Source organism: Halichoeres trimaculatus, unplaced genomic scaffold (genome assembly GCF_033239565.1).
Source record: "Halichoeres trimaculatus isolate MK-OKI-2021-1 unplaced genomic scaffold, fHalTri1.1 fHalTri1_scaffold_12, whole genome shotgun sequence".
Lineage (NCBI taxonomy): Eukaryota > Metazoa > Chordata > Actinopteri > Labriformes > Labridae > Halichoeres > Halichoeres trimaculatus.
The window spans coordinates 24,185,223-24,751,202 of record NW_027437190.1 but is presented as its reverse complement, the minus strand read 5'-3'; the positions used below and the strand labels follow the sequence as shown (position 1 = coordinate 24,751,202).

General features: G+C 40.5%; 36 protein-coding genes and 3 long non-coding RNA genes across 67 annotated transcripts in view; 13 read left to right on the top strand and 26 right to left on the bottom strand.

Annotated features, from left to right (window-relative positions):
• The window catches only part of bcam (basal cell adhesion molecule (Lutheran blood group)), a 53,483-nt gene extending 1,086 nt beyond the window's left edge, over positions 1–52,397 (top strand). Inside the window, exons 2-17 of one of the 3 annotated variants that reach the window (XM_074683380.1) lie at positions 33,823–33,944; positions 34,048–34,264; positions 35,934–36,007; positions 36,101–36,197; positions 36,319–36,501; positions 37,412–37,533; positions 37,663–37,804; positions 38,323–38,438; positions 39,516–39,657; positions 40,321–40,445; positions 41,007–41,148; positions 41,758–41,781; positions 42,338–42,370; positions 44,022–44,163; positions 44,906–45,005; positions 46,442–52,397. In XM_074683380.1, the coding sequence (XP_074539481.1) occupies positions 33,823–33,944; positions 34,048–34,264; positions 35,934–36,007; positions 36,101–36,197; positions 36,319–36,501; positions 37,412–37,533; positions 37,663–37,804; positions 38,323–38,438; positions 39,516–39,657; positions 40,321–40,445; positions 41,007–41,148; positions 41,758–41,781; positions 42,338–42,370; positions 44,022–44,163; positions 44,906–45,005; positions 46,442–46,444 (1,784 nt within the window). In that variant the 3' untranslated portion in view covers positions 46,445–52,397. The remainder of the gene's footprint in view (positions 1–33,822; positions 33,945–34,047; positions 34,265–35,933; positions 36,008–36,100; positions 36,198–36,318; positions 36,502–37,411; positions 37,534–37,662; positions 37,805–38,322; positions 38,439–39,515; positions 39,658–40,320; positions 40,446–41,006; positions 41,149–41,757; positions 41,782–42,337; positions 42,371–44,021; positions 44,164–44,905; positions 45,006–46,441) is intronic. The other 2 variants (XM_074683381.1, XM_074683382.1) reach the window with 2 other exon arrangements.
• Positions 52,398–66,123: 13,726 nt separating this feature from the next.
• On the bottom strand, positions 66,124–70,302 carry LOC141801379 (trypsinogen-like protein 3). The gene is made up of 5 exons (XM_074684395.1): positions 70,263–70,302; positions 70,030–70,171; positions 69,166–69,419; positions 66,533–66,669; positions 66,124–66,361 (listed from the first exon to the last, which is right to left on the bottom strand). Exons 1-5 carry the CDS (start codon positions 70,300–70,302, stop codon positions 66,173–66,175), a joined length of 762 nt encoding a protein of 253 aa, XP_074540496.1. The 3' UTR covers positions 66,124–66,172.
• A 3,983-nt stretch (positions 70,303–74,285) lies between these two features.
• Positions 74,286–75,543, bottom strand: apoc2 (apolipoprotein C-II). The gene is made up of 4 exons (XM_074684194.1): positions 75,409–75,543; positions 75,069–75,131; positions 74,840–74,996; positions 74,286–74,748 (listed from the first exon to the last, which is right to left on the bottom strand). The coding sequence occupies exons 2-4, from the start codon at positions 75,115–75,117 to the stop codon at positions 74,658–74,660; spliced, it is 297 nt and encodes a 98-aa protein (XP_074540295.1). The 5' UTR covers positions 75,118–75,131; positions 75,409–75,543; the 3' UTR covers positions 74,286–74,657.
• Positions 75,544–78,696: 3,153 nt separating this feature from the next.
• apoa2 (apolipoprotein A-II) lies at positions 78,697–80,359 on the bottom strand. Its single transcript, XM_074683850.1, has 4 exons — positions 80,245–80,359; positions 80,028–80,072; positions 79,309–79,540; positions 78,697–79,133 (listed from the first exon to the last, which is right to left on the bottom strand). The coding sequence occupies exons 2-4, from the start codon at positions 80,068–80,070 to the stop codon at positions 78,977–78,979; spliced, it is 432 nt and encodes a 143-aa protein (XP_074539951.1). The 5' UTR covers positions 80,071–80,072; positions 80,245–80,359; the 3' UTR covers positions 78,697–78,976.
• An 889-nt stretch (positions 80,360–81,248) lies between these two features.
• Positions 81,249–81,796, bottom strand: LOC141800305 (uncharacterized). Its single transcript, XR_012599328.1, has 3 exons — positions 81,749–81,796; positions 81,576–81,663; positions 81,249–81,441 (listed from the first exon to the last, which is right to left on the bottom strand). It is a non-coding gene; the product is annotated as an uncharacterized LOC141800305 (long non-coding RNA).
• A 2,935-nt stretch (positions 81,797–84,731) lies between these two features.
• On the bottom strand, positions 84,732–85,722 carry apoc1 (apolipoprotein C-I). Its single transcript, XM_074684094.1, has 4 exons — positions 85,641–85,722; positions 85,293–85,362; positions 85,077–85,212; positions 84,732–84,991 (listed from the first exon to the last, which is right to left on the bottom strand). Exons 2-4 carry the CDS (start codon positions 85,345–85,347, stop codon positions 84,934–84,936), a joined length of 249 nt encoding a protein of 82 aa, XP_074540195.1. The 5' UTR covers positions 85,348–85,362; positions 85,641–85,722; the 3' UTR covers positions 84,732–84,933.
• Positions 85,723–90,609: 4,887 nt separating this feature from the next.
• apoeb (apolipoprotein Eb) lies at positions 90,610–92,722 on the bottom strand. 2 transcript variants are annotated; one of them, XM_074684484.1, is made up of 5 exons: positions 92,640–92,722; positions 92,383–92,448; positions 92,137–92,287; positions 91,718–92,005; positions 90,610–91,633 (listed from the first exon to the last, which is right to left on the bottom strand). In XM_074684484.1, exons 2-5 carry the CDS (start codon positions 92,423–92,425, stop codon positions 91,288–91,290), a joined length of 828 nt encoding a protein of 275 aa, XP_074540585.1. In that variant the 5' UTR covers positions 92,426–92,448; positions 92,640–92,722; the 3' UTR covers positions 90,610–91,287. The 2 variants fall into 2 exon arrangements, with proteins under 2 accessions (XP_074540585.1, XP_074540586.1); XM_074684485.1 differs by having other exon boundaries at positions 92,383–92,453; positions 92,644–92,688.
• Positions 92,723–108,504: 15,782 nt separating this feature from the next.
• On the bottom strand, positions 108,505–109,078 carry LOC141801194 (uncharacterized). The gene is made up of 3 exons (XR_012599379.1): positions 109,001–109,078; positions 108,741–108,891; positions 108,505–108,637 (listed from the first exon to the last, which is right to left on the bottom strand). It is a non-coding gene; the product is annotated as an uncharacterized LOC141801194 (long non-coding RNA).
• Positions 109,079–117,536: 8,458 nt separating this feature from the next.
• Positions 117,537–118,553, bottom strand: LOC141801167 (uncharacterized). The gene is made up of 3 exons (XM_074684122.1): positions 118,509–118,553; positions 118,245–118,395; positions 117,537–118,115 (listed from the first exon to the last, which is right to left on the bottom strand). The coding sequence occupies exons 1-3, from the start codon at positions 118,546–118,548 to the stop codon at positions 117,539–117,541; spliced, it is 768 nt and encodes a 255-aa protein (XP_074540223.1). The 5' UTR covers positions 118,549–118,553; the 3' UTR covers positions 117,537–117,538.
• Positions 118,554–121,256: 2,703 nt separating this feature from the next.
• LOC141801008 (uncharacterized) lies at positions 121,257–122,599 on the top strand. Its single transcript, XM_074683896.1, has 4 exons — positions 121,257–121,382; positions 121,489–121,540; positions 121,637–121,787; positions 121,889–122,599. The coding sequence occupies exons 2-4, from the start codon at positions 121,501–121,503 to the stop codon at positions 122,463–122,465; spliced, it is 768 nt and encodes a 255-aa protein (XP_074539997.1). The 5' UTR covers positions 121,257–121,382; positions 121,489–121,500; the 3' UTR covers positions 122,466–122,599.
• An 11,367-nt stretch (positions 122,600–133,966) lies between these two features.
• On the top strand, positions 133,967–138,217 carry LOC141800626 (meprin A subunit beta-like). The gene is made up of 13 exons (XM_074683289.1): positions 133,967–133,983; positions 134,122–134,169; positions 134,408–134,439; positions 134,521–134,617; positions 134,739–134,856; positions 134,963–135,141; positions 135,286–135,504; positions 135,846–135,998; positions 136,102–136,320; positions 136,851–137,291; positions 137,571–137,735; positions 137,938–138,047; positions 138,173–138,217. Exons 2-13 carry the CDS (start codon positions 134,124–134,126, stop codon positions 138,215–138,217), a joined length of 1,824 nt encoding a protein of 607 aa, XP_074539390.1. The 5' UTR covers positions 133,967–133,983; positions 134,122–134,123.
• Positions 138,218–138,770: 553 nt separating this feature from the next.
• On the top strand, positions 138,771–147,992 carry LOC141800625 (meprin A subunit beta-like). Its single transcript, XM_074683288.1, has 16 exons — positions 138,771–138,798; positions 141,305–141,330; positions 141,431–141,515; positions 141,778–141,895; positions 142,132–142,310; positions 142,894–143,112; positions 144,043–144,207; positions 144,279–144,509; positions 144,625–145,074; positions 145,155–145,328; positions 145,456–145,555; positions 146,086–146,127; positions 146,657–146,704; positions 146,960–147,019; positions 147,786–147,833; positions 147,917–147,992. Exons 1-16 carry the CDS (start codon positions 138,771–138,773, stop codon positions 147,990–147,992), a joined length of 2,049 nt encoding a protein of 682 aa, XP_074539389.1.
• Positions 147,993–149,732: 1,740 nt separating this feature from the next.
• On the bottom strand, positions 149,733–154,291 carry tomm40 (translocase of outer mitochondrial membrane 40 homolog (yeast)). Its single transcript, XM_074683592.1, has 9 exons — positions 154,200–154,291; positions 153,317–153,543; positions 153,010–153,170; positions 152,471–152,572; positions 152,254–152,359; positions 151,269–151,391; positions 150,957–151,033; positions 150,348–150,450; positions 149,733–150,234 (listed from the first exon to the last, which is right to left on the bottom strand). Exons 2-9 carry the CDS (start codon positions 153,522–153,524, stop codon positions 150,095–150,097), a joined length of 1,020 nt encoding a protein of 339 aa, XP_074539693.1. The 5' UTR covers positions 153,525–153,543; positions 154,200–154,291; the 3' UTR covers positions 149,733–150,094.
• Positions 154,292–155,966: 1,675 nt separating this feature from the next.
• ddx61 (DEAD (Asp-Glu-Ala-Asp) box helicase 61) lies at positions 155,967–163,286 on the bottom strand. 2 transcript variants are annotated; one of them, XM_074683939.1, is made up of 13 exons: positions 163,093–163,286; positions 161,050–161,845; positions 160,879–160,942; positions 160,121–160,225; positions 159,721–159,850; positions 159,316–159,462; positions 159,126–159,220; positions 158,917–159,039; positions 158,708–158,836; positions 158,114–158,294; positions 157,923–158,024; positions 157,584–157,798; positions 155,967–156,854 (listed from the first exon to the last, which is right to left on the bottom strand). In XM_074683939.1, the coding sequence occupies exons 2-12, from the start codon at positions 161,226–161,228 to the stop codon at positions 157,596–157,598; spliced, it is 1,458 nt and encodes a 485-aa protein (XP_074540040.1). In that variant the 5' UTR covers positions 161,229–161,845; positions 163,093–163,286; the 3' UTR covers positions 155,967–156,854; positions 157,584–157,595. The 2 variants fall into 2 exon arrangements, with proteins under 2 accessions (XP_074540040.1, XP_074540041.1); XM_074683940.1 differs by having other exon boundaries at positions 161,050–161,842.
• A 123-nt stretch (positions 163,287–163,409) lies between these two features.
• Positions 163,410–185,525, bottom strand: bcl3 (BCL3 transcription coactivator). Of its 2 annotated transcripts, none has more exons than XM_074682824.1 (10): positions 185,461–185,525; positions 182,271–182,809; positions 181,492–181,612; positions 172,557–172,665; positions 166,171–166,372; positions 165,308–165,396; positions 165,116–165,193; positions 164,632–164,799; positions 164,159–164,258; positions 163,410–164,076 (listed from the first exon to the last, which is right to left on the bottom strand). In XM_074682824.1, exons 2-10 carry the CDS (start codon positions 182,788–182,790, stop codon positions 163,958–163,960), a joined length of 1,506 nt encoding a protein of 501 aa, XP_074538925.1. In that variant the 5' UTR covers positions 182,791–182,809; positions 185,461–185,525; the 3' UTR covers positions 163,410–163,957. The 2 variants fall into 2 exon arrangements, with proteins under 2 accessions (XP_074538925.1, XP_074538924.1); XM_074682823.1 differs by having other exon boundaries at positions 185,425–185,501.
• On the top strand, positions 185,025–200,683 carry cblc (Cbl proto-oncogene C, E3 ubiquitin protein ligase). 4 transcript variants are annotated; one of them, XM_074682819.1, is made up of 15 exons: positions 185,025–185,506; positions 186,569–186,734; positions 187,012–187,848; positions 193,272–193,418; positions 193,537–193,693; positions 194,363–194,484; positions 194,950–195,087; positions 195,300–195,387; positions 195,505–195,636; positions 197,062–197,244; positions 198,867–199,013; positions 199,158–199,216; positions 199,439–199,522; positions 199,622–199,665; positions 200,034–200,683. In XM_074682819.1, exons 3-15 carry the CDS (start codon positions 187,475–187,477, stop codon positions 200,165–200,167), a joined length of 1,809 nt encoding a protein of 602 aa, XP_074538920.1. In that variant the 5' UTR covers positions 185,025–185,506; positions 186,569–186,734; positions 187,012–187,474; the 3' UTR covers positions 200,168–200,683. The 4 variants fall into 4 exon arrangements, with proteins under 4 accessions (XP_074538920.1, XP_074538918.1, XP_074538917.1 ...); XM_074682817.1 differs by having other exon boundaries at positions 185,029–185,506; positions 186,569–186,671; positions 199,155–199,216; XM_074682816.1 differs by having other exon boundaries at positions 185,029–185,506; positions 199,155–199,216.
• Positions 200,684–200,937: 254 nt separating this feature from the next.
• LOC141800362 (trypsin-like) lies at positions 200,938–202,888 on the bottom strand. The gene is made up of 6 exons (XM_074682836.1): positions 202,729–202,888; positions 202,444–202,600; positions 202,226–202,324; positions 201,943–202,106; positions 201,191–201,327; positions 200,938–201,090 (listed from the first exon to the last, which is right to left on the bottom strand). The coding sequence occupies exons 1-6, from the start codon at positions 202,886–202,888 to the stop codon at positions 200,938–200,940; spliced, it is 870 nt and encodes a 289-aa protein (XP_074538937.1).
• Positions 202,889–203,803: 915 nt separating this feature from the next.
• Positions 203,804–206,762, top strand: LOC141800363 (serine protease 1-like). Its single transcript, XM_074682837.1, has 5 exons — positions 203,804–203,843; positions 203,932–204,085; positions 204,173–204,432; positions 206,185–206,321; positions 206,452–206,762. Exons 1-5 carry the CDS (start codon positions 203,804–203,806, stop codon positions 206,602–206,604), a joined length of 744 nt encoding a protein of 247 aa, XP_074538938.1. The 3' UTR covers positions 206,605–206,762.
• Positions 206,763–210,328: 3,566 nt separating this feature from the next.
• LOC141800364 (trypsin-1) lies at positions 210,329–211,587 on the bottom strand. Its single transcript, XM_074682838.1, has 6 exons — positions 211,544–211,587; positions 211,295–211,445; positions 210,943–211,193; positions 210,712–210,848; positions 210,503–210,604; positions 210,329–210,403 (listed from the first exon to the last, which is right to left on the bottom strand). The coding sequence occupies exons 1-6, from the start codon at positions 211,581–211,583 to the stop codon at positions 210,356–210,358; spliced, it is 729 nt and encodes a 242-aa protein (XP_074538939.1). The 5' UTR covers positions 211,584–211,587; the 3' UTR covers positions 210,329–210,355.
• Positions 211,588–212,860: 1,273 nt separating this feature from the next.
• LOC141800365 (trypsin-1) lies at positions 212,861–216,611 on the top strand. The gene is made up of 7 exons (XM_074682839.1): positions 212,861–212,967; positions 215,208–215,381; positions 215,480–215,630; positions 215,726–215,976; positions 216,071–216,207; positions 216,315–216,416; positions 216,516–216,611. The coding sequence occupies exons 2-7, from the start codon at positions 215,342–215,344 to the stop codon at positions 216,561–216,563; spliced, it is 729 nt and encodes a 242-aa protein (XP_074538940.1). The 5' UTR covers positions 212,861–212,967; positions 215,208–215,341; the 3' UTR covers positions 216,564–216,611.
• Positions 216,612–218,688: 2,077 nt separating this feature from the next.
• mrpl17 (mitochondrial ribosomal protein L17) lies at positions 218,689–220,602 on the top strand. Its single transcript, XM_074682841.1, has 3 exons — positions 218,689–219,118; positions 220,016–220,084; positions 220,188–220,602. Exons 1-3 carry the CDS (start codon positions 218,945–218,947, stop codon positions 220,440–220,442), a joined length of 498 nt encoding a protein of 165 aa, XP_074538942.1. The 5' UTR covers positions 218,689–218,944; the 3' UTR covers positions 220,443–220,602.
• Positions 220,603–221,444: 842 nt separating this feature from the next.
• Positions 221,445–273,512, bottom strand: tmem145 (transmembrane protein 145). The gene is made up of 15 exons (XM_074682822.1): positions 273,264–273,512; positions 251,626–251,700; positions 251,055–251,132; positions 249,294–249,380; positions 248,489–248,590; positions 239,110–239,194; positions 238,522–238,593; positions 235,924–235,992; positions 235,248–235,328; positions 233,329–233,407; positions 231,865–231,958; positions 229,499–229,671; positions 228,699–228,819; positions 228,113–228,301; positions 221,445–224,758 (listed from the first exon to the last, which is right to left on the bottom strand). The coding sequence occupies exons 1-15, from the start codon at positions 273,372–273,374 to the stop codon at positions 224,519–224,521; spliced, it is 1,656 nt and encodes a 551-aa protein (XP_074538923.1). The 5' UTR covers positions 273,375–273,512; the 3' UTR covers positions 221,445–224,518.
• Positions 273,513–274,628: 1,116 nt separating this feature from the next.
• lipeb (lipase, hormone-sensitive b) lies at positions 274,629–302,791 on the bottom strand. 2 transcript variants are annotated; one of them, XM_074682815.1, is made up of 14 exons: positions 302,642–302,780; positions 297,631–297,671; positions 293,440–293,681; positions 291,755–292,039; positions 290,733–290,823; positions 289,449–289,594; positions 288,894–289,079; positions 287,811–287,963; positions 285,058–285,202; positions 284,226–284,453; positions 282,585–282,770; positions 281,313–281,494; positions 280,285–280,551; positions 274,629–278,797 (listed from the first exon to the last, which is right to left on the bottom strand). In XM_074682815.1, exons 3-14 carry the CDS (start codon positions 293,677–293,679, stop codon positions 278,384–278,386), a joined length of 2,523 nt encoding a protein of 840 aa, XP_074538916.1. In that variant the 5' UTR covers positions 293,680–293,681; positions 297,631–297,671; positions 302,642–302,780; the 3' UTR covers positions 274,629–278,383. The 2 variants fall into 2 exon arrangements, with proteins under 2 accessions (XP_074538916.1, XP_074538915.1); XM_074682814.1 differs by lacking the exon at positions 297,631–297,671 and having other exon boundaries at positions 302,642–302,791.
• Positions 302,792–303,082: 291 nt separating this feature from the next.
• cd79a (CD79a molecule, immunoglobulin-associated alpha) lies at positions 303,083–307,085 on the bottom strand. Its single transcript, XM_074682840.1, has 5 exons — positions 306,945–307,085; positions 305,072–305,398; positions 304,289–304,404; positions 303,986–304,048; positions 303,083–303,796 (listed from the first exon to the last, which is right to left on the bottom strand). The coding sequence occupies exons 1-5, from the start codon at positions 306,982–306,984 to the stop codon at positions 303,671–303,673; spliced, it is 672 nt and encodes a 223-aa protein (XP_074538941.1). The 5' UTR covers positions 306,985–307,085; the 3' UTR covers positions 303,083–303,670.
• Positions 307,086–307,480: 395 nt separating this feature from the next.
• arhgef1 (Rho guanine nucleotide exchange factor (GEF) 1) lies at positions 307,481–352,319 on the bottom strand. 4 transcript variants are annotated; one of them, XM_074682811.1, is made up of 30 exons: positions 352,244–352,319; positions 332,566–332,652; positions 332,330–332,443; positions 330,502–330,600; positions 328,867–328,909; positions 328,646–328,751; positions 327,718–327,858; positions 324,575–324,604; positions 323,611–323,722; positions 323,416–323,485; positions 323,164–323,193; positions 322,597–322,797; positions 321,095–321,236; positions 317,427–317,617; positions 315,911–316,057; positions 315,534–315,616; positions 315,127–315,252; positions 314,908–315,022; positions 314,045–314,145; positions 313,789–313,863; positions 313,626–313,701; positions 312,807–312,974; positions 312,632–312,719; positions 312,421–312,528; positions 312,276–312,328; positions 312,021–312,164; positions 311,810–311,935; positions 311,198–311,382; positions 310,601–310,705; positions 307,481–310,347 (listed from the first exon to the last, which is right to left on the bottom strand). In XM_074682811.1, the coding sequence occupies exons 2-29, from the start codon at positions 332,614–332,616 to the stop codon at positions 310,631–310,633; spliced, it is 3,000 nt and encodes a 999-aa protein (XP_074538912.1). In that variant the 5' UTR covers positions 332,617–332,652; positions 352,244–352,319; the 3' UTR covers positions 307,481–310,347; positions 310,601–310,630. The 4 variants fall into 4 exon arrangements, with proteins under 4 accessions (XP_074538912.1, XP_074538911.1, XP_074538913.1 ...); XM_074682810.1 differs by having other exon boundaries at positions 332,566–332,649; positions 352,244–352,312; XM_074682812.1 differs by lacking the exon at positions 323,164–323,193 and having other exon boundaries at positions 332,566–332,649; positions 352,244–352,312.
• A 2,659-nt stretch (positions 352,320–354,978) lies between these two features.
• Positions 354,979–450,262, bottom strand: erfl1 (Ets2 repressor factor like 1). Of its 5 annotated transcripts, none has more exons than XM_074682830.1 (10): positions 450,215–450,262; positions 449,828–449,911; positions 449,059–449,144; positions 448,802–448,951; positions 393,443–393,613; positions 364,336–364,409; positions 363,589–363,823; positions 361,556–361,733; positions 359,198–359,327; positions 354,979–357,513 (listed from the first exon to the last, which is right to left on the bottom strand). In XM_074682830.1, exons 6-10 carry the CDS (start codon positions 364,394–364,396, stop codon positions 356,699–356,701), a joined length of 1,419 nt encoding a protein of 472 aa, XP_074538931.1. In that variant the 5' UTR covers positions 364,397–364,409; positions 393,443–393,613; positions 448,802–448,951; positions 449,059–449,144; positions 449,828–449,911; positions 450,215–450,262; the 3' UTR covers positions 354,979–356,698. The 5 variants fall into 5 exon arrangements, with proteins under 5 accessions (XP_074538931.1, XP_074538932.1, XP_074538930.1 ...); XM_074682831.1 differs by having other exon boundaries at positions 450,208–450,236; XM_074682829.1 differs by having other exon boundaries at positions 450,017–450,231.
• A 1,256-nt stretch (positions 450,263–451,518) lies between these two features.
• Positions 451,519–454,530, bottom strand: LOC141800355 (uncharacterized). The gene is made up of 3 exons (XM_074682821.1): positions 454,406–454,530; positions 453,689–454,156; positions 451,519–453,332 (listed from the first exon to the last, which is right to left on the bottom strand). The coding sequence occupies exons 2-3, from the start codon at positions 454,110–454,112 to the stop codon at positions 451,948–451,950; spliced, it is 1,809 nt and encodes a 602-aa protein (XP_074538922.1). The 5' UTR covers positions 454,113–454,156; positions 454,406–454,530; the 3' UTR covers positions 451,519–451,947.
• A 1,140-nt stretch (positions 454,531–455,670) lies between these two features.
• LOC141800348 (multiple epidermal growth factor-like domains protein 8) lies at positions 455,671–473,657 on the bottom strand. 2 transcript variants are annotated; one of them, XM_074682805.1, is made up of 44 exons: positions 473,211–473,657; positions 472,363–472,552; positions 472,093–472,256; positions 471,790–471,999; positions 471,472–471,652; positions 471,096–471,184; positions 470,659–470,872; positions 470,369–470,552; positions 469,928–470,073; positions 469,720–469,830; positions 469,253–469,404; positions 469,036–469,137; positions 468,750–468,897; positions 468,257–468,420; positions 467,678–467,881; positions 467,326–467,523; positions 466,917–467,165; positions 466,637–466,755; positions 466,205–466,336; positions 465,858–465,971; positions 465,591–465,674; positions 465,140–465,379; positions 464,847–465,031; positions 464,513–464,726; positions 464,144–464,384; positions 463,893–464,025; positions 463,436–463,686; positions 463,234–463,344; positions 463,029–463,147; positions 462,703–462,940; positions 462,435–462,606; positions 462,144–462,307; positions 461,878–462,013; positions 461,550–461,781; positions 461,349–461,475; positions 461,041–461,251; positions 460,545–460,759; positions 460,257–460,452; positions 459,982–460,150; positions 459,699–459,891; positions 459,439–459,609; positions 459,176–459,306; positions 458,902–459,034; positions 455,671–458,806 (listed from the first exon to the last, which is right to left on the bottom strand). In XM_074682805.1, the coding sequence occupies exons 1-44, from the start codon at positions 473,232–473,234 to the stop codon at positions 457,310–457,312; spliced, it is 8,658 nt and encodes a 2,885-aa protein (XP_074538906.1). In that variant the 5' UTR covers positions 473,235–473,657; the 3' UTR covers positions 455,671–457,309. The 2 variants fall into 2 exon arrangements, with proteins under 2 accessions (XP_074538906.1, XP_074538907.1); XM_074682806.1 differs by having other exon boundaries at positions 469,253–469,401.
• A 1,874-nt stretch (positions 473,658–475,531) lies between these two features.
• On the bottom strand, positions 475,532–492,661 carry LOC141800350 (multiple epidermal growth factor-like domains protein 8). 3 transcript variants are annotated; one of them, XM_074682808.1, is made up of 37 exons: positions 492,564–492,661; positions 491,518–491,707; positions 491,248–491,411; positions 490,945–491,154; positions 490,627–490,807; positions 490,255–490,343; positions 488,659–488,872; positions 488,369–488,552; positions 487,928–488,073; positions 487,737–487,847; positions 487,159–487,310; positions 486,942–487,043; positions 486,656–486,803; positions 486,162–486,325; positions 485,597–485,785; positions 485,245–485,442; positions 484,836–485,084; positions 484,556–484,674; positions 484,122–484,253; positions 483,871–483,952; positions 483,666–483,784; positions 483,341–483,578; positions 483,075–483,246; positions 481,251–481,414; positions 480,985–481,120; positions 480,657–480,888; positions 480,456–480,582; positions 480,148–480,358; positions 479,655–479,869; positions 479,367–479,562; positions 479,092–479,260; positions 478,809–479,001; positions 478,549–478,719; positions 478,286–478,416; positions 478,012–478,144; positions 477,206–477,916; positions 475,532–477,099 (listed from the first exon to the last, which is right to left on the bottom strand). In XM_074682808.1, exons 1-37 carry the CDS (start codon positions 492,588–492,590, stop codon positions 477,094–477,096), a joined length of 6,375 nt encoding a protein of 2,124 aa, XP_074538909.1. In that variant the 5' UTR covers positions 492,591–492,661; the 3' UTR covers positions 475,532–477,093. The 3 variants fall into 3 exon arrangements, with proteins under 3 accessions (XP_074538909.1, XP_074538910.1, XP_074538908.1); XM_074682809.1 differs by having other exon boundaries at positions 492,574–492,623; XM_074682807.1 differs by lacking the exon at positions 492,564–492,661 and having other exon boundaries at positions 487,159–487,307; positions 491,518–492,057.
• A 1,503-nt stretch (positions 492,662–494,164) lies between these two features.
• On the bottom strand, positions 494,165–498,417 carry trim35-28 (tripartite motif containing 35-28). 4 transcript variants are annotated; one of them, XM_074682827.1, is made up of 7 exons: positions 498,327–498,417; positions 497,746–498,227; positions 497,345–497,440; positions 496,969–497,199; positions 496,854–496,876; positions 496,614–496,732; positions 494,165–495,767 (listed from the first exon to the last, which is right to left on the bottom strand). In XM_074682827.1, the coding sequence occupies exons 2-7, from the start codon at positions 498,160–498,162 to the stop codon at positions 495,232–495,234; spliced, it is 1,422 nt and encodes a 473-aa protein (XP_074538928.1). In that variant the 5' UTR covers positions 498,163–498,227; positions 498,327–498,417; the 3' UTR covers positions 494,165–495,231. The 4 variants fall into 4 exon arrangements, with proteins under 4 accessions (XP_074538928.1, XP_074538927.1, XP_074538929.1 ...); XM_074682826.1 differs by having other exon boundaries at positions 497,746–498,207; positions 498,354–498,417; XM_074682828.1 differs by having other exon boundaries at positions 498,354–498,406.
• Positions 498,418–510,074: 11,657 nt separating this feature from the next.
• Positions 510,075–514,447, top strand: cxcr3.1 (chemokine (C-X-C motif) receptor 3, tandem duplicate 1). The gene is made up of 3 exons (XM_074682835.1): positions 510,075–510,212; positions 512,740–513,138; positions 513,337–514,447. Exons 2-3 carry the CDS (start codon positions 512,749–512,751, stop codon positions 514,054–514,056), a joined length of 1,110 nt encoding a protein of 369 aa, XP_074538936.1. The 5' UTR covers positions 510,075–510,212; positions 512,740–512,748; the 3' UTR covers positions 514,057–514,447.
• Positions 514,448–516,141: 1,694 nt separating this feature from the next.
• LOC141801383 (C-X-C chemokine receptor type 3-like) lies at positions 516,142–519,743 on the bottom strand. 2 transcript variants are annotated; one of them, XM_074684398.1, is made up of 4 exons: positions 519,643–519,743; positions 519,234–519,484; positions 518,295–518,645; positions 516,142–517,990 (listed from the first exon to the last, which is right to left on the bottom strand). In XM_074684398.1, exons 3-4 carry the CDS (start codon positions 518,643–518,645, stop codon positions 517,220–517,222), a joined length of 1,122 nt encoding a protein of 373 aa, XP_074540499.1. In that variant the 5' UTR covers positions 519,234–519,484; positions 519,643–519,743; the 3' UTR covers positions 516,142–517,219. The 2 variants fall into 2 exon arrangements, with proteins under 2 accessions (XP_074540499.1, XP_074540500.1); XM_074684399.1 differs by having other exon boundaries at positions 519,234–519,349.
• Positions 519,744–522,095: 2,352 nt separating this feature from the next.
• On the bottom strand, positions 522,096–524,336 carry cxcr3.2 (chemokine (C-X-C motif) receptor 3, tandem duplicate 2). The gene is made up of 2 exons (XM_074683909.1): positions 524,202–524,336; positions 522,096–523,760 (listed from the first exon to the last, which is right to left on the bottom strand). Exons 1-2 carry the CDS (start codon positions 524,235–524,237, stop codon positions 522,672–522,674), a joined length of 1,125 nt encoding a protein of 374 aa, XP_074540010.1. The 5' UTR covers positions 524,238–524,336; the 3' UTR covers positions 522,096–522,671.
• A 3,749-nt stretch (positions 524,337–528,085) lies between these two features.
• cnfn (cornifelin) lies at positions 528,086–528,920 on the top strand. The gene is made up of 3 exons (XM_074684456.1): positions 528,086–528,209; positions 528,302–528,438; positions 528,825–528,920. The coding sequence occupies exons 1-3, from the start codon at positions 528,086–528,088 to the stop codon at positions 528,918–528,920; spliced, it is 357 nt and encodes a 118-aa protein (XP_074540557.1).
• A 611-nt stretch (positions 528,921–529,531) lies between these two features.
• Positions 529,532–533,869, top strand: tlr21 (toll-like receptor 21). The gene is made up of 2 exons (XM_074682872.1): positions 529,532–529,587; positions 530,717–533,869. Exon 2 carries the CDS (start codon positions 530,855–530,857, stop codon positions 533,798–533,800), a length of 2,946 nt encoding a protein of 981 aa, XP_074538973.1. The 5' UTR covers positions 529,532–529,587; positions 530,717–530,854; the 3' UTR covers positions 533,801–533,869.
• Positions 533,870–534,148: 279 nt separating this feature from the next.
• On the bottom strand, positions 534,149–537,813 carry prr19 (proline rich 19). 4 transcript variants are annotated; one of them, XM_074682874.1, is made up of 5 exons: positions 537,732–537,813; positions 537,395–537,517; positions 535,894–537,037; positions 535,135–535,262; positions 534,149–535,019 (listed from the first exon to the last, which is right to left on the bottom strand). In XM_074682874.1, the coding sequence occupies exons 3-5, from the start codon at positions 537,023–537,025 to the stop codon at positions 534,396–534,398; spliced, it is 1,884 nt and encodes a 627-aa protein (XP_074538975.1). In that variant the 5' UTR covers positions 537,026–537,037; positions 537,395–537,517; positions 537,732–537,813; the 3' UTR covers positions 534,149–534,395. The 4 variants fall into 4 exon arrangements, with proteins under 4 accessions (XP_074538975.1, XP_074538974.1, XP_074538976.1 ...); XM_074682873.1 differs by having other exon boundaries at positions 537,644–537,741; XM_074682875.1 differs by having other exon boundaries at positions 537,428–537,517; positions 537,644–537,741.
• pafah1b3 (platelet-activating factor acetylhydrolase, isoform Ib, gamma subunit) lies at positions 537,710–541,302 on the top strand. Of its 2 annotated transcripts, none has more exons than XM_074682878.1 (6): positions 537,710–537,862; positions 538,405–538,498; positions 539,035–539,124; positions 539,250–539,366; positions 539,522–539,644; positions 540,049–541,302. In XM_074682878.1, the coding sequence occupies exons 1-6, from the start codon at positions 537,789–537,791 to the stop codon at positions 540,307–540,309; spliced, it is 759 nt and encodes a 252-aa protein (XP_074538979.1). In that variant the 5' UTR covers positions 537,710–537,788; the 3' UTR covers positions 540,310–541,302. The 2 variants fall into 2 exon arrangements, with proteins under 2 accessions (XP_074538979.1, XP_074538978.1); XM_074682877.1 differs by lacking the exon at positions 537,710–537,862 and adding an exon at positions 537,982–538,110.
• Positions 541,303–541,954: 652 nt separating this feature from the next.
• On the top strand, positions 541,955–543,436 carry LOC141801349 (uncharacterized). The gene is made up of 4 exons (XR_012599387.1): positions 541,955–542,700; positions 542,808–542,876; positions 543,028–543,102; positions 543,271–543,436. It is a non-coding gene; the product is annotated as an uncharacterized LOC141801349 (long non-coding RNA).
• Positions 543,437–552,707: 9,271 nt separating this feature from the next.
• LOC141800491 (cell adhesion molecule CEACAM2-like) lies at positions 552,708–563,103 on the bottom strand. Of its 2 annotated transcripts, XM_074683058.1 has the most exons (11): positions 562,987–563,103; positions 561,277–561,534; positions 560,870–561,160; positions 560,509–560,784; positions 559,996–560,399; positions 556,009–556,158; positions 555,610–555,915; positions 554,314–554,595; positions 553,662–553,928; positions 553,510–553,584; positions 552,708–552,982 (listed from the first exon to the last, which is right to left on the bottom strand). In XM_074683058.1, exons 6-10 carry the CDS (start codon positions 556,052–556,054, stop codon positions 553,517–553,519), a joined length of 969 nt encoding a protein of 322 aa, XP_074539159.1. In that variant the 5' UTR covers positions 556,055–556,158; positions 559,996–560,399; positions 560,509–560,784; positions 560,870–561,160; positions 561,277–561,534; positions 562,987–563,103; the 3' UTR covers positions 552,708–552,982; positions 553,510–553,516. The 2 variants fall into 2 exon arrangements, with proteins under 2 accessions (XP_074539159.1, XP_074539158.1); XM_074683057.1 differs by lacking the exons at positions 552,708–552,982; positions 553,510–553,584; positions 553,662–553,928; ... (1 more) ...; positions 555,610–555,915; positions 556,009–556,158 and having other exon boundaries at positions 559,871–560,399.
• Between the last annotated feature and the right edge of the window lie 2,877 nt (positions 563,104–565,980).

The window sequence follows — 565,980 nt, the reverse complement described above, 5'->3', positions numbered from 1 at the left end:
GTCTCCTTTGCTGGCAGTGTGCCTCACCCAGAGCACCCCTGGGTGCTGCCAGAGAGACTAAGCCAGTTTAAATTCGACCTGTCTCGGGCCTTCAAAAACAACTTTGTCAAAGAAGAATCTGAGCACATACTCATTTAAGGAGTTGCTGTGGTGCTCTGGAAGTTTATTTTCTTGTCATGAATTTATCATGGAGATTTATCTCCCATGATTGCCTTCTAACTGCTTTACAGTTCCACAGGGGAGATTGTGGTTTACTGCAGGCTGTTTTAAAGCTTCTTTTAGTGTCACCATCATATTTCAGTTATTAACCTTATAAAATATGCAATATATGACTTGTTTGATGTTGGTGTGTGCTTTATGTGTTCGCCTCAAAATTCTTACATACTCAAGAGGTTTCCTCCTTTTTCTGTGTCAAGATGAAATTTTACCAGAATACTTATGAGCATTTAGACTAAGTTATTCTTAATTCCTTGCTTATGCTGGCAGTCTGTGTTGCTTTGAAGCCGGATGAGCGGCAGGGCGGGGCTGGGTGACTCCCTCCCGCTCTCTGTTCTCCACCCCTTCTTCTCTCACTGCCAGTGCTCAATGCATCATTTTTTAATTCTCATCCACTTGTTCAAAAAGTGCCAGTTAATGTTTTGAACACTATTCTGAGCCACCCTAGCACCCATCTTTACATGTCTTTACATCACTCTTTTTCCCAGATCACCTTTCATGTCTGTCCCCTCCCTGCTCTGTGGCCTCAGACAGTTGTTGCACTCTGCTGTCTGTCTGCCTTTCATGGAGCCTTTTAACAGGTGCTGAAAAGTGCCTTGTAATTGATGAGCGCAGTGGAGATCAGACATTCGTACAGCTGTGATGCATTGATTTTAAAGCTCTGTTCCAGGTGCAGGCCTCACCCTGCTCTTCCGTGCTGCCTTGAACTCTAAGAGAAGGAAAGTCATTATTTAACTCTGTGCTGAAATTTTGTTTTGGGAGACCACAAGCTGTCAAATCCCGCCCTCTATCTCTCCTTCTCTCCTTCTCTCCCACACCGACATAGTTTTGTCTAATAATAGCTGCTGCTCTTGCTGGGTCTCACTGGGATTCTGTCACACAGACCCACATTCTCACAATTGCTGGTCACACACTTGCAGCTTGCAGCTATGTCAGCCCTGAGCATGCAAGGGTACTAAATAGAACCAGGGGACATGAAACACCCGGATGTGTGTCATCTCCTTAGAGTGTGACACAATATTTCAAGCATGTTTCCCTGCAATAATGCATGTAGTTGTGACACATGGACATGGGCTGCATGGCAGGCATGGGCGCCCCAAGGTGCTCAGCATGCTTGTGCCAAGGATCTCAGTGACCCTTTCACCCATTCACCCAGACATGTTGGGAAATTGCTCCTGCTTTACTTTCCTTGAAGGGCCATTTCTTTGTCTTGCAGCACAGGGAGATATGAAATGAAATCAAATGGCATTTTAAGTGTTTAAAATGTGAAGTGTTTTCAGGATTCTGATCCCAAGTTGAGAAAAGCACTTTTTTAAAACACTACTTTTAAAAAGAAGTTTCAACATCTCAAAGTACAAAGTCACAAAACTTCACAATAACTCCAGCACTGCCCTAGTTTCTACTTTATCTTTGATTTTACAAGTTTTGCAAGGACAAAAAGAACAAAGTGACGTTGAGGTAAAAACACAAAGGGGAAGTCAAACGCTCAGATGAGTTTGATTTAAACTGTAGAGACTCCTAAGTGGTCTGAAACAGGTGGAAAGAATCAGAATGACAAGCATCAGCTGAGTTCAAGGTGTTAGAGTCTAACACGCAGCGTCAGCCTCTTTGTCTATCGCAGCTTTAATTCCCACAGTCATTTCCTCACTTTTAATTTCTGTCCCCCCTGCCGGCGCAGAATCCAAAGTTCACCCCCTGCAGCCGTGTGTAATTATTATGGTATTAGGGCCAGAAAAAGAGCCATTTAGGCATGAGGAGATAAAAGCCAGGGGAGTTCTTTTACAACTGTCCCAGGGCACTTCTACTGCATGCTTACTCATGTGTGTTCAGATTTATTGGTAGGGATCCACGCCTCACACACTTTACACACATCCAAACAAAATATGTGTAATTTATGTTGTGGTGCATACTTTTACAGTCCCCATCTGCAGGATTCTGGGTGTTACACAACTTTGGAAGCCTTAGCTCATATTGCAGTGAGTGACAGATTGATGGGGTCTGCTTTGGGAGAACAAGTCCATGTCTGCCCCCTTGTCATTAGGCCTCTGGGGTTGAGGGCTTTGGAATGGCTTGGTCGTAGTTATTGAGGTGATTCATTCTTTCAGTGTGTGTGTGTGACAGTTAAGGAGTAAGGCACTGGGATGGAATGAAAGGCATTCTCGAGGACATGCTGAAGCTCGCTGTGTTATGCGCGTGTTTGTTTGTCACCACCTCAGATTCTATAGAGAAGGGGCTTCCTTTCCTCGCCTTTAAATCCCACTCTCACCACAAGTCACCGGCTGGAATCCTCGCACAAACATGTGTCCACAAAGCAGCTCCTGTCTGACTGTGGTTTTACAGGTGCAATGCTGGAGTTTGTTCACAGCCACGGTGCATTCTTGTGGTTTGACTGGGTTTCACTCAGCTGTGCAACCAGAGGGCACTGGTTAAACATTAGTCAGTTAAAATAAAGGGAAGGTTCTGCACGTTAGGAAGTTTTGAGAAGGGGATTTGAGCTTACCTAGGTTTCACATACCCACTGGTGTGAGTTCTTTGTGGTGATTGACGCATTAAAGTCAATTCAAACAGGTTGTTAGCACCCTGATGCTGAGAAGTGAGCATGCAGTTGTAGTCTAATGACGGTAGAACTTCCTGGACATGGTTAATCCTTGTTTGAAGGATGATTCGGTTCGCAGTGGAGACAGGAAAAGTTTATCCCCCCTTTTTTTCATCCTCACATCTTCACATGAGCTTCAAAGGAGCTGTGATTTTGCACACACACATCCACAGGTACTCATACATAAACAAAAGGTGTGTTTTATCCTGATTGCCTCTGCTCCTGTTCTCATCTCTCTTCCTCTTATCTTTGTATGCCTGTCTTTTAAAGCTCCTTTTCTCTCTTTCTTTGTTCTTTAATGACACTTCAGGGTTTTTTTTAGGACAGTGCGTTTGCTTGCTATGGTGTTGTCTTTTCCGCTGTGCTTTATGTGGTTTTTCGTGTGTGTGCGGGTCAAAGTTAATAACCCCGTGTAACATCAGGAAGAGTGCCCCGCTGTGTTTTAGTGCAAGAGGCTGTTTGTATTTTTACGCCCATCCCTGGTGCTGCTTTTCAGCAGATTTATGGCTGCTATTGATGATTTTAAAATAAGACAGCCCATCCTCCCCCACTTGGCATGTTCACCATGTTTCCCATTTCCCAATGAATTCCAGTGTAGAGCGTGCCGCCGCCCTGTCTGCGCTGTTTTATGGTTACAAAAAGGTTCAACACTACACTGTTGATGGAGAGAAGATGAAAAAGCAGCTAGTTAGTGGTTTTTCAGGTCGAGTCTTTTGCTTTAAGGATGCTGTCTTGTTATTAGCGGCCGGTGAAGGGAGGGAAAGGGAAGGAAGGAAGGAAGCAGGGAGGATGGGATGCAGGGAGAGAAAGATCAAGGGATAGGATGAGACATGATTACAGCTGACTATTGTGTTGCCACTGTGCGGCCTTGTTGCTCCTGTCTCGGGGGAGGAAGATGATGGTGATGTTTAATTTCAAATGCAGCCTTGAAAAGGGGCTCCACGTCTGTGTGTGTGTCCTTGTCTCTCCATCTATGTATTTGCTGGTAGTGATGGTGGGGGAGGTAATTCAGGGTTGGGAGGAAAATTGAAAATTCAAAGCAGCTCTTTGGAAAGATGAGGTTAAGTGCTGCCAATCCATTTAGCAGCAGAGTGCCGCAGAGAGATGTGCAGAAGAGTCCCTCGATCTGCATGTGTTTAGGTAGGGCCTGGTCCACGCTGAAGACAGATTTAACCGTTTACTTCTCATAAGTTTTAAAGCCAACAGATTCCCTTTTCTAACAACCACAGTCCACACTAAAAACAGGAGATAAATGTGGCTTTAAAGCAAACATACAAGGTTGAAGATGTGACATTTGCTCAGTGACTGGATACATTTATTCAGGGATGATTCTACAAATCAACAAGTTGTTCGGCCATTTCTGGTTTCCCTCTGACTTTACGCCTGGTGTTCATGAATGCCAACATGTCTGCTATATTGTGCTTCTTAATAATGGTTGACAAATTATCAGCTTTGGCTAAAGATCAAGGTTAATTTGTATTTGTCTCATTTTCTGCATCAACAATCTGATGAACAGTGTGCTACTTTGGCTCTGAGGTTGAGGTGTCATTTCTTCTGGGTCTGTTTTCACTCACCTCTCTGTCTCACCTCACGTCCTGCCCCAAACTCCATCTGACTGACTAAATGTCACACAATTTCCTGTCAAAGTTCTTAATTTGACAGATTTCCTATCATTTCTGCCAGGAATTAATTGATTCCAGGTTTTTGGACATCAACTCATGAGCTAATGAATGGAATTGGTCCTGGAAAACCAACTGCAGTGGACCCCCACTTCCTTTTTCTGCCATTTTACCCCATGGGACAATCCACAGACTGTGAGCTTGGCTTTCCTTGGATTTCCCCACTCATGCATCAGGATATCAAATCAGGAAACTCAAAATGATGTGAATATTGAACATATTTCTGATTTCTTGATTGCTGCCACGATCATCCTCGAAGCAGATCAGGTGACGGCACCTCACGCCACAGGAAAATGTAGATACCCTTCAGATTTGTCAAAGAAATCTGGACCTTCCTGGTCCAAAACCAGTCCAGTTTTCTATGCTGTGTACCTAGTTTAAGGAACATTTAAGGCAGGAGGGTTTGGTCTTAGCCACATGAAGCACAAAGAGTCATTAGTGTCATAAAATAGCAAGCAGATCACGATGGTGTTCATGTTTTGTTTCTGCCACCAAAACAAAAAAAAAAACTTTTGGCATATGGGTCTCCTCTCATGTCCAATTGTGTGAATCACAGGAAAGGGCTGAATCGAACAAAAGCAATAGAGGCGGAGATGGCAGCAGTGAGGATCAGACAGGCGGCATCCTCCAGGATTGGGCAATACCAATTAGGAATGGGGAATGTCACGGAAAAGCCTGGATCTGGAGCCAAGGAGATCATTTTCTTGGCTGCTGAGCAGAAATCCTAACCCTTGCGCCCCTCAAACCCTAAACCCTCCATCTGACTGTTGGCTGGCAGAGCGTCCTCTGGGAGCCCCGCAAGCTGTTGCTTTTCAGACATCAACAGATGCCTCAGCAGCAGTTGCTGAATGCACCCTCCCAAAAAAAAGGCTGTCACCCCTCCTTTCTTTACACGCACACTTGGGTTCTTTTACCACCTTGTGTCTTTCCACACTGCGAGCTTGGCTCTGGTGCAGCGGGGGAGCAGAACTGTATGTTTGCTGTGAAAGCACCTCTGACTTGTTTGTCCTGTAGTGTTTTTGACACCTCTGGAAATTCCTCTGTAAAAGTGCTGCTCACGATTTAAACACTTCCCATGTGGACAGAGAGATACTTGAATGCACCTTTGACCCAGTTATTATTGCTTCTTCCTTCATAAATTAAACTGAGGAGCCCCCAGGGATTCGTTTCCTCCCTTATCTCTATCGCATAACGATAACCATAAGAGGTGGGTGACTTAAAGTTCACCAGGCTGCAGAATGTGCTATGTTTACATTTGCACCAACTTGTGTGTGTATGTGTGTGTGTGTGTGAGCAAATTTACTCAAACCACTGCCTCAGAGGTACGTGGATCATTACTCTTCTCTCTTTTAAACCACTTTTCACATCCAATCTCCCTCTTCCATCTGTCAGAGGACATTCCTGCGCCTCCCCTGACTTTAATCTAGTTAATGGTTAAGCAGCGGTGGTTAACCTCTCCACTGAGGCTGGTCACTGTTTGACAATGAGATCTTATTGCTTTAACTGGGCCGGGGGGACCTGAGAGGCAGGAGTGGGAAACATTAATCCTCCATGCTGGGAAGGAAGAGGTGGAGCTGAAGGTGGAGGAAGGGGAAAGGGGGGTTGTGGTGGTATGTGGATGTGATGTTGGGAGGTGGCGTTACAGCATCCTCACACTGCAGATTTGTACTCAGCGAAAAAAGGTGAAGTTATAATGAGTATACATCAATGTCCAGCGGGGTTGTAAAAAATCTGGACCCAAAAAGTGCAAAGTAAAAGTTCCTTACAGAAGATTAAAAAAGAAAAAACAGTTGTTGTGTAAACGGCCCCTCAGATCCTGGTCTACACGGTCAATGTCCTGTGTTTTTTGACTTTCACTCATTGCTTCCAACTGCTTCCAATCAGAATGATCTCACTATTCCCACAGTGTCTCCTGACTTCAACACTACAACAAATTGAGCTGGAGTGACAAATCTTAACTGCCCACGGAATCACGTGTTCACTGCTGTTTTTGATGACTTGGGAGTATGACTGAGCTGCCCAATAATGCTTTCAGCTTAGGTCAGAGAATCCCTTTTGTTGCCTATTCGATGACTTCATCTATTTGTGGGAAAAGGGGGTTCCCCATGTTACCTGAGAGCCAGGGCTGACTGTCATCACCAACAGATCATATGTCAGCTTCCAGGCCGTTTGAGTTGGGTGACCTGCCTGAAGACATGCTGTGTCTTTGTTTTAATGAGGTTTCACTTACCTGAGCCCTTCTGAAACAACAACCATAGCAGTTAAGTTTCTCCTGCTCATCTCTGCTCGTGTGAACTTGACTTTGGAAAAGAATCGCAGAGGAGTAAAGTTACCATGCGTTGAATGTTAATATTCTCCTCAAGTCACATCCTGTTCTTAACTTTAGTTTGAGTCTCCTTCTTCTCTCTGCGTTGGTTACATTTCTCTCCGGGATTCGCTTGTCGTAGTCTTCACCACACCCTACTTTAAGCTGAGCTCTGTGAATCATCACTTTTATCGCTGTGATTTTAATTCTCTGCAGCCCCCACTCTCATCTCTGTCTCTCCTCTTCTAACTTACCCTCACACTCTATCCATCATCTGTCTTTTATCCCCACCAGGGACCAGCGAAGACTACATGAGTCCTCCAGACCATGTGTTGTCTAATCATCACAATAGCCTGAACAGAAGGTGCTACTAGAAGCACAGTGTCTGGAAATCCCTAGAGTTTTTTAGCAATCGTGGAAGGTAATCTTTTCTTTTTGACTGACAGATCAGCTAATGGAAGTCATCAAGAGACACAGAGTTACTTTCTGTCGGTGCAACAGTGTTTACAAAGCTACTCAAGTTTCTTTTTCCAGACTTATAACAATGAGTGCATTTTCCAGGCTTGTTTTATCATCCGTTTCAACACTGGGTTTCCTGTGTTGTTTATCCATCTCAGTGGATTTCCTGTGTTGTTCATCAGTCTTGTTGTATTACAGTAATTTCAAAAGAATCAGGTTTCATAGCTTCATTTTGACTCTGTCTACCAGGAAAAAAGTACAAGCTCTCCCCCATCCTTATGAATGTTAAATTCAAAATCAATAGCAGTCAATTGGGTTATGACTCCATCAGGCTAAATGATTCCCAATTATGTGTCTGTGTGATCTGCACAACAAACAAGACAGATAGTTATTGTAAGGATAATTTTAGACTTACAGAGTGGCTAACTAGTTTAGCTTTGTGTTATTCGGGACTAAAGTAATTATGACCCTGTGTTTTGCCTCAAGAGTATTTTGCATTTTGTCATTAAAGCCATACTGCTCGGGCAAGAGCATGATTTGCCAATGATTATTTGGTCTGCACGGTCATAAAGTGGATAAAGTGGATGTGAGCTAGCATACGGTGGATGCTCTCTGTTTTCTTTGCTGCTTTATTGAGTTCAAGAGACACTGAGGGGTCTTAGACAGGCAGCTTGGAGCAGCCCCTTTGATCCCAACTCATGGCAACCACACACACACACACTTCAAGATTTGTCACTGTGGTGAATGATGAAAGACGCACCGACTCCCACTGTCAATTAGCAGTTTGGGAGTGTGTGCTGCACTGTGTGTGTGTGTGTTCGTTGAGGGTGGGGCTGGTTAATGGAAGGGGCAGAATGGACACATGTTCAATAATAAGGCCTGACAAAAAGGGGCAGGCGGTGGGAGGGAGGGGAGGACAGGAGCACGATGGAGCATTCAAGTATGTGACTGCTTTTCATTACACTCACCCTCATATGGCTGGAAATCAATGTCATTACATTACAGAGAATGCTACCCCCAAATTAAAATACACCGCAATATGTTTTAATGCAACATAGAGAAAACATGCATCTGTGCTGTTTGGTTTGAAATATGTGTTTTCATATTAAATCTGACCTTTTTGAAGGATACAAATGAGCAAAAAGTGCTCGGAAGACATCAAACAAGAAAAAGCCATCCAACAGTGATGCACTGTAAAAACTCCAAACTAAGCAAATTTGCTTTAAGCTTATTTCTACTTTTAAAAACAAATCTCAGAATGAAAAATGGCTTACATCAAGACAAGCAAAAAAACATGAATTCCCTGTAATAAGTACAAAAACTGGCCCTCAGGGCAGAAAAATGTACTTATTAGGTATTTCACAATAAGAATGTCTTGGAGAAACTTTTTCTCCTTGTTAAAGCAATTCAGTGCTTATTTTTTGCCAAACTTCTGGAAAACAGGTCAAATCAAATCCATTTATTTATAAGGCAAATATAAAACAACCAGGATTAAACAAAGTGCTGTACAATAGGATAACAGGAAACAAGATTTAAGCGACGTAAGTAGGATATAGTCACATGCATAGATCAAAGTTTCATGTAAACTTTTGGATTATTTTGGACACATCTTGGCGCTGTTTGCACTTTTTCATTTAACTTCTTTATAAAACGTGATATTGTTATAAAACTACTAGAATTCAGTGACCCTAAACACTTAAAACTTGCTGATATATCAGCAAGGCTCAGCTGTTCGAAGGTCCTACTCATACCCCGGGCTTACTGACTCTGCATATGTAAAATAACATCCCACAAGCAGAATACTTGACTCATACATGTACATACATGGTGTTAATATGTAACGGCCTCATGTGTGTGAGTCGGCATGAGAGCTAAGTGTCTTCCACTCAACTGCAGCCCTGGGACTTCACATTGCCACACCTTGTTAATGTATATTTCAGAGGTCTCTCTGTCTCTGCACCTGAACAAGGCTACATTGTTTAAACATTCCTGTAGACTGTTGGAATGCAGGTATTAATACTGGGCTGATTGCATACACACGGCAGAGAGAGGAGGAGGAGGGTAGGAAAGGAAGGGAGGTGTAGAAGAGTGGAGCTGAGGCACAGTGAAAGGGTGACAAACGGTGGGTGATGTTTTAAGCATTTGTGTTTATGTAGATATGGATGGATGGATGTTGGTACTTAAGTCACTGTGAGTGTACCTCTACACATGTGAGACGTCGGGGTATTAGAGTATGTGTAGGTCTGGACTGTGTCCCCTATTAACTGAATTAACACTGCTGTGAAAGTGTGTGTGTGTGTGAGCATGTGTGACAAAGCAGAGAGTTAGTGTGGGGGACAGGACCCAGCTCTGTGTGTGTGGGCAGCCGTCACTTGGAGCAGTCAGGGCTGTTGGGAGCATGTGAACATTACTGCAACCCCAACATGAACTGGAATCCAGACTTAACAGAGGTTATAAATAGGTGTGTATGAGTGTGTGTCCAAACCCTCATCGATGGCAGTACCAGCTGGCGATGGGACAGTCGCGGATTTGTAGGAGAGCCCATCGTCACACTTAGCGAGGACTCACATGTCTTAGCCAACTCTGGTTTTCTTTTCCCTTTCATTCAATTCCTGTAGTCTGCCTTTTCTGGGCAGTCTTTGCTTTTACCTTGTCTGTCTTCATCTTTCTCCCTCGCCGTCGAGAGAGTTTTCCAATGGGCCAACCTGTATCAGCTATGCTTTTTGCACGGCAGCAGGGCAGTATGACATAATACTATACAAACCATGCCTTACAACACAATACAATTGCATGACATATGATTTGTTATAATACTATACGTTACGATACATAAAGATATGTTACATTATGAGACATTGCGTCATGATACATAGCGTTATGATACATAGCGTTATGATACATAGCGTTATGATACATAGCGTTATGATACACAGCGTTATGATATGATGTGATACAATACAGTATGTTTCAATATTATATGAAGAAGATATGTTTCCAAATAAAATTTACCATAGTATATGTTCTGTTTTGATACCATAAGATACAATTTGATAAAACATGATTTAAAAAAAAAAAGGTTACAATATGCCAAGATGCTTTACCAACAATATGACACATCAGGACATGCTACAATATAATATTAAAATGAAACAATATGATAAGATATGTAATGCTATTTTAAGATACGTAACAATGTGCTATGACACAATATGTTTTGATATGACACTATATGGTTTACTGAACTAAATAACTGGTACAAAAATTGTTTAAAACAAGTGCACATTTCAGAAGACAAACCCTTTTCTAACCAGCTTTATTTCTCAATAGCCTCCAGTAAAACTTTTGCCAAAGGAGTGCCTTCTTCCTCCTAATAGAAGCATTCAGAGCATAACTAAATATTATGTCTGCAAAAGTAACCACCAACTCAAGAGCTGTGACCTGAAACTGAAACTAGTTAATTGATCTAGCGATCATGTTTCTTGGTGAAACTGTCCTTTGCCACCTTTTTGGAAAGCCACAATTTATAAAAAAAGGAAAATTGCTAGGTCTAATGCATGTAGAAAAGAATTCAGCACAACATGCTTTTTAAAAAGAATAATAATAATAACAATGTCATCGGTCTGCCACATGTCCACCTTTCATGTTTTTGGATCATATTTGATGTGATTTGACAAAAATACATTCTAATGATACATATTTTTTATTATATTAATTGTACAGTTCTGGGACACATTTTTCCCCACTTTGCATTGTGTCACATTGAGCTGCCATGGTTGTGGCTCCTGGCTCACCAGCTGGTGCTATACGATCCAGGCTGTCAGGGTTAGAGCCTGCTCCTTTGGCAAGGAAGTTAGCGATGTAAAGCCCGCCAAAAAAATCCACCATCCTCTGCCTACGCCCTCTTCTCAAGCCCCTCACCCACACACACTCCCTACCTCGCCCCATCTGCTTGTGGTGGTGTGTGAGTGTGTATTTGGCGCTGCTTTTGGGGGCAGTTGGTGTAACGGTTCAAGAGAGCATCTGAGCTGAGCCCACCATCGGTATTACAGGGCACACAAAGTCAGAGCTCAGTGTGCAGCAGTAACCCCAAGCTAATGCTAATTTCCTTGGAAAATCAGTGAGATATGCTACATGCTAACGGGGCCGAGCCGTATGGTCACACTGCTATCAGCCAAACAATGGCATACTTGTCTTCCTGCAGTTCCCACCTGTTCTTGTCCCTCGCTTCAGCTTGATCCAAGTATCAGAACAAGACCTTGTGTCCTTCAGAGAGCACTTTCTCTTTCTCAACACCCACACTGTGCTTCTTTCTTTCTTTTTCTCTTTCTCTATCCTTGCTCTCTCCCAGTGGGCTGGTTTGGCATTTTTGGCAGGACAAAAGAAACAGTGGCAATGAAGGAGAGAGTGCAGATAGCTGGATGGTCATGGCCACTGGATCAGGTTGCATTCATTCTCTTATAATACTGTCTCAGCCCCTATCTCTCTGTCCTCATTTCTGTCTTTTACTGTCTGCTCCTTTTCTTTTGACACTTTTTTTCCAGTCTCTGCATCTCTCTGCCTTTTGTTCCGTTCTTTCTGACTCTCTTCTGATGCATTTTTTATGCATTTCCATCTTTTCCCACTCCTCTCTGTGGTCAGAGCCCCTGCAGTGGATTATCAGTCAGTTGACTCACAGAGGGCAGCCAAAGCCTCCAGTACAAACATGAGACAATATCCAAATGATTGGCTGTCTGGCTGTGGACCGTGGAAACAAGGCTCCATATCAGCCTGAGCCAGGCCTGGTCCACTGGTCTGCCCATAAACCACATTAGATGGTCACACTGACACACTGCAGTGCTCCTGTTTGTTCGCAGCAGCTGCTTTGGTTGTAGCACGGCACAAAATGGAATGAATAATCAGATAAATACAGAAGCTGCTATCGTTTGTTTTCATGTAAGGTTTTTTTTTGTGCATGTGGGTGGGAAGAGGAGTCTGGATGGCAGAAATTGTGCTAAGTTATGCTAATGACTGCATGTTGCTGGGGCCTTCTGTTTCTCAGAGGCTCATGAGGTCATGCTTTGTTTTCACGTCATCGTTCCCTCCATCTGCAGAAACATAACTAGTGGAGCTCAAAGCCAATTTATGACTATCCCCTGCTGAATCCATTCTCTTGATGCAAACAAGACGTATTTTATACATATTCTATCCCTCTTATGGCATATTTTTATGGTGTGGCACCCATATGCGGCTACTCATTTGCAAAATGTTGTGAATGAAGCGACCATTTGGTGTGAACAGAGGGTGAGGAGCATCTGTGCTCTAGTATGCTAAACGTATATAAAGCCACTTTAATCTGGGGAACACATTCTGCTGCATCTACCAGGACTTTCCAATCCATCTGCCTCCATTTTCCCCAGCTGAAACTTAAAGCTGGAGTGCTACCTCCAAGTGATGTCTCCATGTGTGTCCCTGCCTCGCCTGCCACCTCAGCCTGCGCTCCTCTACCGCTCATTATGGAGATATTCCGGAGGCTTCTCTGCCCCCCAGCTATCTTTCTGCTGGAGAGTTGAAGTCATGGAAAAATCCTGGAGCCCTGCTGATGATAGCTTCCACGTCGCCTGTCCGTCAACTCAACTCACTTCTCTTCCACATTCCTCAGCACACACTTTTTTATTTCTTCTCACCTCTGTCTGGATTTGACAGCCTCTCACCCCTTTCCTGGCTTCTACCTGTGTGGACAAGCTCTTGCCTGCCTTTTAAACCCCCCTCACAAACATTCTCCTACCCTCCCCACAATAAATGTCAAAACTCGCCCAAGGGCCTCAGCACGCCCATAGAATGTGTAATTGTGACCCAGCCATTACAAAAGCAAGCTGTTCTCAGATGACATTTGGTGACATGAGCACTCAGGGGATGGTCTTTGAGAATATAACTCGCATTAGTGACTCACATCAAAACAATGAACAAAATCCTGGAAACGAAAACCAAATAGCTCACTCATTCTGTGTGCTTTGGTTTCATTGAAAAAAGAAATCTTTTATGAACCGGTCTGTGATTTTGGAAACAGCGTGATGAATAATGAATGAATGATGCTGCCAGGAGGTCCAGCCACACAGCCGCTGCTGCAGCCTTTGAGTTCAGCTAATTGAAACAAGTTCAAAAGTGTCGGGTCCGCTTTTATCTCTATCTAGTTTCCTTGATCTCACCATCCCCCAGTCTTATAACGAAAAATACAGACTGACAGCCATGAATATAGTCATATGACAACATACATCCAGTAATACCCAGGTTTTGTTTTTCTTCTCCAACAGTTTTCAGTACATTGAAGAGAAATGTTTTCATAGATTCTTTGTCTTTATTATTTTTATCCCCTACTTCCAAAAATGGCAAAAAATCTGCAGAACACTGCTTAACCGATTATCTCGGTTATCTTCAGCTCTCCCCCCAAGCCGCTACCCTCTATCTAACCCCACCCTTCTCTCTTCACCTCTCTCCACTCATCCATGCTCCCCTCCCTCCTTCCCGTATTCACTCAAACATCTCTACATTATTACCAGATGTTTGTAGATGGAGGAGGTGGATGAATTGGTGCCAGGGTTGCAGAGGTGTTGATAGTAAAGCTTCAGCACCCTGAGAAACTTCCAGTAGCCTCCTCCTCCTCACTCATACACAAAGATAGGCGCTTGTATGTGCAGTCATCCTGCTCAGCAATCCACAGTAGGAACACTGTCCTAAAATACCTGTACTCTAAACACCTACCTGGACCATCTGTTCCTGCAAACACCTACGACAAGAGTCATAAGCTGGGAGAGAAACCAAGTTTTTCTCTCAGGCGAAAGCTTGCTTAAAGAATAAGCATCGGTACATTTTTTTCTCTTAAACAAATTTGAAATGCAAATGAATGTATAAGTGCATCAACTGAGATCGAGGGGTCAGTAGAGTTTTTCTAATACTGACACCAATACTGGTATCAATATCACTATCAATGCCCGTAATAGCCTCTGGTGCTGCCTTAGATAGATAGATAGATAGATAGATAGAATTTATTGTCATTGTGACATGTAAAATGCACAACGAAATTTAAAAGTGCCATACAGTTGGTGCAACATTAGAACATACACCAAATGAATGAGCACCGAGCCGCTGCAACTGTGTGCGCCGCCGCCATCTAACATGTGACATTGGTAATACGCTCATTCAATTCAAATCCTGCTTGCCTAGTTTTAAACAGCATTTGTGGAAGCAATCACAAATTGTGTTCACAAATCAGACTCTTGTTTTTGGAAGTGATTTGGAGTTCATGCTCCACTACTGAGTCATGTCTGTTTTTAATGGCCCAGAGGTCATAGTCTTGTCTCTGATCTCTAGTCTTTTAACATGTTGGATGGATACTTGGGATCAAAACATCTCCTGTGCTCAGCGTAAACTTCATTTCCCGTTCTCCTTGACACACTATTATGCCGTCTGCCTCTGTGGAATGCAGTAGCCATGATTAGAGTAATACAAGGACACCGTGACACAGAGCTTCCTTACGATTCATGTCGCCTTTGATCATGGTATGCTGCTGATCTTCATGCCACTTTGCCCCATTTCCATCTCTTTTTTTCTCCCTCTCTCCTTTCCTATCAGCATCTGTCTTTCTTGTAATCTCGGCCTGTCAGCCTTCATCTTCTTGTCATCTCTTGCTTTCTTCTCTGATGTGCCCTGACCTCGTAGGTGTATTGTTTTTCTTGATACAGTATCTTTACTGGACATGTGGTGATGTGTTTGCATGAGAGGTGAGGTAATGGAGTTTCATCACTGAGTGTTGGTGGAGATGATCCTTTTGTTGATATATTAACAGCTACTGCCATGACAAAATGAAATCTGGCTAACTCTAGTGTTGCAAATGATTAGCATTTTTATTTGAAATGCTTTTTTGATTTTTTTACCCCACTAATACTAAAAACAAACAAAAAAGATCCCTGGAAAGCTTTCAAAGTCCTAGGTGCTTCTAATGAATTCGCTTTTTTGAAAAGATGGGATAAACAAAAATAATCAATTCAGAAAAACTGAAAACAGAACATTTTCTCATTTGAGAATCTGGGGTTGAATAATGCTTCACTTTTTTGGAAGGATTTGTCAAGTATTAAAAGAGTGCCATCACCATCACCAAAATAATGATAGTAAAAAAAAATCACTTTAAGCTGCACAGGAGTCCTTCCATGAAAGCAAAACCTTGCATCCACACAAACACATGCTTGCTTCATTCACCAGAATGCCCTTGATTTTCAGTGGCCAGTAAAAAAAGAGCAGGCGCCAGTAACATATAACAGAGTGTCACAATTATTGATGAGATGTCAGTGGAAAAGCAGAGCTGGAAGACCTGTAAATTTGCTGTTTTTAATAAGGTTGAATGATTGTGTATGTATGAGTGTGTGGGTGCGGTAAGGGTCACAGGCCCATCTGGTGTGAGATCTCACGGGATGCCTATAACAGCTGACGTTAGCATTTGACCTTGCGTATGTTCACTCTCAAGAAGAAGAGGGAGAGTTAACGGAGTTTTTTTGTCCTGTGTTTTCATACTGAAAAGCAGGACGGAGCTAAAGTAGTCATGGCACTGAATGGGTTGAGTTTGCAGCAGGGCTGGATGTTGTTCAAGGAATTCAAATACAAGTACCATCAAGGTATGCCAATACTAACACAGGGCTTTTTCTACTTCACTGATTTAGGGATTGTTGATGGAAGCTTTCAGGTTCATAGTGCACCAACTCATGTTCTCATACAAACAAAAAGCATTGTCACAAACTTCTTGCAAAACATCTTTCTTTTATTGGGGATTGGATTAAAGTAAAACAGTTTAATTAGCTTTTTCCCTCTTCATCTTAGTACAAAAGGTCCGGGAGAGAAAAAACAAAGCTTTAAATAATTTGAAGTTTGAAAAACTTTTGTATAGTGGCTTTTTTTCAAACCCAAAACACCATATTTAACCTTTACCACTCCGTCTCTCCACTTCCCCTTCCACCCCCTCCCTCATCTTTGTCTTGTCCCTCATCCATGACGACGTCCCACTGTTTTTGTGTGTTTGTTTATGCATTAGCTGTCCTTCCCAGAATCCCCCCTCCCCTTTACCCCTACCCTCACCTGCTTCCCCTCCTCTCACCTTCCACACATCCTCCTCAGACCTTTACTCCCTATCTTCCATCTCCTACGCTTGCAGGTCCGTGCAGGTTGAGACGCACGTTGTTTTGTCTCTCTCAGGTTTCACACATTCCAGATAGTATCAGCAGGCTCTGGTTAGCTTAGCTGATAGCCATCAAGACGGGGCGGTCAATCACTTAGCAGACAATGATGGATGGTGGCCTCTGTGTCGGGCCTGATGCTCACAGATGAGGAGCCTGCACCAGTCATGGCTTTAACAGGATAATAAGTATATCACATCGGACAGCCATGTGGTTATCTCTTCAGATGACTTTGTTCTCCTGTCACTTAGATAGTCCTTTTTTTTTTGCTCACCAGATGAGTGTCACTGGAATCAGTCAGAATGAAAATAAGTCCTGAATATTTAAATCTAAGCTCATTTCCCTAATTATTTCATCTGTTGTCTCCCATTTCTGTTCTAATCACATCATCATACGAGCTATGAATAATAATTGAATGGGGCATTAATGAGTATGGAAAAGTATTGGGTAGCAGATTGGAATTTCATGACGATTAGAATAATGCACCTTCACAAAGTCTCTGGTGAGATTTGATGTGTAAATGAAGTCGACATTTTTGGTGTCTTGTCAGAAAAAGCGGCGATGATAAGTGGTTTATTTAAAAGAAATGAAATTATTCATGGCTGACATTTCCTCCTGTTTCATTCTGTCGTTTCCTTACTCTCTCTTCATAACCCGCCTTTATCAGGTAACAGGCGGACACTGTTGTCTGTTTATTTCTGTGTTAGCCTCTGTGCGTGTCTGCTTGCGTGAATCTATCCTCGTCTAATCCAGCCCGGGGGCAGCTCCTGTCCCCTGCAGGCTCAATGTCAGCAGCCTGACTTTGATGTCAAGCCACAATTTATTCGTGTGTCTCTGTGGACTCTCCCTGCTGTCCACGTAATGTCAGGCAATCAATAATAATGTGACCTACCTATCTACCCCGGCCTGCCCACTGCTTAAGTTATTCACCCCCTGGCCCTGCACTGCTCCAATCTCTGACCCACTCCTGCCCCTAAAAAATACACCCTTCAGCACCCGTCCTTCCTACTTTTTCCAATAATGCCTGTCTAGCTATGACAATAACCTCTGTGTCTGTTACCCTGGTAACATATAGCCTCCCTCAAGCAAAGACAAACTGCTGCAGTACTTGTTTAAAAGAAGAGGCTGCTCCCTGTGGACACAGATCAAGAGAGGCAGGCTGGAAGATGGATGGAGGGATGCATAAAAGAAGAGTGAATTAAAAGAGAGGGTGTTTGTTCATGAATATGTTTATTCACCCTCAAACTGCTGCTGTATTCCTGCTGAGGTAAAGGGGAATTGGGGGAGACAGGTGTGCCATTATGGTGCAGATTAGCTAGGAATGCTGGGAGGTTAACACAGACGGGAGTTGGCTAACTCCAGCTCAAATTCCCTCGGGTTTTACTCAAAAATATGTGTGCACAATTCCTGCTCTGCATGCCGCTTATAACATTTGTGCACGCTCTGCCCATATGCTGAGCGATATTTGAAATATGCACTCTGGGTGTGTAAATATGCATGTGTGTGCATAGTATACACATCTTTCTTCTGTCTCCTTGCCTCACCCATTTATGGGCATTCGTCAGACGCTCTCTATCTCCTTGTCTCCTGCTTATCAGCTGGTCTGTCTTGAAGTGTAGTGCAGAGAATAGAAACTTCTTTGTGGGATGCATTCTATTTGTCTCTCCTCTGGGTAAAATATGCACCTTGCATGTAACAAAATGGTGCAAAAGATAACGCAGCATGACGGGGGAATGATATAGGATGCTTTTAGCTGTGCACAACGGTGGGCGCTTTATCTTTTTATAATCATTTGTCTGCATGTTGGCAAGTATTTTAGGAGGCCATCCGCATACAGATTAGTGTGTATCTACAGTATCTATATATAAATATACCGCAGTGAATATGTTCACCCCTCTGTGTAAGTGTGTGTGTGTGTATTTCTCAGCTCTGCAAGCTTGTTACTTTGTGGTTGTTAGTGGTTTTCTCCAACCTCTCAGCCTTCCGTCTCACACCAGCCAGCCATGTGGTCCCTCTCCACCCTAATTAAACTCGCTGTGGTTCCAAACTCCAACCAGAAACACTCAACCTCATTGCCAAGCTCTGTGTCAGCAGCTGCCAATGCCTGCCTGTACATTAGAGAAAGAGAGAGTTCGAGAGAGAAATTGAGAGTGGAGGGAAATCTCATACCCATATTTACCTCTCATTTTACTCTGTCAAGGCAAAGCGTGGAAGACTCTGCCAAGGAATAAGTGGAGCAGCGGGGGGAAAACAAATAAAACTGTGGAAGAGGAGACAAAGAAGGATCTACAGTAGACAGTATAATCAAATGGCTGCCTGATGGAGAGGGAGTTTAGTGGATTTAGAAATCAAGACGAAGAAAGGAGGGAATGCAGGAGAATAGTAATTAACTCTAAATTATTCTATCTCTGAGGGATCAGGGGGGATTAATAGGGGCTTTGGTTTGGATTCTGCACCTTTCACTCTGCTGCAGCACAGGAGTCTGGGTCCTGTATGTAAACGTGTGTGTGCATGCATGTGTGTGTATGTGTGTGTGTGTTGTGTGAGGGTCTCCAGAAGGCTCCATGCGTCTGTGCCAGCAGGCTTGTGACCATATCTCCCTGCCAGCCAGCCAGCCAGCCAGCGATTGTGTGTGTATTGATGTGTGACTTTGTACCCCCCACTCACTGAAGTTCATCCAAGCATTATAAGTTAATCCACCATAATAGGCAAAAAGACGGGGGGTGGAAGGTAGAAAGTGGGGCATCAAAAGGTAGTGAGAATGTGTTCCTGTGTGTGTGTGTAACTGTCTGGTGTGTGTGAGGTATTCCAGGCAAAAGACCACAGATTTAGGGTTAGACAGACCGTTCTAAATCTTGGGCTTATGTGCTGTTTTGGGACAGCGAGTGTTGATAGCTGGAGCGGGAAGACAGCTCATGTTGTTCAGATGAAATCATGCCTTCGCCTGCAGCTCCATCGCAAACAATAAATCCACCTAAAGACGATAAGAAAACAGTGATTTAAGAGGGAGACAAACATTTTCCCGAGAATAAATCAACAGAGTAGAGGTGAGAAAGATAAGTTGGAATCTGGTGGTTTGGTTGACTAATGGAGGTCAATGACGGCTATGAATTACTTTAAGAAAGAGGGAAGAAAAAACACTTGGGGTGGCTTTTGTTTTGGGTTTCCTGTATCTCTCGACCTCACACTGAGTGTTGCCACTGTCAACACTGAGTAAGGCTGTTTATCCAAGACAGGAAGGGGCAAAGAAGCAAGGGAGGGGGAGCGGAGGGCAGGTGCAGGGCTAATTTTGAGATGGCGGAGGTTTTATCCAGCCTGTCTGGAAGCAGCGACCCGTACTGTACACACACTGTCTCTGTATCTCTTGATTAGCACTTGTCCTCCAGCTCCTAAATGTGCCTTTGCTTGAATTTCAGATTTCAGAGCTCCTGAATGTATTTCCACCAAAGGACTCGATCCTGTTTAAGCTTTCATTTCCTCACTTGTGCCCCTCTCTTCCTCACTGTGCCCCATATCTCTGGCCCTGTGTTTACCCCCCTTTCCCTCTATCCCTCTATCTGTCCCCTACACACCAGCTTTACCAGCCTGCTGAGCACGATGGCCTGTTTTTTGAAATTGGAGCAATGGATGGATAAGAAAAAAAACAGCAGAGGGAAAAGAGATATATAGAAAGGAGAGAAAGGAGGAACAAATCAAAGCGTACTCCAGTGGCCTGTTATCTCATTACAGCCGTACCGGCTTGTCACGCCTGGCTGACTAGCCCCCTAAGGAGCACCCTCGCCCCCTTATAAGACCCTTTTTATTCAGCGAGCGCTCTCGTATTTCAACTCCAGCACAAAGAAGGGCAATTCTCACTGGTTTCCGAGCTGTCCACACCAGATTTGTGTATCCTAGCTCATTCCAGGCTCACAATCGAACATCCAGCAGGGGCACGGGCACATAAACAGGAGCCTTGTTAGCCACTAGTTATGAAATGATGCTCGCAGATAATGGAGGCTAATAGCGAGAGTGGAGATCCATTTGTTCCACCATTTTCTCCCTATTTCAGCCCTCTTACATAGAGTCCCATGTGGGTTTGAGAAGAGGGCTTGAAGAGGGAACTGCTGTCAGCTGAAGTAGTGGAAATGGTGTTCCTCTCTCTGGCTTTTTCCTCCCTTTTCTGCCAAAATGAAGACTCATTAGGAGGGGAGGGGGGGCTGTATCTAAATGAGATGGGCAGAGTGCTACTCAGCACTCCTACAGAGAGGGAGAATGAAAGAGTCGGTGGAGGAGGACGCAGAAAGAGTGATTTTGCTGTAGTGAAGCAAAAATATGGATTGGTAACATTATTGCCGATTCCATATCAGAAAAAGCATCAATGCTGCCTTTTTTCTTTCGTTCCTACAGCCCTATATTTCAAGAAAAACAAACAGTTTGAAATGCTAATGTAAGCATACCAGGCCAGTGGATGCGGATAATGACGTTATAGAAAGAAAGTTCCCACATGTCACCTCCAAGAGTGAGTAGCATCTCAGTGTTATTTACCCCTAAAGTCCACTGTCCCCTCCCTTTATTTACCTCAGCTTGTGCCATGTGTGTCTAACCCGTGCACCCAGGAACAGACCCCATTGTCCTGCCAACAAAACACCTGGGTGCTACAATTCAGTGTGAGGTAACTGCTCGAGAGAAAACGGCGCCAGAGGGATTGAGCTGTTGAGATATGAAGGGCAGGCAGGTGTGTGTCTGTGCGTGTGTGTGCTTTACTCTGTTTGTCAATGTAACTGGAATCAAACTGTAAATAGGCTACTGTAAATAGAACTTGAGACACATATAAGAATACATGTGTTGGCAGGACTGACTGTTTCAAAAGGTTGAAATTTGAGTCATGTTGGCCTGCTTTCCTCACCTCACAGCTTATCTCCAATCATATTTCCTTTCAGGAATAAAAGTGTCTGGGTCCGTGTCTCTTGTTTTCGTGTTTTTTTCTTTTTTCACTTTAATCAAACACACTGAGAGCTATTGTATTCCTAAACACACACATGTATCCAAACAGTAGCAGACATACTCCAGTGGGTTTTTATTACAGTAAATGGGCATAAGAGCTACCTTACGCTCAGTATTTAGCCATACTCTGTGCAAGGAAATGACTTGCAGAATGAATTGATTAAAAGATGGACGGAGAGGAGGGAAGCGAGAGAGACAGCAGCACTTTGTCCTAACCCTTTTAGCGAGATTAGTTGTAGTCTTAATGTCTCTCCCCTTATTTATACTGTGAGTCAGCCTTTCTCCTCATCCCCTCGCCCTCTGTCTCTCCTCTCTTTGACAATCTGTCTCGGCTGCAAGAGACAGAAGTGACAATATGTTTTCATTTTTCAGCAATACGATACAAGAAGTAGCACCTGCAGGTCTAAAGCTGGCGGTTTGCTTTCGTAAAGTTGGCAATATTTACAGTTTCTTAAAGTTAAATGTCATTGAAATTGCGAAAACAGGTAACCAAGTCCTTGTCCTAAGTAACCTCTGTTAGATAATATCAGCAGACATAACAGCAGTGAACCTGTTCAGAGCTGCTCTGTTGCCATTACACAGCCTTAGCCCACGTGGCTTTGATAAAAACAGAAGGGAAGGACAGTGAATCCTGAGGACAACCTTTACTTGCACCAGTGATGTGAAAAGATCAAATGTGATGAAGTAAGCATTTATTTTTAGAATTTTTTTGTTATTATTTTAGTTGTATAGAGTAGTACTATATGCATCCACAGGCTTTGGCATTTACGGGAGAAAACATCCTATGTGAGACCAAAAATAAACAGAGCAGAACCCGGCTCCGATCGATGCTAATCTGACAGTTGATCTCTTGAGTGATTGCTTCAAGCAAGAGCAGCTAACAAACCCTTATAGATCAAAGTTTAACTCCAGCAAAAGATCTGTTTGACGCAAAAGTCAATCAGCATTTGTGTTTTCCAATGTTCTGGAAATCATCAGATAAAACAGGTCTGACATCAGTTCCAAGAACAAGCTGTCAAAAGTTGTTTTCCTCTCTTCTTATGGAGGGCAGTTTTCAGGAAACTCATTTGCAGAAGTTCAAGACTTCCTGTCACACGCTCCTCATCCACCCATCCTTCTATCCATCGATCCATCTATTCATTCTTTCATTCTATTTTGGTTTTCCATTAATTTATATTTATCTTTTTATCCCCCCTTTTGTCTATCCTTCCATCCATCCATCAATCCTTCCTTGCCTCGGTCTATCTGTTTCCATCCATCCTTCCTTTCTTCTTTTCTTCCATATATTACCTCTACCTGTTTGGGCTCTGAGAGGAATAGATAATCTCTCCTGCCTCTCCCATCACTGATTCGGCCTCATTATAAGCCCCATTATGGACGCCAGCAACATTAGCGCTAACACATGCAAGCAGATTGCCTCAGCCAAACATTGCATATTATTCTAGGCCATTAAAGCAAGTCATTTACCTTGATAAATAGGTAGAGGCTGAGAAGAATTGAAAAGACACAGGGGGACCTGCTATTTCCCTCAATTCATCTTTATTCTTTTACTCTGCTCCAATTTTTACTCCTGCATCCTGAAAAAGCTTCTCTGCACACTCTCCTCTCTCTGATTTGGTGCTTGTGCTGCATTAGCATTAGCATGAGCGCCCTCGTATGTGTGCCTACTCTCCTCTTTGAGCCCTTTAGCCTTCTCAACTTGTTCTCCAAACTTTGCATCGCACTGCTGAACAGCCAAACTCTCTGCCTCCACTCCTCTCCTCTGGTTTCTAAATTTTATTTTCTTATGCCACGGGCTGCGTTTGAAGGAAGGAGGGAACAGCAAGAAAGAGTGGGAGAGAGGGGGGAAGAAAAGGACAGGGTGTGTTAATTGGAGCGCCTGAGGCGAGAGGGATGGAAGGAAGAGGGAGAAGAGGGAAAGGAGGCCCAGATTCAGGGGCCTCGAAACATTAAATATTAACACCTTTTCTCATCTCTGCCCCCTAAGTGACATCCACTGATTGGGTTCTCTCTCAGCCGATCAGGACACACACACACACACATCCACATACACCCTCACCCTTATTTTTCCTCTCTTTCACCAAATTGAGTTCCCTCTGAAAATGAAAGGGAGCCAGGAGGAGACATAGCTGAGGTAATTGGTGGACCCACTCAGTTTTGTGCCCTTTGATTCAAAAAGTAATGAAATTCGGCTTGATATTTTTATCTGATCTTTCTGTTCGTTCACCGCCTGGCCTTGCTTTCTTTTTTCTTTAATACCTTTAGTACCTGTGCTGTGTTGAGACCTTAAAGTGAGCTTTAATAGGAGCAAGACACCAGCTATTGTTGTGCTAACTGGCTGTTAATGGAGTCACATATTATAGCAGCAGACTGTGTCAGGGAAAAAGATATTAGCTTTTACAAATGGCCCAGATATTCCAAAGTGAGAGATGATTTCAGTTTCCGTCTAATGGAGAAGGACACTCAGAAACTCCTTTAGTTCATCAGTGACACCATTTATCAAAGTGACTTTTTGCAGAAGCACTTACGCAGCACTAAAAATGCACCAGACTCATGCATTCATAGCTCTATTTATAATCTCTTTACACATAAGCTTTGTTTTTTTTCCTGCAGAGGCTCTCTGCAGAGCAGGGCAGAAGACTGCAATGTCAGCTCCACAGATTCGTATTCCGCTCGTGTACTCCCGTCTCCGCTTTTCTTTTTTCTCTCCTCTGTTTTTCTTCTGTTCGCTCCTACCATCCATCCTTGTCCTCATTTTGTTCTCCTGACTCGCTGGCTCATGTTCACAGAGGACAAACACACCCCTTCCACACACACACCCATTGACCACACAGCTCTAAACTCTCCTCTTTGAATGGGGATGACTTCTCACCCCGTTGCTCGGACAACAGAACCGACGAGGGGGAATCTCTCGCTGGACAAAAGAGTGTGTGAGGGGCCGACCTTGTTGCCCACTTCACACTGTTTGTCCTGAGCCCCTAAACTGCCTTGTGATGACACAACACACACACCACTAAAGCTGTGATTTATCTGTCGCTGTTGCACACACTGTGATGTTACCTCTCTGCCCTTTTACTTCAAAACAACACACACAAAGGGACACACACTCCTGCTGATTGACCGGCAGTCCTCGTTTACAGTCAGTGAACTTTGCGATGACTTTGCTCTGCATTTTATAGCACTCTGTGGATTATGCAGATTCTAACATTGTTGGGTTTATGGCTGTGGAGAAAACGATGTTTACTGAGGCTAATTGATAACTTTATGTTTAACTCAGCTGCATTCTACATCAACAGCAAGTCCCTGGGAACACCAGACTTCTGTCCTTCTCCGACATCCCCTATCTTTCACTGCTAATTAAATCAGCTTCATTCAAAGCAGGCTTTACATATCAAACAAGAAAAAGAGGAGACAGGCTTCAAGAAAGAAAGTCAAACTTAAAACCTGCAGCCTGACAGATGAGACGAGTAAAACACAAAACTTTGAAAAAATGAGAACAGAAGAGTAAAAGGTCACAGGATTGTTACCAAGCACAAACATAACATCCCTTATTCTCTCCTATCTAGAACAGGCACACAAAGCTGCTGGGTTTGGTGCCAATAAATAAAAACAGCCTCCTCTTCTTGTCTCAGACGACCTGCACAACCAGCTGCAACCTGAATTTGTGTGAGTGTGTGTGTAGCCTCAAGGTCCCAGGTGTGGATTTTTACTTCCACTCAAGTGGTACATTTCCACAAGCCCGGGCAGGAGGACAGACACCCCCCTTCATTTCCTTTAATTGCACTGCAAACAGCCTAGCATTCGACATCTGAACATCCGGATCTGCTATCTCACCTTTAATCAAACCCCCCCCCCCCCCCCCCCCCCTGCGTCCGCCCCCTTGCAACACGTACAGATACAACCCTCATAAACCCGCCTTATAAAAAGGAAGGCACCCTGTTTCACCAAGCAGTGAAATACGAGCATCAAAGGTATTATTGTGTATGATTCCTATTAGAGGCCCAGATATCATCTTTGAAGCACAACAGACCTCGGCTATCGACTGGCGGAGTTATGACTGCAGAGGCTTTAGAACGGCTCGTGATCAAACGGTCAGATGAGATTTATAAGACTGAGCCTGATGCTCTCATTGCTGTAATTGGTACCTTAGAGTGCTGGGATCCACTGGGCAAAAAATGAAATAGATCTTCAAGAAAGTTTTCCTGCAGATTCTTATGAAGTAGGCTGCAGAGTTTTGATCTCTGAACTCTCTTTTGTGTAGCCACGGCAACAAACTTCATGGAAGTAACAGGAAGTTGTCTTTCAAATAGTTCTTCAAGGACTGATATGACTCCAGTATAAAGGCACTTCAAGTACTTTATCAGTCCCACATGGGGCATTATCCTTGCTCATGTAATTTAATGAGCAGAAGAAGACTCGAGAGGAAACACTAGACAGCCATGTATTAAAAAAGGTCAAACCAAAATCCTCTTAAAGGTGCAGTTTGTAGTATTTAAACCATCTGCATAAAAGTTGATTTTTTTATAGATATCTAGTAACTACACAATCTTTCTGCCCCCGTGGACAAAGAATCTGTATAGATAGAATTTTTTGTTCATAGAAACGTGGGGTCACACTTATCAAGCATATCAGGAGCTTCTTGTCCTTTAAGGCCACCATCACTGCATGGACAGGGGAGGTGAGCAGGTGAGCACTGGCTGCTAAATATTGCAGAATATTATTGAATAGTTCCATTTCCAAACCTAGTAATCTTAAGATGTTAGCACCTAGATATAAGCAAGAAATGCTACTGACCAAATAAGCTAATCTAATTGAATCTTTTTTCTTTCAAAGAAGATAGAGGCTGTGCTAAGAAAGCAGCATGTAAAAAGGAGAAAGCTAACCTATGACTCTAGATTTAGCATCACAACACTGAAGCTGCTTCTCATAAAAAAATATAGCGTGCTAAGCTAAAGCAAAATGGTGAAAGTAGCATGCTACATCAAAGCTATTTTCTTGTGCCTCAACTTGTCCCACTCCCCCTTTATGTAACTTTAATCTCATTTACCGTTGTCTTAGCTGCAGAAGAGTTGCTAGCTGTTAGCAAAATGTGTCAGGGGTGGTTAACTTCAAAAGAAACTGCTAATGCAAGCCTATTTCGGGATCATGTGTTTCAATACTGCACACATGCACATTTGCCAGCAGGAACAATGTGGGCATCAAGTTTTAGACAAAAGTAAATACTCTGCTTCAAAGCATTAGCTTGTGTATCAGCTAACTCTGTTTACCGATATTTAGCGGTGTGATTTCCAGCTGTAATGAAACAGGTGGGATGTTAAAACTTTGTGAAACTGTAACATATTCGAACATCATTACATTACTTTAACAACAAATTAGATCAGCAACTGAAAGCTACAATGTTACAGGATCTAAAAACCACAGGCAGTGTTTGCAGCGTCCCATAATGTGGTAGAGATTCGACCCAGGTGGAACAGTTTTTAAAAAGTTTTGGTACCTTTAAAACAGGCATCATAACAGTTCACTACAAAGGATCTTGGGTACACTTAGTGGGACACCAACCGACATGGCAGCACTTACATGGCTCATGTATGGATACACTCTCCATTTCAAGTGTCCAAGGAGACATACAGTAGCAGTGAGTGTGTACTGCATCTATTTCTGTCATTGTGTGTGTGTGTGTGTGTGTGTGTGTGTGTGTGTGTGTGTGTGTGTGTGTGTGTGTTTTCACTTTCCGTCTCCTTGGCTCCTAAAAGTTCTGCATCATCAAACTGCTCTGGTCTGTAAGCAGGTTGAGAAACTTCCTCAGTCTCTCCCTGTCTGTCATCTGTGTGCGTGTGTCTCACTCTGTGCCTGTCTTTTTCACTCTCTCCTTCACTCTGCATGTGGCATTCATTGTTGGTGGCTGTGTGTGTGAGTGTGGAGAAGCAGCTGCTGTTCCTGAGCTGCACCTGTTCTTGTCTCATCAGTCAGGCGTTGACGGAGTCCAGGCCTTACATGGACCCACCCCCGACACTGGAAGCCTGACCCAGCCTGCTCCCTGATACTCTCTCACACACACCCACACACACACACACTGATACATGCACATACTGCTATACATTATATATCATATATACCGTGCAGTAAATCCACCAGCTATCCAAACTACTCAGGCCAGAAGATATATGGCTGAGATTTGACCTTTCCTCTTTCTTCTGCAGCCCTAACTTTGCTCCTCTTTTGAGTGAGTGCAGAGTTTAGTCTGCAGAGGTATCGATTTGCAAAGTTTTATTGACCATGTGTGCAAAGTGAGCACTTTTTCAAAAACCTCTTTCTGTTTCTTTTCCATCTTAAATCTTGCTTGTTTGTAAATTTCTGATATGGATCAAATTTGTGCGCTTAAGTGAAACCTCGGACACAAACTAAATTTCCTGAAAAGTGCAAACTGCTCCCATGCAGCAGCTCAGGCGGACTAATGTGAGTGCTGAGCAGAAACGAGAGGGCATAAACACAGGATTTGAGTCCCATCCAGTCTGCTACATTAAGGAGGCCATTATCAGAGTGAGACAGCTGAGGGCATCCTGCTACACCCCGCTGCCACAAACTGCACTTTCACTGTGTCAGTCAGTTTGTATCTGTGGTGATATTAGCTGTTACAGCTTGTGGTGGGAGTGGGGCCACATTTACGTCTGTAGATCAAGTTCATAGCATTGTGGTCTTGCCATGTGTCTTTAGTGTGGAAATTGATTTTTCACATTAAAACCACCGTAACAACACAGGAGAGCTGCATGGTACATTATCGGGCTTGTGGAGCCTCAACATACCCTCACATTAACTGTGGTTACATTCCTTCACTCAGTTTGTGATGAAAAGGATGATGACAATGGACTGAGTCACAAAATAACCAAACTCTGACTGGACGTTTAAAGTTTCCTGAGCTCCAGTTTAACTTTGTGGGAGTTGTCTCAGAGTGAAAGTTTCTGTCAGCATTTGAACTACTCTAGCAAAGAATTTTAGAGTCTTAATCAAATCATGAGTATTTCTTACCTTTCATTGTCTTCTTAAGGAATCCTTATGATGGGGGAAGCTGCACCAGAGTAAACCTTTTATTGCTCACTTAAATTAGTCTTACAGAGGAAATGTGAATTTTTGCGGATTTAAACTTAACTATAACTTTAAATGGTATCATCTCTGACAGTGACAAACTTTTGGTTTGTGTTGTTTTTGACCCCCCCTGTGGCTGTGGATGTACTGTTCGGACCATAGTGGGAGCCCAAATTACAGCAAAGGTTTGTCACAGAAACTTTAACTCCATAAGTTTGAGATTTAGTTAATCAACCATCTGGAGCTTATCTTTTTGCTGACTGTCCTTAACTTTTTAAAAAATCTTTTTTTTCCCTCACTTTGCATCATTTTGAAAGAAAACTGTTGTTTTTGCAGCATGCTGTAAATTTAACTTATCTGACACCTACAGCCCAGCAGCAGTTACAGACATGAAAAATAACTTCATAGAGATAAAGAGTCTTGGTAATGATCTTTTTCTTCCCTCTCATAATTTTTAATGACGTGTTGGTACTGATATCAGTCTGTTTCATAATTAGCTTAAAACTCCTCACAGGAGCTTTAAGGAGCAAAATTTGAGTTTTACCCTACTCGACCTGTTCCAGCGTACATAATCTCCTCATAAAGATTACCATGTAAAAATCAAAGATTCAGATTTGAAGCGCTTAACAGAAGCAGTACATTTAGACAGGTCATCTGATTACTAGTCATAAGAAAATTATTAATGCAGTCGAAGCAAAAAAGTTTTTAGGCCATATACAAATTACTATTAACTTCAGGAAGTGCATGTTGCAGTTTTGTACTTTTTGTTTTCACTTTCACCAAAAGTGAATCCATCCTGAGTTTTGATAAAAAGTTTGAACTTAGTTAAATCAAGAGATCAGTTTTGTTATTTACTGAGACTCAACAGTCATCCATTACGAGAAAACAATTGATACCATTTGATGACAGCAGTGAGAAATATTTCCCTTTAACAGACGGAAACCCCAAACAGAACCAGACTCACGTTGAACAGCTGCAGCTCAGACAAAAAGTTAGGTTGAGTCACAGCTCGTGTGCTGTTGTATAAATGGCCCCTATAATGCAGGTGACTCAGTCCTCGTGACATTGCAGCTGTTTCCTCTGCAGCACGGCGCTGTTTGCTTTGCCAACAGCCAAACACACTAATCCCGTTAGAGGCCATGGATGGTGTGTAGACCACATGCACTCAGGTACACACACAGCTTCAGATAACCTCGTCCATAGGGTATGACGTCTCTCTTCACCTTGCTCTTTAAGCTTCACCCTCACCTTATAGATCAAACCCTGTCAAAAGGTTTGAAATGGTGCAAATCTTTTTGCTTCATGTGAAACACACAGACTGCACTGTAATACCCTCCACTTCTACCCCTAGCACCATCATCTGAGTGTATACTGCCGACTCAAGCAAAGCTTCCTAGAGCATCCATTCCTCTTCTGAGGAGTGGTGTTTGGGTTAGCAGGCAGACAAGCAGGCTCTATCACTGAGAGAGGGTTCATGGTGGCTTCAGAAAGAGGTTCTAGTTGGGTGACACTCATGTAGGTAAAGGCTGGTTTTCACACACACTCACTCTTTTGTTATCTTTTTCACACTCTTTTTCTGCCCCCTTTTCCCCTCTTTTCTTTGTGCCTGTCTTTTGCTCTCTTGCAGTCTCTTTCTGCTTTTTCAAACACGCACATGCGCGGACAAGCCTCGTGAGTGAGTTTGTGCACTGGGTATTAAAGAATGCTCTTTGAGAATGAGGGATGAAAAGGAGACAGAAAAGAGGCTCCTGGTTTTATTTCTGGTCCGGAATACAGCAGTAGTAGGTGAGGGGGAAGAGTACAGAGGAGAGAGGATCCAGCTGGTTCCTTTCATAATGAGGGGGTTTGGGGCTGTATGTGTAGGTGTGTCGATGTGTGTGTGTGTGTGTGTGTGTGTGTGTGTGTGTGTGTGTGTGTGTGTGTGTGTGTGTGAAAAAAGCAAAAGGAGGAAAAAAGTTGCAGGCAGAGAGAAGGGACTAATATAAAAAGCAGACACACAGAGAGTATTGAAGATGGCTTCACATTAACTTTTCAGTAGATGTGGGACTGACACGACGATCTGGGTCTCCTCACTCTGCCACGCCGCTTTGACTGTAGTCTTGGATCTTTTTTTTCAAACACACTGTACTTAACCGAAGCTTTTTGGGGTGCTTCTGTTGCTCATAAATATCCCATGCATTATAGATCTACTGTAGGTGTGTGTATGTGTGTGTGTGTGTGTGTGCGCATTAGTGCCTGTGTGTGTGCAGGTCAGTGCCTGACCGTCTCGTTCCCATCTGTCTCTCTACCCGGTCATGCACCCCATCACACACCACCTCACACACACACTTTCCCTCTCTTTGGCTAAATCCGATTAGCCGGCCTGCGTCAGCTAACGAGACCCCCATGAAGCTGGGGCAACCCCCCCTCCCCCTTACTAACCCCTACCCAGCCAAACACAGCCACTTTCTTTTCTTTCTGTCTCTCTTACTAACACACACACATCCACACAAAGTGACCGTCAACAGCCTGTGACTGAACACACTCACTTACACACACATGTATATTGGACAGAGGACTTCCTAATGATGCTTTAATTGTCTGTCTCTGTTCTTGCAGCTGTCCTGTGTGTAAAAACAGCAGTCTGACTGATCACTTTAGACTGAAATATGTCATGAACAATACCAAAAGATGTGTTTGAAAGAGAGGAAAGGTTAAGACAGATAACAAAATTAAAGGAGGGATGAGAGAGGAAAGAAATTTGGTGACCCAGCTTCATCTTCCTCAGATGCTAATTAAAAAAAGACACAAAAACCCTCCTGACTAGATCATTTGTTCTGTAATATATGTCCCCACTTTCACATAGTCTGTTTGAGTCATTAGTCTGTGACTTTTATTCCCCTATAAGAGACTGAATTTGGGCTTGCAGCTGCTCCAAAACTGAGGATTCAGCAAATTTAATTATACTCCATTATGTCTGGCAGATTTGTGCCAGAGGCTGAAAAATGAGCCCAAAACATGACACAATAGGAACACACAGCTGTTTCCAAGGGAAGTGAATGTGATCTGTATTGTGTGACTTGCACAGCTAAAAATAAGCGATCAGTTGATTAATTAGTTGACAGATTTGGTGTCACAGACTTACACTGACTTAGTTTTGTTTCAGTTTTTTATCTGGTTTAGTTCAGTCTCACACCTCCATTTTCTCTGTGTAATGCAGTAAACCACCAGTTTATACCTTCTACTGTTCACATCAGCCTTAAAGGAAACTTACAAACCACCACTCTGCAGAAAGGAAGATGCACCGCACGCTTTCCTGTTGTTTTCAAAATCCCCCAAAAGTCGAGGTTAGAATTCAGATTGCATGTGCCAGTAAGTCACTTGATTTAATGCGGTATGTGTGTGTGAGTGTGTGTTTTTCCCATGCACCACTTAACGAGACTCTTAAATCCTGAGTGCTGCCTAAGAGCACAGAGCTCCGTTTACTCGCACATTCTTGTACATTTGCTCGTCTGCCTTGCTGTTTGTGTTGGCGAGGAAACAGAGGCGGATTTTCTGTTGGGCCACATCCCTCTCACAAACTCCGAACATGAGACTCGGTTTGTAAAACTAATGTTGTTTCCCCGGAGAGATACTGAGCTAATAGAAGAAAATGTTTAGAAAGAGAGAAGGGGAGATATTGGATAGGAATCAGGGCAGCAAAATAAAAGAAGTGCTTTAGGAAATAGAGGAGCGGGGTAAAAATAGAGGCGAGGGAAGTGAAAAGGACACGAAAAGGAAGTGAAAGAACGCAAAAGTGGTGAGGGACATGAGGTCTTTTCATCAAATGTCAACGCTTAACCGACCTCTGACCTGAGTGTGGTTCGTGGGTCAATCACAGCATCTGACCCTGGTGGAACGAGTCTATCTTACACACGTACACACAACACTGTGTGTATTTTTGACAGCTCTTTCTATTATCTCCTCTATATATACCCCTTGCCCTCTCCCTTCCATCCTGCTCCTTTCTTTTCTTCCTCACAGCACAGTGATAACAAGCGGTCATCCCTTGGCTCCTCTCCTCTCTTTAGACATCTTCAGCGTACAGCCTTTCATCTTCGCTGTCTGGATTTCCCTGCCCTGTTATTAAAAGTAGCCTGTCAAACAGACTATGATTCCCAGAAGTCCATCTTCTCTCCTCTTGGCTGTTTTGCACAACAGATAAATTATTTAAAGTGTTGATTTTGTAGTCCAGAAAGTGATGACATGATTAATTTATGTTGGTGTACTGGGCTGGGTTTTTCATTAGCTGAGTACTGTATATGTTCAGAATATAAATATTAAAGAGTGTGGATCTTTTGCTTTTTAATTATAACAACTTAGCTAAATGTTTGGAGTGTTTGAGGAATAAAAAGCTTTTTGTTTTTACTTATTTTTCTCATATTCCTCCATTATTTGCAGTACAAAAACTCTTGCAGTTTATTTTTGTGCTGGTACGACATTGCAGCAATTTCACCTGTGATTCCATGACTTTGCATTTTTCCCCTGACATTAACTGAATCTTATTTTGGTTAATAAAGTGATTTAAATAAGTAAATTTCATCAAAATATCACTCTTATGTTGATGACTTGCGTTATGATTTAACTGTCAAAGATAAATGCTAAATGGACGAAGCAGTTTAACCCCACTCACATAAACAACCCTGTCCGGTCTTTGCAGTTTGTCTCCACACATTAAAACCTCACGCAAGCCTTCACGTGTTCCTGTACCACAGGATTTATGACACCGTGTGTGCTGCAGCCACTTCATTAGCACAAATGGAGCTCCTTCCTCTTCCCTCGTTTCTCCTCCCTGTAATTTTATCTCCTTGCAGTGTAGTTGCTTAACAGCTAGATGCATGGAGAGTTTAGAGAGCTATGGTGTGCTTCCTATCCCCACAGGATCCAGTTTGGATCCAGCCTGTGCTCTAGCTGCTTCTCTCTCATTGATATCTGGGACACTGTGTGCATCTTAATGTGTCTGTTGAATGGAGAGCACTGACAGTGACTGACTCAGGGTCCCTGAGCAGTTTTTGCTGCAGTTCATACACCTTCAAGGGTTTACTAATACTTCGGAATCGCTATCTCTGCAGAAAATGGCTGCTATAGTGCAAGAGATGCAAATGAAGGGGAAAAAACATATTTCAGCAGCATTTGTGATGACAAAGCGATGTATTGGTATCGTTTGGTCAGTTTCAACTTTGCATATTTTTATAAACTTGGCTAAAATGACATTGTTACTTGAAACTCTTGTGCTGGCAACTTAAATGATGATGTTTCTTTTCTTTTGTGCTCTCTCTGCAGTATGTAGTGGAAGTGTGACGGTGGAGGTGACTCCCAAAGTGGAAGTCATGAAAGGAGAGACCGCCAAACTGCCCTGCACACACACAGTGGCGTCAAGCACCATCATTGTGGAATGGTTCATTGTGAGTCTTTTTTTTATATTTCATGTAGAAAATGTCTTCTTTGGTCACTTTTCATGCTGATGTACCTTTTTCTGTTTCTCATTCTGTCTTTGAATTCTTTCAGGAGGAGCAGGGAACCCGAACACGTGTTGCTTTCCACTCTCAGGGCGGTGAGAGACTAAGTGACGATGGCACCCCTCTAAGCGGGAGGGTCACAATCGGAGAAGATTCCACCTTGACCATCACATCAGTTCAACCCTCCGACGAGCTCAAGTTCCTCTGTCAGGTCAACGCTGGCTCAGCTGGGGTCGGGGAAGCTGCCACTATGCTCCAAGTCTTCTGTGAGTGCACCAGCCCTCCTTTGACCTTTTACATGACTCCTGCATAACCTCTTCAAAGAGGACCCCCCCACACTTTCCCATTAATTGGTGAAATGTGGAATTTATGGCTTGTTTTGTTGCTGTCACAGCAGCTTAAGATTTACGGCTTTAATCTGATCTGCGTGTGTTCACGCATACTTTCATTTAGCAGTGGCTTAATTGTACGTAATGCATTTTGCTGATTGCATTTCATGCACACTAAAAATAACTGAGATAAACCTTTTAAAACAAAGATGTAGCATCATAAAGTATGATACACCTCAGTTTTATACATTTTCAAAGCAGAGAGAACGTTTAAAAGTGATACTTTCCTCATCGTGTGAAGGCGTTTGAGGCATATTCATGCCTGTGGTAACCAGTTCCCCAGAGGTCAATTAACCACAATCTAATCAATCTTGACACAATTGATAAATAGCTCAATCCCACCTGTCATGTCTCATATATATCACCTTAATAACAGTCCAGATTTATCACCCAGGCACTGAAGGGCTGACCCAGGGTGTGGGCTGCTGTGCCCTTACCCTTTCCACACAGCCTCACTAAGCAAACATTAATTGCACTTTTAGCATTTAGTGACCCAACTATTCATTTGCATTCTGAAATTGACTGATCAATCATTTCAAAGAGGGGAAGTCTGTGTCGGCAGGAAAGCAAAACAAACACTACTTAGTCAAGCTTCCTCTTAGACAGAGCTAAAAGTTATCCATTAACATTTACGCACTCAAAGGCTCTGAGGTTTAAATTAATGTCGTAGAATACGCCATCAACCCTGAATGAGGCCAGTCAGTTGTAAACAATACCCCAATGCAGTGTGGTTTGACAAAGCCTCCTTAGAGATACACTTAAAGCTCACAGCTGTAAGAAAACAACATATCTCATAAACCTGCAATTATTCTTGGTTCACATCTGACCACTTGACTTACTCGGAGGTTGAATTATGGTGCCTGTCCTGCTTTAACATAATAGAGGAGAGTTATGAGACTTCCTGAGGGTCAGCCTGGTTTCCTTTTATTGAAAGATAAAAGAAAAAGAGTATGGCAGCTTTAGAGAAACAGAATAAACTGTAATAGGACAAAAAAGCATGTTAAAGATCATTTTTGGTTAAAAAAAAAAGTCCTCAATATACAACTAAATTATTTTTTGTACATGCTGTCACAGTTTGAGGCAGAAAAAATGCTACATCTGATTTGGGAGTGGAAACAAAAACACCGAAATGTGTGAGTGAGAGTGGAAGAGAACTACCCATCCACTGTTTATTTTTATAAGCAGTCGACAGCTGCAGGCGGTGATAAGATGACCTCGCATGTGAACAAGTGAGCAAAGGGAATAAAACAAGAGGGAACGCTCACACCTGTGGCTGTGTGTATGTGTGTGTTAGAGTCTGTGTTTTTTGTTATTTGACCCTTATCAGCTCATGTGAAGCAGGTCACAGTGGAATAACGTGGAGCGGAATATTTACTGCTCCGCTTAATTAGAAAGGTCAGCAAGGCATGTGGGCTGCTCTGCTTGTGTGGATGTAGAGTGTGTGAGTTTGTATGTGTGTGTGCATGCATCCATGTTAAAGGTTTTCCTTTCAGGGAATCATAATGAAATAATAATGACTTCTTTTTCTTTCCTTTTACTGCTTCAGTTGCCCCCGAGAAGCCTGAACTCACAAGGCCATCCAGCCAGGCTATTAGTGCGGGAGAGTCTACCAGCTCTGAGGTGATTGGAGGATTCTCTTAGAATGTTTGCGACTGGCTCTTTTTCTGAAAAAAACACATTTTAAGTTGCTTTTCTTTTGTCTTGGTTTATTAGATTGGCGCCTGTGTGACAAAAAATGGACATCCACAGCCAAGAATAATCTGGTTCAAGGATGGCCAGCCCCTGCCTGAGGTCAAAGACAGGAAAGAAAGTGCGTGTCTTCTGGCTATTTGTTGTAGCATAACAAAAAAACAAAAACAAAGATCTGAGATCATGTGTGATTCAAAGGACAGGTTAATCTAAATGCATTGATCACTCCTCTTCTCTTTCAGAGACCTACATGATCCCCTCTGTGGTTAAGGAGGCCTCAGGTCTCTTCACTATCAAAAGCTCCCTGTACATGCAGCCAACCAAGGCAGACAAGGACTCTGTGTTCCAGTGCATCGTAGAGTACAGCATGCCAGGAGACCAGAACAAACAGAAGAAGTCTGACACTATCACTATCAACCTCAACTGTGAGTTTAAAAGGAAAAACAAGGATGTTATATAAGTTATCACCTCCATCCAAAAAGACCCAAGCTTACTTTTTTACAATCTTTATGCCGAGTTAAGCCAACCGTATGCCATGTAGCAAGATGTTCGGGATCCTAGGGATTTTCTTGTGTAAACATAAGCTAGCTGCGTTGTACTCAGGTCTCTTTTTGCTATCAGACCTGTCTGCTAACCCATAACTACACCAAGTGTAGGTACATGAGACTAGGCACAGACAGGGTTGAATGAAAAAAGCTAACCAATGCTTACTGTCAATAAAGCTAACTTGCCTAAGTTAAGCAGTTATAATAACAGTTCACAGAAAAGCTAGCTATAGCATGTTAATGTATTTTGGGCACAGCTGTGTTTTAAGTTAATTGCTTACATTAGCATTCCTGTGATGATAACACTAACATATTTTTGCTTAGGTAGTTTTAACTGCATCACGTGTAGAATTAAAAAGCAAGCAAAAATGAGTTAGTGGACAATAAGAAAGTACATGTGTGTATTTTGAGAATTAAGTCACAGAGCAATCACAGTGCAGTAGTGTAGCAAATGAGGCTAAAGATAGTGGATCGTGACTTCTCTTTTCATGCAGGCACTATCCAGCTTCTCATGCTTTTTCAGTCGCGTGATTTAAATTAAGATAAATACATGGCTTTTGACTTGTTTAACAGGCAGCTTTCAGTACCGACTACCCTTTATGGATCATTACAAATGGATTTCTCTTTCTACTCACTGAATTATAATTCAATAACTGATAAAGTGAAGAAAATTGTTCATATCTACCTGGAATGCATGGCAGATCTCCAGTGGATGACATGTAGTACAACAGTGAAAGTGTATCCACAGGACATATTTTCACTTGCTCCATATCTCTTCTTGCCCATCTAGATCCCTCTGAGAAAGCAACCTTTTCTCTCCTCAACACTGATCCGATCAAAGAGGGAGACACTGTAACCATGAAATGTGAGACTGATGGAAACCCTCAGCCTGAGTTTGACTTCACCAAAGACGTAAGTGTGCATCATGTGTGTTTTTTAAAGCTGGTTTTCAGTTTTTGCTCCAGCTCACAAGTATATAAACAAGTATGATCATCTTTGTTGCTCTCCGACTCAGGTTTTTCTGTCTCTGTTCCCTTTCAGGGTGGAGTAATCAGTGGTGTGGGTGGTCTTCTCACCCTAAAGTCTGTGAAACGCACGGACGGCGGCGAGTACATGTGCAGAGCAACAGATTTTGATAACCTGGATGCTGACCTGTCTGGAACTATTGCCCTCACTGTTAACTGTGAGTTAGTGAAACACACACACACATACACACACTCGCACACACACAACTGTAGATTAAAAAAAGAGAAAAGCCACAAAGAGCAATCTACCTTTTGTTTGTGTAGTCCCCCCTAAGTCAGATTTAAAAGCGTAAAAAGGGATTGGGTTTAGATGGAATCCTTTCAAGAGGCTGATATCCAATTCAATTTTTCACAGTTCATCTGTTTCTTTAATCCTATCGCAAGTACACTCCCTAATTTGATTTTATCACACACATTTTGTGGAAATAGACTACAAATTGCATGGAATTGGCTTAACTTGGCCTTCCAAATAAGCTTTACTTCAGAGGAGGTGCATTAGCTTTGTTCTTACAAAAAGAGCCGAGTACTCTGTTTTTAACCACCTTTTTGCACGGTTGTTTAACTGATGAGAGATCATTGGTTATACGTGCCTCTTTCTGATTTCCTCACTGTGTTTGGAAAGGATGTGGTCCCAGGCACTTCTCTCTTCACAAGTTTCCATTTTTGCCTTTGTCAGACATCGACCCAGTGAGTGTGACCCCTGCCCAGCCTCAGGTCGTCATGCTTGGAGACAAGGTGGAGTGGCAGTGCAAGACCAAGGCCTCAGCTAAGCACACTGTTCAATGGAAAAAGGTTGGCTTCCCCATCACGATCTTAATCGTTTCCTCCCTTCGTTTTTCACTTTGATAGAAAAGTGGTTTATCTTAAAAATGTCTTCATGGAATTCATTCTGGGTATTCACCGATAAGAGTTTTGAAGAAGTCCACCCATCATTCCAGTATACAGGCCCTTTCCAAAAAAGTTAGAATATCATTGAAAAGTTTATGTGTTTCTCATAATTCCATTTGAAAAGTTAAACTTAAATAGATTATAGATTCAGGGCCCACAGTCTATGACTTCAAGTATTTATCTGTTTATTTGCACATAATTTGGGCTTCCAGCTCATAAAACTCACTAAAACAGGAATTAAATAAACTAGAATACTGTGAAAAAAACAAAATTTCTCCTGACTAGACACATTTCTTTTGTCAATAAAATTAAGGGGAATAACACTAAGATTGACACCACTGTGGACATATGCAGCTCCATTTAGTGCTTGTTTACTGTGTAACAGCTGATAACAAAAATGTACTCTGTCTAGTGTCTCTTCTCTATGGGCAAAAAGAGTCGTGTATATCTGCAGGTAAACAAAAGATGGTTTGTTACCTCTAAGAGTCTGTTTAGAAACACAGTCTACTCTGATGCTGGTGTGTCAGCAGTGTTGCTTTCAATAGTCTGATCCTCCTCTGTTCTTCTGCTTGTTATGTACTGAGCGTTCCTCCAGTGTCAGGCCTGTTGTTGTAGCCCGTGTTTCTACTGTTGTGTCTCCTGAGGGTGATAGAAGCTCAGCGGCTGCTGGTTTTCCAGGTAGCAAGTGTGTGTTTGTTCTCAGTAAAAAGGATCCCTATGAGAAGAATTTGAGAGGAATTGGGCGAGACAAGTTCATCATGGCCGACTGACTTTGATCTGTTATCACGGTGTTTTCAAACTGTGTGTGTGAAGGTTCTTTCTCTGCTTTCCCAGCATAGCAGAAAGCATCCTCGTAGATGCATTTCCGTCTCATACTCAGACACAGAAAGAAAGAAAAAAGAAAGAACAGAAGAATGATAACATCACTTCAATTTATTTCTGTGCTTGTGTGTGTGTGCGTGCGGTGTGTGTTCACTCTAGGGCTCTGAGGTGCTCTCTCAGGACGGCACGCTGTCTATACAGACTGTTTCCTATGATCATGCCGGAGAGTACATGTGTGTTGGAGCCGTGCCATCTGTGTCAGGACTTACAGCTGAGGCCAGTGTCAACCTCACTGTCAAAGGTAACACACCAGACCTACACATCATTGACCTACATTTACAGGAAACTCCAAGAATAATACTGTGTTTGGACAAAACTTGAGTACAGGCACTAACCACACCAGCATATTGTTATATTTTCATGCTTGAAAATATAAAGTGATTTAGGGTGTGCAGGGTATTGTTTTGTTAGAGGAAAGGGCGTTTGTTGTGTGTGTATAAGCGGAAGATCTTAACAATGAAAAATTTGCAAAATCTTCTCTGCCAGTGCCAAACTGATTCTGCTTTTGCTATTGACACTTATTTAGATGATAACAACAAGTACCTAACATTAGATGCTGCCATTTTAAGGTGTAATATTAGCACCTTTGTCTGCAATGTGTAACACAAGGGGGTGAAGATCTGGTCGAAAATGGCTGACTTTTTCATTGAAGCAACTTGTGTTACTGAATTCTAACTGTACTGTATCAGTGTTTGTGAACTGAGCTTCTTCTGCATTATATAACAATGTAACAGAAAAAGCTATGTATTTGATTCACTATAACAGTAAGCCAGCTATGCACCTTATTTTCTGAAGCTGTTCCAGCCTCTGATGATTTACAGTCCTCCTAGGTGTGTTTGAGCTTCTTCTGCATTGTTTAAAACAGGAGTTCCCCCTCCTCACTGCTTTCTCACTCCCTTTCCAGGAAAGCCGATGATTGAAACCCCTGCTGTAGGAGAGGTGGGGAAGGAAGGAGAAATGGTGACTCTGAAGTGTGCTGCCCACGGCTTCCCCTCCCCTCAGTTTGTATGGAAGCCCTCAGGAAAAGAGGTAGGGGGGCAAAAACAAACATGACATGCAGAGATGAAGATATAACATACTATTATCTCATCTATTTCCTCTCCAAGTGTGCAATCTGCAAGAGGAACCCTGTAACAGATGTAATTACCGTTTTCCTGAAGGATTTGCTCATATTTAGAAAGTAAATACAAAGGTTGAGACGTTTCAAACAAACAAGGCTGTCACTCAGCGGTTTCACTATATTTATCATGTGAAGTTCAAAGCACGTTTTATTATATTTTCTCTTAACATGTTAAGAATCTCAAAATTCAAACTGGTGTAGCACAGTTAAAATGAAAATAAAGCTCAAATGAAGCTTCAGAAGAAATCCAATGTAAAATTTGCAGGAAATTTAGAGGAAAGAGTTTGTCTTAACTTTAAATTGCAAATGCAATGCATGAATAATCAAACTGAAAATTGTCCTGCAAGAAATACCATTCCCATGATAAGACCCTGATGAAAAAATTCAGTGTTGCTGCAAACAAGATGAAGAACTATGTTGAAGTTAAGGGTGACAATGTTAAGTCCTCTTTTTTCTTCTCCCTCTCCTAGTCTGTGTCAGTGGAAGGTAGCAAGGTAGTAAGCACAGTGATTTTACAAGCCACTGCCGAGGTCATGAAGGACGGGGTGACCTGTGAGGCCTCCAACGAGCATGGAACAGATAGCAAGACCTTCATGGTATCTCTCAAACGAGGTCAGTATCAGGAGCTGCAGCAACGATAAGGCTTCTTTCTCTCCTCCTCTCCTTCCCCATGTTTTCTTTATTGAAAGCTTTTGATGTTTGGTTTTGACTTTGAGTCCACATATCTAATTTGATTCAAAGGAAAAAATATTGGAAAAGAGGTGAAACAGATTTTTTTCTAATGAAATATTTATGTTTGAACTCTCAGAGTTTTGGTGGTTCAAACTTAGCTGGCTAAGGAATGTGTACTAAAGAGAGACATGAAAACTATCTCTTATTTTTAAGATTCGCTAAATGCACAGCTTGGGATAAGTGTTGTGAAGCTAACAAAGCTAAGTTACAAAGCCATTAAGTGTGTGCTTCAGCTTGATTTGAGCTTGAAACTAGCTAGTAGAAGCAAATAACTTTAAACTTCTGTAACAAATGAAGCTTTCTTTTGCTGTTTCATTTGCACTGAGTCTGCAGTATAAACCCTTTCTTCCTCATGCTAACCACTTTGAAAAGACTCTAACTCAAATTTTGGACTAATCTGGTTCAACCAAATCCAGGTTTCTTATGCGCTTACTAGCACTTTAACATGCTAGCTGAAACCACTTTTCCCTCTCTTCTTCTCTCTTGCAGCAATTGACAACTCAGCCGACAGAGGTAGAGCCTTCTCCCTTCTCCTCCTCCTCTCCTCCCTCCTTCTCTCAGGACTCTTTTATGTACAGACCCTTTAATTTAGAATTTCCCCCCACCACCCAACTCCTTTTGCACCGGCCCCTCCATCACACATACACACACACACAAACACACACACTCTGCTGTACTGTAATCTTGTATATTTGCCCTCTTGCTACCGAACACTGTGGATATTGTATATTGTTATTCTTCTTCTCTTGTCACCTTTGTATGATGTCTGTCCTATATTTTGTGGATGCTACTACGACTTTTTGTGGCCCCTTGGGGACAATAAAGGATTCTATTCTATTCTATTTCTTCCTTTCTTCTCTTTGTTTCCTCACTGTGTCACCTCTTCTTTCCGACTGCCTTCTTGTTTCTCACTGTACCTTTTCGTCGTATCCTCTCATCGTGGGGTGCTGTGTGTAGGATCTTCTAACCTTAGCTTCTGTGTATGTATGCTCTCAGTAGTGTGTGTGCTGTGACTGTTGCTTTGCTTTCGCTTTGCTACTCGGACTGAGAAACTCTCTTTCTCTCAAAGTGCTGCTCTCTGGAAACCCTGTGCTTACATCAGGTCTGTATTGCTAACCCTCTTGACATGTGTTTGGCGTTCGTCTAGAACTGTAAGTCGCTGTGTGTTGTTATGTCTGTGTGCAAACACAGAATAATGAATATGTGTTTACAAGAGCTCAAGCGTTGGTGTGTCTGTACTTGTATCACTTTACCTGAGAGGACAAACATGAGATATTTGGGGGAGAAGGAAAGAAAGTTCATATTGATTTCAGAAACTTGGTTTTATATCAAACTAAAACCCAAATATTCCATTATTTTGTAATTGAAGTTGTAGATTTAAAAATCTAAATGAGCAACAAATTCAAATGAGGACAAAAGCATTAGGTTTAATGTCACCGTTTTGTAATTCAGAATAAATCAAAGCACTGCTTGTTTCAAGTTGGTTTGCAGTTTATTTTGTTAGATTGAAAATATGAAAAAATAAAGATAGAATTTATTTGTTGTGTAGAAATTAAGGTAGATTCACTTTCCAGAACAACTTCTCTTGAAATTTTAAGAGAAATTTGACAAGTCACTTCATCACCATAAAATCACAAGTCATCCAGTGTAAACTCTGTGAAGTCATCACCAGCTCTCAACCCTGTAAAAATCACACAACACAAATCAAGTAAAACATGCTAAATAGTGAGATACAGAGATGCCATTTCATTTTAGCTTTAGACAGGCTTTGGCTAAGTGTTCCCACATGGTTTTGAGTACTTATTGTTAAGCTAAGCTAAGCTAAGCCTGCAACACCAGGCTCCAGCAGTGTTAAACCAAACTGTAAGATATATGAGCTCATTGAGTATCCACTTGCTCAGTTCTCTATGCACAAACAGTAAAGTGGTCTTTTTTCAATTCTATAACTTGTTATCTCTTAAGATATTAAACTTGTGACTTTTGCCTAACAAAGGTCTTGGCTGACTTCTCCAGCAGGTGGGCTAACTGCAGCTGTTAGCAAAGAGGCTAAAGGCCCACTTCAACGCTTTGCCTCATACAAGGTTGACCAAATTTAGGCTGAGTCAGCACTTTAGATGCAGCAGCCACTGACAATAGGCTTTTCATTTGAACCTCCGAACATTTATATTTATTACAATGTAACAACATTGGGACTGATATAACTGTAGTCTGGTTTTGTCCTCACAAGTATAGTGATACAAGTGTAGGTGGATGGGTGAGTATGTTCAGTGTTGTTTTCTGCCTCTGGTCAACTGTCTAGTATTATCTGTGAATATTCAGGCCCTGTTTCTGGGTCCCATCACTTTTCAGCCATTGCATTCAAAAGTTAGTCTAACCCCACATCCCAATCCCTGCCCCCAATCCTTCTTCTCTCCACCCATCCATGCAACTGTGCATTGTCTTCATCTGGACCCCACCCACCCCTTTCCTCTCCTCCTTTTCATCCTCCCTACCCCATGCTGTTTCGTTTTCTGTCCCCCAAATCAAATTAATTTCCTCCCCTTCCCGTTGTCCCCCACAAATCAAAATAATCACTCCACACCCTTCACAATGCTCCCTCCAAATCAAAAAATCACCCCATAACCTCCCCCATCCTTCACTATGATCAATCCTTCACCCTCCCCTTCACAACCTTCCTCCCACCTTGGCCCATCCCACCTCCCCTCTACCCCAACATCCATCCCTCCATGTGTCCCTCCATTGCGGCGCTGTAGCTGACAAGCAGCAGGGAGGCTCCAGCGGGGTGGTGATAGCCGTGGTGGTGTGTGTTCTGCTGCTCCTGCTGTTGGTGGCCCTCATCTACTTCCTGAACAAGAAGAGCAAGCTGCCCTGCGGCAAGAAGGACAAGAAGGAAGTGTGAGTGGATGAAAGAGGAAAATAGGGGGCGGTCAGAGGGATTAATGTTTGCAGTGATTACCTCATGTGTCTCAATCACCATGAACAGCAGCTTGTTGCTTTTGGAGGGTTGTTTTTTTGTGACATAAGCAGAAAACTCACTGCTCTAGCTTCTCTGACTTAATCTGTCTGATAGTTAAATGGGGAGGAACATCCAGCAAAAATAGAAGCATCAGTAAATCAAAACATTAAATTAATCCAATGCAATTAAAGACTGTGTTCTCTCCAGGCAGCTTAGACAGAGAAAAATGTCCTTTACCAAAAACCCAGTAAAATTACAACAGAGCTTCTATTTTTAACTCCCCACCAACTGTTTTGATTTCTCTATTTCTTACAGTTATGCCAAGCAACATGTGATAGGCTTTCACATCTTTTGAAGAAGCCATATTTCAAGCTGTCATTGAAGCATTACTCACTCTTGGCAAACGTACTCCATGTTTGCAGAATTCAGAGATCAATAAATCTGTTGATTAATAAAAAAAAATTGGTGCACATTTTATACAGTGTTAATCAATTGCACCAGGCTCTTCTTCGCCTAAAACTGATTTTTTATTATTATTTTGGTTGGCATCATGCGACTGTTAATAATATTTTTTTGTCTCCTTGGGGCAATTTTTGGCTTATATTATGAGATATAGGTTGTGTCTTTGAAATGTAATTTTTTTATGTCTCCCTTTTTCATTTTTCCCTGCTCCTTCTGCAGTGCCAGTGGAGAGGTGAACAACGACATTGTGGTGGAGATGAAGACAGACAAAGCCAATGAAGAGGCCGGTCTCCTTAATAAGAGGCCGTCCACAGAACAGGTCAGGACACACAGGCATCAAGGGGTTATAGGGACTTGGTTTCTTGTACAGAACAATGAGCTCAAACTTTTCATCATGGATAAATAAACAATCAACCCCTTCTGGTTTTATGTCTGTATATTTACCTTAGCTTTCTGAGGTGTAACATGCCTCATTATTCAGGATTGCATAGCGTCTCCATGAATGTGACTCATGATGCTTCAGCCAAACGGTGAGCAAGAGCAAGTCAAGGATACTTCACCTAGTTAAGATGTTCTAGTGAATGACAACAAAGTCTTTCTGAAGTGAAGGAGTTCCTTACATTAAAGAAGCCTCCAGTTACTTGCTGTATGTGTTCAGGTGGATGACGGATGCGTGGCCCCACTCACGCTGATTTTATTTCTTGATTTTATCTAGCATAGTTGGTAAATATAGTTGAAAAACATGCTTATTATTTGAAGAAAATAAGCAAGTAACAGTAACTTAAAAACTGTGTAATCTGATTTATTGCAACATAACAAGGCAGAAAATGCACACAGAGTCACAAACCTTCCTTCAGAGATTATAAGGACATAGCAGCAGTGATAAGTTTGACATAAACATAAATTTTACAGTCAGCAGAAATAGCTTCAGACAGATTCATCATGCTGATCTCTTATCTCAGGTCAGTTAAAGTTCTGACAGAGAGCTGTCGCTGTAGCCTCAGTGATGGAGTGTGACAGCTGAGCAGTCATCTGAAAATGTCATCAGACGTATAAAACATTTCATGAAAATCATTTTAGAGACAAACATTATGTGAAAGTAAACGCCAGTTGGTGCGAGTTGTGGTTTTTTTTACGATTCCTGAAACTACTGACAGCAAACAGCCTGACATTTTAGGGTAGTGGAGAGATTGCAGACACATTTTTGCCTTGCTTTTGAAACAGATGAAACGATGAAATGTTAAAGGCTGCCTCTCCATATGCTCTCCATTGATGTTCCTTTCCAGAGATGTCATTAAAAAAATATCACCCTGTAAGCTGCTTTTTTAAAGGCTGCTGTGAGCCATGGACGGCTTAAATTTTACTGTGAAATGAAATATTAGCTTGTACATTTTTATAACAGATGTATTTTGTAGAATAAATTAGTTTACCAAGTAGATAGATGTAGTACAAAAGCATTTAATGCTTACAACATATAAAGCCAGCAGCAAAATGTTTCCTTAACATCCGTCCGTCTGTCATGTTGGATCTCATATGTAGCATAATCTGTATCAGTCTCTTGTGTTAGGCCTTGTTAACAGCCCCATTTTAGCCTGAAAAGTTTAATGTTGCATTTTATCTGTCAAATTTGCTTTGAGGAATGTTAAATTATTGTCAAGTAGTTTTATAGTAGTTTTTTAAGCATGAAGTTATATGGAATGATTGTAATTTCTGCATATTCATACCATTTGTTTTTTCTCTCTTTTCCCCTCACAGTGATGAAACAAGACAATGCAAGAAAACCGACAGAGGGATGAAGGGAAGAAGGAGCACAGTTATGAAAACGACAGGGCTATTTTTTATTTACTACATCAGACTGAAGGGGAACAATGAGAGGTGGAACTTGGAAATGGGATTATATTTGGGGTGCATGGTGTTTGGTTTCTGTTCAGCTTGTTTTAGAACCCGTGTCAGACCTTTGTGGATGAAGTTTCTGTCCTCTAATTTAAAGCTGAAGCTGCCATTTAAGATGAAACTTCATCCATCAATGCTTGCACAGGTTCAAAACTTCACATGAATCCACTGGATGCTAATTTAATACTTTTACTCTCACTCTAAACTAATCAAACACATCTTTGGTTGACTCCTCAGCAGAGAAGAGTACAGTGAGGTGTGTGTATAGCACCATCCTACACACAGTGGCAGAATCTCTCTTATCTACCCCAAATGAAACACAAAATGCCATTAAGCCACTGTGTATCTCTGGAGTGTGTGCACATGCAAGAGAAGCACTAAACCTCTTCTCTGTCTGGGAGTCTGCACTTAAATCCTGTGCTTTTTACCGGGTATATTGGGATAAATTATCACACATTGCCATTCTGTTTTATTCTCATCAATAAAATGTGATGATTTACTCTCTCAACATTAAGTCCCTCAGCACACTGTTTGGCACACACTGCTGTATCATTTCAGTTCAAAGAAACTCTGTGCTAGCTTTGGTGCTGTTTGTTTAATAACAATTTGTCCACCTGTGAATGTTTATGTATGTACCTTTTATTTTCCAATATCTCCAATTAGCTTTCCCGAGAAACAGCCCAGGTTTTTTAATAACACCAATCCTTTCTCTAAAATTGCTTGCCTTCCTAAATCCAGCTTAAACGCCTTCAAACACACAAGCTATTAGGTTGTACAAATTTGTTTTTGCTATTTCCAGCATACATGTATATTATGTTAGTACATTCACTTGATTTATTGCCTCCCTCCGCTCTTATTTTTACTCTGTAAATTCAAATACTGGTTATCATGTCTGTCAAACAGTAGGTGTACTTTGCTAAGGTGGAGCTCAGAGTAACTGGGGACAAAGCTGCTGCTCTGGGATTGTGATTGCAACCATTTTTACCAAATGGTTTGTTCTCTAAGTTCTCTACTCCTGGATAAAAACAGAAAGCAGTAGCTACATTCAGAAAGCCCAATTATCTTCAAATTCCTCTGTAAAATAGGTGGAATTTGGTGAAATGGTCGACAATCTTGGACTGTGGCCTGCTGTGTTGTGTCTGCCAGCCAAATGGGACTTTTAGGAGATGCCACGTAGTTCACACAGATTCACCCAATGGAAGAAGAAATCACTGGCACAGGTTCACTGTGATTTGCTCTAGCAGGGGGAGGGATGTGGGAGGGGTTGAGGGTATATTGCAGGAGTATGTGATGTGCTTTTTATTTTACCAAATGAAAGTTTTGTGTCACAGCATGAATGTTTGTGTATTTAGGTACGCAGTACTGCCGTTTTTCCGTTTCTCCCCTTACACTGTCGGCAGGCCAGAGAGCTCTGATAGCGGGTTGATGTGCCCTTTTACTTTGTTGAACACTGGAACCAATGGCCTTTTTCATTTTTTAAATATTTTGTTAGACAAAAAGGTCACCTCAAACCACTATCGCCGCCCTGAAGGCTCAAATCATTTTTTTAATGTCTGTCTACTGATCTTGCCATATTGACTGTTAGCAAACCTGTGATGGCAGGTGACGATAGATAAGTGAACTTTGAGCATTGTTCTTTTTATTTTAATGTTTTATATAAAAATACTGTGGTATAAATTTTTTTTTAGAGAGGGGATTCTTAATTTTGGAACTACTGAGTTTTTCATCTTCCCTTTCTTTTCCCTTTGCTCTAAGAGAAGAGAAATTTCCTTTGCTTTGGATTTTTTTTTACAAGAAATTCTCAGTGCTTTACTTCTCTCTCTGTACTGTAAACTGTATATTTTGTGGTACGCTGTTGTGACCTCTGTGGTGTGTTGATGTATCTTTTTTGTTTTGTTTTGTTTTTTGTTCCAGCTGTGTAGAATTTATAATGAAAAAAAAAACAAGAAAACCAATCACAACCTTGTATCCACTGTGTTTTCATTCCCATTTTGCTGTAAGCAATTTACAAAAGCTACTTGAGGCTTGCTCTTTTTGTGAGATCACTGTTATTTCTTTTTTGTCTGTATCAAAAATGGGGCTAAAGTTGTTTCAAAATCTGCTGCTTTTGTGGAGGAAAATTGTATGTGGGCAAAAAGAAACATTGGTCCATATAACAAGGCATCTAGCAGACACAACATCTCTAAAACTCCACACTCCAGACTGAAATCAAATTGCTTTTGATGTAATTCCCCCATTTTTGCGTTTTTCTCCAGCTCCCAGAAGATGACATCTAAATTGATTCCTAGTTTTCTGCAAAGTTTAATCTCTTTGATATAGCCAGTATTATGCAAATTTTCCTTCACGTTGATTGATCCTATGATTTGTTGTGACACATCTGAAAAATCGAGGAAGCTCATGTTTTGCGCCAATAAATGCTCGAGGGATAAGCTTGCTGCCAACTTCATCATGCACTGTACTCACTTTCAGTTTTATAGAAACGAGCTGAAATGAAGCCATCAATCATCTGCAAATTGCTGTGCGGCTTTGTGCATAGATCAGTGATTGTAAGTAGGATGACTCTTATCAATGGCAGTCATAATCATAATTGGCCATTTGCAAATTCATAAATCATAATCAAACTTTAATCAAGAGACCAGATGAAAGAGTTCCTCTCAGAATCTAAATTATTCTGTTTGATTCCGCTCATCAAAAATATCCACTCTCATATGTTGAGCTTACATAACAGCTTTTTTTTTTACCCTTGTACAACTTTGTGTCAGCCCATCACTGTGCATGGACACAAGCTCTGTGGCCTATCAGGAACATTGTCCCAGCACACACCCCATCTGCTGTGCTGGCTGTCCATTAGGAAATTAAATGTCTCCCACCAATGTTAGCGGAGAAATCAATCCGTGCACTGAATACGAAGCAGAAGCGGGCGCAGTGTATTGGTGGATGAAAGAAATTGATGTAAAATGTAAATAACAATGTCCGTGACATCCCGAGCTGATGAGATGGAGGGAATATAACCTGAAGTAAGTTAATTAGTGGTTAGATAGATAGATAGATAGATAGATAGATAGATAGATAGATAGATAGATAGATAGATAGATAGATAGATAGATAGATAGATAGATAGATAGATAGATAGAGATGTTGTGCATAAACCATGGCTTTAAAGGCAGCCACCTGTATTATCTTTAACTGCTAGCTTGACCTTGTAAGCACTGAAACTTCAGGATTTACTGCTTTTAGTCAAGTTTCAGGGTCATAAATGCTGCACAAAACCAGGTGTTTCCTTAAGAGAAGCCTATAAACACATTTAGCATGCTCGCTAACCAGCCAAACAAAACTAGGAAACATGAGCTAACACTAACGCCAAGTTCTTAACATTTTTTTCTCTTTTGAGAGAAACTAGCAGCCGAACTGAACCTCCATTATCTGCGCTAAGCTATCAGATGGCTGCAATTTAAGTGGTTTTTTTGTGTCTGAATGCTATTTGTAAGATACCTTAAGTTGAACTTATATTTAAAAGTAGACCTCCATGAACAGATTTAGTGCATTCAAAGCGAACTAAAATTAGCTAAGCTGCTATAATGCCATGTAAGACTCACATTAGAAACAGAATAATTTATTTAGAACGTTTTTTTGTATAGTCATTGCATATTAATTTAGCTTTTATTTAAAAGTGGAGGTTTTCATTCTTTCAAAAGTCACCTTGTGTGAGTAAGCTCTCTGCAGAGTTTATAACAATGATGAGTAAGTGTCAGATAACACGCATTACTTCAAACAGACAGGGTGTTAGATATGGATCAAGGAAGTGTTGAGATAGTGTGTGTTTTCTTGATTCTGTGTGTGTTTGTGTGATCCCCTCATTTTATTTTCGAAAGAATGAGAGGATCAGAGCTTTTCAGACTGGCTAACAATAAGGAGGGATTACTGTCATTCCTCTCGGTGTCCTTCTCTCCCTTCCTCCTTCCTCCCTTGCCCCCTGTGAGTTCTCCTGCCGCCTCTATTGGGTTTAGTTACAGTAGCTTTAAACTGATTTAGCCATTTAGTGTCAGCCTATTGAGGGATGACAGCCACTGTCTGTCCCCTCTGCCTGCTAGACCTAGATCTGGTAGCTCTCTGGAGCTTTTGGCGTAGATCGAGCTAAGTAAGAGTGTGTATGGGAACATTATCTTTTTTATACAACCAGTTAAGATGAATCCAGGAGGAACAGGGCTCTGGTGACAGTGTCTCAAACAATATGAAATCCATCCTACATAATCAGCATCTACATGCTGTTTGCACTTTACAGCCTCAAGAGTATTAAAGCAAAGAGAAGCTCAGCTTGGCTGTAGACACAAGCAGGTTGACAAGGTTTTATCAAGGAGTGAAGGAAGGAAGGGAGAAGATAAATCACAGAGTGACTTTTAAGGGGAAAAGACAGATGGAGGGAGCTTAAATGCATTTAAAGGGAGGTGAGGAGGAGAGTAAATTGAAGGAGGAGATATATGAAGAACAGGAGGTGAAGTGTCAGGAAGAGAGAAAGAGAAAGCAGTGATTAGCGATGACGAACAAAAACAGAAGATGCCTTGTTAAGATGTCGTAAATCTGCATTTGCTGTACACAGCACTAGCTCTAAATAAATAAAAGTACTGATAAAGGTAGGGAGGAAGAAAAAGAGGAAGGTCTTGCAGATAAAAAAGAAAAGAAGGCATGTGTGTGATTAATTCTTTCCGCTCAGTTCCTAGGTTTAATATCCTGTGTGGCCTGAGTGTATTTACTGTTTTGGTGAGATTAGAAATGAGCGTCAGTACCAGCGTACACTCACTAAGTGTGTATTTGTTGCATCTACCTGTGCAGGCCTGCATGTACTCGCTGAATTTCTGATATTTATCTCACAGCATGGAGGATTTGTTACATCGATTGTATCAGCAAGTGTGCCATTAAGCCGAGTGTGGGCCAGTCCCCTGCTGCCCCAGCTTCACTGATTGTGTGAGGTGAGCCAGACTACCTGTGGGATGTTATGTTATTAAGGCTCAGCTTGGTGTGCTTTAATTTTAATTGACTAGGCAACTTTATGTTGTGTTAGGAGGAATTTGGAAGCGGGAGATAAGGCTTCCAGCAGGGTTTATGAGCTTAGCAGTGTAAAAAAAAAACTATGTAGAATTGATGTGTAGACAATAAAATATGATTGCTGTGTTTATGCGCTTCACTCCCTCAGGGCTCGTCTAAATTAATGGAATGATGTGATGTGTGGGTCAATCCGAAAAGGTCAAAGGTCATAAGATTTTCCATGACAGGCTGCGGTCAACTCCAAGATTCAGTTAAACCATTAAAAGCACAAGGTCAGGACTATTTTTAACCACAACTGCTCAAACACTTAATCCAATAATGTTCAACAGCACGTTCCAGGGATGTCCTTGCTTTTCATATGCACAAAGTCTGAGCAGTTTCAGTGGAGGGATAGGGAAGACTAACTACATATATTGGAGGCTTTTGTATTTTACCTTGGATTTTCAAGAACCACAAAGGAACAAATTCATCATTGTCAGGTCTCATGCTTAAAGTCCTCAAAATGTTTAGCCTCATCCTGATTTTATCTGGATTGACAAGGACAAGCAAAAAAAAAATATTCCTGCACATGTAATAATGAGAGGGTGTAGATATCTGAATGTTTGTATGCAGCTTTGTTTAGACTTCACTGAGAGAAAAACTGTCCATAAATCTGGAAACAGTTTCACGCCTTCTGGTTTCTCCAACTCACGGTAGCACACCAAGGTTTGTAAACTTGGGACAGGAGTTTACATGTACAACTGATAACCTAAACACTTCAAAACTTAAGAAGGGGGGGGTAAAATTAAGTTAGGTCATAAACAAAAAAACAACATACTGGTATGTCAAAAATGTGAAATGATTAACAAAATTGAGAAAATAAAAGTAAGAATGTGCATTATTGTGAATAGATCAATAGGCTCAGCTGTGACGGTTCCATTCTCTTTGAGGATAAGGGTCAGACATTTAATGATAAAGTGAAAGTGGGGGAAATTGAGGACTTATCGTTATAAAAATGTGACAAAATAAAACTTGAATGCCAACAAATTTAAAATCTGTTAATGTTTGGATTATTAGGCAGTTTGTGTTTTAAGCTCTTGCTAATACCATTGCCTATCAAGTAACAGTGGATCCAGGGATCTTTTCTACAGTCTTCAAGATTCAAGAAGCTTTATTGTCATACAAGCACACACTCACACAAGGGTAGCACAAAATTTCACCCTCAAGATCAAGAAGTTGTTGCTATACTTAAGTACTGGCAGCGTCCTCTTCTATTCTCCTTCTTTGGGAAAGTTTTCAAACTGCTGGTTTTAAAAGGTCAAAAATTTCTTGTTTTCATCACACAGCACATAAATTGTCACATTTATGACTTCATATGAAAATAAAAATATACATTGTGACTCTTTTGAACAAGTTGTTGAAGACTGAATAATTACCAAGCTTGTAACATTAGTCATCTCTTTCCTTTGCCCTCTGAAATAACAACAATAATAATAATAATAATAATAATAATAATAATGATAATAATAATAATAATAATAATAATAATAATAATAATAATAATAATGATAATGATAATAATGATAAGAAGAAGAAGAAGAAGAAGAAGAAGAAGAAGAAGAAGAAGAAGAAGAAGAAGAAGAATATTTTCATGTGTTTGGCTTCTGTACAGTATTTTTGGTTTGTGTATTATTTGTTTGTTGATTCCAAATTTGGCTGGAGGGCCTACTTTGCATATTCTCCCCGTGCATGCGTGGGTTCTTTTTGGGTCCTCTGGCTTCCTCCCACGGTCCAAAAAAATGCCCATCAGGTTAATTGAATTCTCTAAATTTTCTGTAGGTGTGAGCGTGTGTGAGAATGGTTGTCTGTCTACGTGTCAGCCCTATGATTGACTGGCGATCAGTCCAGGGTGTACCCCGCCTCTCGCCCAATGACAGCTGGGATAGGCTCCAGCCACCCGCGACCCTGCACAGGATTAGCGGTAATAGCAGATACTTGTTCGTAACAAAACACTGAGGGCTGGAATACTTGTTCAATGATTATCCCTCATAAATAAAAAAAAATCTAGGTTAAAGTCCTGATACAAACAAGAAAAATTACATCCCTGGTGTTTTATTGCCTTCTAAAGCAGTTTGAAGGTCAAGCAATGTAATAATTTGAAAAAGATTTTCTGTCTTAGCTTATTAAAAATTTGATTGAAATTTATCAATCTGTGTATCTGACCTGCTCCCGATGTTTAGTTGGGTATCAGAGGGTTTTATTCTCATTGGATAGATAAACTTCAACAAAGACTCTCTTATTGTCATTCTAAGTTATAATGAAATAGTGCACAGTGATGATACATTTGTGCTCACAGACACACACACCATGAATGTTGGTTTTACTGCCAAAGGCATAAAAAACCTCTGGGGGCCCAGCAGGAAGACAGAAAGAGGGAGAAGGAGAAAGAGAGAGGATCAGAGAAAAAGTGTGTGTTAAAAGAACAGGGAGAAGAGCCTGGAGGAGCTGTAGAGCAGCTGTTGAGTCCTGCTCCTTAGAGAACTTCTGTACATGCAACAGGCTCCTCCCATTGGCTAACATTACAATACAGCAGCTGCCTGGAGGTTCAAACACTCACACACGCACTCACACACTTATGTTTCTGGTGATGAGTTGTGCTCAGAAGCGCTGTATCTCTGCATCAGTGCACACACAAAATAAAGTAGCACACACACATAACTCCTCTTGTAAGTGTGTTTATGTGAATGTGCTGTAAACCATTCGAAATGGCACTCAAACCTGGAAGCATGTTGAGTTTCTTGGCATAATGAAAGGATTGTACGTTCTCCACACTTGACCTTGTTGCCTTGCTCTCACTGTAAATGCACCTTACAACACACACATCACATCTACCAGAGGCGAAACATAAAAACAGAGCACAGAAAAACACTAGTTGCATTAAGATTATGCAATTCGAATGCTACACCACTGGAAAATATAAACAAGTTCATTTGCATGAGCATATGGTATCTGTTTACCTTATGCTTGTATAAATTATAAGAGATTATGAAGTAAAAACTCTGTCTCACTCTCAATAACAAATACCTTTATTTTTCTTCTTTTACTCTTGGTTAAGCTTGTGTAACGTGGCCTTGGCAAACACCTTTTTCAAATTTGATCTGCTGACTGCACAGTAACTTTCTGTGAAATGTTTGTTGTTTTTTTAACAAGTCTCAGGATGTTAGCTGGTCCAGTGGTAATGGGATCACATAACACTTGTCAGCTTAACAATAACTAGAAACAGGTTAAAAGCTTGTGTCAGAGTTGCTTTAAATTCCAAAGAAAATGTAGCTGCTTTTGATACAACTACAGGGTTTCCTCTGTTGCTGTGCAGGGGTTCAGTCCAGACAAACGCACACACGCTTTACTGAAATCTCATAAATAAGCTTGCAGTCTTAAGATGTTTCTGGATTTTTTTTCATGAGATGTTAGCAAGTTGTTGAAGCAAAGTGATTATTTTTAAAATAACATCTAAATGCCGCCCTGTTACCTGTTGTGGCAGCTCTCTCTTCTTTGTCTGTATCTTGCAATTTTTTTCGTCTCTTTTTCGTAATCTTTATATTTGGAAAGGGTTATTACTTTGTATGGCTCATTTGTTGGTCATGGACACCAAACTGTTAGTGTCTTCAGTGATATTTGTATTGTTTTTGCTCCTGTGTTTGTCTGGAGATCCTACATGTAACCATGGGTGCATTGTTTACATGTGAAATCAGCTGTAAGCAGCCTGTTGCATGTTAATGCTAACTGGTGTACGGCCTGATGTTTCTCCACAGGGTGAGGAGAAGGAGGTGAGGATGACGTGCTGGTTCTCAGGTGTGAGCTAAGAAATAACGACATCGACCTGTCCTTCCATCCATCGTTATGGGAGCATAAGGTCTATCTCCAATAAGATGGACGAGCTAGCTGTGCTAACCCAGCAACAGAGGGAATACCGGAAGGCAGAGTAGCATCATGCTATTCACTGACATGGCTAACGGAGCAAACACTAGACACCAACGTCACATTGGAAGAGCTTCACCTGCTGTGAGCAGACAGGATACAGGAGACAGGGACTGAACAGACTGCTGAAGAAGCTCAGTCCTGGACCCTGAAGTTTTTACTATGAAGTGCGAATAACACTATGAATGTTTGATTGGAAATGCATACAAGTAGGCTTAATCAGCAGATCTTTGCTTTGAAAATTATGACTCACCTCAAAAAAAAGGAGAAATAGTCATCAGAGTGATGGGATTTATGCCACAATTCTATGTGTCGAACAATCTTTAGAAATTACTGACTCCTAAATCACACTAACCATATATTTACATATCTTTTTTAATCATAACAAAAGAGCATTTACCATCTTTTAACTTACCATCTGCCTTGGTCTTTATCACACAGACATACACGCTTAGCCACATGCAATGAAAAGTGTGGGTATCAAGTGTGTGTGTGTGTGTGTGTGTGTGTGTGTGTGTGTGTGTGTGTGTGTGTGTGTGTGTGTGTGTGTGTGTGTGTGTGTGTGTGTGTGTGTGTATAATAGTTATAGCAATGACAGTGAAAGCGAGTAAGGACATCCCAAGAGTACACCTGATAATTACCATCATATGCTCCACTGACTTACTAATGGAGCTTAGCTATTATCCCATCCTGTCCTCCTTTTTCCCTTTTTCTCTCGCTCACGTATTCACCCTTGCCCTTGCTGTTCACAGAATAAACAGCATCTGTGTCTTCTTCTGTGAAACCACAATGACACACACACACAGGACTTCTTTTTTCCTTCCTTCCATTTTCAATCTCCCCTTTGACCTCAACTTCTGTTTTATTTCACTCTCAGCGTATCCGAACTTCTTTTTACATTAATGGAAAAACTAGCAGCTATCTAGTGATGAGAGACGGCAGCATATTACAGAGCCACAGGGGTCTCATGGGGCTGTGATAGCAAAACACGACACAGTGTTTAGTTGCTTGCTGTGAAAGTTTACCTGTATAAAGGTTTTCCTTCTCCTGCATCGCCTCTGTGCATGTGCTAGTAAGTGAGAGGCTCTGGTATTCCTCTCAGCTGTGTTCTTATCGGCTTATCAGACCTGTCCACTTTATTTGATGCTGGGTCAGAGGACATGGGTCTGCGTAACCTCACACACACCAGATTATCAATAGATATGCGCAAGCAGGAAGGAAAGTTATGAGTTGGATGTTTTACCGATGATGAACCACTTGAAGATGGCCTTCCACTTCAAACCATACACTTTTTTAACCCCCAGCACTTTCCCCCTTCCTTGTTTTAACCCTTAACTTCAGCTCAGTAAATTTCCATCCTCGAAGGCTTTGTATCTGACTGCTCTTTATTCAACATGTGTCAACTTAAATACTTCATGCAAGTTTTAAGTGCACTTTCAGGTCCAAAGGTTATGACCTGTACTGTAAGAAAAGCTGTTTGATGGCGTGCCTTTTCTTTGAGCCACATGCTGTAGGGTAAAGGGGTACCATGGGTGGGGTAGGAGGGGCTAGCATTCCTCACTAATTGTATGTGTTCTCCACCCTCCCTCCTCTTTGTGTATCTCTGTGTGTTATGTCTCTGTTAGTGCTCCATGGTGCAGAATAGTTGGAAAATTTGCCACCAAGACATGGGTATGTGAAGTCAACCTTTGCCCCAGAGGGTCAGAGGCAAGGTGAGGTTTCATGTTTCAAAGGTTAGCTGTTATGCTACAGTAAGAGGAAGGTCAGGGGTCAGATTAAAGGATAAATTGCTTTCTGTCTGTAAAAGCATAAAAATAGCCGACTGTGTATTTCAAAACAATAAGCTGTGACACTGCCTTTATAAATCAGCCTTAGTTTTGCTACAATGCTTTACTGCCAAGAGGTGTATCGCTAGATTGACTCAATCTGCTCGAGCCATCAAGGATTTTACATTTGTCGCTTTAGCCCTAAGGGGGAACTGGTCTTTTCAAGTACAAACCTTTTGCTGCACAAAGAACAATGTGTTATTCCAGTGCAAGATCTACTGAAGATAAAAAATCAAATTTCGGCAGCTTTTTAAAAAAGTTTATCTTGTGTTGATTTAATGTGTACAAATATGCAGATATAATCAGAGTGTGAAGCTAAGATCCTGCCTCTCTTAAAAATGTGTTGTTTATATTTCTTAAACGCTCTATTTGACACCACATTACATTTTAAATTCTAAGAAGCAGCCAAATTCCATTTTCACTGCACCCGTGTTTATTTCTTGAACTACCGTAAAATACCAAATAGTAGCCGGGGCGTTTATTTGTTTCAATCACTGAGCAGACCAGGCGTTTATTTGGGACTGGGCGTTTATTTGGAACAGGCGTTTATTTCTTTCCCAGAAAATAACATTCAGCGGAAGTGGTAACGTCTTCTTCTTTGACTCTTCAAAGCCTCCTCATCTTTACGTTATTATTGCATAATTCGTCCTGGCAGACTACCTGCGTTTGTTTATATCTGGCACGCCGCGCGTGGACTGATACACTAAGCGGCGAGTGCCTTGTAGCCAGCTGTGGCTCTGCAGCAGAGGTAGCGCCGTTTTAAGACACGATGAGAACTAGAGCCTTATTTAGCTGTGTTTTTGTGTGAAAGTAATGTGCTGAAAATTCTCTAAATAAAGCGTGAATGCAGACCGATATCAGATTTTTTCGGTGGGAGTCCGTTTATTTGTTTATCTGCCCCGTCTGAGTCTGCACTCAGACGGGGCATACGAGCAGACGAGCAGACGCGCAGGGAAGGGGTGTTTGGTGCGAGCGCTCTGGGCTTCTGCTGCACAAAAAACACCGCTGTAGGGTCATGTGTGAGCGGAACCGATTACGTCGATCCTAACGGATCACAGATCAATCATGATCCGTTGCACCACTACTAATAAGGTGCAGTCTGATTATGTTTCTTTTACAAAAATCAGTTTTCAAGAGTCAACTGTCAGTTGTGAGCTCAGCGTTTGCATGTGTGTTCTGTAACTACATCCGTGGAATGAAAAAAAAACAAAAGAAATTGACTGCGGCGCGTAGGCTGCGCCGAGTAACTTACCATACCCCCAGCGTTTATTTGGAACGGGTGTCTATTTTGCTAAACGTGCTGCTACACCCGGCGTTTATTTGGAACCCGGCGTTTAACTGGAACCCGGTGTTTATTTGGTATTTTACAGTAAATGAGTTTGATAAAAACCTGCTGAAGACTTTGACTTCAAAACTTGTTCATAAAATAACACCAGAAGTCCAAGGCCCTCTCTTTGTACCTTAATATATTTTTTTCATATCATGTCAACCTTTAAAACACATTGTGATGTGTTGCAGCATCAAGAGTTCATCAGAAGGTCCAATAGATGTCAGGAGACAGTCTGTTCAAGGAAATAACAGCATTCTAACTGTTCAAAAGTGTCTTTTTTGTTTGACTGCCTGAATCCCCATCCAAAGAGCACCTCAAACCTCAACCTGTTTGAGTCCCAGGAAATGCACTTTCCTCTTGTTTTGAGCTTCTGAAATTGTATTTTCTTGTTTGTTTTCTTCTATTCTCACCCGCTGGAAACACCTGCCCCTTTCACTTGCACTCAAAAGCAGCAGCCTTCAGTGTTGTTAAATGAAGCCAATGCTGAGTCGAAAAAAAACCCTTGAGGTTCTTGAGTGTCCACTTGTGGCTGGCCTCAAAACACAAGGCTGTTTTTAAGGCCAGTTTTTTACTTTCAAATTACATATGTTTACAGCAAGCAGAAGAAGCAGTTTTGGGCATTTTCCAAGCGTTGTCACTGCTTGGACTGACAGGTGGGCTTACAGCTCTTTACCCCAGCTCCACCTCCTTACTGATGTCACATGGCTGCCTCTACTGTTGAACTTAATAGGATCACTTCTCACTTCTATACTTCTTTTAGTACTAACTATTAAGATTGTGTATTAGAAATGTAAACCAGTAATGTTCAAGGACTCTGAAGCTAAGAAAAAAAAAAAAAAAAAAAAAAAAAAAAAAGCTCCCCCTGCTGACTGGCTACCATGATATCAATTGTAATTTTTTTTTTTCTTTTTAGTTTGAGTTTGATATATTATATATTGCCCATGACATGTCTGTTACTCAGTGTTACTTCATGAAAAAAAAAAAGATAATTTGATAATGCTTCACTGCGCTTTCAGAGGAACAGCCAGCCAAGCTACAGGACTATGGCAAAATAGCTTGCTACATCAACATGACAGTGTATTGGCTGGCTTCATGCTGTTTAATTTCAGACCCCAACAGAAAACAGTGCTTTGTTGTGTGAAAATGTAATTTGTGTAGGCGCTATTGCACTACTTTATAAAAAAAAAAAGATAAGGGAAACTCTCCAAACAACGTTTCCACCAAACCAGGGGGAAGTGTTGTTTTTTTTATTCTTTTGCCACTATTTGTGTTGCCATTACTGCTGGACACTACTGTAATACAAATTTAAGTCCTAACAAAAACTCAATTTGGGCATAAAAAATGAAGGATACTCTATGTTCACATTTCCCTAGGCTTTTTTGATTTTTCTTCAATCAGTTACACCATGTACAGAATGAATCCAAATCCTTTATAATTCATGTCTCACAGGGTGAAGCAGGACCATGGAGATGAAATCAACTCTGATCAGCCAGCCGTTTCCTCAACAAGCCTTCTGTAAACTTTCGAAAAAGAAACTGTCTGTGGCATTTTCTCTGCTGTGGCTGACATTTTTCCTGGAGTTCTCAGGTCTGCAGAGATATACGAGTCGACTTCTCCCTGGCTCAGCTCAGGGGAGTTAAAGCAGCTTACCTGATGTAACTGATGGGACATCTCTCTCTGCTTTACGTTGTGTTTGTGTATTGAGAACACATACATTCCATATCTCCTCTTCAGGGTGGTAAGCAGCTGTTGGCTGCATTAAAGCACTGTATATCTATTTGTGTAGGATCACTGGGTGATATTTTTCTGCACAGTTAAGTGTGCCCCCAGGTGTGGCTTTTTCACAACATTCCTCACACAAATACACACATTCACAAACTCTTTAAGGTGCACAGGAAACAACATGTTCTGGTATGTAGCAGGAGTGTTAACCTATGGGGATTACAGGTTTCACAGAGGGAGACATACGCTGGAAAAATGACAGCGTAAAGGAGAGGGGTGAAGTGTAGAGTGTCCATGGCAACGTTGTTGGTCCATAGTGTTTTTAGAGAAGTGTATGATGATTGCAAGGGAAGGTAAATGGATTCCCTGTGGGGCTTAGCTCTTTGTAGATGTGGCCCCTTTTGGAGAAAACCATTACTGCAAATGCATGTGTGTCTGTCTGTGCGATATGTATGAGAGTGATCTCAATGCCTCTTTTTGTAAGGGTCTGGGTGGCACAAAAGCACTTTTAGCTCTCAAGGCTTCATTCCCATTTGTATCATAGAAACGAAGTCTGAAATTGAAAAACAGACTTGACTGGAAAAAAATCTGATGTTTTTGGAAAAGTGGTCCTATAATAAAGCAACCTGATCCAATGCTGATCATTTTTGTCTCAAAAGAGCCACTGTAAAATAAAATTTGTGCCTTTAATAAGGGTTATTTCCTACTTTATTACATCCTTTAAACTGGGGAGAAAGTTAACATCAGCATTCAAGAATCTGACACATTCTGGAAAATAGATCAGCTAAATGATTTTTATGAAGATTTGAGGTTTTAGACCTTTTGAAGGATACATTTTTATATCAGCTTTACTCATAAGATATAAAACTAGAGAATAGATTGTTAATATATCCACTGAAATAAACTGTATATTATGATGTTTGATGTATGATGTGACCAGTCCGTCACGATGAAGCCTTTTCAGCAACTGTGTGCTCATACTTGAGTTTAAGTGTTGACAGTGAAGCTGTTGTGAAGCATACAATGCCCCTTTGTTGTGTCCGCCCCCATATGTGCATGTACTCATGCTACCACCATGCACTCTGATACTGCATTTACTAATCAGCTTTTGTTTACCTAAGTGCACATGCTCATTGAAATGCAAAGAAATTTCCAATACGAATGTAAAATGCCTCCCCCATCTCTATCATGTCCCCCATCTCTCTCTCTCTCTCTCTCTCACACACACACACACACACACAATATCAAGTGTGTACAAAGCTTTGATTGTGCCGCAAGTCTGCCAACTCACTGCTCCACTGTTCTGCTAACTATAATGGAGGGACTATAAAGGTGTGTATGCAAATGGGTTTTGTGTGTGTGTGTGTGTGTGTGGGATGGAGGCAGGTTAGTGTTCATATCAGTTTCCATTATACCAACAATCACATATATGTGTACACACAAGAACACATCAATTAAAAAACGTGATTTTTATTCACTCATGCACCGCCTTCCAGAGTCGCATCCCACATACTAACATGCACATACACACACACTGCTGCCTCTCAGCGTGCTCTTGTAGCTATTAGGCAAGTATCATTAAAGCTCTTCAGGCTAATCATCTCCCCTGATGAGCCACAGGTCTCAATGGGATGACGAGGAGAGATCTGGCATGATTGACTTGGCCTGTGCTAGTCCCAATGAGCCATTAGCTTAGTGAGCAGAAACACACACTATAATACAGCATTTACAGAATTTATATATACTCCCCCCTCCAGGCACACATGCACAAGGTGAATTGTGCTAATGTATGTCATCTTCCCAAATTCATTTACATGTTTTTGAAAAGACCTGTCAGTTATTGGGGATAAAAATGTAGAGTGTGTGCAGTGTGGAACTTTTCCCTGTTTTTGTGTGCGTTGCAGCGCGTGTTCGTCACTCTTCCTCTCTCATGAGCCAGGTGCCACGGGGGAATGTTGGGAATGTAAGCCGGTGATGAGTGATGGTGACAGTTTGCCAGAGAAACTGAGTAACAGAGGGAGATGGAGGAAGGAGGGGAGAGGCCTTGCGTTATCTCTAGATATTGTACCAACCGCTGATAAGCTCTGTCACACCCCGGAAAAAAGAATTTCCCCTATGGATCACCATTCATTTTAATCCCCTCATTAATCAGTTTGTTCCCGGGAGTTTCTGGCAATTTGGGTTGATGTTTGTGTTCATCTCTGGCTGTTTATGAATGCCAGATTTATGAAAACCAGAAAAAAGAGAAGGTGGAAGTGAAGGAAGTGAAGAGGTTAGGGATGATTTAAAATTTGACAGAAGTTGGTAGTGAGGCGGGAGGGAAAGAAGGGGTTAATAGTTTAAAAATATCAGCATAGCATAGCTAACAAGGCTTGAGTGTTTCACTGTAGGTTCACAATGCATGTGTTAGAGTTTGTCTGAGGGGCTGAAGCTTCAGAAAGGAGGGTGGCTAAGTGGGAGTCAGACTTGCGTCTAGAATTTATTCCAAGGCATAAAAATCTCTCTGACCAGCAAGGACATCTTATCTTTACAATGTCTGATTGTGATGTTCCATTGAACTCTGAGACGGAAGTTAAGGGAGGTGTATCTGACCTCCGCAGCGTAAAAAAAAGAAAAAGGTTTCATTCCTTACTAAAGAAAAAACAAACGACTGCAGAATTTGTAGCAATTGATAATTATAATGTCTTGATGACACTTTTGAGATTTCTTCTGCATTATCAGGTTTAAACTGTTTTAATGTGATACTTTGGATAACTAATTGTATTTTTGCAATATACAGTAATGTCAGCAGCTAAAGGTGTCATAGCTCTGCTAAGTGGACAATGTTAGCATCCCCATGTGATGCTGCAGCTTGGGTAACTAGTAAATGGTCTAACACTTTGTTATCTTGGTCATAACTAGTGTTCCTAACTGAACCATTACCTTTTGGGTTAAAGTAAAGCAAGAGTACTCAGACAATGTCATGACTGATCATGTGTTCATTATGATGACCCCCTTGGATGAAATTGGTAGTCTTTTTCCAGGATGAAGACTACATTTCCCATGAGCACCTACTATGATAAAACTTCAGCTCTACTGTAAGCATCAAGTACTCTGGGAAACTTTAATGAATATCCACTTTCAAAAATTGGCAGTGGTATTGATCCTCCATTTGGGCACTGATTCTTGTTTCAAATATTTCTTGGATTTCTGGTCTATGACTTCCAGAAATATCAGATATTGCTGGTTAATGCTAAGAACCTAAAAAGCCTGTATTTTGTAAGCAGGACCACAATAGCCAATCAGACATGTGAAGTTAACAGCAATAAATCTTTTGGTTTATGATGCTTACCAACAACTCAAAAGCAGTACTTAAATCTAAACCTGTATTCTGATTTTGCTTTGTTATCCCTCCACAAATCATCTCTGCAGCAGCTCTCTTTTTGTTGACATATTTTTCCTCTTTTGATCAGGTGAGATTGTATCAGCTCACATGATCACCTCGCTCTGTCTAGCAGACATGATTATCTTAATGAGTTCTTGTAGACAACGATGCACCTTTATTTCCAAACTTTGCTCTGTGTGCATGTCTGACATTGATGGAAAGGATATCTCTTCTACTTTTATGTTCCTAGTTTCTGGCTTGGTTAAAGTTTTAAAGCCTCTTGTAGTCTGGACCTAGCCTTGGCTGCGTTTTTGTTTTATCTAAGAGATCTTTTTAGCAGAGCACTACATCACTGACTTTTTTTAAAAGGCTTCTACTCACTATTTGTTGAGGAAATGAAAGGTTAAATTGCAGCTAGAAATTACAGGGAGAGAATGGGCTGTGGTGTTTGCAGACGCTACAAGATAACCCTTTTCAATTACTGCAGAGTTCAGGTGGAGTTTATTAGGGTGAAGCTTTAGATCTCACAAAACTGCCTGGTACTGCGCCATTTTTAGAGGGAGGTTTACCAAAAAAAATTAAACATAACAGCTGCAGATCATTTCAGATTCAGAACAGAAACCAAAGAGTATTTGGGTTGAATCCCAATGGATTTCAAGCTTGTTGTATTGAGTTCCCTGCCTGAGGGAGTGCGTGAAGTATCTATTACGAAAGCTATAAATTACAGACACTGTAGCTATTACTCAAATTGGTTTCAGTCAAATGCCCCTCCAAATTATGAACAATGGCTGTCCAAACTGAGAAAAAGAAAACAAACAGCACTTCTGTATATTCACACCAATTAATATCACACTGCTTTCTGAAGTGTCACCCAGTTACCAAAGTCGGCCCCTCTGTTTGCCTTCTATTCCCCGCTGAGGTGATAGAGGAGGGGGTGAGGAGCGGGAGAGAAATGCTGAGAACAGATGGTGGAGTGGCCCCCATCTTCAGCTGCCTGGGTGATTATGGACACAGCTGTCAGTCACTTTGCATGTAGGTGTGTGTGTGAGTGCATGTTAGTGTGTTTGTGCACATGTGTGCATATTTGATTTTGGGTGTGCTTTATGTGTCTGGATGCGTACGTACGTGTATAACTCAACCATGTGTTCTCCAGTTCCTTTGTACTGATCGTGTAGTGTTATATTTGATCCATGTGTTTATCGATAAAACATATTTTCTGTGCATCTAAAGGAGTCATGGCTATGCTCAGATCTCAGGTCAGAGGTCACACAGAACCTCGCAAAGTATGTTAGATTCATGTCATCTGTCCTGTCCACACTGTCCAGAGCTCTGTCTCCCTTTGTCCTTCTGTCCCTCTCCCTCCCCATCTCCAGTGTATTTGACTTGTGTATCATTGGGCTCTACCCCCATCTAGTGGTTCTTTACTTAATTGCTGTGCATGTAGGGGGATCTATGGAAAGAGGAACTTTCAGCAAGCTTTATGCAGGCGTTTTGATATTGAATTGACTCCAACATATTTACATTGGTTGCAAAATTTCATCTAAATCTCTTAAAACATGACAATGATCTTGTTGTAACAAACCGTGCACTGCATTCATGAGTTATTGTTTTTTTTTTCATCCTTGGTGCATGACAATATCTTCTCTATTACTGCTCAAAATTATATGGATGTCAAATTTATGTTTGTTTTTATAGCGCCAAAGACGCACATCAAAATTACGGTACATGCAAATATTCTTAGCATAGATTTATGAGCATTTTAAAAGATGTGCGGTGAGGTGGTGAATTTTTTTAAACGGGTTTTGTGGTTAATTTGACAAAGAAAGTGGAATTTGTATTCCCAATGACATTTAGGTGCACATAGGCAAAGAATCACCCCTACATCAACAATGGTAAACACTTGGATCCATCCCTGTATCAGAGTAAGAATTTGATTGGGTTTGACCAGATCTTTTTGTGACATTTAAACCCATTCTACTTAAAAAAAAAATAAATAAATCAGAAGTTGAGCAAAACAGACATCAATAGAAGTGGTTACACACACAAACAGCAACATGTGTGCAAATTATGATCTTCTGCAAAACAAACCATGGCTAATTATCAACAACTATTAGCCAGCTGTGGAAACAATTGCTGAGGCAAATGAAGAAAAAAGGGGTGGGGGGTTGGAGGGTTAAATTATTAGATCAAACATGGATTAACAGCTGCTTGCATTTTACTTCTTTTTTTCAAATCAACATTTTTTTCAGACTGAAAGAATACTACATATGGATATGATCTATAATGTTCTTAGCTTGGCCTGTTGAGCTTGATTCCATGAAAATATAATAACCAAGTATATCTCTGCTCTCTCATGTGGTCCATGGGGGATATTCAGTCGTCGCAGTGGGTACATAGTTATCCATCACCTCCCTGATCCAGTTTTTGTATAAACACAGCTTGGTGTAGACACTGGGGTCAGTGGGGTCACTGCAGCCAAAGCTGAACCACTGAACACCTTGCAGCTGGCCATTGCACTCCATCACACTGGCTCTACCACTCTGCAAATAAAAGGAAAAAAACAGGAAAGAGGCTGGTGATGACATGCATAGAAATAAAAGTGCTGTGATTAAGTCTGAGGCAAGTATAAAGACAAGGAAAGAGAATTGGAAAAAGTCACAAAGATGAAAAAGAAATTAACATTTTTGATGCAGTTTGTTCATTGTGCTCACCAAGCAGTTGTCTGTATTATTTTGACCAGCGCAGACCATGGACGGGTCCCAGTATATGTCCTCCGTAAACAAATCCATGCAGGTCTGATCATCCACAATCGGCACAGTTATACACTTAAGCTCTCTATTATACTTGGCTGTATTAAAAAAAAAACAGGGTGTGTTATTGTCTGATCTGTTTTTTCTGATTATAATTATTTTGAGTACTCTTTATTTTGCTCATATGCTCTATACATCATTTATCAATCAGCAAATCAAAATTCGATCCAAGTTTCCTTCCTTTTCTTCTGCAGGCACATGGATTACCTCCCATTTCAATGCATCGCCACCTCTTGCAACAGAGAATAAATCCTAAACCTTGAATAAGTTCTATTTCAAGGTCCACCTCTTTTAATTAGTGTTGATCACTGACTGTGCCTTTTGACAAGCAATTAGAAACACGTCTGATTTAAGAAAGCCATTCTTAGCCATTATTAAAGCAGAATGTTAATGCCCTGTAGGAGACAAAATGACCAGAATATTAATGTGCTTTTTAAGTAAAAGCCCACCTGCAGCCTAGAACCCAGTATTCTCCTGAGCCATGATGATTTTCTGTCTTCAATATTCTACTCAGCTGTTTCTACTCTGCAAGGATGTCTGGCAAACACTTAAAAGTTGATATTCTCCAATGTCACCGCGTGGGTTTTATATGGAAAACACACCAGTATGTATGTAGGTATGGATTGGAAAGCAAATTTAGGCAATGGGTTCTTCAAGTTAAGATATGGAACTAATGAATATATACTTATAATGACTAATTTATACATATAACCAAAGACAATAGATAAAATAATATATTAGTACATTTAATGTTGTGGAAATTTTGAAGGTTTCTAGAGAGAGATTTTAGTTGTAGGCTATATGACTTTATGTAAAAAAAAAATAAAAATAAAATAAAATAAAATAAAAATAAATAAAGGGTAATAAATGAATGAATGAATGAATGAATGAATGAATAAATAAACAAATAAATAAACAAACAAACAAATAAATAAATAAATAAATAAATAAATAAATAAATAAATAAATAAATAAATAAACACTACAAAACCAACAGTATTGTTTAACAACATTGTTGATGTTATGGAGTAGTACCTTGTTTTTTTCATCTGGTTAAATTGTGCTAACAATCTTTTGAAAACAACATGGCTTCTGCCTCTGCCAAGGTTTTCAGTTTAATCATTTTCTTTCTAGGAAGAGATTCTAGTTGTAGGCTATATGACTTTATGTTAAAAATATCTATATAATAAAAGATATTAAATAAATAAACCAACCAACCAACCGTAAAGTAGCTTGTTTAACAACATTTTCGATGTTATAGAGTTGGACCTTGTTTTTTTCAACCAGTTAAACTGTGCTAACAGTCTTTTGAAAACACATTCTGCATTTCAAAATTGTTTTTATAACCACTAACAACAGGTGGCGCTAACAAGTCAAAGGGTCTGTAAATTAATCGATTGTCGAGGTCAGCTAACAGTTCAGCTATGGACGTGCTATCCTTCGTCTCACTGGCTTCTGCCTCTGCCAAGGTTTTCAGTTTAACTATTTTCTTTGTTATATTGATTGTTGGTCCCAATTATAAAGTGTCACCTGTAAAATGTGCTAAATCCCGATGGTGACACCTTTAGAACTTGCAGAATCAGCATGTTAATTGCCTCGTGCGCAGTACTGCATAGCATCGCATACCTGCATTTGCATACAGCTCTTAACACTGAGTGACGCCGTAACGCTGACTTACATACTTTAAACTTTTTCCATTCAAAGAGACTACAACCTCTTTTCACCTGAACCCTCCGAAGGTCAGCTCACCATATTACTTTTATAGTCTAATTATACAAAGCCTCCAGGGCTATACATCCATCAGGCTACAGATGGGGGTTTGCTTTGGGTTTTAAGGTCTTATGAATTTATTTTTTTTTTTTTGTGTGTGTGTGTGTGTGTGTGTGTGTGTGTGTGTGTGTGTGTGTGTGTGTGTGTGTGTGTGGTTCTGCCAGCATTTTTAATTGAAGCGTTTAAAAAATTAAAATCTCTGTTAAGTATCAGTGTCCTCTAAAGTTGAGTTGAATAGCTGACCATAATAGTTTACTGTCAACAATTTAATGGGAATATTTTCTACTCAACTAGATAACCTTTCTTCTTTTAAATTCTGCATTTCTGTTATACCAAATGATTTACCATGCCGTGAAACCTACATGAATATCCCTCTGTATGGTTTTTGGAAGCCTCAAGGTCTGATTTCTTCAAACTTTCAACCTAGTGTTTTGTCAGTAGTTAGTGGAGCCTCTGTCCTTTAGGTGAACTGCTTGAACTGCCGGTGAAAGTGGACAAGGAACTTCTAAAGATGAAAAAAAACTGTGACATTTAACTTGTCCGTCAGGTAAAGACATGGCTTTGTAATGTGACAAAAATTGCGACAGAGCTTCTTGATGGGTGAGATTTTTTTAAAGGGAAGCTGGGGTGAAAACCTAGCAGGAGAGGGAATACTTGCAGGCTGGATTAAGGATCACAGGCTTTGCTGCACTGAATCTAAATTGTAACTTGGTGACAGGTTAATGAGGTGTTAAAGCCACAGTAGCACTTTCAAATCCACTCACATTGATCCGGGATGGTGGATCCCCAGCCGCTGACTATGCAGGTCTCTCCAGGCAGTGGACATTGAGTGGGCAAAGAGATGGGCCTAACGTGTGGGTTAAAGCGGGCAGGTTCAGCCAAACGGACCATGGCCAGACTGTGGTGAGGTGAGCGGTAGGGACTGTGCTGGATAGCATCAGAGATTTGAATGCGCTGCTCGGTGCTTTCCTCCAGACCCAACTCATGTTTTCCCAGAAGCGCATAGCTGCTGTAGGGTCTGCATAAAAAGACAAAATGTATTTATTCTCAACAGTGATGATAAAAAAGTGCACTTTCCAACTGTCCTGTTACGAGTTATTAAAAGACAAAATGATGCTAATGGAGTAAGAAGAATTTACTTGTTCAGTTTCTTGTATTGATGCATCATTTTTATTTCAAACTGACAAGTAAATTCTTTACACCACCTCAGATTCTTTTAATATCTTGAAGTAAGACATTTTCTGGACTTGTCCATGATTTTTTTTCTTCTTTCTAGGTTTCCTTTTTCCATCATTACATTGTTGGTATTCATGCCAAGCAGTTGTATCCATGCCGTTCAATACATACAAATTGCTGCCCTGCATGTATATGTAAATGTACTTTAAAAACTGAAAATATATTGTAAATATGTGGTTCAGTCACATTGGTTGAATACAAAGTCTAACATAACTACTCTAGCAAACTGTACAACACTTGAGAAGCTGAGGACTGCAGGTCAAGCTGGAAGGTGGCTGTTGCTGAATGAAAGATAACAATAAAAGGCAGATCATATTTTTTCAGGGTAAAGCTTTTTACTGCAAGACACAAAACCTTGATTAGGTCGTCATCTCACAGAATTTGATACTTACTTGGGTGCACACTCATAGGAGGTCACTATCCACCATTCATCAATTAGAGCTCCATTGCAGGACCAGGGTTCACCGTTTATGTACACATTCCAGGGTCTGGAGTGAGGTCGGCAAACCTTTTCCTCTGGCAGAGGAGACGCTCCTGCATCACACGAACAAAACAAGAGAAAAACTAGTCATTTTTTTCTTATCATATCTTATGTCTTAGAACAAAAAAAAAAGAGAATATCTACCTGCGAGCCCCAAGAGAACCACCAGAAGGAGGAAATCCATTGTGTCTTTATTGAACTATATGTGATATAATAGCTGGTTTGTGAAGTCCTGTTTCTTTTTATACTTGTGATGTATGGAGGATAGTGGGAGGAACTGAAAGATTTATTACTCTACAGCAACATTTCCAGTAAAGCAATAACCTTTGTAATAATCTTATCAGAAAAAAAAAAATTAATATTTCTTTGTATCAGTAGGTCCAGTTATGGTGGCACACCTTGTTTCGGGAAATGTTTGTTCTTCTCCAGATAAGGAAGAACTTATGTAATATGTAGATCTTAATATTCGACTTAGATTCTTTCTTTTCATTAGATTCAAGATCCACCTGGGAGAGTTGTTGGTAAGTTTACAAATTTACCTATTTACTTCAAAACCTACTCTTTAATGCTAGTTTATGCTAAGAGTTCTCTGAGGTAAAAATGGTCTCTTAGGTAAATGAAAAATTACAACTCAAGCTCATAAAGTAATAAAAAAGATGAGAGTGTGGATTAGTCTGGCCTTCATTAATACCTCCTATAACTTTGTCTTCTCTTGAGATTAACATGTCCTGATTGCACAAGACCGGAGCATGATGGTGGTGGCAGGGAGTAGACGTCACAACATGATTGAATCTGAAAGAATAAGGTACCTCACTTACCCCTCTAAATGCTCTTTTTTGTGGTTACATTGAGTTCATACATTAAATTTGAATCCTCTGGCACAAGTAGTTCACATGTGGACATGTCTGTGACTTCATACAAAAAAATCAAATATTTCAAAATAAATAAATAAAACTTTCATGCCCTATAAGAATTAAAAAACCTCAGGAAAAAATCTTGACCCAGGCTTTCGTATTTCATGTATCAAAGGGTTGATATTATTATTTTTTGTGGTATGACAGGAAAGCTTAGGAGAGACAGGAAATGTGGAAAAAGAGACAAAGAATATGTGAAAAAAGTCAAGAACAGGAGTCGATCCTGCACCTACACCTCTGTACATGCAGCACTTGCTCTGCCAAGTGAGCCAAATCTGTGCCTATACTTTTGTTTTTAAGACTCTAAAATGTAGCTAGATAGCTTTGACATATCAACATGTTACCTTGGGAAGTTCTTAAGATGCAAAAAAAAACTTTGGGTGAAGCAGTAGTACGTGAACAGTATTTCAATCAGGAAAGACTAATAAGGAAGAGAAGACAAATAGTATGAGTGACCAATTTTAATGAAACAGATAAAGAATTGATGAGTGAAAAAGTCTTTGGCGCTTAGACCCCGCAGGAAGTGATCGTTTCAGGAGCATGAGGAATGATTGATGCTCCCGTGAACTTCCCCCCGGAGCCTAGACACTGGTGGTGGTGAAGGAGTGAGATGCTTGAGTTGAGACTTGAGGGATGACCGAGACCTGATGGGGTGGTGAAGGGGTGGAGGTGGGTTTGAGGACCTTTTCGCTGAATGACAGCTGACCGGCTGCAGAGAGAGAGAGCATATTTAAATATGACAGCTACGACGGATTGGCTGAGAGAGAATAGGTGACTGACTGTGATTGGGAGAAAAAGGAGATGAGAGGTGGAGTTATGAGGAAGCGGTTAAAGACAGAGACAGAAAAGGGGCATGCCAGGGAGATAGTCTTTCTGATTGAACTTCCGCTAAGCTTCATCGAACCCTTCCACTAGTGCTGGTTGAAATTATACTTTAAATCTTCTCAGGGTCTGAAGTCCTTCGTAGAAAAAGACAAAAAAAAATAAAAAATACTTTTAATACAGTTTGAAAAAAGTCATCACTTCTGCTTAAAAGCATGATGGTGGCTGGTCGTCAGTGAAACATAGGAAGATTGATCAAATCAGGTTTATGTCAACACACATTTACACAATTATCACAGCTTGAATACTTTTGAGAATGACATTTATCAATCTTTAGTTGAAACCCAGCATCAAGACAAGATAAGCAATCTTATCTCCTCTTACACACCACCATGAGTTAAGCATGCTGTAGCATTTAGCACACTGGCAATGAAGAACTTCCTTTAACAGGCAGAGACCTAAAGCAGAACCAGACTCATGTTTGACATTTACTGATACTGTGTTGGGGTTGAATAGAAGGATAGTGAAAAGCAGATGAACAGAGTTAAAATAATGTGATGAGACAGCAGCAGATGCTAGAGTCTGGAGCAATAATCTAGGGGGCACCTGTAAGACAATGGAGCTCAGGGACTTCCAGCTTAAATGGTACAAAACAGATTTAAAGTACCGGTAAGAGACAGATGGATAGAAGAGAGAAAGAGCTCAGTGTGTCTGTAGATGTTTTTAACCATTTTAACCACCACCCCTTGAACCAGATGGTTTCTGTGGCCCATTCTTGGTTTGCATTTTCACCTCAGGCTAAAGAACCGGGTATTTTGTACAAATCAGGCCAATGATTTGTGGAGGAGTATAAACTAAAGTCAATCCAAATCCAAACCTCATTAGGAAACAAAAAGTCTTCAAAATAAGTTTTTCAATCCAATCCAATCTACTTTATTTATATAGCACATTTAAAAAAAAAAATCAAGTTCCCCCAAGTGCTGCACGGTAAAAATCAATAAGAACATCAATAGAATAAAAAAATAACACATAGAAACCAATAAAAGCCATAAAAACACAGAGGTTAAGACCACAAAAGACATAAAGGACAGGGATCACACAACTCTCATGGCAAATTAAAAGCCAAAGAATAAAAATAAGTTTTAAGACACGATTTAGAGGTCGACAGGGTGGGAATGTTTTTATTTCAAGTGGTAAATCATTCCATCATTTGGGAGTCACCACCGAAAAGGCTCAATCACCTCGGGTCTTTAAAAGAATTTTTGGGACCATGAGATAGTGAACAGCAGACCTCAGGGACCGCGGAGTGTGAACATTTAAAAGGTCAGAGATGTACTGAGGTGCTGAACTTTGTTAAAAAACAAATAATAAGAGTTTGCCAACGGAGGGACGCCAGGTTCGTGGTAATGTGGTCATGCTTTCGTGCACCTGTTAAAAGACGAGCAGCTGCATTTTGGACTAACTGTAGAGAGAAGCCTGATTTACACCAACATAGAGAGCATTACAGTAGTCCAACCGTGTAGAAATAAAAGCATGAATCATTTGTTCAAAGTCGTTAAAAGATAAACCCAATTTTAACCTTGGATAAAAGCCTGAGGTGATAAAAATTGGATTTAACAACTGAATTTATTTGTTGATCCAGTTTAACATCACTGTCAAATTTCACACCAAGATTTAAGAATGTGGGTTTAAAATGAGGTAAAAGAGGGTCCCTGGTTTTTAATTCCAGAGCCTTCCTCCTCCCTCCCCCTGCGCTGTAATTTTTAATGAATTTCTGTTTTTGTTTGTTTTTCCACCTCTTGTTACAGACTGACACTAAGGAATCAAATCACTTATAGGTGAAAGCCGAGTCCAAAAACTTTTGTCAGCTAAAAAAAAAGACATAAAGGTGGTTATATTTGTGATGGTTTTAGGGCCTCAAATTCACATTAATGTCTTGTTTATTTGCTCTTTCTGGTAAAAGATATTCCACAGAAAAAAAAAGAGTGGTTTTACTTGAAAGACACTTTGTCTCCTTTGAGTTAGATGTTGGCTCAGAAGGGAGCTAGAAGTGATTAGTGATTGATGCATTAATTAAAAATCATAACCATCTTGTATTAGAAGTTGCCAGAAAACAAGCCTCACAGTCTTTGTCAGTTTATTCATCTGTCTCTGTGCTCACATTTTGCATGTTGTATCTTTTCATCCAATATTTACGACAACAGAACAGAAGCTTCTGTTCTTGCGCTGCCTCGGCTCATGAAAGTCTCTCATTGCAGTCATAAAGGCATAAAAGAGCAAGCTTTTGCATCATAAGATCATAACTTACTGGATCAAACCGGAAACTAATGTCATCATCGTCATCATCATCAAGAGAGACACAAGGTAAGTTTTGTATAAATCTTTATTTCACGGTATGACATAAATATTTATGAATGATGTTTATCCTGAGCAGAGATGACTGTCAGAGGATACAAAAGTGAATGATGTACATCCTTTGAATCTTTTTGCATCCTTTTTGATGTCAGGTTTGTTTCTTTATCTGTTGGTAAAGAAGAACAGCACGGCAAGGTGCTGTGTGCTCTTTGCTTGATGGCTGTCCAAATCTTCTGTTTGTTGCTTTTCCTAGAGATGACGGTTCCTGCTGCGTGGGTATCATCATTCACCACCAAAGAGCCACAAAAAGCTGCTGCTTGAAGATTTGAGGTTGGGGTATTGATGTAACCAGAATGTGAAATGACTGATTTGGCCTCACTGTGTGAAGCTTAAAAGTTCTTGTGCTGTTGGAAAAAGTAGCTGTGGTAACTGGGAATGAGTTTTTGGTTTACTGCTGGGGGTAAACGATGTGGTAAACCTGGTCGTTGAAAATGCCAGCATAGGTGGACAGAATTGACTTGGTCTCAGTGTAGAAGTTTCTGGGAGGGAAAGAAACATAGAAAAGTGTAAATATTAAGCAACATATTTATTCATGTCATCAATGTTTTTGAATTAAACATCTTGTCTTACTGTGCTTTCTCCTCCAGCTTCATGCCTCTGATGCTCTCCAGGCATTCGCTAGCTGTGTCGACGGCGCTGTTGTAGTAAGACTTGACAGTGTCTGTGATCCTGGTGAAGGTACCCTTCTCTTCCTCAGCCTGCCTTGGCATGCGGAAGCTCTCGGCATCTGCATGAAACATAAAAGAGGTGAACACATTTTCGTCTTTTTCTCATTTGTTAGAGTAAACTGTGCACCTACTGAGAGCAAGGAGTGCGACCAGCACAGTGATAACCAGCAGCTTATTCATGGTGTAACTGGAACCTGGAAAGAGAGAATAACTTTTAGCACACTTGGCCCACTAGGGGGAGACATTGTCAAACATTTCTACTTTAAGTATTTTTTAATAAGCAGTCTAAAATAAGGATTATCACTCTTTCATCATCAAAACTATCAATTTTCTCTGTCACACATGTGCTCACTTATGGATTTTGTCTCAACATTTCTTCTAAATTGTACAAAATCTAAAGTGCAGTGTTGCATCTCAAGGATTTTAGATTTGGTCTGATTAAGTATTGGAAGTAAAAGTATCAGTACTCACTGTATTCCTCTCCGCAAATGAAGAAAAACAGAATAAAAGGTTTCACTGGCCCAGCCTGTTTTTATAGGAGAGAAGATGTGTTGACTTGTCGCTCCTGGAGCCAAAGTGCACTACATGGGAGATAAACCTGCACTGTTGACCAGTGTACGTTTGCCGGGAGTATGTATGTGTGTGATCATGTCTTGATAAAACAGACACTATGGCTATCAATGTAAACACAAAGCAGCATGTGAAGCATCAAAAGGGGAGCTTTAAACGTCATCAAGAGCAGCTAAGAAATGGAGTTTGATTTGATTTACTAAGCACAGAGCTGAATGGAGCAGCGTGATGACACGTTTCCCTCTGACTATATGAGTCTGACCTTAAGTTACATCAGAACCAATCACACTCCATTGATTAGGTTAGTAGTTCATTAATGCACCGTGCTCATAAACCTGCAGCAGGACATTCCTGTTGCTTTCATAATCGTGGTGATGCGTTCATGTCACACCACAGCAGTCCTAAGTCCCATTTAGACAGTCAGAAGTCTAGAGTTTGTTGAACACGTCATCTGGCCAATTCTGGTTATGAAAAAAACAGATAACAGTCACCTTTCACCTCTTTAATTATTTTGAATAATTCAACACTTTGTCTGATTTCTTCTTTCTGAAAAAACTGACTTCACACTTTTGTTCCATGTTTTTTTTTTTTCTCTGTTGAGTTTAAATTTTGGGGGAAAAGGTTTCAGAAGGGATGTTATTTTCATCTGTGTTTTATTCTTTTGATAATATATATTTAATATCCTTGCCAAAAATGCACATTTGTAGGTTTAATTTTTCTTCCTGTGCTTGTATCAGTAAGAACTCAAGTTATTTGGCAGGGAGAAGCAGGTTACACTTGATTCTGAGTAAATAAGACTTGAAAGAGAAATAAACAACAAAACCTAAAAATTACCACAAAGACAAGCTTTTTATGTGATAATTAACCTGAAAGTTCACTTTATTCTCTTGCTATCTAAGAACAAAGTTTAAACAGGCTCTTTCAATGTAGCTTTAGTGTAATAAATCATCAATCTTCGGCACAGGATGTTTTTCAACTCATTGTTTACAATTACAAAGAGCACCTGCAAAGTGAATTTCTTGTTTGTACGTAGGTGGTAATTTTCTCTGTAATGTCGATCAAGATCGAAGTAAACATCAGAGCACATGTCATGCCCCAGAGATGGGGTCAGATGAGGACAGGTGAAAGCAGCTGTGGGATTCAAACTGTAGAGCCCTCGTTCCTGATCCAGTTAGACTGAATCAGGGCTGTGATGACCAACTCGGCTCAGTAAAGCCACACAATGGCACTATCCATGCATACTAAAAACATTACAGTACAGCTTGTCTGTACGGTCTGCTGACCTTCAGTCACTTCTTGAACACTAATAACACTCTAGAGAGATGTGTTGATTTTAGAGTTGGCTGATATGCTTCAGTCTTTCATGAACTCAGCCTACAGACAATATTTTCACTGTAAAGCCCTCTGATGGTTTCTTTTTCTCAAGTTTTAAAATCATAAAGATATTAAGTCTTTTGCAAAGCTTTTTAGATCATTAACTTCAGGGCAAAAATAGTTGTTTAGTTCAGTTCAGACACAGATCAGTGAGCTAAACTTCCCAAGCAGAAGTATTGATGAGCAACCCTGAAATAAATCTAAAATACAGGAAGTTTGAAATTCTGAAGGAAAAATATGGTGAGGTTCTTTATTACACTGCTGCAAAATTTAAAAAAAAGTGGAAATTGGCTGTTGCTTGCATATTAATTACGCCTAAAGTTTATGGATTAGATATTCCGTTTTAATGTGATATTAATGAGGGTGGCATTTTACAAATCTAAAAATCTATCTCAAAAAGACAAATATGTTGAATCTGTTAATCCAGATTTAACCTGAGTGAATTAGAGGGGGATGAAGATGTGATTGATTTTCATTTTGATTTCTCTCAGATCTTTTAAAATTGAGTCTTATTGTGTTGTAAAAATGTCCGAAGTGACCTTATAAAAAAAAATGCTTGAATGGCTAAAAAGTTTCTGAAGAGCCATCAAAATTGCTGTGTTTGAACCCTATTGGAAGGTTAAAGCTAACTGTGAGGAGATTGATTTTCTTCAAAAACTAAATAAATAAATTAAATCTACCCCAAGCAAAAGTCTATTTCCAGACAACATCAGCTCAATAAAAGCCTAACAAAGTTAAAAAGTATAACTGAAATGATGTTTCTTTGTCTTATCTTTCTCTTTAATCTAAACTTTCTGAAATGACTAACTGAATGTGCGGTTTATTCAGCATATAGGTCATTTATTGGTGGAATATTACTGCTGTGCTTGTAGTGACTCATTTTAAAGTAGTTTTATACTTTTTTGTTGTCTGGTTAACCCTGCAGCAGTACATCCTTCTCTGTAATGCGGCTCTTCCTAGAGAACCACGTATCTCTAAATTACGAACTTGTCAAAAGCTCTAAAAAGCTTCCCTATTTTCAGATTCTAATAATTCCTATTTTACATAGTAATAAGAAAATGCTGAATTTTCTCCCCCATTACAGAAACACTGATCCCACATTTTATCAGAAACACCAAATGGCCAAATAGATATTGTCAGTTCAAAAAGAAGGCTGCAAAACCGTGATCAATAAGGAGTTTGAAACTAGCTAGATCTCTTAGAGGAATGACATTAAGTGCAGATGATCAATTAGTGAATCTTTGCATAATAGCTTAATAGCTGATTTTGTTTTAAAACTAGATTTGGGGCTTTGCATGCTTTTATTGTGATGACAAAACAGTAAAAGAGTCACAAATATTGAAGAGAAAGTGGTTAAAAAACACCTTCTACCACTACACAGTAATAGATAGTTCAGTGATGCAAACTTTCACCTTCTTGGCTTCAATGTCTGGCTGGAAATGAGTTTAGATTAATAACAAATATGTCTTCTTGGAGAAAAGATGCCGAAATGAAGTTGTTTAAAATATGGGGAACGTCTTATCTGATCAGTAATTTTACACACTGTGTAAAGCATTTATTGCAAATGACCTGTCTGATTTGAGTTTCAGCTTGTCTCAACAATCAAGCAGGTTCTGGGATTCCAAAATCATGGAGTCCCACTTCATATCTTTTTGTTTCATTTCTTAATTCCATTACTGAACTTAATCAGTGAAATGTGGAGTCTGGAGCTCATCAATGCTTGTTAGATAAAATAAGATAATTTCTGTGTGAAGCTTTAACAGAAGAGCTGTAGTGGAGAACGTGTCGAGTCTTGATGAAGAAACACAAATCAAATAGTATCCAGTTCCTTTTAATGAACTAATACACACACACAAACATACACAGTCTCATTTTTGTTAGTGTGTTAAACACAAAAAACTATACATGCACAATTTGCATTTGTGGAATTGCTGTCTTTGCTCAGCTTTAAACCTTGCATAGGTCATCAAGGATGTTGGTTTGAAAAAAGGCAAAGGATTGTATGTGCATTGTACATTGCTCTTTTCAGCCAAATTCTATGCACTTTCTACAAACTATTATCTATTACAGGCTGCTGACAGACAGTTGGTCTTCTTTACTCAGCCGGAGCATATTTGTTCAGGATGGGCTTGATGTTGTTGATAGCCTCGTCCAGTTGAACACCGATGTAGGGGCGGAGGTATTGTTCATACAAACCCAGGGCTGTCAATCGGATCTGTTCCACGGCGGGAGATGCCTCACTACCCAAACTTCTGCATGAAAACAAAACATTGAAAAATGGTCAAAGGACATACACCAGGATAATTCCTAATCCCTTTTCTATGTAGATTCCTGGAATCATAAATATATATTTTATAGATTTCACAGCAAATATGCAGTCTGGTTATCAGAGGAGAACAACTCTAAATGTAAAGTTTTGTCACTTACCCCACAACTTTGATAAAGCTTTGGAACTCGGGCTTAGACATCAGTGCCTCCACGAAATCTTTTGCTTTTTGTGCATGTTCATTTTGTCCAGCATTCTCCATCATTGGACCAGCAGCGGCCTGCAACCTGCCTTGAAGACCCATGATCCTCCTCAGGATCGTACTTTTTATGTCATTATACTTATCAACGAGCTCCTGTGATGGTTGCGGAATTTCACACAGGCTCGTGGAAACTGAAAAAAAAAATAAAAAATATTATCACAGAATATTATTAAGGATTAGTCTGTCAGAGTCACTTGCAGTTAAGAAAATTAATTGCCTATCTCTGCATTGAAAGAACAAAAAAAGCCACTATTACTTGCTTTTATGAAGATTTGTTTAAAAAAAAAAAAGAAAAAAAAAAAGCTACCTCAATTCACTGTTTCACTTGCTCCTGGCTATAATCAGATTTTTTTGACCAATTAGAAATGCTGTGTGATTAATATTATGAGAATTATGCAGTAGATGAAAAGGCCACATTACAGTGATTTATCATTTCAACAAGTTTAATTTTAACAAAACATGTTTTTTATACTCTGTTGTGACAAGATAAGAGCTATATCTGAATTGGATGAAAGCATTTAAATTAAAAAGTTCATTATTAAAATCAGACTTAACTTGCATCAGCATAAAAAAATTAGATTGAGTTAAACATTCAAATGCATTAATATGCTGCCTTACCCTGCAGAGCGAGGATCAGGGCCACGACGTATTTGGCATTCATTTCTGGTGCAAACAGAAAAACAATGATTTAAAAAAACAACAACTTCCACTGTTCACATTTAGCATTTAGAGGTGGTGGTCAAGTTGATGAAACTTCAGAGATCCGGTGCTAGAATTCAAAATCTCAGTGTTCAATGTGTAAAATTTTGTCTGCTCAGTGGAGAGGAAAAAGTACCTGCTGCTGAGTTGGATGTACAGATCCAAGAAGTGACAGTCTTCTCTGACAGCGAGTTGTCTGTAACCCGGACCTCGCATCTGGACAGGATGATATAGGGGGGGACTGCAAACAAACGTCATCTGATGAGCATACACACACCTACACACATTCTCGTGCATGCACATGCACACCCTCACACACACATTCACCCTAAACAAAGTCCATTTTATCTGATATTCATTTCAAATACTGTATGTGGAAATATGAGTAGGGGGTTGGGCAATGCTGCTGCAATGTAACTTTATCTGTTTTCATAGAGCTGTGCACTCAGAGCCCTCCTGATACTGCACACAATGTGTGTCATAGTGCATGCATGTCATAACCAACACGGCAGGACACTTTGAAACAGCTCAAGCGATCTGAGCTCCAACACTACAGATAATTTAAACTAGATTAACTTAAAGCTAATCAGCATTTAATCAGCAGCCAGTCAGGATTACTTTGTACAAGTTTAATGGTCAGCGGGTCAATCAACCAATACCAGTCTAGACACAATGTGCTGTACCCAAAGCAATGCATTCTGGGATTTCTGCCTTCACCTTTCATCTTGCAGACCCACTACAGATTGAGTGCAGAATCAAAGATTATCTTTGACATAATAATTGAAAAGGAGACTTTTACCCTCATTTTCACCTTTTTCACTGAAATGCTTGGATTTTAGAACGACTGCAAAAACTACACCAAAGCTGAGCCATTAAAAAAAAAACCTGGTGTACTTCTATAAAAAATAATTTTAAGTATCTCATTCATTATCAAAGTATTAGAGAAAGCACCTTTTGTGAATAAGTCAGCACAGTTAAATCCAGCTGATTGATTGTGTTTTATCTTTTCTTTACCAACCTTGATTCTTTTATTATCTTACACAAACAGTAGCCAGCCTTAACCTAAGAAAAAAACACAATCACACCAGGGAAGAGAAGCAAGACTCTATAAATGTTTTATTTTTGACTCCCTATCTAGTTCACAGGGGTTTGATTCGCTGGTGCCTTTGCTTTCAGTGGTTTGTAGTTATCAATAGTTGATGTAATCATCTCCTTCACATTAGAGGCCCATTCAAAGTATTTGCCAGCCACTGGTTGGATATGGTCTTCATAGTAAGTTCCAACAAAACCCATGGCCATGTCCCTGAAAGACTGGACTTTATCTTTGGCTTCCCTATAACATCAAAAAGTACAAAATAAGTAACAAAGTCATTGCAGTGTGGGATGCTGTTTCCAAAAGTGGAAATATTTGAAAGGCATTCAACTTGCTCGCTCTAATTGGCTGTTAAAGGTGGCACGTGGAAATACCTGGCTTTCTCTGCCAGTCTCTGCAGGACTCCTGGAGGGTCTGGTTGTTCAGGAGGTGAAGTGGTCAGGGCCCAAAGAGGGTCACATGCTGTGGAGTATAAAGTCAGTGAGTGCAACGGCTATTCATCTAAAATAAAGAAAGAAAAGCAGGAAATATTTCTTTAAGTGTTTACCTTGCATCAGCAAGATGAGAGTGAAAACAAGCTCCTTCAAACGCATCTGCCAGCACAGAGGAGAGAAACACAACCCTCAGAAATAAATCTTTTACTTCATTGATTGACTTTAAATGCAGTGACGTTTCTATTGAGCAGAGATTCAAATAAAAAATCTTCATTTCTCTCTCAATAAGTGACATAATTCTTTCAGCACTTGTCCCTTAAAATATTTAAAAGTCTCTACAAACAAGCAAAAGGTTAAATATCTGATTTCAGTACAAAAAAAATAATCACAACAAACTTAAGTAGAATAATAAAGTGTGTTTTCACCTTTTCCTCTGGTCAACAGAACCTTGAATGAAGCAGATGTTATCAGGGCCATTTTATTTGTATTAGGTGACCGCTGCTGGCTGCACATTGCTCCCGGTGGCATGATTTCCTTTGAATTGTTTTTCTCTCTGCTACTTTTTTTTGGTCACAAATCTGAACAAGAGCAAATCATCAAATTTTAGATTTAAGCTTTTATTGCATACAAAGTAAAGACCTACTTCCAAACTCATAGTCTGTGCCTCAATTAGTTTACTCTAAAAATAAAGGGAAAACTGTTTTGCTTCAGCAGAAAGCACACAGACATTAAGTTTTTTTTTTTTATCTCCTTCTTGACACTGAAAACTTTCTTTTGCTTTAAGTAAGTTTAAGTTTTAGCTTTGATCATCCCTTTTCTTTGTCAGTGTTATCAATCTCAGCTTGTGTTATTCTATCTCTACTCTTAGCTGTAAGACTACTAGGATTTAAGAATCAAGCAAATACAGATTGCTTTTCAGATCCTGATCGCTTGATATCTTCAAAATCAACATTAGCTCAGTTCATGTACTGTCCAAACGCCCTTTGGATCAGATATCTCAGTCCACCTGGCAGCTACCGATATGTGCACAGGCCAGTCAAAGTCTGTGTCCAGGCAGTAGAGATATGGATGTTAGTGAAAACTGGAGGCAGTGAAAAATAGATAAACACTGTCAACCCTGCAAAGCATTTCTGTGAGCAGAGTCCAGTGCAAAAATCAATGTATCCCCATCTGTCCTCAGGCTCTGTGCTCACTCCATGTTCAGAACTAATGCAGGGATTTGAGTTCATAACTATGTTACACTCACATGATCTCACAGCTGTCCAAACAAAGGGGGTGGTGGGTTTTATTTGTGTTATTTAAAATGTGTATTTGGTTTTAAACATCTGTACATTGTTGTTGAGTTTAAATACTATTGTGTGTGTCATGGAAATTACTCCTATGTGCCAAAGTAAAGCTGATGGTAAAAATCCTCTACATTCTAAGTAAAGACATCTTTACCTAGGTTTAAGTTTATTCTTTCATTATGACTTGTGTAAAATACAGATATTTAAAAGGTGAAACCAACAAAACTGCTTTTACATGGATAAAATCATTTTAAAATAAAACTCACTGTCACTCTTTTTTTTGTCAGATTTTGTGCTTTTTTTTCAGCTCTGAGTGGTTGCATACGAGTCTTTGTTCAAATCCTGTTTTTAGGCTCAGGTTGCTCTTTGTGTACTTGTTTCTGAAAGACACCTTTTCTTTAACCAGAAGCTGCAGGAGAATTTCATTACTGCTAAATGCAAAATGTATTCAATGATACTTAATAAGGTTTTAAGATAGAAAAAGAGAGTGAAATGATTTAGAAGTAGTTTAAATCTGGACTTTTGGTGTATTGTCATCAGTGTGTGAGTGGTGTATGACCTCTGTGTTTCAGCTCCTGACCTCTTCTGCTCTGTTCTCTTTACAGGAGCACATTTCAATGAACTGGGACATGCTGTAGATTATTAACCTAGCATAAACAGTTCTACAGCCAGGCTGTTGTGAAATGCCAGAAGAGCAGTCATGTTGGCACTTGCCCTTTGGTATCAGCTTTTCATACACATAGATTATTTTCTGTCAGATGCTAATGCCTTTTCTCAAAAAATATAAGCTCTGGTATACACTCATCAGTTTATATAACTACTTTTAGTAAAGGCATCGGAATAACATTTGTACATTTATTCAATGAAGTCAGAATGGCAAACTTATTTTTGACTTTGAAGAAATGGTGGAATTCACTGTTTTTTTTCCCAAAATAAACAAAAAACAATTAAGAAAAGTCGCAGAGTTGACAAGACAAGACCTTCAAACAGTATTCATTGCTTTTTATACAAGAAAGTTAAATTAACATTGAAAAAGAACTGCTCTCAAAGAAGGATCTCAATAACAGAAAGGAGAAGTTTTAGCATCAAACATAGACAAGAATCTATTTACTTTATCTTCATACATACTGTAACATAAGACTGAATGTTTGGGCAAGACAGCATGTATTTGAAAGATGATGGGGATCCTCTAAATTGTGTTGATTTTCTAATACTTGTTAAAAATTCATATTTTCTCTCTATTTTCTTTTATCTGTGTTTTTCTCGATCGAACAGCATTTTTTTCAAGTGGCCTTATCTCCATCTTTAATTTATTTAGGGTATGTTTTGTAAAGTTATACTCTATTTCAAGGCTTTCTGGCTTGTACTTCTTTTGATACTCTCTGTTTATTTATTGTTTTGTTTATTTATTTATTTTTTTTCATTTTTTTTTTTGTACCAAAATTAGTGGTGCACCTTTAGTCTACAGTATTTATAGGTGTATAGATGGATGAAATAAGGCAGGTAGGTAGTGCACAGTACTAATTATTATTATTAACTTATTTCTGGAGTAAACTTATTTTCATAAAATGTGGCACATTAACTAATTTTTTTTGGCAAACAGATTGTCTCAACCCAATACTATTACTTTGGGTTTCAAACCTTTGATTTTGTCCACTTTTGCTTAATGTTCAGGGTATTTTGAGTGATTTTTGTGTAGGAAAAATTATTGTATAAACATTACCAATTTTGTTCTTAATAGACATTCTAAACACCAAAACTTTTCATTAAGAACAAATGGAATAATTAAAAAAAAAAAAAGCAACAGCAGTAATTATATCAAAACGTGTTTATTCTTTGTTGTCTTTGGTACACTCTTTCATTTCTCTTAAATGAATACAGTATAACTATGACCACAATAAATCTCTTTTGAGCAGATAACCATGATGTCAGGTCAGTGGAGTGACGTGACACGTCGACTCCTCTCGTGGAGGTCAGATGTCAGAGGTGAAAGCAGGTGGATGTTGTAGAGTCTACTGAGTATTGGCAAATCTCTCCCTCATCTTGTCCACAACACCGCTCAACCAGTTTCTGAAAAAGGCAGCCCAAATGGAAAACTTGGTTAAATGTACTCGATGCAGTTCTGAAGTGCTAATGTGTCTGCGCGTGAGCTCACCTGCCGCTGACTACCACCTCGCTGTTGCCGATGTCCTCAATGACGCCATGGGCCCTCTCAGCGAAATTCTTGCCCGCCTCGGTGAGCTGCTGGCCAATCTTGGTGACATGCTCCTGGAAGGTCGCATCTTGAGCCTCTGTGAAGACAGTCAAATAGTTACATAACTTTGTTGAGTGAGAAGAAACACGCAGCGTGGACCTCTTTTTGGTGACGTACCTGTGTAGGCAACTAAAGCCAGCACCAGCACGGCAACGGCAAGGAACAGTCTCATCTTGGCTGTGACTCTCTGGGAAGCAATAAAACAGACAACGTGTCTCCATGAACGTTAAGGTGAAAAAAAGACTGAGCAGTGAGGGTTAAGGCTTTAAAAAAAAAAGAGCGTTCATTCAGCACCGCTGAGACTGGACAGCTCCCTTTACGTCCGGGCCTTTACAGTGATTCAACGCTATGAGCTTCGTTTGAGCAAATATAACGTTTTCCTTAGCTTGACTAAACGCTGCAGCGTCAGTAAACAAGAGAGACGAAAAAAATGTGAAATAGAAAAAACAAAGGGGGACAACATACCTGTTTTCTGTCGGAGGGAAGAAAAAATCGAGTGTGTTTGGCCACTGAAGTGTGTTCCTCTTTATAAAGCTGCTGTGACGCACATCAGACTTCAGTCAACATGTACACGTGGAGACCCTGACGCGTTCCTGCCCCCTTGATGTGGTTGCATTTAATACTGATTTTGACCAAGAGATTACCTTTATGATTTCATTTTATGGTGCACCTTTGTGCTATGAAGCTCACTGATGAGGTGAGCAGAGAATTAAGTCCTTATCAAACATTATTTTACTGGGATCAATCAAGAGGGATTGTTCTCATGTTGATTTCATAGAGTTAAAGAAGTATACAATGATTAGTTTGCGCCTCTAACAGTGCAAAATTTGTCCCTGCAACAATGGTGTCAATGGATAAGAGGAGTCCTGATGTAGACAGAGCATAGTTCAGCACTGATAGAGTTATAACAGATAGACCTGAAGCTATCTGGATGCTCCTTTGAACCTAAAAAGTAAGACCATGACTGTGTGCTCAAAGGCCTTGTATTTATTTCCGACTAGGGATAAATGTTAGTATTATTACGTACTGACTGTGAAAAGTAAACTCAGATTAATTTGCATGGAGTTAACAATACATAAAATCCCTACCAAAATGTTTCTTTAAATTTTTTGGTACAGAAAATTTGTGTGAACTCTTATTTTTTAAACAAAGGTCAGTTTAGCTTCATGTGACTGTGACTTAATTAAATCATTAAAATTCTGAAACATTGCATTCAGAAAGACACAACTCAATTTACTGTTTTATTGTTTGTTGATTTGTTTCATTTTTTTCAAGCAACAGTCTAAAATTAAAACATGTTAGACTTATGTTTTTGAGAAGGTGTAATAGAAATAAAAACTTGGTGGTTTATGTGGGATTTAGAGGAAAATAGCATCAACTGTGATATTTGTTCAACCACAAGTAAGATAAATCCATCAAATGACTTTAAAGCTCCCGGGACTTTTTAATTTGCAGATTTTGGCATTTTCTGTTATACATTATACATTTTTTACTCATTGCCCAGTACTAGTATGAGTGTAAGCTGACAATTCTAAGTCATTTTCTCTAAAAATAAGAGTTCATTTCTGGACCTGTTGAGGTGAAGGTTTAAAAAAAGGCGGTTCAGCATGCTGTGAGTAAAACTGTAAATCCTCCTTTACTGTGGTTTCAGGCATTACACATCTTAATAAACTGTTTTTATCTCATCAGGAATCGTTGCTGTTAATCTTTGTTATTTTAATATACAGATAAAAAACTCTTTATAGAAGCCTCAATAATGTCTTGGGACTAAATTGCTGTATTTTTCCACTGTTATACCTTGGCGACATAATGTCTTATTTTTGAAGCTTGGCCTTAAGTATGTTTTTTGAGCAAGAGTCACTGAAGAATTGTTCTTTAAGCCGACTCTTCATCTAATGTGCCTTTTTTTTATTTTGCTGATTTTGTCATTTGCTTCTTTTTTAAGAACTTGGGTTCCTTTTTGAATTTCTCTTTCTTTCTTTCTTTCTTTCTTTCTTTCTTTCTTTCTTTCTTTCTTTCTTTCTTTCTTTCTTTCTTCAGACCTTCCCCTTTTTACAGGGAAGTAGAGCAGACACGCAACAGAAAAGTGACAGGACAGTCCGTTGAACTGCAGTAGCCCCTCATTACAACTGTGACCTACGCCTGGACCAGGAAGTCTAGCTGTTTGAAGACTTCATTGCTGCTTAACATATCAGTTTTCACACCCAGCAGTCTGCTGCTAATGGCTGAATGCCCATTTGTTGCTGATGACTTCTCCTATAAGGTGCTTTTGCTGTGATGAATAGCCCACAACTGAGCTGAATGAGCTTTCACATGCCTCAACACTCATTACATTGCTTTTGAAAGACTAAACCTCCATCTCTTTTGTCATCAAATGGCCAGTGGGGTTATGTATGAGCTTGTGCTTGCGTGCACATAAGCTCCCTTTGAATAATTGTAGGAGGCAGAGGGCGTGAAAGAGCGCCTTGCGTGCTCCCAATTTGCAATAACAAGCTTTCAAAAAGGCTGTTTTTGTGTTTGGCTTTGGGCCCCTGTAGTGGCTGCAGTTCTGTGCCAGCTCTGACAGGGAGGAAGAGTATGTAGAGGAGAGAGGGGGGTTGTCCTAAGACGTAAAATCTCTGCAGGGGCTTTTGTGAAGGGGTTACTTGATGTCATGGGCTAGCTAGCACCTGCAAATGTTCTGGGACAGTTTTTATGAGTGTGCTGAGTGCAGACGGCCAGTGAGAGCAGACAGAGACTAAGTGCTGAACAGGCAGAATTCTTGAACCCTTCCTGTTTTTGCCATCCATGACTGATCCTTGCGACAAAGGACAGTTTAATTTGAGAGTTTCACTTGTCTGTTGAAGGGGGAGTTTCTAAATAAACACTGGTTCCCGAAAGGAGTGATATCATAAGGGAAAACAGCTACTTACTCTGTTAGTCATGCATTTAGGCTACAGGCAATAGCCCTTCACACCAATAGAAAGGGTAAACATGTTTGTTCAGGGTTTTTAAGAGAGGAAAAACAATGCTTAAATCAACAAAAAGTTAACCAATATAGAAATAACCATGGTGAGCTCAGATCACTTCAAGTATGCTCACAGGTCAAGAAATATTAAGGTGTTAGGTTACTTTTTGGGCCTTTTCATGGAGTTTCCATTCTGTTAAACAGAGAAGATAAAGAAAAACATTGCAAACATCATTCCTATAGCATGTGTACAGCATTTATTAATTCTCATTTCCCAGCAGAGTAATTTGAAATACATTTTGATCATAATGTCGCAGAGTTTGTGTTACTTTATGAGGCTAGTGTGCTTACTTTGTCTTCCAAAAAGAAAACACAGCTGCATCTGAGTGCAGTGTGGACTCTGCTGGGAAGTCAGGGGAGACCGGTGGAGATGAAGAGGGGACAAATGGTGTCCTCTACTGGCCTCTGCTTAACACTTCAAAGAATGAACCATGCTGAGCCTCATAACTATTTCAATTTTTCATGTGATTCCAGTTCAGAAAATCAGGCCATTTTTGCCGCTGGCTACAACAGATGGGCTGCCGATAATAAACTCACAATTCATTCTGAGCAAATGAGAAACTAAAACTATGACACTCGCTGAAGTTTCAAAGTAAAATATACCAACCAAGCTCTTTTTTAGGTAGCCCTGTTCATTTGTTAGTGAAACAATTATCTTGGCAGCCAATCACTTGGCAGCCACACGATGCATTTAGACATGTTGGCATGGTTAATGAGACATGCTGATGTTCAACCCAAGCACCAGATTTGGTTGGGAATTCCATGAACCACCATCTCAAGGGTTTATAGAAAGCCGTCAGAAAAAGAGGAATTATCAAGTGAGCGGCTGTTCTCAGGCCTTGTTGGTTACAGGTCCCGCTGATGGACAGGCTAAAGTAACTCTTATAATCACTCAGTTTAGCCAAGATATAGAGAGGAGCATTTATTAATATCTCCCAAATGAAATGTGAGCTGGTCTGATAAGGTCCCATTTCTGCTGCTACATTTCAATGGTAGGGTCAGAATTTGACGCAACATGAAAACATGGATCCATCCTGTCTTGAACTTTGCATATCAAACTGATAATGGTTGTGTAATGATGTAATGCATATTTTCTTGGTACATTTTGGGCCCTTTGGAACCGATTGAAAAATGTTAGAATGTCAGTCCAGCAGGGAAACACACCATGTCAGAACGTTTGGATCAGCTCATAGTTTATATCTAATGGACATAAAAAGCTATCTGTTAGTAATACAGAAGTCCATACAGTGCTTTTATAATAAAAGATGGGTCTTTTTAATTGAAACTTAGGAGAAACTTGAGCACAGCACGAGACTACGGATGGATTCTGATGATATGCATCAAAACACTATCAGGCCACCAGCCTGGGTGTGCTTGCAAACATAACTCAGCATGTAGCCACACTGTCTACTAGAGTATCTTTGAGCAGATGTATGACTCAGATTGACATGCCTGAGCAATTGTGAAGACAAATGCATCAATGCACGCCTCATTATACAACTTCAGCCAGGATAGTTATCATGAAAGATTGTCTACATTTAGAGAATTGAACCTGTGGCACAGCATGTTCCCAAATGCCTGCCGGGAGTGAGAGGGAGGAATCTGGGAACAGATCTTAACACGTACGGACCACAGTCAACAATCTGTTGGGGTTTGTCGCTGCATGAGGAGATTTATAGTGAGGGAGGGAGGATTAGACTGGAGAGCCTGTTTCTAGGGAGAGCTAAGAGGTCTTTTCAACTCAACAATATTCTATTCAAATTATAAGATCAGTCATCTGTGTAGAGAGACTACATTTGAGAAACATCCAAAAGAGAGATTGGTCTCTGGGTGTTTGTGCGTCAGCTTTTCAAAAAAGGGGCATTGTCTGACCAAATAAGCTCTTGTAAAAAAACCTTTATGGAGTAATTCAAGACCTGCTTACTGTGGAAATAGTAGATGAACGAATGGTATCAGCTTTAGTTTCATTGCGTGTCAGGGTATTAGGTGCTCTCTGTTGAGATGGGTGCTCTTAAAGGGCCAGTTTCAGGTATTGTTTAAAGATAAATAAATAAGTAAATAATTATGAATTAATAAATAATATAACACACTAAGCTAAAATCCAATGGGGTGGTTCTGTTAGGGCTGAGGCTTTACATGTCATGCCAACATCAATAAATGCATATTTTTGGGCTGTTGTATGCACCTGTTAGAAAGGAAATCCCTAGGTTCGCCAGAGGAAAACGAAAAAAAACTGTGTAAGGCTACTGTGTATTATTCTTTTTGTTACATGTTTGACCTTAGTTTTTAAGGGAAGTTTTGCAGTTATAAATGTGGACTTAAATGATCCATCAACTATGCAAGGACATGACTTGTCAGTGTAAGTGAACCCCTTCAAAATAGATGACTCATTGATATTGAAGCAGAGAAACAAAAAGCAGTGGCAGGTTGTGTTTTCTTGGTTCTTTATTCATTCAACACTGGTCGTCACACATCAGTGCACATACAGTGAGCAGCATGATGGGCATGTGATGCATAACACAAGAGACACTCTACGTTACCTGACTAACAAACACACAGGCAGCATTTTGTGATTGTCGGTTTTAGTTTGACAAGTCGCTTAACATCCATTTCTCAGTGAAGCACAACAAACAAGGAATACAGAAGGGCACTTTGAGTGGTTCAGTATTACCTTCAGGATAATTCAGTGCATGTATTGAAATGAAAGACACACATGTTCGGTGCATTTAGAGATTTAGAGGCTGGGTTCCCTGCCTTAAGAATTCAGCTGTATCATGTATAAAAACTTGGCACCGGCAGCGGTTAATCTGAAGTTGAAAGCAAAGCATATTACAAATAATTGTCTTTTGCCTCTGTTTTTAAGACTTATTACAGAGGGTGCTTCTGTTCAGATCAAGGGAGTTGACTAAGAAAAGAAAGATGTGTCTAATAAAAGACACATTTTATTCTCTCCTTTCCTAATCAACCTCCTCGGCCTGAACAAAAAAGCACCCAACTCATCTGTAACCCCCCTTTATTTTAGGTTTTAAGAAATCAGTGGTTAACTCAGCTTTGAAAGGAGGGTAACCAACTTTCTACAACCCTAAAAAACACCTGAGTCTTTCTTTAGTTGGCGGCGGTCTCCTTGACCTTCTCCACAATGCCCTCAAACTGCTCACGGAGCTTGGAGGTGTAGGGAGAGAGCAGATCAGTCAGCTCATCGATCTTGCCCTCCAGGGAGGTGCGCAGCTCCTGGGCCGTGGACTCCAGCTGAGTCCTGATGCTCTCAGCCTGGGTCTCCAGCTGCTGGCCCAAACCCTCTGCCTGGGACTTCAGGATGGCGGAAATGTCACTCAGCTTCTTTGTGGCGGTGTCAGTGGCCTGATGAACCATGGGCTCAACATTTTCCCTCACGGAGTCAAGGTTCTGGGAGGTGCGGGACTGGATCTCACCAAGGTAGGTGGTCACAGTGCTGGAAAGATTAAGAAAACAGACATTTGAGTCTTGCACCGAGATAACCAATAGACTGAGTCTGCCCCATTTTCACCTGACATACTTGCGGATCTCCTCAGTATCCTTGTTCAGGCGTTTCTTCAGCTTGTTGGTGTAGGTGCCGATGCGTCCACGAACATCATCAGCGTTCTGCTCCACCATCGACTTGAGTTCACCCAGGTACTCAGTGCTGCGCTCCTTGGCATCCACCATGTCCTTCTGGAGTTTGTTGGCCAGGAGCTGCAGATCCTGAGTCAGCTGGCCTGTGGAGGCCTCAGTGTAGGGGGCCAGTTTGGTCTGGATGTCTGCTCTGTAGGTTTCCAGCTCTGCCATAGTGTCAGTAATCAGAGTACTGGAAGCAGTGAAGAAAAAAAACAATGATTTCTGTAAATATGGGTTCACAAGTGCCAGGTTTGGGTAAGTTACTCTGGACTTAAACACCATTCTTCACCCTGTGACCCAGTTATGCATATCAATACTCACTCAAGCTCCCTTGAGAGTTGAGAGGCCTTGAGGTCCTGAACGACTCCATCAGCTCTCTGGTTCATGTTGGAAATGTACAGCCAAAAACGGTCCACGCTTTCCTCCCATCTTGGGACCACCTCTGCCTGCCGCACGACGCGTGCATTGCAGCCTGAGAAATACACAGTTAAAAATTTTGATTAATAACCTGATCCCAAAGCAAACGCAGAAATCCACTTTTGGTATTATGTCATAGTTTGCACCTACCGGTGATGACAGCAAGAGCAAGGATCAGAGCTACAGCCTTCATGATTGCTGGACAGATTGAAACACCTGAGTAAAAGAGAGGGAAGCAGTTAAAAGAAGAAAACACGATTAATTATTTGTGCTGTAATACATAGTAACCTCTATGAGTATACCAGATGCCTCGCAGCTTTAGACACACACATTTCAAAAAGAAACTAACAAATAACAAAAGGTGTAAAAACAAGCCAGCATGCTGTCTGCCTTTATGTCTCACTCACCTGAGGGGTTGAGCTTCCTCCGTACCCTCTGCACGGTTGCTGAGGGTTTTTATACACTCCCAGGAGACCGTTGTTCCTGCGCGTGGCACGGAGAGAGGAGGTGGGGTCATTGCTCGCGCGCGCTGACGTTCACGCGCTTGGGCTGATCTTGGTCTCCAGGAATTCCCGTTTTCCTCCACGCAACATGAACAACACGACGTCCGAAGTTCTCACAGGTTTGCCTTGTTGTGTGTGGTAGATTAAGCAACCAGGCTGTCACAAGAATAACGAGGTAAAAGTTTAATTCTCAAAGTCCTGAAGAAAACAAGACTGGTTTCAGAGATAAAAGCTGACACATTGGAAAACCATGAATGTGTCACTGCCTTATGATAGTAGAGTTTAGTTAATGCAGGGCAACTGTTCACATTTTGAGTCTTCAAGGATGTGAATGGTGCCAAGGATGGTCCACCTCATGTTACTGGCGAATTTGCACGAGGTGAAGCTTCAACACCCCTTACATTTAAATAGACTGGGAAAGTCTCATTTTTTCAAAAACACGTTGTTTTTTTGCTTAGACTTAGTTACATTTCACAAAACCATGTGCTAGGCTTTAAAAGCTGAGGCCAAACAGATGGAAGTGTTGTATTTTGCATTATAACAAAGAAACCTCATCTGAGTGATACATCCTTCAGGCATTCAAATGCAAAACACCTTTTCATTCTTTAATTTCCAGCTGAAAGGTGTCAGTGCAGACCATCAACACCTCAGCTATCCACACCTTACAATTCAACAACTTTCCTCCAGACACACAACCCCCAACACATCAAGCATCTCTGTAAAGCATTTCCATCCTTTTGATTTAAACGGTAATTGATGGATGGGGACTTGTCTCTAAACAGGCCATATACACCCAAATGCAGTCCCTATGTACTGTACTCATTGTGCTACAAATGACCAAAAAGGCTATAAGTGTCTAAAGAACAAACTAAGTGTAAACACAATACAAGAGCCATGTGTTAGGTTTGAAGGCACACAGTTGCATCGGGCTTATTTGTCAAAATATAAACTATGTCTGTTAGAATAGAAGCACTGTATTATCTAAAGACATGTTTTAGAAGCAAAGAAGTGAAATCACAAAATATCTGGCAACATTTGCAGAATAAACAAAAGCGACTGGTTTTACTTGCTGGTTGTATGTGCCACATTTTTTAAAGCCTTGGAGGGCCACAGATTAAATACATTGTGGAACATATTAATAGAAATAACAATATTTCATTCAGTCGCACATTTTTTTCATTTAAAATCTTTATTGCGAGTGCTGACATTTTTGTGATCGTATCATCTACTCCTAGTTAGCACCAATTCTATCTCCATTGCAAGTAGAGAGAAGTATTGAGGAAACACAAACTTAAAAGAAAAAGAGTTCATCTGATTTTTCACAGGGTTTTCACTGTTACATTTCCAAGGTTTCATAATTAGCCCAAAAAAGAGACCATTGCATTCAAAATGAAAGTTTAGTGTTATGTTAAGCAACTATTATCTTAGGGGTATAATAAAACTGATAAGCCTGGGTGCAACCTGGAAGCTACTTACATCACATCCAGCTGTATATTTAGCCTCTTAAGATTAAGCTGTTTTTTTTTCTTCATGTTACAAGGAAAGCTGTGAAAATTGTTGCACTTGCAGGAAATCAAACATGTTGTACACAAACTCTGTCCATGTGAAACACATTATTCAAATAAAGGTTGTCAAATTCAAACGGTTGGTGAGTGTTAAGGTAGATTGATGATGTGATCCTGTCACTATAGGTGGCATGATATTGGAAGCCAGTTTATCCAGTGTTTGATTATAAAAGAAGAGAAAACAATGTATTATAATGGCTGAAAACGGATTCAATACTCGTGACTTATCCTTCATAAAGTTCAACTCTGACCCCTCACTGCCCATGTGGAATGACCTTTGCCCCTGTGGGACTTGGACCCTCTGTTGTCAATTTCTCAGTATTGTTATTTTTCATAGCTTTACACAGGAACAAAGTTTGAGCAGGTATTAGTATGAGAACATGATAACACAAATATGTGATAACCTTAAGGGCTCATCTGTGTGAGGAGTGGTATCTCCGCAATCTTAAGACAAGTGTTTTATTTCACTGGTTTCAGTGGTAATCAGTCAACACTGAAAAGAATCAGGCAACTCTGGGTGTTCAGTTGTCACGAAATAAAAACCTTTGACCCTGCTCTTTCAGAGTAAGAGATAAACACAAACAAATTAAGATAAGATTTAATCCCATCAGTTGGTGTAAAACATTGCCATGCAATCAACCTTGATGTCATGCTAAGTTTTGTGTTGACTTTCAAAAGCGTAATTCTAACATGAAGTACTCCTCTTGTGTTTCTGTTTAGCAGAAGTGACACTGTGACACAAAAAGGTAGCAGGCCAGAGCACACGAGCCAAAGTTCAATGCCCTGGTTTACAATGTGGAACCACCAGGATGAAGAAAGCAGAGGGAGAAGTGAAACGGGCACAAAGAAGAAGTAGCATGAGGTAATACAGTAAAACACCTGACATTTAAATTTAAGCTGCTTTGTTTTTAGCTCCTCAACGACAGAGACATGCTCCGTCTTTTCTGCAGTCAGGGTGTTTGTGCAGGCATCTATGTGAACAGAAGTAACCCCAATCCCATGACAATGATGACTAATTGTGTTTTTGGTTAGGTCTGGGTGATCTCATCCCCTCAAACAGGAAAACATGTATTTAGTCGACTCAGTGAGGGTACCGTAGTTAATGACTGTGGGTGAAAAGTTGTTGAACTGGATGGTTAAGGTCATAGTGAAGTGTTATATCCCCCAATCATCTGTTTCTGAGTCAGAGTGTCATCAGCAGAGGAAGTAATGTGCTGAGGGATGGAAATGCTAAGAGGCCTGTTGCACTTAAGAGCACCATGTCTCTGCTAATCATAGGTTTGATGCATGAAGAACTTCTTAATGTAGTTCACTTCCTACAAGAAAATACTTGATGGATTCTTTTAAAATCAACTACATTAAACAGTCTTTTAAATCAGTGTGACATTTTAGAAAATGTGCTTGTTTCCCTCGATTACATCTTCTGACAGCTGATAAGACGGGGGGGTTGTCCAGGGTCAAAACAAAAGTGATTATGGCAACCTCTGTTATGTAACTCCTCAAATGCATGAAAAAATGCCTCCCTGGGTGATATTGCCCCCAGAGTTACACATATTTGACACAAGTTATTCTCGGTTACAAACACGGTCATGAGTTTTTGGGCTTAGACACACACTGTGAGGTGCAAACAGGCTTAGTGTCGATGTAAATTTGTCAAATTTTAGCACAGCCCCTGTAAAGATTCATTACTCATTGCTTCCTGGTTGAAAAAAATGCAAAAAGTATACAAAATGGCATGAAGTTTTACGTGTTTCTCCTCAGTAACAGTAGAATTCCTAGTAATGTTTTGTTTTTGCTTTGTACAGTCCTTAACCAACTAGTCAATTGTGGAAAGGCTACAGTTACTTTATTTACCCTTCATAAATTAACTTTACTTTATCAGAGATTGATGTTTTCAGGACTTTATTATTAAGTATTTTCAACAGCTCTAGTTCAGAAGTTCTAACAAGAAAAGAGAAAAAAGTAAGCAATTTATGTCTAGTGTAGTGGTGATTATGGCACAAAATACTTTTTCTGTTTAAGAAATCTTCACAAATCTTAGCTGTGTGAGTGCCTAGAGGGTTAACAGTGAGTATAGTCTCTGACAGCTGGGGGCAGAACTGAGGAATGTTGTTTGCCACCAGGTAAGACAGCGTGGGAGCGAGCTGGCAGCGGGGATACAGGCACAAAACGAAGAAAAAAAAAGAAAAGAAAAACAATGTGGAAGCAGGATGTTATTTTGTACTTTGGGATTTGCAGAGACAAACCTGGACATGCCCTGTGCAAGATCTCACTGAGGGCGGGATGGGTGAGATGGGGTGAGATGGGGGGGGGGGGGCTTGCAACCGCAAATAGAACAAAGAAAAGGGCTTTTTACCCCTAAGTTTTGTTCATAGCTTACCTCCTTTCTCAGAGCATAGTGATCCCTTGGTGTTGGGAAATCGATGGCAATATTTTGCCCATTTCTTGACTTGACTTGAATGTGAAAGGAAGTGACTCTGCATGATCACCTGATAACACCTACAAAAGATTCTTGTTGCAGTCTTTATGCTGGCATTTGTTCATGCCTGTGTTTGTGATGTAAATGACTTTTTTTGTGAGGAGAACGGGAGAATGTTATCTAGTTCATGTTCTGTTAGGGGTATTCAGTTTGGCCTCTCTGAGCTTGGTTGGGGGGGGGGGCTTCTTGTTTTGCAGTGGATCAATCAGATAAGTTTTCGGCATCTCCTCTTGCTGATTCAAGATGCTGCACTCTCATCCTGACAGAGCTGAAAAATCGATCCCTTAAATGAAGATAAGCTAAGGACCATCTTCTAATCATATTTCACTCTGTTCAACACAGTTTTGCTCCTTAAGTTAACACAGGGAGCTTGTTCAATTATTTGACTGTTTGGCTTTGGAAGAGAAAATTTGGCAAATTTTTAATGGACAACCCAAATTCTCGGCTCTGCTGCTCACCATGCCTTGACTGTAAAAACAAAAAAAGGACATCATCTTGCTTGGCTCCAGGTGAGGTTGCCACAAAAACTGTGCCCCCTAGTGACTGGCTGCAGTATAGGTAAAAAAAAATAAAAAATCACAATGGCGGTGCATGTAATGGGGGTATTTTGGCTTCAAAGCCACACTGTCCATTCTATATTGAGTCTCTGGTTACCATTTAAAGGGCAATAAACAGGCTCTTTAGTGGTACATAAAATGTTGCCAAGAAGTATTGTTACAACAAAGAAATAATCTACCAAACACAATTTGCCCCACTCTATGTGTTTTGTTTATATTGCTCAAAATGGCTCCACACTGTTTCTACAATTAAGAAGAAGAGTCTGCCTAAATTCACCCTAAATTTTGTGAATGACAAAACAGATTTAATGTTTGTTTTATACTTTATTTACATCATAAAGGAAGACAATTCACTGGGTGTTCACAAACTATCACTCATTATAGTTTACAGCTTTGGTTACATCACAGGACTTTTGCAACTTTCTTCACAGATGGGCTGATGTGGTCATATTTTTAACAATGCATTTATGTCTTGGGATGAGAGAATACTTTTTCTTCAATTAAGTTTGCTTCTGTCCTGTTAACCTACTCTGTTTTGACAAAGGAATGGTGCAGGGCATATAGTCGAGCTTGGATGTCTTGGAAGATGGGATCTAGTCTTTCCATTAGTTCAGTGATGTAGGGGGAGACCGCATCTTGCACCACCTGGCTCTCTTGAATCAGCTCACCCAAAGCGCCCTCCATCACCGGGGCTGCACTTTCAACCATGGGCTCCAAATGGTTTGTAACAATATACTGACTCACATGTGATGCCAGGTTGTAACTTGCTTCAGCAGATGTTCTTATTATTGCCTTCGCTGTAGGTGGAAGGTTGTGTGTGACTGTGTCAACAAACTTGCCAGCAGCATGAGTTACTTTTTCAAGAGGTTTCCTAAAAAAAAAGTAAAACATTGTTTCAAAAGCACAACCTTTTCTCTCCCTGAGGATGAATGTTTTCACTTATCTTATAAAATTAAATCATACATTATTTTTAATTCTCTGCAAGACTTACACTACAGCATTTCCAAACTTAGTTCTCCTTAAGTTTTGGTAGGTTTTGTCAGCTGCAATGGCACTTTTAACGATAAAATCTGACAAAACACCAACCATCACTTCCAGCTTTGACCTTGGGCTATCAGCATACAAGGGGTTGGCATCACAGTCTGTTGAGTAAAAACAGATTTCAACATCAAACCGATAAAGTTGACATTTACTTTACAGCACAGCTTCCAGGTTATTTCTTCACCAAACCAATTAAAAAATGAGTCCCTTGATATAATTATTTAATGTTTTTGTCTTACTCACCAGCAAAAACTGCAAGGACAAGCACAACAAGGACCTTCATCGTTCTAATCTAGTCTCTCTACACAAGTCTGCTCAGTAGGGCTTGTGTTCAGGTGGCGAGATTCTGCTGCTTATAAAACTGAGCTGTCAGTGAAGAGCCCAAAGTCCAGGTGCCAGTCCCTCACTGTCACCTCAACTCACCCTGCTCTTCAAACTCACATCTTGTGCCAAACAGTGCCCATGCAAGGGACACAGTTAAAGTCACATCAAAGTAATACCGTATTTATAAACCTATCTTTAGGCCATCATCCAGAGCTGGAACTGTTTCCTGTGCACCAAATGTTTGAAGTGGACATCACTGTTTAAATTTTATGTTTCTGATATGGCCTCTCTCTGCAACAAATAGACACTTCAGATTGAACTCCCTGCAAATTGGGAAATTAAGACAGGCTCTAGGTTTGATTGTGAGAGTGAGCTGAGGTTCAACCCACAAGTACTACCAGCATTTTATGACTGGCAAAGATCTTAAAGTCTGTTTTTAAAAAAGACAAAGAAAGCATTAGTAAGTTTGCTGGTGCTTTATTCATATTAAAAAGAAAGATAATTCTGTTGGTGTTAACAAACCATAACTCAGTGCAAAGTGCTTTCAGCTTTTCATTCTTTGAATACATCTGAGGACTTTTGCAGCTTTCTTCACAGATGAGCTGATGTGGTCAGATTCTTAACAATAGTTTTGTGTCTTGGGATCAGTGAATATTTTTTCTTCAAGGAAGTTTGTATCTGTCCTGATAACCTAGTCTGTTTTGACAAAGTACGTTTTCAGCTTATGTAGGCGAGCTTGGATGTCCTGGAAAATGGGATCCAGTCTTTCCATCAGTTCAGTGATGTAGGGGGAGACTGCATCTTGCACTTGAAGCAGATTACCCATAGCTTTCTCCATCACAGAGGCTGCATCCTCAGCCATGGGCTCCAGGTGGTTTTGAGCCATGTGCTTCAGCACATGTGATCCCATTTGGTAACTTGCGTCAGCAGATGTTCCTATTATTGCCTTTGTTGTTGGGGGGAGGCTGTGCATGACTTTATAAAGAAACATTCCAGCACCAAATGCAGCCTCTTCTAGAGGTTCCCTAAAGAAAGTAAAACATTGTCCATTAAAAGCATGATTTAGATCATACATATTTCAGTCAGACAACTCACATTTGAATTGTTTATTGCAGCAGCAAGTACATGTTACAAGTTTCCCCGTGGCTCCTTCCTCATCACTCCTTGCAGATAAGTTTACATGGAGGCATGTAGGAGTGATGGACAAAACATACTGAACACAACCCCCTTAGAGCCTACAGGAGGAATGCTGAGATGGTAGTGGGGAGAAAGAACATGCACCAATACAATTGCAGGACAGCAGAGGTGTTGACAGAGAGAGAGAGATGAGAGATTTCCAGTTTTAATAGACTGGCAAATTGAGAGGCAGAGGATGTGACTGGAAAAGGGCTGACGAGTGGGACATGTGATATGTGCATTGCAATTCAACTTGAGTTGTCTGCCTGAAGTAGCTCACTGGCTTTACTTCATTTATCAGTTGTCTGTAAGAACTTACATTACAGCATTTCCAAGCCCAGTGCTCCTGAATTCTGTGTAGGCATTGTCAGCTGCCATTCCAAATGACAAAATAAACAGAAACAGGGCCCGATTATTCTCTCCCTGCTTTGGCTTTGGGCTATCACCATTCAAATGGTTGGCATGACAGCCTGTTGGGCAAACATACATTTTGATATTAAACAGGGAAACCAGGTTGGAATTTTCCACACAGCAAGGCTTGCAGGTCATTTTTCACCATCTTTTTAGTCTATAAAAATGATATATCTGCTGTGTGATACTCACCAGTAAAAACTGCAAGGACAAGCACAACAAGGACCTTCATAGTACTCAGCGGGTTTTCCCTTGCAAGTCCAAAAAACAGGGCTTGTGTTCAGGTGGCAAGATTCTGCCTCTTATATAAGGGAGCTGTCAGTGAAGAGCCCAAAGTCCAGGTGCCAGCCCCTCACTGTCACCTCAACTCACCCTGCTCTTCAAACTCACATCTTGTGCCAGTCAGTGCCCATGCAAGGGACACATTTAAAGTCACATCAAAGTAATATTCGACTTATCTTTAGGCCATTATCTAGAGCTGGAACTATTTCAATAAACACCAGAAATTTAAACCAGACATCTTTTCAGTCTTGCCGACAATGTCTGTGTTTTAGCTACTTTGCCGCAACAATTTCTTTTTTTTCATTGGCACTTAACACACACATGCCAAATCAAATTCCTTTACCCATCCCATTGACAATTCATCCATCTCCCCTTCCCCTTAGGTCAAGAGTCTGGGTGTCATCCTTGATACCACACTTTCTTTCACCACCCACATAAACGGCATAACCCATAATATTTACCACCTCCACCTCTCTCCTTGCACCTCACACTGCTGCCACACAGTCTTGACACTTCCAGACTTGACTATTGCAACCCCCCTCTGTTTGGTCTCCCTCAGCAAACTGTCCATAAATTGCAACTGGTACAGAGCTCTGCATCCCTTGTCATCACCGGGTGCAACCTCCATCCATCACTCACATCACACTCCACTGGCTCCCCATCACTCACCATATGCAGTACAAAATACTGTAACTCACTCACAGAGATATCCACAGCCCTACCCCTCCATACCTCTGTGATCTCCTCCATGTCTCCACTCCTGTCCACACACTCAGATCCTGTTCCTCTACCTATCTTGCTGCCCCCTGTGTCCACCTCTCAAACATGAGCAGTAAGGCATTCAGCTGCTCATCTCCACAGCCCTCCCACCCACCCCTTTTGTTGTTAATCAGTGTTGTTAAAGTATTTCAACATACAAAACCCTGTTTTGTACTTATATATTTTATCTTTTGTTCTTCTTTTATATTGTAAGGTGACCTTGAGTTTCCTGAAAGGCGCTATTCAAATGAAATGTATTGTTATTATTTACAAGGAGACACTCAAGTCCGAAGTCTGTGCAACTTGAGAAGCTCTGACGGACCCACAGTTTAGTTGTAATTGTAAGCTGAAGTTCAACCTTTTCATATATCCAGATTTTTTAAAATTACAAAACAGAATCAGAGAGTTTGTTTTGTACTTTATTTACATAAATAGGAAGACAACACATTGGGTGTTCACAAACCATCACTTGGGACATTCCAGCTTTTCATTTTTTGAATACATCAGAGGACTTTTGCAGTTTTTCACAAACATGGGCTGATGTGGTCATATTCTTATCAATGTGTCTTAGTTAGAGACTACCTTTTCTTTTAGGAAGTTTGTATCTGTCCTGTTGACCTACTCAGTTTTGACCAAGGACTTATTCAGTGCATCTAGGCGAGCTTGGATTTCCTGGAACATGGGATCCAGTCTTTCCATAAGTTCAGTGATGTAGGGGGAGACTAAATCTTGCAACATCTGGCTTCTCTGCATCAGCTCACCCAGAGCTTCCTCCATCACAGGGGCAGCACTCTCAGCCATGGGCTCCACATGGTTCTTGACCATGGGCTCCAGATGGTTGTCGACCACGTTCCGAACCACCTTTGATATTAGTTTCCCACTTTTTTCACCCCAAAATTCTATTTTTTCCTCAATTGAATGGGGAATGCTCTTCTGGGCTTTTTCCAAAACCTCTCTTGCATGTACTGCAGCCTCTTCTAGAGAATTCCTAAAGAAGATTAAAACATTTGACATTAAAGACATCATATGGATTATACTTTAAAATCAGCTGTCAGTAAGACTTACATTACAGTATTTCCAAACTCAGTCCTTTTAAAGTGTCTGAAGATTTCATGAGCTGCCTTGTAATTTAACAAAGCGTAGTCCACACAAAAATCAAGCATCACTTGCAGTTTTGGCTTCTGCCTAATGGCAGGGCTGGCATTACAGCCTGTTGGGTAAACACACATTTCAACATTAAACAGATTGACAAGAGTTAAAATTAACTTCACAACAAGGCTTGCAGGCCATTTGTGACCATCTTTTTAAAATGTCTGAAAAAATAATGTAAAATTTCTGTTGTTCTTACCAGTGAACACCACAAGCGCTAGCACAACAAGGACCTTCATCGCTCTAAGCTGGTCTTCCTTTGCAAGTCTGCTCAGCAGGGCTTGTGCTCAGGTGGTGATTCTGCTGCTTATATAGCAGAACTGTCAGTGCAGAGCCCAAAGTCCAGGTGCCAGTGACTCACCATCACCTCAACTCACCCTGCTCTTCAAACTCACATCTTGTGCCAAACAGTGTCCATGCAAGGAACACAGTTAAAGTCACATCAGAGTGATATTAGACTCACTTTTGGCCATCATCCGGAGCTGGAACTATTTCAATGACCAGCGGAATTTCCAAATTGACATCATTGTTTGTTTCTTTGTTTGTGCCTTAGACTCTACTGCAATAGGAGACACTTTGGTGAGAGGTCTGTTCAAATCGAGAAGCTTGGACAGACTCTATGTTTAGTTGTGAGATGTAGCCAACAAAATTTACCATAATTATATGAATGGCAAAAAAGATTTTTAAGTTTGTGTTGAAAAATAAAATTGAAAAAAAGAAAAAAACAGATTTAGAAGTTTGCTATTTATTTTTATATACACAAGTAAAGATAACACAATAAGTGTTCACAAACCATCACTCAAAATCAATTATGTCATTTTTTTATCCTGCCTGTCCTGCAGGATAAAAAAGACCTGCAGAGAATTCTATGCTTGGTCAGCTATTTGGGAACATTTGTTCCAAACTTGTTAGCTAACTCAAGAGCCTGGTAGGAACTGAACATGAAATGCATTCTTACTAAAACTATGGAAGCTGGGGAAGACTCTTACCCTGTTATTCTCAATACAGAGCAATACCGTAGCAGAATGGACATACACCTGTAGAACTTAAGATGAGATGGACACTAAGGACAAAACTACCATCTTCAAAACAACAGATTGAGCAGAAGATGCCAAGCTTTCCACAAAATTAACAGACTGCGTCTTGTGAAAAAATAACTGAGCCACTGAGATCACTTGGACAAGAAGAAATAGATCAAGTGGGAATCGTAAAAGTGACAACACTAAGGTCATATGAGGTGATTACTAAACATAGGAACACTGAGACGCAACAAAAGACACTTGCTGAAAGTACCTCAAAACCATTCTTTCAGAGTCATAGATGATAAGGAAGATGACACAGAGATGCTGAGCCAAAATGACCACACACCTGACACAGCAGTGACAGACAAAAACATGGACAGTGACGTGACACAAAGAGAAGACAAATTGTGAGACCAAAAAGACTGATAAAAGAGATGTGAAACAATACATTTAGATTGATTTTTGATATGGGCTGTTCTATTATCTGTCTGAAATGTGCAAAGTTGTGTTGAGTTGAATATCATCTTTTGTTGAAAAAAGTACAGTGTTGCCACTAGGGGCAATTATGTACAACATTTACTGGACGTAGGTCACCTGAATCAGTGTCAATATAGTTGTTCTGACTACAAACTCTGTGTATGTGCTAGATATTTATACAGTCATCATTTCACTGTCAGTGTCCATGTTTGTGATTTAAATCTTTTCTACAACAAGGATCAATTACATATAAAAAGGGTCAGTTTTGCCTCCAAAACTGCCTAATGTGAATGTTAATGTGAATGTACACAATCAACCTCAGCTCATGTAAATTTTGTACCTGTTGTTTGCTCTGTTGTGCTGTTTGGTTGTAATTTTTCCTCTTTGAGCAGTTAAGGAACTGGAAAGTGCATCTTTTGCTGATCTACAGCTTTAGATTGCACAAAACTTTGAAATCCTTTTTTAATCATATCATCACCTTTTACAGATTTAAAATGTAACTGACATTCTTTTCTTCCCACTTGGTGCAAAATCTGTGAAGCTTGAGAAGCTTGGACAAACTCTGGGTTAAATTGTGAATTGTAAGATAGTGTTCAACTTTCATGTAGAACCAAGATTTCTGTGTTCGGATTGGGTTTGGACCAGATGTCCAGATTAGGTTCGGATTGAGTTTAGACTGGACATCTGGATAAGGTCCAGGTTGGGTTTGGACTGGACGTCCAGAGTAGGTCCGAATTGGATTCAGCCCAGACATCCCAATTAGGTTCAGACTGGGTTCAGACCGAATGTCAGGGTTAGGTCTAGATTGGGTTTGGACCAGATGGCTGGATTAGGTTTGGATCTGGTTTGGTCAGACATCCGGGTAAGGTTCAATGATGTCTATATTATAAAAAATAGATTTAGAAAGTTTGCTTTGCTTTATACTTTATTACTATCACAAAGGGAGATAACACTTTGGGTGTTCACAAATCATCACATTCATCCATCTTTTCATTCTATGGCTTTATCAAATGGGCTGATGCGGTCAGATTCCTTACAAGGTATATGCATCTTGGGAGCAAAGAATACTTTTCTTTGAAGAAGTTTGTATCTATCCTGTTCACCTACTCTGTTTTGACAAAGGATTTGTTCAGTGCATCTAGGCGAGCTTGGAAGTCCTGGAAAATTGGATCCACTATTTCCATTATTTCACTGATGTAGGGGGAGACTAAATCTTGCACCAGCTGGCTACTCGGGAAAAGCTCACCCAGAGCTTCCTCCATCACAGGGGCTGCATTCTCAGCAATGGGCTCCAGTTGGTTCTTAATGTACTGAGTCACGAGTGTTGCCAGGTTGTAACTTGCCACAGCAGATGCAGACATTATTTCCTTGGTGGTAGGGGGAAGCCTCTGCATGACTGTGTCAAGAATCTTTAAAGCAGCACTTGCACCCTTGTCTAGAGGTTCCCTAAAGAAAGTAAAACATTTTGTATTAAAGACATCACATTAAATTTACATTACAGTCAGCTGTCTGCAAAACTTACATCACAGCTTTCCCAAACTCTGTACTTCTGAACTTCAAGTAGATTTCGTTAGCTGCCATGGCATTTGTTATAGCATGGGTCCACAAAAAATCACTCATCACTTCCAGCTTTGGCTTCTTTTTACCAGCAGATGAGAGGTTGGCGCTACAGCCTGATAAGTAAACACACTTTTTAGTGGACATTTACTCCACAGCCAAGCTTGCAAATCATTCGTGACCATCTTTTTAAAGTCTCTGAACAATGATGTTTGTTTCATTCCTACCAGTGAACACCACAAGAGCTAGTACAACAAGGACCTTCATCGCTGTGAGCTGGTCTTCCTTTGCAAGTCCACTCAGCAGGGCTTGTGTTCCAGTGGTGAGATTCTACTGTTGATATAGCAGAGCTGTCAATGAAGAGCCCAAAGTCCAGATGCCAATGACTCCAGTGAAGAACTCAAAGTCCAGGTGCCAGTTCCTAACTATCATCTAAACTCAACCTGCTCTTCAAACTGACATTAACAGAGCTGCTTCACTGAAAGACGAGAAAAAGAGCTTGCAGTCTTTGACTCAAAAAATTCCAAAAATCTGTTGGTGCTGACCCAAGAACAGCATATAAAGGCACGCTGAAGAGCTTCTAAGTGATCTTGAAAAATCTCTTCTAGATGCCCGATTGTAAGTCACGCTGTAAAATGAGATTGTTAGAGCCAATTAAGGTTGTTCCTTAATGCTTCTTCCTAGCTTCTCTATTGGGTCAGACAGGAACAGATTGATTTACAGCATGTCCAAGTCTCTATGACAACACCACGCCAGTTGGCAAAGTTTAGTGGTGAAAAGAGAGATCTGGGTTTTTTGCTACTGAAAAATTATTTCTTGGGTTAATTGTGCAGTAATGTGGACAGATGAGCCCAACTGTCAGACAGAAAAAGGACAGAAGAGCTGAAGAAAGCTTAATGGGAGAGTGATAAAGCATGAGTGAATTGCCAAAGCACAGACAAAAGCCAAAACACAAGCTAAAGGCTAAAACGCGGGAAAGCTGTATTTGATAATGTTCAGCAGTTATTCTGCAGTGGTCTGTCCAAACTTAAGAGTCTATCGATAAAATGAAGAGTGGGGTTATGTTAGCTCTGCTTGGTAGATGAGCACTGGCAGGACATAACCAAGATTCTCTAAGATTACACATTACGGACATGTCTTAGAGCATGGGCTGCCATTTAGCTGGCTGCTAAATTACTGTACAAGCTTACAACTTTTGCTTGTTACATTTCAAACAAAAGTGCTACGAACTGTTGATAAATACCTTACTTTTTCACGTTGTATCCAGTAAAAAAGTGTTTTGAACAAAGAAAATTTGCAAATGTAAGGACGGATTAAGTTGTGTTTGCAAATGATTGACTGAGACATTAAAGGGATAGTTCAGTTTTTTTGAAGTGGGGTTGTATGAGCTCTATGTGACCACTAAGGACATTAGATACAGTAGAAAGTTGTCTCCTCTCCCTCAGTAAGGCGCAAACTGTAATCGATGGTGAAATAGATGCTATAGAGGGAGAGACAGTACCAAATTCAAAGGCTATTTTCTCCACCTACAAGAACTAAAATCAAAACGTAATACCACAGTTTAAGAGTACGGTACATAAAATATTTTTTAGGTGCATTAAGTCTTCGGAAATATCAACATTTATCTGGACCTAACTAACTGGTCATTTATCCTTCCGCCCAGCGCTAGTGCGCTCCGTCCCCCCTCCTCCTCTCAGCTGTAGGGAATGTAAACAAGCTATGCTTCAGGTGCCAGTTGTAGCCTCGTGTAAGTTTGATCAAGTATCGTAATTCTTTTGTTTGTACTCTAAAGATTGTGAGGCAGCGTAGGAAATTCAAAATGTGACTATGACAGCGACAATGAAGTTTCATTCACTTTGGAACCAAAAAGGATACCTGTATGAACCGGAGTACACAGAGCTGCTACAGATGGCGACTGAAAGGAATACAGAGGAAACATCCGCGTTCTTTGGGGATCCTGTGGACATTGGAGCTAGCATTGTCCGAGGAGCACTCCGGCACGCGAGAGTTTTCAGGGACCGCACCGACCCACTCTCTTTTTCGGATGACCACCTTTATGAAAGTTACCGGTTTTCCAGGGAGGGGTTGGTAGTACATGACACTTTCTACAGGTAGATAAAGGGAATGAAGAGCTCTCATTGCCGTAATAAGATGTTCAATGCCTACACTTCTGTTCCATGACAATATTCTATTGCCCATATTAAAAATTGTGACAGGAATTCATGTAGGGCTATATATATATATATATATATATATATATATATATATATAGTTTTGCAAAGGTTATGGTGTTTTCCAGCTCAACAACAACTGTTTTGTTGTTGTTGTTGTTGTTGTTGTTTTTGTTGTTGTTAGAAAAAGCTTGTTTGGTCCCTTCTGTCTGTTCTGTCTTTTCAAGTGACTTCATAAGAATCATCAGACCTTACCAAGACTAGATTTCTAATGAATAATATGAAGTTTTTTCACAAAAATAAATAAACTGTACTCCTAAACATGGAAAGAACATGTTTTTAGTTGAGCAACAAAAAACAACTCAGACTCAGATTTTTTTCCTTTTTTTTTATTCCATTATATAAAACAGATTCAAAGAGTGGGATCTAACAGTTGGTGAGAAGTGCTTTGTGTATCCTTGTTACATTTCTTAAGTCCCTGAATATAAAAAAACAGGTTGTGAAAATCTCAACAAGCATGAATACCACAAGATTGTTTGGTTTGAGACTGTTTGTTTTTGTTCATTTTCCATAGAAAATGGTATATGATGTTTTAAAAAGATTCATAAAGAGTGTCAAGCCGAGCCTGGACATTCTGGACCATGGGGTCTGCTTTTTCCAACAGCTTTTCAACATAGGGGGAGGCTAAATCCACCACCTGCTGGGCTCTTTGAGTCAGCTCACTCCCAACCCTATCTGCCACAGGAGCAACCATCTCAGCTAAAGGCTCAAGATTTGTCTTGACAGTCTCCATCCCTTCTTCTATTTTCAATCCAAGGCCGTAAAACCCCATGGAGACACCCCCCAGTCCATGCTGTATTCCACTAGGGACTTGTTCCCAGGTTATTTCCCCATACATCCTGGCCAATGTAGCAGTGTCTTCCAAACTGGCGCTGAACATCAGAATGAGCAGGGAGATAAGAATTATTTCATGTCAAGAGGACCGCTTATCAGCTATTCATAGTACATTATAAATGTGTTACGTGTTTGACCTACCTTAGTTCCTGGACAAACTCAGACTTCTTTAAGTTTTTATAGGTCTCATCAAATTTTTGTTTGGATTTAGCAACGTAGCGCCACAATGAATCACTCAGCTCGTCCATCTTTGACTTCGGTGCGTCAGCAAAGAGGATGTTGGCATTGCAGCCTGTCAGATAAAAACAAGCACATTTGAAAAGTAGAAAAAAATAAAAGACTTTTTCTTCTACTCTCCCTCCACTACAGCTACTCTACTTTTGGTATTCTGTCAAACTTACCAGTGAAAACAGCAAGAGCAAGCACCACAAGGACCTTCATAGTTCTGGATTAGAGTTGAGTTTGCGAGTCCACTTGGCAGCGCTTGTGTTCAGGTGGTTGGATTCTGCAGCTTATATAGGCAGCATATCAGACAATAAAGATCCCAAAGTCCAGATATTAGTGCCGTGCTGTCACCTAACCTCACCCTGCTGTCCTCTTTGGCATCTTGTGTCATGTAGCACACACACACATATTATGAGTTACATAATATTTGCTGTACAGGTACAAAAAAACAACATTAAAAGTTTAAAATAATATTAATATTGTAATAATAAAAAAATCTCTTAAAAAAGTTAGTTTTAGTTATTATGGGGTGACTACATGATAAAAGTGGAATAACTTAAAACAAATAACAGGAAGAAAAAGAAGTAGTATAAACACCACTTATCAGAAAAGTATTCATGGCATGAGAGACTTTCAAAAATAAGATTGTAAAAGTTGTTCTGGAAGAGTTACTTACAGAGCATAGTTATCCTGAGTTATTCAGGCAGTTTTCACTAATAAAAAAGACTTAGCTTATTTTTGGTTTTATGTACAATATGTGAACAGTCAGTTATGCTCTGTTTTATGTTTCACCTTAAAATTGGTGACTCTAAATGTCTATCATTGACATTTATTCCTTTTAAGTGTTCTTGGTGCAAACAATGTACCAAAAAGCATTGTGTACATGTGGGAATTTGTGAAGTAGTTTGAATGTTGACTGTTTAGTTCTTAGACCTATTGACAGTTTTTAACACAAGAAAACAGACTGCAATTTTATTACCCATTCCTTTATTCACAAAATATACATTAGAAAACAGTACATGCTCAAAAACAGATCATTGTTGCATTTTATTTAGAATTACTTTATTACTTTTCAATCTACCAAAGGTGTGTAACAAAGAAAAAGCTTATGTTTTTATCTTTTATTCTGTTTTCTTCTGTCAAATGAAGTTGACTTGGCTGCTGTTATAAAGGTAGTCATAGAGGGCATCCAGACGTGCCGGGATAGCCTGGGACCAGGAGTCCACTTTTGCCATCATGTTAGTAAGATGGGGGGAGGCTAAATCTCTCACACCTTGGGTTCTCTGAGTCAGCTCACTGAAAATCTTCTCTGCTACAGGAGCCACCTTCTCAGCTACAGGCTCAAGCCTTTTCTTGATTTTGGGTTCGTTTTCCTCCATAGTTATAGCAAGGCCATAAATCCCAAAGGAGAGTCCCCCCACAAAGCGCTGGACTTCTTCAGGGGTTTGAGCCCAGGCTTTTTTAAAACGCTGAATGTTGGTTCTGACCACACCAGCACCCTCTTTCAGACGAGCACTGAAAATGAAAAGATAAATCATTATTCCCTGTTTTTGTTTGGAGCATTGCTTGTTAGGGAAGTCCATCTAATGTATCACATACCTCAAACCCTGTCCAAGTTTAGTCTGCCACAGACTGTCCACAAAGTCTTCAGCTGGCTTTGTGAGTGTATCAAAAGAGTCATGAAATGCATCAGTCAGCTCATCCAGCTTTGACTTTGGTGCGTCAGCATAGAGGACGTTGGCATTGCAGCCTAAAGTATGTGAGGTAAAATATCAAAACATTGAAAGAGTTAGTTAAACTCCAGACTTTCTGAAGTATAAATTCTTTTTATCACACTTACCAGTGAAAACAGCAAGAGCGAGCACCACAAGGACCTTCATGATTCTGGAGTGGAGTTGAATTTGCAAGTCCACTTGGCAGCGCTTGTGTTCAGGTGGTTAGATTCTGCAGCTTATATAGGCAGCATGCCAGACAATAAAGATCCCAAAGTCCAGAAATTAGTGCCGTGCTGTCACCTAACCTCACCCTGCTGTCCTCTTTGCCTTTTCGCGTCATGTAACACACAGGACACCATACTGTACGTATTGCACATTATTTGTGCTGTTTATGTATTAAAGTCAATATAACAGTGTTCCTTTTTAAACTTTTTCAAAAAAAAAAAAAAAAAAACTTTAAATTTCAAATACATATTATGTCTAAAAGAAGAATCCTTGTGATAAAATTAGAACCACCTTTAACTCCCTTTTAAATACAGAATGTTATAATAGAAACAGCACTTCCCAATATCGTAATGATTACATAAGAGCCATTCAAAAATGGTCTTGTAAAACTTTTTTAAAGGAGAAGTTAATTAAACATAGTAACACTTAGTTTTTATGGTGGTTTTCACTAATGACTAAAAAAAAGAAATACAATCAATGAAAGATCAACATCCAGCTCAGAAGGTCAAAAATAAATATGAATAAACAAAACGAAGTTGATTACTCAAATTAACCTTTAATGACAAGAGAGCAAAAATTAACCAGTAAGTAGATTCATGCAAAAAAAAAAAAAAAAGTTATAGCAGGAGATTTAAACAAAGTTAAAAAGCAATAAGTGGGAAAATAACAGCATTCTTCTTTTTTGGGGCAAAATATTTCAAATAACACAACACAACTTTATATTTTTCTTCTTTTTATTCACACAATATAATGAAAGTGCACTATGTGTGATCACAAACCAATAATCACTACATGTTTTTAAGAAGTGCTTTATGGCATTCAAATTAATCTAAAGATGTTTGTAACATTTAAAACAGGGACATGTGTTCTGGTCCATCCATGTTTTCTGAAACACGCAAATATCTTAAGATCAGAAAATAAATTATTTTTGGGGGGTACAATCTGAATTTAGCCCCAAAATGGAGTTCACTTAGTTGCTGTTACAAAAAATAGTCATAGAGGGCGTCGAGACGTGCCGGGACAGCCTGTGACCAGGAGTCCACTTTTGCCATCATGCTCGTAACATAGGGAGAAGCTAAATCTCTCACTTCCTGGGTTCTCTGAGTCAGCTGACTGAAAATCTTCTCAGCCACAGGTGCTACTTTCTCAGCTACAGGCTCCAGCCTTTTCTTGATTTTGGGTTCATTTTCCTCCACACTTAAAGCAATGCCATATAGTACAGTGCCAAAATACTCTCCGGCATTATGGAGTGGCTGACCCAAGGCTTTATCGACACGCTTAATGTTGCTTTCGACCAGACCTGCACCCTTTTCCAGAGATTCACTGAAAATGAGAATAAGAGTTAGACAAGATGAATCATTGTTTCCTCTTCTTGTTTGAAGCAATGTTTGTTAGTAAAGTTCATCCATATGTTACCATGAATAAATCACTTACCTCAAACCCTGACCAAATTTTGTCTGCCACAGACTGTCCACAAAGTTTTCAGCTGGCTTTGTGAGTGTATCAACAGAGTCACGGAAAGCATCAGTCAGCTCATCCAGCTTTGACTTCGGTGCATCAGCAAAGAGGATATTGGCATTGCAGCCTAACGTGTGGAACATAAAGTATTAAGACTTGAATTAGATTCCCATTTCACCAGTTTCATGTTTTAAAAAATATGATGCTTTTCATCACACTTACCAGTGAAAACAGCAAGGACGAGCACGACAAGGACCTTCATGGCTCTGCAGTAGAGAAGCTCTTGCAAGTCCACTTGGCAGCGCTTGTGTTCAGGTGGTGAGATTCTGCAGCTTATATAGGCAGCATATCAAACAATAAAGATCCCAAAGTCCAAATATTAGTGCCGTGCTGTCACCTAACCTCACCCTGCTGTCTTCTTTGCCTCTTGTGTAATGTAACACACAGGGCCATGCTGTATGTAGTGCACATTATTTGTGCTGTTCATGTATGACAATCAATATTACAGCGTTCTTTAACCCCTTACTACCTGAATTAATTAACAATTATAAAAAACTGATTGCTTTTGTGGGTTTTTGCATTCTTACAGATGTTAAAATGAGTGGATATTATAAATTTGAGTGTAGTACACATCATAGTTATAACTGAGTTATATTATACATATTGACATAAAAAGTTCATCCCCTGAACAATAGAATATTATATGAATCATTAGATTGTAATGAGATACAAAGTATGCCTCAAGATCTAACAGGGTATGTTGCAAATCGGCGACAACAGGCAAATTAAAACTTTAAGAATAAACAAATTAATGAAGAAATAAATACAAACATTCAATTTAAAATAGTCTGTCTTGTTGGAGGATCCTTATGATAAAATTGGAACCTTTTTTAACTCTTTTTATTTATTTATTTACTTGTTTTTTAAATGCAGAAACTGAAAATAAAAACACCACGTTCCACGTTTTTCTTAATTTCTCAGACTCGTCTTGTTTTTAGCATTTTAGCCCAAACCCAACAAAAAAGAAATATAAACAATGAAATAATAAGATTCAACTCTCAAGGTCAAAAAGGATAAATGAGAACAAACAGAACAAAAGGGGTAAAACTGATGATACTCTAATGTCATTACAGCATTAATAAGAAGTAAGTAGATTCATGCAAAAAAAAAAAAAAAAATTAGTGGGAGAATTAAACAAAGTTAAAAAGCAATAAGTAGGACAATAACAGCATTCTTAAACATCTCAGTATGTTTTAGAGAAAAGTATTTTAAATAAAACAGAAACACAACTCAAGATTTCTCTTCCCTTTATACACTTAATATAAGAAGAGTACACTGTGTGATCACAAACCAATAATCACTACATGTTTTTAAGAAGTGCTTTATGACATTCAAATAAATCCATGGGACATGTATTCTGCTCTATCCATGTTTTTATAAACACTCAGATATAGAGATCGGAAAATAAATTGTGTTTGGGGGGGAGGGGTCCGAATCTGAATTAAGCCATAAAATTGATGTTGACCAATGATTGCAACCATCATTCATTGAAAAAATGGGCAACTTTAGCACCATTTAGTGTTATTACGATACCAAACTATGATTGGATTAGACACCTGCCTAAAACATCTCGTACGGTAATGAGCAGGTGAAATAATCCTGCCAGACTCTAACATCCATTTATTGTTTTCATGCACATTGTAGTTTAGCGTGCCGAGACACTGACATGGTGCCAATAGCACACTTTTAACATGAATACTCAGGAAAAAAATCCACCGGTGTTATTTAAGCTCTTTCTCTGTATGCAACCCTTTGGTGTCTCCTATTCATTTCTTTTATAGTCTACATTATGAAACCACTTGTCACGTATTTGGACTGTGTCAACTGTGTCATACAGCTCTGTGACTCAGGGCTGCTTGTGCTCTCGGCAGCTCAGTGTTTACGGCCCTGATAATTTGTTGTATCTGGTATAAGCAGTAATTCACTTTCATTGCATTTGACCTTTGTGTGAGGGCACATTTCAATCTGACACACTTGCTCTTTAAGGAGGTGAGGATGTTGTAGTGTTTCCTTGCTTGGTCTGCATATGTCAGTAGCAAGCTTTACAGATAGGCTTTGATACATATGTTGGCTCATGAAGCCGCTCCAATTTTCAGCTTCATAAGCAAATGAATGCCAAATTTGCTCCATGCACTGGCTCTGTCAACAAGCTATTGACAGAAGATCTCATTGGACTGAATATGAGCCACTTTCACCTGAAAAGTCCAAAACTGTCTCCTTTCAAGATGTAAAGATAAAATAAATGTCTGGAAAAAAATTAGTTGTTTAATTTCTTCTATTAAAGCTATGGTCTACGATCTGAAACCCAGTTTGGCTGATGAGACACATTTGAAAAACGCAGCCTCACTCACCCCTCCCCTCTGTGTTCCAAGATCCTGTCCCCCAGCTGATATCGCCCTTCTCCGCCTTCTAATAACACGCCCCCTCCAAGAGAGCAAGAAGGCAGAAAATGTAACAAATAAGACAGTCATCCTCCTTGTAACACATGGTGGTAGCTTTTCAATTGGACCAGCGCACTCAAAACCATGAATTAGCCAGCAAAGCAGGTCTGGCGTTGCTACTGCTAGCTGATCAGAGCACAGCCAACTGTGGGCAAGGCTTTACCTTTCTCGGCGTGTCTTCACCAGCTCTGTTTACAATGCTAAAGATGTGTGGCTAACTTATGCTAAAACCTATTGACAGAGCCGACCCATTCCAACCAACAGCATTCAGTCATTTGCCAGTATAGGCACAGACTAACCCAAGTAATTCAGCAGACATCTCCCACTGTGGTAAACAAAGTCATTACGTGTTCAACAGAAACTCAGCTGTCTCGGCGTCAGTCTTCAGTCCCAAATCCCTCTGCAGCTTTTTCCACCAGTCGTACATTTCTCTAATAATCAGTCTCTGTTGGCACCTGTATCACTCATGATTCTTCCTTGCTTCAGCCTTTTCCTTAAAACTTTTTCGTTTTCTTCCCTTCCCTGTGGAGGGTAACAGTAACAGCTTCCTGGTTTCAGTCTTCTCTGGCTCCATGACGCTTTGGTAGCTGAGCAGCTAGCTGACGTGAGGGGGTAGTGGGGAAGGACGAGGTGGGACCATGGGCATGACGGTGTGAAGCAAGGGAGACAGGGGATTGGATGGACTCACGGACCAATCCGAACCGCGCACGGCATGCGTGGTTCAGATTGGTCAACTAGTATGTAGCTTTGCAGCGGATATACTGAATGGATTTTTTTCATTCTTTTTCGTCTTTATATTGTGTAGATTGGACCATAGGACCAAAAGAGCCCTATAACCTGTGTTATTAAGATGTACAAAGCTTCCAAATTGTACACCATAGCTTTAAGACATTATTCTCATATCAAGACATTTGACACACAATTGTTCTCACGCTACTGGCAGACCTTTTTTATGTCTAGAATTAAGATATTTTTGGGGGATTTGTCAGGTAAATGGCTCATTTTATGCATTATATTATGCTATATTATATTAAATTGTATTATATTATATTATATTATATTATATTATATTATATTATATTATATTATATTATATTATATTATATTATATTATTTTATATTATATTATATTATATTATATATGTGTTTATTCAACCAAAAAAACATACATAAAGGCTTGAATGGATCAAAGAAGGGTCCCAAACAGAGACATAAGTATTGTTATCACCAGCTTGGAACTCTTTACAGCATGTTGAGTTGAGGGAGGTGGAATTATCTCAATACTCAGCAGAACTATTAAAAAAAAACATACTTAAAATCATCAAATAAAATCCCATAATCAGCCTCTAAAGAAATGGAAAGCAAGCGTGAGATTCTTAAATATTAAAAAAATAAAGTCCCTCCTGAAAAATCAGAGATCTATTTGTTACGGTGTTTAAAGTAGCAGTGAGACTGCTAGGGTTTGTTTTGAGAACATGAAGTAGACTCTATTTTTTATCTTATTTTTTACATGTATCGCGTCCAAGTACTGGAGAGATCACAAATGTCTCTTAAAATACTGATTGCTCTGTAACTGTGTGTCATTAGCAAAGCAGAAAAGCACTAAACATTATGTGGCACAGTGGGAGCATATAAAAAGAGCATAAAATCTGTCCCAAGGTGGATCCCTTAGAGCCTCCATAGCTAGCATTAAAGAGATGACATGAACATGATCATCTATAGACACAGAAAATGGTATTTTATCAAATTCAACTGCTTTCCTACTGTCTCAGAAGCATTAAAGCAAAGCTGAAGCCTCTTGAATCGCAAGCTTGTGGTAGATTTTATCAAAAAGCTGTTCTCAAATCTAACACAGGGGTGCAGTGCACATCAATATGGGCTGTTTTCAAAGATCATTTTTCAAGAAGTTTATGTCATCATGTTTTGATTATTGTCTAATAGACTGGATGATAACAAATGGCTGCCAAAGGTAGTTTTCAGCATAGTGGTAGGACAGTTAAGTGAGGGCATGGTGAAGAGGCAGGACCCACACTTTTTGATGGTTGCCCCTCATTTGGCAGAAAATGTGTTAAAACAAATCTGAAAGTCTTCATGTGGTGGCTGTCACTGCCTAATATTTACAAGTCAGCAGTGCTCAAAAACAAAAAAAAAGCAAAAAAAAAGGCACGGGGGGGGGGGGAGGCCTTGTTAACTTGTCAATTGTTTGTTCATTGGGTGATTTGTATTCCAAATTCTGGGTACCCGCCTTGATGAAACCAGAGATATGTATAATTATTTTACATTTTCACCTTAAATTACCCATTTGTCACTGCCCTTTAATCCCTTGCTGTTGTTCTTTTCACAGCTCCGGTCATCATTCAGTTTAGACGACTCAACTTTCTGCTGCCACTCTTCAGATGAAGTGACTCGTCATGCTCACTAGATGGCGCTCACACAGTTATTGGGTTTATATGACCTGCAGGTAAATGTATGTGTGCTTATATTCTGTTTGTATTGAACAGATGTGCAAAGGTTACTTCCCTGTTATTTAAAAACACAAAAAATCAGCATCCTCCATTGTTTCAGTACTTGTTGAACAACACAGACTCGCAGTTTAACATTTACTTTTTTCTTTATTTCCATAAAAACAGGAAGAGAATACAGTTTGTGGTCACAGATTATACTCAACATGTGTGACTAACTATTGTTTTAATACTTAAAATATATTTAAAGATATGTGCAACTTTTTAAAATATAGCTGAGGGTTGTAAACTTGACGACATGACAGGTGTTGGGTTACAGAGAATACTGATGCAGCTGTTTTTATCCTGATGACTTAGTTGGTGTTGACAAAGGACTCATACAGGGCATTGAGACGAGCCTGGGCATCCTGGGTCAGGGGGTCCAGTTTACCCCTCACGTTATCCACGTAAGGGAAAGCCATATCTCTCAACTGCTGGACTCTCTGAGCCAGATCGGTTTGGACCTTTTCTGACACAGGTGCAATCCTCTCCTTGAACTCCTGCAGGTACTGGTCAACCTTGTTCTTCATGTCTTCGGTGTAGGGCTCCAGCTGAGTCTGCAGCTCCTTCACGTTCTCCTCCAGGCTGGTCTTCAGCTCCTCTGTCCTCTGCATCAGGGTGGTTTTCAGGGCTTCAGAGTCCATGGAATCTGAGAGTTGGGCCAGTTCCTGTCTCAGCTGGTCCACTTTGGCTTGGATCTTGACCTTCATGTCTTCAGTTAAGGGCTCAAGCTTTTCCTGCACAATGGCCATCTCCTTCTCCAAACGCTGTCTCAGGGCGTAGCTCTCCACGGAGACTGTGTTGATCATGTCCTGGGCTGCAGGGGGAAGCTGCTCCTGGACTCTCTGTGCGTACAATGTGGCAGCATCAGCACCCTCTGTTAGACGAGCACTAGACATGAGAGTGAACAGTGAGATTAAAGTTAGTCTTTTTTTTTTCTCCTTCTTGTTTGGATTGCACATCAGGTATCTTTGGCTACTTAACATGAAAATTAAACCACAGAGTCTCTGCAAGACTTACGTCATATCCTGGCCAAACTGAGACTGTTTAAACATCTGAACAGCTTCTTCAGTTGTCTGGGTAGCTTTGGCAACATAGTCCCAGAAAGTATCAGTCAGCACTTCCAGCTGGGGCTTGGGTGCATCAGCGTAGAAGAGGTTGGCATTGCAGCCTATAGGATAAAAGAAATGAGATGTTGAAACATTAAAGAATTCACTCTTGTTGTATGATTACTTCTCAGCAATGCCCTGGTTCATTTTAATGAGAAAATTCTGTCATACTCACCAGTGAAAACAGCAAAGACGAGCACAACAAGGACCTTCATGGCTCTCCTGAGAGTGGTTCTCCGTAAGTCCACTTGCTTGTGTCGAGGTGGTGAGATTCTGCAGCTTATATAGCAGGCCGGTCAGTAATGATCCCAAAGTCCAGACACTAGTGCCTTGCTGTCACCTGGCCTCACCCTGCTACCCCCAGTGACATCTTGTGCCATGGAGGACTCTCTTACTAACTCTCTCTTACTACTCTGGCTGTGTATATTGCAAACACATACACACATTCTGCATACACACGTAAGAGATTATAATCCAGATGTTTATTTAATCAGTAAGCATGATTGTTTCAGCAATATTTTATGGCTTTGCTTGATTTTACCAGATGTTTCCTTATTCAGAGCAACAGATTTCATATCACCGACCTGAAATGAACCCTGCTCTCACAGACCTGCATACACTTGGCAACAAGTGAGACTCACTGATAAGTCTTTGCAAAGCAGACAAAACCTCTCTCCTGTTATTTCTTTGATGTCCAGCATTGATGAGATAAACAAATGTCTAAATGTCTAAAGTCTGTTATCTTTATTAGCCTGACATGTTGCCAGCAGACGTCACAGTTACTCATGATTCTAGTTTCTGTGTCATACTAATGTACAAAATTCCTTATGTGTCACCACGGCCAAAGGTTAGCAGACCTGAACTTCATCAACCACTAGAGGACAAAGTAGCTGCAGTTCACACCAGGCTACAGATCACATGGAAAGATTCATGATCCGCAACTGCTTTTCCTATTCCTGACACACCAAACAGGAACATTTACATAAAGAGATTTTAATCCTTTTGCCCCAGAGTGCTATGACACATTCTTAAAAAAAGAGCCAAGAAAACTTGATGTGGTCATTTTTCCTGTCAAAAATAACCTAAGTAGTTTGACTATTTAATTTTCAAAAAATTCTCTTGTCTTGAATAAATTTTGTTGGTTTCAAAGTGATATTAGCACAAATATTTGTGCACGGAACTGAATGAACAGTGAACAAACTGGAATCGAATAAAACTTTATTTGTACACGTTCAAGAAAATTGTCTTTAGCATCACAGAAAAATCACACGATGGGTCACAAAGAAGACACTATATAATAGATCAAGGGATGAAGCTTTGGAGGAAAAAGTAAGGACACCTGATGCAATGATCTGGTGGAAGAACACAACGGAGGGGTTTGGGTTTTACATGTTATATGAAAGACTTTCCTTTAAGTGTTTAGCACAGCCTGTCACCAAATAGCATCCTATGGTTTCCCTGTGATAAGTGCTCCAGACAGAAAAGTCAGAAAAAAGCTATCTAACTTCAACAGTATTTTTTTTAATATGTTAGTAATAGGCAGTAACGACATTATAGATGTTAAACTTGTACCAGTATTAGAATGGACAGAAAAAAATTACCAGATTGAGTCAAAAGCACTGTGTGTCTCATACAGTGTGCCAGTGGTTAAATTAGAAAGCAATTGGAAAAACTCAAAGGAGTAACAATGGTGAGCAATAAACAACAGTGACAAACTTCTGGTAGCATCAGTAACCATCAACAACATCTTGTACGGTCTAGACCTGCTATAAATGTTAAAGTATCTTAAGTTAACATTTGGGTAAATTGCTGACGGTAAGTTACTGTAAAAGGGTTTTGGCATCAGTCCTATATTTCAAATTTTCTATATTTTCTATTTTTTCCAAATTTCAGTATCATTTCTGTATTTATGTCTTCAAAGACATTTCCCTGTAAGTTACTACAGACATCATGGTTAACTACTGTTAAGATTACAAAAAATCAGTTAAAGGCTGATTAAATGCAATCAGCTGTTTTTAGGATGCTTTGGAATGACTTTGGGGCAGACGCATTTTTATGAATATAACACACATCTCCAGTTTAGCTTCTTCTCAGAGATTTAGTTAACAGTACATCTGTTGTAACATATCATTACTCTCGTGAAGAAAAAAATTACTAAACTCAGCATGACTCTTCTGTTTGAATAAAGGTTTACAAAAAATAACCTCCTTTACGGACAAACCACTGGATAAATATTTTGGATTGTTTTTTTTATCTATTTTATGTCTAAGTAAGATCTGTCACTTTTTTCAAAAAAGTACAGTTTGCATAGTTTTACTCATCAATGATGTGCTCCAATACTTTTAAGACAGTTTCTCCTTCAGAAAATTTCAACCTTACTGTTAAAACGTTTTTCCTTTTTTCTTCCAAATCTAGAATATTTCATACCAAATTGGTTGAATCCAGTCTAGCTTGCCTTTCCTGAAGTATGGCTCTATCCTGACAGGTGGTTGAAAACTGTTGTCTGTGTTTATTCTAATGTCTATATTTCTGATGGTGTCCTGCCATAAATTGAACTAAACTTTTAGAAAAGATTGAAATGGTGTTTGATTTTTTTGAGAAGATGCTGGTTCCTTGTGCTTGTCCTCTCACATGGCTTGACCTGAATACAAAGTCCACTGTTGTTGGCACTCTGAGGTTATCTGCTGTTATCTGCTGTTAACACTGACAGCGTGGACTGTTAATTGTTGTATCCTGAATGTTTCAATTGAGGATCTATTTCTGTACTTCTTGGGCTGGAAGTCAGGTTTACATTTAGGAAAAAATTATTAAAGCTGTATAACTCCGTAACCTCATGTCTGTGTGTCTGTATGAGAGCCTCGGCAGTCAGGTGAGGGTAGCCTAAAGAGGGAGCAGAAACAGGAAGAGAGCCATTATGACAACCTGGCAGTGACTACTGGACTTTGGGCTCTTGACTACAACTGTCATCTGACTTCAGTATATATGGAAGCGAGGGTCAGACACACTCACAAACACATTGAACGCTCAGACATACGCAAGTCAAAAGCAGGTAAGACTACATTTTAACTTCAAGATTTGAAATTAATGGCTCAATAGTGGTTCATTTCTCATTTGAATGTTGCTTTAGAGTTAATTAGATCTTAATTGTTTTTCAGAAAGCCGCAGTCATGAAGGTGTTCGTTGTCCTTGCGATTGCAATTCTGTCAGGTAAGTTGCATTGCAACAGAAATTAAGAGCAATTTAAAAAGGTGGATGTTTGAAAATGTGCACTGTGCTCAGTGTGTTTCTGTGTCCTCCCTACAGGCTGTAACGCCAACCTCTTCTATGCTGATGAACCAAAGCCTCAGCTGGAAGTGCTGACTGATGCTTTTTGGGAACACATTGCCACAGCCACCCAGACAGCTGATGAAACACTCCAGATGATCAGGAAATCTCAGTTTGGACAGGAAGTCAAGTAAGTCATGCAACATATGACATCATCAGCATCAAGCCATCAAGACTGGAATAGAATTAAAAACTTCTGATGGTCTGATCGTTATTTTTTCTTCCCTCCAGTGCCCGTCTGGCAGAAAGTGCTGACCTTGCCAGCAAATACGCCATCACTCTCCAGGAGAGAATCCCCCCTGCAGCTCAGGACCTGGTGACCAAGATCACACATGAGGCTGACGTGCTGAGAAACATGCTGACCCTGGAGCTGAGCACAGTCAGGGACAGGCTGGAACCCTACACTGAAGACATGAAGGCCAAGATCCAGGAGAGAGTAGACCTGCTGAAACAGGAGCTGGCCCCCTACGCTGACTCCCTGGACTCTGAGGCCCTGAGAGCCACCCTGATGCAGAGGACAGAGGAGCTGAAGAGCAGTCTGGAGCAGAGCGTGAAGGAGCTGCAGGCTCAGCTGGGGCCCTACACTGATGACCTGAAACAGAGGGTGGATCAGCATCTACAGGACTTCCAGGATAGCGTGGCCCCCATGAGCGACAAGGTGCAGCTGGAGCTGGTTCAGAGAGCAAACCTGGTGAAACAGATGGTGGCCCCTTATGCTGAGGACCTGAAGGAAAAGCTGGACCCCTACGCCCAGGACCTCCAGGCCCAGCTCATGGCTCTGTACCAGTCCTTTGTGGAAGCCAACTAAGTCAACCCCCATATCATGTGCTCCATCATTTCTTATGATGCTCGCCTTGTTTGGTCTACCTCTGTTTGAAACATGAAGATAATTTAAACATATGAAATGTACTGTAAAAAAATTCAGCTGGATGCAAACCTACAACGTAATATTTATTGTAAGGTGCAAACCTTTGCACTTGATTTGTAAATACTTAATGTTTTTATAGTGTGTGGGGAGTTTGGGAAGCAATTTCTGTAAGTTATCAGGAATAAAAGGTTTGATCTGGAAAGTGCATGAGTCTCTTCCTTTTTCAGTCTGTGAAGTGAAGTTTATCACAAGTACGATCACATTCACAAAAAGATAATCACTCTCAGAGGGCACAGTGTTTTGACAAATTCACATCACTACCTGCATGAACATAAAGAGTGTGTGCTTTCATCACAAGCCACAGAGCTACATGTGCAGTGTTTTTCCTAGAAGGGAATAAGAGTTTATACTTAATCCTTCAGGTCCAAACACGCCTTGACTCCTGTCCCAGTTCCATTTCCCACTTTATCCACAGGCTGTTGTTCCAACACTGTACCTGTTAATACATGTCACGAAACAGTTCCCTTCTGGTTTCAACTCAAAAACAAAACCAGAAATGACCACAGGAAGCACTGGAAACATTGATACACAATGTGGAAAGGCAGTTATTGATCTTAGGTTTGATCAAAGGAAACATAAATGTGCCGCTTGTCAACTTCAGAATTATCAGTCATAAAAACAACCAAAATTGTGCAACTGCCTATTGTTGGAAATTCCCCTCGACCTAACCTTATCGCGGCCTTAGTGATCAAGCCAGCATCCAACGTGGAGGGCCAGAGTCCAGTGACAACTCAACACACACACTCACACATAAACACACACACATGTTTATTTGTTTCCCTGTAAAAGGGACCATGTGACTCCAGACAGATGAAAGTGAGTGTGTTGGTGTATGGGGTATTCTTGAGATAACATAAATTTCAAGGACAGTGGTTTCAAACTTGGGCTTTGTTTGGACGGATTTCGACCGGCTGCCCACAAAAAAAACACTAAAATCAAAAAGTGGTTCTAACAGACCAGTTTTTTCCAGTTTTTTAAGGCACAAATTTCCGTCAGACAACTCCAAAGCACCATGTGATTAAAGGAATGTTAATTTGATTTCACCCTTTTATGCTCTGACCTGTTGTCTCCCCAATTTGCACTTGTGTAGGCACACAGCGTGACTTTTCACACAGTACTACCAGTCCAGAGAGCCTAAAGGCATTGTGGAGGCCTTCAGCCTGACGGCTGCTTTCAGAAGCTCTTTAAAGGGAGAGGAGGGAGCTGTTGTTTGACGCACAAACTTTGAACAAGACACATCTTGCCTGAAACGACTCACAGATTCACTTCTGCTTTGATGCAGATGTTAATGTTGTTTACAGACCATAGATGTTGGTCTGATCAGGAGATGGCTGTCTCGATGTGTCATTGTAAACTCTCTCAGGCTTTATGGTCTGTTATCAGCTGGTCTGGATCCAGAACAGAGACGGTTACGAGGCACTCCTGGGAGACAAAACCTTAATGTTGTGCAATAGTTAGCGGCACGACAGTTAATGGAAAATATTTAAGTGAGACTTTTCTTTGCCATTAAAAGTCTGTGTAGAGGACTGTTAAGGAGAGCAGTTCAGAACAGTAATGTCCATCCAAGAAAATATTTTTAGAAAATAATCAAAAGATATATATAAGTTCAATCAAACAATTGAACAGCCAAATGAGGTTAAAATAAAGTAAACAGATTTTCACAGAGCAATAAAATATTAAAACAGTTTGTCAAAATTTTCTAATGAAGGGCAGCTGTAAAAATAGTACATGAGATAGATTCCAAGAAATAGACAAAGACTAGGAAAGAAAGATCTAAAGAAAAAAATGTTGTCAAAAAACAGAACTTGCATTATACAGGATAAAATCAACAAAGGGATTAGAGATTTACCCACAAGGTTACCAAAATACTCACCAAATAAAGTTCCTTATGGTAGCTTTACTGTCACATTGTATGTATTTACAAACTTACTTTACTATATCCTTGAGTTATGACAGTTCACAGAGGAAAATTGGTGCTGACATATGCACACACAAAAATAGAAAGAAAGAAAGAAAGAAAGAAAGAAAGAAAGAAAGAAAGAAAGAAAGAAAGAAAGAAAGAAAGAAAGAAAGAAAGAAAGAAAGAAAGAGCTTTTACTTTGATAATCAGGTTGTCATTTAGTGCTGGACCAGAATTATTCACTACTATATGTCATGTTTTATATCACATGAATATTTTGTTAAAAATGACTTTCTAAAAGTATTGATACAGTTTAAGAACTTTAGTAAATAGTATGTATACAGACTGTGCAGAGGGTAACGTGATCCTCAGCTAAGGACAGAATAAAGCCCAATACAGTGAGGGTGAAATAGAAATGAGACAAAAAAAAAAAAAAACTTGCGATGAATCACAATTAATGGCACAATTCATCATTGTAAATGCTGAAGGTAAAAAAAGAGATAACACTGCCATCAAGTGGTCTGACTGTGACATAGCATTGGTGGGGTCTGAGTATGAGATCTTAAATGGTGAAGAATTAAGTCACAAGAACTACAATTGATTTGTAGTTATATATCGTGCATTTTATCTATGAAAGTCCACCGCTCTTAAAAGTGGCACATTTATACTCTGCTCATTCTATCAAAGCTTTCCAAATATTCGCAAAAGCCATTAGAAAAAACAAGAGATTTAACTATTTAGTCAGTGTCTTGTTCTTATAGGAAACTTAGGGATGATTAAACAAAACAATATTTTTTGAAAAGGAGCAATGGCTACAAATTTTGGCATGAAAAATCCATTATCAAATTTATAACAGCTGTTACTGCATTCGTTTTTACAAGATATTTAGTTAATTAGCACTTTAATCTGAAGATATCAGCGCCAACGGCTACGTTTTGGTTTTGATTTCCGCCTCTGCATCCACCTGCCAACGGTCTCACCAGTCCTCAAGCATCTCAAACCTGTCAAAAATGTGATTCAAAGCACACTGATGATGTGATAGTATTTAGTTTATTGCATACCATGTTAGGGAACATGAAGCTCGCTTTACATGATAACATGTTCCAAAGGAGTGTCAGGAGTCATGTATGAAAGGTGTTTGTTGTCACAACTATTCAGAGCAGGTTTAAGCTGAATCATTTCTTCGCCAGCTTAAAAATGAGGAGGCAGGTACATTCAGGTGCATTGACTGGCTGGTGGTGCCTGTTTTCACAGTTAAGTTGAGCAACTAATATGTTGCTCTATACTTGTATTCTACCAAAGGTTCATACTGTTCTGCTAAAAATAAACAAATAAATAGGTGCTTCGAGAAATCCAGGGCCAGGACCAAAGCTGAAGAGGGTGCAGACTAAAGAAGTGGAAATGTTAGACGAAAGGAGAGCCTCCGATAAGAAGAATGAAAACTTGGGATTTGGCTGTGGTGTTAGAAAAGGAAAGAGTCAAACTTAAAATTCCTCAACTTCTTATGGAGGCCATGCAGCCAAATGTCTAGTACACATCTCATTTAGATAACAGTGTTCATTTAGTTAGTTGTGTATTGTTTTAATTGGTGCACATTGGTAAAATGAATCACAGATACAAAAGTTATTTTGACAATTTATTTTTCTGACAACTATTGATAAAATAAGAATGATACACACTTTGTGGCAGTTTAATTGCATTAAAAAATAAAGTTGAATTTGAAATTCACTGCAGTCCTGTATTTTCTTCATCCCTCTTTAGCATAGCTCATTTACCTGTTAGGGTTTGAGTCCTGTTTCTGTCAAGAAGAATGACTTAAAGTCACTTTGAGCTGAGACTTCAGCCCGAGTTGCTTGTGCTTTGTTGAAACAGCCAGTGTACAGGAAGTTGTCGTCGCCTGCTTCCATTCCCCTCCACTCCCCACTCACAGAATCGCCCATTGGTGTTGAAGAGTCTATGAACCTGGGTGGGACGTAACAGGTGGCAGGGGTGTTGGCATCATCTGCGCTGCTTAAATAATTGTGCAGAGGTACACAGACCTTCACAATCTTTATAGTTTTGCTGGGTGGAACTCAGTTGGTAATCCTCAGAATTTGCCATTGTGCTGCCAGGATACCAAAGCTGTGCTTTACCACTCTCCTGGTATGAGTGGCAGTAGTTGTAGATTTTCTTGGCCTCATCAAGTTTTTTTTCCTGTTAATGTAATTAAAACAGTTTAGGTTTCACACAAAACATTTGAAAACAACCCCCAACCTCCCCTTCAATATATATTATTGGGAAATAGTCGTATCAGGTTTTGGTGAAGAAGAAATGCAGCATTGCCCCAGAATATATGTGGTGCAGTGATTGTGATACCAGGAAGGTCTGCTGGGGGTAGTAAGTCCAGGTTCCCATGCAGAAGATTCCTCCCAAATCTGCACTCCTGGAAAACACGACCCTCACTTTCTCTTCCGCCACCATGATGAAGAGTAGTTTGCATTCACAGACTGCCATCAGGACGGGGGATACACCCTTTTATAATTGAAAAAGTCACTCTGTGCCCTCGGTGGTGCTTTGATGAAAACATGCTTCCTAGGTATTCTGTCATATTCTGTCTTTGATGATTTGAATGTTTAAGTGAAACTACAGGTAGTGATAGAAGAAACAGGTTACAGGTTACAAGAAATACAGAGAAGAACACTCATACCTACATATACAGGTAGATATATCTAATCCTTGTTTTCCACCTATTACTTCCATTTCCATTCCAAATCTCCTGGAGCATGCCCAAGCAGAAGTGAAGGAGGATGCTGGAATAGCACTGAACTGTAACTTCTTATCTGGCTATATAATCTAAAGCATGATGGATTGGTGAGATATAGATATTTTGTATTCTGCAGTTACAGCAGTGATATAAATCTCACATCTCTTGTAACCAGGCATTAAGGTTTCTTATCTCAGTGACATTTAAATGTATCAGATGACATAAGTCGTTTTTGTGTCCTGGGCTGTTTTCTTTACCAATTCCAGAAATGATGAACATTCATAGCAGCTGTCTTTTAAAATCTGAACACACCCTATTCTCTTTTGTGGTTTAACAAAACAGATGCCATCATGAGCAGGATCTATGTGGGTGGACTTGATTTTTGAACTTGTTTTTAAGCACAGCAAGTTTTTTTCTTGGAAGTTTGTTTGACACTTCATATAATAACGGTAGTACTATGACTGATCACATGCTGTGTTATGTATCTTACATTTCTCTGCACGTGTCCACAGTTTGTTTTCTCTGATAAAGGTGATGAACAGCGAAGAGAAACTTATTGCCAGATAATTTCTCCAATGAACCGGTGATACAGTAACAACTACTAACCAGCCGGAATGAGAGTATGTATAAGATCCATACAGGTCATCAAGTTGATTTGAGGAATATTTCAATAAATGTTCTTCTCCTAAATCTGAATTCTCCCTCTGCTTATCACTCTCAGCACCTTGTTACAAAATCATAGGCTTACATTTGACTCATCTAGAGTCAGATGTGCTATCACACACGTGCACGATAAGAGCCCTCAGGAGACAGAGTGAAGACAGGGGTGGGAAAAATGACTCGATGAACTTGTGTGTTTTGCTGACTCATTTTGTTCCCTGTTTGGTTTCACATGGAAACATGTCAACACTGAAATTTAAAACGACAAAATACATCTGAAGATGTGCGTAACTTCTTATCACAGAGAAAGATCCTTTGTTCTTCAGTGGTGGCTTTGTGACATTTTCTACATGTTATTTGTGTTTTGATTGTTGATTTGCTGCTCTGTTTGCTCCTATTACACTGTTACATGGTTCAGTTTTGTTACCTTTCTTTTGGAAAACATGAGCTCTGATGCATTTTACAGCTCAGACAGCAATAAAATGACTTTTGTTATGGTATTCACAGTCATCAGAGTATGAATCACTTTGGTAAATTTTGATCCTTGATCTTCTCTGGTCAAATCAGGAGGTTCTTGATGGATTGCTATAAAATAAAAAGAAATACATTGATCCTTTCAGGTGAAATGTTTGCCTCTGATGACCACTTGGCTACACAATGGTGGAGTAGTTAGTGCCAAAACTCTTGATTTGATTTCACAGCTGGGCAAGTGCCTTTTGACTAAGCAAGTGTTTTTTTTTGTTTTGTTTTGTTTTGTTTTTGTTTTGTTTTTTGTTTGTTTGTTTGTTTTTTAATTGTTTTTGCATAAGATTTAATTAGACTTAAGATGAGCCTGATTCATCAACTAATCTAAAAAGGTCTTATTTTGAGACATTATATAATAAAAATCACACTGAAATTGCTTGTATTGAGTAAAAATTCTACCAGTAGGGCAAGAAAATGTACTTTGGAGTCTCTTCAATATAGACTTTTTTGTTGTTGTTGTTGTTGTTGTTGTTTTTGTAAGAAACATGACAGAAACATTTCCTTAATATATTGGCAATTCTGTTTTTACTCTTTCAAAGAATCCAGATATTAATTTTGGCATGTAAAAGCTCAAAATAAGATAAGATCACTTAGGAACAGGATAGATCTGCCTTCCTGATACAATCTGATGATAATATCTACATTACATCTTCTAATCAAAAAGATGCAATCTCTTAATCTTCCTCTAATGATTCCCTGTCAAATTCCTCCCAGAACAGCTGCTGTTCATCATCTTCTTTAATTGCAATCTCAGACTTAATTATCTCCATTACAGGGTTTATTTCCACCCTTTCCCTGGTGGCTCTTTTCTTTCTTTCTCCATGGACTGCAGCAGCGGGCTGATAAACTGAAACGTTGTTGTGCTTTTATAATGTTTGCAGAAACCTGTCACAATAATGAAGATGAACCTGCATCCCGTACTAATGATTTCTGTTTTTCCCTGCTGAGGAAGTGATGCTTAGTGTTTGTGAATCCATGGAGAGGGTGGCAGTTCACTCAGTCTTTCTAGTGTCACAGTGGGAGAGATAAAGACCAACCAATCATTTCAATAACAAACCATGGCAGAGAACAGACCTTATATTTGTTCAGGAAAAAAAAAGTGGGGATATGTTTCATTTTACTCAGTCTGATTCTTAGTATTTGGCTATTTCCTAAATTGAGAGAATAGAAACTGAAAATTTCTGCATATTAGGGTAAAGTAAAATCTGCATTAGAGCCCATGAACCATCCACAGATCAAACTTTAATCCGTTCAGTTTTACTACAGTCTGTGCCCAAATATATTTTCAGACAAAGAACTTCAAGTTATAAAACATTTACATTTGATAACTTAAGTTCTGATAAGTAGTCTAAGCTGGGCTGTGTTACTATCCTGCAGACAGACAATAGGAGAACACCTGCTTAAACCAACTGTACAGCATGTACCTGACAGATCGGTTGAAAAGAAAAGAAGAAATACAAATTAAATTGTTGAAAGCTTTGCACCCCAAGTGTTGCAGGGAACTAGCAAAGAATGTGGAGAAGCTTGTATCCAAAAAAGACAAAAAACAAAACAAAACAAAAGAACACTGCCACCCTTAACCTCCTCAGTCATCGTGAGAAACACAGTCCTGTCCATCCTTCATCATCTTAACTGAGGTTCATTTGTCTCAGATCATCCCATGTGGGTGTGCTGTCTCTATACGTTGACAGCTGTGAAGACATGTTCACATGGTTCAAGAGAATCTTGCTCCATTGTTACATTCATGATTGCATGTTTCTCTGAAGCCTGATAATGCTGAAAAACTGTTTAACCTGCTCAGCTGTCTGACAGAACTGGATGAATGATAACTTTCTCCAGATAAACTCAGATTAAACAGAGGCCTTCATTTTTGATTCTGATAAAATTATGGCCAGGTTTTTACTGGTTCCCTTTCCACTTGGATACAAACAAGCCTCAAAAATCTTGGTGTCATTTTGATGCTAGAATACTTTTTGACAAACACATCAAATCATCAACCGGTTCATGTCTTCTCTACTTTAGACACATTGCATGGTTCCGTGGTTTCATATTCCAAAAAAAATGAGTAGTTTTTCCCTTTTTTCTCTCTGTGTGACTACTTTCCTTCCATCTTCACCAGTCACAATAAATCGTGCCAAGACCATCTACATTTGATCTAAAAAAGCTGGCTGCCAGTCAAATTCAGAGGACATTTTAAAATCCTTTTTTAACACCACCCACAATCAGACCCACTTCATCCTTACATCACAAAGATCCCTCAGGTCTTCTGACCAGGGTCTACTGCTGTTCCTTGTATCAAACTAGAAGCAAAAGGTGATCGTGTCTTCTTTCTCACATGCTCAGAGTACAGCTGAGCTGTGATACATGCACATGATTCTGATAGTGAAAGTGGTTTTTGATAATAAGAGGGACTAAACTGCTGATAATCATTGTGAATCAGATTATGTCTTGAGGGTTTATCACACAAAAAAAAACACTTTGAGTTCAGTATGTTTTTAAGTAAGGGAGACTGGGTATGGTTGCAACATGGAGAGAGTTGTAACATCACCAATTCCACCAATCAGGGATAAGACAGGAGTCATATGACCATTTCAATATTTACCCACCCTGATCACACATGGTGATTGTCAGGCCTGGACACAGGTGCATGTAGATTCTATAGAGGAAAAAAAAACTGATTTTGAGGTAAAAATTTTAAAAAAAATTTAAAAAAAGGAAAAATTTTGACCAAGACTATGTTTTGTTTAGTACTTATACTATTCCAGATAAAACCACTTGACATATATCAGAATAAACTGTAGTTTCTCAGGCAAAATGTAATGCATTTTTTTCTCATTTCAATCCACTATGCTAATACAGCTAGCCAAACACTGGCTAACAGGGGTAGGGTGGGTTGTAACATTTTTTTTTTTAAGTGTCACAACCATCCCTTTATGTACAACTAAAAACATTTTCTTGATTTTTATAATGTTACACAACAACTAGGCAGTGGAAAAGAAAGACTGACAGAGGTGTGCCTGCAGATGTTTTTATAAAAAGCATTTGATGATGTCACAGAGTACAGCAAGTCAGTCAGATCAGTCATGAAAGCACATGGATTTGCCAAGTTATTACAAATCACTGCATAAGCTGAGGGTTCAGTGATACCCCAGTGTGGGTTACTGGACCCAGTGAAATGCACTGAGGAAATGTTGCACCTCAAAAGAAAAAAAGAAAAAAAGAAAAAGCCACCTCTCCAGGGTAACAATCATTTGTGACTTTGATTAAACACACACACACACACACACACACACACACACACACACACACACACACACACACACACACACACACACACACACACACACACTAACACACAAAAAAATATTTTTTATTTTTTATTTTTTTGTTAGACCTATGTGTTCTTCACACAGCTACACCATAGTATTTGAGCATACAAACTGTCGATGATGAACTCTTGAGTCAAACAGAAAGTGAGTTATGGTTGGTCTCAGAGGCACATTGTTCTGAGTTGTTCTATTTTAATGAAGCTCTTTTTAAGGGGTGTGACCACTGTTTTTACTTTTTTGACAAACTGTTACAACTGTAGTGGGGATGGTTGTAACAAAAGACCGCCATGCATTTGGCATCACCTGGTGAGGTCTGTGATATTCTTGCAGAGGTTTGAATTGGTGCCATTTGTAGTGTGGGTACTTTGCATTACAGTTTGAGAATACCCGGTCTCCCCTATATGTTACTTATGGAGGTTTCCCATACAGTACTTTAGATAACTATGACAGTCCCGCTTCCTGATGCTGCAGGCGTTTCTCACCAACAACGCTGACAAGCTGAAGTCTTTCCATGGGTCTACAGATTCATATTTCTGAAAAGGGCTTTAAAATTCCAGACTTTGAGCCTGTCTCATCAGTAACTCCCAGCTGTTCACCAAACTGGACGGTTTAGTGGATAATGAGGGTGTGATGTAAGTCATGTCACAACATTGCTTTAACAGAAGTCTCTCACACAAGAAACAGACTTCTGTGCCTCTCCACATTGAGCAACACATTTTGCTTGTGTATGTTAAACTGTGTGATCCAATCAGTCTGAAAACCCAACATGTATAGCTTATATAAATCTTGCCTGTACATTTTTATGAATTACTTCCATTGTGCTCAAAACAGCCAGCTTATCCCAGCTGTAAATTTTCCCAGATATTTTATTTTTACATATATCACATTCTTCCTAAAATGTGAATTTTCCCTTTTTTTTCTTGCTCTGCTTGAAAAGTTGCAAACTAACTCAAAAGTTATTTGGGAAAAACTGCGTGGTAATGATAGATTTTCTTTCCTTTAGGATAATCAATACCAAAGAGTTTTAAAATATTTCAGCCTGAATGAAAGGGGTGAAGCAACCCAAGAGACATTTCCATCTTTAAAGACTCATGACAAGCTCTGATACAATCTCACACATACATCCCTCGCTGAGCCAAGATGCGATCTTAGTGACAGAGTCAACACCACATGTCTGTCATCATGACTGCCTCATGAGCTTAACAGTATTAAGCCGGACAAAAAGAGTTTGAGTACAGTGTGTTATCGCTCACTCTGTATCTTCTCTTTTGTCTTCCATATGCTGGTATGTAGCTTCTTCTTGTTCAAAGGATGCTAAGAGTCTCTGCTATGCTCACTCGGGACCTTCAAGAACTCCCATGAGCCACAATAGAGATGGTGTTGCAGCTTGTATTAAAAATATTAATCTTCAGTTACCTTAAAAAACAGAAAGATCTGCAACTGTTCTTTATTTACATCCCTGGAGGTGAGATGAGCAGACTGGTTCAGCCCTGTCTCAGAAACATGACGGACTGGTTTAAGAGCTATTTTTACAGAATACATATGAAGCAACATGTTGCCTGAAGACTTCAAACTCAGACATAAAGCAGGAATTTGGTCAAAAGGTGACACATAAATCTTTCTTTTTTGAAAAATTCAGTTTTTTTTTTTTTAAACTTTTGAACATATTGTCGACTAATGCCTGAGTGTTTTTATGGGCTCTTGACAAATATCAGTCACACATTTATACACAAAACTGTCTCTGGGGCCTTGAGGGAATTGTTTGATTATTTAGCTTTTAAATGAAGTTTGTGTTTGTGGAGGAACATGTTTTGTATCCTGTTGAACTCTGTGAATGTGAAAGTCTTGTGGTTGTAGACATCACTCACTGACCTGTGGATTGTGAGGTTCAGACATCAAAAATGCTCCTCATTAAGGAAGAAAACTCTTTGATTTGGGGAGATAACAGAAAGGAGACTTAACCTTGATCTTTGTGTTGCATGTTGGTTTATTTATTGAATTTTTTAGAGTTAACTTATTTTGAATTTTATTCCAATCGAGCATTTTTTTCTGAATAATTTTGCGGTTTTATCCACAAAAATGCATTTCTACGTTATTATTGTGCTGAGCTTACTTCACCGTGTCACGGTAAGTTTATTCAAAGATTTTGGTTGCATGTATTTGTCTTTGGATTAACACCACTTAAAAACTCCTATAACTTCTCATTCATTCAATTTCAGTCTTTTGACCCATGGATAATAGGTAAGAAGGTCTTTATAAAGCATATACATGTTTCACTTTTATCATATTACTACAAAAAAATCTCCTGACAGCCTAACTTACAGAGAATTTACATTGAAAAGGTGTAAGATTGATCATGTCATGTGTCTTATTTTGAAGACATGGATGGTGATGATGAGGACTTGGACATAACTGAAATAAATGAAGGTATGCAAATGTGTGTGTTTAAATGGGGACTCAATTCAGAACAAACTGCAGATAAAACTTTACCATATGAAATGTAATAGTTTCCTTTAGATTTATATGAATAAAACAACAAAAGATGCTATTAGTGATGGAGCCTTAAGAAACTGGAAATACAGAGTCACAGTTACTTCATTTACCTCAAGTAATGTTTATTCTTGCCTCCATTCACATAATTGATGAACTTCATAATTTCTTGCAGGCTTGGATTTACTTGAGGGGGACATTATGGAAGTAAGCAATATGTATTATACGCCATCTTCTTTTTTCAATGTTACGTTGTTTGTCATTAACTCTACAACTTTACATTATAAGGAAGTACAGACACAAAGCAGGGTTGCCAGGAGCCCTGCTCTGCATGAAAAGAAGCTGTGGGACATCCCTGTTCCATACGTGTTAGAAGCAAACCTTGGTGAGTTGCAGTCAGTCGGCTAGTTTCCCTCTCTCACTGTTTGTACATCTCTAAAGCATGAGAAGTTTGCAAGGAGCTGAGGAACAGTTCTCCTGATCCTCTGTGTTGTCTGTGACCACAGATGTGAATGCTAAAGGGGTCATTCTTCAGGCCTTTGAGCATTTCCGCCTGAAGACATGTATTGATTTCAGGCCCAGACGGTCGGAGGAATACTACATCTCAGTCAGAAAGAGTCGAGGGTACCACTTTTTTCTCCAACCATAATTCAGTAACCTTATCTTCCCCTTCCCCTTGACCCTTGAATTATTGATTCTGTATAATACGTGTTAAACTTTTCTTCTGCAGGTGTTACTCTTATGTGTCCAGAACCATTAAAAGTGGCCAGGTTGTTTCCATCGGTAGGCGATGCGATCGCCTTGGCACAGTTGAGCATGAGTTCATACATGCTTTGGGCTTGTATCATGAACAGGCACGATATGACAGAGACAACTACATAACCATCATCTGGAGGAACATCAGAGACAGTAAAAATATCTCCATTTTAAAAACATTTTTGAAAATATAGGTGAATATTTGAACACGTATCATCATCAGTTTAATCAAACACTTATTTTCTTATCAATAAAACTAAGATTTTAATCTTTAGTTTTATCTTGTTTCTGTCTTAGAGCACGAGTCGAATTTCAGGAAACTGAGCCGAGCCATGAGTAAAACCTTTGATGCTCCATATGACTACCTCTCTGTGATGCACTACAGCAGAAGGGCCTTTTCTAAAAACTCTGGAGACACCATTATCACTAAGATTCCTGAGTATCAAGACCAAATAGGCCAGCGAATGGAAATGAGTTCCCTTGATATGTACAGGCTGAATCGCCTTTATAACTGCAGTAAGTTGGCAAAGTTCTTACCATGCTGTAAAATCTGTCTAAAGCATTAAGGGCCTGTGTCCACTTACAGTATTTTCACACTAGCAGCACCCATGGCTTCAAATTAGAGCGGCACAACTGAAATTATCATATAGCACTTCAGCTTTCCTGGGTCTTGGGTGCTTCATGTGTTTCTATTCAGTGGAACTTCATAACACTGCCTTAGCTGACTGACACTGAAGGTGTTTTGCAACAAGTGCTTTCATTTAAAAAAAAATGCCAAAAGTGGACACAGGCCCTTCACTTAAGATATGTACTGGCAGTGCAGTAGTATGATATAAACATCCTCTGTTTGACCACAGATGCATCCATCACTTTTATGGAGCAATGCAGCTTTACTAATGATACCTGTGGGATGAGCTATTGTAAAACAGGTTTGGTCAAAGGTTGGAAGCGATTGAGCACTGTGGATAGAAATCCATCCACTGACCATACCACGCTGGACAAGCCAGGAGGTAATGTCACTAATACAACATAACAACAAATTTCCAACAAGCAAGCAATTTTTATATCAAATCACAAAACAAGTGTCTTACCCCCAACCCCAACACTTCTCAGGTTACTTCATGCATGCTAGCACAGTATCAGGTCAGGAGGGAGACTCAGCCTGGCTTGAGACCAAGAAGATGATCCCTACTGCAAAATGTTACGTCCAGTGTCTCCAGTTCTTCTATTACCACAGTGGAAGCTGGTCTGACCAGCTCAACATCTGGATCAGAGAGTTCCAGGATGAGACGGACAGCACTGGAAAGAAACGCCTCGTGGATCAGATCACAGGTGAGGAAAATAGAAAACTCTGTTTCTGAGTGTTAGTATGCTGATAAAAAAAACTGTCTTTCGATTTAACGACGCTTCCTTAAGAAGGAAAATAAAAACAAAAGTATTGATGGATGTTTGTACGAAAAAAGTGAAGTCTTTGTGGGGATCATAAATGTTAACACCAAACCGAATGTTAGACCAAAAGTGTGACGAGAAAAAAATAGTGTTACTGAAGTTATTGCGAGTGATCCTCTGGGCACCATGAATGACAACCTGGATTTGAAAAAAAAATACTAAATTAGGATCTAAGGATTTAACAAATGGTCTAAATTTGCATCTTCTGGTAGCGCTAGCAGTAAATTTAGAGGACCACCATCATAGGGGTTCACCCACCAAGCATTGCAAATTTTGTAACAAAATGAGATTGCCACCTTAAAAAACCTCTGGAGTTATTCTTTGTGCAAAACTGTCAAGTAACTGACATAACTTGTCCTTGACAAACACTTAAACAAATAAAAGCAATCATTTGTTAACTGTTCCCCCTGCAGGTGAACAAACCTTCAAATGGACATTTCACAAAGTGCACCTGAACGCTGCCAAGCCTTTCCAAGTTGTGTTTGAAGTGCGTAAAGGAAACGAAGAGTCTTCAGGAGGCTTTTCCATCGATGACATCAATCTATCGGAAACTGGATGTCCACATCATGTCTGGGAGGTCCCAGACTTTGAGAGTCTCTTGATGAGTACTGACTATAACAGTTATCTGCACAGCCCCCGTGTGTACTCTCCTGAAGGTTATGCCTACCAGATGCTGATTGCTCTGCGAGAAACTTTCTTTGGAGTGTATTTCCGTTTTGTGTCAGGAGACAATGATTCAACACTGGAATGGCCATGTCCATGGAGAAGGGTGACCTTTATCATGCTGGACAAGAACCCACACATTCAGCATCAAATGTCGAAACAGATCACTATTACCACAGATCCAACTTACAGTGAGTCTTTAGCGAACATTTCTTTATGGTCAACTACATCTAATATGTCGCTTTTAAGGCTAACTTTCACAAGATCTGTGCTTTTCTGATCAATCTCTAGTTTGCCATGATATCAAAGCAGATAGGTTTAAATTCTAGTCAGTGTTGGCTTCTACTGCCTTACATTTTTGTTCTGTCTATTCTGGATATCTCTTAATCACAAGATGAAGGTTTAGCACTCGTATTGATGTCACTGCAGATGTAAATATGAAAGCAAACATGTTTTCTGTTTCTCTGAAGCTGCGTTTGACAATCCTAGTACAGTAGGACGAAGAATAAGAAGTAATGGAGAAACTCTTTACGTGAACCATGCCTATGGAACCAACTTGTTTCTTCCAGTGGAGCGGATTAGGAGGCGGGACTTCCTGAAGGGGGGGACTGCAGTATTCCTCTTCTCATTGGAAGGTTAGCATCTGTGTTTTACCCAAATTACATGTATGATCAAGTAAATCTTTTACACAATAACCAACCCATCCTGGAAGCGTGTTAGTATATATATATATTTTTTTTTTAATTACATGGACCTTCAGAGCCTGTTCTCCAGGAGGAAAATATGTGGGTTATTTTCTGTTCAACTTTTATTTAAATACATACATTCTGTCTCTAGATATTTCCAGCTTGAAGCATGACAACTCTCTGCCTTGTCCAAAACATCCACCGACCAAACTGACATCCACTCACTTAAACAGCTCTGACCACAGTCCATGCGAAAAGATGGTGAGATCAAAAGCCTTTCAACAAATATCTGGTTGATTTCTGTACTTGTACTGTACGTTTGGATATGTCATACTTGTGCAAAACATTGTTAAATGTGCACTGAGTAAGTTTGTGTTTTTCTTTAGGCAAAGTCAGTTGCTCCTGGCAGAGTTGTAACCTCTTCACAGTAAGTTTTACATCATTTGTTGCCAGCGCTACCAGATCCACAGGGTTTAGGGATCAGAGCAAGGTCAGGTCATAGGTCAGGCCTATATATCAGGTAAGCGGATAGTGGGGAGAAGCAAGCCTTAGAGAGAGTGCAGCAACAGATCCCATCAACAGGAACCAAGAACAGGGTTCAAGTGGTAGAGATCTGACCAAGGGGTTGGGAAAGACAAACAGAGAAAGTGATTTTATCAGGAGCAGAGATCCTCAATAATTAAGAGCCAGAAGAGTTTTCATTTAGTTTTAATTATAACCAAGCAGCTTTTGCATCAAGTAAAGTATTAATAAAGATAGCATAGGAATACGTTTTAATTCAAGTTCTGAATCAGACAGTTGTAAAACCATAAAGGTAATATTAAAAAAAATAATAATAAAAACTAACTGTGACTAAGGCCTAATGAAAAGGTACATGTGAATCAACAGAGCTATTAAAAGCCTAAGGTTACTGGAAAGTTACAGAGTAGCGGAAGCTAGCTAACAGTTGAGTCCATAGAGAGGGCCTTGAATTGATGTAAGTTAATGTATGACGATATCAATGTCGGGAAAGGTACTTCCTGAACCAACATTTGATGCCATAATAGGTAAAAGTATCACCGGGCTGAGCAGGAGTGGCATGTGTGGAGAAGGGGTCGATTAAAGATTAGTGATTAAGCAGAACAGGGTTCAGAACCTGGGGCGGCTGCCATCGAACAAGATCCATCATCAACAAGGACCACGTCAGGGGATTCAACGCTCTCAAAAGAAAAGATGCTCAACTCCTGCCAAATCAAGCTTGATTCTTGAGAGACTGATTTTTGCTAAAAGAAAAATGGACTCTTAAGTCCATCTGGACATCTTTGAGTTAATCTTTGAGTTGAGAAGATTCTTTCCCTTGTTGTGGACAGGCTCATCAAGAAAACTTTTTGATTTTTCAGTCATTGATTCTGGTGAGTGCTGGCCTCAACTGCAACTCTACTCAGCAAAATTGGTGAGACTCTTTTTCAATTGTTGAATTTTGGAAAAACTTACCATCACAATTTTTTGGAAAACACTTCCTGATTTTTGATCATTTTTGATTTCTGATTTGATTATTTTTGGTTAAATCAATCATTTTTTTATTTGAATATTGCTTTTTGATTATCAGGTCATTTTGTGATTATTGCGCTTTCTAATGAATCATATCGTGCTAAACATATGCATGCTTGCTTTGTCACCATGATCTTGCTTGCTTGGTATTGCAGCTTTTTGGCTGAAATTATGCACATTTTGGCGTCAATTTATTATATTTATTCATTCATTTATTTATTTATTTTTCAGTTCTATTCTATCATTACACAGAACACAGTTTGGCAGTTTGCTGTTAAATTTGATTCAAATTAACTGCAAAGAGAAAATGGTTGGTGCAAAAAAGTTAAGTTTTTACTTGAATAAAATCCCCTGATGTACAAGAGCCCTGAAAAATGTTGTCTGTTTTCATTGCCACAAGGAGTATCCTCTCTATCCTTTGATGGTATTTCTCAATGGTCTGATAAAAGGCTGACATGTGTCAGTTCTAACAAAGTGTACAACAAAGACGAAGATGATCATCTTGACAGCACGGCAGCACAAACACCTTTTGTGCAAGAATTTGAAGTATTTTTTTTTTCTTTTTTGACGATGACGCTCTGTGCATGACTACAATTGTTTGAAATGTTCAAAACCTGTTTGTTTACTGAGTTGGGTCTTCATGCCCGCTTAAAGCTCTCATGTTACAATTTCTCATGTGCAGTTCAGAAGGAAGACACAGTCAAGACCAGCAGGAGGAAACAGGTGGGCAGTTGTTCTTTCACGAGGAGACATATTATCCAAAGAATATTAGAAGGTTCAATAAAGGTATTTATTTTTCTTTGTGAAATCTAAGTTTTAAGATAGAGGTGTGGTTAGAAAATACACAGCAAGGATGAAGATCTTCATTTTCCTTGTTGTGAATTTGGCTGTTTCAACTGCATCACCCCAAAACCAGGTAAGAGAATTGGATTATTGAATGTCTGTGTTTTCTGTGAATTTAAGATTAATCTCCCGAGTCAGAAAAAATGTATGCAAGAGTCAGGTGTCTCATTGTTAACAATCCAATGTGTAAATTTGTGACTATTGTGCAGTGGTATATATATATATATATATATATATATATATATATATATATATATATATATATATATATATATATATATATATATATATATATATATATAATTTATTATTATTATTATTATTATTATTATTATTATTATTATTATTATTATTATCAAAAGATTATATGGGGGAGTTTTTGACATCTCATAAAACAGACTGAACAAAATTAGCATGTCAGTAAATGAGCACCAAAAGTAAACAAGACCATGACTAACAACAACAACTGCTTATATCTAATCATATTTAGTGTCTGAAACTGATTCCAGAGGGAAGGTTTCAGACGAGTGATTGAATGTTGTTGTTGAATTATTTGTTTCAGGGGAAAAAAAGTTCTCACAGGAGCTTTAAATAAAAGGAAAATTTTTATTTTTATAATATGATTTTCATGATATACTTATGAAACTCATCATGTAGCAACCCTTTGATTTCAAATCTCTATGAAACTGTATATTTTAACATCAGGGAATGTTTAATAAAAGGTTGAATAAATAAATGAAAGGTTGAATAAATAAACAAATAAGGGTTGAATAAATAAATAAATAAACAGTCAAAGTATTTCAGTAGGATTATATCTTCTCATGCTGATGTAATCTAATGTGTTTTGTTTTGTTTTGTTTTTTGTTTGTTTTTTTGGTTATTATTTGAACAGAAGGGACCAGAAATAGAAGGTACGTTGCACTGTTATATATTCTTCATTAAATTAGTCATCATAAGTATCTTGTTAATACACATTATTAAAGGCAGCATCTCATCTTGTTTGTAGATATTGGTCAAGAGAAAAGCATTGCAGAAGCAAACAAGGGTAAAGTCTACATCATGTTATAAATATTAGCTTGTGGGAACTTCAAATTGTCTCTATTGTGTTGCAACAAAAGGTTTTAATGTTATATGCTTTCTCCCAGATTCAGTGCATGATGACATTCTGAAGGTGAGTTTAGTTTTTAATTGTGAATCATCAAAATGACAAGCATTTTTTATCTCATTTCATCAAATTCTTCTTTTTTTTTTTCTTAAAAAAATACTTTAAGCCACCGAACATTCAAAGGAGCTCTACAAATAATGATGGAATACTGTGGCCATCCCCAGTCCCATATGTTTTGGACGGCAGCCTTGGTAAATATAGCAGGAACTTTGTAGGAGGTGGGGTGGGGCAGCTCAGTTGTGCTTGTAAGAGGAGCAGATAAGATATGCTGTTGAACAATACAGTAGGAGATGTATTCTAGTAGCTTTTAAAACAACCTCTACAGCCAGTCTGACTGAATACAAGGAAAGAATTTGTGTTAAAAATGCTCCAATGATTTGTTTTCGCATATCATTTTAACTGGTTCCTCCTGACATTTCTTATTTCTTCCCCTTTGTCCATGAACAATTGAAGATATGAATGCTAAAGGGGTCATCATGTTAGCCCTTGACCAGTTCAGGTTGAAGTCCTGTATTGACTTCAGGGAAAGAGATATGGAGGACTATTACATTAAAGCTCAAAAGTTGGATGGGTATGTATGATACTATTGTTTTGTTGTTGTTTTTCTATTTTATCTTTATCTTTATTAATGTCCACAACATATCATTCTGAAATACTGAGATAATACACAAAGGTATGTTTTGCTGTGTTTGGTGTTCTGAGGGCCTGTTATTATGTAAATGAGACACAGCATCCAGGCAGAATTTAATATATATAGAAACAAAGATGACTTATTGATGATTGTAACCTTTTTTCATTCCGTTTTAGATGTTTTTCATACATTGGGCGAGTAATCTCTGGTGGACAGGATCTGTCCATCGGCCAGTTCTGTGACTCCATTTCCACCGTTGAACATGAGTTCCTCCATGCTCTTGGCTACAACCATGAACAGAGCAGATATGACAGAGACAACTATGTTTCCATTCTGTTTGAGAACATCCTTCAGGGTATTTTTGAGACTTTTGCCCTTATACTCCTGTTTTTTATGGGTAGTGTCTGAGCAAAGAGATGTGGTTGAAAAAGAAAATTGGTAAAAAAAAAAAAAAAAAAAAAAAAAAAAAACTTAATTAAATAATTTATTCCTACCTAAATGAAACAGTAGGTGGATCACAAACCCAAGGCTGGCCACAAATTGGGCAATGAGATGAATACAGGTTTATGGACCAATTGTGGAGTCAAAACATGAAGTGTGTATTTTAGCCATTGTTAAGTTTGAGTGAGCCAAGGAATGTGAAGTTAGAAATTGGTTGAGTCCAAGCAGCAGCCTCCAGTCTAAAAATATGAGGCAATGCAGAAGTGTTAAAAAAAAACTGCAGTTTGTCGAGTGTCCACTTGAGCCTTGCTCCAAAAATACTGGAAGCCTTATACACACCAAGCATTTTTAAAAGCAATTACAGTATAAAGTTCATCTAGTGTGTGGCTGGCTAACACCATTGAAGATTTCTAGATTAAGCTTTATTTCAAAGACTTAAAGTGTATTTTGCTTTTAATAATTGTTTTTTTGTTTGTTTATTTTTATGTGTCATACAGGTTATGAGGGTAATTTTGATAAAGTCGCCAAGGAATCCAGCAAAACCAATGGAATCTCATACGACTATGAATCAGTGATGCACTATGGCGCAGACTTTTTCACCAATGGCAACGGCTCAACAATAATCACCAAAGATCCTAAATTTCAGGATGTCATCGGTCAAAGAATAGGATTCAGTAACAGTGATGTAAAGGAGCTGAACCTGCGCTACCAGTGCAGTAAGTGCTTTAAGGTCAAAGAGACCAATACACAGTTTCAGAAATATGTTTGGACCATTATTCACAAACAACTGTTATTTTAAATAGAGGGAGTCCACAAAGGCTTTCTTCAGGCTACGTCTTGGTGACAATACTATTTTGTACGCCAATGACCCATTCTTTAGTTTTATTATCTTGTTTTAATGTCATCTATCTCTACTTTCTTTCTTGGCAGTAAGCCATGCCTTGAAGAAGACCCTGTAAGCATCCGAGCTGGTTGACTTTTTTCCTGATAGTCGTAGATTTTTCAGAGGTTTGTCCTGAGTCGCTACAGGATTTTAACCTCATTCTTAACTTTAGTATATGTGTCTTGAAGGACAACTTCTGTGGCCGCACCCTGTTGGCAGTATGTCTTTAAGAGCATCTCTTTTTGTGTGACTTCAGTTGTTTGGGGGTTTTTTTCAATATCACAGTCACATTCCCGCTCATTTCCTCTCAGTACAAGTTATGTTACTTTTCCACAAAAGGAGAACTTTTACAACTTCAGTGATGTGCTCAAAAAATATAGATTAGGGTCTTCAATTGTTTATTTCTGGAAAGATACAACAAAGATGGGCAGTTTCAAACAGCTCGCTCTCAATCTGAAAAACGGTCAGTGCGGGGGTTGACCTGTGTGATTGTACAGCAACAATTTCCAGTCAAGAGACAACCTCCAAAGTCTTAATAACACAAATTCAAAAACACATGCAAAAGTGCAGGATACAACGGAGAGACATATACATGACATGAATAATTCAACGATATTAGACAAATTAAGTTCACAGACACAAAATGTCAGATTGGAAGCTTGTCTTTGAACTGCAGATCTATGATGTACATGCCAAACAAATGCGTAACATGACTTACCCAAAGTCATTTGGTTGTCAGCTGTTCTTTCGTTTTCTTCTACAGACTCAACTGTTGCCTTCCAGATGTACTGCGGCTTCACTGATGGAAACACGTGCCAAATGACCAGCTGTTCACAGTATGGCAGAGGTTGGGTAGAATCCAGTTTTGTACCAGCTGGTCCTACCTCTGACCACACAAATCTACCCACCGGCAATAAGACAAACTCTGGTAAGATTTGAACAATAAATCGGGCTTTGGACAACTTCACAACACTTAAACTTCTGGAATCTACATTTCAGGTCAAACACCCAGCAGCTTTATGCATGCCAGCACAGCATCAGGCATGGAGGGAGACTCCGCCTGGATGGAAACCAAGAGGATGAGCCCCAAAAGGGACTGTAATGTCCAGTGTCTCCAGTTCTACTATTTCCACAGTGGGAATGAGTCAGATGAACTGAACATCTGGATCAGAGAGTTTGAAAATCCACAGGACCTCAAAGGAACTAGCCGCCTCATGGGACAGATCACTGGTAATGTACAGATGTGATTTTTTATTTTTATTTTTTTTTACCTTTTTTTAAAGTAATGTACAAGTGACCCTGTTTGGTATTTGAAAATAAAGTCAGCCCAAAACTCTTCATCCAGGTCCACCAAAACCTCACTGGCAGCTCAAGTACATTTCCCTGAATGCTACCAAGGACTTCCAGGTGGAGTTCCAGGCCTATAAAGGAGCAGGATACTCTAAAGGTGGCTTCTCTATTGATGACATCAACCTATCAGAGATTGAGTGTCCTCATGTCACATTGCAAATTGATAATTTTGAGCACCTTCTGAGCACAAGCCCCTATGGAACTGCCATAAAAAGCCCACGGAAGTACTCCCGCGGGGGCTATGCATACTCTGTTGGGGTATTGCTATATGAGTCTGTCTTCGGCGTCTATGTTCAACTATTATCGGGTGATTATGATGATAAGTTGAAGTGGCCTGTCCCACAAAGGCAAGTGACCTTCCAGATGGTGGATCAGACCCCAAACATCTTGCATCACATGACCAAACAGAGGAGTATCACCAGTGACACCAGTACAACAAGCTCAGGTAAGAAATCTTATTGATTGTGAGCACAATTACGCTCTGATTATTTCCCCTTTAAAGTCACTTGTGTTTTCTGTTAACAGGCAAACTTAGGTGGGGAAACCCACGTGAGGTTGGAACTTTGATCACAGGAGAAAATCAGGAGACCACCTATGCCGGACCATTGATTGGCCAAACCTATTTTGCCACTTTGGAAGAGGCAGAAACCAAACAATACCTGAAGGGAGGGAGTGCCATTTTTGCCTTCAACTTCCAAGGTAGGCAAATATTTAAAAAAAACTCTCCTAAAAATGATTACATAAGTACTTTGCAAGAATGTTAAACTGCTTTAACTCAAATAAAGAAATTGAGTACAACACTCCTGACACTTTATTTTTATGCTAGATCTCACTCCTCTTGTCAGTGGAAGCACTTTGCCATGTCCTGAACTGAGACCAGTACCACTGAGACAACTTTCAGCTCGAGATGGCCCATGCTTTTCAGGGTGAGACACTACATTACCAATCAAACAATCACTCATTCAAAAAAAGGACAAAATTGGCTCCATTATTTTGATAAATGTGCATTTTGAATGGTCCTTAGTATTTTACCATGTACACTACATCACTGTGTCCAAAACAACACATGACTTCAGACAGGGGCACAATGACAGAAACCTCACCTACTCACAACACAAGAAGCTCAAAAGGAAAAAAAAACACACTTCTCTTTCAGCCTCATAAGTTTGAAGTGTGACACTTGGGAATACCCCTGATAACAAAATTATTTATAAAGGATTATTGTTCACCAATCCATCAGTGTGTGTGTGTGTGTGTGTGTGTGTGTGTGTGTGTGTGTGGGGGGGGGGGGGGGGGGGGGGGGGGGGCAGTTGTTAGAACACCATGCACAAGGGAGCACTAACTGTTGTAAACTTGAAGTTTTTATATCGTTTACATATTTGTGTGTGTTGGCTCTGACTGACACCACAGGCTCACCTCTGCTGGAAAATAAACTTTATCATACTGTTTTCTGCAGGACGCCTCCTCCTATCGTTCCTACCACAGATGAGCCCATGTAATTATGTTTCTTCCTATGTTTTTTATTGGCCGCCGAAAAGGTAGTTTATAGAAACTGGCAGGTTACTTGCATAAAACATCCAAGCACCCTTTTTTTTTTTTTTTTTTAGCTTTTTTTGACTATAATTAGATAAATAAACATTAACATAGATATAAGAGTCAAGCATCACACTTTATTTGATTTGATTATGATTAAAAAGATGAATAGTTTTTTTCCAGGATCCTTCCCATAGCCAATCCTTCACCTCCACCTAAAACAACAGATCACCACAAGTGACTAATAACTTTATCGTAATCAACACTTTGGATATTTAATTTGCTGAATCAGTGCCTAAGCACAGTAAAATCCTTGCACTAGATCGTAATTTAATTGTAAGTCTCTTCTTTGAACCCACTCAAGGTTTATAGAGCCTGATTTCATTAAATAGAAGTCACTTTTTAATAAGAGTCACTGATGTTCAACATAAGAGCAACACTTGATTTCAATGTTGTCAAGCATAATGCGATGTAATCTCCAGGATTCGCCCCACCCCTACCACCTATCCACCACCTCCTCCAAGAACAACAGATGACAACAAGTAACTATTAACCTTATCATAATCCAATATTTGGTTATTTAATTTGCTGAATCCTTGCCTAAACGCAGTAAATTAATTATACCAGATCCAAATCAATTGTTCTTTTCCTCTTTGAACCAACTCAAGGCTTATAGAGTTTGATGTAAAAAAAAAAAAAGGTTTTTTTTTTCCTTTTTAATTAAGAGTTGTTGATGTTAAACATAAGTGCAACACTTGATTTCAATGTTGTCAAGCATAATGCGATGTGTTCTCCAGGATCCGCCCCACCCCCACCACCTATCCCCCACCTCCTCCTAGAACAACAGATGACAACAAGTAACTAGATCTTATCCTAATCCAAACTTTGGGTACATAATCAGCTGTACACAAAGAAAAAAATCTTGAGATGCTAACAAGACTATCATTGACTAACACTTTATAAATTTGTATTAAAAATATATTTCATTGATAGCTAAGATCATTTTATTAAAAGCAAAGCATGGTAAGTTATTTGCTCCAGCTTTCAGCAAATTCTTCTTTTCTTCAAACTACCACAAGTTCTAACATCTCTAAATTGATTAAGAGTTACATCTTTATGGAATACATTGATATTGAGTATTGCAGCACCATTTTATTTGAATACAGCTTTAATAATGTTTCTTTCCTTTTCAGGATACGTCCTACCACCTTTCCTCCTTCTCCTCCTCCTAGAACTACAGATGACAACAAGTAATTACATATTTCAACATTTTGCTCTTCATTGTCCTGTCAGCTGAGAAAATATCAATATCTGTTAAGTGAGAGTTCCTCCTAAAATATCATGTGTAATAAATTATATAAGTTATATGTAAATATTTATAAAATTGGCAGCATTTTTTGAGCTTCAAAGTCTGATATGTGTTTTCGGAGGTAACATCTCTGTGTATCAGTTGTCACAGCTCCTTGAACCTTGCCAGATCACAAACTTGTTTTCCTCATTAACCCCAAAAGCTTATTTTTTGTATTTTTCATTATCAAACTACTTGATGCAAAAAAAAGTTTTACACAGAATTCTAAATCAATATTTTAGTTGATTTTAGAAATAACTGAATGCATTTTACAGGATCAAACCCACCACTTTTGGACCTCCAATGACAACAGAATGTGACAGGTAAACCGATTTAAAAACAGCATAAAGTAGTTGCCGTGAATCGTTGGTGCAGTATTCATTCATTCATTTATTTTCTTTGCCAGCGTTATGTGCTTCTCTCCTGGTTTGGTGTCCTGCCCTATCCTCATCCTGGTCACACTGATGCGCCTGATACTCTGATGTGAATATTCACCCATTTACATCTCACCTCTGCACATTGACGAGACCGCTGAAAGTACCTAAGTAATTCATGCTAAACTCCTGCTAAATATTTTGCAAATTGTCGTCATGACTGTCTAAGTTTCTGAGATGGGAAAAATCTGCAGGGATAAACAATCAGCCAGTAGTGATTAATTGACTGAGGATACATTGATCACAAGCAGCATGCTGGAAACTAAAAAAGAGAATGTGACTTAACACTTTGTTCTCTGGTGGTGGGGACATGTTTGTTAGATAATCATTAAAAGAGGATTCCTGAAAAGCAGGTTGTGGGATTTTGTGGACTTCTGTTTTCAAATAAATAAATTGTATGAGCTTGATTTTGTGTATTTTTTGAATGAATAAAACCAGCTTAACCCATACACACAAGATACAATTTGTGCATTTTTTAAAATATATTTTTAACATATTTGTGGCATAATATTTTTTCTTTTTGTTTTGTTTTTCTGGAGAATTCAGCCCCAGCCGCTGACCCAAATGTTTCAAAACCTATTGAACTTGCCTGTTTCAAGGAATCAGAATGTACTGTCTGCTGCGTGTAGTGGAAAATTGTGACCAACTCTTTCACCACCAATCTGTCTTTTTCACCTTCTTGATATTGAGCACAAGTACAGATTGCAAACTTTATTAGAACTATTACAGCGCAGACTTTTTGGTTCTGATCCCTTGTGTCACCCTTTCCGTATAAATTGGCTTATCTGCAGATTAAGCGTGAGGAAATTAACCTCAGTTGGTAGCATTGTGACGTGACACGGGATACCCAAGGGAAAGCCCGCAAGGCTGGAAGGGTAAATGACTGCCCTTGAGCTTTTTTGTCATTTAAAAAGACAAACAAAAAACAAGTCAATCAGTTATTCATCACCTTTTGTCAAGTCTGTATTTCAAGAGCTCACATGAAAATCTTGTAGATGGTTCCTTAAGTGCCTCGGATTTAGAGAAAGTAGTAATTGTACAATAATAATCCTAATTACTTCATGTTCTCATACAGGCCTCGCAAGTCACAAAGTGCTGTCCTAATTGTAGCTATGAAGGAGCCGAGAGGAGATATAGAGTTCAGGGGCTGTAGGATGACTCATTGATGGCGGTTAAAAGGAAGCCTAACAGGGGACTACTTGAGGGTTAAAGTCCGTGATCAGGTGAAGAAGGAAGCAGAAGAAAGACAGGGTGATAGAGTAATACAGAGTGATGGATAAAAGTTGTTGTTGTTGTTTTTTGCTTGAACTTCTGCTGAATCTTCATCTGATGTTTTTGTGCTAAGCTATGAACAGGCACATCCAAATTTTGTAACTGTTGCTGTTGAAGTGTTAAGTTGTGAAACAGTAGAAAGACCAGTTCAGCCTGTGATACCATTGTTTTTGAGTCGTCAAAGAGTAGGGCTGGCTACAAGTGTTAGCCACAGTGTTTTGTTTCACCAGAGAGTTATGTTTAACTTTATCTCCAGTGGAAGACATGCTGAAAAAAGAACTGTCTTGGAAGCAATGGATGGAAAACAAGAACGCTTAAGATCTAAATCTTGCTTAAGGTTTGCAGTCAACACAGGCTCAGTCTTGAGTCATGCTTTTCAAAAGTTAGAACAGTTAGATCACAGAATTGGCTCCTGCGTTAATTCCAACCAGCTCAGGGTGAAGTCGCCCTCTGCTTTAACATCTGAACTCTAAATCACAGAATGGGAAAAAAATACAACATCCAGCTTTACAAAAAGTAATGACATTTATTTCAACCCATCATACATGATGACCATATATTAATTCTAACCACTTACTTTGATTTTCACATCACATGTTCTCATGCATCACTGATGCCCTCTGACATACATCTCTCTAGCCTCTGGGTATATGAAATACACCATAAAGGAAAGACATTTGTGCTACAGAATGTAGGCATGGCTTGGCCAGTCCTGGCTCCTCGGTAGTTGTCTTTGTCTCTCTGTCTGCCCCAGAAATCACAGCTGAAAGAGAGTCTCTGAATCCAATTTCTAAAACTTAGTCCAGGTTCCTGTGTGTCTCTGTGCCGGTCCAAGCTGTGGCCTGAGAGCTCACTCCAGGCAGCCCCCTCCGGCACTTCTAACCGATTGTGACACCAAAGCCACACTGGAACTTGTTTTTGCGGTGGTTGAGGAAAGCCCCTAAGGCCAGTGTGAGAGGCAGCGGCAACAGTTTCTTTTCAAGGGTTGCCCCTACAACCCAATTACTGTCAACAGTGCCTGCAGGGAGAGGAGGTAAGAGTTCCTTTTCAGAAAAAAAACTACAAATACTGTGTAACTTTAAGGGGACCCTTATGTGTGCCTTAAGATAGACTGGTACTGGATTCTTTTACCTTTAAAGAGCAGGTTAGCTTTGGGGAGGTCCAGCTGGTAACCAAAGGATGTTGTGGTATCTTGCATCCTTGTGCTGGCTTCAAATTCTACTCCTATCTGCAGCTGTTGAAAGAAAAAAAGGAGTTTCAAGTTAAAGTCTGATTTCAGAATTTATATTTTACCTCTGCATAAAAACAATCATGTTCTTCAAAAGTTTTTTCCTCAGACAGGGGGCAAAATTTACTGATCTCTGAAAGTGAAAAAATCTATTCCAAAGATTAGTTAAAGTAAAACAACCCTCTCAGTGCTACTTTTGTTACTTTACATCTTATTTTACTCACTTATTTTAAGTTTCCTACCAAAAATTATATTTCCTATGTTCAAGCAGGTATAATGGGTCTGCACGGTAATTTTACACTTTTAGGTAATTATAACACAGAGCTTAAACTGTCCAACAATTTAACTTGACAGCTGATACTTGACAGGAAGTAAAATTACCATGACTGAAACAGGTTTTCGCATACATATCAGGAAAGTGAGACTTGTACAGGTTGGGCACTGAAGGGACTTTTTTTTCCAAAAGAAGCAGCTGTGAGAGTGAATCAAGGGTTTTTCCTGATGTTAGGTACCTGATCGTTGGCTTTGTGATAGTATGTAGCATGAGCTCCGGCTCCTCCTAAAGTCAACGTAGCAACAAAGTTGTCACCTAAGAAGAGGAAAACAACACTATTTACTTGCATGACTGTGGTGTCAGGTTATCTAAATATATGCTCAAATGACAAAAGAGCAAATAAAATGAAATTTCACAATTAAATGGGAACTTTGAAGATAATAGCTTGACGTTTAACCAGGAAAGTTACCAGAGAAAGATTACAAAACAAGTTTATCAGATTAAGTTTCTCCTGCAGAGCTGGGTTTCTGAAGCACACTGTGGGTTTTACCTGTGTACCGCCCCAGGAGAGAGGTCACACTTCCTTCTTCTCCTGGCCTCCTGTGATACACCAGCTCACCACCAAGTGCCAGTCCTGGTGTTATTGACTGGAGATAGTGTGCCACTAGAATGCCTGGGGAGCAATATTTGGAAATATATTATAAATACAGCCTCGCTGGTATTTGTGGCTTAGATTTCATCCCTCTTTCAGATATTACAGCACTTAGTCCCAGTTTGTTTCCTTGATTTTTCAGAGCACCGTTTTAAAGCTGTGCATGACCTTTCTTGTAGCTTTGCTACACAACTTGTCACAAAACTTCTGACCCTGGCAATATCTTAAAGTAATGGCATAAAACTGCTAGTTAACGACAATCTGCCCTCTTTATTGGCAAAAAGTAGCACAGTGCAACAAAAGGTGTCATCTCTAGAGGACCTAATGTCACATTAGACTTGAAATGATAGAGGCCATTTGATGAAGGTAAAGGACACCTGTTGTAGCACTCTTTGCAAACAAGTGTGACCAAAGGAGAAGAAGCTCAACTCAGAAAAAGAACTTTCTGCCTCATCATAATCAAAAGCAAAGTGAACAGTATTAAGGTGGATAGAGTGATTTAAGGACTTCATTCAAACAAGTTAAATTCACATTCAAAATAACTTTATTGACCTACTATCTTTGAATCTCTGCTGCCACCTTTTGGGCTTTTGACAAGTAAAGGGTTTGGTTTTCTGAAAAGAGCCTCAGCTTTAAATATTCCACATATAAACTCATTTGAAAGTTAATAAGGCCTCCATTTGGGTTATATTGGACTCCGGGGAAACATATCTGATAAAAGGGGACTCATATCAAGGTGAGGGGTAAAGCCAATGACACCTCACAGGACTTGGTTTCTGAACTGTTTTGTATTTTTATGACTTGAACTCATCTGTATAACTCTTTAGAATTAAATACCAACTTTTTCTACACAAACCACACTACACTTTTAAAATGATCATACCTGATCCAACGAGGACATCCGGATTGCCAAGCGTCACAGCAGAGGTGAAGTCGTCACCACGATATTCGAGGTCACACTGCCAGTTCACAAACTTATGCTGCTGAGTCTGCAACACACAAAGAAGATGAAAAAGTCTCAGACTGGGAGGAAAAAACACATAACACCCAACACTTAATATGTACATCTGAGGGGATGTTTCCCTCACATCTCTACATACCTGGATGGCTATTTTGGAGCGCACAGCAGAAGTGAGCTGGTGAATGATCTGAGCATTCAGACTGCCAGTGTTGTCCATGTCACCAACCATGACTGGGAAGGACTACAGGGAAATGAAACGCGCTAATGTTAGCAATAAGATCGTGCAGATAAATCTGAAACCCTGAGCTGTGCAGCTGCCTGATTATCAGTGTTAATGCTGATGAGCTTTATTTATCAGAGTGTGACCTCTTTTTGGGCAAAGTAAAAGTCAGAGCGCAGAGTGATTTCTAACATTTCCTAAATCTACTACGAGCAAAATCTGGCTAATATTTTATCCATGGAATACTTCCTGCCACCTGACATGTGTTTCATCATATGTTAAATGAAAAACAAAGCTATTCTGCTTTACATTAAATACATATGGTAAGATGAGAAAATACTGTTTTTTATTGGAACACTTAAACATACTCTGTAAAGAAAGCTAGATGAGAAAACACCTTAACACTTTTCAAGATTTAACTGAAGGATGAATATTTGAGTCAAACTTGTGACTGTTACCTCTGCTGGTCCAGTCTGTTTACTGCCGACGTAGGTGGAACCAAATCTATAACCAGATTCACCAAGGGTGCTGAGGGTGATTGTATGGCTGACCTGGAAGTGGTTGCTCAGGCCTTTGTTGACCACTAACCGTACCCCTTCCATTTGCAGAGGGAACACCTCTGTAGCAGAGGACAAAAATGAGAATTGTCACCTCAAAGTTGAACAAAATTTTATAATAAACATAATCTGGTCTGTGACATTAATAATGTATGTTGAAAGTATACATTACACACTTTAGCAATGACAATATAAAAGACTATCTAACCTTTACATTTACGGTGGCACTCTTCATATGTGCCAGGGTTTGGGAGTGATGATTCTGCATCTGCTGACTCTCCAGATGTTTGAGGGACGGAAGACACTGCAGGCATGGTGAACCCTGGAGGGACGGGCACCAACCCTGGGACCCCTTGAGTGCCCCCAGCCGCAGCTGGGGCAGGACTTGGGGAGGCGGCAGCCAACACACTGCCCATACTCTGAGATTGTTACAGACTGTAAAAGAGATAGATAACAGATGCATTCATTAATATCAATGTACTCCAATCAGACAGGGTTAGGCTGCAGACTGTTTGGTAACGCTTTGAAAGGTTAGACAAAAGTGATGGGGTCGTTTCACAAAATACTAACTTGCTGTGTATCAAACGAGGGTGTTTCCGAACAATTACTCCGGCTTTCAACAGCGTATCCACTTTGGCTCAGCGACTACAATTTTCTCACTAACTTGTATTCAAATAGATTTAACTTGCCACATTAAATGATCTCTGCTACTGTCCTGGTAAAAACAGAACTGTAGGTTGGTTGAAGCTAAGGCCTAACTGTGTCAGTCTCGCGGCATATTTACAGATAAGCATGAAATCTGGGAACCACATGGCACATTGAACAGTTACATGTGCTTTGCAGCAGACACAACATTAGCAGATTAGCTGATAAAACTGAGGGCTGATAGTGTTTAACCTGTGAAGGCTAATGCTAACTAGCAGGGTTGTTTGGTAAGCTAGGTGGCTAGGTAGCCATGTGGAGTCCAGCACGAGATCTGTTCTTCTATATAAACCAGTATCGGTAACTGGTAATACGGTTGTTACAGAAGCAGCGACAATTGCTTTGCTATTACAGAAGTATAAATGCTAGTTAACATCTTATTTACTTACATTAAAGGTTTGGTCCAGGGGTAGTTCAACACCGGTAAAGTTCACGACAGCGTCTGACCGTAGTTGACATGTGCCCGCCTACTTCCTGTAACTCATCTTTGGATTGGCTAATTTACATTTCACATCGAACACCATTGGCTGATACCGCAACTTGGGCAACCCACTTCGAATGACGTATGCTGGGATTCATTCGCCCAACATCGGTTTCATTGAATCTCTCGCTGAATGACATTCCAAGGGTACACCTTTTTGGGACCATTGCACATGAAAACAAAGAAAAAAACTTTAAAGTTTTAGAACCATACCTTATAATAACCAACCCCTTTGTACACGAGCTATTCCTGAGAGGTTGTCAAAAACAGCAATACCAAGAGTTACATACACTTTGTAACAAATCGTACAAATTACAAAATGCCAATACTAAGCTTATGATCAATAACTTTGTGAGTTGTTGATTAAAATAGTTTTCCTGTCTCATTACAGGATGCATGCATGCAAACCATTCAAATACAATGCCAAATGACCCAAGGTCATTAATAGAATGACTTATGAGCTGTAGCTATGACAGGTTGCCCAAGTACAACTGTTTGAGCCTCCACTTTAAAAGCTCAGACTCTCTGAGCACACATATTACCTCACTCCCACCCCCAAAAAAGGTACACAATTTAAGTGTTTTAACTTTATTTTTTGTGCTGCTGGTGTGACACACTGACAGAAAATTCTTCTTTATGTGCCTTGACAAAGATTCTTGAAATCAACTCATGAAGGTTTTAGATTGTAGCGATGGGACAAAGCAATTTCTCTGGGAAATTACATTTCTGGATCCAGGTGTTGCCTCCACATTTGATTCAATTTATAATCAAATATCTGAGGGTACTGCAGAGCAAGCCAGAAAACCATAAATGAATATTACAAACCCAGAAGTTTGTGAAACAGGACACACATAATAATACCTTCTCTTGTTGCACTGAACAGGGTTACCAAAAGTTCTAAAGAAAGTTCACAGCATTTCTTCAAAAGTAAATGAGACATCTTTTGTAATATTGTGTAAAAGTCTCATATTTCAAGAATGTGAGAGGATTTTCATAAGGAGTTCCGTCAACATTTGCAGTCCTCGTCTGAGTGCTTATAAAAAAATCAGAGCTCATTTTGTTTCAAAATGTCAAACTAATGAAGTGTCTGGATACCATCTTCCTGTGAAACAAAACTTAAAAATGCAAAAAAGCAGAAGTTGTGATATCAAGTAAAGGCACTTTACAGGGAAGAAAAGACAAGTTAGCCCGTTTTAACATGTTGTTAAGTAAGGCAGCTCTCATCCTGTCACGTTAGTTACAGAGGATGTTAAGCCCTGAGAAAATGCTGCCAGTTGCTTTGACTTCCAAGTGATTAGGGAAATGTAAACCATTAAGCGACTTCTTTTAATAACAGGTTTGTGCTTTCAAAAGCGGTGGAGTAGAAAGTTCTAATAGCATACTCCTGGAATAACCATGTAACAGTGGCAAAAACTTTGTATGATCACTTAACTTTGGCTCTCATTGAACGGACTTGATTTGGATAAGCTGTGAAGGGCATGTGTACACTCTGCCTTGGTATTAACCACTGTGACCTCAAATCTCTGCAAATACACTGGTGAACTAACAGAAATGGTGGTAAAAGCAATTGCACTGACTGGAAAAACTATTGAGTAAACTTAGATGTTAATGCTTTGTATAAATCATCCACTCGATGTAGGAAAGCATGCAGGGATGGTCAGAGCAAACATCAAGATAAGAGTTTAAAAAAATTCTCAATGATAATAACTTCAAAATAATTACTTTCACTCACATGGGTACTGGGTTTATACAGTGCAACAGGTAAAATAAAACTAAACAAAATTCAGGAGAGGTCAAGGGAAAACAGTCAGACTTCCTTTCACACGTATTGCCTTCTTGGGTACTTATTCTAACAGCCTGCTTCCCTAAATAGCTACAGTCTTCCAATTGTGCTGCAGCTATTTCTTTTCAGGATACCATGCCACATCACTTGGCATCAACAATCACCAGATGTCAATAGTAACAGAGCACCAGTGAGATGAGGTCAATCACTAAACATGTCGTGTGAATGAGCAGCCGATAAATCTGCACTGAATGCGTGAGGCTATCATGTCTACAACATGAGCCAGTCTCTCTAAGGAATGTTTCCAGCACACTGCTGAATCCAAACCAGGAATCATTCAGGCTGCCATGTAAGCAAAAGGGGGTGGACGGATAATCCAATAGAGTTGTCCGAGTGTACACAAAAAAAGAGAGCTTCTTTAAAGCATCAACTTTTTAAAAAAAAGGCATGTCAGCACAACAAGGATGCAAGATGGATTCAATAGTTTCTTTGGTTTCACATTTTCATTCTTACAGCAAAGTCCAGGAAAAATGGCTCGGTTTAATAACAGTCCTCAGTTGTAGAAACCACAGCATGCATCAGCAGTGTGGTAGAAAATGTTACTGGTTTAAGTGTGGAAATTATCAGTTTACTGGACAGAAAAACAAGATGGCTGTGAACTCTAACAGAAATCTGAAAAATCAACCATTTTTGTGTGAAGTGGTGAACACAAATCTTCATTTGAAATCTTCCTTGAGGCACAGATTTGATGGTGTGATTAACGCCTGGTACAGCATTCATCTGGGAAAAAAACAAAAACACAAAGGTCAATTTAGTGTGGCGGATCAAAACCCATCACTGCTTTATCAGAGGAGACATGGAGCCAGCTGTCTGCTCGTCTGAATCTATGGGAAGCGCTGCAGTGCAGCCTGAAGAAGACATGCCATCACCTCTAAATCCTGTTAAACTTTAGTTAATCTTCTTGATGTAAGAGGATGTTATCCATAAACAAGGTTGTTAGTATTAGTCCTCTGAGCTTGAATGCTCAGACGTATTTAGTGTTATAACTCAATGCTATTAGTTAAAGGCACATCTATATTCCCCCATGCAAACTAAATCTGAACCAGACTGTAAAAAAAATATATATTTTATTTAATATGCAACAAGTCATCCATTTACTTCATTTTCTTTTAATCAAGCTAATCGCATCTAAAACAGAGGGATTACTAAGCATACTGGTCTAACATAGTTCCTGGACTTGCATCATAAAGCAAGACAGCCAAGGAAAGTAGCTCAAATTCATCCTCACAGATGAGATCAGCTTGGCAGTCTTTGCACAAGGCTTTTTTAGGCTGATACTTGAGAACTAAAAGCGGCATAACTGTCTTGAATCAGATGGTGACAATCATATTACCTCATCCAGAAATTAAGATCATGGATCAACAATGAAAAGCTTTCTCCAGGTTAGAAAAGTTAAATTTCAAAACTGTATAAATAGTCATGGCTGTTTGAGTGTTTTACAGAACTTACCAGACCATTCTTTCAGGCTGCCCCAGAGTCCCTGTTTTTGTCTCCACCACCATCCTCTGGATCCACTGAGTGAAACTCTGCCACGTAAAGGCTCTTATCAATGCTGCCAGGGATGGGCTTGATCTCAGTCACCAGCTGATCCTCAATATTTTTGAGGTTGTAGCGGTCCTCTGAGGTGATCAGATTGATGGCCAGGCCCAGGTGACCAAAACGTCCTGAGAAAAACAAAGGTGGAGAATGTATATCAAACAAGTAGTAGTGAGGTGTACCTGATTCAGAATATCTATACAACAAATTCTTGCTCAGAGTGTGACTATTTATAACAACTGCAATCTTCACCTGATCTGCCAATGCGGTGCAGGTAGGTCTCTGCACTTTTCGGGAAGTCAAAATTGATGACCACATTGACTGCCTGGATGTCAATTCCTCGGGTGAAAAGGTCTGCAAGTAAACATCAGGCTTAGTAAACACTGACTCTTCTAAGATTTTAATTTCCACACAGTTATAAATACAGACTGCTCTTCTCCCACCTGTGCACACCAGGTTTCTGCACAACCCATTCCTGAAGTCATGAAACACACGGTTCCTATATTCCTGCATCATCTTTGCATGAATGTAGAAGCAAGAATAGCCCAGTTGGGAGATTTTCTTGGCGAGAAGCTCCACTCTTTGAGTGGAGTTACAGAAGATGATGGACTGGTTGATCTGAAGCTAAAATGAAAAAGAAAAGACGAATTTTGGAGAAAGACATTCAGTTTGTTTACATGCATGTTCAGTCAAGGTACAGCTTGATTGGATGATTTAACTGGTCCATTCTTTTTTCAGATACTTTAAGTCGGACCTTCTTTAAGTTAATCTACAACATCATAAACAAACTGATTTTATGTTGACCATGTGACTCTTGCTCTTGCACTCAATACATTAGCTTCAATGTGTTTGAGTTCTTTCTTCCTCTTTTGTTGTGGTTTTGTTTACTACCTTGTTCCTTCTACATATTTATACTGTTAAACTTCCAGGTCAAAGTCAAGAAACAACCACTGATCTAAAAATATGACAAGATCTTGGTCTAAATGGTTAGTTTTATCTGAGTTTGCATATTCAAGGGCATGGCTGACTTGACTCACCCTTGAGAAAAGTGTGTTCAGACAGTGGACCTTCTGTCTCTCGGTCACATAGGCGTAAAACTGAGTGATGCCCTTCAGTGTCAGTTCTTCCATTAAGTTGATCTCATAAGGCTTCCTCAGGTTCTTGCTCTGGGAAAATGTAAGAAGGTTATTAACACAGCCTTTCTTTCATTGTCTTAGAGAGCTGAAAACACTGTTCGAGTTTTTACCATAAATGTTTGCACACTGATGGGGAAGGTAGCAGAGTAAAGCAGGATCTGTCGATCCTTTGGAAAAAAGCTGATGACGTCTTCAATCAAGGATACAAAGTCCTGAGACAGCAGCTTGTCTGCCTGATGGAGAGATTTTTAAGAGAAAGCATGTTATTAAAGGTTAAGCATGTTGAAGAGTTAATTTAGAAATGCAGAGATTTACTCACCTCATCCATCACCATCATTGTGAGTTTATCCACTTTTGCAACACCCTTCCTTATCAGGTCCAATATTCTTCCAGGTGTAGCAATCACTACATGCACTATTGGGAAACGAGGAGGTACAAAACACACATGAGGACAGGAAACTGCTTTAAATAAACAATATAGTAGGGTAATGGTAATTCAAAATCGGCACCTATCTCATCCAGACGCATAATGTCATCCCTGAGGTTTGTGCCTCCTGTGGTAGCCATTACTTTGACACCTCCAAGGTGCTTGCTCAGCTGAATGCTGATCTGGCTCACCTGCAGAGCCAGCTCCCTTGTTGGCACCATAACCATGGCTGGACAGAGATAATGAGGAGAAGGACTGATGAAATGTATGTACTACTATGAAGAGAATTACTTTTTTTATCTTCACCAAAAGAAATGTTTATCAAAGAAAAACAATCAGCTACATGCAAACATTCACAACAAGGGCTTTCGTTGGATTCTTCTTCAGTTTAAAATAGAATCACACTTTATATTTACCCCAAAATAACTAATATCTCTAGCACAATATAAGCTACAAAATTACCACCATCAAGGCAAAAGGAGCTTACCCTGGATGTGATCTTTCTTCAGGTCTATCCTCTCCAGGAGAGGAATGAGGTAGGCTCCACTTTTCCCTGTGCCATTCTTGGCTCTAGCCAAGATATCTCTGCCTGACAGAGCGATGGGGATACTTTCCTCCTTTTGGCAGACAGAGAAGGCCAATCAGTATAATTGTAACGATTTACGGGACATTTCAAACTCGTGCAAATAATTCAAATGAACACTACATGCAGTACGACAATCCTTCCCCTTACTCTTTATATCCTAAATAGAGCAGATATATCTCACTACATACATACAAGGGCAGGAAAATGCAACCACAAATCCCAAAGCTGTTTGTTCACTGTGAAACGGTGCGTCACACACCTAATAAACAGACACATGGAAGTTAAGTTCTGTTTTGTTTACCTGGATAGGTGAGGGTTTTTCCCATCCCATTTCAAAGATTCCCATGAGAAGTTCCCGTTTAAGGCAGTAGTCCTCAAACTCATTTCCCTTAGTTGATGTCACATCCTTAAAGAATAAAAGGACATAATGTAGACATGGATTAAAGGGGAACAACTTTCACAAAGTTATTGCTCAAAGACTTTTCATTTAGGTAAACAATTTCGCAACCTGTGCCAAGTAAAATTAAAATCAATCAAAAATGTTGATGGACATAACGTTAAGTTCTTAGAGTTTCTTTTTTGGTCTTAAGTCTTTTTATTTAGCTTTACTGTAAAGGAAAATAAACTTTAACACAACATCCAAGTAAGGTGCACGCTCACTACATAACAGCGAGCTTATCAAGGCAGCATATCAGTTTAGTGACTTCCGGTTGTTTTGAGTTGGCACACTCATGTTACAAAAATCCAATAAATGTTAAAAGTGAAATAAACAGAAACAAATATCAAGTTTTAAACAACACTTATATCAAAAACAAATGTCACCTCTTGTTATAATGCACTTCAGCCATGTAAACTTAACTTCACTTCAACCAATTTTTACTTAAAGTCATGCAGAAGATTTCACTTTCACAAGTTGAGAAAAAAAAAACAACATACTGAAAAGCATACAATAAAAATGTTAACAAAAGTTACTGCTTTAAACACTTAAAGTGTAACGCAATCCAGAACAACCACAAAAATAAATGAATAAATATCTGGCCACTAACAGCTAAAACTTACCGAAGTTTTCAACCTGTTATCTTTTGGAGGAAGTTCCAGGCACTTCTTCCAGTCATCTCCAAACCTGTGAAAAAATATAATAAATTGCAAGTTTATTTTAAAAAAAGGGTTAATCTTGTGAGACTATAGGAGTAATTAACACACACATAAGCCATATTGATTTAATCTTACTTGATGCCTCCACTGCTCTTTGGAATGCCAGTCCCTTTCTGGGGGACGCTGGGCTGTTGGACAGTTGCAAGGACTCCTGACTGTTGTCCAGCTGGCATCATCAGTTCCCTGAGCTGCTGATTAGCTCCTTTGTTCAATCCAACTGTTGCTGCTGGGTTTGCTGTTCTTACAGTAGCCATGTGTTTCACACTATTTTTTCTATGTTAAAGTTCTTGTGTTTCAACACCAGTCTGGTTTAATGCTTAAGCATGTAGGGACAAACTAAAAAAAAAACTGCAGAGTACAAAAATCTTCTCTCTTCGCAGTGTAATATGTGCACAATCCGATGTTCAGACCTCTTAAACAGAAGAATTCTGTGTATGAAATCTACATATACAAGACAACTCTCCAAAAACGGAGAAATCAATATTCATAAGAATAAATAAATCAAATATGTAACCCAAACTGGCTGCTATTTTTCTTTCTTCAGGGGTATGTATATGTTTGTTTGTTACTCAAACCCCTGCTTGAATGATAAAATGTTTTGTTTTCAAGTACCTTGGTTTTTCAAGTCCAAGTGCTGAGTTTATTTTCCCTACATTCAATTTAACGCTGAACAAAAATTATCTTCTTTCTCTTCTATTGACTTGCTCTTTCAACACTTTTAAATGACTCTGCTTTTGCTTCATATGAACTCAAACTATAATCTCCTCAATAAGGGCTGTCCAAACTTGGCATCGGTGGGATTCTTGTTTCAGTTTTAATGAATGGCAGTTTGCAAAGTGCTTTGAGATTGATGATCAACCCAGGTTACCTGCTAAGCAAAAAAAAAAAAGTTTCTTTTAAGCATTGATAAGTTGGCAAAGCCAATGGACGTTACACAAAATTTCATGAGACCAGTTACACAGGCCACACATAAGCTTTCTGTGATAAGACAGAACACAAACAATGACACAAAGTTGACAAATTTCAGCAACAGTAGGTTAAAGCACAGAACAGAAGTGTGTGGGGTTGAAATGTATTCTTTGGAAACAAACGCTCAGGAAGTTGGAGACTATACCAGTACTCAGATTTCAACGCTGGCTTACTATAAGTCTTGGGATGCATTTTAAAATCATTCTTCCTATACTCAAAGCATGCTCAATAGCCCTAAAAGTTTCAAAGTAGCTGCTTTAGTAAACAGGACCCATGACATTTCCTGTTGCCTTAACTAAAATGAAGCCTGTCTCGTATGCTGTATTTTCTTTCTAAAACTATTACAATCGTCTTGTGGTCTTCTTTTCTCTCCTTTTCTCCCTTATGTTCCCAGTTATTAAATTTTATGATATGTTCTATCTGGTCTTGTGTTTTGCCTCGTTCTATCCCTTTTAAAACCCACTTTAATAATCGAAATACGCTGATCCAGAATGAATAAAACTACCTTCCCAAAATATAATTGGTACAAATGGAATATAAAGCGTCCAGAATCGTTACTTTGAACATACAAATTTCACTGCTCCGGCTTATTTCAGTCGAAATTTAATGACTGTATGTCTTCGTTGTAATGCCTTGAACACGAGTTTAACTTTATGCTAAACAGAGCTAACTGGCACATGCTAACATAAACCGTGTAGTTGAGTTGTGTAGAAAGATAGCAAGTTTGCCACTTGACTCTTTAACCTTGGTGTAGAGAACATTACGGAAACCAAAAACCGCTATCCTTACAGTCTCGTTTTTCGTTAACGTTTTATTGTCAGTAAATGATAGCAGGATCAGTAGTTCAAAGTAGTAAATAGGCAAGTCTGTAAGCAACTTTCCGCATAGCAACGTGGCTTTAACTGTCCAGCTTACAAGCTAACATGAACGCCAGGTTTTGTTTCTGCTTGTTATGAAAAACTATTCATGAATAAATGATGTGACTCCTCGGACTGTTTACGCCGAAAGCTTCGTTCAATACCAACGTAACGTCTGTGTTAGCATGTTAGTCATATGTTTGTATCTGAGTAGCCGTTAATGGCGCTGTTTTAACAATATGTTTGTGAAACGAAACTTATAGCAGAGAGAGAGGACGGAGAAAGATGCTACCTTCAATGTGCCACATCCGCAAAAAGTCTCCAGAGTTTCAACGTTGTTTGAGCTTGTATCGACAGTTCGTTTGTGTAAGGTTAATACTGTTTGATGAAATCTACAGAGTTGTCACTCTTTTGTCTTTTACTCCAGAATCTGTCCATACAATTCAACATGGCCGCGCTCTCGTTTTTGGGCTGGATGTGGACCTCCTGTTGACCAATCACAACGCTGCTTTCAAACCAACAAGAACAACTTTAGAATCAGTAGACAGAATAGACAGAAATTCATTTATCAGATATTTTATACAAACATATTCATAAACTTCAGGCGATGTAAAAACAATACAAAGAGACCTACAAAGAACTAAGGAATTATAGAAATGGGGAAAAGTGCAATATCAAGCAGGTCAAGCCTTGTAGACTGGATACACATTTTTACATTTTTCCAAGAGCTTTTAAATAATATACAAAAAATAATAATTTTCCAAGGTCATCCAGGTTCAGATAACTCATATCAGTGTCCATTACATACAGACATATCACACAGTGTAATAAAGTCTTTGAATGAATCTTTGTTAACCTTCATTTGCACATTTCACCAGTTGTTTTTGCAATGTTGGTGCAGAGATCTGGCTCATGTGTATAACAAGTCCCAAGTATAGGTTACTACAGCAGCTGAATGAAAGAGTTTGAACAGGTTCTGCTCAAACATCAAAATCCAGTGAATGATTGAGATGAACCAATACTGTCTTTTGCTGATCGATCATCTCATCAGCTGAACCGTCACCATCATGTCCTTCTGAGTCTCCGTTTGTCCCGTTTTGAGTCTCTGTTGCTGCTATGTGGAGGTAGCTGACAGTTGCCCTGGATTTAACTTAGAGCTAAAAATATTGAAGTAGATGTGCAGATGGAGTCTTTGGGGAGTGAGAGTTGCTGTGATAAGAAGCATGAAGTGTTGTTGAGGGTGAACATCCACGGCTGTGGCTGGAAGATGGGGACCCTAAAAAGTAGAGGTTAGAAGTACAAGTTATAATCCAGTCGGATTTTGTATTTTTTTTTTTTTTTTTAGGGCCTTTTCTCACCAATTTCTGTTACGTTGCTCCCATGTGGTGAGTTAGAGACAGAGTGATGGTCTTGAACTCTCATTTGGTTGGAGCCTCTCCCTCGTAGCACATCTGATATCTGCAGTTGATAAAGAGTCTGTTAAGACTTTGTGAGCATGGCAAGTGTAAGTCAATTTTTAAGTTTAAGGAGAGTGCTTGTAAGTTAGACCTCTAGAGGGCAGAAGAGACTCATTACACAATATGGCTCTAATATTGCTTGTTACTGCTCAACTTTCCTTTTTTTCACTGTCTCTGGGGTAACATATGAAGCAGATAAAATGTATTTTTCTTATAAAAATAAAGATTGTGCCAACATTGGATGACAAGGACATATTCACAGTAAGTTTGGTAAGCTTTTATGGGGTTCATTCCCTCCCATGAAATGCTACAATAAAGACTACAGCAAAGAGAACTCTGCATATAGGTGTTTGTCCCGATGTGTCCTGGCTCACTTTTTGGTTCTTGGCCACCATCACAGGGGTGTCATTGTGGTAGTTCTTGAGGCTGCTGTCAGCTCCACTCTTCAGAAGCAGCCGCACTGTGTCTACCTGACCCCGGCCACAGGCGCTGTGCAGGGCTGTGTTGCCACTGTATGACTGGCTGTTGACATCACAACCTCGCTACAACAGAAAAACAAAAACAGAAGTTAACTCTAATGTGATTCATAAAGAAAGAAGGATTAGAGGCAGTTCAGCATAAAAAGTGAAACAAAAGACAAATCTAGAAGGTAGGAGAAAATCCAAGTCTGACATAAGCTATTATGATAAAATAAGCTGTGAGCATGATAATCAAATTCTTTGAAGGTCTAATCTGTCATCTAGAAAAGCAAACCCTTAATACACTATGAGCTGAGACAAGAAAACCCAGACTTATCAAAGACAGCTGAGTCATAACCCTGCCCCCACTCCTTCCTCCCTGTCCACACACCATCATTACCTCAATGAGGAAGTGGACCATGTCTGCATTATTGGTCTCCACTGCGTGTATGAGGGGGCTCTGCCCACTTTTTATGTCCTAAATTGACAGGGGAAAAAACAATCATGGGAATTTCAGAGGATTCAGAGATGGAAAATTTTGAAGTTTGTGATATTCTGAAGAAATAGTGCTGAGTCAGCAAATGAAACTCACCATAGCATTGATGTCAGCTCCTACATCCAGCAGCATTCTGGTCAAGTCCTTGTGGCCACGGAGCACAGCCAGATGAAGTGGGCTTAAACCTGAGAGCATAAAAGGAGCAGACCCTGTGTGATATAACAAACAAATGTAGACACACATATAAAAATATTCATGTATTCTAGATTCAAAAATACCTACACAAGGGGAGTACTTAAATGTAAAGGTAAGCTATTCCAGAGCCAACAATACCAAACCCAATATGGAGCTTTGTGTTGCTCTACAGGTGACAGGGCAGACAAAGGACATCAGGTGGGAAAGGATCTGTCACTTAAGCAGGAAGTAATAGACTAGATAATATTTATTGTACACAGAACAGCCTGTGTGTATTTTGGGGGCTTTCTCCTGTGCTGCTTTGACACACAAATTGTCTCCTGTGCTGTGACATCACAAGCGTAATGAGGAGTTGCAGCAAAGTAACTCTAAAGCAGACCACAGAGGAGTCACAGTCTTATTCTCCTTCCTGCCAGAACAAAAAAAGTCAACACAACCTCGGCCAGAGAAACACTATAACTTTGTTCATTGCTTGTATAAAGCTATCTGTAGATTTAAATTGGGAAATAAATGAAAACAGAACATAAAAAAAATAATTACAAAAAGTATTTATAATTTTACTCTCCATTTAACAGTATTACGTGTCTTAGTGAATGAAACCAAGGGAATTTACTGGGGAAAATATGGTTACAAACGAGCACAAGTCTTTAGCACGTTAAGCAACTTCATAGGAAGAGCTTGTGAGTCATCCTAGATCTTTTTTTGTCAAAGACATCTTAAGCACTATGTCAACTGAGGAGCTTCATTGGCATGTCATGTCTTACCCTCAAAGTTTCTCATTTCCAGACACATGGGCGATAAGGAGCAAGAAAGCAACACAGACAGACAGTCATGCTGGTTGTATTCACAGCAGAGGTGGATCGCTGTTTGGCCGTTACGGTCCAAGGCAGCAGGGTCGGCCCCTGCACTCAACAAAGCCTCCACCATGTTGGTCTGCTGTGTTATCACCGCCAGATGAAGGGGCGTCTGAGAGGGAGGATGAAAGCAGAGATGACAGTTTAGACAAACCAGTGTATTGAGGTTCATAACCACATAGTACAAGACTCTATCACTTAAAATAGTTCTCATTTTTCACACTGACGTACACAACATGGTATTCACAAAGTGTGCCCCCCCAAACTAATGCTGAACAATGCCCCACTCTCTGCTGTCTTCAAAAACTTCATTTCAGTCTCTTAAAACTAATGAAAGAAGTCTTGACCTCTGTAGATGCCCTTATTTCAACACAAGTATCTATCTTAGTTTTGCAGTTCTGACTAAGATTGCTTTTGAAAGTGGAAATCCCAGACCATGATTGCAACCAAATCTATCAATTTGGTCCAAACCCTCAGGCTTTCCCTCTAGATTGCAGATCAATTAGAAAAATGTTTGACATTTTGGAAAATACTCTTTTCTGCTCTAGCATGAGTTCTGAGACAGTTAGCTTGGTGCATATATTGAATATATAAAACATAGACTGTATAAGGCTGTATAGAACCTATACGTAGTCAAAGGCATGTCACCCATCATTGGTTCTTAAGAGGCATGAAGCTAAACAAAGGTAATCATGTTACCGGACATGAAGACTCCAATTGACTTTTGACTAATCTAACAACCAGGTGGAGAGTTAAAGTTAAGGCAGGCTGAATGACTTAGAAGCTCTGTTAGCCATGCCCGTTTCGGTCAACTGTGTTTAAATCTTTGCCTTCATAAAACCAAACTGTAGGAGTTGTTAAAATCTTCACTCAACAAAGTTTTATGAATAAAGAAATCAGCTGCTGAGACCAAAACCATTTTTATCAAGTTGCGTACATTTTTAAATCTGCCATAAAAACAGCACTTTAATTTACACCCTAACAGGCAATCTGGAGTTTTTGAAGTCAGCTTAAACTGGATACTGAGACAGCTTCCAGGGACTTTAGTCTCCAAAGTGGGCAGCACATGTTTCTAACCAGCAGCCCTTTGTTTAACCCATGGATAAAACTTTAGAGGGGTGAGGAGCTTGGACTGTATTTTTCTGCATCTGTGAAAATGCAAACATAACAACTGTTTTGACTACTCTGATAAAATATTAATATGACCTTTAAGTAGACTGATAAGGCTACTGTCAACATGGAAGCACAGCCAACCATTTAAACAGGGGGGGCACTGTTTTAGCTAAACAAATAAGACATTTATAAACTACAGACTCATTTTTAGATCAGTTCTTAGAGTTAACTTGTTTTTTTTTTCATTTCGTTGGTAGCCATGTAGTGAGTGAGATGGTGCACAGTTGGTGGTTATTTAAAGATTAAAATCCCTTCAGTCGGACAGGGTGCTTTTCTTTCATCTTGTTGGGATTCTTGTTTTCCATTTGCACCGTCCAACTGTACATTATTGGGCACTGGCTGATTGACTCACTGATCTATTTATTCTGGTTCTATGCAGGTAGGAGTCCTCGTGATGAAGCCATCACTAGCCTTGACCTACAGTTTTGTGTCTTCATGATATCCTAAGTGAACTAGCAGCTAGCTGTATCTGCATATACATTATACAGGCCCGAAAAGGATATGACCTAGCATAACTATCAGTGACCAAGCAAATGATCAAGGTCTTCACAATGAAGAACTCATCTATTGTCCTTAGCTGCATGGGACAAACATCAGATGGGGGAACAGACATCTTCAATCTTCAAATCACAACCGTCTGAGGTTAGAGGAAGAGCACTATAATTTCTAGTAAATGTCTTCATTCACATCCAACCTGTTTTACAGGTTAAAGGTCAAGCACAGTACAAAACAAAAGCTTGAAGGAGTGGCCAACTCCAGAAATGAACAAACAAGGAACTGTGTCTTGTAAGGTTATTTTTATTACGCATCACAAGATCATTAAACACTGGCACAGGTACTGGGTGTCAGTTCCCCTGAATAAACAAAAGCACCATACACATTCACTCACATCATGACAGAAATACATAGCTGCAGGAAATTATGTCAGATATACCGTCAGAGGTAAGACCTTTGCACCATAGAGTAAACTAACACTACACTAACAGCAGCAACAAACCTTGTGTGATTTATCCAAACAGTCTGCAAGTGTCGTGAAAACAAAAATTACAATCACTATATCTGCTTTCCTGGAAGTGCCAAATAAATAACTTGGGCAATCTAGGATGTTTTTTTCAGGTGATGTAAGCATGTATCATCCTGTTCATAATAATGTCAGCTAAATACACTGACAACCTACAGTTAAATAAAGCAGTGTAAAACTTCTTAGACTTAAAGGGAAGTATTTCAATCTGGGATTTTTAACTTCTTTCAAGTTACACAATAAACACAGCAACCAGGAACGGGTCAATGCTCCAAGTTTCACTTTTGCTGAATGTGTCGTGTGTGTGTGTGTGTGTGTGTGTGTGTGTGTGTGTGTGTGTGTGTGTGTGTGTGTGTGTGTGTGTGTGTGTGTGTGTGTGTGTGTGTGTGTGTGTGTGTGTGTGCGTGCGTGTGGGTGTGTGTACTGAAGGTTTGTTCCAGTAAAGACTATTAAAAAAGTAGTCAAGCAGTGGGAGAGCGTTGTTGTGGAATTCCACAAGTGTGTCAATGCCAGTGTTCTTCCCTTTAGCTCCCGTTTCCCTGAATCCTGTGAGTCACACACTCACAGATGAAACAACACACACAATAGTGCACATGTACACATCATTTATGCACATAAACAATACATTCTTTTGAAAAATGTAAGCCTTTGAAAACCCAATCAGCATTCACTTTCAAAGTGAACAGTCCATGATACTACTTTCCTCAGACAGCAGTAATGAAACTTTGAAAAAAGAACGACCTATCACACAGAGGCCGTTTAAGGTCTCCAAATTTACAGTTTTTTTGTGGAGAGAGTTGGCACAGATTCACTGTGGGTTCCTGTAAAGGACCTCAGAGTGACTAAAACAAAAATACAGAATAGATACGAGGAAGGGAGTGAGGGGGGAGCCAGGCAGAGGGACAGAGGAATGAGGAGGAATGAGGAAGAAACGGAAGCGTCAGAGGGGAGTTCAGGGAAAAGACCGGATCACAAGGGAAAATCCCTTCTCTTTCCCCTGGGTCTGTCCTAGCACACTTGCATTCCTGCAAAATGAGCGGATCAACATGAGGGAGGTGAAAAGATGAGAGAGGAGAAGAGGGGAGGTTTATAGGCATGGAGAACAGCCTCGGGCTGTAGGCAGTGCCAAACACAAAGATAGGCTTGGAGGCAGCACTGAGAGAGAGGCTGTTTTTCTGTAGTGCACAATTCAAGGTTAAGCTCTTTCCTCTTGCACAAACGCAGACCACACATCCTTCAGTCAATTTTGTTCATAAAAACACTGATAAAATCAGTCACACCATCAGTTATGCTCAGGACACTGAAATTCTCTTGAGATATGTGCAGCAAGAGATATGCAAAAGAGGCAGAAGAGAGAGACAGGGAGCTGTGAGCAGAAGGGAAAGTCCCTGTAAACTACCCTCTGAACCTCAGCAAGGTATGTTGTGAAACAGCCCAAAGCAGGGGGGGGGGGTCATGTGACTTCTCGGAACAAGAATATTAAGCACACACAATCACACATAGATATCTCACTCATGCAAACACAGGCTCACACTTACACAAAAACGAAGATTAAAAGCATGCAAAAAGCAGACTGAAAGACCCTCATATAAATGTTACAGCAGTGAACGTTCATAGATATGTTGGTTTTTTTTAATACAATTAATGCAAAGGTTACAGACCATCTGCATACTGCACTGCAGCTGTTACTCATCAAGCATTTGAACATTTGTGCGTTTTTTTGTGTGGGTGGTCTTCAGGGACTAGTTGGCCAAACCTCATTTGTGTCAATGTTGCATCTGTGACTACAAACTGGTGAGAGCAGCTTCTAGAGAGCAGAGTGTGTTGACAACGACACTGACAACGTGACCAGCGTGGGAGTATCAAACAGATGTGTCTCTACCATCACATCAGTTCAGTGAGTGGAACACAAATCAACGATGACATTTGCACTATTGTTCAGTTATGGTACTGATAGTAACACTCTGTCAAAAAGTTCCATATGTAAAAACCACAGAAACTCAGGATCTGTCATCAATATTGGAAAAGCTGTATTCATTTCTTTTTAACAGGAAGTTGGCCGGAGTGTTCAAATCTGTATGGATGTATATTTAACACATAAACATTTCTTTAACCTCTTTTATAGATATCTGTTCTTTATGCCTATTCAGCTGAAACCAAGTAATCTGGTTATCAAACGGCTGACAGGGCATGTGGCTCTTTTTGGTTATGACTGCATATGGCACAATGTAAGTGTGTGAAAAGTGTGCGTGTGTGTGTGTGTGTGTGTGTGTGTGTGTGTGTGTGTGTGTGTGTGTGTGTGTGTGTGTGTGTGCATGAGTGTACTGATGTTGCGTGCATGCATCTTCACACACAGGATATCACAAAACCTTCAGTGTCAAGCCTCAGCGATGAGGGAAGACAACAACTGATGATAGCGCCAGCGTTATTTCTGGTAATCGCACCCGTGGTGTCCTGTGTGGTGTGAAACCCCAGCCTTGAGAACTACAGCACAGCAGGGCTCAGGTGATGTCTGTGCTGAAGGATGAGAAAAAAAAACCTGGCAGGATGCACAGCAGGAGGGCAAGGAGCTTGAGACAACAGAGCAGAAAAGAACGTATGAGGTGTTGGATTAAAGCCAGCGGTTGGGGCAGTCCTGGATTGGGAAACACTGAAAGACACTTTCCTTTACTCATTCTTCACTGTACTTTTCCTTTACTTATAAGGCTAGAGTAGGTAAAAGACATAATAACCTGTACTAAGAGCAATCACCAAGAGAGTTCATTGAGTCCACTTGTACATAAATATATATATATATATATATATAAAGGTTAAAGTTAGACTGAATAAAGGGTGGCAGTCAAACTCTCAAACTCAGCCTAATTACAAATTAAAGTGACTTGTTTGCAATATGTGACATCGTTTTCATACTTGATCATGTGTGTTAAGGCAATGGCACAAGTTCATGGTTCCTGAGAGTTCACGGGAGTCACAGTCTGACCTGCTTAATCATCTTCACTCTTCCTTTGAAGTTTCACAACATGACAAATTCATCATGCAAACCCTGAAAAAAACCCTTTCTATACAAACACTGAGCAACACAAACAACAATTACAGATCAACCAGAATGTCAGAGAACACAATTAGTCCTTCCCAGCATGTGTGTGGCTTTTGCATGTGATCACTACAGGTGGGGAACCAGGAAGGGTGAATTCCACTGCATAACCATCAGCCGCCATGACTGTAAGAGTGTGTGATAACGCAGCACAAGGCAAGGAGGAAACCAAGGCACTTCCTCTTTCATTCTTTTCCATGTTACTGTTATCAGAGTAGTGAAGTGGGTTATGTGTGTTACATGTTGTGTTGTGGTTGACCGGGCAGAAGTCCCCTACTGAACTTCTATTCTGCATCTCTTTCTCATCATTTAAACTTGATGATGCAGAGAAATAAAAAAAAAAACTGTCATGCTTTCATACTGAAGTGAACAAACACTTAGCTTCATGCAGCTAACCTTTGAAGTCTGAATTCATTTAACTACTGATAGCAGCTGGGTGTGCAGACATGTGTGCATGGATGAAGACACAAGTGATGTCACATTCCTTAAACTAGAGTCATATGGCACCGATCCTGTAGCCTGGCAATGGCTAGCTACCTGGTACTGCTCACATTACTTAAATAATATAACCATTACTAACATATTCAAAATAATCTCAAGAATTGATGCATTTTTTAAATAAAATTTGAATAGCTAACATCACATGGTTGGTCCCTTTTTTGTTTCAACTGGTGTCCAACGAATTATGGGACGTGTTGGGCCACAAAAGATATCTAGTAGTCCACGAAAAGTAGCACACGTGTCGTCCACCTTTAAATTGGGAAAGCAAGCAATTTACCACTGTACAGCATTCGGCCTTTAATTGCAGCCCTAAAAGCCCCTTAATTTGGGACACAGCTTTAGTAAATAGACTGACTCAAGGTAACTGTGTAGGGGCACACTGTTGTATCAAAAAAGGGCATAAATCATGCATTTTTATGGGCACTGTAGATTTCTCTTTAGAAAGAGAAGCCCCACATCAACTCCAGTTTGTCATTTTATATCACAGGAATGTAACGTTTGTTTTACCTGCCGGAGGTTGTTGTAGATATCTGGACTCCTGCGAGCCGACAGCAGAAGCTGAATCATTTTGTAGACAAAATCCCGCTTCCCTTGCACCACTGCTATATGAAGAGCTCTGTAACGACAGAAAAAAATATATAAAAATGATGCTTTACACTTACAGCTGGAAAAACATTGAGATAAACTGTTGATAAACTGTTGAAATGTCTGTCAGCATTTCAACATGATGATCCATTAACACTGTGACCTGCACAACATCTAGGAAAGGAGATTTGGCTAAAGCAGAAAACAAATCAGAAACTTTTTGTACCATCAACACAAATATACTCCAAATCCAGCCCAAATCTTGAAGCACAGAAGCCCTTAAAATGCAGCTTTTTGGAAGCTTACCTTCAGCAACCACATACACATATATGAAAGTAGGGATGGGTACCTTTCACATTTGAAATGATAAAGCACGGTATCGATACCAAATGGTACCAATTTACGGTACATTTTCGTGTACAGTACTTAATGTGGTAAAGAAAATAATATTTTTTTCATAATAAAATCTCAAGTTTTTCAGTTTAACATATTTATTTTTCAATATAGTCCCTTGCAATGCTGTGTTCATGTCCAGCATGGAAAATCGCCTGCTCTTTCAGTCCTTCACAGTTACAAAGTTGTGCAGTTGTGTTAAGGTACCTACCTTCCTTTTTTATGTGAGTTGGTACCCTGTGCATTTGACAGAATTCAGTTGGTACCTATAAAAGTACCTAATTCCGTATCCATCGTCATATGCAACACAATGACATGACAATTTATTTGGCACAACGTAATGACACCATGGTGATGCAATGATGTAAATGTTTTTAATATCTAAGTGCTTTTTTTGCGCACATTGTTTGAACCTTTGCATTTTAGACCAGTTTCTAGATGCCTCCCAATAGATTTAAGCATGCAGGCTTTTGATATTCTGCAGTTTATATAAATGCATAACTTTTCCTCACAATATCTAAGATAAAGTATGTTAATGAGTTAACTCTTGAGCTGCTGCTCAGTGCAAAGCATAGGTTGTTGCTGTACGGCCATAATCCAGTGCTGTTTGAAATACCCCTTTTCCAGGCTACTTATTTCAATGAAAAAGAACAAACGTTCTCATTATAGCAGATTATGGGGTTGTTTTTGCAATTATGAGCTGATCGTAAGTCTTTTTGATCACCTGATTTAAAGGATCCAAGTGACAGTTGTGCGGAAGAGCTTCACAGATGTACAGGCATGACTCACACTGTCCTTATCACACCCTTATCAAGACTAAAGTGGAAACCACTATCTGAGGTTTCTACCTGAAGTGAAAGAACAAGTGCAGGCCAAAGTTAGGGACAGGGCAAAAACCGAGCAGGGGGGGGGGGGTGCGTTAAAGAAAAAAGTAAAGCAGTTTTTCACATTTTTCTTCTCAATCTGTCAGTAGCAGAGGCTTCCAGTAAGAGCCTCACTGCTTCTTGTCACTTCCTGTTGTCAGTAACAATGGCAGCATTCTTTATCTTGCTATGTTTGCTGTGAAATCCAGCCATGCAGCTGTATGGTTTCTAACAGGGGCTTTTTGTAGGTGCACTCACTCAGCTTCATCCAAAGGATAAGTCAAAAGCTGACATGCAGCACAAATCTGAGACAGGAAACAGGGGTAATTCGTGAGAAGTTACCAGTGAAAAAAAAAATGGGGTGAAAAAACAAGATCTGAAAATGACAAAAACACTTCTCCACAGACATGTGTCCCACTGACATGGAGTCATTAAGAACTTTAATTTCCTGTTTAAATAATGAAGGTTAAAAGCCTCTTTGAGCAAACAAAGTTTCAGTCCCAAAGTGCTCAGTTCGATATTTGCTCAAAAAATGTTGTACTTCCCTGCAAATTTGACTCGTTCTATTTTGCTTAACTCCGCGTGTGGGCACTGTGCATTTTCAACATATATCTACTTATGCGTCAATGTTTGTTTTATGTCTTTATTTTTTTTATCCAAAAAATTCTGATACATTACAACCACGTAATTACTGTTTTATGCATGTTCTCTGTGTTCACAATGGAAGAGCTGGAACTCATTCTTCAGACACCACAGCATTGAGCCTGTGATTTTTGAAACCAAAGCATAAACATGTCAACTTTCACTCAGTGGTGCAAAAAAGTGCTTTGCTGTTCCCAGCGCAAATGATTATAACTGTACATGTGCATGTGTGAAAACATGCATGATGTTCTCAAACCGTGCAACCAACTCTTGGGTAAAAAAAATATAATTGATGTGCATGAGCTGTTGGAACAGCCAGTGTTAGAGACTATCAGATGACTTACACCTGACATATGAGCGAAGCAGCGAAAAAGCAGAACTGTATGTGAAACGGGAGTGAGTGTGGGGAGTCTTTCCTCAGCTGGTCCCTTTTACTGTAACTGAACAAATTTGTATCAGCATCTATTTTTTTTTATAATTACTGTATATGCTACCGGCTTCCCACAAAAAAAACCCTGCTGTGCCTTGGCAGTAAATCATACAATGACGGGGGTGACCAATCCTGCTACATTTGATCCACAAAGAAATATATTTGCAGGCCCTTTAAATATGACTTTTAAGGATTTGGTCAGTCATTTAGAGTTAATGCACATAAATAGAAAATTAGATACCTCCTGTTATGTAGTTTTCACTGTAAAGAATGAATCACACATCATCTCATTAAAGACTGAGCCAACAACTATGTCTGAATCTGCCTTTTTATAAGTCTACAGTAATTTTGCCTCCTTTTTATGCTATTTTCATTCTGTATCCATCTCTCTCTTTTTCTCTTGAGATGAAACCGTACTGTTTCTTGTTCCTGGAAGTGGGGCAGACCACAGCCCCAGATAACCCCAAGCACAGCGACACTGACGCAGACAGGAGTCCCGCGCTTGCCACAATAACACTGATAGTACGTGCGTGCGTGTGTGCGTGCCTGTGTGTGTGCGTGCATGAATGCGTACACATATGTGTGTTTGGGAGAGTGATAGAAGAAAAGTGAGTGAGAAAATAGGCTGAGAGAGGAGGGAGCTTTGTGTGTTAGGCTGTCTGCTATGGAAGTGAGGGTTCGCCAAACTGACTGATCAGACTGCAGCCTGTTGCATAATGTGGTTTGAGAACCAGCTGAGTAATGAACTGATTGACAAGAAGGACATAAAAAATGTAGATAACAAGAAATGACAGCTTATGCTTTAGTGCATTATATGCTCTGCTCATTGCAAAGAATGACACAGTGAAGGCATCTATGGTAAAATTGTGTAAGCATTGGATTAGCATATATTTTGTTTTGTAAGAGCTCTTCCTTATAAAGCATTTCTACATTTTTTACATGGGTAACATCTTCAACTGTCAAAAGGAAGGAAGTCATTGGGTTTCCCTCTAACTGGTACAGTTTGGACTTACATTTGTGGAAGCAGCTACAAACACAAGCTGGCAATGGTTTTTCAAGGTGACTTTGAGCCATGCAGTGACATCCACTACAGAGTAATGCTCCATGACCGTCAACATCTTCCACCTTTACTTCTAGGAGACAAATCGTCACTGGAATGACCTTTTCATACCCAGTCATGTTATCAACAGGAAGATGTTTCTATGTGTGTTCTTTCATTTTCTTTTTTGGGGGGTTATACATATTTTATCTATTATTTTCCCTTTCCCAAGACTTTTAAACATGTCTGTAGCCTCCAACTTAAAATAAGCTCATTTTTTTCATAGAACTATATCTTGTATATCTACATCATTATATCATTTATCTACATCCATGTGTGTCCTAGCACTTCTGGAACTGGGATTATACTTTGTGCTATCTACTGTTGTGCTTATGGTCACGCTGAACATACAGCCAGTGAAATTCCTGTAGAGCCAGAGACCCAGAGCACATGAAAGATGCTACAAGGAGGATCTGTTTTGATTGCACTCCCTCGCCCCCTTGTGGCCTGGAGTCTCCACACACTGTTGTAAATTACTTTAAGTGAGGCGTGTGTTTGTTTTGGAATTAAATGGAGATTGGATCAAAACAAACATTCCTTGTTCAAAACAACTTTTTACTGGATGCAACACGCCGAGGTAAGGTATTTAGCGATACAGTTACGCTCTACAGTTTAATACGTGACATCAAGCAAACATTGTAGCAGCCAGCCATATGTTAGCCTGGTGCTCTGATGTATCTGTAGGCTAACTCGACAACAAGTAAATACTGTCAGTTTTTAGGTTGTTGAGTAGCCATTTATATTTAGCGCAGCTGGCAGTCTGGTGCTCTAAGACAAGTCTGTAATGTGTAACGCTAGTAAATCCTGATTAGCTAAGTTCTGCCAGTCGCCTACCAAATAGAGCTAACATAACATCACTCTTCATTGTGATAGACTCTCAAGTTTGAACAGACCACTGCAGTATAGCTGCTGCTTGTGGGCTGAAAGGAACATTATCACAAACAGATTAGCCACTGTGTTAGCCTTTGGCTCGGGCTGTATCACTCTCCCTTTTAGCTTTCTTCTACTCTTCTTTCCTTTTTCTGTCTGACAGGCTCCTGTGTCCACCATCACTACAAAATTAGTCACATAAATTGTTTTTATCAGAGAAAAACACAGATCTGTGTTTTATCTCTTTTCAAGACTAAACTTTGTTAGCCGGCGTGGAGTTGTCATAGACCTGAACCTGATGTAAAACAAACCGACCTGGTCAACCCAAACTGGAAGCTAAGAAGTAGCAATTTAATTGGTGCCGATAATCTCATTTTAAAGTGTGGATTACGATCAGGCATATATCTAGAAGGGAGACTTTTTCAAGATCAGTTTCAAACTCCTCACAGCCCCTTTAAGCAGAAGTTGAATGTGCAGTTAAAAGTCCAAGTGCTGTAGTCCTGTAAGTCAGCACTCATGAAACTTTTCTCTTCAAACACTTTTTTTTTTAGTATTACTACAAATACTTCACATTTTTTTCTTTTTTAAGTAGATACTCTCTCTGCACAGAATCAGATAGAAAATTACTTTTGAGAGCTGAACGATACCCAAGATATCAACGAATAACATGTATAAGTTTATACATGCACTAATGCATGCAAGCCAAAGAGAAAGAGGGAGACAGAGAGAGAAAAAGAGAGCGACAGAGCGAGAGACAGAAAGATGAAGCTGATAGAAAGCAAGCGGTAAATGAGGAAGTGATGAACGGATGTTTGGGTTTTTCGAGCCCATTCATTTAAAAAACACTGAGAAGAAAAGAGAAAGACAGACACCTGAGAAAAACCACAATCATGTTTAACAACTGAGCTCTTACTGGTTTTCCCGAAACTGAGGGGCTCTGAAGCGATGAGAACAGAAGCTGAGTGCCCTGATTGACGTAAGAGCACATCATCACTCACGTTGCACACACACACACACACACACACACACACACACACACACACACACACACACACACACACACACACACACACACACACACACACATGCACACACATACACACACACACCGACTGTGTGAAAAGGACAGGGGGCTGTGTCTCTTTCTGCAGAATTCAAAAATTCACAACCACAGAACAAAAAGCAGGTATTACACAAGGCAAAAAAAAAATCATTTTCAACACACTAAGGACAGATTTTACACAATTTTCACAGCTTGGTGCTTTAACTCACAGCTATTAAATAATGTAAATGTTGGTATTTTGTTCCTTGTATGATTCCAGAAAAAAAGCCTCAATGAGATCAAAAATCTCTTTTCTAAGAGTCCTTTCAGTGCAGTTTGCATGTTCTCAATGGGTCCTCTGGCCTCCAGGGTGCGCCCAGCCTCTCGCTGGATTACACTCCAGCCCCTCATGACCCAGAGGGAAAAAAGAAGTGAAACTAATGGGTGCTCCTCATGTCTGCCATGCAAGTTATAAGTGTAATAGCCACACTGTCAAAATCATACATAAAGCTATGTCAAGCTTCATTCATTCATTTTATCCTGTTCAAGGTCGCGGGTTGCTGGAGCCTAACTCAGCTGTCATTGGGCGAGAGGCCGGGTACACCCTGGATTGATCGCCAATCAATCACAAGGCTGACACAGACAGACAGACAACCTTTCACGCACACACTCACACCTACGGACAATTTAGTGTTTGATTAACCTGATAAGCATGTTTTTGGACTGCGGGAGGAAACCGGAGTACCCCAAGAGAACCCACGCATGCAGGAGAACATGCACACCCCCCACAGAAAGGACCGTCGACCAGGATGGAATATGAACCGGTGACCTTTTGGCTGTGAGGCTGCCGAGCTGACCATTGTACCACCGTGCAGCCCCTATATCAAGTTTTAAAATTAAAGAAAGTAACTTTATAGAACATCTATCTAGCAGGACATGCGTGCACAAAGGATTTCTCTGAATCCTTGTTGCTGTCTTTACAGTCATTTTGATCGGGATCTCTGAAGCAGATATGGGACAGTGAGCAGCTGAGACTTGTCACAGGACTTCGGGCTCCACGGTCATCACGGGTTCATTATGAATAGAGGCAAATGATGATGATACCTTTTGAAACCACAACATCAAACCCTCTTTCATATTTTGGACATGCTTTGTTTTTCAGTCACATGACTAAATGTGAGTGTGTGTGTGTGTGTGTGTGTGTGTGTGTGTGTGTGTGTGTGTGTGTGTGTGTGTGTGTGTGTGTGTGTGTGTGTCTGTGTGTGTTTGTGTTTTTGTACCAGTTTGACATTTCAGTTAGTGTGTGGGAGGGTGTCAAACCTTTACACAAACTAAAGTAGCCATGCGTTAAAGTTTAATATTTGCATTCATGTGATCTCAAGAAATGTCTAGTGTAAAAAACTTGCACTTCCGGCCCATCCCTTTTCCATTCTACCCCATGATGGACAGGTTTGCTTAAAACTAAAGGTTGTTCAATGTACTCACTCTCACAAACACAGAACCATGTGTATAGCCTTAAGTGCTTTTACAGGTTGGTTTGAGAGTTCAGCGTCTCCATCGTCAGCGCTGAATCATTTCTCATCTAGGATAAACCAAAATCCTTTTTTAGGAAGTGAAACAGCGGTAAAGAATTCAGACAGATACCAGAGGGGCTCTGACTGTACCTGTTCAATATGAGACACTAGGTGACTCACAGAGATTATAACAAAAAGTGAGATGAAGTAAACATATCCTAAACCACAGAAAGGCTGTGTAACGCCAGCAGCTTTGTTATTGAGGTCAAACCGTCACAAGCTGATAGTGGTGGTCTTAGGGTCAGGCTCGGTGAGTCACAGTTTTACTTTTTTCAGCAAAGTAGCTCAAAAAGTAAACTTTTTCAAATCATGAGGAATGCATCATATCAGTCTTTAACTACCTGCCAAAACTTATTGGGGGAACTTTTTAACTGGACTTCTTTGTGTAAGATATTTTAACACATCTCAACACAAAATGCTCAGATTGTCATGGTTTGGGTTTTTGGTTTCTGTGTTTCTGAGTTTTCTTGTGTTTTTGCCCTTGTGTTTCTTTGTATTCTGTTCTGGTTCTGTGTCACCTGTGTTAGTCTTGTGGAATGTCTGTGTCTCTTGTCTTTAGTTTGTGCTTCTTGTGGTTTTGATTTGCTTCTTGTCATGTGTTTGTCTTCTTGTGATCATCATTTCTAGTGTTTTGGTGTCTTATGTATTTAGTAGCTGTCTTGAGTTTCCCTGTGTTTGGTTTGGTTCTCCTAGTGTTTCCCTCCTTGTTGATTGCTCCTCATGTGTTTCACCTGTGTCTTGTTTCACACCTGTGCCAATCACTCCCTGTCTATATAGTCTCTGTGTTCAGTATGTTTCGTGTGGGTTCATTGTATGCTGTCCTTGTTTGCTGTTGCTGTTCCTGTCTCTGTGTCTTCGTGCCTCCTGTGTCCCCAGTGCCTTTAGTGAGTTTCTTAGTGTTTTTGGTTTTGTTTCTTTTGTTGGAGTTTTCATGTTTGGTTTGAGTTTTTGAGTTCAGTTTAAATAAAGTTTCATTTCAATCTGCATTTGGGTCCTCCACCTTTTTGTTTTTTTTCCCTCTGGACTTTTCATGACACAGATAGGTAAAATCAATGTGGCCTCCCTGGCTAACAAGCCTTTAAATCCTTAAGGCTAGCTCCCTTATTTTTAGGCTAATTAGAATTTTCCAATTGTCTACCTTTTCACATCCAAATGTAATGACTTCAATCATCCAAACCACCAAACAAGAGCCAACAGCAGAATAAGCTGTTTGGCATTGGCAGAGAAGTTGTAACAAATTGTTCATGGACACAAGCCACATACTCAGCTCTGCTAAGCGCCCCACTAATACATGTTCCTCACAAATATGGCACCCTTTAAAGACAAACAGACAGGCTTTCTAACATTGTCTCCCTACTATTTTTGCTAAGTTTAGATGTCGTAGGAAGATACAAGACTAAATGTGCTGTTCTTTTCCAGCTACATGCACCAACACATAGTTTCTCTCATGGTAAAAACACTCATGCATTTCTACAAACATAGACAGCAATGTAAATCAGAAATGTATGAACAGCACTCGATCCTGCCAGTAAATATTGATCCTAAGAATATCAGCATTTGGTGAACATATTTATAATCAGTTTAAGTTATCCAGTCTCCAAGCCATCAAATGCTTTAAGACTCTAGTTGTCATCTTTAGTAAGTTTGCAAATGAAAGTCACAGTTAAAAGATGTAGGAAATGTTTTTTTTATGTTGAGCTTCATGTCCAACTGGTTACACTCTGTGAAAGATAAGTAAAAAATTCCTTGTTTCTACTGGTGAAGATATAACCTTAAGGTAGAGTTACTTTTAGCATACGACACCATAATGACAATCCAAGTTTTAATGTAGGCATCGGTGATTCAGACCGATTTGATGGTTGCACATATTTTTTTATTATGTTTGCAGATTCAGTTATATACACAAGTGGATACGCTGTAACTGTATATAAAAAGCCAACGTACGTGTCACCATCTTCATCTTGATGTGTAGCCAGAGCAACTCCGGATGGTCGGTTTTCAGTTTGTAAGATCACAGGATGCTTTACATCAGGGACGGGAGGCAAGCAGTACACTTGGAAGTGACCTGAGCACAGACAAAAAGACAGATAGAGAGGGGCAGAAGGTTACAAAAACATAGGACGGGAGGCTGAAATTAGGACTAAAAAAATCAAATTGGGATATTATAATGGAAGAAAATCTAGTAAGTAAGTCATTTTTAGTTATGAGAAAGTATGCAGCTGTGCCTGAATTTAAGTGTACATAAGACCACTGAGCCCATCATGTAAGTTAAGTTAGTTGGCCCAGCTAAGATTTTCAGTACTCTAAGGACTGTAGTAAAATCTGCAGTAAAAACTGCTAACATGACACATTTTCCCTAAGTAAGAAAATTGATGCATCAGTAGTGACACCTCAATCTGTTCTTTCGACTGTACCACACAAATAGTACCATGTTATGTTCCAAAAAATTGCAACAGCACCACCATTGTAACACCATAAAATAGCCCTAATATAACTCCAACAACTCCCGAAGGCTGACAGTGTCCTTAAAAATTGAATTAGCTCAGTCATGCAAGTCAACTGAGTACAGAGATCTTGTAGAGCTGAATATCAAAGTATTAATATCATTCTGAAATCGTTACTTTCACATTTTTACAGATTAAGAAAAATATCCAGCTCGGGACACATTAGGCTATTCTTATCTAGCTGGTTTGCACTGTTGCCAGTTGTGAATTTACGCTTACCGTAATTAGTCTGGGTCAAAAACCGAATAGGATATCCTTCAGGAGTCCGTGCCTCTTCAAGCCACCTGGGAGTCAGTGGTCCAGCACCGAACCTGTATACGTCTGTGACTCTTTCCAGACGACCGACCGTGGATGTGAGGTCCCTTTCTGCTGGAGGAGAAAACCGGTCTCCTGGCTCTACGGCAGCCGGTGACTGGCTCTGGGTCTCCGGCTCTGCAGGATACGGGCGCTTCCTAATAGGAAGCCTCAGGACAGAATTGTCCGCCTGCCGCTTGCAAGCAGCGCCGTTTCTTAAACTCTGTGAGTCTCTGACTGCTGGGCAGCGTGTTTGAAAACTGTCCGTCCCGGTGCACGCAGGGGGTGCAGGTGAACCGTTTATCTCCCGGGCGTCCCTTGCGAGACCTGTGCAGTCCGGACTCCTCGCTCTGGAGCTCCCACGCTCTCGGTTAGTGGTGCGCAGATCCAGCGGCGCTGTGGCAACCGACTGGTGGTCACCGTTCATGGTCATGATCCTCGGCATCAACCGGTGGCAAGTTGGTCTGAGTTTGGAAAAGTTTCAGATGTGTGACAACTTCATTGACACGCCATCCAAAGTGACCAGCAGTGCGCAATTCTCATCCCTATGAAACCTAATTGAAAGCATTGAAATCCAAACTGAGTTTCCTTTTCCTACTGTTGAATTAAGCTAAGCATTTCACTTCATCCACTGAGAGAGCAGCTCCATCAATGAAAAATTGCCAATGAAAGAGTAGATAATGTGCATAATCGCGCACATAACTGCAGGTACAGTGCAGAGCTGCGCCAGCGCTCATCTGCTTTTAAATTGACGGTGCTTTCCCTTTAAAAACGAAACAAATCATACTGAGTGAGGGAGAAAAAAAACGAGATAGCGCGGCTCCGGATTCACAATAATTTTCTGCATTTCCTACTTCTCTGACATCTGTCTGTTTTACATATAGGTTCAAAACATCTGATTGACAGCAGAATTTCTCAAGAAGTTCACTGAGGAGAGACGAGTCGATGGTTTTGTCGGTTCAGTTGTTTTGTGCGTGAATATGACAGCAGGTCACAGCTTATAGTGCAGAGTGGATGGAGCCTAGTTAACTTATAGCATTTATCACAAAGCTGCAGTAGTAATCAAACACAAGGTGTGTTTTATTTTAATTTCATATACGTTTTTATATCCTTTCTGGCAAGTTTCCCTGATGTGATATGCTCTTACTTGTTAACAACAAAAGCTGTAGTATAAGATGCACAGTTTGTGCTACTTTTTATGTTTACAAGTTACATATTTTATACAGACTGAGCAACAAATTAGCCCCTTAGAGCTATTCCACAGCCAAATTACTATCACTGGGGTCTTATCATACAAACATTTCTTTCCTGCACAATCCTGCCAATAGCCTATATAAATTCATACTCAAAACACTTTTGATACGTTTCTCACAGATTAATGCAAAAATCCCACAAAAACTAAGGCTCAATAAGTCTGTCTGCAATTTTCAAGATCATCTATGATTTTATAATGTTTTAAGCATCTGATTGTATAAATCACAACATTCTGATAGAAGCAATGCTCTCATAAACTAAAAAAAATGTATTTATCTTGTTGTTGTTGTTGTTGTTTTTACATTTGGGGTGCTTTCCTGTTTTCTTGACAATAACAGAACAGCACTTGACAAAAAAAAAAAAAAAAAGACAGAAGATGTCTCATACCCAAACTGACTGACCAATCAGTTGGTGCAATGTGAGAGCTGCTCTGCATGGGACAATGTTACCTGATCTTAAATGAAAACATACATTTGCATATCCATACACTCCTCAAACCACACCTCATCTCTTTGTTTTAATCCCTTCCCACTCCACCCTCAGACCAGGCTTTAATTACCAGGGTCAATTTGGGACTTTCCTCTTTCCACTGAAGTGTGGCACTGGCAACGGAAAGTCTAAGTTGGTGTCTAAAGTCCCTAAAAGACCCTGACACTACAAAAACACACTGCAGCTGCCAAGGCACTGAACCATTATGGTCTCCACTGATATAAGATATCATGCTGTTTTGTTTTTTGTGTTTTGTTTTTAATACATGCCTCCTTATTTAAAGGCCCACGCAAAAACACTTGGCAGGCTTGTGAAATGAAAAATAAAAATAAAAGTGGTTCTTTAAAGTACACAAATGTATGGGAAAAAATACTCCTGACTCACCTTTAATAATGACAGTCCCAGACAATAATGTATGATAATGCAGAATACTTTTCAGTGGCGCTGCTTATGAGACTGTAAAAAGACAGGCCTACAGACTAAGCAATGAGGCCCTCTTGTGACTGAAGAGTAAAGGTGCAGCCGGCCTACACAAGAGATCAATGACCATTCAACAGATACCAGATATACTCAGTAGTGCAAACCAATGCTCTTATTGGCGGTTCGTGGGTGGCTCTGAAATTTGTCTCCTCTTGCAGGTGTTGGGGACTTCCTCTGCGGCAAAATCAAAACACAAGAAAAACTTGCATTTTCACTGAAGCTATACTATTTTGATCTTTCGTGTCAGATGTGGACTTTTGAGGAGAATCAAGAAGCTTGATTGGCATTGAATTGGGGGGCGGGTAAATGTATGAATTGCACAGTCAGATTTCAGTGTGTGAACAGTGCCTGAGTCTCCCTCTTGTGGATGCTTAATGGTCATGGTGTTGCTGGAGGGCCATGAGGTGTGCCACAAGGGGCTCCCTCCCTTAAACCTTAACTTTGTAAATGTAAGGGCTCTGAAAGACATGCCAGCAAGCATTCCTTATTTATTTATGTATTTATTAATTCATTTAAATTTCATAAAGATATTTGTTACCCTGTTTTGAAAAGTGTTGTGTAAAGTTTATCGTTATCATTGTTATCACATGTATTCCAACGGAACAGCTCAATGCAACTTCAACATCGGAATGCTAACGTTACCATCATGTAAGTCAGTTTAGGGTTAGGCTACGTTTGATTACCGTTTATCGTTGTTTTGGATTCCAGAATGCTAGCTGATTAGCATGCTATTCAGAACGTTAACTAGCTGATAAGCATTGAGTCTGATGGATGGTGGTTTTGGGAGAACTTCGTCACCGAAGATATATCGGACAGGTTTGGCCCGAGGACGGCGATTAAATAGTTTCACGCTTACCTAATTCAAGCTTAATACAGCAGGGCATGGCTTCACCTGTTGAGAGAGTGGAGTAGCTGCACGAGGAGACGCCTTCCTACAGGTAAGAGGGACCTCTGGCTATCCACTAGCTTCAGGTACTATACAGAAAGAGAGACGTGTTTAATTTGAGTCGAATTAAATTTGAATACATTAAACCGTGAAACGTTTTAAGGATATGAAAATGCTAAAATGTTTTCCTCAAAGTGTTTATAAAAAAAACACAAAAGTCATACAAAAAGATTGTGATTTGGTTCATGCTTTGGAAGAAATATATATATATATATATATATATATATATATATATATATATATATATATATATATATATATATATATATATATATATATATATACAGAAGAACATATCCTACTCTTTATTGGAGTGCCTTCAGATAGCCGTGCTATGCTTTGTGTTTTGTGTAATTTGACATGACTCATGTCCCCTTCCTCACCAAAGGAATTCCTCAGTCTCTTAATATTCATCAGTTATGTTACTATATTTAACTGCTCCGTCAACAAGTTTTAACATGAATTGGAAGTTTTCTTTATCATTTGAATGCATAAATTAACTGGTTGGGATCTCTGGGGATATTTGCTTGTATTTTTTTTACATACCATTATAAAGTTTTTGAAATCTAGCCACAATTTTTATTTATTATTTTTTTCTAATTTTATTTTATTTTTTGGTTCAGGCATTTTACCCCAGAAAAAATGTTGATAACTGTAGTCATATAAAGTATGTACTGATGATGGCGCTGCAGGTGAAGTTAATGAACCACCAAAGCTTGTTTTTTTTTTTTTTGTTTATTTGTTTGTTTTGTTCCAAGAGTAATCCAACCAATTCAGGTAAACTTCTAATTGAATTGATTTAAATGCAAAGTAAACATTTTCCCTGCCATGATTTGGGTAAAGATGATCCATTTCTTTAACATCAAAGTTGAACCTTGACCTATGTGCCAACAATACATCTGTAAGTCAGTCATCTTCCTGTCTGGATATCATAAGCTCTGCTGATCTCATGCAGTGTTTCAAAGTTAATGTTTAGTTTCAAGTCCACACCTCTCTGTCTTCCTCCCTCCCTCTCTCTTTCTCTCTGTCACACTCCCTCCCTCTCTCTTCTCAGCCTGAGCAATAGAGCAGAGAAAACCAACCTGTTCAGCTGGCTGCAACCAGGAAACCAATCAAAGAGTGCTCTCAGAAGAAACGCAGAAAGAGAAACAGAGAAGGTGACATTAAGACTCAAGAAGAGACATTTCAGCCAATGTCAGAGAACATATATTCGCTGTGCCGTGAGTAGATACCTCAGCTCCGTTGACTCTAAAAGTGTTGAATGACAACATAAACTTTGATGAGCATAGTGCTGTGCTAAATGGAGGGCAAGAGAGACTGAAAGCATATGGGGTGAAGGGAGTTGAGGGAACCTTTTCAAAAGTTGAGCTTTTCTCAGACACTTCTTTCTTTGCTTTTAGTTCACTCCTCAATTGTGTATTACTGTTTAACTGTTGCTATCTAAAAATCGTCTTAAAAAGTATTCTGTTTAAAAGTAATTGTGTTTTGTTGTTTTAGTTTTATTTGGAAGATCGGACAGGAAGAGGAGCATAGTAAAGCAACGTGTGGACGGGATTGGCTTTTAAGGGAAGACATGCTGATCCAAGAGCATCTGAAGAGATCCTGTGGCTGAACTTGCAGTCAGTGGTTGGATTATAGGATGCTGAAGGATTCATATGGATCAAGAGTGGATGCTGTATTACAAGGCTGGGATGTGTGCTTCTCAAATGAGGCTGGGAACTCATGATCACATTAAGGACCATAGAAACCAGTGCAAGCACTCAAAAACTTGAGCTCATACCAGTAGCTCCTCCTAATTGTGCTCATAAACATTCAGAGGCAAGAAAACTGAGCTTTCACATCTCTCAGAAACACAAAAACCATCTTAATTATTTATTGTACAACCCCCACATATGCAAATAGCTTCATATCTAAAGGTATATTTGATTTACATCATTTTTAAATTCACAACATAGAAACAATGGCAGCATCAGGTTCAGGAGCCTCCAAGAACATGAAATCCAGCTCCCAAACCCCTACAAGTGGAGACCATCGGCTGGTGGACAAGGCCCTTAAAAGGATGGATAAACTCTATGAGCTGTGTACAAACCCCCGGCTCGCCTTGAGGAACAGTCCACCTTACATGCCTGATCTAGTGTCTCAGACCAGAGAGTTGCTCAAGCAGGTTTGGGAACCATACAGAGGCTTCAAGGCAGCGGGTGGCCAGGTGCCCCGAGGAGATGAGGCCAAGTACCTCAGAGTCCATGTCAGGAACCTGCTGGATAAGACGGACAGGGCAGTGCTGCTGTTTAAGGACGGACGGGAGAAGATATTCGAAGAGACATCTAGCTACAGGTAAGAGGGCTGAGACCTGCAACCACACACAAGGGAAGCAAAAGATAGCAAGACAATTTGGACTAGAGAAAATCTTTTGAGATAGAAAAAGTAATGTTAATCTGATCTTACTTCAAAGGCTGAATTTATCCCTAACATCCTTTTTTGTATAACTTCATTTTTTGAAAGAAAGTCATCAAAAAGAGTATATTTTCTCATTTTGGTGTGCAATAAAAAAGATAATCTTTGATGTTTGTTGAAAGAAAAACTCAAGTGATAAAAGTTGAAGTTTCAAATAAAAAGCATCAAATATTCACTTTCATTAATTAGTAAGAAAAAAAAATAAACATAGCCTCAGGCATTTTGTGTACAAACCCTGGTCCCTTGAAAACTAGTTGTGGGCTTTTGATGTCTGTTTTCTATTCTGGACATTTCATCAACATTAGGATAGTGATAAAATTGCTTGTATTGAATTATATCATTACAGATATTTTGCACTCTTAAATAAAATGGGAGTGAGATAAGTGCCTCAATTTTTTTTTCTGCCACCGTGCATACACATCTGTGCATTATTTTTTTTTTTATCAAACAGACCCTTTTTTCTTTTGAAAGTACCTCTTTTTTTACATTTAATCAAAACACTATTTTGCTGAGTGTCTCAGTATCTTTAAATTCCTCATTCAGCTGATTTGTTAGTCTGAAGGGATGTAAGGTGTAACCTATATTAAGCGCTTTTGGAAGTTTTGATAGTTATCAGTGTCGTTGTAAATGACACAACAAACAATTAACAAACTGGCATGAACTCATTATTAAATTATGGGCTTATATTTTGGTGGTTATTTTTTCCTCCAGTGTAACCAGATGATGATCTTGAATAGTGATCTTTGTCCAGACTTATTACACTTGGTGTCCTGACCCTCTGCAAGAAAAACAAACTTCCCAGCTGGGTTTTAGGAGAGTCCAAATAACACTAAATCTTTATTCAGTCCTATGGGAAAGGGTATTACTCAGCTCATGCTCTTTGAAAAGTACAAGAATCCAGAAATAGTCTTCTACATGAGTCATAACTTACTGTGTGCCAGATAGGAATAAAGCACTGACTCCCGCTTAAAGGTTGAATTAAGTCAACAGATATTCTTTTCTGATATGCCTTCTGTAGCTTGAGTACAACAGTTAAAGCTCCACTCTTTACCACAAGTTAAAGCTGTGTGGATTTCTGCCACAGGAAGGAAAAAGGAGCTTTTTCTGTGAGTAGGCTGTTTGACTGAAGTGGATATTTTGGAAAAGCTAGAAAGAGCGACTGTTTTATTTGCAGTTTGGGTTTCATCCACTGCTTCTGTCGAGACTACTAATGACGAAGCTGGAAAAGGGGCCAAACTTGCATCTTTGTGATGCTAATGTTGAGGAACTTGGCGAAGCATTTACAACCTCAGAATGTCAGCAGCTTGGGGGAGAGATTATCTAGCCTTGAGTGTTTTCTTTACATGTGTTTCCATGAGGAATGCACTGACAAACTTCTCTGTCATTTGGCCGTAACCTCTTATAGTTGTGTGGTTTGAATTCAAATATGGATGAACACACAGTTTCTCTTTTTATTTACTTTATATTTATCCAGACAACAATCTGTAGGATAGGTCAAATACGCAGGAAACATGAAAGTAAAGCTGCTCTGTCATACAAGCCGGCAGCTGACAGCATCTCGGTTAAAACATAGTCATTGAAGTGTAAAACTTTAAGTAGTGGATATTTACCTGGATGTTCCAGCTATATGTCAAATCTGCTGGTGAAGTGATCCACCAAGCTAACTAGCCTTCAGAATACCTTTCTATCAAACCATAAATCTAACCAGCTATTTAGTTGTTTAACAAGCACTTGTGCTAACTAACCACCCCTCTGCATATCTGTCAATCTAGCTAGGTAGCTTTACCAGCTATCCAGCTAAAGTAATTATGATTTTTTTTAAATTGTTCAGGGTGGATTTTGTCATGAATGGATATAAAGACTTTGCCAAAGTGTTTGTTAAATTGAGGAACTTCAGGTTTTTTTTGTTCCATAATTTCAAGTGTCGCATTAGGATGTATCTGCAATTAGACTAATTGATACCAGAAAAAAATCAAATCAAACTCTGTATTTTTGTACTTCTTCTGTTTTCTTAGCCATATCACAAGTTTAATCCAGCCCCTTATATCAACAACACTATCCTTGTTTAGCGGGTGACACAGAATCATTGCATGCATATTAATGTAAATATAAACTTTATCAAAGATCATATTCCAGAATTGTCTGAAAATATAACAACTAGTGTTCAAACATGTATCATGGATGCTTCAAGGTTCCTCTGTAAAATGACAGATGGCCTTCTCACCACGACACATCTGCATGGGCAGTCATGTGGCAAATTCACATGATGTTATTTCTAATATGGCTTCGATAATGAGTCAAATATAATAAAGATATCTTTTATGTGGTTTTAGGATGTCCTGTCCTGTTTTTAGTCTCACAGAATCAGACAACTAGGCCACAAGTGTTTTGTCTGTTTCTAATCAAATTAACCGACAATCTAAAAAAGTTCTTCTTTCTGTAAGTCATTGATAGATCATGGGGCGTTAAGAAACAGAACTGAGATCAGATGCGGAAACAGATACAGTATCTGAGCGATTGTTCTGCGTGACACGTTGATAAGTTTGACCTTCACTGACTGGAACACCAGAAACGCATGCAAATTGTTACATTTTCAGCTGGAACTGTGGTCTGAAGCAAATTGCGAAACATATTTATTTGTCAAGACAGGAATTACTCAATAAGTTGTGAAAAAAAATTCTACTTAAATTTGTAGAGTAATGCATTTCAGATGGAATAAGTTGATTGGTCATTTTGCTTGAAATTTAAATTGTGTCTTCTTTGTAAAAAAAAACAAAAAACAACACAGTTATCAGATCCTAACGATATTGATGTTTTCTTACCTCAAAATATTTAGCATAATGCTGGTCGCTCAGATGTAGCTTCGGGGTCTGAGTGCATAATTTAAAGACAAAATCCTTGGGCTTGTATTGATGTGAAGGATTTTGTGGTGAGATCAACCATTATAATATGATCCTTTCCACCTTCTATAATCTAGAACATGGGTCTGCAACCTTTACTTTTATAGGAGCCAATTTTTCTCAACTCACCTGGTTTAAAATCATTTAGGAGCCACAAAATCTACTTTATCTTCATAATGAAGACTATAGAGTGGATAAAATTCTATACATAGTAAAAACCTAGTGAATAATTATCTAAGCAAGAGGTTTTTGTTTGTTTATAAAATTGTACATGTAATGTCTTAGTTTTTTTCTTTTATTTTAATGAATTAAAAAGAAAAATAACCAAAAAATGAAAAATTTGTAGTTTCATAAATCTTGTAATTTCCTAAATTTAAGACATTTAAATAATTAGGAAATTTTCCCAAAAAATGTTGGATGAAAAAAGAAATTTAAATAATGTGCAGATATCTAAAAAAGAATTTTAAAAAAATTTCATAAACTTGCAAAGAAAAAAACTTGTAAAAACTTGAAAAATTTGCATTTTTTTTTACTTTCACAAATTTGCAAAATCTTTACAAGAACTGGAATTTAAATAATTTGCTAAAAAAAAATATGCAGACATTAAAAAAAGAAAGACATTTGGAAAATTAGTCTGAATTTTAAAAAAATGTAAAAAAAAAAAAATGATTCAAAAAATTTGCAAAAATCTCAAAAGAATTTGAGAGCTTCATTGCAAGAGGCAAAGCATATTTTGTCCAACAATATAAATGCATGATTTATTTAGTGTAAGCATCTTTTCTCATCAATTCCCTCCGTAAAAAAATAAAATTTCTTAATTTCAAAAATGTTATTTCTTAAAGCTACAAGAGGCCACTGGATTCAAAGAGCCGCATAAGGCTTCAGAGCCACAGGTTGAGGACCCATGATCTAGAATATACATTTAAGCTCGTTCATGCATGTCTCATAAAAGAATGTCAAGTAAAGCATATCTGATGCAGCTGAGCAACTTCACATAAATAATTAACTGTCAGAGACAAAATGCACTTTTTATGAGAGAAGAGGAGACGCGAACTTTGTTTTCATATTTTTTTTTATGCCTTTCAACAGTGTAAAGGTTGGAAGAGGCTTCTTGCACAGTATCTGTTTCATTTTTTATGCATTAAATATCAGCTGACTGACTTGCTATGTATATTACCTAGAAACAAAAAGTCTTTGAGGATAGGTATCAGAACAAATGAAACATTGGAAAAAATAAGAGTTTGGAACTTACTTCCATGGCATACACAAAGCTAGCTTGGACTTATGCACGGTAAATGTGCCAAAAAACAGTAGTCAATGTGACGAAAAAGTACCCTCTCAATGACCCAAGACAAAAATAGAAGAGAATATAAAGCCCACTACTACAGGCTGGTCTGAAGTGTCACACTGGCCACTGGAACGTTTTGTGGTTTAACAGGCAAGCATACAGAAGTGAGCATCCTGTGTGCTAGCTGGACCACCTGAGAGTGTTTGAGTGTTTGCGTGTGTGTTTATGGAAAGTGTCTGCAATGCTTCATCAATGCTTGTTTAAACTGATGCACAGCAGTGTGATGTCTGATGTGCAATAGTGAGACGAATTGTTCCTTAAACTAGATGGTTGTGAAATTGTGTCTTCAGTTTTATCTTTCCATCACATTTCACAATTATTAACAGCCGACTTTGTGTCTGTCATTTCCGGGTTTTACACCCACGCCTCGTTTGACATCTATGAACTCACACCAGGTGGAGGTCCAAAATAGGCAAAAGTTATAAAATGAACACACCTGTGACATAAGTGTGTTAGAAAAAGAATGCAAAGGAAAGATCACGTTCATCTGAACAAAGAGCATGAAAACAAAAGATGTACAGCTACAGAGACAAAGATTCCAGGTTTGTGAAACCACGGACTAAAGAAGAAAGGTTTTGTACATGGACATAGGAGTTTTGAAGCCTGTCTTCAGCAGGTGCTTTGACTTAGGATGAGGTGAAGAGGTGGGCCTTTAGCCTTTTAGCAGACAGCGAAATGGGTTACTCAGCCGTAAACCTTTTTTAAACCAGTTGTATTTGTTTATTTTTGCAGTTAAATTCACCTTCTTTGGCCTTGTGTGTATCTGTTTTCCTGTGTTTGTGCAGCCAACCTTAGGCGGATGCTTAGTGCTGTAAAAACTGAAGTTTTTTACATATGGGATATGGGCTCCATATTTTTAGAGGTTGCTTCTTGGTTTATATAGGGGTTATCAAACAAATTAGTGTTTTGTTTGATTATTTGCAAATCAAACTCTTATCACTCATCAACAATCTTCAATCTGCAGCACCAGACATCATTTGCATGCTAAGCCAAGGTATAGCGATTTCTATTTCTGCAACCACAACTGAAGCTTACTTTGTGTTTTCCATCCTCAGGCGGAACTTGACCAAACTATCTCTGCTGTTCAGTCACATCCTCTGGGAGCTGAAGGCCATGTTTCCAGGAGGTGGTTTCCAGGGTGACTCCTACAGAGTAACTAAGACAGAAGCAGAGGAGTTTTGGAGGAATTCATTTGGCAAGAAGTCAGTGAAGAAAATTTCCACTAAGGAAGAAAAATTAAAACTGTATATGTTATTCTTTGAATACTTTTCTGTATGAATGTTTTCAAATTTACTACTTGCTGATAATGTGTCCCAACAGATGTATAGTGCAGTGGAATAGTTTTAAAGAAAAGCTGCGGGGTGTGCATGCATTTGAGGAAGGTATGGAGTCCATGGCGCTGAAGTCAACTATTGATCTCACCTGCAATGATCACATCTCTGTGTTTGAGTTTGACATCTTCACTCGACTCTTTCAGGCAAGTAGATATTTGTTTTGAGCTCTTAGAGGAATAGCTTCCCTTTAGGGTAATATGTTTAGCCAAGAGTAAGATGAGAAGATGGATGTTTTTCTTTTGTTACATCAAATGGTGTATAATGTCTTTAGCCAGCAGTCTGTTATGCCAAAGAACTCAGCACTTAGTTAGCATAGAGACTTGAAACACTAAGAAACAGCCAAATGAGCTCGATCCAAAATGAGGAAAAATATATATAGTGTGTGAAAGGAAAAGGTGTGAAAGGTGTGAAAGCTGGCAATTAACTGTGAGTCTTTGGTGCCAAATTACCTCATGACAACGCACAGTGGCTTCCTCAGAGCCCCCTCTCTGTGAGTGCTCAGGAAATCACTTCAGCAAGCTAAGAAACAGTAAAGCATACCCACACATAAACCACAGCTTGTTGGCCTCACCCTTCTGTACTTAATCATATTGTTCAACACACAACACATTGCGTGCTTTTGAAGGAGCCACAATGATGCCCCACTGAGGATTAGCTTTGACACCTTGTTTTCAGTTTCTGTGAAGTACTGAGCCAGCTGGATCTTGGCTGTAACTTCAGAGATCATGGAAAATAGAGAAAAGGAAAAAAATAATGGAATCCTTACATTTCTTTTTTTTTTTTAAGTTTAAACACATCTTCTGTTGTTTTAGCCCTGGAAGTCACTCATTAGAAACTGGAACCAGCTAGCCGTGACTCATCCGGGCTACATGGCCTTCATCACCTATGATCAGGCTGTAGCTCGTCTGCAACACTACCTGCACAGACCAGGGAGGTAAGGACAAGCAGGGCTAATTAATTCACTCACAAGAGGAGCCATGCAGATATTGCAAAACTCAAAATAGCCCCGTCAAGGTTGTGCCACAACACAAAGTGCATTCATCAGAAAAATTTACCTTTTTCTGAAATATTTTTCATAACTCATCAAAGTCAAGCTTTAGAAGCATCTCAGAGATTTTGTCTGGCTTATATCAAATCAATAACAAGAAATCATTTTAAGGAAGCATTGGAAGTATCATTCAGTAAGCACACATTTTTTATACAATGGGGAAAATATATCTGTTTTGAGAGTATGAGAGATTTCATTAGAATTAAAATAAATCTGCAAAATAAACCAAATCAAATATAATTCAAAGAGTCTCATTTTCAGCTCAAAACAACAGAACTATAAGTGATTTTTCTTCAAATGTAAAGCTTAGTTTTAAATATCTGTCATTAATTATCATTTATTTACTTTCAGCTATATTTTTCGTCTGAGCTGCACAAGAATGGGCCAATGGGCCATTGGCCATGTGACCAACGAAGGTGACATCATCCAGACGATCCCCCAGAACACACCTCTGTACCAGGCACTAATTCAGGGTTTTAAGGAAGGCTGGTAAGGACACTCACTCATTCACTTACTCACTCATTCACTCACACACAGGTCACTGGCAAACTTTCTATTTGTGTCTTTACTCTAAGTGCTGTGTGTGTGTGTGTGTGTGTGTGTGTGTGTGTGTGTGTGTGTGTGTGTGTGTGTGTGTGTGTGTGTGTGTGTGTGTGTGTGTGTGTGTGTGTGTGTGTGTGTGTGTAAACGTCTGCCTGCAGCTACTTGTACCCAGATGGCCGTGATCTGAACCCCGACCTGACCACCTTGAGTGAGCCGGCCCAGAGGGGCAAAGTGAAAGTTTCAGAAGTACGAGGATGCACTTTGTACCTCTTTATCAATTTATAAAACTGCCAACTGCATCCTGAAGCTAGAGACCAGGACAAAACTTAGATCATATCCTGAAGTGTCCTTTCCTCCAAACAGGAGCAGTATGAGCTCTACTGTGAGATTGGCAGCACCTTCCAGCTGTGCAAGATCTGTGCAGAGAGGGATAAGGACACACGTATCCAGCCCTGTGGACATCTCCTGTGCAAACCCTGCCTTATTGGCTGGCAGGTATGAAGCTCCAGCAGAATAGTCATTGTAGCTCATATGCAAATCCACAGCTTCAGTAAGCTCTTTGCAGAAGCACTGAACCAAGACTGAATGTTACCGTAACAGTTGCTGTGTGTTCAGTGAAGTGAAACAGGCTGAGTTGATTTTACTAGATTTTCCTTTGCAGGTCAGTCTAAAACTGAGCATCTCAGTTTGGTTTATGGTCATAGTTTCAACATACAACCAGAGGGCTAGGGATTTGAATGTGGTTTAGGGTTGATGTAAGAATATCTTCTGAGTTTAACAAAGCATGAGGCTGATAAAAACATGTTACATCATGCAAAATAACCCACAAACACCATTGCTTTACTGATTTAGCTGGGGTGTTTTTTTTATACCAAGAAACCCCTAACTTTCTTAATATCTCCATGCATTAAAATCCCTTGGAATTTGAACTATCTGTTTTGTTTCTGCCATAAGAGACTTCCACCCAACAAAATATGAATATCTGTGTCCTGCTTTGTCCTACATTCCCTGCTGCAGTAGGTTTTTCAGAACTTGAAGTCCCCTTTAAGTGAGAGTTTTTATTGAAAACATCTAATTGAAAACTAAAACTCCTGCTTGCAAATTAAAGCCTCTTGCCTCACTTCTACCAACCAGAAGCCTCTCATCTATTCAAGAGGTGTAAATCTATAAAAAAAAAAAGGTGCAGAGAAGAAAGTCCTGACATTTGGCTAAAGACTTCCTGTTTAAGCTGAGACTGACATCCTCCTCAAACAGCACCAGACATGTTCACTTTGAAAAAGTGTGTGTGAGAGTGAAAGGAGAGACAGAAAGAGGCAGACAGGAAAAGAAAATTAGATATGCTTTGTGGACGTCAGACCACAATGGAAAAGTTGTAAGTTAGAGTAGATTGTGGTCAACCAGACTTCCTGAAGTAGTACTAAGACAATACAAGGCAATAGAATGGAAAAAAAACGAGGCATAAAATCTCTGAAGTAATGCAGACAACCTCATGTTTGCGGCTGAGTAACAGAAAGCAGGAAGCATTGGTTTCAATTAAAGCGGTGTGGGTGAGTACTGGAACAAATAGTTGTTTGACTAACTGCAGGTGAATACATCAAGCAGGAAAAACTTTACAATTATATCAGAAGAATGGTCAGAGTATATCTGTAAATAGGATCTATGGTCACAGAAATCAGCAGAGAAGGCAGGCTCAGGGTTTCATAAAAAGGGGGGAAACAAATGTTTTAAAATAGAGCAAAAAGTAACATTCTCATCTTTCTCCAGCTTATAAAAAAACAATTTACAACAAATTAGCATTTCATTTTTCAGCCTTTAAAACTTGGTGCTCTTTGCTCTGAAGAAAGGTTCACTCACAACAACTTGTCTACATCTTTATAATGTGTGTCTGTCACTTTGCCCCTGACGTTTGACAATAACTAGCAGAAGTCAGCCGGCCACACCTGCCCATACTGCCGCTGTGACATCAGAGGAACAGAATCCATCCTCGTTGAGCCCTTCCTTCCAGGCAGTGGGCAGTGGGGGGAGGAGGATGAGGATGATGTCGAGGAGGATGATCATGAGGATATTGAACTGATGGTGAAGGAGATGGCCGCTCTGAGGAAGGTCAGTAAAATAACTCAACATTTACAGAATGAATATTCATACAGTCTTACACAGACATTTGTGGTCCGTAGAATGTGAACCAAGACTCATTAAAAAACTATGATCACAGTTCTGCCGTGCTAGCACAGCAAGTAAAAAGTACTGCCAAGTAAACATGAGGCTGGTGATGAATCTACACCAAACATCAAGACTTCTACAACAAAGACATGATGATATGAGGAGTCATAACTCACTCTTAGCTCCACTCATACCAACACATTAAAAACTTTAACAGTCTGTTTCCTCAAACCATCTTTAAGAAATTCGTAAAGGAAATGAGTCTTCTGATTCAGTGCTTTTTAACCATCAAAAACCAGAGGGTGTAAGACAGAAACTGTGAAACCTGTCGAAACTTGCATCAAACCTGTTTTGCATTTCCATGCAAGAAGAAAAGAATAAATAGAGAATATAATAGAAAAATAACTGAAGAAATGATTAAATTGAAAATACTATAAAATTGAAAACACAGTAGAATAGCTTAAAATTACTAAAGAAATGAAACAAATAGAACAGATTTATCTCTGAAACAGTAAAGAAAAGGAGGGTGTTAGAGAATAAGAAGAACAAGGGTCAGAAAAGAAGCCAGGTTATACTAGCTCTGCTTGGTAGATGACTGGCAGGACATGACTAGGATTCACTAACATTACAGGTCTTGGAGCACCAGGCTGCCGGCTGCGCAAAATACAGACAGCTACTAAGCTACTCACAAACTGGCAGTGTTTACTTGTTGTCACGTTAGCCTACAGGTATGTCAGAGCACCAGGCTGCCGATAGCACCACATATAAGATAAGATAAGATAAGATAAGACATACTTTATTAATCCCCGGAGGGAAATTCAAGTTGTTTGGGCACTCTTCCAAGCAAAGAATTGTACACTCTGATGGCTGCAGGGAGGAATGATCTTCGGAACCTCTCGGTCCTGCAGCGCACAGAGGTAAGGCGTCCCCTGCTATAGTCAGCTATGATACCTTGATTGCTTGATATCACGTTTCAAACCATAGTGATACATGCTTATAAAGTGCGTTGTGTCTAGTAAAGAGTTTTCTTGAACAAAGAAAACTGGTTTATCCATCTCCATTTAATTCCAAAACAAACACACGCCTCGCTAATAGAAATTTACGACAGTGTGCGTAACACTCTGGGCCAGAAGGAGACAAGGGAGTGCAATCAAAACAGCTCCTCCTTAGCATCTTTAAGTTTTCTTTGAACACACATCTCTTAAAAGTAGAACGAGACTCTGTGGAACGTATGGCGTTAGGTAATTCATTTCACCATTTGGGAACAATAGAGGAGAAGAGTCTGGCTACAGATTTAGAGCCATGCTGGGCTGGGAGCACCAGGGGTCTTTCACAGGCAGAGCACAGCCAGTGAGAGGGAGTGTAAACCTGGATGAGGGACTTCAGGTGGGCAGGAGCCTTTCCTCTTTTAACTTATTACAAAATAGAATTGAACAGAATAGACAGAACACATAATATGAAAGCATGGAATTTAATAGAAAAGCCTTGAAGTATGACAGCACACTCACTTAATAGTTTATTCTTGATAAACAATACAACTGAAGTTACTTTGTTTTCTTTCTCAGTTCTCCAGTTTGGATTATCAAGTTCCCAGCTCCAGTGGTGCCATTCTTCCTGCTCCACCACTGCCTCCTAAAAGCATCACTACCCCACGGTGTCCAATAACCCCAGGCCAATCACAGATGCCATTAAAAAGCTCACACTCTCATTCAGTAAGTTCCTGCTGACACCCAGCTCTCTGTCTGTGCTTTTTTTAAAACTCTCACTGATGCATAACTTCAGGAATATCACCTGTTTTAGTCTAGATATGTGTTGTGGCTGCACAATCTTATTGCCTTGTTTTCTCTCTTCAGCAGGGTCCCAGTGGAAGTGAAGCAGGTAGAAGGCACAAAAAGCAGCACACAAATACTAACAGGTGAGACTCTCAGAGAATTTAAAGCAGGGAGGTTAAGGCTCTGCTCCTGTTGTGCAGCAATAGAACATAGTTTGTTTCTAAGTCCAAAATTAATATTTAAAGTCTCTGGGACAGTTACTTGCCCTGCATATATTTTTGAGAGAAGATTATAAATTAACAGTTATTATTTTTTAAGTATGCCTCAGAGAATATCAAACATAACCTGTACTTCTGTTCCTCCAGGCTTCAGGGGGAAGGGTCACACAGCAGTGAGGAGGACAACCTTGGAGGGTTTAGACTGCCTCAGACATCCTCTCTTTCCAACAGGTGAGGGCAGCTGTCTGCTGTAAGACCTGATGATTTCTCACCTGAGAGTTTGCATTGCTGCTAATTCAGCTTTGCTTTATTCTGTTATGATTTAAACAGTGCTGAGTTCCTCTTTGAAGCACAGCTTTCTTCTTCTCCAAAAGGTATGTAGTCCTTTTTTCTCTATACCTTGGACAAAGGTCCAGTCGATCTTAGTTTGCTTCATTTTACTACAGAACAGTAGATCGATCTCACTGTCTAGTTTGAGGACTGCTTAAACAAACTTCCAGTTTACTTCAGAAAGAATATGGTTCAAAATATTTTGGTTACTCAAAATCTAATCCCTGTCAAATGACAGAGTTAATATAGTAGTATGAATTTATTGTATGAATTCCTATCTTAGCAAATCAAACATTATTGATTTGCTATTATTATAGTAAGGCTTACATTTATTAAATATCTCATTTAGCAGAGAATTATTTTCTACATGTGTGAATTTTAGCATGATTTCCCCTGTGTTTGCTTCACATAGGTGAAGCAGTTTGGCTCGGACCCTCCAGCCCCGTGAAACAGAGACGAAACCGTAAAAAGATGGAGGAACAGGGAGCAGGACTCAGAAAAGACAAACATAGCTTGGGAGAAGTGACAAGGACAATGTCCTCCTGACAGAAACGCAACCCTTAAAATCTATGGATACTGTAATTAAAGTCAAAAGTACCTGCTGACTAAAAGTCCACAAATCAGTCCTCTGAGAATATAAAAATAGTTTTATAGCAGGCCAGGATAAGTGGTTGAGACCATGAGGAAAGTTGACAGCGAGGCCTCTTACTGTTCAATAATCACACTGCCATTATCACCACAGTAGGTTTAGTACTGATTCATAAGTGTAGTGTCGCTCACAGCTTTTTTTTTCTCCAGTGGAGCATTTTCTGAGCCTCATGAATATGTCAAAATTTAAGTGGAGGGTCAAAAGTTAAAAATGTCAATGTAAAGATGAATTAAGATGGCAATATAATTATTAAGAATTATATCAAGTCAAGAAAAATGCTTTCTAGTCAATCCAGAAAGCATGACTATGTGTTTTTATAAATATATGAACAAGTTATGGGGTAAACTGAGGCCTCTGTTTAGCCTAATCAGAAAAGCTCTTGAAGTGTTAAAATCAAACCAATAAACTTAAAAGTGACTCATCCTCCAGGCTCTGTGTAGTTTAATTACTTTTTTGTGAGGGAGTGCACACACACATACACACAAATGAAAAATGAATGTCTACCAAGCATGTTTATTTTGTTTTTGAGTATTCTGGTACATGTGTGTTGGGAACACCTCAGAGGAGACACCAGAGAGAAAGAGAAATGAAAGTCAGGACCCTAAAGGAAAATTAGTGGTGGTGAAGAGTGGAGGACAGAGAGGGAATAATCAACCAGATCATTTCTTTAAGAGTACTCTGCCAGGACGTCTTCAATCCAGTACAAGAACTCGCACACCTTCACATAGACTCCAGGGTAGTTAGGTTGGGCACATCCCTGGCCCCATGACACCAGGCCGAATACCTCTCCAAGACACACCAGAGGGCTGCCGGAGTCGCCCTGATGAGCACAGAGAGGGGAATTGTGAGGTAAACAGTGAATCTTTCGTCCACATATGCAGAGCGCTAAGTCAGTGGAAGCATTTACTGTTAAAACTCACGTTGCATGCATCTTTGCCTCCCTCCATGAATCCAGCACAGAACATCCTGCGGGTGATCATACCAGGATAGGCTCTCTCACAGTCTGCATCGTCCACAGCGGGCATATCCAAACACTGCAGATGGGAGGGCATGTTCACTGTACCAGAGAACAGATTAAAACATATTAGAAATAGATTCACTTTGAATTTAAAAATGTGAAGAATGAAAAATGACGTCAAATCCTGTACCAAAGCCTGTGCATTCTTGATCTCACTTCTGCCTTTGAAATAAATTATCATTTTTTTAAAAGAGAGCTAACCTTTATAAGGCTATTGTATGTCACATAATATGGCAAAAGCAAATATTGAGAATGACGCAAATACAGAGGTGAAATAACTCTGGCTCCAAAAGCAAATTTTGAAACGTCATTTAGATAGTCAGTGGTCTAAATAGTAATTCTTTTGCTGGATTTTTTTTTCTGTTTTAGTAAAACAGGAACACTTCGAGAAGTGTTTTTTCCATAATTCACTTCTCATTAAGGGCTTGAGCTGACTGACAGGAGCATGCAATGTCACGACTACTTTACCAGGTTAAGCTCCACCCTTTTGTCTTTTGTGAGTCACACTGACAATAGGTCAGCATTTCAGTTGATGTTACTGCAGTCATCGGGCTTCAAAAGGCTTCTTGACAAACCCCACTAGTGAAAGCCTTGGTATTAAACGCAAGAAAAGTCATCTATGAACCACAGAATTAAAACACATCATCAACCCACCCTCTTCGCCAGTGGCTGTGTTCCCCCAGCCGGACACAGAGCAGGGAAGCCCACCCATTGGGCAGCCAGTGGGCAGTGGGATGGGTTTGACTGCATCGGTCAGCCTCACTGGGTGGTAGAGCTTGATCAGCATGATGTCGTAATCCAGTGTCTGGTAGTCATAACTGTTCACAGAATAGATGCATTAGAAAAAAATCACCAGTTTCCACAATGCTTAATTAATGAGTGAAATATGAAGAATGTGAAGGTATTCTCACACAGGATAGTTCCTTTTTTGTCTCACCTAGGATGCCAGATGATGGTGTCGGTCTTCATAAGCTGCTCTGTGCCCTCAAAGGTTCGCAGGTCGTGATCTCCCAACATGACCTGCATGGCATAGGGACTGAGAAAAGAAGGGAAAAGTACTCAAAGATTCATGTTGGAGGTAAAACAAAACATGGCAACAAGAGAGGATTATGAATACATATTGTTTTGCAGCACTCTCACTCAGTGCACACTTACTTGTACCAGCAGTGGGCAACAGAGAGCACCCACTGTTCGTTAATGAGCACCCCACCACAGAAGTGGTAGCCATAGTTGAGGGAGGCCATGTAGGGACGGGAGTGGGGTTCACACTCCTGACCGCCAATAATCTTGCCATCTTCACGGGGAACTGCCACTGAACATGCACAATAAAACATCAAACAAATGCACACAGGAAGAAAGACTTTCACCACATGTTCCTTTTTTTACATTACAGTGCACATATATTAGTGGGTGTGTGTCAGTGTGTATTTTTGTCTTTACCAGCAGCTCCCACCATCAGCAGCAGAGCCAGCAGTCTCATGTTGTCAGGTGAATGATCAGAAGACACCTGGACACTCCCCAGCTCATATTTATACCCTGCACCCTCACTGTGCTCAGCCCAGCCCCCCCCCCCTCTCCTCTCTCCTCCTGTTGACCCCATCTGTGTCCTCACTCTCTGTTCTCCCTCCTGGCGCGAGGTGTCAACCCAAATCTACTTTCTTATCACGCTCCTAGTTTTTATGTTTGCCCACTTCTTTCTCAGTAGTGGCACATCCCCTGCTGTTATGTCATCTGTGCACCTTATTTACAAATGTAGACCAAGGTCTCCACGCATTTAACACCTGTTCATGCTTCCTACATGGGTCACCCAGGAAAATAAGTTATCTAATCTATTTTGAGGCTTGGGCCAATTTATGGAGGAGTTTTTAACTGGGTGACTTTACTTGTGGACATCATAGTTTCCGTTAAAGAAAAAACTAAATGAATGTGCTCAGTTTTTGGATGCCCTTGAAAGACAGCCAAGGAAGGTGAGAAAGAAATCATCTGTGGTCTCAGATGCCGAAAGCTTGAAACCTGCTGAGACCTGTTTTTGTTTTTCAGTCTCTCTGTGAGATGATAGTCAATAGCCCTGCCACTTTGCTGAGTAAGTTTAAACAAGCCTTCACTGATTCATTTCCACAATAAGTAACCACAAAAAATGTATGGTTGCACAAAATACTGTCTGAAAAATATACTGTTGCACATGTGTCACCTTTAAAACAAATGTATTTATTTAGGTGCCGGGAGCAGAAAGTCCACTTTTGATCCATCAAACTAGAGTATGCACAACACTCTCCAAGGCCAAAAGAGTTGCTCACTTATTGACTTTAAAAGATGAACATGGCACATATGAAGATAAGGTTATTTTTCAGGTCGAAATGGGCTGTAGGAGTGGACAAGAATCGGAGAGGTGGGTGGAGGCGTAGAGTTGTGGAGGGAGGGTGGGGTGTTGTGTGGCACAGAGGAGTTAAGGTATAAATGCAGCGCGTGATTGGTAGCTCACATCCAGTCAAGTCGTTGGAGGGCTTGAGTCAAGATGATTGGCCTGATTGTTCTCGCACTGTTGGGTGCTGCAGGTAAAGCAAATCTGCATTATGTACTACTTTTCTACAGTGACAAAAGAACTGCCATTATAACTGATATCTTGAATTTTGTACCCTACAGCTGCAGCCCCTGCTGATGACAAGATTGTGGGGGGCTATGAGTGTGCCAGACACGAGCAACCCTATATGGTATCTCTTAACATCGGCTACCACTACTGTGGCGGTTCCCTCATCAATGACCAGTGGATCATCTCTGCTGCCCACTGCTGGCAGAAGTTTGTACTACATTTGTGTGTTTAAAAGTGTGTATGAACTGTATTTTTAAATACTTGTGATTGTTTCATTTTTTGTTTTTATTTTAGTCCCTACTCTCAGATTATCGTCTTGGGTGATCACCACATCTGGATGGATGAGGGCACTGAGCAGTATGTGACAGTGGATGCAATCTACTGGCATCAGAGTTATGACTACCAGACGCTGGACTATGACATCATGCTGATGAAGTTGTCCCACAGTGTCACCATTAACAAGTATGTGAAGCCTATTGCCTTGCCCAAAGCCTGCCCTTCAGCTGGGGACATGTGCACCGTGTCCGGGTGGGGAAACATCTACTCGGATCAAGGTGAGCTCATGATTAACCTTCAAATTAAATAAAACATTTAATGATGATCTCTTTTCTGTTATCTTGATGTTTTACTATTTGGTCAGGATCTCATGGGAGAGTATAGAAATATTTCTGCACTCATGGAGCCTCCATATATTCAATGTCACAAGGCCAAAGACTCTGGCTTTTGTTTAGTCTGTTATCTGCCAGGTATTAACAAGCTAGGATGTATTAGGATGTACGGTGTGTTGGGGAAAGGAAAAAAAAAAAATCACAAATGCAATTTCTAGTGTGAAAAAAAAATGGGTGGTAGGTTTAAATTTATTGTTTAACAGAAAGACAACATGTCTTTTGGGTAGTTAGCAGACAGCTAACATGTAGCTGGCAGTTGTGAAGCCTCACAGAAAAATATCAAACTTCAAACAAAGCTAAGAAGAACAATATGAAACACTTTACATCAGTGATGTTGAGTAAAATAATCTGTGGACATGCACTGAGGTAAGCAGCTAAACTAGCTGAGTCATGCTAGCACATTTTTCAGACTTTAGCTCAGCTGGTGTGGTATTAACTAATTTCCCTGAAATTACAAACATTTTAGTCTGAGTTGTTGAGGGTTTCTATCCAAATAAAAAATCATAAAAATCAAAATCTACTGGGTAGTTTCACATAAGGCAACACAAGTCAATTGCTAACTTTTAGCAGACTGCTGTAAGTCTAGAAAAATAATGGAGTCCATTCATACAGATACTAAACTTTAAAAGAAGTACAATTAGATTTTTTTTTATCAGTGGAGTGGTGGTTATAAACATCAGTTAATGTTTGAATGGGTAGTTCAAGCTAAGAATAAAATAAGGCTAAATTTACTGATTAAGAAACCTCGCCAACAGATTATTTAGGCTTTGACCAAGACAGCATAGCTTTAGCTAATTATGTTTTCATCACAATGTTACAGCTAAGCAAGTGGGAGGTCCTGGATAATGAGCTGTTTGCTAAATGCTTTGTGTGGATGTTCTGAAGTGGTCAGTGACTTCAGTTTCAAACTGATTTGCAAAGTTTAGCTAAGGTTAGCTGAGCTAGCACCGCCAGACTGCATCTCTGCCCGTGTTGGTTTTACATTGCTCCAGTTGAATAGTTATACATTAATTTAACAAGATACAGTCCCCAGATCACAATATTGCCGAACCTAGCCATGCTTTAAGATTCCATCAGTTGTATGAGCTTGTTTACATCCTGGTGGTATATATTGCATTACGGGCAGGTGCCCTGAACTGGCACCCCAGCCCCAAGTAGAGGCAAGTGGTTGTGGTACAGCTTAACTTACATAGGACCAGCATTTCAGATCTACACTAATAAGATTATGAATAATTCATTTAGTTGACCAGTTATTCTGAGGCCAACTTCCAAGAAGCTCAAGTTACATACCTGACAAAACTTTACACTCTCATCCTTTTTTTTTGCAAGTTAAATGAAGTTGTTGTACATTTTAATGTTTTATGCAATTGTTGCACAGCTCACTTTTGGTATAAATACTGATGTGAGGTTTGGTTTTAGTACAGTGGTGGGTATCCCACATTGGCCACAGTCCTCAATACAGCAATCTCAGTTTCAACCATCACCTCAGTACTTTCCTGCATGTTCTCCTTGACCCTGTCCACTATCACTTGTCCTTCTTCAATCGTCCTATCAGTGAAGGCAAAAGTGGACTGAATCAAGATTCTTAAAGAATGATATTACTTTTCATTTTCTATCTTTTCTTACTCTTATCTGCAGTGTTCAACCCATTCCTCCTTCAGTGTGTGAGAGTCCCTATTTTGTCTGATAAGGACTGTGAAGGATCCTACCCTGGACAGATCACTGACCGCATGGTGTGTGCTGGATACCTGGAGGGAGGAAAAGATGCTTGTCAGGTACTTTCACACAATTACACAGCACATGAAATAAGGTCTGGTGGTCTGTTATGATGTAAAATCATTTAATGAGATGAGATGATAGAAGGAATAAAATCCTCTCTTCCTCCTGTGCCTCCTCCCTGCTCAGGGTGACTCTGGTGGTCCTTTGGTGTGTAATGGAGAGCTGCAGGGTCTCGTCTCGTGGGGCCAGGGCTGCGCTCTGCCAGACTACCCGGGCGTTTACACCAAAGTCTGCTCTCTGATGCCCTGGATCAACGAAACTCTTGACAGATACAGCTAGGCTGTGATCTCCTATCACAGAGCGACATGACAGAGGGGAAACCAGAGGGAGAAATGGAAGGAGACAGAGGCAGGAGATGTTGTTGGGAAATGTCAGGAAGAGAAGCAGCAGGAGAGATCAGGAGGGAGAGAAACAAGGAGACACAGTGGGGGAGAGAAAGAGAGAGAAAGAAATGTGTTTAGTTTGGGCACAATCAATAAAATCTACCATTCCGTGATGCATCAGTGTGTTTATTATTGTTGACAATGCAGTGGCGCTGAGTCTGTTCCCGGCACAGATGCTATTAAACGCCTGTTCGTACTGTTTTCAGACTACTTTATTGGCTCAATTACAGCTGATTTTAGAGCACACTAAAACATTAGAAATTGCGTCAGCTTCAAAACCAGCATACTGTCAAGATGAGGAGGCTACTCTAAAAAAAGTTACAGGTTACAAACTACAAATTGTGAAACTGTAAAGTTACCAGAGGAATAAATCTAGTTTGTTTTTTAAGAAAAATTATGAATAAGAAAATAGCACAAGGGCATAGTGTAGGGAGATGTGTGCCTTCTAGAAATGTAAGTTGAGGTAAGGATGTTGCACCAAGCAGGATGACACCTCGGCTTGTTTTAAAAAAAAAGCTTTATTGATATTTTTCTTTAAATGAAAATAATCATTACCTCTGAAAAATGTATTGTGGCAAGTCAGGATGAAATGAAAAGTGGAGCAGGGGTAGTTAAAAGAAGCTCAGTTACTGCAAAGGAGCAGAGGCACAACAAAGATGAATGAGCTTTCACTTTCTGGTAATGGCCGTAAACAACCATTAGCATCAGTAGCTAGCTACACAAAGAAGTTCAATAAAGTATAACAACTTAAATCACAATGCAAGTACAAGCTAAGCTACAATTCCTGTATTCTTTACTCTCCTCCAACACTGCACATATATATCCATTAACATAACATGTAAACTGTTCCACCATGTCCCAGAGGCAATTGGTGTTTAGAATTTGAGCTGCATGAATACTTTTAATCAGGTTTTTGTTAGTGTTAAAGTCTTTTTGCTGGGAAGCATGCTGCCCTCATTTTGATTTCCTGTCTGCAAAGCGCAGAATGTTTTATACCCCTGGGAAGGAGAAGCACAAATATTGCAACAGCCTATTTATCAATGACAGTATGCAACAAGAAACTGAAAAAGAGCTTTATTTCTATTTAAATTTGTCCAGCAAGTTTTATTCAGAATAAAGAGGAGGGGGGAGCAAAGCAGAGTGTCTTCTGGGTTTTGTGTTTTTCTTCTTTTGAAGAGTTATGTTGAGGAATTGCAACATTCTTCCTTTATATTTTTTTTTGTTTGTCACAGTGCTTTTCTTTAAAGTCATTTGTCTTGTCACAGTCCTTTTATTCTAAAAATAAATTATTCTGTGTTTGAAAGCATGAAATACTTTAATATTTCAGCAAAGAGACATTTCATGGTCATAAGTTTAAAAAATTTACATGATTTTTTTTCCCGGACACTCTGAGGTGCAACAAAGAGACATCACCCCTGTCAACTAATACCTCCCTTCTGTTGGCATTAGAATAAAGATTACAATTAAAATCTCCAACATGAAAAGAAATCTCACACCTGACATATCTGCTTTGTGTTGTTGCTAACATTCTCTTTCTCTGAAAAGAGATTTCTCTGAAGCAATCAGCAGGAGAAATATCACGTGATCAACAGTTTCAAAGAAATATCTCTCATCTGCAGACTGAGAGATTTGCAATGCTGCCCTGTCCAGATATGTGGATTATCCCTTCTCACCAGTGTCACACTGACACAAGAAAAAGGATGAGCAAAAATGATGGAATGGTCAATGAAGGGAGGAAATGAACTGAATATTAAACCTAAAGTCTCTGTTAAAACAAAAAATCTTTTTGCATTTGTGTTTACTATTATTGCATTCAGAATCAAAATATTAAGAAGTGAGTTAAGGGCCAAAAAATGGGGAATGGGAGCTGCAGATAAACCTATCTTAAAGGTCCCATATCATGCAAAAATCACTTTAAGTCTTTTAATGAAATTTGTGGGTCTTTGGCTTTCCTCCCAGCCCACAAAATGTTAATTATATTTAATGACAAAACTTGTACTTGGTAGTGCTAGTGAATGTAAAATCCTGACATTAAACGAGCTGTTTGGATTTTGGGGATTTGCCAACGTCAGCGATTCCCTTTTTCTTTTTTTTTGACCAAACATGAGCAAGTCTGATCTGATTGGTCCACCGGAGCAGATAACCTCGAACACCCTCCTGGTCCATTCCTCTCCCTGCTGCTGGAGAGAGGAGTGTGGCTGTTTTTGGCTGTAAACAGCCACATAGTGCCATGCACAAGCTTCCCATCTCGGAAGAAGACAAGACTAAGTGGCTCGAGTTCATTTATCAAGGAAATGTGCCAGCTACACTCAGCAAAACTGTCCATGTGTGTGCTAGTCACTTTACAGCTGCTTTTCCAACTTTGGACAGAACAACAAAGGGCTGATACTGAATAGACTGGTCCTGAATCCAGGCGCATTACCAACCATCCGCCAACAAACCTCGAACCCTGGAAATGTGAGTATTTTAAATGCTGTGTGCTGTGGAGCAGATGTTAGTGCTTTTCCTCAGTGTCCCCCCTGTCTCTGTGTTAGCTTCAGAATGTTAACTGTAGCTGCGGTTAGCCTGTTGTTTTAGCCTGTAATCTTACGCTAAATGAGCTACACTGTTTTCTAAACGCTGTGCACTTGGAGCTCGTGGCGCCGCTCTCAGTGATGTGGAAGAGCGGGGCGGTATCAGCGGTGGCTCATTTACATATGAAGGCCACGCCCACTAAATCAGACCGTTCTGAACAGAGGGGCTATGAGAGCCTGGAAACAATGCTGCTGTGCTTGATTTATTTGCATGTTACTACCATTTCATGAAGACATCAATGATCCATATGAAACTGCAGAAAAGGAGCATAATATGGGGCCTTTAGGTTGGTGGTACTGCTTCTAGTGCAAAACCTTTCTCTGCCACTAACAGGCATTCTGGGCTGAGAGGAAAAATTATATTTTTCATGTAACCTGTGTAAAAAGAGCATACTCATTACTGCTGAGGTAACATTATTCAGCACTAAAATCTGCATTTACAGAGAAAACAAGCCTGTGTAAATCAATAGCAGACAATCAGTGACACGGCATACAAGAAGATGGAGATTTAGCTCTATTAAGCTATGCTCCTGAGGATATTACCAACATGAAATCTCACCACTACCTTCAGCGGGCTCCTCAGGTCTGGGAAAACACCCAAATTTATTGTTTTACATTTAAATGAGCTCCTCTAAAAAGCTCATTTTCAGCTTTTTCTCTTTCAAATCTGCTGCTTCAGCCTTCTATGCTGTTAAATGACTGCTGGTATATTCTCCTGCTGGGCCTTCTCTTTTCCCCAGAAGACCCCAGTTATTAAACAAAACTTTGTCCATGTGTGTCATAGACCCCTTTGGCCTATGAAGCTTTGATATTGAGAAAGTATAACTTTTAAATCCATCTCAGCTCAATAATTTCAGAAGTGGCTCGGCTGTCTTGTGAACCCATGAACTTAGTCATAAGATTTTTTAATTGGGTGAAATCTCTGGGCAACACAGTGCTTTGAAATAATTTCTCATAGACCTGAACGATATGCTTTAAGGTTTTTATTTGTCACTTTGTCCAGTACAGAAGTTGGAACATGAACAGTACATGGTGTTGAGCTGTTGCCTGGACTTAGTGGTGATCTCAGATCACTTAATAGCTGGCCATGGTGCTCTCCAGCCAGTCGTTGAAGATGCAGACCTGTCAGTGGACACAGAACAAGGTTTGAGTTCAACAGTTTTAATGACTTAGTTATCACTCCACACTCGTACTTCATTCAAAGAGATATTGAAGGGTTACCTTGGCGTAGACACCGGGGTGATCCCTCTCGGCGCATCCGTATCCCCAGGACACAACACCCTGAAGCTGACCGTTGCACACCACGGGGCCACCAGAGTCACCCTGAGAAAAGAGAGCGCAGGGGGTTAAAGGTTAACCAAGATGATCAAGTCAAGCTTGGATTTCAAACAGATGTTTCTGTATTGATGCTTTAAAGTTGATTCACATACCTGGCAAGAGTCCTTGCCTCCCTCCAGGTATCCAGCGCAGAACATGGCATCGGTGATCATGCCAGGGTAGGAGTTGTCACAGTCTCTGTCGGACAGGATGGGGATGTTCAGGCACTGCAGCTTGTCGCCATCAGCGGCTGGAAGTTAAGAACACAAATGTGAAGATCAAAGTGTTTATTGGATGCAGTGCAGGCTCACACATGAAGAAAACAGTGCAGGATCAATACTCACTGGAGCTCATGGTGTTGCCCCATCCGGAGACCTTGCACATGGTGCCAGCGGGGGCACAGCTGGTGGGCAGAGCCACAGGCTGCACGTACTGGTTGAGGGTGGCGGGCTCGCTCAGCTTGATCAGCATGATGTCGTTGTCGATGTTCCAGGAGTCGTATCTGGGGTGGCGGATGACGCGGGAGGAGTAGATGAACTGCTCGGTACCCTCGTTGACCCTGATGTGATGCTCTCCAAGACGAACCTGAATGCGGCTGAGAGATGAAGAAAGGCAGCAGATTAGATCAATCATTAGATCAATACAAAATATGACAATCCTGTGACACCTCAGGAAAAGCACCAGGAGTGCTCTTACGACTTGTAGCAGTGAGCAGCAGACACAACCCAGTTCTCGTTCACCAGAGAACCTCCGCAGAAGTGGTAGCCAGATTGCAGGGAGACCTGATGGGGCTGAGAGTGGGGTGTGCACTCATACCCTCCGACGATCTTGTCGTCGTCAAGAGCGACTGGGAACACACAGGAGACCAAAACATTACCAACCAAATGAACAAGTTTAAAATTTAGACAAGAACAAGTCAACAGTTGAAGAAGTTCAGGTGCTTACAGGCAGCTCCGATGAGCAGAACGAAGACCAGAGACCTCATGGTTGCTGAGTGATCTTGTGGATGAAGGTCTAGGGTTGGAGTCTTGGTTTATATACGATTGTTCCAGTCCTTGGACAAACCCCCAAGATTGTTTTGAACCAATCAGAATCCTCTTAAATTATCAGGATTTCGATAAGCAAATATTTGCTTGTGTGGTGACTTGTGAGCACCTGCACACTGCATGTGCAGATCTTTGTAAATTTTTTAAGAAACATAAAAAATACATGGAAACGAGCATTTAAAGAAACACTTTATACCCAACTGGAAGATGTTTACTGATTTGTGTTCATTTTTATTTGTAAAAATTATTAGTTGAGGATCAAAAGCTACAGTTTCCTTTATATTTGATGATTTATATGACGCCTGTGTTTCTCTAAGTAAAACATGCAAAGTGACTTTATTTGATGATGATGCTGTAAAAAATAATGTAGCATTTGAGTCTAACACAGGGCATATTAAGGGGTGGTCAGTCTTGACAAGGGTGGATTTAGCTGTTGGAACTTGCTTGCAGCCTTGCAGATGGCCTGGTTCACAACCACAGTTGTTGATTGTGGCTTTCACAGGAACTGCCAGCCACATGTTTTCAGTCCCAGAAGACAAGCAACACTGGGGGCAGACAGAGAAAATACTTCTCAGTTCATGATTTTTAAGTTTCATTGTCACTAACAAGCAACTGATTGTTGTTTCTCTGGATGTTGTCACTCTGTTTTAGTATTTCAAATTGTCAGCAAGACAGCAACTAGAGTTTACTGCAACTGCAGCCTGTGGTGTGTCTCCAGTGAGGGTGACAGAGTGACTAGAAGACTTTAGAGATGAAGTTATGGAGACAAAGTTTCAAAACTGATTTAAAAATAGGTTAACTGATTATCTTTACCAATCTGTTCTCTTTGTTTTCTTGCTAAAGCTGTTGACATTGACAGGCTGCAATGTGGTGAGGTCCAGTTTTATCACTCGTCTGTTAAGGATAGTGAGAGTTTTTACCCTGATAAACTACATCCTACTCCGTGCCGCCATACAAGTAACTTTCTATAATTCAATTTCCAAGTTAAGCATTAGAAATAATTGAATTAAAACTGACACTACTTTAATGGTGCTTCTGAGTCCTCTTGTGTGTCACAGAAACCCACAGGTCATAGTGTCATAGGCCTGCTGATGTGGTGAGAGGAACTACCCTGGTGTCCATGCTACAGTAGCACTTCTCTGCCTCTCCTGAACCCATTGTTTACTCTGTTCAGCGCTCTTTTACTGCAGCAAACTGACCAATGTCTGTCCATTTCAGGTCTGTGGGCAGACTGAGTGGCTGACAGCACAGTGGTGGGTTATTAACTCCACTTTCAACCTGCATGTCAGACACATGAACACAAGGATACTGGATGAGCCAACAGTACACCTCTTTTGTCATCTTCCTGAAATACATTTTTTTTTATTGATTCAGCTGTTGTCTTTACATGAACTGTTGTTTTCAGTTAAAACAAACTCTTTATTTATTTATTTATTTATTCATAAAGCTTTTCTTCGGCCTTGCTCCTCCATAAAATTTAGATCTTATTCCATTTTATATTTCAGCTCAATCACGAAGGTCCTCAAATGCTTCCCTTTTTAATGTTCCCTGCATCTTTCTAACAAGCAGCAGCCACAGAGCTTTCTGTTTTTATGTCCTTGAACTCTGGAGCTCTCTGACTCCAGACAGAGTGACAGGCTCTTCAAGTTTTCTTAAGGCCAACCTTAAAACCTACCTCTTCAGTCTAGCTTTAAATTTTGAATAATTTCTCTTCAGAAACAATCAGCATCTGTACCATCATCATCACTTTTACAGTAAGACAACTTTTTTTAAACATATTTTCATGTCGATCTTTTGCATAACTGATTTAATAGTATTTATCAGAACTTTTCTTGTGATATTCTTGTACTTAAAGCACCTTGGGCTGTATGTTTATCTATGATAGGTGCTTTATAATTAAAGTTGAGTTTGAGCTTAAATATTTTTTATTTTTCTAAGCATACTTAAAAAAACTTTTTTGTGCAATCTTTCCATATGTGTTTTTTTTTTGTTTTTTTTTTGTTTTTTGACAATGCTTGGGTTCTTGAGATCTCTACTTACTTTTCTCATCACCTCAGAATAAGGGCTAAGGGCTTTTACAATTTTGTTCATTAAAAAAGAGTTTAAAAAAAAAAATTAAAAAGGTTTTTTAACAACCATAAAACATATTTAGAAGTTATACATAAATGACACATTTATATAGGCTTACATGGCATAAATCCATGCTCAACAAGGTCTGAGAGCACAGTAGGTTTAGTCTTTTAACGGATTAAGAAAATAAAGACAGAGTGAAAACTCACTGAAGGGGCCTCCTAATCTGCTTTTACGAGCTTTAAAGACAAAACTAGTCCTTAAACACATCAGACTTAACAGCCAAATTAGGTTTTTGTTTTTTTTATCTGTACACCACAGTATTTCAGGATTTCTATGAACACTTTGCTGACACAGTATTTCTCTGAGGCCATGAGAGTTTGTGAGTTTGTGCAGTGCAAAAGAAACCCAGTCAGTTCAGAGCAGTACAGAACTGGTTTTGTTTTCATGCATCATAAAGTGATGAAACAAGACTTTGAAATGTTCCATTAAACTTCAAGTTTCTGTCTGAGTTTTGAGCTTTGTTTCAGCTTATAGAGCTTAATCATTTTCACTTTGTGAGAGCAGCTGAGTAGAGAGGACACATAAATCAGAGTGATCTTTAAAAAATATAGGACTTTGAGTTAAAGATGATTTGTTACCCATTTAAAGATACATGATTGAGGATTAGAGGAAAAACTTAACTGACCTTTAGACCCTGTAATTTAACATTCTGAATCAGGCAGTATTGAGCTATCAGTACCTTTGGTAGTGTACTTTCTAGAAACATTTATACAAGGATTACTCATCTTTTGCATCTAAAATGGTGTCATTAACTTGTTGCATTGCATGAAATTAACACTATCAAACTGCCTCTACCACATTACTTTTTTAAAACCTATTTATGAAGTATGCCCTAAAAAAAGTAAAGATTTGGCCATTTGCTTTCAAGGCAGTCTCAGCCCTCATATCTGATTTCAGTGTGTGTGTGTGTGTGTGTGTGTGTAACCAGTGGTGGGAATCACGCAGCTGTGAAATGTCTACACACATCTAAGTATAGAGAGACCTGTGTACCTGTGCAACGTGAACAGAGAAACAAACCAAACTTTTAAGAAGTTTGCCTTTTAATCAAAGTGAGTAATTGTCAATAAAATAATAAATAATAATAATAAATGGATTTGCAAACACTGTTCATGAACACATGCTTATGTTTAAGAGAAAAAAATTGAAGCATGTGGCAAGTGTTTGATTTAAAGATTATTTTATAGTAATATAATATTTCTAAGTTAAAAAGAACTTAGGCTGTTTTTATCTATCTGAGCAACATCTCCACAGAGTAGCAAGATCTCTGCATGTGTTAGCAAAGACTCAAACTAGAACAACTAGAGTCATACCCCCCACACACACACACACACACACACACCCCACCCACCCCCATTACAATTTTGCTGACTTTTCATCCTAACTTCAACTTTTTCAACATTTAATCTTATCCTGTAAATGAAACACCTCAGCACAACATCCAGCTTCAATGATTGGCTCTTCACCAACCAATGAGCTGCTTCAGAGAGCAGGGCAGCTCTGCTGGCCGCAAATATAAACCAGGACTCCAACCCTAGACCTTCATCCACAAGATCACTCAGCAACCATGAGGTCTCTGGTCTTCGTTCTGCTCATCGGAGCTGCCTGTAAGCACCTGAACTTCTTCAACTGTTGACTTGTTCTTGTCTAAGTTCTGAAATTGTTCATTTGATTGGTAACTTTTTGGTCTCCTGTGTGTTTCCAGTCGCTCTTGACGACGACAAGATCGTCGGAGGGTATGAGTGCACACCCCACTCTCAGCCCCATCAGGTCTCCCTGCAATCTGGCTACCACTTCTGCGGAGGTTCTCTGGTGAACGAGAACTGGGTTGTGTCTGCTGCTCACTGCTACAAGTCGTAAGAACACTCCTGGTGTTTTTCCTGAGGTGTCACAGGATTGTCATATTTTGTATCCTGATTGATCTAATCTGCTGCCTTTCTTCATCTCTCAGCCGCATTCAGGTTCGTCTTGGAGAGCATCACATCAGGGTCAACGAGGGTACCGAGCAGTTCATCTACTCTTCCCGCGTCATCCGCCACCCCAGATACGACTCCTGGAACATCGACAACGACATCATGCTGATCAAGCTGAGCGAGCCCGCCACCCTCAACCAGTACGTGCAGCCTGTGGCTCTGCCCACCAGCTGTGCCCCCGCTGGCACCATGTGCAAGGTCTCCGGATGGGGCAACACCATGAGCTCCAGTGAGTATTGATCCTGCACTGTTTTCTTCATGTGTGAGCCTGCACTGCATCCAATAAACACTTTGATCTTCACATTTGTGTTCTTAACTTCCAGCCGCTGATGGCGACAAGCTGCAGTGCCTGAACATCCCCATCCTGTCCGACAGAGACTGTGACAACTCCTACCCTGGCATGATCACCGATGCCATGTTCTGCGCTGGATACCTGGAGGGAGGCAAGGACTCTTGCCAGGTATGTGAATCAACTTTAAAGCATCAATACAGAAACATCTGTTTGAAATCCAAGCTTGACTTGATCATCTTGGTTAACCTTTAACCCCCTGCGCTCTCTTTTCTCAGGGTGACTCTGGTGGCCCCGTGGTGTGCAACGGTCAGCTTCAGGGTGTTGTGTCCTGGGGATACGGATGCGCCGAGAGGGATCACCCCGGTGTCTACGCCAAGGTAACCCTTCAATATCTCTTTGAATGAAGTACGAGTGCGGAGTGATAACTAAGTCATTAAAACTATTGAACTCAAACCTTGTTCTGTGTCCACTGACAGGTCTGCATCTTCAACGACTGGCTGGAGAGCACCATGGCCAGCTATTAAGTCTGATCATGTGAAGTCCATTTTACTCTGCTGCCTGTTTACTATTCTCACTCCAACATTGTTGTAGAGTTTGATCAGTGTGCAGCCATTTTCCATCTGAGTCAATAAAATCTTTCAAATTCAATTCAAAATGTCTGCTTTTCATTTTTAATTTATCCTAAAAAAAGTTTTATGGTTTAGTTTACTAATACCTCTCAGAGCTGCACACATGGGTCCATACATACCACAAATATAGTGAAGTATGCAACCGTGTTGCTTCCACACTCATTCTGCAGAATCTCAAGTCAAAGGTTGATGCAGGAACATGTCAAAGGGTAACACTAGCACCTACTGAAATCTGATTTGCCACCTCAGGAACCACTCCAAAATCCTGAATTTTCTTTGTATGTAAATGTCACACATTTTCCTATGACTTCCGACAAACTTAAATAATAGCTGTAGAGCACTGCATCTGTCTGTATGCACATTTTTCTATCATTGTGAGTATGATTTAAAATTTTATTCAAATGGTGAATGGTACTTCACTTAAATTAAAGATCGATTCATCTGATTCTGGATGACCTAATGCTACTCCAAATGCTTTGTTTTTTCCCTGCACAGAGTCAATTTAAGCCAAAAAGCCTATTATTTTGTAAGCAAACAACATTAATGCAGACTTAGATTAGATCAGTGAAAAATGGCTCCAGTGGGCATAATAAAAGCACTGTGGTTTTGTGGTTTTGTTTATTTCTCTGAAACACTAGCACAGGCTGGATGGTGATATCACAAACAGTTCTGCAAAACTACCCAAAGGTAAAAAATCAAAACAGACACATAGATTGGGATGCTGTGTTTGAAATGTTACAGAAATATGAAGAACACTGTGGAAAACTTGCTAATGCCAAACTGGGTGTGACCATTTGTATTGGTTTTTTTTTATTATTATTATTATTAAAGTAGAGGACTTTTCTGTTTAATTTCCAATAACACAACATTTATCCCCTTAATGTACATCTTTCTGGAAATAGTTCATTGACTCATATCTGCATAACTTCAGTACTGTCATAGTAATGATGTCATGCAGTTTTTTTATGCAAATCAAATTGCTGGACTGAATAAGACCGAGACTAATCTTAATAAAGAGAAATATTTACTGTAAACCTAAGACACAGATGCTCTGCATGGAGATATTCCCGTGCAATTTCCATTATCAGAGGCTGGATTGAGTCAGTCTGTGAGAGAAGCTCCACCTGGGCCTGTGTCTGAGCCAAGTCAGAATAGTGACCATAAAATGTACAATACAAGCTGTGCTGTTCTCAAATCAGACTGAAACATGCATGTACAGTTAAAATACATGATGTTTCAAAGTGTAACTTTTGGACAGAAATAAGCAAAGTACTTCAACTAGGATTCTTAGTAAAGCTGTGAATCTTTACTAAGTGTCTAAGCATGGTGTGTGGCCATAAGTTTTTGTGAAGGATACCAAGAAAACAGCTGGGACTTCTGCCATCTGTGATCCTGGGGTGTTGCCAAGTGCATTAACCCTCTAGCTTGTAGTGGCCACTAGAGTTGACAGCTATTTAAAAGTCATTTTCTCCTAAATGCACAGGTTTCTGAAGTAGAATTGCATATCAGCCTTTAAAGCGCTTGACACATACTTTCATGTTTCATGCATCAGTGTTGAAATCTTATTTTTACATTTTCATTTATAACACTGAAGTTGCATAGTTGCCCAACGGCACCAAATGAGTGATCAGAACAAAACACAAATCATAATGGTTCAGGGAAATGAATGAATAAATGAATAAATAAATGTATAAATAAATGAATGACATATCTAAAATAAGTTAATGTAATATTTTAGAGATCATTTATAAAATAATATATTTAATATAAATAATATAAATCATTATTATTAATAATTATTATTTATTTGATTTGTTACATTATTTTTCATTCATTCATTTATTTTGAGCAAGTCCTAAAAATAGAAGGGGGAAAAAGGAAGGACTTGACTGGAGTCAAAAAATAACATGTACCCTTTGGGTGTTCCAGTCCTTATAATGGATTATAGCTACATAGCTACATACAATAAAATCCAGACGCTTTGGATACTTTTACTCGGCTCTAGTTCATTTGCGTGAGCGGAACGTTCGCTTAGCGGTTCCATTACCAAGTCGGACAGGTTTGGTCAGCACACCAGAAATGACATCCCCTGTAAACTGCACATTGACACAACTGACCTCAGGAATTCTTCGTATTGTGAGATAATTTGTGTTTTCGTGTTAAGTGACTCTCTGGTGAGACTCTTCACTACAGTTGTTACTCCCTTTCCGTGTCGGCCGTTTGTTTTTTTGTTTTTTTTTTTCGCGGACGTTCGCAGGTGAATCTACCCGGACAAGATGCGTCTCACGCTGCAAATGTTGATCTCCCACGGCCGGGTGGCCCGAAAGATGGGAATGGGTCCAGAGTCTCGAATCAACATGCTTCGAAATATTTTAACGGGACTGGTCCGACATGAGAGGATCGAAACCACGCTGGCCCGAGCAGATGAAGTCCGCTTCTACGCCGAAAAGGTACCATTGACCTCACTGTGCTATTAGCTAAAGGGCTAAATGATAGCTAACGTTACTGTTTGAGGCTGTTTGTATGAGATATTAGAAACCAAAGTTTAAGGCTGAGTTAAATCCAGTTATTATTTCAGTGTAAGTCCTTTTTCTCCTGTAGTATTCAATGAGAGAGTAATAAGAATTTTAAAGTTGTAACTATGACAAAGTAAGAAACAAACAAGAATTATATTAAAGGTTGTTATATATAACGACCTTATGAACTAAGGCATGTTTGAATTAGTTAAATAAATCATATGATTCGTAGCTGTGTAAATGAAACCTTTAAACCTTTATCTTTTTATAATTACTTTTATCTTCTTATAGATTTAATTTATTTTCTGGAGCTCACGTCCAGAGCAGTGATACTCTCCACTTCTCCTTCCATTAAAAGCTAGTCTGTCATCTGGACTTAATTCAGCAGGATGTGCATACAGCTGCTCTCCTCCATGGAAGCAGTTCAATTCCAATTTAATCATCTGAGTCACATTTGCATTTAAATCAAATTTTCTCCAGTTGTCCAAACAGCAAAAATACTTTATACTTGAATAAGGCTGTGGACACGCAAATATTACAACCATGTATGAATACTGAAGAGCTCATTACAAAACCAGACATTGCTGTGCTGGAAGAACAATATCTGATCATCATCTTTTGGCTTTAGGAGCAGGAGTTAAGTTAGACATTAATATAATTGTGAAAGTTTCTAAACTGGCTCAAAATATGGATTTAATGAGTCACAAAAATGGATTACTTGTTGCCATTGTTCCATAATTAAACCACTATAAATTACAGTCATTACACCACATGAAGCCCTTGAATGCACCTTATTCTTATCTATTTCTTTTTCTTTATTTTTTTCTACAGCTGGTTGACTACGCCAAAAAGGGAGACAGTGATGAAAAGGCGATGAAGATGGCGAGCTTTTGGCTAACGGTGTGTATCTGCCGCTCTTTTAACTGTGTAAAGTTTCATGCTGCCTGCCCCTGAATGTTGAATCGTCATCAAGAAGCTTAGTTGACTCTGCTTCCAATTTCAGGAAAAGGATCTGGTCCCAAAGCTGTTCAAGGTCCTCGCACCACGATTTGAGACTCGATCAAACGGCTACACACGAATGGCTCGCATCCCAAACCGGAACAATTTGGACAGAGCCAAGATGGCCGTCCTGGAGTACAAAGGCAACCCCTTCCCTCCTCTATTTCCAGTGAAAAAGCAGAACGAACTCACTCTCATCAACCAGCTGCTAAAAGGCTACAGAGAGGAGAAAGCTCAACAGTTTGCTGCCAAAGCTTGATCAAAAGAAGCTGTTAGCAGATGCTGCAGACTGAGGCTTCAAAGACTGATGCATTTCTTCATCAGAAAGAATTATTCCATCTCCAGAGGGCAGGGGAATGTTTCTGTTAAAGGACACTTATGAGTGGTTATGTATTGATAAGAATAAACATTATTTGGTAACAGATCTTTCTCTTTCTCTGAATGTGTGTTCAGCAGGTTCCACCTGCCAGTTGCTGATGACTAACACAACAGCATCATTCTTCTTTTACATTTTAAAGGGATCATTCAACAGTTTTCATTTCTCTCTGGAGTGGTGTAAGATTGCAGTGTTATAGCAGCAGATGCTAAATCAATTTAAGACAAGTTTTCAATGTTTCCTCACACATGGATGATACCTGGGAGGTCAAAAGAACTCGAATTTCATTAAATTATTTCATTAAATTATTATGCCCACACTCACACATAAAGTTTATTTTGACAGATTAACCCACCAAGCATTTTTTGAGGGGTATTTTAAGAACGCTTATACTCATTTAGAGAACATGCACACTTCACACAGAAAGGCTCCTGCCCAGCTGAGGGTTCAAACCAAGATCCCTCTTTCTACAGCGACAGATGTAACCACAGTTTTATGGACACATAATTAGAATAAAAATAAAGCTAATGCATAAAAACCTTTAAACAAGTGATTTCTTTCCTTTTTTATCTCAGCTGTGGCAGCAATTAGACTGAAAGCCACTTACAAGCGTGGCCTGTAAACGCAGAACGAGCACAGCAGAGCAGTTTGTTGTGACTGCACAGTCACAGGGAGGAAAGTCCTGAAATAATTAGGCCAGCCTACATCAGACTGCGATCAGCCTGGACTGTGTCCCTGTGGTGTTTTACTTTAATGGACTCTTGTAATGAGAACACACATTCTAAATATGATTTACAGATATTATAAACCGACTCCTCTGAACACATGCCCTCGTCCTGCCTCAAACACAGACCAGCAACCAAAACACACACACTTAGACAAGGCTTCTAATAAAACCATATTTTTTTATTATTTTGGCAAAAAGTGTATATGTACAGCATATTTAGAGTCGTCGTTTGACACCATTAAAATGCATTTGAACAGTGCTTCAGTGATGTGCTCTTAACCAGGTCGCTCTGAGTCACCTAAAAGCTGTGCTGTTTTCTGTCATGCATACATAACCTCTTCTCATAACATCTCTCCCTTCAGTGTGTCTCAGTCCTATTGTTTTATGTCAATACACACACACACACACACAATGTAAGCAGTGTTACAGTATCAGGAGTCCCGTCTTTTCGCCGAGTGTCTTCTCAGTTTAGTCATGGCAACCATAACAATAGGCAACAGCAGACAAAATGGCAGACATGCCTAATATTAACCAGACACATAATCAGCAATAACGACTAATACTCAAATTCAAGTATCATTCTGTTTCACGTTACACTTCTGACTACACTCGTACAAGTTACACACCACAGTCCTAACATCTTAAAGTATCCCATTACAGCGAGATCACCATTGATAAATCTGTGTTGTATCTGTCATTATCACATGGTTTTTCTGTCTTTCATGTCACACACAGAGTGGGATGCTAAAATGCTGTTAGATTCTTTTGATTTGCTCAAAGATGGTCATTTCTAGCTCGTTAGCATCTAACCATCTCCTTGCTCAGAGGAACATTGCCGAGAAATGAAAAGCTATTCCCTGCATACTCCTATGAGGACATTACATTTCTGCCTTTCATTTTTTCAAACTTAGCCACATTTAGGGACACCACCGCGTCATCTTTCATCAAAACATTACATCTTTTTCAGTGAAAACAAGATGATGGGTATATCTGCATATCTTCTACAGCAGCTCCCAAAGTAATCTAGAGAAAGGTAAAAATTATATCCACATTTTCTGAATGAAATGTGTGTTTCTGTACATGAACACTAATGACTTAATAATAAAACTAATAAACATAACTAAACATAACTTCACATACAAAGGCAAAGTTTAGTCATCCTGAACAGCAAGGAGGAATAAAGGAAATGCACACCAGACAAAAGGTGAGGTTAAATTAGCAAGGAGATGGCTGAATGCTAACATTAGCTCTCTGTGATAGTGGCTAAAAAGTTTTTATTTGTGTTGTTTTCTACCTCTATATATAGATGAAAAATGGGCATTTCAGTTACAGGTTAATCTAAGAGTGGTGACGTCAAAAAACCTTTGATTCACTTTATCACCAACATCCTGGCAAGCAGCAGTTACAAAACAGCACTTGAGCCAACCCAACTCGAGTGTGACATGAGAGGAAAACAGTCCCAATGTGAAAAACAGTCAATAAGCTGAGTACCACCACTGTGATGAATCTGAAACCAGTGAATGATTTAAATGATCATTTGACATTGTCCGCTCACAGATAGTTTTCGGCTCTGACTTCGCAGGGAGCAGGTGGTGAACTCAGTTTCAATGACACTCTTACATGACTAATCAACTTCAGTGAATCAAATGTTAAAATACATTGACAAAGCATGATGCGTTTCTCCTAAAATATCCAGGGCAGCCAGTGATCATTTTCAGACCCTATTTACAGGCTTATGCGTTGGGAATACTACAGGATGTGGTGTGAATACAGGTTTCAAAGCAGTCGTATAAAGGTGACATCATCACGGATAAACAGACTAAGACCAGGAACATTAAAGTGCTCCATGCAGGACAGACAAAATGTACAGTTGTGTTGCTGTTTTCACATTTCATCTACAAGGCTTTTTTTTGTAACAGCTCAGTGTTAGGGGATATGAAACTAGATGTTGTCATTCAGTTTTAAAAGAAAATTAGGCCAACATACGCGTCGGGTAGTCGACAGGGGTGAAGATAAAGTTACTAATTTCAGAAAGGTGGTCTCCTGCTCTTCAATGCAGCTGTGGAGAGCCATGGATAGATCTATAAAGGATATGTCAGTAACTTAAAGTCACCCCTGTCTTTGTGCTGTATTGCATCAGTACATTCACCAACGTCTACAAACACAGAAATTTCAGAGCAGGCATTTTCTGCACTCTAGTAAAAATCAGAACAAAACAACTATATAACTTGTTTTTATATTGTGTTCAACAGCGCGAGAGAGGGTTTTTAACTGGAATGTATCCAATCCAAAAATATACTGAAGCCTATCGTATGTATTTACAAACGTATAGATTTCAATACACACAATAAGCCAATATTGTATGGTCACATGGAGTACATAGATCAGTTCTTTTTGGACGGGATATACATTACAAACATGCGAGTTTTTTACGAGTGCCCACAGTAAACGTGACATTTTACATTTACACATCAGCATATCAATCCAGAATAACCAGCTGCAATGAATTATAGAAGAATATAAATTAACTCAACAAACTCCATATAGAGTAAATATCTATGCTTTATCAAAATGTGTCCAACATAAAAAATGTAAGTTGTTTTTTTCTTTACATAAATTCTTTAAATGTAATGGCATGAGATTCTTTTGATCACAGCACCAACTGGAATTCAATGATGTGGAAAAAAAATAAAATATGAAAACAAGTTTCCTTTTTTTAAAATCAAACTATATAGAGTCGTAGCTCTCTCCACTTTTAGCTATTTACAAACTCTGTCAGGCATACCATCAATGCCTCATCAATGTTTGAACAAAAGTATTTCAGGGGTTTTGTTCATTTCCGCCCTCGTGCACAGCTATCATTCTATTGCTCTGGCTACATCCACTTTGTCATCTTTCTCCCCGTGTGCCTTTTACTGGTCAACATTAAATATTTATTGCTTCTTTACTCTTTAACAAGCTCAGCACTCTTGTCTCACAGCCGTCCCTCCTCCACTCATCCCCTTCTGGCTTATTTTCATTCATAGGTAAAAAGGTAGCATTTAGGGAATCACTTTTCTGATGATGTCTCGTCTTCTTCCATCCACACGTTTGTTTGTTTTTTTTGTAATTTCTTCCGCTGTCTCTTTCTTTAAACAGAAAAACCTTGATTTCCACTCTGCCTTCGTCTTCACTTTGTATTGTCATTCAGTCTGTTTCTTTCTCTCTCCCTCCTTCTGTCTCTCTCCCAGTCTCACGCCTTCGTCCCAAACCCTCCTCCTCCACCACCCTGCATGCTGAAGTACTCTGTGAACGAGGGGAGCCGGGGCGGCATTGGGGGGGAGCGTGTGGCGAGGCGTGGGGGTATCGGAGGTGGCGGTGGGGGCAATATTGACGTCAAGTCGGCTGCGGTGGTGATGATCTTCTGCTCGCTGTTCCTCGGTACCTCGGGTCCTTTACGAGCCACCGTCTCCTCCACCGTCTTCACTGGGTCCTGGAGGGAAGAAAGAGGTCGGCGGTTTAAACTCTCGAGTGTGGGTGGAGGTCACTGAAGGGTCACATGGGCCAGATACAGTCAGTAACACCATACATTCCATTCATCATAGTTTGACAGCTCCCTCTGTAGGCTCGCCTATGCTGGTGTGATAAAGGTCAGATTAAATTACACCTGTGGAATGTTATCTGACCTCCAGGTCGCTCACTTCACTAACCTCAAACTTCAGATCATCGACCTGTAATGTGGATCTCTTATGTAAGCCAGCATAATCCTGGAAAATTCCTCATGTTTATAAATATATGCGTACTTGGCAAAATTTAGCAATAGTATAAAATTCTATGTTTGCTATTGATGATTATTGTCATTATTTTAACTTTTTTTGTATAATTCAATCAACTTTGTGGTGTACAAATTTCATTTCAGGTTGACTGTTTGAATCTTAAATTTATTTGTTTTTAAGTATGACTAGAATACTCTTGCATTTTTACGTTGGAGCAACAATTGTAAGTCATTTGTTAAACTAGAAGGTATGTTTTTGATTGATCCACTCAATCAATCAAAGCAACTCTGCGAAAACACAAATTAATCAAACTGATGACGAGTCCTGCTTTTCAGGACTTGGGACTCCACTTAGACTTGATCACTGATGACTCAGAGTTATACTGGAGCTCTTGCTTTGACTGCATTAGGTCTCAGGAGCTTGGAAGACAAACTGTACTCATTAATAAAAAAAGCTTCATTGTTTTAATTGATGTTTTTTAGTTTTTTTTATTCAAAGCCCCAATCCTTTATCCAGGTAAGGGCAAATGCTGGATTGTTTTTCACCCACCTGCCTGAGTATCTTGATCATTTTGGTGGCAGGATGTCTAAAGAGGCATTCTCTAACATGTTGGGACAATCTCTCAATCCGACATATTTCAAGGATATTTATGTGGGCTGACCCCACAGGGCCAGCTGATGTTGATACTTTTTAAGACATGACACATGCTCCCTCTTTTATTTTAACGTTTTTTGTTTGTTAAGTTTTGTCTTTTTTAGGTCAGATTCAACAAGAGACTAGGAGCTGTGTGTGTCTGATGGCAGTGCCACCTCTACACACAGATGCCTCTTTACCACGGTGGTGTAGCAATCAGCTGTGAAGCACGTTGCCTCTAACTCAGATTTCACAGGAGACAATAAATATACAAGCAAATCGGCAGCCATGCTTCCATCAGCCTGTGCTAAAATGACAATACAGTGATCTAGCAGGGGGCCGTAGACCAGCTCTCCCTCTCAGCAGGTAAGCGGACAACGCTGTTGTCTGATAAACACGCTAACTCACCCCGTGTAACTGCTTCAGAAGCCAGGCACACAGGTGCTTATATAATCACCGGTTGCTTATCTGTGCATGGCCATCAAAACTGTTTTCGGTTTCTCAAAGGCTGTAAGTCAATAAGAGCTTCACGAAGCCTCTGTATCTGCTGTTAACTCCTGTTTCCTTTTTAGTTTCCATGCCTCTGTTGCTGCTATTTATGTTTTTCACTCATGCTGCACAGTTCTTACAGGTGTCTGCATATTGTGTCTGAATATTCAGTTCTTTTTGATGAATCATGAAAAAGATTTTAAAGTTTCCCAAACAAGACAATTCACCACAGCAAACATGACACCATAATTCGGTCTTGTCAAACTTTGTGTTTAATCATTATTTCCTGGTGCCTGTGTGCTCTCATATCACTGTGTGTGTTTGCTACATCGTGCTGTGCTCATTGTCATTCACACAGGAGGAGCGACGGCAGCTTAAGCCAAGAAATGTTTCCTTAAAATCATGTCTCTTTACCACCTGTACACACACTGATGCTTTCTAATTTCAGGCATCTGTTTTTGATGAGACATGGGTTAATTTCAAGGTACAGTTGGCACACTGAGGTTAGCATTTTTTAAATCTAATTTCACAAAGCAAACAAACACTATAAAATGATTTAAAGATGTTTTAAGTGAACACACACATGCTTACAGTGCATGGGCTGGAAGTGTGATTCTGATACCTTTGACTTCTTTCTGCACCTTTTACTTCACCTGCTCGGAAATGAGGATGATTAAAAAGATACTAACAGGTAACTGTTTTCACCTTCTCACATGCTTCTGCTTTGTCAGCTCCAATAGTTCAAGTCCAGGCTATATGGCCTGATGGTTTAAGTTGTTGTGGCCTCTTTACTTCATGTCAATCCACACTCTTACTCTGTTTTCTGCTTATGAATGCACATGAAAATTTTGGCCGATACAGATATCTGATATTAATATTGGTCATAAAACAACAACAAAAAAAAACAAATACAATCTGAGATGATGTGTCGAGGTAGTTCAGAGAAAAAGAGTGGTGCGTTTGCGAAAAAAGGCGACCATGGAGAGGATCAAAGGATGGAGCTCCTGAGATGAACGCGGTCAAAAAAGTTCTTCTGCCCGATTTTTGGATCAAAAACAGGAAGAGAGACATGAAGATGGGTCCACTCTTCTTAGGTAGTTTTGGTGTAGGTACACAAGCCGCGTTTCCATCAAGCAGTCCGGTTTGGTTCAGCACGGTTTGGTACAGTTAAGCCTGATCCCGTCTGCGTTTCCACAGCAAAACTGTTCCCTCTCATGGTAGGCGGTGTGTAAGCCAAAAGCTGCAGCTGTTAAACAATAGCATGACGCCGTAGCAAGTAACACAGTGTACTCCGCTAATAAATTCAAACAAAGAAGAAAAACGCGACACAGTAAACAAAGACCATATATGGAAGACATGCAGCATTTCGTCCTCTCTGTGATTGGCACGTAGCTCTTTGATACAAAGCGCAATCAATTTTTGTTTCAGAGAAGTCTGTGTGCCGCTGGGAGAAATGCAGCCGCTGTCGAGGTAAGTGACGATTCTTTTGACCAATCAGCGGTCTACAGTATGTTGCTCCACCGATCCGAGAGCGGATCGGTTCAGTCTGGCACCCATACAAAAGGGTACCAAAAAGTGGGACGGCTCGTCTCGGTTATTTGGGGATCTGTCCTGGGATAAGTCAGTGGAAACGCCGTAAAATGTGCGCCGTACCGAGACAAACCAAACCGGACTGCTTGGTGGAAACGTGGCTTTAGTTATAGAGGACAATATTATTTGGGACTCGCAAGTTCCTTCAAAATGCTCTGAAAATGGCGGGTATCTGATAAGTAAATATCGGCCCCCTTTCACACAGCGGCTGATACCGATTTGTTAAAAAAATGTCCAACATTGGCCGATACCGCTATTGATACTGTTATATCATGCATCCCTATTCTTGCTCAGTCCTGTCCTCTTTGAATAAAAGCATAAAAAGCCTGAAAAAAATAACAGTAAAAAATGAAACTTACTGATTGGATAGAGAACAGTTCAGTGAAGTTGGGTTGAGAGTCTCCCAGAAAGGAGCTGTTTCCATAGGCATGATGGGGGAAGCTCTCTGCACCCTCGCCTCCTTTAGGACTCGACAACAGGATCCCGATCTGGGATGTCCGCACATGGTACGGGAAGTTCTTGTTGGCCGCTGAAGGTCTTGTGATGACCTAAATAGTAAAAGGATGACCTGGATTATGTCCACCGCTGCTTTCATCTGTCATATAGATGCAGTTTATGAAGTAGGGAATTGTGCAAAGTACAAGTAAGAAATTAAATCAGTATTACAATGGGAACGGTGAGCAGGTGTGTGAAAGGACATTTGCAGAAGCAGTCAAGACCGTTAGAAAAGATCAGTGTTTCAGTAAGGTAGGGAGGAGGTAGATAATGATGTGTGGAGGAGACAATCAGCATGAGGCCGTTATAAGTCAAGAATAGTGAATAATGTATGACTGACAATGGCAGTAATGACTCAGGGATAACATGAACTATGGAGAAGAGCAAGGGTCTGCAAGAGCCTGTGTGTGTATGTGTGTTAGTGTGTGTGTGTGTGTGTGTGGTACGAACAAGGAAGACGATGTGGGCGTAGAGGTGAATGCCGAGCTGAATGCCATTGACAATCTTCTCGCGAGCCCAGCGAGGGATCCCAAAGTTGGCGATCAGAGCCATAACAGGCACGGCGAAAAACCTGAGGAAGACAAGTGAGCCGATTGAGGATAATGGCGTGGGAAAAACACATTAGAAGAGAAAAAGATGAGGAAAGAGTTTGAGGGTGAGAGGCGGAGAGAGTGGGAATAGATGTAAAGCACAGGGGGAGATAAAGATGGGAGGAGAGGAAAAGCGTAGATAATGAGGCGGGAGATAGTGGCAGCAATGAGAGAGAAATACAGAGATAATATTAGTCTTTGTAATCTACTCTTCATTTCAAGCTGATGCTATTATACTGAGTGAGTGAAGGGCAGAGAAGCTAAGCTGCACATGTAGATGTGCTTTTAAAACAGTGCAAAGCTTTAAACAATCTGGCACATACACGTAAACACAGCATAAATTATTCTAATAGAAGAGACTCCATCAGCTGAGGAAAAATGGATCTTTTCCTCTAGCTATCATTTGCTCAACTACAATAATGGAGCACTGAGGTTGGGCACACACCGTCGTAGACAGATAGTGTAGAATAAACAACTTTTCATTCTCGCACCGCTAAAGCATCAGCTATCTCACGCACATTTTTACTGAGTGGCATAAATTATTCAAATGGAAGAGACCTCAAACAGAGAAATGTGTATCTTCCTACTGCTGCAATCTCCAGCTCAGGTGCTAATATCCACACAGTTAGGCCAGTGAGGCAGGAGGTGTGCAGGTCTCACCAGAGTGTGTATGTGGTGAAGAAAGGGACGTAGAAGGGCTGTTTCTCTGGGTAATGTTTCAGAGAGACGAGCACGGCGTAGCAGAACCATACGTAGGCTAACAGCTGCAGGCCCATCAGTCCATAGCCTGCAGGGCTGTCGTAGGCGTACAGCACCTCACCAGGGTCGAAAAACTAGAACACACATATCAGAATCAGAACTAGAGATGGGGTTTGTTTCCAATTACGTTTACACTGAATTTGTCTTGATGTTTCCAATGACATTCAACAGAGAGTTAAAAATGAGAAAGAAAGTATATATCAATACTTCTGTCAAGGTACTTCAATTAAATAAAACAAAATGGAAATAAAGAATGTTCCATGAAATATGCCACATATATCACATCAGTCTGCAAATAGAGCTGAGTAATGTGAACAGGAATGTGGGAGGTGTTTCATGGGAAGTGTGCAGAATGTAGTGGGAAAAACAGCAGCCTGGTTAGACGTGACAGCTAAATGTGTAAAATGTAACAAACATGACACTTTATGCAAAATTAAACTTCAACTTATAAACAAGCTTAAGTTTTATGAAAGGAGAAATGTTCAGCTTTAAGACACAATGTAGTCCGAGTCCTAATTAATATGATGGATGAGTGCAGATTCAGCTGATGCACCGTGATGACCGAGCCAAAGCTCTGTGTGAGTCTTTGACATTGACACTCCTTCACATTTAGGTCGTTGGTCTGTGTGCGTGCTGGTTCCTGGGTATGTGTGTCTGGGGCCTTTTCTTGCATCTGTGGGCTCAAGATTGCATTTCACAGTCCAGTGACTGGATAGCATTGACCATACAGGGTTACCCTTGCTGCATAATGCATCGGTTTGACAGCTCGCTGTGGAGGAGCTCCTCTGGATCCAACCAGAGCTTGTCAGATCCCCAGCTGCAGGCCCAGTACCAGAGTTGCTCCTCAAGTCTTCATTTCAGCTCCGATTGTAACCTAGTTTGGTGTATTTTTAGCAGAGGCTCCCCTGAGTTTGTCTCTTTAATAGCAGGGAGCATGTAAGAGGGCAGACGGTAGATGAATCACTGCTTCACATGCACATATTGCAGTGAGAGCAATGCTATAGGCTCCAGTGTTAAAATTAGCTTGGATCCTTCCACTGCAATATTCCCAACGGGTTATTCCCACGCTATATTCACTGTCCCTTAATGTACCATCAGTACATGTGACTGTGCCAAGGCCTCTGCAGAAATATATGTAACTGTTACTCTGCTGAGGAGTGTGTTATTAATTCATAAGCTCAACACAGTATAATTAATGAGAGGAGGTTGAACAGCATGCCAATAGGAACTGTAAACCTCTAAATCCCAGGAAACCTCGGAGAAACAGTCATTGATCTATTATTGAGCAGAGTCATCATGCAGTTAATATCTTAGGTACAGTGATGCAGACCTCTGTACTCATGTTTATAGTTTGAAGTCACCTGTCAGGATCCATAATTTGTAACTCATTAAAGATTTCGCCCCCCCTTAACAATCAACTTGATGCATATTTATATTAAACAATATATCAATGTAATGAGTGAGCTGCCAAGCAAAGCCATTACAGCCCACGTTGATCTGTGAGCCTCACTCTTCCCTGGATCTTTATGAGATTATTAAAAAAACCAAAGAGAGCAATAACACGGTTGAGGATGCTGTGTGAAGACAAATCTCACACTCAGTCTCTCAAACGCTGCTTTGAAGTCAAATCTGAAGAAGAGGAACTTTGAAGGTTTGAGATGTTTAACAAGCTAGACTCTTAGTTAAAGAGATTAATTACAAAACTGGAGAAGGCTTTGGAGAGTTAACTAACTAAGCGTGATTTCAATGGTGCAAAAAATCAGAACAAGCAATAAACATAAACATTTTCATTGCCGAATGATTTGAGTCGTTTATGTTAGGAAAAAAGTGAATCATTTGTTCTGACACAGAAGAGTCTGAATTTACATGATAGAAGGAGAAGAAAAGAAACACATCTTCAAATTTGAGAAGCTGTCAAAACTGGAATGAATGTTCTGCTGTGGGTGAAAATAACTGCAAAGTGTTTTTTTGCCTCAAATGTGGTGGCAAACTTTCAGTTCTTTCTTCGCCTTCTTTCGACTGACAGTATTTTTTTTTTTACAGTTGACAACTCATTTTTAAAGATGAATAAATAAATAATGTAGCACACTAATAAAGCCAGTAAGGCTGCTAGTTAAGGAAATAAATATGATTACATAGCAGAGATAGTTTCTAGCTCTTTGGGGATGAGGAGTCATACATCTTGTGCTTTTTTTAAAAAAAAACACAGATGAAACAATAACTTGGTCGTTAAAAGTCGTGACCCCAGAGTTACGCGCATACTGTACCTCTGCCTCGTAGATGAAGAGGATGACGTAGGTGATGGTGTACACCGTCATGTAGATGCTCAGCTTAACCGACCCGCTGTGACTGATCCTCGCCCTGACACGTATGAACACACACATGAACAAGAAGGCCAAGTAGTCAAATAAAACTCAGCAGAATCAAAAGAAACCAATCCACAAACAAACACACAGTATCATGCATGTTGTTCTGTACACACAAAGCAAAGACAGCTTAATCTAAAAGCAGCTCGGCACAAAGAACTGCTGGGATTGCTAAACATAAAAAGGATACGGGCTCGTGGACACGTCAGGCTTTCAGAAGACTGCCGGCTCTCACAAACAGAAATAAAGGCCTCTTCATTTGCACAGCAGCAGTCAACAAATGGAAGAATTTCTGCGTTAAGCCTCCATCAAAAACATGCTTTTGCGCGGACTAATTCAACAGCAAACTTCAGAGAAGAAATATCAAAGTTGTTGGGCAGTTATCTCAGAACTGTCAACTTATCAGTTATTGCAGATAAACAGCATTTTTAAGCTTGATGGAGCGGCAGTTTTTAGTTTATTCACTGGGGTTTAAAGAGGGTTTAATAAGTGAGAGAAAGAGAGAGATCATAGAGTCTTCTGAAGCCAGAGGAGGATGTAATCCTACAGTCAAAAAAGCCAGCTTAAATCTTGCAAGCTCAGTTTTGACTACAGGAGTTCAGTCTGGAAAATATCCGCAGAGATTTAATTGTGCCGGAAGCAGGACAAATCTTCAAACTAGCAGCGCTGGTTCAGATGATGACTCACCGTGAATCAAAACTCAAAAAACTTCTGAACAGCCGTTTACTTAAGCTTTTCAGATTTGAAAAAGCGAGACTTCCTTCGGCTCACATAAAACCAACTCGGGATTGTACTTTTGGGGTGAGCTTGGCAGGAATTTGAAATCATTTCCAGAAGAACTGCGAGTTTCATAGCCGGACTTTTGGATTTGAATTGGACTAGAAGAAAGACAGCTGATAGTTTGGCAAAGAGGGTGTTTTGCCCAGTCAGGTGTGAGATGGATAGACACTGCTGCTCCAGCCAAGAAGATCATCCGTAAATCATCCATTGTGAAATGGTTCCCCATCCCACACAAATGTCCACCAAGCTTTGCCAGAAAGCAACAAGGGAACCACAACAATTGTCAGCTGGCTTTGTGGGGGAAATGTAATTGTTTAGAAAAACACAAAAAAGCAGCATCGGTCTATCTCATTGCCAAGACATATCAGGGCTTCATCCAGACTGTGAGATTCTGCCCACTAACTGACTTTCTGACTGACACCTTACATCGTCACAGATAATGTGCAGTGGCTGTGATAGTGTAGCCTGACGGTGAGAGACAGCGTCAGAATAAACACACTCATACAGAGTGACAGGCACACACACACACACACACAGGGGATAAATCCACACACACAAAATCTGTACAAAAGTCTGAAGCCCCACCTGGTGACAGTGAAACCTTTGCCCAACAATATGAGCATGAGAAGGAACACCAAGAAACTGACGGAGAAGAGTAATTTCCCTGGAGAGAGAAAGTGAGAAAGAGAGGAGGGGGGGTAATTAGGCTGTGGTTTCTGAATCTGTAATATCAGAGGAGGGAGATAAAACCAGGTCACTACACACATATAGAGTCCACTCACACACTCAAAAACTAGGGCTGAACCATTTTGGAAAATAATCATTGTGATTTTTTTGGACCAATATTATGATTGCGATTTTTCTGAGGAGGGACTTTTGTCTTCTGCATTATTCTCTAAACACAACCAATAAATCATTCTTTTGTATGACCAACACGACTGTTAACATATAAACAATTCAATCCTATTGGCCACACCTACATGTTATGGTTGGATGTGATGAATGCATGCATTAATTGATGCCAATAACATATCTTTATTTAACTACACTGGAAAAAAATGAAATTTTATCAAGTGTTTTTGTCTTATTTTCAGTAGAAAATGTCCTTTAAGACTAAGGCTGTATTCAGACCAGAAAAGTCCTTTGGTCCACTTGTTTGGTCGGACCAAAAGCGGACTTTTTTTTTTCGTTTGGTGCGGTTTGTTTTCAGATTGTACTTTTTGCAAGTGGACTATATTCTGTAAACACATCCACGTGTGTGACCATCGGTGTTATCATTAGACAGCACTGACAAAGACAGCACACAGAATACAGACCTGGAAATGGAGGTAAACATGTGTTTGTGCTCTTATTAGAGCTGCAAAATCATTTTCAATTTCATGAGCAGCTCCTTCAAAGAAAGCTTAACAACACAGTTTCAAATTTTGGAACAGTGAAGACGAATGCACGCAGCAAGGACACGCTATGCTCTGCGTGTACGGACCCACAACATGCTAGCAACAGCGTGGCTAAACAGAAGACGGAGGTATCAGGTATGAACCAAAGACGGTTAGCGCATGTATCATGTAGTTAGTTCAGATAGACCTTGGTTTGAATTAAGACCTGCACCGGAGAACCACAACCCTCACCAGAGTTTGTTTGGAAGCGGACCAAGACCACCTCAAAAAGTGGGTCTCGGTCCGGTTGTTTGGTCCGCACCAGGGTTTGTTTGTGTCTATTCACACCTGCATGGGAAGTCCAGACCAGCCTGGGAAACGAACCCTGGTCCGTTTAAAGTGGACCAAACAGTCCAGGTCTGAATACCAACTTAATATAAGCCACAGTCACCTGACCAGTCCAGAAAAATGTCTTATTTCAAGTCCTTTAAAGACAAAAATAAGGTCTGAATTACTTGTAACAAGTCAAAAAAAATCTGCCAATGAAGCAAAAGCAAAGTTACTAGTGTTAAGACACTGTTCTAGTTTTAAGCAGATTTTTGAGCAGTTTTTTCTTTTTACATTAGCAGATTTCAGACTCATTTTGTCTTTAGTTAACTTGACATAAGACATTTTTCTGGACCGACCGGTTGAATGTGGCTCATATTGAGAATAAAAGACCATTTTTACTTAAAATAAGATAAAAACACTTGATAAGATTTCATTTTTTTGCAGTGTAGTATAATCAAAGTAGAAAACTGACAAATCGATTTAACTTCAAGCCTTGTAGACAAGTAATATTCCTGCCTGAAAAAATTGCAGCCTTTGCAATTTGAAAGTTGCATTCTATTACAGTGTGATGTTGGCTTTATTTCGATTAATTGTTCAGCCCTACTCAAAACACACAGAATCCCGAGTGATCCATACAATGGCTGTCAAACCTGCGATTCCACCTTCAAGCATGCAAAGATCTGCCATCGTCCACTTATTCATTCTGCTCGGGCAGAGTGAGAGTGAGGCTACGTCAGTCCGTCCGTCATTCTGTCTGTTTTTCAGTCAGTCAGGCGCTGCTGCAGGAGAAGAACTCACCCAATAGTTTCAGGCTGCCATTTCCGACTCCATCCCTCGCATACAGGCCCCAGTAGACACAATGGAACAACAGGCTGAGCACTGCCAAGTGAAAAAAGCAGGGAATTGGGAGAGAAATTGAAAAGTAAGAGAAAAGGGGTAGAGGGAAAGGAATAGCAGAGCATGTCGGAGAATAGAAGTAAAGAAAAGATGTAAAACAGAAGCGACAGGGAGATAATAATGAGGGAGAACGAAAGCAAGGGAGTAGAAGAGAGGAGGAGTGAGAGGAAAAGAAGAGGGATTGATAAAAAGGAGCACAAGACATGAGAGAAGTAGGAGGAGAGGGTGAAAGAGAATTTTAGGGATGGCAGGAGAATTGAGAAGGGATTTGGAGAAGGGACAAGCAAGCGAGAAAGAAGAAAGCAAGATGGGGGCCGGGTGGGGGTGTGGAGATGGAGGAGAAGAGTGGGGTGGTGTTCGTCAGTAACAGCATGCTCTATTGAACACTGAAGCACAGAACGGCTGTTTGCTATAGTTCCCATTCAGAGGCTAATAAGGGCGATAATATCTCCTCTATTGAAGCTGGGATTAAGGTATGAGATGATGCAGCCGTGCGAGGCTCATCTTGAGTGTGTGTGTGTTTCTGTGTGTGTGTGTGTGTTGTGGCATTAAGTGTGTGTTATGAAAGACATCTCACCTTCCACACCTGCCGCAGTCATAAACATTTTGTAGGTTGTGTGAAGAAGCTGTCTTCCCTTCAGATTGTCTGCCGAAGAAAAAAAAAAGGAATGAGATAGAGGTGATGGAGCTGTGTGTATGTGTGTGTGTGTGTATTTGTGTGTGTGCGTGTGTGTCGGGGTAGAGATAAAAAGGATGGAGATATGCTAACAGATGGTGAAGGAGAGTGAGAGAGGTACAGAGAGTGGGAGACAGAAAAGAAAAAAAAATAACAAGAGAAGGGGCCAGATAAATGGGGGGCGCAGCCATTAGTATGCATCTATCTTGCGATGCCCGGCTCTAGATGAGGTTTTATATATCTCCTCTGCTCGCTCTACCCCTGATCTGGCAGGAAATATTTTTAATGGGTATATAAGCAGGCAATTTTACTACCAAACACCCCTACAAACAGCAGAAGCTCAGGGGAAAATTTACAGGGGGGAGGGAGAGCCATAAACACCCACTCGCACAGCTGCCCTGTGTAACGACAGGCCTGGCTGCTGAATCCTCGCTGATTTCCTCAAAGGTACTTGAACGATAGCTGTCGTAGGAACATTTATCCCAGAATAAAAACTCCTGTCATCTACTGGCTTGAATGTTTAATAACCTTTTAAACATTTTTTGACTGTCTCCTCAATTATCTGCAAATCCCATTGACATTGCTAAAACTGTTTTCATTTCGGAGGAGGTAATGAGTTAAGTCCCATAAGGCAGTTTTTCCAGTATTTGCACAACACTCTGGATTTGTTTTTAAGTTCTCCTGTTTGGCTCTGACTTGCACAGGCAAATAAAAGTCAAACTCATTAAAACTGAAGCCTTCATGTCAGTTTATATTCCAGTAAAGCGGACAGAAGAAACACACATGAAGCTTAGAGACACAGCAGCTAATTCAAAGGCTTCACCGAATCTGCATAAAATCACAATGAGATTCCAGCAGAGTCTAAATATGTATTTGCTACTCATTATGTAGTCTTATTTGACTGCAGCATGGAAAGCAAAGCGAGGAATAAACTCCTCATAACCCCCTGTGTGGAGGTTATAAACAGACTTCCGTTTCCAACTTATATTCTCATTTTTCTGGAACAAAACAATCAAATGACACTGCAGGAGTTAATTTAAGGATTTTGAGAGCTACTTCGGCTCAGTTTTGGAGTTTAATAAGGAGATTACATTCACTTTGAAGTAAAAAATTTGAGATTTCTGCCTTGGCATTAATAAAATGGACAAAAAATGAATTTAGTTCGTAGTTATCAATACATAACAGCTAAAGAAAAGTGAAAAGAAAAGGTGTCCTTGTAGGTGGTTCTTATTGGATAGGTTCAAATCAAAGAAAATGGTCCCTACAATAACCACTGACAACACTCTGAGAGAAATCTAAACAATCTGTTGCTTCAGAGTTTCTTTTCTTACAGTTTTAGACACAGATGAGTCATTTCTTATCACTTTCATCAGAACAATAACAGAATTATAGTCTCACACAAATTCTTGGTAGTTCTTCATGTTCTATTCCAATTACATTCCTGATAAATAGTTCATGTGTGTGTCAGAAAACTTTTAGACTCTTTTAAATTTTAGTTTTTGGATCTCAAATAAATTGCTTTATGGAGAACCATGTTGAAGAAATCATATTTTGATGATTGAATTTGCAACTCAAGTCTCAGAATATATAACACAAATGTTTTATCAACGGGTAAGTTACTCAAAAAGGCCTCTGCCCAATGAAGAGTTAAAACCAAAATCATTCAAAACTGTAAACAAAGGGTTTTATGTTAAAGTTGTTGATTTTCTGATGGTGTTCACTGGACATCAGAAGTCAACATGTCTGTGAGGTTAGCTTCAAGCCTTTGAGAAGCTTGTTTCATTGGTTAAAATTTCTCAATTTTTCTATTGTTCACACGTTTTTTGCCTCAGGCCAAATATCAATAGAGGTTGTCTCCTCTCTGAAACAAACAGACCTCAGGCCAAATATCCTTTGAGGCTGCCTCCCCTCCAACGAACAGACCTCGGATTGTAAGCCATGAAAACACTGAATCAAAAAGTTTGATGTTAAAAAAACATTTGGGCATGGCTTTAAAACCCCTAGAAGATTTAAACAAAACTAAAAAAAATAGTCGCAGCCTGTATGCAGAGGCATACAACAGATGAGTATTTGACGGATGCATATTTGTGGTAGTATTTGTGGGAACTTTTTGCTCTAAGCTTTTGTCCTCTCTGGCTCAGGGCTATCCAAGCTGTGACCTTGGTGTGACAGACCCCTTCGGGCTAACGATACTTTCTCCACTCAACCGATCACCTCAACATGAAAACCCATCTCTGCATTCCCCATCCTCTGTGGCTAGCTTCTTACAAAGCTCCTGCTCTGTTCTCATAAACTCTCAGCGCACCAAAAAGAAAAGACCCATGCTTCACCTTTTTACTTATTGGAAGAAACATGAAGACTTACTCATCTTCCATCAGGGAAACATGTCGTTTTTATAATACATCCTATGAAAAGGGCACTTAATGACTGCTGCAGGCTTTTTCCTGGCAGAGGAGAAAGACAGATAAAGACGCAGTAAGTGGAAAAGACAGTACTTACAGGCAAAGTAGCACGAGAGGAGGAACACCATGGAGAAGATGACCAGGAACGTGATGTCCGTCTCTAGGATACCTGTGAAGAGGATGTGGGGGAGCAGGAGAGTGAAGGAGAATAAATGATGAGAAGATAAGATGGATAAAAAAAGCGAAAAAAAAGTGGAACGAGGAGAAATGAAGGTGCAAAAGAGGAGGTGGGATTGAAACCAGAGGGTAAAGGAGTCAATGAGGTTCCGAGAATATCGAGGTGGGAGGAGATGATCGAGGGAGAAGTAGAAAAATGAAGGGATGAAAAATCCAGAGAGGCAGGTACGTGACAAGGATGTTGAATTAGTTTAAAAGCAAAGAGAGGAGAGAAAGGGAGAAGAGAAACATGTTGGGGATGTAGGAATAATTCATTTAGAAGCTACTTGGGCCCCTTCTTTTCATCCCTTCCTCACAGTTCATCTATCATCATTAATTCATTCAGCCGTCCCTTCATTATTGTAATTTGTTCAGTTCAGTGTGCTTTATTGGCCGTGCTAAGTGGTGTTGGCTTGTGCCATCAGCGATTCATTCAGTAATCTCTCTTTTTCTGTCTAATCACTCTTACCAAACTCATCTGCCGAGAAATGCTGTGTCCAGAAAGACTGGCCGTTGGTCAGCTTCATCTCGTACTCCAGCTGCAAGCCATCGCCCTGCAGGGGCAGAGAGAGGAGGATAGAGGGAGAGAGGAGGAGAGGAGGAGGCAGGTGAGATTAAAAATGCATTTTCTTACATTGATCCGAACAAAATATCCATTAATGCTTGAAGCTGTGCCGCACAACTCTGCAGGTTGAAATGTCCATAAGAGGTGACTCTTAAGATAAATATTCCTGGATGTATTATTCCTATGACATTTTATCTTTTTCATTATGTATCTGATAATGGAGACATTAGGGACCTTTTAGAGGAGGAGAAAAAGAAAGACATTAGCTGGAGTAGAAGCAGGTTTTACACTGAGATGAGTGCAACACACCACAGAGACAGCATAAGTAAAAGAAAGAAAGAGGAGAAAGGTACTGACGATTAAAAAAAACAGGTGTAATGTATCCGTTTCATACTGTAAGATTGTTTGCACTACCCATCACCTTCTGCACATTTTACAGCTCTCATTACACATATTGTAGTAGCTGTTATACTGCTTTTGAGTCTTGTAAGCATCCCTAGTCTGTATAGTTTGGTTTGTGCTTTTCTCATGAAGCAGACTGTGCTTACATTGTTGTTGAGGTTTAAAACTAAATTTTAAAAATCAGGATGAGAAAATTGTTTAAAACAGACATGTTTTATTATACATGGACATGCCTGGGGGTCTCTTTATCACTACTGTGCGTCTTTATAACACTGTCAACTGTTTCTTTAATAAACTTAACTTGGCCTTAATCCATTTAGACCAGATGCAACATTCACATGTATGTACCTTGAAGGCTCAATGCTACGTGTAGGTCATTTCAGACGGTGTCATCATTTTCAAGTCTTGTGGTTAATGAAATGCCCTGTGATTCACTGAAATGCACAAAGAAGGAATGGAAAGTTTGTGTTTACTCTTTATTTCTTTTCATGACCAGCTTTTTGTCAGCTAAGATGGATCACACCATTTGAAATGACCTACACTTTAGCATCTGGTCTTAAAGGTATACAGGAATAAATGTTGCATCCGATGTAAATGGGTAAAAGACTTTTAGATCAAACATTTCAACTACCAAAGTTATACCCTAAGGTCAACCTGGAATTAAGACTGTACATTTGTATTAATATTTATAACACGATTGACACTTCACTTCATGTTTGTATCATTCTGATGTTTATTTGTCCTTTGCTCAATGACCATTCAGTGGCCCAACCTAAAATTAATCATAACACAACCCTACATCACTTTGTGTAGCTGTAGCTTTCTAGTATTATTTTGAAAACCTCAACACATACTCTCATGAGGGATTATTAATTTCTACTACAAGGACTTGCAGCAAAGATTGAGTGCAATACTGCAATACAAACTTTAAATATGCTGATGTGAACATAGCATTGGGGGTATACACTGCTAGCTCACAGTTGTTCCTCATAATCCTGCCCCTGTAGGCCACTGTACAAACTGTAAAAATGCCAGTTTTTAATAATTAAGTGAACGCAAACGTACTAAAATGTCTCCAGGAGACTGTGGTTAATTTCAGAATTTTTAAAAAAAAGATAATTTTCAAGTTTTTTTCCTATAAATTGCTTGGCTGCTGTCTTCAACCTGCCCTTTAAGAAGAGGTGGAGGAGGACTGTCCTGCAGCAGCAGCAGCAGCTGGAGGTGATGGTGTTTTCGGCCTGCAGACAGATGTGCTGCATTGCATGGTGCCAGCGTGCCTGAACATAGAGGTTGTACTCTCTCCCTTATTTTGCCACTTAAACTGCATTTCCCTTCCTCTTTAGTGAAGTGTTGCCAAACTTCAGAGCTCTTTGCACATTCAGTCATCCATGACCTCTGAAATTATTGTTTATGTTGTTCAGTATCTATTGGCTGACAATTTAATTTACTTTCAGAAATTTTACTTAATGATTAATTTGTGTTTGTGCACCAGCCAAGTGATTTACATGATCTGGCTTGACTTGGGTTAAAACATTGAATCAATGGATCCTTAAGACTTAATGGCATTCTCAATAAGTGTGAACTGTATTGATTTTCAGGTTTTAAAAAATATGAAACTGGTTTTGATTTCTATCATCAACACAGACAGCTCAAACAGTTTAACTGCTGAACCATGGGACTGCAGGCACACCAACAAGGAATGCTGCAAAGTCATGATGGGAAGTGCCTCTGGTTTTTGCTTGATGATTATAAAACAGTTTTGCTTACGGAGATCATTGATTGATCACTTTGCAGAATGTTTGCTGTTTTTAACACAACTAGTGAGAGAAAATGTTGGGTTAGCGCTGCAAGGTCAAAACAAAGTCCTCTTCCCTCTCAAAACTTTACTGACATAAAGAGAGAAAAAGCTCCAATCCTCCTCAGGGAGAGACACTTGTTCGTTTTAACAGTCAGTCTCCCTTCCTGGCCTAAAAATGCCCCAGGAGCCCCCAGGTGTATGCAGGAAGTGGTGGAGAAAAATAAAAGGATGTAGATTAATGAAATGGAGAGATGGCTGGGTTGTCGCACAACTTGGTTCTGCTTTAACTGCAGAGAATTCTTGTTTTCTATTATTAATTGGAAGAATGCCATGTTTATCAATTATTTCTGAGGCTCATTATAATTATATGTCAATCAGCTAGAATTGTTTTCCACTGTTATGTTATGAGACAGCACAAAAGAGAATATTTAGATTTTCAAAATAAAAGAAAAAGCGTAGAGAAAAAGAACACACCTGTGTGATAAAACACTGATGGAATATTTTAATTTTTGGCATCCGCACAAATAAAAAAGCATCAGATTGAAAAGAATGTGGGAGGTGAGAAACACAGAGATGGGAATAAAAAGGGAGGGGGACAAAGATGGGTTGACAATCAGAGCACAGAGAGCTCATTTCACACACACAAGTTCAAAGCCGATGGAGTTTGAGCATGTTGCGTTGGAGCGGGGGAAAAGAGAGAGGGAGGAGATAAAAAAAAAAGACTTTGATTTCATTTGGCAGCCTGAAACTCCATCTCACTCCCTCTATCAAAAAGGGCAAGAAGCGTGGAGCGTGCACTGCCACAAAATCAATACAGACACAAAGAGCAGGGAGACAGAGATAAAGAGAGTGATAGATGTAGAGGGGGAGAAACTTAAGAAAACAGGTAGAGAGGGAGGCTGGATGATGAAAAAAGGAGCAAATGCAAATAAGGAAAGGAGAGATGGAAGTAGAAAAGAAAGGATAGATGAGAGAAGTAGCTCTTAACACCACAGGGATCCTCTCTCTGTGGGAGTGACAGGGAGGCACAGGATGATTTGGGGTGTTTCTTTTTGGTCTCAGTCCTCCACGTTTGATACACTGCTCTGATTTATCGCACACTGAAGGTGTTTTCACCCAAACATCTGTGCAGTCTTGAACACGGTGTGCTCCCCTGGGCTGCAGATAACTGCATGTAAAAGGATTTCTGAGAGTCTTTTGAGAGTGTCGATCTTGTCTCTGAAAAGTTAAGTGTTAGGTTAGAGCTTACAGACCAGGCTATCCACTTGAGAGCTTCTTAGAAAATTGAGTGTGCACTGGCTGGTATGACGTGGAGATCTGAGAAAATGTAGACACTCAGATACACGATCAACATGTGATTTTAAATATGACACTCCATAACCGACGGCAGTGTTCAGAACTCCACAAAGTCATGGTTAAACTGAGAAAACTGAGGCTGCTACGTATTACCTTATATTTTATTCTTTTGGCATAAACTCTTAAAAACAGAATTCCTGAGTTTCCAAAATCTCAAATCACAAAAATAATAACAATAAATAATACTTTATTTATATACACACATACAACTGATCCAGATCAGGATGTAATGTCCGATTCCAAGTCATTAACCACGCGGTCGACCCCGATTTCCAATCACATGATCTGATCCAGACATCCCTAAAAGAGTCTGAATCTAATCAAAAATAACCTCAGTTAAAACACCAAGACCTCACTTGAAGTACTTCCTAAGACTTGAGAGAGCTCCCCCAGAGCCTCAGACTTTATTATTAAACTGTTTTTGGAGGCTATGTGGCACTAAACATGACCCTTCAACAAAATTGTTGCTGCAAGGATTTAACTCCCATTCAGCCCTGAAATGAGGCTGCAGCACTAATTTGGAGCTATATGGCCTGGCCTCTGGGTTAGGAATCTAATTTATCTTAAACTTTTTTTATCCGGGTTCAAGTCAGGGCCAGACAAATTAACCAATAACAAACTCAAAACTCAGTTACTCCCTGTGGACATTTCTCGGTGGACTTGGGTTATTTGACTACCTGCACCTTTAACTGGACCATCACACAACAACAGTATTTACTTAAGCCATAGATAATAATGTAATCCAACCTTAAAGTCTATTTTTGCACGGTACAAATAATCTTGTGTGATAATATTGTGAGAAACAAGACCCATAAATCATGAGGCCTCTTTCCCTGTAAAGTTAGCATCTTTCCCAGGAGACGTGCAACCCTGTCAAACATCTCTGTTATTATTTTCTTATTTATTATTACAGTAAAAATAAGAGTACAGAGTTTGAAAACTGTCACAAAGGGAAATAAAAGGTGTTTTTCTTCCATATGTGACTGTGTTTCAGAGGAGCGATATAGTTTACAACTTCCTGACTGAAACCTGGACAGAAACAGCAGATGTGGGTGTGTTTGTTCGACAAAAGTGAGTCACCTGCCAAGTTAGCAGCCTAGAAATGATGGCCATTTTTCTGGCCTGTGCCAATTTCCTGCTTTCTTGGCTCCCTGCTGAGGCAATTTTTGCTCATTATCAGCACTTCAGCTGTGAATAATAAAGCAAAGGTTGATTACAGCCATTCACAGATTTTCTCCTTTTTTCTAATTGCCATTTTAGTTTGAGCGGCCTTGTGAACAAACGCCTCATAAAAAGTTGCTGGGCTTGAAAGCGAACAATGAAACCTTGTGATTGAGATTGTATGTCCCTGTTTATTTTCAATTATTTGTTATGTAATCTCCAGATTACCTATACTTATCATAACCCACAGTAAAACTGACATAACTGTTCTTTAGCTTAAAAGACTTTTGTGGGGCACACAGCAACAGAGATGCTATCAGATCGGGTGAGCAGAGAAGAAACACAAGTCACTGAAAACAAACTGCAGAACAAAAGCTGCATCAAGCCTGCTAATTTTATTGAACTTTGGTTGATCTGACAATTTAGCTGCCTGAAAACATTCATGTTGACTGCCAGAGGTCTTCTCCTTCATTATTTGAGATGAACTGGTTTCACTTGTAATGACTGTCTTTATTCCTGCTGATAAAATAATGACTGTTTCCTTCCTTGAGGTTTGCTGCTATTATTAATCAAGAGACACTGCTTGGAAATGTTGAATAATCATCAACGTCACATTTTACTGCCCCGAGCAGGAGAGGACACGTCTGGGGAATCAGAGTAGACATCCTTTGGTTTAACAGCTTATGAGTTAATACAGAGTTAGACCCAATCCAGCACAGGTAAAGGCAGGGATGGAAACGAGATGAAAGGAGAAAAGGATAAGAGAGAAATAGGGAGAAAGAGAAGAAAATACAAAAAAGCACATAAAAGACAGGGCGCCGGGAGAGGGAACGCGTGAAATGAGCAAGCGGCAAAGAAGATATGAGACTGGTGAGATGGCAAGATGGAGAGGAAAAACACAATTAGAGGCAGGCTGACAGAGACACAGAGAGGTAAATAGATATGAAATGGCGTGGAACGTTTCACAGCTTGGTGACAGGGAGTAGAAAAAGAGTTGGAAGTAGCCAAAGATTGTGAGTGACAGAGGCTGGAAAGACGGAGAGGTGTGAAAGGGAGGTAAGGAGGCGAGTGGTGGGAGACGAGGGGTGGAAATTGGCTGCGGGGCTCGGCGTACATATGTCCCCGGGAGTTGAGACGAGCTTTTATACTTTAGTCCAACAGCATTAGGCAGCGTGTCTATCAGCAGTCGCTGGCGTGACACTCAACCACACACTGCAGGAAGCATCTTTTCTAATCATATCCCTCTTCAGCCAGCGCTGCGAAACCGACAGCACAAAAACAAACCCACAGAAGAGAAAACCTCTCACACACAAACAGACAGACTCATGACCACGGGCATGGCACCGTTATAACCCCGAGTAGGACCCTGATAGGCAGCCAGGCAGTGATACAAATTCAGCAGAAATCCTACTTATTCATCCTCGACCGCATTTAAAAACATGAAAACACTGCACACATAAATAAACAACTCACACACAGGTTTTTTTTTTCCAGAAATTCGTCCTTGACTGAAGTCCTCAGTGTGGGAGGATGTGTCATCACTGAGCTGAGCTATCATTATTGGAGCTCATGATTTCTTCACCAAGTGCCCGAGTCCAGACTCACATCAACAAACACTACACACAGCAGCTAGCACTCCTTCCTCACACACTAATAGTAAAACTCTGAGTCCAGTTATAAAACAACAACAGGCTTAAAAGTCCTCAAAGCTAGCTAATCAATAGGCTACAGCTGAGTCCTCGTAAACTGTGTTTAGCACGCTTTAAACAGAGAATCCCGTATTAAGAGACTGTGCTTTGTTGTAAAAAGTGTTGTAGCATTGGAGTAAGATAAAGCACTTCAAGGTGTCCACAGGCGATTCAGAGAGATACACAGATAAAAGATCAAGCTTGAGATAGGATGAGAGGGATTAGGAGTTCTACAACACACGTTTAGTGATACTAAATAAAATATGAGTCTTCTCTAAATGCAATCTTAAAAAGGGTATCTAGGTCTTCCTCAATAGCATAATAACTGTAAAATTAGTTAAGCATTCTCATAATTTCCTTATAAAATCTGCATAAAATCTGGACTGAACCTCGTGCAAAATGTTGGAAAACACATACTGTGCCACAAATTATTCTCAAATTGGTTTAAAAACTGAAAAAAGGGAAGCAACGCAAAAATGTTTAATAGAACCGTTTCTTCTACACACACACACACACACACACACACACACACACACACACACACACACACACACACACACACACACACACACACACACACACACACACACACACACACACACAGAGCCATACCTATTATCCACTGTGCACCATTCCCCTCCTCTCTTCCCATTTATGCAATTATTACTTTTCAATATTGCAATTTATTTTTCTACCTGTGTTGCTTTCGTTTTTCTGGTGCAAGTTACATTAACAGTTTGCTTTTTGCGCAGTATGGTTCCTTCTCCCCAACAAATTATTAACTGGACTGCTCTTTTTTTTACTCAAATGTAATTTTTCCTGTATGGAATGAGGACCACTAAGCAAGGGAAGAATTTCTTAAGCTGCTGCGAGGAACAGCCAGGTATAGACCCCCCTAGAGGAAAAGATGTTCCTCTAATCACTTTTCTGATTTTGTCCTTTTCATCCTAAAGTAATGAGAATGAATCCTGCTTTCTTCTATTGGCCAAAATACACCAGATGCCTCTCGGCTCTGTCTCTGCCACATCACGGCATCTGATAGCTCTCTATCCAAGTCAATGTGTTGGCTGGCTCTGTTGTGTGCTGGCTGCATCTCAGCTGCAGCAGGTCAGTTCCCAACAATTCATCTATTTGCACGTAGTAGATCATGTGGTGCAGGAAGTTGTAAACTGAAACCATGTTAAAACATCCACTGACTCTCAAAATACAATAAACTGTAGCTTGACCACACGACAAACCAACATAATGAGTAAAGCCAGGCCAAGAGTCAACAGGTATGAGGTTTCACTGCCCAACATGAATGAGGGGAGGCTCATCATTGATGTGGGAAGCAGGAGAACTTCTCGGTTACTTGACTCAAGCTGCGTGAGGGTCCAGCTACGAACCCATAACCAGTGTGAGTTAACAGATGAGGGAGCACGCAGTCCACACACAAAGTCAACACACGATGTAGTAGAGACCGAACTTACTTACACTCACTGATATTTGCAGATGAAAATGTAGAGACAGGCCATTTTTTCAGTGTGCTTTCAGTTGTTTGGTCTGACACCTCACAGCTATTTCAAGCATTAAATACTATAATAAATAAATTATCAGTCTTGTAGTTAAACTAAATTAAATCTTTAAAAAATTAAGTGTCATAACGCTGGCAGCGCCCTGTCGGTTCTGGCTGTCTGTTGCAGCAGCTCTCTCTTTGTAATATTTTTGTCACTGTTTCATCATCTTTGTATGTGGCGTGGGTCACCACTTTGTATGGCTCATTTATTGGTCATGGACACCAAACTGGTTCTGTCCCCAGTGATATTTTTACGGTTTTTGCGCCTGTGTTTGTCTGGAGATCCTACAAGTAATCATGGCTGCATTGTTTACCTGTGAAATCAGCTGTCAGCAGCCTGTAGCATGTCAATGCTAACTGGTGCAAGGCCTGATGTTTTCCCACAAGGTGATGAGAAGGTGAAGACAGCGTGCTGGTACTCAGTTGTGCGCTAAGAAGTGACAACATCGACCTGTCCTTCCATCCATTGTTATGGGGAACGTAAGATCTATCTCTAGTAAGATGGACAAGTTAGCTGTGCTAACCCAGCAACAGAGAGAACACCAGAAGGCAGAGTAGCATCAGACATGGCTAACACAGCTAAAACCAGACACCAACACCACATTGGAAGAGCTTCACCTGCTGTGAGCAGACAGGATACAGGAGACAGAGACTGCTGAGGAAAGACCCTGTCGAGGTGGAGGCTGACTGACGGAAGAATGATGGACAAGCTGTCATCATCTATTTTCTTATGGACCTTTTGCAGTTTCTGTACACCTTCTTACGTTTGTTTTCTTGATTGCTGCTGTGACTCCTGAATTTCCCCTTGGGGATAGATGAAGTATTTTGTATTCTATTATTCTACTCAATGAGAGGCATTACTACTACCTACTCTAGATGAGTTCAGTTAAAAGAAGAACTTACAAAAATGTTCCTCAGATGATCTCTAAAATCATGGTAAATTATAAAAATTACAGATTCTTATTTTTTCTATTTCCCAACGTTTCACAATCCTCTATCCGGATGTACAACGTAGGTTTGACCTGAGTTAAACCTTTAGTGTGTTTATAAATAGCATATAAATACATTTATAGAGCAATGATCTGTCTTCAGTTTTCATGATAGAAGGTAATGGTGTAAATGATGAGGAGGATGATGACGTCTGTTTATCTGAAGAGCAGCAGATAACAAACACAATGACACCACGGGTGGATTTGAGCCCCCTGAGTCTGTTAGTGTGATAACAAAGCTCCATTGCTATGGAAACCGCCTGTTAGTACGCCTGCCCTTATCTAGAGAAACAGCCAGCGGGGGGTCAGGGTGGCATTGGAGGTCAGTGCTTACCCCACATTTGCTGAGAGCGATGTACCACCATCTTTCCCTCACTGAGCGGAAACTACGGCCGCCCACGCAGCTCAGAACCTCCTCATTCCCGTCCCCTTCCACCTGAGAGAAAAAGAGAGAATTTCATGAGTGGGGAGGGTTAGATGTTGGGGTAGGAGTGGTACACAGAGGATGTTGTCTGAAAAGGCATTGCATTTTGTCTCAGAGACACTCTGAATTGTCACAGAAGAGTTGGAGACTGAACTATCAAGACACAAACATATTTCACACCCCGATATAGCCTGAAACGTGTCAACAAAATCCACTAACAGCCACAACAACAGAGTCAGTCTGCAATCACACTTCCTAATGTGATAAACAAACACATTGTGTAGCTTATTGAAAAAGAGACAAAAGGATTTTTGCTCTTTAAAAAAGGTGTTGTGGGAGAAAAGATCTTTTGGACTCTCTGGTTTTCTGGATGCATCATCAGGAGTGCAAATGTGTGAATCAGTAAAATGTTAGAAAAACACATTAGAGGCCATTAGCTGCCCCCGTGTCTCTTTTTCTCCATTTTGTAGTTTCTCTTTTACATATTTCTGCTTCTTTTCACATCACAAGGAAGAATGCAAGAGGAAAGATGAGAATAAGTTGAACAGTGCGGTGATAAAATGGAACAATACGTTGCTCCGTAATAGTCACTGTATGACAACACAAAGAGATACAAGGTCAGCTTTAGTTAGAAAACAGCCTCCATACACTACAGTCTGTTAGAGCCTAGCATTGTGCTTGGTGTGTGTGTTTGTTTCTGTGTGTGTGTGCTTACCACACAGCCTGACCAGGTGTAGCGTGTAGTGAGGTTGATGACTTGGTTGTTCTCGGGCCTCAGCACTGCTTCTTTCTGGTAGCAGTTCTGACAGAAGGAGACACGGTAATAAATAGGATCGTTTAAAATGAAGTCCAGCTGTCTTTAGTCTTCCTCATCCTTTTCTCTTTCAGTTCCAGCTTCCTCCTTTTTTTTTCCCAGTGAAGCTCAGGAGAAGTAGCCTTGCGTGTTGCTTGCAGCTCCAGCTCACACCTACATTCTGTTTTATGAATATTAAGTATTAACCAAGCAGCAGAGAAAGCCTTACTTTTTTAATGTGAGTGTTTAATCAAAATGTAATTGTAATCTATTGAAGCTGCTGTAAGAGGAATTAAAATTGATATTTTTGGTCTCTTCTGTGATGGATTTCTCTGTGTGACTGCTCAATGAATCTTATTGCGAAATGATGCACAAAGGCTATAGTATTTGATTTTGGGAGCCTGACACAAAAATCGGTCTGGGAGCTGACAAATGGTGTACTGTTTTTAGCCGTGCTGGAAATATACATAAATAATGTCAATCTATCTGTCAAGAGATGTCAGCAAGAAGAATACTCTACAAAAAGATGACACGGGCCGAGAAATGAAAGGATGTTCTATTTTCTGATAGCGCTAGACTATTTAAACCTGGGTTCTCCTGTGTAGAACAAACAGAAATAATACAGGAGCTAAACAGTTTTCAGAGGAGAACTCAATCTGCTTTAATAACACAACCATACAGTAATTCTATCAGATGCTGCCCGGTGATAAAATCTCACAGGGCTGGCAAAAGGCGCAGCTTTGAACTGGGCCAGTGGAGAGTAACGTTGTCTTCCTACAGAAATGGTTTCTTTATATATTATTTACTGAATGTGAAAGCAATTTAATGTTGATTTTATAGACTGTGTAGTGTTAGCTGGTTCGCTGGGGTTTAACATCAGAGTATACAGCTGAATGCAACGTAGATTAAGGATTCATGTGTGCTGCTCCTATAGCTGAGGTGCATATTAAATGAATCCTCTCTCTTTTGACTTTAAAAGCAAAAGATCTTCGAGACTAAAGAAAATGAGGATCAAGCAGATAAATGATCCAGAGTGAATTAAAAAAAAAAACAAGACTCAGAGGAGAAGTGCTTACTTTTATTACTGGTATTCTTTAGTGAACAACATCAATTATAAGCATAGCTTTTAATGCACATACTCTCTCTGGTTTAAACAATGCATTAGTAGAAACATTGGTTAGTTGTTACTCAATTGTTCACCCAATATGGATGCAAAATCTGTTGAATTCATTCTGATGCTGAGCCCCTTGTCATTTTAATAACCGTTTTATTCACAGACTAAAGTTTTCAGGTATAAGTGCAAATTCTCAATCACTTACACATTCATCAGCTCATGAATAAAAAGGAGCCGTCCACCTGCGTTTATCTCCTTGCTGTCACTTCTTGTGGAGCAGCTTCACTTACAGGTAAAGCTCTCTGTTCAAAAATATGGATTGCACCATCCTTAATCACTGCATGTATCATCAATAATAAATCACTGTCTTTCAGGAACTGAGAAAGACAGTTTTGTTTTATTCTGAGCAGCGTGTGATCCTTTAGTTCAAGCTAAATGTGAAAATTATCTAAATTGGAGTCACAGGGCTTTTATATTGAAGCAATGACGTGCGATAAGCAAAGCAAGCCGTATTTCTCTTTAATAATGGCCTGTCGAAAGAGATGATGCAGAGGGTGTCAGTGTCTCACCTTTTCAGGCCTCTTGTACACAGCTGGCCACTGAGAGCTGTCATCAAAGTAGAGCAATATGTTCTGACAGCAGCGAGACTGCGCCGAGGAGAGGCAGAGACAGAGAGAGGGAGCTGAGTGAGTACATAGATCAGAGGAGGCAGTGAGATGGTTTGAGATTTATACGACCAAAACTGTTTCCAAAGTCTGCGGGCTATGACAGTAAAGCAACGCACGGGGGAAACAAGACAGTGTGAAAGAACAGAACAGACGTGTGGAAATATAGAGCAGGCAGGAGCAAACGCCGAAGGAGGGGACAGAAAAAGAGGGGAGGCGGATACAGCAGGAAAAGCCAGAAGAAGGAGGAGAAGTAAAGAAGTGGAATGGATTTAATAGAGGTGAGAGGAAGGACAAAGAGAGAATGTGATGAGAGAGAAACTAAAGTAGAGAAAGGAAAGGAAAGGAAAACAATCATGGTACAAGAGACAAAAAAAAGTGGGCGAGCTAAGGCAATTTAAAATGATAGATCGAAAACAGATGCACAAAAAAACAAGCACACACTAACGTGCATGGCAACACTGAGTCCTACTACCTTTGGATACCGGAACCTGAAGTCAAGGCGTCCAAAGTCGGTGAGAAAACAGAAGCGAGTGAGGAAAACCCAGTCCTGTACAGAGAGAAAGATGGAAGAAATCAATAACAAAGTTGAAGCAGTTGATGAACAGTATTGTCAATTCACAAAAGAACAATATCATTCCAATATTATCATGGACCTGTAATGGTGAGAAAATACAGATTTAATAGATTTTGATGCCATGATAAAGTTGACCGAGCGAAAAGAGAGAAAAGAGTCTCCAATTACAGATGGATACAGCTCCACACACAAACAGCTGCGGAGGATCTGTCAGTTGTTTTTGGTGGCAAATTCAAGTACAAGCACAGCTTCATGGAAAAAACCACAGTGACTCGGTTTTTCAGCTGCTGGGCAGATTTCATGCAACTAAACATTCTTAATGTTGTTTCACAGATCATTTTTCCAGTAAATGTCCTTGTCAGTGGTGAACTCTCCAAACAAACACATTTTCTCCGGTTGATTAAAGGAACTTGGCGGTTTGATGTTGCTCAGCCAGCTCAGTTTAAATTTACCCAGAATGCATGACAAACAAGTTTACCTTGAGTTTGAAAGGAACCAAACAGCTCTGTGAGTTTGGCACTAGAGGAAATGTCAGGGTACAAACCAAGGCTGCCTCATTTATGCCAGGACCAGGCAACAACACTTTTGTCTGTCAAGGCTTCTCTGAGAAACTCTTAGCTAATTGGGAAAAAGACGGAAATTAGTACTGTGGCAGGATGACATTTGTTGTTGTGATTTTGCACAAATCAGCAAAGAAATTATTCAAATATTTATTGAAGCCTACAACTCAAAGATCAATAAAGGTCTAATAAGTGAGCTAAACCATCACTGCACTGAACAAGGACAATAAAAACTACCTCAAACAAAGATGGGAAAAAGAACTAGACACCAAAATATCTGAAGACACTTGGCAGCATGTTTGGAAAGAACAGTTGTCTTCTACTGATTCTTGGACTTGGAGGGACTTCTGTCGGAAAAATCTATCAAGTTTTTTCAAAACCCTAAACGGATATCAAACAAAGAGGTGCCCATCTCCTCTGTTGGAGAGAATGCAGAGCGGAGATGGTTGACCATGCTCAAGTTTTCTGGTCTTGTACCTTTATTGAGCCTTTCTAGAAGGAGGTAGCAACAACTTCAACAAATTTTCAGGGTTTTGTTGCCATACACTTTGAAGAATTTTTCTAAAAATTTGATTGCCAAGAAAATCTTTTATTTTTTGCTATTCATGGTTTTTGTTGTGCTGTGAGAGAAACCATTCAGGTCCAGGTCCTTGATGAGTACAAAGCATGGCCTGAAGAGCAGTAAGACTGAATATTTTTACAATTTTGAATGGGATTTTTGGAGGGTGGTGTGAGGGGGACATAAGGAATATGTCTAGGTTGTTGTAAATACTTGATTCTTATTTTTGTTTTCCACCATCCAGATTTTTGTTGTGAAAGGAACCATTAAAGTTCTACAGTTCTAAGAACAGATCCCTATCATTTATAAATGCCGTATCAAGAGTCATTTGCATATTGTTTGCTTATGACAAATATGTATGCCATATTCATGACCATTAGACTCAGGGAAATTATTTCATCCAGACATGTTTGCATGCATGTCTGCTTATAACAAACCAAAGTTTTTGAAATTATGCATGGATATGACCAATGCAAGTAATATCAATTCCTCAAAGTTCCCCATAAATTTCCACTGATTTCCAAAAATTCCCATGGGACATTTCCAACTACGAAAATTCCTGGAATTTTGCAACACTACACCTACTTCTGCTGGCATCAAGTAAAAAGGCCATCACGAAATATTGGCTTTAGCGGAAGTGCCCTACTCCTGCTATCTTTATCAAGTACATCTTTTAGAGTGAATGACCTTTTCCATAAGACTCCAAAAAGAACTGGGGAAAAACAATGGGAGAAATGGTGTACTTATTTAGCTAGGCAAAATATATATATATATATATACATGACTGTATGAACAGGTATGCACTTTGTGTGTGATCTCTGAATGTGCTTTCTTGTCTAGATTAACCCATGACCTCATTTTCTGGTGTTCTGTTGTGTTTATTATTTATTGAATAAATAAATAAATTGGCAAATAAAAAACAAATGTGCTGCTTTGTCCACTTTCAAGTGTTGGATAAGGTTGTGAAGAGTCATGGATTTTAGCAATGAAGTGGCAACTAGATCTACGACATGCCATTCAGACATACGAGTCTGGGTCCCAACCAAAGCTGATCAACATTCACAGCCTCATGATGTCATAAGGGAGGAAGGATCAGGGAAAACCTCCAAGGACAAAAGTTGTGTTGTAAATGTCAAACAGAATAATTTTCAAAGACACATGAAAAATTAAATTGAGAAGGAACATCAACACCCCAATAACAGGGAAAGAGAGGATTTGGAACAGAAAAGTGAAAGAGTAGGTGCAGGAGAATTAAAAGTCTTTATGACAGAAGAGGGGAAGAAGAATTGGAGAGGAAAGAAGTGCCAGGAGGGTAAACTTCTAGAGAGGGAAAACAGAGAGAGCATTAAGGGCCTGCTGAGCACATTAATAAGGGAGAGTGTTGGAGAAGAAGAAAAAAATATCCATTCCTAATATAATTCAGCCATAAGCTCAGCAGCATGGGATCAGATAGTAGTGCTTATGGTATACTTCACTGAGCTCGCAGAAAGCACTGCAGCAGCCTCAGCATGGTGCCTCAGTCACTGGTGGTCCATATAAAAATATATTTATATGTTGTGTACGGCTGCCGACACATTCAGTAGATATAGATCACAGTGCTGAACGCAGCACTAACACCACATCACTTTTATACTGTTTACACACACGTTTCTCTATCTGGAGCACCGCCCGTTCTGAGGCGGCCAGAATGAATAAAGAGTTTCAAACCAGAATGAGACGTCACATCTTTAAGAAAAGTAATGGCTGGTCTGGTAAAATTACTTCAACAAATGACGTTTAATTTACTTAGACAAATGACATCAGAGAGAGTGGCTGGGCTCATTTTAAAAGACAACATTTCTGTGGTGAATGCTTTCTTGTTAATGCAGAGCCTCATTGTGGTCTTCATTCTTTTTAATTATTGTTACTTAACAAAGTGCCTGATTAACGAAGTGATTGTTAGACCCCCAAGCCTTGACATTTGTGAATGAGTTTCTTTTCAAAGTTAGATTTTTGGGCTGTCAGGGGTCCAGTGATTTGTCAACATTGATACAGAAATTGAGAACAACACTTTTTACTGATAAAAAGTCAATGAGTCGTTGGTGACTTTCCAATTAGAACTGTTGAGGAGTGAGACATCTTGCGTTCTTTCTATCTCCTTGCACATGCAAAACAGCAATGGGGAAACAACAGATAGCAAAACATATCAACATGGCAGCTACCAATACAACACGATTGTATCATAAAATGTCTACAGTCTGAAGCATTCGACTCAGCCCTGCAGAGAAAAGAGCAGCCACAAAGATCTTTAAACCAGGACTTGCTTCTCATGGGAGCATGTCAGAAATATGAGAGCGTTTGAGGACAAAGAACGGTGACATTCAACTTAACAATCCAAAGCCAGAGCCACATTGTGAAAGTGTTACGCGGTTAAGATTTTAAAGTGAAGGATTGAAATTGTAAACCTTAACCTCTTTCTCTCCTTCTCATCTCCTTCTCATCTCCTTTACTTCCTCCTCTTCTCCCATGCTACACATTAAAACTAAATCATTTGTCTTAGATGATATTAGAGTTTCAATGGCATGTTAAGAGTTGAATTGTACTGTGAAAAAGCTGATCACTACATAAAGGTCAAAGTAATTGTTTAACTCAATGCTTGGTTAGTTGAATCATCTTTTCAATGATCAATTACTTAGTGTCAATCAGAACAACTAGGATAGAGCAGGACTCCATGAGACAGTGTGGGGAGCATATGGTAAGACGGCACCAGGTTGGGATCAAACTTAGGATGCCTGATCAAGGACTGAAGCAACTTAATATTTACTTAAAGGGGCTAAGGACTCCATTTTCCATGAGCACCAGCACCCATGATTGTGAGGATGTGACCTTACCAAGATGTGTTTGTTTTGAAGCAAATGAATAAACAGCAGATCTTCTTTTTAACCTTTCTTTGTTCATGACAACATTTCTTACTGGACACAGAGCAACGAGGTAATATTTTTAATAACAGTTACGTAGCCCTGTTTGAAACATGACAACACGCAAACATTGTAACTCAGTTTGTACCGTAGTTTAGTACCAGGTTATATTTAATGCTACACACAGCCTGGTGTTCCAAATCAGCTGGCGTGGCATTGTCATAGAGACTTGTATGTAGAGATGGGTGCCAAATTAGGTACTTTAGGTACTGACCATATTTTGTCTGTAATTTTGAGAACTGATTCCCATAAAATCCAACAGTACCATGCATCTTTGTGACTGTGACTGTGAGGGAGAGGAAGAGTAAATATTTTCATACTGAAAGTGACATGAACACAGCATTGCAAGGTAGGGCTGGACAATTAATTGGATTTTAATCGTGATTTCAATTTTGCTATCTGACAATCATAAAAATAATATAATCAAAGAAAAACAATTAATATGCCACACAGTGTAGATGTATGCAAGTTCCTGTGCTTCATAGCTCTTCTGTGTTCCATGTGCAGCCAAAGCAAGTGTGTGTGACTTATGTGTATCAATAATACTGTATGTGCCACTTGCTGGTTCTTTAAAGTTGTGTTTCAATCAGTACTGAAGTTTTTGAATAAATGAATAATTGTGTATATTAATTGTGATTTCAATATCACTTAAAATAATCAGGATTCTTATTTTTACCATAATCGCCCAGCCCTATTGCAAGGTTATATATTGAAGAACTAATATGTTGAATTGAAAAACTATGAGATTTTATTATTAGCGAAATCAATATTTATTACCACATTAACACTCAAAAAAGTGTCAAAAATTGGTACTGTTGAGTTCCAATGCCAACTGCCAGGTGTCAGGCATCGATATTGTGTCATTCCAAATATTAAAGGTAATCTCTACTCCTCTGTGTCTTAAATCAGTCCAGTCCTGGATGATCTGGACAGGGAAACTGAGAAGTAGCATAGTCTCAATTTTAAATGAAGATTTTGTTCACTCTTACACTCTAAGACCTTTTTTTTACAAGATCACTTAGAAAGTCCTCACAGGGACTTTAATAAACTGAACATAAAAGTCACTTAACATCTTGACATGTTATTGCTTTGTTTTTTTTAATCAAATTAAGGAGCACAGTACTTATAACATGTAGGCATCAGGTGTGATACCTGAGTTGATAAAATCCAATGCCTAAAAATAATGGGATATTCATCTCTCATTATCAAGACTTGGAATCAAATTCAAATTTCTTGTAGATGATGATACAAAGCTTAAAACAAGTTTTAGAACCAACTTCTATTTTTTTCTAAGAACCTCAGCGTTCTCAGCTGATTAACAGTTTTTTTTCCGTTATTATAATGAACTGTTGATTGGTTATCAAACTTGTTGAGCTGCTTGTGAATACCCAAGTGTTGGCAATTTGCCAAAGCTGTAAACTTTTTATGCAAACCATCAGTTTGATGCTTTGTCCTGGAATTCATTTAAATGAAATTATCTGTTTCGCTTTAAAAATTGAATTAATTTAATTCAAGAAACACGGCTGCTTTTACACACACGATTACAAATTGTCCACAAGAACCTCTTCTCCTCTTTCTTATTAAACAAGCTTTAAGGTTGGTTTGTTATTAATTCTTGATCTCCACCCAACCACAAAGCTCCCCACACACCATTATACTATAATTACCTCTGCCCTCTGTTCTCCCTACATAAACAAGCACAGTAATTTCTGTGCTGAGAAATAAAGTGCAACCAGAGAGCAGTGTAGCGTAGCTCGCACTGCTGCCTCTATATATCACAGCAAACAAAACCGCAGCCATATTTCAGCCACCGCCAGCCCGCTTCATCCCTGCGAGCCACTGGGTGGGTTATAATTCATGGCAAACTCCAAAAGTCACTGAAGCCTGAGACGAGACTCGCTCCCACTGCCGCTGTGTGTCGACCTGGGTGACGCTTAAGGCTATAGCCATGGCAACCAGGGCAGCAGAGGGAAGCAGTGACCCAGAGATGAATCCCTGGAGAGCAGAGAGAGGGTGGTCTTGATGGGATGGTGGTGGTGGGTAGGGGGGAGAAGGAAGGGGGCATTTAACTTTCCGCAGGCTGTGAAAGATTCTGTTGTTAGACATACACACACACATACACACACGCATACACCACACACACAGCTCCCTCTGAGCATCTGTCACGCACAGCATGCCATAGCTGGTCTGTAACAAACACAAATGCTTTTATACACACACACACAAACACACTTTCACACAGACTACTAAAAGTCAACCCCCTCTCTCCCTCCCCTCCTGCTCATTATCGTCATAGCAACCACAGCATGCTTTCGTTTCTGCCATAGAAACATCAAAAGGCCAAGCCGTTGAGTAAAACAGACACAAACACTTTTTGTCATCCTCTTGTAGGATCGTCCTTCTCGTCACTGGCTCAATAACCGGGCAGCAGTAAAAACCTCACACTGTGAGGATCTCTGAGCTGATGATGTACGAGCCCATTCTTAAGAGTCAGACATTAAAGAAGGCGCAGTTGGCCTCGCTGGACCAACTTTCTGACCAATCCAAGATGATGAAGGAGAATAAATCAGTAGATCTAGAAATTAAAACAAATTTGATCAAAAACAGTGATAATGACTCTTAAATGAAATTTAAAAAACAACCACAAACAACAGGGCTCTACGATAAATTGTATTATCCCTAAACCCAAATATCACGTTAACAAACTTCACTTTATCTGTTGGTGAAAGACTGTGATGAAACTGTTTCATCACAGTCACATGAAGCTCTGCTATCTTCTCTGCAAACTGATTTATTTCTGATTCAACAAATGCAAACTGTGTTTTATGCAAACATGAAGAACTGGCTTTATACTGTTAAAGAAACACTGAACAATTTAATAGCACATTCCCTGTTTTCGATATTGTGCACGTCCAGTCCACAGACATGACGTCTCACAGCGTCCACTCTTCAAAGAAAGCTCCATAAGATGTCTGAGCCTGGCTGCAGGAGTTCTCTCGCCCTCAGCAACAAGGCATTAGTGAGGTCAGACACTGGTGTTGTGTGATAAATCCTGGCTCGCAGTCGGCGTTCCAGTTCATCCTGAAGGTTTTAGATTGGGGTGAGGTCAGGACTTTGAGCGGGCCAGCCACATATTTCCTCAACAAACCCCCGAAAACAATTCTTTATCGATCGGGCTTTGGGTATGGAGGTGTTATGTTTGAAGTTGGAGACAAAAATATTTTCTTTCACTTTTTAACAGCTGCTTTACAAAATAAAAGCAAAGATGAGAGTATCTCTCTTTTTTGCAGCATTCACTTGAACCATGAGGAGCAGTCTTAAGTGTTGACACTTTCTACATATTTAAGGCTGTAACGATTAGGGCCAGGCCAACTGATTCTAAAATTGTGGCACACACATACAAAGACAGTTAGGATCATTTTTAATATGACAATCCTTGGATCACACACCTTACATGATTACTTAAGACCGCTACACCACACACTTAACTCACTCAGAAATGAGATCCCACACAAGCTTGAGTGATCAAACATGACTTCAAAAAATTAACAAACTCAGAGGGCACTCGACATCATCAGCCAGCTGTCCTGGCGTGTGTTCTGTCACGTTGCAACATAATAGGAGGAGAAGAATATGTGTAATTAATGCCACGAGCTGGTCCTCTTTGTCAGTATTCTGCTTGGCTCTGGGTACAGTTTTGTTTACATTCACTGGCTCGCTCACGATATATGCTGAGAGCTGTCACTTCCAAGTCTGCTCCTCTCATTGGTTAAATTCCACAGGAGACCAGTAATTGAAAATATTAGACTTGGGATTCCAGATCCAGGAGGCTGGTATGTATTTGGAGGAAGTAAAATAGTATTATTGGCACAACAACATTTGAAATTATTTTAACTATGAATATTCCTGGGATGATGGTCAATAAATCAATTAATCCTACGATAAATGAAATGAGCTCAATAATTTTCCTGGCCGCAATATATCGCCATGTGCACATGTTTTTTTTCCTCGTCTCTCACCGTCAAACATACTGGATGTCAGGAGATTTCACTCTGTGCATCGCTCTCAGCACCTGGGCTCGTTTGTTCGGTAGAGGAATGAACAGGGTGAACCCTCTTGTCGGATGGAGGCGGAGCCGCTAGCATCAGGTTAGCGTTAACACAGTGCGCAGCAAGTGAAACGCGTGAGCTCATTTGAGGCAATGCAGGTTAACGTTGTAGAAATCAGAAATAAAAAAAAGGATGATAGTAAGGTGAAATGCCACAGCCCCAGCGTAGAAATATTTCAGCTTGAAACTGAATGAGCAAGGTTAGGCCATTATCATGGACAAGCCAGTGTGCAGCAACAAAAATGTTGATATTGAAATATTGATATCAGTGAAAAATGCTCACGAGAAATAAAATTTTATTTCATTTGAGAGGCTGTAATGTATTATTATGATATATTAATTTATACTAGAGGTCTCACAATAACATTGTCAAAAATATCATTTATTCTCAATATTTGTGGGTCACTATATCGTCTAGCAAAATTTGTTATGGGCCCAGGCCAAACTATGAATTGGTTACAGCGAGCCTCAAATCAGGGCTCGGGCTGCAACTAATGATAATTTTTGTTGTTGACTAATCTATTGTTTATTTTTTGGATAAATCTATAAATCATGATTATTTAGTGCAAAGTGTGGACTCTGTTTTAGGTCAATGGCTAAAGAGTGCCCACATATAAAATTTAACCTGTACAACTCCTCCCATGGTGATGCATGTTGATGTTTTTTTCTCCTTCTTTTAAAGTCATATAATTAAACTGCTGACACAAAAAATGACACACTGAATAAAATGACTGAAAACACTGTTGTGCTACCAAGAATCAGCCAAAATGTAGTAGATAATAAAAAAATTTGCTTCGCCGAGATTCTGTCACTCCTGCTCCTGTTTGTCTGTGTGTTGGGCTGCTCACTGCCCGAGCGCCCGCCACCTCTGTCCACCATTATCTAATGTAGGACTATAGAATGACGCTTTAACGTCGTGTTAGTTGCTTTTTTGTGAGATAAACAGAGATAAATGGTACTGTTATTTCACACATCCACCATTATCTAATGTAAGACTGTAATACAGCGTTTTAACGCCGTGTAAGTTGCTCATTGTGTGTTTACAGTTTGACTTTTTTTTTCTACTTAGTGTGTTTAAAGTTTGACTTATTTATTTATTATTGTTTACAGCTTGTTTTTATTTATCATTGGTTAACAATACAGTTCATATGTCGACAGTTTTATAATTAAAGTTCCCTGTTTTAATTTAATAGTGTTCTGTCTCTGTCTTGAATTATATGAGTATTGTAATAATTTGTGTTCATATACAGTATATATCTTGTGTATATCAATGAATTTATTATATATATCAGCTGATATACACAAGATATCGGCTTTTTTTTCGCCCCCAGTATCGGTATCAGCATTGGCCCCAAAAATCTCATATCAGTCTGGCTCTAGTTGGAATCCAGCCTGTGGCCTCTTTCCTGCATGACACTCCCCACTCTGGCCCTGTATCCTCTCCCATCCACAATCCTCTCTCCTATCGGATTAAAGGCATAAAAAATTCTCTGTGTGACAACAAGAAAAAACAGTTTTCCAGCGTTTTGATTATTGAAATTCTGCATCAATACATTTTTATAGTTGATTTAATCGATTATGTTACAACTAAGCGTTGCAGCCCTTACCAGGACATGCTTCAGATCACTGCTGGAGGCAAGCCAGGCCCTAAATCTGGTTTAATATCATTCTCTTATTTGTTGTTTTAATGATGAGCGAAATGTCATCTTCATGTATGTCACTTATTTTGCAAAAAAAAAGCCCAGACATCCATTATCAAACCTTGTGCATGAGTATTGACAACACAACTTCATGGCTGAAGGTAAAAATGAATGAACCGTGCCTAGAGTTAAAACACAAACACTACCAGCCTCAGAATCTGCACCCTGAGGTTTAATTACCAGACAGAGATCATCTCCTCTTCCATCAATGTTATTTGGCTTTAAAAAGCTGGATCCTGCTCAAAAATGTCAATCTGCAGACTTTATCAGAAAAGACAGCTCGATGATTCACTTGTTTCACCATCTGCCAGTTAACCCCTGCACAGAAAATGAAGACTTATGCTCCTGACTCCCAATAAAAGCTTTGAGAATCATCATTTGGTAAACCCCATCAAACAAATTCAAACTGCTCATGCCTACCTCTCATAAACAGCAATAAACGGGAGCGGTAACAGTGTGACTGAGACAAGATCAAGACAAACATTTTTCACCGTAAAAGATGGACATTTTATTTCAAGAATACACATGGACGAACAGCTGTTATCAGTAAGTCAATCTGGTAAACAAAGAGAAAGTTTGTGTGGTATTTCCCAGCGCTTCAATACTAATAAACCTAAATATTAAAATAAGTAATATGAAAGCTGCTTTGTAACACAAGCATGAATAACTCTGAAAGTAGTTTATGAACTCTAACATTTCACCACACACATCTTGGAAGGACCCATATGTATAAAAGCAAAGAGCAAATCAAACTTGTAAGACTGGCGGCAACGAGCCTTGCCGGTTTGAGACTTCGATTGCCTCCTCTTTCTCTAATATACCTCCATCAAATTTTAGAGATGGGTAGGCCTGTCACGATAATCAATAAATCAATCAAACGATAAATAAAAACGTCCTCGGTAAGTTTGCCAGCCTCGATAAACTGACACGCGCATGCATGTTTGTTTTTCTCCTCTCTTTCGACCAAAGAGGCTGAATGAGAAGATGGCTCGCGAGTCGCTACGTCTATCTTTCCTAACATCAGGGTGCCTAGGTTCTATAGCAGATTTAGCGGACTTATAGCGGAGTGAGCATCTGTCAAAAATGCTATCTTTGGGGTGAATACAGCTGCTCGCGCGTACACACAGAGAGAGCTGAAGCGAGCATCCTGACGGGTAAGGAGGAAACACACGCTAAGAGTGATGGCACGAAAGATACGGTTCTTAAGCCGCCTGCCACAATCCTAGTGTGGGAATATTTTGTTTTTTATCAGAATGAACATAGTGTGAGCTCATGAACACCAACAAGCTGATATGTTGCATTTGTTTGAAAATAGTGGCGACGAAGAGGAAGAGAGAGGTGCAGCGAAGCCTTGTTCTTTGACAATCCGCTCTTACTGAGGCTTTTGGTCGGCAAAGTAAATAGACATAGAAGTACCAAATGGTGGGCGCTCAAAGACAGCTACATTGCCAAAGAAATGCAGCCCTTCAATACGGTTGAAAGCCAGAAATGTTAAAAATGTTTGACAGACAGAACGGATTGACTGGGAAAAAGTACATGTTATAAACAATTCAGGAACTGTATAAACTCTCTTTTTTTTAGGCTATAGTTTTTATTGTTGTTTTTTTTTTTGGGGGGGGGGGGGGGGGGGGGGGGGGGTTTCGTTTTTTCTTTAGAGACAGGGTCTATGTTTTATTGTTTTTGACTAGTATTAATTATTTTCATTGACATGTATTTTTTTCTAAAAGAGAGTCCATTTCATTTTCATTGTATTTTTTTCTTTCTTGTTTGTTAAATGTATTATATTTTTTGTTTAATTTATTTTATTTAAAAGATCCAGACCTTTTAATTACAGTTAAATACTGTTAAGAAATTAAAGTTTCTTGCTTTTGATATGGTGTACTCACTTTATTATCCCATTTATCATAATTACATCAATGAAAAAATGGGGGGAAAAAATCAAAATAATGTTAACAATAATATCGTTTATCGGCAATAATATTTTGGAAAATTATTGTCTAGCAAATTTTGTTATTGTGACAGGCCTAGGTTGAGCTCATTTGGAAGCACGTATAAAACAGTCAAACAGACGTCTCTGCTGCTGTTGATTGAAACATGACATGATGCAGTTTGATGCTTGTTTGATGCAGCGACTCATTGACAGAGTCCTCATGCGCTACCATCCAGTGCCACAGGACATTGAAATCAGGGCTCACATCTCATCTTGGTGAAACCCTACACCACCTGATAACAGGTGTGACGAGTTAAATTTGAGGAGTTCCCCTCTTAAAGAACCACTTAAAGACCACTGAGTCCAGCAAGCAAAACAGTCCCACGCTGTCCAAGCCAACGGCAACAGACAAACAAAGCAGAAGCTAGTTAGCGTGTGTGTGTGTAAGAGTGTGTGTGTGAGTGTGCGTAGAGTAGAAAGGAGACTAAGCCCAGGAGAGCTGCAACAGTAGATGAGTTGTCTACCTTAATCCCCTTTTAGTCTCGTCTTTTTCCCACATGGCCACAGCACTGTGATGCAGAATCACTCAGACACCTCCCCAGCGTGTGGGTGTGTATGCTCGTATATGTTCATGAGTATGCCAATGAGTAAATCCCATCAATTAAGGGCTGCGCCACAATGTAGTATCTGGTCAGTTTTATTCCCTCTCTCTCAAAGTTTGTGCCTCTTTATCTCTGAGGCTTCCAATCTTTCCCTTCTTCCCTCTAGATCCCTGTTTTCTGGCTAAGCCTCATAAACAATTAATTACCAATCAGCTAGTCAAGTCACCCCTGGACCGCCGGGCTTCTCAATGATTCATTAGTCATGGTTACACAACGCCGCAGCACATAAACACACACACACGCAGACTAACACACTCAACAGTGGTCCCTATCTGTCTCTAGATGATTCATGCAAACACACGCTGACTTTTTGCACAAATACACACTTTAAATGAACACAAACATCAAGGCTAGCAAGCATATGTACACATGACAACACTCCCTCACATGCACACACACACCTGTTGACTCACATGGTGCCTGTATCTAATCTCAATGTCCTCATTAAAAAGACATGCAGTGAAACTGATTGAGTTTGAAATACTCTGCATAGAAGGATCACCAAAACTTACTCCAATGACAGCTTCAAGGACTTTATTTTAACCAACTTTAAAAGTCTTGTTTGCTGAAATTGGAAATTTTCAGAACTGGCACATTTTGAGATAAAACTTGACATTAATTAAAGTAAGACGTCACATACTTGCCCTCTTCACTGCAAGAGCCAGTTAAGTCCAAAAATCCTGGTAAAATCATTCATTTCAGAACTGCATCGGCATCAGACCCAACATCCATCACCTTGTTTTTCCTCTGGAGGTGAGATGTTGAATTTGGGGGGATAAAAGCCCAGTGAGCTAAAGCATGCTGATGAATATGGGTGCAAGGTTTTTAAATTAGGAGAAGAACTTTCAAGGGCGTCCGTTCATTTTCATTAATTTTCAAAGGACAAAAGTTTAAACACCTTTCTGGTCTAATCCACAAATTTTCATTAACTGTGAAACCCAAAGACCAGCGACGTTATAACCTGTCTAAAGCTGAAGTGTTTTTTTTTTTTTTTTTTACAGAATGATTTTCAGGTGCTGATTCTCTAACCCCTCACGCCACACTTCCCAGGAGATTGCAGAAACAAGGGTTGTGTGATTAATCATGATTAATAGAACATGAATTCTGAGGTCAAGACAACAAAACAGGATCATTCATGGTGGCTCCCTGGTTGATAAACTCTCCACATGCTGGTGAGGTAATGTGAGCTGCCCTCTGAGAGTAGCTTGAAGTCATTGAAGGAAAATTAACTGCCTGGTTTAAAAATGTAAGACAACTCCAGGATGGTTTTTAAAAAAGGATCTGTGTTAATTATTATGGCTGCAACTGCATGTATTTTGATTTCTTTTCCATTGTTTACATGGTTAACTGGAAAATTGAAGAATGAACTATAACTCTGAATGAATGAAACTCATACTTTTGCCATGTGTTTTTAAATTTAACTATACTCTTTTAAACCCTAAGCAGGTAATGAAAAATTGAATTTCAAAATATATTGCTGTCTCCACCATTAACAAAATAAATCAAGCTTTATTTTTGGCAGGCTAAGCAACCGATTGGCAAAGAGCAAAACAACCATTTTATTCTCTTTTTGCTTCTGTTGCGAGCTGACTTTTTCAGTGTCATATGTACTGTCACCGACTCCTGCACTGTTCTGTCTTTGCTGCTGCTTGCCCAGCCTCTGCTTTTCATGTTTGCTCCATAGACTCTAATATATGGACGTAGTCTCTGTGACGTCATCTATCAGTCAACAGGGGCCAAGCTGGAAGCGTTGACTCAAGACACAGGCTTTAACAGCTAAAGGGTGGCAGACCTGTCAGTCACATGAGCTGTGCCTCTGATAGGGCAAAGTCATGATCTTAATGTCTTCTAAACTGTTAGAGGGATGAGCTATTCAGACCTAAGATGTTTTTTGAACTAGGTTGTAAATTAATGCTGTAGAAGTCGATCTTTTTCTCTTGGTGTGTACGTGGTCTCTGGTCTTTCTGCAGCCAGCCTTAAGTGGATCATCAATGAACTTGGGGTGAATATTGGCAAGAACCTCGTGATACAATATTATCACAACATTGTTATATAATGGGATGTTCTCCGCAGTTAACTATTTGATTGAAAACATCTTTTTTTATTTTATTGGGGTTTAGAATATTGAAAGTTAGATGCAGTGTTTCAGACAAACACTTAACCTGGAAACATAAAGTGTGTAAAGTTCATCACTTGAAGTACTGTGACATTAAACTTATACTGCAAAAAATTTTGGGGTGAAGAACGTGGTGGTCAGTTGGTAAAACTGATAAATGTCACTTGGTCTAATCAATGTACTCGTAAAGAATCTAATATTGAGTAAAACATGACCAGAATTATTATTTTATCAGTCTACTACACTGTAAAAATTAAACTTTAAATGATTTTGAACGAAATGACCAAAGAAAACCGAGAATGCATTGATGTTTATGACATCAAAACCCACGTCATCAAGTTTAGGAATAAAACATTTTGAATATACTTTGAGATTGTATTTATTATACAGTTCATATACTTCCAACTCACCTAAAATATGAATTTTTATTTGAACAAAAAAATCGATATTAAATGGGACATATCATGCTGATCCGTGATTTAATACTTTCATATAAAGTAATAAAGTTGAAAACAAGACCTTCTACCCCCTGAATTTTCAAAAAATGAGATATTGTATTTTTTCTGATATCCCAGAACAAAATTTAATGCCTCTGAAAATAGGTCATTGACATTTGGCTTCGAGATTTCAACCTTCATGACGACACGAGGATCCTCTCTTTTTATTGGAGTAATCTGATAAAGCAGCTCCTCCTCTGTGATGTCAGTTAGTCACACAACCGACACCGAGGGATACACCCACCAAGAGCCGAGTATAATCGTATAAACTATACATGTTACTGTACCGGTTTGACTCACCACACTGAAGCGTCCTGAGATGATCTGTGTCGAGGGGGATTTTCTTCCTCCTGAGCTGCAGAACCGTCTGGGTCTGACTCGGGGTCCAATACAAAAGGACGCACCGGTATCCTACACTCAGATGTTTTATTAGTGCTATCAATGCCTTACAGTGAAGTTTTGGCAAACAGCAAACTCGCTCGGTCTGCCCCATCCAATTAGGGGATTTTGTAAATACTGCCATGCTGCAAAAACCGCCCCCTGGCTCTACCCCCTCCGCCCCTCTAATTGAACGGACCAATCAGAGCACAAAGGGCTGTGACGTTGCGAGGTTACTGGAGGTCATTCCCGAAATGGAGCGTTTCAACGAGATCTTCAGAATGGCCTAAACTGAGGAAATTGAGAACGCTATTGTGGGGCAATGAAGAAACTAAATGACTTGTACTGAGAGCAGAAATGCTTTACAAGCATCCTAGTCTGACATAGTGAAAAGGAGAAACAAGCATGATATGTCCCCTTTAATGCTTGAAATATCAATATTTTATCACAGGTCAAAGAATGGCAGTATAATTTCTGTATCATTATTTTTCACACCTCTACAATGAACTGCAACTTTTAGCACTTCTGCATAAGATTCATTTGTTTTCAACAGGATGTTGCCTTTTGTACTGCACATAAAAGAGCAGAGACGTGCTCTCCCAACCTCAGGCTTTGGCCTTCAACACAGGCACATGGAGCTCCCAGAACAGAGTCCGACCACCAAATACGACTTATTGAATGCAAATAACTAACTCTCTTTGATGAGAGTGATCCCAGCTGAACTACTGTTGATGGAAGACTAATTGTTTCATGTCAGTGCATAGCATGGTTAGCACAGTAATATGATAAGAGTTTGCTTTAATGTTATTGGCTGGAGAGGAAAAAATAAATGAGTCTTATGTCGATGGGGTCAACATAAGAGATAACATAGCACCTTTCCTTTCTTGGCGCTACATCACTAACTCCTCTCATTCATAAGGCAGCGAGAACTGACGTCCGTTATACCTCTTAGCATCTCTGAAAGACAAACAAGTTTACATCTGCTGCAGATAATAAGCAGGAGACAATCAGCAATGTCACCTGGTCGCTATGTTTTCTGTTAACCCCAGCCTGCAAGAAGTGGATGAGGAGCTTTCAGCACAGCACAATGATCGATGACCATAAAACGTCCACATCTGTTCAGAAAACACAGACTGACAGCACTATCTGCAGCAACACACACACACACACTCCTCTGCTACATAAATGATAATTTAGTGGGAATATTTCATTTTGGATAAACATTCATCATTTTCATGAAAACTACTTTCCGTCTATTACGTTTGATACTTTAGTGAGTTTTTCTGTGGCAGCACTGTGTGCAAGTTGTAACTGGCTGGTTCCAGATAAAAGTTCAGCATTCTGGTCCAAGGACATGTCTCAGATCAGAGCTCAGATTGGGGCCTTGAATTTGTTGAGTTTGGACGTGGTTCTGCTGCAAACACAGGGAAAACAACTGGATTTACTGCCTTGCTCAGGGGTCAAGTGATGTTGGTTGCAGAAGAAGAGCAACTTTTATTTCCTTCCCAGATTTTTCCCCACTGAGTTAAAAAGAGCGACCTTCCTCTGACCTCAGAGCTGCTACTGTCCCTCAAAGGAACATTTTATCAGTGCCTCCACACACACCATGAGCCACTAGAGCTAATTGCACACATCGACCAGGCCAAATAAAGCCTGTGACCAGCCTGAAGCTCTGATGACTTTGGATAACTTTGCTCGTGTTCCTCTTTATGTGTCTGGTTACTTCACAGTTTCAACAGTTCATCTGTCTCTGTGTGGTAAATTACGTTTGTCAATTCACTGCACAAACACTGCATCCATTGCTGCAGACACTGATACACCTACAGCACACTGTCACTCTGTTTCACTCTGTGTGTGTGAGTGAGTGTGTGAACATTTTGAGAAGAGGGGATGTGGAGGTAGTGAAATTAGTGTGTGACCTTGGGGCAGTAATGGACAAGTAAGACGGATGTGTTAAACTCCACACACACTCACAAGCCCCCACACACACATAGACTCACTGTATCAATACGTCAACCCCAGTGTTTGCTGTAGTCATTCATGATGCTGAGATGTTGCTAAAGTTTTCAAAACAATCGCTTCATAAAAGCCCAAGAACAAGCTTCATGGATAGTTTTGAGTGAAGAATAAAGCCTAGTTCATCTATTATTACATGTTCGTTATTCTTTTTACCATGAGTTACAACTCATGACAAGAAAAAGACCTGCAGCTAAATTTTGGGTCTTAGTGAAATCTATTCTCTGGCTTCCTTACTCTATCACCAGCTTTGTTTAAAAGTTGATTTGGATTGTTCAGTACAGAACACATCATACCAGATCAGTTCATAGAAATTAGTCAATGTTGACAAAGTCTTCAGGAAAAAACTTCCAGATTTGTGGAAAATGACTGACTGGTATCCCACAGAGAGCTGAAGACAAGAGGATGTGAAGAAACTAGGGAAGTTGTAAATGAAAGAGACTTCAACCAAGTTAAAGAAAGCAGACACAACGCTGTTATTTTCGGCATCTGTTGGGACTGTCAGCAACTAAAACGCTACTTTTTAGACTTTACTGTGAATTAAAATGTTAGGTTTTATGTTAATTCAACTCCCAAGAAGGCTGATAAAAGTATGTTTAGTCAGTACACAAAAAATAGGATAACACATAGTGAGTGGATGTGAAATTGAATTCCGACAAGGTGACACGAGACCACAGCGTTACATGTTCCCTAAAACCAGACTATTTAACAAATGGACTCAGTCTCCTAGACATCACCTGTGTTTCTCATCCTCAGTTTTGAAGTAAAACATCACTAGCGGCCGACTTGGAAATGAGGCGGGCTTTGAGCCTCCACGCTAACAACTATAGGGCACCTGCCTGTCAATCAGCTAAGCTGTGCCTCTGGTTGGGTAAACTCTTGACCTTAACATCTTTCTAAGTGTTGTTTTTTTTAATGGGGTGGGGGATGGGAGGTAGGGGTGGGGGGAAATTCAGACAATAGTCTTTTTTTTTTTTTTGTACCAGGCTGTATTAGGGATGGGTACTGAATTAGGTACTTTTTAAGGTACCGACCAAATTATGTCAAAAGTACCGGGTATTGATTTGTGTAGAGTCAACAGGTACCATGTATAGGTACCTAAATGCATCCTTGTGACTGTGAGGGAGTGGGAGAGTAGGCGTTTTTCCATGCTGGACATGAACACAGCATTTCAAGGTTATATATTGAAGAATAAATATGTTAAATTGTAAAAAATATATATATTCTATTGTTAAAAAAAATAATATTTTTTACCACATAACCACAAAAAAGTACCGAAAATTGGTACCGTTGAGTACCGGTACCGATTGCTAGGTACCGGGCATTGGTACCGTATCGTTTCAAATGTGTAAGGTACCCATCCCTAGGCTGTATACATGTTTATTTCTGCTATGAAATGGCTGTTTGGGCTTGGTATGTATAGCCAGCAGTCTGGTTCAGTTCAGTGCGGTTTGGCATGGTTTGGTACGGTTAAGCCTGATCCCATTCGCATTTTCACGGCAAACTGTTGCTTTTTTCGGCGCGTAAGCCGGACACCGAAAGCCACATCTATTAAATAATAGCTTGACGCAGTGTGCCCCACAAATAATCCAATGAAGAAGAAAAAACGTGACACAGTAAACAAAGATCAACAATGGAAGACATCCAGCATTTCATCCTCTTTGTGATTGGCATGTGGCTCTTTGTTACCAAGAACAATCAAGTTTTTTTTAGAGAAGACTGTGTGCTGCCAGGAGAAATACAGCTGCCGTCACAGTAAGTGACGATGCTTTCGACCAACCAACGGTCTGCAGTGTTGTAGCTCCACCCTCTGAGATTGAATCGGTTAAGTCTGGCATTCCTACAGAATGGTGCCAAAAAGTGGGACAGCTCGTCTCGGTTATTTGGGGATCTGTCCTGTGATCAGTCAGTGGAAACGCCGTTAAATGTATGCCGTGCTTAGACGAACCAAACTGAATCACTTGGTGGAAACGGAGCTTACGTTGTTTCTTCCAGAGCCAGCCTCAAGTGGACACTCAACGAACTTTAGATTTAAGCACTTCTGCATTGCCTCACATTTTGTGCACTCCCACGCATATTGTAAACCTGCAATCACTCTGGGGAATAATGTATTTTAGATGACAAAACAGGAACCTGGAAAACAACTTTACAGGAATGTCAATAAAGATTAAAAATCAAATATTGCTTTAGTGATAATTTGACCTATTTATGAGAAAAATTGCCAATCAGATGTGGATAAGTATTGGTTTTTAGTGTTTCGTGCTAGAAAGTTGAAAATCTTTTTTTTTTTAAAGACAACAACACTGGAACTGGAATAAATGTGGCTGCAACTTTCACTACAATTCTCACATTTCTCATTTCACATAAAAGGTATAATTACTAAAAATATGCTTCTCTACTGCAGCAGGCTGCAAAATTAGATCAGAGGAGTCTCACTCACACTTTCTCACACACATGCACAAACTTGGAAGTTGCCCAGTTGAACCTATTGCCGGCCACTGAGCAGCTCAGCTGGAGCAGGTGCAAATTCAGCGCAGCATTCAAGGGCATCTCCACAGCAGTGATGGATGGATGAGCGCCTCAAGTTCAATTTATCCATTCAGATCCCCGTGGTCATCCTGGTGAGGATTCAAACTGGGGACTTCAATCTCCTGCTTCATGACTCATTTTTCTAAATATAATGTACTCAGAGTTCAGGGATAGTAAATAAAACAAGTCAGCAAGGCAGAGTGAGAATTTGCGATTGTTAGCTCAAATGTCCTTCTGACTCATAGACTCCCATAAAGGTATACGATTAATATGCGTGCTTGCTTAGTGCATCCCCAAGTTGCACTTTGGCAACACATGAAACACTATACTGCCCATTTTTGATGGCAGACAGTAGAGAGACAAACAACTAAACACATGATGACTTATTTCATCACTTATTCTGCAAAAACTCAAAACAGAATGAAAACAAATTATTTTACTGGTTTGATGAAACAGGACACCAGTAAAACCAAAATCTGTCTGAAAGCTGAATGTCCAGTCTAAACAAGAATTGTACACGTCTGTTTGCTTAACATTAATTTTCTTCCACCCTTGGAGGACTCTCCAAGCTTGGCTGACCCCACGGATTGAAAGGTCAGATGTGTCCTCTGTTGTTTTGGAGAGATAAGCGCTTTGGCTTCCTCTGCACGGCTTCAGCAGGATATCCAACAAAATTACCATAATGTCCAAAACAAGCCTGAATAATGTGAATTAAGGCTCATTTGCTAGTGGTACAATAAAGGCCATTCCGTCTGCTTTCTCGTATTGTTGAAATCGCATTGAAATTGTACACAACCTTTCTGCACAACTCGTGTGAGTTAAACTTGATCCACAAACTCGTGAGAAAACCGAGCAGAGATGAGGAACAGCAGGTGGTATTCTCCTGAATTGCAAAAAGCTACAGTATCTGCTGCACAGCTGCACATTTAACACTTCAACCCAAGAGAGCCTGTCGGGCTAGCGGTGATGTCGATGCTGATGTGAGTGAAAACAGACCTAAAGCCCTAAACAAACCGGACTGAACCCCGGAATCCAGCAGCGCTGCGTCCCCGAAGACGTGACGCACACCTGTAACAACTCATCTGATCAAAATCAAAAACAGCTTATTTACATTTCAGCCGAGCGACAGACTCAGACACGTGAAGCTGTGTCTACTTGTGGCCGACAAGGCTTATTTCTGCTGGAGCCTCCTTTGGTCGTCGTGGACTGGCGAGGTGCCGCTTACTGGGGCAACAATGATGCCAAAGACTGTCATAATGAGGGTGAAATATACGCCACAGATGAGAACCACGTTGATGGCGCGAAATAGCAAAAAAAGAAAGAACAGAGCTAAGTGTGATTGCTGAAAACACCCAGAGCAACTCAACGCCGAATTAAGAGTCAACCTCTCCGTCTACATGCGGTACAGTCCACCAGAGACACCTGCGTGCAGATACGCAGTCGAGACCCTTTCCCCCTTCCTGCTTGGTATCATTGTTGCAAGTGGCAACTACATGAAGAGGTGAAGAAAACAGCAGCGCTCACCTCTTTAGTGTTGACGATGCCTTTGACGTATTTCCCGAGGACAGAATATACGCAGAAAACGCTGGACAGCACAGCCAGGCACAGGAGTCTCTCCCCGACCCTCACCTCCATCTTTCTCTCTCCCCCGCTGCCTCTCGTCTGCTCTGTGAGCTCTCTGAAGCTTGTCTCTGAGCGGGCGCGCGCACGGAGGAACAGCTCGGGCACGGAGGAACGGCTCGAGCACGAGGAGGATGGTGAAAGGGACCGGGCGCGTGAGCTGGTTCCTCGCAATGCCTGTGTGGCCCCCTCCAGCAGCTGAAGCTGAATGGTGGATAAGGTGTGTGTGTGTGTAAGGAGGGTTGTGATGGTTTGGCTGGAGGAGGGGGGGGTTCCAGCGCGCGCGCCTCTGGTTCCGCTCGTGCTTTGAGAATGCGACACGTCCACAGATTCAAAAAAATGCCATCGCTGATCGCAATCATGTTTCCATTAGAGGTCACACACCTCTAATGAAGTATCACTCAGACAGACGATGCCTGGCCTTGTGGCTCAAATTATTTAAAACCAAGCAGCAGGATGTTTTCCAAGAGGGGTTGGGCAAAATTAGATGTACTGCTGCAGAACTTTATAAAACAATTTTTACTTTTTTGTTTTTAAATACAGTGCTGTGCCCCTGTAAAATCAGCAGGTGAAGAGAATACTAATTGTATGAGAAAAAATACAATAAGCATGCATATACACGTTTTATCTCAGCTAATGTACAGGAACGTCGGCAAATACAGTTTTTAATATCTCTTTACATTTGCTTTAAAATTTTAATTAGCTTAACTGTATAATTGGCCAAATATAAATTTATATTTACTTACCTCAACTGCTGAGTAATCTAATATTTTTCTTCTTCTAATACAAATATTTAATCCTAGCTATGTCAATGGAGAAGGTGTCATAAAAATGAGTTAAGAGGATATTTCAGGACAAGTCAGGTGTATAAGTGTTGAGTTGAACAAATTGAAAAGAAGTACCTCATGCAGTGTGCTGAAACTTCACCTTCTACCTTTGTGCAGCTCTTCAACAAATATTACAGAAATCTAATGTGTTTTTTCTGGATATGTAAGAATATTTTAACTTTAACAAACAGTAAACCCAGTGACCTTTTCTCAAGTTCTGACTCAATACACATCCAGGGTAATGTTTACTTGTAGATATTCACAAATGTAATACACTTTTTTCCTCCAAGTTCAAAAGTCATTAAACACGAGAAATGTCTGGGCTGCTAAATCAAATCAAAATCTCCATTCTTATTCTCTGTGACTTTTTGATAACCTTTAGCCTGATCAATGCAAAGAAAAGGTTAATTCATGAGCTCAAGCACAGCAGTGTGTTCATGGGAGAATATATTTATTTAGTTAAAAATCAGCAATGGAAGAAACCAGCCTAGACAACATTGTGGTATGAGGCCTGCAAAGAAAATGCAGTCAAATCAAAATGCAATCAATCTGATTAAGACATCTTAAAGTAAAAATATCTACAATGTTTAATACACATTTCTTTTTTTATTCACAGGTTTGCACTTATGGTGATCTGAGTAATACAAAGCTTTTAAAATTAAAAAAGTAAACTTAAAAATGCTGTGTTTCCAGTCTATGGCTTGTTTTTTTAAAAGGCTTATATATTCTATGTAAGAATTGCAATTTACAGTGCAGAGCAATTTGCATATGGATTCAGGCTCTGACATTCGCTAGCACCTGCATTTACAGTAATACCTTTTGAGAGCAAACACTAAACAGCAAGAACACCAATCTAACTGCAGACTTTGGTGGTTGCTGAAATTTTGACTACAGCTGTAGAATAGCAAACAGACAGATAAAATAAGTATTTCTTATTTGGAAACATTTCTGTAGAGGGCTTCGAGGTCAGTCTAATGCATCAATGCATGAGTGAAAGGGTTTCATCCCCAGATTTGGTAATGATTAAGTCCAGCCTTGAGTTGAGTGAAACCCATGACTAAATGACTTCTGTGATTGTGGAAACAAGAAGTGTGCAAGGTAAAATGTTGTGATGCTGGTATTTAACTGCATAGCTTTACCCAAGACCTAAATAGTATCAGCAGCCAGCTCATACTTGTAGCAGCGTCACGTTTTTTTGTTTTTTGTTTTTTGCATTGTACATAAAAAAAAGAAAAATAAATCAGCCCTGGGCAAAGAAAATCTCAAGTAAGGAAAACTTTCAAGGAATAAAAACTGCAGAGGTATGCTGTACAACCTGATAATTGAAGGACCAAACAAAAAAGAAAACAGCTTTACACTAAAACAACTGGTATTTACTCTCAAGGGCATTTTGTGGTTATAAACTGGGTCTGTGGGTTATTGACAATGAGATTCTGAGGCAGGAACTGTGGACTGAAACTATACTACAACACACATTCCAGCTTTCAGTTGCAGGCAGTATATAAGCATCAGTGGAAGTCCAGTAAAACAACTAAAAAAAGAAAACACAGACTACTTTATCTCTCCAGAACACCAGATGGGCTTTCTGGTGTATCACCTACACCCAGGTTGGCCGGATGCATGAGTGGTCATCAAGGGTAAGAGGCAGACGGGGGTCAAACAACAGCTTGGGTGAAATTCTGACACATTTTGCAAGTTGCTACCACAATTCATACAACAAAGTGCTTATGGCCAATCAACCCTGCTGGGCTTCATGAGCAAGGGATGAACAGGACAAGTCTTTATCACAGACAAATATGGAGCGGTCTCTCTCAACAACTGATAATTAATATAACAGACTAGTGTGTAAAGTGCCATTACTGTCTTTATGAACACACAACACAAAGAGTCACACGCCACACAAAGAGGCGCACCTTAGACGTGCGAGCTCATGTTTCTGAAACACCACTGAGACTGGTTGGATCACACGCAGACTACATTTAAGCCACACACAGGCACCATGAAGAGTAAAAATAGACATGTATAGAAACTCACTTCTACACTTACACAGACTGGCGGATTAACTACTGCAAAAGTGCAGAGTGAGCATAAACAGCTGCTAGTAAAGCGAGCACAAACTTCAGCCCATCATCTCCGAGAGGATGAGTGTATTACTTTTTTTTTCTTCATGGTCCTGGTTCTCTCCATCAATCTGACTAAAAATATTGCAGTAAGTACTCTGAGCTGACAGAACTGAGCATGGTCTGATCCTGTAGCATGACTTTGCTGCTTAAAATCCTGCTCTTCTACGGGTGGGTAGGATTTTTACTCACAGCTTCAGCTAAATCCTATTCATCACACAGCATCTCTCTCTACAGACCTGGCAACCCAAGCCCTGTTACCAGGCAAGGGCAGGATGCTGACAGTTCCAGCATTGTTGGCATCTATATTTAGTTGGCCTGATAGAAGGAGTGACCCTCTGAAGGACATTTTTGTGTACTTTAAAGTGCTTCAGTGGCAACTTGCTAAGAGTAGTGTCCTCAAGTATATTAAAAACAAAGTCAACTAACAAATGAGATGGTGGGGAGCAAAACATATCTGGACCACCAGCTACTCAAACTTGGCCAAAATACAAGTTCAGTGGCTTTTACGCAAAACTCCAACAATTGTTTTCCTTTAGGGTCCTGGAGCATTGCCTAAAAGCCTCCGCTTTGTGAAAACAGATTGTCAGGCAGGAGATACCCTGCCTGAAGAGAAGTGGTACTTCTGACACATTGCATACTGTGCAGAGAAGTGGTGAGCAATAATGCCTGGTGAGGAACAGGGGCAATCTGAGAGGAAATCAGTGCAGCGGAGTTAAAAATGAGTATTGATAGCTGAGAGCGAGGCTTTTTGCTGCCTCTTGCTCTCACTTCCTCTGGTTGAAAGCAGTGAATCTTGAGCAACAGATCCCAGTTATGAAATAATGAAATAAAAATACTGGGATCGGTCCTCAAAAGCTTGTTAAGATGGGATCAGAGTTCTTGAGCAAGTGTCTTCAAAACATCTCAGTGCGTCCTTGTAAGTTCGTTGTAGCAATCAATTAAATGCAACCTTTGCATTATTAATACCAGCACTAAAAAAAAAAGGGAAAAAAAAACAGGCAGCATCTCAGCAGGGAACTGTATCCCTGCATTGTGTTCTACATTTTCTTAATCCTGTCAGCATGCAGCACTGACAGTAGGATACAATTTCAGCTAAAAAGTCCAGGGCTGTCACTGTAGGCTGTGCTAAAGAAGCAGAGGTAAATATCAAGAACATTCAAAAACGTGGAATAAACAGCATAAGATTACATTAAACAAACAATATAATGTAAAAATCATTATACAGCCATGTAGTGATTCAAGGATTACAATACAGAAATAAAAAAAGGTATAAATAAAAAGTTAAACTACTGCATAGGTGGAACTCTGGATGATTAAAAATTGTAACAGAATAACTAGAAACGAGTAAATCAATCATCCAGTTTAGAGCCTTTTAGTCGGTAGTGTTTCCACTCTGTAATTGTATTTAGCAGAGTCAACACAGTTACTATCCACAAAGTGAGCTATATTGACTGCCAAACTGGCGTAATAGAGAACACAATGAGGAGTTATTAGTCTGATTTAGAGTGGCTCCCTGTAGGACAAGTGGCCATTTTGATCAGATGACTCTGTACAGAAGCATATAGTGTGCCTCGTGCCATCTGATTAGGATCTCAGATGACTGCCTTATCCGGGATGAATCACCCATTCAGACCTCGTCTTGAGACTCTTCAGTTCTGCTTTGTGTCCGAGCCTCGGCTGCCGAGCGGCGCCTCTGTATAAGTATTTGTGTCGCATGTGTGGGTGTGTGCAGGTCTTTGATCTGTGTAGCTGTTAAATTACCATTTGATTTGAAAACACGACTGTCTTCTGTGGGTGTTTGTTTTGTCTGCTAGATTTGCATCGATGCGTAATGGTACAGAGTGGTAAGAAATGTAAAGCAGAGGAAGTTATTTTTCACTTTGCTCTTATTTTTGTCATCTGTCACAAAACTGGGCAATCTTCTTGACTGCCCGCTCCCCTTAGGATGCTTCCTCTCTCTTCTTTTTCTTCTTTTTTAAGCATTAAACTGCCTAAATTCATCTGACTTTCATTTACTCTTTCTCTTTTAACTCTTCAGGAGAAGTGCACTCCTTCTGTCTTTATCTAACCTTACTTAAGATCCAATGCTACTAGCATCAGTATTATTATGGGTCTCTACAGTGATTAAGCCCTCCCCATCAGATATTTTAGCCCCCGTCTCTTCTCTCTCTTCAGTCAGCTCCACTTCCTCAATGGGGCAAACGAAGAGCGAACTGGCTTCCCCAGAAGAGGCTGACACACCCCTATCTGTCCGCTCAAGCTTGCGGTGCTTGCGTGGCTCGGGGGGCGAGTCCTTCTGGGTGAAGACGGCGCGAATTCTCCCCACGCAGACGTTGGCAGCTTCCCTTGTTTCCCTGGAGAGCTGGGATAGGCTGAGAAAGCCGTGGGGGAGGTCGTCCACCACGCATAGAGTGACAGGCTGGTCTATGCTCCTCAAACGCTTGGCAAACATCACAGAGTCATCCAGCATGGGGTCCAGAGCACAAGCCTGAGAGAGGGGAGGAGAAAAAGAGGGAGAAAAGGGAGGAAAACAAATTAGGATTCCCTTCAGACATGTCAAGAATCTTAATTAAGGGATGAAGAAAGGAAGCCAAGCGTCCCGGTCTCCTTTGTCCCAGCTTTCTTTACATTCTAGCTGACTCACTCCAGGCACTTAAAAAGCAGCACCAATTTCCTCATTTTCATATTAACACTCTTTTCACAAGAGAGCAGGCTTCAACCCCCTCTGAATCTTTGCCATCACACTCCGTCTCACTCTCTCATACCGCAATATAAGCAGCAAGTGTACAGCACTCTGAGCTCTTATCTTTTAACATCTGGAGGATGCCATTTGGACCTACTCAATCCCTCACTGTGCTCATCCCTTCTCACTACTATCATTACAAAACAATCTTTATCCTGATCTGCTCTTGGATGCTGTGAAACAAGTCTGATAATCTTACAACTTGAAGAAAACAGTTGAGGAATTAAGTTTCTCCTCAAATGAACAAAATATAGAAAGCTTGAAGCTCTTTGAAGCACTGCTGTTCAACCTAACTCCTCAAATACACCAGATACATCTGCAGTACGCCTAACTGTCGTTTCGTGTTGACTGCTTTGGTCAACTGGCTGCGTGTTCGGTCTGACATGCTGCATGACTGACAGAAAGCTGGAGTCACGAGACCGAGAAGTTCCCACACTTCCCACTCAATTGATAAGCCTCTCTTCATTCGTGTTGGGCTGTAAAACCTCAAACCTGTTGACTCCTGGTCTGACTCCACTCATTATGTCCATTCATTGTCGTAGTCAAGCTAAATACAAACTGGTTTTGACACGGTTTGTTTTACTTTGAAATTCACTTGGTGATTTTAAGTAGCTTTTGGTCCAGACTTCCTGCTGGGCACAAGCTTCCCTACACTGAATTTAAGCATCACAGCTCCACGTCCGGCAAAAAATAGGATGACTGCATATCATCTGCAACATTAAAAAGAATGACAATAAAGTATAATGTGTATGATGACAAACCTTGGACATTTTGGGCACTGGTTTGTCCTGGTGGACTGACTATAGTCCTTGAGAGATCAACCAGGGTTCGTTTCTAACCTGTAACCCCATCCCACATGCTACTCCTCACTCTTTCCTCATTTCCTGCTTCAACCAAAATTGTAACTTCAAGAAAAAAACAAACGAAACTTTGAACTACCCAGGGAATCAGTAAAATGTGGAGACAGCCTTTTGGACGGTAGAGTCAGCAATAACACCCTGTCAGCCTGATTTTTTTGCTTACAGGTGGACTTCATGCCAACTTTCCTGCAACGAAACACTGTCTGAGCTACAAGTGAATGAAGGGGGTGTCCATAATCAAAGAGTCAAAAAAAGGCACAGAATATTGTAAAGTGTCTCCCCTCATCCTCCAGAAATGAAACAAAACAAAGACAGAAAATAATAAAAACAATAAATAAATTGTGATTTTAATTGTCAGCTGCTTCATCTTACCACTATATGAACAGGTGGAAGCCCTTTCAGCATGCTATCAGGAGCCAGAAGAGGAGAGCAAAAAGGATCCTTGACCACTGGGGAAACCTCCACCCTCATCTCAGCCAGCTGTGCTGAGCGAAGAGGCTCAAACCCCAGGGGGAACTCCCTGGGGTGCTCCAGCTCAGATCCCTCCTCTCCAACAGGGGGCGGTATTGCCACTGAAGACAGGTCCTTGGAAATGCAGGGATCTACATCCTTACTGAGGTAGAAACTCACCTCTTCTGGCTGTATAAAAGAAGAGATTAGAAAAAAAAGTGAGTGAAGATCAAAGGTGAAAGTTTGGTCAAGAGATTAATATCTAACAGGACACTTGATCTAAATTCACACACTCCACTTCGTCCTTGTGAAAATGCTCAAATACTTTGGATCGGTGCCTGAGAGCCTTGGCTGAACAATCCTCGTCTCAAGGAGGAAAAGCACATTTAAAATCCTACATCACCCCTGCTTGCTATTTTTCACAAGCCAGCCACTAATCCACTCTGCCTGTGTGAAAATACATCAGAGGATAATCTGCAGTACCTTGCCACCACAGGCAGAAACCAGAAAGTTTTGATATCCAGTCAGCATTTTCTGCTGAATCTCTTTGAAGCATTGGTGACATAATCTTAGCTAAGTTCATGAACATTTAACATGCACATCACTGCAAGGTGGGAGCATTGTGTGACAGAGGGCTAAAATGTCTCCCTGCCGATGTTCTCTTTATGTTCAAAAAGTCTACAACTACACTTAATCTTTTTTTCACATGGCGTATGAAAGCAGAAATAAGTGGATCACTGACGGGAGTCAGGAGAAATTTCTGTTCACTCCAGCTGCACAATGAAGATCATCAATTTACTAACCTTTTCCTATAATACCCCCAAAATAATCCTCACTAACAACTCCGCCTTCTTTTAAGTAACAGCTCATACATCTATACCCCGTCTTCTTCCTGATCACCAAGTGAAAGCATTCTAGTCTCAATGTAAACATGGTGAAGCGTGACGTACGGCTCGCTCAGAGAGCAGCGGTGAATTGTGAGAAGTGGAATTGCTGTGGGATCCCAAGTCCTGACAAGTCTGGCTCTTGACAGATAATTTCCGGGTGGGGAATTCTGAGGTCTCGGAGGGTACAGGGGGGTCAGCGTGAGGAGAAGAAATGGCTGCTTCAGAGATGCTCTTCCGTACTGTGTCTGGGAGAAGAGATGAAGAGGGCAAACAGAGTGGTTAAGAAGACAACTGGAAAAAGTTACATCTAACAACAAAATTAAGGCATTGAAAAGAAAAAACTTAAAATGCAAGTTACAGCAAATGGTCTAAACAGGTTAAAGATGCCACTCAAAAAGACGCCACTCAAATTTGCTCTGAGTCAATGGCAGGTGGAGGACACAAGGATAAAAAAACACACACACCAGTAATTGTACACAACCACTTCACTTCTTCCACAGATTCCACTTATCATATGTCCTCTGGTTGACAGCCAACAGTTAAAAGCCTAAAATGCTAATTGGAATTTATCAGGAAGAAGAGAGGAGATGTGGGTGGAGGAAATTCAAACACTGCTGTCATGGTGATATCATCCGCCCGCCTGAGCCGTCACAACACAGCTGTAAGAGTTGTCATGGCTGGTCTCTTCACAAAGTGCTCGCAATCTCTCATCTCTTTAATAATGAACCATCTCTAAGCCATGATGGCCTTTTAATAATGCACACCCACAATGACATTCTCATTAGTTTGGGCTTGCAGCTGTGGGGGTGTCACCTAGCTAAGGGGACACCGGGGAAATTACGGTTTGCCACCAGATTTACGGTGGCGACAATTAACAATTACTGTCAAAGCCCTGCTGCTCCAAAGAGGTGAATTGATATGAATGGAGCTACAGCAGTGTTGCGTAACAGAGTGGGATAAAGCAGTAATTGGTTAGTTGATGATGAATAAACAGGATCTCTGACTGCAACCTCCTCCATATGGGATCTAAATGAACTAAGGGGCATTTGATGTTGTTGCAATCATAAAGCTTAAATAAATCGTCTCAATTAAGACACTGAAAATATGGGCGGTGAAAACACACACACACATACCACAATCCCCCAGTGAGATCTGAACTGAACTTTTCAGCACATAAATTTCAATTAAAAAGAAAAAACGAGATGGAAAATTTTTGAGCACAAAAGCTGTCAACCAAACATAAACGCCACCCACATCTCGTCTCCTGTCCCCATCTGACCCGCAAGAACATGCACAGCCCTAACACAAGCATGAACAAAGCAGTAGTTGGTGTACCAGTGGCTCCTGGTGGAGCCTCTGCTGCTGTGCCAGGAGAGGCTGAAGCTCTGTTTGAATCCAGCAGAGAGTGGATCCAGTTTGAGGCTCCCTGTCGGAAATCTCTCAGCAGCAGTGCCGTGTCTCTTCTCACCATGCTCAGTGTGCTCACTTTTTCTATCTGGGTTTCCGTCTGCGGATCACTGCCTGGAGACAGAAGAGAAGACGGATGCGCCGAGATGAGAATGTTCTTGTCATTCATCAAGTAAAATCAGAGGCGACAGAAAAGCAAGGCAAAAAAATGGGAAAGTAAAGAACGTAATTGCGACACAGTCAGTTCTTGAGTGCCATGAAACAATATGTTTAACAGAAGATGAAGCAGTGATAGGATGAGTGAGTAGGAAAATATGTGGGTTTTGGTTTGGTAATTAAAAGCTAAACAGGAAAGAAAATTCTTTAGAGACTTTGCTAAAGTTATTTTCTTCTTTGGCTTTTCAAATACATTTATGTCTGTGTACAACCAGAATATTTGCAAGCCGAGTTGTTGGGAGTTACTTTCTCAGAGAAGACGCAGTCTTGGCAAGGAAGATAATACCTAAGGTCTGACTCTGCTGCTTTAGGCGTTTCAATGAACAGACTATTGATGCACTGTGATTTGCTTGGTAGGAATCTGAAGACATAACATCAAACTTTCTGAAATGGTAAATGATATATTCAATTTATCTAACGTACCAGAGCACAGCGTTGGCCTAGTTGCATTTTTGACCAAGTCATATTTCAAAGTTTTCAGAAAAGAAGAAAAAAACACATTTTTATGTATATTCATCATCTTTTATCACTATATTTATTATTATATTATCTATACTATTATTAACTTTTTTGACTCTGGCAATCATGTTATATCACAATATAATACTTTAAAGGGGATTTTGTAGTGATGGTGGACACTGGACCAAGACTTTCAGACAAAAAAGTACAGAAGAGCATAAAAAGCTGGACAGGAGAGTGATAAAGCTTAAGCTAAAAGCTAAAACACAGGCTAAATTGTTTGTGATGATGCTTATTCCAACCCACATGCAGCAGTTATTCTGCAGTGGTCTGTTCAAACTTGAGAGTCTATCAATAAAATGAAGAGAGAGGTGACATTAGCTTTGCTTCGTTGATGAGCCCTGGCAGGACATCGCAGGGATTTGCTAACAATACACATTACTATGTCTCAGAGCACCGGACTATAAGCAGCGCTAAATATAGCCAGCTATCAAACTATGGTACAAACTAAGAAGGTTTATTTGTTGTCATGTTTTAAACAACAGCGCTACACATTGTTGAGAGTCATGTCATCAGGACAACATGCGCAATTCTAGCAAAGATGCCGCTCCACTTCAAACAGATAGTCCTCACAGTCCCTTTAAATGTTTATAATATATGACTTCAGCAATTATGCAATTAGGCTCACGATAAAATATTATTTCCATTACACAAGAAGCTGTGAGTGCTATTTACTGTCAATAAATCTACAAACAAAGCCCAGACTAAAGATGAAGAGTTTGTTGTGGAGAGGACAGAAGAGCAGGCAGAAATGAAAAGAAGAAGAAAACAGATCTAAACTCACTGTATGAAATCAAATCCTGGCCTGTGCCTTTTGATAACACACATCCTTACCTGCGTAGGCGCTGAGACACCTGGAGAGTACACTGAGAGGAAGCAGGGGGTCCATAAGTGTTAGCAGACGAGAGGGAGACGCGTAGGCTGTCAGCAGGGTTGCTGGGTAGGCTGCCACAATGCCATCTGGCATTCGAACACCAAAGGCAGCAGCTCGCATCGTCGTCGTCACACACAGGTTGCCTCCTGCACTGTCACCAGCCAGACACACTTTTTCTCCAGTCCAACCTGGAGGGATGAAAATAGGAGGGTTGGGAAAGGGTGGAGGAAAGGGGTGCAAACCAATGATAGCTCTGAAAAATGGAACACGAAAAAAAAACTGGGATGCTGAAAAGGAAAAAAAACAGAGTGACAACCACCCAGTTACAGTATTCTTTTTCTCGACAGTCCCACTGCTGAATATGCTGCGATAGAGAGGAAGTGCTGTCTCACTGTCTACCTCATGGCAGTCATATTGTCTTCTTGTACTCTAACACTAACATAATGCATTGCGATCACTGTTAATTTGACACAGTGTTCTCCAGCAGCCGGATGTACCCAGAACAGACGAGATGTCTTTTTTGCTGCGTTCATTGTAAGCATCACAATTTGTGGGATGATACAGAACAAGAGGTACGCCGCAAGACATTGTGCTGCAGCATGATTACTTTCAACGTGATGAATGGATTCTCTCGGGAATGCAAAGGGAATATAAGAGAGGACTTACAGACGCTCATTAATTCTAATAAAACACTTTCTTTTACCTGCCTGATGTATCATTTCAACTGAGCATATTCTTCTGTTTCTTTCAGACAACAAAATGCACAGAGGAGATGAAACAGCCAGTGTGTACCTAGTAGATGGTGGTGTCTTAGAGCCCAGCAGTAGGCGTAGAAACACTCCTCCAGAGCTCTAGGAAAGGGGGCCTCAGGGGCTAAAGAGTAGTCCACTGACAGGATAGGGACACCAAGGTCCTGGGACCAGCTCTTCAGATAAGGCTGCATAAGAAAGAATACAGGGAGAGGATATCAGATGGGAAAAAGCATTCAGATTCACAGTGAATATATTATGTGTTGTTAAATTTATGAGAACAACAGCAGACACAATAAAACACAGAGGCAGTGAGACAGAGAGACACAGAAATGTGGTGGGAGAGTTGTGTAGGTGTAGACATTAGGAAACAAGGACAAAATTATGAAAATGATGTGTCCTTCTGATTTCATCTGTTGGCTCTCTGGATTATTGTCTAGACAAAGAAGAAATGAGCATTTCCCTGACAGACACCTCCATTTCCCATCTTTGTATGCGGTTATAACAGGCAGCCACCACATGTTCCAGTTTACAGGGGGAGAAGGATGGGATGGTTGTTCCTCTTTTTCCTTTCTTTACAGTCAAGCTGTGTTTACTATTCTGACGCCAACCCAAGGCAAGAACTAAACACTCAAAACTGAATTGCAGTGACCTTGAAATTGAAGAAAGGCATCAAAACTTGTCATGAAAAAAAAATATTCCTTCCACAATGCATTCATCCTTTCTCCTCTGTCTTTATCTTCTCTCAACAGGTTTCTGACTAGCTGTGACAGGGCTGTCGCTTTCACTGCCAGCCCTCCAATCACAGTGCCAGGAAAAGCACAGTGTGTGTGTATGCTTGTATGACGGCTCACCGACCAGTGAGTCAGTTTGAAAAAAAAAAAAGAATCAAAGGAGCAGCTTCAGCAGTCAGTTGTGCTGTCTCAAGGCTCAACCTGTCATAATACATCTCAGAGTGAGAATGATGACATGTGACTGTGCATGCAGCTCCAGCACTGATCAGGTCAGTGTGAGTTGGAATCAGGGAAGATGGTCCAAAGGTGCGAGCGTGTGCATTTGTGTATGAAAGACAGCCATCGGAGCCAGGCTACCAGTGGTGTCAGATATGGCTGAGTCCATGGGTAGTCCGTCAGTTTGTCAAAAAGCAGGTACAGACTCAACAAAAGGCCCACAAAGGACACAAGGGATGTGTTTGTGAGCGTGTGTGTGTGTGTGTGTGTTGTTGAGCTGGGCACAATACTGGCTGATTTTACACGTCCGAGGCCATGCTTCTTCTACACACAAAGAGAAACTCTCACACCAATTCAGAGAGTCCCTGATCTGTTCTTGTTGCAGGAATTAATGAGAGCTGCAGTCCCACTCATTCTCAGACAGGCAGAGCAGTTAATCTGCAAGTGTAAACCTCTGCTGGCCAAACACTGCGTGTGTGTGGGTGTGTGTGGTCGGTGTCCAAGTTGCTTAATGCACAGATGCCAGAGCATCCACCTCTGTGATCCCTGCATCACTGAGCACCCAGTGCACCAAAGGCTCCCACCGCTAAAGGACACAGAGTGAAATAACAGATTCAGTAAGGTCTTACAGAGATTGCAAGAGGATGTTTCAAAAACGGAGAGCCAAGAAGAAGGAGAGGAGGATAGTCTGACAACGCTTCCATTAGTGCCAGCGGTAATCTTCCTCTGCAGGGTTGTACAGTTCTCTGTTAATTCAACATGACAGCTCGGTTCACTCTCTTCTCTGATTGCTCCTTCTCATCCGATGGTTGCTACACAGCTGCAGATCAAGCATGCCCACGTCCTTGGCAATTTCACAGAGCCCTGTCTTGTGCTTGCTGCAAGTAGCCTGATGCCACATAAAGACTGCACACAGCCACAGAAGAGCAACAGGGACACGCAAGGGAAAAAACTGAGAGGAACAAAACAGGTAGAATGCCCTTTATACTAAATATACTGGGATGGATAAAATTCTTTTCCAGTAACGCGAAGCAAGTTTATTTATATAGCACATTTCTGCAGCAAGGCAACTCAAAGTGCTTATTGCCATCTGGAGCAATGACGAAAAACATTATAAGTTTTCCAACATAAGCTTAATCATGTGCGTCCCCCTGTTTCAAACAGATTAAAATAAATGGAGAACATGCGTTTCTCCTCTGTTACAAAAAAAAGGTGGGATGATGATGATGATGATAAAAGATGATTTACATGATCAACAATTTAAAAAAAATAATCAGCTTTTTTACGTCAAGTAATGAAGGCGCATGGGTATGGGCTGACACTTTTGCCTCAAGAAACTGAAATTGAGTTTTTAAAAGCACTGTGCCACAGTTTAGTCTTGTACTGAAGTCTTATAACATGAAAAACAACCATGTCAAAAGAACACAGAGCTGAACAAAGGTTAAAGCAGACATGAAGAATATTTCTGCTCAAATGTGCTTGATGCCTCAGAGAAGTGGATGACATGATGGTTGTTTGATGCTGAACTGTAATTATATTGCAAAACTGGATCTGAATTGTGTGAACTGAAATTGAATTTTGTATTTTTGAATTTAAGGAATGTAGAGTTGAATTTCGACAAAGGTTAAATATAGTTTCAAATCAAATAAATTCATTTTCAAAACATTTAATTGATTCAAGATCATGCTTCAAAATTCAATATAATTCAAATTCAGTTTCTAGTGGAACAAACCACCTCCCATGCATTTGCATAGTCTTTTGGGTGTAGTTTTTTTTTTTCTTTAAATATGTGGAATTTTTTCACTTTTCAAGTGAGAAAAACCATGACAGAAGAGTCCTGTCTTACCTCATGAGATTTGGATGTCTGTGCCACAAAGCCTCCACCATGGAAGTGGATCAGGAGACAGGGGGATGGAGGCAGCCGTTTGGTCTTCAGCCCCAGTGACAGAGAGATGGAGCCCCCCTCAGCACGTGAGAGAGACAGCAGCGCCTCGCTGTCCTGAAGAGAGGCAGGGAAAGACAGAAAGAGAGGAATTAAAGTTGAACAGAAAAGTAATTAAAATCAGATGATTTGGTCAAACAGTCCAACACGTCACACAATGACAGGGACATGATGACAGACAGCGCTGTTTGCACTATTTTGATAGCTGTCCACACACTGTGTACAGAGCAAACAAAGCCTTGTTTTCACTGTTATTATATGCCATTGCTAGTGTTAGCAACAGGGCTCCTCTGAGAGAGGGATTAACTAGCTGTTCTGCAGCAGCTTGCTGCCAGCCTTTCCTGCGCTTGCATGAACGCACACTAATTCCCATCCATTTACGGAAACAAGGAGGAAGGGGAGCAGAGTCTGAGAGGGAGGGCTTCCGCTGATGCAAGCTTGTATTTAGCAACAGTAGAAAGGACACTTGTTTTGCTGGAGCATGATCAATGGCTTAAAGTGTTTGTTGATGGCACTTGGTTAAGTGCCAGGCTGCAAAGTAAGGAGAAGAACAAGCTCGGGAGAAGAGAAGGAGTCTCTTGAGAGAATGTGGTCAGGGAAGAGGAGAGGTGAGTGATACGCTGAGTGATACCTTAAGACAGATGAATAGAGAGGGAGAGGGATCATGGCAAGAATTGAATCTTTGAGAATGGGTCAAGCTTTCATGCACTTGAACATACCAAAATTGTTGTCCAAACAGTTTGAATATTTCAAGAACATACAGGGAAGGTAAATACACAGGGTTTAAAAATAGACAGATAAGGCAAACTGAAACAAACAAGGTCACACAACAAATATTTAGGCAAGGTGAAAGGAAGCAGTGTGAGAGAAGTACAGAGCAAATACAAAAGCAAGTCTAGTTTTGCACTAAGTAGAATACTATGAAGCTTTTTCATTGTACTTCTCACTTGTGGCCCTCTGGTGTGAGCTGAATGATAATCTCCGTACCTGTCCTTCACGCAAGTCATAAGAGATGAGCCTCATCTGAACAGGAGCCGTGCCGATGTGTGCTGACGGTGGAGCTATAGTTACAGATGCTTTGTGATTGGCCGCCAGGGGAAGGTCAAAGGGCACAGGGGGCACAGAGAGTGCCCGGTTCACCTTCACTGTGGTGGATGTCATACTGGCAAGACTCTGGAGGGAGACAGAATGGAGAAAAAGTCAGAAAGCTTCAGACGAGTAGAGAGAAAGAATTGGACAGAGAGAAAAAGAGGAAGAGTGCAAGTTACAGAGCGAGCCAGGCCACTGGAGAGAAAAAGAAACCAGATGAATAAATCATGAACCATTGAATAAATTGAATTCCACTCTATTATTACCAGCAGCCTGTGGGCCAAAATGCATAATGATAGAAAAGGTACTTTTACCAGAGGAAAGTAAAATATCCCTGAAAGAATTTTAAATCATACCAGAGCGGCGCACTTATCTCTGTGCATGGATCACTGGTGACATTTGCAGACAACTGATAACTAGTGTGATAACAAGATGCATTAACAATCAGCTCACCGAAAGGACTTCAGTCTCAGTGATGTTCCAGAAGGTTTTCCAGAAATGGACATCTAAGTTCTGCGTGATGCGTTCAAATTCTGCCCCTCTCAACTCTGGGTCGATAGCGTACTTTCCTGAGTTGAAGAAAGAGCTGGCTGCTACACCTGGGACAGGGATAAAGAACGACAAAATGAGAAAGGTGTACTAACGGGGCCGGGTACTCCAGAGACAATTTAATGAAAAAAATGAAATATGGTGAGAAATAAAAATGACAAGGGGGAGGGGGCGATGATGTGTATGGTTGGAGAGGGAGAAAAATGGAATCGAAAAATGACTGGCAGGCAAAAGTTCAATAACAGGGCAATAAAAAAAGTAATTTCACAAAGTCAGACAGAGCAGGAACATCAAAACTGCAGAGTGGGCCTGCACCCTTGGACATAAAACAAAAACTTTGGAAACATACACTTACAGTGGATGCAAAAAGATGGAAGGTGGAAAGACTGAAGAGCAGGCACAATGATTGTTTAGAAGTTTCAGTACTAAACCATTGTAAACCTCAAAGACTGCAGCAATAAGGCTACAAATAGCCTTTACACGCTCACAGCACTACCATCGTATTCCCACAGGAGTATCCAGTGTATTATGTTTCTGAGATTCTTCTCTGATTTCAAAGTTCTACAATTCATCAGGGATGAGCAGAAAGGGAGTCACTCACAGATACCACATCTGTACCTAATACTTCACTCTGTAAACTACAACACAGGCACAAGAAAGCGATAGCAGCTAACAGAACTGTATGCAGAACTGTTCAGATAAAAGAATCTGCAGGACAGAAGCAACTTCTTCAGTCTTACAGCCTGAGGTCATCACAGAGGACTATGATGAAGAGGAGAGGGGGTTCCAGTACACTCACCGTACGGCGCAATACCAACTGCCTCCACTGTGTTGCAGCAGAGAGCACAAGAAACAGCAAGAGTTAAAGGATTCCTTTTTACTGTCAATTATTCTGTGTGAGTGTATGGTGAGAATGTGTACATAATAGTGCATGCTTCTCGTACCACTGTCTCTGCACATAACTGTGTGCATGTTCAAAACACTGAAATATAGAAGAAGCATCGCAGCTAGCCCTCGAGGATCCAAAGGATGAAAGAGCATCTAGAAATCTAAACACAACATCAAAAGGTACACACTGAGGGGGCCAAGGAGCAATGTCGAAGAGGCGTGGGGATGAGGATGGTCTATGAATGAAAATGAAGAGAGTGAATGATGAGAGGGTACATCTGCAGACAGAACGATGCTGACCTATTCCTGACTGATGCCGTCTGTAGTTCTCTCCAAAGGCTACAAGCCCGATGGCGATGGTCTGTAGGCAGGGTCGAATGGCTGGAGTAAACTGGAGAGAGGATGATGGGTAAAAGAGAAAAACAAACTCGGTTAAAAGACCTCAATTAATCATTCATATCCATGGCACTTTCTCAAACAAGAAATAACTTAATTAAAAAAAAGTTATAATTCAACTACAGCAGCAAAAGAAAGTGATGGTGGGGTATCAGAATATCAGAGGAGAACTAGACATTATAAATTGATGCCAACAGCACTGGAGAGGTTTCATCATTTCTCTCCTTTAGTTTGGTTTTGACCTCAGCCCACTGAGGTTTCAGCCTCTCTCGTTAGGCTCAACTGAGAACAGAGACTGTGGCTGCACAATCAAATCTTTTACACGCTACATTTTACCTGCAGGTCTGAGCAGCAGGAGTCAGTATTACTTTCCTGGCCTCCACTTATTACTCTTCTAACGTCTTTCCCCCCCCTTCTCTATTATCTCTCCCTGTAGAGTCTGATGTAATGAAGGGGGTAGTATGAGCACCTGGTGACTTGCACTCAAATTGTTTTTCTCATCTAACATCAGCATGACACTTCCTTCAAAATTAATGAACAACTTGAGGCTGAGAGGCTAGGAAAGATTTGTGACTTGTGTTGCTCTCTTCATGACCAGCCCTGACACAGAGTACAGAAACATCATGGGGGGCAGGATGTTGTATGGACAAAACCATTGGCGGCTGCCACATTAAGTTGCTCATTCAGATGATTTGAGGGAGAGCTTGAGGTTACTTCAGAGTTTCTTCTTCTCTGCAGTATGTAGAGATTTTCTCCTGTCTCTCCAACTCCTGATTCCTATAACTGCTGACTTTAAAAACCAGTCATGTATGTTTTTTGTTTTACATAAAATCCTCAGGTAATACCCTTCTGTTTCCCTAGGGGCTTCTATTTATCATCCTTATGTGTCCTAACTACCTCGCCCAGTGCAATGCTGCTCATCTCACCTGAAAGCCAAGGCAACGGCCGTAGAAGCACCCCTTGTGCATGGAGCAGTATTCGCGAACAAAGCTCTCGCTGAGACCGCTTTCATCCTGGAAAAAAAGGTTGCCGTGGCTGTTGTCATGTAGCATGCGCTGAGCCAGGTAGAGGAGGGCTCGCAGCTGGCACAGGGCGTTGCAGTAGGCCTCCATCTCCCCGGCGTTGTGTGCCGCTCGGAAGAAGATGCTGCGGCGGTTTGAGGTGATGTATCGCCCCTTCTGGATGATGTGGAGAAGGCAGCAGCGCACCAACTAGAAAAGGATGAAGATTGCAGTTAATGACCAGGGAAAGTGTGGAGTCTAACATATGCCTTTGCCGTTCTGTGTTTTCTGTATAAACATAATCAAACATGCTTTTTCTATCTTTACGAATGAGGGAAATTATGTTTTAGGATGGTATGGAAGAGTTGTAATCCAAATAAGAAGATACACATAAAAATTAGAAGATACTCTTTGTTCTTTAACATTTCTACAGTTTCAGTAAGAAGACGCTTTTGTCCAAAGCAGCATACAACGCAAGCAAGAATTTAGATTAAAGGAAAAACCAAGTTAGTGCGACAAAAGTGCTATGAGGTATTTGGCTGCAGACACTGCCATCAAGTGCAGGATTTTTTTTATTTAATCATTTTTAATAACGTAGAATAATCTGGCCAACTAACCACAATTATTTGCTGCAACATTATACTTCAACCATCAACAATATTTAGTATAAATGTTGAAAATTCACTAAGAGCTGGGTCTTAAGACCTTCTAACTTATTCTACCCGTGAGGACAAAGAGAAGAAGGGTCAGCTTAGGTGCTTAAGTGTTTCCTGAACAGATGAGTTTTCAGACATCTCATATCATATAGATCATATAGAGTAAGGCAATTCATTCCACCATTAGGGCATAACAGAGAAGAAGAGTCTGGCTAGAGATTTAGAGCCGTGCTGGGCTGGAGCACCAGGTGTCTTTCACAAGTACAGTGTAGTGGGCGAGGAGGAGTGTAGACCTGGATGAGGGACCCCAGGTAGGAGGTAGCTGTTCTTGTCAATGTTTTGTAAGCCAATTTAATTGTTTTTAATTCATGTGTTTCAGCTCTGCTTGAATTGTCTGTTGATTAACTTCTTCAGCTGAAAGGAAAAAATCCACATGTATGATACCAGGCCAGGATGTGAGCACGTGAAACGCTGCCTGTTTCACCTCGGTGTTACAGATTAGTCAAAGTTGCAGTGTAGGGATGAGAAGGATTATAAATGTAGAAATCTGGAGGCTTGAAAACAGAGCAGCATTCATTACTACTCTGCTAGACTCATTCAGTTGTGGTGGGCTGCAGCTACTGAAGGTCATGATGTTTCATCAATAACTGTAGAAGATAAAGTACAGTGAGTACAGTTGGGGTAGATATTCTCCAGCTGGAGGGATTTATCTAACCTGATTTGCAACATAAAATCAATCTGTAAAACAAATGGACTGACCTTGAAACAAAGCAATATGAAGGCACGGAGGGGCTGCTGAGCCATTTCTCACAGTGTGGGCAGAATATTGATAAGAATATGTTGCTGTATGAGGGCTTGCTTTCTCAAAGCTAAACTGTGCTGATATGAGAACACAGGCACAGCTCAGAGGCTTTACTAAGCAAACAGAAAGACTTTAAACATCCCACAGCCTACCTTGACCAGTGAGCGATAGCCATTGGCAGGTATGTGAGGGTCAAAGTCAAAGTGGTGGTAAACTGCAGCGAAGCCGGAAACGACGGGCTCGAGACTGCGTGCATGCTCCTGGATCAGCCTCATGGTTTCCACCAGCCGCCGGGCCGCATCACCCTGCGACCCTTTGGCTCCTCCTGAGAAGAAAGCGGCGTTTTCTTCGCACACACTGTACAGGGCCGCAAACACTGCCTTGGTGTCCATCACTAGGAGAGAGAAACAGTTTAAGAAAGGTTGCTTTTAACAGTTACTTATCTGATCCATTCTCAAGAAAGAAAATTCCCTTCTCATCGGAGTGAGAAGAGGGGCTTGTATCCCATTAACATCCATTGATCCCACCATTAATCATGTCACCTCTCTGACCCCATGCATGCTTTGCTGCAGAGTTTTAGAAACTTCATTATTCCTCCTGCTCTCAAAACTGAGCTGGTATCTTGTCCTGCAAGCAGAAAAAGGAGCAGCCTGATCCCTATTCTGCACCATGACCACACTCTTTATCAGCATGTAGACACTACAGCAGCCCAGGTGGGATATCATGGGATGTATCCTACAAAATGTTCTCTTACTTCTATTAACTAATCCCACACAGCCAGGCGAATAGAGGCTCATTGATTGAAACGTGTTAAGCAAGCCTTGAAATTAAATGATGTAAATCCGAGCTAAGCAGCAAAAATCCGCAGAGATCTAGGCAGACATGCATGGAGCAGGAGGAGAAGGCAGAGGCCCCTTTGCTCACGTCATGCTGCTGGGAACAAACCCAGATTAGTCATACACTGACGAAAAAACACAAACACTCTCGCATAAGAGTCCCAAAGGGAGGTATACAGCTGTGTGTGTTTATCAACTGTTCCTATCTCTCTGCATTAATGCAGTATAACAAAGATCCAGAAAGATCTACGCCCCCGTTGGTTGAAACTGAGCTCTTCTGCCACCTGAGACCTGTGTTTCCACAACACCAGGTCAGGGAACCAGCTGGTACTTACTGTATAGAGTGACTGGCATGCTGAGAGACAGAGAACAGGAGAGGGAGAGAACATGCAGGGAGGGGAACAGAGGAGAGAAAACAGAAACAGCTGTGCTTTCCTAACCAGTGTGAAGATGAGAAATAATGGGCGGGAGAAGAAACCACAAAAAAATAACTGAATGTCCTTATTTCTTACTCTGTTTTGTCTGTGTTACTCCAAAGTTTTTTAATTTACATTTATTTACTTTTCCTTGGACTGATGTCATCTCTCTTGTCATGACACTCCAATAACCCGCAGCGGCTTCAGGAAAGACGGACTAATTCTGTTACTAAGAAGTGTTAGCTATTTATATTGCAGGACTAATAAATGTCAAAGAGATAGTAGATTAAGATCTGTTCAACATTCTTCTCAAAGAAAGACTGCTGTGTCTGATCATCTCCTATCACTTATATATTGCAAGTTTCGAGTTTCGTTTTTTCTTTAGAGATAGGGTCTATGTTTTATTGTTTTTGATTAGTATTAATTATTTTCATTGACATGTGTTTTTTTCAAAAAGAGGGTCCATTTCATTTTCATTGTATTTTTTTTCTTTTTCTTGTTTGTTAAATTTATTATATTTTTTGTTTAATTTATTTTATTTAAAAGATCCTGACCTCTTAATTACAGTTAAATACTGTTAAGAAATTAAAGTTTCTTGCTTTTGATGTGGTGTACTCACATTATTATCCCATTTATCATAATTACATCAATGAAAAAATGGAAAATGGAATGGAAAAAAAATGGAAAAATTCAAAATAATATTGACAATAATATCATTTATTGGCAATAATATTTTGGAAAAATTATCGTCTAGCAAAATTTGTTATCGTGACAGGCCTACCCAGACTCCAACTTTGCCCAAAGCAGGCTCTTAGGATGTGGAGCAGAGGTTGGCTTTGCATTCCTCTTTTTTATTTTTTTTTTTTCAAAAAAAAAAAAAAGAGTTCCACCAAATGAAATATTGTTTGGAGGGTCAAAGAAATAATGGAGGCCTTATCACACAATTATTCTGCCATTACCTGTCATTCAGGAAGAGTAATGGGAGAGGCAATTTCTGTGTGCAGGGAGGAATCACAACCCGCTGACATTTATCAGCTGGGTGGCTTGTTACACACACACACACACACACACACACACACACACACACACACACACACACACACACAAACACACAAACAATCTTTGCATGAATAAACGTTCAAGCCATTAGCTCTTTTCTCATATTCCAGTCTTGTCTGTGCCTTTCAGTCAGCCCACTCCCTTATTTTACTGAGAACAATCCTCCACTCACACCAACAGACAAGTCACTGAAATATCTCTCAGTTAAAAGTGAAGTGAGCCCAACTTTGACTCAAATTATAAGTGATAAACTGTCACCAATTTAGCCATCACTTCATGTCTTGTTATCATTTTAAGCCAGATGGAACCGTCTGCATGAGAGATATGCTGCAACAGGGCCCCTGGTCAAAGTTCCAGCCCAAATCAACTAAAGCTCCACAACAGAGATAAATAAGTGAGCAACATGAAGCAGCCCTGATGTTCTTCAACACAATATCATGTTCTATCTTCTCCTGAAAGCCTGATAAAGCAGCTTGAGGCCTAATTTCACATCATTTTGAGCATGTGAAAGAACCATACAGTAAGGCTCCTCACATGACATCAAAGGGTTATTCCACAGTAAAACTGGGAGTTTTAACGCTACTGTACGGTGAGGTTATACTGCATACACAAGATGCCAGCTGTCTCCTTAAACCATATCAGAGTATCTTGTGATGTCTGCTGACATTTGTGGAGATTGAATGGTTTATGATGAGTAAACAAGGAGGAGATCTAAGCGTGAGAGGGAGAGAGTTTGGAGTTACAGACACGGAGCTTCACGCAGTTTTAGTTTAGGATAAAATACTTTAATAAGCTGATAGAGGGGGCAGGAGGGAGGGATCAGAGGGCACCACACAGCGTGAGTAAAGCAGAGTTTTCCATCCACTCATCCTATAAAAACAGAAATCATTCAAATCTGTCATCAAGATCAATAACAGGAACCTGTAGCACTCACATCATGTCAGAACAAATTCTCCGCTTACGTCAAACACACACACACATGAGAACAGTCAGAACGTTGCTTCATCTCAGGGTTTGGCAACAAACCAGTATCACCCGTGTGAGTGAGTGTGAATGTTCTGAATCTAACAAGTCAGGAAACAGTTACTCAATGTGCAACAACTCAGCTGATTACGTCAGCATAAATCTGGAAACACCACAGGGACAAAGAGCGTCTAAAAATACACACATTCGTCTGTCTGCTTAAACGCAATCTGCAGTGTGGGTTGAAGGGACACAATGGCTGCTTTGGTCAAGCGGCGACACGACTGCCATGCTGCAGGACCAGCTTTAGCAGTCAGACCTGCTCGGGCCAGCTGCCAGACTTAAAATTACATCGCTTAATTAGAGTGAGGGGGTACAGCGCTCTGAGCTGGTGTTCTGATAGGCTGCATGTTGACAAGAGTAAGCTAGGCGTGAACTTTATGAACCCCTGGATCAGCATAAGCTGCTCTAAACCTTGCTTAATGATAATGAAGCTAGTGCATATTACACCCCCTGTCTTACTGCAGGGAGCAGATCATATGCAAATAGGATGCAAATGGAGCAGTGCAATCTTAATGGAGCGCTCACTCAGAGTCCAAATAGGCCCAGTGATGACTTCAGCTTTGCTTGACGGAGGATAAGGAATCAAACACATTAAAAGAAATAGATGTCACCACACTACGACGAGGACAGCTGTCAGTATACAGTCATAAGGAGGAAGAAATGTGACTGACTCACTTGTTTTGGCAACAAATTCACTACAAGCAACATGTTTCACCATCAGCACCCTTTTTTGTTACCGACACAGGAGTCATTGTAAACCAGCAGGAACTATTAAGTTGTACCTGGCCTCTCCACATAAAAGATGAATGACAGTGGACATCAATAAGTCATGTACAACAGCACACAGCAGCAACATTACAAACACATAATGACTCCTGCGGGGCTCCCAAGTACAGTGTGAACTGAGTGTTTGTAGAAAACAACCTGCTTCAGGGAGAGAGTGAAAGCTAAGGGACGTGGACTAGCTACAGGAAGACAAGAAGAGAAAAAAAGTTCAAGTATTTACCAGCGTCTGAGTTCAAGGCTTTGTCCTTGTTTGTCTCCTCTCTTCCACGAAAGCAACGGGGGCATGAGGGAGAAGAAAGATAGAATGAGAGATAGCGAGAGAGGGATGACAGAGAGGAAAGCAACACGGTTTCTCCGGCTGGTTTTGATGTCTCTCGTCTCTACGATGGCATCCTTCCTCGATCAGAGAGTCAAAGACAATTCCACCTAGAGGCAATGAGCCGTCCTTTTCTTTTCTCTCTGCTGGTCCCTCCCAAGCCTCTAAAAACAGAGTCTGGATGCTACAGGCAACTTCAGCCCAGTTAACTTTCTCCCTGACACTGGCTTTTTTTTGCTATTGGCTGTTCAGCGTGCAACTCCCTGTGACCTTCAACCTAATTGGCAGATCTTATAGAGACAGACATTGGCAGGGACACAGCCATTATGGGCTGTGATCAATATTTCAGCTTTTATTACATCTTAGGGGCTACTTTCTTGTTTAATAAAGGCACAAACCACATGACATAAACAAAGCTGTAAAAGCAACAACTATCAACAGGCTTCAAAAAGAGAAAAATCAGAGCCCAAATTTAAATCTTCAAAATATTGGTGGGAGAAAAGAATGAATTTATGGGGATTTTTTGTTTAATAATTTTAAATCGTGATTTTTTTGTTCAATTTTTTTTTTCCAAGTTTAAGTCCTTTATTTGAGTCTTTGTCTATAAGCTGGGTTGGATGGATAAGATATCAGATTCCCTGAAGAATTCTTAAAAATTAACTCACATGTGATGTGCATTTTTTGGGAAAATATGACTCCTGACAGAGCCTGTAGACATCATCATCATCATTCATCTTTTTCCACTAGGTATGGTGTTAAAAAAAAGCAAACTAAAAATCACAAAAATCAGAACTATCAAAGAATCCCGATTTAAATCAAATTGGCACCCCAAAAATCACAAAAGAATCAAAATGAGAGACAAGCATATTTTCCCAGCCCTGCTGTAAAATGTTATAATGAAAAGTCGTGGATAAATCAATGTGAATTTCAAACTAGTCAATATTTTCTGATGATCCCAACAATTCTCAACCTAGAGTGCAAGTCTTGCACAACACTGCATATTTGGGGGACATCTTTTGATAACATTTGCATGAGACCTTCTAACATTTGTTAAGTATTTGTTTGCAGTAGGAGCTTGGAGTATCACTCAACTGTTGAGAAATTTTGGGAAAACAATACTGGGCAGGGACAGGCTGTGCACACAAATAAGAGAATGAAAAATTTCAGTCTTTTCCAGGAGATATATGACCTTAGCTCAGATTTCTGGGCTGATTTCACAACTGCAAGTCCCATAACTCAAGGGACTAAGACGTGGCTTTTCACCCACAGACATGGAAACAAAAACACTAGGACATGACATTTAAACCCTGACCAAAATATAAATGATGCTGTTTATGCTTGTATTGTTGGAGTTCTTATTTCAGCCCCATTTTTTTGCTCTTTCATCCAAGACATTCTGTGATCCACATAAGAAATGTGTAATTAAGTGTAATTAATTGACTGATGTACAGCAAAAGGTTATGAGCCATCACTGAGACAAAGACTCAGTATTAGGACCAGGTGCTAGCCCAATGAAATAAACCAGCCCCAGAGATGGCTTTGTTGGTCCAATTTCAGGGTTCTGGTATTCCTGCTGTCTAGAAGCTTCATGTTTACACATGTCAAATCAGCTTGAACTTATCTGCCATAATCTTGACCCTTCTCAGTCTGTTGTCCTTTTTTAAGCACCCCTTGTGGAAAAGTTGTGGAGATTCCTCTATTTGTCAATCGGTTTCTTATGTGTAGGGATGTTCGATACAGTTTTTTTTTTCAAACACATACCAGTATAAGTACTCCCTCTTGAGTACTTGCCTATACTGAGTACCAATACTAGCACTTTTGATACATTAAATTTAAACTTTCAGTGACAGATCATTTCAAGTCCAAAATAAAACACAAACAACTCTCTCTGATTCTCTGAGTTTATAAATTTTGAAAAAAAAATCATATTAAAGTGCACAATAAAACTAATAACTTTCAGAGTATAAATATTTTTGAAGTAAATTGTAGTGCAAATGAAACAGTTTAACTGTTAACTCTCCCTGGTTGATTCAGGTTGTCTGAACTGGACCTGTTGCATATTTGCCGTGGTGTTAAACTGCAGCAAGTAGAAGCAACTACTGGGGAGAAAAACTTACTCGACCTAAGATTTTTTTACCTTGAGTATTGGTTGCTGATATTGGCAGCCTTCACAAGCACCAATATCCTGAAAAAGGCTGGTATCGGCCCGATACTGATACCTGGTATCGGTACTTGCCCATCCCTACTAATGTGTTTTGACAAAAAAAGCAAACATTTCTGTTTGAAAGCTCTAAAGTCAGAGCTGATCTGTAATCTGATACTGATGCACTTCCACACATACATTACTACACCTTCTTTACCTTTTCCTGGATGGTTAAACATAGGCCTGGGACGACAGTCCATAAACCAATAAATCGAACAATAAATCAAATGAACTCAATAATTTTGCCAACCCAATATATCACTATTGAAAGTTATTGATATCCAACTACCATAGTAAAAATACTCATAAAAATAAAATTATACTGCATTTGAAAGTGTGTATTGCATTATTATGGTATATTATTATTGTATTAGTGGTTAATTTGGTCTCAAAATAATGTCAATACCATTGTGTATCATCAATAATTGTGGGACAATATATTGTCTAGCAAAATTTTGTTATCGGCCAGGCCTAGTTAAACGTGTTTGAAAGGCAGACTTGTTTATTTTTTAAGTCCAGCGAGAAAACAGAGGTTTTGTTAAAAAAACAGACAAATATTGGTCTTTTTGACATGAAAGATTTGCTGTTTAATATGCATGACAAAATGTGGACAAGCTTCATTGAGGTCTAGAATAGATGAGACTTAAGTCACTTCTTATGCTGTTCCTGTTTTGGCTTCTAGGGCTGCACCGATGCAGTCTTTATATTTGTTATAAGTTTTGATACTAGGGATGGGTACCGAGTTAGGTTCTTTTATGGGTACCGACCGAATTCTGACAAAAGTACCACGTAACAATTCATGTAAAGTCAAAAGGTACCATGTTTAGGTACCTAAATGCATCCTTGTGACTTTGAAGGAGTCGAAGAGTAGGCAATTTTCCACGCTGAACTTGAACACAGCATTGCAAGTTTATATATTATAGAATAAATATGTTAAATTGAAAAAAATATATATTTCATTATTAAACAAATTGATATTTTTTACCACATTAACACACAAAAGTACCGAAATTTGGTACCGTAGAGTACCGGTATCGATTGCCAGGTACCTGGCATCAGTACCGTATCGTTTCAAATGTGAAATGTACCCACCCCTATTTGATACTGACTCAAAAAGTACAATTGGATATCAATAATATAGGGCTAATCCAACAGATCAATTGAACTCAATCTTGCAAAATAAAGTTTAATTCTCAGTCTCATCCTGATGTTGAGGATGAGGTTATATTAATACTGATATCAGATCAGATCAGTATCAGCTGATACCAAAGCCCTGGTATCGGTACTGGTATCGGGGTTCAAAAGTGGGATAGTTGCATCCCTAGTGGATTCTATTCAGTGGCTCCCTTCAGTTTCTCTGTTACATATCCACACAGACCCTGAAATGTCTTTTTAATAACAAGGATAGAGAACTGTGCCCATTTATTGAGTAGATTTTCACTACCTTTTTCTCTGGTTGGGCTAAAAGGTTTTCCAGACAATATACTTACCATGTTTTTCCTTTATGAGACACATGTTTGGTCTGTCTTTTTGAACTTTGCCTTGATATATGACACTCTACTAAATGCCATGCATAAAGGAAGCAAGCTTTAAAAATAGAAAACCCGTGCAGTGCTCAGGCGAGAGGAAGCGCCAACAGCAGGGGCTCTGTAGTGTTGTGTTGGGGCTGTGACCCTTCTCCCAGACAGAACACCTTCACAATCACAAGGACCAACCAAACAACAGGAAACTACAACAATGAGCCTCCACACCCCCTACACATGAGACACACAAAGTTTCCTTTTACTGTATAATGCACCAACTTGGATTAAATAGAAGATTACAGATCTGATCTCCAGGTCTAATGAGAATTGAGCATGTTAGCTGCCTCATGCGAGATTTAGGATTAGATTCAAACTCCTCTAATCTCATTACACAGGCCCAAGTCTAATAAAAACACCCCATTCATAAAAAACCTGAGTGGAAATGTTCTGATACTGTAGTAAAACTGACATTATGTGGCATTTCGTTGGGCTCCTGCAACGGAGAGATAAGTTCACATAACAACACATTAAAGCACCGGAGGGGGGTTGTTAGTCACATTAACATCAGCTCCACAAGTAGCATCCTGTTGAGTCGCTTTTTTTAACAGTCCGCCCTGTCTTTCATGATGTGTCTGCCTGCTCTGGTTTCACACAGACAGTCCTGATCTACTAGTTCACCTTGTCGATTTAACCACAGGAGTTCATTGTCTAACACTGGGGACTGGAGGTTAATCTCGTTATACCCAATCCTCACCCTTCCCCTTCTAATTTAGAGTACCTGTTCAGGTGTGTCCAGTCAGTGTCAGCTGCTAGGGGCACAGAGGGTGAAAAAGTGAACATGAATCAAGCATTGAGGCGTGTCTAGAACGATAACATTATTACTGCTACGACTAACGGTACACATAACAACAGCTGTTGCTATTATGCTTCTGACTACAAGCATGGCAGAAAAGGAGGATGAATAGATTCACACAGTGCCTCCTCGTTTTGATGTCACGCAATAATCACGGGATGTGAACAGCTGAGACAGAGCCGTGAAATCCCGGCAGTTCATTTGAGCTACCAGCGGCGAGCTAACGTAGCTGCTAACGGACGCTAACCGGAGGTGACAGCTCAGGAGCGTCCAAATTAAGAGACGTTATGAAAGGGAAAAGCGACGGAGGTCAGCGTGGCACAGAGAAAAACTCACCCACTGGACCTTCTTTGTGTTTCGACGAGCGTCTCCCATTCACATTTTTCTCAAACCTGCTACTCCCACCACTCTTCTTGCTCGACGCCATCTTCGCCCACTCTGTTTACGCACCGCCTCTCACATCTCTCCTTCATACCTGCCTGCGAGTGAAGAGGCCCCGCCCACAGCAAAATGGAATGTCTGCGTCACTTTCCAGTAGCCAATCACGACATGAATATTCGATACGGATCTGCCCCGCTGCTTTGGTTTTACAGTTCGGTTTGACATGTGAGTCCTTGTTCATTCATCCAGAATGAAGGGCTTTAATGGTTATTGAGACACTAAGGGCATTCATTGGGTTTATCCTTTTAAATGAAACTTTATTCCTTCAGCACAAAGCAACAAAAGTTTTACAGACCATAAAGTCGTTCTGTAAAGAAATGAAAGAATAACGCAATTTTTATATTTACACATGAAGAAAACTAAAGTCTCACTTGAAACTTTTCTGGAACAACACGATATTCTTTTGTAGGCTATATGAAGACGGCTGAAGAAATTTCACTTGATCTATGGTTGTTAAACAAGACAGATTATTTCAGAACCATGTTGTTCTAGTATAGCACCCTATCTAACTGTTGTAGTAGCATTGCATTTTTCAACACAGCATTTATTATACAGATGAGCACACAGGTTATAAGAGTAAATGGTCATGTCCTTTCAATATCTTGTGTAAGATATATTGCAACTGCATTACTGTACATTCAAACTGCACATTTTGCACTTTCTGTTTATAATGTAACTATTTGTTCCTCATTTCAATTAATAATATAATCCTGCTTATGTATATCTGTGAATATTTATTTTTATTGAGTATGCATTTCTGGTATGCTGCAATCTATTTTGTTGCATGTTCTTGTGAAATATGTAATAACAAAGTTGAATCTCCTGCATTGGCCCCATAACTAAGCTACACATAAGCTAATATTACAAAGCACACACGTCATTTAATTTTGAACACTGCAATACATTTTAAGCTCTCCTTCTACTCTAAGGTTTCTCCAGCTGGATCTCCTCCTCCTCTTCTTCCAAAATGCACACATCCTCGTACGGGTCATGTGCCTGGGAGCGCTCAATCTGGTCATATGTGGTGCTACAATCGTCCAGATTCAGCCCCTGTGGTGTGTGAGATCAGACGAAAAGCAACTCAGACCACAAAAACCAATGAAAGAAATCAATTCATTGGTTTAAACATGTTCATACAAATCAATGTTCCGTCTTTCAACAATGTGACATGTAACTATTTTTGCTCATGATCATGTGCGTTGACCACACCAAGGATTTGAGTCATTTATTAAAGTTTACCTGATATATATTTTCCTCTTCCTTCCTCACTTTCTTCTTTTCCAGTTCGCTTAGTTTCCTTGACTGTGAGGGGAAAAACAGAAGTGTGCTGAAAAATGGAGACTTCCCGTGAAAGTGTACAGAACAGATAAAGTAGGGTAAGCTAACAGATTTCTATAATTTCTGGTCTGTTGACATAACAGATCGGGCATTTTCCTTATTGAGAAATAACCCATAGTTTTAAATCCGTGCTTGGGGTCAGGGGTGACAGACAGGTCAAGGCGTGTGAATACACAGTTGTTCAGAATGAGGTGTTATTCTGACCTGAAGGAGAAGCGTGGCTGCAGGAATGACCACAACCACAAACAGCATCACTCCCTCAGCTGTCAGAATTTTGTTTTTAGTGCTCTCCTTGAGGTCTAAAGTCTTCTCCAGCGGCTCTGAGTTTTCACAAAAAATATAACAGAAATTTGAATTTACTGTAAGTGGAGTGTGAACATTAAACAGACACTGGGCGGTTTAAAAAAAGAATTAGGGTAACTACATAATTACTTAACGAGCTTACTTGGTCTTTTGTTATAAAGTTGACTGTTTAGTTATGTAAGAGCAAAAAAACCAGTTTGCTTAAAGAAAACATGTTTATATATAAAATGTTTGGTATTTGTAATATTATTCCTGTGATCTAATGGATGTTATTGTTTTAAGTAATCCCAAAAGAGCAAAGTGGTTGATTTTACATTTCTGCCATCAGGATTTAATTAGATGAATGCACCAGACATCACAGTGTGACAAACACTTCTTGCATAATTCCAACTTGGCCTTAAATGGGTGCTATTTAAAGCAAATAAAGGGTGCTGTAATGAGACCATCCTAATGATGTAAAGATTAACAAAGCTGCCATTTGCAAGGCTGCTGCCACTCATCCAGCTCAGCTCGATGACAGTTAACAGGATTTATGGCTTATGAGGTGTAAGCAGTACTTAAAGCTCACTTGACTCCATTCCTCTCTGTTGAAGAAGCATACTAGCTTTTAGCACAAAACTGTCCTGCAGACAGGCTCTTCTGGTGCATTTTACACAAACACACAGACACACACAAAACACTTACTGAAGACGTGCAGGTAGGTGCCATGTGTGAAGACTTTGCTCTTATTCAGCCAACACTGATAAAAACCTGAGTCTTTCAGCTGGACTGAGGGGTAGTCGATGATGCCACAGAACAGTTTGGAGCCCTTTTCTTCAGGACTCACAAGGCTATCATTCACAGGAAGTGGACCTTTGACTGTGTTGTTTTCATGAACAAATCTGTACCATACAAATTTCTCTGACTTCTCTTTGGCGGTGTAGCAGCACTCCAGGACAGCTCTGTGGCCATCCTGCACGCTCAAGTAAGGCCTGTCATCCTCCAAAAACACCTCAGCCTGAGCGATCACCACTGTGGAGGGAGCGGCAGTTATTTCATGCTGTTATTTATTGTATTCACGATGAGAAATAACTGTACAGAGTAACTTGTATTGATGCTGGGCTGATAAGGCTGAAAAAGATAAACAATATTATCAAGAGTTCTGTTAAATTTACAAATCATATCAGTCTTATGTTGACTTGGAAATGGGGCAAAGGCAGCACATCCATTTTTTCAACAAAAATTGTTTTAATTTCAATATGATAAGAGCACCCCTTTAAAAAAATAAAAAATAAATATGCCCAGGGATGACAAAACACTATATGGGTGTGTAAAGCAAAGGAGGAATATCTTTGAACCAGTTGGGTTAGTCACATGGTTCAGAGGATTAGGTCAATCCAGAGAGCCTGAGTCTCTAAGAGGTAAAGATGGGAAGAGGTTCAGCACTGCGTGAGCAACTACTTGTGCAAGTAGTTTTAAGACTTCAGAATAGTTTTCCTCAAAGTTAAATATCACAAACTTTAGGGATTTCACTATCTACAGAAATATCATTACAGGTGCTGAGGAGCTGCGAGATCTACTGGACAAGGCCAAAAAGCGATGGCTGTGAATTTCAGGCTCTCAGGCACAGCTGCTGTAAAAACAGACAAAACTCCAAACTCTAAGTAGACATAGTTTGTTTCTGCATCCAAAAATGTAGGTAAAACTACCATGCCAAGAGAAAATCATTTGTAAACGTGATTCAAAAACACTGGCTAGTTGTCTTGGCCCAATCCCATTTATGATGGACAGAGACAAAAAGGAAAACAGCGCTTTGGTCTGACCAAATTACTAAAACAGGAGAGGCCTTACTGCAAAACAATGCCTCACCGCACCCTGCATGTAACAGCATGTCTCTGTAATTGAAGAGTCTGCTAAACTGGCTTGCCAGCAGTCTGAAATTGTCTCCTATTGAAAACATTTTGTGCATCATCAACCAAAAGCTACAAGAAACCCTCATTGTTGAGCAGATGAAAACCCCTCATGAAGCATGAAAAGGACAGGCTCCAATTTTCAAACATTTACAGAGTGTTGTTTGAAGAAGAGGCGATGCGTTAAAATGGTAAACACGTACATGTACCAACTGCTCTGAAATGTGTCGCTGGCTTTAAATATAAAATCATCAAACAAAGAAATATTTCAGTTTCAACATTTAATGTGTCGTCCTTGTAATACTTTGACTAAATCCAGGATTTTAATGGTTTGCAAAATCTATTCTTGTCATCATTTTACACATTTACCCAATTTCTTCAGAATTGTGGTTGTACATTATAACTAACCTAAGTGGAGCAAGCACATAACATGGTACCATCGCCACCTGTTCTCTAAGGAGATGTGGATCACTGAAGCAGAAATCAGCCTAATAAAGAGTTAGCTTGAAAGAGTAAATATATCAAACTTTATAGTGCTAACATGATAATATGATGATACTTTCCATTTCGAAGAAGTTAAAGGAAGCAATACAATTACAAACTGTTGAACAGTTCATGATACAATAAGAGATTTAGACAAAACTGCATATTAAATTCATTTGACTCACCAGCAAGGCTGCAGAGAAGCAAGTTTGTAACAGTCCCCATTGCTTAAGAATGTTAAATCAAAAGGTTAAAAACAAAAAAAAGGCAACTCAAATAACAGCTAAAACGTTTCTTTGTAGCACAATTCACAGCTCCAGTTGTTATTGAACACATTGGTCCTTTACTTTTGTCTCTGACAGGATTTACGCTAGAATGATTTTGGAACTTCCCCCATTTGCATGAAGTTACTGTTGACTGCATTTAGAAACTATGTTTTGTCTTTATGAAGAACAAATTTGCTAGCAAACACACCTCCTTTTTTTCTTTCCTTTTTTTTTTTTTTTTTTTTTTATAAATAAACACTTAGATTTAAAAGAAACATACACTATGGCTAAGGCATGCAACCTGTGTAGGAACCACAAATACTAGAGTCAAATCAGAAAAACTGTTAACCCCAGATCATTCACCTTTAAATCATAGTACAAACTGATAAAACTACAAAACAAGACTTTACTTTCCCAATTTATTAAAAAAATTGAAGAATTAAAAAACAGACACGTACCACAATTTTCCTGAAGTATACATCATTAAAGAGCCTTTTACACAATAAAAATCAAAAGCCAAATACACAGTATAATTCTTGCATATTCATTGTTTATAGAGAGACAAAATGGCAAAAATAGCAGTATCTTTTCTGAGACAGTTGAGGGCTTGCAACCAATCCCAATGTAAGGATTGGATTGTTTCTGTCAAACTCAGGTCTCCGTAAAAACAGTTTAACCAAAACAACTCTGATTGTGTTTCAGGTTCAGGAGCGCTTTACGCAGCTTAAGAAGGCACCACTTTATAACTACACTCTTTTCTCTACATCTAGGTTTGTTGATGTAGCAAAAGCAACTGTGGGGAGACAGCAAGAAGTGAAAGAAGAGTTTCTCAGGCAATGAGCGACAGTGAGCTGCTGCGTCAAAGTTTAAAACCCCGTCATGAGATGCTCTCCTGACACATATCCCATTATGTATCTGGTTAAGCCACAGCACAGAGTGGGTTTAAACTGAAAACAGACACCAAAACATAGGCTTCATTCACAATATTTGCATAATTATTTCTTTCATTCATGCATAGACATGATTGCAGACAAATCCCATCTCTCTCCTTTGTTCTGGTCAAATGCATAGTTCATAATTACATAAGCTTGGCAGAAGACAATAACATAAATCTCTGTGGCCCGTCAGAAAACATCAAATGAAACACACAACAAAATATGGACTGTGAAGAAGGAGGAGGTGATCATGCAAACACAAATGAGGGTGTTATCAAGATGTGTGTAGCTACCAAGCATAATAAACACAAATAGGGGGCGCTAATTTATGTATTTTCTACACTTTGTTTTCCTTCAAGGTTACATTTATTTACATTCATTTCTAAGAAACAGACATGGCAGCTATGCACAAACACAGACATAATTTAACAACTTGTGACATCTGGATGAATAATAGAACCACTATTAGCATACTTTCTTTTTGAGGTTCATTAGGGTCAAAGGATTGTGTGATAACAAAGGTGAGAATGCATATCAGGAAGTGATCATGATTACAGTACTACTGAAAGGAATCAAGGAATGAGACTGAATTTATCCTCCCTCCTTTTGTTCCTTGTCTGGCTTCCCTGTAAGGAGTCCTTTTTGTTCTGCTGCTGTAACAGTCCTTTAACCCAGTCACAACAGTCAGTGCCAGCTCAAGTTACACTTAACATACAAAACAGACAACTATATTGTTATAATTATTATATTTTGCTCAATAAATTTATGAAAAGCCAGTAGAAAATCTGACCAAAGGATCTATTTTTGGTTTGGTCATAAGGCTTGGGAAGTCTGAATAAAATTAAAGATGAGAAATAAATGCACTAACCTCTCAAGTTCAACACACGTTGGATTTTGGGGCATTTGGCAGCAAAGTGTGACTACCTAGATAAAGCATACGTTTAGGGAAATAACCACTGGTATGAGGATCGTTGTTATGTCTTTGGTCCTGTGTGCACAGCCACAGTTTGTCCACCTCTCAGAAATCACATAATCAGAATTAAAGCACAATCAACTGCTGATAAAATACAAAAACAGAGCCCAACGTTGATACAAAAAGGGGAACATGAAGTGACTAACATCGTATGATACAGTTTATAACCCCAGCTTAAGTCTTAAGTCTATGAACTTGACATGGAGGAAGTTGACAGCTGGCACTGCGGGACCTTTGTGAACTCAAATGTGGCACTGGGCTTTCAGTGTATCTAACTGTCATATGTGAGTGAGTGTGTGTGGGTGTTTGAGTGTGTGTTTCGTCTTCTCCAGTACAGTGAGTGCAAATCCTAATCTCATCACGACTCCTCCTCACTTCAAATGAACCAAAGCAACATCAACCTTCCTCTGAACTCATTCCTCATCCCTTTGCCTTCACTCTCTACCTTAATCTTTCATACACGTTCTTAGCTCCACATCTTAAGTTTTTCTCTTTTTTTCTTCCCAGCTCACGTCTCTTCTTTCACTTTGGCCCAGTGCTGTAACAGTTTCACTCAGGTGAGGCAACATGTTGACCCAACAAAACTTTGAGGAATAAATAAAAGCAGTAAATACAAACAAATATCCTTAATAAACAGCCTGATTACCTACAGTGCCACTATTTATAAATGTTTCTAAGTGACCTAATAACAATAAGAACCCTCCAAAAAGCAGTTAAAAACTCTGTAACACACATACACACACTGCCTTGGATGCAGACTTTTAAATAATGCAGGCTGCCTACATGAAGCCTGAACTGTACTGAATCAAGAGCAAACATGATAAATGTTGCAAAAACAGTGTGGGTTCAGCTTGTTTAGATAGAGCAAAGTGCATCTCTGTGGTGCTTTGGCATAGACTAGAAACAACACTATATATCAGCAGTAGTATTTCAGTATATCTTCTAATGCTACACTGGCCCCTGAAGGCTTCACCTGGTTCGAGCTAACTCAGGATTTCTCTTTTATCGTACATCTGCTTCTTGCAATAATGTAAATTCTGTTACAGCCTGCATGTCTCTGGTGTGCGTATGTGTGTTACAGCAGATCACAATCATTGCAATTGTTAGGCAGCATCCCTCTCACAGCAACTTATTGCTTTGTTTTTTGTTTGTTTGTTTTTTTGGCACCTTTCCGCAAAAGCAACCTCACCACTCAAAAGTAGGAGGTTTGGTTTTATGTACGACTCTCTATCTAGCATGCATGCAATCATACGCAACTAACACCTGCACACACATCCCATGTTCCATCGCTGAACCACTGCACTGTGCACAAAGCCGCCGTATGGGGGCAAGAGGTCCAGGCATGAGGGTTTAGGAATTTCCAGGTGAGCCACTGAATGGAAGTCTTGCACTTCAAACCAGCATCAGTAAAAATCTGAAGAGGAGGAAAGAAAGTGTAAAAGGTTAGTTTACCTTGTCCCTTTGTCCTTAATATCTTTTGCTTTCCTGCACACACCACCCATGCTCCTATGATCACTGAACAAGCCTAATTGTTGTTAGGAACTCTTTGTTGAGTTTGCACAGTGTAGAAACTTTATTTTGTCTCCCCTTGTGAAGCCATAATAATGACTGATGACACCTAACCTTCTGCGAACCTTCACTTTATATTTCTACATCAGAGTTCTCACCTGAAGGCCAGCAGGTGGCGTGATGGTGTCTTACTGGAAGTTTCCCCCCTTCAGAGAGTACTGGGAAAGGGCCTCCTGCAGTCTGTGATGCTCCTCCTCTATAGTCTGCAACACACAAAATCAATATCACCTTAGGAACCGAGGACAGACACCCGCATCCCCCAGAAGAGACTCACACACACCAATACACACCCCCACACATCTACCTCCTCTTCTTAACATCCTCTCTTCGTCTCCCTCGCTGCTTCTCTGACACATCCCATTGCAAGCGCTGGACATAATAGCCATTTTCAGAGAAGTCCAATTTCACAAAGCAATTTTGAGCCGAGCAATAACAGCAGTGGTTAAATGGTTTTCTATTCTCTAGTTTCTCTTTTGTGCCATTTTGGCCCCATTTGTCCAAACTACACCACAGCTCGCTCCTTACTTAAGTTATCCTCAGTGAAATCCTCCATGTTCGACTGTGTGTCTCTTTTCAGTCAGCTCCTATCTTTTGTTATGTCTCTCATCTTTACCCCCCCTGTCACACTATCTGCTCCCTGCTACATTTTCTAGATATTCTCATCTCTCCCTCTTTCCCTGTTCACCTCCCCTCACCTGTAGTCTCTTTATTTGTTCCTGCAGACTGTGGAGCTTTCTGCGCACTTCCTCCATCCTCTCCTGGGACAGCACCAGGGGTGCGCTGATGCTCCTCTCTTCCTCTCCTCTCATTGCTGCACTTTCTTCTTCACAGGAGATCTCGTTATCCTCCTGCAGTCCCCTGTCTGGGGTCTGGTTGTCGTCTGTGAGAGAGGAGAATGAACAGAGACATGTCATGAGTCAGTTCCATTTCAAATTAAGGGAAATTAAGATAATTAAATATGATATTGAACTCTACTTAAGCCTTTGATTGCCTCCCTTTCTTTTTATCTGAACGTTACTTTTCATTGTTTAATTGCATATAATGTTGGGCTGTCTGCTTTTAATTGCAATTTAATTAAGGTCTACGATTATGACTTCATTTTTTTCTCTTTGCACCTTAATGGAGCTGCTGCAGCCACCAGCACATCAAGTCTCTGGACCCAGACTTGATTTTAAGGTTGTCTGCTATTGTTAACCTCATTGCTTTGAGTAATCACTTACTTTAACAAGATATTTCTCCGCAGCTTAAATAACTGTTGGTTTGAGCTCCATGTTATGCTCCAGACTGTCAGCTTCACAAATTCCTACCTGTTAACTGACAGCTATCTGTTTCTTGGCTGGGCCTCTCTGATTGGTCCTCTCCATTTTCTTCTTCAGGCTGTGAGTCCTCTGATAGGCTGATGCTGCCAATCAGAAGCCTTTTCAGCGACATCACTAAGAGGACACATACGTTAGTTGGACAAAAACAAAAAAACAAAAAAGGAAATAGGGAAGCTGCACAAGAAAGACCTCCATTCACCTTCATCCAAAGCAACGCTAGCCACCTTCTCCTGATCACTGTTAGTGTGGCCTATCAAGTCGAAGCCTTTGTCTGACAGGAAATCGATCAGCCTGTGTGGATGGTCTGCTGGTTTGTCATCCGTCAGGCTGTCCTTATCTCGATCTGTGGACGGACATATGGCTTCTGTTTGGTTTGAGCTTTTAAAAATGTGGAAATATATCAAAAACTGTACTATTTATCAGGCGTTCAGCTGGTAAAGCACAGTGATCTCACCGCTGCTGCTTTTTAAACTTCCATTTTCAGTGGGGCTCAAAGGGGCAGTCAGTCTGATGGAGAGAAAATGACAAAAGAAATAAGATAAGTGAACTTCTGCACATAGTGACACAGCAATGCTACGCACACATATAGAGCCACATACGAGGAGGGACTGAAGGGAGGTCCTCCATTCCCAGGAGGCAACGTCAGCTTCATGGGTGCTCCACTCTTCTTCAGATCATCCACTGCTGCTTTGATCACATCAGTCCAGCTGCAAAAACACGCACAGACAAACAAATGAGACAGCCCTTCTTGGGATTTGCTCTGATGGAAAAAAAAGGAACATGAAATACTTTGTTTTTCCGGTCACTTACATCTTTTTTTCTCCAAGAGACTGAGTCACCAGTTCATAGATCTGAGCACCACTGTCCCAAGTAAATATGACGTAGAAGGCCTTTCGATCTGACAGAGGAAAAAACACAAAGGGTTGAACAATCGATCCCAGAGTGGAAGTGACTGCATTTCTCTATGGGGTAACTTAGGGCTGACCTGTGGCCACATCCCGTAAGAAGACAGAGTCCAGCTTGATAATTGGGCTCAGCATCTGCTTGCCCTCCTGGACGGCGATGGTACTTTTACTCTGGCATTTGAGGACCATCTTGTCGTCTTGCCTCTGCAGCAGCACGAGCAGGTCCCCGAGCAGTACGCACTGCACCTCTGAGAGACAGAGAGGAAGATGAGCAGAGGGGTGGAGCAGAAAAGATAGCAGAGAACAGAGATAAAGAAGTTTTCTCCCATGAGTAGTTCTTATGGGAGTTATTCAAGTATAGCTTTATCACTGCAGATTGTTTTTATTAATTATTTATGCATTATATAAAAATATCACACATAATTTATGAAGCTATGTCTGCTTAATGTGTATCAGTTGGCAAACTGCTGCAGAAGAGTTTCCCGTCAAGAAATAAAGGCAGTTACTCGAATTTACATGAAACCAAGATATCAGTAATGAATTAAAATGGATTCAAAAAACAGAAGTTAAAGGGCAAGAAAGATCTCATAAAAAGCCCCTGCATTGCAGCTGGATTTCCTTTTATGGCAAGCTCTAATCTAAACATGTGAAAAAGGGAAACGAAAACAGAAACACTGATAAACAATTCTTAATGCCCTAAAACACAGCTTGATAAATGTTGAAGTGGGCTTGTGGGAGAAACAAAAATGCAAAGCATGTCAGGGCAAATGTATATTTAGCTTAAGAAGTGTTTAATTTAAAATTATTGTTCAAAAAGTTAAGAAATATTGGTCTCTGATCTTGAAGCAGGAAGTTTTTGTTCACAAGCCCTTTTTAGTACATTTACACATTTTCTTTACCAATAGCCTTTTCCTTCGTGACTCTCCAGGTCAGTGGGCCTTCATACAGCATCTTCTTCTGGGTCAGGTCGATGTTCTAGGAAGAGGAAAGGAGAAAATGAAGTAGCACAAAAAAGCAACAGGGCAAAAGTTTGAACAACAAACTTTGAGAAAAGATCTTCACCTTATATTCAGTGTAAAGCTCATTACTGGGTTTGAGCCCTGACGTGTCCAATCTGCGCTGGTAGTCCTTCAGAGTCTACGAACAGACGAGGAGACAGGTGAGGGAGGTCAGAAAGAGGACAGACAGCACAGTTCTGACCCACAAGTAGTCTAACAAGCAGAGACCTTCAAAGGCCTCAAAATGAATTCACCAGACTCCAATCGGTGCTCAATCACCGCGTAACAGTGCACCCAGTGATGGATTGTATGTTTCTCACCAATAGGTTCTCCATCACTTTGACCTCCTCATTGACATGGTTGAGGATCTTTTTGCAGCACTCTGCGCTCTGCTGGATCCTCTCTTTCTCCGCCAAGTCCTCTGTGGAGAGACAGAAAACACAGAGGTTAGGAAAATACAGCTTTTACAGCCCGGTCCAAACAGAAGCCATAAATCTTCAGCGTACACAAGACGCTGGGATGGACAGACATTGATCGTTGAAGTGTTTTGTTGGTGTACTGGGAAAATAATGACCACATGTATCCTGTGTTGTAAAAGGTATCCTCAATAGAAAAATTGTTTATTTCCTGATAAAGAAACTTACAGCTGCTTAGGGATGGGTACTGAATTAGGTAAGTACCGACCGAATTCTGTCAGAAATACAGAGTACCAATTCACTTAAAATCAAAAGGTTCCATATTTAGGTACCTAAATGCATCCTTGTGACTGTGAGGGACTGGAAGAGTGGGTGATTTTCCATGCTGGACATGTACACAACATTACACAGTTATTTATTGAAGAATAGATATGTTAAATGGAAAACATTTAAGATTTTTTGATGAAACAAATTTATATTTTTTACCACATTAACACAAAAAAAAGAACCGAAAATCGGTACCGTTGGGTACCGATACCGATTGCTAGGTACCGGGCACTGGTACCATATCGTTTCAAATGTGAAAAGTACCCATCTCTACAGCTGCTTCATATGTTGTCCAGGACAAAGCTTTCAAAGTAATTTTATCATAATTTAAGAAATTATAACGTCTTGATAAAATATGACGGGGAAGCATGATGACACTCTTTTCTCAAAAAGCCTCACTGCCTCCAACAGAAAAGTCAAACACACATAGAAGGACACACCTGTGTTCTTGGCAATATTATCCAGCAGTAACGGATATTTGGTCAGTCTCTGCATCTCTATGGGAATGATGTCTTTGAGCTGCAGCCTGCGGCACTGGGGCTTACTCTCTGCCTCCTGGAATTAAAATAACACATATTAAGACACCTGAGTTACTCCCTGCATTCTCCATCAATCAAAGACTGCATCCACCTGTGTATACTTCTGTGTGTGTGTTTGACCTGTATGAAGGAGTTAAAGCGTGGCTCCTTCTTCTGCCTGCTCTTGATCTGGTCCAAGGCCCACGACTGGTGACTGCAGAAACGTGCTGTCAGTTTCTGGAACCACTCCCCTTCTGGGCCTTCAAACTGGAACAACACACACACACAGATATATAACATAACACTGCAGTGTGCAGCCAGAAATAAAGCACAAGAGAATATGGCAAGAAGTGAGCACGAGGAGGAAAAACTGTAAAGGGAAGAGAGTAAAGACTGGTATTTAATACAAAGCTGATAAATAGCTTTCAGCTGAAGTTAGGACCATTAAACCAGATCCAGCATTTAATTATGTTGAATTAAACTGCCTGAACATATGAGCTGGGAGTAAAAGGTAACAGGATGCTATAAATAGACAGATGATGACTCACTCTGTTGAGCATTGTGGTGCTGATGGATTTAACTATGTAGTTGTCATCCACACGCAGTTTCTTCAGGCTCTCGTAGAAGTTATCTGAAAAGACAGCCAGGAAAACAGTTCAGTTATTTACTCTGACGCATTATGACACTACGTATTGACGAACGCTAGGTGCTGAGAAACACTGCTTCATCCTGTTAAATCCTGTCCGCATGTCTAAATAACTTGCTTATATACAAAACAACCAACTTCACACTATCAGCCTCATTTCTTTTCACAGTCTAGATTTATTTTCATTGTTTTCTGGGTGTGGAAGGAGAGCTTTCGTGACCAAGTCTGTGTGTTTGAATCTGAGGGAATATAAGTCAGCCTCCAGGAAGCATCACTCACAGTGCATTTCAAAGATCTCATCCAGGTTAGGGAAGATTGCAGCCAGCTCAGTGGCAGTCAGGAGCTCCTCTCTTTCCAAAGGCCTGGAGAAAATCATCTGCAGCACACTTAGCATCCGCACGTGAGCGTGCTCAGTCGCAAACAACTCTGAGGGGGAAGAGGGAACAGACAAAAATAAGGGGAAATCTACACTGCAGCCTTGATTAATCTGCATATAGAGTAGTCTAAGGCTCTCCAGATAGAAAGCGTGGGCACAAACATATTCACAGAGTCAATGTAACAGACAGGCAAACAGCAAAATTTAAAACAGTTTGTTTCACGTCATGGGTTAAATCTTATCAGTAATTTCTCATCAGCTGTGTCATTTTCCTCTTCCTAAACATGTTTTTAATTGCAAGAGGGGCTCTATAGCGCCTCCCTGAGCTCAGAGGCTCAAACTGACAGAAGAGAAGCATCTACTGATGCTCTGAGCCTTCCTTCACATCCTGTCGGTAAAGAGTTGAGACAGAGGTTTTTGTGGTTTGCCCACTATTTTACCTGCTGTTGATACAATCTCAGACAGTTTATGTTTACTTTTAAAGTGAACGCACCAGGCAGGGAGATGGAGGATTAAGACACTCAAAAATAGATTTGCACACTAGTTCCAAAATTTGCTAACTAACACCCATGCCTCTGAGTTTTCAAAGGAGATAAAGTCGCTAAGAAACAAAACATTCAAAGTATCTTGAGAGAAGCTTAGCTGGCGGTCCTGAGCTGTGCCAAGATATCTAAAGGCGGGTACACACTCCAAGGTAATCAGGCTGATTTTTGTCCCGATCTCCCCATTTCGATCAAAGACAGAAAAAGCCCGAATGTCTGATGACATCGTGTGATTTTCCTGTGGTGTAGGGTGTGTTAAGTGTGGATTTGTCCGGTTGGAGCCACTCAAAAGGCCCCAGATTCAGAGATCATAGATAATGAACATGTTTAATATTTGTGACTAAAAATTGTGTAGTGTGTGGGGCACTCTGAGAGGAGCTGAGCAGGTACAGCGTGTAATGTCACGTGTACCAGAGCAAAGCCAATCAAGACGCGAGCTGACTCAGCTGACTGACCGAAGAGGAAGTAAGAAAGCTATCTGTAATACTTTTGTGTGTTTTTTTTATCCTCCTAATTTTAGAGGCTGAAAACAGCCATCATTGCTTATTCCCGTACGTCCGTCATGTTTGTTTACACCAAAGTTGCGTTTTACAATGTGAGATTTGGAATGTTGAGCGTGAAGAAGCTGAAGCTCTTCTGAAGAATCTGTAAGTGTGTTATGTCCTCGGAGTGCAGACCACATACTGTAAGTTCAGGAGGGAGAAATCTTGTGCGATTTGTCTTTTGTTATCATCAAGTGTGTGGTCTCTAAATGTGTGAAGTTTTGGAGAATCCTGTAATATGTACCAGCCTTTAAGAAATCCAAAGGTTAGGAGAAAGGTAATTCTTTGTTGTTTCATATTTTCATAACTTGCTGCTTCATCTCTCTCCTCCTCACCGTTGATGATCTCCTGCCTCTTGGTCTCCCTCTTGCTGAGACCGGACAGAGCTTCAGGGGAGGCCAGCTCCCTCCAGTTGGCTGGGTCCTGCTCAAACTCCAGGAGGCGAGGCTCCATCTCCTCCAGCTGAGGGGAGGGGCTGGTGGGGGAGTGGCCAGGTCCTTCAGGGTTTAAAACTAGTCCTTCGGGACTGAGGAACAAAAGATGAATGGTGAGAATGATTTAGTCAGACGGGGTTTAAGTGTGACTCAGGTGGCTGACAGGTCACATGACACATCATACTCTGGTGGGACTCTTGGCTGTGAAACGATGTCAGCTCTGAACAGCTGGTTGTATTTCTAAATCCACACCAGGAGTGTCACATCATTAAATAATGCAGAGATGTTAAAAAGCAAGCCAGAGTCTCTGGCAGAGAAGCTATCCATCAGTGTCCTGTTGTTTTACTGAAGCGGATTGTTCTTTGACGTGCTGTCAAGGGGAACATTTACAAGTAACAGGTATTATTAAGATACCTACAAAAGCTACAGGGTTGCATATTACACAGGCACCATTACATGATGGATATTTTATTACTATACCTACTAATTTACTTATTAAGTTATATTTCACGCAACAATAATTTACTAATTACTGGCTCTGCAATTCTGGAAATTTTTCTTCTTTGATTGAATATGTTTGGAAAAAAATACGACCAACAATGACAGAACATGTGCTTATTAAAGTGTAACTTGAAGATTTGATTGTCAAAGTCAGCTCAGTTTCTGTTTGGAAAAGCCAGCCATGGTTCCTCCTCTAAAGCTATGCTATGTAACAAGAAGCACCACATACTTCAGCCACTAAAAAACACTCTAGATGCTAACAACAGCGCAGTTTGAATGGTGAAGCAGTATTTCAATGTATTGTTACAGACATGACCCAAATCTGCTCTTTTTGCATAAAGCACACTGGATCAAATAAACGGTGCTGGTCAGAGGGAACTAAAGAGAAAACTCATTTAGACAGAAAATAGAAAGTGGAGAGGAGCTTTTTGAAGCTATAATCACTCAACAGAACTCTGGGTAATCCATACTATGACCATGATTCTCCATGTTTGAACAAAAAGACAAACAAACCAACACCAACTGTGATATCCTTAGAGAAGTGTGGTGGGATTTTAATGTGTGTGTGCGTACCACATGGTGCTGAAGAAATGGCCATCTTACTTTGAAGTGAAGCTGTCAAAATATGAAGAAATACACAAATAATGCAGAGGCTTTTTAGTGGCTGAAGCTTCAGTATCAGGTGAGTCCGTCTGCTGCTGTTTGTAACTCAGCTTCTGTGTAGGAACAACGGCCTGCTTCTTTAAACAGAAACCATGCTAGCTCATCTGCTTTTTGTGCAGCACTTCTTCTACAGCAGTTATTTCATAAAGCTTCAACTATTTCTTCAAGAAAGTCATTCACTCCTTTAGGGTTATTCAAGACGTCCGTCTGACACAGATCATCCAGTCATACTGTGGATTAAAAGTCCAACAGAAACTTCTGAAAGGCTGTAAACCTAATGGTCAGTGTTTTTCTTTTTCAATTAAGAACTTCATGTCTGACCTGTAAATCCCTGCCTGTCTGTCACAACGCAGTTCAAGACAGAACAGTCACTAATTAGTTTGTCAGCCTGTCAGCTGGATTGATTTCATTCTGTTTAAAACCTTTTTGGTTAAACCATTTTGTCCCTGCTGTGCACCCCTCCGGTCAGAGGCTTTAAGAGGAGGTTTGTCCATCTTACGGATGGAGGTGCTGGGGGGTAAGCGGGGCAGGTGATGTTGTCATGGTAGATGGCGGCTGGAGGTCCACATCGCTACGGGAGCGAGACTGTTTGGCCCGGGAAGAGCCACGGCGCCGAGAGGAATGCCGGTCCATACGGGCACTCTCGCTGCGCCCCACTTTCCTACTGCTGGAGGGGAAGGTGGGAGAGGGTGGGGGTGAGAATAAAGTGGAAAAAGAAAGAGGCAGAGTGGAGGAAAAGAAACAAATGAGATGGGGAAAAAGAAGTGAGGTAAGGATTAAATGTTAGAATAAAGGAGAAAAACGTCAGGAGGTAGACGAGGAGAAACAAGAACAAAAGTATGGAAGGAAGAAAAAGAGTGATACGATAGGAATAAAGGATTTTAAGGGAAGTAGAATAGATCACAGTCAGTTCACAGAGAGATTTGAGGAAGTAGTAAGGGATGATTAAAGGAGAGCAGAAGAGGATTCATACAGAAAAGAAAGAGTCATCAAAAAAAGAAAGAGAAAATTAGTGATCATGCAAAGTGAATATGCATGACATATGACATGCATATGCTGTTAAGATAATGAAATATACTAAAACATGCTTATACACGGCCCCACTTCAATACACTGTACACTCCTATTGAGTTACTGGGAGCCAATGTACAACAAAAGTTTAAAAAAAAGCCATACATGGCCTCCAAACATCTTTGTACCATCTTTAAAGATCATTCACACAACCTATATTCACATCCAGTAAAAATAATCCAACTGACCTCAACAATCAAGCTAAATCCTTCACAGGCAGGAACATGATACTTAACCATGTGTCTGTGTTATGAATCAGTTCTGCATGTTTAAAATGTGAGGTTTGTTTGCATGTTTCTGCTGTTTGTTTGTTTTGTTTGAGTGTTGTTTGAACAGTTTAAGGCCTGAAGCATGTCCATGACTCTGTCGAGGCGTAGACACCCACCTCTTCCTTCTGTGAAAACATGGGACACCACAGTGTTACTTGCCCGCATGTTTTGCAACCATTTGCAAGCCACAGTACAACAACCATAACATGCAACTGGTAACTCCAACATATGAAACACTTTGAATCATTCTGAGGGTAGCATGCCAAATAATACAATGCCGAAGCCCCTGGCACAACATGAAACCACACACACTGTGGAGACGAGCAGGACAGAGGACGGGCCCTGGCCACAACAGACACAGACACCTTGAAAAGCACACAGGGTGAGCAACACAAATTTAAAACAAAAAGTTCACTTTTCCGAACTTGTTAACAAGTAGAGTGTAAAAATTGGCTCATCTGTCTTCAAATTGACAAACAATAGTAACTTTTCTGGCTGAAATCTCTAACTTATAGTCTAGACACTCACTGCCATACATTAATGTCTCAGTCTAGAAGGAGTTGTCAAACTTCTGACTTTTGTCATCCAACAAAATCACATCAACTCAACTTCACAAACAAGTGCAACAAAAAGTGCAATGAAGCTCCACAGTAAAATGTTAGGAGTGGGCACACACAGAGGAAAACAATGAAAGAATGAAGATGGGAATAAAGCCCAAGTTTCAATGAGAGAAGAAAAGGGAAGGAGGGCACGAGGCAGAGAGGGGAGGGTAAAGGGCCTTGTGGGGGAGACCAGGTCCGAGTTCATCTGTTGAGGTCCTTCACAGAACTGCAGGCTCGGTTAGCTAGCGAGCAACAGGCAGCATGACAGAAGCTTGCACACAGCAGGGACAGACAGCTGGGGGAGTTTTACCATGCTCCCTCAGCCTGAGCACTTCAGACACCGCCCCATTTCTTTACACAGAACGTCCCCCACATGGTCTATTATATAAAGACAATCACTTATACTGTAATATTCATAAAATAACTCCCAGAATGCTGCTGTTTACTGTCTCCACCCCCTCACCTCTCTTTCTCCATGTTCTCCTCTGTGGGAGTGTCACCAGTTGGGAAGGGCTCTCCAATGTTAAGTCCTCCAGGCAGACCAACAGGTGACACATCACCCCCGTCTGACAGGGTTGGAGGCTCTAAGCGGTTGGTTGACAGGCCTGTAGGATGAGTTAAAGACAGTGTGAAGGAAGAAAAACTCAAATAAGGCAGGACCTTTATGTGTAAAATACTACCAGTGTGTATAATTCCCACTTAAGCTTCGTTGCTTTACAGCTGTACAATGAAACTTTAAGTGTACCACTCAACATACATACCTGAGCTAAAGGCTAATTAGCTAATTAGCCTTTAGCTTGGGCTGTATCACCCTCCCGTTTAGCTTTCTCTACAGATCCCTGTGTTTTATCTCTTCTCACAACTAAATTTTGTCAGCTGGCGTGGCGTTGTCATAGAGATCTAGATGTGCTATAAAACAATCCAGTCCTGGTTGACCCGATCTGGAAGCTCAGAAGTAGCAATCTAAAATAACCTGTAACCAGTAATATTGGCGCTGATAATCTCATATTTAAGTGTGGATTATGATCAGACATATATCTAGAAGGGAGACTTTTTCAAGATCACTTTCAAACTCCTCCCCATTTCATTTCAGTGTATCTGAAATTAAAAAAATAGGAGTATCTTAAAATTTGGCAAAAAAGTCCCAACTTTCCAACCTCTGATTAAATAATGAAAAAGAAAAAAAATCTAAAGAATGTTTTTTTTTTTGAAGAGGCTTTGAAATCTTTGCTTTCTTTTCAGGCTTCAAATGCATATTTAAACAGTCTTCACTTAAACATTCACCGTCTGTATGCCCAGACTATTCAGAAGACACAATGTTTAGTGCTTGTGTGTAGATTAAATGTGATTAAGCGAGAAGCTTCCACAGAAATAACAAAGACTGCTCCAAACACCAACATTTGGTCAATCAGAGTTCCTGCTGCTCTGTGTATTTTTCTGAAAGCAGAGCCTCACCAGAGACACCGGTTTACCCATCACAGTCAGTATGACCAAAGTTTATCACTTAATAATAAGTGGTTGTACTGTATAACTGTTAGGAATTCTGTAGTCACATGCAGACTTCTTCCTTGTGACACTATGATAAGAGGAAAGTGCCTCAACAACCACTGGACAGAAAGAAACTTGGTTATCATTCTTACATTTTCAGTAACTTTAGCATCTCCTGGTGTTTCTTTCAAACCCCTTATATTTCTTATATTTTGCATTTTTTGCAAGGTAAGTTGCCAAACAAGTAATTTTATTATGGTTAATATTATAACTGCTTTACATGTTTGTGATGTCATTGTGAGTATATTTGCACACAAAGGCCTTTTTTCCCAGGCCTCATTGAACCCGAGTACAACAAAGTGGATCCATTATCCTCCTGTTTTTTATCATTTTATCATCTGGTTCCAATCAAACACTTTAAACCCTTCCAAAGCTCTAGTGGTAGACCCCAGACTCATTCAGTCAAGACAGGCTCACCTTCAGTATGAGAGGACTCAGGACTGACGGCAGTGATGATGTTGTTGCCTGACCCGTCACTGTTGTCTGACCCTGGCAGGGAGGCGGGGCTTCCACTGGGTCCAGACTTCTTACTGGGGAGGGATGGGACCACAGACTCTGTCAAGGATCCTCTCCCCGGAACTAGACTCTTACGTTCGGGAGCCACTTTCTCTTTTTCCGCTGGAGATGAAGAAAAGTGTGAAATGTATAAGAGAGCTAAACTGTGGACACAGCAGCTGCAGAAAAAAATAGACCCACAAGCACTTCAGTCCGTGAAAAAGAGACAAACAAACAGGATGAGTACAGTGTAATTAGGGCCTCTGTAGTGAACAAGAGGGGTTAGTTTGGTACAAGAACACCCACAGGCCTGCAGATGATGTAAGTGTGTGAGTTTTTCTGGTGATTACAGAACCACAGAGCTATTAACTCTTCAAACAATCATCCCCTCGCAGTTTGATTTGGGACATGCAGACATGCTTATAATTAGTAAGGATGTGACCATTTTACATATAAGAGAGGAAGGGGGGGTCTCTTGAGGACAAGTACCTTCAGGTTCCGTTTTAGGTTTGACCTCAGCTGTAATGGAAAGGAAGGGCAGAACAACAGGTTCTCATATCCAGATCATTCATGTACATTCACATTTAAAGATTATAAATTCATTTTATATGTACATGAGGAGATTGCACCGGATTATCCGAACATATCATTCAGAAATATCAAGGAATTAAATATCAGGTGTAAAAGAGAATATTCAGATGTGTGATGTTTAGTACTGTAACACAAAAAGTGGATACATACTAGTGCCTGGCCTCCAGCTGGGGATTTGAAACCCTCCTCTTGGCTTGTTCTTGATGTCTTCCTTCCACCCCTGGATTCATGGAGAAATAAAACATGACAGAAAACAAAAATGAAAAATTAGTGATGTCTTAAGGCTGAAAATTATGAAAACTACCAAACAAAGACTTCTTATCTGCATAGGTGACAGTAGCTTACCTTAACCAGTTTGTTCCTAAAGAAGCCTCCTCTGGACTTCTTACTGTCAACTGCCCTGGTTTTAACACCAAGGTGCTTCATGTAGAAGGCCACCGCTGAAAAGATGGATTGGCTGCAGGAAAAGTTAAAAAAAAAGTTGCGATGCATAATTTATAATACTTTCTCAAATATTTTTCTCATAAAACTCACTGATCTCATTTTAATTCAGTGCTACAGCAAAAGCATTACAGTTTTATTCTTGGAGCATCTGTCCTTGGTGCATTTGGTCTCTAATGTCAATGATGATGGTGCTAAAAGACTTGCAAAAAACTGAGTGTGTGGGTGGAGAGTGAGGAAAAAAAACGAGGATGGGAAGATGCAGGGAGTTGGAGAATTAAAGATGTCCAAAACAGGAGGAGTTGAAAAGAGCAGGGAGGAGAAAGAAATTCGACACAAGAACACAAAAGGAGCAGTCGAGGGAAATACGAGCAGTTAGAGGAAAGAGAAGGACCTGAGGGAGGAGCCTCTGGGGATGAGCTCAAAACAAAAGCACAAGTGTCTTGCAAGAGTCTCAGTTTTACAGAGTGCTGTCTGAATACACTGACTACTTCACAAAGAACTCAAACCACAAAGGAGCGACACTATCTCAGCGTTTAAAAAAAGCTGTATAAGATACTTTGGTAATTTAGCTTTTTCCCATACATTCATCAAGACCATGATCGAAACAACTTTGTCACTTAACAGTTTTTAAGTGAATTTTAAAACAAAGTGAGAAGACACACGCTCTTAAAAAAGACATTTCACATGCAAACCATACAGAAAGGAATGTTTGACAAAGTATTTGTGCACATGAGCCGGTATGCAAACTTCTTAAGGTTTGACCACACCCATTCTTGAAAAGCATGCAGGCATCAAATCAGCCACATGTGCACAAATTGACACTTGTGCAAACACATTAAACTTTTCCACATGCATCTCATCTCACCATTTTTCCTCGTCTGAGACGATCGTAGGTCTGAAAAAGAAGAAACAGGCCGTCAGTGATGTTCCTGTTACATACAGATGAATGCAAAGAAAAAGGAAACTCATCCTGCAGCATCAAGCTCACCTTTTCTTTTTAAGTAGCATTTTTTCTCTCTCGTGCTCGACAGATAGTTAAGTTTGTTTTAGGTCTATGGAACCTGAAGCAACTAAGTTTTTCCTGATCCAACTCAAAGCTGACTGTTGTGTTGTTGTGTTCAGAGCAGAAGCTATTGAACATTATCTAAAATCGGTGCAGGAGAAAAAGAAGGAAAAAACAAAAAAAAAAGTATCAAAAAAGTAAAAGATGCATCCAAAGCTGCACCTTTTGCCTTTTAAAAAAGAATTCAAAAATCAACTAGCACTGTTGAAGATCTGCAAAAAAAAGTCGAACTATTGCCTGAAGTCTGTCTAAAACTTTATCTGCACTGCCTGCTGCTGCTGTCTGCAAAGGGAATCCAAAGTTAAGAAGGGTCCAGCGCAGCGGAAATGTCTATTTAACTCTTTTTTTGTCTGATGCAACAGGCAGGCAACATTGTGGAAATTGGATACTTGTGTTTTGCTATGAACATAAAGAGTGGGAGGGGTTTCCCGGGATTTCCCTGCCTAATCCAATCAAATTGTCTGGTTGCCTGGTCCTCATCATGAGAGAAACCAATGAGGGACGGGAGGGGCGAGGTCACTTTGTTGTGGTTATTTGGGGGGGTGTCTGACGGGGGTGACTGGGTGCAAGAGTGTGGGAGTGTAGCGTGAGGAAAATAAAGAGATGATTGTTTGAGGATGAAAAGATGAACTGCATGAGTTGTTTGTGAATTGGAGATAAAGATCTAACTGTGTGATATTAAGTGAATGAGCCAAAGCTAAACGATAAGTCTGCAAGATTTCTGTGTTTTCTCCACTGACATTGTGGTTCAATCCAGAGGACGTGTACATCTTCTTCTACTTCTGTTTATTTTTTCCTCTCTTCTGACAAGATGAAGTTAGACAGTCCTCTGCCCTCTCCTTGGCCTCCTCTTTCCCTGTTTCATTCACGTCTCATGGAGGATAACACATTGCAGTTTGCTACAAGGTCAAGGATGGATTAACTTTCCTCTAGATCTTCTGCTTTGTGTCTTTAACGGTGTCCAGGGCAGGTGCTACGCAGCATCGATAACCCTCTGGTCCTTTTCTCTCTCCCTTCTTATCTTAGTCTGTGTAACCCCCCTCTACTACCACAAACACCAACATCCCTCCCCCCGGTTGGCAAAATGCCAGCACAGAGCCTTCCTGCCAGCGTGGCACTGCTGACTCCATCTTTTCCTCTCTGCCTCTTCACTTCCTTCCTCACTCTGTTGTTTTCTCTTCCAATCACTGTTGCCTCTCTGGCTCTTTTTGTAAAGTGTGCTGGGTTCTTTTGATCTGCATGCTGTGTTCGTTATGGCTTGGTTCCACAAGATTTGTAATGTGCACAGCTTGGATAAAAAACAAACCAGAAGGTGGAGTTTTACAGAAGGTACAGGGGCAAAAAGGTTGCATTTGAAACTTTTATCAATGACCAATCGTTTTCTCAGCTCGGAGGGTGGATTAGCAAGTAAAAGACAAGTTGGATGCAATTTTTCTAAATAACCTTTAATAATCTTTTCCTCCAACTAAACCATTCATTCTGGGGGAAGTGACCAAAAAAGGATGTAGCGCCATGACTTTTGCATTTTTTGCCCCTGCAATCTGCTCCATCTCAAGGTGTAGTTCACAAATCATACAGCAATACAATACACCCACAAAGTTCAGTAACAATGCCCAGTGTGCTCCAAATTTGCATTGCTTTGTGACTCAAACAAATTATGAGCATCACCACATCCCTAGAGCTCGGTGGAAAGGGACACTTCTTAACTTTTTATGGTGGAGTCATCCTGTGACATAAATTTCACAGTTCATATCAGGAGAACTCCAAGCCAGCCAAATATTAATCAATCAATTTTATGTCATCTAGAGGTAGAAACTTTTTCTCAAACATTAAGAAGTTAAGCATCACTGTGCTTTCGAATACACTGGTACAATTATAACAAACTCTCGGCAGACGCTGAATATTTCACTTTGAGTTTGTGAAGCTGTTTGTGTTGGTTCAGGTGTTCTTTGATGTTCATTTGCATAGAAAGTGGTATTGTTTGCTCCAAACGACAGCGGTGCCCAGAAGCACTATTTGTTCAGCAGTGCAGTTTGTGGCTCATTTAATACTTTGCACATGCTTTACAAATAAGTTGATGGCTTTTTAGTTTATTTGCACCAGTCTAGTTGCTGCAAAAGCCAAGAAACTTTTGTGAATCAGGCCCTCTGCATTGTTTTTGGTTCAACATTTTACCTAACTTCTGGTAATTGGTCAGTTTCTTGACTCGACCTTCAAAGAAGTAACAAAACCTTTCTTGTTGATGCTCTGATCACTGGCATCTCCTTTTTGTGCTGAGAATACAATACTGTAGGTTTATGTGGTGCCAATCATTTCAGCTATTTCAATTTCTTTTACCCTTTAGCTGAAATTTGTAAAAGATGGTTTTTAAGATAAGATGTAAGCTAGGACAGTTTACTGTATAAAACATGGACTCTGTCTCTGAGGAGGTGTTTTGAAGCTTAAAGACAGCGGTCACTGACTCCACTGCATCCCCAGTGAGAGTGTGAGTGCTTAGCGCTGTCCATCAATCAGATCACCGAGTCATAAACTCTCTGACATAGACTTTTAAAAGCCAGATTGCAGACAGTCTATGAGCCTGCAAAGAAGGCACGGGCTTGAATGCAACAAACTCTGAACCCAGAGATTATAATGAACTTGATGATGTCAAGGATGTTATTGCTCAGCTCTTCACTTAATGTAAACAAATGTTCCTTGAAGAAATAGGCTGTTCAGTAAAGATAGATACAGTTAATTTCCAAGTGAAGCTATTTAGTCAATCCCTTTGTTTTCTTCTTCCAATCTTTTGAAGCACTTCAAATACCAGGGGCATAACAGCGTCCAAAAGAAAAAACCTTTATTCATCTTCCAGGCCCGTAACCTTTTCAAACAGGCACATTTTAAACTGTTTGGGGTGTTTTTCTTGTTTTGCTGCTGTTAGAGGCAAAGGAAAAAGAAACACTCACTGTGTTTCAGACATCTTGTCCAGCAGGTTCTCAGCTACAGACTTCTCCTTCATCTCCGTGGGGATGCGGTCGGTGGGATAGTGGCTTTCCACATCAATGAGCTCAGCCTCATTGGGGGTCATACCCATCATCCTTTTCTGCCTGTGCAACACAAAAATGGAGGCAGGGGTTTGGTAAGGTTAGAGCAGAGGAAAAAATACATACTCTGATGAATATTTTCCTGAGACATAATGAGCAAGAAAAGAAAGGGGTCTCTCAGTGCATCACAACGCATTAAATGACACTTCAAAAACAAATATACTAAACAATTTAAACCACAGGACAACATCTGAATACAGAACCTCTTACTCACTTTGATATTTTAGTGTCTCTTAAGCTTTTATGTATTGAAAATAATGAATCTGAATACTAATCCAGTGTTATCTTGTTCTGGTATGAAAAGAAACCAAAGAATGGCCTCACAAATTTTATCTTTTCTTGACCTTGAAAACATCTCAAGATGTCCTCTGGGAGCACAGTGCATTGTGATAACAATAATGTAAGACTGAGTTGGATTATTCTGACTTGTAAAAGGAAAAAACAGGGGCTTTTAATGTTCTGTTGGTAACCTGCTGTGTTCTTATTGTAGTGTCACTCTTTCTTCACAGTCAACAAAAGATTGAGATTGTTTTTCAGTAGCACTCAGCCTGTTTTTCTTGCTTTGTAAAGCATTTTTAAAGGGGATAATGAATGCACTTAGAGATCACTATTGCAGTGATACTGTGTGCCATTAAATATCAAAGCTAAGAGAAGTTCCCTCAATCCATGACAAACATTAGTCTAAAATCAGAATGCTGTGATCCTGACTTAAGGCTTATATTCTGGTTTCACAAAACTGTACGACAGACTGTGTAAATGTCCCCTCAGAGAACAGAATAAGGACTCATACCTGAAATCTTCCAGCTGTTTGGCCACTTCAGAAGCCTGCAGAGCCTGAATTTCCTGAGCATATCGCCTCTGAACATCCTCAGTGAGCAGATCAGGACGGGTTCGGTCTTTACGAAGAGGTGCACACAGGAAGTGAGTGAATGAGACAGGTGAAGTGTGATTACATACTATGTCAAGTACAAAAGAGATTTTATAAAAAATTCTACTGGAAAGGTAATTTACCAAGTTCATAGATTATATTGGGAGGTATTCCAACTCTTAGAATCTGGAGAGAAAACACAACGGAGACAGAAAAAATAATATCATTATTCATGGCAGGAGATAAAGTCTTTTGCTTTGACTGACTTTGAGTTACAACCCAGCATATACACCCATACTTTCACCAGGTGACACCTACTCAAGTAAGAGCTACACTGCTGTAACCTCTTTCAGTGTTTTTAGGCTGCTTCTGAAGAGTGTTATCCCATTATTTGGTCATATTCTTCAAGGTGCCAAAAGTTACACTTTCAAACAAATAACCACTAAATTAAAAAAATAATAATATATAAACATATGGAGTAATAGAAAGTCCATCAAGTTCACTGACTGCTGTGGTGCCATGTGATGTGCTTAAACAAAGAAAAACATTGTGACATCATCAAGACTCAGAATAAAATGTGCAGTAACAAGCTATTACCACAAGGGGTCATTTCAACATTAGAAATAAGAAAAACAAACATATATTAAATTAGGAGATGCAAAGGTATTAGCAGACCATGCACCTGTGAATGCTAAGTTGAAGTCAGCGGGTTTAAGAAAGAGAGAGGTTAGAAAAAAAGAAAAAAGGAGATGCTAAAAGAGGATGATCTCCCCCCTAAAGGGCTTTCCCACGATCTTTACAGGAAGCTGCGGGGTCAGACAGAGAGGAGGGGGAGGGGGGCACAAAGACAGACAGGGAGGGAGTGACAGACATGCAGAGTGCAGGAGCTGTGAGGAGGAAATATTACAGAGATGTGACAGAGACCAGGTGTGCTGTGGAGAGACAACGGCACAGAAACAGACAGGAAGTGAAGAGTGCTGCAGGGTCACAGAGATGAGACAGAGCAAACAGAGCCAACACAACGCTGCAAATACAGCGTGTGTACACAGTGTGTGCCTCTCTCAGGAGCCTTAATCATAGACTACAGCCGGGGACTATATCAAGAATCTATTGATAAGACTAAATGAGAGAACAATAAATATCTACGCTGCACAGGGATTTATGATTTCATCAGCTGAGTTATTTAAAATAAACACCATTAAATAAACACAGGGAGTGTGAGTATTAGTGACAAACTGATACATCACAGACTTTCAAAAGGAAAAAAGCAGAGACTCCAAGCTGAAAAGAACCACTGAGCTTCAAGTCCTCTGGAAGTTTTTCTAACCACAAAATCTCCCAAATATAATTTTTGATAATTCAAGTCTTATTACATCTGCAGAAGCTGCTAAAGTAATCACAATAAGGTACTGGGTCCAAACCCGAGGCTGACATTATGAATATAAAAGCCAGAGCTGAAGGAGTCCAGACACACAGTGGGGAAATGGAAATGGGTCTTTTAAGGTCATCAAACTTGCTGCACTTCCTTGAGGGAAAAGTGATAACTGCAAATCAGTTCCCTCAGAGTGCATGTAGGGAAATGGAGTAATAATGTTTAATCTCTAAGGTGAGGTACGTTGCGTAAGACTTAACATCCGGTGTGATCACATCTTCTTTCAACCAGGTTTGAACTTTTGGTGCACATTCATGAAATTAGTTACAACACTCGACTGAGACTGCAACAAATCCACAAATTTTGCACTGTTGCTGGATGGCACTGGTGCGGATCTATTACTTACTGCACCCTTGTCCAAGAAAGTGTTGTAAAACTCCACAAATTGCTTCTTGGTCTCTTTGGCACTGAGGGTCCTGAAGAGATCAGCATGGAGGTAACACAGCTATAAGAGAAGAGACGGACAGAAGACTAGTGAGACATGAAAAAATGCAGCATACTGAGCATGTACTGTAAGGTTTCTGTGCCATTCTGAGCGCACAGTCTCTGATATCACTAACAAGGTCACACACAGTCATATTATTCACTGACATACTTTGTAAATCAATCTTAACTCACTAAATGTCACACTTGATCTTCAAGGGTATGCTGCAAAGGGCTGAGCTGCTCATCAAAGTCAAATTAATCATTTTAATCATAATGTCAAAGCATCACAGTCATTTCCATCACGACCACCTTCATAGTTTAATCTAAATTATTCATCACACCCACTTCTCTAGAGGTCATCCACCACTTACAGGAACAACACTATCCTGAGGTCAAAAAGCTCCTCCTGAACTCTCTACTCTTTACATGGAGCTCTGTGAAGGGAAGGGGTGATAAAGCAGCGGGATGTGATGACTGTGGGAGATGAAACAGTACCTGGGTGGGTCACAGTGTCTGCATGCAGAACAAAGAGGAGGGGACGGGCCTGTTTTATGTCAGCTCAGGCAAAACACAAGCTATTCTTATCTACACTTCAGCACTACAACTGCTCAACAGATCCAGTAACGGTTTCATGCTCTGACTTTAGGATTCAAAACTATCTTTTAGGTGCAAAACCAGCTGTAGGTGTAATGACCTGTGATTTTCTTTTATGTGATTATTGGACTTTTGGTTTATTGTGAGTAAAAGTTCATCTTTAATTGTTATCATTACCTCGGCCAAGGAGGTTATGTTTTTGGGAGAGTTTGTCTGTCTCTTTGTTTTTTTTTTGTCTGTGAACAACGTAACTCATAAAGTAACAAATGGATCTTCATGAAATTTTCAGGAAATGTTCAAAATGGGATAAGGAAGAAGTGATTACATTTTGGAGGTGATCCGGATCACCATCTGGATCCAGGACATTTTTAACGCTCTCTTTGTCATTGTGAGATAGGGCAGTTTTCACCATATGAGTATATAGCGTCACGATATATGGTCGGATTGCTTTGAAGAATACAAGACAAGGACACAATCATTTCTGACAGATGTAAAAGTATGATCCACATCCTGGCAATATTCTGGAAACTAAGATCCAAAGTATGAAATATGTACTGGGTCATCTTAATTTTCCTCTAAAGGACTAAAGTGTTGTGTGACAATCACAATACACTTGGCGGAGGTCTGAGCTCTCTGAGTGCTTTTCTAGTTGTCACTGTTATCAAGCGTCCACATGTTGGACACATCTGGCTAGTCCTGTGGTGACGATGAAAACCCTATGACCACAACGTCCTCTGTTCAGTTCTGTCCAGATCCTTTGCTCACGTTCTGCCTCCCTCCTCCCTCTGTTCATATCCCCCTCTTCTTTTTTATCCGCATTTAGATAAACAGTAACATCAAGGGTTGACCAAATAAATTCATTGTAAAGCAGCAAGTAAATTTTCATCAACTGCTAAACAAACTGTTATTTTTTGTCACCTTTTAATCACCTTAATAATTTTGCTTTGGGTGTTGTTTCAGCAGTCGTTTCTATCAACAACATTTTTTATTGAGACACACCTCTCTTGGAGGAATGCGTACATTGAAATGTGATGTGCTCTATCTCCTGTGTAGACGCTGTATTAATTAGAAAATGTCTGTCCAGACTTGTGTGAGTTAGAGGCCTCTTGGAACAGATCCTGTGTAGACAGAGTGCTGGGTTACGGAGTTCTCACCAGGGGAGCGGGGTCAAACTGGAGGATGACATGCTGCAGGAAGACCAGCAGGTGGGTCGGCCGATCCTTCAGGTTTTCTATATTGTTGAAGGTCGTGCACTGGTCATCGGCCACCTGATCAAGTGAGACGCCACACAGAAGAAAAAAACATGATACGTAAAATGATTGGAAAATGAAGCAACTTTTAAAAAAGCAACAGCAGGAGATGATGATAAAAGTTACTAGTGATGACTCACATCGGTCAGATCGTTCTCGAAATCCTCATCCTCGGCCCCAATGATGCTCATGGCTGGGTTAGAGCAATGAGCCCCAAACACGCCCTGCTTGTGAGAGGGGAAGAAAACAAGACAATTAGCAAACATTATAAGCTATACTTTGAACCAGTGGGCTCCCTCGCTGACTTCCTGAACCCCTGCTGAGCCAAGCCAGACATAAAGCCAGATTAAAGATTGGACACAGTGAACTTTCCAAGTGAAGTAACACCAAGCCCAAAGACGGGAAACGTCCAGGAGACAATCCCAACTCCTCAGGAGAGAAACAGGGTTAGTTTAGCTCTTTAGGCAAGAAGGATCCCATTCATACAGTCCAATCAAAGCAAGGAAGTATAAAGCTTGGTTGAGTTTTAGTCGTTTTTTTCACTAACAGCTACATTTTGTGTTGAAAAAACACTTAGTATATGGGAAAACTTTTAAAGCATGTAACATTAACAATATTTATAGTATTAAAATTAAGGTTATAATCTAATGCAATGGGTATAGAACACTAATGAGTGATAATGAACTCATAATAAAGCAATTAAAGAGATTTTTGACTAACTTATTTTGATTATTTTATTGAGTTGGGGAGGTGTTGTGTAAAAAGCTGAGTCCTCTCTTCCCCCAGGCCACACTGAAACATTCAGTCGAGGTGTTGAAACCAAAGGGGGAATAATTCAGAGTTTAACATGCAATGCAAAACAGACATTTTCGATTTCAGCTTTTATTAAAAGTTTGGACAAATTTGAAATCTGGCAGTACTTTTTCATAGGTTTAGAAATACACTCAGAGAGAAAATCTCTCTTCAAGCTGGGATGATGTGAACCTTTGAGGTTTAAAACTGTAATTTAACTAATCTGAGATTAAAGCTTCATGCAAGTCTTTGCTTTGAAATCCATGAATGGGAGAAAAGTAAAACAAAACAACATCATCACAGGTGACCACTCTGCCCCCACACCACTCCACTTCCCCTGCACTCACACACCCAAGACACACAAATAACACATGCATTCAGTTCTCTGAAGGCTGCAGACCCAGAGCCGCCACCAGGGAACACCCTAAAATACACACACATAAGAAAACAGCATTCACACTGTACAACATCAGCCATTGTCCACTGTTTGGCGAGTATAAAGGGCAAAGTGTAAGTACAGAGGGCAAGGTGGTGTGAGTGTGTCGCAGGAAAAACGTGTGTCTAATAATCACTGTGGGGAAAAAAAGACGTGATTTCAAGCCTGTTTTTTTAATTCTTTTTGACCATTTATTTATTGCTCTGGGTAGAGTCTGTTCACTTTGGTTCAACAGTGCCATCTCTTTCACTTTAAAATCAAGCTCTTAAACCAAATCACTTCTCGAATTAGTTAGAGTCACTTTATAGCCACTGCAGTAACAGTTAAATCACTTCCTGCAGCTATGTGTACTGACTGGACTGCTCTCTCTGATAGTCAGTCTGAGAGGATGATAACTTTGATTTACTTGAAAAAACTCCTCAGCTCAGTGGTTTCATGGGCAATAGAAAAGCAATCACATCATATTACAGGAGGAACTGAAACGTTAACAGGGGGAGACCCATCACAAATACTGCCTTGCTACACTTTGTATCCCATAATACAAAAAAGGATTACATATTTTATTTTACTGATGGTTTTCATTCTGTTAGGTCTAAATCAATATTTATATGTTACACAGGAGACAGGAGCGGGTGGGTTAATTCCATTAAATGATTTAACACTGTCTCCTTCTCTAGTTACCTACAGAACTACTTGTTGGTTAAACAAATCATAAACAAGTTATGGCTACAACCATGAAATTTAAATGCTAAGCTACATTAAATTAGCTCAGGCAGTGTAGGGACAGTCAGCAGTCCACAAAACATTACTTCCAGTGTGGGCTGGGCAGGAAAACAAACCACTATCTAAAGTACTGAAAGTGGCTGTGCGTCCTTCTACACAATAAATGAACTAATAAAATGGGATTTGAAATTTCATTTGTTACAAAAACGGTAGGAGCCAAGAAGAGAACAGCAAGGCTATGCCATCAAACAGGAGGAGAAGTTTGGTCACCTGTTGAATCCAAAATCCGTACATCTGTATGTCTGTAGTCGGCCCTGAGGTAACTTTAACGTTATATTTACCTTATCCAAAGAGTGCACAGTTTTTCCAGGGCAAAATTCAAGACATATAATGTAAGAGAAATACTGACCACTCTAATTGATGCTGCTTGTTTGAATTTTTGTGTAACAAAGATCATTGTTGACAATAGTAGCCATAAAGTGGATGAAATCCATTAAGCCATGCTTGTCCATTAAGTTTTACAGACATTACATTTTGTAAGTGGGATAATTCATCCAGTAGTCTTTTTTTAAAGGCAACAACTTGATCCTATTTGTTTTAGTTTTGCAACATCTCATTCTTTTTCAATCACTTCCTCCCAATTCAAGGAGAGCCACTCAACAAGCCCTTATGGGTTTCTTTGGCGCCTCTTGTGAATCTCCTAAAGTTACAGTTTGTTGTTTCGTTTAGTTTTGTTATTGTCCCAGTCAGTATAAGTCGTTTCATGTATCATTTTTTATATTTGCAAAATCAATAAAAAAAATAGATGGATAAATTGCCAGCAATGACTCAGTGAAGGATACAGCTCTTCTTCAAGTCATAATCTCTGAGTTTGCGTAAGTGCAGATGGGAAAAAAGGACTGTTTTCCTCCTGCCAAACACCCTGCCCCTAACTATGACACAATACCGACTGTACACTATGATCTATACTGAACCAGATAATGAAGAGTAAGTAAAGTTGTGTTTTGGGATAAATAGGCATATGACGACTGGTCCGGAGTAATTCCTAACTTACACAGGCATATGGAAAATGTTAACTTGAAAGAAGAGCTTAAAGCTGCAAACATTAGCAGCACTCTGTGAACCCACTGTTTACCTACAGACTCTGTTATCACATGGTTCAGCTGTGTTGATAACTTGTGCTCAATGTTGACTTCATTCAAGCTCAAAACGAGCCTGTTGGTCTGAATTTAAATGTTGTCTTTCATTACTGACTAGTTTAACGAGTCACCTTGGATCATTTTTTATTAAAACAATTTAAAAGACAGACAACTTTTGGATTTGTTGCCATACAATCTATTTTTTCTGTTATTTAAAACTTTTTTTGTTACCATTTCTTGGAGATAAACATGGGTAAATCTTAATGCTGAACAACTGTAACAGTTCTTTTTCAAATCACAGAATCTTACAGAATTAAATAAGACGAGTGGCGTGTTAACAGAACTGTCTAATAATACCGGTGAATATGTGGTTATGCAGTCTGAGTTTTATTTTACAGGAACTGAAAAATCACTTGGTGGTCAGTTTAAAGGAAATATGTCTGTGCAGACAACCACTATTCACTGAATGGCCTGAACACAGTGTGTGAGTTTGTGTGTGAGTGTGTACAGTGGCGGAGCTGAAAAATGCTCTGAGGTCAAGGTGAGTTCTTGTAAAGAGACACAGAGAGAGAACAGAGCTGTGAATCAGAGGGACAAAGAGACACAGAGCGAGTGTGTTACAGAGATATATACACTGAGAGAAAAAGAGAGACTGTTCATTCATGGTCGTATTCAGCAGGCTGTGGGCTGGGAAAGGCCACTGCTGGAGCAACACGTGTAGGAGGGGTTAGTCAAACAGAGAGACTCACACATAAATACACACAACCACAGAGATCTTGCAAAATAAAAACCACCAACACCTTCCCCAGACACTGAAAAAGTTGTCACCATGACAGCAACAACAACAACAATCCTGCAAAAGCAGAACAAGCCTTTTGTTGGTGGAAAGATGAAATGCTGCGCTGTTACAGCTTGAGATACAAGAGATAAGATAAAGTCCTGATGACAGGTGTGTACTTAGATGACTAAGAGTCGGAAATGAGGAGCTGCAAAGAGTTAACACATTTTGTACAAGACTAGTTCAATCAATAAGCTGTGCATAATTATCTTTTTATAACTATATCAGTACCCTGCCCTGCATGTTTCCTTCATGCATGGTTTTCTTCTATCGTCTATCGTTGAGTGGTGTCCATTAACCATGTACCAGATCTACATTAAGAGACTAGGGTTATCAATTATTAATATTTATGCAATCAGCTGATTTACAGAGCATTTTCTGAAGTAGAGTGGGGAAAACCGGAAAACAGAAAAATACTTTTCAAAATGGTTGTTGGGCATCAAATGTCTTGTTTTGTATAGCTGATAGTCTAAAACCATCAGATATTCAGTGAACTAGGAATGAGATGTCAAACTTGTGTGTGAAAAATATGTGAAGAAAAGTGTTTTTCAATTAATGCATCAATTAATAGTTGCAGCGCTAACGCAGGAGCACTGACAGTGATCCCTTGTCTGAGTTAACTTCATTAAAAAATGATGGATGCTTTTTAAATCCCTGACTCCTCCAGCACTGCGGCTACTGATGTTACAATAATGATGGCAGCACTTCAGCTTCCTCATTACAGGAGATGCAGAAGCCGATCCCTTGTTATTGTGTCTCTGTGGATATCTGAGTCACTGTAATCCATGTTTGTACTCCGAGACATAAACTGGAGCAGTCAGGGGGGAAGCTAATTGCTGCTACTTATAGGAGGGAAGTGGGGAAGGTCAACTCTGCTCCACATTTAAAGAGATCGTGGAGGGGCAGGAGGAGCCAGGTGGTGCATTCCAGCATATGGCACAGTTCAGACAACAGATGGAGACAGTCTGTGAGTTTCAGCAGAAACTTGACCCTCCTCCTTTTCTCTCCATTGGGTTGTGATAGCCTGGCATACGCTCCAATCTGTGAGGGTCACTATAGATTTGGCTGAGGGTGAGAGGAAACAAACTACAATAAGAATTCTGACGTAACATCCCAAAAATGTCAGAGATCAGCTCCTGAGAGTTAGCCACTGCACTCCTCTGCCCCCTTTCATCACATTCCTGCACTAACTAAGTGTCAGGTGGCATCAATCCGATGATAGCCATCAAGCGTACGTGCCTTTGTATGAGTGTGTGTGTGTGAGTTAAGACTGTAAGACTGTAAGACTGAGCACGTATTAGGGAGGGGGCCATTCCTATGTGATTGTCTGTGTGTGTGTGTGTGTGTTGTATGACAACTGGTCCTTTACAGCAGCATTCCTCCCCACCTCAGGGCAGACCAGGAGGAGATTTAATTCTGCGTACAAGCAAAAGAAAATAAAGCACCTGTTTCATTAGATCTCTAGAACATTGAGGAAAGGAAGCAGCACAGTTCAGCATTTCATATTTCCACCAGGTCACTCAGAGGTTACTCTGCAGCCTAATAATATCTGAGTCACTGTTACATCAGATCTTATGCAAACCCCGTTGTTAACCCCCTCAGAGGAGGAGTCAAGCTGTGACCTCACCCCGAAGTGGGCATCTTCAGAGTCCATATTGCGACCGGAGGGTCCCGCACCTGTTAAATGGTGACTGTCAGGAGGGAGGGGGATCAGTTATGAGGAGCTAGACTCAGACAGTGTTATATAATCCAGTGCTCAGTCATGCAGGTGATCACCATGAATTGTTGAGATTGCTGATGTTTTTATTTTCAGCATCAACCACAGAACAGAGTGTCATCAAGTGGATTTGGGAGCATTGGATAACCTTTCCTTACACACCTTCTGCATTTCTATGTCTTCTAAATAACCTCAAAAACACAACCTTTGACCCCACAGTTGAAGATCTCAATCAAGCATTACCCTAACTCATAAAATAATTCCTAAACTAAGCCAGATGCCAAGAAAAGGAGCCGTGCATCTGAGGTAATAAACTTTCACACACTTACATCAAACACCAAACCAAGAGAGTTAAATTTAATCGAGCGAGTTTCTTCACAATAAGACTCTTACATGATCACATGATCTGAGCTGGACTCACCAGAATGAGCAGAAAGTAAAAGCCTGAGTGCAGCTCAGTGTTGATACCTCACATGGACACAGTTAGATACCCACATCCACTCACACTCTCGCACACACAAACACTAACACACACGCTGATTTGAATATAAGTGAAATTTGTGTTGGAAAGAGCCAAAATGCTGGACCTTTTTTAAAACTAACTTGAAGAATGGTGAAGACATAATTGTCGAAGCTGCTCGGTTCATTTAATGCTAACAGCATGAACACCAAAGTCTGACTGGCAACCGTACAAGCTCCTCACACAGTGTGAGTTTATTCCTCCGCAGTGTGTGTAAAATTGCACAGTGTATGCCTGGCCTTAGAGATAAGGAGGCGGGATGGTGGAGCAAAGTCGTTTCATCACTGAAGTAGAGTCACAGCTGAGACAGAAACACAGATTAAAAAAAAAGGGCTAGACAGAACAGCAGTATGTGTACATGCAGAGCTCACATTATGGTTATATATCACACCTCACTGCTGTTTAAAATCACACAAACAGAAATGTGACAGCACTGTTTGGTTCAGTGCAAAAGTACAAAGATAAATTGATGATCGAGCTTTGTAACAGTGCTGATGCAGAACCTGTTTGGGAAAAACACTTTTGTCATGATAGCAATAATGACAATGATCTATAATCTATGTAAGGGATACTGTATACCAGTGGCAGTTGCTGGTCAATCAAGGAGGGGCAGCTTTTTTTTTCCAGCCTACATCATAAATTTATTTATTTATTTAAACGTAAATTCTACCCTCCGTTCCTTCTCAAGAAAATGATCTGTGACCCTGTCGTACTAACCGGGTGTTTTTACCAGTGTTCTCTCAATGGCCAGCAGAGCTAGACTGCTTAAACAACCTTGGCCCATTGTGTTGCGGGTGTAAGACTTGAGCCACTTACAACTGGAGAAGCTCCTCTCGACAGAAGATGCTCCAGTGTAGGGTTATACTTCAAGATCACTGGCTGGCTCATTTTACATCATCCAATCATCATGCAGAAGCCCAGCGTCCAGGCCAGCCCACTGCCTCATAGACCCCAGAGACGCTCAGCGTCTGAGGGCGGGACAAAGCCCAGCGTCGTAACAAGCATGCCAGGCTTATAGTTGGCGCTATACTTGTCTTGTCCAGAAGAAGTTTTTGGTAGATCACCACCAAAGTAGAGTTGGGCCGATCATCTAGTGCCAAATGTTAAGTGCAGAAGTGGTGCAACCATAGACAGTATAAAACATGGACATAGTCTCGCCGGCGTCACCCGTCTGTTATGTGACTTGCGCTACCTCCCGAGCCAGCCTCAAACGGACACTCCAGAAAAAAACGCTGTTTCCATGTAAAAATGTTGCCGGAACGCAACAATACTTTTATGTTTCACCCTAAAACCGTTGTCGTGTAAAAGGCCCCTAAAAGCTTCTTCCTGTATAAATGTTGGTGCAATATTGAAAATAGATATGAACAGTCAGATAAGAACACCTTCACCATCATCTACTTTTTGCAACAGCCTGACATCAGGCTAAACTCCGTAACTTTAGTTCTTCCTGCTCTAAAAACACCAAAATCAAAGCTCCATTCTCCCAAAGTGAGTACCAGCACCTGGCCCCAGTTTCCATTGTATAAACACAGGTCAATGTTCTCTTCTTACACTTGGTCACAATGGGCTGTGTCCTGTCCTCCATACTCTATGAGGGCACTGTCCAAAAATAGACAGCTAATGGCTCTGGCTTGCTGTGTTTGTACTGCTGTTTATCAGGCTCTCTCATCAGACCCCAGCCTCATTAGCAGTGACGAGGGGATTCCTACCAGCACTGCTGCTCCTCCAGCAGCAGATCCCTGAGGCCCCCGAGCACAGGAGAAGAAAAAGAAAGGGGGGGAGTGGAAGGTGGCAAATGGGGAGGCACATAGACAGGAAGTGGGTGTAATTTCCTCAGGAAGCTATCAGAGCCATTTCATATATGAGCTATCAGATGAAAAGAGGGGAGAAAGAGAACGTGAGACAGAAAGAACGCTAGAAACAGGGAGAGAATGAGGAAATGCTGAAAAAATAAAAGTGCATCAAAGAAACCCCTGTGCAGCTCAAGTTCACATGGGAGCCAAATAAGGAAGTACAGGGCACGAAGAACATGCCGTGATGAACAAATGAGGAACCCAGAGTGTGTGTGAAAGAGGCTGCACAGGAAAAGACTGCCCAAGAAAACAGAGCTCACTGAAAAAGATGCAAAAACCTGGAGTCTGAACAGATGTTTCAACACAACACACAATTTATTTTTGCTGCATTATTGCTTTCATTTTCATGTGCTAATAAACTTCTAGCACTTCTGATGCCTGGTTAACACGACTGTGGTTACAACCATTAGCCTGTATGACTGCTACAGACCAAACAGAGAGAAGAAAAAGCAAGGGGCCTAGTGAGGAGGAGCCAGGGTGGAGAAAGGAGGAGGTGAGGGAGCATGGAGTAGAAATTAAAAGAGGGGACATGGTGCTGTAGGAAACAAAGAACAAGGCAGTAATAGCGGGTGGAAAAAAAGAGAAAACAGGCGATGGAAACGTATGTGTGAGAAAGTCTGGAAAGTCTGAGTAGCATGGAAGCATCCAGAAACTGTGTTCAAGCTATGACACACACCTTAAAGGTTCAAACATTGACTTAATAGTTTTGGCTGTAGAGTGAACTGTGAGTTTGAACAACACAGCTTGGACATTTGTGCAGTTTCACAACCATAAGGGGAATTATTTCATTAAATTCTCCTCTCATACTCGTTGAGAAAGATGTTGTAGACGAGTTAATTATGAGGCTGCCTCGTAGAAGAAATCAGCTAAAGCAATGCTTCCAGCTTTCACTGAATGAGTTTTCATCCTAAACTTATTTACTAACATTTACCAACACAAGGGTTTAACTGATTTGAATTTATCAGACAATCAGTACATTCGCCTACACACAGAAGTCAAAGTAAGGTCATACCTTGATCATAAAACTAGTTTTGTTTCATCCGAAAAGGAAGCAACATTCTAACGAGAATGGCTGACATGGATGCAACTCTTAATGTTTTTATGTATATATGTTCATGGCGCTTGCTTGTTCTGGTGGAGCCCTATGTATTATAGTCATCAACTTCCTCTTCCAGGTGAAATTTGCTCTTGCTGAACACTGAGGCATTCCTAGACCTGCTGAGTCTTTCCAAATCCAACTGTAGTCCTATGTCGATTGAGCTATTCTCAGTCTGTTCTTGGTCTGACTAATATGTTTACATGCATCTTGATAGTCCAACTTCATAAATTGTGCCTTAGCTGTAACTCAGCCTCAGCTGGGGCTGTAGCCCTGTTTTTTGACCACTGCCAAAGCATTACTAAGCTTTGTTTCACTGGGTTGATTTTCACTGTCTTAAAACAGGAGCAATGCATGTGAAGTAGCATCAATTTGTACGGAGTACAGAAGTGGTGGTGCTAGCTCTGCTAGCGTTAGTCACTCGTCAAACCAGTTTGATTTCTTTACCCATGGACTCTGATCCCTCGGTGGGCCATCTAGAAGAAATGTTGCTCATTTCTGACTTTGGCTTATTGTTTTCTTAATTGGGGGAGTCAGAAAGCGATGACTATAAAGGCTGATTTATGCTTGACGTGTCTGCTGGGTCCGAGTGGCTTGGTGCAGACAAATTACGTCATTTTTGCACCTTTGTCCCCTTGTGCGGTCCCTGTCATGCCAAGAATTTCCACTCCATGGACACTCAAAAATTCTTAACCTGCCGGACGGAGGCAAGCGGACAAAATGGCAGAAGAATGGGATCTCCAGGTGGTTGAAATGCAGAACTACAGGTATCTGTGTGACTCTTCAGCAGAAAAGAGAAATCGGTCAAAAGAACCTGGAAAAATCTCCAGGACAGATATGTCATGTTGTAAACTAAGGCAAACTTCTTTGACTCTTGTAGATTTACGTTTGTGATACACCGCCCCCCTGCAGTTTGGGAATGGACACCAATGGACGCCGCGCAGTGTGTTGAAAAGCATAGAAGCCCCACAAGTTCTACGCGTCTCGTATCCGTGCGTCATGTTTGCGCAGAAAGCACAACACGGACTTAACTGGGGCACTGTCTTTTGCAGGGGTAGCATGAAGTCTGTTGCCAGACGTAATAAACAGCATTTTTACTAAACTATTTATTCTTTCACGAAACAAATGAAAGTATCTAAATGAATAGTTTATTCCTGTGTAGTTTCTAATTGTACTTTAACACTTGCAACATTAAAATCTTCTTAGCTTAGAATTTAAGACTAAACAAAAGCTTGGTTAAAGCTATTGTTTAAAGATTTAACAATAGGAAATGTTTTACATTAAAACAAACAACAACATGGCTCATGTTGTTTATCTAGCTTAGCTTAGTACAGCTTCTGACAAGGCAAATGCGAAGGATTTGGGGTTGGCTGGTCAGATTTTTCCAGGAAACACCACTGGTTATCTTATCTAAGAATAGGAAGTAAGTTGGGATAAATATGTCTGATTTAAAAACTTAACACTATTACTTTCTACTGTCTTCACCCACTCCATCCCACCCTGCTCCACCACCCCTACCTAAACCAAATGAGGGTACAAAGTTGTGAGACCATGTCCTTTAGAGATCATCTCGCATTGTGTAGAACAAGGTCTAGAAAATGTTGTGACTTCAAAGTCATGAAATTACTAATAAAGTGGCAGGAGTTTGTGGGTAAAAGGGGGTGTAATTTTTTCCTGTGTACAGGAGGAAAGGACAAAGATGAGGTGCTCAGGTTTATAAAGAATTGGATTTAAAGATTTTACGTAAAGCCAGAGAAGAGGGAAAACCTAAAGAGACACAGAGGTTTAACGAAAAAGTTAAAGGTAAGACATCTTAACCTTGGCACTCTGATTCTGAGCATGCTAGAAATTTCAACCTGCCAAATGTCTTGAAAGTGAAAAATAACCTCTAAAATGTTTGACTTTTGAAGAAATTATCCCAACAGAGAACACTAGCATCTTAAATTATTCCACAAACTTCCTTGATTAAAGACACACTGCTTTTTAATTCGCTCAGATAAGATATTTCAAGATAAACACTTGACTAAATGTTCAGTAAGGGGTAGCTACAGTGGTCTGAACATTTCTGAGGGCAAAGTTAGCTCAGGTATCTTGTCACTGTAGGGACAGTGAGCAAATAGCAGAGATACAGAAGATAACAGAGAAGAGTGTGCGCAGGGGAAGTGACATCAGCGTATGAGTGAGACAAGCAGAAACTCCTGTGCAGTGCAGAAACGAGCTCACATGGTTCCAACCTCCTGTCTTTGATGGCCACATCCTTTTTTTTCAACAATCTCTTTTTTCATCCTGCATCCTCTGCTTCATTACCCTTTCTCTGTTTGTATTTCTCCCGTCCCTCCTTCTTCTCCACCACCTTGGCTTTAAATAAAACCGTCCCTTGTGTGATCGCCTCCAGACAGCCAGTGCATTCATGGCCGGCAGACAAGGGCAAATTATGTAATTTAACAACCATTACGTAGTGGCTAAAATAAGATTATGTCCAACAGCGCGGGGGGAAAGCACAGGCAGGTCTTTTTATTGCTTGAGAGGATCCTACCTTACATGTTGTTCCCCCTTCAACAGCTCTTACCACAAAGGAATCGGATCAGTGAATGCCTCACGTTTCAAAAAGACTCTTCGCAGCACATCTCCTCTAAGAGTTTTACAGCAATGACCTTTCTGCGTTTATTTGGACACGATCACTGCAGAGAATCACTGACCTTCTCTACATATGATTTCAGTTGTGTAGACATCGCTCTGAGAGGTTTTTAATGATGCTGAACCCCCTCACCCCTCAAAAAGTCAGAGCAAGACCTCCCAGCATTTTGATGATGTTGAACAAGGTACCACGAGTAACAAGCAACTCCCTTCTACACGCACATTCACCGAGGCCCAACACACCTCCTCTTCGGTTTTCCTCGTCTCTCCTTGGAGCCAAAGTACACTTCGCTTTCCTGCTCCAACATACTGCACCCCCACCCAACCAACCCATCCCCCTCCCTCCGCCTGTCCCCATATAGAGGTCATTGCTTCATGGAAACATTTGATAGGCCGGGGCCAATCGACTGGCATGGATTGGCAGCTCACAGTGAACCTCCAGCTTGGCCTAACTGCTTCCATGTGTGTGTGTGTGTGTGCGTGTGTGTGTGTGTGTGTGTGGCTGGAGCGTTTCTCTATGAGTGTGATTGGAGCAGTAATTGCCCAGGCCAGAAAGAAACTTCTGATTTGGGGACGAAAGGCAGTCCTCAATGATTCTGTGGTTTGTTTCGTTGTTCGTGTTTTGCTGCTGTGTTTACATCACCATCCAACACGGAAGCAACTAAAATCCCCTGACTGAATATTTTTGCAGATCAACATCTACATAGCTACATTGGAGGCTTAAAGTGCTTCTGCACTCTCACACATGAACACTTTAGTGTCTCAATAGCGTGCAATCTAGAAATGCAACATTCTTCTGTATCTTAGGTCAGGTCTTTGAATAAAATGACAGTTCAGTATCAATCAGATATTTCTCTAAACTGATAATTCTCATTAAACTCAAAATCAAATCAATGTTCTCAAAGAAATAATAGCGTCAACTCTGATTTGACACACAAAAAAAAGCTCTGGTCTGGGGATACTTAAACTATTTTCAGATGCTAGAGTAAAAGTTCCTCTTAAAGATGGGGTATCGTTCTTTTTTTAATCTTTATACAGTCCCTCTGGTATCCCTGTTGTAGCTTTGCTTGATTTACAGCTCAAGAAAAACTATTTTTCTTAAAGTGGTGTTTAAGAAAACTCTTATTTCAGCCTCTGTCGGAAACACTTCTTTTAAGACGCTGTCTCTTTAAGGTTCCCTGCTCCACAGGTCTCACCTTTTCTCTGATTGGCCAGCCCTCTGGAGGCCTGTCAGGAGTAAACCTTGGTGTTTGAGGCCCCCTCTCCGGTGTGTCATGAACCAGTAGGAGATACCTATGCGATGATCTCATCATTTCAGCGAGTCTCATGAAGATCTCATTAAGTTCACCTATTTTTTTTTATAACAGCCTGTTTCGAGACATTTACTAACAGATTCTGTGATTTCTGTAACATTTGAAAATACAGCAGCTTGAAAGTTTGCATTTGTTTAGTTTGGACATTCTAAATTGTTAATTTATATCCATGTTATAAATATGGGAAAGCCTAACACCCCCTTAAGAGATGTAAGTACTGTAATTAGTAATGGGTACCTTTCACATTTGAAACGATATGGTACCGAAACTCAACGGTACCCGGCAATTGGTACTGAAACTCAACGGTACCAATTTTCGGTACTTTTTTGTGTTAATGTGGTAAAAAATACCAATTTGTTCAGTAATAAGGTATACAGTTTTTTAATTTAACATATTTATTCTTCATTATATAACCTTGCAATGCTATGTTCATGTCCAGCACGGCAAAATCGCCTACTCTTCCACTCCCTCGCAGTCACAAGGATGCATTTGGGTACCTAAACATGGTACCTTTTGATTTTATACGAATCGGTACTCAGTACTTATGACAAAATTTGGTCTGTACCTATAAAAAATACCTAATTCGGTAGTAGGGCTGAACTATTAATCAAATTTAAATCTACATCGTAATGTAATACAATGCTATTTTCAAATCGCAAAGGTTGCAATTTAAATTAAAAAAAAAAGAAAAGAAAACTTTTAAAGTGTATTTAAAAAGTGCATTCCACAAGTATACAGTGGTTGAGCCAAAACTTTATTTTTATTCACAGTTCTTCACTTTATTTAGTGTGAGATTCATAGAAGAGAAGATTCCTATTGATTTTTCATATTATTGTTCATACCTGGCCTCTTGTAATGCAGAACTTTGTTTCTTTTTCTGATTTTATTTAAGGAAATTAATGATCATTTCATTACAAGTCTACAAGGCTTGTAGATAAATCAATCAGTCAATATTCTAATGTGATTGTAAAGTTAAAGATACGTTATTCATATCAATTCATCCCATTTCATCATAACATGTAGGCCTTGCCTACAGGAAAGACTTGTTTATATGTTGACAGTATCCTTTGTTGTGTTGGTCATACTACAGAATGTTGTATTGCTTGTGTTAAGTGAATAATGTAGAAGACACACATCCCCCCTGAAAATTGCATGCTGAATCGCAATCGCAATATTGGTCCAGGATAATCGCAATTAGATTATTTTCCCAAATTGTTCAGCCCTATTCGGTACCCATCTTTAACTGTAATTGTCTAAAAACACATATAGGAGAAGGCTTTGCAGTACGGCAAATCCTGATTGTTGTGACAAATAAAGCACCAACTGTGCAAACCATGACAGCTGAGTCAAATCATGGGAAAATTACGTTCAAAATTTATGCATGTGGTGGTATTACATCAAAACGATGGAGCCTCAAAATGTAAATGGATATTCTGATTCATCAATTTTAAGTGTCATTCTCATAGGATTGCGACATTTATAACAATATAACAAATACAAGATTCTCTGATGCTTTAAGGCCGGAGTGCTAACAAACAGTCGTTTAATTGTCTACACAACCTCTCTCAGACTGGAGGACCTTTCACCCCTCCATACCCCCCATCTCTCACTCCTCCAGAGTAAACATCATCTACGAAGTCCAGTCTCTGCTTTTTCCAGCCTGACCCTCAAATGAAAGAGCTCATTCTCTGTTTCCTCCCTCACTCACTCACTCAAACACTCTCTGTCACATCAGCTTTCCAGGCATCTCTCTGACTCACACTCCAACAGACGGATATAACCCTTTCCATTTTCTACCTTCTTTCAGAGTGTGAGGAACAAAGTGCTGCTCCAAAGAGAACACTGTCTGTACAAAATGCTCTTATCATCAAGTGTGAGGGCACGTAAACACTCACACTGAGATTGGCTGCATTTGTTTTGGCCTTTCAAAGGGTCATCCAGTTGTAGAATTTATCCAAGCTGTGCACACATGACTCACATGTCTCACACATGCTGACGGTTTGATGACACACACTGAGCAGGGAGTCTGGTCTGCTCTGGCTGAAGTGCTCCTGAACGACTACAGAGAGACGACAGAGAGAAGCAGAGGAACACACTGAGCTGCTCGCGTGCAGAGACTTAATGTTTCAGCTTCATAGTCTGATAATACGTCATGACAACAACAACCCGCGTGTCATCTTCATTCGACTGTTGTGTTATTCTAACAGGCCAGAAGAGCTGCCCTGTAGGCCCGGGTATCTAGAACCTGCTCCAACTTGGAGCCTGTTTCAAATTTCTGATATTCTTGGATTGGATGAGAGCTGGATTGCTTCCACTTCTTCGTCCAATCAGTAACATCAATCATTCAGGATTTAACCTCAGTGGGAATTTTTGCAGTCCACAGAAGCTGTTCTTATCTGCCGGGACTTGCTGTGCCTGTGCAACATTACATAATTTGGGACACAAAAAGTCAACAAAGTGGTGAGAAGAGGATCTTAAAGGGCTACTGCAAGTTGACTAAAGTTCGATAAAGCTTCATTTAAAGTGATGATGAGACATCAAAGTGTAAAACAGGAAGCACATCCACTTCAATATGACAAAGCATTTACTTCAACATGGTGTGTATTTGATAAGCTGCGGTCTCCTGTTCACTGAACACCCAGGTCACAGCTAGCGCACGCAGCTTTAGCAACGTGTTGGCACACCCAGTTGAGCTTGTTATCATTTATACTGAAGTAAACAAGTCAATTCCACAAATATGCTTGTTAGAAATGAATAAAGATACAAAAATACATAAATATTGGAAGTGGAATCGATCAAAATCAATAAGATTGAAATGTTATCCAACCTTACAGTCATAAAACTATTATGTGTCATTCACATGAAGGGTGTTCCAAAACTCAAACCTCCAAGGTCAGTTTACTCCTCAATGGAAGTGTGTCTCTTCTGTAAAGTCTTCTTTCCACCTGACCTAAACTTTCAAAAGCCTGAGGAAAAAAAACTGATGATGTCATCAGTGTTATTTCTGTTTGGGCTTTAACACAGTGTTTTAACCAGAGACTTTGGAAAACATGGTTTTGTCTAACACCAAGTGCAGTTATGGAGCCCATAGATGGTGGATTTCTCTAGATTATTTTTGGTACCTTTACTGAGAGTGAAGAACTGTTGATAGAGCAGGAAACTGCTGAGAGAGTGGGGCCGATATGCCCACCTTAAGGACCATAGCCTGTGGACATGGTGCACAAGATTTAACTGCTTGGGTTAAGCCTCTTTTATAATTCTGCACTGACCCTGCATTGACCTTCGGGTCACTTGTTCCAGCTCCACCTGCATCCACAGGAAACAACGGTGTGATGCCAGCTGTATTTTCTTAGGTTGGAGCAGAAAATGTTTCTATTCTTTATTCTACAACTTTACGTCAGATGAGGTGGAATGTACCGTCGATGTTCGGCAAATCAAAAAATCTTGTAAATATTGGAAGTGAGAGGCAGCCCAGTTGACCAATCATAGGGTTTGCAGTCTGTGTCATTTTAACAGAGTTACATTTTGGAGGAGGTACATGGCCCGTTTCTGTGGTGGAACAGGGCTATGTGGACCTACAGGGTTAGTATTTACCTGGTAGAGGGTCTGATGAAAAATATACTAAAACTGTATCAATGAACTTAAACAATCAGACCCATATTTCCTCTTTAACAGTAACGCATGTGCACAACATACACCACCTTTAAAGCAACCTAACAGGTGCGGTGATCCTGCCATGAGCGCCTTTAATGTTGGGGTCTACCCCCATTAAGTGCAATGCTCTGTCAGTGTGTTGAGCTGGCTCATGCATAACACTAATTTTTTTTTTTTCACATTTGGTTCAAACAGTCTGCTTTCATCGCTACCAACTGGACATGCATACAGGCCCAGAACTCTGCAACCAACCAGAGGTCAAGAACCCTGAATTCTCTGTTTATGATGGTTATTTAGATTCTGTGCTGTCTATTGTAGCATTAGATTATTGCTATATGTAGCTGACTTTAGATTATTGTCTTAAAGAAGCACTTGAGGATCCTAATGTGGACTAGCTTTTATGTCTGATTGGGGCTGCTCCAGTTATTAATGCAGTTACAATCAATGGAAGGTCCTTCTGCCTACACCTCCAGCACACTAAACTACCTGAAAGAATTAGAGGACAAGAGAAAAAAATAGATAGATAGATAGATAGATAGATAGATAGATAGATAGATAGATAGATAGATAGATAGATAGATAGATAGATAGATAGATAGATAGATAGATAGATAGATAGATAGATAGATCAGGAAACACTTCAAACAGTTTCTATGAATTACTGATCTAGAATCTGCTTGAACGTCTATTTCAACTGTCAGAGGTCATTGGTTGTGCCAAGCACACAGTGCAACATAACCATCTTCCTTTTCATTTGACATGCACTCATGCACACACACACACACACATACACTTTCATATCTTCACCCCACCTCACCCACTGAGCTCATTCAGGGGCAATCAGTAGATTTCACTTCTGACCTGTGGAGAGAAGCAGAGCCCTGCAGTCAGCTCTGTCTCTCATTATCTGCAGTCTGTGCGTCAATCTGAATGCAGCCAGAGAAGAATACCTGTGTTCCCTTTGAAGTCCAGCCCTGACTACAGTAAATTATTAGCTTGCCTGCAACACAGCTCCAGGCCCTTAGGACACCCCCTGGCTGTTCCAGAGGTGGGTGCCATTACCTGTCATCACAGTTGTTGAGTCTTTCTCACAGAGACTGTAATGTCTCACTGTATCTTCATCAGAGTTTGTCTCCCGTCCCTATGAGAGGCTGCAGCATGTGGGTGACTTTACGTAGGCCCGTAACAATTGAGGGAGCCTGAGACAGTGAGGGAGACAGCGGCACAGCAACTCTGATTAAATAGCCAACATTCCTTTAAAAGGAAGAGAAGGTAGCCCTTGGGCTCTAGACAAGCCTGCACTTGTAAAATGTGAAGAGAGAAAGACGGAGAAAGAGAGAGATGACAAGTGCAGGGCTCCTCTCTTCTAGCAGAGCGTAACAGGAAGTGGCAGGGCCTGCTTCACATGGGGCCTCTGGGGTGCAGAGGCTGGCTGGGAACACGTCACGGTCTCCAAAAACGTCTGCCTGCTATGTCCTAGCTCATACGCAGCACTGTTAAATAACCAGCACACCCAAATGTTATTAAAATCAACAGGAAATGGTTGCTCAGACGGAGCTCCTTTTTCAGACTAAAAGCCTCAGAGGAGCGAAAGTCACAGACGCACAAGTTAGACAAACTGGACTGGCAACCTGGCTGTGCAACCGTTGCTGTTGCTTTGAGGAGACATGAATGAAAACATGACAAATAACTGGCAGCCCACACTGCTGATGACTGCAGAGTGATAACAAAGCCACACTGGTAGACATACAGTAAGTGCAGCCTCCTCTGAGTACAGGAAACTCTCGCCTACTCTTCACAGGCAATGTCCTCTGTTTCACAGGGCAATATCATCAGGGCTAATCAATTATCAGCAGACACTAATTACTGAGCTCTGTCTGCACTCAAACCCCCACTCTATATAGGCTGACCAAATGAGTGAGCGGTGGACCTATAGGAAAAGAGAAGGGGGGGAGTGGAGGGGGCTGATCTGTGCTGCATGTTTGTTGCCTCTTTTCATGCCGTTCAAAAACAATGCTGATGGGTAAATCAGAGGAAAACAAAAAGCTTGATCTGACCCTGATTACTTTAATCTCTAATCACGTTGCTGAGAGCTATTGTTACGAATGTACGGAGGCCCTAAAGGGGCGTGCATCCTTACATTGTATTCAGTCTGTTAAGCCATAATTACAAGTTTATTTTAACAAGATGTCAGGAAAAAAAATGTTCCCAGCACGACATATTAAATTATCTCAGAATCGCAAGGTAACAAAGCTTAATTTCTCTATAAAAGAGGTCTCTTTTGTTGATTTAGAAAACAAAGCAACAGTCCAATGAGGTTTGTTAAGCTTTTAGCTTTCTGTTTTTATGTCAACTCTGAGAATACAGATAATGATCCTCTGAAGTTGAGATAAAATCTTTTGCTACTGGAATTATGTCATCATCAAGGGAAAAGGGAGTAAATACATGTCCACAGTCTGAGTAAAACTATTGAATAGTCAAATTTTGACAAAACAAAGCAGGTTTATGAGGGAAACTGTTGCCCTTATGAGAAAACAAAGCATAGAACTCTTGATAAATGTCAGGATACTCTCGGAGAAAATAAAATTTCACAAGGTCACCAGCTATAAATTCCCCACTGACAACCAATGACACATCGTAACTCCCTAAGAGAATATTAAAGTGATTTGCAGTTTGGGAGAAGACCTAAACTAGTCTCGTCGTAAAACCCTGTATGACTTTCCCAGAAGCTGCACACGGTCAAACTCTGCAACCTGAAGTTGTTTCACACACCTATCTGCCTCTGACAGACTAAAAGTTTCCGAACAAATGTCACAACAGGTCCTGTGAATTAATTAAACGAAATGTTGAGCAAAGTAATGAAAATGTCCTTTAAATCCAAAGAGGAGGAGGTTTGTGTGCAGAAAGTGGAGCTCTGCATTCCTCTATGTGGACTCTACCGTCTGCAGCTCGCGCTACAACAGGGGAGGGTAAAGGGGGGGTAAAGCGTTTCTCTCGGTGAAATAAATACCCACGTTGACTTTAAATCAACATCACAGAGCCATGATAGCTCAAGCTTTCATTAAAGTCTACATACAAAGGGTTTAAATGAAAGACTCACCGAAAAGAGAGAGAAAACGACAGTCGAAGCGTCTGATAGGTTTCCTGTTCGAAAGTTGTCGTGTGTCAGTGGGAAAAAAACATTGTACGCGGAAGTACACACGCAAAAAACGCACTGAGTTTTCAGACGCTGAAAATACTTAACAATAACATTATAGAAAACTATTTGTATAAAGACTTAAACAGTTCCACTTTATTTTTTAATAGTGTAATATCTCATAGTTGCATGCTTTACAGTCCAAGTGTCAGTATTAAAAGTAAAGTGTTTTAACGGCTTGTTTCCGCAGTGTGTTACACACAAACCTTTCCCCCCTTGACTCCCCAAACTTTCTGCTGCTCTGAGCGCAAAAATGTCAGAGTAAGATATTAGCTTTACTTACCCTTTTTTTTTTTTTTTAATTGGCAACGTTATTTTAAATCAAAATCAAAGTCACTTCCACACTCCATCAAAAATAGATTATCCTCTAAAGAGTCAATAAAATGTGTTTCTTTTGCTGGGGTTAAATTATGGAATTATACAAGTGTAAACTTAAAAAAATGTGACTTACTTTTATATTAGGAAAAAAAAACAACCTGTTTTTTTAGCATGTTTTTTTTTTTAGCATTATCAGTTGTGGTTTTTTTTTTTCTATACTTTTTTTGGAAGAGATTAGAATTATTATTGAAACAACAAAAGACCCTAGTACCTTCTTCAGTGTTACCCCATTGTAGCCTCTGTGTTTGTTTTATTATGAATGTAATGATTTTTTTCAGTATTCATTGTCTCTTTAAATTTAAAAACAGTGCAGCCTACACATTATCATGTGTAGTGACGTAGTTTTAATTGAAATGACTTATATTTGCATGAAATTCTGAGAATTTTTTTTCTCTTAAATGCCAAAAGAGGACAAGGTTTTATCCATTCTTTTCGTAGATTTTCTGTTACTTTGGTAGAGACTGCATTCAGTTTATTTAACTCCCTTTAAGTTGGTTAATCTGCTATCTTCAGCACACTTATATTGCGTTTTATATTATTTGCCACGAATAACTCAACTCTGAATAAATAAATCTTAAGGAACCAGACAGAAAACTTGTCAATTTTAAAACCAACTTAATTTTGATTTCTGCCTCACTGGTTGCAGAAGTCAAACTTCACTCCCCTCTCATCGCCCTGCTTGCCTTACTTTTCGGCTGGCCGTCGTGCGCCACCTTGTGGAAAAACATTAAAATGACAGTCGCTTCACAGCTGCCGATTAAGTGAACTAAATCTACAATTTGAACCTACACTCTCCAGGGATGAAAATAAATAACACTAACAGACGTCCCTGTATTTGATAATACAACAACAACACATGAGCTCAACTTCGGATACAGCAGGTGAAAAATATACGTCTTGAGTTTTTTTCAGTGCCACTAAAACTAACAAACTATCTTTTATAGTTGTTAAAGCTTCTTCTCCTTCTTTTCTTCTTTTTACTTTCTATACATTTAACTTTGTAGAAGAAGACAGGGCTGATACAACATTTTTTGAATTTAATTTTCCCACAGTGTTTCCCGTGTACACTCTATTCTGTTTAATTTTTTTTTAACACAGAGATTTGTTGACTTCAGAAAGTCACTGGATTTTTTGGTATCTTTAGTTCAAGTTCAAAGGTGCTTGATTCTTTTTTTCCTTTTATTTATTTACAATTATGTATGTCTCAATGACTAATGTGGAATGATCACTTTTATTGAGGTCCTTCCTACTTGAGTTTCTGTCTGCTTTCCTGCAAGTTGACCCCCTATTGTTAGTGTCTTGGTCATTATCTTGGCTCAATTAAACTGTGACACATTTTGAACTGCTGCTGTCTAGTAAATGTGGTGATAGTGTGTTATCAAGGACAAACGGTCCCGTTGTACTAATTTGATAACTGTGTAACCCTTTTAAGAGACTGTCTGATAATTTGAACAAGGCTTTTCAATGATTTACTTTGTGGTTGGTGGGGTTTGCATATGATTAATAAAATCTGTATGGTCTTTCTTATATTTATTAGCAACACAGGTAATGAATTATATTAGATGCGGTTATCAAATCAAAGCCATGAATGTAACATATACAGAAAAAGTTTTTGCCAGTGTTACAGAATTTACCTGGGGGATGATAAAAGACATCCCAGTATTGTAGGTACAAGGTCTACACTTTAATTTGCTGCCATTGTGTGTTCTGTATGCGGATGTATTGTATACCATTATCATCAATGTGAATGTTTTTGCAGTTAATTGTTGAATTGAAATGGGGAAAATAATATAAAGACACTAAGTCAGGAAATTGTGAAAATGCACAACTCTAGAAGCCATTACTTTCAAATTCTTAATCAAGACAGTCTTTCCATCAGAGGAGCAAATGACACAGGTTATTTCACAGAAATTCTGATAAATCACAAGAAAACCTTTCTGTTTGAATCCTCTGTTTCTTTTAGTGAAATTACAAATTATCCAAGTGCTTTCAAAAAGTGCAGAAATTGAAAAGAATTAGAATTTGGAGAAAAAATGTTAAACTATTATACTGTTCTGATTGGTACAAGTCTTTTCAGGATTTTTTTTTTTCAAAGTCACAACTAAACAGGAGAAAAACTGCTAGCTTCCATCACTGGCAGACTACTGCAGTCACATTTCAGTCATTATTTATCAAGTAAAAATATTAGTGGTTGCACTACCTATTTGAAAAACTCAGAGTCAACAACAGTCCACTATCCAGAATAATGTTTATTGCTTTGAAGATATTAATCTTTTTTCTTTTTTGCCACCTTCCATTTTTCCTCTTTACAGTAAAACAAAGAGATGACAGGTAGAAGCACTGCATTGTCGTTTTTGGATGTGTACACACACATATACACACAGAGGAAACAGTATTTACAGCTGTTAGTTGGTGAACTCCACACGGAGGTGACTGGAGGCCTTTTTCCTGTAGCAACTCAACAAACATAGAGCTTTACATTAACTTTACAATAGAGCTTTCACAACGAGTCGTATACCGCCACTGTTTGACAAACCGTCAGATATAAAGGCTATGAAGCTGTACAACATGGTTTAGTGTTCACTCTGTGTTGACAGGATGTGGTTTCATTAGATCCGTTAGAGCAGAAAGAAACTGTTTTTGAATCATTTTCCCAACACTGTCATGTCCTTGAGCAAAACAAATTGCACTGCTGCTGGCGCGGACAAAAAGCACTGATTGAAAAATAATCAAAAGCAGATTTAGAGGGGAGAATTTAAAAAAGAAAAACGCAAAGACCAATATTTTTCACATTAGACTAATTACATTACTGTTACACTTGTGAATGCTAACTACAAAAATAAGTCTACCAGCATATTTTTGAACCCAAAGGGTTTGTATGTCGGGCATCTGGCAAAAATGACCAAAGGGCACAATTAATTGGGGTAGAGACGATTCCCAGTGTGAACTCTGTCCTCATCATAGAAAAACATCTTCAGAGTGCAGATCTTCTGCCATTAATAATTTAAACTTTGATACACCTAAGCTTATAATTTATCCAACATGTTTAAATACTGAATTAAATCACAACAATACAGCTAAATCTTATCATATTGAATAATAATTAAATGTAATGTACACCATAATAAAATATATACACAGAAATATTCATACAAATTTCTAGATTGGTCCAGCTCTATGGCTCTCTTTTTCTTTCCTCTTTTTGAAGAAAATGTGCAAAAAATACTCGAACCACAGGACAAAAAGAAATATTCACACACTTTCACAGGTATTACTATTAAAAATGGAAAAAAAATGTAACATTTAAATTAACTTGCAAAAAAGATCACTCAAAGAAAGTGCAAATCATTTTCCTCTCAGATAACAAATGAGATGACTGAAATGACCACTAGGTGGCAGTATATGACTATGTCCCAGAGCTCAGAGTGATTATATATATGGTCCAAATCTCAAGAATTACAGCACAAATGTGTAAAATTGGATCGATCAGAGCATTATTTGTTGTTCTGTTCTGTTAGTATAGGGATGTTGTTTGTTAATGTTTGTCAGTGCAGGCGTTGCTGTGCTGTAATTTACCACCTCGCTGCCTTCCATCATAGCTCGGCCGACAGCAGACAGCAAATTGTAAAGTCCTGCTGGCAACGCGTTTAACAAGTCTACAAAGCGTGGAGCAATCGCTTGGTGTGAGAGATCGAAAAATAAAGGACGAGATGATGATATGGACAGCCTATAGCTTTAAAAAAATGTACGTTTAAGTGGACACGTCTGCAGTGTAATGGACTATAGGTAAGTGAAAAACTTACACAGCAAACAAGGAAACAGTAATTCTAGAGGTACAGAACATAACTGCCTTCCCTGGAAAAAGTGTCTATCAAGAGCTGACATTTTAAAGCAGGGAAGTGTCTTCAAGAAAAGAAAGGAGAGAAAAAGAGAGTTATCAGAGCTCAGACTGGCAAGATGGTGGATGCAGGAGAGAAAGTATTAGCTGTGGATCATTTTGAGAGTCTCTGTCTCCCTGTGTCTGTCATGCAGAGCCATGGAGGGGGAGAGCGATGGAGGCAGGGAAGGGGGTGGAGGAGTGAGGGGCATCAGGCTCTTCAGAGGATGTGGGGACACAGTCGGAGGAAGAGAGGAGATGGGTGGCAGCACACTCCCTTTCTTCCCGTCCAGCAGTATTTGTGATCGGCTCGCCAAGCTGGATTCCTTCCCGATGCCGAACTCGTGCTCGTTTTCGTTGTCTGAGCTGCAGTCGCTCAGATCTGTGATCTCAAGGTCTGAGTCTGACTCCGGATCCTGCTTCATGCCTCCTCCTCTCCTCTCTGTAGGGCTCTGCTGGTCTGTCACAGTCCCCGCTCCCAGTCCGACCGCTCCCAGACCCAGGGCCAAACCCGAGACCGGAGGATTTGCCTCTACCCTCTCCCTCTCCCCCAGTGATGCCCCAATGTCAGTCCGGCCCATCGACAGGCTCCCTGGGTAGGGTGGCAGGCACAGTCTGAGTGGTTGACCACCCGCAGTGCCGTTTGTGCCTCCAGTTTGCCCTGCTGCCCCCCTCTCGCCCCCACCTGCCTCCCCTGGGGGGAGAAGGGAGGAGAAAGGGTGAGGCAGCTGGGAAAGGCTGCTCTGCAAAGGGTTGGGGTAAAACTGGGAGGGGTAAAGCGAGCCAGGGGGCAGTTTGGGGCAGTTATTGAGAGAGAAGGCCCCTGGGAGGTAGGGGTTGAAGCCCCAGGGGTAGTCGAAGGGTGGGTTGCGCGGGTACGGGCCCAGCAAGGACGGGGGTTTGGAGTAGCATGGGGCACCTAGGACAGAGCAAAATCCAGAGATGGAGGTTAATGCTACGAAGGACCAAAGGTTTCTTGACATACAACATCGAAGAATGTTCACTAATTATGCTCAGTGGTATTAGCAAGTCTAATGTGAAGCCACAGGGGCCAACTCTGGCACGGCTGCTTTCAACAAAAACCTGATGGTTCATTTATGCATGCCAGTACTGTGTAGTACACCCACTTCACACTGCTGTAAACCACATGTGAGCACAAAGATTCTTCACTGCAGCACACACAGAAAACCTGACTAATCAAACAGCTAATACAGCAGACTTTGTCTTCATGTTTGTATGCTGAAAGGGAAATATGTGGAGACTTTCCTGTCACTGCGGCACATCATCACCGCGGTGACAGCCACCATGTTGACAAACCCAGCTGAGACCTAATAAAGGATGCATCAGCCTGGTTGCCTCTGCACTTCCAGGTTAAATGAGTGACAGAGAGGAAACTTTACAAACTGTCTGTCTCTATCCCCAGAAATATCTGTCACAGTATCAGCTCAGATTAAGAGGAAAAAGACGCAGTTAATTAAATATTGTATTTGAATTCAGCTCTTTGTTTTTGCCCTTTCAGAGGAGAGAAATGAGGTAAACTTGAGGTGATGCTGGAATTCAATTTTAATGAACAAACAAAAGCATTGCCGCTCCACCTACTGTACTTCCTTCCAACTGACAACCAACTCAAAGATTCTCTGCCTTCGCCTCACCCTCCACCTCTCCTCTCTCTTCCACTCTGTTATTTACTATGCAGGGCTAATTTGACAGTGCTGAAGTCTCTGCGTGCTGGGCCAGAAGTAGCTGGCAGACACATGAATATTGAATCAGTCAGGCAGGCCTCACTTGCTTATGAAAACACAGTAATGGGCGCCCACAGGCCACAAACTGAAGCCTGCACCCTCAATTAGGGCCTTCCTGCCTGGGAAGGGATTAGGACAGCGGGGACACATGGGAGGGAGAGGAGGGTGAGAAGGGAGGAAGGGGGGGAAAAGGACCTGAGGACAAACAGAGTGGGGAGGGAGATGAGGGGGAAGCAGGCTGTGTGATTAAGAGTGCATGTGTGTGAGTGTGAGTGTGAGTGTGTGTGGGTACATCTGTTTACAGACTATCTCTGCGGCACAATCACACACATTCTGATGCACGTGAAGAGAGTGCAGACGTACAAACAAAGGCAGGTGCATTGGCGCAAATGTACGAAAATGGACGTTGCATTTCCTGAGACTCTGGCGTGAAGGAGAAGTTTCCAAACATCTTTCTGTTAAAGGTGGATGATTTCTTCAGCCTTCAACCTGTTTGGTACCACAGCTGAAATGCATAATTCACAAGCTAACCTGGACTCTCTTACCTGTAGCACAGCCTCACTGCAGGCTGCGATGGGACAGCCATCTCTCTTATTTCCTTTAACAATAAATGTTCATGCCTGTCCACATCCTCATCCCTCTCCCTGCTCTCCTCTTTTCCCTCCAACAGCTCTTCCTTCCTTCCTTCTTTCTGTGTATATACCACCTATATGCCCTCCATACAAGCTGTTCTCCTTCACGAAGAAGAAGAAGAGGATGAAGAAGTAGAGGAAGAAGAAGAAAAGGAAGAAGAAGGGGAAGAAGAAGGTTTTCACTCTCGGATACTAAAAGATTCCTGACTTGACTGAGTTCTCTCCTTACCTGAACTGAGGAAAGGGAATGCGTCCAGTCTCAGCTTGTCTCCTTCAGGCCCTGGCGCTGTAGTCCCTCGATCAAACAGAGACGTCCCCCTGCCCGAGTCTGGCAAACGAGGAAACAGGGACTGTATGGCCTGTGCGACAAAAAGAGGAAGAGCAAGACGACGTTAATGTTACAGCATGTTTTCATACTTCACAAACACAACACATATCCTTTCTATCTATCCTTGCTCGTAATGTGCATGAGTCGACCGAGTGTGATGCAAACAGTGTCAGAGTCGCAGCAAGGACAGGATAAGAAGAGGTGTCATGGGACTTTGAGTAGAAAAGGGACACAGGGAGGACGTGGGGGCTCAAAGGCAGGAAGAGTTCAGAGTCGAATGGAGACCAGAGATTAAGATTGTGGGCACTTAGGATAAATGAGGAGGAGAAAGAAGAAGGGGCGCAGGACAAATAGGACTGAGATCTTAAAAAGAGGCGCCTATTCAGGATGTAGGACAGCTCCGTGTGTCGATGTGTGAATATTCTTTTCTGTATAAAACACATGAAGGAGAAGGAGGCAAAGGTAAAATAAACGGATCAGTTGAATCTTAGGAATGAAGGGGACAAAGGGGGGATTATTTTTCCCCCTGGCAGAACTTTTGGATCAATAGTATCTGTCACCTCGCAGCCCCGCGACTTTGAAAGGCAAGACTGTACTCCCAAGCTGCGAGATCCACGTTGCTTAACAAACCGCATTAATGACCCACCATTGATCTGATCTGACGCGACCCCTCTGCTTTCAATTTCTTTCATTTTCAATCGATGACAGATGGATACACCATCGGAGACGGGGATGAGAGCGGGAGGGGATAACGTCTTCTTTTGTTTTAAGGACAAGTTAAAACCATCCCCCCTCCTCCGCTGTCTCCTTCAGAGTCTGTGTCGCCTTATCCCGTCTTCAGAAGAGCACAGACAAATGATGGATGATTCGCTCTTACTGTACTTTCAACTTGAGAGCACTTTCTGGGACATCTGATGTTAATTAAAATCATGTGCACGCCAGTGAAAATCCAAAATAAAAAGCCGTCTACTTCAAAACACTCCTCTGAAAATATCCATTATGTAGTGTCAAATGTAAAAAATTTGAATTGATTTTTTTTCATTGTTTTTTAAAAATATCTCACCACTTTCATAAAGCCACGAGTGAAGACATAACATCATTTTGATCCAATTTTTTTGCCCTTTTCTCTTCTGATACAATTTGCCTCTGTAAAAATTTACAATCTCTCAGGGCAAACAGTAAGTACTCTATTAATATCTCCATTTCAGAGTGAATAAAAGATAGGTACAATGAAAATCTCTATTCCCGAGTAAAAAGCAGAGACAGGCACAGCAGGGGCCTGAAATACAACAGCAAAAATCTCAACAGTGAAATGGATTCAGTTACCTGAATTAAATCTCTATTAGTACAAAATTAAAGGCGAAGAGAGTTTTCCATTTTTCCTTGTTCTATTTTTAAATCAACCCTGTGTTTGTAAGCGCCATTATTTCCTCACATTCAGACACACTGTAAAAGAAAGCGCTACATTACTTTCTGATGAATTCTGATTTGACTTGGTTGAGTAAGTCTTTTATCCTTCATTGTGTTAGATTTTAAATGTTTTTCATGTCATGACAGATGATTTTTACGTAAGGTTTCTGTTAATTTAAAAATGTGAAACTAAAATCTTTTGGTTTTGCTTTTTTTAAGACTCCATTTTTTAGTTTAAAAAACTACAGGGGCGTTGCCATGTTTGGAGGGCAAGTGCCTCGTACTCAGAGGCTATAGTCCTTATTATGATGGCTGCAGTATGACTTCCCGTAACGACTTGGTGCTTGTTATTTTCCCCTCTCACTCCCCTTATTCCCTGTTCATCTAAAGCTGTTTCACTTAAAAAAAAATAAAAAAGGATTTGAATATAAACATATATATATATTTTTTTTGTTCGGCATAGAGCTTGTCATACCTCATTTCACATCATATGTCCCTTCTGAGTCCATAATAAAGCTGAAAAATAACCCTTTTTTAAAAGCCAAATATGTGCCACTTACTCTTAAAGTGTCTGAGAACTACTTTAAACTTTATTTTACAGCATTAAAATGGTGCAAAATCAAAATCCTCCATCCAACAGGTAAAACGTTGGACCAAAACCATGCTCTGTGAAACAGCATTCAATGTCAATGTATAAGATTGTCTTTAAATGTATTGTACTTAAATCAGACTGGATATGTTTTTTTTTAAATGTCGTGTAGTCGTAGCTATGCTTAACTCCCAGCTTATTTATCTTTCATAATATCTCCCTCTTTGTTTATCCACTCTCTCCATTCTCACCCATCATACCTCAGGGGTGCAGTCGGGTGCAGTGGAGCTCCCGTTGAAGTGATTCTGGGCCAGAAAAAAGGGGGAGTTTGCCATGTCCAGGATAGGGTAGTTCACCAACACCACCTTACTGAAGTTAAACTTATAGGTGAACCGCTTTCCTTTGGTTTTGTGCAAAATGCGCTTGTTGTAGTAATACCTGCAACAGAGGAGAGGTAGAGGAAATCGAAAGGAGGGATGGAGTGAGGGGATAAAGGATAAGGGAAAGAGGAAGAGGAAAAGGAAAAGAGGAGGGAAGGATTAATATAATGCTTGTATCAAGGTTTTTTGTGTTTCATCGCTAACAGAGAAGAATAAGTAAACATTTTTAGTGCTGTTGGGCAAGAACTATGCTGATTTCCCACTGTTTTTATTCATCTCCTCCTACCTCCAATCAATTCATGTCTGCCTGCCTTGTTTCGATACAAGAGGCTTGTTTGAAGGGAAATTTTATTCAGCTGTTAACAGACAAAAAGTCAAAAAGATGAATCCCTTTTAGCTACAGAGGCTATTAACATAGAGTGAATGTTACACAACTGTGAGGTACAACAAAATAGCAAAGTGCTGTCTCATTATTTAACAATTAACAGGCGTGTGAAATAAATATGATAGATATATTTCTTAGAAAGGAGATCAGTGTGGTGTTGAAAACAAGAAATGAATTGAACAAGTAAAAATGAAACTTGATTTTATCCTGAAAAACATATTTTTCTGCAAAACTTTGAGATAATCCTCTACATTTTTGTATTTTATGTATAAACTTAGTTTTCATGTTCTCAAGCTGTTTTGACTCTGAAACACAACATCCCGGCTGAGTGACGTGTAAATGTAATTGACAGGGAAGCTGCCAACGCTTCCACCGTGCAGAGCACATTTACAGAAAAGGTGAGACAAACGGAAGGAGTCTCCATGGTAACAACCTCAGGTGTCTCCCACTGGGCATGTCGAGCTGCCGTCATGCCAGCTTCCTGCGCCACCCACCGAGGTGTCACAGTGTACGCTCTGCCAGGATGCCAGGTTGATGAGCGGTAAAAGGAAACACGGAGCCATCTGGCCCAGGTAAGGGCTCAGGAGAGAGGGAGGGGGAGGGGGAGTTGGGTAGGCAGAGGAGGGGAGCTGCAAATTGAAAAACTTGTGGATTCACTCTCTCTCGCGAGATAGAAGTTGAAATCTCGGGCACCATCTTTTTTTCTTTCTTTTATTTATTTTTCTTTGAGTACTTGGATTTGTTTGTTTTAAAATGCAGCAAGTGCTGAATTCATTAGACGAGCTCAGCATTAAATACTGTTGAGCTTCACCTCATTATGCAGGCGCACTGTAACAACACACACAGCAGCATGTACGGATCAGCATGTAGCCACAGTGGCTGCGCCCGGTGCAATGATGTGTACGTGTTTTGCTTTGCGTGGCAATTGTGCCGTGGCCCTTAATTGAGCAATTAAGTGGGGCTAATTAAGAAGGCTAATTGTGGCCCCAGCCAATTCATAACAATTAGACTCTGACGACAGCCCCCATTAACAAGAGGCCAAAGGAAAGCGCAGAAAGAGAGGGGGGGCTGGGTGGGGGAATAAGTCCGGGTAGTGTGTATTTGCATAAGAAAACCGTGTGTGTGGTTGGGGGTTGTAAACTGCTGAAGGTGTGGAGTGTGAATTGTTTTAATCACCTTCGGCAAGTTCAATGCTGAAGCAGTTTCTGCACTCTGAGGAAAAAGAAGTCCAACCAATTTTATACTGGGGCTTTAATTTCAAAATCCCTATTGAATTTTTTATTTGGCAGCTCAATGGTGAACTTTCCATCAGGATGTCCACAGATAAGGAGAAATTGAGGGTATTGACGTTCCCTTGGAAATGGCTCCACCTTTATCTTTCCATTAAACTGACATGAAAAAACAAGTGAGGACTCTGACAGATAAGAGTAAACAACGTATGTAAACTGTGCTGCAGTAACCATCCTGACTTATCTGATTCCAGCAGTGTATTTATTTTATGTTCAACACTTTATGCACAGGCTTGTACCTCAGTGCTCGGCTCAGCTTGTCGTAGTTCATGTGAGGTTTGCACTTCCTAATCCCCCACAGCCGGGCCACCTCATCTGGATCCTTTATGACAAACTCTCCATAGTCCCCCTGCCAGGCGATGACCCCCTGATACTCCTCCTTCTGCAGCAGCTCCAGGATGAAATGCCACAGCTGGATCTGTCTGGACCCGGGGCTCGACTCAGGCTTGTAAGCCCAGTCTGGGAAGGCGAACCCTGGGTATACAGAGCAGGAAAGAGAGGAGGATGAGGGCAGGGCCTGTCATTTGTCCTGCCGGTTGCCAAGGGGGATCGCTGTCTGAATGACTGATGAGTGATGGAGGTGAGGGATGATGTGTTTAATATCACAGCACGTGCCCTGAGCAATGTTAGTCTGCGCTAATGCCCTCTAGCCTCAACAGATTGGTCAGCGGGATGATGACAGCTCGCTGGGAGAGATCTGATTGATGTAGCTCAGGTCTGAATTCTAAAAGCCAACTGTATGCATAACATAGACGGAGTTAAGAAGCTTTTTGACTCACTCACAAGTGAACCTGGCACTAACTAGCCCTATGAAAATATTAGAAATACAACCAATTACCACCAGAGATGGAATTTGTTTACCAAAAAGTGTGCAAAGTGATTTTTTTTCCCAGCTAAATTTAAGATTTACTTTTAACGTGCATAGCTATGATTTTGATGATGGTGATGTTTATTTTTAAGAGAACTGAATATGCTTGTTAACTGACCTGGCGTCCATAGAGCAGGCACCGGGGGGAGCAGCAGATCACTGACGCAGTTACAGTCCATGCCTCCACAACACCTGAAATCAAACACACAGATGGTAAGAGAGGCCAGTTAACAGCGACTGCGATAATGACTCGAAACATTGCAAAATAAAAGTCTGAGGCAAGAAACTTCATGGCTACAGCCGGAGTCAGCTCCCGAGCAAGTTTACTCTGACGAGTTGAAGAGTGTAAACTTTGTTGAAAAATGGAGGTATTGCATAAGGGTCTAAGGGCACTGAATTAGTTCAAAATCAGACCTTAAATCGATGTGAAATATGGCAAGGTTATGTTTCATATGTCTCGGGTAGAGATCAGGTGTTTGATGGATGTGATCTTGTGTGGCCACCTGAGGCAGAGACTGATGCAACATGGTGGACATCCCTAAAGTGCATTTATGAACAGGAGGAATTAAATAGACTCCTGAAAACTAAATTGAAGTTAAAGCCGTAATACACTAAATATTTGGTGTTTTCAGCTGTTACGTAGTCATTCACTGGTAAAGTTTTTTTTTAATTTAAAAAAAAAACAGAAATAGCTATGATTTTTAATTCAAGGGTCTGCTGACTTTTTCTTTGTGTAAAAATAAAGAAACCGAAGTGATATTTTGAGAAAGTATTTTTTAAAGCTGTAGAATCACAGTTTTATGTCCATAAATGTAAATACTTGTTTCTTTTTAGTGTCTTTAACTCTTCACAATAATGAAAAATGCAGCTTCTGATGCAAGGATTTTGGTTTAAAGGTAACTTGCTCCAAAATATGTAATTGTAGAGAGACTAATCAAAATATGTCAATAATTACTAAAATGTGCAGAAAGAAAACAAGTATCAAGAAAAAAAAGTTATTACTAGACATGCACCGATCAAACGGTGCTGATTTCCTTAACTTTGGGGAATCAGTGATTGGTGATCAGGGATCGGCTCATCCTTACATATGAAACTGATCTTATATACCTCCAGAAAGGTCTGACAGCCAGTCTTTGTTGCTTTTTGCCCTGAGACTTAAATCTCAGGACACTTTTGTGGTTTTGTAAGTTAAAAGATAACAATTTTATTGTTTCACAGGTATTGTTAAATGAATTCCAATAAAATAAGAATTGAACATTGAAGGTATATGCTGTCAGTTATAAAAAAATAAAAAACAAAAATTGGTATCGACAGGTCAGGCTTTTTTAAAGATGTGTGATCAGCCAGAAAATTGTGATCGGTGCACCCCTAGTAGAGAGACTAATCAAAACATGTCAATAATTACTAGAGCCACTAAAATGTGCAGAAAGAAAACAAATATCAAGAAAAAAGTTACGATGATAAGAGATTCAAATGTGATTTTTCACAAATAACAAACCTTTATGAATTCACCCCAGGTGTGTTTGACAGTAATAAACTGTTGATTTGCACCCAGTGCATGGCATCATGGGACTCTGCTGTGCCCAGATGATTTGATGATAGTGTCACTGAGAGAGTAATGGTGCTTTATGAGAAGACGGATAATAACAGTGCAGACGAAAGCGCACGTCTGCTGCCAGGAGAAAGTTAAGACTTCAGTGTTTCCACGATGAGCGGGAGGACAGGGTCTAGTTTGGATATCACATTTTGATCGGGGTTGTTTTACAAAGCTCAGATGGAAGAGATGCCCTGCTACTACACCGCTATCTTTAATGCCGACCCCTCTTTCTCTCCCTTCACTCTCTCTATTTAATTATGCTCTGTGAATTTTGGATTTTCCCTCCAGCATTGAAATAGAACGTGAATTATTAAGGTGTGTTTGTATAAATTATTATTGCTAACTCCAGGCATTTCTCTCCCTCCCTCCTTTCCTTTCTCTCACTCTCTGACCAACTCTCTCCCGCTCGCTTCTCGCCTTTGGATTGTGGCCCCTCTCACTCTCTCCTCCGTCTCTTCATCTTTCTTGTTCTCAAGCCGCTCCTTCTGTCTTCAAATACAAAGTTGGCATTCATCCTATCTCACTCACCCCCCACACCCTCCACATCATTCATGTTATCATTTCTTATTTTTTCATCTTCTTCACACTCTGTCTCGTGTGTCTCTGCCTACACTCACCATCACGTAATGAGTTGAAGTTATCACACGGGTTCAAATAGCAGTTAGGAGTTACATCTTCACTGTAAAAGCACCATTTTCTGAGAGATTTTTCCACAAAAGTGCAGCGTGCAACAGATTATTTTGTGTTCAGTAGGTTTTCGAAACACACGCTGACCAAAGGCCTCAGCAGACAAAGCTTGGAGTCTTTTCAAAATAAGATTTTCTTTTCGTTGGAGGTAGTAATCTATAAGTTTCCTCATCCCTGTGGGCCACAGGCCATCAGTAGTATATCAGCTCTTTCATTTGGCGTATTCTCGTGACTCTCAGCATGTATACACTCCTCTCCTCCGAGGATTAGATACATGTGCTCTCCTTTCTGTCAGGGTTTCTCCTTAAACCACCTACGCACCGCCTATATCTATATCCATCTTCCTTTTCCCAATCCACTGTGTATGTATACAGGTGAATCCTCCTTTCCTCTTTCCCACCTTCTTTCTACTCACACACCCTATCCTCTGTCTCCTCACCCACCCTCCCTCGCTCAGTGCTGCGCCTCACCCATCTCCTCTCCTCTCCCTCTCTGTGTGTTTTGCTTCGGCGCAGTAATTTTCCGTTTGATTTCGGAGGTAATGCATTTTTTACAAATCAAAGAGGAAGCCAGGCTGGCCCCCCCTTCTCTTCCTCCTCCTCCTTTCCCTCGCTCCCTCCCTCCCTCCCTTTCCTCCTCCTCCTCATCCTTCACTCTCTCCCTCCCTAGTCTCCCGTTCTCGCCCCCCTCGGCCCCCCAGGCCAGAGAGGAGATAAAGGAGCCCCCATCATTTCCTTGTTAGTTTTGATTTGGGCAGCGCAGGGCTTTCAAGTTCCCCCCATCACCCCCAGAAACATTATAACTAGCAGCCCAGGGAATACTGTTCCTCGTACACACACACTCTGACACACACATGCATGCACAGCCTGTCAGATACAGACGCTCACAGATTGTAATGGATTGTACATGCACAGTGAACACACAGTCTCGAGAAGATATGCCACAAATACAGAGGTATTCAGGTACCCGACACACAAACACACACACACACACACACACACACACAGTGAGAAGAAGCACACAGAATAAGACATGGAGCCCATAGATATTGACTCAATCAATAGAGACACACTAACACACATCTCGCCGAGCTGAAAGACAGACTGCACTTTGTTTACTAAAGATGCTGATAGAGCTCAGAGATGTGTGCAAACAAAAAACTGGAATACGTTTTACTTTAAAAAGAGCAACTCTGGACACAACGGCCCAAACAAAAGGACCTCGCTCCCACAAAAGGCCACCAATAAACCCAAGGATGGATGATTGATCACACAGTTAGCAGCGACAATGGTAGAAACACACAACAGGGGCACAGAGATAGCACACACAGTCACACCTCGACAAAAGCACCTTCACTGTTCAAAGGAAATCTCAGCTTTGGTCCTGCACATACTTCTGAGCCTACGCCGGATTTAGCGAACACACGCAGCTACTGCTCATCCTCTGGTGTGTTGATGAGTCACTGGCTTTGATAACTCAGTCAACAGTTGAAAGAGTGTGCAGGTTTTTAGGGACACTACCATGATGCAAGAACTCACACTCATGCTAGGGCGAAGCTGAAGAGTGCTTTTGCTGTTATTGCTTTTAAACTTTCAAACAACTCTCCGAAAAAAAGTGTCAAGGAGGCCAAATCATCTTGAAAGCTGTGAAGCATTTGGGAGCAACAGAAACAATCTGTAAACACAACTTTGAAATAACATCACCAACAAGTTGATATGATGAACCTGTTAGGTCAGAGCGTCTTATTTACACATCCAGCAGACACAGAACTACATCGGCATTCACGAGGAGTCTGGATACTCGGTCAGTGTAAGTCCAATATTCACTCACTTTAAAGGGCTATTGGAAAAAAATGTTCTACTTTCTTCCCGAGTTATTAAGTGAAACTATAAAGTTTGTCTGTAGTATGTTGCCAAGCAGAGTTGAAATAAGTTTATCAATCTTGGATCTGCAAAAAAAGCTGGTGAGAGCAGTGATGGTGAAACTATTGAGTTCATACAGTTATGGACGACACGCCTCCATCTCCCATTGAAAAAAAATGAAGCAAAGGTGTATAAAATCTTACAGAGCGTGCAGAAGCAATCTGGCTGGTTGAGCCATGAGACTGCTGTCACCCCTATTCTACAAACCAAGCACATGTTTTATTTTGTGATAACAGCTTTACAATCCTAGCTATGAGCACGGAAAAGATTCCTTAGTCAGTTTTAAGCAAGTTAAGGAAGCACACTGTTAAGGAAGGTCAAATGACGCTTGTGCTGGTGTCATATTTATACATTTAAAGTCACTGTGAGGAGTTCCTGATAGAATTGAAATAGTCTAATAATGCGTATCCATGTTAATAACACAGCTGGTAGTTTGACAGAAAGACCAAGTAAGCAGTAAGAAAGATTGTTTTCTTTTTGATCATTTTAAAGCATTATGTCATTTATTCATGGCTGATACTGAAGAGGGGATTAGGGAAAAAAGTTTTCTGTTGGAGTATTGTTTTGGAGAGAGAAACTCTTTAACCAGAGCTTTGCTAGTTAAAGAGTAAAATGACTGTGAACAGGACTGAATGTTTATGTGATTATCATGTGTGAATGGTTCACTATTCTTGAGGACAACAGTGGAAAAGCATTTACATATTCTGTCATTTACAGCACCAGAGGATACATCATGACACCGCAGTTGTGACTAGTAGCATTAAAACTACTTAGGTCACTTTTGTGAGCACCACAAGCTCCGTAAAAAGATATGGTAAGTTTAAGTGAATACCTGGTAAGTTTAATCAATTTTAAGCTCCAGTTCATACATAAGTAGCCAAAAATTACTACTGTAACTGATCACTTTGCAGCTTGCTAAAGGTTTTTTGTCCATGCAATTGCTTCCCTGAGGGATGCCCATTTAGCAAGCAGAAGAAAAGGAGGCAAGGATGACGTGCTGGCACTACAGTGTGAGCCAACAAGAGACGTTATCAACCTGTCCTTCTATTCCTCAGAGTTGGGGATTGTAGGATCTATCTCCGATAGATGGACAAGCTAACTGTGCTAATTCAGCACCAGAGGGTAAACCAGAGGGCAGAGTAGCATCATGCTATTCACAGAGACATGGTTAATGGAGCGGGTACTAACGCCACATTGGAAGGATTTCACCTGCTGTGAGCGGACAGGATACAGGACAGTGAGACTGAACAGACTGGTGAAGAGGTGGTTGCTGACAAAGTATTATGGCCAGGCTCTCGTCTCTGATGGACATTTTTTTTCTTCTATTTGACACTTAATGTATTATTCTTTTTATATATTCTTAGTGGGGTTTTTGCACTATAAACTTTCTTTTTGCTGCTGTAATACTGTAAATTTCCTTGTTGTGAGATGAAAGGTGTATCTGATCATATCTTGCCTGATCTTACATCATTTTGACCGTAGGTGATGGTGCTTCTGGAAAAATGCTGTCACCATCGAAGTAAAACACTGATTGCATCCAAAACTGTCTTTGGACTCGACACAACATAAAAACTTCTTAAAGTGCTGTTGACTCATTGACGTCTGTTAAACAACGACACTTTTGCTTTTGGCTTCACTTTTTGGAGCTGCCATTCCATCCGTCATTTTGTACAGCCTGTGTTTGACAGTAAAACCAAAACAAGGAGCTTATAGGTGCTTAAATGTTAATAGAGACATTTATAATTCTCTGCGTTTACACTGAGCCATTTGATTCTTTCTGAACATATTAATATTTTTGGGAGCTGCCTTGCACTCAATTATTTGCATGTCTCTATTGTGTTTATGTTTGTTGTTTTTGATATATACTTTTTCCTCCTTTACTTTTATTTTAAAATGCTTGATTACTCATCGCTTCTTCCTGTTACTGAATTCTTTTGTAAAAGCTAAAGCAATGTTGTTTGAGTGATATCTGTGAAAGCTTTATTTGAATCATACTCCCTTCAAATTTGGCTGACTGGTTACAAACATATTAGTACGGAGATGAGTAGGGGTCAAACTTGGTTGATTTTCAGGTGTATTTGTATCACAATTTTTTTCTCCCAAAAAGGACTGGCTGATCCACACAGATGCAAGTTTGCATCAGGGCTGGTAATCTTTTGGACCAGGCCCCTCGGCAGAACCTGTGCACTTTCAGAACCGGGGTTAGTAGGCCATGACGGGACTGAAAAGGAAACAGTGTGAGGAACAAACTGTAGTACCGAGTGTGTTTTGAAATTCTGCAGAGTGACTGGGGTAGGGAGAAGAAGGGGGGCCAAGCTGACATTCAGGCAACATTATGTCTCCAGTGTTGTCTAAAGAAGGAAAGAGTGATGGGTCACGATATAAAAAGATAGAAAAATATGAGAGGCATGAAGAGTCTGGCCTCTCCCGCTTTCTTTTTCCACCAGATGAAACGGGCTCAGTACATCTGTCTCATCTTCCTTTTTTCGGTTGCCCCTGAAAAAGGCCCGACTGAACCCTTTCTCTCTCCCTTTCTCTTTACTTGCCTCTCTCTTGCTTTTTTCTGTCTCTCCCTCTCTCTCTGTTCCTCTCCCTGGTTAGCTCTGACACACTGGTCAGCCTCAGGGTGGAAGAACAGAGGGACTCTGCGATGGGTTTGTTAGAGGAGACGAAGAGAAGGAGAAACAAGGAGGGTAGAGAGAGAGGAATGAAGGAGGAAGAGGTGGGGGCTGGTCAGGAAGAGGGAAGAAGAACCTGTCCATCCAATTGTTAAAAGAAAAGTCAACAGTGAATGAAATTTTACTACTGCAGAGCCATCTCAATGATGTGATTTAGCCAAATGTCTTGGCTGGGCTTTAAACATTTTAAATGAAACATGGGTGACTTATCACTTATGTGTCTAAGCATACAGCACAATACAGAGTTACATACTCATAATTATACATCTACCCTGCATCTTCCACTTCTTATTCTTACTACAATTAAATAGCACTGTTTTGCCACTACATGTGTTAATATATTATAAAATGTAAGACTAGTTGAACTTTTTTTATTGAAATTCAGTTGACTTTTCATTACACCAAGAGAAACAATACCAAAAAACGACTCGACCCAGACTTTAACCAACCATGTGTCCTTGCAGTTCAGATATATGAAATTCAACAAAAAGTTTTTGGTGCAATTGCAAAACTGAGACTACATCATCTTGAATAGAAAGCACTAACTTCCCTCTATTTTTACTCTTTTTAACAAATCCGTCTTCATCCATTGTCACTTTGTAGTGAGTCAAGTCACCATGTTATACACTCACAAAGAAACCCAGACAAACCACTCAGATTTCAGTCGGATAGTAATTGCTGAAAACCCTTCGCATCTTTTTGTACAGTGTGTATGGTTAAGAGCTAAAACTCAATACACACAACAATATACATTCAAATAATGACTTCTGTTGCAGCTTTATTTCAGTATTTTCTTTATTCTGTGGACTATTCTGTTATAAGACAGAGCGAGAAACAAATGCAACAAGGCAACAGACAGGAGTATATAACTGTCAATGTATTTAAAAAGATGGATAGTGATGGAGTTTGGAGTCTCTGTGACTGTCTGTGCTCCCACAGTGCAACCATTACTCCACACTGCAGGGGCAAAGCTGATACTCAGTCCCTCACACTGAGAGATACGCAAGAGATATCATCTGACAGAGCAGTGAAAATATCAAGCCTGAAATATATGCTACACGTGTTGACTGGCATAGTAGTTAAGGGCTGAAAGTAATGTTTAATGTGGGTATGAAGGAGGTAAGATATGAATTCAGAAATGATGTTTCAAAACCTAATTACATTACAACTAACAGTTATGAAGTCTATGACTGAATTCAAGAGTATGCATCGAATGATATATCTATAATAATTTCAGACAAAAATCAAAACAGGTTTACAAAAGAACAAGACATGTGTTTAGTTACATTTTTTAATCTAGGCTGCACGACTCATGAAAAGTCATATACAAAGCTAAACTGGAGCTCTAATTGGGATATCTGTCATCATCACCCACCTCTGTGGTGCCAAGTCTGGAGTACACATGACCTTAGTAAAACTTGCGTATATTCTAACTAAAAACAAAATGCTTGTTGAGGACTATTTTCAGCAGCGGATTAATACACATTTTGCAGCAGCAAGTAGCTTAATTATGGTTAAATTTTATGGAACAACAAATGACAATATTTATTTTGGACATTCTAATTTTTTTAAGCTATAGCAGCTTTGAGCACAGATACACAACACCTTGTAGGACAAAACGTCTGCCTTTATTTGTATTTAAATGATCCTGAATATAGTATGTAGAATATAATTAACCACATTGTTTAAAGGCAAGTGTCATTCATTACAGATTCGAGGTTGAGTCAGGTTTCAGATGAGACACTGCTCTGCTGATAAATAAGGAAACTTGTTTTTTTTTTCAGACTTTGATGAAAGGTGGAGAACTCCAACAAGTTTAAGATGAGGTGAGCGAAGATAAGGATGTGAGCGCGTGAAACGGTATTAGTATGGTATGGTACGCCGGCGTTAAGAAAATAAGGAAAAGAAGGGGAAAAGGGATGAAGAAAAAAGTATCAATCGATAGGGTTAAATTATTCATCGTCATTAATTATCGATCGCTCTCCGCTGCCGGCTCGTCCGCCTCGCGCCAGAGTTGAAAGGAGGGAAAGCGCGCTTTATTAAAACCGGCTCGAGCCTCATTGTTTCATGTCCCGCGGCAAAGAAAAAGCTCGAGTTTGGCTCTGCCCGCGCCAGTAGAAAAGTACATACACACGCACGCACACACACATGCTCAACCTCCCTCCTTTTACTTCCCTCATGCTCTCTCTCTCTCTCCCTCTCTCCGGACGCGCGGGAGGAGCTTTGGGGAGCCTCGCGCGGTGTTCACGGGGCGGCTGTGTCTCGCGTGGATCGATGAGGGATCAATGGCTCGCGCTGACTAATAGCCAGAGAGCGCCTTTGATCTCGCGGCTGAGAGATCAAAACCTGCGCGAGAGGGAAGAGAAATAGGAAAAGAAACTGCGCCGGCGAGCTGACCTTTACACACACACACACACACACACACACACACACACACACACACACACACACACACACACACACACACGTACCTAGCGCACGCGCGCGGCTTTTAGGAATTTGACTGCAGGATATCCTACAAGCAAACAAGCTATAACAGATGAATAAATAACGAAACTACAGATGAATATGCGCGGCAAACATTCAGAAATTCACTTAATATATCTTTAGCAAAGACGCTCATCACTCATCACTTCTGCGCGCTTCAAACGCTGAGTGCACGCGCGCAAACCACCTTGCTCCCTGGTCCAAGTTGTTGCTCTTGATTTTAACTTCCTCAGACAAGGTGACACAGTGAGAACAAGGAAACCATCTGTTGTTTTCATGGAGCAGATGAGTGTCCTATGGGCTCAACTTCACGCCCATGGAGCAGGAAGGGTGTGTGTGTGTGTGTGTGTGTGTGTGTGTGTGTGTGTGTGTGTGTGTGTGTGTGTGTGTGTGTGTGTGTGTGTGTGTGTGTGTGTGTGTGTGTGTGTGTGTGTGTTGACGTGTTCGTGAATAAAGCCTGTTTATGTGTGAGGGAGGCTGAAGAGAGAGAAGAGGTGGTTGTAGTGCCTGAAAAAGAGCCGTTGAAAAGAAAAACTCTCAAAAAGGAGTTTGTTTAAAGGTGTAAAACTGAGGTTAGACAACAATAGTAATGTCATTAACCTGTCCCTAAGTAAATTGTAGTCATGCTAACAAATAGCCCTTCAAATGTGATATCAAACATCCCCCTATTTGGAGACCAAATAGTACAAGGGTGTAAAAAAGTATGAGGTACATATTTTAAATAACTTTTCTTACCCGTTGAGGTTTGTTTCAGAAGTTTGCAACAAAAATCCAAAGACTTTTAGTCAGAGCGGTCACGGTTGTAAGTTTTAACATTTACTTTATCTGCTCATGACCTTTTTGCCCAAAATGAGGCGACACTTTTAGCCAATTTTACCCAATAAAATCTCACATTTGCTCTTGTTGTGAGGTGTGCTGAGTTACCTTTAGATGCAGCCCATCTCACTGCAATTCAAAGGGTCTGGTATCAACAGCAGCAGGTCTGTGAGACCCCAACAAGGACATTAGAAGTACTAATGTTGCCCTTTGTCTTCAATAGTCCTTGCAAAACTGTCTTGCTTTCCACTTTCACCTGAAGAAACATAGTTCCCTCCTCTCTCTCATCCTCCTCACGCTCTCTCCATATCTCTCTTTATCCTCTAACCCCCTGTTCACCCCCCTTCTCCTCCCCTCTCTGGTCAGTGAGTTACTCTCTCTATCGCTCTCACTTCCCGAATTAACCACTCAAGAAGTCACCACCGACTCAATCAATAGCTCATACATAAACCCTGCTATAATCGCTGCCCCTGCCTGTCTGTCTGCCCCTGCCTGTCTGTCTGCCCCCAGCCCTCCCTCCTCTCCTCACCCTTTACCCCCTTACTTAGCTGCTAACTGACACTCCTCTTCCTCTCCTCCAGTGCCCCACTGTTTGGCTCTCCATCCTGTAATTTCACAATTGTTTTACACCTCTCGTACAGTACCTTTTATGTTTCTGTCAAAGGTGAGGGATAAAGGTGAAATTCTTTGAACCAATGTTGACCTTCTGATAAGGAAATGTCTTTTCTTTGAATAAAGACATTTGCAGAAATGTGAGCACATTCATCCTTATTTTAACAGCACTAACTTATTTATCAAGGTTTCAAAATATTGTAATTATTGTTCTACTTAAAATGAATTAAGATAGGTACCATACCTTGTTATGGTAAATTTCAAGCATTTCAGAGTTATAGTTCTTTTAGTTTTTGTTTTATTTGACTGGTCAGTGAATGGCATCATAACTACAACATTGAAGACTTTTATATGGTCAGTGTTTTCAGTAGCTTTGAAATCCATCAGTCTCTGCCAAGGCTGATGGAGGCAATAATAATCAAATCTAATCTGGACTTCTTGTGCATCTTGTGCAGAATACTCTGTCTTAAGGCGGCCTGATGCCACTTTAGGAGTATTTTCATCTCCTATGCTTTCACTGTATTCCTTTAGGGACTCGATATTTGTGTAGCATCCCTCTAAAATTTATTGCAGGATCACAGTAATTCTTTTAAGTGCGAGGGCACTCTCAGCCCATGTTAGTGTGTCCAGCCAGAATGGGCCCAGGATTGCGTTATAGCAAAGACGAGGAGACATCAATATTGCATTATCTCATGTTTAACTGTGAGACACAGATAGTTGTTTTGGGGGCCTTAAAGATATTGTATTACCAAAGGAGATACAGGCAGACATCCACACACACAAACATACAAGGAGAGATAGAGAAAAAGGAGAATAACACACAGAGAATTTTAAAATTATAAGGCCTCTACACACCATCTGCTCGCACCCCTTATCCCTATCTCTCTCTATCTCTCTCTCCCTCTCTCTTCACTGGTTTCTTCTCTGCCTCTCTCTCCTCACACCAAAGTCTTTGATTCGTCCGTACGGTTTGATCTGCGAGAGAGCGAGTTTTGTAAACACATTTTTCACGATCATATAGCCACGGGCAAGGGGAGCGTGAGGCGCGGAGGAAGAAGAAGAAGGAGAGAGACTCAGAGAGAGACTCAGTGTGTGTGTGTGTGTGTGTGTGTGTGTGTGTGTGTGTGTGTGTGTGTGTGTGTGTGTGTGTGGTGTGTGAGGGACGTTTAATGAGCGTGCAAGATGGAAAGACAGACTGACAGAGAATGCAAGGATGGAGCCTCACATATATGACTTACTGTTAGACTGCACAGAGCAACAAAGACACGCACACACACACATACACACTTGCATGTAAACGACACACAAACACACACTCTCACACACCGAGGGAGTCCAGACTGATGGTTTTGGCACAAGTAAAGCATCACAGGGGTTGACGAAATGTGAAGCAACAACGAGAAAAGGCAAGTTATTCAGTTTTCCTCATCATGCAGAGGAGGGTGACACTCGAACACTGCATTTCCCTTTATGACACATTTCCTGACTGGTGCACCCATAGAGTCAGGGACACACACAAATGCACACACTCACACAGAAAGTGATGCATCTCGTTTGGGATGATGAACACAGGGAACAGAGAGAAACAACGTGTGAAAAACAGATTATGGAGCGCGCCAATAAAACGCAGAGCACAGACGGTAAACACACCGTGCTGTAAAGCTGAACTAATAAAAGTGCGGGGCTCTCATTCCTTACATTTAATTTTTTCTTCACTTGGCTGGAACACTTTCTTTTTTTTTATCTGGCAGCTGCTAATCCGGTTAGCTTCGATTGGCTCCGGTAATGACGCTAACCCGCTTCTATACCGACTCGTCTCCACGGGGCGCGGCGGGGAGGAGGCGACTCAGGCTCGGTGTGAGCAACAGACAAACACCGGCTGAGTAGTAAAGAAGACTTGGAAGTAAAAAGAAGAATTTATCCTCTCTTTTTGTACCCCAAAAAACTTTCAAACTTCCTTTCATTTTTGCTGATGCAAGTTTGAAATTTAGGAATATTTTATTAAGTTAAAGCATTAAACAAACAAAAAACAGAAGGGTTTGTTACTTTGTTTTGGGGAAATAAAACCAACTGAACTTGAATAAATCTGCATTTTGTTGTAAACTTACCGCACATCCTTTCAAAATAAAACGCGTGATTTAGATAAACGTTTAAATTACAATTGTAGAAAATGGTGGACTGGTAATTAAAAGATATACAGGAATAATAAGCATAGATCAAAATAATGCTTGTATTTTGCTTTTTCAAATTGTATGTCCACAGCCGCAACTTTGTACTGGTCTGGCTCCCTGGACTTAAAGGCTGAGAAGCGCAGGCTTAGGGTTAGAAGCAGGCCATCACGCATAAAGTGCTTTTCCACTCCGAGATTTGTTTGTTTTCCTAAAAGACGGGGAAACACTCCTCAACAATTCTGCACAAATCCCCAGCGTCAGTCGTTAAAAAATGATTTTCCTTTCATTTTCCCTTCCTTCCATTCTTTCCTTTTTATTTTTTTTAACTTAGCCTGCTGCTTTTTAGAAAGAATAGCTGCAAGCAGTAAAGTCGGTTGTCAGAATATGTGTGTGGTGTGTGTGTGCATATATAGTGCAGTGCAGTGTAGTGTAGCCGTTTCCTCTTCCTCTCTCTTTCTTCTCTCAGTCTTTTCTGTCCGGGGAATTGTTCTCAACGTCCACAAACACATTGCAAATACCCGGCGGCCCAGCTGCATCGATTTCTAATTAGACGCCGGGATAATCGTTGGAGAGAGATGAAAAAAGGGAGAGAGTGATAGCGAGAGCGAGTAAATAAATATATAAACGAATTAGAGCCCAGATTAATTGAATGAATATGAGCATTAAAAAAAGAAACAAAGGTGATCTTGGCGGATAAACGTTGGGTGGACTGACTGGAAGTAAGGGTTTTATACACAGAAGAGGGAAATGCATGAAGCAAAAGGATGGGGACTTTATTCTGACGGCGATAATGACTGAGAAAAATGAACTGCTTTTTTTGTCTTGCAAATAATAATGGGTGCATTGTCTACTGTGTCTGGTAGATTTGATTTAGAATTGTGCAATGTTCCTTAAAGTTTTTGTTCCTTAATCAAATCATGGGGTCTTTGCAAGAAAATCGAAAAAGGTGACGTAAAAAAAAGAAAGAAAAAAAAAAAAGTTCAACTGTAAGTGGTCAAATGTGTTGATTAAAGTCCAAACTGACCCTTCCTTCCAAAAACACAAGTGCGTGTATTAGAAAGGTTAAGCAGAAAAATGTCAGGCCGTCGTGCGTAAAACTGTGCGTAAAACTGTGATGGAGATCGACCTTGAACTAAAGCCACAGCTGGATTTCCCAACTTCTCCCCAGTTCACTCAAATGTCTCCCCAGCCTCTTCTCCTCCTTGTCTCCCTCCCTCCTTCTCTGTGTCTCCTGACAGTGTGACAGGGAGGGTTAGCCGGGGAGCTCAGGTAGCTCGTTTACTTTAATTAACGTTTCATCATCCTCGGAGCGGGACCGCGCGCCGCACAGCCCATATACCTACACTCTTTTCATGCTGCTGCGTCTCTCATCCCTGTTCTCCATCCATTCATCATCACCCCTCTCCTCCTCTCTTCCCCTCTCTTTCTCTTCTCCCCACCTTCGGGCTCACCTCTCATCTTTTTCTTCAACAACTCATGCACCCTCCTCCCTCGTGCTCTCTGTCTCGTGTCCACTCAGGCATATACAGGATAATAATTCAAACACTTTCCTTCCTCCTGCTTCTTACACCTCCTCCTCCGTTTTTCAACTTCTTTCCCTCCCCTCGACTCTTTTCTCTCGTCTAACCTTTTTTCCTGGTAATGTTTTTATGAACCACATAATTACAGCCTTCTTTAACCGACTGAACCTGTGGGGAAAATGTATTTCACCATGATTTTTTGTTGCGCAAATAAGCTTTTAAACACAAAGCAGCCCTGAGTGTATGACTATGGATCAATATATTCAGATTATCAATAAAGCACATTATAGTAAATGCCTATAGGTTGAAGACAGGCGCCGTAAGACCCTGAAGACAGGAGGGATTAGAGAGAAGGGGGGTTATTGATCTGCATTGACCGCCTCTGATCATATAATGGAAAATAAACCTCCAGTAGCGGAGATCATAATCAGGCGAGCGACTGCGATAAAGTCGATGCTGGATCTCTTTGTCTATACTACAGAATCAATTAGAGAGCTAATGTTTGCGATCGTTTTTCTTAATGCAGTTATGTCTGGTTGTATGACTCAAAAAAAATAAGAACACTGAACTTTGTGACTCACCCATTTGTCCTTGTTTGAAGGTGATGAGATGAAGAGAATGAAAACAATTAGACAGAAATAAGTGTCTTAAAATTTCTTTGGTGATAACAACTGCGTTACGCGTTAATTGTGACGTTAACAGCGGGGAATTTCTATCGGAGGCAACGTGTTGTGCCTCAAAGTTTTTTTCTCAAATAGGTCCTAAGGCCAAGCGAACGACGAGTTGACAGACAAGAATATTTAAGACAAGCTGAACTATCGCGATGTTTGAAGAAAAGACGTCCTCTAATACTCGAAGTTCATAAAAAAGTGAACGAGAACCAGCCTGTTGGCGACTTTAAAATGAGAAAGGACTTCGCTTGAGCCAACAGCTGTTACTGCTGGTGTTTGGCTTGTGTGAGTCATCCTGAAGCCTCCTCTCATTTATTCTTCTTGCAATAATTGGTCTTCACCTTTTTTTGAACTTAGAAACTTATCCTTAAAAAATAAATTTATCTCTTAAATTTTACTACATTATGTTTCAGATTATTACAGATTTTATGGAATTAAAGCACAGAACATCAGCCTTTTCTGCATCATTTTTACTGATGATCATGAATATTAAAGGATACCCAAACTAATTCTGATTTTCTAAAAGATTTAAAAATTAAAAGTCATACCAGGCAATGTTGAAGTTATTTTTTATATTGGTTGGTAAAATTAGAGAGTTAAAAACCAGTCAGCATAAACAAGTGTGGTTTAGTAGAGTTTGAACTTGTGACTAACAAACCAATAGCTCTGAATCCCCTTGGAGTGAGTCTGAAACCAGAGTTTGATTGAGCCCTTGAAACAGCAGGTGTTATATGAGGTATAAATTTAATGAGATAAAAACAGTGAAGTAAATGCTGTTAAATTCATATGAAGTCAGGCGGTACTCGTATACGTGGTCTAAGACTCAGCATGGAGTGTATTGATAGTTAAAACAGTTTAAAACACTTACAGTGGTAACCGGATTTGGAGCCTTGTGGGGTTAAGAACTTGATAAAATCCTCCGTGCCCGCTGGGACCACAGAGGTGAGCACTCACATACAAATTGCAATTGATAAAGAGAGAAGGGGAAACCCACCTTCACAAACCTTAAACCACAGAGCACTCAGACTAGTTCTGACACACACACACACACACACACACACACACACACACACACACACACACACACACACACACACACACACACACACACACACACACACACACAATCTCCCCTCTCCAGAGTTCACTGCAGATGGCATTATGTAGGACACCAAAAGAAGTGAGATTAGCATGGCTTTTAGTCGTATTCAGCTGAGCGATTTGTTTTTGATTTGGGATCATCCTACCTCCTACCACACTGCATGCAATCAGCCCAGGTGGCATGACATGGAGGAAAATTTCAGCTCTGTTAAACTCCAAAAGTGAATATAAAGTGCAGCTGGGAACTGCTACGCCCCCAAGGTGTCACCAATTCAAACTACACAAGTAAAGTTTGAATGTAGAGAAATGCCCCATAACATCTATGAGACAAATTAAACTAAGAAAAGACTAAGAAAGAGGCTAAGAAAAGTTATTAGGATCCAAGTAGTGAAAAAAAGACTGAGTTTGAACAAGGGATCTTAAAGTGTGACAAGAACATAAACACTGATAGAATGCCAAATCTTCAAATGCAGCTACTGCATTAATCCAGTAATTTTTGTGCATAACTAAAGATCATCATCTCAACTTCTCTAAATTGGAATTATTTCACATGCTCGCATTACAGGCAGAAAAGTCTACACAGTCATTTGTTCATTTATTGAATATTTTGATCTGAAACAGTTTTTCCACACGTTTCACAGTCAGGTTGTTATTATCACTTTTGTGTGAGTCAGATCTGAATCCACTTTTGTTGAAAGGTTTTATTTGGCCATTTTGGGTATTTTCTTAACCAAGTAACATGACTAGTGGACAAATTTTATGATCAAGTAATTATGAGGAATTCTGGCGAAGCAAAGCTAAGGATTTACCAAGCCTTATACTTGTTTACAACAGTGAGATCTGACAATGGTGCTCATCCTTTTCAAATCTTTAAGTGCGATTAAGTAGACAAAAAATGTCCTAAGAGTCATGCTTGTCTCATGAAATGTGAAAATGCCTCGACAGTTAGCAGAGAACAGATATCAAAGGGACTAGGCTGCTATCAGTGCCATATTACATCAACATACAACATACAATAAACTCACCATGCAAAAGCTAAACCTAAAACATGTCTCATCTGTGGTGGCATTAAAGATTTAAACATCAATCTCTCAAACAGTCAGGAGTTTTGGATTGGGATTATTGTGATGCTTCGAGATGCCAAGAGTTTATTTATGCAGAAGCTAATGAAAGGGTGCAGTGACTCATCTGCTAATGACTTGAGAATGATATCTGTTACACCCCAGAAAGAAGTCCAGTTCAACTTTTAGCTGTATGTCTCTTTTGAATAGAGCTACATGTTATGATTACATGCAGCAAAGTGGGAGGTTGTCATAAGCAACAAGATGTGTATGAAAAAAACTAAATTTCTCTAATGGCTGCTCATGTCAGAAGAAAACAGACTGTAAGAAAAAACCTACTGTCATTAAAGAAAGTACATTTTCAAGATAATTTAAATCAGAAAGTTCTTTCAAACTTTCCTAACCACAAACTTATAATCTTGTTTTCATTTGTTGGGAGCCTGATGGCCAGTTGTGGGCAGAAAGTTTCTCTTAACCTTTGGTTGATGATCAGGTAAGAGAGTCTGTAGGAGAAAGGGTCAATAAATATATTTGACACATCAGTTTAGACAAAGTCTGTATAAAGCTTTCAACTGGCGATTGCTTAATAGTTGGCTAGTGATTGGTAGGAATGGGTCCTTTTTACATTTGTAACCATATGGTACCGATGCCCGGTATCCGGCTATTGGTTTTGGTACTCAACGGTACCAACTTGGTACTTTTGGTGTTTATGTGGTAATACATATTGATTTGTTCACTAATAAAATCTGAGTTTTTCAATTCAACATATTTATGTTTTACATATAGAACCTTGCAATGCTGTGTTCATGTCCAACATGGAAAACCGACTACTCTTTCCCTCCCTCACAGTCACAAGGATGTGTTAGGTATCTAAACATGGTACTGTTTTAAACGGCACTCAGTACCACAGATAGAATTCAGTTCGTACCTATTGAACTACCTAATTTGGTATCCATCCCAAGCGATTGGTTATTGAATCACTTCAATCATCAATTATAATGAAGTCATACTTTAAATTGGTATTAGTCATTTAAACTAAAACATGCCATTTAAAGTCTGAGTTCAAGTCATATTGTGTTCTCAACAGTTAAAGTTACTTAGTGTTCATGTAAAATTGATGTATTTGTTTAAATGTGTAGCATGGACTCTGGGAAACATGTTAACATGCTTTAATATTTAGAGGAGAGGAGGGAAGAGGGCAGACACCTGATGAAGTGTTTTAGGAGGGGGGTTTAAAGGTGAGGGACTTGAAGTCTAGATAAGAGAAAGATCAAACTAACTTTGGACGGTAAAGCTGAATGTCACTGTTGATATTTGAAAAAGAGAAGTCCACTCAGCCTTCTCGTGCGCATTACCAACATGCTCTCACGATAAGTAAGTTCTCTTTACAAATGTTACATGTGGCTCTCTCATTGCAGGTGTTCAGGGTGAAGTGCCCCCAGACTGAGATGGTGTTGCAAATGTCACATGGCTGTCACTGTTTTGCATGTCCAACTCTTGGCGAAGTAAGTAATGAGAGATGGATCTGCTCTCAGCCGCTAAGCTCAGGAAAAAAACGTGTCTTCTCACAGCATAAAAAGGTGCAAGATGAGATATTAAACATGTTATCAACATTTAAAGTAGTGTACAACTCATCTGGTTATCAAGGAACCATACAGGATACAGGAAACACATCTCTACTCTGTATATCTATAGGTCTCCATAGATCTCTGGAGACTCCTTCACTTTTCTGAGGGAATGTGCTTTTTAAAATGACGACAGTCTTCTGTTGTGACCTGCTCCTTATTTACTTTGATATCTAATGTCTCTATTCAATACTGCCCTGTCTCTTTCCATTACACACACCTACTGAATTGCAGCATTTCCACTGAAGTCATGTATCTGTGCCCAAACACACACATACACACACACACACCAAGAAATTTCAATCTTTCTCTCCGTGTTCTCCCCTCTCCCAATTTTTCTCACACAAACAAATACCAAAAATGTACCTGAACATACACTTGCAAACACACACACGCACAACTACACAGCCCCCGTCTGCCCCGGCCCTCGTCAGCCCTCTTGCCTCTCCCCCTCTGTGTATGCGTGTCAAATCGAATCTCCACCTCAGCGCGTAGTACACCTGCTGTGCAGGCGTATAATGCGCTGCATACAGTGAGTGCACGATGACGGATTACTGAATTAGACCAATAATGACAAGTGACACTTCTGTTACCGCTCCCTGAGCCACTGCAGAGAGCGGGGGAGAGGTGTAAATAAAGAAGAGAGGCAGCCACAGAGAGAGAGACAGAGAAAATAGAAGAGAGATGGAGGAAGTCATGGTGATAGATTGGGGATTTTCAGCTTGTTCTGTAAAAATAAATAAGTTCTGTTTTGTTCGAGAGCAACTTCTTTGTCTGTTATCTTTCTTCCCTCTTCGTCTGCTTCCACAATGACAATCAGTTATCACCGACTTATGATCACAGCTCAAAATTGATTCCTACCCCAATGACAGGATCTTTTTCAGGGAGACCAAAACCAATTGTTTTCTTTCTCTCAAACAAATGTCAAGATGAGGTCCAACCTGAACGTGACCTGACTCCTCCTGTGGTCAAATCACCGAAGAAACAAAAACTAGCCACCAAACTGTAGCCAACTTTGCACCAAACTTGCAGCTTTGGCGTGGAGAAGTCTTCTTAGAAGTTTTGACGTGCTTCCTCGATGAATAAACATGAAATGTAGAGCAGGCTAATTTGTGAGTGTCCACCAGTGGTAGACCAGTGCAGTGTATCTGCAGGATGTCTGGGCCCCCCATGGACCTGTGGTCTCCGCAGGCCTGTGCTCAGGATACTAAACCACGCCAAATGAGGAAGAGGAGGTGCAATCCTCTGTGGGACTACATGAATAAATCAGCATACCACCCGGTGCTCCTGTAGAGGGGCAAAGACTGACTGGAGGAGTCAGAGAGAAGTGCACAAACACATGCATGTATTCATTCATACATGCAGAAGAGACACTGTGTGGGTGTGAAACATCAGAATCTGTCTGCTTGTTTTGGAGGGTTGGACGCAGACGTTTTGAAACCAACATCAATGAGAAGATGTGCTGGCACTCTGTCAGTGATGTCGATTTAACTGGGAGGCTCATCATCCCGCCTGTGTTGTATCATAATGGAGAATCATTGGGGGGAAATAAGCCCGCTGAGGCCTTGAGACAAGGCTTATACACCACAGTGGTGTAAACATTCTCAGGCAAAAGTGACTTCCATAGCCCTCAGTGTTTCTGCACCAGCTTGATGGGGGAAAAAAACACAGAAACAAAGTGAAGAAGTGAGGACAAACACACCTTGTGAGGCAGAGGTAGCAAGATTGGAGTGAGAGCACAGGAGCGGGAGAGCAATAGGAGGGGCACAGAGGAAGGAAGACAGAAAGAAATATTGACAAAGCCTAGATATACACATAAGTCACCCGACACGACCCGCCTGCTCCCTGTATTTTATAGAGCTGCTCTGCGCTGGCGGAACAGCATGACAGGCCAGTTCCTTCAACGGAAAATATGGTCCCTCTCTGCGCTCCCGCCTCTCGCTCCGCTATCACTCCTGTTTTCTGTCTATCCCACCTGATATCATTCTGTCACCTCTGCGCCACACTCTTTTTTTTCCTCATCATCCCCCCTATTTCTTTCCCTCCCTGTTCTTTGTGCTTTTTATTGGTGCTCTACATTCCAGCCGTCATGTTTCACTCCTCTGTTTCTATCCATCTTCATGTCGCTCTCTTAATCCCCTCTCATTTGCTCTCCTCGGCCCCTCATCCCTCCCCGTTTCTCTTCCTGCGTCTCCTGGAGCTGTTTCCGCGTGCTGTCCCATTTCCACCTACTCCTCTCTGTTTCCCTCATTCTTCCTGATTCATTTCCTCTCTTCTATCCTTTCCATTCATCCCTCTACCCCCCTTTTTTGTGCTACATGCAGCCCAATCTCTCTACCAACACTTTCCTGTCACCATCTTACACTTTTCCAGCTTTATTTCCTCTGACCTCCACTGTTTTTCCCTGCACTTTTTTCCCCTCCAGCTGTCATTATATCTCTCTATCACCACTTGAGAGTTCATCAATCAACTTCTTTATGTTCGCCCTTTTCACTTTTATCCTTTTTTTCCTGCACAGTTTTCATCCTCTTTATTTATTGAAATAAGTGCATGCATTTTGCCATTTACACTGTTCCCTTACCCCAGTTTCTCCTATCCCCCCTTCTGCACCTCCTTCCCTACTTTTTTCTCCCTATCTTTTGTCTTTCTTTACACTCTTTTCCTCCTTTCTCCTCTCTCCCTCTGCATTCCAGCCTGCCCTCCCTTCCTCATCCGCAGCCTGAGCACAGAGCCCCATGTGTCGGAATCAATTAGGGCTGAGAGCCGTCGCGGCCGCTCTTTCACGGAGGTAAATATTAAACTGCGCCAAGCACCGAGGAGGAAGAGAGTGAGGGAGAGGAGGGGAGAGAGGGAGCCCTCCGTCCCTAATCCACCGCATCGATCAGGCGGGGATGAGGGTAATATATTATTTTGACAAGATACGATTCTCCGACGCGCACCGCTATCCCCGGCGATCGATTTCTTTTTTCTCTCCTTTTTTCTTTCCTTTTCTCCCCCTCAGCGAGTGGGACAGAGTTTGTGTGTTGCCGTGTGTGCGTGTCTGACATAGGTTGAGTGTGTGCGTGCATTTGTGTGTTGTCTTGGCGTGTGCATGTGCACTGGAGTGTGGATGGGTGACAATAGGAACAGCATTAGGAAATGTGGGGAAGAGATGAGGATGGTGCTGCTAGTAGGTCTGCGCTTTTACAAACAAGCTCCTGTCTAAACAGCTAAATCACACACTCGTCTGAAGATGGATCGTTGAGAGGAGAATCTGAGAGTCGTGCTTATTGTCTAGGGTATGTGCAAGGTGCAGCCCACGAGGCAGGGTGTCAGGTTACAGTTAGTCAAATGTGCAGAGCTGACCTATTGTAAAGTTAAGTGTCCTCCCCCGCATGATCCCCTTTGCTCCCATGACTCCTCTCTGTATCACTTTGTAAACTGTGTCTAAATGCTAAATTCCCAGATCAATTTTTTTTATTCAACCTCTCCCCTCCATCAACGCACTCGCTCTGCCCCTGGCCTCTGTCCTCCCAAACCGCTTCATGTCTAACTGTCCTCAAGTGATGGAGGGTGTCCTCCTGGCCTTATGTCCTGTGTCTGTGGTGGCTCTGCATGCCTGAGTGCATGCGTGCAACTTGTACCCACAGCAAGTTAAAGAAAAACACAGTAAAAAGCATAACTTCTCCACATCATCTGTGTAACAACTAACTTAGCTGCTGAGGTTATGAATTTTGTAGTTTTACTAAAACTACAAATTTGCTAAGGATAGCTTCCATCTGTGGGTTATATTTTAGACACTTTGAATTGTGTTAACTTATGGTGTCAAACCAACTTAGGCTCCGTGGCCAACTCTACCATTGCATCTCACAGCACATTGACAGCAAACATTTACGTTTGATATGGTTGAATAGATTGAGTGTCTGCCTTTGTGCTAGCATTAAAAACAGGAGGAAACCAAAATGTAGCTAAAAGGTCTCAAAATGTGGGGCAGAAAATACGTTCAACATGAATACTTTTTCATCTTTCCATTAGAGGTTGTGTTTGTTGGAATAGTCGTAAAGAGATGTAACAACTTAAAATGTTGTAAGCAAACCCAGCCCCAGCAGTGGTTAAGATTGTTGTCATTGGGTAATTCAGGAAAACTATATTATGACAATTTTATGCTTACTTTAAACATCTGCCTTTTAGAATGGATGCCATTAGGGGCGCTGTCAGCCTAGCACCTCATTCTGACCCTAAAGTTCTCAGTGTAGCAGTCTCTGGTTTGACTCCTCCCCCTTCTCCCCAGATTTCCCATCTCCTGCAGGTTGTTCCATCCAAAACAGGGAAAATTCCCTATTATATTTAATTTAAGAATAGGCACCATTAATGCTGATAGACTGTTAAGTCAAAGTTATGAGTATTTAGTATTTGGAGCTCCCCTACTGGCAGGCTGCAGTATAGGTCCTTAAACTTTACCTTCTCCATTGTAACAAATGGAACATGGCTCAAACTAAAGAATTGAAATATACATCAAAGCTTTGATTAAAAAGTTGATTTCTGCACATGTCTTCATTTTGTTGGATTTGATTGGCCATTTGTTGGATTGGGAGCTCTGTTGACGATTGCAGGATTTAAAAGGTAATTTATGGGGATTAGCAAAGTTGAGGAGGAATGATACAATAAGAATAACAAACACAAACATAATTGAACTTTCAATAACCAAGAGCATCTGCTTTCAGGCGACTCAAAGTTTTTGTTTCACGGTGGATGGTACAGACCTGAGCTATGTTGGAGGTTTTGTTGGCAAGTATGATCATGTTTAGGTTAGCGGACTCCACCAGTGGCGTATATCACTGCCCATCATGTCGGTCTTCTGGCTTATATATTTCAAAAAGAGAGAAGCATGGAGGTGTGGTTTCTATATTAAGATACAGTAAATGCTCTCTGCATTATCAGTACTTGGCAACAAAAAAATGATCCAACTCAGTGACAGATTAAAGGTGATGGGACAGAAAGTAGAAATGATGTGGAGATACCAATCTAGTCTTTAAGACACTCCGTTCCCATCAACAAAGCCTTCAAACAGAAAACTTGCCATACAGGTTAAAATCTCAGAAGTTTTGGTCACGTTTGTTTTTACAGCCACAAGAGAGAATGTCTCCTCCACGTCTAGATAAAACAACCAGCTGACATAAACCTTGATTGTGTACATGAACATGACAAAACATAAAATGTATGATAGAGTTATCAGAGTATTCCAAGGACACTTGGCTGTAGCACTGTAACAGGTGCTCTGACCTTTTATGGAATTACTTTGAAATGTGCTCTCTCCCTGGTAGTAAGGAATCACAAAATGCAGCTTAAAGTGTTTGACTTAAGATAATAATGGTCAATGTTAAGAGTAAAAAAACATGTTGACACACACAATGTAAATCACCAGAGGACTCCTTCATGTGGACTGTTTGACCCTGAGAGGCAGCAGAACACACCTGAAAGGACACTTCAGCACTGAGCATCAACCATCAGGACTAAGGAGCATGTCAGGTTGGTGCACAATAATACATGTTCTGTATTATTGACATAGTGTATGTAAGCTAAAATCTGCTCCTTTTCAAGGTTTTGCTGACACAAGTCAAGTCTTCATGCACAAACTCCACCACCCAACCAGTTCCTTCTCTCTCCAAACAAGCACGACGACCCCCGCTGGTGTCGCTCCCCGCTCTCTCTTACTCCTTGTCTCCCACTTTCTCTGTGTCTGCCCGCCGCGACTTAGTTTTCCTCTTTCTTTCTGTCCGCTCCTGCTTTTATTGTGCCATTTTCTGCCACTTTGGTCTAAGAAAGGGAGGCCGTAATGCAATCTCTCCCCCTCTCCGTCCCCTGCTGTGAGGGAGAGTAGCTTGGCCTGTGTGCTGGGCCGGGGAGAAGGGGGGAGAGACGAGGTCAAGGTGAGCTCTAATACACTATTGATCCGCCCCAATTGAAAACCTGATGGAAATTTTACCCCCCTCCCCTCCTTTCCCTTCCTCCTCATCCTTTCCCTGCACCCCCCTCTCTTTCTGTTTTTCTCCCCCCTCCTTTCCTCTCCCCCTTTCCCTATCTCCTACCCTTCCCTTATGTCTTTTTTTCTTTTCCTGTGTGTATCCTCCCTGGTGTCTAGAGTCTTCCTCTTTTTCAGTGTCTATCCCCGCTCACTCCAATCTGTTTTCTCTCCCAGCTGAATGTCTCTTTCAACCGCTGACCACTTTCTCTCGCTCGCGATCTATCTTTGCGCCGGGCCACTCTCTGCCTCCATGTCTTTTAAACCGTGCCTCTAATCATTTCCTCCCTTTTCTCCCCTTCTTTTTGGTCTTGCCATCCCCTCTTTTTCTCTTTTTTCTTTCAAACCAACCCCTCCCTGCTGTTTTTGTCTCTCTCACTCCTTCTCCCTCATCCCCCTCTCTGAGCGTGCATCAGATGGTCCATTTCTCTCTAACCCAGTGCATATTGATCCCTTTGGCAGTAGCATGCAGGGTGAGAGCTGTGAGGACCACTGCTACAGTGTATTAAACGCCACAAACGCTTTGGACGTGGAGCCCGAGACACGCCTCCCCGGCAGGGCCCTGTCAATAGCTGCTGCCTCCTGTCAACAGCAGCCAAATGGCCTCTCAATCTGGGACTTGTGATGGGCTGCAGATTGGTACACAGACACACCACAGAAAAATAGACTGATTCTCAAAAAATGAAACAAAGCGAGGAGATGTGTTTTAAGTGGTTTTCCCTCTAATGGCGAGCTGCATTTGAAAAACACATATTCAACATTGATGCAAGTCAATGAAATCATGTAAAAACATTTTCTTTCCATGGCTAACATGTTGCTGAACAAAATCTATGACCTCTGCTTGCAATTTGCTCCATTCTTTCTCTTAACAGGCTTCATAATAATACACTGTTGTCCCAAACGGCAATTATGGATGCAGTCGAGTTCGCTTTCGACTCTTCAGCACATCAAACAAAGAGCCACAGACACTGGCAAAGGCCTTGAACAATAGAGATGGCAGCAACACGAGCATAAACCTTTTTACAGCTCCCCATTACTTTCCCACTTAACAAGACCGACCACAACCTCTCCCTCCCTGTCTCTCCCTCTCTGACTCTATGCAGAGTTGGCTGCTATCACCGTGCTGCTCGAGTGGGAGATAAATGGAGCAACCGCGCGTATGTGTGTGTTTGATTTATGTTCTGTTGTGTACGTGTCAGACGGCAGAGCTATCACAACCAGCATCTCCCAATAGACACAGAAATGCAACAGCGGTGGAGGGACCCCTCTGTCGACCTCAAGACCTCTGATATACATCTGGAACAACAGAGCACAGTGAGCTGAGGGCTTGAGGAGGAGGAGCAGGGAAGGAGGGAGGGAGGCAGCTACTTTTACTTCTTTTTTTCATTATTTTCATTTAAAGGAGATGCTCCACTTGTCCCTCAGTCTCTGCTTCTTTTCTCCTTTCTGCCACTGCACTTTCACCTCAGACTCAACTTTTACAACTTCTGCCCACTCTCAGAGGAATAATCTTGCAGGTAGCAGACTGGAGGTCCTGATTGCTTGCTTTCACGTTAAGCTTCTGTCAACAGTGTAAGGAGTTACTTCAGTATGACCCTGATCTCATGGGGGGGATTGATAAGACAGCGTTGTTATTCAAAGAGCAGAAAAACATGAAGAGAGCCTTCCACTGTCATCCTCTGTGTGACCTTTTACAGTTACCTGATCTAATTTTAACTCTTATTCTAAGGAAAATAATCAAACCCTTTATTGAGATATCACTTCTCTATATCACATTGCGTCCTATTTGTCCACAAACTGGCACTTACAGCTCGGACACCTGTTTTATTTTCCCACTTTTCTCTTTCAATCACTCTTTTCTTCCCTCTCTTGCTGTCTCCCCTCTCCCTCTTCACCCTCTCCATCTATTTCTTTCTCTCTAGGAAGGAATCAGTCTCACCTTAATTGCTCTTAAATCGGATTAATGACTGACCGGGGACAACTTGACTTAATCTCTCTTCTAGTAAATCTCTTCCTCCCCTCTCTTCTCGTACATCACTCTTAAACATTTTATCCTCTCCCGCTTCCTTTATCTCTTGTCCCCTCCTTTCTCTCCCCCATTGCTCCCTTCTTCACTCTCCTCACCCCTTCTTCTTTTTTTTTAAATATATTTTTGCTTTACTCTTTGTCTCCTTCCTCTCCCTCATTCTTTCCCCATCACTCTCCCTGTGAGTCAATCATTCTTTCATCTTTTTGGACGCACTCTGTCATGCTTCAGCTCCGCTCACCATCCGGGTCCCTTCATCATTTTTCTCCTCACTTTTTTTTTTGACAACTTTCTATCATCCTCTAACTTTGTCATCCTGAGATTTTGCAGAAGCTCTTCTCTCTCTACCCCCCTCCCCACCATTTCTTGTCTCTGTTTCCTCCACTGTGCCTTTCTCTGTCTTTCTCTGCAAGGTTGGCCGGTCGCAGGGTGTTGTGTGAGTGTTAGCGCACGTCAATGTGGTCCTGTCATTGCCTCCTAAGTGCTTTGGCAATACTAGGGATCTGCTGTCATGCCAGTGCAACTAATCTCAATTGAATTACACTGAACTTGTATTGAGATGGAGATAAAGGACATGAGCGTTTGTCTGTGTGACCGCTCAAGCAGCTCTCTTGAAGAAACACAGACATATACACACACACACAGTGAGGAAATCAGTGTGATGACACCTTTTGACAATTAATCTGAATGAAGTTGATGCCAATAAAGGCACAGCAAGAGATAGAAAGTGCATTACAGCCCAATAGAAGAACTGCCTCAGTGTCATACTGGGCTGATTCTTGTTAAGGGTATAAGGGCAAAGAAATTGTGCCACCTTCCAAACCCCTGCAGTTCAGAAAACTGAGGAGAAAAAAAGAGGCCAGCCTTGTGGACAAAAGCTCATTTTCCTCTTGGTTGCACACTGCTGCAGGCGGGCTAACATGCCACAAGAGAATTCAACCACTCATACACCTTTGTTTTCCTCAGGTTTTTCTCAACTTTACACACAGCGGCAGGGCCATAACTGAGAGCAGAAACCAGGATTTCGATGTCAACCCAGAAGGCACAGCCTGTCCAGCCCGAGGCAGCTTCGATCTGAGCCACAAATTCCCCTGTTTTTCTTTTCTGATTGTGACATAAAGAAGGGAGAATCTGTCATTTCCAAATGCAGCCCAACTGTTTGCCTTCCAGTTTCGCTTTGAGCCACTTCTACGTCTCCGCCATACTCCCATTTCTCACTTCTCTCCAACTCCCCTCCTCAACCTTTGCATGCCTTGCCTCAGCTCTCCCCCTCTCTCTTGCTCGCTGAGCAGTCAGGATTAAGCATTTATCTCGGTGGTCCTCCTTTTGGCCCTAAACGCCCGTGAGGATGATAAGAGTCGCTGGGATTTGTCAAATTGTGCGCCATTGATTAACTGACCTTTCACGCCTGCAAGTCTCTCAGCCACTCCACTAACTGCCGACAGGCTAGATCGAGAGATAGATGGATACATCTGGCTGTTATTATTGTGTACAAGTTTGTAGTTACCAGGTGTGGCAGCGAGAGACAACAGGGGTGTGAGGGAGGAGGGGGAGACAAGGGAGGAGGGAGGCAGGACAGAGGCTTGAAGATGGAGAGAGAGATACAGAGGAGTCCTTCAGTTGCCCTATGGGCTGCAGTGTAACAGGTAGAAGTGTGTCTGCAACCACACAGTAATGAATAATGAATAATGAACCGAAATTTTAAGGTGTGCCGAGGGGCTAATATCAGACAGGAAGAATTAAGGGGGGGGAGCAGGGGAGCCAGAGCGTTCAGACATTGGCTGGCTGGAGGAGCATGTTGAATGTGATCGGTAATGGCCAAAGGCGATTACATGGAGCATTGGACACCTTTGATTATTCACAGACAGAGCTGTGTTACAAGGTAGAAACAAATAATCCAATACCAGAGCTGATCAAAAGAAAATCTTACAGTGCTTCACATTTTCTTGTCATGCAAATCATAATTTGCTGTAAAAAGTCTCAAAGTAAGTTTTTTATATTGTGCAATCACGTGAGGGAAAATTTTTAGGAATATAAAACTGCAAGAACCAGAGTTTCTTTTGTGGTCCTGAACATTAAAACAACACCAGTGCAAAATCTTCTTGACCTTAAGTAACTTCGAGTTCCCTTTAAAAAATAGGCAGTTTTTCTGCACAGTTTTCTAATTGTATCGTATGAAAGAGAAGCAGCAACGGAAGCAAAGGCGAAGGAAGCAGCTTCATGTTGAACATGAGGAGTATATTTACCCACCTGGACCACCGCGTCGCCCCGCCTCAGAGATGCACCTGAGGCCGAAGCCCGATCGCCGTCTCACGGTCTGGAGTTCGTTCGCTGCTGCGCTTGAGCCGACCCAGGAGGCGGGAGGAGGTGGAGAGGAGGCGGGAAGGGAGAGTGCTGCTGTCGCACTGCACGAAGGCGTCACTAAAACACACACAAATATAAAACAGTTTAATACCCCTCAAAGCAATAAAGAAATCAGAAAGTTAAAGAAAACTCCACTAGGAAAAAATGTTCATCGAAATCCAACTTCAAAACAAACAAACATGAAACAAACTCGGGGGACAGCGACACTTAAGTCCAGCTGATTGGAGCCGATGCTGGTGGTTGTGTTGTGTTGTTCTCCCGCAGGACCACTGCTCCTCACAGACCACAGATCAATCACCTTATTTACTCTTTACTGTCATACAGAACCGGACACGGTGAGAGGGAGGGAGAGATGCCAGCAAGGAGCAAAATCACCCCAACAGTCCCTCAATGACGAAAAATGGCGCGTATTTTGCACACTTATTTCTGAATGACATTATCGAACTTCACTCCAGTAGGAGTCTTTGCGATTTCCCAAGAAACTCCCCAGAGGGATTTATGATTTTTCTATATTCATATTAAAGCCCCCTGAAATGCTTGTTTGGCGTTCTGGCGGTTTTTACACACGGGGTGTTCCGGGTTTCGTCGACGGATCCAGAGGCCCTGAACGCAGCTCAGCGCGAGGCTCTGCTGCCTTGTTATCGATATGCGAGAAGCTTGCTGGAAAGGATATTGACCGCACTAACTAGCCGCACTTTGATCATACGCAATTGCTTTCCAGATGACAACACATTAAGGATGAGAGCATTTTTAGAGAATCAAAACCTGCCTCCTGCACCTGTCAGAAGTTCCTTTTTTTTCCGAGAGAGAGATGGAGATGAGGAGTGTGTGGTGTGAGAGAGAAAGAGCCCATTGGTGGACTTGATGATGAATTAAAGAAAAAGCCCAGAGTATTTCTTCAAAAGAGGATTGAAAAAAGAAACAATGTGAAGAAAAGTAAAATTAAGGGAGGCTACACCCAAAATGTTAATGCCTCCCCAAAGAAGAATCGTACGTGTAACCTTCAAAAAGAGCCGCAGACAGGGCCAAAAATTAACTTAAAACTGTGATTTCCTCTTAAAAAGTGGAGTTTAATATTAGATATTTTTAGAAGTTTTTTCAATTTTCTTTAAGATCCCAGAGCATAAAAATATATATACAAGTAAATAGAAACAATATAAATATTTCTTTTGTGGAATCAACGCAGAGGGCATTGCGTACAGAAAAGCTTTAAGATTGTTAATAGCCTATTTCTTCAACATTAAAATATAAAAACGCGTGAAACAAATAAAAACAAAATAACACAATTTATAACCACCAAAAAGTGCAACAGCAGGAGTTTCAAACCAGGATGCATTTTTCTTAATACAGATCATAAGTTCTAAAGGCACTTCTTCTTCTTCTTCTTCTAATAATTATAAAATTAACAATAATAATAATAATAATAATAATAATAATAATAATAATAATAATAATAATATAGGCTATCTCTTGTGGGCTTCGATATTTCCTGTTATATATAAGCAGGCCTAATTTATGCAATCGACTGTTCCTACTGTTTTATAACTGTTTTTCCATTTAGAATTATTACTAATATCATTACCCTGTCATTATTTTCCCCACAATAAGCGGAGCATGGCGTTATTAGTGACTGTAGAGATGATAATACAGCTCAGTAAATTTTGACAGTCTATAGTCATAAGCAGCAGCAAGCGCTCTTATCATAATAATTATGACTGGACGACTAAACGAGATGAAAAGCGGCCGTGCAGAGGTGAGGGATGAATGAAGGGAGGGTGAGTGACGTGGGCAGAAATTTCCCCAAATGCCATTTAATGTCGGAAATATTTCCGCCAAGTATCGACAGTGCAGAGATGGATGAGACGGTCGGCGACAAGACGCCACAAAAGCGGGGGAAATAATCCAATAAACGGCCTGCACGAGCCGGGCTGCACGGAGGAGGCTGAGCTGGAGACGCTCAACACGTTCGTGGCCTCAAAGTTCACGCGCAGTCAGACACAGAGAGGGAAAAGAGATCCATCACACGAGACTGGAGCTCCTGAGTTGATGAAGAGTTGTAAGACTTAGAACATCTTTGAAATGATGCAAATAATATCAAAAATATTAAACTATAATTATTAAACCAATTTTCTGTTTCAAATTAAAACGAACAAAAATATTTAGAGTTAAGAAAATAATCCATTTTGTTTCTGTTTTCAAAATATTTGAAGTTTTTTTTTTTTAATTTACTTATTGTCAGAATTCAACAAAATTATTTAAAACTTCCTCATGCATAAATCCGGTCAAAGACGCACGCGCGCACAGGCGTCAAAACTTTGCACAGGGAGGCTGCTGTTGGATAAAGTTAGATGTGAATAATTGACGGCTGAAAAACAACATTGGCCGGGGTTAGGGTGGATCCATTGATCGATCTCTTAATCTGCAATAGTTACATGCAAGTATTGATTTACAAACACTGTTTATCTGGAAATATACTGGCACAAATAATTGATGGAGTACACCCACGGCGCGCATAAATATGCATCAAAGTTGTGAGGGGGTAAACACCTAAAAAGAGGAGCAAAAGAAAATCTGAGCAGAAACCAGCGAATTCACATAAAGATTATTCCAAATATTTTTTCCCCAAGTTTGGCTCGCGCTGTATCGATGCGTAGACTTCAGAAACAAACTCCCTTGCGAGACAGAAAACACACACATAAACATCACTAGCTTCACTGCTGATGCTCTAAACTTGGGAATATTCCTGGGTGAGCACATTGACGGATGGTCAGAGAAAGTTGTAGCAGCTCGGTTGTTTATTTTTTGTTTGTTTATTTTTTAAAGTCAAAAGTTAAAAGTTAAAGGTTAAAGTTTGGAGTGCATGAAACTGAGAATGTACACATGAAAAGTAAATGGTGGTATAAATCAATGTGGTGATCTTGGGAGGTGGCCGATCCTTAAATTTGCTCCAACTTTAAGACCAGAAAATAAATAAAAATCATGAATAATTAATTTGTTTGTTAATTAGTTATAACAAATCTAAGCGAATATTTTAAAGCGAGCTGTAACCCTGCCAAAGCCGAGGGGAAAGCGCTAAAGTGTGACGAGAAAATAATAAATCCAACAGGGCCCATGTACATCACACACACAGTTGCTGACATATTCATAAAGGTAAATTAAACGGGGTCAAACACTCACACACACGCGTATACACACACAACCCAGAGAAGGGGAGGGGGGATGCACCGGCTGGGGTCTCGTGCAGCTCGCCGTGTGTGAGTGCCTGTTTAATTGACTGATTGATACGGCGGTGAGGAGGTGAGGGCTGGACGCGCTAACAAATAGAGACACTTAAAGGCTAATCCGGGCCAACGCCGACAGCTGAACGCATCAAAGTGCTCCCGTGTAAGCCGAGACATTCACACCTGAACACGCGCCAGCACCAGGATATTTATCTCTGCTTCACATGGGTGTGTTTGCAAAATCAAGCAAACTTTCAGAACGTTTTACAATAAAATGCAAAACCCATGATTCCAAATTAGGCTAAGAGCAAAGGAAGTGTGCATGCGTAAATTACGCATGGTACAACTTTTTCAGTTTTTTTGTTTCAGAGCTACGCTGAAATCTCCAGACTTGTGCTAACCTCGGCAAAACAATTTTCCCAGAAGTAGAAAAAATACTAAAACAATGAGCAGTAATTTCGCCAGCAAACTCGCAGACATCACAAATATTTGAACACAGTTTCTGGCACAAAACAACTTTTTCAGCCATAGAAGCCAACACTCTCATTTCAATATCTTAATGGCAAAAGCAAAAAGAATGTTGTATAATGTTGAATCAAAAACAAGGAAAAGACATACCGCCTGTTGTTACGCTCGAGAAGTGGTGTAAAAGCTTTTGACCGGCTGAAGCGCGGACGCTCTATCCACATGTATTCACTCTGACGGCGCAGCGAGCCAGCGACCGGAGAGGCAGCACTACTACCAACCTGAACCCGGGGAGGAGAGCACAGGGAGGGAGAGGAGGGAGGGAGGGAGGGAGGAGAGGAGGTGTGCATCCCGCTCTCTCTCTCACACACTCTTGCTTTCTCTCTCTCTTCCTGTGTGTGTGTGTGTGTGCGTTGTAAGTAGTTAATTAGTAAATCCCCACTCGCAGTGCCTCGGGTCGGTTTGTTTTCCCCGGTCGACAAGCCGAGAGGAAAGAGAATTTGAAGTAGGATTCGACCCGTTTCCGCTCCTGTGTCTCATATATGAGGTCTATGTGTGTGTGTGAGGGAGAGAGGGTGTGTAGTGTAATACTTTGTGTGCGGGTGTGTTTTGTCTTTCAGGGCACCCTTTGCCACCACAGAATGAGCTTCTTCACACCCTATTTCACCTCAACAGCAACCAGGTGTCACTGTGTCCAACACTGTGACCCCAGAAGTTGCTCAACTTGAGTCAAGCAGCAACTCCCCAAACCGGCAATGAGAGTGGTCACTGGAAGTAGTTGCTTGAGTCACTTTGCCTGGGATCTATGGTGACTCAGTGCCCCAAAACATCCAGCTCAACACAAATCTGGATCTAGCCCAGTGAGGGGTATCACTGCAGTTTTCAGTCCTGGAGTGGAAAGTGCTGAAACATTCTACTATGATTCCCTGAATTTTCTTGCATGAACACAAAGAAAGCACTCTTCCGTCAAGGTCAGGCCTTAGTTTTCCGGATGTCTTGTCAACCTGAAGAAATACTCCAACTACCTCCATCACAGACACATTTTCTGCCTCTAATTCCAAACATTACTCCCATCACCAGTCTATACGCACAATCACATACACACATCCGTGCACACACAAACACAAAGTGGAGGAGGAGAGCATGTCCTGCCTCCCTTGCCAGTGAATCGACCCTGCCCTTAACAAACTTTAATTATTTAATTGATCCCCAATCAGCAACTTAATAATCAATTAGGTAAACCCATGGAACTCACTTGAGTGTAGAGCGAGGGAGTGTATGACAAGAGAATCAAAAGGAGGAGAGGAAAGGAAAGGAGAGGAGAGGAGAGGAGAGGAGAGGAGAGGAGAGGAGAGGAGAGGAGAGGATGCAGTTTTTTTTCTTTTTTAAAAAGGAGACAAAGCTTAAAGAAAGAATGGGAGGATGAACTAATGTTGATTTTTACTGACATTGATCGAGAAATAAGGAGACATTTTATTTCTCTTTGTACAGAGAAGAACAAAGGTCACGCAAGCAGTTTTCAGGAAAGGAAAAAAAGTTTTTTTCACTGGTGATAAACCTCCCCATAAACTATTTAGAAAAATCCTCATCTTGTAGCTTGATGGTTGGTTAATTTTGTAACTTATAAGCAAATTTGTTCAACCTTAAAAGCCTTCAGTGTATCAAATGTAAAAAATCAGATGCCTTTCTTTAGTCAGTGAAGCACATTTGAGCTTTGGTGAGATAATGCAACATGAAGATGCCACTTGGGCATTTTCTAAAACTTTCTAAACAAATTTCTGATAAATGATTCAAGAAAATAACTCGGAGAGTAATCCAAAACTAAAATTAATTCTTCAGGCATTGGATTGTGCTGTGTTTTCAAATAAGTTCTGTGAAACTTAAAAAAAAAAGGCCTCACACGAAACTGTCATGGGCTTAGTATGCAGACTGGAAAGGGCAGTGTTGGTGAAACATGGCAATGGTCACAGCCATAAATCACCACACACTCAAGAGCAAAGCGAGCACCTCTTTATCGCCCTCTAGTGTACACTGCTGATCTCAGCCTTCCATCACTGCTTGTTAACCCCTCCTGCTGACACTTTCTCAACTCTATGCCCAGATGTTTCTTTACTTTTGGGCTCACAGCTGCAAAAAGCCACATCCAGAGTGGATTTGTTTGCTATATGACTGTTTTTTTCTTCACTATGTCAAGTGTGTGTGCGCGTATGTGTGTATGTGTGTGTGTGCATGGGAGCAGGGGGTATCAGACACTCACACACTCAGCAGATGAAAGCTTTGCCAATACTGCAAGTCCCCGGAGGGTCATGGCAATATTGATGTGACGACTAGTGTGTGTGTGTGTGTGTGTGTGTGTGTGTGTGTGGTTAGTGCATGTCAATTTTTTGTACATGCATGCAGTGTCTGTTCCATTCGGCCATGTAACCCCCAGAATCCCAAAAAGGAGAAAGTGGATGTACTGAAACACACCAGCAACCTTCAGACACTGATCTCAGACCAGCTCATGCTCACACGCGCTGCAGTGTGTGCACGCACGTTTTTTCTCTCCATCTCTCCACTGGTCCGCTCTGAGCAGCTGGAGCGCCTGAGCCTCTGACACCTGGGAGGTATGTGTGACAGAGTGGGGAGGTGCTGGAAGAGGATGAATAACTGACCTATCACATCCACATTGACTGAGTTAATTAATATAAGTAGAGCAGGGGATTCTTAGCTCACTTTTCACTGTATGGATTTACTGTCTCCTCACATTTGGTATGTTTTATGTCTGTTCAATGCAAATCCAATGTGTTCTGTCCCGCAGCCCAATCATGACAGCTAATTTTGGTATGTGAGCTGTTTTGATAGGGCGGATTTTAATTGTGGCACAACAAGGGGTCTCACTGTGACTGATTGATATAAAATCTCATGTGAACGGATGTCAAACTGCAGCAGAGTGAACCGTTAAAAGGCTCACATTGTGCGCATTAAACCTCGCTTGAGGCTACGACTGTAGATTTGTTGGTTCTGGTGCGTGCTTTATATATGATTGAGCAAACGTGATTTCATAAAAGAATAGGAGACTCTAAATGAGGTTGCTGTAGGTGCAGAAATCCGGAAAGAGAAAGTAGGGAGAGCAAAGGAGAGGGGACAAAAATGAAGGATGAGGAACTCCTCATAGACTCTTTACATGCAAACACTTTCTTCTTTGTGGGTGTGAAAGACAAGAGAGAGGTAGAGAAGCGCAAAAAGGGGGAGGAAAGGGGGTGACACAAGCAGGACAGACAGGAAGACAGGCAGAAGAAGGTGGGAAATGGAGAGAAAAGGAGGGGAAAGAGAGCGAGAAAGAGCTCCACTGCCTAGTCTTAATCTGAGCTGTTCTGATCAATAGCCCATTTCCCATTGTTGCCAGAGCTGTTCGATCGCTACACCACGGAATTAACACACCCACTTTAATCTAGGGGGAGAGGAGTGAGGGGAGGGGGGAGGGAGGGAAAAAGGGGAAGAAGGGGGTTAAGGGGGTGAGTGGGGAGCAGCTGTGGAGGCATTCTCAAATGAAATCAAATCTAATTGTTATCACTGTAGCCGCTGCACTTATTACCACCACTGTTACAATTATCCACCCACGATATAGCTCTTTTTTTTTTTTCTCCGGCTCATACCTCGCGTCATGTGGTGTAAACTGGACGTAAATAATCCGAATTAGTGTTTATTTGTTTCATGTTGCCGGCTGTAGATTGGATTGAGTTGGGAGGTTGAAGGGGGGAGGGTGGGTTGAGTCAGTGAGGAAGGCTAGGCTCATTCTGAGGTGAAGAGGTTTGGGGTGTGTGGTCAGGTATATTGTGCCAGAATCATCTTGGTGTCTCAATTCAGCCAGGCTGCCGTGAAAGGTTGTGAGATAATCCTGTTATGGTACAAGAGGGTTATGGCTTCACTGTCACTATATTAAATATAGAGGGGATTGTTTTGGTGGCACCAAACTTCCATGGTATTTTTTTCTGCTAGTCAACTAAAATAACAAGTTCTCTGTGGTGCAGCCAGCTAACATGACTCCTTGAATGTGTTTACACCAGCTTCTTGTGATTTGATGTGTTACACCCTGATCTTACTTGGGTTTCTACAAAAGATAGACTTAAGTATGTGGTGGTAAAAAGAAAAGTGAATGGCTACAATGGCTTTGTAATGGCATGACATCAATGCAGTGCAACGATAACTTACATAGAGAAAAAGAATGCGATGCAGTGTGTAAACAAAGGGGCAACAATGAAAGACATCCAATATTTTGTGTTCTTTCTTTCCAACATGTGGCTGTTAAACAGAAGAAGATATCAACAAGTATTGTTCAAGGAAAAGCAGCAGGCGGTGTTTTGTTTGCTTATTGTTGCTCTTGTTGTACAGGAAGTGATGTACCTTTCAGGTATCAGTGAATCCCAGAGTGTCTAGCTTCACCTTGTTGCCTCTCTCAACTTTTGACACTGGAAACGTAAATCATTTCATACTACACTGAACCAAATTGGACTGCTTGAAAATACAAATTTGGTTGATTCACGCAGTTGGAAACCAAGCAGTGGTTCTCATGGTAATAAAGCGTTTGAGTTATGGGATTTTACAAAAGTGAGCCTCTCCAAAATATACAGCTTTCATATATGAACGATAATGTTGGTTTGTTGGTCTTTGCTTTAATTTAACACTGATCTTCCATCAAGTTTCAAATGGGGATGAATCGATCCAACTATTCTGGTTCTGATACGATACCTGGGCTTTGGTTTTGACCGATACCAATCCAATACCAGCGTTAAATAATAACCTGCACGCCCTACTGTGGGATAAGACGGGTAATGTTTGGGGTAAATGGCACAAAATGAGTAGATGGAATTACAGAAGTTAAGATTTATTTAAACTATGAAATATTTAAATGTTTACCACCAAAACGATTCTTCAGAATGTAAACAAGTTATTTTCAAATGTAAACTTTTATATCCTGTTGACTGGTAATACAGCAAAAAAAAACAAAGCAAGAGCATCAGAGCTAACATTTCAAAGCAAGTAGCAAAGAGACCTGGTAAAAAACAAAAACCAAAAGGCAGAGAGCTGTTTGCCTGGATCGGCAACATGGATCTCTCTGCAACAATACCGATCAAGCCTTGAGGGGGACCAATACACTGATAACCGATACTACAGATTGGTATCGAAGCATCCCTAGTAAAAAACCTGCGACTGGACTCCCTTTCCCAAGGTTTGACTATGAAGTTCAAGTTCATGTATTTGAGTTAAACATGCTATTAAGAACTGGATGGAGACACTTAAAGGACACCTTGAGAATGGTAAATGATCAACCAACCTTTTACATGGAGTTACATGCTGGGTGGTTGGCGGATTTGATATAACTTCTGTGAATGTAACAAAAAAAGGCACTTATATTGAAAGAAATTAATTGTGAGAAAATGTCATTCTTAGTTGATTTTTAGTATCAAATTTGGGTAACTGGTCACTTCAAATTTCTGGATAAAAGACCAAATGTGTACTTGATGTCTGTGTCATTTGTTTTGTGTTGCAGCATCAAGCCACGTAAAACCCAAATCTGCTTGGGTGCAATGTTGTACGTGCTGTTTCAGAAATAGATCAACAATAAATCTATGTCTTTTAAAAAAAATGTAATGATACTGTGTCGTGTTTTGGGATTAAAGGTTAAACTTTCAACACAAGGCATTTGATCAGCTTCAGTTTAAACGGGAGCTTCAGGTAAGCGGTAGGCCGCAGCTATTTCTATGCAGTCATGAGATTTAATGTAGCATATATTCCTTAAAGTTAAAAATGTAGAATAGAATGAACATGTTGGACCTTCTGAAATGCTGTGATTAAAACTAAACTGGTGAGCACAGTCTCTTCTCCTTTCCCAACAAATCTTTAAAACATCCTCTCTTTCATTACTAAAGTGAACACTTATGCTTCCTCAGTGCCAACACTCAAGTTTAGCTATTGAATATTACACTCCACAGCTTTGGGTGCTGCCGGTGGGGTCTTTGCTCACTGACATCCACAGAGACAGCTCGAGGGGGAAAGACAGCACACAAGCTCTTCCCTGCCACCCGAGGCTGTACCCAACTTTTCCTCCAATCCATTCTACTTACTCCAGTCCTTTTGAAGTAATTTCATAACAGAGCAATTTTCTCGTTAGCGTTTGGCTTTAATTGTGGGTAATTAAGCGTGCTCCGGCAGTAGAGAGAGCGCTGTTCAGAGGACTGGGGGGAAATTAGCCGTAGTTCAGCTGTGAAATATGGGGTTAAGTGGGAGACGGGGTAGGGAGAGGAGAGAGCCAAGGGGGGTCAGCGACTCCAAAACAGGGGGCACGCTTTCTGAAAGGAAAGCTGCTTTGGGCGAAGCGGAAGATGGGAAGGTGGCCGAAAAAGAAAGCAGGGAACACAAATAGGTAGTTTTAGCAAGAGACACAATTCACAGGAGCTCAAAGGGGCTAAAGGAGGAGGCATTGTGGAGAGTGCACGAGAATAATGATGATTTGGAGAAGAAAGGGAGAGGAATGAGTGGACACAAGGTTGGCAGCTTAGATTTGTGCCAACACACTAAAAAGAGGAAGGCACGTGCATGTAGAGACAAATGGGCCAACAGAAAGTGACACTAACTTTAGCACTATAAGCATATCATCATGCTGTGGTCTTTATATTTAATGCATGATTTTTTATGTTTCAGAGTGCATGTGGATGAAACTGCAAACTAGTGCATGAAGTCTATCTGCATTTGACTGCAGATGGTATGTTTCTGCAAATATCAAAATATTTTCAAAGGTGCAACGGGTTTAAACCAAATTTTATATCAACCTCAGAAACCCTTGTCATGAAGCAGCAAATCATTTTGCATCTTTGTGATGATCTTGCAGTATACGTGTTGTTAGCCTGTCTGTCTCACTGGGATTCTTTGCCATGAAACGTGTAAACAAAGACTGTTACAGCAATCCTGCTGTCTGACCAAATGGTCAAAACTCTTACTGGCGTAAAAAAATGGACTCTTGATAGGTCAGACTCTTAGAGTTGATGGTTACATCAGTTTTGTGAGGACATAAGTTGTTTAAAACCAGCTAAAAACTCCCCACAGGGGCTTTACATGTCTCTTTGATTTTACCTGCTGTCCCTTTGAAGCAACAGTGTGTGTAACCCTATGGTGGCACTGACTGTCACCAAGTGGATTATAGACCGTACACAGAGTGCCTGTTGATTAAATGCAGCCCCCTAAATAGAGCTCCTGCCCTTAGCATCCATTAATGCTTTTATTTTAACCCCATAACAGCTATAAACGTCGGTGTGGCCATAAAGCGGATGAGGAACGATTGAAGCCATTGACTGTACTGTCAAACACTCAGTGGATGGGGACTTATCCGCCAGGCCCTTTATGAGCGCTCAACCCTCCATGGAACCATCCCCACTGACAATAATGAAGCCGTTAAAGCCTCTATAAATATTGGCTCCTGTGCGTAGTGATTGTGAATGAATATCCCGGAATAGTCACTTGCAAACAAGTGGCTTGACTTTGGAGGTGGTGAAGCTAATACCTAATCAATGGAGGGACACTCCCCAGCAGTTGACCCTTGCAGAGCCTCAATTCATACAGAAGGTGTGGACATAATTCGTATTAAATAAGGACAAAACTACCCGATTGATTAGCACATAATCACCGTCCATAAGGAAAGTTCTCTCTCAGGAGGGGAAGAGTGATGAAGCAGTAGCATTGAAAGAAAACATTTCAGGACTGCAGTGGGAACTGGGAACATCTTCCTGCCAGCTCCAGTGAGGAACTCAGACTTAAGAGGTCTCAGGTGGGGTCACCCTCCCCATGCTGGGAGCCAGTGTTACAGATTAGACAGGAGTCCAGGTTCTACGACCCCAGGAAATCCAAACATCCCCAGTCGACAAAAGGAAGATCCATTCACGGAGAAAGGAGATATTTAGGTTTGTGAGGTGTTAACAAAAGCTGCTCTGGTACATTTCAATCACTGGGAGGAGGAAAAACATTGAATTTCAATGCTGAACTGTGCTACTTGACCATTTTTTTCTTTTTAAAATAACTGATTGTAAATTAGTATCCCCAGAGAGCAAGGATAAATGTATTTTTAGCACCCAGTGCATTTTTTAAGACAGTGCAAAAGCAAAGATTTACAACAGGAATCGATTGCGGATGTTTTTCTCTGTGTGATATTTTCAGGGAAGGGTAATACTTTAAGAAACAACTCAGCAAATATATTTCAAATATATTCCATATATGGTGTCTTAATAATCTTGAAATTTATGAATGACAATCTAAAGTGGGCATCTTCTGTCTCTGGAATCTTGTTCTTAAAGGTAAACTCTATGTGCTCTGGACAAGATACTGCACCGTCTGATAATAATATTAAAAAATAAACCACTTTAGGAGTTTGAATCCCAATTGATTTCTGGAGCACGTTTAAGCTTTTTATATTCTACATGTGCTTTTTATGGAAGTTCTTTATCTTTATGAAGTATCTATCACCAGTTTTGTGCCTTAGAGTTTATCACCCTGTGTACATTTATTTTAAGTGATTAACTATCTGATTGGTACAGGTATTGATCAGGCTATTGTGTCAGATTTAGCTCTGTACTGAAGCTCATCCATTGTGATTATGGCTTTAACTGCATTAAAGGTCTGATAACCACATCTGCACTGTTTAGCATCATAGGTTGGATTGCAGTGTCAACAGCTGGGATTTTCCACCTGTATCACGGCCAACAGATAAAATGACAATACAATCGAATAACCACTGTAGCTGATTGTCGAATTGCAATTTGTTTTTGACGTTATGTGACATGAACTTAAAATCAATGTAAAGTTTAAGTCGAAAATATCCAGAGGGGCTTTCTTGGGACACCTTATATGACGTGAGAGAAACCGCAAGTGAGTTTCAGAGGCAGATTCACTTTTTAAATTGTTACAAGGTTAACGGCGCGGGGCTTGTTGATAGTGTTGAGACCATTGTGGAACACCATCCCAAAAAAGGTGTGCAGGTAATACGTATAGGTGAGGGAGCCAATGAAACATATGACCTCTAGAGCAGATTCTAAACATTATGGGTAACATAAAAACTGGCAAAGAGGTAAAAACTCAACCAAACTCAGAATAAGTTCACCAATTTAGCCAGACTGCAGAACAGAGGACAGAGTTTGTCATCCCAAGAACAGATCAGAAAATCTCAACACGACGCTGAGTTCTTAATCTACCCAAAGTTGACAGAAGTTAAGACATACAAATGTGATAGAAAGTGTTGGTGCATCAAAATACACAATGGAGGAGTCCAGAAACATTTCCTCCAGGCAAAGCAATCAACATTTTATGAAAAGAACATCAGCTCCAAGGTTATATCGAAGCCAGAAGTAGAGGCAAAGTAGTAGCTCTTTATGGTTATGGCTACACACTCAGTGCTAATCAATGATAGGTAAATCATAACTACTCCCAATGTTGTCAAATATTTAACTGACTGCGCACGCACATCCACACGCATTCCCACCTTTATTGTGTTAACTCGGCCAACTTTTTTTCAATGAATATCCTCAAGTTCGTGTTCCTCTTCACCGGCCACTCTAATACTTCTCATCTCCCATTTGTCCAGCATCAGAGCTTCAGAGCTTTCACCCACACGAGGCTTTAAATTACAAATGCATCGCACAAACACGTCTCCAGGTTAAATCCAGGAGTTGTTGCCGATCTGTTTGGAGGGGCACGTATCGCGTTCAACAACTCTCCGGCGCACGAGCGCACACAGCCTGTATCAATCAATTTCTGCACGAGGCGCGTATGTTTCCCGCGCACCAAAGTGCTTTATATTACTCAAGAGATTCTCATTTCTGACGCCTCTTTCAATTATTAATGCCACTTTTCCGTAACACAACAGTCAAAGTAGGATGCTTACCTTCACCGATGCACCTTCATTGACTTGTCCGGCAGCTCCCACTTGGGTTGTTGGGAATCCTGTCGATGTGCGCAGAGGACTGATGGACATATGGGCAATTTAACGGATCGGACAACGCCTCCTTCCTCCTGTATTATACTACACTGATGAAGAGTAGCATGTTTTGTGAGTGGTTATGGATGGTAAGCTCCAGTATGAGGAAAAGACAGGAAAAAAATCAAGATGAGTGAGATGAGGAGGCAGCGCGCGCTGCCAAAGCGAGAGAAAAGTTGTCCTCGGAGCAACAAAAAGTTGAAAGGGAAAAAGGGGGGACTCCACTGCAACCGGCTGCTGTCCGGATTAGATCTAGTTTACATGTAACCAAAAAGGAAGAAGAAACAGGCAGGTGTTTTGGGGGGAGAAAGCGCGCAAAGGGAAGAGATGTGAGCGCAGAGACGGAGTGGGGGAGAGAAAGAGAGGGGGAGGAAAAAAGAGAGAAGGTGCGGAGTCTGAACCTCCAACCTCACACGAGCCTGACTGCATTTAAGTTAGTATCAGCTGCAGACTCTGTTCTGCACGTGTTCTCGTGGACGTGAGACAGACAAATTGACCTGCACAGTGAAGAGCCCGCACCAGGAAAATATATGTAGACGGGTGGTGGCCAGAAAGCGGATCGATCGGGTTATAATTTTGTCCAAAGTCGAGGGAAAATAAAGTTCATGGAGGAATGAAATTTGAAAACAGATGGCGAATCCCGTCGCCCCCTAAATAAGATTCGATCTTTGGGAATGGAGTGTAGATAATATTTGGTTGGACGTTTGATGAAAATGACGGATTTTTCATTTTGGACAGGTGGGGGTTGATGGAGTGAGGGAGAGGGGGAGAGATAGAGGAGGGTGGGGGGCAGAGCGGAGGTGATAGAGGGTGGATATGATGTGTCTAGGGACAGAAACTAAACTTCGCAGAGGAGGACGCAGTGATTTTTTTTTCTCCCCTTTAAATTTCATCCCCATCCAAACATCTCTTCCCCCTTTCTCCATTTGCCCCCACACAATACCCCCAACCCCACCCTCACTTTCCTCCACCTCACCCCCGCAAAGAAAGGCGGCGGGTGGAAGGAGGAAAAGGAGAGAAAACAAGAATACCAAATAAATGAGAAATTTTCGTACAGGCCCCGCTTCCGTGCGTTCCATGCTAGCAATAACAATTAAATATCGACCGCTTTCCCGGCCGGAGAGAACCTGAGATACCCAGAGACTGCCAAGTACCGAGACCTCCCTCCCCTCCCCTCCATTTCTCCCCATCTTCCACATATGCACTCCCTCACTCCCTTCCTCCCCTCCTCTTCTCGTCATCCCCTCCCTATACACCTCTTTTCCTTCTAATCCAAGTCCATCAGGCCAATCTCTTCTAATTTGGTGTATCTCATTTCTCTTGATTCCATCCCACAACCCATTTCAGCTCCACTTTTATCATTGCTGATTTGGGGGTGGCCCCTCGGACACACTCCCAATTTTCTCCCAATGCAAGAGGACTTCCTCACACCATGCATGTTAGTTTATCAAAATCAATTATGGGATTGAGATTCACATTGCTTGCACTCAGATGTTGGAGGGCAGGCTCATTGGAGCTAGTGGCACACTCTGCTTTAGCTTTGTTTTGACAACTCGGTTGTCTTTTTCTGCACATTTTTAAGTCAACATGCCACATCAAAACACTGACCAACCCGGTGTTGGGTTTGAATTATTATGTGTATAAAAGGACAAAGGTTTTTTGAGAAAGAACAATGTAGTAAATATTGGCATCTTGATTTTTTAAACAACACTTTAGGGGAGAATGGGGTTGTTGTCACACTTTTTGCTCAATTGTGAATAGCTCATCATCAAAACATCTTTCAATAGTCATTTCAACACTTCTGCTTCAGGTGTTGGCTTCAAATGTTTATACCTTTCATTTTCTTACTCATTTTAACAAGGAAGTCATTTACTGTCAAAGACACTCTGGCACATTGTGACAACCAACCCCATCACAGAGATATTTGTAACACACCCTATAGAGGTGTTTGACACAATATTACTTAAATGGGAAAAAATAAAAACGACAAGAAGGCAGAACTAAATGTATAAGTTAAATTGCATTGAGAAGCTGAAAAATACATAACTCAATGTTTCTTAACACAAAACAAGCAAGGAACATGAACAGGAAACACATCTCTAGCCAAGCCTACTGTATAAAGTATATCCATATAACCAAACTCAAACAGAACGTGACAACCAACCCCAACTGGAATTTCTTGCTAGCATCAATGCTAACAACCATGTAACAACCAGTAAGCTAGCTAAAAAAGTCTTTACTATAGCTTTCCCTTCACACTTTTTTAAGTATAACAAATTTGTTATGAACCCACTATATAAAACCATAGACCAAAAACACTGAGAAGCTGCTACAATTTGACATGGAAAACACAAAAAGTCCTCTCTTTGATCCCAGCTCCGTAAATTTCCATACCACAATTTGAGAGACACAGCCCTCTGGTGTCGACATATAATGAGTGTGACAACCAACCCCATTCTCATTCTCATAATATGGAGGGGTTATGTTGTTAAAAAATGTTGGGTGAGTTATAGAAAAAGATGGAAAAGATTGAAGTTGATGGATGACACAAAGAAGGTTTATGCCCTGGCTACGCTGTAGTTGCCTTTGCCATTGTGAACTACCCATTCTGGCACACTGGGGTATCCATGTTACTCTGCTTCTTCTTCAGAATTTAAAATTTGTGGCAATACCAGGAATTATGCAAGAATTACAAAGATGCACCCTAAACTAATCCCAGGGCTTGGTGTCTGAATCGTTATGAAGCAAAGTAACATTTTTGTGGGGTACATCAAGCTGCGTATGAAAACTTCTGCAGGACTACACAAACCTACAGCATACATTCAACACTCAAGTATAAATCTGGCTTGTCTTTGCAGGAGCTATTCACAACCAAGAGAACTAAAGCATAACCATGTTTTTTTTCTCCATAAACTGACATTGATACATGTTGAAAAAGGTTAATTTTTAATTGTAAAGACTTGCAAGGATGGTGGAATATGTCTTACAAAAAATTTGGTTGTCCTTCATACCAAGGATGTATATGAACCACAGATGAAGGCTCACAGATAAACATTGCTGTGCACAACAACCATAGTAAAGCACTGACCTTGACAGATATGATATTTGGGGTTATGACTTGTTGTATAATGGTAAATAAATGAGCAAAAGCAAAGGTATAAATATGACAGACTGCAGACAGACCAGTGAGCTGACTTTTGGAAACTTCTGGCTGGATTTTTTTGTGGTGCACTTCTCTTTTAAGATGTGTGAATTTATGTTTGGCATTGAATTTGTGAAACCTGTAAAACTTGTTGTAGAAATGTAAAGAGAGGATTTGTTGGTCTGTCCTTTGGGGGACAAAAATGGGCCAAAAGATGAAGAATCACCGATAAAGAGAGCAGAAGCAGACTATGACCAACAGAATCGAAGCTAAAATGTAACAGATGATCACTGTTTGGTTGGAGAACTTTCTTTTCAAGGGATAGTTTTTGTATGTAGTGATATCGTTCGTTATAATAAGTGTACTTCCCACAGACGATGCCAGTCAGCTTGGTCGCTTCAAAAACCAGACAGATAACCAACAGTGAAGCTGGGCTATCTACTGCTTCAGACAGGGTTGGGCCTATCACAAGGTTTTAGCAAATTTTGAGAAACTCTGACCCAAACAAACCGGTGCTATTCTATTTTTTCAGTGATTTTTTTGGTCACCAGAAAGCCCACTGATAACATGCCTGGGCTGCCAAGGAAACAAACACACTGCTTGTTTATTTTCCTGCAGACAGAAAGTGTAGTGTCCACCAACGGTGAAGCTAACTATCCCTTCAGTGGGTAGAAACCTCATGCAGAACCAGACTCATTGGTAGACAGCCATCTGCCGCAACCAGCTGGAAAAGAAAGGGGGCATGAGGATAGAGAACAAGCACAACAGATTGTAGGGAGATGTCCGGACTGACTGTTCCTATTTGCAGTTTTAAATTGCTTAGGCTATGAAACTTGAAAAGTGTTTGCAGAATATGGTGACTTATGGTTTCATGGTCTTACAGAGGACAAATATAAAAACACAAAGGTTCACATTACAGCAACAACAATCAAGCTAAAGAGGAAAAGCTATGCAGACTTTTAAGAACCTCTGGACCTTCCTTTTTGTATGGTACCATATGGTTGATGGAAGAAGTTCTGCTTCTACTTTGTGAAACTCAGGGATTGATGTAGGACAAAAGTTAAAAGTTCACGTGCATTAGCAGACTTTATTGTTTTACTTCTGGCATGTGTGTCCTGTGTGGTAAGTGAAAGCACCATTTTGGATTTTCTTTTAAACCTTTGTGGCCCTCTGTGCAAAATGATGATCTCTAATCGAGCGCCTCTGTCCACCAGGGAACAAAGGGGTCTGGGGGCTTCAGACTATCAGACCCAAAGACAAACAGGTAGACTCCATTCCTTTGCAACAACCTCCTTTTGTTGATTGACAGGGCCCCTGGATTTGTGCAAACTCGTGACAAGACTGCCAGAAGAGTGGCATTATGTTGGACTTATAAGTCCTGAGCACGCCAATGCCAACTTTTCCAAACGAATTGCACAACTATCAAAAGTTTCTCCATCATTGTCGTTGTGTCTTCTCTCACTCCTCTTTATATTTTTTTCCGCCTCAGAACTTCTCTCTGCTCGCACCCAAGCCATTCAATTTCTATTTATTTCACCCCCCTCCTCCTCCACCCTCCACTCCTCGAGCTCCCTCACCCCGCTCTCCCTCTACCCCCCCCCCCCCCCCCAACCACCCCGCTCTCCCTCATCCTCCTTCTCATCTCTCCTTTTCCACACCTCTCCTCGCTATTAAAACCCACTCTTCCCCCTGTTGTCGCCCTAATTCTCCTCCCTCCATCCATCCCGCCGTCTTTTCCCTTTTCCTCATACTTCCCTCCACCTCGTTATCTCCCCCGTTTGACTTTAATTAGTTAATGCATTAATTATCTACGCCCCAATACCTGCACCATTAACATAGCCTCTCCTCCCCGTGGCTCCCTCTCTGCCTCACCCCGAGGCCTCTGGGCTGGAGCTGCTGCACGGACACACGGATACGCGCGCACACGCACAGACACACGAAAAAAAACCCTGCTCTTTCCCTTTTTTACCCCATGCCTCTTTTTCACTCTGTTTCTCACTCTTCCACTCTTTGCCCCCTACCTATTTCCCCCCCAAGTCATCTCTCTCCCCCCGTCTATCTTTCTTCTGCCCCCCTATACTCTCCTCTTTTTCTCTCTGTGCCTTGCAGTCGCCTCTGCCGGCTGCTCTCTCTCCCCGGCGACGGAATTATGAAAAATGCGCCCATCGACAGAGCGCCTCAGCTTCGATTAGCCGAGATGGGACATGACAGGCCGCGATCAATACTTATACCGTCCTATAACGTGTCAACTAATGAATCAATCTCGGCTAAATTTTCCATTTTTCAAAAGCCGACGCGAGAGACTGGAATATCCTCTTTTGTAAAGATATTATTATCGATTTCGTCGGCAATTTGACATCGGGGGTAGTTAATTCCACTCTAGAATAAAATTGAAAACACTTGAGATTGAAGTGAGAGAGGGAGAGAGAGGGGTGGGGGGAGAGGGGAGAGGAGGGGGGCAAGGGCAGGCAGGAGGGGAGGGGGGAGACGGCTGTTGACTTGATAAAAGAGAATGGGAAGATAGAAGGGAGGGGAAAGGAGGGTAGGAAGAAGAGATACTACTAGTGGTGCTGCAAAGACAGTGGCAGTCTATATCTATCTATCTATCTATCTATCTATCTATCTATCTATCTATCTATCTATCTATCTATCTATCTATCTATCTATCTATCTATCTCAGTAAATAATAAGATAATTGGTTTTATGTAGACTTAAAGAGGGGACACTCACACAACACCAAATCACATCATCTTGCAATGAAACTACATTTTTGCGACTTTATCTTCCCCTAAATTTGTTCAAACTGTATTATGGAAGTTTTAAATTAAAGCACTTTGCTGCTGTTCCTTTTACTCTGAATGGTGTGGACCCACTTGATTTAGAATGCCTCTTGATAATTTTTGTGCTGTTCATGCGTGTATTTTTTAAAGACTTAAAGGACCATCAGCCTGTACTCAGAAAAAAGAGATGCATGAATCATACTCAGTCACACTGAGCATCATTGCATTTCAGCATCAGGTCATGTGACCAAATAAGCCAATAAAGAAGTTGATGAAGTTGCAGCAGCTTGGTTTAACTTCATGAGTGTTAGCATGTGAACTCTGTGTCATATTTACAAACTAGCATCTGAGTGTTCCTGTGCATGAACGTGCACTTACATGAATGTGTGTGTGAGAGTACACTCAAAGAGAGAGAGAGCAGGAGAGAGGAGAGTCAGCATGTGTGTCAGAGTGAAATATAGATGGAGGAGGCTGGTGTGTGAGGGTCAGCGAGGTGCAGTGTAACTGTCGACAATCACAGCCTTATTTACCTGTCAAAAACACTATCATCCCACACAGCCCCAGCCAAGCAATTTCTCCTGTCTCTTCCTCCCTCCTCACCCTCTTTCTCTCCCCCTCTTTCTCTCCCTCTCTCTCTACCTCCAATTACAACCTAGAGGGCTATTTCTCTCCAGGACAAAAACACTCCCCGCAAGCCCTCCCTCTCCTTTCCGATAGCCCCTTTGCTCTCCCCATCGTTTCTGCCCTTCTCTCTCTCCTCTCCTTTTTTCCCCCACTCTCCCCCGTTCTTTTTCCTCTGCTGAGAGTTGGAGAGTGGAAATGAACAAGCTGTAAACACACACCACTTATCGCAGTGTATGCTGTTGTGTATTTGTTTGGTGGAGGCTGGACGAGGTGAAGGCTGTGGTATATGGGGCCAGAGGTGTGGGCTACAGTGCCAGATGGAGAGATGTGAAATAAAGATGCACCACAGGTTGAAAGGCAGTTTGATCAATGCTCTGCTGGGCCTCCTGCTTGAACACTGCAAGTGCTGAAATGTGCACAGTTAAAGTGTACGTTGATACAAGCTGTGGAGAACAAGCCTTGTTATATCAGTTTGTAAGACTTGTCCAACATTAAAGGACACTGCTATTAATATTCTGAATTTATCTCTTATAAAGCACAGAAAGACCCAACCATCAATGCACTAATCCCAGTCTGTGTAGAAAAAACTAAACGAGGCTTCTCTTCACCAAATACCTCATTTTTACTCCATAAACTTTTATCACTGAGCAAATATTCTTAACTGAAATAAGGAGTCAGATGCTGCTACACACTAAACATTTTCTTATTAGAAAGTTGGTAAGTGCTACTTTGGGTCCAAACTCACTATGGTACTGAGTACAAAATCAGATCGCATCAATGTCATTGTAATACTTTTAGAATGACCGCAATATGTGTGATGCTTTAAGAGTTAAAGTTTTGACAGTTTAACTGGGTCATAAAAAGTGCAGGACTGATTTAAAATAGATTGATGCTTTATGTGGACAAAGTGGACAAAGTGTCTCCTCCCAATACAGTAGAAATGGCAAAAACAGACAAAAAGGCTCCACTTTGGATGTTTTTGTGTGAGTTAAAGAACACACAATCCTAGAGGAAAGTGCTGATGGCTCTGAGCAAGGCGCTGTCCATGGTTGGGGTGCTGAAGTTGTTCTCTGCTCAGAGGAAGGAGTGTTTACCATGTGCATTTTCACCATGTACCTGAAATCTTTTAAGTGAGATAACTTTTTTGAGCAAACATGAGATGTTGGAAATGTTTCCTGAAAGATAACACTGAGATGAGTCCCTTTGAAGCTTCTGCATTTTATTTTGGCGCCCCCTTTGCTGATCTTGTCTTGTTCATGAGGAGGAACTGCTTTCAGTTAAAAAAACGAAAAGTCTCATCTGATCTAAACTTAACACTTTTTAAATCTTTTGCTCAAACAAACAAAAACAAACCACAACAACAACAAAAAAAAAGGCTGTCAAGTCAAATCCGTTCCCCCTCCAAGTGTTTACAGGCTTTGAAAATTACAATATCAGAGTTGTCAGTCATTTTACTGGTGGTAATGCTTGGTTTATAAGGTCATAAAGAGTCACTCTCACAACTGCTTTAGATAAAATCAAGAGTTATTAATTACATCAAGTGTGTAATTTATGACCTTTAATAATCCCTTGTGTAAATTCATTCTCTGTCATGCTGCAAATTCCCAACAATATTGATTCATAGATGGTTTGGTCATCATCATGATGACTTTAGTTGGTAAAACATTTACACTTTGCATAACAAAGTGTACGCACCATTTTTCAGCTTTGAAAATTCTGATTATTGTAATATTTGTTTCTGTAACTTTAAAGAAAAATATAGAACATAATACACATTGCTGAATATAATGCAGCCTGTATGACGGACAGTGACAGATTGGACCAGCGGCTGACTGGAAAGTCACTCAGAGGAATTTTGCTGATGCATGCCTGTGGCCAATAGTTGGGTGGCCTTTTATTTCCTGCACCGAGTCTCAATGCCTGGGACTGAAACATACACATGTACACACATGTACACACACACACACACACACACTGATACACACACAGACTGATAGCAGTCCGCTGTCCGTCTTCCTGACTGGCTCTGTGAAAAGGCCATCTGACAAAGCCATTAACAGGGCGATGTAATACCTGTGTCTGTAGTGAGCTGTGTGACACAAAAAGACATTTATGGGCACTGCCATGACAGGAGAAGCCCTGTGACATCTGACTGACTGACTGACTGGATTTCGAGCTGGTCGACAGAAAAACGCAGGGAGACACCAACACCACTGAGACAGTGATGGAGACAAAAAAAGGACCACAAATCCTGTCAGAAAGTTGTTTTACCAAGCCCGTCTGAAAGCCAAGCACGACACTATGTTAGCATAATTTCACTCCCTGGATTGACACTTGAGTGCCTAAGTTGTTCAAATTTATGAAAAAGGGCAAAAATTTTACACTGCCAGGGTCAAGTTTGAGCATAAAAGTGTAAAGTTGAGTGTTTTACTTTGAAATTCCACCAAAAAATGAATTTTCATTACCAGTAAGTGTAGCCCTCTGCAGTGAATTATGGGGAATTGAGGTGTCATTTAAGGGGATTTTAGACAGAGAATGACCGCTCCACTGCAGAGACCATACGGGAAGAAGATAGAAAGACTTATAGACAGTGAGACAAAAAAAATAAAGTCAGAGCAGAAATGTAAAGTGGGAGACAGAGACTAAGCATGAGACCAAGAGGGAAAGAGAAAGAGAAGAATGATGTTGAATTGAGTGTGTGCTTGTGTGCGTGTGTGTGTGTGTGTGCGTTTTGTGTGTGAGTGCAGCCGGGGCAGCAGGCAGAGGCAGCTAAGCAGAACCAGCCAGCCCTCACAAACCAATCAGGCCTTCATTAGGCTGGGCGGGAGGGATCGATGGCCAGCCCGCATCAATTAAACAGCGCCCGCACCACACTTTATATACACACACATGCACCTATTCTATACACTGCCATCACAGCTGCAAACATATACCGTTTAGGCACATAACTATTATGTTAGACGAGCACAAGCAGAAAAAATGATAAGACAAGACTGAACTACATATAGTCCTCCTAACTACAACTCCTCATGTTACATAAAAAGCCAAAGTGAAAATACTTTGATAAATTCCTGTGCTCCTCTTTGAAACATTAAAGTCCAGTAAGCTAGTATGAACAATAAATCTGTCAAAACTGGTTCATCTTTATGTTTTGGAATCTGAAAACTTTGAAGACATATTCGGGGACATAAAACTATCTAAAGACAAAATAAAATTGATTTGAACGAATGGTTCTATAACTTATGTACAAAAGCATTATGAATTTCAAAAATAGATTCCTACCTTTAAACTTCAACAAAGAAGAAAAAGTGTTCACTTTAAAGGCAGTCTCCAAACTGCAGTCACACTCTGACCTGTCCATCCGCTCTCTCAGCCCTGACATACACTCACAACATCGATAACACCCAATTACACATAAGCTCACACATGGTGGGTCCTGAAAACACACAATTACATGCGCTCCGGACACACTTTTTATTAACACTCAATTACACACACGCATAAATCACTGACGAGTCGTGCACTCAGGAGAGCGTAACTGGGGGCTAGCATGTGAGGGATAGATCATTTTCTTTTGGCACTGTTTCACCAAAAGAAAAAAAAACATTTAGAATTGATGGACACTGTATAGAAAGAGTGCGTCATTCTTTATATGTCTCTAGTGTCCTCCAGTTCTAGTTTGTTTGTGGTATTCAGAGGTATTTGGAGGATCATTTTATCATTTCTAACAATCAAAATTGTCCTTTAAGAACAACATATTTTTCTGAACAGTGGTGTCTCAGCTCCAAGGTCAACCAACCAGTTAGACCAACTCCCAAAACGAGTCAGATAATCAGCCATTGGCTCACACCAGGAAGATGTTTGCTTTACATCTCAAGCTCTTTACCCTACGCTGCATTAATTTCCTTTGAACAATTCAGGTGCAATTTCACTATCCTCATGTCCTATTATTGGTGATGATAAATTAAGTCACTTATTGAGAAACTTCTTCATTGCTTTCTGTGTACTTACTGTGTAAAACAGCATGATTCTTGAGCTAGCATAGCTGTGCCAACATGGACTGCATGTTTCAGGATGTGTTGTACATTAGCAGTCAGAACTTGGAGCCCAAGTCCTGCAAGTCTTTATCCATGTTAGTAACACTCACGTCCATGTCTCTGCACCTATAATCTGGGATGCCGTTTTGCTGCTGCTAGTTTGCAGGATAACTAAAGGCGTGAACTAAAAAACAGAGACAACTAATGTACTTTTTAACATACTGCATACAAAATTGGACGGTGGTATGGTTTAAAACATAGACTTAAAAAAAAATGGACGTCATCTTGCTTAGCTCGAAGAGAAGTCGCTAGAAAAACTGCTACCCCTGGTGACTGGCAGCAGTACTGGTAAAAAAAAATGCAGCTCTCCAGTCATTCCAGATGGGCTGAGGTCAAATTAAAAAAATTAGTACACCTTGTAGAAATGTTTCTCACATCCGATTGTTGTGGTGATTTGAAGATATTATTTGGCTGCCTTGTACTCAAGTCCTCTTTTTTTGGAAAGTTTTGTTTTCAGTAGCTATAAGAGGTTAAAAACAAGGTTTTACGTCACGTTTAACAATGATCAACAGTTGCCGTTCTTGTGTATTTTTTGGGGGGACTGTAAAATATGTCGGAAGGTGGAGTCGGGAAGGGATTAGACTCTTGAAAGAAAAAAAAATTATATTATTTTTGTCACCTGGCTCCACTCAGATTCCTCAAGAATCCCTCACAGTCTCTACTGCGCAGACTCTGCTGCACAACTGCTACAATGACTGTGCCTGTGACGGGGGTATTTTGGCTTCAAAACCATACAATGATAAATGGTGGAGCCATGCTGTCCACTTTATATACTGCCTATGGTTTAAAACAGTAAGTAATACAAGGACTCAACAAAAAGCCCTTCCTGACTCATTTCCTTTTGTCTGGTACGTTTAAAGAGACCAATAGGATTCAACATATTAAAAAATGTATAAGTGTAATTCCATAGACTGTATAAAACATGGATGTAGTCTCGCCGACATCATCCGTCTGTTTCTTAAACGGAAAAGGAAGCACATAGGCTATAGCGGCCAAATTGGTAGTGGCAAGGGCTTCGCCTACAGCCATAGGGCGCCGGCTGTGGCCCTCAGCTGCCTCTTATTGGGGGAGCTTGCGATCTTAGTGTCTTCTGAATGGCTGCTTTAGAAAAAAATTCACCCCTTGTACAGTGGGTGCTGGTAGAAAAATTAGCGACTCACACAGGAGACGTTTTTTGAACCAGGCTGTAAATAGGTTAATTTCTGCTTTGAAAACAGCTTTTTTTGGCTTGGTGTGTATGTGACTTCCACTACTCCCGGAGCCAGCCTCAAGCGAACACACAAGAAACAGCAGAGCATTAACACTTAATCTGAACACTTTTTAGGCCATCCTTGTTTAGGTTTATCTTATGTGTGTATGCTCCATGTTTGTAAAGATGAAGATGTAAACTTAAGTTGAATTCCCTGCATTTGTTAAAAACCTAACAAGTGAAGTTTAGTTTCATAAACTCACTTTTGTTTTCTTTTTCTACATGGTTTTTAGTTTTAAACTTTGTTTTGCATGTAATTCTGACTACCTAAAGAAACAATAACAGCATAGTGGCTTTCATTTCAAATGTAAAAGTTCAAATCTTGCGGGTAATATGTGCTGAACGAGTACTTAAATTGTACCTAATAGATAACAAAAGGACTTCTTGACAATAACTAAAAGTAGCTATAAAATGGCTTTTCTCATTTTGTTGGACAAAGTGAAGCGGTGCACAAGACACCATCTTGAACTACCATCTAAATATATTTGTCTACTATACCTGATGTGATATAAACAACATCTAAAAGGAGTTTCTCAGAAAATGTCATTCTGGCCATTATCTCTGATTTTGAACAAATCCTTTGTTCATCCTGAGGTGTTTTATATTCTTGAAAATGAATCAATGCTAAATTTAATACTGCAAAAGAAATAAGTTTTTTTAAAACTGTTGTGAATCTCTGTAGTTTGTCTAAACCTTTAATTTAAAAATGATTTAAGGCCTCTGTCTTGACCAAAAGAACTACCTCAAACTTCCCCCAGTCTTTGCTCTGCAGCAGAAGCAGCATTGTAAAAATATTCAAGTCCAAAATAAATGCGCCTGTATTGGGCGATTACTGGGCCACGCTTCCTGAGCCCCACGCGTCACCTGCTCACCGTGGCATTGACACGTCAGTCTCCCACGGCTAACGCAATGTGACAGTGTTGAGATTATAATATCTGGCCCGTATTACCGGGCATTAACGCCATTACCGCGCCCCGCCCGATCAGGTGGGCTCTGGGACTCAGAGATCAGGAAATTGAGAGGACGTAGTGAGGAAAAGGAGGGAGGGAGAAGGATGGTGGGGTGAATGAATGAATTTGAGAAAATAGTGGAAGCACTTCAGCTCCCGTAACGGGCCTGTACAGTTGTGGGAGAGAGTGGCTAAATATTAAACAATCAAATAGGAAATATATGACGTTTGTGTCTGATTTTATGGCATTTCAGGAGGATGCGTTCAAGGATGACTGTGGCTTATTATGGTGTTGCAAGTAAACCGTTCACTGAATAATGATGATGAAATCTGCCATCCATCCAAATCACCAGAGCACAAGTGTGTGTTGGGCTGCTGTGTGATATAATAACAAAGAAAGGGGGTAAGAGGGGGCAGCACAATTGGATAAAGCTATTTTAATAATGAACAGCTGAACAAGCACCATCACTTCACATGATTTAATGTTTACACCATGCCACGCCTGGTTTCATATTGCTTTTTCAGGGCCTTCATTTGTTTCACCCAAAGAAAACACTTCTATTCCACAGCCTTGTTGTTTTAATTAGGGAAATTAATAAATAAGAATAAATTAATGTAGCCTCCTCGCCTACTCTTGAACCCCCCCAGAACAGCAGCCTGCCTCCCTGCTTGCTGGCTTGCATGGGATGTATTTGCGTGCCATAATTAACGCTTAATAAGTAAGTGATTCATTATGATTAGCGTGCGGATTCGCCGTAATGGCCCCTCTCTGTGCTAGCAATCAACCTCACTCTGTTTATTCACACAAAAGCCCCCCTGATCCATCTCTGTCTGCACTCCACAATCTACATATCTGCCACTGTGCACCATTCCTCTGGTCCTGATGTGGGGCCATTTGTTGGGCTGCTGGTTGAGGCCTCCCTATCAATCTGAGTGTCATTAGAAGAGCTGAAGAAGAAGGGGCCTCACTGTCATCAAAAAGAAGGGGTGGTGGTGCATTGGGTGGGGGTGTCATCAAGAGAAAGGAAGATTTCTCATTTTGATGATGGGTTATGGATGCAGAAGTGAAAGATTTGTTTATCTTGAAAAGGAATTGATAGGTTCAAAGTTTGAGAGGAGAAGGCTTCAGGGGTACGAGGATTACTTATTGTCACTCATCAAATGATCATGTTGATGGGTATTTAGAACAAACCCCAAGAGTAAAGCAGATTAATCTATTATTGTTGTAATTTATAGGGTAACGTGGTGTAATGCTTAAGTGCCGGGACTCTTGAAATGTGAGAGAAACTCATTCAATCAAAGCCTCTTGGGTGTTGTTTGTTTGTTGTTATGCCATGATGGTAGCAGTGTTCAATGCAACAGTGGTTGAGTAATCTGAAGAGCAATGCTTTGGATAAGACAGAAGCCTTTGTGACAGCGATCAGAAAGAAAAAATGATAACAGAAAGAGTGGAGTGAGCTTCAAGTAAACAAGATCGTTCTCAATGAGTTAGGATAATGAAGAGTTCAATGGAATCGTTCACTATATTTTGCGAGAACGGGGCAACATCCGGTTCAGAAAAAGGAAGCCTATGCAGAAGTGTTAAAAGTTGCTATTCATCGAGAATCCGCTTGAGGCTGGCTGCGGAAAAGACCGAAAAACCATGTACACACCAAGCAAAAAAATGGACTTTAAGGCTTTAAAAAGCAAGGTTCAAAAAACGGTTTGGATCTGGAACTCTAATTTCGCTATCAGCAAATTGTTTTACGAACTTTGCGGTTAAGAAGATATTAGGACCATCTGATTGTCCAATTGGAGTTACAGCTCAGCTCATGTGACTGATGAGTGCCCTATAGCTGTTAGAAAGGAAGCTACCAAGCCCACATCATATCCAGTGTAGCTGGGTCTGTGGATTGGCTTCATTTCACTGTTTCAGGAACAGACAGGTGAAGTCGCAGAGGCAATGTGCACATTTTATACAGTCTATGAATGAGTCACAAACTCAAAGGTAACACTTCCCTGGTCATCCTTCAGTACATATAGGTGGGCTGTGCTTGTAAGTTCCAGGTAAGCCATAGTGAATGGTAAATCCATAACTATGTTTTAGTTTGTAATATAATATGTTACAGAGTTTGGCTTGGGGGTGTCAGTGATCTGAACGCTTTAAAAGCTCACATTTTCTTTTGTTTATTGTTTCAATAGTATGAAGCTAAATGGCAAAGCCTATCAGACAGTACAGACTTAGTCTTCCCATGAAGAACACACAAGTCAGGTTTAACCATATTGCACTGAAAGTATTGTTTGGGACAGACCAAGAAAGATGTGAAACTAGTCAAACCAAGTCCATTTTTTTTATACAGCCCAAATAAAAGTTTGTATGGCATGCAATTAGTCCACATTAAAAACATACTGATGCTTGCAAACAATATCATCTCTGACTCCAACCATGCTGAAAGGTGATTTAAATTGCTCCCATGAAAAACTAAGATACAAGGTTCCAAGTTTTAAAAACGTCAGACTGAAGCACCCTTTTCTCTTACGTCAGTCAATCCTAACATCAAACATTGAGCCTAATCCAAGATCAAAGTACGCGAGGGGCCATAAAAACATTTCTGTGTTTGAAATTGTACATCAAATGTACGTATCTTTGTATCTTTTCTTTAATGTTTGTGGAGCGAATGGAGCTGCTGTGATGCAAGAGAAATTTCACACTAACCATAAAGTCACGTCAGTCAGTCCTTATTCAAGAGAGGATCCTCCTACAAGCGACAGCAACTGTCTTAACAAACATCCAGCAATGACATTCGATAGCAGAGTCTAACAGCAGCTGTTGATCAGATTCAACCACTGTGTGTTTCAGCTCCATAAAACATTGGATTTTAATGAGCTAATGCTACAGCTTACTTCCACTTTGTTTGTTTACATGTCAAGGCTGAAACTGAGTAGTTAGGCCCGAGTGCAACTTCTAGTAGCACTTAAGTTAGCCAGAACAATCCATCTTTAAAGTTGTATAACATATTTTTACATTAAAGCTGAAGAAAAGCATGAGAAACAATCAGGTGAAGCTGCATAAAGAGCAAGAAAGCAGCCGTCAAAAGCTGATGATGGGGTTAGCCAAGTTGAGGTTGAGTTATTTCTTTTCCTTCCTAAGATATGAAGGAAACTTTGGTAGAGATCGCTTGGTGGCAGACTGCTCCAAAATTCTGTTACAGTGTAGGGGAGTTACGCAACTAAGCTTGAAATATAAGTAGAGGTAGATTTAAGTTTAGAACATAATTAGGCAAAGGACAAAAGAAGTGAAAGCAATTACACAGGCAGTAGCAATGGCTGTGATAATGAAAGGTAAAAAAGGTATATTAGAGCAGATAACAAATGTAATTATAACAACTTGTATTAGCGTAATGTACATGATAATGATGAAAAATTAGTACTGCCCATGAAGTTAGGTTGCACATGAAAATGACTGTTAAAGCACTATTGGGAATAATACCCATAATGGACCGGCAGCATCGCACATGTCCCCTTGTATTAGACATTATATTGTTCTTAATTTAACCAGACACTGAAGCACATGATAAGGCAAAGTCCCCCTACAACTAGACAGAGAACTGAAAATAAAGCTTTATTTCTTTAAATGGCACTGCTATTATTTTGTCTTAGCAAAACTAAGTCGTGTTTGTGCCAAAACCTGCTTGCAGATATATTTGTATCCACACTGACACGTCCACACAGTCATGCACAACTATTCAGCCAGCTTGGCGGGGATCTACTTGAAGATCAACTCAATGATCTTTCCCCAACAACTCCACTTGACAGCAGTTTGCTTGAGCCATTTTGCTCCCTGTGAGAAAGGTTTGCACTTTCTCTCGGCCCCCCACCTCCCCCCATACCTCCTAGAATGTTCATTGCCCAGAAAATAATTTCTCTAGTCATTTCAGTGCCTTTGTGAGCGGCAATCAATTTCTCTTCTCTTCATGATGGTCCCGTGTGTGGGCACAGAAGTTTGACCTTCTCTAAAAGATCTATCAATTTATCCGTCCATCCTGCAACCTATCCATTAATGTTTTCATCTTCCTCTGTTGTCTTTTTTTCTTCTCTCTGGCTGCTGACTGTTGGGTGGTAAAGTGGCTTTAAGCTTATGTGCTCTTCAAGACCTAGTGGCTGTCTGTTTGTGCAATTATACCTCAGTCTTGGAGCTGGACTAAAATCAGCTGGTGGAGAAAATGATGGTCATTTTGACTGACGAGAATATGCACTTGAGACAAAGGGAAGGGAAGCCCATTTTGAGCGTGGTGACGGCTGTGAACCCTGTGAGGGGACGAGGTCGGGCTAAGGCTAAATGACATATCACATTACCAGCTAGGGGTCACCCAATTTCTCCCAATCTACTACCAGCAATTCTGTGGCAACAGCTCTGATAAAAGCAAACCTATTGTTTATCTGTCCGTCTGCTGGTCTTGCTCTCTGTCTGCTCATAGTGTCATCTAGGCAATGAAAAAAATAAATCAAACTAAAACTTAAATCTGGTTCTCACCGGGAATGGTTTTGGATTGCCATATATAATCCCAAAACATTCCTAAATATATAAAACAATATTTCAATCAAGTTGTTATTTTGTATATTATCTCAGTTTACGGATATTTATTTCTGACTCCCAATCTTGATACTGCCAGTTTGATTAGTTTAATATCTGTGTTGACTAAAAATATTTCATCCACATGAAGTAGACAGGATTTTGACATTTTCATCTGCTGTTCACATTTTCCACTTCCTGGTTTATCAACTCTGCAGGAAACTCATCATCAGTCCTCTTATAGAGTAGCACAGGACTTTTTTTTCAAAAGTCCAGTCATGTGTACATAATATGACCGCACAAGATTGGAAATTACCCCCGCCTCAGTAGAAGACGTTAGAACTCGACACACATGCCTGTGTGTGTTAACTGTAGTTCCTTATATGCCTATTTGAAGCTAAGGCTCCAAAACATAAACTGCCAAACTGAACATGTGGAGAGCTTGACTCAAAAATCAGTTATGAGCTAATGGTCATTTCTCAATTTTAGATCACATCAAGATGAAAAATCATGCATAGATTCGCATGACTTGGGATGTAGTCGACTCGACTGGCAGGTGGGTGCCTAGCTGGCTCTGGCTAGCCTCAGTTCTGTTCCTTCCTCTGTTTCTTAGTTCACAACAAGTTAGGTTAAATAAGCATTCTTTGTTTGGCTTCAAAAATCCTTCTCTGAAAACAATTGTTGTTTTCAAGTTTCAATCAACCTAAGGAAAAAGATAATGACAATTCAGAACAATGCTAATAATGATTTTTTTTTTATTTTTATTTTACCAGAAATATTCCAATTTAGATGCAAGGTTTCTTTTACAGGGGAGTTCTGGCCAAGACAGCAGAGGGAAAATTGTGTGAAAAAGAAAAAGTTCAGATGAAACAATAGACAATAATTGATAACAATACGTCAATTTATAAATGAGTAGCGTTCAGCAGTAAAACAAGTGCATAAGATCATAAGCAGATCCTCAATCCTAGTTATAAAATGGCTCAAACTTACACGATTGTCCAGTTGTAGTTGCCCTTGTAGCTCAGACCAAGGAGCAAAAACACTTAAAGAACTTTGACCAAAGACAGAGCGAGTCTTTGCCATAGGAAATGAAAGCAAAAAGCCTCTGTGTAGACAGGAAGTCTACTTCACCAAAAGCCAGGTCAGGGGCCCCATAGCAGTCTCTGTTTGATCGCTCAAAAACTTGCCTATAGGAACAAGCTTAGGCTCATGTTGATGTCAGCTAAAAAAACTGTAGACATAGATTTGATTTAAAAAAAAAAAACGAAGAACAAACAAAGGGATAGGTGAGTACTGGTATTGGTATTGGGTATCAGGCCTATACCAGCCCTTTTTAAGGTATTAGTACTTGCGAAGGCTGCCGATACCAGCATCAGATACTCAAGGCAAAATAAATGTTACATCAAGTAAGTCCACGGCAACCGGCATCGGGTCCTGTTCAGACAACGTGAATGAACAAGGGGAGAGTTAACAGTTCATCTGTTGTATTTTGCACTTCAGTTTATTCAAAAATAATCACTAAAACTCTGACAGTTGTTGTTAGTTTATTTTTTTCAAAAACAAGTTGTGAACTCAGAGAGAGTTGTTATTTTGGACTAAATGGCAGAGTGACTGTGTTGTCTTTGTTCAAAATTATCTGACACTGTAAATTGAAATTTTGTGTTTCAAAAATTGGTACTTGGTACCAATGAGTACTCAAAAGGGAGTACTTGTACTGGTATCGGTCTGAAAAAATTGAATCGAACATCCCTATTAGAAAGTCATGCAAAAGAACCTATAACAGTGTTTGGGTAATCTGAACATCAACACCTAACGTTGATTCTTATCTTATAAAAATATCAAAGATGTATGCCTTTTTTCTCTCTGGCTGAGGACTCACAACCATGTAGACTTGTGTGTGAATGCATCAAGGAAAAAGCACACTGTATATGAACACATAATGACGTCCTCTAAAAGGGTACATCTTACCTTCTTTGTCAGTCCCAGTGGGAGAGCTGACAACATAAGGAGGTACCAGGCTCTGTGAGAGGGGTCATGACCCCAGGAAGTAAAACCAGGTTAGGAAATAGCGACAACTACCTTTCTCTCTTCCTGTATGAAACATATAGCCAGATGAAAATGCCTTTTGCAACCGGTTTAGGATTTATAAAGAGAAGCATATTTCAGCTGAAGCTGTGTGAGGTTCAAAAGAGACAAAAAAGCATTAATTGTTCGAGTCATCCTCTCTTTATAAGACTGACATAATCCTCTTAAACTGAGGCTGTTTAATCTTTGCTTTTTGTCTCTTTTGGACTGTCTGCTAAAGAGAACTTTGGCTCTGCACTTTCTCTCTATGGGCCTATTCTCATGTATCCTCTACATCTCACTGATCCCCTTCTCTCTTTTCCTCTCCTCCCTGCTAACGCTCCTCTCCTACTCTCCTCTCACCCCCTAAACCTACCCAGAGCCTTTCCATTCTCATCTCTCTCCTTCACTTGTTTTCCTTTTCCCTCATTCACACTCCTCTCTATGTCCTTTCCAATCTCTCTCCTCCTCAAGCTCCCCCTCTCTCTAGCTCGCAGGACAGTATTATATATTCCAGTCTCATGCTTTGCATGATTTGGGCAATAGATGAAGCCATATCCCGCTCTCCTCTTCGGGCTCTCCCCTCCCTCTCACTCTCGCCTTGTTGTTTAATGTTTCAATTTGGAGGAAGCAAACATTCAATCAGACAGATTAACTGTTTAATGCATGTCATCAGTCAAACTGTCTACGAGAGGGGGGCCCCTCGGCCAGGCGCCGCCTCTCCCCCCCAACTGCCGCTACGTCCTTCTCACTCCTCTGCTCTCCACGCGCACACTGTCTACTCTCATATAGACGGGCCCATCCAGGCTGCAGCCCAGACGCAGAGGCGTCTCAGCACACACATCAGTGCAAAAAACACATATTTACTAACGCAAACACACACACACACACACACACACACACACACACACACACACACACACACACATTCCAAAAACAGACATACACATGAAATCTACACAGATCATACACTTAGACAAGCATATACGTATGCATGAAAAACCTTGTGCTGATATCCATATAAATATAGTTGAAACAGATGCAGACAATGCGTTGAGACACCTGCAACCAAAACAGCAAGCATGTGTGCTTGTTTCAAAGGTACGCGGATTACATGCGACATTCCATGTAATGCCAATGCCACATACACTGATGTGCTAAAGGACACATCCACTGATTCACTTACAATGATTGTGAAACTGCTTTACACAATTAAGTCATGCTCTCTTAACAGATAACACACATGCTCACACATTCTCATTCTCCCTCACACAGGCGCACACACACACACACACACACACACACACACACACACACACACACACACACACACACACACACACACACACACACACACACACCACACATCGCACAGGCCAGTGGATAGGGAAATCAAAGTGACATGGAGGTAGAGCAAGGGGGAGTGAGAGATTAGAGGAAATGAAAAGAGTAAAGAGGAAAGAGGGAAAGAGGGAATGGGAGGCTGAGCGCGCTGCAGATGGAGTGGACTGTAAAATAGGGAGTGACGCTCATACTGAGTTTATAAATGATACTGTATGAATTCCTGATGAGGATGTACACAATGATGTTTCTTAACACGGCCTGTGAGATGATCTGAGTTATCACATAGTTAATGTTGTCTCCACTGTGACTTACAATATATCTTTAACTGTCATGTATATGAACATGTATGTTTCAGCAAATAAATGTCAACACCAAATGCCCTTCAAAACGTTCACCCAGGAAATGAGCACAACCAATTGGTCAAAACTGAATATAGATTTAAGATACAAAGTGGATCAAAGGCCAGACAAAATTAAGACAATGAGTATGTTCTGTAATAGTTGGGGGACTGAAAGAAACCTAATAAAAGGTTAAAAAAAAATCAAGGGCAAGGGCAGTGTGTGCATTCTGAAAATAAGTCGGGGCCTTTGTCCACTTACAGCATTTTTGAGCATTGGCAGCACCCACAAGCTAAATTTCAGAACATGTGCTTCCTGTTGCAAGGCTACAAAGTTGTCCTGATGTACTTCTGCTTTCCTTAAAATGAACTGTTAAATCTGTTTTGAATAGTTTATTCTGTGTTTGTATATATCCACCATTGTTGTTGACAAATCTGATCTTAAAAGTCAGAGGTGCTAGAGTGACATTGGTTAGCATGGCAGTGCCCCAAAACTATTTTGTAACTAGGACTACTGTGAGCTCAGCAACAACAACAACAAGAAAAAACAAAGACAAAATCATCAAAACAACAACAAAAAAATGTTGATAAAAGACTTTTTACACATCTGATGAAATGTTAAACTGCTTGGGTTTTGAATAAAAAAGGTGGTGCAACCACAAAATAAGCATTTGGTGGACACAAGCCCTAAAAACATAAATAGTTTGATTAGTTATTTACAACAGTCTTGACACCTGATAATTTAATTTTCAAACATCCTCTACTGTAGTTTCGCAGTTAAATGTGCTCTTAATGTTTAACAAAGAGTGTTTCACTTCAAATAGCTTCTATTATTGATTTGTGTTGACGTTAGATACAAGAATTATCAACAAGCGTATGTCAGGCTTGTGTGCAGGTTTTGCAGTTACTGTGGCTTCTTACTGTCTGTGCTGTTATACTCCTGACTGTATTGATTTTAATGTGACATTTCATTTATTTGACGGAATTAGGGCTCCTGCCAAAAAAACTGTAGCTCAAGCCTATAGCTCATTAACTAACGCTAGAGTATTTCAAAGAATTATGGTTGATGTGCATTGACCTAATAGATACAGAAACATTGTAATGCAACCAGAAAGGTTGTGTATACTGCGTCCAGAAAAGAAAACACAGGAAACAGTAGGTTTATTTCTCAAAAATAGCTCTGATGTACACTGAGAATTATAGAAAGCAAAATCTTAAAATGAAGTTTTATGAAAATAAGTGTTAAATTGAATGGTATAAACAAGCAAATGAGTCTTTCTTGAGATTCCCCAAATCTGTAACTTTGTAAAATGCAATCCAAAACTTTTTGTCTCAACTTTCCTTTCTCAAAGTTTAATCAAGTAAAAGAAGAGGTAGACACAGAGATTGTTAAAACTGAAGAATTGTATTTGATAGCTGGAGATATCTGGGGAATCTAATGGTGGTGTAACATTGTACTTGAGCTCATACACTATAAAGCTTCAAATGTCAAAAACCAAAAAGGCTCGACTAAAGTGTAACAACCCTATAAGGTTGCTGACCAGCTGCTTCACACACTGCCTCCCTCCATCATTTTCTTCTCCATCCATTGTTTTACTCTCCTTCTCATTCATTTTTATTTTATCTCCCGGTGCTGTGGAGCATCTCGTGTATCTCCTGCTCTCCCCCACTCTCCGACCACAGCGCAGAGGGTGGCCAAACCTGGTAAGTATTGACAGGGAGCTCCAGTGACACGGAGAGAGCCAGTCAATGCCCAGACACCCAGGGCAGGGGTCAATGACAAAAGGTAGGCCGCCTGGAGAGAGGCAGCACGGGGATGGAGGGAGAGAGGTAAAAAACAAGCAGGAGAAGGCAGTTGATAGATGGCGAGGCGCAAGAGATATGCGGCGAGATAGTATAACTCAGAGGTAAGATAAATACAAGGTGAAAGGATAAAGAACACGCCAAACAGAGGAACACAGACAGATGAAGATAAAAGGTGGTTTGAATTTTCCAAGATGGCATCTCGCAGATCAGACAAGACAAGATTTACAATTGTTCAGTATAACAGTTAAAGGCACTCAGCTAATGTTTACATGAAATAAATAAAAAAGCAATTTAATAAGTTCAGATCTTTTTAACTCTGTCAGAAACTGGAGACGGCAACGTTGAAGTTCAAGATGACTGTGACACATGAATGAGTCAGACTGACATGAATGTTCCTCTGAGACTGCAGAAGGACATTTGAAGCTAGACTAGGATTAACAGACCTGTACCAGCACACACGCACACACGCACACACTAAGGTACACACAGCGTGTTTGTATATTGACACAGAGAGAGAGTGTCAGTATATATTGAACTGCGGGCGGTAAGTGAGCCCTCCTCTCCCGCCCATCCCCTCCTCTGTCTCTCCTTCTCTCTATCGGATATCAGTCCCTTCTCCTCTAATCATTTCCTTCCTTTTGGCCCTCTCTTCTTTCTAATGCAATTATCCCTCATTCCTCCTTTCCTTCCTCTTTCCCTTGTTTACCCCTCTCTATCCCTCTGTTTCTCCAAATTCAGTCCGTCTCTTTTTCATGGTACTTTCCTGTTTTACTTCCCAACATTTTTTTTGTCTTCCCCCCTTTTTTTGTTGTCTCATCAGTCATGTTCAGGCTAACAACACTGCATCTACCATTGTTGGTTGTACTTATTGTTTCGCCCTGTTTTCTCTTACCTGGCTCTCTCTTTTGTTTTGATCTTTAGTGATCAGTCTCCCGTAGCCTCGGCGTGTGACAAAAAGGTTCTCATTAATCAATATCACTCTCCAAATGTGATAACATTCTTCTCCGAGCCTGTACAATATGGCAAAGAAAAAGCTACATAACACTTATGGATAAACATGGGGGTGAGGGAAAAATACCTACTGCTTCATCATCAAAGACTTTGCAGCACAAAAGAGAAGGTTATATTAGGTTTCCTACAGTATTTGTTAGAATTTTAAACTGTCCAATAACACAAATTTCTGCATAGCTAGTGACTAACATTCATAACATTAAATTAAATTTTTTGTTTAAATATTTGTACACATTTCCTAGAAAAGCAATTACATAATTTTGTGGTTTTGTTTACTTATATACACTTGACTCCCAGATGCAGTCCTGATTGCAAGACCTGATGTATAGCTAAAGTGGTCTGTTAATTGGCAGTGTGTCAAATATAAAGCACCTTTGTAGCACTGTTTGTATCTGTGACTTTATAATTCTTTAAATGAAATGTTAAGAGACTAGCTATGAGTAGAATCCTTTTCTCTCATTGCCGTCTAATCAGCAGCTTTTCATTTCTCCACTTTTACGTTAAATATGTGAATAACTTTCACATCTTGAAAATAAGATGAATCATCACATTGTCAAATATGAGAACAGCATCTATCTAAGACATACATTTTAGGGGGCTTGTTTCTAGTCCAACAGTGTAAAACACTGTAAAGCAACTAGGAAAAACATATATGATAGTGAAAAAAGTTTCATGTTCCCATATGAGTGAAAAACTTACTCCTTCCCTAAGTGCTGATCCTGTTAACATTTTCAACTCTCTGTGAAGTATTTGGAAGATTCTTTGGTCTCAGGTGACAAACCTGCAGGTCCCATCATCGCACTTTTGCAGGGGTACAGGAGAATGCATGCCCACATAAAGCGGGAGCAAGAAGGGGTCTTATCTCTGGATTACTCTCAAACATACCAGCAGTATCATTCAGCTAATGATACTATCTGAAAAACAAGCTTGTTTGTTGGTCAAAAATTAAACAAGAACAGACCAGATGAAGAAATGTATCTTATTTATACTGGACTGTAAATAGAAATGATGGGGAGATGGAAAGATCACATCCTCTCTTTGCAGCATTACACTTCACAGAAAATGCCCTGGGCACTTCTCATCAGAAAGGTGGAGATTAGTTTGTCTCTCTGCCAGTTTACTTTGACACTATCTCCCTACTCCCTCGCTTTCACATGCGCATAATCACTTTCATGAGAAGTTAATGTGCACCTGCTCTAGCTGTCATTCATAATGGGGATTGTGTTGGGTGGGAACAGGTAAACTGAAAATGCGCCACAAGTTTCCCGTATTCCGTCATTGGTGATATATCTCTACAAAGAACACTAATTTGACACCCTCCTCCCGAGCAGAGTTATATTGGTGTTCCGTTCTCTTCTGCAACACTTTATTTTTCTTGTTGGATGCACGGCACGACAGAAAGGAATTCAAGTGGAAGGGGGAGGGCGATACTTCACAACAAGCACATTGGCAGACAACCACCTTTCCTCGCAAATTTGTGAGACTCGCTTCCTGCATGCCCCGCGCGCGGTGCTCTGCCGGAAACAGATGGTTCCCGGAATGTCCTCGAGCGGAGTTCCAGAGAGCTGCTAGTAGCCCGAGAGGCGCGTGAGGGAGGGAGGGAGGGGCGCGATGTCACTGCTACAAACTAAACTTCATCTGACTCTCAAATTAAGACTCTGTCTTCCTTTTCGACTACAGGATTACTAACGATTGTTTTGATGTTGAAAAACTTGCTGTTTGCAATTAGCAGTCACTGATATGTCATAGCTTCAGAAACTAGCATTATTATGTAGCCTAAATGCGAGTGACATCGGTATGGCTTGTGGTGACTCCGGTTTGCCCCTTTGACTAAAAATACATTCTGCAGATCGTGGGGTTTTCAGCACTCTGGATAGCGGACATGTATCCATCCGCCGATGGCCATCAGACCAGCAACTTCAGGACCATGGACAGCGAATTACAGGACAAGAAACAATGTGTTACAAAACAACGAGTTATAAGTCTGACATAGGCCTAATTAAGACCACGTCGAAGGTTGTAGGCTACTTAAAGTTTTATCTCAGTGTGACTCAAATAACCCCAATAAAGAAAGAAGACACATTAGAAAAAGTGTACCACATGTGATTCATAGGACGAGTTTATTTGTGAGAGAAGTGAAGGTTACACTTTTCTTATCGTTGTTCAGACCTAAAAACACGGCAGTCTTTAAGAAGAAAGAAGTTGTAATTTCATAAGAACTGTTATAGATTTATACTTCTGCTTTACCGGGTTAGTTCCTTCTGTACTTTGTACATCAAAAGAGAAATGTCTAACTTTTCCCTCAACCACATTTAACCGACAAAGTGACCCTAAACTCTATCAACACCAGCTAAAAAAGACAAAATACAAACTTAAAGTTAACAGATCTGTTAAAGACACGTCTTTCTTCGTCATCATGGCTACTAACAAAACTTTAAGAACAATTTTGTGTTTAAAATATATATATTGCTTGTATATATGTTAAATAAATGTATTGCTTTGTCACTCAAGCAAAGTTTTCTTAGTAGCCTACTTTTACATAAAAAACATGGTTAAAAACAAACCATTCAATAGGGTCAAGGTAATGGCCCCTTAAAGAACACAATTTAAGACAAATTGTGCGAAAACAGCAACAACTGAGACACCCTGGCCCCCATTAATAGACTAAAAGCATCCTTTCCAATTAGCCCGCTGTAATCCGCAGCTCATCCCTGTCTTACGCCCCACTTGTCCTACACCCGATACTTTGATCCAGACTCGTCGGCACCTGACGATCCGGCCCTTTGTTACAGAGCACGCTGGGGCTAATCTCACTGACCCGGCGCAACCTTGACCACCTACTCCCCCGGCCTTGGCTTGGTCCACCGCCGCCCCCGGACACACAACACTTCCCGGGAGGAAGAGAGAGCGCCTCTTGATCGTTTCATCAAACGCGTCCCCGCTGCGAGAGCACGCGCGCGCCGCCGACCTCCCACTCGTCCCAGCAGCGGGGATAAGGGGGAAGTCGATGCAACAGCGCCAACACAGTCAATGATCCATAAAGAGGAGCCAATAGGCGAGTGGGTAATGAGGGACTTCATTTGAACTTTATGTAAACAATAAGGAGTGAGGAGCGGGCAGATCTGAAGGTTGTAACCCAGATGGATGGACAGCCAAAGCATGAAACGCACGGATGTGGAGCCTGCTTACACCCAGAGACATGTATTGATTAGCATCACTCTGTAGCCTTATTTGGCTGTGAATGCAAAAACTGCATATATAACAATACACATCCAATATCAAGTCAGATGCTTTTACTGACTCCAAAGCAATAGGCGATAAAACACACACACAAACACTTAAACTCAAACAGAGAGAGAAAGAAAAGAGAGAACGAAAAGAGAGAAAGAGAGATAGAAGCACCTTTCACCGCCCCCCACTCCCCCTCCTTCCCCCCTCTATCTCTCGTTTTCACCCCCACTCCCCTGAAACACCCCCCTCTCTCTCTTTCTCTCTGGAAAAAACGGCAAGGAGGCGCGACTCGCAGGGCCGCACATAGCTGATCAATATTCGATTTAGTTGCTAATTTAGGGCCTTTCTATAGCTGTCATCCCGTGATGTATGAGTCCTAACCCGAGGTCGCCGTGGAAAAGAAGAAGAAAAAAGAGAGAGAAAAAAAATCAAACACCAGTCAACTTTTCACTTAACAATAGAGCGACTTGAATATTATTTATGGGCGAAAGACCCACTTTATGGGTGAATTGCTCCTATCGCTGGTGGGATGATGAAGCGCCTTGTAAGTACATGCCACACAGGCTCTGACACCGGCGTAAACAGACATGCAGGCAGGGAACAAACATGTAAACACGCTGGAAAGCACGCTGCTTTGAGAATGGGCGCAAAGCCGCGCAAAGAAGGGGAAATATTCATATCAACAGACGTCAATATCTCGGTCTCTTGGAGTCCACAATGCAATTTGAACGCACACATTTGATTAATGGCGTTCGTGTGATAAAGAGATTCCCCCTCCCATCCATGCTACCCCTACAGCGCACGCACGAGCCACAGACTCGCACGTGCACACACGCGAGTTGGGAATGACATAAAAGATATCCTATTTGTCATGCGGACTAATATTATGTATTATGGACCTAATTGTTTTTGCACATTGCTTTACGCACACACGCGCGCTCGCAGCACCCATCAAATCTGAACGCCGCTGCTTTATTTTGCCACTTAATGTCTTCCCGATCGATCACTGTTCTAAGGATGTTATCAATAATTTGAAAGCTTGATTAACTTCAACGTTTCCATAACAATCCCACCACGTTTATCCTCTCTTGAATTTTTAATTAACGCTTGCTTAATTAGTTCGAGATCGTTTGTGAGAGAGATACTTTATTTTGAGAGGGCGGAGGGAGGAAATTAACATAAAAATCTCTGCTGATAAATTGATATATTATCAGGAAAGAAATGTTGTAGGAATTTCTTGGCGGAACGAGTCATAAACAGACATCCATCAAAACAAGACAGCTTGAGACAACGTATAATTCTTTGGCAGTATTTTTTAATTATTTAATGACTCCTCATTCTAATTTCTCCAAATAATGAGGGTGTAAATTCTTTCTGCCAGAATCATTCAGAGACAAAGAGAACGATTAACAACATGCACCATGGACAGGAAACCAATTTCCTCAGGTGACAAAGTATTTTTAAGAAGCAGCCAGCTTAGAGGCAACATCCTTCATGTGCTGAAGGTCTTGAACTTGCTCAAACAGGTACCTTGCTTATTCTATCTGTAAGCTGTTACTGCTTTGAAAAAGAGGAGTACATCTGTAGAAGTGTAGCCCTTGGCCAAAAGAAAACAACTAAAACTATGGGAAGAAATTTCTGAGTTGTTTGTGGGGCATTTTAACCTTAAATGCAAGTACCGAGCTGCCATGTAAACCACTGAATGAATAAAAGGCATTTTAATTAGAGTGATTAGTTAAGGAATCAATGAGCTGGCACTATTGCAGCGCTCACAGGGAGACCTGAGATCAGCTAATGGAGTGGTTGAACACTAAAGTAAGCTTTTACACCCCCGCTTTGACTACAACTCCTTTTGTTATTGGCTGGTTCCTGCAAGAGTAAACTTTAAATTTTGGGAGTTGGGACGATGTTTAACACCAGAACAACAAAAAAGGAGTTCAAGTGCCTTTAATGTGGTCAATAAGGGATGAGATCCTGTTTTCTTTTTAGTTTCTTTTCTCTTATTTGACTTACAGATCATGCAGCTATTGACGCAAGAAGAGGTAGATGTGTGATTCTCACTGAATTCAGATGTCTTATGCAGGCCATATATCACAGATCCAGTGTGTTTAGGAGTCTCTTTGCATATAAACTAGGATATGCGAAGTGGGAGTGTGTGTATTGGCTGCTGCCAGCTGCCATGGAGCCTCCAGGTTGTTTGGTGAAAGTGAGAGTGTGATTTCCCCAGACCCTGCTCTCCAGGGACGCCTGACTCCCCCTGCCATCTCCCCAGAACCCCAACAGTTAAACGGACAGGTCATTGATAAACGCACACACAAACGCGCACACACATAATCTCCCAGCCTGCCTTTCAATCTCCTTTCCGTTGATGGCCTTCCTCTGCCATATAAAGGCCGTATTTCCCTGGCCATTACCGGTAAGTCACAGGGAATCTCTCACCTCACTGTATGCACGATAATCAGATCAAACCTGGAATTAGCATCATTAGAAAAATTGCAGGAGGCCAGTCATAAGGAAACGACCTGGTGAATAATCGCTCACACTGACAATGAAAGTTGTAATTGTAAATCTGATTCTACCCCTCAACCCCGCGCTGTAATGAGCACACGGCATTGTTTAAATGACTCAAATGAAATTGATGCTGATTCACCAACCATGAATGACAGCTCATATGAAGATGTGTGCGGGGAATGAGAGATGATGGGGATTTGTGTGCGTGCACGTTCTGGTTGTGTGTCTTCCTGTGCGGATGGTGGCGGCCTTTGAATGGGGTGTTTAACAGTGGTATTAATAATCTCCATGATCTATGAGCTCGTCTGGTGTCACTCAGCCATTAGGGAGGCAGTCTCTCTGTGTTCTCCACACCTCGTTTCCTCCCCCTTCGCCCCTGTCCGCCCCCCCCCAAATAATTGTGTGTTAATGGGTGAGGAGGAGGGGTAAGGGGGCTGGGGGATTTAGAGCCGGGGGAGCGAAGAAAGTGGGATTATTGTGGGGATGGGTCATTGTTAACAGATGAGATGATGGGGTGTGATGACTGACCCTTGCTGGTATTAGAGACAGTGGAGGAGAAATGTGAAAAAAAAGTGCAAAAAGTAGTTTAAAAAGTTTAGAAAATAAACAATAATGAGGGGAAAAGGAATCTTAGAGACATGATGCATCTGAGGGTGTGATAATGAAAGTTAAAAGTAATAGTCTACTTGAGATGCTGTAAGATTGTAAGATTCAAAGCCAGGTAAGGTAGCCCCAAAGCCATTTGCAGGTCCTAATCTGGGAGGAATGAGCCGTGAGAGGAAGAAGGAACTAAAGTACACTGACTAACAGGTCTCCCCTGACCCCTCTCCAACTCCCATTCTCCCGCCTCTACTTTTCTTCTCCCTCGTTTCCTCTCTCCTTCCAACCCTGCTTTCCACCACTTCCATCTACAAAACAAAGTTGCCTGGCATTGACGGGACCCTGGAGGCTGCCGGCCAGGAAAGGTGGGAGTCACTCTCAGTCGAGAGAAAGAGGTAAGAAAGCGGATGAGGGGGAGAGAGAGTGAGGAGGAGGAGGGGGTGAGGAGATTGAAGCGTTTCTAATTTAAATAAACCCTTTTGTAGACTCAAACTGGCAGCGAGCTTCCCCTTTGCTTGCGCAGAAAAGAGGGAGAAGAAAGAGAAAGGGGAAAAGAGGGAGGGCAAACGGAAAGTAGAGATAGATAGATGGATATAGAGATGTCTCCATGCTGGCTTGCTTATCCGCATGGGAGAGTAAGAGGCCGGTGGATGGGGAATGGGGGAATATAAAGAGTGAAGTGGAATAAGATAGGGAGCCAGATGGAGAAGAAAGAGAGGGGACACAAATAATGGGGAAAACACTGAAGAGATACAGGGGTTAAGGGAAAGGAGGATAGGAAAGAGCTGTGAAAGTTAGGTAATAGGGAGTTGTGGGTGTGAATAGATGGAGTTGCGATCCATCTATTGGGAAGAGTTCATCCATCCTCACCCTGTGGTAGAAACACACTCACACACAAAAAGAAAGAGAAAGAAAGTAAAACAGGGTCTCTTAGCAGTGGGTCCGATCAGTCTCATCTCATCAAAACTTGGCTGAAGTTTTTTGGATGGATCCCAGCACCAATCTACTCGAGCCGCCACACTCTTCTCCGTCACACTGTCTCCCCCTGTCTGTCCCTTTGGCTCGTCACAGCAGCAGGCCCGCTCCCCGGCTATACACTCCTAATAGGCTGCCATGGAGAGAGGAGCTGCAGCAATACACGGCTGTAATCTAAAGTCTCACCACTGAACGCCAGAGGATGCCCATTTTGGTTGTCCGCTGGTTGTTATGTTGGGTGGATAAGAGGTGACAACAGGAGGACCATACAGCTCAGAGATTTAGGAGAAGTTGCTCTCGTTGGTCCTGAAAAACTACAAAACACATCACAACATATAACCAGACTTAAGATATTTTTGGAGGACAAACCCAGAGTTTATGCATTTTTGTACAAAAACATTATAAAGCATTAACCTTAGAGAAATTAAATCATAAGAAATATAAATTATTAAAGACAGAATTTTTAAAGGTTTATCTGACTTTTTCAATATTGTTTGTTCTGTGTCCTCTGAAGGTCATACTGATCCTGTTTTATTTCCAACCACATCACTTAACTGAACGCTTGTCTAACTATCCATACTCATAAGGATATAGACCAGCTTTCACTGGTATATTACCCACTCAACATAAGAATCAGGGCTTGTCACGCCTGGTGACAAAAAATGACAGGATGCGATTACACAGTCCCTGGATTAAAGGTGAGCGTGTGTGTGTGCAAAGCAAGACACGCATGTTGTGTACAGGCCCACAGGTAGGTGCAAAGACTATAGGATGGATGGAGAGAGGAAGAGAGAAAAAGAGAAGGAGGGAGAGAGAAGGAGGCTGAGTTGGGAGGGGGGTGGACTCCCGACCCCCTCCTTCAAACATACACACCGAGAACTGGCTCCGGCTCCGGCTTCGCTGGAGTGGAGAACCATAAATCTTCATATAGCGGCTGTTTTGATTAATGCAGCCGAGTCGAGCTAGGGGGCTGGACCTATCCCATTACGGCCTAATGGAAGATGGAGCGGCGCTGTCTCCACCACTAGGCCCCTGTCATTTGTTCCACTTTGCAGTCCATTTGGCCGAGAGACTACAAGCCACTCCATCAAAAATATTTTCAGAGTTAATTTCCGCCCGCTTAATTCGCCTTGATTCGGATTGCGTATCGAATGGCAGGATCGATTTTCGCCTGGCGTCTAAATTAAATAAAAGAGAGGGGGGTATACTTTAAGTCTGCATTTTCTTTCTTTTCTCTTTTCCATTCCATTCTTCCACCTCTTTTCTAGACATCCTTTACCGTGAGCCTGCTCATTCTTTTTTTTACGATGCATCTCATTTCCTCCTTTCTCTCAGATTTTGATAGACCAATGTTTGCAGGAAGAGGAGGAGAAGCCAGGGGAGGAGGACGACGCACAAATGTGATTGTAGTTAAAGATGAAGGGAAACCTATTGAAAGAGGTGCTCAGGTGGATGGATTTATGGATTTGTCATAAAATACAAACAGACACATAAAGGCTCGGGTATGAGAAAAACACCTTTAAGCCAGGTAGAAACCAGACGGGGGAAAAGAAAGAACGACAGTATCCTCTTCATGACAGCTCCACAATTCCTGGATCCTGAAGAATAAATTTGGAAAACATGGAGTGAAGAAGAATTGGACAGGCCTGCACAGGAAAAGTGGGGTAAATTAGGGGCATCGGGGTATTGAGGGGGTGAAAAATAATAGGGGGGAAAAGTACCAAAAAAGAAATGAAAAGAGGCAAAAAGCACAGTGACAAATTGGTCGAGTGTGTCGCGAATTCCCTTTTAGATTTAAAGCCGCGTGTAGCCTATCGTCATATCTTTCCAGAGTAATTTATTTTCTCATTTCTCTCTCTCCCCTCACTACCCTTCCCTCTCTCTGTGTGAATTTATCTGGTAGTCACGTGGACAGAGGAGGGGGGAAAAAGTCAATAAAAGTCTCTGGCGACAACTGTTTCCCCCATCGGTCTCTTGTCTCCTTCTTGCATTATCTCTCCTGCTTTGCCTTCTATTTGTTTATGCACTGAAGCTGCTTCGCTCCTCCCTATTTCCTCCTCCATCCACTGTGTTTCCTGTTTCAGATCCTCTCTCATATCATAGGACTACAAGCTATACCTACTCCTCTCCAGGGAGGCCTATTGATTTTATCCTCCCACTAACAGCAAGCCCCACGCTTTGAAATTACAAAATCAGGAAGCTGTAGGATCCATCTTTTGTATCCACCTCAGAAATGTTTCAGTAAGCGGCAGAAAGTTCTCAGAGGCTTACAAGTTAGAGATGAAGGCCGTTGAGCTTTGGCTCGCAGACATGGTACTACTTGTAGATTGATAAAAATCAAGAAAGGAATTAGATTTGGATCAATCTGATTATATTTTGGTCTGCTCAAGCCTGAGTCTATAAGGCCCTACAGGAACGTGAAGACAAGGAAGGGAGGAAAGATTAAGGAAGTCAGAACTTTGGGATATCTACAAGAGGAATGAATGCATAATGAAAACTTGTCTCCAAACTCAACCAGACCAGTTTAAAAATGACAGATCCTGCACAATCTAAGGAATACAAGAAATATATTTTATAGAGCCTGCAGTTACTACGCGTTAAAATCACTAACTCAACTTGAAGACATGGTTTGACGCCAAATGCCCACCTTTGAACTATCGCTTTACTTGTGATTTAGTTGACGATAAGCTACACTGATGCAACATTTCTGACACTACTCCAGAAACTGATGGGTGGCGTCACTGACACCACATGTTGCCGTTCAGGTCATCATCCTCAGGTGAGTATGCCAACACAATGTTAATAGGGCATATTGATAAAGCCCCTTTATTTGCAGTATTTAATTTTAGTATTAAAAGCTTGTAATGAGTTTCAGGAAAAGAGCAAAAGCAGTGACCATCTAGCAGTGGTTGGTCCAACAGAGTGGATCTTTGGTTCTGACATTTCCAATCATTGATAAGCTGTGAATTTAATCACTGTGGCTTCAGACAAAAGTCCCAGGATATCTGCAAATCTAAAGACAAATTTGATGTTGAGAATAGGACGAAGGGATCAACCTGTCAATGATGCTTTTTGATCTTCATTAGGTTATGGTCCAGGAATACTTGACTGTTTAAAAACTTAGTGACCAAAACAGAATCACCCAATCACAGCTGAACAAGTGAACTATCAATATCTCATTAAAGGTCCAGTCAGGTCTTATCACTGGCATGGTTTCTTACACTAATCTCAACCTCAAACATATTATTTGGAGACTCTTGGGAACATGTAAAAAATCCCTTTATCTGCAGGGTGAAGCTTATCACCTGGTCTAAAAAAACGTAGAAGAACTGCTAATGGTTTCAGCCCTTAAAAATAACCTGATAGAAATGGTCACTTTTCTTGTTGGTGGTCTTGTCTGCTGGTTTAAGTCACAAAAATACTTCCACAGTGATTCCAGTCAGTCATAATTATAGACTGTATATAGAGTGGACAGCGTGGCTCCACCATTTACCATTGTACGGTTTTGAAGCCAAAATACCCCATCAAGGGCACAGCCATTGGTAGCAGTTGTGCAGCCAGAGTCTGCGCAGTGAAGGGAGAATGGGAGTGCAGCCGGGTGACAAAAATAATATATATTTTTTTCTTTTGGGAGTCTAATCACTTCGTGGCTCATCTTCCTGACATATTTCACTCTCCCTGAAAAAAATACACTAGCACAGCAGTTGTTAATCATCACTAAACGTGATGTAAAACCTAGTTTTTAACTTCTTACAACTAATGAAAACAAAGCTCTTCAGAAAAAAGAGAATTTTAACACAAGGTAGCGCAATAATATCTTCGAATCACCACAACATTTGAGAAATAATTTCTACGAGGTGTATTATTTTTTTAGAGTTTGACCACAGCCCATCTGGAATGACCGGACAGCTGGTCTTTATGACCTATACTACAGCCAGCCATCAGGGGGAGCAGTTTTTGTGGCGACCTCACTTCAAGAAAAATGACGTCAATTTTTTTTTACAGTCTATAGTAATAATACCAGCTAAAAACTCCTCACGAGACCTTTAAATAAATTCATTTTAAGTGTTGTCATATTTTTTTCTGTTTAAAAGTTATCAGATTTTATAAAAGAGCTTTTTATAATCTTTCAAATTCTATATTTTGAAGAGGGTCTATGAATCATTATTGTAAGATATTTTTTTTTTCATCGAAACAAAAGTTGAGTTAAAATCAGAAGAATTTCTGAAATGTTGTAAGGTCAAGAACAACAAGGAAATAAAGAACATTGGTAAATAACTACAGTTTAATGTACAGCAGCTCACAGCCCATGCTTCTCTTGAGGTTGATAAAACTGAAGGGTCACTGGGCTCTGGGTATCCTTGGGGGGTTTACACTTCCACAGCAAACAGGACTGATGGCTGACCCACCCGGCAATCTGACTTGTTCACTCAGCCCCTCCAATATCAGTGTCTCTATTTCAGTCGCCACATCTGTTATTGTCTGATTCTTAAGAAAAAAGTGGCTGAGCAGAGGATAATGAAATCAAAGCCCAACACACACAGCCAAGAAGCCCCTGGTAAGAAACACTGTGTCAATATTAATCTCCCTGACAGAAAGTCGAAATATGGCATCTGTCACACATCATCTTCCCTCTCTCCTGTCTTTCTGCGAAGTGGAAAAGGAGGGAGAGGAGGAGGTTTTGGTGGGAGTGAAGAGGGGGAAGTTGTTGGAAATTGAAGACATGGACCGGAAAGGGCAAAGGATTTTGAGATTTTCAAGAAATCTTTTTAGATGTCGCATGCTGGTATGGCGTGTATTTGAATTGTTTGATATGCTGCAGTAAGAACATTTCAAAGCAGTGGTGTATCAAGGGTTCGCGTCTCAAAACATATTATTTACAAAGTATCTGGCAATACAACACAGGAATCAAGTTCGGCTTCAATTTGAGAAAAGGACTGACATATCTCCAAGTATGTTCAAGTTTTGATGTCAGTCTTTATGACTGATTTCTTGGACTGAGGATGACAAAAGCTAGATTTATTTGCTTGCCACCGGGGGTGACCAATAATCAATACACAATAACTTCTGTACGTATCTCAGTAATCAAATACATCTTGTACATCGCTGCCGGCTGCTGCTTTAGTTTTCGAAACTACCACTGAAGGATGCCTCAAAAACACATCTTCTGTTTTTCAGGAATTCGGTCACTTTTTGGTTAAAATATGTAAAAAAGGAAACAAATGGGACAGTTAAACTGTTAATGTGGGGTACCGTTTGTGTTTTTTGTGACTGAGCCGGCTAGAAAAGCTGTACACTGTTAAAGTCAATAAATTGCACATGGCAAAGGATTACTCTTATCGTGACCCATATTTTCATCACCTAAAACTTCTGAAATGACCAAAAGAATAATTTACTTAACGTAATATTACACGACCTGGTACAGACTAAAACCAGTCAATTACCAGAAAGTATCCAGAAGTTGTTTGTATTGAGAGACGGTCTGTACAATCTGAGGGGAACATTTATTTTTCATAAAGCAAAGATGCAAATAAATGTCAAATCTCTTTGTCTGTCAGTAAAAGAAGTGAATTTGTGGAATTCTTTTGCTAAAAATGTAAAAATATGTGGAGCATTGGTAAGGCAAAAAAGACTGTACAAGAATAAATTGGTCTTGAAATAGACTATTGAAAATGTGAATTAGTGTGATCATGTTATGATGCACTTATTGCCAAATTGTTGACAACAATGAATCAGAATTGTTTTTACTTTGCACTTATTTTATAATCTTTTTTAATTTATTTATTTTATTATTTAATTTATTTTTTTTTTATTATTATTTATTGAGTTTTATTTTTTTAATTTAATTTTATTTATTTATTTTATTTTATTTTTTTATTTTATTTTATTTTTTTTTTTTGGGGGGGGGGGGGGGGGGGGGGGGTTAAGGGATAGGTTTCAAATAAACTTCAACTTCAACCTTCATTCTTTCAGTTACCTTGGCAACTCAGAAATTGTACTTTAAGCATATAAGATTGCTTCAACTGTTGCAAGTGAATTCATTCACTTATTTTGTTCTACAGAGCTCTACTACCCAATTCCTAATCTGTGGTATGCAGGCTTTGCCCTCTGGAACACAGAAGGCCTGCTTAAAAGTCAAACAGCTGTATCTAAAATGTCAAATTTATTTTAAAAAAAAACAAACAAACAAAAAAATTCTTTAAATGATTATAACTACAGAGGACAGTTACTTCTTGTTGTTATCACAAGCAAATAATGTAAAAAGAATGTGATGAACATTAAACAGTCAAACAGTTTTGGGGTTTTTGTTTGGGCAGAGGTTGTGAACCCTTATTTGATGGATGGACTACTGAGTTTCAGAACATGAACGAAAACACCAAATTCAGTGGCTGTAAACAGTCTCCTACAAATACCCTTTAACTGTTGTTTGAGTTTCTGAAACTAAAATTGTAATTAAAAATGGAGCCATAGTGGAAATTAAGAAGCCAAGCTTTCAGAAGTCATTTAATACCTCATTGGGTTTATCAATTCATGTCAATTATTGACAAAAACATAAAATACTGACTTGTGGTAGCTCTTTGTTTAAACAACAGGAGAGTTTTAATAACTATAACATTTTCACACCTTATCACTGAATCACACTTGAACTCAAATATGTCTGAAAATGCAGCCGATCTCTGGATCAAAGCACATAAAATAAAGCGCTGAAATCAAAAGTCAAAATGTTATAAGCAACAAGTCTCTGCAGGGCAGCAAAACTAATGTTGCTCTCGCACAACGACGCTTAGAGCCAGCTTTGACAAAACTGAATCTCTCGGTGATGATATAAAATGTCCTCAGATATTAAATCAGGCTTCCAATGCTTGAGGTTTTTCCTCCTCATGCACATCCGCTATCCTTTATTTATCCTTCAATCATTCAGGACTTTCCCTCCCTATCCAGCCTGTTATCTTTTGCTCCCACTCGTTTTGCCCAGAACACTTTCCTTTCTCTCATCCTCTTTCCATCTGCTTCCTATTCCTCCCACCTCTCTTCTTCCTCCTCTTCCTCCCTCCCTCACTCTCTCTGTCTTTTGGACATTTCTCTCAGTCTTTTCTATTTCCCTCCACCCTGCCTCTACACCCCCTTTCCCCCTCTCTTTCCCCTGTGATGAATGAGTCTGTCTGCTGGGTGCAGTTCATATTTACTGAGCAGGGGAGCACACACTGTCAGTCTCCCTCGCCCTCCACATCTCTATCCCTCCTCTAAAGAGACAGAGGGAGCAAGAGGTTACAGTGGGATGAGAGAAGGAGGGAGGCCGTGGTCAAGAGATCCACTCCGGGAGTCACTACGACAGCAGTCAGCTTTGTGGGGAACACATTAGTCCTGAGCAGCGTCGTTTCTCAGTGCTAGCATTAGAGGTGGTTGAGGGAGAGAGAAATCTTCCTTACCCCTTGACCAACCTGTCAATGTGGTGATACTAATAGGGAATAAACAGCGTCTTTCCATCTCTTTGTGTGTAACTCAGCAGCCCACTCTCAGCACTCAATGCAACACAATTTAATGGAGTTTTCTTGCTCCGTCCTTTGTGTGAGCCATGCTTTTAGGCACATTTTGACTTGAGAGGGAGAGAAGTAAGAGCCGCTACCAGCTGAAGCTTACCAAAGACCCACAAAATACCCAGTTTCATCTACTCCCACACACACCAGTGTGTTGCGGGGAGTCAAACGGTGTGTTTTGACCCGTGTGTTGACCCCTTCATGAATAAGAGGAGTGGATGTGGGCCTGCCAGAGCCCAAAGGGACAGGCCAAGAGCCGCTGCAAAGCCCTGCAGAGCCACCATCTCTTCCCACACACTGACCTACGAGGCCAGCCAACACCAAAACCACCGTAGCGCGACGACACCGGTGACACCCAGCGCCAACGCACAAGATGTGTTCCTCTGCCAAATTGACAAAAATATAGACAGTAAATACACAGAAAATTGGACGGCTCAAATTACATCACAAAAAGAAAATCCCCTCTACTGCACTTTTATAAGATTCAATATGAGGTAATTTAATCCTCAGACTGCAACCTAAAGCCCTACCAACTGTCTGTCAAAGAGAGCAGATTGAAAATGTTTTTGCTGTTTGGTTTTTGGGGAAGGGAAGGCTAAATAAATGTAAGGATTTATGTTTCGATTTGTGGATGATTTGCAGCCGACACTCAGCCATCTCAGTTTATTCATATCTGCACTGATTAAACATTATTTCACTCTACAACATTGGCATCATGTATCTGTATGTCAGAATCTGAGAGGAGGAGCGGAAAAATAGGAGCAGGAGAGAAAAATTTGTGGAACACTGAAAGGAGGAAAGGAAAGCATCATACCATAATCATCTAAATATTAGGGAAAATTGGAGATGAGAAAGGCGAAAATTGGATACGGGGGAAGATTTCTGAGGAGCAGAGAAAAGCCTGAATGCACCAAATGTGAAAACAATGACCGGTATCAGAACGGATGAAACAAATGCAGGCTTCTCTCTGGATAAATCACTGCTGTAAAATATCCTTTAGGAGGTTCTAAAAGCTGTCGTCAGCAGACAAATGAAAGGGTCAGAGGTCTCACAGGGGGAGCACTATCTGCTGGAACAACACTGTTTATGATGGAGGAGGTGGTATAGTGCTTTACAACAGGACATAAAAGATATTTTCTATATTCAATCCAGACCACAGGCTTTTTCCACGTCATACTTCTAACAAACTTCTGAGAAAGAGGCATTTCCTGAGCTCGCCTTTTCCCTGAAGCACCCTTTCCACAGCTATCCATTTCCCCCTGGTGCCTCAAGAGAGGAACTACTGCTGCTTCACTGCGGCCTTTCAGGGAGGATTCATCAGCCGACTCATCTGCTCTACAGCTGATGCGGGCCTCACACTGTGATGCATCCGGCTATTGGGCTCCAGATGATAAGTTACACACACTGCACGGAAAGGGTAAACACTAACACCTTTATTTGTCAGGATGCAATCTCCGTCGACCCGCGTTTGTGCGCTGCAGTGAACCCCTACCCCACCTCCACCTCCACCTCCTCATCCCCGGATCATATTTGTCCATCTGCCTGCCACGCCGATGGAACATTCCAAAAACGGCTGCTGTGCAATCTATCTCAATTTTCCAAATCTATTAACTTTCTTTGTGTGGCCTGCCTCTCCTCGAGCCCGATCTTTAAAAACCGTGGTTGTTCAACAATTATGATAACTGCAACAGGGGGAATTAGAGAATCCACCCATTCATCTCTCTGCCCCTCCTCCGCACAGACATGACGCGGCTAAATGAAAAATGGACACACTTTAAGAAGTATTGATTCCAGCTTTAAACAAAGGTACAGTCAATATTATTTACAACTAAATATATCTTTGTTATCTGTGCCGGAGTCGTAGTTACTGCTCTGTCCTCGTAATTGCGGACATAAAAATAATAGACCAATTCCCACTGAATTGACCGAGACAGGTTTAGTTGTGGCCCTTGTCCTGGTGATGCATATCCTAGATGTAAATGAATGTGTAAGCAAGGTTTTCCTCTGACAACTGCACTGTGCAAGAGGCAGATATCTATTCGATCCACGCAGGAAGTACACAAGACAGAGGGGGTGATTGCAACCCTAAAAACTTAAAGGCAAACACACAGCTTAAGGAAGTCATCTTCTTTCCAGAAATGTTTTTCATGCATTCTGTTTTTAAAATAGTGTTTTCCACCTCAGGGATACTTTGACATAACCAGTTTTCTGATGTGTTTTGAAGGTATTTTTGATGCATTTCCCAAGCCCCCTGGGGTTTCTTTTGTCATGTGGAAAACTTAACCATGCTTTGATTTTTTTCAAAGTACACTAGTAGTTGAATATTTCACTAAACCAAACAAGAGAGGACTGCTTATGCTAGTTTTCTGTGGATTGTGTTGCACATGGATGGACTGGGTTGGATAATAAAATAAGAAACAATTACAATTTCTCAAACTAAATTCTAAAGAATCAAAAGTGGTAACAGATTTTTCTCCATGCCGCTGATGGCAGTAGCCTTCTAAATTATTAAAAACCCTCTTACTATTATAAGAGAAATTTCTTTAAAATATATTTTTCTGCTATCTGAAAATAACTCAAAATGATTTTATGTTTTTGTTTTAACTGTTAGCATCAATAATAGAGCATCAAACTCCTTTACTTATAAAGAGAAACCTTTGCGTCCAGAAATCCCTGAGATTTTAACAGCTTACCCCTATTGAGGCAAGTCGGGAGTTGTATCTTTCTGAGAAAATTAGATTCTTACCAATACACCCACGAGATCCTGTCCCCAGGATTTGCAGAAACTTCGCCAAGTGGTTCCGTGGTTCCCATGGAAGTGAGGAGCTGGCAGCTCCGACATTGACTCCTCAGGTCTCTGGGTGTGCAAAGCTGGGCTGAACAGGTTTGAAGTTTCCTAATGTGATGAATCAGATTCAGATTCAGCATCATAGGTCAAGGCAGATCATTCTTCAACAATGAACAACTTGACTTATTAAATGTCTGAGGAAGTCATTAACTTACCTTCCACAAGACTACTATGTTAATCATTGAAGATTGGATCATCTGACTGGCTGCCTTCCTCTTTCTTTTCATCGAGAGAGAATGTTCTTGAAATAGAGAAGGCAGATGCTTACACACAAAAAGTAAGGCAGCTGTTTTACTTCATTTAGGGCATCAATTAAACACTGATTTTGACCTAATTTAATCCTCATCCTTGATGTGCCTTGTGGGAATAAGCATTGGCCACTAGAGGTGTCTGTTTCTGAGTGTGATCTCTATGATGCTGAGTGCTTCGGAAGCCACAAAATTGCATCTAGGTACTGAGATTTTGTGTCAGCAAGATAGTATATACGTACATAGTTATAGTTATAGACGCATATAGTTACAAAGGTATTTCACCATGAATGTGCCATATCCCCCTTTTTTTTCAAATACAGATAAAAGACTGAAAGTGTCATCAAAAACAAAACTGCCAGTAACATCCAAAGCCAGAACATACTCAGGACACATACTTTTCTCTTTTCTGTCATTGGTTAGAATAATTTTGAATAAATATATTATTTATATTTTATACTGTGTAGTATTTTCACTGTGGAGTCAATAATTACTTAAATGGTTTTAAAATAGATGTAAGAAAAACTGAATCAGTGTTCAAAATGTCAATAACTTGACCTGGCATGTAAAATGTTGTACTGTTGGATGAAAAAAAAAAAGTTTTTCTTCCAAAGAATAGACTGTTAAACATAAAAAGACTGGGTAGTTTCTGAGCTGAATGAGACAGATCACTTACCTGAGACCACAGGATCTGTTGTCCATTGAATGAAGTAAAGATCCAGTTTTCTCTCATACTTTGGATACATTTTGAGAACTTGGCCTAAAGAGTAACAAATTTAACTTATCTTTAATGTTTGTGTTAACTGTAAACCAAAGACAAAACAAAAAACAAAAAACAAAAACAAAACATGTCTCCTCTAGCTACCTAGCTTGCTGTTGTAGATGACGTGAGTGCTAGCTTATGTTACTGCCAGAGTTAATTGTGACTTCACATCATCTAAGTATATTATACTGGGCTTGTATCTGTCGGGTCAGATGTGTTTACACATTTTTAAGCTCAGTGTCTAACGTAAGGAGCTTTTCACACACAAGGGTTTGACAAACAATGTACTCAACTTTCTACCTGACAGACAGCGAAATCCTTTCTTTCGTTCGTTTTATTGGCGGTTGGCAACCAACTTTTAGGTGCATTTACCGCCACCTAATGGACTGGAGTGTGAGTCAAGACATGGTCAGAAAAAAAACAACAAAAAAACCCCCCACAATTATATCCTATTACCTAACCCAGTTTCCCTCAAATAATTCATCAAAATACCCAATCCTTCCTGCAATGTGCTCCCTAATAAACTACCCAATGTTAATTCCTGTTTTTCCCTCTACAACATCTGTATCACCTTTTTCCTCTCCTCCCTATACTTACTCCACACCAGTAATACATGCTGTACCGTTTCTAATTGTGAACATTCTGAACACAGACCTGACATACGTTTCCCTATTTTATTCACAGTGAAATCCGCTGTCTTAAACCGTGGGTGTTTTGTATATTTGCATGACGTCACTTCCGTGGCGTGGATTCGGAATGAACCGCGCGCTGAATCAGTGATCTGCTTGTACGAAATGGGAGGAGGCTCCCTGTGCGTACATTGGCTGAGGTTTGCTTTACCAGTACAATTTATAAAATATGGCAGCAAGAATTCTTGCAGCAAAATACACAATAGGAATACTTTTATTCTTATCTTCATTTGGTCACTTAGCACAAGAGTTCAGATATTAAAAATGATCTCTTTCCCTCCAGTCCCTGCCAGACTAGTTTTATTGTTATTTTTTCCATATTCACTCAGAAAAAACCTAAAGTGATTGCAGGTGTTTTTAAATTAATTTCTGCAGCTTTTTCTTACATTCACATGCAGTTTACAATTTTAGAGGTTAAAGAGAGAAATTCTTAACTTTTTTGACACAATAATGTTATTCAAGATCTACTCCTGGGTCAAGGATAAATTGATGACCTCCCAGCTTCAGTGTTGAGAAACTTGATGCAACAGTCCACCAACAGAGGATGATATGAAGTTTCATAATCATAGACTCAGCTGAGAAACCTTCAAGGACTAAGTGCTTTTTCAGTACAAGGGTTACATTCCTTTACATCATTGTGGATACCATCATGATTATCATAAAGCAGATACAGAATAAAATGACTGCCACAGCAATCTTCCAGTACTAATGGTTTTCTTAACTGTAACTCCTCTAGATCAATTTTTTATTAGATGCACAGCATCTGTCTTTAAAACAGATTATCTGTCAATCTTCTCAGTAATTGTGAAATCTGTAATTCCCAGAAATCTGTGGGTCAATTTTCCAGTTTTGATATTAAGATACTTTTGTCTCTTAAAGTACTTTGGCACACAGTTGCATCAAACACAGTGTAAGTGCATTCATCATGTAATTTATTACATTTTTATATATATTACACAGCGGTGATGGAAGAAAACAAAACAGTTCATAATCTGCACGCCCAATTACCCACTGATTCATATCACATACTCAAACCTCAAATACCATAGTGTCCTGCTAAACCAGTTCATCTACCCTGGAAGAAATTAAACAACACATTGGGTAGGTCTGTCAAGGAGTCCTGTGCAACAACAAATAGAATTAACTTGTTCATTTCACTTTTTACAATAAGTTAAACAGTCATCTGGCTTCATGGTTACAGAAAGATATTTTAAATAGCTATATACAGATATTAGTTTTGTCTTAAACGGGCAGATCAAGAAAAGTTAGTAGCAGACTGTATACATTTCTAATAATTAAACACTTTAAATCAGGCAAGCTTAACAACAGTCCTCTTTGGAAATCTTAACGGCACTTAGCCACATGCCCAGAAAGATGGTGAGAGCGAGCAAACCTGCGGAGACAATTAGGGCAGGAAAACGGCTTTTCCCCTGTGTGAGTTAACATGTGAGTTTTCAAGTGGCCTGATAAGCGAAAGCTTTTGTCACATTCTGGACACGTGTAAGGACGCAGGTTAGTGTGACTCCTCCGATGCTTGCCCAGATCACCAGAGGAGGTGTAACAGCGATGGCAGTCTGGACATTCAAAGGGCTTTTCCCCGGAGTGTATCCTCTTATGCTTCACCAGATCGCCAGACTGAGTGAAACTCTTGTCACATTCATCACATTTGTAGGGTCTCTCACCAGTGTGGGTGCGTTGATGGTTTCGTAAATGTGAAAGACGAATAAACCTATTTCCGCAGACTGTGCAGTGGTAGGGTCTTTCTCCGGTGTGTGTCCGCAGGTGAATTTTCAAAGCCCCTAGATCTCCGATCTTCAGTCCACAGTCCCCACACTGGTGAGCTTTCTCGCTGTTGTGAAGTTTGCTGTGAACCCTCAGATTTTTCCTTGTGTTAAAGTTCTTCCCACAAACATTGCAGTGAAAAGGTTTCTCACTGGAATGTGTCCTCAAGTGAAGATTTAGACTTGCCTTTAATCCAAACTCTTTTCCACACACAGAGCAAGAATATTCCTTCTTGGCAGAGTGGGTGGTTAAGTGACAGTTGAGGTGGTGTGATCGTAAGAAGGCTTTCCCACAGACCTGACATTTATATGGCTTCTCCCCTGTGTGAATTTTCATATGTTGCCGCCAACCACTTCGTTCCACAAACCTCCTGCCACAATCTTTGCAGACAAACGGACGGTCTCCTGTGTGGGTTCGCATGTGATCCTCCAAGCTTTGAGGTGTGCGTAAAATCTTGCCACATTCTGGGCATGGCAAACCAATATCCAGGCAGATTGGCTTGTCCTCAGATTCTGTGGTATCTGGTTCATGGCACAAATGAGGCCCTTGACCCCACGTAGCTTTGAAGTTCTTCCCACAGTCTGCACAGCTGAGATGCCCTCCTCTGGTCACCACAGCCATGTTGTGCCATCGCTGACAGTGATTCTTGAGATTCTTCAGGTACTGGAAGCTGCGTGCACAGGTTGGACAGGGGTAAAGCCGACGGGGAGGGGCAGAAGGGTGCGCTTCACGTACATGGATCCTCAGCTGTACTTTAGAGGTAAAGGTGCCACTGCAGACAGTGCAGGTGTGTTTTGGGATGAGGTTCAGTGTGCGGCTTGTTAGGCATTTCTTCAGACTGGCAAGATATTGTTTCTGATGGACCCACTTCACATGCTTCTCCAAGAACTCCAAGTCAGTAAAGGAGATGGAGCAGTGAGGACATGGAAAGAACTCAGATGATGGCTCTAAGTAAGAAGAGACACAAAGACAATACATAACAATAAGTAAATAATAATGATTTAAAAAAAATACATTTACTTAAAGTTCCAAAGCCTCAGGTGATTACAAAAGCTACACATAAGCTTTTTACATGCTGTAAGAATCCCCCATAATACCATTACTGCTTTCACCATATCTGACACTAAAATTTGTTATTGTAAAAAGCTAAATGGAGAAACGAAACTTGCCTCTCATCAGGTGAAGGGTTTTTAATCACAAAAATGCAAAAATTAACTAATTAGAAAGACAACACGCATAAAACAGTAGAATATTAATAGAAACCCAGCAAAAGCCAAAAGTGTTATTTATCTTTGTCTCTTACCTGCACAAACCTGTTCATCCTCTCCAAAACCTTCCTGTATGTCGTCTGCAACATCCTCATCATCTTCCTCTCCTTTTATCCATGCCTCTGACTCATCCTTCACAACACCTTCAGGGAATTCAATGTCTGGGTGCTCAAACTCGTCCTTAATGAGTGTGTGTTGATTGGGAGCATCTGACCAGGATGTCACAGTGTCAGGATTAGAGTCTGAGCAGCTTAATGAGTTTAAATGGAGCTCTTCACTGACCTCAGGCGAGTGAGGTTCCTCTTTGATTTGAACGCTGAGATCTTCTCCGTTAGTGTAGACTTCATGAGAGTCTTCCTCTAATTTACATTCAGTTTTTACCACGACCACGTCGTATAGTGACTTTCGTGTCTTTGCTTTGTTGTACAAAGACTTTTTCTTGGCAGGTTTCATCTTCATGGTGTTAACATTAATTCGGGTTAGGTTTCTGTTCCATTAGTGTGCTGTGGATCAGAGGACATTATTCAGACAAATGAAAGACAAAAATAGTTGAATCAATTCAAATTACAGCAATGCAAAAGCAAAACAAGCGGAAATCCCTGCAATCATATGTTAGCAACGTTGCTACGCTACACTACCGCAGTTTTAGCTTAGCTGAATGCTAACGCTGTGGCTCCTTTACTGTAGTTTGACAGAAACAAAGCAGCTGTCATTGTCATTCAACATTTGTAAGATGTATGGTAAACACTAACCTTTGCGGTGTCTACGGTTCAATTCAAACATATTTTGATGTTTTTGCATGCGTCTCCTTAGCGTCTACATCAGCGTTGTGTGTGGTGTTAATAAAACAATAACACAAAACCGGACTTCCGGTGATTCTGGCCTATCAGGTCCCACGTGCGACGTCCAGGTTACCGCCCACAAAGTATTACAAGGAACATACGACAACTTCTATTCCAGTTTAGGGATCCAACCATTTACCTTTCTTAGTTCTTTTTCTGCGTGAGTAAACGAGGGAACTGGTCAGGAGATATTTTGCCGTTTTACACGGAAAAAATAATCGTTTTATTTTCATTTTGTTTGATTTAAAAAGATACAGAGGCAGGGTTTGTACAAATAAAAATCACACTTTTCAAGAGGAAATTATTCATCAAATTAAGTCAGACAACTAAAAAGTCATACGCATAATACGATGAAACCCATTTATAAATATATAATTTTTCCTTTAACTACGCTGGTCCCGGTTGAGGTTCAAAATCTCTTCCCAGGAGAGACCTGCCCAAGACAGGCAGCTGCAAAGAACACAGACTTACAAAAACAGAAAACAAAAGAGTGTTTAGCACTGTTAAGCAGCTGTCACTAGGTCTTTAATTTTAGATTTCATGACATTCAGTGACACCAGTTTCTTGAGTCTCAAATTATTCCACAAGAAATTCAAAGTCAAGGGTGCAGAATACCCAAAAGCCCTTTCCCTAAGTTCTGTTCTTCTAACTTCTGTGCATAAAAGTCATTGGAGTACAATTACCATTGTCCAGCTTTTTTGGTGTGATAAAAAAACGCAATGTGGTAGCCTGAACAATGTACAGAATGTGATATTCGGACTTTGTTAACGTGGATATTTGCCTTGTACATATCTACTTGTAACAATACTTACACCAACCCTTTCTCAAATTGCAATATTTTAAATGAGTGTTATTCAATATTAATTATAAACCATCAAAATAAAATGTCAAAGAACAACTGTTTTCACATTTGGCCCCTGATACGTGTTTTATAAAAGACAAGTTCAAAAGGAGGACTAAGCATCAAACATGTTTTCAAAAACCTGAGGTTTATCTAACTGGAAGTTACAATTATTCACAATCCTGTCCACAAACATAAATTAATTTCATGTCATAAAGTCCATACTTAATGATAGTGTCATCTGAAGCCTTCAATACCAATTCAATCCATTTTATATACATAATATTATCAGTGCAGTCAGATTTTCTACCCTGTACAAAAACACACTCACACACATGTTCCACAGACTTTATTTCAGCCAACTTGAGTCAGAGAATCTTGACAATCTTCTTTTTAACACTGTTCCCTTCTTTAAAAACAAGAAAAAAAACACAACAGTTATGTACAAAAATAAAGTATGTTAAAAAAAACAGACATAGATACAAGACAGAAAACTGTTTAATGCTTATTTGTGGATGACTGTTATAAATAGTGACAGTATTTATTTGAGCTTAAGATTTAGTTGACTTTTAGTTTTTGTTTTAAAACCTGTAATGGTTTTGTTTATCTGATGAAAAGCCAGTAGCATGGTTCTGAGTTCATCCATGGCGCTGTGCGCTAACTGAGGCTGGACGAGTTCCCGTCTTAGTGTTTTACATGAAAAATGGGGCTCAATGCCTCCATGCAGTGCAAAAAGAAGAAACAACAAAAAATTAAACACATCATCAACAGTGAACAAGATATTCAGTCTCATAACAAATAATAATGATGTCAAGTCTTCCCACGTCTCTCACCAGGAGAACTTCCAAATGTAACTTTCCAACTAGCAACATTTCTTTACTGTATTTTCTTCCATGTCTAATTTTTCTTGATCAAGCTATGATTGACTAATACAGTCATCTAAGCAGGCATGGTGCCTGTAAAGCAGTCCAGCAATACTAGCCAAACACAGATGCACATTTTTTCCAACAAAATGTGATGAAATGTTTCGATAGGACACAAACTCTTTCATTCTTCATGGACCTGCTGCAGTTCATAATATGATAGGGTCAGAAACTAACGATTTTATCCTTCATCTTTTCTTCAATAAAACAATTCATAAAAGACGATGTAACATATGCTGTTGTAACTGTGTTCTCCAGGATCTGTATCACACATACCCATCAACACACGTTTTAAGTGTAAGCCAGCTGACTCACAGACAAGGCAAGAAGTGAAGGCAGATGAGCAGATAAACAAACAACAGAGCAGGTGAACGAGTCTGTTTAACAGAAACATGTAGCTAAAAAAAGCCTGCCATATACTGAGATACCATTATAAATTACTCATATCGACTATGATATATAAAAAAACATCTCACAAGCATCTTTGACTTTTTTTCCTGCACTGAGCTGACAATCAAAATCTTGCACATTGAGCCTACTGAAGTCTTTTGTTCTTAACGGCAATTTTGATTGTCACTTTTTTGGGGTACAAAGCACATGTTGGTTCTAAAGAGAGCGGATGCACCTTTTCTAACACCTTTGTTGGTCAATAAGAAGGATTCTAGCAACAGCCCAGCTTCAGTGTCGTACAAGAGCATCTATCTAGTGTGCTCATACCTCTGTAGTGATTGCAGACCGGTTGCAACATTGCTTTGTTGACACGTATAGCAGTTGTAGTGCATTCCAGAGACAGCTGGCTTGGTCATGTGAAGCACTGAAATACAGTATAGCAATGCATTATACAATAAAAGACACATAATAATTCATAATACAGTGTATGTACAACTCTGTTCAAAATGCTCACGTTAACTGGCTCTGTCATAACTCTCTTTCTGGTTTTATTTTTTTCTTTCAAAAATTACTTTATTATTTTTCACAAACTTTAAAGGTTTAAACCATCTTTTTAAACTGTTTTATCCCTGCCTTCTTTAAATGTATATCTTTGCTTTCCTACATAGCCATAGTGGTCAGATGTTGGTTTCCTAAAAGCCCCTTACGCCCTGCACCAACCCCAGGGTGCCCTCCTCCATTCCCATGGCCACAGTACTCTTGAAGGTTCTGACGCAAAGTAACCAAAGCAGAACCAAGACAGGCACGATTTGGGGCCAAAACACCCCCAGGTAACTGAAAGAGGACAGTCGCCACCCCAGCCATGCCGTCGTCTGTGGGCTCCAGAGTGATGGGCCCGACCTTAAAAGTGGAATAAGAAAAGCCCATGAGCTGAGAGAGGAAGGGGTCGGACCGGCAAAAGTGCTGGTAACCGCTGTAGGTGGATGGGTGATGATGGTGTGAGGCTTGGGTGCCAGCTGTGGTGCTGGCATAGTGATGGGTGTTAAGGTAGTGCAGCGGAAGGTGCTGCCCTCCATTGCCCCCTCCACCCAGGGCAAGATGATGATGGTGGTGGGCTGTGGGTCCTGAGCCTGGGTCATGTTTGTAGGAGACAGCTCCTGCCCTGCCCCTCTGGCCCACCACCACTCCTAACTTGCCCGTACGGGCATGAGCAAGTGATACAGTGCTGCCCCCCACCCCTCCCCCAGCTGAGGGCAGGTAGATGAGCTGAGGCTCCTCCGGCTCAAGGTAAATGGTGAGTTTAGCAAAGGGCCTTGACGCCATCTTTGTCATCTCCTGGATGTGGCGACGCTGCTCTCGTCGGAAGTCCAAGAACTGCTTGACCTTCCAGAGGAGGACACAAACAGACAGGAAGAGGAAAAAGCAGGAAAAGAAAACAGAGAAGAAGACAAACAGGTCGATGTGGGCTTGGTCCTGTCGCAAAAATAGTAAGCCTTGGGACTCTCCTTGTTTTACATCTGTTCCCACCCCTCTCAGTGCGATGTAGAAGCGGCTGGATTTCAAGGAGTGAACCTCGTGGGGGAAGGTGATGACCACACGATCTCTTACAGCTCGAACGATCAGCACCGTCTGCGGCTTCCACACAGTGATGTAGGTGATAAGTCCCTCTGCTCGTTCCTCTCTGATTTCTCTCTCTGCTCCTGGAGCCTTGGCTTGAAGCTGCAGTGGATTGTGGGAAAGGACAGGACCTCCAAGACTGGATGAAGAATTGGCAAACACCTTAATGGGGGAAGGAGCTGAATCTTTTTCTGTGCCCGTTGTTGTCCCTCGAGTCGCTGATTCCTCCTCTATCTTGATGGTGTGTATCCCTGTGAACCGGTCCACATCCACAATGAAGGTGTCATGAGAGTTGGACACATACACCTCCACCTCCCCAAAAGTTACATCAATAGTGACACGTATGTCCACGTTTGTGAACTTCGGCTGGGCAGCGAAAAAAACAGTGCGCCCCTTGGGAAGGTTACGAATGGTGGGATCATGGAAGCAGTTTGTCTGTGACGTGGGGTCGAAGCAGCACTCAGTGTCCACGTTGAACTGACGGTAGCATTGTCTCCCATTCACAGGTGTGCCATTGAAGGAGTCTTTGCACTTTGCACACTAAATAGAGAATCACAGCAATTAAAATTCAAGAAAAACAAAGTCATATTTTAAAGTCATACAAATGTTTGTGATAACATCTAGCATGTGTATACCTGCTGTCTGTAGCAGTCTTTCCTGTCACTCTGAGGGCTGCTGAGGCAGGAGGACGTCTCTGTGTTGTTTTGGCAAGGGCAGCCTGTACCATCATGTTCATTACATGTGTCTGCATGACCATTACACTGACACCTGCATTGAAGAGGAGAAAAAACAAACTTAGAAGAGGAGGAGATTTTCATTTTTAGCTGAAAAAGAACCAAAATGTCTCAGAAATGTGGTTATTATGGACAACTATTACATCAGACAAGGAATGCGCCAAACATTACTTACTTCTCACATTTTCCCTGCAACAGGAAGTAGCCACTGAGGCAACTCTCACACTTGTCCCCTACACTGTTGTTCTGGCAGTTCACACACACAGCATTCTCTTCTGTAGGACCCTCGGACACCCAGTCCTGAATCTGGAAGAGAAGAAGAGAGTTGGAGCCCTTGAAAAGAGTTAAGCACCAGAATATTCAAAAAGAAAAAACACTCCTGGTGTTTCTGTTATCACATATAACCAGAGGTAGGCCACAATAAAAGCAGACACTCACGGTGCTGGGGTCCAGAGGGAAGAGCCTTGGGTTCTCAAGGGCTTTTTTATGTTCATCTCGGGATAAACACACACCACTGTTTCCCCTGCAAAAATCTCGACACGGACGACAAGTGCCGCCCCCTTTTGCAGAGCCTACAAACAGTGGCTTACACTTCTCACAGTGTTTGCCCTGGAGATAAGAGCCAGAATAAATCATCATCACAGGTAAAGGAAAACAAGTTTTTACAGCATGTGCATTTTCTTACTACAAGCACTTACGATAGTGTTATTGTGGCACTCGAGACACACATCAGGTTTGCTAACACCAGCGCAGTTGCTGTGTTTGTTGCAGCTGCACTGAGAGGAGCAGTTATCTCCAACAAATCCAAAGTGACACCGGCAAACTCCAGGAGACATGCACGTCCCGTTCACACAGCCCTGTGCGCACACTGGCTCGCACTGACCAGAGACACTACAGGAGAAAACAGGAGGATGTATTACTCAATTTTTCATTTACAGTGCTAATTCTGCCAAAGGCTCAAACACTGACTCCTGATCTTACCTGCTGAGTATGTAACCATGTTTGCAGGTGCAGTGGTATCCCTGAGACAGGTCGTGGCAATCTTGTGTGCTGTTGCAGTGGTGATGACCATTTGCACATTCATCTTCTTCTGGGCAGTGGAGGAAGGACCAGCTGCTGTTTCTCAGGGGACAAACACCTTCGCTCACACCTGGGGAACAAGAGTGGGAGATAGTGAGTGAATCAGAAAAGTATGAAGTGAGCGAAATTAAGCAAAAAATACAACGTTTTAACAGTGAACTTGAGATATTTCTCACCATCAAGTCCTCCCTGGAGGCAGCGTCCAGCCCCATTTCCACCCCGAGCAGCACACCAGCCACACTGAGGTCTGGCAATGCACTGGGAGCACTGGGTGAGCTGGGAGCACTGAGGAGAGCAAGAGTCTCCCCCAGAGAGCAGGCGACCACACTGACCCGCCTCACATCGCAGGGGCATGAATGAGGGGCTCATGCACTAGAAGATTGGCAACGAGGTTAGCTATTTAAACTAGAATCAGTTAAATAACTCAAAAGTAGTCTGTGTAGTTTGAGAAAAGGCAGTGTTACCTGCTGCAGAGCCATGCTCCACACACAGTGCTGCCAGCCCCCATCAGAGCCTCGGGAGCCCAGACAAAGGCTGCAGTTATGAAGGCTGTGACAAGGTGGAGGGCATGGCATTGGGGGAGAAGACTCCACCTGCATGGGGGAGACGTTAAGGAGGGCGTAGCTGAAACATGTCCAGTCATAGGTGGGGTTCACACTGAGGATGCGCCGTGTTTCACCTAAAAAAGACAAAACACAGTGAATCTTAATCACAAGAACAGCTTACTCATCTATGATATCAGAATATAATAGAGTAGAACAAAAAGTACTTTATTTATCCCTAAGTGGAAATTCAGGAGTCAGAGCAGCAACCAAATAAAATAAAATTATAAATAAATAATGCTAAAAAATATTATACTCAAAATAAATATACACCTGGCATTCTCTAACATATTTTCATATGAGCTGGAAGTTTACAATAAAGAAAGGAAAGGAAATCTGACATTCCTGTTGTTAGTACCTGTGCGTTTGAACTGGCGTGTCCACATGCATTTTCCAGAAGCAGTACACTTGGGGCAGTCAGAAGCCTCACAGCTGGTCTCAGTGCAGTTGCTGGACAAAAATATTTCTCTCTGGTTGATCCTGCAGTCGTGCTCAGATGTACAGCTTACAGAACTGCTGATACAGGCACCTTCCGGACAGTTTGTGCACCACTTACACTGCAGAGCCGGCTAGGAAATGCATGGAATAAAAGGTTTTAGTTGACAGACAGTGGCAGGTTTACTCCAAGATACTTTTTGTGTTACGAGTCGGGATATTGTATGTCACCTGTGATGAAGTGGAGAATGTTTTAGGGTGTCTGGCGAGGCATTCACTGCAGGTCTTCAGTCTGCGACACTGATCGGGCTGACGAGGGGTTGGGGAGCAAAGAAACTGGCCAGTGAAGCAGCCCATTCTAAAGGAGAGAGATGGATACATTTAGTACTGTAACTGCATGGTGCTAACAATTTAATTCGGCCAATAAATTACCTCTCAGCAGTGTCAGAGGAAGCACAGGTCCCCCTACACCAGAGGCAGCTGCCTGTGGTGGCGTTGCAGGGCTCCGGTGTTTGCATCAGGGCACAGGGGTCAGAGGGCACAGACAGGGTTAGGAGTCTACCCAGCGTGACACCATTGAAGCCCCCTGACAGAAAGAGACGGCCCTCCCAACTTGTCATGGCAAGAGACACGGAACGGTTTACTGGGTCTCCCACAGCTGAGACTAAAGGAAAAGACAGGGGAATCTTGTCAGCTAAGTAGAGTTGTTTGTCATCACGTGACCATAAATTAATCTGCTGAAAGATGTGAAGACACTCACCAGGCTGTATCCAGGTGTTACAGTTGATCTGGTACAGAGAAACTGAGTTACTGTAGTCCTCTGCTTCAGTCCTCCCCCCAATAATGACCATGGTGTCTTTGATTAGGGCTGCAGCATGGAAGAAACGAGACAGGGGCTGTGCAGCAAAGACATTGCAGAAAGAAAAGGTGAGTTAACTTCTTTGCAAAGCTTTAAGAGACATGCTTTTCAAATGAAACCTACAGGCCTGTAAAATGGGTGGGAACTAGATCAAGTGAAACTCTTACCTTATTACCCTGTGAGGGGACCAGCAGAGACCAGGTAAGGTTGGGATAGTACAGACTATAGAGCTCTCCTGAGGGCTCCACAGTCTCCACGTGAAAGCGATACCCTCCGAAAACATAGATGGCGTCAGTCTGCTCATGGTAAACTGCCGAGTGACCATATAAACCTGAGGGAACATTACAGGGACATGTCAAAAATGACAAATTGACTTCTCTGCAACTGTCTTTGTGTCATTTGTTCAAAATGTTCATTAAGTAGTCCTGCGACTCTACATCCTGATATTATTAAAGAACCTGTAGGTGGTGTGCCAGTATGAGGAGCTATGGTCCAGTTTCCAGTGTGAGGGCTGAACTCCATCAGGTGGTGGTTGAAGCCGTTGTCTGGAGAGTAACCTCCAATCAGCAACACAGAGGAGTCTCTGCGTACAGTTAGAGTGTGGCCCGCCACTGGGGGCAGCAGTGAGTTCTGTCAGTGAAGGAAAAGTATTTAGTCAGGGAAAAAAATTTAATAACCTCTGCTCTTATTTTTCTTGATTTACTCATTGATCGGTTGAGTTCTTACCTTGTGTTCTCTCCAGACTAAGCTGCTGAGATTGAGACTCCAGGTATCCATGGCAACACCATTTTGAGTCACCCCACCCACCACCAACATGAAGCTGTGGCTTGCTGCGAGGCCTCCAGAGCCGGATTCATGACTGGTCAGCAGTGCAGCAGCGTGGTGATAGCGAGCGTCTGGAGTGGAGCCCTCTTCCACAGAGCTGGTTAGCATCTGCGTCCAACGGTGCTCTGCCACAGAATACCTGACCCAACCAGGGGCAAAATGCATTATTTTGTATTTAAGGAAGGAGCATGCAATATTAAGTTGCCTAAAATGCTACATTGCTCTACCTGTAGACATTTCCCAGAATTCCCTCTGCCAGAGAGAGTCCTCCATACATCCAGAGGTAGCCCTGTGGTCCAGACACCAGAGTGTGGCCCATCCTGTGGAGGAACCTGTGGGCCTGGTTCTGTGGAGCAGCAGTGATTATGTGATTTCTTGAAATGATTTAACTGAATCTTTTGTCTAATGCTTTGTTTTGTGTTCGGCTCTCACCACAGTCAACTGTGTATCAAGCAGTGTTTCCCACACTAGGTTGTTAGAATCCCGAGGAACAGAGCAGTCAGAGCCAGCCCAGCTGTCAGTGCACACACACACTCCCAGAGACTGATACAGACAAAGACATCGGTTAGCAAAATAAGAAAAAATGTGTCCCACCTACTTTTTTTGTAATGTAATGTATACAGCCATCTCTTACTATATTACAAGCTCCTCTTCCTTCTGCAATCCCACAGTCCTGAGGGCACAGAGGTCGGTCGCAGTGTGGCCCAGCGTATCCCTGAGGGCACTGACAGAGGCCACCTTGGCACTGGGCTCCACCTGGACACACAGGTGACCCATCTTCACCTTCATCTGAGCTGTAGCGACACTGCCGCACCCAGAAAGATGCATTGAAGCCTTGGGGTTCGTTTGAGCTGACATTGGCCTCAAAGTAGACAGAGATCACACCTGGTAATAAAAAAACAACAACATATCTATTTAGTACAAATAGCACTATGTATGGTATAATTTGAGTGCATCATACGATCAAAGAAACAAAACATTTAAGGGTTATATTTCACACTGCTAATTAGTTAGTTAATTTGGTTTAAGGTGTACGGTGGTCTGGTGTACTTAGGTGTATAGTGACCACTCACTAACTTATCAATGGATACCTGAAGTGGCCTCCACTGTGATAGGCTGAGTCCTTGTGGTGCCACAAAATGCCCCAATCAGGTTGTGATCTGAATGTACAACGCCATTACCCAGGAAGCGAGGAAGACCGTCAAATACGTAGACATAGGAGCTCTGCAAAACAAAACAGCAGAGATCAAATACAGATAGAGACACGGTGAAAAATACCGTTAGGATACATGATTATCTACATTCAACCTTGTAAATAGAGCCTGGTCAAGTTTGTACTCACTTTACAATGTGTGTGTGAGTCTGGGTGAAGAGTTAAGGCGATAGGTGGACACAGATGCCTAGGCAGGCAAGGTGCAAGATTCTCAGTCACAGAGAGGACCCACAGACAATGAGAAATTCCTCCTTTCCCTTCTGTGCCACTTCTCCATCCGAGAGAAGAAGAGAGGGGAATGGCAGAATTGGAGGTGGAGGAGAGCAGCACTGAACGGCCCTGACACTGCCGGTAGCATGTACCATTGTTCCTGATAAGAAGAGAGGGACAGAAAAGTGATAATTAAAAAATAAACAAAAATAAATCATGTGTTTTTTTTTCACTGTGATTACTAACTTTAAAAAAATGCATTGTTTTTCAAAATGTAAATCTCTTTACCTTGGGTCCCCATAATAACCAGGCAGGCAGGACTCGCAGTGTGGTCCATGAGTGTTGTGGGTGCAGTAGCACTGGCCGGTCTGATTGTGACAGTATCCCCGCAGAGGGTCGCCATGGCCATTACACTCACATTGCACACAGCCACCGCCACCAGACAAGGCTGACCCAAAGCTTCCTGGCCGACAGTGCTCACAGTGGGGCCCTGTGGTCCAGTCTGAAAAACAAAAGAACATCAGGAGAGGAAATGAATTTGTTTGAATCCACTTTCTTGGGCTTGTGCAGTTGATTAAATGTGAAGATGTTATTGAAAAAAGCTGTGTTTGTTAAGTCTCACCCTGGCATTCATCACAGATCCCTGGTGCTGTAATACAAGTGGAATGGAAGTTGCAGCCGCAGTCCACATCACATTCAACACCACTGAGAACTAAAGTAGCAGGGTCAGACGTCCATCCAAGAGAGCATTCACACTCAAACCGTGGGCTGCCACTGCACTGGCCCTCACGACACTCGTTGTAACACCTGTTGAAGGGGGGAGGACAATACAAAAGGGTCAACACGTCAAGTTTAAGAAAAACTCAGTTTGATAGCCACAAAAAGAGTCAGACATGGATCAGCAGAGACTCTTACGTCTGGTTGCAGTGCTGTGTGCCGTCTCCTGTGTATCCCCTCTCACAGTGGCACTCATACGATGTGGGAGTATTAATGCAGGTGGCGTAGTCGTGACAGTGGTGGAGACCCAGCCTGCATTCCTCTACATCAGGGCAGGTGGGGTAGGACCAGATGGCATCTTGCTCTCCATCTTCCAAGTGTTCGATCTCCATCTCCATGTCCAGGGGTCTGGGAGGGGCTGAAGTCTGAGGTTCAGGGCTGAGAGAGCAAGACAAGAGGAGATAAGTACATACAGGTATAAAATCCCATTGTATTATGGCTCTATTCAGAAGCTCTGTTTTAGTCAGCCACTAAGTTATTAGGTTTTCTAGGAAACATGAAATGTAAATAGGAAAATGTGGCCAGAACCAAATTTTTGTACAGAATTGAACAATCATCATGTAACAGAGCACAACAAGACACTTCTTACTTAGCAGCCCGAGCTTCAGCAACAGCAACACTACAGTTATAAACCAAAGGGTCATCCATTCCTGCCCAGTCTCCCCTCAAACATCTGAAAAGAAAAGGAGTACAAGTTGAGCAAACCAATTCTGAAAACCCGTTGAAACTCATGACTTTTATTAACTTAACTTTTATTGATCACGTATTGGTTATTTGCTTCACCATAATGTTGTCGCTATGGTAACTTTCTTTGTTTGTTGTGTGAAAAGAAGAGTTGGACAAGCGCCATACTTACTTTCCAATTGTGGGATTGTTGTAGTCACCACACCAACCACACTGGAACGTTCTCAAGCAGTCTGTGCATGTGTTTAAAGCTGAACATTGTTTACATTGAGGGACCGAATGAACGCTGGAGGAGTGAAGAGTAACAGGAAAATAAGATTATTCATCAAAGGTGTATTTCAACTCACTAATGAACAGATTGTCTTTATAATGTAATCTGTACTTAAGTTCAAATAATATATGCATTACTGTATGTGATCACCAAAATTAACAGAAAACTAGGTACAAGCAAAAATGTCAGAGTTATCATAGCTTCCAATTATAAAATGTAGGGAAGGCTTAAAAACCTCTGTATTTTACCTGTCATACCAGTCCCTGCACTCTCCATAGGGGTATTTTGTGAGGTAGGCAGCGAAATAGAAACAGGCCTGGGCTGATTCACACCATGCACACTGGCTGGAGTTGGAGAGGCATTCACCACATGTCTTCCTCCTGAAAAAGATAACAAGATGATTGAATCGAGGGGGACACTGAGAGTGAGTTGTAGCTATTCAAAAATGGTATTTTTGTATAAAAGTTACACAGTGATCAGCCATAACTATAAACAGGTGAAGTGAGTTACAATGGTCATCACTTTGCAGTGGCACCTGTTTGTGCACATGGAGCAAAGGTCTGTACATTTTTATCCACACTCCACTGCAATTTTTTTTGTGCTGCAAAGCTTTATACATACAAAATATTAGGCAGGGAGTCTTGATGTTATGACTAATCATTGTAGCTTTTCCAACTCACTGATTGCAGACTTTAGGGCATCCTCTTGGATCACGAATGGAACCATCTAGTTTTCCTCGTCGACTGCACTGGTAGTCTCCTTTCTTGCTGGAGTTAATCTGCCACTCACAATAAGGGTCCTGTTGGCCAGAGTTAGCTTTGCATTACTACTCTAAAATCTGGTTTATGGAGGTCATCATCAGTTATCAGTTAAACCTTGATCCCTCTTAGACACAATAAAAACAGACTGCTTCTTATACTAGTGAAATATTAATATATATTATAATTCAGAGTGATGTACCTGAGTGCAGGCAGAGCAGTCTCTGTATTCTTCACACAAGGTGCAGTGCTGCGGTGCCAACAGCAGATGGCGCTGACCTTCCTCCTTCTCTACTTCAGGGCAGGGCTCAAGGTCTGGGCTGTCACGCAGCAGGCAGCGGGACAAAGACGGGCACCAGCCGCAAGACTGGTCAGACAGACAGGCCAAACAAGACATGTACCCTGAGCAGGAACCTGAGCGGTAGGGCTCCAGAAACAAGAAGGAGATCTCCTGAAATGAAAGCAAATTATGGGGAAAGAAAAGAGGGTATGAGGTCAGCTGGTTTGTTCCACTGAATGAGACTCATTGTGTAGAAAAATGACAGAAATGCAAAAGAATAAACCTCTTTTCTTTTGTGGAGAAGCACGGGTTTAAAAATCACAGTACTTACACTCCCTCCGGGCAATGTTCTGTTCCAGATCAGGGCCATTTCGCTGGTCTGTCCAGAGCCTGAGTTGTTGAGGTAACCCTCAGCCTGAACAAGATAATGGTTCCCTCTGGTCAGGTTAGAGAACAGTTTACTCCCATCTGACCGAGACAGCAGCTTCAACTCCTTCTCCTGCTGGGCTGCCCAACGACCCACCACCTCCTGCTCGGTTAGACAGCAGATAAAATGTAGAAGAGTATTTTAAATACAGTTTGCCTTTATATATATTTCACAAAAGAGTTTATGTATCCAGTTTATTTTTCAACCACTGACTGGATAAAAAATAAACTGAATGGTTCATATGCCTTTCCCTCACCAGCTGGCTTGAATTGGGTCCAGTAGCCATTCGAGCCTCAAAGTGGAGCCTCTGGATACGAGCCCACATCGAGACAGTGTCTGTGGGAGGGGGTGCAGGCGGAGGGGCTCCCCACAGTGGGTGGATAAAGCCCCTGAACTGTAAAGCTACATCCATTTCCGTAGTTGGGCTCAAGATGATGGTGGTGCTGCGGAGGATGGTAACCTGGTGAAAGGAGTGAGGAGGATGGAGGATAGTGGAGGGTGGAGACACATCAACAAAAGCACTATTCTCTACAAATTTGCTCCACAGCGATTCACAGACTTTTCAAAAAGGATTCTTCTCTATGAGCATACTCAAAAACAGACAGTGAGGAAAGAACAGAAAAAGAGACATGAGCTAAGGTGTCTGGGTGTTAGAAAGCCAGGAGCACAAAGTAGAAAAAAACAAGAAAAGAAACAAACACATAAGTGAACTTGGGGAACTAGATTGAATTTTAAAGCAATGCTGGAGGAAGGAAGGAGGGATAAGTATTAGTGGAGAGGGGAGTAAATGAAACCACAGCTGGTACAGTTAGCACTTAAGATTTGGACTCCGTACCTTGTCAGGCTGGGAGTCGTTGCGGGGGTGCTGGAAGGTGAGCAGGTGCAGTCCCGGGACATAGTTCTCGGTGCGACAGGAGTGGAGGGAGGTTAGGAAAAGGGTACGCTCCCCCCACCAGCCGTACGCCCCTGAGATCTGGTCCACACGGCACGCACTTCGCTCTGTGAGACCGAGAGGGAGAGGTCAGCACAAAAGGAACACACCTGACCTCTTAAAATCTCATCATACAGCAGCCTGATCTGGGACTCCTGTGTGCGTGCTCCAAAAGAGTGCGACCACATGACCTCATTGCACTAAAAAAGCTGTGATTGGGCAGGCAAGTCAAATCATCGTCTGAGTAACTTGCCCAATCTCAGCTGGGTGCAATCAAGCCAGTGTTCTCCGTTTTTGAAACACGCCACACAGGAGTCAAATCCCTCCCATGTCAGCACCCAACATGTCCTTTTTAACCCTTCTCTTCTGCCCTCCTTCCTCCCTCCCTGGGTCTCACCTGACACAGGTAGGCAGGACTCATTCTGAACACACCAACCAAACTCCCCTGGAGCACGGGCAAGCGAAGCTGGGGTGCCACTGAACACCAGACATGACTGGCAATCAGAGAGGAAGCGAGCCAGGCCCAGGCAACCAGTACTGCCACACTGAGGAAATACAACAAAAGGTTATTAATTCTAACATTACCTAACAAATGTCCCCACAGACAGATCAGAGGTAGTATATGACAGAATACGAAATACATAATGAGTGAACAACCAAAGACATGGGAGTTAAAAAGTTACCGGATTAGTGGGCTGGTACTCTCGACAGCGACCTTCACACCAGCTGCACTCTGGATTCTTAAGGCACATACTTTCATCAAGTGCCTCAGCACAAACAGCATCCTGGTAAAAACAAACAGATACAAAATAAAAGTTCAAGAGCTCTGATCTTTCATCTTCTCTCAAACAGAGCATAGATAAATCTGCCACTCCTCCCTGTTATGAAACTTTCACTCACCCTGTCGCCTTGATCACTACTGACAAAAAGTGGTACTTTGTACGCCACCAAGTCTCCACGAGCAACACCGCTATAACCACCAGCAACCAGCAGCACTCGTCCCTCCATCACAGCAGCAACATGTGAATAACGGCCTCGCACAGTATCTCCTCCTAGAGCAAAAATAAAGTTTTATCAGCCCAGGTGCTGCTGAAGTGAAAATAAAATAACTGAATGGATGAAAGTTGGAGTGTGAGAGTTGAAGTGTGGTATGCACTGATGATACTAATCTTAAGTGTGAAAACATTGGTCCAGATTGTCTTTCCGGTCTGTATTACAAAATCTTTGAGTAAGCACATGCTAATAACTGCTTTACAATCAGTTATATACCAGTCATTCATTTTCTGAATACAAGTCATATACTCCTATTTAATGCCACATTGTTAACTATTCCTAAACAGTGTGAATACTGGCTGAATAAAACTTACTGAGTGACCATCTCTCCCCTCCAGACACCCATTGGTGACAGCCCAGATGGTAAAAGAAGATTTCTTCATCGTAGCACTTCTCCTCTTGGTAATGAATATGGACATTCCCCCCTATTAGGGACACACAGGCAGGAATCAGATTAATACACACAGAACAGCGCGGGGTTGATTACATCAAATGATAATTTCTTTATTTCCTCATGCTTACCATAGACCACCATGTAGTTGCCAATCACAGTGGCTGTGTGAAAAGCTCTCTCTCTGGGACCTGTTGCTGGGAAACGAGAACGAAAGGAAGTCCAAAACCGCCTGTCCACATGGAACACGTCTGTGTTGTTCACCCGCACACTAAACCTTAAAAAGCATAAGAGTGAAAGTATTTTTAACATCCAGATAGATTTCTTACTATTTTCTACCTCTGCTGATACCTTCACAGAGGTAATTTAAGTGTTTTCTTTCAAGAAGCATTGTTTATGTGACATTCCAAGTGAGCACAAAAAAGGCAGAAATATTAATTCGGCAACACCGAAAAATTCAAAAGCATAAAGGACGGATTTAACTCCCATTTTTAACAATGACATAAAAACAAGTGTGTGGAAAAATGTGCATAACTTGTAGTGAGTATGCTCCCGTGTGAGATAGTGTGTACCTGGCAGTGGTTGGACGGTGGCCACCATAGACCAGCAGAGTCCTGGATGGACTGTGAAACACCATCGAGTGTCCTGCGGTGGCTGGGGGCTTCCCACCAGTTGGCTGAACAGTCTCCCAGCGTCCAGAGCCGTGCAGGCCAAACCGATACAGAGAGGAGGAAAACATATCCTCCTCTGTGCGACCTGGCCACCACGAAGAGAAAGAAAATAAAGAAGCTGCATGAGCACAACTTATTGTTTTAGAAATGACTCTTGATGATGCAAACCCAGGATATAGTGTGTACCCTACCTCCAAAAACATAGAGGTAATTGTCCACAACAGCTGCAGCATGATTGGCCAGTTTAGGAGCACCGTGTGAATTGGAAAAGCCGAGCTGTTGCCAGTCATCACGAAGTGGCCGGTACATCCAGACATCACTTGCGAGGGAGCCATTTGCCAGCTCTCCTCCAAAGAGAACCATGTTACCCATCCACTCAACAGCAGTGTGGGAGTGACGCGCCACCTGACAATACCAAAGAGGAAAACCAGAGGATGAAAAGCAAAACAATGACAGAAGTACTTCTAATATTGTTGACTTTGTTTACATGAACACAAAAAGAAGATTTTTGCATACTCAGTTAACCTGATAAATATTAGAAAAAGACGTAATTGTTTTTTAAGCAATGATTGGTAATTTGTGTGTATGTGCATGTGTACTCTAGTTAGCATTTATTCAAACCACTCACGGGAGAATGACCATAAGACCTGCTATCCCATTGGTTGGATGTGAAGTTATATTTGATCAAGTCGCCAAGAGCTCTGTTCAGGTCAAACCCTGGAAAAAGTAAAGTCATTTACATACACTGATTTGATTAATCATTGAAAACACTCTCAGACAAAAGTAAAGACTAAGGTGAAAAAGGGGACAACAGCTTCAGCTAACTCCCAGATGTTTAGTCAATACTTGGCCCTTTCACATAAACTAAGTAATAAACAGTGTCAGAAGCCACAATAATGAAGATATACTTAAAAAGGAATATTGATCATTTAAAAAGATAATGAGTTATATACAACATCATTTAAACAGATATATGCAGAGCATACAGATTTTGTCCCTCTTACCGCCAAACAAGTACATGGCTCCAGCAGAGGACAGGTACACACCAGCAGAACCTGTCCTTGGAGGTGTGTAAGGGTTTTCTTCACTCACACGCCACCACTGCCCAGCCCCACTGTCATCATGGAAACTAAGCTGGCAGCTATGACCTAAAAAGCCAGGGTTGCACTGGCAACGTTCTCCTTTCTGAAGTGAAACACAGAGAATTAAATACTTGAATTTGTATCATAATTTTAGAAGCTGCACATCATATTTGTTTTTAAGTAAGGATGAGTGGCCATTTGGCTGTTTGTAATGCGATTATTTGACCTCCCCACTCTTACCTTGTCACATTGGCCATTTACTGCACAGGCCTGGGAGCAAAGAGGGGTTGTACAAGCTGCTCCTCCCCAACCCTGATGACAGTGGCACTTTAATGTAGAAGGATCACAGCGGCCATGCCCACCACAGGCTCCAGGGCACAAAGAGAAGGTGTAGGTAGCATTGAAGCCCAGCAGGTTGTAATTAGCATCACTGAAGAGATGGAGCAGCATCTGAAATAAGAATGTTTAATAACAGACATAAAGTTATGAAGTTTCATAGTTAGACTGTTTTAGAGTTTCTCTCATCTCATTCCAGTTGGTTACCTTTCCAGACTTGGCCTCGATAGGTTGAGGCAGAGTGTTTCCACTCAGACTAGCCAGGAGAGGGCTCTGATAGGAGTCTCCATCATATACAAACAGGTAGTCATAGGTGCACTCTGTGTCCATGAAGGTGAAATTTAAGACAATGCGATGACTGTTGTTGGGAGCTAGAGGATAAGAAAATGAGTGGGAATAAGAAAATGAAAAGTTAAACATTTAGGTATGCACATTTTAATGTTTCCTGAACTATAACAGTATTTTAGCTCAGTATACCTTTGATTAGCCACTCGCAGTTCCCATTAACCGAGTAGTTTCCTGGCCCATCTGTGACGTACCCTGGTGGTCCCCTTAACACCTGCCTATGGCCCTTGCAGTCCCCTGCCCGACACACAGGTGACCCAGCCAACAACAGGACCACCAGGATAGCGGAGACAGGGAGCGGGGAGGCCATCACTGGCAAAGCCTGGATGATGTGAAGCAAAACGTGAGAAAGAATCATCTAGTTAGACAAATTGCCATCATAGATATGTAACAGAATTATTCTGCAAAGGACGACAACCCGAGCAATCAGTCAAGATCCTGATAGACCACACAAAAAAGATCTATGCCCATCGGATATTGAGGATTATTTCTCTGGGAAGCCAAGGGTCAAACTGTTTCATGTAGCCCATGATTCCCTCTATAGGTAGTGATATATCTCTACACAGACAGATCTCTCACAAGATTTTGGTTTTAACGCCAGGTTTGCTGCAAATCCCCTTAAACAGTAGAATTAAATAGATTTTCAGTCGCCAATGCAACCTTTAACAGCTTGATGTTAGCGTTATATGCAGACATCTGCGTACCAGTCACCTAAAAATGTAAATAGTATTACACCGTGAATTTGAAAAATAAAGTGTTGAGCAAAAGCACTGCTAATAAATCAGCATGTCTTTAATTAGAAGCATATCATACAAATAATCATATCTAGGAAGCGTACTAGCATCTAAAAGCAGGGGTCTCCGCAGGCTATCAAAACAAAGCTAATGTTAAGGGTTGCTAAGCTAGCCTGGCTAACAGAATACCGTTAACAGCCAGAGGCCGTTAGCTGGCTAGTTCACAATTTGCACAGTCGTACTCACCAGTTTCCGTCTCTTTGGCCCCATGACAATTTACATTTTCGATGACCCCTCAAAGCTAGCTACCACATGAGCTAACTAAATGTCTACGAGTGCTAAGACTGACAGCTAGCTGAACTAGCTCGTCGCAGCTGGTTCAGGGTCCCTGCAGCCCTGGATGGGGCTACCACACTGCAGTGCTAGGCTAGCCTCTTCGATAGCTAACAGTTGCGGCTCAGACGGATCCAGATGCGCAATCGTGAGCAGCTGCAAATTCAACCAATTCAAGTCATTATTTCCTGTACTTCATCGTTCCGTGACCACAGAATCATGATACAAGTCTCGCCCATTACATTGCTTGGAGAAGCGACTGACTAATGGCGGAACAAGTCACAGCATCGAGCCGATCGCAGCAGCCCATTCTCGGGACAGATGTCCGTTGTTTTGGTGTTTATGGCAGGCTAGCACAACCAGTGGTTGGCAACACAAAAGACAGCGCCGCAAGTGATATAACCCACCACTGCCATCCAGTGGAGAGAAAAAAAACGTTTTAACATCTGGATAGAGCATTGGACAGTCTACGGTACAGAGTCAACTTGGAACTTATTTGTTATCAAATCCAAATAAGTCAAAGTAAGATTCTTGACTTCAGATCAGTTAGTGACATCGATTTTATGCAAGCTAAACAGATGTACACCAAACTGTGACAACAATTTTTTTTTGTGGATCTGTTATTCCATTGTGCCTATTATTGAGGGAACGTCTTTACACTAACTCCCCTATACTGTTCAGACAAATATACTTATATAATAAAGATGGTGCTTTGAATGAAGCAAATGCTTTATTTATTTAGCCATGAAGTGTAGTAATTTTAGATTTGTAAAGCAATTTACTGTTTTATGCTTCATGTTTTCTTTTGGGTTGCTCTGTTGTGGCTTTAAATGACTAAAAGCAACAACAAAAATCTTTATTTATTTCAGGCTTGTTTCTTTAAAAACCCACATTTTGGCCTGTCTGAAACACATCATTGTCACCAACACCTTTGAGACTTCCAAGGCCCTTCACAACCCAGCAGTCTCTGAAACTGACCTTAAGCTACAGCAATAAAGAAGAGAGCAGGTGGTTTCTGAAGCACAGTAAGAGTAGATCTCCTTCCAAGAAAAACTAGTAAATTTCAGCATTTTAGCCATAGATGTTTAACGACATGGAGCATAATTTCCCTCTCTGTCAAGAAAAACCTTAAAATAGTCACATACATAGAATAAATACATATATGCAGCAAAAAGATTTATTTTTAACAGTTATATTTCTTTTTCCTTTCTATAACCAATGCAGATCATTATTAGGCTTGTAGGTGGCTGTTGTATGCCTAATAGCTGTCCAACAGATGAAGATCATCATTATTTCATCTCCTAAATGGTAATTTAAAAAGGAAACAAATCATGAACAAAAATGGCTAGTCATAAAAGTAAATAAATATTGAAAAGCAAAAAAGAATTCTGGGGGAACATATTTACCAAATATCTTGCTTCTCCAAATTCAGAGGGCAATAATGATATCTTTACTCAAGCACAGTGTTCTGATGCTGCGTGTTACTTTTTGGATACAGGTGAATGATACGAAGTATGAAATTGACCATGCAGTCAGCGACAGATTTTAATAGGAAAAGCTGGCTCCATCTTTTTGAGTTACAAAACTATGGTGATTAATGCATTAAAATTCAATTTTTACGCTATGTTAATGTAATACATATGATTCTGATTAATTGACATAAAGTAGAATTGTTTTGGGAAATGGCTATACTGTGTTCTGATGCTAATTCCATTATTTTAGTACCTTTATTTAAATAGTTTTTCTGGCTAAATGCTTTACTATGCTTTTTCTGTAAAGTGACACTGGGAGACTTGAAAGGCACCCCAAATAAAATGTATAATTACAATTACTAATAGATTTCTGGATTGATCTGTAACATTAACATATGCCGCTATACTGTGCTTTTACCTTTTAAAGAATCTAGAGCCTTGCCCCATCACTTAAATCACAAAGTTTTCCTTAAGCTAAAAATTATCTTATGTAAAGTAACCTACCTCTTGCTTATACAGCCTCTGGAACTTTCTGCTTTTTATCTAAGAAGTAAATTTTCCTCTACACTCGGTCCTGAAATTATTCAGTAGAATTTGATGTTTTGAAAACCTCCCTCTCGTGATACTGTGATAACAACTGTCATTTCTCTCATAGTCAAACTGTGATCAGGAGCATTGGGGGAGGCTAAGGCATAGCGTGTCACAACTTGTGTTAAATAGCAAGAGCACGGTGAAACCAGATGAATAAGAATGGAAAAAATATTTAGGCAGAAGTATGTTTAATCGATAATATTTAAGTAAACAGTTGAAAAAAATGTAAAAAGATTTATGCTGTAATAAAAAAACTTCAGCAAAATATTGGTACTACAGAGCGACTGTGGGTGTCGTCATCAGGAACAATCTAATTTTGCATCTTTAAGCATGATACAAGGCACAAGAAGAAGACATCTGATTTCAATTATTGATTGGAACAGCCGATAAAACATATATGATATTGTCATAAAAAAAGTCAAAGTATTTAACCAACTCTGTCAAAAAATGCTCACCAGACAGGTGCCCCACAAGCTGTAATATAGATGACAAACTACAGCTTTTAAAACTTTTTCCTGTTCAATCACTTCTACGTGAGGGTGACAAAGCTGGTCAACCTACTTTCTTAAGGCACACATGAAATCTTTGGTCAAAGGTGTTTTCTGCAAACCCAGATATCTCAGTTTCATTTTTTAAAAATCTCTTTTCTACCATTCATCCTCAAACACATAAAAAGGCTTTTAATTTCTCATGTTAGCAATTTATTACTGGACAGCAAGCTTTAAACACAGAATTATGTACTTGGGCTATATTTTCAATATAAATTTATTTATTATAGTTTGAAGCCAAATAGATTATTTCAACCAAATCTAAATTTAGTTTCTATGAAACGCAGCATGAATGTTCTTAGTTTAATAGTTTTAGTCATTCAATTTTTGAATGTTGGATGTCCAAACTAGTTCATCTCTGATTATTTTCATTTTTGAAAATAAATTTAATCCCCCCTTTTTGACTACTAGTGTTTCATTTTGTTTCTTTGCATAATTGGTTTCTTTTTTCAAGGAGCGAATCTGCACTTTTTAGAGCTGAATTTTGATTCTCACTGCAGTATAGAAGCCTTTCATGAGGTGTGTACAGCTATTTTCCCTGGAGCCAGAACCACTGGTGTATTGTGGAATCCAGGGCCGAAAAAAGGGAACATCCTCTCAGTAAACTTGTGTTTTAAGGTTACCAGGTGCTTTGCTGTCCCTCCACCCCAAAATGACACCTCTCCTCTATCAATGTTTAACTTGATCCGGATCCTTTCAGGACGCTCCTGAATCTGAAGCTCTGTACGCTCAGGTGTTAAAGCAGTGTACACCCCTTTGCTCAGTCCTATGGAGACTTGAGATCCCCTCCTCACTCTAAGTCTGTTCTAAGCACAAAATATTAAGTACATATGAAAATTCAACATTGATGCAATTCCCTTAAAACCAGAAGCATGATATTTTGTGCCAAAATTTAAGTTAATAATCCCCGATAAAATCAAGGCTAAACTTTGTGATCAGACTCCTTGACACATAAACTGCACACGTGAAAAATGACTTAATTGGGTTAAAAATCGCAAATGGTGTAAAAATCAACCATGTAGTCTCGGTGACCTCAATTAGTGGTTTCTGAAGAAGCATCATGCTCTGACAGGTCAGCGCAATCCTGTGTACTGTTGCAGTGGTGATGACCATTTGCACTTTGACCTTCTTCTGGGCAGTGGAGGAAGGACCAGCTGCTGTTTCTCAGAGGACAAACACCTTCGCTCACACCTGGGGGACAAGAGTGGGAGACAGTGAGTGAATCAAAAAAGTATGACGTGAGCGAAATTAAGCAAAAAATACAAAGCTTCAACAGTGAACTTGAGATATTTCTCACCATCATGTCCTCGATGTGGGCTTGGTCCTGTCGCAAAAATAGTAAGCCTTGGGACTCTCCTTGTTTTACATCTGTTCCCACCCCTCTCAGTGCGATGTAGAAGCGGCTGGATTTCAAGGAGTGAACCTCGTGGGGGAAGGTGATGACCACACGATCTCTTACAGCTCGAACGATCAGCACCGTCTGCGGCTTCCACACAGTGATGTAGGTGATAAGTCCCTCTGCTCGTTCCTCTCTGATTTCTCTCTCTGCTCCTGGAGCCTTGGCTTGAAGCTGCAGTGGATTGTGGGAAAGGACAGGACCTCCAAGACTGGATGAAGAATTGGCAAACACCTTAATGGGGGAAGGAGCTGAATCTTTTTCTGTGCCCGTTGTTGTCCCTCGAGTCGCTGATTCCTCCTCTATCTTGATAGTGTGTATCCCTGTGAACCGGTCCACATCCACAATGAAGGTGTCATGAGAGTTGGACACATACACCTCCACCTCCCCAAAAGTTACATCAATAGTGACACGTATGTCCACGTTTGTGAACTTCGGCTGGGCAGCGAAAAAAACAGTGCGCCCCTTGGGAAGGTTACGAATGGTGGGATCATGGAAGCAGTTTGTCTGTGACGTGGGGTCGAAGCAGCACTCAGTGTCCACGTTGAACTGACGGTAGCATTGTCTCCCATTCACAGGTGTGCCATTGAAGGAGTCTTTGCACTTTGCACACTAAATAGAGAATCACAGCAATTAAAATTCAAGAAAAACAAAGTCATATTTTAAAGTCATACAAATGTTTGTGATAACATCTAGCATGTGTATACCTGCTGTCTGTAGCAGTCTTTCCTGTCACTATGAGGGCTGCTGAGGCAGGAGGACGTCTCTGTGTTGTTTTGGCAAGGGCAGCCTGTACCATCATGTTCATTACATGTGTCTGCATGACCATTACACTGACACCTGCATTGAAGAGGAGAAAAAACAAACTTAGAAGAGGAGGAGATTTTCATTTTTAGCTGAAAAAGAACTAAAATGTCTCAGAAATGTGGTTATTATGGACAACTATTACATCAGACAAGGAATGCGCCAAACATTACTTACTTCTCACATTTTCCCTGCAACAGGAAGTAGCCACTGAGGCAACTCTCACACTTGTCCCCTACACTGTTGTTCTGGCAGTTCACACACACAGCATTCTCTTCTGTAGGACCCTCGGACACCCAGTCCTGAATCTGGAAGAGAAGAAGAGAGTTGGAGCCCTTGAAAAGAGTTAAGCACCAGAATATTCAAAAAGAAAAAACACTCCTGGTGTTTCTGTTATCACATATAACCAGAGGTAGGCCACAATAAAAGCAGACACTCACGGTGCTGGGGTCCAGAGGGAAGAGCCTTGGGTTCTCGAGGGCTTTTTTATGTTCATCTCGGGATAAACACACACCACTGTTTCCCCTGCAAAAATCTCGACACGGACGACAAGTGCCGCCCCCTTTCGCAGAGCCTACAAACAGTGGCTTACACTTCTCACAGTGTTTGCCCTGGAGATAAGAGCCAGAATAAATCATCATCACAGGTAAAGGAAAACAAGTTTTTACAGCATGTGCATTTTCTTACTACAAGCACTTACGATAGTGTTATTGTGGCACTCGAGACACACATCAGGTTTGCTAACACCAGCGCAGTTGCTGTGTTTGTTGCAGCTGCACTGAGAGGAGCAGTTATCTCCAACAAATCCAAAGTGACACCGGCAAACTCCAGGAGACATGCACGTCCCGTTCACACAGCCCTGTGCGCACACTGGCTCGCACTGACCAGAGACACTACAGGAGAAAACAGGAGGATGTATTACTCAATTTTTCATTTACAGTGCTAATTCTGCCAAAGGCTCAAACACTGACTCCTGATCTTACCTGCTGAGTATGTAACCATGTTTGCAGGTGCAGTGGTATCCCTGAGACAGGTCGTGGCAATCTTGTGTGCTGTTGCAGTGGTGATGACCATTTGCACATTCATCTTCTTCTGGGCAGTGGAGGAAGGACCAGCTGCTGTTTCTCAGGGGACAAACACCTTCGCTCACACCTGGGGAACAAGAGTGGGAGATAGTGAGTGAATCAGAAAAGTATGAAGTGAGCGAAATTAAGCAAAAAATACAACGTTTTAACAGTGAACTTGAGATATTTCTCACCATCAAGTCCTCCCTGGAGGCAGCGTCCAGCCCCATTTCCACCCCGAGCAGCACACCAGCCACACTGAGGTCTGGCAATGCACTGGGAGCACTGGGTGAGCTGGGAGCACTGAGGAGAGCAAGAGTCTTCCCCAGAGAGCAGGCGACCACACTGACCCGCCTCACATCGCAGGGGCATGAATGAGGGGCTCATGCACTAGAAGATTGGCAAAGAGGTTAACTATTTAAACTAGAATCAGTTAAATAACTCAAAAGTAGTCTGTGTAGTTTGAGAAAAGGCAGTGTTACCTGCTGCAGAGCCATGCTCCACACACAGTGCTGCCAGCCCCCATCAGAGCCTCGGGAGCCCAGACAAAGGCTGCAGTTATGAAGGCTGTGACAAGGTGGAGGGCATGGCATTGGGGGAGAAGACTCCACCTGCATGGGGGAGACGTTAAGGAGGGCGTAGCTGAAACATGTCCAGTCATAGGTGGGGTTCACACTGAGGATGCGCCGTGTTTCACCTAAAAAAGACAAAACACAGTGAATCTTAATCACAAGAACAGCTTACTCATCTATGATATCAGAATATAATAGAGTAGAACAAAAAGTACTTTATTTATCCCTAAGTGGAAATTCAGGAGTCAGAGCAGCAACCAAATAAAACAAAATTATAAATAAATAATGCTAAAAAATATTATACTCAAAATAAATATACACCTGGCATTCTCTAACATATTTTCATATGAGCTGGAAGTTTACAATAAAGAAAGGAAAGGAAATCCATTCCTGTTGTTAGTACCTGTGCGTTTGAACTGGCGTGTCCACATGCATTTTCCAGAAGCTGTACACTTGGGGCAGTCAGAAGCCTCACAGCTGGTCTCAGTGCAGTTGCTGGACAAAAATATTTCTCGCTGGTAGATCCTGCAGTCATGCTCAGATGTACAGCTCACAGAACTGCTGATACAGGCACCTACCGGACAGTTTGTGCACCACTTACACTGCAGAGCCGGCTGGGAAATGCATAGAATAAAAGGTTTTAGTAGACAGACAGTGGCAGGTTTACTCCAAGCTACTTTTTGTGTTACGAGTAGGGATATTGTATATCACCTGTGATGAAGTGGAGAATGTTTTAGGGTGTCTGGCGAGGCATTCACTGCAGGTCTTCAGTCTGCGACACTGATCGGGCTGACGAGGGGTTGGGGAGCAGAGAAACTGGCCAGTGAAGCAGCCCATTCTAAAGGAAAGAGACGGGATACATTTAGTACTATTACTGCATGGTGCTAACAATTTATTCGGCCAATAAATTACCTCTCAGCAGTGTCAGAGGAAGCACAGGTCCCCCTACACCAGAGGCAGCTGCCTGTGGTGGCGTTGCAGGCCTCAGGTGTTTGCATCAGGGCGCAGGGGTCAGAGGGCACAGACAGGGTTAGGAGTCTACCCAGCGTGACACCATTGAAGCCCCCTGACAGAAAGAGACGGCCCTCCCAACTTGTCATGGCAAGAGACACGGAACGGTTTACTGGGTCTCCTACAGCTGAGACTAAAGGAAAAGACAGGGGAATCTTGTCAGCTAAGTAGAGTTGTTTGTCATCACGTGACCATAAATTAGTTTGCTGAAAGATGTGAAGACACTCACCAGGCTGTATCCAGGTGTTACAGTTGATCTGGTACAGAGAAACTGAGTTACTGTAGTCCTCTGCTTCAGTCCTCCCCCCAATAATGACCATGGTGTCTTTGATTAGGGCTGCAGCATGGAAGAAACGAGACAGGGGCTGTGCAGCAAAGACATTGCAGGAAGAAAAGGTAAGTTAACTTCTTTACAAAGCTTTGAGAGACATGCTTGTCAAATGAAACCTACAGGCCTGTAAAATGGGTGGGAACTCGATCAAGTGGAACTCTTACCTTATTACCCTGTGAGGGGACCAGCAGAGACCAGGTAAGGTTGGGGTAGTACAGACTATAGAGCTCTCCTGAGGGCTTCACAGTCTCCATGTGAAAGCGGTACCCTCCGAAAACATAGATGGCGTCAGTCTGCTCATGGTAAACTGCTGAGTGACCATATAAACCTGAGGGAACATTACAGGAAAATGTCAAAAATGACAAATTGACTTCTCTGCAACTGTCTTTGTGTCATTTGTTCAAAACGTTCATTAAAGGGATAGTTCAGTTTATTTGAAGTGGGGTTGTATGAGCTCTATGTGACCACTAAGGACATTAGATACAGTAGAAAGTTGTCTCCTCTCCCTCAGTAAGACACAAACTGTAATCGATGGTGACGAGGAAATAGGCGCTAACAGGGAGAGACCGTACCAAATTCAAAGGCTATTTTCTCTGCCTACAAGAACTAAAATCAAAAAGTAATACCACAGTTTAAGAGTACGCTACATAAAATATTTTTTAAGTGCATTAAGTCTTCGGATATATAAACATTTATCCGGACCTAACTAACTGGTCATGTGTCCTTCCGCGCAGCACTAGTGCGCTCCGTCCCCACTCCTCCTCTCAGCTGTGGGGAATGTAAACAAGCTATGCTTCTGGCGCCGGTTGTAGCCTTGTGTAAGTTTGATCAAGTATCGTAATTCTTTTGTTTGTACTCTAAGGATTGTGAGGCAGCGTAGGAAATTCAAAATGAGTGACTTTGACAGCCACGTTGAAGTTCCATTCACTTAAGAACCAAAAGGATACCTGTATGAACCAGAGTACACAGAAGAGGAGCTGCTACAGATGGCGACTGAAAGGAATACAGAGGAAACATCCGCGGACACTGGACATCAAGATAGAGTCGGAAATACTCAGTGGTGTAAATATCTGAGCTGTGACTCCATGCCCACGGATGCTGAGTGTTACTGCTGTCACGAGTGGAACTTGGTTACAGACACTCTTCAGGATTTGTCTGAGGAGACTGCTGGCTCTCAAGCTGTCTGTATAACTCATCACACAGATTTCCCTGCTCTTCTAAATTCTGGAGTGTCCTGTAACAGCAACAACAACAACAACAGTCGTGGCAGCAGTAACACTCAGCATCTTGATGTCCAGTGTCCGCGGATGTTTCCTCTGTATTCCTTTCAGTCGCCATCTGTAGCAGCTCCTCTTCTGTGTACTCCGGTTCATACAGGTATCCTGTTGGTTCCTAAGTGAATGGAACTTCATCGTGGCTGTCAAAGTCACTCATTCTGAATTTCCTACGCTGCCTCACAATCCTTAGAGTACAAACAAAAGAATTACGATACTTGATCAAACTTACACAAGGCTACAACCGGCGCCCGAAGCATAGCTTGTTTACACTCCCTACAGCTGAGAGGAGGAATGGGGACGGAGCACACTAGCGCTGCGCGGAAGGACACATGATCGGTTAGTTAGGTCCGGATATATGTTTTTATTTCCGAAGACTTAATGCACTTATTATTATTAATATTTATAATATATAATATTTTAATATTATAATATTTTATGTAGCGTACTCTTAAACTGTGGTATTACTTTTTGATTTTAGTTCTTGTAGGCAGAGAAAATAGCCTTTGAATTTGGTACGGTCTCTCCCTGTTAGCGCCTATTTCCTTGTCACCATCAATTACAGTTTGTGTCTTACTGAGGAAGAGGAGACAACTTTCTACTGTATCTAATGTCCTTAGTGGTCACATAGAGCTCATACAACCCCACTTCAAAAAAACTGAACTATCCCTTTAAGTAGTCCTGCGCCTCTACATCCTGATATTATTAAAGAACCTGTAGGTGGTGTGCCGGTATGAGGAGCTATGGTCCAGTTTCCCGTATGAGGGCTGAACTCCATCAGGTGGTGGTTGAAGCCGTTGTCTGGAGAGTAACCTCCAATCAGCAACACAGAGGAGTCTCTGCGCACAGTTAGAGTGTGGCCCGCCACTGGGGGCAGCAGTGAGTTCTGTCAGTGAAAAAAGTATTTAGTCAGGGTAAAAAATTTAATAACCTCTGTTCTTATTTTTCTTTATTTACTCACTGATCAGTTGAGTTCTTACCTTGTGTTCTCTCCAGACTAAGCTGCTGAGATTGAGACTCCAGGTATCCATGGCAACACCATTTTGAGTCACCCCACCCACCACCAACATGAAGCTGTGGCTTGCTGCGAGGCCTCCAGAGTCGGACTCATGACTGGTCAGCAGTGCAGCAGCGTGGTGATAGCGAGCGTCTGGAGTGGAGCCCTCTTCCACAGAGCTTGTTTGCATCTGCGTCCAACGGTGCTCTGCCACAGAATACCTGACCCAACCGGGGCAAAATGCATTATTTTGCATTTAAGGAGGGAGCACGCAATATTAAGTTGCCTAAAATGCTACATGGCCCTACCTGTACACATTTCCCAAAATTCCCTCTGCCAGAGAGAGTCCTCCATACATCCAGAGGTAGCCCTGTGGTCCAGACACCAGAGTGTGGCCCATCCTGTGGAGGAACCTGTGGGCCTGGGTCTGTGGAGCAGTAGTGATTACGTGATTTCTTGAAATGATTTAACTGAATCTTTTGTCTAATGCTTTGTTTTGTGTTCTGCTCTCACCACAGTCAACTGTGTATCAAGCAGTGTTTCCCACACTAGGTTGTTAGAATCCCGAGAAACAGAGCAGTCAGAGCCAGCCCAGCTGTCGGTGCACACACACAGTCCCAGAGACTGATACAGATGCACTACTGTATATGATCAAGCTCTGATCACCAAAATTAACAGAAAACTAGGTACAAGCAAAAATGTCAGAGTTATCATAGCTTCCAATTATAAAATGTAGGGAAGGCTTAAAAACCTCTATATTTTACCTGTTGTACCAGTCCCTGCACTCTCCATAGGGGTATTTTGTGAGATAGGCAGCAAAATAGAAGCAGGTCTGGGCTGATTCACACCATGCACACTGGCTGGAGTTGGAGAGGCATTCACCACATGTCTTCCTCCTGAAAAAGATAAGGAGATGTTTGAAGTGAGGGGGACACTGAGAGTGAGTTGTAGCTATTCAAAAATGGTATTTTTGTATAAAAGTTACACATTGATCAGCCATAACTGTTTACATGTGAAGTGAGTTACAATGGTCAACACTTTGCAGTGGCACCTGTTTGTGCACATGGAGCAAAGGTCTGTAAATTTTTATCCACACTCCACTGCAATTTTTTTGTGAGGCTGTAAAGCTTTATACATACAAAATATTAGGCAGGGAGTCTTGATTTTATGACTAATCATTGTAGCTTTTCCAACTCACTGATTGCAGACTTTAGGGCATCCTCTTGGATCCCGAATGGAACCATCTAGTTTTCCTCGTCGACTGCACTGGTAGTCTCCTTTCTTGCTGGAGTTAATCTGCCACTCACAATAAGGGTCCTGTTGGCCAGAGTTAGCTTTGCATTACTACTCTAAAATTTGGTTCATGGAGGTCATCATCAGTTATCAATTAAACCTTGATCCCTCTTAGACACAATGAAAACAGACTGCTTCTTATACTAGTGAAATATTAATATATATTATAATTCAGGGTGATGTACCTGAGTACAAGCAGAGCAGTCTCTGTATTCTTCACACAAGGTGCAGTGCTGCGGTGCCAACAGCAGATGGCGCTGACCTTCCTCCTTCTCTACTTCAGGGCAGGGCTCAAGGTCTGGGCTGTCACGCAGCAGGCAGCGGGACAAAGACGGGCACCAGCCGCAAGACTGGTCAGCCAGACAGGCCAAACAGGACATGTACCCTGAGCAGGAACCTGAGCGGTAGGGCTCCAGAAACAAGAAGGAGATCTCCTAAAATGAAAGCAAATTATGGGGAAAGAAAAGAGGGTATGAGGTCAGCTGGTTTGTTCCACTGAATGAGACTCATTGTGTAGAAAAATGACAGAAATGCAAAAGAATAAACCTCTTTTCTTTTGTGGAGAAGCATGGGTTTAAAAATCACAGTACTTACACTCCCTCCGGGCAATGTTCTGTTCCAGATCAGGGCCATTTCGCTGGTCTGTCCAGAGCCTGAGTTGTTGAGGTAACCCTCAGCCTGAACAAGATAATGGTTCCCTCTGGTCAGGTTAGAGAACAGTTTACTCCCATCTGACCGAGACAGCAGCTTCAACTCATTCTCCTGCTGGGCTGCCCAACGACCCACCACCTCCTGCTCGGTTAGATGGCAGAGAAAATGTAGAAGAGTATTTTAAATACAGTTTGTCTTTATATATATTTCACAAAAGAGTTTATGTATCCAGTTTATTTTTCAACCACTGACTGGATAGAAAATAAACTGAATGGTTCATATGCCTTTCCCTCACCAGCTGGCTTGAATTGGGTCCAGTAGCCATTCGAGCCTCAAAGTGGAGCCTCTGGATACGAGCCCACATCGAGACAGTGTCTGTGGGAGGGGCTCCCCACAGTGGGTGGATAAAGCCCCTGAACTGTAAAGCTACATCCATTTCCGTAGTTGGGCTCAAGATGATGGTGGTGCTGCGGAGGATGGTAACCTGGTGAAAGGAGTGAGGAGGATGGAGGATAGTGGAGGGTGGAGACACATCAACAAAAGCACTATTCTCTACAAATTTGCTCCACAGCGATTCACAGACTACTCAAAAAGTTTTTTCTCTATGAGCATACTGAAAAACAGACAGTGAGGAAAGAACAGAAAAAGAGACATGAGCTAAGGTGTCTGGGTGTTAGCAAGCTAAGAGCACAAAGTACAAAAAAAAACGAGAAAAGAAACAAACATATGAGTGAATTTGGGGAACTAGATTGAATTTTAAAGCAATGCTGGAGGAAGGAAGGAGGGATAAGTATTAGTGGAGAGGGGAGTAAATGAAACCACAGCTGGTACAGTTAGCACTTAAGATTTGGACTCCGTACCTTGTCAGGCTGGGAGTCGTTGCGGGGGTGCTGGAAGGTGAGCAGGTGCAGTCCCGGGACATAGTTCTCGGTGCGACAGGAGTGGAGGGAGGTGAGGAAAAGGGTACGCTCCCCCCACCAGCCGTACGCCCCTGAGATCTGGTCCACACGGCACGCACTTCGATCTGTGAGACCGAGAGGGAGAGGTCAGCACAAAAGGAACACACCTGACCTCTTAAAATCTCATCATACAGCAGCCTGATCTGGGACTCCTGTGTGCGTGCTCCAAAAGAGTGCGACCACATGACCTCATTGCACTAAAGAAAGCTGTGATTGGGCAGGAAAGTCAAATCATCGTCTGAGCAACTTGCCCAATCTCAGCTGGGTGCAATCAAGCCAGTGTTCTCAGTTTTTGAAACACACCACACAGGAGTCGAATCCCTCCCATGTCAGCACCCAACATGTCCTTTTTAACCCTTCTCTTCTGCCCTCCTTCCTCCCTCCCTGGGTCTCACCTGACACAGGTAGGCAGGACTCAGTCTGAACACACCAACCAAACTCCCCCGGAGCACGGGCAAGGGAAGCTGGGGTGCCACTGAACACCAGACATGACTGGCAATCAGAGAGGAAGTGAGCCAGGCCCAGGCAACCAGGACTGCCACACTGAGGAAATACAACAAAAGGTTATTAATCCCAACATCACCTCACAAATGTTCACACAGACAGATCAGAGGAAGTATATGACAGAATACAAAATGCATAATCAGTGAATAACTAAAGACATGAAAGTTAAAAAATTACCGGATTAGTGAACTGGTACTCTCGACAGCGACCTTCACACCAGCTGCACTCTGGATTCTTAAGGCACATACTTTCATCAAGTGCCTCAGCACAAACAGCATCCTGGTTAAAACAAACAGATACAAATTAAAAGTTAAAGAGTCCTGATCTCTCACCTTCTCTCAGACTGAGCATAGATAAATCTGCCACTCCTTCCTGATATGAAACTTTCACTCACCCTGTCGCCTTGATCACTACTGACAAAAAGTGGTACTTTGTACGCCACCAAGTCTCCACGAGCAACACCGCTATAACCACCAGCAACCAGCAGCACTCGTCCCTCCATCACAGCAGCAACATGTGAATAACGGCCTCGCACAGTATCTCCTCCTAGGGCAAAAATAAAGTTTTATCAGCCCAGGTGCTGCAGAAGTGAAAATAAAATAACTGAATGGATGAAAGTTGGAGTGTGAGAGTTGAAGTGTGGGATGCACTGATTAAGGAAATCAGATGCTGTTGTTAAAAACAGACTCTGATAGTGAAGCTATTTGTCTTTTTGTTTGTTAGCCTTCTTTTCTGTCCCTGATCCCTTATCATCTGGGCCACAGATCCTTACAAATCTCAAGTGTGAATCGTGTTCAAAATTGTCTTTCTGGCCTATATTACAAAATCTTTGAGTAAGCCAATGTTAATAACTGCTTTACAATCAGTTATATACCAGTCATTCATTTTCTGAATACCAGTCATATACTCCTATTTAATGCCACATTGTTAACTATTCCTAAACAGCGTGAATACTGGCTGAATAAAACTTACTGAGTGACCATCTCTCCCCTCCAGACACCCATTGGTGACAGCCCAGATGGTAAAAGAAGATTTCTTCATCGTAGCACTTCTCCTCTTGGTAATGAATATGGACATTCCCCCCTATTAGGGACACACAGGCAGGAATCAGATTAATACACACAGACAGCGCAGGGTTGATTACTTCATTTCCTCATGCTCACCATAAACCACCATGTAGTTGCCAATCACAGTGGCTGTGTGAAAAGCTCTCTCTCTGGGACCTGTTGCTGGGAAACCAGAATGAAAGGAAGTCCAAAACCGCCTGTCCACATGGAACACGTCTGAGTTGTTCACCCGCACACTAAACCTTAAAAAGCACAAGAGTAAAAGTATTTTTAACATCCAGATAGATTTCTTACTATTTTCTACCTCTCCTGCTACCTTCACAGAGGTAATTTAAGTGTTTTCTTTCAAGAAGCATTGTTTATGTGACATTCCAAGTGAGCACAAAAAAGGCAGAAATATTAATTCTGCAACACCGAAAAAATCAAAAGCATAAAGGACGGATTTAACTCCCATTTTTAACAATGACATAAAAACAAGTGTGTAGAAAAATGTGCATAACTTGTAGTAAGTATGCTCCCGTATGAGATAGTGTGTACCTGGCAGTGGTTGGATGGTGGCCACCATAGACCAGCAGAGTCCTGGATGGACTGTGAAACACCATCGAGTGTCCCGCGGTGGCTGGGGGCTTCCCACCAGTTGGCTTAACAGTCTCCCAGCGTCCAGAGCCGTGTAGGCCAAACCGATACAGAGAGGAGGAAAACATATCCTCCTCTGTGCGACCTGGCCACCACGAAGAGAAAGAAAATAAAGAAGCTGCATGAGCAAAACTTATTGTTTTAGAAATGACTGTTGATGATGCAAACCCAGGATATAGTGTGAACCCCACCTCCAAAAACATAGAGATAATTGTCCACAACAGCTGCAGCATGATTGGCCAGTTTAGGAGCACCGTGTGAATTGGAAAAGCCGAGCTGTTGCCAGTCATCATGAAGTGGCCGGTACATCCAGACATCATTTGCCAGGGAGCCATCCGCCAGCTCTCCTCCAAAGAGAACCATGTTACCCATCCACTCTACAGCAGTGTGGGAGTGACGCGCCACCTGACAACACCAAAGAGGAAAACCAGAGGATGAAAAGCAAAACAATGACAGAAGTACTTCTAATATTGTTGACTTTGTTTACATGAACACAAAAAGAAGATTTTTGCATACTCAGTTAACCTGATAAATATTAGAAAAAGACGTAATTGTTTTGCAATGATTGGTTATTTGTGTGAATGTGCATGTGTAACCGGCTGGGCGGCGGTGATGTGCTGCAGCTGGGGCGGAACCCAACAGTTGTTCCGGGGGGAGATAAATTTCGGCCGGACATACAGCTCAGTCCTTGTTTCCTTCCGGGACCGGAGCAGGTATGAGCTGTATGTTCAATGATAGCTGTTTGCCTGTACAGTAATTATTTTATTGTCGTTGAAGGGGTTGGTACGGCGGCGTAAGCCTCGACGTGTCAGTGCTGAGACGGTGAAGCAGAGCCCAGTGTTACGTGCGGGGTAGCACTGGAGTGAGGTTGGAACAGCGGAGGTAACAGAAGCATTAGCTCACACAGTCATGTATCTCTCTGTTTACGGTGAATTAAGCTCCGGTTCTCTTTTACAGTTTGCCACTGTTGCCTTGTCTTTTTCCCTTGTCTTTTTGGTTTGTTTTCTTGTCTTTTTTCCCTTGTTTTTTTGGTTTGTTTTCTTGTCTTATTGGTTTGTTTTCTTGTCTTTTTTCCCTTGTCTTTTTGGTTCGTTTTCTTGTCTTTTGCCCTCGTCTTTTTCCCTTGTCTTTTTGTTTTTTTTTCTTGTCTTTCTCGCTTGTTTTTCTAGCCTTATCTTCCTTGTTTTTTTTCTGTTCATATTCCCGTTTGTTCTTTGTTAGCTTTTGGTCACCTTAGTTACGTTACATCTCAGTTGTTGCTCCTTAAGTATGTTCTTTTGGTCTCTAAGTCAATCTTTGGTTTAGTTTGTAGAGACACTGCTCAGGTGACAGCTTGCAGGGACGCTGCTCAGTGAGCTAGTTAGCTTTGGATGTCTGTTGGGGTGACTGAGGGAGGCAGACCTTTCATTTGTGTGCATGTCTACCTAGAACTAGTTGTGTTTCAGTGTTTATGGTCTGTCTTAACCAGTTTCTCTCATCCATCCAGGGGTGTCTGCTCAATTTACATCCTGGAGTTTATTTTTGTGCTTATTTATGAAATAAAGAAACAGATTTTTATATTGTGATAAAGAAAATAAAGCTTGTATTCATATTTTTCTAACACTGCTTCTGTATTCATTTGTGCACTTGCCTGGGTTATCTTTAAAGGGGAAACCCTCTGTTGAAGGGTCATAGATTGTTGACAAAATTTTATACTCTTAAGTTGAAAGTCCTAAGGTGGCGTTGTTGGTACTTTTAACACCAGAAGTCCCTCACCAGTCCTAACTTGGTCACACATGTGTACTCACAGGAGAATGACCATAAGACCTGCTATCCCATTGGTTGGATGTGAAGTTATATTTGATCAAGTCACCAAGAGCTCTGTTCAGGTCAAACCCTGGAAAAAGTAAAGTCATTTACATACACTGATTTGATAATCATTGAAAACACTCTCAGACAAAAGTAAAGACTGAGGCGAAAAAGGGGACAACACCTTCAGCTAACCCCCAGATGTTTAGTCAATACTTGGCCCTTTAACATAAACTAAGTAATAAACAGTGTCAGAAGCCACAATAATGAAGATATACTTAAAGGTGATATTGATAATTTACAGATAATGAGTTATATACAACATCATTTAAACAGATATATGCAGAGCATACAGATTTTGTCCCTCTTACCGCCAAACAAGTACATGGCTCCAGCAGAGGACAGGTACACACCAGCAGAACCTGTCCTAGGAGGTGTGTAAGGGTTTTCTTCACTCACACGCCACCACTGCCCAGCCCCACTGTCATCATGGAAACTAAGCTGGCAGCTATGACCTAAAAAGCCAGGGTTGCACTGGCAACGTTCTCCTTTCTGAGGTGAAACACAGAGAATTAAATACTTGAATTTGTATAAACATTTTTTAAGCTGCACATCATAAATGTTTTTAAATAAGGATGAGTGGCCATTTAGCTGTTTGTAATGTGATTATTTAACCTCCCCACTCTTACCTCGTCACATTGGCCATTTACTGCACAGGCCTGGGAGCAAAGAGGGGTTGTACAAGCTGCTCCTCCCCAACCCTGATGACAGTGGCACTTTAATGTAGAAGGATCACAGCGGCCATGCCCACCACAGGCTCCAGGGCACAAAGAGAAGGTGTAGGTAGCATTGAAGCCCAGCAGGTTGTAATCAGCATCACTGAAGAGATGGAGCAGCATCTGAAATAAGAATGTTTAATAACAGACATAAAGTTATTAAGTTTTATAGTTAGACTGTATCAGAGTTCCTCTCATCTCGTTCCAGTTGGTTACCTTCCCAGACTTGGCCTCGATAGGTTGAGGCAGAGTGTTTCCACTCAGACTAGCCAGGAGAGGGCTCTGATAGGAGTCTCCATCATATACAAACAGGTAGTCATGGGTACACTCTGTGTCCATGAAGGTGAAATGTAAGACAATGCGATGACTGTTGTTGGGAGCTAGTGAACAAGAAAATGAGTGGGAATAAGAAAATGAAAAGTTAAACATTTAGGTATGCACATTTTAATGTTTCCTGAACTGTAACAGTATTTTAGCTCAGAATACCTTTGATTAGCCACTCGCAGTTCCCATTAACAGAGTAGTTTCCTGGCCCATCTGTGACGTACCCTGGTGGTCCCCTTAACACCTGCCTATGGCCCTTGCAGTCCCCTGCCCGACACACAGGTGACCCAGCCAACAACAGGACCACCAGGATAGCAGAGACAGGGAGCGGGGAGGCCATCACTGGCAAAGCCTGGATGATGTGAAGCAAAACGTGAGAAAGAATCATCTAGTTAGACAAATTGCCATCATAAATATGTAACAGAATTATTCTGCAAAGGACGACAACCCGAGCAATCAGTCAAGATCCTGATAGACCACACAAAAAAGATCTATGCCCATCGGATATTGAGGATTATTTCTCTGGGAAGCCAAGGGTCAAACTGTTTCAGGTAACCCATGATTCCCTCTATAGGTAGTGATATATCTCTACACAGACAGATCTCTCACAAGATTTTGGTATGGACCTCCAGGTTTGCTGCAAATCCCCTTAAACAGTAGAATTAAATAGATTTTCAGTCGCCAATGTAACCGTTAACAGCTTGATGTTAGCGTTATATGCAGACATCTGCGTACCAGTCGCCTAAAAATGTAAATAGTATTACACCGTGAATTTGAAAAATAAAGTGTTGCGCAAGAGCATTGCTAATAAATCAGCATGTCTTTAATTAGAAGCATATCATACAAATAATCATATCTAGGAAGCGTACTAGCATCTAAAAGCAGGGGTCCCCGCAGGCTATCTAACTAACTAACTAAATGTCTACGAGTGCTAAGACTGACAGCTAGCTGAACTAGCTCGTCGCAGCTGGTTCAGGGTCCCTGCAGCCCTGGATGGGGCTACCACACTGCAGTGCTAGGCTAGCCTCTTCGATAGCTAACAGTTGCGGCTCAGACGGATCCAGATGCGCAATCGTGAGCAGCTGCAAATTCAACCAATTCAAGTCATTATTTCCTGTACTTCATCGTTCCGTGACCACAGAATCATGATACAAGTCTCGCCCATTACATTGCTTGGAGAGCTACTGACTAACGGCGGAACAAGTTACAGAATCTTGCCGATCGCAGCAGCCCATTCTCGGGACAGATGTCCGTTGTTTTGGTGTTTATGACAGGCTAGCACAACCAGTGGTTGACAACACAGAAGACAGCGCCGCAAGTGATATAACCCACCACTGCCATCCAGTGGAGAGAAAAAAAAACGTTTTAACATCTGGATAGAGCATTGGACAGTCTACGGTACAGAGCCAACTTGGAACTTATTTGTTGTTATCAAATCCAAATAAGTCAAAGTAAGATTCATGACTTCAGATCAGTTGGCCTGTCTGAAACACATCATTGTCACCAACACCTTTGAGACTCCCAAGGCACTTAACAACCCAGCAGTCAAACAGCTCCTCCACAATTGGAGCTATGAAGTTGTGTTTCATTTTTTCAGCATCACAATTTTCTTGTTTGTTTTGGACTCTGAAACTGACCTTAATCTCCAGCAATAAAGAACAGAGCAGGGAGTTCTGTAGCACAGTAAGAGTAATCTCCTTCCAAAAAAAACTAGTACATTTCAGCATTTTAGCCATAGATGTTAAATGACATGGAGTATAATTTCCATCTCTGTCAAGAAAAACCTTTAAATGGTCACATGAATAGAATAAATACATATATGCAGCAAAAAGTTTTATTTTTAACATTTGTATTTCTTTTTCCTTTCTATAACCAAAGCACATCATTATCAGGCTTTTAATCATTACCTGCCTCTTCAGCATGTCTACCTGGCTGTTGTATGCCTAACAGCTGTCCAACGAATGAACATCATCATAACTTCTCTTAAATGGTCATTTAAAAAGAAAAGAAATAATTAAAAAAATGGCTAGTCATATAAAAGTAGATAAATATTGAAGAGTAAAACATAATTTTAATTTATAATCAAACATATTTACCATATGTCTTTGCTTCCCCAAATTTCAGAGGGCAATAATATCTTTACTCAACTACAGTGTTCTGATGCTGCGTGTCACTTTTTTGATTCAAGTGAATGATACGAAATATGGATTGAGCCATGCAGAGTCAGCTACATATTTTAATAGGAAAAGCTGGCCCCATCTTTTTGAGTTACAAAACTATGGTGATTTATGCATTAACATTCCATTTTTACTCTATGTTAGTGTAATACAAATGATTCTGATTCATTTACACAAAGTAGAAATGTTTTGGGAAATGGCTATACTGTGTTCTGATGCTAATTCCATTATTTTAGTACCTTTATTTAAATAGTTTTTCTGGCTAAATACTTTACTATGCTTTATCTGTAAGGTGACACTGGGTGACTTGAAAGACACCCCAAAGTAAGATGTATAATTACAATTACTAATAGATTTCTGGATTGATCTGTAACATTAACATATGCCGCTATACTGTGCTTTTACCTTTTAAAGAATCTAGAGCCTTGCCCCATCACTTAAATCACAAAGTTTCCCTTAAGCTAAAAAATATTTTATGTAAAGTAACCTAACTCTTGCTTATACAGCCACTGGAACTTTCTGCTTTTTATCTAAGAAGTAAATTTTCCTCTACACTCGGTCCTGAAATAATTCACTTGAATTTGGTGTTTTGAAAACCTCCCTCCCGTGATACTGTGATAACAACTGTCATTTCTCTCACAGTCAAACTCTAATCAATAGCATTGGAGGTGGCTAAGGCATAGCGTGTCACAACTTGTTTTAAATAGCAAGAGCGAGGTGAAACCAGATGAATGAGGAATGGAGAAAATATTTAAGCAGAAGCAGAAGTATGTTTAATCAATAATATTTATGAAAACAATTAAAACAAATGTAAAAAGATTTATGCAATAATAAAAAAAACTTCAGCAAAATATTGGTACTACAAAGTGACTGTGGGTGTCGTCATCAGGAACCATCTCATTTAGCATCTTTAAGGTGGAAACTAACTAACTTTAGGGAGAAGAGTGCAAACATTTTTTAAGCATGACACAAGGCACAAGAAGAAGACATCTGATTTCAATTATTGATTGGAACAGCCGATAAAACATATATGAAATTGTCATAAAAAAAAGTCAAAGTATTTAACCAACTCTGCCAAAAAAATCTCATCAGACAGGTGCCCCACAAGCTGTAGTATAGATGACAAACTAAAGCTTTTAAAACTTTTTTAAACATTTTTTCCTGTTCCATCACTTCTACGTGAGGGTGACAAAGCTGGTCAACCTACTTTCTTAAGGCACACATAAAATCTTTGGTCAAAGGTATTTTCTGCAAACCGAGAAATCTCAGTTTCATTTTTTGATCTCTTTTCTACCATTCATCCTCAAACACAGAAAAAGGCTTTTAATTTCTCATGTTAGCAATTTATTACTGGACAGCAACCTTTAAACACAAAATTACTTGGGTTATATTTTCAATATAAATGTATTTATTATAGATTGAAGCCGAATAAGAAATTTCAACCAAATCTAAATTTAGTTTTAATGAAGCGCTGCATGAATGTTCTTCGTTCAATAGTTTTAGTCATTCAATTTTTGAATGTCTGATGTCAAAACTGGTTTATCTCTGATTATTTTCATTTTAAATAATAAATCTAATCCCCCCTCTTTGACTACTAGTGTTTCATTTTGTTTCTTTGCATAATTGGTTTCTTTTTTCAAGGAGTGAATCTGCACTTTTTAGAGCTGAATTTTGATTCTCACTGCAGTCTAGAAGCCTTTCATGAGGTGTGTACAGCTATTTTCCCTGGAGCCAGAACTACTGGTGTATTGTGGAGTCCAGGGCCGAAAAAAGGGAACATCTTCTCAGTAAACTTGTGTTTTAAGGTTACCAGGTGCTTTGCTGTCCCTCCATCCCAAAATGACACCTCTCCTCTATCAATGTTTAACTTGATCCGGATCCTTTCAGGACGCTCCTGAACCTGAAGCTCTGTACGCTCAGGTGTTAAAGCAGTGTACACCCCTTTGCTCAGTCCTATGGACCATACACCTCGGGTTGTAGAGATGGTGAACTTCTTTTTACGGGCCACTGACTCATTACACACTCCCAAAACCCACTTGGGGTTGTCCCCAACAATGATGTCCCATCTGTGTTTCCCAGAGGTATAACCCTCAGCGCCCAGGACAAAGATACAGGGTTCAAAGCGGTCCAGGTTGTCGGGGACGGTCAGTCGCTCTGCACTCTCTTTCACACCTGTCAAATCTTCACTCAAAGATAACCATGGAGAGGCTGTGTTCGGATCAAAAACCACAGGATCTGAAAAACAAGACAAGATACAGTTTTGTGTTACAGCTAACATTTGAGGGAAAAAAACTATTGAAAAGACGGTGCAATAATAAAAATTTCTAGTTTGGGCTTAGCCCAAATAAAACTGTAAAGATCTCTAACTTGGGCCTGGCAAAAGTAAAACAGAAGCTTCTCAGTTAGGCCTAGCCCAAATCTTTGATCAAAGGGAGAGAGAAAGGAGACAGAAAATGAGTGCTTTGTTCAATCCTTTGTCTCTCTCTCTGCTTTTACTTAGAAAAACAGAGTATATCTACAGCGTGACAAACAAGTTGGGACACATAAACAGACTGAGATCCAACTGTGACCTCTGAGACCACCGCTGTAACCAGTCCATAGTACACAGTGATGTGGAGCTACATATTGAGAACTCATGTAGAAGGTAGATCTTGAGACTTGAGATCCCCTCCTCACTCTGAGTCTGTTCTAAGCATTAAACACATTGAATGAAAAGTACATACGAAAATTCAACATTCATGCAATTTCCTTAAAACCAGAGGGATGATATTTTGTACCAAAATTCAAGTTAATAATCCCCAATAAAAACAAGGCTAAACTTTGTGATCAGACTACTTGACACATGAACTGCACACCTAAAAAAAATGACTTAATTGGGTTATAAATCACAAATGGTGTAAAAATCAAACACGTAGTCTTGGTGACCTAAATTAGTGGTTTCTGAAGAAGCATGATGCTAAAATAAGGTGGTCACAGTCTTGGAAAAGTTGAGTCCAAATGCTATTATAGAGACTAGCATATAGGTTGAGCTAAAGTCATTAAAGGTTTTCACTCACTGCTCACATGATGTACTTTACTTACTGCAGTTAACATGGGCCTGCATGCTTTTCCAGATTTTAAAACTCAAAGCACCGACATGCTTTCCCATATTCAAAAGAGATTCTCCTCGAAGGCAAGGGTCCTCGCCAGTCCACTGGGCTCTAAAGAATAGAATATAACATTAACTAGAGACCACACATTCCTCAAAAAATTAAAGCTATTGTAGCGTGAATGCGTGGTGAAGTGTCCCTCCCTGCTTTACTTCCAGTTCCAGTTACTTACTTTCTTTTTATAGCCTTGAAGTTCTAAAAAACAAAAAGAAGAGGTTCACGTGAGGTCAACAGAACAGAAAAATAAGATATACTCTTAAAACTGAGGCTAAGCATCCTGTACTTACCTGCACAAGGGGTAGATCCTCATTTCCCATCTCTTTCTTCAGAGTGTCAATGATCTCTTTCAGATCAACAATGTCCTTTTTCGTTTTATTATTCAGTTCCTGTAGGGCAGCGATCTTCTCATCCTCTTCGGTAGCAAGGGCATGCAGACGTTGAGATTCTTCTTTGAAAAGCTCCTGTCGAAGCCTGTCAAACTCGTCCCTGATCTGCTTCTCTGCCTGCCCGGCTTGATGCTACACAAAGCAAACGAGGAATGTTGAAATGTGAAATCTAAGCAGCACAGTATAGAAAGTTAACTGACCCATGCTGTTGTTCTATACAGTATGGGTGTCCTGTAAAATAAAACATAAAAAGCAAAAGCAGCAAAGTTCACTCCACCTTGATGTGCTCCACAGCACTGTTGATTTTATGCGTTGTTTTCTTGTATAAATCCAGTTTCTTTTCAAAAATCTGGACTTTGATGCCGAGCTCCTTCTAGATGGAGACAGAGCAGAACACAAGGCAAACAGAGTCAGAGCTTCATGAAAAAAGGATTGATATTATATTCCAAAATATCCTTCTCAAAAGATATTTTTGTGGATGAATGTTCAGGTGAGTGATCAGAAACTGTTAATTCAGGTAAGACCTAAGTGCATAAAAAGGCTCTACTTAAAAAGATGCATGTAATGTTAAGGGCTGACGGATGCAGTCTCATGGAACTACAGGGCCAGAAGAGGATTCCAAAATTGTATAAACACGTTCCTTATCGTGTGTATTTCAAAGGTATAACTTGATTTTACCTTACATATTGGCGCTCCCTTGCTAAGTGACCACAACCTGTGTGTGTTATGTAGGGACACACAGTCGACACACACGGCCTCCTCGTCTTTCTCACAGTACAGCTCTAGAGGCTTCAGGTGGATGTTACAAAGGCTCTCTCTCGCAGGTTGGTGGAACGGCCGCGGGTTCCAGTTCATGAATTTCTCGCATGCCTCCCCGAGCGCTCGGTTCATAATTTCCTGGCCTGGCTGGAACTCACTCCTACATATTGGACATCTATTTGTCACCTCCATGCTTCTCTGAAGACACTCCTGGCAGAAGCTGTGGGTACACGGGAGTAGCATGGGGTTGCGGTAGACGCCCTGACACACAGGACAGGTTAACTCCTGCAGAAGGAGAGGCTCGTCCGACATTTCTTCGTCCATACCGTCAGCCATGGCTTCGCGGTGCCGCTTCAGTTTCGTTTTCCAAGACACCACCAACTGACGGAAACACGAAGATACTGTGAGTATATAAGGTTATCGTAAGTATAGTATTACAATACAAATATTCACATCACAGTCACGAGTTATCTGACTACTTTAAATTCACTCATACAGACCAGTTAAGGGTAGATAAGTCCGAATACCTCAGTCTGTTGATGCGTCACACACCCTCCTTTTCCGTCTCAACGGCTGACAGGAACAAACACACAGTGCCGTCTGGTGGACTTCGTAACTTATTGGTGCATTCCCGCCACCTAGTGGTATGGAGTGTGGATCAAAATATTTAATGTATCCTATCTTTTGTTTCAAAAAACAAAAACAAACATAAATTATATATATATATATATATATATATATATATATATATATATATATATATATATATATATATATATATATATATATATATATATATGTATGTATGTATGTATATACTACTACTACTACTACCATTACTAATAATAAAAATGATAATAATGATAATAACTCCTGTTCCCTCAATGAGCTTATACCACCTGAGTTATTGAAACAAAAACTTGATACTCCACTTATTTTTGGAGCACCACTTATCAATTTCTCCAATATCCTAGTGTATTCTTTTTCTTTTATTCTCCCATTGCTTTTGCCACTTTTCCGTTGATCTTGTTTTAATAAAGCTTCATATACTTCTATGCTAAGTTAACCAATAAATCAATCCGGTTGCAAAATGTGGTATCTTTTGCCATCCTATAAACTTTTTTACTACTTTGTCATTAATTTTCTCCAGGCCCAATATCTTCACTTATTTTTGAATAAAATGATCTTGAATTCAGGTCCAGGGTCATCACTTGTTTCATGATTTTTGGGTCAGGTTTGGGGTCATTGTTTTCCCCTTCCTCTTGGTTTTCATGATTTATCAATTCAGCTCTGGAGCCATCAGTTTTTTGTGAATTTTATCCTCAGGTTTGGGGTCTAGTTTTGTTTCATGATTTTTAGGTCAGGTTTAGGGTCATTGGTTGATTAATGATTTTCCTATTTAGGTTTACGGCAAGGTCTGAAGGTCTCATCTTTGTATTTCTTTTTTCCAACAATCTTCCTATTCAGATTTGTGGTATTGGTAAAAGAAAATTATGCTAATCTTTGTTGGATATTTGATGTCGTTATTGAACATGTTTTGCCCTTAGGACAGGCTTGTTTTGAGTGAGTGGGTCTCAAGGTCCACCTTCAACATGACGTATCAAAGTGTTTATCCACTGCACTGTGTACTGTAAACTGATTAAAAGGTAGTGGTCCCTGAGCTTATCTTAAGGTGTCTGCTCACAGGTGGATCTTATTTCGATTAAATCACACGCCAATTTACAAACAGAGCAAAATATATCAAAATATATCATATCAATACATATTCTGTTATTATGAATAAAGCTGAGAGGGACAGAGGATTAAACCAAGCACTTGTTTGCTGTCTCCTTTCTTCTCTCTTAGGTCATAGATTGGGGCTTGGCCTAATTCAGAAATTTCTATTATTCTATTTGGGTTTGAGCCAACTAAAAGACCCCTATTGTTGTATACGAGGCTTGGCCTAATCCAGAAATTTCTATGATTCCAGTCATCCCTTGTTTCATGATTTTTATACATATCTTAACTCCATCCATGTGATCATACAAAACAAATAAACTATGTTTATGAAATTGCTCTGACTCCTTCTACCCCTCAGGACAAAGAGGAGAAGGGTCAGAATAAGGGCCTAAGTGTTTCCTGAACAGATTACTCTTCAGACATCTTTTAAAAGTAGAAAGGGAGGTTAGGTAAGTTAGGTATTTCATTCCACCATTTGGGAACAACAAAGGAGAAGAGTCTGGCACATTACTTATCACAGTGTTTTTATATTATCAGGAAATGTAGATATAATCTCTCAAACACTAATTCTCAGCTATTTTATTGACTTTTCCTCATATTTCTACTTAACTCGAATGCAAGCATGTCCAGCAGGTGGAGCCAGGGTGCCTTCAAGTCAATGTGACATTTGTGTTCATCTGCAGTCCTCCTGAAACAACAGTTTCAACACATTTAAGCCCAGCATAATGTGAAGAGGGACAGGGGTGGCTGTGTATCAGACCCTTACATCTCTTTTTAGCCAAGCTCAGAGTAACTGTGGTTATACTTATGTCAGCTGCATGATGGTTACTTTAGTTGTTCCAGGCTGCCATATATTTTAATGTAATTATATTCAGTATGTCTAATGAAATATTAGACTATGCTGTGAATTGATTTGTTTCACCTTAATTCATGTGACTAGAATTAAAGAAAAAGTATGTTTAGTCTTGAACTTCAGTACATCATAATTCACAGTCTTATTGTTTGTCAAGAGAGATGTAAAGAAAAACTGCCTTATTTGTCAAATAAATAAATAAATAAATAAGGACAGGATGAAAAATAACTTCTTTATAGCAGAAAGTAACTTTATTTAGTTCATTGTATGTTTGAGGTAGAGACTGTATTTTCTATTTATTGAATGTTTTGCTATTGAAGAGGTATGTTGACTTCACAACAGATTAGCTACACAACGCTCCACTGGTTCAGTTCCACCACCTCTGGGCGTAGTGGGACTTTTTTTTGGCATACAGTGACTTTTTACCAGTGGCAAGTAACCTTTCTTTTACTCCCCCTATTACAGTTTCTTTTGCTTATTCATAACACCATTTATTATACATACTTCTGTAGTCCATACATCTTTCATGAAACTTGCGTAAACTAATTGAAAGTCTAACACTGTCTTTGAATCACACACAAAGGTGCCGTATGAAAATCAGTGTAGATATTCAGAATGTAAAAATATAATTTCACTGATACTGGCCACTCAAAAAGCTCACCACCCAGAGATTAAGAGGAATAATGGCTACTATTTTTGTCCTAAAAGCACTAGCGTTACAGCTGACAAAGAGAAAAGATGGATGTAGGAATGCTGCCCATTTTACTATAGAGTCAGTGTTTGTATCACATAATCCAGTATTAGACAAAAATTGAGTTTTCACTTAAAATAGAAACATGTTTTTCCCCTCCGGTTTGTTTTATGTTTTCTGCAAAGTGGGTTTAACATGACCTCAAAGCAACCCTATCTGCAAACTCCCAACAAAGGATGAATTCTTACCAAAACCCCTGTTTTTCTCTACTCCTCAACCAATAATAATGATGATAATGATAGTAAAAAAAAACCTAAGTGCCCTGTGGTTTCTCTGTTTCACTGTTACTGTCATAGCTCAATCCTCACACTTTAGCAGAGCAGTATTTACAGTAATTACTGCAACGGGTGCAAATTTAATCTGCATTTTGTTCCATTGGCTAAAACATTCAGTACAGAGATGGGAAAATTCAGTGAAGCCTCCTTCACGTTTTTCCATTTTAAGCTGACAGTGTCAAAATTCTAAAGTTTACCGCTCATCACTTTGCTGCAGACAAGAATAAATCTGACAAAAATAAACCTTAAATTGAGTGTTGCTGTGTTAGTTGTGAGTTGCTTCATTCAATTTTCTACAGTTGTACAGTTCATTAAGCAGTCGCTTTTGTCCAAAGCGATGTACAACACAAGCAAGAATTTAGACAGAAGGAAAAACCTAGTTGGTGTGACAAAGTGCCATAAGATTTTTATTCTGTCGCATACTTCACACAACGACCCCTGTATTTGGTGAAAGGTGTCCTTAATAGGTAATGGAGAGAGCAGCTGGGTCACAGCTGCCAGTCCTTCCTGTTTTGATTTGAATGTGCAGAGTTAACCTTTTCTAAACAGAAGCAGTAAATTCGAAATTTCTGTGAACCAAGAAAAATGAGAGACAACAGAAAGGAACGAAAAAAAAAAATCTTTCTGACAGTCCAGTGTCGCCTTAAAGGTGTCTGTATTACAGTGTTAAACACTGGTTAACCTCCTGTACAGTATGAGGTTACAGGCTTGGAGGGTGTGTGAAACAATCCATAACATTTTGTTAGATTCATTATAAAAAGTGATATAAAGATGTTAACCACAGAAACACTCTAAGTTTATCAGCCAACATGAAATAAAAGAAAACCATCTCTGAGTTTTTTCACCCTGAACAGTTGGCTGTGAGCACTCTCTTACCTCAAGCCTCATGTGTTCAGATTTTAGTTCACATTTCAAAGATTACTAGTGATGCAGATCTTTCTGTTGAGACTCATATATGCCCTCCAAACTTTTAGAGGGGGTGATGCATGCACGCCTCATGTTGACTAGTGTTTTTCGCTGTGTTGCCCTAGATCCGTCATCTGCAGCTGAAGCCTACCTCTTGCCTCATGACAGGAAAATGAAAGAGGAACCAAGTCACACCTGTGCTCCTCTCTCTCCACTGGCTTCCAGACTGTCTCAGGACCCATTTGACAATTTGGTTGGTAAATTTTAATAGATTTTGCTAAGAATCTGTGCCCATACTTCAGCTGGAGCGCTGTTCAACAAATTAGCTGCTTCTGGAAGTGCCTAAAACTCAACCAGCATTCACTGCAGTTGCCCCTGTCAGACAAGAGTGATCTGCTTCCTCTGGTGAATGTTTGAAGTCATTGTTAGAAACCCAGTTCCTCTCTTTTCTGATGAGATTCTAATCATTCCAACATACATATAAATATTTAGCTGTTTTCTTTCTTGTATCTCTTTTCTATGCGCCAAGCAGGGTGGTTGCCTTCAAATGTACTTTTTTAAAAAAACTAACTTGACTTCACTCATGGAATACAATTTAACAAGAAAATAATCAAGTTTTGGAAGTCAGGTCTGAAACTGTTTTGAGTACCGCATTCTTGGATAAGATGGCCTCCACTGATGTTATGGTGGCACACTAACCTACAATGTGGTGAAAGCAAAGGCTTAAAGTGAAACCAGGTTCTTCAAAAGAAAGACAGGGTTCAGACTGTGGCATCAGACTGAGAGTGGGATATCAAGCCCTTTCTAGAGGTCATTGTTACATTTCACAAAAGTGGTTCAAACTAAGTTGAACCCAGGGAGAAGAAGGATGAAACAGTATGAGAAAATGTAAATAATTTCATTAAAAATTGTTAGTGATATGGATCAAGAAAACAACTATAACAAATTTCTGAAAAAAAACCCAACACTTTTTGAGTTTCCTTGATTTTTTTTTTTCACTTTCAAAATTAAGTTTAACAGCACACTGATCTCCTCATGTCAACATGCATCTTCACAGAAAGATTAAGGTCAATGGACCGCTCAGTATGTAAATGTTAAAGTGCTTTTAAATGACTGTTTGCTAGGTGAAAGGTGTGGTCAGTTGGTGTGGAGTAGTTGTAACCAATGTTTTCCATTTAAAAAATCTGATACTGTTTGTCTTAATTTACCTAAAAAGCAAAATGGTAATGCGGCCCGTTGTTGTAGGTCCATGCCTCACTTATGTACTGTGTGCAGTTGATAAAACTCTTTTTTTTCTCTCTCTCTCTCTCTCTCTCTCTCTCTCCCTTTTCCTCTCTTCTTTTTACACCCATTTTTCCATTTTTCACCTTTCTCTATGTCGATTTAACTGCTAACTGCACTTTGTGGTCATTCATAAAATTGTATATTTTCAGTGACCGATCAGCACTGCACTTTTTGTAAACTCTTTTTGTACCTCAATAAAAAAGATTTTGACTAAAAACAAAAAAAAAATCTGATATTGTAAAATGGTACTCAAAATAATTTTAAACCATCCGACACAGAAATAGAGGGAAATGATGTCTATGGCATACTGACTTGCTCAGTACAACAAAACCCAAACTATTAGGATTAGAAATACACAATTTTAAATAGTCATTGAATTTACATTTTACAAAAATAACTTATCTCATCATTACACTTGCATGAGTTCCAGGAAGGTGAATTCTTTAATACTTGTCCTGGTTTTGTGGTTACACCATTTAACAGTTTAATGATACTTTAATTGTTAAAAATGGTAGAAATGTCATATAAAATACAATGACGCCAACAGAAATGCAAATTACACATTCAAAAAAAAAAAAAAAAATCTTACATGCTGTTCTAACAAGTTCAAAGCACATTTGTGGTACAGGCCCTTATTTGTCACTGTCACTACTATTCAAACAAAGTAACATGGTTACCATCTCTGTTGTTCAAAATTCAGGAAACAAAACCAGCACATGGAAATGTTTTTTTTTCTTAGGTTGTTTCAATTCCTCAAGTCACGTGTTACTATGACTCACTTACGACAAATTTAGAAGCTTTTATGCAACTTTGCAAACCTTATTTAAAAGAAACTTTTACTTTTTCCAGTCAAAGTGAACTTTTAAAGCACACATGTTAATGGTCCATGCAGGGGAAAAGACTTTTAGTGTCTCTGTCTAAAACCACAATTATGTATCTGCAATTCTTGGGAAGCCTTTACGCTTTCAAATAATTCACCACACAGTCTTATCTGCTGCATTGTGTTACGTTGAATGTGATATTTTGGAGTTTCACATATGCAAAAACAGCACATCACAAATCACAGTTTAATCATATATTCCTGCTCACTGCACGCACGCAAGTTTCCATTTCAGATGAAACGGTAAGTGTACATGGCAGATAGTTTTATTATTTTTTTAGTTGTGGGTTTGAATAGTCAGACTGACACAGACTTGATGTAGGCTTTTTCAGCCTCTGTAACCGCGAAGTGAAAACAAGAATAAGGTGTGAAAAAACAGGAAAAGGCTCAACATATGCACATGAGGGGGAAACAGACAATCATCAAAAAAACCTGTCTCTCACAGGTGTCATCTTTGCAAGACAGGATGCATACACACATCAGTAAGGCACACTTGAAAAAATGAAGGTGTGAGAAGAGGATATTTGCAGATGATTGCAGACAGAGATTGCACGGTGATGTGGTTTTTTAATAATTGATACTCATACAAAATTTAATCAAAATATAACCATGTCAAGACATTTTCATCGCAGGAACAACCCCTGCCCATCTAACCATCCCTATATCTCCATTGGCTAAGGGACAAAAAAAAGGACAAAAATCATGTAATATTTTTGAGCACAAAATGTGTATAATCCATGTGTTGCAAAAAACAAACAAACAAACAAAAACAAAACCAAACAACAAAAAACAAGAAACTGTAAAATGTTTTCTTAAACATAAAGTTGTAAACATTCGTGTGTGCTGGCTTGTAGTCTTCTTTGCAATGTAATGGTTGACATACCACTCTATATCTTGCTCTATTACTGATGCCTGGTGACAACTGCAATCACCAGGTTAACAAAAACAAACAACAAAGATCTCAATGAAGAATGCAATGAATTTAAAAAAAAAAAAAAAAAAGGCTGAATAGGATGGAAATGTGTTACTTTTAGCACTGTAACACCAATGTGTTAGTTGTCAGTTTGAGGTGTTACCTGTTGTCTCTTTTGCTTTAGCCAGCATAAACACATCGTATCTCTGGGGATTAAAGAAAAAAAATGATGCAAACGTGCAGCTTAGATGCTGTATTAGTTAAATATATGGCTTGCACATTCAGTCATACACATGTTGAGGACTTCATTTAAAATCCTATTGAAAATTCAGTCATGCCAGTTTATTCATAATTTAATCATAGTCAATCTCCTGTGGGCCTCAGAAAGGAAGTTGAGATGCTCTTCTGAGGAAACAAAAGGTGATCTGAAAGTCATGTACCTCAAAGCAAAACTTCCTGCTGATGTTCCAGACAACAAAAGCAGTAAAAGCAGATGAACACTTGACGTTGTCTTAAGCAAGTACGTATGAAGCTGAAATGTCAATGAGCACAGTACAACAGGTATTTCTTTTAAATGTCAACAGATTTTGAAACTGAACCATAGGGAACTTCTGTTTCACAATGAATCATCGCCTGGTAAGAGTGCTTAACTATGAAGTACAAAATGGTTTTGATGAGTGAGTTACCTTATGGTTTATTTGGATGAAACTCCATTCAAAGGTCATTTGTCTTCACAAACATAATGACGACATTTTTTAGCAGAGAAATAACAGCTTCTCTCAGTCACTTCTGTGCATTTCTCTGATCAGAATAAAAATTCTCATAAAACTTAGTTCAACCACCACAGCATTTAGTCATTTGTGCACAATAGAGTAGCAGTATCTCATTCCCTCCAAGAAATTGCAAATGCTTTTGGATATGCATTGGTTGCCTCCGTTCAATTCTGTTTTCTAACGTTATCATTTGCTGATGTCATGTCAGTTAAATTAAACTAGACTTATGAATGCTAAATAGTCATTCTCTATATAACTAAAAGTTCTTATTTCATTGCTTGGGTCATCACATCCAATATGTGAGCTAGTTGTCAAAATCTGTCAAGCAAATTTTATACATTTCTTCATCATTTTTTCCTGAAAATTCCTGCACAACTTCTCTCAGATGAACCTCAACTTTCACAGGGGAAGAGGGGTGAGTGAAGCATCAGTTGCAACCAATGATGAGCCACTTCTTTACAGCCACTCAGAGCTCAATCCCATGAACTCTCACTTGGCTAGCATATACGAATTGGACAGGACAAAGTGTTAACCATTTCCACAATACAGTGACATAAGAATGGCAGGTCAGTGTGGTGGAAGAGGGTTGGGGATGCGAGAAGGAAGGGGACAAAGCAGGGGGAGAGGAAGAAGAGGCCAAGTATGGAGGTGGATTCCTGATGAAATCAGGACTGCAATTGTTGACCATATTGTCAATAAAGGCCTCATAGTGGCCTTAGGCTGGTGGAATGGCGCGGCCAATTGTTGGTAGAACTACTGTAAATTCTGTGATTCAAACATTTTGTAGGGGGTACTAGTGTGTATATTGGACAGTAATTTAGCACTACAGTTTTCTCTTGTTTTTAATGTATGTTTGTATCTACTTGAAATTAACAGTTTTATTGGTCTTAAAATAGTCCTCTGTCTGCTTCTCTGCTTCATGTGAACTGTGGTTTGCTAAGGTTTGTCTTTTTCACACATTGTTGACTCACTGCTGAGTTGTGGAGATATTTTGAAAGACCCTTTTTTATCTCTCGTATTTAGAGTCTGCTTCCTGACGGTCCTTCTCTTGAGGCTTACCAACTTGAAGTCTGGGGTAGCTGTCAGACAGTTAATGGCTAAGAGTTGGGCAACATATCTTGAGGGTTGATTACATATTTATCATGTTGTTACAAAGAAGTTATAGCATGTAATTTGTTTTTGTCTGTATTTCAGACCCTTGATCGGCTGCTGTTTTGCTGAAGTGGTCATATTAGCTTTTATGTATTTTCAAACTAAATAAAACTGGTTTATTTGCTGTTCTTTACTCAAAACTTTAGTTAATTCCCTGTTGTGAAGTGGATGCTAGCTGCTGGTGGAGGATAGGCACTCTAGGTGGGTGAGTGGTGGTGAGTAAGTTGCACTTCTGGAACACACTTTTTGGTGTCAGACTGCCTCCACTCTGCTGGTACCCCCCACTACCCCCTGTCATTTTACTAATTTTTAAATTTCACTTGACTGGAAGTGTTTTTTTTATTTTTATTTTTTATTTTTTTAGAATAAAACAAACTAATCATACTGTAATGAACTTTGATATATTTTTCTACATTACCTAATTAACCGATCTCTGACACCCCTCTCTCCACAGATACATCCGATCTAAAGAATTAACAAATTTACATTCTCTTTTGGAACCACGTCCCTGTCTTACTTCAGCTGTTGAACCTGTGTTTCCTTTAAATGACTTAAGTGTTGGTATAGTTCCTGGGGTGCAATCCTGCAGGTGGTGTTGTTGGGTCAGTCAGGTTGTTGTTTCTGGTTTATTATACACCAACAGTGCTCCACACATTTACATTCACATCATTGCCTCAGTTGTGCACATCAAAAAAAACAGTTTCTCACAATGAATCGCAAATGCTTTGGGACAACAATGCAAATGATTATGCACAATTCTCAGCTGTTTCCTACATCATCAATTGCTTATTTCATGTTGATCAAAATGGATTATCATGGGTCTCTGATGATGGAAAGACAATGAATTAGATGGAGTAAACAGCCAGAGAAAAGAAGAGGAGTGACTGTCTTATCCATATGTAACCGTCATCAGTTGCTCCTTGCAGCAGCTGGCTGGTTCTCTAAAACCCTTAACACAACGTTGTATTCCATAAAGATGAATAGGAGGCTTTTCTGTCTGTATCTGCTGCAGTTTAATTTCTGAAAAGGAACAGAGTAAGTTCTGGTCAGTCATACTGTTGGCTTGTTCAGAAACGCATCCAGGCACCACAGAGGATAGAGGCTAGTTAGTTAGCCTGTTCGTTTACAGTGTTGTTATGTACTGACATGTACATTCATATAAATAACACACAATAATCGCACATGAGTTGATATACACATCACAGTGTATTAATGAGACCATTCAGTGTTAATGCCAAAATAAATATGTCACAATTGTGCACACAGTTGGCTAACCAGTCACAGACCAAGAGCCACAAAAATTACCAATGTACTACAAAGAGCCACATTACACACAAGGTTTAACAAACACACTTTATCTCACACATAAGAACATTTCCAGTTTTCAAAGCAAGATTTTTTGTGTTTGTAAGTGTGTTTAAATTTGTACTCGAAGCCGTGTCAAAGACAAATTTCTGTTTTTACTGCAGATGACACAAAGTTCTATCTATCTATCTATCTATCTATCTATCTATCTATCTATCTATCTATCTATCTATCTATCTATCTATCTATCTATCTATCTATCTATCTATCTATCTATCTATCTATCTATCTATATTTGTAGTATGCTACTGTACTGCAGCATTTTACAAGTGGGAAGCACTGTCAGTGTGCACAATATTGATATAATTTAATGGAGTTTCTCTCATGTTTACTGTACATTTCTGTAATTTTACTCTATTGCAGGTTTTTATTATTGCAGGACAACCTCTCAGAGGTGGAAGAAGGCCCCTTTTACCCACAACAAGAGGAGGCCGTTTGTTCAATGGTGACTGCAAACGATGCTACAAGGTTGAAAGAGAAACAAAATTTTAAGCATTTTCAGGTAGTGTCATCAAGGTCTGACCTTTTTGCATTTGGAAACTTTGACGGAATAAACTGTCAAAATGAAAACATGACAAAGCCATTTGACTATCATAAACAACAGGGTCAGGGCTTTTCATCTAGATGACACTGACACTCTCATTGACATGAAAACTTACTTTTGAGGATATCAACCAGGTTTTGCAGTTTGCACTAATTGTTTTGAGAAATGCACCAACTGTTGTGCAAATGCTCATAGTAACTAAGTAAAACTGTAAATGCCAACAGATTCTGAAACTGAACCTAAAGAAACTTCTGTTTTCAGAATGAACTGGTTAAAATATGAATCACCAGTTCACCTGGCAAAAGTGCAAAATAATAAAGTACAAAATATTTTTTTGGAAGGAACTCCATTGATTAATATATTCAAAGGTTATTTGTGCACACAAACATGAGGCCATTTTTGTAGAAGAAAAATTAACATTGTTGAAGTTCACCAATTTCTTAGTTCTCTTTTTTCATTCAGAAAAACTCAGTGAAGCATCCCCCACCCACTGATTTAAAAATAAATAAATAAATAAAAAGCACAGAAGATGACCAGAAAGCCACATGACCACAACCAGAGGGCAGATAAGAAGCATAGTAATTTATTGCGATAGCGGGTTGAGCATTTTTGGGTGTGTTTCACACATAGGTGAAGAAGACATGAGACAGACAGACAGACAGACAGACAGACAGACAGACAGACAGACAGACAGACAGACAGAAATAACTTTTTCTAACTTTTTTTGTGCGGTCATCAGCTTTGCTCCACTCTTAGCTGGAGGCAGTTGATTTAATAAGTTGTTGTTCATGAGGCAGCAATCGGTATTGAAATATGTTTCCAGTCAGCTTGACACGTTGCATGAATTAGTTGCTCCTCCTGCTTCCTCTATGGTCTGTCTAACAATTCAGCTGGGCTTAAGCTCATTTCTGCTGAGCAGGCTTAACACTCCTTACACTGAGGATACTACAACACCAGAGGACTGCATTTAAGTAAGTTACAACTCTACACATTGTTGTTTTTAGATGATGCATATGTTTTAGGATGACTGCAAATAATAGGCACACGAGAAAATCAGGAACTGCAACTTCTCTCTGTAGAAGAAAACACATGGATACTGGCAGGACTTGTACAATGACTGTGACAGTCAAATTGAAGATTTCTGTTTTTTTACTTTCAATGTGCAGCCAATAAGAACTTTAAACAGAAAATCCTACTCTCCCAGTACTAACACATATGCATATGTTTTTACAGTAAAAATGAAAAATGTCAAAAATAACTTATTTGTCCACAATGCTTATTTATTTAACCTTTAGTTTACCTTGAATACAAATTATCCAGAGAATCATGGCTAAGAAAGCAGCTTCAAAAGTTTCACACCAAGACAAATAACCAAAATGATGTGTCTTCACCACATCAATCAAAAGATGGCAAGCCCTCAGTTACACATGTGCATGAAATATTTAGATGATCCATAATCTTGGTTTTAAAATCCTCCAAGCTACTACAATGATCCAGTCTCTGGTTACCTTTTTGTTCAGACAAGGATGATGGATGGAAGCATTAAATACTCTTTTACAAACAACAGAGCAAAGTTTCAGCCACTGACAGGTGTCAGAAAGGAGCTAAAATAAGACTTCTTGCAGAATTGGCTTTTGGAGAAAGAAAAACCAATGCCTCATTTCTCTGTTAATCCAAGACGACAGACCTACTTTCTCAAACATGACAAGGTGATGTGCGGAAACCTAGACCAGACACAAACCACAAAGCAGCATGGGCATTAAGCTGAACATCGAGGAGAGGATGTAGAGCATGCAGATGAGAATATCACCATAACTAGTTGATATATAAAGGTTGGTTAGACTTAGATGAGTTTTGTCAATGAGCTAAATAGAGTGTAAACACTTTTCACCTACTATTATCTTTGCAATGGGTAGTAACATAATTCTGTAGCTGAAAAGGTAGCACAAAGTACAGTCCATACACAGAGGCAGAGGCAGACTTGTTCTATCTGAAAATATTCAACCTGTCTCCTTTTTCGTGCATGCAATTTTAACAGCCTGCAACCTGGCCAGCATGGCATGAGTTCAGAATAAACTATTTGTTAGCATGCTAAGATGTATCTAAGTTCACATGAATTTTGAGGCCATGTTTGTACTTTCTGTTCTCACAGACAGACCACAGTATGTTCCACTGTGATGTGGTCTGTAGATTGATGGTTACTGTGCTACACTCTAAAAAGATCAAAGCATGATAACAGTAAAGGTGATTCAGTTTTAAGAAAGTAAAAAATGTAAAGTTTTTGGATCATGCATCAACAGAGCAAAATATTATACATGAATATATGAAAATATGACTAAAATGTGTTTTGAAAATTAAGCACCTCTTTACTTTAAATCAAAGTTCACATCCTTCCTCTGAGTCAGATCTGCTACCACAAAGCAACAGAGTGGATACCCCAACAGGAAAAGAATTTGAATTCATGAACTTCTCAGGTGTTAATTCAAACAAAGTTAAACAACTCTTAAAGCCGCATACAGTAAAAAAGTGCACTGTGTTCAATGTTATACAAAAGTCTAAAACTGCTTTGTGGTGTTTCACATAGATCAAAAGACCACAAGTGGCTGTATGCAAATTGGACAGACAGACTGTCTAGATACATGCATTTTTCCTTGGTGTCCATAAAGATTTTTGTTACACAATAAAATTTAGTATGCTTAAAAAGCTGTGAAAAAAGTCTAAATAAAATAATGCTACTGCTACTACTACTTCTACTATCACAACTAATAATATTTTTTATAATAGCAAAATTATTATTATAATAATGATGAATTTAAATGGCTTTTTAAGGCTGTCAAATTAGGAAAAAAGAGTGAGGAAAAACAAAAACAAAGTGTTTAAAGACCTCAAAATAATATGTGCTTTTACATCAAAATGCTTATTCAAGTGTTGCTGCATCTTTTTTTTGGTTACAGGCCTTTAAATTGTTCTGTTTTAATTATCTGCCATGAAAAGACAATCAAATTATCACCTTACAAACAAACAGGATCAATTCAGAGATACACAGCACCACCCTGTGGTTGATACAGGTCACACAGGTTAGAGCTGAACTTGAGTTACACCAAATATTTATTATTTTTTGTTGCTATTCTTTTACTTTTTGTATTTAATTTTATTTTGGTTGAGTAAGGGTCAGGGTAAGGGTCAGGGTGAGACTGGCAGATATGGTAAAGTTTGGAAGTTTTATTTTTTCAGTTTTAGTTTATTTTTAGTCTAAGTGTAATTTCTTGTAATTTGATGTTAGCTCTGGGCCACACATCAAAGGTCAGAGGTCAAAAGGGCCATGACATTTTTGTGAAAAAGTTCAAAAACTAAAATAATAATAATAATAATAACAAACTTCCATTAGGTTGGCGTTTCTCTGTGGCCTTGTTATTTCTGATGAAGCATCCATGATAGTTCTCTCTCTTCAGTGAAAACACAGATTACGCTGATTTTTTCAAATCTCTTTTTCTGCAGAGTTCACTCATGATTGACGACAGCATTCTTGTCTTCAATGGAGATGATCTCCTAGAAGGCCTAGATGAGTTATATGATAACACCTCTTATGGATATGACAACTGCTGCGATCAGGGGGACGTGTGTGACCTCAAAGAGGGCATGCAGTTTCAGGCCGTGTTCATCCCCGTCCTGTACTCGGTGGCCTTCGTTGTGGGTGTGCTGGGGAACGGAGTGCTGCTGGGAGTTCTCTTTCGGAGCAGGAAGGCTTGGAGTGTGACAGACACCTTCATCCTTAACCTGGGTGTGGCAGACGTCCTGCTGCTGCTGACGCTGCCCTTCTATGCCACACAGGCTGCTCAGGAGCAGGGGTGGACTTTTGGTACCCCCCTATGTAAGATCACTGGAGCTGTTTTTACGGTGAGTTGCACAGCAGCAGAAATACATATTGTCAGTTTGCTATCATTGTTAGCATCACTGCTGATACCTCATCCAGTATTTTAGCAATGGATGCCAAACTACTACAAAGATGTATGGATCAAAGTGCAAGGTAGAGATTATTTAGTGATTGTAGAGACATTTTTCACTTTTCTTTGGCTTATGTCTTCTAACCTGCAGATCAATTTCTACTGTGGGATCTTTCTCCTGGCCTGCATCAGTCTGGACCGGTACCTCTCCATCGTCCACGCCACCCAGATGTACTCAAGCAGGAAGCCTTGGGTTGTTCACATCAGCTGTTTGTCAGTGTGGCTCTTCTCTGTGTTCCTCTCCATCCCTGACTGGTACTTTTTGGAGGCTGTACAGGATGCCAGACGAGGCAACAAAGCGGAGTGTGTTCGCAACTACCTCGGCTCAGGGATAGAGAAATGGCAGCTGGGAACACGGCTGCTCTACCACATTGTGGGCTTCCTGCTGCCTTCAGCTGTCCTAGTGTTTTGCTACTCGTGCATCCTGCGGCGCCTGCAGTGTGGCTCCCAAGGCCTCCAGAAGCAGAGAGCTTTCAGGGTCATTATGGCTGTTGTGTTGGTGTTCTTCCTTTGCTGGACGCCATACAACATCACACTCATGGTGGACACACTTCTTACTCAGCCAAGTTGTGGAGTCAAAGCCTCTCTGGGGAAAGCTATTGTAGTAACATGCTCTTTGGGTTACCTCCACTGCAGCCTCAATCCAATCCTGTACGCCTTTGTGGGGGTGAAGTTTCGACGCCAGCTCCTGGACATTTTAAACTCTCTGGGCTGCAAGCTGAAGACAAGTGCCCAATTCCAAACCGGTGGCAGCAGAAGAAGCTCCTTTTGGTCAGAGTCTGCCAATACGTCCAACTCCATTGCTGTCTAAATAAAGACAGACACCTGTTTAAAGATTGTATACAAGAACTGCATTAATTTTTTTTTTCAGTTGTAACTTTTAAAAACTGCTTTTCTAACAGTGTTTCTTGTATGTATTGTTGCATACAGTATTCAAAATATGAATGATTCAAAAATACAATTCAGATATTTTACTTTATCTTCAGCTGGAATGACTTAAGAAACTTTAGCATGTTTTATCCATCCTCTTTCCAGTTTGTACAAACTCTTTGCTCCACTTGTTGCACACACAGACAAGCTTCCTCCTTTTTTTTTAAACCTCCAACTTACTGTTCGAAGCTTCCTCTGTAGGCAAACCAGTGACTGAAGTTAACATCCTGCTTGTAGTTGTGGTAAATTTTTCTGTTTCTTTTTGGAAATTATCAGAATAGAATAGAATAGAATAGAATAGAAAATACTTTATTTATCCCCGAGGGGAAATTCAGGAGTCACCGCAGCATTTAAGAAAACAAAAGTAAGAAAGAGTATAGAAAGTGCAAAAAAAGTCCATAAGAAATTAGATGACGACATCCCGTCCACCACTCGTCCACCACTCTCCAGCTCAGCCAATCTCCACCTCCACAGGGTCCAGGACTGAGCCTCCCCAGAAGACTGTTCAGTCTCTGTCTCCTGGATCCTGTCTGCTCACAGCAGGCGAAGCTCCTCCAATGTGGCGCCGGCGTCCGATGTCAGCTCCAGCAGCCACGTCCGTGAACAGCATGATGCCGCTGGGTTAGCACAGCTAGCTCGTCCATCCCCCGGGGCTAGATCCCACGTTCCCAACAACGATGGATGGAAGGACAGGTCCACGTCGTCACCTCCCAGCTCACATCCGAGAACCAGCACGTCGTCCTCACCTCCTCCTCCTCAGCTCGAGGGAAATCATCAAGCCCTACACTAGTTAGCATTGACATGCTACAGGCTGCTAACAGCTAATTTTGCATGTAAACAATGCAGCCATGGTTACATGTAGGATCTCCAGACAAACACAGGAGAAAAGTAGTAAAAAATATCGCCGAAGCCACAAAAAGTTTGGTGTCCGTGACCGACAATGAACCATACAAAGTGATGATCCACTCCAAATACAAAGATTACGAAAAAGAGACAAAAAAATTACAAGAAACGGACAAAGACGAGAGAGCTGCTGCAACAGGCAGCTACTTAGATAGCGCCTAGCAACGGAATAGATGTTTTTAATTTTATCATGTCTATCATGCCTCAAAGTTCGCAGAAAAGTAAATCTGTTGAACAAAAATCCCCATAATCTGATAAATGTTGCAATTTTGGAAGCACAAAACCACAAATTAAAAGATATTGTGCAACATCCATTTCCATTTTCATCTTCCTGTATGAAGTTTTACACATTTGATATGGTCACCATGTTCATAACCATTTAGTGATATTGAAGACAGGACTTTAAACAGGAACATAAAAACTGCAACCCACATGTAAAAGTCACAGAGGTAATATGCGCATCGGTTTCCACAGGAAGCTGAAACTAAGTGTCAAAAATTGAGCCTCACATCTTCCGGCAGGAGGTTGCTGTTAGAGTAATTACAAGAAATGAGTTCACAGCTGAGAGAAACAAGGTGACAATGGGTAAACACATCAAAACCAGCCACTTTGTTTGAGATAACTCAAAAAAAAATTACAGTGTACCACCACTGCCGAAATGGTCAAAAGTCTTGCTTTGTACAATGGGCAAATGTTTATTGGGATGGGTGGATTGTCTTTGTTTTAATGGAGGATGCAATAAGGATTGTGTTTGTACTATCATGTTAGTTACTCATAAATAGATAAGCTGCAGCTGGTGCAGGAAATAACCCTTCAGATTGATGCACTCTTTCAAAATGACTGTTTACGGAAATGACATAAAGCTGGTGAGATGCAGCTGTTACAGTGAACATAGATGTCTTGTGCATTTCTGCTAAATACACCCTGAGTGACTGAAACTGTCATTCGGGGAAGAATAAGAAAGAAAAAGAAACTGTCTGCGGAAAAGGGGAAGGGTGTCTTACGTGTGAAACCTTAGATTTGCTTCTTAGATTAAAAAAAAAAAAAAACACCAAGTGGGGGAAATACATTTTATTTTCGCTCTTATAGCGAGTGTCGACATGATTGTCTCCTCTTGAGTTTAGAAGTATCACGTAGACTTTGTACCACAGGCCAGAACCTGTTTGGCAGCTTGTAAATGAAACCACAGATGCACTGCTGGGACAACATCCACTGTAATGTTTGAAAAATAAAAACATCTCTGTTCTTTAACCCGTCTGCTTTCCTTCATTTTTTTACAGACACTTATTTCTCCCGGTCTGTGTCCCTCACAGACAAAGCACAGCACTGTTCTGTCTCCAAACACAACTTTTGATGACTGTAAACAGAGAGAAATGACAAAGAGTCTTTTTCCCCCTCCTCCTCCCTCTGTCTCACCGTCACCTGATCGATGACATCATCACCTGTTTGTCATCCTGTGTCCTACAGTCCACATGCCCATGTTGTAACAATGACACCAGAAATACCAACATGCTACAGGATTCACTGAAGGGGAAATTCCCTAGAAACAGTGAGCTCACACGCAGGCGTCCACATGTTTACTGCTCAATTGTGGAATTTACACTGTTATTACTGCCTGAAGAGACCCAGTGAAAAGAAAAGTGAAACAGCTTTGATGACAGTAGTTAAGTCGTAAACTATGTTGGAACTTAAAATGAGCTTCACAGACACAAGCTTCAAAGCTTTACTAGACAAATTTCATGCCTGTGTTAAAAAGTAAAAATGGTTCAAACACAACAGATTACTCTGTACACATGAATTAACAGATACAATTCAATAATAATTATAATAAAAATATTTATGATATAAGATAAGAAATATCTACAAGTGAATAAAAACTCATGATTGAGTGTGACAGGCTACAGTTGTGCAACAGTGATTACAAAATAAAAGTTCCCTGTGAAGTAAAGCTCCCCATGACGAAGCTCATGATCCTTCACATTAAAGAGAAATGTGAGGGAGTCCTTTTTTAAAAATATCTACTTTTCGTCACTAGAACGGATATAGCTCTCCACCTCCTGAACTCATGACATGACTCCCCTTCAGGGCTAGGGCATCACCCAGGCCACCCCTGAGTCACAGGAGGGGACTTTGTCCATTTATCAGCACGGAGTTGACTGAACCTGATGATCCACAGTCGTCATCTGTTTCAACTCCTCTGCCTCATCATGACTGTGCTCAGGCCGGACCTCCTCACCCACACCTAGCTCCCACAGAGAGTCCTCCTTTCCAGCCTTTTCACATCTCAGCACCGCCAGCACTCGCTTTCTAAAGTTCCCACACAAGCCGAAGTAAAGCAGAGGCCTGAGGCAGGCGTGAATGCAGCCCAGCGCTTTTGTGACCATCAGAGCTGTTTGCAGGGGATCATTTGTACTTTCAGGTTGCTTTCCATTGTGTTCCTTAGAGCCACTTCTGGTGGTGTCCACAATGAGTGTGATGTTATATGGCACCCAGAAGACAAAAAAGACCGCCATCAAAGGCAGGATGATCATGATGAAGGCCCTTTGTGTCTGCAGGACTTTTGGGCTGCGCTGAAGCCGCAGCAGGATACAGGAGCAACAGATGATGAGGGTGGCCGCAGGTAGCAGGAAGCCCAGTAAGTGGTGGGGCACGTGGGAAACCAGGCGCCGGTCTGTTGCTGAAGGAGAATAATCAGGAACACACTGCGCTTTTGGTTGTGCTTCATCTTTTGTAGCCTTCATGAAAATCCAGTCAGGGATCGAGAGGATGAGGGAGATGAGCCAAACCAACAGGCAGCTGATGTGGACCAACCTGAGCTTTTTCTGGGAGTAGAGCTGAATGCCATGGACAATGGACAAATAATGATCCAGAGTGACACACAGTAGCAGAAAGATCCCGCAGTAGAAGTTAATCTAGGAGTAGGAAAAGAAAAACAATGAATTGCAGTTTTTTCACACTTTCACTTTCTTCTGCTCTTATCCACTCCCATGTTTCCCAGAAACACTGGAATGCCTGGAGATAAGTCGACGTCAAGCAAGAAATTATTGCTCAATAACAGTGTTAAGTAAAAAATCCCTGCCTACCAAGAGTCCTGACTCTAAGGAACGAAGGGCCTGCAGCAAAATCACATTCCACACAGATAGCTTTCTCACAGCTTCACTGAAAAGATTTCATTTTCTTATCCCAGCCTGGGTTGGCACATCATGCTGTACTTACATTAAACACTGCTCCACTGAGCTTGCAGAGAAAAGCCCCAAAGCACCATCCATGAAGGTGAGCAGCCTCCGCAGCCCAAAGGGGCAGCGTCAGCAAAAGCAGGACGTCTGTGATACTCAGGTGGAGGATGAAGGTGTCAGATGGAGTCCAGGATCGCCTCTTCAGAGCCAGAATGGCCAGGAGGAGTCCATTCCCAAACAGACCGATAACCAACACCACTGAGTACAGAGCAGGAATGACAACAGATGTGCTACTTCTGGAGTCCAAGTCCTCTGGATATTCATAGTCCTCCATATAGTCAAAGGTGGAGTTTTCGCGAAGTAATCCATCAAGGTCCACCTCCATGTTCATCTACAGAGAAGAAAATAAAAAGCTTAACATAAAAAGGAGGATTCAGTTAGAAAAGCCCTTGGTTCTGTGTATGTGTGCTATCAGACAGCCATGTGAGAGTGAAGTTTTGGAAAGCCCGGTGGAGCCTTTATAAACACCCCTATACTCACAAATAACTCACATGGTGCTGTCACTGTATTAGGCAAGAGCAGAGAGGGTTCAGCGGAAAACACAGTTCCCCAATGGTCATGCACACACCCATTGCTTCTTACACGATATGAAAAGCACTAATGCTGTCAGCTTGTACCACTTTTGCTGTGTGTGAGGTAGAGTTTGCAAAAACAAGCCGCATAACCTGAAGTGCGGGAGCGAAAATAGACTGACGACGCACATCAAAGAGGCAGAAATGCGATTATAAATGTTATCATGCAGCTGACGAAAAGAGAAACTGATACAAGAGAAGCTTGATCAGTACTGAGTTTATGGCTCAAACCAAAAAAACACAGAGTGGCTTAATCATTGAAATGCCCAACAATTTTTTAAAAAAAATTAGATTCCAGTTCAACTAACTAGTAAAAGTTAACACTTGCATGGTGTTATCAAACTTACAGAAGAAGGTATGTCCTGCAGATCTGTTGTCCAAGAACCAGAGCTAAGGTTCACGAACTCCTCCACGGCTCTGGGAGAGAAACCACCGTCTCGTGTTTTGGAGGGAGCTCCTGCAGCTGTCGAGCGCACGTCAAACCAGACGAAAAGTAGAAGTCGAGGGTAATAAAACGCATATCGTGCGTGCACAAACACACCACGAACACAAGTGAACTAAATTATTCACATTTCAACAGACTTGGGGGATGAATCCTCTAAAAAAAGCTGAAAGAGAGGGCATACTACAGACAATAGTTGACGAAGAAAAAGGCAGTATTTTTTTCTGCCATACAGTCTGACGTCTCACAGCGCGCACACACCCAGCGTTATCACAGTATTTTTTAATAGTCTCTAACGAACAGATAACACTTACGTAGACTTATTTCACTTCCCCGCTTGACTGTTTTGGCTGGTCAAATGTTACCCTCCTTTCACATCACCACTGTAGCAAAATTTGCCAAGTCATATGTAAAAAACGTGTCGCCTGTTTGATGTTCTTCAAAATAAAACCCAAGGCCAAATTGACAACAGCACAGCAAATATAAATTCAATGCTAAGCAGCTAAAAAATCAAAATGTGTCTCCTAGCTTAAATTCAGTGGGCGAGAGTAGATGAGAATGACACAGCTCTGCAAATTTAATCAACTTAAGGGGAACACAAAAGCTTTATTTTGAAGGCATACTTACCTCGTTTCCGCTTTCTCGCGTTCTTGGCTCACTTGACGCAACAGTGTAACAACACGGAGCAGGACACAAAGCAGCCACACAAAGCGCTGCATAAAGAGGCGCTCTCCGCAAGGTGGCGCTGTTGTGCTGCTGTCAAACGAAAGAAAAGACGGGTGCGTGGTAAGGCTTCCTAAAAGAATAAATAAAAACAATATAGAAAGAGCCCCGTTCACTTCTAAGCTTGGGAGGCCTCAAATGAACATTTAGTACTTCTAATTCGCTCTGATGAATTACTTTTGAAACTCAATTTATGGAATAAAGCAGTCCCAACTTATGTTTTTAAAACAACAAAATGAACAAATCAACAAATAAAAACGTCAAATAGCCTTTGTCTCTGAGGCCCATTTCATGCCTACCAGATAGCTTACACTAAATAGTATTGATTTTGTGGTATAGTAGGCCTTCTGGCTCACGTGTTATCAGTGTTAGGCCTACAGGCCTATGAGTTTTTAAGACCTATATCCTCCTGACTACCAGTAGTTCAAATTTGTCCTCTGTGGAGGACATTTCTTAACCTGAATATCTTCCAATTACTTCACACTACTGAAAAAACTCCTCATGCCATCTACAGAGGACATTTGGGGCTTTTCAATGATGCCAAATGTTAAAGGGTGGGGCTTTGGTACCTTTCTCTTTTTCATTAAGGAAAATGGCGTCCATCAGTGCAAGTGTATTTTATGGGAAGAGGAAAAGTAAGTGTATAAAAATCTTTTCAATATTCAAATTTTGGCTTGAAATTTTGGTGGCATATTTTATATGGGTCTCTTAACAACACATTTAGACATTGTCTGAATAATTTTTTACTGTATTTTAGCATTGTAATGAAGTGTTTAAAAATTGTCCCCTGTTGAGGACATTAGTAGTTATTTACTTCATTTTTTTTTTTTTTTTTTTTTTTTTTCAAATGGCAAGAAAAGGGCTCATTCTCAGAGAATTTTACTGCAGTTGTTGATAGAAACTCAGCTATTGAGTTGTCTGATGGAGAAGATCAAGATGCAGAGGCAGAGGAAGATGATTCAGAGAGCTCTGAGGATGAAACTCAGGCAGGGCAAGTAGATGTCAGATGACAGAACAGTCCACATCTAAGTCCAGTTGGTGTCAACTGCGGAGCAAAAATCCCAAGTACACCTTCAGTTTGTTTTGTAAAAAAGGTCCAAGAAAGACAGGAGGTTTGTCCTGGTGTTAAGGCCCCTTGCGATTGCTGAGTACAACACCAACATGCCATCCATCTTCCAGAAATGGAGACAAAAACAGATGCAGCAAGATGTCGCAGATCCGGCTGCTAGGGCAAAACATATTTAATGTTCACGCAGGGTTTTCCTTTGTGTTTCCAAGAAGGGGAACTGCTTTATGAAGTATCAAACCAAATAAGCACAAAAAAGCAAAAAAAGAAAGCAAGACAAAAAGGAAACTTTTTGCTATTTTCTTTGGCACTATGCCATCAAGGTTCAGTTTCACATGTTTGGCATTCCGATGTCCTCTGTAGTAGACGCATGATATCTGAAAAATATATAACCCCCCCCCCCCAAAATAAATAAATAAATAAATAAATAAAAAAATGTCCACACAAAGATTGGGGAATCTTAAAAACTTTGTGATTGGACATTTTTTTCCCCTGGTAGTCAGGAGGATAAATAATAATATAAACTAATTTTGATTCTGTTATGTTATAGCTTAATATCTCTGGGCACCATTTAAAACTCACTTAAGGTTTTCATTGCTAAACTTTAGCTTACAGTGCTCCTGGTTTTGGTTTTTATTCTACTCTAATGGGAGTCAGTTTTGAAACTGAAATGACACTTTTTAAAACTGAAAACATTTAAGTAATTGAACAAGTCAGTTAAGAAGATTTAACATTAGACAGAAGAAATAAAACATTTAAGAACACTTTAAAAAAACCTCAAAGAATATCCACTTTCTGCTCATTTATGTAGGCTACACAATATTATAGAAAGTTTCACCTCAAAGTAAAAAAAGAACCAAAATAAGAGGGGAGGGGACAGTATGAACCTGAGGAAAATATTGGACCAAAAGCAGTTAGTTTAATACAAATATTTATTACAATAATATTTTGTTTACAATGAAAAATGAATTTTGGTGTACACAGCATTTAAAATGATGACTTTTTCACTTTTTACAGGTCAAAGCTCAAATGTGATGCACACAACATCGAGAACAGCTGGACATGAAAAATGAAACAAGAAATGAAAACTTAGACATCTACAACCTTTCAAATTTATACAACCATTTCCTTTTTTTTTGAGCTGAAACTTACTCTTTTGCAAACTTTACAAGTCTGACTACTTTAGCCAAAGTCTTCAACATTACTGCTGAGCATGCTGTTCTTTCAGTGTGAAGAAATCCAGATGTTTTGCAAGATTTGACTCATGGACAACAAACAACATCAGCAAGTTTTACCAAGAGGTCAGACAAGCATCAGCGTGTGAAACGTGTCATTCTGTATAACTTAATGATTTTTCTGCAGTACACTGAAAAGAGTAGATGAACCACTAAAAGCACACCGTGATGTGCACTTAACCAAAAACAAGAAAACAAACCAGCAATGACATAAAAGGGATGGGATGAAGATTTAAAGTCTTAATTACAAGGAATCTCCTTTTTTGACATGAAACCACACACACACACCTGCCCTCATCTGCCTCTTTATTTCCTGTCCTCACACCATGACAGAGTAGGAGGTGTTCTCACTATCTGAGGATCCAAGGTGCTTTCTGTTCCTCCTCTCCCACCGTCCCTCTTTTCCCCAGCCTCTCTGTCCAAGCAGCCCCTTACACATTCTGGCCAGCTCCCTCCTGAATTTCACTCCCACAAAGCCATACAGCAGAGGGTTCAGGGCACAGTGAGACAGCCCCATACTCTCAGTGATCAGGGTCCCAGTGTCCACTACCTTGCCATAGTGGCAACCTCCAGACACCAAACCCAGCCTGTGCAGACTGTCCACCAGCTGGAAGCAGTTGTAAGGTGCCCAGCAGACAACAAACACAGACACCAAAGAGATGATGAGGCGGAGGGATTTGCGTTTTTGGCGGCGGCTGGCATTGCAGAGAGACCTAAAGATGCGGATGTAGCAGTAGAGCATGACCAACAGAGGGAGCCCAAAGCCCAGGATCACACTTGTCAACTGCAGCCCCACCTGCCACTGTGTGGAGTTGTCAGTGAACACCACCCGGCACAGGAGCACCTTCTGGTTGCCTTTGACAGTCACCTCATCCACCTGTTTGAAAGTAATGTCTACTCCACTCAAGCCCAGGCAGCAGATCCAGATGACAGCACATGCAACCTGGGCATGACAGGTGTTCCTCTTCCAGCCTGAGCTGACAGCATGAACAATAGCCAGGTATCTGTCGAAGCTGATGCAGGCCAGAAAGAGGATGCCACTGTAACGGTTCAGAGTGAAGAGGGCACCAGAGATCTTACAGGCAGCCTCACCAAAAACCCACTGCTGGTTCCACTGCACTGCAAACAGGGGCAGGGTGAAGGCCAACAGGAGGTCAGAGATAGCCAGGTGAAGGAGGAAGGTGTCAGTCAGGGAGAAGGAGCAGGCTCCTCCGCTCTGAGAGAGCCGGTAGCGACGGATCACACACAGCACAAGGATGTTGCCCAGGACAGCCAGGACGAACACCAGGCTGTAAACAGCAGGAGAGTACCTCTGTGCAAAGCTGTAGATGTCTTCCTGCAAGCAGGGCACTGCACGACTCCTGTAAGCATCAGGAGGGGAGGTGAAATTGTCATAATCCTCAAAGCTCTGTGAACACAAGAGGGCAAAAAGCTTCTTAGAAACACAGGTTTGCAAGAAAAAAATCCTTTTCAGCACTTTCCAAAACTAACAAAGACAAAATTTTTCTTAAATAAAGCACATTACTTTTTAATGATGTCCTTTGTTAAATGTATCCATCTGGGAAATTGATTTAAAATAAAACTCACTCAAAAAACTTATGAATGTTGACACTGCATTTTTTTCTTTTGACTAAAGACTTATTTTTTTTTATACGGTATAAAAACCATAATATTTCCCCCCAAACCATGGGAAAAACAGTTTCAGTATTAATCATATCTTGCACAGACCACATTATGTATCATATGTTTCAAGTATATGAGACAACTCATCTGCTGATATCCTGATGTTGTAAAAAATGATGCAAAGTAAAATAAAATCACACTGAGGATCATGTACATGGCCACTCACCCAATAATCTTCTGTGGTTGGTATGATTTCATCCATATTTGTTGCAAACCTGGAGCCAGCAGAACACCTGGAACCACAAACAGTTCAGATCACACTCACATCTGAAGTACTTTATTTTTACAGACTATCTTTGCTCCACTCCAGATGAGGAGGGGGGTCAAAAAGAAGAAGTAGTAGCATTTCAGGAACTGAATCCTGCAGATTTTTTAGACAGATGCAAACAGGGGCAGGGGCAGGAATAGATGACTGTCAGGGAAATTGTGACATATATTTGAAAACATGGCTGCAGCCAGCTTTAACGCTCTGGCAGACAGACGATGTATGACTTGAGTACACTTTATGGAAAATATGCTATTTCTATCTCTGTCAACACATTCTGCAGATCCCAGACCTTTTTGGTTGAGATGCGTAAAATCCCTCAGAGATGGTGGTTTCAAAAGGGAACAGACACTCTTTTTCAAACTTCCAACAGAAAAAGAGATTTACAATCAATCCTTCTCATGTAAAGGAGAAGTGAGAGTGCTGTGCCAGCAGGAATTTTACAGACACCACTATGTTGTTTTTAAGTTTAACTTGCCTTGAGGTGTCAACATTTCACCTGGTCTACACTGTAATGAAATAATGATGATTTTCATTGGTGCAAATTCATTCATCATGCTACTTTGCAAACTTTGACCAAGTAAAAGTGGAGTTAAATCAAACAAATTAGTTTCCTCTGATAATTTACATTCACTTTGCATGAAGAGAAGGATGTGGCAGACCTACCTTTAACGACCTTGTCAAGAGGACAGGATACAAAGTGATGGGCCGATAGAGGATGCACTGAAAGTTTTAAGTTACACTTACGAAGAACACAACAGGAAATGTATTTATCTGTGGTTGATTTAACAGACTATCTGGCACCAGTTTTGCTCTCTTGATGGAACAGGTGCCCCATGTAAAGAGGCTTTCTGGTTGCAGTGGTTATAAGACTGATTTCTGATTCGAACATGATTTGGTGCATGTAGTATCCCCTGCCTCTCTTCTTGCTTTCTGCTAAATACAGACAGAAAGCACAAAAACAAGCAAATTTAAAAAAAACAAAAAAAAAACAAAAAAAAAACAGACACAGAGATAACATGACCAGTAGCTCTTTGTTACCAAGAAAAGTAATATCTAGAAGTTACATTTACAAATATTTAAGACGAAATACAAGTAGTTTCTTTTAGTTGAAACTAATTTGAACAATTTTGTGCCAGAACTTTCATAAAATGTCTTGCAACACATTTCAGCTCATTACTTTCCCTCAAAAGTTTGGTAGCTACATTTCTGGAAACAAAAATATGAAACACGCTGTTAATCAGATATGTCAAACTACTGTTAAGTCTCCAGTGAACACATGTAAATTTAGCATACAATGTTCAGAGTGTGGTGGAGAGATAAAGTGTAGCTATGAGTCAAACAGATGTTTGCCGCTCCCTCCACACATGAGAACAGAGTGAGAGATGGAAGCACACACATACCAACACACACACACACACACACACACACACACACACACACACACACACACACACACACACACACACACACACACACACACACACACACACACACACACACATCAAAATCCTCTTTCAGTATAACTACATACTCATAAAAAAAACAACAATGTGTGAAGAGTGTGAAGAGCGTGAGGAACTGAGCACTTGCGGTTGATGTCTGGTGGAGGGTCTTCTGGTAAATTCCACTATTGAGTAACATCACAAAGGTTTGCCCCATTTTGACAAGTTGCTTCGCGTAAACACGGAATACTGCAACAGACGTGTATTGTTTGGTTTGTTATATCAAAACGGGTTACTCCAGAATAAAAAAGGAACAAAGAAAAAAAAATCCAAAAGTTGACATGCAGTACATTTTATCAACTCTGATCGTTTAATTGTTTTCTGGAGATCTCATAAGGGGACTCATAAATCCTTTTGAGTCAGCTCATCAATGTGGCTACAGGCAGCTTAGCATGTAGTGATCTAGCCTTTCACAATAACACGCTTTTTGTTTTGTATTCTACATGGATGCAAAAACAAGCATTGTCATCTCAATATTGAGATATAAATGAATCCCTTGAAATAGGAAAAAATGCTTTGTTATCCTGGGTAAAGGCAGAAATAGGTTGGTTTGGAGCAGGTGGATCTATTGTTACATTAATAAAACTGAAAAGAATTAATTTAAGTGGAAAAACAGCAAGGTTTACTCAGGATAAGAAGATATTTGAGTGGTAATCCAGAGAACAGACAATAGCACTCATACCTTGTACCACCACTCTAACACTGGACTCACAGTGAGAACACTGATGATCATGTGTTACCTCAGGAGCACAATCATGGCAAAAGTGGGACTTAACCTGCTATTTGGCTTCTCTAAACTCTTCATTTATGAAAAAAAGCATGATTAAAAACACATAAAAATCAAAATTTTGTGTTTTAAAACATAAAACTCTCACACTTTGTCTCTCTGTCTTCTTGCATCATGTAGAACAAAGTATTAAAAAACTGTATTTGGTCTGTATATATACAAGGGCCTTCCTACAGTGTAAAAATTAACTAGTCGGTGCTCTCTGGTGGACAATCTGTGTAATACTGATGATGTTTGTTTTTTTGTTTTTTGTTTTTAAATCAAACTTATCTGTTCTTTCATGTACTTCTGGTGACAGCGGTCCATCATTATTAGGAACGTAAGATCTATCTCCAATGAGATGGACGAGCTAGCCATGCTAACCAAGCAACAGAGGAAATACCAGAAGGCAGAGTAGCATCAAGCTATTGACAGACATAGCTAACATCAGACACCAACGCCACATTGGTAGAGCTTCACCTGCTGTAAGCAGACAGGATCCAGGAGACAGAGATGGAGCATGACTGAAGAAGCTGAGTCCTGGACCCTGTGGAGGTGGAGACTGGCTGAACTGGAGAATGATGGACAAGCTGTTGTCATCTTTTTTCTTATGAACCTTTTTGCACTTTCTATACACTTTCTTACTTTTGTTTTCTTGATTGCTGCTGTGACTTCAACTTTGTTGTACTTGCTACAATGACAATTAAGTTCTTTTCTATTCTATTCTATTCTATTCTATTCTATTCTATTCTATTCTATTCTATTCTATTCTATTCTATTCAACAGCTAAGATCTCCTTTTGCTCTCAGTTGCCTGATTTCTTTCAGATTTCAACACCGGTTTGATTCAAAACTGACTTTGTGAAAAGACTGTTATATGTAGAATTTGAAATGCAAAGTTAGAAATGTCAGCATTAAACAAGTCAAAGATTTGTTGCATTAAATGAGTCGAAATGTTATCTGCTATACGTTTACCTGCTCAACAAAGCTGCTTCTGCTTCATTCATGTTTCTGTAGACTAATGTCAGTGTCAAGCAGTGGGAGGCCACACATGACAAATCCACATTATTTTTGCTTTTATCTTGTCATTTATAGCCCTGGACCCACAGTGTGCACATATGCTGAAAGAACACCATACTGCACTGTGAGGGAAGATTGCTCAATACAAATATACTCTGTAGGCCCTCTTTGTTCTTTAACTACTGTTGGATCATAAAGACCCTGCTATATAAGGTGTGCCCTTCTGCAAAATATGCTTTGCCCTGAAACTAAACATTTGGATTTGTTTTACAAGGTGTTTACACCTGTCTGAATGGGCTTTGGTGTGCATGTGATGTCACACCAAGTATAAGAGCTGTGTGTTTGTCCCTGCTCCTCTGTTTAGGATATACCTGAAGCATCCTCACATTTTCAGGAGCCCAGCATTAACCTCAGGAGGTGAAACCTGGTAAGGATGCTCTTCAGGCTTTCTTTCTGAGTCTTCAAACATTTCTCATTCACCTCTTCTCTGCAGTAATGGCCTTCCAGTCCAGTGTGATTAGCTCGCAGCCTCAAGTCACTATCACACAGTACTCGGTGTCCCCTGGATCCTCAGATTGGAGTTCAAATGTGTGCGATTGCTGTGAGGACTGTGGCATCTGTAAGTGTTTCTGAGCTATGCTCCTGGGATAAAATGTTGACTGACTCCATTACATGAGCTGCAATGGTATATCACATCTCTCTCTTGTGCAGGTCTCTGTGCATCCTTCTTGCCTTGTATCCTAGCCTGTCAAGTGGCTCAAGACCATGGGGACAGCTGCTGTCTGGGTTTCTTACCTGGAGCCATGATTGCCCTCAGGACGAGCCTCCGCAGCAAATACAACATTGAAGTGAGTCTGCCAAAGTTGTATTCCTGCATGCTAAACATGAACACTGTAACTCAAAATAGCAGACTTCCTGTTGAGTGTATGATATATGATACGGGCCCAAGCAGCTTTTTTGTGGATATTAATGTGATACATACGTCTTCCAAATTTAATAATTCAAGGTGAAATGTACTGCTATGACTAAGTATTTTTAAATCTTGTAATGAGCACAGACTTTTCAGCTTTTGTAGGGTAAAGGTCCAAAGTTGTGATCAAAGCTGAGTGAGATTTAACCAACTAAATAAGAATCGTGCACTGTTTTATTGAAGCAGAAATTTCTTATTACATCTTTTGTTGTTTTTTAGTAGTGATGTTGTATGTCATCACTTTACTTTCCCATGTTTTCTCAGGGCTCAGTGTGTGAAGACTGGGTGGTCATGTCCTGCCTGCCTCTATGTGGACTGTGTCAGATGGCTCGAGAGCAGAAAATGAGAGGACTAAAATAAAAAATGTTTCTTGAATTTTCAAACTACAAAATAGAAATGTACAATCTGAATTTCACAAATTTACTGTACAGTTGATGTTTTCAGATTCAATAGATATCGCTTAAACCATGCAACTTTTAAAAAAACCAGTTTTAACACTTACCTGATAATCTGACTGAATTTGCATTGATTGTACTATTTTTTTTTTTTTTACATAATATGAAACAGCTGCCTTTCGTAATGACGCTGTAAAAAAATATTTTTTAAATGACCAAAGCCTACATACTGTGTTTAAACTGTGTTATTGCAACAAACTCATGCTGACATGAAGGACTGCAGAGATCTATAGTGACAGAGACTTTTTGGGGGTGCAAGTTTGCAGCTGGGAATGTAAACACTGATGATTTGTCATGTTAGTGCAGTTTAACATAAAAAAACAATAAATTAAGATGAATTCAATTCAAATGATGGTATAGTATTTAATACATATCAAATAAACTGGTGAGTTAAAATGCCTATAAGTGAACTGAGACCTGTCATCTTGTGATCTGGTTGCTTTATACACTGTTAGTGAGAACTGAGAGGAAAAGAACAGGCTGTACCCATCTTCCTCTTTCTGATTCAGTGTAGTTCTAAGTTAATCACACAAGATACCCGCTGAGGAAACACCACAGGAGCACTGCAGCAGGTGAGGCTTTGGTGGTAGTGTAGTATTATTGTTAAATAACCTTGAACTAAGTAACATATCGACATGAGAAGCTGTTTTCAGACATGAGTGTGAAGATTGTGTGAAAGATATTAAGAGCCACTTCCTACTTGCAACCACTGTTACATTAATATGATGTTTCTTGCTGAACGGCTGGGTGTTAGATATAGAAGTAACTTCTGTAAATCTTGTTACCCTGTAAAGTTTCAGAGAATCTGTCAGAAAAAAAGTAGCAAGATAAATTAAAAAGTGTTTGAGCTTTTTCTGCCGTTATCCACATTGTTAAAATTATCACTGTAGTATACTCCTTTTACTCTCTATTCCTTTTGACCTGGTTTGATATTGGTAAATTTTATATTGCAAGTTTTAACACCAAAAACAACTGAGCAAAAAAATTGAAGTAAATGCTGGCCGTAGGTGCAGAAAGCATGAAAAGGGATCTGAAAATAACCATATGAGTAAACAAGTGACTCGCTTCAAACTTGCATCTCGTTCTTGCAAGGCCAATTTCTATTTTGGGGTTTGTGTCTGTTAAATTTTTATCACACTGTATATCTAACTCATAGTCTATGACCGAACCTTTATCTTTAATATGACATGAATGTGTTCATTAAAATGCAAAATAACACTTTTACCTTATGGTGTGCACATTTATAGATGTTTTAAATGTCTCTAGAAATAAATATAATGAAATGAGTTTCTTCTTATATTTCTAGAACTTTAGAGAGCTTAATTGTTTTACAGGTCAAAAGTAACACTTGTTGTGAATTGAAAACTCTGCACAAGAACTTGAAAAATTAAAACCTATATGTGTCACAGACCCAAATGTATGGTGATAAAGCTTATTTGATACTCAGACTAATTAGCTCATGTGTAGAGGTAGTGTTTTTTTTCATCTTTATTGCCGTAAGCTCAAAGTAACAGGCAAATTCATCAACACACAAAAGTGGTTGATGTAAAATAAGGACATGCACTTTATAAAAGGGGATACATAATTCAAGACGTTAGTTGCACTTCTGTTTTAGGATTGTTCTGCTTATGTTAAAAAACGATCTGGTTACATGTGTTTCAATTTGAACATGTGATGTGTGAACTCTCACTCTGTCCGCAGATTCCTGAGACCTCTTCTAGCTAAAGAACAACCCAGAAGTCTGGTTAGTAGACGGTTCAAAATTCAAGCAGGAAAAAAACTGACGTCTCTGATGAAAGTTAACTCAAGGACTGCCTGTCTGGACCTTTACATGACAACATGGGGAGTCTGACTCGTCAGCTAATTTCAGTTACAGTTCTTCTTGTTGCTGTTAAACTCATCAGCGGTTACAGCTTCAAAAACTGTATTGAATATACATACGGGAAAAGTTTCAAATGCATCCATCGACAGGACAAAAGCATGTCAGCCTATGTTGCCGACCTGCCAAAGTCTGCAACCAACCTCACAATCTGTGATAATCCTCTATTGCACGTCCCTGACAAGAGCTTTGTTAGTCTAACAAACCTCCAGGACCTCAGAATGGATAATAATATATTGAGCCAAATTGATGAGTTTGCTTTCCAGAACTTGCACCTTCTCCAGTCTCTCAACTTGTCTTGTAACAAAATAGCAGAACTCAAACCTTCTGTGTTCCAGGATCTTCACAGCCTCACCTTTCTCTCGCTGGCCAACAACAGATTAAAGCGTCTTCCTGGGGACATTTTTTCCACTCTTGGCAACCTCACAACTTTAATTCTGAGGCATAACTTTTTGAAGACTTTTTCAGGGGTAGTACAGTCTGTGTCAAATCTAAGAAATCTGGCATGGTTAGATCTTTGCTTTAACAGTTTGACCTCTCTTAACCACACTGCTAATGTGACTCTGCCAAAATCCCTCACCAGGTTATACTTGTGCAGTAACAATTTGTTCACATTTGAATGCAAACGTTCATGTTTTGGACATGTCGAGCTGTTAGATTTGTCCAACAATTCCAGGCTCTCCAATGTGGCTTTCAAAGAAGTGGACCTAAGGCACATCAACTATTTGCGTTTACGTTCAACAAATGTCAGTGTGCTGGAGTTTTTAAAACACAGTAACGTCAATGCTAGACATGTTGACTTCTCAGGCACACATCTAAAAAATGTCAACTTGATAAAAGACCTGTGTGGATTATTGAATAAGAGGATGAAATGGATTAAAAATATGATTCTATCTAGTAATAATATTACGTTTCTGGACAGCTCCACCTTTCAGTATTGCCCTCAAATTAATGGGACATTGGACCTATCCCGTAATGAATTGAAAAATACAAGCTGTCTTGACTTTCTGAACAATCAGAATCATGTAAAAGCAGTCAATGTAGAGATGAACCGTATCGCTTCCCTCCTTAGCTGTAAGACATGGAACAGGGTTATTTTTCAAAGTGTTGAAGAAATAGACTACCGTTATAACCGCATCATCTCTGTCGACTCTTATGCTTTCTCTACAACACCAAATATTACGACACTTAAACTTAATATCAACAAAATTGTGTATATAGATCTTAGAGCTCTTAAAGGGCTTCACAGCCTTAAGACACTACGACTGGACAACAACTTCATAACTGAGTTGTATGAAGGTATGTTTGAGGATCAGTTCAATCTGGAAACTCTTATCCTGCGCAACAATCATATGGTGGTCATTTTTGGCCAGACCTTTAAAAATCTGAAAAAGCTAAAAATCTTAGACCTAGGAGGCAATAAGATCACTCATATCAAACAAGCTGGTCTTGATGGGCTGAAAAGTTTGTCCAAGTTATACCTAGATGGAAACAGACTGAAGAATATCGACAGTTCCCTCTATCAGGATTTTCAAGACACACTAACAGTGCTTGATTTACAGGGTAATCAGATTCGCTTCCTCAAAGAACATATAAGTTCACCATTTATGAATCTCAGCAGACTTAGTGATCTGAAACTGGACGGGCAGCAGCCTTATGGCCTCACAGTTCTACCCTACAAATTTTTCCGTGGCCTCAGCTCACTGAAATCCTTGTATCTCACCAACAATAAGATCTATAAGCTCCCTCCTGATGTATTTGATGATCTGAAAAGCTTACAGTTCCTCACACTAGATAACTGCTGCAACGGGGTGGCACAACTACAGCCAGGAGTTTTTAAGAATCTGAAAAATTTGACCACACTGATGGCGGAGAGTATGGTCATTCAGAGCTTCCCAAAAGAGGTTTTTGGGAATCTGACAGAGTTACATACACTGCACCTCAATCGCAACGGGATGCAAAGCATTACTGTGGATGCATTAGATAGTTTGCCTAAACTCCGTTACCTTGACATTAGAAATGTTCCCTTAACCTGTACCTGCACCAACAGCTTGTTGCAGAACTGGACACTCAATCAAACAAGGGTCCAGGTTGTTTATCTCTACAGTCTGCCGTGCCAAAATGAGGTGAAACACAGTTTTTATAACTTTGATACCAAAGTCTGTTACATAGATCTTGGGGAGTATTTGTTCTTGAGCACAGCGATTGTACTCTTACTGTTTACTGTCACTCCTTTACTCTATGTCAAACTTTACTGGAGAATAAAATACAGCTACTATGTATTTCGATCCTGGTTTGGTGAGCAGTGGCGCCGAATCAGAGATGCAGAGGAAAACTGTCAATTTGATGCATTTATTTCCTATAACTCCTCTGATGAAAAATGGGTCATGGACCAGTTGCTGCCAAACTTGGAGGGAAATGGATCAGCCTTCAAACTTTGCCTCCATCACAGGGACTTTGAGCTGGGCCGGGACATTGTGGACAATATTGTCTCTGCTGTATATGGCAGCCGCAAGACTATTTGTGTGGTGAGCAGGAATTTCCTCAGCAGTGAGTGGTGTTCTCTGGAAATCGAACTGGCCAGCTACCGGCTCTTCGATGAGCACCGGGATGTTCTCCTGCTTGTGTTTTTGGAGCCGATCCCTGAGAGGCTGCTGTCATCCTATCACCGCATGAGGAAAGTCATGCTGAAAAAGACTTATCTGCAGTGGCCTGGCTCAAACTGCACTGACCCAACACAGGCACATGAACTGTTTTGGAATCAACTACGTAGGGCGATGAAGACAGGAAGCAGAGTTGAAGTGAAAGACAATGACCTGAGACATGGTTGTATGACTCCTAGAAACAACAAAACTGAAGGTTGTGTGTCCCAAAATCTGGATGAAAACTTTTATTTGCAACCTTAAAAAAATGCAGTTTTTGACTGTAAAGTCAAGCCTCTCAGGACAGTTCATCAAACTACGAAACAATTCTGTGCCATAGGGAAAAAGATATGAAAACATTGTGTGAGAGCGTTGTGTTTGGCTCTGTAAGACAGAAAAGACTACTCTTTAAAATCAATCAGAAATATTATTCAATGTTTTTTGTTCAGTTTAAGTTTATATGTACCTTAAGATGGATGTCTCTTTTGCACAATTTTATAAATGTCTGTTTTTGCATTTAAATGAAGATCACTGACAGAACAAAATGAAATAGCTTTTAAGCAGCTTCCCATTAAGACTCTTTTTTGAACAAGCATATATGATACTTCACAGTTTTGCAAATTAAAAAGCTACAAGCATGCTAACAAGTCATAATTGTGCTTTTGTTTATCTTAGAATAAATGGGAACAAAGAGTAAAAGTGATCAACTCTTAAGGGGAAATCTCTTCCATTTAATTTTGTCTCACAACACATCTTCACTGGTTGTGAACAAATTGTCTTGATGACATAAATGAAGAGAGCACAGTCTTTTTTTTGGATATCTTAACAAAATTGTTCACATATGTGTCTACATAAAACATTAATACAGTCTCATTGGAGGGAAGGTCCAGTGCTCAGGGCTCAGGAGAGAGGACCTGGAAGGTGCACGCTCTCGTTCCAGCACATGAGATGGAGGGTAATGGATCATATCAGTGGGATGGGGCCTGGGGAGAGGGCAAGCTGAAGGCTGACTGATTTGGCTGAAGGGCTGGAAGCCCTGGATCTGAGCAGGGCGTTGAACTTGGGATGAGAAAGAGGAAGCAAAAGAGTGTCTTCCCACTCCAAAAGCGTCCGTCTCTTGGGGAAAGTGCATTGACTCTGCTGAATGTCTCTCTTGCAGCTTTGCTTGGTGAGGAGAGAAATTCTGGGTGTTGCTGACAGTGTACTGAGATCCAATAAGTGCTCTGGTTTGGTTCATAAGGCGGTTTTCAAAGGAGTCAAATATAAAAGTCTCTTGGCTAATTTGCCTGCTCAAACTGTGTCCCCAGTGTGGTAACTGGGAGTTTCTTTCTTCCCAGCACGAAACAGGAGAAGGAGCAAACAAATGATCACTAATTTTAGAAGGTCCAAAGTCCATGCAGAACTGAGCAGAGGGAGGAGGTCTGAGAATATCATCCAATACACTGGTGGAAGTCTCCTCAGGTTTTCTAAACCATTCATGGGTCTATATGAAAACAGGGTATGTCAGTAATGTAACTTGAACTTATCACTTCATTACTGAAGAAAAGATGGATTAACATATGAAAACGAACTTTGGCTGGGTAAACTTGAGGCCTTACCTGTTGTGGGTTTGAGAGCAGGAGTGGACTCAACTGCAAGTTTGGTGTTCTTCCTTTTCTTCTGAATGATTTGTTTTTCTGGGAGTTGAAAAATGGCTTGCTGGCTCGAAACTCTGTTGGGAATGAATCTGTAGGGGGGAAAACACATATGAGACAAACCCACACTGAAGCTCCTGTGGTGTACTTGTTCTATACTTGACAGAAGAACATCTTAAGAGGTGGTTCATTATTTTTTAAGGATTAGGAAACAGGCAAGATACTTCCATGAGCAAGGGAGAGAGGTTTCCTTGCTGTGAGGGACTGCTGTGATTTATATACTGGAGATAATGGGAGAGAGTTCTGGGCATAAATGCATTATGTTTATTCGTGCATCTTTCCAGCAGTCTGCATTGGACAAATAAGTTTATCACTTGCAAAGTGCCTATATTTCTGGTTTGAAAGGTACGTAAACCACATTCATTTTGGAGCTAAACAAGTCTTGTTCTATACATGGTTAATTTGGTTGGTTAACCAAGATTTCTGAAGTATCACTAAAAAAGGAGATTTTTGTTTGCCAGTAACATTCGACAGAATGTTAAAAAATATATATCGTAATGGGAGCATCATCTCATGGTATGAATATTGTGAGATATAATAAAGAAAAAGCTAACATATCATTTAAAAACACTACAACAAAAAGTAAACAAATGTGAAAGATGTTAAGATATATCCCGTTTCTACAATCATTATCCCTGAGTTGTTGGGTAATTCAGTTCTTGCCTGTATACCGAAGCTCGTCTTCATCTTTAGTGGTTAGCTCTTGATCCTGGACTTCCTTTGAGTGATCAAAACCACTGCTGAGGTATCCCTTAAGTTGGGAAAGATTCTGCCGAAGCCAGGGTCCGTGTCTCTCCTGCAGAGCTTCCAGCAGTACCTCCCTGCTCTCTGCCACCAGGTTCCTCCTTCTCAAAACTGGCAACTTTAGACAGCCACACAAGCTTGCTGCCACTGCACGGACAGAGTCCGACACGGTGCTGGGGTCTTTGCTTGGGCGTTGTGAGACGGATCTTTCTGGAGTGTCTGAGCTGGGAAGCTCAAGTGGGCTTTTGCTCATACCATGAGGTTGACTTTGGTGGATAGGTGAATCCTGCTTTTGTGTCATCACAATTTCTCTTCCATCAGTGGGAGTCAGCTGTGATTCAGCGCCTTTTTCTGACATGACAGGGCTGATCTTCTGCATTGGAATTACATCTGATCCCTGACTGAGTTTGTCTTCCATCAACTGGAAATCATCATGGGCCTTTGCAACAGGTTCCACTTCTTCGTGTAATGTAACAACTTCAGCACCCAATACATCATTACTGGAGACTGGGGTAGGGGTAAGAGATGAATATGGGAGTGAGGTAGAATTGTTTTCATGTACTTGCTGTTTACTCTTCTCCATTTTTCTTTGCTTACTTAACAGGCGTTCAATGTCAATAGACTTCACCTCATGGTTGAACAGCCCATGGTGTCCAATCAGGCGACTGTCTGTGATAATACTGGGTTCCTGTGTAGCAGGAACAACATTCGATAATGGTGCATCAGGCATTGAGGAACAATGACAGCTAGTCTGACAGCAGCGGCCATTGATAGGTATATCTTTACTTCTTCGGCAATGACAGTGATGGTGATATGACTTCAACCTGGAGGCTTCTTTCCAACATCCTCTCATCTGGCTTCTCTCCTTGTGGGTCTTCAGTCTTTTTGCTCTGTGCTGTCCATCTGTCTTACTGTTGTAGTTTGCAAATTTGAAGTCTGTGGTGGATTTTTTCCCTAAACAACAGTTTTTATCTGTTGTTTTAAACTTTTTTTGAAAAACATTTAAGTTCCTGTCTTTTTCTGATGAAGACCTGCCACAGATATGGCTCATACTGCATTAAATCTGGGAAAGACAGAAATGCAGTTTGCCACTTGTTAATGTGAGTGTGTAGGGTAAAGAGATAAGAGATTTAGAAAATATTTATAGGGTGATGTTTCACCACAATGAGTTAAAACAAAGAACTCTGCTTATGTTATATTAACGTACCCTCCTAGTTTTTTTTGCTTGAAGGTTGATTTTCTACAGTGTTCATTATTGTCATCGCTTGATACAGCCAGTAAGCTCTCTCTCACACACGTTTTTAACATTACACTAAAGTGCTAGGTGATGAATATGGGAAGATCACAAGAGGTTTTACCAAGTTTAACACTGTCATCATAAAATATAAACACATATACAAAAAATAATAACAATATTTACCGTTTACTGATATTGTAAAGGCCTTTCTTTCACCTTTTTGTCAGCAAAGTTGGTTATAGCTCCCAACAGGACTGCAAAAACATCTTGGTAACTGCGCCCCGTTCCGGTTCCGGTCACTTGGCACTATTTAAGCGGTTAGCAAACGGATAATTATAACGTCAACCATCAGGTGCACTTTTTCTTTGATACACACGTGTTTGAAGCTACGCGTAATTGTCTACAGCGCATTACACTGTAACTCTTCCTCACCTGAGAAGAAAGTCACCCAGAAAAAGCGCCAACTCAACCAGTAAAACATTTATACAAAAGAGGGCACCACTTTTGAAATGCCACTTACCAAAACTGAGTGTGCCGCAGACTTCGAAAACTGTGGTTGCTGAGCAACATGCAGTAGATGTGTTTCTCTGCGCAGCACCAACTCCCACGAGCACCACCTCGGTGGGCGAAACCACTTTCTCTGAAGAGGAGGTAAAACCGTTTAATCTGTTTGGCTCTTATTCACGTAATAAACTCTATTTGGGTATTCTATTAAAAAACTCAGTTATATAATATAATGTTGAACATCAATTCATAGTAAATTGTTCAATGAGAGTAAAATACATAGATATATATGTATGTTGTTTCCCGCAGACGATAATGGTACATGCAACTAACGTTAGGAGTAATCATTTACTTCCTGAAACTGAATTGGGAGATGACGATTTTTTGATTTTATGGTAATCTATGTGATTATTATCAACAATCTAGCTGTCACTCGAAGCTCCACCTTTTATCTTTTACATAGTGTATGTCTGTATACTTAGGCGTCACGTATCTGTACGTGTAGTTTGACTACATTAGTTAACCCTCATCTTTCTTGTGTTGTTTAAGCCTGAGGGCTAGCTGCTGTGGCTAATTCTAGCAGCATTCTATGGTTTAGCTCGCAATTGCAGCCAAAGGGCTTTGGTATTTTGGCTCGTTTCTGTGGTAAAACTAACTTATAACACAAAATAACTGCTTTCCTTACACAGTAAGAGTCAAGTCATGAGTGCAGAAGACCCGAACCCCGCCGCCACACCCACTCCTTGTGAAGACACTCAGGGAGACGGACGATGGATGTCTCTGGTGTGTAAAATGATATTATTACAAGAAATGCACGCGTTAGAAGCTTACTTTCGTAGCATTTTCCAGATTTCGGACACGGCAATAGCCATTAATTTTCAGCTTCCCAATTTGCATTCCTCAAAGTCACTTTTGTAGTTTCAGAATATAATCTGAAGAATTTACAATGTTTCACTTCGATTTTCTACAGTTTTCCATATAAAAAATTGAACAAAATCTCTCACTTGTTTTTATGAACTTAATGGTAAAGATGATGTCATTTCAAATTTGCCAGATAGATCAGTTTTCTTTATTCTTTCATCATTTCCATAGGGTGCAATTCATTGAAGAGCCATGTAGTATATTGTTATGAAAACATACAGAAGACACATTTTTTTTTTTTTTTTTACATTTCTCACGTAGCTTCAAAAATATATTTCCCACATTCATCAGATGTGCTCCAGTTTCAAGAAAATCATGTGATGATGCATCTAGTCTGAGGCTGTGTGTTGTACAAAAGAATCAAAGTCTTTATTTTCTTTTTCGTTCTCCATTTGCAGCACAACCGCTTTGTGTCTGACAGCAAAGACAAAGAACCGGACGTCCTTTTTGTTGGGGACTCTCTTGTTCAGCTCATGCACCAGTTTGGGGTAAAACATAGATGATAAACTTTCCTGCCTAATTTATTTTTTATAGTGCTTAATAAGAATGTTTTGCTCTCCAACGTTTCTAAATATAATTTAAGTTTGGTAACAAATGAACTTCTTTTCTGCAGATATGGCGACAGCTGTTCTCTCCACTTCATGCCCTCAATTTTGGTATAGGTGGTGATGCAACACAACATGTGCTGTGGAGACTGAGCAACGGTGAACTGGATAATATCAGCCCAAAGGTTCAAATCACAGCTGAAAATAGAGAACATTGCCATGCTTGTTCTGTTTAACAGTAGGCCCATTGTGCTTAAATCAAAATTCCAGGTATATTGATTCCAAACTAAAAAAAACACGAGTTAAATCACACATTCCTCTCTATTTTGTTATATTGTAGGTAGTGGTGCTTTGGGTTGGTACTAACAATCATGGTCACACCGCTGAACAGATCTGTGGAGGCATCATGGCTATTATCCAAGTCATCAAGAACAAGCTCCCTCATGCCCAGACACTTGTACTGGTAGGCTTTGTTTCGAATACATTCCTCAAATAAAGGAAGTGCTACCTGCTCAACCAAATCTCTGTTTATAATGACATATTAAGTTTAAACAGAATCAAACTGCAAATAGTTTTTTCTTTCTGTAGTTTTGTCTCTGCTTTGTGGTCTAAGATATTAATAGACTGTAGGTTAATAATTTGAAAGAAAAATTAGGTTACTGCTAAAGATAAACAAGAGCTCAGATCAGTGAACTCTTGTGAGATGATAAACGGTGATTGAGAAAAGGATATCTGATTGCACTTGATTTAATCTTGGTAATCATTCTTTTGGGTATTAAACAACTTCTTTACACTAAAAATTTCAGTAACAAAGCAACAAGCTTTCCCCTTTTTCATAACATGCAATATTATTACACTTTTTTTCAGAGTATACTGCCAAGAGGAAAAATGCCAAACCCTCCGAGGGAGCGAAATGCCAAGGTAAACAAGCTGGTCAAGGAGGCTGTGTCGTCCCTCCCCCATGCCACATTCCTTAATGTGGACCCAGGATTCGTCCACTCCGATGGTAGCATCTCTCATCAGGACATGTATGATTACCTCCACCTGACCCCTCAGGGTTACCAGGCCGTGTGCGATCTCCTGCACCCCCGTCTCACATCCATGCTAGACAAACCTGCAGAGAACTGAGCCAGCAGAGCACAAACTTACACTACGACAGTGGTCCTCATCCCTTGCCCTAAAGCGCATCATACTTGACTTAATAACAATGAATGATGGATAGTAACAATTATTAAGGGCTAGGAGCTGTGAAAATGATCCTCTTCGTGGCCAGGGTTGGTGACCACTGTAATAGATAATGGGACCACAAAGCCTTTTGAGTTAATGAAGCAGTCAAAATTCAATTTGCTGTGCAATGAAGAGAATTAGTCATGCCCAAGTCCCCAGTCAGCATCTTTCTCACCAGGTTTTTGTTTTTTAAAATGTCAAACGCACTGCCCCATTATACAAATGACGAAAATCACAAGCCGCTCATAAAAAGATGCACCAACTATCTTTAAGTAGAAACATGAAGTTGGTTAAGATATTATTTGCTGTACACTATTGAATGGCTTTATTTAATCTGTGCGCTCCAGATCTCATTTCTTTGGCAACACCATCATCATAACAAAATGCACTGTCCTGCTTGAGCCACTACGAAAATGTTGAAACTGCCCATCCCAGAAAATTGCTTTAATTGTCACTTTGTTTTATCAATATCACCAAGTTTTATCAGTTACATTTATTTGGTTAAAGCTTTGTTTACTTTTTTGTGATGTCTGGTGTCTTATGTAGATGTTGATTTGAATGACCAAATGTTTTTTTGATTAACTGTTTCCATCTTTTCTGTCATGTATCATGTCCTATATTATTGTCTGTAATCTGTTATAAAAACAGCAGAATTTGAAGTGAGAGTCTGGTTTTGTGGCTATCATAGATGTATTTGAGTAGATTGTGAAGTTATATTGACATGTGAAACTGCTTCTGCTTCAAGTGCTCAGCATAATGACCCATCAGAGCAATTTTAAAGGCTTTACTTCACACTAAAATGCTTCTTGGATAATGATTGTGTTACAGAACTTGAATTGGGTGGCTGATTGTGCAAGTGATGGAAGAATGCATTAAATACAAAAAACAAGATGATTTCAGTCTTCTTGATTGATTTTTTCGCGCTAATACTGAGAAAGAAACATTCTTTGCAGCTGATGCAGCCACTTTTTTTTTTTTTTTGACATATTTAGATACTTACCAGTAGGTTCACCAAGAGTACAGGTATAAAGAATTTGTAAACAGGAGATTCATTACTTTTGCCTGAGAGGTTTTGTAAGAATCCCAGACATGGTTGTGTGGATTTTTGAAACTTGAGGAGACAGAACAAGTTCAGCTTTGCTCAGAGCCTCCATTCAGCTTTGTCAACACCAATACAAGACTAATAAAACTCTTCCCAACAGTCATGCCATACAGCACCTTATAATCCTGGCCACTTCCTTTGGGGGGTGGTAGCAACTGATTACAATACAACATGCTTTTACGGCATTCAAACGTTCCTTTTTATTGACATCTTTTTAACACACTCACCCTGCAAACCTGTGGTTTACAACCATGTACTCAGTACATTAAGAACAATTTAAGGGAAAGGCTTTTTACTTAACTTAAAGACTGATACTTTTACTTCTGCTTAAATTAAAAATCACCAAAGTGACTGAACTTGTACTTGAGTGGAAGGTTTAGTTACCCCCCCCCCCCCCCCCCCCCCCCCCCCCCCGTGTGGCTTTTATTATGATGGATATTTTATTATGCCTGAATAGCATGAAATTCTCTAGACAGGACAAATATGACAGTTCTCAAGATCTGCTGAAAATCCAGCTCAAGCATTAGCATTAGTCACATATCACTTTAATGTTCAGCTTCCTGCATACAGACACACACGATACAAAAATCAAGTTGCACTTGAGAGAACAAAACCCCTTCAGACAAGTTCACTTAAGACACAAAAACATGGTGATTTGGCACTGCAGTGGCCTGTTCCAGCAGATTAGTATCATGAGGGTCCATTTCACAAAACCAGAATTAGTTTTTCCCTTTTTTGTGCCAAGGCGTTTTTTTCCGTTATTCACAGCCATCCACTGTAAAGGTGCAGAGTGGATGATTCATCCTTCATATAACTGGCAGTTGATAATAGTGCCCCAGCTGAGGTTTCAGAAAACAACACCATCCTTTATAAAGCCCAGAAACAAAGGTTTCTCATTCCTTGAAGGTACCACACGGACAGGGTTACTTCTCCTGGACTCACTTTATTGACTGATCATGGGAACAATGATGTTTTTGCTGTTGATTCTTGGACTTCTTGCATTCACTAATCACAGCCAAGGTACAGTAAACTATGATGATGATACAATGAAACAGCTTTTGAAGGTAAAATTATATCTTCAAAATTTGTGTGATTTTTATGGTTTTTTTTTCTTTTTTTTGTGTGTGTGTGATTCATTAAAGGTTTTTCTGGACCTGAACATTCCTTGTTTGTGAGTACGTTTACTGATGGTACGTGAAAGTCAGGTTTACCCCAATTATGATTACAATAGTTACTCAAGTACTGCTATAATATGAATTTATTTCACAATAAAATTTTGGTATAAAATGTGTTGTAGCAGCTGCTGTTGGGGAGCCATTGGTTATTGCAAATCTAAACAACACCTCAGGAGTGTGCAAATGTAAAGGTAACAACAACCTTTTTCTGGGTATACAGAAAACAAAAATGTTTCAGTCATTTTTTCCTGAATCTCATCTGTTTATGTTTGCTTGTTTTTAACATAAGTTTTACTTTAGCAAAAGATGAGTTTGTTTTCCTTCTCTGGTTTATTCACCCAGAAGAAGAAAAAGACGAGATGAATGTGGTCTGCCGTTGTCAGCAGCCCATCAGACACAAAGGCAAGCGTGGAAAATGTAAGTATTCTGCAGTTTTGGAGATTTATGAAATAATACATAAAAGAAATCCATATAAACTGAAATCATGCTCAGTCACAAACCTGAGGAGGGTCTAAACTTTGTACAGTTTTTAATGTTTTTTCTCCCCTTCCTGCTCCACCTGTCTGGATTCACTTAAACTACAAGTGAGAAAGCTGTGCCAGAGGAAAAAACTCAAGAACCTGAAAAAGTGCAAGCGGCTTTTCAAACCAAAGACAAGTGAAAACACCAGGAAGTTTGGTCCAAGTGTTCCAATTTGAACATCACAAAGTGGCACTCTTATCTAAACTCAAATATTTACTTAGTATATAAAATGGCTGTACAACGATAAGTGGTTTATATATATATATATATATATATATATATATATATATATATATATATATATATATATATATATATATATATATATATATATATATATATATATATATATATAGCGTTGTGGATAGAACAGAGGAATCTAACACACTGCCTTATATGTCTTCAAAATCTGTTTTTTCTTTTTTTTTCTCTTTTGTCAAAGTTCTGAATGAGTGTTTCTTACAAACAACACAAAACAATTAATAACTAAAAATAAAGTTTCAGTAAATCTGGTTGTATTTATTTCTCGTTAATTTAGACAATTTAGACAGGCAATTTTCAAATCAATGCATTATAAGATTTAAGTTCACTTCGAAATAACATGATATTGCACCTTAAAAAAAAAAGCTACAGGTCACCAGGCTGAAGAAGTGCAATTTGTGATAAATACAGAGGAATTCTAGAAAGACTTGCAGACTTGGATTATTTCCTGTGAGTTCTCATAAAACTCATTATTTCTACTACAAAAACACAGTCACCACAATATTAGAGCTCACCAATAATGAATACATTCAACCTCATACACCCAAATAGGCCACACATTCAATGAATAACATTTTGCTGTTTCATCATCAGGATGATTGTAGTATATGCTATCAAAATGGATATTACAGATTAATTATTAACGCTATATTTTTAACATAAATCAATATTTGCTTAGATTAAAATTCTCAAAATGGTAACAGAATTTAGTTCACACAGTGCATCCCTGTTTTAAAGCCAGCAGAGGGAGCAAGAGACTGACTGTTTCTCGATGTGGAGAATCAGATGAAGAGCACATTCACAGACAAGGCTAGCAGGCCCATCAACATGAGAGCAGATTTGGGTTGGGTGTGGAGGCCAATAGCATCAGCTAAGAAGGAAAGAAGCAACAAAATAAAACATTAAAAAGAACACTAGGGAAGAAGAGAGGTATTTTTTTCATTGTCTGAAGATCTGCAAATGTGTTTACTCTGCCAAAATTTAGGTTTAGGTTTGTTACAAAGCTTAATGTTAAGGCAGATATGTATTTAGAAAAAAAAAAAAAGGAGGAAGAAAGAATTGATGGGGAGGAAACAGGGCTCACTCACCAGAGAAGTCTTTTGTCTGGTACATTGTGATTTTAGTCACAGGGTTCCTTGCTCTGCATATGTAGGTCCCATCGCTCTCGTTTGTCACAAGAAAACTGAGAATAGAGTTGCCTGGGAGAGGCGTGGTTAAGTCATTGTGGAACCAGCTGAACTCACAGTCTGGACGGGAATTTGCCATACAACTCATGAATACTGTAACACCAAATGGTGCTGAATCTGGAGCTAAAATTTGCACCGTCAGAGGACCATCTGCAAAAAAAAACACAGAAGGTATGTCCATGCAAGAAATGCTCACTTACACATTTAAAATCAGCTAAATATTTTTAGCTTCTTATTTAACTCACAGTTGGTCAGGAGGCTGTATGGTTTGCTAAAATGAGACATGGCCTTGGTTACAGCAACACAATGGTATAGCCCATCATAATCCCTGGTCAGTGGAGCAAAGTGCAGCATGTTTCCTTTGGAGAAATGATGGTTTGTATTTGTAGCTGAAACAAAGCTCACGTTGAGGTTCATGCCGTTTCTCGTCCAGTAGAGGCTGTCATAGGGCCCAGCTACGTCACAGGTGAGAGTGAAGTTTTCTTGTTGAATTGGACGTGTTTCGTTTGTGATCTTTACCGATTGTACGGCATCTGTGTGCGCAAAAGAAAGCAGAAATCAGCGAGGCACTTATATCACTCATATTTAACAGATCATATCTATATTTGAGGTTACTTACCAATGACTGTGAGCATCTTGGACTTTGAGCTTGTCTTTCCTGTGACATTATTGTGAGCCTTACATGTGTATTCTCCACTCATATTGTAAGTCAAAGGGCTAGTTTTATACATAGAAGTATTAGCCACCTGTGAGTTGTTGAACCACCAGGAGAAGTGACTTGGAGGCATTGAATGGGCAGAGCAGTTGAAGAGCACTTGCTGTTCGGTCTCTGCATAAGATGGTCCTTCGATGACTGGTGTTTTTGGTCCAACTGCAAATAAGATATATGTTTTGAATGGTTGCGTATCGTGCTGAATGAAATTTTGATGCTAAAATTATCACTCCTTTGCACATGAATCTATAAATTGCTACTTACAGTTCACATAAAGCATGAACAGAGGGCTGGTCATGTTACCAGCAGCATTAGAGGCTTTACACTGGTATTTTCCAGTATCATTATAGAATATAGGGTTGAATTGGATTGTCTTCATGTTGTCAGTCATGTTTACAGTCGTACTGTTGTCTAAAAGCAAAGGCTGATGATTCTTCATCCAGGAAACTTGCCGAGCAGGTCCAGTCACATCGCATGTTAGCATGTAATCACGACCTTCGATGGGTGGAGGAGTCGGCGCCACAATGCGTACACTTGTGATTGGTTCTGAAAATACAGCAAAAACTTAGCTTTTTTAGATGCTGCTTTGAATCTTTTTTATTCATATTTTTAATTATTGTTCAAGTCTCACCAACAACAGTAAGTTTTTTGTACGCTGTGGTGTTTTTGCCGGTGATGTTGTTGAGGGCCATGCAAGTATACATCCCCATCATGTCCAAGGTGACTGAAAGTATGATATACTCTGACGTGTTGGCCACAGAGGTATCATTGAAGGACCAAACGTAGGAGCTCGGAGGGTTTGAAGCTGCTTCACATTTTAATGTGACATTTTCTCCGGGGTTGACAGCTTTTGGTCCAGCAATGGTTGGCATCATTGGTCCAACTAGACACAGTAGCAATACCTCAGATCACTTCCACACTTAAAATGTGTCAAACAGACTGAAAATATGTTTATAGATACCAAGACTATCTATTTTTTCTTTACTTTGAAATAGCAGACAAAAACAACTGCATATTTGATTAGAGTCAGTTTTTTTAGATTTTGACACATTTGTTGCAGTCTCGTTTAATCTGTCCTACACATACAGTATTTATGTACCAAAAAATATAGCAACATATGATAAAAAAACACATTTCAAACTGAATATTTAAGATTTTATGTTATTATAAACTAGGAGGCAAAAATAAATCTTCCATGCTCAAAATTTTAGGGCCTATGTCCATTCACACAACTTCCCTTACATCAGTAGCTCCTATTTTCCAATAAAAAAAACTTGAAATTACTTCAATTTTGGAACACTGCTGCACTCATCAAAGCAAGCTCCCCAGCCCCTACCAATCAAAAAAACTGAACCGTCTCATACACCAAAGGTATGATTTCCAAGTCTAGAGCTTCTGCCAGTACAGAAAAACAGGGTTAATGGACACAGGCCCTTAAACCATAGGAAAAGTGGATCTTCTAATCCTACAACAAGCAGAAAATGTGTGACACAAACTCGCCACAAAAACACAGTTCTTTGAATTGGTTATGATGCTAGCGATAAAGTTGCACAGGAGCAGCACCAGGCTTGACCAATCACCCAATAAGGTGTGGCCCAAGTCATCCTAGGCCCTCCATGGACACCCCCTGTACACAGAACAAATGCTCTTCGCCCTCTACAGAAACTTGAAATGAAATGCAAGATGAGTACTCACAAAACACCTCCAGCCAGAAGTTTGCACTGGTGGAGCGGCTGAGTGGGTTGGAGGCGATACACTGGTAGTGCCCATTGTCATCACGTGTGACAGGATCAAATGTGAGGGTGGTGTTATCCATTGAGAGGGTTGTTGCATTGTCAATTGACACTGGGGATCCACCACGTGTCCAGATAATTGAGTCAACACTTCCTGCCGCCCCACAGGTGAGAGTGAAGGTGTGGTCCGCAATTGGGGACAGTTCAATAGGTTTGATTTCTACCATGGTTACAGGAGCTGAGGGAAGACCAAAAACAGTTGGCAAATCAGAAAACAGGCACAATGTTGAGGATTTATTTTGAAATCTAAATGAAAATGGAAAGGTTTTCTTGCTAGAGCTTTGGGGCTTTGTTTCTGTTTGTGCCCAAGAAACAAAAAAGATTAAAAGCTTTGTGACATTTAACTCAGAAAATACACACATCTAAAAGTAACAGTTCAGGTCTTATTTTTGTTTTTGTAGATGTTCATCTTCGCCCCCAAAGATCAGTGGCCATATTTGAATTCGTTAATCACAAAACCGAAATAAAACGTAAAAATAAGTACAAGTTTTCTCATGGCTAATAGGTGGATTTGAAGTTTTCAACCTGTTGTCCTTTGCCACTACTTCAAACTTCAGCAAACTGTTCAAGCAAATAGGCAGTCTCCCAAAATAACACATGACATTGTTTTTCTGTAGAAAGTTACCCAAGACAGTAAGCATGGTGTAAGTGGAGCTGCTTTTGTTGGTGACATTGTTGAAGGCCATGCAGGTATATTTGCCACTCATGTTTAAGGTCAGAGGTCCAACAGTTAGTTCAGAGGTAGAAGCCAGCAGGGTGTTGTTGTAATGCCACGTGATGTCACTGGGAGGAAAAGAATCGCTGGAACAGTTGAGCTTGACTGTTTTCTCCATCAGAGCCATGACTGGCCCTGTAATCTCTGGCTTCATTGGGCCATCTTTTGATTTCACAAACAGAGTAAAAAGGTTATATTTTTGTCTGCCCTTCTTGTATGAACAGTATTTAATGTTTGCAGAAAAATGAAATACTTACAATTTACTGTAACTTTGAAAGGGCTGCTTATTTTACTGCTAACTTCATTAAAAGCCTCACACTGATACTCTCCTCCATCACTGAGATCCACTGGGAGGAGAGTAAGAGTGTCATTGACCAAAATTGTTGAGCTGTCTGCAGAGACATTTTGCTGATTTCTCCACCACTTAATCCAGTTAGCAAGTCCAGTCACTTCACAGCTCAGAGTTAGCGCTTTACCAGCTATTGCTGGTCCACCAATTTCTTTCACATAAACGGCTTCTATTGGTTCTGTGGAAATTAAAAAAAGGTGAGATTACAGATTCATAAACAGATGAAATTGACTTATTGTGGTTTTACAGCAGCAAAACAGCAGCTTCAACCTGGAACTGTTAACGCTACTCGAGAGGTTTTCTTACTAGCACATTTGAGACCTCTACCCCCCTGTAGTCCCCCATTTTCAGACCAGAGACCAAATCACAATCACAGCTACACAAGTTGTAGTTGTAGGCCACATTCAACTCATACCACCTAACACTTTGACTCTGCTATTTGTTGCCAGCACAACAGCTCCCTCAAGTGAAGCCAAAACTTTGAAGGCTCTTTCTGGTGTCTGGCTGCAGTGCAAGTCTTGAGAACTGCTCCCTTCATCTCATGACGGAACATTGGTCAATTTCTGTCATGGCAGTTAGTTTGTATTGCACTTAAGTGTTCACATTTCTAAAAAAATTCTGTTTTGATAAGTTATTCTGTACTAAAATAGGGGATTGGACATCAGGATTGACAGCTCTATTGACAAGTGAAACTCCTGCAGCGGTCTTCACTCGATTAGGAAAACAGAGGAGGAACTTTTGTAGACAACATAACAGGCGCTAATAGAAGAGTCATTTAACTTTCCATCACCATTAGTGCTCACTTCTCATAAGCAACAAGAACATCTTCCGCTGTAGATCAAACTAAGAGATCTTTGATATTTCATCATCAAGTTAAATGTGCATTTTGGTAAGTGGGAAAAATGTGGGGTTGGTTTTCAACGTGTTTGTATGAATTGTGTTTTTGACTCTCCTCTCGTTCCAGTCCTCATGCTAAGCTAAATTAACCAGCTCCTTGGTCCTGGTTGAAATTGAATGTGTAGGTATGAGGAACTCTTGTAAAAAAAAAAAAAAAAAAAAATCAGGTGAGGTTTTTTTTTTTTTTTTTTACCTCAAATGTCAAACCATTTCCAATCATTATTCTTAGGGTCTAACTGAGATAAACACATTGAGAAAAAATATCCTCTAAAAATACTTACTCACGATCTTGATCATTGCACTTGCTCTGTTAAACCTCATTGTGACTGTGTTGTGAAACAGGCATTCATAGTGTCCTGAGTCGCTCTCTGTAACCATCTTTAGTTGAAGCTGTGAGCCTACATTATTGAGGGTTTTCCCATCTAGCATCCACTGGATCACGGCTGAAGGGCTGGAGTCAGCTGAACATGACAGGCTAATGTTGGATTCTGTTTTGTGAGTGTTGCCTGCCGGCATGATTGTCATTATCGCGGCACTTGGACCATCTGTTGGGGGATAGAGAGGGACACTGTGTTAAGGATTATTATTAAATTAAGAGGTATGAACCAAACATGTTATCATTAAAAACTTACAGCTGATGCTTAGATTTTGAGGGGCGCTGACTTCAGTGCTGAGGAGATTGGACACAATGCATTTGTACTGCCCCGCATCACCTCGGATCACATCAGTTATGGTGAGATTGGCTCCATCATTGCTGAACTGTATTCTCTCAGTGGGTATGATCTTAGAGTTGTCTCTCATCCAAACATAAGACAGGTTGGAGCCATTGGACACCGAACACATGAAAACTGCTGTGTCATTGAATTCCACCAGGTTGGTTTCGCGTGCCCTCAGGGACAAACCTGAGATAGGCACTGCAAAGAAGGAAATAACAGTAAGCGAAGTGTTTAGGGTTAAAATAGATTGTTATGGTCAAACAATATTGTGTCCACTCAAAATAGGTGGAAGAAAGGTGGAAAAAATATGCATTACTTGAACCAGAACTCCTTGATAGCCTTGCTAGCTTCATAGCTTTGTGTATGGCTGCTAGTTGTTGTTTTTTTTTCTTTAAATTATTTTCTTTTGGTTTATAATTAAAATTCAATCCCCAACAGTCTCAGCTATAAGAAATTTAAATGACAATAATAATGACACACATGTATGACACACATATACATATATGCATTTATAATCAACTGCCTCCATATAGATAACTGAAAAAAAGTATTTACATGTTATCATATGGACATGCGCACTCATATCTACCAAACACTACCAGAAGACAAAAGACCAATCTTTGTCATGATGCTAGTAGTGAAATGTAAACAAAAATGAGTAAGGTAAATATTAAAAACAAAAAAGTTATCTGTACTTATATGCTAAACCTATTTTAAGCAATGCCAGTTAATGTATGTAAAATGCCATAGGTCTACTTACTCTGAAGTGTTGCCTTGCACCAACACAACTTATTTGTCATTAAATTTGAGGATAAGAAGAAGAAGAAGATATTTTAACATTTATTTCAAAGCACAGCTGTCACTGAGATGAACCTTAGAGAGCGACACAACACAGACATTAATGTTACAGTCTGTTTTTTTTTTTTTTTTGTTGGTGGACAAGAATACTAATTCTTGGCATGAGCGACAGTAGTTATGGTAGTTTGACATTTTTCTAATTAACTTGACCTCTGATTTTTTCTTTTGACATGAAGACAAAACCATTATGACAAAAAAACAACAACAACAAAAAAAAAACAGGAAATGAAGACTGAGGCCAACGGTAACCTCTGTTATTAAGGCCAGTGGCACTAGTTACAGTGTTAAATGCAGTGGCATTTTCTAAACTGTGAAGTCATAACAGAGAGATGGACGGAAACGGAAATATCCACCTAGTTTAACATTTCAAGTAATAAAAACTTCAATTTCAACATAAATCACAACAAATGAGCAGGACTATTCTTTAACTGAAACATTGAACTGAGATGTTCAGTTTATCTTTCTCCCTGGAGCGGGTCTCTAAAAATCTGGTGCCAGTGTTGTATTAGACTATTTTCCCCCATGTATAAATAAGACATCTTTGTGCCACTTTATTAATTTAAAACAATGTTTTGTGTTGACTGGTTTATGGCTATTGTTGGTAGCCAGGCACAAAAAGCAAAATAGTGCTGAGTTGGTGTTTTTTATTATTAATTTTTTTTCAATATGCAAAAGTATGGAACTTCCCAATTACTACCAACTATTTGTTTACACAACATTATTTATAAATGAAAATTTAAGGAAGCCAAATACTAACTAGTGATTATGGGAATTTGACTCTTAGACACTTTTTTACGTATTGGGTCACTTAAATGATTGAATCTGAATTTAAAAATGATAATAATGCTAATAATAATAAACCAGCTCAGTATTTGATAATGACAAATAAAAAGGATGCTTACCTTGAACATTAAGTGTTAACTCAGTTCTAAATTTATTGAAAGCCTGTAATTGGTACGATCCTGAGTCTTGCACCTGTAGTGACCTTACAGTCAGTGAAGAGGTGTTTTTGTCGAATGTCACCCTGGATTTCCAACTGTCAGAAATCAATGGATTTTCCGAGGTAATAAACACAATAAAATCCTCATTGAAAGACCATGTCCCTACAGAGACACTGACATTGCTGGTGAGTGTGACATTGCTGCCCACTGGTAAGGGGTTCTGAGAGGCCTCTATCTTCTGGCCACATGACGGAGCTAAAAACAGAAAGCAATGAACAAGAAACATGGTCATCATCATCATCATCAACACAGAAATATTGAGCAAATCTTCGTCAAAATGGATCAAAAACGCTCCAATACAAAACAATCCTGCTTACCTGTGGAAAAGGTAATCATGGCCAGGGTCAGAGCAAACACCACAGGAGGCTCCATTTGGTCTTTTCTTTTGTTGTGAACTTCCCTTTTAGCTAAATGGTCCTGACTGGGGCCAGGGTGAATTCAGATCCTGTGATACTGTGTTCACAGACGCTTTTTGATCAGCAAATGTTTGTCCTTTCTCAGCCCAGCTCTCGACTCTCAGTGCTTACCCCTCATCTAACATCACTGAGCCTTCTCACAGTCCTGGCCACACCTTGTTTTGCCCTGACCTACACCAGTACACTGAGGAGTGTCCATTTACTGTAAACCTATGTTTTTCTGGAAGTTTCATCCAACCAGCAGAAGCAACAAGGGCTGTATTTCAAATGAGCCCTTTCGCTCAAAAGTAGTATCAGTTAGGACCCAAACAGCTGAGTCACAAGCTCTTGTCAAATGAACAGTATTTTCCCCCTACAATACTTGAAGGGTACCTTTAGGAAATGAGTGAAAGAATGGCAACAAGGATAGGATCATTTAAAACAGATTGACAAACCACCACATCATACTTTTGATTTCCATTACTCAATTTGTTATTTTAATTTATCATTCAGACTCACAACAATACATGTGGACATTAAACACATTATTTAGTGTAATACAAGATAGTGGTAAAATAGAGATGTGTGATGTTGTGCAGTACAGTTCCTGTGTCTATATCTGAATTTTGTGTCTTAGGGTGGTGATTGTGCCAAACATTTCCTGTTCACTGGCAGAGCTTCTTATAAACCGAGGTTGATTGTTTGAGTGGAATAGATACAAAAACAGTAAAAGCTCATAATCATAAACAACATGGTTCAACATTGGTGGTAGTAAACAGACGTGTTTTAACAACATTTTCTTACATTATTTAAACACTGAATCAAACAAATCTCTATTCTGTGTATTTCATTACACCAAGGTTGTCCCTTAGGAAAAGCAGACAGTAACATCTAGAGTGGAGACAGACATACATGCTATTAGTCATTGTACACATCACTTCATACATGTAGTTACATTTTGTGGGCTATGTTTTATGCATTGTAGTTACCATCCAATGTCATTACAAAACACTTATATTTACATTTTAATCCTCTTATTCAAAGGTATGTTTTAACTTTTCCTGAAGGTCTGTATAGCTTAGTAGTTGTCTAATCATCCTTGACCAGTCATTTTTTTTTAAACAACAGAATCATAAGAGCTCCCTGATTGATGCTGGAAAAGGAAAAAGTGATTAAAGAAAGAAAACAGAATACGTTTAGTTGTTAGGAGTTTTAAAGCAAGGGAAATTTTAATCTGATTGACCTCTTAATAGATCTGACCTCAGCACTTTGTCAACAAGAGGAACCAAATGCTGAAATTTCCTCTCTGGCTTTTTAATGACAATAATCATCATTAGCTCATTACATCATCTGTGTCACATACAGACATTTCTCATCTCATACTACACACATAAAATCATGCTGAAGACACAACTTACCTGAAAATTAATAGAGCAATCTGCTCAATAAAAACAGAAGCAGAAGCCATGCATTGACTACATGTTCAGATGACCCTGCAGACACAAATAAAAAAAGGATGAAGTTTGGAACAGATGCAGGAACAAAAGATATGTAAGACCAACCATCTCACCTGCTATCAGGATGTTTTTGGTGATGGTGCTGTTCAAGTTGGTGTGATTGTTGGAGGCCAGACAGGAATAGAGACCACTGTGGTCCTTAGTGACACTCATCAGTTCCCACAGTGGGCCTGAAGTGTTCACAGGCTGCCCTTGGAAAGCCCACCGGAGCTCAGCTGGAGGGTTGGACTGTGCCGAACAGAGCATGGTCAGATTGGAGCCAGCTGGGAAGGAGGTAGTGTTCAGTCCATTCACTGTCAGGGCCATGTTGTCTGGACCGTCTAATGAGAAGAAAGAGCAAAGGTGAGGAAAAAAAACAAAAACAATTTAGAGCTCAGTAAAACTAAACTATCAGATGAGAAACATCTGTCAACCAGCTTACTCATTTGAAATCTGACTAATTTTGTTGTCCCTTTTCTCTCATGGTGTGAATGATATCAATAGTCTACGACAAGAAATGAGTAAATGAAAGCTTTTTCTGTTTACTTTCATCAGCTGAGTGGTACAATGTAGAATTTTACCTCAAAATGCACAAGTTTTCAACATACTTTTTTTTTCAATAGTTTCTTAAGGTCTTGATAAAAAACCACTTGCACTTGAGCTCTGTTAGAGAAAAATGGTTCAGATCAGACAGTCTGTAGTAATAGTTGATGCTCTCCAACTCACAGGTGATGGTCAAGCTGACTGAATCACTGCTTCCATTGCTGACAGAATTGGATGCATGACACTCGAATGGTCCCCGATCATAGCGGGTCACATTGGTTATGGTGAGAGTGGAGCCTCCATCAGTGAGCTGAACTCTTTCGCTCGCATTGACCTCAGAGCTGCTGTTCATCCAGACGAAAGAGAGGGAGGATCCAGAGGAGACGGTGCATGTCATGATGACTGAGCTGTTAAACTCCGTCAGGCTGGTTTGAGTTGCCTTCAGAGTCACATTTGAAACTGCCTCTGTGTTACACAAGGATAAAGATTATCAGCAAGTTATCGATTAGCAAAGGGTTATCAAACTACTCAACCATATTAATCTTTACATGGTTTAAAGTTATGCTGTTGTTGATGTTGTTAGAAAATGTCTGAATTAATTACATGCCAAAACAAATAAAACTGTAAGAAGTGATTAAGTACTGGACAATATTATACCAGGAGGGGTTTCAATGTTTATCACACTTTTAATCACACTAAATCAGATATCATTTAATATTAAAAGAAAAAAAAATACTCAGTGTATTTGAGTCCAGAACAACATACTGTAACATCTTATAACCTCATTATTGAAACAAACAATTTGATCAACTTTAGACAAATAATACTACAAGCAGTTAACATATTCCAAAGTGAGCACTCACTGAGAGGTTAACAGTAACAGAAACTGATATTTTTGCTGTTGATGGTCATTTGACTCATAAATAAAGAGGCTGAGACATGTCGGGAACTAGTATTGACCCAGCAGAAACAAGCTCTGTGAGAATGTGGGAATAAGACAAGTGCAACACAATAACATGAGGCAGACGCGATGCTGTCATGTAATCACAAGGGCAATAAAAAAATAGTACATGGGCTTTGACAGCAAACAGTAAGCAAAAGTCTTTAGGTCTGCTGGCAGTGAGTCTGAATATCACGTGGCACTAACACGAGGATTCACTGCTGTTTAGATAAACTCTCTTCTTGGTACAACAGAAACCTGTTCCGGTGAGAAGGGCAGTGTAAACAGAAAATCAGCACATTTTTTCCACTCTATTTGCATCAAACTTGTCCTGTTCTTTTCACAGGGATCTCAAGCCTCAAGCAGTTTACATGATGACAAGATGAATCAGACACCATATCAATTTTAGACTGTTTTCAAATGGCCATCAGTCTAACAGCTTATAATACTTAAGAAAAATGTAAACTCTGGAATTGATGCTCTACCAAAAAAACTTACGGTACCAGGAACTCCCAACCCTACATGTATTTCAGACTTACCCAGAACAGTGATGGAGGTATTGGCCTTTAGCGGGGGGTCAGTGCTCTGCACAATGTAGACTCCTGAGTCTGTCACCTTGACGGAGCTCAGAGTGAGAGCACCAGTGAGAACATTGACTGACGCCCGGCCAGTGTGATTGGAGAAGACGGCCTGCTGCTCCCCGAGCCAGGTGAGGATCTGTATTTCTCCTACGGCCCAGCTCCCACTTTTAAAGGTTAATGAAGGAGACAGTGATAGCGTCAACGTGTCCCCAGCTACAGCGGGGTTGGTGGAGGGTTTGATCTCCACAGCATTGGACTCCAGAACTAATGGAAAAAAAAATCATTCAATGACATAGAAGTGAAACATACAATTATATATAAATCAAATCACAAACTCATTAGCCATAAAGAGGTTACCTCGAAGAAAAGTCAGTATTAGCCATGCCAGGGTTCCTCTCCCCATTTTGTAAAGGTGGTCTGAGGATGATCACCCTCTCTCCTTTTTTATACGTACAGTCATCCAGCCCCTTCGCCATACATTCCTTCAGCATTAACACCACTTCTTATCTGCAGGTGTTTCAGGTGACATGATGTTTATTCTTGTCAAATGCACAAAAGCTGTTTTACATTTTTTGTTGACCATCTTGGGTGAAGTTCAGTAAATTGCCAGAGAGGTAAATGACAAATTATGACAGGCGGTATGTGAGTGGGATTGAGTGGATAAGGTTAAGGTTATGGGTGCCACTGTGTATTCACTAATGTGTTCTTTTTTAGGGTTTTAAATACATAATTCATGAAGATAATTTTTTTCTTCTAATAAGTATGTCCCCTACCTGCCTGACACTCTCAGCTGTTGGATAAAATTAGAAGTATTTTCATACCTAATCATGAAAGTTCCATTGTAAATGTGTTACACTTAGGGCAGTGGTATCAGTGTGTGTAAGCAGGTTTTGAAATAGGTTTCAACTGTGTTCAACTCTTTTACACTTAAAGTAAATACACCTGCTCCAGCTCTGCGTCATCCGTAGTTACCGAGAAACAGTATTAAATCTTTCCAGCAAGAACACAACAACATGACCAATTTGAATGTACACAATTTAATAAGCGCATCATCTGTTTTAGTCACTCATGACTCATGTAACTTCCAGCATGACATATTGAAAAGGCAAACCATTTAAGCTTTCAAGATAGGCTACCTGTCTGTGAACACCTGTGGATTATCTGAGCTGTAGGGGTGAGGAGTTCAGTATCAAAGCACACCTGTACTATGCACCTGACAACAGGAAGTGAGATTGATGAACACGCTGTTATTTGTAGAGCGTTGTGATGAATAGAAGCAGCAGCAGAAGAGAGATATCCTACTTTATATTTGAACCAGGGTCTCTTTTGTCTCTAAGGTGCAGTGTTTATTAACCGTAATGAAAGAGCACTGTCAGTGTCACTGGACACTAGGTGTTTGCTTTATAGGTCATCAAGAATTACCCTGTGGAGTTTTAATTTAAAAGGACACAATACAATCTTATCATAAAACATTGTTGATAGAGTTCGGTGAATGTTCTTCTGATTTACAAATGTCTTGTAACAGTATGTTCTTTATTTCCATTGCTCACTTAATGTGTGAAGGACAATTATTCAAGGAGCAGAAAGTAGTTATCTCATGGTCTTTTGTTTTCTTTAAGGAAATCCCCGCAACCACTGTGCTTTTTGGTCCCCTCAATAATTCTGTTTCCAGTCTGGTATAGTTTTGTCCCCCACCTATCTTGGAGTTACTTAGTCAAAAGAGCTTGTTTGTTTTGACTCTTTACCATTTTTTTCTCTCCCATTTCAGTGCTCTCTTTTTGTGGTTATCTCTGAGATCTCCTACTCTCTCTTGCCCTGACAACATGCTGAGCAGCTCCTCTTCCCTGTCTTTTGTACAGTATGGCCTTCTCAGTCAACCAATTTCAATCATGCTCAGCCTTTGAGTCTGAAAAGTGTGGTCTAAAGGGAAGTGCTACAAGACCTTTTTTTTTTCTTCTGACGGCCAGCAGGGGGCAGCTCTATCCCAATGAACTTAACTCATTAACTGATAACATGTAATCTTTACATCTTCTTAGTCTTTTTGTATTTTACCAAAGATGCAAAAATTCACAAATGTCTATTCATTTTTCATTATTCATCATCCATTTAAACTTACCATGTTTAATTGTGTAAAAATTCCAGACACATGCATACAATAAATGTTGGCTGAAATTACCTTGATAATTATAAATAACATTACCATTTCACAGTCCTGTGCAATTAAACCTGTGTTTGTCCTGCTTTAGTTCCATTGTTTTTGGTTTTACATGAATAGGAAACGTATAAGTAAAAAAGCTAATATCCTGACATGTAGGCAAAAAAAAATAAATCTGATTTTGGTATTGGAAAAATGAGAACAATTCATTAGAAAGTAGCTCAAAAACCCCAATAAAGATCTTAAAATTCCACTGATAGTAAAGCAGAGTGTTAATAAGTTATCTAAAGACAATCCAAGAATGTCATTGAGAGGTAACTTTAATGTAATGTATATGAGTCAATAGTCAATATCAATAATACTCAATGAACTATAAATTCAAATTTAATGTTATAAACATGAAGGCAGTTTTTTAACATCTCTATAAGGCGCCTAACGACACCCTTATTTCTGGTCTGTCGAATAAAGGACACATGAGGGTGGCTGCTTGCTGCCATCATCACACCCCAACCAGATGGACTGCTTTGACCTGGTGAGCATGATGGTTCTCATTTGTTTATTGAAGGCCTGACTTTGGCCTAACAGTGCCTTGTTATTGATCAGGTATGTGATTGTATAGCAGCAAAATATCCCACACATTTTATGACCTATGAGAAACTTCATAGTTTGGTGTTTGATCAAAATGGAGGGACACAGTGAATGTAATATGGATAACGCTTTACTTCTGATTTGGGGTAGCTTACTGTCATTATGCTCTGCGTCTGTGTAGTTAGTGTAAGGTTGTTGTCGATTTTCAAAAATCAAAGCCTACATTTTTACATTTTAGGTTGTTTTTATGCAGTGATCTAAAGATCTGCCAATGTTCTGAATAAAAGTTTTGATCATATTCTTTTACATATTAACAACAACTCCATATCCTTGATTTCCATCCACCACTCATCCTCAAATCTGTCTTCTCACAAAATGTTTGCTGAGATTTGTTGCAACAGCTGACAACACAGTACAGCTGTTGGGAAAATTTGAATTTTATTTTAGGAATCGACTTCCCCAGAAGTCCTTAAAACGGACTCATTCAAAGAAAGACCCTCAAATAAACATCTACATCATATATACCGGTAGGTCGAAACATCCAGGAAAGTGGAGCTACATCACTGCAGACCGTTAATTGGTTGTAAAAATCGTCACTCACCGTGCGACAGCAGCTGTATTTCTCCTCGTGGCACACACCCCTCTCTGAATCAAAGCTTGATTGCGCTTTGTATTGAAGAACCACGTAGCAATCATAGTTGCTGAATGCATACTATCGTTGGTCTTTGTTTAGTGTGTCGCGTGTTTCCGCGACCCTGAACAGGATGAGCTGTTTATAAAATGAATGAATGGATTTATTAGCGGGGGTGTCGCGCTGCTGTAATGTCACGCTATAACTTAAGTGCTGCGGCTATTTGCCTACATGCCGCCCACAAAGAGGGGGCACGGTCAACTGTGGAAACGCTAACATGATCAGGCTCAACCGATCCACCCAGTACCAAACTGTACTAATCCAAACTGGAAGTTTTTCTTGGAAACGGGGCTTAAAGCTTTATCCAACTTTGGGCAAACTTTGCAGACCCAAAAGGCGGTGCTAACATAAACCTGCTGGGGACATTAAGTGTGCGTTAGTCCCAGCAGCACCCGAAGCCCCAGAATCAGCTTTAAAGCAAAAGAGTGTGGAGGGTCTGAGGCTTCAAGGCCTGTCCGCCGCCTTTTCAGCCTGTCCCCCAGCCATGGCACCATGCTGCAACACACGCAGAGAGAGCAGCACTGCTCCGTCATCTTAAAAGGACTTTACCATAGCTGTATTCAGCCGAAGCAGCATACCAATGAGGGAATTAATGAGACTTTGAAGCGAGGATCCAAATAGGGGAGTGTGCTCTAGTACAGCTCCATATCCTATCATTGCTCCACACCATCCAACATCCTGCCTTCAGGTGGCATCAGCACTAGTCTGAACCAGCGAGCATCAGGTAAGCATTTTGTTGCTTTTTATTGTCAGCAGCCAAACAACAAAGCTTCAAAGTGTGGCCTTTTAGTGAGTGAAAGTCTCATCTGTTTAAGTACTGTCTGGTAGTGGTGGAAAGTGTGGACATTTCGTGTTGAGTTTAGCACCCTAATACCAAGGCTGATGAATGACCAATGATGGACAAGCTTACCTGATGGGAGAGGAAACTCTCTAAACACTGTTTTTAGTGGAGATTTCTGCATGAAAAAAGACTTGACTGTAGTCAGTGAAAGGGTAGTACTGAGGGACAAAAATAAGTCTGGGAGTTTTCAGTCTGGGATGAAACTTCAGTCTTTTATCTGCTGAGGTAGTTATGGGACTACTGGAGATTGTGTACAGAAGGAACCTGTTTACTTTGAAGAGTTATTTTCTTTTCAGTGAGTCTTAATTTTACATTTTACATACATTTTGTAAAGCAAATCAACCTCCATCATGGCTCTTAATGTCAGCAGCTCTACGATTTAAAACAGACCAGCAAGCTTAGCAGGCCCAGCAGGAGTATCACTGTAAAATGTCCACTGAGCTGCACTGACTCAGATCCAGAGAGAGGAACACCTGTTAAAGGATGAGAATGACAGAGAGGAAAGCTCAAAGATCAACTCTGTAAGTTTCTGACACTGGTGTGATTCAAGATAAATATTTAATACAAAAATGTGGTCAGTACCTGTAACTTCTACCATCTTGGTGGCCTCAGCAGAGCGTCCAGCAGCCTCATTTTCTGCCACACAGGTGAAGTTTTGGAAAGTCCCAGAGGTGGAAGGGATCCACTTGAGCTCATTTCCGTTGATTGATAAATAGCTTCCCAAGGGGAAACCTCCTCTGAATGGCCATTTTACAGTGCAGTCCACATTTATGGTGCAGCTTGTCAAGCAAGTGAATTTACTCAATCTGCCTGGAGACACAGTGTCAGGCCCACTGATGCTGACGTTCCACGGATCAACTAGGAAAAAAAACAGTGTGCTTTAATGTGAGGAAACAAATCATAAATATATATTTTTTCTATTCTTCTCTTGATGAGTACTTACAGCTGAGCAGATAACCCCGGCTCAAAACTCTCCTCTGTTCTGCGGTAATCTCACATTGGTAGAATCCAGCATCAGAGGGCAGCAGTGAGTTAAAGTGAAGTGTGAAGTCATCTCGCAGCATATTGTCACGCAGGGTCACTCTCTGACCGTCTTTAAACCAGGAAACCAACAGGTTCATCCAGTTTGAGGGGCTGATGGGGTCACCTGATGTGGCATCATGGCAGACCAGATCTAAAGACTGGTTGACAGATTGGACAGAGTGTGGTGGCCTGATTTGTACAGACAGGGGGTCTGTAATAGAGGAAAACAGGCAAATGCATCCCAATTACAATGGAATCATAAACTTCACCTTAAAGATACTAGGAAATGCAGCTTAGCTTGAAAAATTGTTCAAGCATTAAACTTACTCTGGATGTCTGCTGAAGTAGTTGTGCTAGTGGAGAATCCTGTTTTTGGATTAAACACAGTGCACTGTATCTCTGCTGTGCTCTCCAAACCATCTGGTGTCCAGATCAATGTGTTCCCGATGATTTTCCGGCCCTTTAAGGACCAGGTGTAGGTGCAGTTTGAAAGGCATGAAGAAGAACAGGTGAAAGTGGTACTAAAACCAGCTGTTATAACACCCGTCCAGGCGATTTGCAACCAGGCCTGTGAGCACGGAGCACCTAAGAGAGATAAAGAGGCTCCGTGAGCTATAGTTCTCTGAAATGTTTGGTGCTGTATGTCCATGTCTGGTGTAAAAATATTAGTTGTTTTCTACTCCTGTGGCTAAAATAAAGGGAAGTTTGGGTTTTTAGGTGTTGGAAGTGCATGTATTGGGGGACATGGGGGACTTTTTGTATGTGAATATATTCTGTGTTAGCTTTTGAAGGGAGGACTGAGCTGAAATAAACTTAACAGCTGCTGTGTCAGCCAGATAACATTCATCGTTTTCTGCTTCAAACTATATTAATCTGAGATGCAAAAATATCTGAACTTTATCAGTGAAGATACTGCTTTGCAAAATTTAAGTTGGTTCATGCATGATTAGCTGATCCATGTGCTACAGGGGGGAAAACACTAATTTGCTGTGTCTGTGAATAGTAAAAATGGGTAAAAACACTGACAGAATATTGTTTGAGTTGTTGTTTAAAGCAAAATTTCCTCCCACTTCTTACTGTACCGAGTGCAACCCCACGTAAAATCAAACAACCTCTTCAACTTTCAACTTTAGAAAATTCTGTTTATTCAAATAAAATAGCTCACGAAGATATATATGTGATACTAATGATAAATAACACTTTTTAACACTCCACAGATAACCTCAGAATACTTTATTGCTCCTGAAGGGCAATTTGATTTTAGTTACATCCCTTTCAAGACATATAAGAAAACAAACATGGGGAAATACAGAAATAAGATGAACCCAGGAGCTCGCTAGCTACCCAGCGCCCCCTTTGCAATAGATTTGAAAATAATAATAATAATAATAATACAACATTGAGAGAAGATTATCTAAACCGATAAAGCAGAAATACAACATATATAATTCAGAAATCATACATTTTGTGCCTAAAGCATCACTCCTGTTTGTTGAGAGCTGTAAATTTATCCTACTCACTGATCAATTCAGTGTTAAGCTTAGTGTGTTTGTGCACTAACATGATGTTTTAAGCAGTAAGGAGATTTTTTTTTTTTTTTTTTTGCATTTTGTAACTTCCGAGCATTTCCATTCTGAGGTTTATTTCAGGACAGAATATAGTTAATTTTTAGTGTAGCAACTACATTTTGCTTTATTTTTCCCTTATATGAGTAATTTCTTTTCACCTTTTTTTTCTACTTATATGAGCTTGTTTAAAAAGATACAGCCCTGAGAGTAAAACGCATCATGAGCACATCATGTCATTGAACAATAACAACAATAACAGCAGAGACAATATTTAAGTACAACTTTTAAGCACAATTCTTAATAAATCAACTATCTAAAGACTTTTTAACCCCTTCTACAGAATCCTCTCATATCCTCTGAGTCTGTTTTATTGCACTGAACCTTGTAGAGCTTAAATGCTTTTGTTCATTGCTGTAATTAATCTGGAGTAGCAGTATGTAGAGGTGGTCAGTAATAGAAGTGCACTTACCCATCAGTACCAGCAGTAGAACAAAGAGAGGATTCTTCCAATCAGGTGCCTTGTCTCCCATAGCTTCCATCATTGTGGCTTTAGACCCCACTATCCTCCCTTTTTGCTACAGTGAGTAAGAGCCAGGAAGTTTGTTTTGAAGCTGTTACTTAACCGCTCATTTTAGTCACTCCTCTATTTTACAGCATTATGTTGGTAAACTCTGGAGTTTCATTTGATGTCGCAATCCTAAGACAGAGGAAATTTACCAGATCTGTGACAGAGAAACTTTTGTTACAACACAAAGACAGGGTTTATTAAAGCTATGACATTCTTTTCTTTTAAGTTTTGTGGAAGTGAGGTAGAGATTTTTTTTTTATAGAAATAAAATAAAATTGCACAGCCGCTGTACTCTCAGTATGACTTAAAAGAAACACCAGATGGTGCTGTCTCCAAAGAGTTTGTCATTACTTTTACTTCTTTGTTTAAAAAAAAACAAAGCATGTGCAGAACTGCAGACCCACAATTTATGGCTTTTATTGCTCCAGTTTCTTATCAGTGACTGCAAATACAACATGCAAACAGCAGCTTTCAGTGCAGTGTTTCCATTAATCCAGGTTCTTCATTTTAATGTGTTCCTCATTGTTTTTTTTATCCTGGTAAATTGAAGCAACCATTATATGACCTCTTTACCCTTTCTTTCAGCAGCAATCATTTTATTACATCTCACCAGCTGTCACACACATCAACAAGCTCAACAGGCAGCGCTTCTCATGTCATAGGTTCTGACTGCCGGACACAAAGAGAAAATAACTCGAAACATTTTATGGCTTTTGTATATTCACACCCTCCATGTGCTTTACTGCTCTGTTTGGTGACCTGTGTTGCTGTGGTGACATCAGCTCACCGCAGCAGCTTATTTAGACTCTGTGAACTTTGAATTTATTACCCTCAGGTTTGGTCTAGGTTTACCTCGAACACCTCACAGTCCTGTTTCCCTCTTGTTTCACTGTTCAAAAAAAAGTTTGTCTAGTCTTGCCTCATGCTTATTCATTTTTACTCTTTAATAGGAAATAAGGAAGTTATAACCACTTCTCTTTTCTGAAAAAATCCTCACCTTAGTCCTGCACTAAACTTTAAACTTCCCCTGTAACCGTATGTCAGTATTCACCATTGGGAAAGACACAAAAACCACCGCACATGTAACTGACCTCCTATGTCGTTGCAGGTTCACTCTTATATAAAGAAATAGCCACAAATGCTTTACATATGAAAATTAGGTGCACCAACAAACGAGTGTGGACTCTGACTTAGTGCTCATGCATGAGTGACATGGATCATGTTGATGTGTGACACATAGGCATCATTTCTGAACAAATAGACAAATGTCACTATGTGGACCACACTCAATTTTGTGTAAAAATAGTTTATTCATTTCTCTGAAAAATTGACTTATAACACATTCATTGCTTCCAACCGGAGAATAGGATTCACTTCAGTGTCTCTTTGGTAAAACCAGTCAAACATAAATCTGGGTGTTAAAGACAAAGCTGTGTTTGAGTTAAACTGAGGACCAATGAGTGACAGAGGTGAAAGGTAAAGAATAACATTTGGAGCACAATACCTTTCTCTTTAAATCCCTGTTCATTTTGAAATAATACACTTCCATCAAAAACACATAGACACATATTTGTGGATTCATCAGCTTGTACATATCCTGGCTTATGAAAATGGTTAACATTTATTTATGAATTATTTTACATAACTGTACCACATTAACCACATAGTTATTAATTTAAAGGTTAGACTTCACGGTCAACAAAGTATCCAGTCCATTAAGGAACTTCAAAATGACAACACCATTCTTATGATACAATCTGATTACAAATGCTTAAATTGCATCACCATTAACCATTATGTCAAAACAGTCCGCAGGTAAAATAAAAACAAAATGTCTCAGAAGTCTGTACTAAGATCTATTGTTGAACATACACTGTAATTCCCTTAATGGCAGGTGAAATCATTAGTGAGGAGCTCAGAGCATGTTTGAGTGTCACCAATGATTTACCACTGGGGGAGGGTAAAATACAGTGTCAGACTCATTAATACAGGTTAAAAGACATCACTGATATCCCATGATGGTTCAGGGAGGTACAACAAAAGTGCAGCTTGTTTAAGCATTGAATTCAAACCAGTGTTATGTTGTTTAATCCATAATCTAAGATCACAAAGAGGAGGGATGGTATTGATCTGACAAAGTTAATGTGAAACTAGGCTGAAGACAGATGACTCTCTTTCTTTGACCACTTCTCTTCAAATACAGATATGCAAGCACATCAAGACACTTCCTATTAGCCATATCAATAAGAGTTAATCATTTGGTTTGCTTTCTTCATTATAGCTGTTTTTATTGATTCCCTTTTTATTTACTTTAGTGGCAAAATTAAAAAAGTTTCATCTGCAGCAAAATGCCTTCAGTTGTTGTAGACTAACGAATGATAGATAAATACCAGAAACATGACTGATGCATGATAAACACAGAGGAGTGTGAGTCATTTCACAGTACCAGGGGTGTGTCAAGATAAGTGGCCAGTGGTGACAACAGGCCCCAAATTGGTGTATAAAATTAAAATGTTTCATCTGAAATCACAATTACTTCACAGTGATTATTTGATCAGTATATAAACCTCTATTTTCTTTTTTGGTTTTTCATTGCCGAAGTTTCAGGTTTACACTGTATGCTGTATGATACATAGATGTATCATGCATGATGTTGCCCATTTTTGTCTGAAGTGGAGTTTTGAGGTGTATTGTCAGCAGTCGCCACATTGAAAAAGTTGAGTAATTTAACTTATTTCTTACTCAAGCTAGGTTAGGCTGAAGAGGCGGAGTTCAGGCCTTTTGCCTCTTGGCTAACATTTACAGGGCACATGCCTGTCACTACATCAGACACCCCTTTGAATAGGCAAAACTATTTAAGTTTGTTATAACTTCAAATCAGTTATGGTAAAAAAG

Excerpts from the sequence above, each read along its gene's own strand:
- LOC141801379 (XM_074684395.1), bottom strand. The coding sequence starts at position 70,302 with ATGGATTTCCTCCTTCTGGTGGTTCTCTTGGGGCTCGCAG. Across the intron at positions 69,420-70,029 it reads TCCTATGAGTGTGCACCCAA|ACCCTACAGCAGCTATGCGC; the intron begins GTAAGTATCAAA and ends CTTTTTATGCAG. Across the intron at positions 66,362-66,532 it reads ATAATACAGACAACTGCTTG|AGTGGTAGAGCCAGTGTGAT; the intron begins GTGAGCACAATG and ends TTTTATTTGCAG.
- apoc2 (XM_074684194.1), bottom strand. The coding sequence starts at position 75,117 with ATGAATAAGCTGCTGGTTATCACTGTGCTGGTCGCACTCCTTGCTCTC. Across the intron at positions 74,997-75,068 it reads GGTCGCACTCCTTGCTCTCA|ATGCCGAGAGCTTCCGCATG; the intron begins GTAGGTGCACAG and ends TGTTTCATGCAG. Across the intron at positions 74,749-74,839 it reads AAGCTGGAGGAGAAAGCACA|AAACTTCTACACTGAGACCA; the intron begins GTAAGACAAGAT and ends TTTCCCTCCCAG.
- apoa2 (XM_074683850.1), bottom strand. The coding sequence starts at position 80,070 with ATGAATGCCAAATACGTCGTGGCCCTGATCCTCGCTCTGCAGG. Across the intron at positions 79,541-80,027 it reads CCTGATCCTCGCTCTGCAGG|TTTCCACGAGCCTGTGTGAA; the intron begins GTAAGGCAGCAT and ends TTTTTTTTTCAG. Across the intron at positions 79,134-79,308 it reads AGCTTTATCAAAGTTGTGGG|AAGTTTGGGTAGTGAGGCAT; the intron begins GTAAGTGACAAA and ends GTTTTCATGCAG.
- apoc1 (XM_074684094.1), bottom strand. The coding sequence starts at position 85,347 with ATGAGACTGTTCCTTGCCGTTGCCGTGCTGGTGCTGGCTTTAGTTGCC. Across the intron at positions 85,213-85,292 it reads GGCTTTAGTTGCCTACACAG|AGGCTCAAGATGCGACCTTC; the intron begins GTACGTCACCAA and ends CTGTCTTCACAG. Across the intron at positions 84,992-85,076 it reads GAGGTGGTAGTCAGCGGCAG|AAACTGGTTGAGCGGTGTTG; the intron begins GTGAGCTCACGC and ends TGCCTTTTTCAG.
- apoeb (XM_074684484.1), bottom strand. The coding sequence starts at position 92,425 with ATGAAGGCTGTAGCTCTGATCCTTGCTCTTGCTGTCATCACCG. Across the intron at positions 92,288-92,382 it reads TGCTCTTGCTGTCATCACCG|GCTGCAATGCACGCGTCGTG; the intron begins GTAGGTGCAAAC and ends TGTATTTCTCAG. Across the intron at positions 91,634-91,717 it reads GATACTGAGGAGATCCGCAA|CACTGTGACCACCTACCTTG; the intron begins GTATGTCAGGTG and ends TAATCTTTCCAG.
- LOC141801167 (XM_074684122.1), bottom strand. The coding sequence starts at position 118,548 with ATGAAGGTCCTTGTTGTGCTCGTCTTTGCTGTTTTCACTG. Across the intron at positions 118,396-118,508 it reads CGTCTTTGCTGTTTTCACTG|GCTGCAATGCCAACCTCTTC; the intron begins GTGAGTATGACA and ends TTTATCCTATAG. Across the intron at positions 118,116-118,244 it reads CAGTTTGGCCAGGATATGAC|TGCTCGTCTAACAGAGGGTG; the intron begins GTAAGTCTTGCA and ends TCTCATGTCTAG.
- LOC141801008 (XM_074683896.1), top strand. The coding sequence starts at position 121,501 with ATGAAGGTGTTCGTTGTCCTTGCGATTGCAATTCTGTCAG. Across the intron at positions 121,541-121,636 it reads TGCGATTGCAATTCTGTCAG|GCTGTAACGCCAACCTCTTC; the intron begins GTAAGTTGCATT and ends TCCTCCCTACAG. Across the intron at positions 121,788-121,888 it reads CAGTTTGGACAGGAAGTCAA|TGCCCGTCTGGCAGAAAGTG; the intron begins GTAAGTCATGCA and ends TCTTCCCTCCAG.
- LOC141800626 (XM_074683289.1), top strand. The coding sequence starts at position 134,124 with ATGGATGGTGATGATGAGGACTTGGACATAACTGAAATAAATGAAG. Across the intron at positions 134,170-134,407 it reads CATAACTGAAATAAATGAAG|GCTTGGATTTACTTGAGGGG; the intron begins GTATGCAAATGT and ends AATTTCTTGCAG. Across the intron at positions 137,292-137,570 it reads TACCACAGATCCAACTTACA|CTGCGTTTGACAATCCTAGT; the intron begins GTGAGTCTTTAG and ends GTTTCTCTGAAG.
- LOC141800625 (XM_074683288.1), top strand. The coding sequence starts at position 138,771 with ATGTATGACGATATCAATGTCGGGAAAG. Across the intron at positions 145,329-145,455 it reads TTTTGCCTTCAACTTCCAAG|ATCTCACTCCTCTTGTCAGT; the intron begins GTAGGCAAATAT and ends TTTTTATGCTAG. Across the intron at positions 146,705-146,959 it reads AGAACAACAGATGACAACAA|GATCCGCCCCACCCCCACCA; the intron begins GTAACTATTAAC and ends TGTGTTCTCCAG.
- tomm40 (XM_074683592.1), bottom strand. The coding sequence starts at position 153,524 with ATGGGCAGTGTGTTGGCTGCCGCCTCCCCAAGTCCTGCCCCAGCTGCG. Across the intron at positions 152,573-153,009 it reads AACAGACTGGACCAGCAGAG|TCCTTCCCAGTCATGGTTGG; the intron begins GTAACAGTCACA and ends ATTTCCCTGTAG. Across the intron at positions 152,360-152,470 it reads GCTCCAAAATAGCCATCCAG|ACTCAGCAGCATAAGTTTGT; the intron begins GTATGTAGAGAT and ends TGTGTGTTGCAG.
- ddx61 (XM_074683939.1), bottom strand. The coding sequence starts at position 161,228 with ATGGCTACTGTAAGAACAGCAAACCCAGCAGCAACAGTTGGATTGAAC. Across the intron at positions 160,226-160,878 it reads ATAACAGGTTGAAAACTTCG|GATGTGACATCAACTAAGGG; the intron begins GTAAGTTTTAGC and ends TTATTCTTTAAG. Across the intron at positions 158,837-158,916 it reads TCAGTGTGCAAACATTTATG|AGCAAGAACCTGAGGAAGCC; the intron begins GTAAAAACTCGA and ends ACATTTTCCCAG.
- bcl3 (XM_074682824.1), bottom strand. The coding sequence starts at position 182,790 with ATGCCGAGGATCATGACCATGAACGGTGACCACCAGTCGGTTGCCACA. Across the intron at positions 172,666-181,491 it reads CAAGATGAAGATGGTGACAC|AGCTCTTCATATAGCAGTGG; the intron begins GTACGTTGGCTT and ends CTGTCGTTACAG. Across the intron at positions 166,373-172,556 it reads TCTACAACAACCTCCGGCAG|ACGCCCCTTCATCTGGCGGT; the intron begins GTAAAACAAACG and ends CCTCCCTCTCAG.
- cblc (XM_074682817.1), top strand. The coding sequence starts at position 187,475 with ATGGCAGCATCAGGTTCAGGAGCCTCCAAGAACATGAAATCCAGCTCC. Across the intron at positions 187,849-193,271 it reads GAAGAGACATCTAGCTACAG|GCGGAACTTGACCAAACTAT; the intron begins GTAAGAGGGCTG and ends TTCCATCCTCAG. Across the intron at positions 199,523-199,621 it reads ACATCCTCTCTTTCCAACAG|TGCTGAGTTCCTCTTTGAAG; the intron begins GTGAGGGCAGCT and ends TGATTTAAACAG.
- LOC141800362 (XM_074682836.1), bottom strand. The coding sequence starts at position 202,888 with ATGGGGTCAACAGGAGGAGAGAGGAGAGGGGGGGGGGGCTGGGCTGAG. Across the intron at positions 202,325-202,443 it reads GTTGCCCACTGCTGGTACAA|TCCCTATGCCATGCAGGTCA; the intron begins GTAAGTGTGCAC and ends TTCTTTTCTCAG. Across the intron at positions 201,091-201,190 it reads GAGGCAAAGATGCATGCAAC|GGCGACTCCGGCAGCCCTCT; the intron begins GTGAGTTTTAAC and ends TGTGCTCATCAG.
- LOC141800363 (XM_074682837.1), top strand. The coding sequence starts at position 203,804 with ATGATTGGCCTGATTGTTCTCGCACTGTTGGGTGCTGCAG. Across the intron at positions 204,086-204,172 it reads GCTGCCCACTGCTGGCAGAA|TCCCTACTCTCAGATTATCG; the intron begins GTTTGTACTACA and ends TTTTTATTTTAG. Across the intron at positions 206,322-206,451 it reads GAGGAAAAGATGCTTGTCAG|GGTGACTCTGGTGGTCCTTT; the intron begins GTACTTTCACAC and ends CTCCCTGCTCAG.
- LOC141800364 (XM_074682838.1), bottom strand. The coding sequence starts at position 211,583 with ATGAGGTCTCTGGTCTTCGTTCTGCTCATCGGAGCTGCCT. Across the intron at positions 211,446-211,543 it reads TCTGCTCATCGGAGCTGCCT|TCGCTCTTGACGACGACAAG; the intron begins GTAAGCACCTGA and ends GTGTGTTCCCAG. Across the intron at positions 210,849-210,942 it reads GGGCAACACCATGAGCTCCA|CCGCTGATGGCGACAAGCTG; the intron begins GTGAGTATTGAT and ends CTTAACTTCCAG.
- LOC141800365 (XM_074682839.1), top strand. The coding sequence starts at position 215,342 with ATGAGGTCTCTGGTCTTCGTTCTGCTCATCGGAGCTGCCT. Across the intron at positions 215,977-216,070 it reads GGGCAACACCATGAGCTCCA|CCGCTGATGGCGACAAGCTG; the intron begins GTGAGTATTGAT and ends CTTAACTTCCAG. Across the intron at positions 216,417-216,515 it reads ACCCCGGTGTCTACGCCAAG|GTCTGCATCTTCAACGACTG; the intron begins GTAACCCTTCAA and ends GTCCACTGACAG.
- mrpl17 (XM_074682841.1), top strand. The coding sequence starts at position 218,945 with ATGCGTCTCACGCTGCAAATGTTGATCTCCCACGGCCGGGTGGCCCGA. Across the intron at positions 219,119-220,015 it reads TCCGCTTCTACGCCGAAAAG|CTGGTTGACTACGCCAAAAA; the intron begins GTACCATTGACC and ends TTTTTTCTACAG. Across the intron at positions 220,085-220,187 it reads TGGCGAGCTTTTGGCTAACG|GAAAAGGATCTGGTCCCAAA; the intron begins GTGTGTATCTGC and ends TTCCAATTTCAG.
- tmem145 (XM_074682822.1), bottom strand. The coding sequence starts at position 273,374 with ATGGAGGTGAGGGTCGGGGAGAGACTCCTGTGCCTGGCTGTGCTGTCC. Across the intron at positions 249,381-251,054 it reads TGTACAAGAGGCCTGAAAAG|AACTGCTACCAGAAAGAAGC; the intron begins GTGAGACACTGA and ends TCCTTCTGTCAG. Across the intron at positions 224,759-228,112 it reads AACTGTTCTCTATCCAATCA|GACCCAGTGAAGACGGTGGA; the intron begins GTAAGTTTCATT and ends TCTTCCCTCCAG.
- lipeb (XM_074682814.1), bottom strand. The coding sequence starts at position 302,732 with ATGGCGTCGAGCAAGAAGAGTGGTGGGAGTAGCAGGTTTGAGAAAAAT. Across the intron at positions 284,454-285,057 it reads AAGACACCACCATCTACTAG|GTTGGACTGGAGAAAAAGTG; the intron begins GTACACACTGGC and ends TCATCCCTCCAG. Across the intron at positions 280,552-281,312 it reads CGCTGCTCTCTGAGCGAGCC|CCAGAAGAGGTGAGTTTCTA; the intron begins GTACGTCACGCT and ends TCTTTTATACAG.
- cd79a (XM_074682840.1), bottom strand. The coding sequence starts at position 306,984 with ATGGGGACTGTTACAAACTTGCTTCTCTGCAGCCTTGCTG. Across the intron at positions 304,405-305,071 it reads CACCTACCTGCACGTCTTCA|AGCCGCTGGAGAAGACTTTA; the intron begins GTAAGTGTTTTG and ends GTGAAAACTCAG. Across the intron at positions 304,049-304,288 it reads CAGCCACGCTTCTCCTTCAG|TCAAGGAAACTAAGCGAACT; the intron begins GTCAGAATAACA and ends TTCCCCTCACAG.
- arhgef1 (XM_074682811.1), bottom strand. The coding sequence starts at position 332,616 with ATGAGCATCATTGGGGCCGAGGATGAGGATTTCGAGAACGATCTGACC. Across the intron at positions 328,910-330,501 it reads CTTTCTTGGACAAGGGTGCA|ATTCTAAGAGTTGGAATACC; the intron begins GTAAGTAATAGA and ends TTTTCTCTCCAG. Across the intron at positions 312,165-312,275 it reads AAGTTTAAAAAGCAGCAGCG|ATCGAGATAAGGACAGCCTG; the intron begins GTGAGATCACTG and ends GTCCGTCCACAG.
- erfl1 (XM_074682830.1), bottom strand. The coding sequence starts at position 364,396 with ATGGACTGTAACTGCGTCAGTGATCTGCTGCTCCCCCCGGTGCCTGCT. Across the intron at positions 361,734-363,588 it reads AAGCTGAGCCGAGCACTGAG|GTATTACTACAACAAGCGCA; the intron begins GTACAAGCCTGT and ends CCTCTGTTGCAG. Across the intron at positions 359,328-361,555 it reads CACCCGACTGCACCCCTGAG|GCCATACAGTCCCTGTTTCC; the intron begins GTATGATGGGTG and ends TTTGTCGCACAG.
- LOC141800355 (XM_074682821.1), bottom strand. The coding sequence starts at position 454,112 with ATGAAGATGAAACCTGCCAAGAAAAAGTCTTTGTACAACAAAGCAAAG. Across the intron at positions 453,333-453,688 it reads GGATGAACAGGTTTGTGCAG|AGCCATCATCTGAGTTCTTT; the intron begins GTAAGAGACAAA and ends CTTCTTACTTAG.
- LOC141800348 (XM_074682805.1), bottom strand. The coding sequence starts at position 473,234 with ATGGGGCCAAAGAGACGGAAACTG. Across the intron at positions 470,873-471,095 it reads GGTCTTATGGTCATTCTCCC|GTGGCGCGTCACTCCCACAC; the intron begins GTGAGTGGTTTG and ends TGGTATTGTCAG. Across the intron at positions 465,380-465,590 it reads GCTGAAGCTCGGGCTGCTAA|CCCTGAACCTCAGACTTCAG; the intron begins GTAAGAAGTGTC and ends TTGCTCTCTCAG.
- LOC141800350 (XM_074682807.1), bottom strand. The coding sequence starts at position 491,743 with ATGATTCTTTCTCACGTTTTGCTTCACATCATCCAGGCTTTGCCAGTG. Across the intron at positions 485,085-485,244 it reads GAACATTGCCCGGAGGGAGT|GAGATCTCCTTCTTGTTTCT; the intron begins GTAAGTACTGTG and ends CTTTCATTTTAG. Across the intron at positions 478,720-478,808 it reads AGTGCCACAATAACACTATC|GGCAAACACTGTGAGAAGTG; the intron begins GTAAGTGCTTGT and ends TCTTATCTCCAG.
- trim35-28 (XM_074682827.1), bottom strand. The coding sequence starts at position 498,162 with ATGGCTGACGGTATGGACGAAGAAATGTCGGACGAGCCTCTCCTTCTG. Across the intron at positions 497,200-497,344 it reads GTGCTGTGGAGCACATCAAG|CATCAAGCCGGGCAGGCAGA; the intron begins GTGGAGTGAACT and ends TGCTTTGTGTAG. Across the intron at positions 495,768-496,613 it reads GCAGGCCCATGTTAACTGCA|ATCCTGTGGTTTTTGATCCG; the intron begins GTAAGTAAAGTA and ends CTTGTTTTTCAG.
- cxcr3.1 (XM_074682835.1), top strand. The coding sequence starts at position 512,749 with ATGATTGACGACAGCATTCTTGTCTTCAATGGAGATGATCTCCTAGAA. Across the intron at positions 513,139-513,336 it reads TCACTGGAGCTGTTTTTACG|ATCAATTTCTACTGTGGGAT; the intron begins GTGAGTTGCACA and ends TCTAACCTGCAG.
- LOC141801383 (XM_074684398.1), bottom strand. The coding sequence starts at position 518,645 with ATGAACATGGAGGTGGACCTTGATGGATTACTTCGCGAAAACTCCACC. Across the intron at positions 517,991-518,294 it reads TCAGTGGAGCAGTGTTTAAT|ATTAACTTCTACTGCGGGAT; the intron begins GTAAGTACAGCA and ends TCCTACTCCTAG.
- cxcr3.2 (XM_074683909.1), bottom strand. The coding sequence starts at position 524,237 with ATGGATGAAATCATACCAACCACAGAAGATTATTGG. Across the intron at positions 523,761-524,201 it reads CAACCACAGAAGATTATTGG|AGCTTTGAGGATTATGACAA; the intron begins GTGAGTGGCCAT and ends TTGTGTTCACAG.
- cnfn (XM_074684456.1), top strand. The coding sequence starts at position 528,086 with ATGGCCTTCCAGTCCAGTGTGATTAGCTCGCAGCCTCAAGTCACTATC. Across the intron at positions 528,210-528,301 it reads CTGTGAGGACTGTGGCATCT|GTCTCTGTGCATCCTTCTTG; the intron begins GTAAGTGTTTCT and ends TCTCTTGTGCAG. Across the intron at positions 528,439-528,824 it reads GCAGCAAATACAACATTGAA|GGCTCAGTGTGTGAAGACTG; the intron begins GTGAGTCTGCCA and ends ATGTTTTCTCAG.
- tlr21 (XM_074682872.1), top strand. The coding sequence starts at position 530,855 with ATGGGGAGTCTGACTCGTCAGCTAATTTCAGTTACAGTTCTTCTTGTT.
- prr19 (XM_074682874.1), bottom strand. The coding sequence starts at position 537,025 with ATGAGCCATATCTGTGGCAGGTCTTCATCAGAAAAAGACAGGAACTTA. Across the intron at positions 535,263-535,893 it reads AGACGAGCTTCGGTATACAG|ATTCATTCCCAACAGAGTTT; the intron begins GCAAGAACTGAA and ends TCCCCCCTACAG. Across the intron at positions 535,020-535,134 it reads TGCTCTCAAACCCACAACAG|ACCCATGAATGGTTTAGAAA; the intron begins GTAAGGCCTCAA and ends GTTTTCATATAG.
- pafah1b3 (XM_074682877.1), top strand. The coding sequence starts at position 538,031 with ATGGTACATGCAACTAACGTTAGGAGTAATCATTTACTTCCTGAAACT. Across the intron at positions 538,499-539,034 it reads ACGGACGATGGATGTCTCTG|CACAACCGCTTTGTGTCTGA; the intron begins GTGTGTAAAATG and ends CTCCATTTGCAG. Across the intron at positions 539,645-540,048 it reads ATGCCCAGACACTTGTACTG|AGTATACTGCCAAGAGGAAA; the intron begins GTAGGCTTTGTT and ends ACTTTTTTTCAG.
- LOC141800491 (XM_074683057.1), bottom strand. The coding sequence starts at position 563,059 with ATGATGGAAGCTATGGGAGACAAGGCACCTGATTGGAAGAATCCTCTC. Across the intron at positions 560,785-560,869 it reads CCGGGGTTATCTGCTCAGCT|TTGATCCGTGGAACGTCAGC; the intron begins GTAAGTACTCAT and ends TTTTTTTCCTAG. Across the intron at positions 560,400-560,508 it reads CAAGATGGTAGAAGTTACAG|GTGTTCCTCTCTCTGGATCT; the intron begins GTACTGACCACA and ends ATCCTTTAACAG.